The 534593-nt window shown below is 40.6% G+C and overlaps 5 protein-coding genes and 1 long non-coding RNA gene across 23 annotated transcripts; 2 read left to right on the top strand and 4 right to left on the bottom strand.

Annotated features, from left to right (window-relative positions):
• Nucleotides 1-78285: 78285 nt before the first annotated feature.
• On the bottom strand, nucleotides 78286-93676 carry LOC311519783 (uncharacterized protein). Its single transcript, XM_084626697.1, has 7 exons — nucleotides 93569-93676; nucleotides 92652-92808; nucleotides 86360-86432; nucleotides 80670-80941; nucleotides 79192-79261; nucleotides 78825-78895; nucleotides 78286-78428 (listed from the first exon to the last, which is right to left on the bottom strand). The coding sequence occupies exons 4-7, from the start codon at nucleotides 80846-80848 to the stop codon at nucleotides 78425-78427; spliced, it is 324 nt and encodes a 107-aa protein (XP_084482823.1). The 5' UTR covers nucleotides 80849-80941; nucleotides 86360-86432; nucleotides 92652-92808; nucleotides 93569-93676; the 3' UTR covers nucleotides 78286-78424.
• Nucleotides 93677-93775: 99 nt separating this feature from the next.
• Nucleotides 93776-140353, top strand: OTUD4 (OTU deubiquitinase 4). 2 transcript variants are annotated; one of them, XM_084626696.1, is made up of 22 exons: nucleotides 93776-93859; nucleotides 95707-96218; nucleotides 97161-97244; nucleotides 99329-99379; nucleotides 108243-108289; nucleotides 111221-111293; nucleotides 111938-112019; nucleotides 112912-113047; nucleotides 114590-114647; nucleotides 115032-115146; nucleotides 115425-115489; nucleotides 117413-117513; nucleotides 120748-120872; nucleotides 120964-121132; nucleotides 126622-126784; nucleotides 129475-129592; nucleotides 131048-131103; nucleotides 131679-131762; nucleotides 132659-132794; nucleotides 133380-133643; nucleotides 134416-134456; nucleotides 137666-140353. In XM_084626696.1, exons 2-22 carry the CDS (start codon nucleotides 96054-96056, stop codon nucleotides 138917-138919), a joined length of 3387 nt encoding a protein of 1128 aa, XP_084482822.1. In that variant the 5' UTR covers nucleotides 93776-93859; nucleotides 95707-96053; the 3' UTR covers nucleotides 138920-140353. The 2 variants fall into 2 exon arrangements, with proteins under 2 accessions (XP_084482822.1, XP_084482821.1); XM_084626695.1 differs by lacking the exon at nucleotides 93776-93859 and having other exon boundaries at nucleotides 95619-96218.
• A 10215-nt stretch (nucleotides 140354-150568) lies between these two features.
• Nucleotides 150569-181015, bottom strand: ABCE1 (ATP binding cassette subfamily E member 1). 2 transcript variants are annotated; one of them, XM_084625659.1, is made up of 19 exons: nucleotides 180868-181001; nucleotides 180262-180334; nucleotides 169968-170137; nucleotides 169535-169620; nucleotides 168469-168566; nucleotides 167409-167526; nucleotides 166252-166389; nucleotides 166012-166081; nucleotides 164279-164375; nucleotides 161868-161957; nucleotides 161048-161169; nucleotides 158414-158635; nucleotides 156281-156340; nucleotides 156137-156195; nucleotides 155831-155941; nucleotides 155596-155738; nucleotides 155380-155502; nucleotides 151370-151481; nucleotides 150569-151093 (listed from the first exon to the last, which is right to left on the bottom strand). In XM_084625659.1, exons 3-19 carry the CDS (start codon nucleotides 170068-170070, stop codon nucleotides 151046-151048), a joined length of 1800 nt encoding a protein of 599 aa, XP_084481785.1. In that variant the 5' UTR covers nucleotides 170071-170137; nucleotides 180262-180334; nucleotides 180868-181001; the 3' UTR covers nucleotides 150569-151045. The 2 variants fall into 2 exon arrangements, with proteins under 2 accessions (XP_084481785.1, XP_084481784.1); XM_084625658.1 differs by lacking the exon at nucleotides 180262-180334 and having other exon boundaries at nucleotides 180868-181015.
• Nucleotides 181016-181104: 89 nt separating this feature from the next.
• ANAPC10 (anaphase promoting complex subunit 10) lies at nucleotides 181105-392442 on the top strand. 12 transcript variants are annotated; one of them, XM_084625669.1, is made up of 6 exons: nucleotides 181259-181477; nucleotides 187973-188093; nucleotides 200293-200383; nucleotides 201587-201707; nucleotides 292065-292107; nucleotides 323800-323864. In XM_084625669.1, the coding sequence occupies exons 2-6, from the start codon at nucleotides 187979-187981 to the stop codon at nucleotides 323847-323849; spliced, it is 420 nt and encodes a 139-aa protein (XP_084481795.1). In that variant the 5' UTR covers nucleotides 181259-181477; nucleotides 187973-187978; the 3' UTR covers nucleotides 323850-323864. The 12 variants fall into 12 exon arrangements, with proteins under 12 accessions (XP_084481791.1, XP_084481790.1, XP_084481793.1 ...); XM_084625670.1 differs by lacking the exons at nucleotides 292065-292107; nucleotides 323800-323864 and adding exons at nucleotides 229670-229783; nucleotides 258220-258348 and having other exon boundaries at nucleotides 181260-181477; XM_084625671.1 differs by lacking the exon at nucleotides 323800-323864 and adding an exon at nucleotides 328752-328910 and having other exon boundaries at nucleotides 181261-181477.
• Nucleotides 191017-195051, bottom strand: LOC311520235. 4 transcript variants are annotated; one of them, XR_014711528.1, is made up of 4 exons: nucleotides 194587-195050; nucleotides 193013-193187; nucleotides 192818-192884; nucleotides 191017-192045 (listed from the first exon to the last, which is right to left on the bottom strand). It is a non-coding gene; the product is annotated as an uncharacterized lncRNA (long non-coding RNA). The 4 variants fall into 4 exon arrangements; XR_014711527.1 differs by having other exon boundaries at nucleotides 192818-193187; nucleotides 194587-195051; XR_014711529.1 differs by lacking the exon at nucleotides 192818-192884.
• On the bottom strand, nucleotides 358561-445202 carry HHIP (hedgehog interacting protein). Of its 2 annotated transcripts, XM_084625656.1 has the most exons (14): nucleotides 444852-445202; nucleotides 437650-437845; nucleotides 429560-429716; nucleotides 428559-428760; nucleotides 386600-386751; nucleotides 385582-385755; nucleotides 383091-383234; nucleotides 379619-379740; nucleotides 376860-376983; nucleotides 375948-376078; nucleotides 374549-374630; nucleotides 362813-362961; nucleotides 359817-359945; nucleotides 358561-358961 (listed from the first exon to the last, which is right to left on the bottom strand). In XM_084625656.1, the coding sequence occupies exons 1-14, from the start codon at nucleotides 445116-445118 to the stop codon at nucleotides 358951-358953; spliced, it is 2040 nt and encodes a 679-aa protein (XP_084481782.1). In that variant the 5' UTR covers nucleotides 445119-445202; the 3' UTR covers nucleotides 358561-358950. The 2 variants fall into 2 exon arrangements, with proteins under 2 accessions (XP_084481782.1, XP_084481781.1); XM_084625655.1 differs by lacking the exon at nucleotides 358561-358961 and having other exon boundaries at nucleotides 359058-359945.
• Between the last annotated feature and the right edge of the window lie 89391 nt (nucleotides 445203-534593).

The raw sequence follows: 534593 nt of genomic DNA, 5'->3' as shown, positions 1-534593 counted from the left end.
TTGGTTTCTTAGAAGACACCACTAGGATTAAACTTCACTCCATCTTAATTACCATTTTCAAGTTTTTACAGTCCCTGGCCAATTTAAATCTCATTAAAAAACTACAGAGCAGTATATTAAAATGTATGTACACAGGTGTCAAATACAAAATTAGAGCTTATTTTCTTTATCAGAAAAAAAATCAACAGTGATTTGACATTTTCAAACCTAGCTCTTTACTGTTTGGCAACACAGTTAAGTCCACCAGCTGACAGGTATAGAAATGGCTCCCAATATATCCCATATCAATATATCTCTTTCCTTATACAGTTTATTTATATCTTCACTAATATAATTAACCTATTTGTCAACTGATGAAGAGCACTGTGTAAGAGCTAGGTGTTAGTATTTATTACTATTAATATTACTCACCATGCAGTGGTTATTGGTTTTCTAAGCAAAAGATTTTTTCATTTTGGAATGTATGTATGAATTATATTTATACATCAGGCATAAGAGCAGAATTACATGTTTAGTAGTGGAAGGCTAACTGAAAGAGTTCTAAAGTGGAATGTGGAGATTAGTAAAATTATTCTGAGCATTGGATAAAGGAGGCTGCTCCAGGCATAGGGTACTACATAGAAAAAAAGCAACAAATGGGACATTTCTCTCTTGTAGGGCAAGAGACCAGGAAAGACATTGTGCTTCTGTTGTTCATGGCCCAACTGGATGTACATAATTATGAGTGCTTTGCCAGGAATCCTAAGTTTTTCAAAGATAAATTGTGCCTAATGGACATAGAACAGCTTTATGCCAATGCAAATAGCATGTCCACTCATTATTGTGATGAAGTGATCTGTAAATTTGTTAGTCTCTAAGGTGCCACAAGTCCTCCTTTTCTTTTTGCGGATACAGACTAACACGGCTGCTACTCTGAAACTCTATACTGTGTTCACCAATTATAGAAGGCTTCTTGGCTCTGTACTTAAAACATGTAGGCAGCCAAACCTTAAACAGCAGGTAAAATCTGCAGAGCCATGCAAAACAATTTTTGCGGATTGGATGCAGATACAAGTTTTGTATCCACACAGGGGTGTAAAAAGTTGGGCTGCCTACCTTGATGGCCTGGGGCAATGTGTTCTTGTCTAGTACTTGACAAGAGATGGTCTTGAAACAAATGTATATATATCATTTTCCATTTGCACTTCCTGGCACAAATTATGTTGCAGGTCTCAAACATCCTGGCTGTAACACATGATTATACAAGTTGTTGAAAACATGTACATATAACAGGAATCATAGAAATGTAGGACAAAGGAACCTCAGTAGGTCATCTAGTCCAGTCCCCTGCACTGAGGCAGGACTAAGGGTATGTCCACACTTACAGCGCTGCGAGAGAGAGCTCCTAATGGCATATAAAAAAACAACACCCGTGCTCTCCGCCAACATAGTGCTATGCACACTAGTGCTTATGCCGGCATAATTTATGTCTTTCAGGGGGGTGGAATATTCACATCACTGAGAGACATAAGTTTTGCTGATATAAGTGGTAGTGTAGACATAGCCTAAGTATTATCTAAACTGTCCCTCACACATATTTGTCTAACCTGTTGTAGAAGGAAAGCCCTAAAAGAATAAAACTAATTTCAAACTCCATGCCTCTTCCACTCAAGTTTTTTTTCCCCTCTGAGATAAAATAGCCAAACTGTTGCCAGGCAAGTAGAGTAATACTAAATACAAAATCTCATCTATACATTATATACTATTATACACACACACAAAAACGCAACTATGATTAAATAACTTTATTAAGGTTACAAGGTCAACCACTCAACAGTTAAAAAAAATGCTAGAGCAGCCTTAATTGGGGAGCCCTTGCATATATGCACTATAATACAATCTTTAATGACATGATTACATACTATATTTTCCACAGGACCCTTGCCTCAGGCAGTGCACAGGATGGATAGAACTCAAATAATGAGCAGCTATTCAATATTTTGCTTTCTTCTTGTTCAATGTGTGGCCCTCATCCTTATTTATTACATGCTATTCAAACCCTGCTCTGAAAACAGAATTATTAATTTCTTCATAGGTTTTCTATGGCACTCATCACTGTAGTATCTGAGTGGTTTCATAAACATTGATTAATTTATCTTTGCAAAACCCAAGTGAGGGGGCGAGATGCTATTATCCCCATTTTACAGTTGGGGAGCTGGGGCACAGATAGATTATGGTCCAAAGTTTCCACAAATTTTGGGAGCCCAATCTGAGACACTTAAAAGAGATACATAATGCTGTTCTTAAGTGTTCAGAGGTCAGCTCCCATTCATTTCAGTTGCAGCTGAGAATGTAGCACTTCTGCAAATCAGACTCCAGGGTCTCAAGTCAGGTACCCAGAAAATGAGGGAACACACAATTAGTGACCACCTACAGAAAGTATGGGGGAAGCGACTTATCTAGCATCACACAGGAACTCTGTGGCAGAGGCAGGGATAGAATTCAATTCCCCAAGGCAGCATTCACCTGCTTAACTGTGAGACCATCCTTCCTCATCCTATAATCCGCGACCTCATTCCCAGTGCATCTGTGGCTCTGTGGGCAGGACTTGCTATTGCTGTCGCTGCTGCTGGAAGAAGTGGCTGCTGCTGCACTACCCCTGCTTTGCTGCCTGCTGGGGAGGGGGGAATAGCATGGAGCCTTCCCTTGTCACTCCTGCTGCTGACGACCATCTGCTGACTTGCCTGCCTCCACTTACCCACCCTGGGACTTGTGCAGCAGAGACTATGATCACATGCCCCCCTTGAAATTTCCCTTCCCCACAGTTTGCATTGGGCTGGTGGGCCTTCTCTTCCCCATGCCTGCCCATCAGCTCCTCCCCCTCACAGTATCCCACCCTCCCCACTGTCTCCCGTGGTCCTCCTCCCTTGTAGTTCACTGCTCCCCACATCTTGTGTGGTCCTCTTCTGCTTGCAGTTTGCTCCCCGCCCGTGTATGCTCTCTCTCTCTCCTTGTAGTTCATTGCTCCCTCCCCACCTCCTTCCCTTTGTTACCTGCCTTCCCTGCCCTGCCCAGCCCACCTCATCTCTTGTTATTTTGTTATCTGTCCTGCCCAGAGCTCCCTGCTCCTATTGCTGTTTGGTACCTACTCCACCCCAGAGCCCCGCCCCCCCCCCTCACTGGTACTTGACTTCCCAACCCAGTCCCACCTTCACTCTTTGTTCCTCTCTAGGCCCCTTCCCTATCCCCTTACTGTATATTTCCCTGTCCCGCCCAGGGGCCTACAGAGCTTGCTTAGAAACCAGATGTGTCCATCATAAGATACTTTAATGCTCTGCCAGGTCTGGTAAAAGTTCATTTAAAAAAGGTATTTTATACATGGTGCCACCTAGTGGCTGAACAATACAGTTTAGCATTCCACTACATCTCCCCCTTTACCTTCTACATTCCTAAGACCATCACTAAGGTGACCAGATGTCCCATTTTTAAAGGGACAGTTCCATTTTTGGGGACTTTTTCCTTATATAGGTGCCTATTACTCCCCACCCCCTGCCCTGTTTTTTCCCCACAGTTGCTATCTGGTCACCCTAACTATCACGCTATCTTTGAAGTTCAGTATGGATCAGTCCGTTATGCATCTCTGAATTGTACTGGTTTTCTAATTACACAACCCCAATTTGTTACAACTTGGTCATCTGGCTGTCCATTAGTTGCAATGCTTGGCTGTGGTTTGTTTGGAATCCTTGAGTCTTCTTATTCTGCATCTGTCATCTGTCGCGTTTGTTCTGTTGATAGCTTGTTCCTCAGAAAGAACAAGCTATAGATGAAGACCGTTTCTCTTGAACTCTCCACTGTTGGTCTCAATCACATGTGATCTGAGAGCTGAATTATTTTTCCTTATGATTGCTGGAGTTGTCCATCTTTTTTCTCCATCCAATTTGACGTGAACACGGACACCACTTTCTATACCTGGCAGTTCTCTGAGTGATGTCTGTTGTAAAAGGGTTCATAGGCTCTTTTAGCCTTTTTATCTGAGTTGGCTACTCTTCATTTCTGGCCACTTTAGAGATAGATTCTTTTCCAAAGCTGGAACAGTAGTTTGATTTGTCTTCCCATCAGGAGTTGTCCTGGATTACATCCAGTAGTTGCTATTGGTGTTGATCTGTAACTCAGGAAAGCAAGGAATGGATTTTCCTGCTGTAGGATTTTCTTGGCTGTCTGTACAGCTCTTAGCCGCTCAATTTGCTTCTGCGACGGTCATTGAATGTGGGCTGCTAGCAATAGGATCAAAATCATATTTTGTTTGAAAGGTTTTTAATTCTGCTGCAGTGAATTATGGTCCGTTGTCCTTCACTAGTTGTTCTGGAATACTGAAGTGAGCAAAAGTGCACTTCATTTTCTCAACACCACTGACATGTTATGGCTTTCAACTACATTATTTCTAAATACCTGGAAAAATAGTCCACAATGATCAGGTAATGATGTTCTATGAATTCACATAAATCTGCAGCTGGTCTCTTCCAAGGTCTGTCTGGTAGAGGTGTTATTGAAGGTTCTTTGTGTTATGTTGGTCTGTTAGTTCTGCAATGTTCACACGCCGATACTTTATTCTTTATGTTTTTGCTGACGGCTGGCCACCCCACCGGCTTGTTGGCCCATTCATGGCATTTAGTTAATCCTTGATGTCCTTCATGGATGAGGTTTAGGATTTCTCCTTTCATTTAGTTTGGAATGGCAATTCAGTCACCTTTATTCATGAGTCCACTGGACTTGCTTAGTTATCATCCACACATCACAAAGTAGTCTCTTGTCACTTCCTTAGGATCCTTTAGGCATTTGGGCCAGCCAGCCCTAATGTAATTTAGAACTTCCTGAAGTTGAGTCTGTTGAGGTTGCTTTTTCTAGCTTGTGTAGTCTCTTTTCGGACACTGATCTGTATGTGTCCACAGCATCCACATATGCCTTTACACAGTGATGAGCTGCCAAAATTGTAACAACCGGTTCCCTCCTCACCCCACGAGGGTGTCATGGACTGCTCCTGCCACCCGGGACCCCTGCCCCATCCAACCCCCCGTGTGCCTTGACACCCCCCCGGGACCCCTGCCCCATCCACCCCCGTCCCCTGACTGCCCCCAGAACCGGGCAGGAGGGTCTCGTGGGCCACCGTAGTGGGTGCCCACCGTGCCCCGCCCCTAAGAGCCAGAGGGCCCTGCTGGGGGGGCGAGGTGAGGAGTCCTGGCAGTGCTTACTTGGGACAGCTCCCAGGAAGCATCCGGCCAGTCCCTCTGGCTCCTAGAGGTGGGGTAGCATAGCTGGGGGGGGGAGCAGGGGGAGCGCCTGCTCCCCACACCGATCCCATCAAAAGTGACGCCTTAGGCACCAACTCCCTGGGTGCTCCGGGAATGGAGCACCCACAGGGAAAATTTGGTGGGTGCAAAGCCCCCACTGGCAGCTCCCCGCCCCACGCCCGGCCCCAGCTCACCTCTGCTCAGCCTCTGCCTCCTCCCCTGAATGTGCTGCCCCACTCTGCTTCTCCGCCCCCCACCCTGGCTTCCCGCGAATCAGCTGTTCACACGGGAAGCCTGGGAGGGCTGAGAAGCAGGCGGCAGCTTCACGCTCAGGCCCTGGGAGGCGGAGGTGAGCTGGGGTGGGGAGTGGTTCCCCTGCGCGCCCCTCCCCCCACCCGGGTTACCTGCTGTGGCGGGGGCAGCCCTCCTAGCGCACCCACCACCCCAGCTCACCTCTGCTCTGCCTCCAAGGACTTGAGCGTGAAGCCGCCACCTGCTTCAACCCTCCCAGGCTTCCTGTGTGAACAGCTGGATTCGCAGGAAGCCAGGGGGTGGAAAAGCAGAGCAGGGCAGTGTGTTCAGGGGCGGAGGCGGGGTGGAGGTGAGCTGGGGCTGGGGCTGGGTGAGGAGCTGCCTGTAAGTGCTCTGCACCCACCAAATTTTCCCTGTGGGTGCTCCAGCCCTGGAGCACCCACGGAGTCAGCGCCTAAGGTGCTACTTTTGGCCAGTTAAGTTTAGAAGCCCTTTTAGAACCGGTTGTCCCTCATGGGACAACCGGTTCTAAAAAGGTCTTCTAAATTTAACAACCGGTTCCAGTGAACCGGTGCGAACCGGCTCCAGCTCACCACTGCCTTTACATCTTCGTGCTCATGGGTAGTTGAGTGCAATGCTGGGCTCTGTGACAGTGTTTGCTGCTACCAGATTTTTCCCAGAACATATTTAGCAATTGGATTAAATCAAATTAACCTTAGCAATAGATATTGGCATCTCAGCAGTACTTGATCCAGGTCTTTTCTGTTGATGAGAGTTACAAGCGATTTATGGTCTGTTATCCGTGTAAGTGAATCCACTCCATACAGATATTTGTAAAAGTCCTCACATTCCCATATACTTGCCAGATACTCCTTTTCAATTTATCCATATAGGTTCTGTTTCTGTGAGGGTGAGAGAGCAAAATTCAACTGGCTTCCACTCAGAGCCATGTTGTTGCAACAGTATACTACCTATGCCATATCTGCTTGTATCCACACTGACCATTATGGGTTTGTTCACATCCTAGTACTTGAAAACTGGAACTGCTGAGATAATGTCTTTTACCATTTTTTGAAGGCACTTTTTTGATTTGGCCTTCGTAGCCAAGATGTGTTGGACATTGATAGTTCCTTCAGAGGTTCAGTTATTATAGAAAGGTCTTGTGGGTATCAACCAAAGTAATTTACCATCCCCAGTATGTGTCTCAGTTCTGGTACATTAGTTGGTGCATTCAATTCTCAAATTGCTTTTACCTTCTCAGGACTAGGACTAATTCCATCTTTGTTTATTGTCTGTCCCAAAAACTTGATTTGAGGTGGTGAAAAAAAAACAAAAAAACACACATTTTTCCTTGTTTAGCTTTTTTCTGAACTGACTGATTAGGTTTAGCGTTTTGTTGTGTTTGTCCATCAAAGAGCCATGTATCAGAATACTGCCCAGGAAAATGACAACTCCATTTGTGTTGGTTTAACAGTTCTCAGAGTAACAGCCGTGTTAGTCTGTATTTGCAAAAAGAAAAGGAGTACTTGTGGCACCTTAGAGACTAACCTAGTCTGTAAGGTGCCACAAGTACTCCTTTTCTTTTAAGAGTTCTGACATCTTTCTTTGGAAAATTTCAGGTGCACTGGTAATTCCAAAAATTAATCTTCAAAAGCAAAGTCTCCCAAAAGATGTGATAAATGTAGTCAGTTTAGCACTTTCTGTGGGTAAAGGAATTTGCCAGAATCTGCTTGAGGCATCCTGCTTTGTGAATGTTGAAGCTTCTTTCACTTTGGGGAGGAAGTTATCCAGTGATGAGAGGATATATTTTTATCTCACAACTGCTGCATTAAGTCTTTTAAGATCCACACAGATTTGTATTTTTCCATGTTTTCTTTTTAACTGGTACCAAGGGGGCACACCGTGCTGATGGCTCAGAGATTTTTCTGCATTATGCCAATCTATTCCATTCTCTTTAACTCAGTTTCCACTTTATGAAGTAATGGGATAGGAATCCTGCAAGGTACAGGTACACTATATGGGTCAGCATGATCTCTTACGGTTATTTGTACTGCATCTCCCTTCACAATTCCACTATCACCAAATGGTACATCAAATTCTTCCACCTTTCTCACTAGGCCCATCATGGCTGCTATGCTGCATTTGAGAAGGTTGTTGGTCTGTGGCCCTTTGACCACAAACACTCTGGATACATAGCTTTTGTCTCTTTCTCTGTAAGTTGTTTTTGTGGTGAACTGGCCCATGCAGTTCAGAGCACTTCTGGGGCTAATTAGAGCTTTGCCGGGTGACTTCAGCTCTGGGAAGTGTTGAAGGTGATTGTCAGTTCCTTCTGAGATGGACTGTGACATCAGCTCCTGAGTCAATTGTAAAGTCAATAGTCACTCCATGAATATTCAATTTCATTCGCTAGACAGGCTCTATGTCATCACATGTAATAGATCCCAGAAGCAATCTATCTTGATTATCTGTCATATGAGTCAACACCCTGACTGCTTTGGAGCAGAAAACAGTTGCAAAATGTCCATATTTCATGCATTTATTACACTGGGTACTTCTAGCTGGACACAATCTCCTGGAATATCACTTTTCCCACATATTGTGCATGCAGGCTGGAATTTGTCCCTCTCAGCCTGGTAGTTCACTCTCCTTGCCTCAGGGGTTTTATGATAATGAAGTCTTACTCAAGTGTCTGTTCATAGCTTCAAAGCTAATTTCAGGTTTTTCAAGTTGCTCCTGCCTTTTATTCTTTTTGATTAATTCTGACTATTTTGCTATCTATATACCTGTGGCAGGGGTTCAATCTCTCTTCAATTGTAGCTGCTGTGAAAGGTTTTTATCTGTTAATCCAATAACTAGCCTGTCTGATATTTTTATGTTTTACATTCCCAAAATCAGTTTTCAGGCAATGTTTGTAGAGCTCTTATAAAACATTCAACATTTCCCCCTAGTTCTTGAATTGTCTGGTGGAAACATATTCTCATAAATCATATTTCACTGAGGTATAAAGTATGTATCAAACATAGCCAGAACCCTTTCATAGTCAGCTTTGTGAGCGTCTTAAGGAAAGTCAAAGGATTTAAAGATATGCTCTGCCTGCTTCCCCATAGCATAAATTAAAGATGATAGCAGTATCTCCAATTTCTTTGTGCAACTTGGTAGCAATGCACAATCTTGCAAAATATTGTTTTCAGTCTGTCCATGCTGAAGCTCTCTGGGGAATTGAAGAGTGGCATGTTGATGCAACTTTTGTAGCTTTCAGAGTAGCAGCCGTTTTAATCTATTTGCAAAAAGAAAAAGGAGTACTTGTGGCACCTTAGAGACTAACCAATTTATTTGAGCATAAGCTTTCGTGAGCTACAGCTCACTTCATCAGATGTTTTATGCATCCGATGAAGTGAGCTGTAGCTCACAAAAGCTTATGCTCAAATAAATTGGTTAGTCTCTAAGGTGCCACAAGTACTCCTTTTTCTTTTTGTAGCTTTGTTCCTTCTATTTGCCTTTGAGGAGCAGTGGGCACTATCAGGGGTTCTCTGCTTGATTTTCCCTTCTAGTTTCCTGATTTTTAACCTCTTTCTTCACTTGTTGTCCCCAGTATTTATGAGGGGGAGGGCTTATAGCTTTGGGCAGGCTTAGGCTCACCATCTCCCAGCAACCACAATAGATACACACCTTCCAACTTCCACAACAAATGAAGCAGGATCCTATAGACAGTCTCATTCACTACTTATCCCTGATTCTTCCACAAAGCAGATCCATGCCATGCACTGGGTGAGATGGGAAAAATAGCATGTGGTCATATAATTAAGGGCTGTATCATATTGCATAAACATAAGAGGGCCAAATTAAGGTTGCAGAGACAATCTTACTTCTGCTGTCTCCTAACTTTGGGTGCTAGACTTTGCAATCTTAATAATGTTCTTTTAACGTAATTCTTCTCCGCATAGTTTCCTAGGTTTTTTTTTTTTAAAAAAGCAAACTGAAAAAACAGAAATTCTATTATGTGGCATCACAATGATACCCACCTGGGACATCAGCTGGGTTGGAATCTTTAGATCTATCACAACATACCTCTGCACTTGAGCTAATGGAGTAACTGACAGCAGTTGTTTGTCATCCCTCTGTGGGCCAGCAGTAGAGGGCGATGAGATATTGTGCCAGTGGGTTTGTCAGCTATTTTCTGACAGCTAAGGAATGGTGAAACACAGGAACTTGGAATTCCATCCCAGGCTTTGTTCTCTAGTGGTCATAGACCCTTCTTCCTATTCTCCCCAAGCTTGACCCTGTTCACTGCATCCTGTTCTTGCCCCATACCTGTCTTTTCCCACCCCATCTTCTCCACCCAGTCCTGTTCTCCTCACCCAGCCAGTCCAACTCTTCAATTCATGCCAAATTTCAAGTCCCTCCGCCAAAGTATGCAAGGTGCAAGAGCTTATCAAAGAAAAGGTTGCCAGAATTCAACATGAGCAAAACATTTTTTTCTAACCTTGTTCCTTAGAAATGACTGAACTATTCTGGTTGAAATTTAAAGTCAGTCAGTTCAGATTTAGGCAAACAACTTGCCTAGAAAATTTCAGCTCGAATGGTTTATGTCTGGCAAAGTTACAACCAACTGAAAAATGGTCTTATAATGGGAAGTGTTATGCAACCTTAATAATAGGTGGCACTACCAGCCCTGCCTGTAATAGTTTGAAGGGTCAGAGCACGATAAACACATGTGCAGATCATGCTTTTGGTGGAAGTGAAGGAAAGAATGTGCTGCGCAGCTGATCAACACCTACGAAATCTTCTTTCCTTCATACCTCTATCAAGAATCCCTGAATATGGCAAAACGTCAAATACAAAAACATAAAACATTTGCCTCCTTAAGCAGTTTGGACTGAAGTAGTTTACTATGTAATGCATGAAGGACACTTGTGATAGCTAGAATATTGCCTAAATGAACATATATTAATCATTCTGTATGGAAACAAAGGACAACATGTGATAAAGTATAGCAATAGAGTACCTCAGCACTCATGAAATACACTATACCGTTGTCAGAGAGCAACCAGCTGAAGGGGCATAACTCAGATTTATGACCTGCGCTTATACCATCTTACACTGTGATCTCATCAAATCTCAAGTTAAGCAGGTCAGGCCTGGTCAGTGCTTGGCTGGGATATGCTTAAAGAAAAACACAGCTATTGCAGGAAATGGTGATGATTCAGCTGCTGATTCTTCCTGCTGAGTCACTTTTGAAACTTTGCCCTGCCACCGATCAGATCCTTTGGTGTCCAAATTACATGAGCAGAGAATCCGACCCAATGTGTTGGAGGGAGGAGCGATCTTTTAGATGGAAAATGAAATAAAAATCCTGGCTTGTGATTAACTAACGGTCTCAATGGTTTTTATGCTGGAGTACAGGAGTCATAGGAAAATTCCAATGTAGGCAATACATTTAGCCTCTCTGCATTCCTCTCCCCCTGTCCCCCCAGCATAGATGCCACATTTTATTTTTAAATGGATGTTGTACACTTACTTCTTCAAGATATTCACCTGACAGGCTTTGTAAAACAAGTATGGTTTCAGAGGGAATTTCAATGAAGTAAGGAAGGTTGTTTGATCCTTCCCTTCTTTTGTTCAAATTCCTCCACAACACAGTTTTCCGTGTAACCTTTCTACTGTAATGCATCACAAAGAAGAAACTGAAATTGTTTAAAAACTGTAATAATCATAAAATGTATTTAATAGCTATCTATTCTTTGTAGGGGGAAAAACAATGCCCTTAGAGAGAAGTATTCCCTTTCTTTTCATCCCAACCACATCCCATAAGTCATGTTCATCAATATCTTTTGTCACATAAGATACGTTTTACATTTAATTTTGATAAGTTTCTTGGTGCAAATACCATATCTTTATATTTGACTTCAAGGCATTATACACACCCATTGCATCATATGCAATTGTCATGTTTAAAAAAAATGACCATTACATAAAAATATTAAAGAAAGTGACATCTACACTTCTGGGAAAATTTAAGTAGGTAGAATGTAATTACCCTAACTAGAATTTGGTCAAGACGTTAGGTTAACACCACTAAGCTCACATGAAAAGTGCTTGTGGAATCTTTGGCAACTGAAAGTGGTGAAAACATTGGTTTCAGATCTCTTTCAAAAAACATAGCATCTTCAGCTCATTAAAGAATAAAATAATTCACAAACGGATAACACTATGCATATCTCCATAGGATTTGAATATACATTGGTCTATCTAGTCTATACATACGTACATGCATACATTTCTGGATTCTTCAGGATGAAAAGCACTCAAATACATGTTATTTCAGCTGTGTGTCCTTTTATCTTTGGCAAAAGCAAATCAGAGAGGCAGTACCTGTTTGTTCTGTCAGAGGAATAACTTTGATTTGTGGGGTATAATCACATTAAAGATAGCTCATCGGTCTCCTAGGTACTGCAGTGCCATTTATAACAGACAATTATCCCCGCTTGGAGCAACTCTCCTGATCTAGTGATTGTAAGTGTCTGTTATCAAAGGAAAGCTAGCTAAATGCTACATGTTTCTCTTTAAAGCTGATTTGATCCTCTGGTGCTGTCCATCATCCTCAGAGTTTTCCCTAGAGTCTGGATATCAGTTTTCAGTGTAGTCATGCTCAGTGCTAGCTTTTGGATGTGATCTATCTGGGCCAGTTTCAGAGTAAGTACATGGCTTACTGTTCCACTCTTCTGTGGGCAGGGACTAGACAGTATTGTACAGAGAACAAGCAGAGCAACATGCCTGTGTCAACACTAGCATACTTCAGGAAATCTTCCACTATTGCACTACCGCAGATGCAGCTCCACTTGAGGCAGCAATGGCTAGAGGCTAGAGTAGACATAGCAAATGTGTTTTTCACACTGTGGCCTGGTCTACACAGGGCAAGATAGCCAAAACATTCAAATTGGTTTTAAAATGAGTTGGAGCTGCAGAGAATACAAGGCTCCAGGAGCAAAAGCTGCTCTTATAATTGATTTAGTTAAACTTCCTGAATAAAATAAAAACAGTTAGTTGAACAGATACTAGCAATGTTTAGAACCCTAGTATAGACAGCCCACCAGATGTTCAGACCGTTTTCAGCACTACTTCATCTAACTGCTGGGGGTAAGTAATTGACTCAGTGCTGAAGACAATGCTGGCAGCTGGCAGGCTGTCTACGCTCCTGCTCTTAACATCAGAAATGGCCCTATTAAAACAATTTTGTCCCATCTATACAAATACACTGTCAGCGACAGGTCATTTTCCTAGCATAGAGGACTAAGGCCCTGAGATTTGAGCAGGCAGTGTATGGGCCCACTGATGTCAGTGCAGCAGGGATCTCATTACAAGACTGGACCCTTCAATTGACCGTTTCTGGTCCAATCCTCCAATCGTTACCACACATAGCACTGGCTAACATGAATAGACTCAATGCAGGTTTGGACCTTTTGTTAGTGAATTGTACAGCACCAGTAACATCATTGGCGCTTAAATATATTTTTAACAACATTCGTTATAAATTGAGTGTTTTATCACTAATTCTTATGAATGGGCTTTACTATAAATATCCTTCAAGAAGCTTGAAAATAATTTCTAATTTTGCTTATTTTCATCTGACACATTGTTTATTCCCTTATATTACCAATAAAGCTAATGACATTGTTTCCTTGTTCGCATATTGGCATCAGCAAATGGTTTGACATTGTTCTGGTCACCATGTTTGTTCACTTTTGCTGCACAAGCAACAGGAATAATTCATGGGTGAAATACTGGCCTCTTTCAAGTCAATAGCAAAACTCCCATTGAATTCAAAAGGGCCAGGGTTTCACCCCATATGTTCTGGAAGAAACCTACAAAAAATTGTGGCTGTTTTTCATTTATGAAAATACCAAAAACAACCACAATCCAAATGACAATATTTTGATAAAACATTAGATTTTATTTTAAAAAGTTCATATTCACCCTAAACTCCTTTAGAAGGATTTTTTCCTGACAAATCAATCAATTGTAGTTAAAAATTCAGTTTTATTATCTAAATAATTTAAATGCTCAAGAGAAACAGGACACAAAAATGTTTGACAGCTTTCACTTGCCTTTTAGAAGCTTGTGGAGTTCCACAGCTGTTTGTTTCTTGTTATCCTTCCAGCGCTATAAGTCTGGTCTATACTAGGACATTTATCTGTTCATGACTATCAATGTCAGTAATTGGTGTGCTGAACCAAAGCTGAAAATAGTTGAACTTCCAGTCTAGATGATGTTGCCAGCTCTTGTGATTTTTATCATGAGTTTTGTGATATCTAGTGTTTTTCTCAAAGCCCCATCTCCTGGAGTCCTGGGATTACATGAGAACTTCAACTTTCATTACAAAAGTAAGGTTCTAGCCCTCATGGTTGCAAGACAAAGCTTGAAAACATGACCTAGGCATACCCTAAAGACTCAAAAAACAGAAGGTAAAGAAAAAGAACCTCAAATATATTATTATTAAATAATTGGGCTCTAAGTTTTATGCCACTAGAGATCTACTTAAAAATAATTTTGGAACAACTGAAAGACTTCTTGGATGTTCACATATTGGATAACTCATGATGCCTCACTTCTGGTTAATTTCCATCTTATTTATTTCAGACCATTTTTCCAGTTTTCAAGATAATTTTGAATTCTAACTCTGTCCTCCAAAGCGCTTGCAGCCCCTCCCAGCTTGGTATTGTCTGCAAACTTTATAAGTATACTCTCTCTGCTATTATCCCAATCATTTATGAAGATAGCTAGGACAGATCCCTTCAGGACCCCACTCAATATGCCCTTGCAGCTTGACTGTGAACCATGGATAACTACTCTAGGAGTACACTTTTCCAACCAGTTGTGCACTTACCTTATAGTAGGTTCACGTAGGCTAGATTTCCCTAGTTTGCTTATAAAAAGGTTATGTGAGACAGTTTCAAAAGCCTTACTAAAGTCAAGATATATCACATCTACCCTTATCCACAAGGCTTGTCAAAGAAGGATATTATATTGGTTTAACACAATTTGTTCTTGACAGATCCATGATGACTGTTACTTATCACTTTATCTTTTAGGTACTTACAAACTGATTGATTATTTGCTCCGTTATCTTTAGGATACTAAAGCTAACGTGACTGGTTTATAATTCCCTGGGTTGTTCTTATTCCCTTTTTATACATAGGTACTATGTTTGCTCCTTTTCTAGTCCTCTGAGTTCTCTCCACGAGTTCTCAAAGATAATTGCTGTTGGCTCAGTGATCTCATCAGCCAGTTCCTTAAGTAACTTTTTTCAGCCCCTACCAACTTGAAGTCATCTAATTTGTCTAAGGGTATGTCTGCACTGTAATTAGACACCCGTGCCTGGCCCTTGTCAGCTGACTCAGGCTCTCAGGGCTTGGGCTGGGAGGTTGTAAAATTGTAGCTCTAGCTGGAGCCTGGGCTCTGGCATCCTCCCCCCTCATCTCTTCCACTCTGCAAACACACATTATAAGCAATAGCCTCACCAGCAATTATTAATTTATGCAAGTGCTCAAAACAATCATACCTGCCAGGTTCACAGGTGGTGTTTATCCAAAGGTAGGGCACAGCCCCACAATAATATTTAGAAGGGACTTCAAAGCTTTCCGTGGAACCATGCTCTTCTAAATAAAGAAGCAAAAACAGTTTTTACACAATAATTTGGGGGTTTCCCATTATATTTGTGACTAGGTTGGTCATCAATAGGTATGCTGCAGGATCTTTCTGAGTTCACACGACCATTCTGTATTTCTTTCACAATAAGTACTATAATTGTAGTTCTAGGATGGGCTAAAACAAAAGAAATACAGCTTAATTTTTTGGAATGTGGTGTCACAGAGTCCACTCACTGCTAGCCGTGCCTCATGCTGGCCATCCTGGGAATTAGCTCCACCAGGCTTGCACACTCCCTCCAGTGGTGTCTCCCACCATCCTGTCTTGCTCTGTGGCCAGGCTCACTCTCAGATCTGCAGTCTCCTTTTTGTGGCTTGGCCCTCCAGCCAGGTCACTAAGATCCTCCCCTTCTGGGGAATTCAAAGTCCTTCCAGACCCACTGTCTGTCTGGCATCTCCAATGCCTTTGCCACTTCCCAGCAGGGAACCCAGGCCCACCCTCTAAACTGGGTTCCAATCCAGGCACCCTATAACAAGCAGCCAAGGTCTCTTTACAGTCTGGCCCCTTGCCATAGTTTCCCTGAGCTTCTTGCTACTCATCTACCTTCCCAACTCCCTCTACTCAGGGCAGCCTACTTCCCTACCTTCCTGCAGTCCTCTTGCTACTCACTGCTCCTGAGCTTTATACAGGCCCCACCTGTGGTTCCTGCCCAGCTGAGCCTACTTCTAATTAGTGCCATGCTCCCTGGTTCCTCCTCCAGGTGCACCCAGTGGAGTTGATTGGCCTGCCAGGCCAGCTTAGCTCCTTTCAACCCTGTGTGGGGCGGACACCACATCACACATGGTCTCCATAGTCAATAGCTTGACAGTAGGAACTGCTTCCTCTTTGCTGTACCCAGAGAGAGGGGAGCCTTCTCGTCCTCTCAGGTAAAACACAGTTCCTGGTTGGTCTCGTGAGCAACCTGGAACACTTTCAACAAAGTGGAAATAGAAGAATTAAAATCTCTCTTCAATAACTTTATGAATAATTTAGGAATTCCCCCCTCCTCCTGTTTTTTTCTTGTCTCCATTGATTATTAGACAATACTCTTTACATCTAGACCAGGGATCGGCAACCTTTGGCACGTGGCCCATCAGGGAAATCCGCTGGCAGGTCGGGACGGATTGTTTACCTGCAGCGTCCGCAGGTTCGGCCGATTGCAGCTCCCACTGGCTGTGGTTCGCCGTTCCAGGCCAATGGGGGCTGCGGGAAGCAGCTGTTATGTAAAGCCTGCGCTCAAATGCAATTGTAAGATCTGTAATTTGTATCATTAAGTTCTGCAACCTTTCTGGAGACTTTGTAATTTCAGTTATTGTTAGCATAGCCTTTTAAGTTTTGTAACATTTTCAGTTACACTCCTCCCCTCTTTTTTGTCTCCTCTCCCTCTTTGAATACCTGTGAAGTGGCTTTCCCTCTCCCCCTCCCTCCTGGAATGCTTGTGGGATGAATGGGCTGGTTGAACAGCTGGAAGATCAGAAGAGCTCCCAGGTAGACAAGGTATCTAGGACTCTAATTAGGCAGGAGTCAGACACCCAATGCATGGACCCTGCATGGACACTGGCCGAGGTGGAGTGTGACCAACCAGATGCGGCCAAGTCATCTGTAGTCGCAGATCATGACTCTCTGATTAGGCAGTGCTCACGCCCCCCAGTGCATGGGCACTGCATGGACACTGTCTGAGGTGGAGTGTGACCAACCAGATGCAGCCAAGTCATCTCTAGGCCATGAGGAGCAGGTCATCTCTAGGCCATGAGGAGCAGGTCCTTAAAAGGGGAAGGGGCCATGTGCTCAGGAGTGCACTCACAAGCTTGTACCTCCCGTGAAGGCACTTCGCCCAGACTGCCTGGCCTGTGGTTCGCCGCGTTGCATTCCATCGTGCATCGGGAAGACTTCCCTTCATCACACCATCCATCGCTGCGCTGTGGAACACTTACCTTGAAGAATCCTGACATCTCCAGTGCCGTGCCTGTCCTGGGAGCGTGAGTATGCGAGTGTGAGTGTGACCCCCCCTCCAACAGTGGCATTGTAATAAAACAATCTAAGTGTAACCCTGGGTTGGTTTCTAGGGAAATTCAGGTAACAGCAGTGGCTAGCACATCCCTTGGCCCACACTGCTTCCCGCTACCTGTGTGCTAATCTAGCCCTTAATCCCGTAAGGATAACCAAGGTCAAATTTTATTCACTTTAGTCATATGTCCAGGCCCATTGACTTCACTGGGTCCTAATAAGCAAAATCTGACCCAAAAAAGAGGTGGTTGGGTAGATTTGAAAATTGTTTTGTTCAGGGATATTGCCCTTGCCCTGATACTGCCCATTAGATCCAAGGTACAGGACATTTATATACCGCATACAAGATAACCAAAGCATGGTGTTCTAGCACCTAGAAAGCACTACTGCGGGATTGTCTATTCCTGACCCTGTACTAGTATTTTGTTGTACCATTCCTGAAGTTATGACTCTGTATCTAGACAAGGAAACAGTAGACTCCACTTTAGCTTTCTTTTTTTTGAAGCAGGTATATGACTCCACAACTGGAAAAATATGGCAAGTATTTATTAAGTGGACTCACTATTAAACACAGAATAAAACATTTAATGGATCATTCTGAAACTTTACTGGAATTTTCTCACCATTTCTGAGAGATGATCTGCACATTACTTCAGACTGGTATTATATCTATACTGTAGGTAAAAAACAAGAGTGATTTTTAGGGGACCATGAAAATGTACCCAGTGACATCTCTAAAAATGGAATTCCAACCCTAGTGTAAAGAACAGAGCCACATTATAAAAACTCAACAGGAGCTAGGGAATATCTTAAAAGCATTTTTAAAAGCAAACTTCCAAAAATTTGAACAATGAAGTCTCAAATAATGGCACAAGAACATTAAATACAACTCAATTAACTTGGAAGTCTACTGAATCTAAAGGTCACCACTTTGCTTAAATAACCTGAATCTATTATCTGTTCAATACATCAAAAAGTGTTGAGGGGAGGGGGGGATATTTACATTGTTGCTAAATTAGGCTTTTCCTTATGGGCCTGATCCAAAGCTCATGGAAGTCAATGAGTCTTTTTATTGACTACTATGAGCTTTGGATCAGGGCTTGTGGCATTTTTTGGATAACAAACACTGTTCAGTAGTTTAAGTTACATACAGACTTTCATTATAAAGTGGGGAGGATGTGAGGAAGGCAGTGGTTCAGATGAAATCAGGTCAATGTATAGTGGAAAAAAATGGCTTTTTAAACTTCCAGCTGTACCTGGGATCCTCAAGCATCTGCAAAAAGTTGAAAACATTATGCAAGGACATGGAACCCCATAGTGAATGAGCACACACCATACCCAGGGAACTACCAAGCAACACTACTGTGTGTGCATTTTACACTATCTGTTTATGTTACACAGAGCTGGTCTTTGGGCTCTGCAAAACCTGTGGTCATAGGACAAGAAAAATCTGGTCAGAGTTTCAAGCAGAACAGGGACAGATGGTGTGGAGAAGAAGAGGAAAGGTCTTGGGGCTTTTGTGAAAACAGAATCTGGCCAACAACAGGAGCTAAATGGAATATTTTTCAAATGAACAGCAGAGCACTGTGTTATTTCTTCCTAGAAAGGCATTAAGAGGATGGGACAGAAGATAAAAGTTGCCTTCCAGCCATGTGCTTTGTGGATCCCTAAAGTTTGGCTTTATTAATACATTTAGTGATTCGCTGTTGCTTCTGCACCTACATGGAGATCTGCTAGCATGTGCCGCTCCTGCAGGAAAGGCTGCGCTTGAAATCTGAATGCCTTATGTCTTTGTGGTGGAAGAGGCAACAAATGGGGATGAAGTTTGATCAAAGTGCATGGAATCAGCCCAAAATAACACTAAGATGTATTCTATCATCAGAAAATGCAGGTCTGGAAGGAAAGGTCTGAGCATAAATTAATGCTGACCTTAGCCAGGGTAACTTGCTCTCTTCAGTGTCTGCAGCTGTGTAGTTACTAGGGAGTTCTCTGGCTCCATGTGCTTTTTCACATCTGTCAGCTCAATCAGAGATACAATTTACTGCAAAAATCTAGCACTCAGGGACATTGTGTGGATTTGTGACACTCCCTGAAGGACGTAGAATCTTTAAACTAACAGATTACAGCAAAACACAATATAATATTCTATGATAGTTGTAATATTGCTCCAAAACTCTGCATGTCACAGAATGTAATGGAAAATGATATCCATTTTCCTTTGGTCAGCTCCCTGAAAATCCAAAACATGGGTAAACAGAGCTACAGCGTATATGAGACAATAAGTTTGGCACACATTTTTGAAACTTCATACTTATGGGATGAGCAAAATGAGTAAACTTTTGTTTTAATTGCCTTACAACACCATGTGCAAGCAAACACAATGGAAAGGGAACAGATTGCAAAGGGGTTATAAGAGACTTTTCCAGATGTTGCTTATACAGCAGTCTAGTGACTCTTCATCATTTTCAACATCAGATGGATAGGTTGCTTCCACACACTGAATTTTATAGCCTAGCAATACGCTATTCTTGACAAGCATGCATGTTAAGGTTATGCAACAGGAGTGTAAACATTTTGTAGCATGTGGCATGCATGTCAGTGAAGTGAGAGATATGTCACATTTGGTTTTGTCTGCACTTAAAATGTGCATTGCCACAAGTTAGCATGTGTCATGGTATAGTCTAGATCAGTGGTTCTCAACCAGGGGCACATGTACCCCTGGGGGCGGGGAAGAGGTCTTCCAGGGGGTACATCAACTTATCTAGCTATTTGCCTAGTTTTACAACAGGCTACATAAAAAGCACCAGTGAAGTCAGTACAAACTAAAATTTCATACAGACAATGACTTGTTTATTCTGCTCTATATACTATACACTGAAATGTAAGTACAATATTTATATTCTAACGGATTTATTTAATAATTATGTGGTAAAAATGAGAAAGCAAGCAATTTATCAGTAATCGCGTGCTGTCACACTTCTGTATTTTTATGTCTGATTTTGTAAGCAAGTAATTTTTAAGTGAGGTGAAACCTGGGAGTATGCAAGACAAATCAGACCCTGAAAGGGGTTCAGTAGTCTGGAAAGGTTGAGAGCCACTGGTCTAGATGGCAGGGTGACTATAGCCTCAATGTTGTGTGTGACATGCTTCTACTTCAACGGTACGCATGCTCAAAAATGCTGCCATCCTTAATGTATAATATTGCCTTGTGCAATGCTGTTCTTAATTTTATGCAGCCTTTGGTAGAGTGTGATATATTGTTGGTCCATAATTGTGGAAGATACCTTCAAATTTATATACTGAGATTTCTGTAAAAAAACAACTTACTTGCTCCCCTTCTTTCCCCCTCCAAATGTGATCCTGCTATGTGAACTTTTAATTAAAATAAGAAATTGCATAGGAACTTCTTCTCAAACTATATTTTAGGTAAAAAAAATACAGATGGAGTTACAAAGGTAATTGCAAGCAAACAAAATTTTAATTAATCTAGAATGACTAAGAACATCATGTCCACAGGCAATAAAATAGCTTATTGTCATTTGCACACTATTATCTCTGTATGTTCATTGTTGTGACTTGATGTATTACTTAAAGTAACTAAAATTTAAGTAAGAGATGCGAGAGGAGATAGAATAATGGAAGAAGACAAGCAGAGGGCAGAAACAGGGTAAGCAGAGGTATAGATGTCTGGTGTGAGAAGTGATGTTAATACTCCTGGGTACGTTAGGTCAGATAATGTACAATATCCATACCTCCTTGACTGCCATCTCCCAAAGGCGGTGGTACTCACTGTACTACCCCACAAGCCTACAAGCTCCAGGTGGTCTGATTATAGCTCAGGGGTAGGCTGGTGACGCTCCACCTTGCCAAGCGTATGGATAGTGAATGTGCACTACAGAGTGAAGAAGACCATAGCACTTGCCCCTCACAATGCGTGAATCCTCATGCATGACAGGACCGTTCAAGGGAGGCAATGGAACAAATCAAATACTGTATCTGAAGAGGCGCTAATAAGATTTTATATACCTTCGACATGATGGCAACTACTTCAGGGAGTTGTAATATCTGTAAGGAGTGTTGCGGTGTGGATATGGTATAATATGTGAACCCAAAAGAGGATTGCTACTGTGGGCACACTGGTACAAACTGTAATGGTACAGTTGAGTTCTCTGATGTAGACTGGGCTTTACTTTAGTTTAGCAGCCGGGAGGCAATTAGCTGGTTTTTCCATTTTGATTGAAGATGTGCTCTCCAAATGGTTGTAATATCTGGTAATAGGGGAGATGGGAGTCTGAGACTTGATATTTCCTTCATTTGTGAGGAAGCTCCTCGCTCTCCTCTCTTCTTGCTTCACTCTTGCTTATTATTATAGAGTGGTCTCCTTACCTAAAGTTGAGTGGATGTTTTTGTTTCTTATTTTTCAAAGTGCTTTGAAACCCATATACACAGTCAGATTGGACTGAAAATTGCCATGATGGTTGAGAGCCTGGGCTATAATTAGCAATGCAAATTTTGGGTCATTTGGCCAAAGGGTCTGAGGCACAGTACCCCCCAAAATGCTCTGCTTGCTATGATTTTTTGCACAACTCTAGAGGTAAATCTATGACTGTTCTCCATATAAAACATATATCAGTGGGATGTCCTGTGCTCATCTAGTCAGTGGAGCCAGGGATCAGGTTGGAAATCTAATATTTCAAAAGTCTATCTTTAATAAGGCAGGTAACTTAATTTAAGTCAGATCAGAGGTAGGTGAATATGGGAACAAAAATAAAACAAACACGCAACGCCACCTACAACAATTAAAGAAAACCTATTAATATTAATTAAGATTCTTAACAAAGTTTATTCATCCTTGTTCATGCCCCTTTTGTGTTTGTTTTCCAGGAACATATCCATTAAAGTTGTTCTTGCACAGATGTTCAAAAAATAAATTCCAGTCATCTGCATGAATATTCACAGAAATTGAATTTTATTTCCGCACTCAAAAGTATTTGTGACATAGAAGTGATGGCATGTTCATTGAATCAGAACACAAACTATAACACATGACTTATCTGTAGGGCCATGAAAAACACGCCAAGGACTGTGAAATCTGGTCTTTCGTCTGCTTTTACCCTATACTATACAGATTTCACGGGAGAGACCAACATTTCACAAATTAGAATTCCTGACCCAAAAGGAAGTTGCAGGGGGATCACAAGGTTATTTTAGGGGTGGTCATGGTATTGCCACCCTTACTTCTGTGCTGCCTTCAGAATTGGGTGGCTGAAGAGCAGCGGCTGTTAGCCGGGCACCCAGCTCTGAAGGCAGGGCCCCTCCAGCAGTAGCACAGAAGTAAGGGTGGCAATGCCAGACCAAGTCACCCTTACTTCTGCACTGCTGCCTTCAGAGCTGGGTGGCCAGAGAGTGGCAGCTGCTGACTGAGGGCCTAGCTCTGCAGGCAGCAGCACAGAAGTAAGGGTGGCAATAGCATACCGTGCCCTCCTTACTTCTGCGCTGCTGCTGGCGGCGGCTCTGCCTTCAGAGCTGGGCTCTTGGCCAGCAACTGCTGCTCTCCAGCTGCCCAGCAACACCCCCCCCCCTTTTTGAGTCAGGGCCCCTACAATTACAACACTGTGAAATTTCAGATTTAAATAGCTGAAATCATGAAATTCATGATTATAAAAATACTATGACCATGAAATTGACCATAAAGGACCATGAATTTGGTAGGGCCCTGGGTATGTCTACACTACGAAATTAGGTCGAATTTATAGAAGTCGGTTTTTTTGAAATCGGTTTTATATATTCGAGTGTGTGTGTCCCCACAGAAAATGCTTTAAGTGCATTAACTCGGCGGAGCGCTTCCACAGTACCGAGGCAAGCGTCGACTTCCGGAGCGTTGCACTGTGGGTAGCTATCCCACAGTTCCCGCAGTCTCCGCTGCCCATTGGAATTCTGGGTTGATATCCCAATGCCTGATGGGGCTAAAAGATTGTCGCGGGTGGTTCTGGGTACATATCGTCAGGCCCCCGTTCCCACCCTCCCTCCCCCCGTGAAAGCAAGGGCAGACAATCATTTCGCGCCTTTTTTCCTGAGTTACCTGTGCAGACGCCATACCACGGCAAGCATGGAGCCCGCTCAGGTAACCGTCACCCTATGTCTCCTGGATGCTGGCAGACGCGGTACGGCTTTGCTGCACAGTAGCAGCAACCCATTGCCTTCTGGCAGCAGACGGTGCAATACGATTGGTAGTCGTCCTCGTCGTGTCCGAGGTGCTCCTGGCCACGTCGGCTGGGAGCGCCTGGGCAGACATGGGCGCAGGGACTAAATTTGGAGTGATTTGACCAGGTCATTCTCTTTAGTCCTGCAGTCCTATTGAACCGTCTTATGGTGAGCGGGCAGGCGATACGGACTGCTAGCAGTTGTACTGTACCATCTTCTGCCAGGCAGGCAAGAGATGAGGATTGCTAGCAGTCGTATTGTACCATCTTATGCCAGGCAGGCAAGAGATGAAGATGGCTAGCAGTCGTATTGTACCATCTTATGCCAGGCAGGCAAGAGATGAAGATGGCTAGCAGTCGTACTGTACCATCTTCTGCCAAGCAGCCATGAGATGTGGATGGCATGCAGTCCTTCTGCACCGTCTGCTGCCAGCCAAAGATGTAAAGGATAGATGGAGTGGGTCAGAACAAGAAATAGACCAGATTTGTTTTGTACTCATTTTCCTCCTCCCCTGTCTAGATCACACTGCAGTCAGTCACAGAGAAGGCGCAGCGAGGTTAATCTAGCCATGTATCAATCAGAGGCCAGGCTAACCTCCTTGTTCCAATAACAACGATAACTTTGGTGCACCATTTCTTATTGGAACCCTCCGTGCAGTCCTGCCTGAAATACTCCTTGATGTACAGGCACACCCTTTGTTGATTTTAGCTCCCTGAAGCCAACCCTGTAAGCCGTGTCGTCAGTCGCCCCTCCCTCCGTCAGAGCAACGGCAGACAATCGTTCCGCGCCTTTTTTCTGTGCGGACGCCATACCAAGGCAAGCATGGAGGCCGCTGAGCTCATTTTGGCAATTAGGAGCACATCAACCACCACACGCATTATCCAGCAGTATATGCAGCACCAGAACATGGCAACGTGATACCGGGCGAGGAGGCGACGTCAGCGCGGTCCCGTGAGTGATCAGGACATGGACACAGATTTCTCTGAAAGCATGGGCCCTGCCAATGCATGCATCATGGTGCTAATGGGGCAGGTTCATGCTGTGGAACGCCGATTCTGGGCTCGGGAAACAAGCACAGACTGGTGGGACCGCATAGTGTTGCAGGTCTGGGACGATTCCCAGTGGCTGCGAAACTTTCGCATGCGTAGGGGCACTTTCATGGAACTTTGTGACTTGCTTTCCCCTGCCCTGAGGGAAAGCAGCCCTCACAGTTGAGAAGCGAGTGGCGATAGCCCTGTGGAAGCTTGCAACGCCAGACAGCTACCGGTCAGTTGGGAATCAATTTGGAGTGGGCAAATCTACTGTGGGGGCTGCTGTGATGCAAGTAGCTCACGCAATCAAAGATCTGCTGATATCAAGGGTAGTGACCCTGGGAAATGTGCAGGTCATAGTGGATGGCTTTGCTGCAATGGGATTCCCTAACTGTGGTGGGGCTATAGACAGAACCCATATCCCTATCTTGGCACCGGAGCACCAAGCCGCCGAGTACATAAACCGCAAGGGGTACTTTTCGATAATGCTGCAAGCTCTGGTGGATCACAAGGGACGTTTCACCAACATCAACGTGGGATGGCCGGGAAAGGTGCATGGTGCTCGCATCTTCAGGAACTCTGGTCTGTTTCAAAAGCTGCAGGAAGGGACTTTATTCCCAGACCAGAAAATAACTGTTGGGGATGTTGAAATGCCTATATGTATCCTTGGGGACCCAGCCTACCCCTTAATGCCATGGCTCATGAAGCCGTACACAGGCAGCCTGGACAGTGGTCAGGAGCTGTTCAACTACAGGCTGAGCAAGTGCAGAATGGTGGTAGAATGTGCATTTGGACGTTTAAAGGCGCGCTGGCGCAGTTTACTGACTCGCTTAGACCTCAGCGAAACCAATATTCCTACTGTTATTACTGCTTGCTGTGTGCTCCACAATATCTGTGAGAGTAAGGGGGAGACGTTTATGGCGGGGTGGGAGGCTGAGGCAAATCGCCTAGCTGCTGGTTACGCGCAGCCAGACACCAGGGCGGTTAGAAGAGCACAGGAGGGTGCGGTACGCATCAGAGAAACTTTGAAAACCAGTTTCATGACTGGCCAGGCTACGCTGTGAAAGTTCTGTTTGTTTCTCCTTGATGAAACCCCCCGCCCCTTGGTTCACTCTACTTCCCTGTAAGCTAACCACCCTCCCCTCCTCCCTTTAATCACCGCTTGCAGAGGCAATAAAGTCATTGCTGCTTCACAGTCATGCATTCGTTATTCATTCATCACACAAATAGGGAGATGACTACCAAGGTATCCCAGGAGGGGTGGTGGAGGAGGGAAGTCAAAATGCCACACAGCACTTTAAGCACAGCACTTTAAAAGTTTACAACTTTAAAATTTATTGAATGACAGCCTTCTTTTTTTTGGGCAATCCTCTGTGGTGGAGTGGCTGGTTGGCCGGAGGCCCCCCCACCGCGTTCTTGGGCGTCTGGGTGTGGAGGCTATGGAACTTGGGGAGGAGGGCGGTTGGTTACAGAGGGGCAGCAGTGGCAGTCTGTGCTCCAGCTGCCTTTGCTGCAGCTCAACCATACACTGGAGCATTCTGGTTTGGTCCTGCAGCAGCCTCAGCATTGAATCCTGCCTCCTCTCATCACGCTGCTGCCACATTTGAGCTTCAGCCCTGTCTTCAGCCCACCACTTACTCTCTTCAGCCCGCCACCTCTCCTCCCGGTCATTTTGTGCTTTCCTGCACTCTGACATTATTTGCCTCCACGCATTCGTCTGTGCTCTGTCAGTGTAGGAGGACAGCATGAGCTCGGAGAACATTTCATCGCGAGTGCGTTTTTTTTTCTTTCTAAGCTTCACTAGCCTCTGGGAAGGAGAAGATCCTGTGATCATTGAAACACATGCAGCTGGTGGAGAAAAAAAAAAGGGACAGTGGTATTTAAAAAGACACATTTTATAAAACAGTCGCTACACTCTTTCAGGGTAAACCTTGCTGTTAACATTACATACATAGCACATGTGCTTTCATTACAAGGTCACATTTTGCCTCCTCCCACCGCGTGACTACCCCCTCAACCTTCCCCCCTCCCTGTGGCTAACAGCGGCGAACATTTCTGTTCAGCCACAGGCAAACAGCACAGCAGGAACGGGCACCTCTGAGTGTCCCTGAAGAAAAGCACCCTATTTCAACCAGGTGACCATGAATTATATCTCACTCTCCTGAGGATAACAGAGATAAAGAACGGATTTTGGTTGAATGCCAGCAAACATACACTGCAATGCTTTGTTCTACAGTGATTCCCGAGTATGTGTTACTGGCCTGGAGTGATAGTGTCCTACCATGAAGGACGAAATAAGGCTGCCCTCCCCAGAAACCTTTTGCAAAGGCTTTAGGACTACATCTAGGAGAACCGCAAATGCCAGGGCAAAGTAATCCTTTCACATGCTTGCTTTTAAACCATGTATAGCATTTTAAAAGGTACACTCACCAGAGGTCCCTTCTCCGCCTGCTGGGTCCAGGAGGCAGCCTTGGGTGGGTTCGGGGGGTACTGGCTCCAGGTCTAGGGTGAGAAACAGTTCCTGGCTGTCGGGAAAACCGGTTTCTCCGCTTGCTTGCTGTGAGCTATCTTCTTCGTCCCCAAAACCTGCTTCCGTATTGCCTCCATCTCCATTGAAGGAGTCAAACAACACGGCTGGGGTAGTGGTGGCTGAACCCCCTAAAATGGCATGCAGCTCATCATAGAAGCGGCATGTTTGGGGCTCTGACCCAGAGCGGCTGTTCGCCTCTCTGGTTTTCTGGTAGGCTTGCCTCAGCTCCTTCAGTTTCACGCGGCACTGCTTCGGGTCCCTGTTATGGCCTCTGTCCTTCATGCCCTGGGAGATTTTCACAAAGGTTTTGGCATTTCGAAAACTGGAACGGAGTTCTGATAGCACGGATTCCTCTCCCCAAACAGCGATCAGATCCCGTACCTCCCGTTCGGTCCATGCTGGAGCTTTTTTGCGATTCTGGGACTCCATCATGGTCACCTGTGCTGATGAGCTCTGCATGGTCACCTGCAGCTTGCCACGCTGGCCAAACAGGAAATGAGATTCAAAAGTTTGCGGTTCTTTTCCTGTCTACCTGGCCAGTGCATCTGAGTTGAGAGTGCTGTCCAGAGCGGTCAGAATGGAGCACTCTGGGATAGCTCCCGGAGGCCAATACCATCGAATTGTGTCCACAGTACCCCAAATTCGAGCTGGGAACGTCGATTTAAGCGCTAATCCACTTGTCAGGGGTGGAGTAAGGAAATCGATTTTAAGAGCCCTTTAAGTCGAAATAAAGGGCTTCACTGTGTGGACGGGTGCAGGTTTAAATCGATTTAACGTTGCTAAATTCGACCTAAAGTCCTAGTGTAGACCAGGGCTAAGTATAGGGAAGGATCTTCAAACTGTTTCTCACATGATTTGTCTGCTCAGTGCGGATAAGGCCAAACCACTGTTAAACTGAGCTCCAGACTAGGTCCCTGACTTTTTTGTTACATTGTATAGGAAGGGACTTTTTCATCCTTGGAATTCTCTACTGGCAGAAGAACTGAGGTGGATTTATCATAGCTGCATCTTATCTCTGGCAATGTGGCAGTACTTTCGTAATGGCTTTCTGTACAGGGCTTGCATTTTGGAACCACGTTTAAAGTGACATGACAAGAACAGCTCACACACCACACTTGTGCTGCAACCCCTTTTTTCCAGACAGATATCTATATCCCGCAACTCTAGAGTTCCTCCACTCCAGGCATGTCTCTCTTAGCAGCTCCCTGTTGGCTGTTATGCCACTCTTCAGCTCGGCACAGATGATAGGCAGCTGTAGTTTCTTTCCTAAGCTGATACTACTGCAGCTGTTTATGTTGCCTGGTTATCCAGTCCTCAGGGTCCTCCTGCCCACCTGGTTCCCTTTGCTGCCATAGTCTTTGCTCTCCTGGCTGCATCTGCAAAATGGTGTTCCTCTAATTGTGGTGGCATCTGAGTCTCTGAGGTTGGGCAACCAAAGACTGAGGCATCTAAAATTAAGAGACACTTTAAAAAATATAGGCTATGAAATCCAGTCCACAGGTGAAATCCTGGCCCCACTGAAGTCTTTGGGAGTTTGGCCAATGACTTCAGAAGAGACCAGGATTTCACCACAAGCCTTCTTACCAACCACAACGGCTCTTGCAGGGCTCCTAGCTTATCCCAGCCCAGCTATTTTGTGCTGTTGGCAATTTCCCCTTCCTGGCCATTTCTTGTTATTTATTTGATGCATGTCATTATGGATCATTTTGGTTGTGGCTCTGTCAGTCACTCTTGGTGAAGCCATTTTACTGTTAATATGGCAGTCGGATGTGTATTGCTGCCTGCCTTAGGATCCGAGAGATACAGCAACATGGAGTTCCAGCTGAACATCTGCTCTGCTGGTGACTGACTGACATTAACCAGAGCAGCAGCAATGGTACTGCCTGTGTGAAATAAATATTTTAAAACTACTAATGGAGGCTGCACTGAAGGCATCATCTGGGGCCTGACTTAAAGCCCACTGAAGGCAATTGCAGGGAGGAAGTGCAGCAGGTGAATAGGCCTCCTGCATCGAAGACAACAGCTGCATGTATGGCATATCTGTAAAGGGAGTGGGGTGCTGGGGGACAGAGGATCATGTGTGGGGGGGCACCATAATTACTGACAATTGTGATTTATATTAAAAATCGTGTAAAAGTCAGTTGGGTATGCACACAACCCTCTGGCCACTAGGAGCTCGGATCCCAGTTTTTTGTTGGGGGGTAGGGAAGGTTGGGAGAATTGTGCCTTGAAAACGTTGTAAATGCCAGCAACTACACCATACTGTTCAGTGAGCCAAAAACAGCTAGCCAAAGTGATGCATCACTGACAATGTACTCAGCAGATCAGCTAAACTCCACGGGCCCTATTTGCCCACTGAAAGGGTATGAGTAATACTAAAAAACTGGTCTACACTGGGAAAAATTTCCCTGTGGATTCTAAGCATTGATGAACCTGTTTGACTGAAAGGATTTTAAAGCTAACTGGAGCTGCAGTTTTGAGCAGACTCCAGAGGCCTGGACCCACAGTATGGGTCCAACTGCTTTTAAAAACTGATTCAGTTTTTTTGGAGATATTTCCCTAGTTTAGAAAATGCACTATTTCCCCCACTCATTCTCTGCCTGTGTTTACAGTAGGGTTTTCTTTAGGCAACAGTTGCAAAGACACTTAACTCAATCTGAGCCTTGTCTACATTACAGCTTCCACAGGTACTACCATGAGTATAGCTGTACTCATTTGGAATTATGGGTCCAAAAAACCTCTGTGTGGACAAAGTCTTATTGACTTCAATGTGAGTTACTCATATTCCACAGAGGAAAATAGGATTAAGGATTCAGTTTCAATATGAATTTATACAAATCAGGAGTTATATTTTTAACAATATTTTTCCTCACCGGTTCTAGAGAGATCTGTATGGCAATGAAAGGAAAAGTCAGAAGAAATTTTGTGATTTACTGCCACTAATATGTTGATCAGATTGGCAAAACAGTACAATTTACCACCCAAGTTTCTTTCTTCCTTTGATACCTTTGAAATAAACTCAGTGCAGGTTTCCTTTGCACTCCTTGTAAATTGATTAGCCATTGTTCATTGTTTGCAGATTTATAGTTTCCACTTCCTGAAAGGCACCTAATGTAAGGCACCTTTATAGTCCTGGAGATTTGTATTTACGTGCAAAAGCCACAAGGATTACTGTTACACTTACATGTGAAAAGTCACCTTCTATGCAAAATGTTCAGCCTTCTGTCTTTGTTCTGATGCAGGTGTGGGTTAAGTATTTAACAAATAGGTGTAAATAAAATTTCACACTATTCAGTGCTTTTGTGAAGACTGGTCAAATCCAGTTTAAATACAAGCTATCAAATAAAAATAAGTTCCAGTTCAGTCCTTCTTACTATGTTTAATTAAGCTTATATTGGCATGTCATTATATAAAACACTGGAATCCTACGTTCAGTTCTTCTGCTCACCCTATGTCAGAAGAGCCGTAGCAGAAATAGGAGGGGTATGGAGAGACTTCTGTATGAGAGACTGAAAAGACTGGGGCCTGGTCTATATTTAAAATTTAGATTGACCTAGCTATGTTGCTCAGGGGTGTGAAAAATTCAATCCCCTGAGCGTTATACTTAAGATGACCTAACCCCTAGTGTAGATGCAGCTAACTTCCATTGAGCTAGCTACCACCTCTTGGAGAGGTTCCTGAACTACAGTGACAGAAAAAACCCTTCCATCACTGTAGGAAGTGTCTACACTATGGCACTACAGCAGCATAGCTGCAGTGCCATAGACGTGTTGCTGTACCACCCATATTGTAGACAAGGTCTAGGACAGTTTAGTTTAAAGAGGGAATGAATGCATGACAGAGGTATACAACGTACTGAATGACATACAGAAGGTAAACTGAAAAGGCCTACTTACCATATCTCATAATGACAGAAAAAGGGGACACTCAATGAAATGGAAAAGCAACAAATTAAAATATTTTCTGTTCTGGAACAAACCCTTGTTCCAATGTCCTTAATCCTTTGTTGGGCAAAGGATTTTCTTTTATGCCCATACTTTGAGCATGTTTCCTTAGGCTTGGAATCACACCCTCAGCTCAAAGTGTAGACATATTCTGTGTCTGTTTCCCCATCTGTAAAATAGGAATAGTACATCTCCAGGGGCTGTGTGCAAGAGTTAATGTTTGTACAGTTCTTTGAAGTTTTAAACCAGTACTTGAGTGACAATGTGGAATGTACTAGTTTTCAGTGTCTGTCCTAAGGTCTCAGGTGGTGCTTTGTGCTGATTTTTCTAAACTCCTCTAGGGGAGTATGAGTATGTCACAAAGGGAAGACTGTTTCTGTGGGAGAAGGGAGAGAGAGGGCTGGGAGTGAACGGGGAAATTTACTCTAAAAATTCTGACCTAAAAAAGCAGTTCAGCTAAACTAATTTAAAACTGATTGGACTTCTAGTGTAGGCCAGGCTCCAGGTCACCAGAACTGGTTTTACTGAACCAGTTTCTGAACCACTTTAAGAACATTTTACATTTACTTTGCACAGGTATAAATAGTAAGCAAGATAAACAGCAGGGAACCAGGCTCTTCCTCTTTCTGCCACACTCAAATCCCTCTTCTCATACCTAGGTCTGGTCTATACCATGAAAATGCCTCCTGCCAATTCTAACCCGCTCAGCTAAACTGAGTTCAGAACTATTTGGAACAGTACTGCAGACCAGGCTCCAGCTTCCCTGAACATTTTTACTACCATCCACCCTTTTTTAAACAAAGCACTTTTCCTCTCTGTTCTCCCAAAAAGTCCTCCCAGTCAATGTATTTCAGTGGAGGTTAAAGGTAAATCCTTATTTTTCATTTAAAATGTCCTTGTCTATTATTACACATGTGGACAGGCATGAGTATGGAGGAATAGCTGCCACATCTTGTCCTGGGCTTAGGAAAATAGGCATAGAAGGGATATTCAAAAAGAACTCATGCAGCTTGTACAGGGCTTGTAAATGAACTGTATAGCTTACCCCAGAGGTTGTCCATGCCCGCTATGTATGAACTCAGTCCATGCCAGCCAGTGTCTGCTCAGCACAACGTCTGTCTGGCTCCTGACCTGCTAGGTTCCGAGTTCTTGCAATAAATAGTCTCGGGGGAACACTGCACCATTGAGCAATGCAGAATTTTGCAGAAATTAACATGGTGCATGGAGAATTTGCGTTCCCCCCCACAGAAATGGACTGCAGTGCTGTGGCTGCTGGACCTGGCAGAGCCCAGCTCGCACATAGAAGACGCTGCTGAGGGAAGGGGAGGGAGCTAGAGGGTTTCTAGCATGCCCTGAGGGAAGGAGATGGCACCATGCAGGAAACTCCACACAAGCCTGGGACCAAGCATCAGGCTGTTTTTCCCTCTGGATTCCTGGATTTTGGGGGAAGAAGGGGGTGGGTGGCTGTTCTGGGAAGCCACGGCTGGGCTTGGGGGGTGGGGAGGGGGAGCAGGAATCTGGGCTGAGGGGGGCCCCCTGTGGCTGGGCTCTGGGGAAGAGGGGTTTGGGTGTATTAGCTGGGGGGTCTCTACGGCTGGGCTCTGGGGGAAAGTGGTTGTGGGTGTCTGCTCCCTCCCTACCCTCACCTGGGATCTGGGGAGGGGAAGGAGTCAGAGAAACAGGAACTGGGTTGTCATAGGGGTTTCTTTAACTCTCTACTCCTGGGGGAATTTTTGTGTGTGTCTGTATTGTTACAGACATACTTGCTGATAGGTATTTTGAAATTATGAAAATAATTGAAATTGGTGTGATTATATAGTGTTATTTTAACAAATAAAATTTGCAGAATGTTGCAGAATTTAAAATATTGTGTGCAGAATGTTTAATGTTTTGGAACAGAATTTTTAATTTTTTGGTGCAGAATGCCCCCAGGAGTAAATAAAGCCTAATATTGCGGCAGCTGCATCTGAGTCTGTTGGGTGCGTTATCTTGTTCCATGACACAGAGTTGAAGTTCATGTCAGGTAACTGTCACAAGTAAGTTGCTGTGGGTCAGTTGTGAACCTTTAAATAAATGGGACTACTCCTGCAAGTAACTGTTCACCAATGAGAGTAATGAGATTACAGTCTAGCTCTATTTTTTAAAAGGAAGTCAATGAGGGCCAAATTGTGCTATCCTATTTGATGTCAATGAGACCAATGACTTGTATGAATAAGGGAAGCAAGATTTGGCCCTGAGAGGATAATTTTCAGTAGGATGCATGGGCATTCAGTCACATAGTTTCCATAAATGCTAGTGGCAGTCCTCCTGATAAATGTTAAACATAGAAAATATACCCCTGAGGCATATATGAGCATTTTGATTCAGAGGGATTTATGCAGTTAATACCATCCACACTCTTCTATGCATAATTCTTCTGCATTTAGAGTCAAATATTCCCCATTTCCCCTACTGATTTATGCAGGTTTTACATATTTACCATGCTAATCCTATATCCTTTAATTACACACCCTCACCATTGCAACTAGCATACCCTGTGGTTTTTAAAATGTTTTAGTTAATCCTAGTTAAGGCAAACACTCAAGCCATCTCCTAATTATTATGAATAACTATCTTTTAACAGTGTTCTCAGGGAAAGTGGGACTCTTTATTAATGTTCTACAGGAAAATGTAACTGAAATCAGGGAAAAAGTTTGCCAGAGACATCTACACATACAAAGGTAGCTACCTCAGACTGTGAGGGGATGAGGTAAAACGCATGAAATGAGATTAAATACTGGTAAATCTAAAGATAAGGTGGACAAATGTCTGTTGGTGAGGGAGAGAAGCTTTTGAGCTAACACAGAGCTCTTCTGCAGGCCTGGGAAAAGTAGGGTGGGTCTACACTTAAAATGCTGCAGCAGTGCAGCTGCTCTGCTGTAGAGCTTCAGTGAAGATGCTGCTAGGTTAATCCTTCTCTGCGAGAGGCAGTAGCTACATGGACAGAAGGAGCCCCCCCCCCGCCCCATGAACATAGGGCTGTCTACACCGAGGGTTAGGTCAGCAGGATACTGTCGCTCAGGGGTGTGGATTTTTCACAGCCCTGAGCAGTGTAGTTACACCAAATTAAATTTATAGTGTATACCTGACTGTACACAGAGCTACATCCAAGTCAGAACAGCTTGTTTGGCATAAGTAGTTAACACCTATTTCAAGGGACCTTTCAAGGTGAAGTGGTCCATTAACACCCCTCCAGTCAGAGGGAGGGGGGAAGGACAGTGGGGAGGGGGTGGTTAGCAGGTTATAGATTGTTGTAGTAAGCCATAAAACCAGTATCTTTATTCAGTACATGATTTTTAGTGTCTAGCAAAGTAATGAATTTAAGCTCTCAGGCTCATCTTTTCAAAGTGTTGTGCAGGTTTCCTTTGAGGACAAGGACTGATAGGTCAGATAGAGTGATTGCTGTGCTTCGCTAGACACTAAAAATGAAATATACCTTAAGAGAAATGTACAGTATGAAAAGGGACTATGAAAGCTAACTAGATATAGTTTATATAGAAACTAGACTATAGGTGCACTACAACTGCCTGCTGCACAAGCTTCAGCCTACTTAAATCTCCTGCATTTAACACCAGCTAGCGCAAAAGTTGCAGTAGTCTAAGGGCTTGTCTACACTGGCAACTTTCTGCGCAGTAAAGCAGCTTTTTGCGCTCAAACTGCAGACGTGTACACACTGCCAAGACACTCTGTGCGCAGAAACTCCTCAGTTGCAGTGCTGCAAAGAAAACCACCTCAACGAGAGTCGTACGGCTATTCCCGCAGAGGCTCCAGCACTCTATTGCCAGTGTAGACACTTGATTGCTTTCTGCGCTGCCGTTGGCCTCCAGAGCTGGCCCATAATGCCTCAAGTGACCGCTCTGCTCATTGTTCTGAGCTCGGCTGCCCTGGAGACATGCGCCCCTCCCCTTTAAAAGCACCATTTCTGACAGCCGCTGCGTTGATCTGTTCCGGGACACAAAGCAAAACATCAATGTGGAATGCTCGTGCTATTGAACACAGAGGCAGGTGTCTGTGTGTGAGAGAGAGAAAAAGATTGCTATGCAGAGAGCCCAGGAAGGGAGACGGGGGCTGATGTCGGGTTTTCCCCTACCCCAGGACTGGTTGCTTCCTTCTGCTGTCTGAACTTAGAAGACAGCATGCTGACACATTCTCTGTCCTGCAAAACATACTGTGTCTCTCCCACCCTCCATACACACTCTCCTGTCACACGCTCTTCCCCCCGCCCACTGCAGTTGAAAAGCAGCTGGCAATGTTGTAGGATGCTCAGGAAAGAATGGGACTGGGAAACCTGCATCATGTGACACTGTGCCTGCCCCATGAGGCATGGCAAACCCTCCCCAAAGCACCCTGTGGCCAGTTGCACAGTGGGATGGCTACCACAATGCCCTGCTGTCTTTGCAGTTGCAAGAGCTGCTAATGTGGATGGGCTCCAGTGTCACAAGGAGCAGTGTGGACACGAAGCAAGGGTTTAATTCCAGCGTTTTAATAAAAGTGGTATAACTTGTGGCACAGAAACTTGCCAGTGTACACATACTGGCACAGGGCACAGACTCACCACTATGGCACCTCCTGCTGGTTGCTCCAGGAATTCACTCTGTCCTAGCTGTGGAGCACCCTCCGAGGGTGGTGTCCCGCCCATCGCCTGCTCTGCTGTCCAGGACCCACGTTGCTCCTGGCTGGCAGTATCCTCTTCTAGCCACAGCCCTCTGGCTGTACCCCACTCAGTTCTCTCCCCTTCCACAGGGGAGGGGGTGGTGGTAATAGCAGTCCTTCAGCTTGCACCTGCCTCAGTGGCCAACCACAACCCAAAGTCTAGCCCCTCACCTCAGGACGAGTTGCAGTCTGTATCAGCCACACTCCTCCTCAGCCAAGTGCAGTGCAAGGGGGGGCAGACCCAGGCCCATCCACTACTCTGGGTCCCAACCCAGGGACCCTCTAGCAGCAGCCTCTCTCTGCCCTCCTTCTCTCCCCTTGTCCGCATCTCTTTCCTAGGCTACTTCCCCTTTGGCCCCTTGTACCTTCTCAGCCCTTCTAGTCAGGGACTGCAGCCTAGCAGGTCACAGGCAGGAGCCTTCTCTCTGCTCCCCTGAGCCTGCCAAGCACTGCTCTGTCTAGGGTGTTACCTCAGGAGCCAGTCCTTCTCCCTTGCTAGTCAGGGAGAGATTCCTGTCTCCTTTGGTAGGCAACCTTTATATAGGGCTCAGCCTGGCCCTGATTGGCTGCCTCTTTCTTTGCCCTGATTGGCTCTCCACAGGCCTTTGCTGACTGGCTGCCAGACTGCACAACCTCTCTGGCCTGTTCCAGCCTTTTTTCTCATGAAGTGGGGCAGCCACCCCACTACACATACCCTAAGATGGAAGTGGTGAAGGTGTTGAACACAATGGCTAACTCCTCATCTGAATGTTTTCTGGGTAGTTAAGAATGGAAGAAAGCATTCTCTGTATCTCAGATTCTCCAGATGGAAAAAGATGCATAGCCACCTCTAAAGGTGCTTTCGGAGCTATATTTGAAAAATGCTAATTAAGTATTTTTTAATACTATATATTAATTAATATTCCCTATTGCAACCTGTCCAAGAGCAATAAGGAATCTGGCATAATTCACAGTCAAGCTAGAAGGGCAAATTGAGTGAGTTCCTAAAGGGATCTGTCCTGAGTCCAGTTCTATTCAACATCTTCAAATATGATTTGAATTATGGCAGAGAGGGTACACTTATAAAGTTTGCGGACGATACCAAGCTTGTAGGGGTTGCAAGCGCGTTGGAGGACAGAGTTAGAATTCAAAATGACCTTGAAAAACTGGAATAAAACTGGTCTGAAATAAATAGGATAAAATTCAATAAGGACAAATGGAAAGAACTACACTTAAGAAGGAATAACCAACTGCACAAATACAAAATGGGAAATGACTGCCTAGGAAGGAATACTGCAGAAAATAATCTGGAGGTTATAGTGGACCACAAACTAAATATGAGTCACCAATGTAACACTGTTGCAAAAAAAGCGAACATCATTCTGGGATGTATTAGCAGAAGTGTTGTAAGCAAGACAAGAAATAATTCTTCCACTCTACTCAGCACTGATAAAGCCTCAACTGGAGTACTGTGTCCAGTTCTGGGCACCACGCTTCAGGAAAGATGTGGACAAATTGGAGGAAGAGCAACAAAAATTATTAAAGGTCTAGAAAACATGACCTATGAGGGAAGATTGAAAAAAAATGGATTTGTTTAGTCTGGAGAAGAGAAGCCTGGGGGTGGGGAAGAGGCATGGCGATAACAGTCTTCCAGTACATAAAAGGTTGTTATAAAGAGGAAGGTGATAAACTGTTCTCTGTATCCACTGAGGACAGGACAAGAAGCAATGGGCTTAAATTGCATCAAGAGAGGTTTAGGTTAGACATTAGGAAAAACTTCCTACCTGTCAGGGTAGTTAAGCACTCGAACAATTTACCTAGGGAGGTTGTGGAATCTCCATCGTTGGAGGTTTTTAAGAACAGGTTAGACAAACACCTGTCAGGGATGGTTTAGACAATACTTTGTTCTGCCTCAGTTCAGGGGACTGGACTAGATGACCCCTCAAGGTCCCTTCTTGTCCTACATTTCTATGATTCTCTGATTTTAAGACTCTGCACTACCTTGACAATTTAAGTTTTGATGCCTTTCATCAGTGGTTAGGTTAGAGTATTCGCAAGTTCCTCAAAGTATTTCCCTCATCTTGCTAATATAATCCCGTATCTTTCTTTTTTGAGTTTGAGCCAATTGCTCTTCTTGCTGCTGACCTCTTTCAAGTACTGGGATATCTTGGTATCTAACATCTTATTTCTGTAATGGTGACACCCCATGCAGAGGACCAGCACAAGGATGCTTGAGTCCCATTTAACCCCTTCTATTATAGGGTTTTATACTGCTTTCCATCACCATAGTAACTGAGTGCCTATCTGTTCCCCACACATGGTGCCAACTGGCAGCAAACTGCCTTTTGTTATTCCCCAAAGTGGGAAAATGTAAAACAGTTCTAAACTATTGTTCCACTATGTAGAACTACTTTGAGGCAGCTTGGTCTGTGTTAGCTTTGATGTTACTGAACAAAACATGTTCTGTTACCTAACTCTCTTCTACAATAGAAGAAAATCCATCAGCTATCCAGGCCTGTAGCCATGGTGTAACTGTGTTTGGGACAAGGAAGTTTTGCTAGTGTAGAGATGGTCAATATTAATTAACCAAACACATGAGAGAAAGAAAAATACTTTTCCAGCAATGTCTTGTCTGCTGAAGGAAAATATAAAACCAGGCGATCCTGTTCTTGCCCCGCAGCTGTTTCTGCCTCTCTCTCTGAAGGCTCCTTATTTACATTGAATACTGCTGTACTGCACTGGATGTAGGTGCCTAACTTTAGAGACCCAATTTTAAAAGTTCTGGCCTGTGTGACTTGGCACAAGCCAGAGAGGGAGTTTCTGTCAGAGCTCCTTACTTCCTTGGTTACTCCACTAGGCCATACTGCCTTGCATGCAGCTGAGATGTCTCTTCTTGCTGGCCAAAGGTTCCACGGGCTGCTCACTCGGGAGCCTGCGGTAACCTAGTGCTATCAGTGGTAGCCTGTGGCCTTGGCTACACTTGCGAGTTACAGTGCAATAAAGCCGCCCAGAGCGCTGTACCTCACTCCCCGTCCACACTGGCAAGGCACGTACAGCGCTGTGTCTCCGCGGCGACCGTGCTGCTGGTACTCCACCTCCCCCAGAGGAATAAACTTTGTGCGCTGCCGCTGGTGTGCTGCGGCGCCAATGTGGCCACCCAGTGCGCTCCGATTGGCCTCCAGAATATCCCACAATGCCTGTTCTAGCCACTCTGGTCATCAGTTCGAACTCTACTGCCCTGGCCTCCGGTGACCAACCATCAGACCCGCCCTTTAAATTCTCTGGGAATTTTGAAAATCACCTTCCTGTTTGCTCAGCCAGGCGCCGAGTGCTCTCAGCAAATCTTTCCAGGTGACCATGCCTCCACGCATCAGACGATCCCCAGAGCAATGGCGAGGTGCTGGACCTCATCAGTGTTTGGGGGGAGGAAGCTGTACAGTCCCAGCTGCGCTCCACCCATAGGAATTACGATACCTTCGGGCAGATATCAAGGGGCATGAGGGAAAGGGGCCATGACCTGGATGCACGGCAGTGCAGAATTAAAGTGAAGGAGCTGCGGAATGCCTACTGCAAAGCCCGCGAGGCAGACGGCCGCTCGGGTGCTCCCCCCGCGACCTGCCGATTCTACAAAGAGCTGGACGCGATACTTGGGGGCGACCCCACCTCAACTCCAAGCACCACCATGGACACTTCAGAGCGGTAGGAGGAGGAGGAGTAAAGTGGGAGTGAGGGTGCTGGGGCGGGCGGAGACACCCCGGAATCCCTGGAGGCATGCAGCCAGGAGCTGTTCTCGAGCCAGCAGGCAGGTAGCCAGTCGCAGCGGCCGGTACTTGGTGGAGGACATACAGAAGAGCAGGTTCCCAGTAAGCGGCTTTTTTTTTTGGAAAGGAATTTTTTTGGTGAGGGCTCTTTGGGTGAGGAGGGTTAGGGCTGCATGCATGCCTATATGCGAAATAGCACATTGATGTGGTCTATCACATCGCGGTAATCGACCTTGGTAATCTCTTCGAAAGTCTCATCCAGAACGTGGGCAATGCACTTGCACAGGTTTATTGGGAGAACCACTGTGGTCCTTGCTCCAGTTAGGCCAACATGTCCGTGCCACTGTGCCGCGAGGGGCAGGAGGACCATTGCTGCACACAGGCAAGCTGCATATGGGCCAGGGAGGAAGCCGCATTGCAGTAGAAGATCCTCCCTTGCTTCCCAGGTCACCCTCAGCAGCGAGATATCTTCCAGGATGGACTCCTGTGGAAAATGTTGGGACAGTGTTCAGTGTAGATGCCCCCTGCAGCTGTTGGCTCTCCCCACGGCACAGAAACCCAGAGGACAGTACAGCCGTGAAACAATCAGTTTCCCTTGACCCTGTGCTTACTCACCATTTTGGGGCTCCCATGGGTTATGTGTGCTCTCTTTGGGACGGGAAAATTATGCTATTGTGTAGACTGTGTGTGCCCTCCTTAATTTCAGGGGAATCATTACTCTGTCTCATATATACAATGCTGCCTCTGTTAAGTGTTGCATTTTGCCTTTACAGATGCAACCTTGAGATCTCAGCAATCCATGTTACCACCGGCCGAGAGACTGCAAAGACTCAGGAAGAGGCCACGAAAAAGCGAAGGAGACATGCTGCAAGAAGTGATGCAGCAATCTCCTAAAGAGAATCAAAAAGCGCAGGAGTGGAGGGAGAGCGAAGGCAGGATCCACCAGGAAAATGCAGTGCACCGGCAGCAAAGCATGGCGCTCCGGCAGCAAAGCACTAATCGGCTAATAAGCATCATGGAGTGCCAAGCGGACACTATCCAGGCGCTCATAGCCATGCAGGCGGAGCACTACTGCGCCCGCCCCCCCTGCAGCCATTGTCCCAAAACTCTTTCCCTTGTGCCCCCATGTCACCTCCAACCCACTTTCCCCAACATCCGGGTTCTTATCGCCAGCAGCTGCCTCCAACACCTGTAGCTTCACCACCCAGCCCTGAAAACTATGACCCTTGCCCACTGTACTCAACCCCCATCCTGAATTATAGCCATCCTGAAGTGCAGCACTCATTGCACAGCACTCCAAACAGGAAGGTTGAGTATGAGAACAGGACTTATGCAAATCTATGATTGAACCGTTCCCCAACCCACCCCACCCCTTGCCCTTTCTGTTTCCCAAGCAGTTGTGTTTCTTTTCAATAAATGAATTTTCTTTTCAATAAATGGATTTTTTGGCTTTGAAAACATTCTTTATTATTGCACAAAGTAAAAGATACCTTAGCCCACGAAAGAAACAGGCACTGCAAGTCAGCTTAGCAAACACAGATTCCCTACTAACATTGGAACTACTGCACTTCACTCCCATGCAGGGCACCAGACATTACTGGTGGTTTTCAGCCTCAAATTGCTCCCTCAAGGCATCCCTAATCCTTGCAGCCCCGCACTGGGCCCCTCTAATAGCCCTGCTCTCTGCTGCAGCCTCCAGGTGTTGAACCTCGGAGGTCCATGCCTGAGTGAAGATTTCACCCTTCCCTTCACAAATATTATGGAGAGTACAGCATGCAGATATAACCGCAGGGATGCTGTGTTCGGCCAAGTCCAGCTGCCATACAGAGATCGCCAGCGGCCCTTTAAACAGCCAAAAGCACATACCACAGTCATTTGGCACTGGCTCAGCCTGTAGTTGAACCGTTCCTTGCTGCTGTCAAGGCTCCCTGTGTAGGGTTTTCTTGAGCCACAGCATTAACGGGTAAGCGAGGTCTGCAAGGATCACAATGGGCATTTCAGCTTCCCCTACTGTGATCTTCCGCTCTGGGGAAAAAGTCCCAGCCTGCAGCTTCCTGAACAGGGCAGCGTTCCGAAAGATGCATGCATCATGCACCTTTCCGGGCCAGCCTGCTTTAATGTCAATGAAATGCCCATGGTGATCCATAAGCGCCTGGAGAACCGTAGAGAAATACCCCTTCCGATTAAGTACTCAGAGGCTAGGTGGGGTGGTGCCAGAATAGGAATATGCGTCCCATTTATCACCCCTCCACAGTTAGGGAAACCCATTTGTGCAAAGCCATCCACAATGCCCTGTACTTTACCCAGAATCATGGTTCTTCTGAGCAGGATGTGATTAATGGCCCTGCAAACTTGCATCAACACAAGTCCAATGGTCGACTTTCCCACTCCAAACTGGTTTGCGACCGATCGGTAGCTGTCAGCTTCCAGATTGCAATAGCCACCCGCTTCTCCACCGTCAGGGCAACTCTCAATCTTGTGTCCTTGTGCCGCAAGGTGGGGGTGAGCTCCTCACACAGTCCCATGAAAGTGACTTAACTCATCCAAAAGTTCTGCAGCCACTGCTCGTCATCCCAGACTTGCATGACAATGTGATCCCACCACTCAGTGCTTGTTTCCCGAGCCCAAAAGCAGCGTTCCAGGGTGCTGAGCATGTCCGTGAATGCCACAAGCAATCTCGTGTCGTACGCATTACGCGACTCAGTATCATCGTCAGACTTCTCACTGTCGCTTTGGATCTTAAGGAATAGTTCGACTGCCAAACATGACGTGCTGGCAAGACTCATCTGCATACTGCTCAGCAGTTCGGGCTCCATTTCCCGCAGACCGAAACGGAACACAGATCGCACTGCACAGAAACCGTTGAAAGGTGTTGCCAAATGTGGACGGAAACACAGGGATTGCTGGGATGCGAAGCGATGCATCACGGGGCATTGGGACAGGACCCAGAATGCCCTGCACCCAATGCCCCCTTCCCACACCCCACCACAACAGAATGGGAAGAGGTGCTCTGTGGGATACCTGCCCATAATGCACCACTCCCAATGCCACTGCAAGTGCCGCAAATGCGGCCACAACAGTGCGCTGGCAGCTGCAAATGTGGACAGACTGCAGCGCTTTCCCTACTCAGCTGTACGAAGGCAGGTTTAACTCACAGCGCTGTACATCTGCAAGTGTAGCCAAGGCCTGAGTACAAAATATGAACTGGATCTGTAGTCTTTGCAATAATCAAATGATATGTAGCTGGGTTGTTTTTTTTTCAGCCAAGAGACCAATCCTGGATGTCAGAGACAGAACTATAAATAACCCATTAGCTATTGGAAAAATCAGTGACAAGCTTTCAACCTTAGTGATAGGCTTGCATCATGCTGTATTTTCAAGGTCCTTTTTCACAAGGAAAAGGGTTAGAAACATTCTAAAATTCTCTTTTATATTTCTTGGCCCCACATATTAGAGAGCAGCTGTGTAGCCATGGGCTTTCGGAAACTTCAAAGGCTGGCTCTGGGGACATCTCTAGGGGTTCAGCCTCTGTTTCCAGCCAATATTTTCTCTCTCTGCTACAACTACCAACAAAGGCATTAACTGTGATGGTAGTTTTTGTGGCTGGCAGAGTGTTACTGACAGTATGTCACTGTAACACTTGAAGTCTCCAAAAGCAGCACATACAACCAGAGTTATAGATTAGTGCAATCAATATAAAATGAAAAAAATATTTACATGTCTCAGAAGAAGAATAAACAAATTAGTGTGGGAGACTGGGTATAATTTGAGTCTTACTTCAATGGAACTAACTGGATACATATTTGGTGGAGCTATGCCAGATCACTAAGCAGCTGGCCTCTGCTGTCTCTCACTTCAGCAATAATATGTATTTAATTTGCTAAATTGAATTTGTATTTAATTTGCTTGTGATGACAGAGCCCAAGGCATGGACTGAGAATCTGATCTTCTTTTACCTCACTGATGGAACTCCAGTTCTGAGGCTGTGCCACCACCATATTGCCACAGCGGCCATTTTAGAGTGGCTAAGAGTGGGAAATGTGTCGGTATGTAATATTCTCTAACAAATTATGCTTAGATATTTCTGTACCATTATGAGTTAGAGAAAGCTGGGGAGTTAATGAAGTTAATAAACATTGGTAATAGAGTCTCCTTATTTGTGTCTCACATCTGTGTCTATTCATAACAGAGAGAGAAGGTGGGACCAACACAGCTACAGCAACACTGCAAACAACAATGGATTGGACGATATCTATTCGTAATAGACCAAGTTTATAGTTTGCTTATGCACTGACTCAGCATGTGAGGTTTTCATTTTTCATTAACATTTTCATTCATGCATTTGGCTTGAATAGTCTAGTAGTTCTTTTTTTGACCTTTGGCCTGGAATGGTCAGATTTATCTGACTGGGTTCCCCTCTGCCCTGGCACTCCAGTTTTCTGACCTGAATCTCCAAAGTCAATATGTAATGATTCTGTTTGTACTGGCACATCAGATGATGACTTATGACTTGAATGCAGCAACACTGCTGAAATATTCAGAACTCTCTACCATAGTATTGCAAGGAAGGGTCACCCGAGGTTCCAGTCTGTTTTTCATTTATCATAGAGGATTCTTAACTTAAAGAGTATTTTATAGGTCTTCATCAGCGTGGAACTTTAGTAGAGACATCAGGAGTCTGTGCCATATGCTTCCCCTGGAGGTTTTATGTAGTGATGGCCTCCTCAAGTACTTCTCCGTCAATATGTAAAAAGCAGACTTTATATACTGAGGTAAACTGTCATGGAGTGCTAAGAGTTTTAAAAACATGAAATAATTTTTATAGCTTTTTGCCAGGATTTTTTGATTGAAGTAAATCCTGTCTGTCTAGCTTGTGGAATGTCTTCTTTCTTCTGTTCGCTGAATATGCAACCTGAGATGCATAATTGGTAAATATTAGAAAATTATATATGTTGGGTAGGTTCACCACGTTGAATCACAGAGATTAGGAGATATCTAATAGAAAGTATTTCAGAATGATAATCATATTTAGTAAACTAGCTAATGTTAGAGAGCTTATTCCTTCACCCTCTCACTTCTCTGGTCCTTCTTGCATGAACAGAGAGCAACAATACCCGAAGCCCGGAGGTGCAAACAATTCAATGTTTATTGGGGTGAACTTCCAGCAAGCTTAAATTCAAGTACCTTCTTCCTTATTTTTGAATCCCAACTTCCTTCCTGTTTGCCCCTAATTTATATAGTAATATTCTTAGCTATACCTTAACCAATCATTCTACTGAAATTTACCTAACCAATCCTAACATATTGTAACATGATTAGCTAACCAATTATATCCCACCACCTTAATTAGTTTACACCCAGCAAAATTAATTATACAGCAGACAGAAACAAACACAGAACCAGACAGAGACCATGCAAATAAACAATAGCAAAGTGGGACAAAACAATACAGAAGTGAGGATTTCTGGCAGTCTGAGCATACTGAGTCAAACTGGCTAATATGTTTTGTTGAAATGTTGATATAATTGATCAAAATGTCAAAATATTGATATTAAAAAAGGGAAAGAAAATTGCAAAAAATTTCCCTTTATATTTTAGCTAGATATAGACCAGATGACATTTTTGATATAAAATTTATCAAAATTTCACATTAAAAAAAAGGGTGTGTTGGGGAGGAATTTTCACAATAACTTCATGAATTTCCCCTCTGTTTTTCAACCAGCTCTTTTAATAGGCACAGAGACTAAAGTATGTTCTCTACTTTAGGGATGATCTCTTTATGTCAAGTATGAAGTCCGTGGGCAGGACTTCATGGAGAAGTTTGCTTATGTAGTACTATTTGTGTTCAATCTGAATTCTAATGATGATGATGTAAATTTCAATATTGTTAATTAGTTGATCATGAAAACAGTTACCTAATTCACTGCTGGATCATTTGAACACAAATATATTACTTATATGCTTATGTAGTACAATTGGACAGTATAGCATTTAATTTAAAGGACTTAACCCAAACATCAATGTCATATGATTTTTTAAAAAAATAGGCAGCTAGCTCAGCAAAGGGACAGAATAGGGCAAATAATAATAAAACAAATTATCAACATCTCCCACTCAGAGACCACAACTGTATTTCTACCTGAATATATACTAAGAAAAACTAAAGGATTTCACCTCTTTTACAGGTTTCTCTTAATCAAAGAATATCAGGGTTGGAAGGGACCCCAGGAGATCATCTAGTCCAACCCTGTGCTCAAACCAGGACCAATCTGCAATTTTTGCCCCAAATCCCTAAATGGCCTCCTCAAGGATTGAGCTCACTATCCTGGGTTTAGCAGGCTAATGCTCAAACCACTGAGCTATACCTCCTCCCCAAGTCAGGAAAATAAATTAAGCAGATAGAAAAAGTAATTTTGAAATATCTAATGCTTAAGGTGAGAAAGCAGTAGCTAGCTATAAGCCCTCCTACAAGAGGGAACAAGTTCAAAGTAGTAAGTCTCAATTTTCTGCATATAGTACATATATCTCTTCCAATCCCAGCAACACACAGCTAAACCTCAATAGTAAGGGTGGAATTCCGAATGCAAAGTAAAAATCCCAGTATTTTTATGTGCACAAATGCATTCAAAGAAGAGTCTGAACAAGTTTCCAAACCCAAGCCAAAAGAAAACAAAAACAAACTCAAATTGAAATGAGAGGGCTAAAGATAGCTGTTGGCTGCGCAAGATTAAATGTGCCCAGAAAGCATACTAGGGGAAACCAGTTTAGTTCTAATGCAGCTGAGAACTCTGGCCTTCATTCAGCAAAGCACTTAAGTGGATGTTTAAGATCCATTGTAGTCAACAGGACTTAAGTAAGTAAACACATACTGAAGTGCTTTGCTGAATGGGGTCCTTGATAGCAAAGGAGCCTGCTACAGGAAGGGAAAGAAAGACACAATTCATACCATTCATGTGCATGCAGATCCAGTCTGCAGTTTACCTCTGATTAATCCATGTGGAATAAATCATAGCATAACCTGACTTTGATTCATACATTCACATGGAGTGGACTCTGGTAGTAAGATATTTTATAACAGAAATTTATAGACAGAAATATCTATCAGGGCATTTAGTCCAGTCATGCAGAACCCATGACCCACTGAAGTTATACTAATCTAATCTTACTTGGAGCCAGTTTATGGCATCTCAGTCACTATGGAGCAGGGGGGATAAAAACCAATAATTTAAAAACAAAAAAAAATCTGATTTTTGTTTATTTAAATTGGACTTTTTTGATAAAATGATTTTTGTGGAAAAAACCTATCTAAAGATGGTTTTAATTAAAATACATTATAGCTGAAAGATATCTCATCATGGAATAGGGATTATAAAATCCAGTTCTATAGTGTGAGACAATATATTCATGTAATGTTTAAGAAAAGTTTTGTAAATGAGTTCCAATAGTTCATGGATTAGGGACCCAATTTTATGGAGTTCCAGGGGGTTCAGTATAGATTATTTAGGTTAATCTTTCTATCTACCCAATGGGACTCAGTGCTCAGTCTAGAAGAGACCATCAGAGACGCTTAGTTTTGTAGTTCTCAAACTGTGAATTTGTGTCTCCAAAGATAACATGCTTGTTAACAGCAAAAATGTTTAGAAAGAAAGAAAGAAAGAAAGAAAGAAAGAAAGAAAGAAAGAAAGAAAGAAAGAAAGAATAAAGGTGAGACATAACAGACCTCAACCCTACTGTCCCTCTGCAAATTTGTGTACACAGAGTCAACCCCTTACCTCTATCTAAAAGTGCAAAGTTTCAAAAAGTTCAATGAATAGAAGATTGTTGGGGGCAGAATAGATCTGGACAAAGAGAAGAAATCTGGAGATAAATGTGAAAAGGGAGGGACAGGCAATAGAAACAAAAGTGAAACTGTTTGAGCAGCATATTCCAGAAGTTTTGAGGTCTTTCTGTGTGTAGCTGTCACTGATTTGAGATCTATCATACCATTCTCTCACTAGAAGGGAAACCCTATAATTGCAGCAGGCTATAAAAAAGACCCAGTTTGGGAATATTTTAACAAAGTTCCTCTACCTGTTTCAGGCATGCGTGAAAAATGCAAACAGTGCAACAAAGAAATGCAAGGCCTGGTCGCCCGAATGAAACAACATCATGAGAAGTGAACCTTCTCAGGAGGAAGCTACGTTGAAGATGATGAAAGGAACATGTCTGAACATGCAGGACCTTCAGGTTAGTAAATGTTTTTCTTTCATATGTCTTTCTTAAGGACTGCCTGTCTTCCTTCTGGACCATTCTTGAATTCTCAAATTTGACCAAAAAAAATATAGTTGTTACTCTATGATACTATCATTTTAGATACAGTTGTGATAAAAAATAAATAGCTGAAATAGGCAGATCTTCCTTTTACAATTTCACCTTTAAAGTAGTACTGAGTGCCAGGGAATGCAATGAGTAATACTAAATGAGCAGTATGGTAAGAATAATTAAAAGAATTGCATTGACTTATTTTGTTTAGGAGAATCCATCCTCAACATACAGGATTCTGAAGACTATCCACCTTCAAGATCACCATCATTTTCTATAGTTTCAGAGTTATCTGCCAATGATAGTGTATCAATCACATCATGTATGTCACATAGCCCCAGTGTATCTCCTGTAGCAAAAAGAAAAAAAATTCTCCATCATCCAGAAACAATCACAGATAAATTTGTGATAAGAACCAGCAGATTACAAAAAGAGGTAGTTGATGAAAAAATTGCCTGGTTTCTTTATGCAACAAATTTTCCTTTCTGTATGATTGAGAACCCACACTTCATTAACGTGGATCAGTCATTAAGATCAGGATGCAGTCCACCCAACAGAGCAGATGTTGCAGGCAAATTACTGGATAAAGTGTATGAAAGAGAAATTGAGCAGTGTGCAAAATGTCTAGACTCTAGAAGGTGAAATTGTTAACCTGAGTCTTGATGGGTGGAGCAATGTCCACAATGATCCTGTTGTATGTGCTTGTGTGACAACAGAAGAAGGGAATGTCCTCCTTACAGAAACAATTGATACATCAGGAAATGCACACACAGCAGAATACTTACAAGAAGTAGCAGTAAAAGCTATAATAAACTGTGAAAAAAAATTCAAATGTCTAGTATGCAGCTTGGTTGCAGACAATGCTGCAAATGTATCCAAGATGAGAAGAAATTTAGAAGAGAGTCCCAAGCTAATAACATACGGTTGCAGTGCTCATTTGATGCACCTCCTAGCCAAAGATTTCAGTGTTCCAGAAATAAAGGCTAATGTTGTTGAAACTGCAAAATACTTCTGTAACAACCACTTTTCAGCAGCTGCTCCGAAAAAAGTGGGAGGAACCAAGCTAACTATCCCACAAGACATGCAATAGAACTCAGCAGTGGACTGGTTTGAGCACTATGTCAATAACTGGCCTAATCTGATGACAGTTTGTGAACAAAATTGTGAAAAAATAGATGGCACTGTCACAGCCAAAGTTCTCAACATTGGGCTTAAGAGAAATGATGAACACATGCTGAGTACCCTGAAGCCTATTTCTGTAGCCTTGAACAAAATGCAGGGAAATAGCTGTTTTATTGCTGACACTGTTGAAGGTTTGGAAGGAACTGAGTGAGAACTTAAAAAGAGAAATATGCAATGACAGAGACTGTTGAAGTGATAATCTCGCTTTTAACAGCAGTAGCCTCTTCTGCCGGTGTAGAAACAATATTTTCTTCCTTTGGACTAATTCATTCCAACTTGAGAAATTGTTTGGGACCTGAAAAAGCGGGAAAGCTTGTTTTTCTTTTCCAGATTACGAACAAATGGGAAAATGAAGGTGAAGATGACTGAGTTGGCTGCAGAAGCCAATATTTTAAGTTTCTCATGTTGATCTGGCTGACACAGTTGATTTAATTTTTGTTTTTGTTTTTTAAACATTTAATTTAACTATTTTAGTTAAAAACAATTTTAACAAAAACAAACCTGATTTTAAAAAACTCGAATGTTTAACTAAATTCAAAAATTCATATGCTTGTTTTGTTAAAATATTATATGTTTGCTTTGAAGAAAAAATCCAGAATACATAACATTGTTGTTTTAGTTAAATTAAACAATTTAAATGTCTGTCTGGTGATGTTCTCCTCCTAATACAGCATGGCAAGAAAATCCTCCAAATATTAAAGATTAATCTGTTGAATTGGAGATAGTTCACCTCCCAATGACTTCATAAATATCTGCTTCAATTACCTTTGGTAAATGAAATAACTAAACAATCATTCATTTTCTGATATAGCTGTAAAACTAATCTGAAAAGTTTTCAAAATAAATAATTTAAAAATGTATAGTGTGTACCTTCTATAAATGAAACCTACATCTATCTCTGAGTTGTAAAGAATATGTATTAAGGTTATAACAACCAACAAGAATGCACTTTTATGTAGAAATCCATGATTAAATTGAGTCTTCCTGACTAGTGATTTAAATCATGATTTAAATCAATTTGATTTAAATCAAATCCACCCTGCTGTGGAGTTAAAACTTCATTGTTAGAAAAATTTCTAGCCATTATTATTGTTAAGAAAAATATTTGAATATGAATTAATGTCTTTTGTATCTTCTGGACCTCCCAATGTATACGGTCTGCTCTGTGTCTTTCTTATTAGACTATAAACACTTCAGGTCCTGGACTGTCTTTATTTTGTGCCAAACACATTATTGATATTTAAACACTTAAATAAAATTATTGGTTATTATTAACTATGTGGACAGAGCTGGATAGAGTAGCTCTTGGAGAAGTGTGAACTCTCTCCAATTAATCTCAGTTAGAGTGTTCACTATAAAGTGTAATAACAACATCAATGTCAATATTATTATAAGTTTTATTATTCATCACTGACCATTAAAATTGTTGCTTACTCCACTTCTGACCATTTTAACTGAAATATCCAGTTAATCTGTTTATTTAGTACAGTTAGACTTCACTGGAAGTAGAACTAGAAAAGACCTATGTCTCTGTTCTACAACCCACATGCCTCAGGCTACCCCCAAGTTGAATATATCTCTGGAGCTGCAGAATACTGGCGAAAACCAGTCCCATGAAAAGAGTAGAGAACTCATGTGTATGGTAGAGGAACTGAGCAGAAGTGGGGTTTCAACAGTAGCCTGCTGGGAAATGTGGAACTCTGCAAATCTCTTCACTCATAGCAATACTCCACTCTCAGCAAGTCTGAAGTTACTGTTTGACTCTCGACAGCTAGCAAAATATTAATTTTCAGATACTTAAAACTCTTAAACTTGGCAGGGGACCGAATATCTTTGTTTGAATCTTCAGAGGAAGCAGAGATGAGCAGAGGCCTTTGTTTGCCACTGGCAGGGAACCAAAGGCCTTTGTTTGCAGCTGGAAGCTTTTTCCATGGATAGCTTCAGTGGAATGACCTTTCCCATTTTCCAACTGGCCAGCAAATGCTCAATAAATATGACTGTGACCGCCATCCCTACACTGAATGGATCAAGAGCTTCAAGACTTGTTTGATCAACCATTCGTAGACTTTCAAAGGTACAAAAAAGATCCAGGATCTTTACAGATTCCTTTTCACCATAACCCAGAGAAAGGGAGGCCAAAGTTCAGCCAGAATTGATGGACTTTCAGTGCTCCAATCCACGTCTAATGAGGGCAATTTATTCACCTGAGTGAAGAAACCTACACAAGAAACCTATCTGTGCCAATCTTTTCTGAAGTATTTATTCACAGAATTTTTCTATCAGGAATGTGAATACATCAAAATGCTGCAGTTGCGTAACAGACTCAGACCTGTGCTCCATAAAATGTGTAGCCCCCTCAAAGATAAAACTGCACAGCAAGAAGTCAGAGTCATGGAACCAGTGCCTGTCTTTCCATTGATAGCCCTGTTCCCCTGCAGTCCTCAAAGACGTATAACTAGTGCAGATTAGAAAACACACTCATAGCATTGTACTTTTTTAAAATCAGTATGTATATTTTCCATTGTAACCTGTAAACAAAGTGTGCATATTTGCTTCTGCCTAGGTACATTTAAATGCAAATTATGTGCAGTTCTTGGACTCCTGTTAAACTGGCAATTTGGGCCTCTGTGCTGCAAAGATTGCCCATGACTAGTCTATATCTTGCTGGAATCAGATTGTCCTCTACAAATACATTATTTAGTGATTTGTTCATGCAAATACTCATTTTGGGCCTTATTGCGATCCCCTTGCTTATCTCGAATAGAATCTTACACCACTGAAGGCATAAAGTTATGTATGTGCTTGATGAAAGGGGCCAGTATGAAAAGGGGAATCATATTCCAGCCCTATTTTTCTCAGGCATATTTGTTGGTTTGCTAAACCATGGCATGGGCTAAACCAGTTCCAAGTCAAGCCTCAAAGATGATTCAGAGTTAGATAATATTAAACAATCCATTCTACAGAGTCCAATAGAAATTATTTTTTAAAAAGTCCTGGTAAGAAAACATAACCCAGCAGTAACATTCAACTTTGTCTTTTTCAGAGAGCTCTGATTACCTTATTATAGTAACAATTATGCTACCAAAGTAACTTTTACATTCTTAGATAGACTAGACATAGGTCTATGGAAGTTGAAAACATCACTGAGGTTGCCGATGCTATCTTTACAAAATAAAGAAGTTTAGCAGCAAATTAGTATCTGAAGAGATTCAGGTTACCAAAAAAATCAAAGTAGAGTGACAGAACATGTTTCTATTCTGGGCATGCAAAAGAATGGCAGATTTTAAGTTGGCAAATAACGTTTAATAAACATGATTTTCTTAATCACAGTTGTATCCAGGATTTCTGTCAGGGGCACGGTGGATGCGTGGAGCTGATCAAAGGTTTGTAGCATCAAAGTCTGTGATATCCATGACAGATGCTATGGAAGCTGACAGAACCATGGAATATTCAGAGGTTATTGTATAAATGTTATATGTATCTTTATGAGCTTGCTCATGATTTTATTCCTGGCTAAATGGATCAGAAACTGAAAATAATGGGGGTTAATTAATGCAATTCCCCAATACTAAAACAATACAGTTAACAAGTCTTTTGAAGGTTCATTACCCTTGGGGAATACCATAGACTGGTTTGACCTTGGTTCAAGAGGCCTAAGAAGGTAAAGGACTTGGAATTGTATAAAATATCAGCCTTTACTAGAGAAAATCACACACACTCTATTCAATAACTGAGCAGCATGAGGTTGTGACCGAGAGACAGGCCCTGATAAGGACCTGATGTACTTTAAACCTGCCAGGTCTCCACGTGGAAGATAGGCGACCACCTGGTAAGCCAGGCATATGTATAAAATGTTTGATTTTAAGTTATGTTTTCTCTGAAATGCTTTTGTTTTGAATAAATAATAGTTTGCTTGATGAGAGTTGGCTAGTCACCAAAACATTTAGAGAACAGGATTGTAAGTGCTAAATTGAAGTCAGCCCTGCTGAGGCAATCACAGGTTTCAGAGTAGCAGCCGTGTTAGTCTGTAGCCACAAAAAGAAAAGGAGTACTTGTGGCACCTTAGAGACTAACAAATTTATTTGCTCAAATAAATTTGTTAGTCTCTAAGGTGCCACAAGTACTCCTTTTCTTTTTACAGTGAATCACATGACTCTAAAGCCATTGAAGAGAGTGAATCATGGGATTCAGCCATGAGAAATACGATGGCTAGAGACCTGATACTTAAGTGGGAGGCCGCAAAGGGTCAGAGGTACAGTTAACTAGAGATTTGTAACAATATCCGCTATGACAGTTAAGTGTGAAAGTCATAGGACAGAGATGATGTTACCCCTTTTGACCCAGTTAGCCAAAGTTTGAAATCTTGTGGGTTGTACCTGTGAGGAGGAGAAATTGACACGATCAGGTGGGATTTTTGGTTTTGTTACAGATCCTGTTTATTTACAAAAAATGTATATAGGGACCTGTTTTCCTGAACACAGGAGGAATCAAACACCACGAGACAGTTTTTTTAGTCACAGTTCCAAGTCTTTCTGCTAGCACTTTACCCAAACAAACTCTCTCTTTTAGGTTTTTCTCAGGGTCATACTACAGATGCATCCCTGGATGTCTGTGGGGCTTCTTTGCTGCCTTCCCTGGGTGCTTCTCTGGTATTTTTCTCCTGCCTGTCCCTCACATACACAGACACAACTGCAATCAACCCAATCCCCCACTACTCTGTTTGTTATCAGGCACCCAGTAAAACTCTTGTACCATATGGTCCAGCTACTGTCCAGGTTGCATGCAGTCCAGTTCCTGGGTGGTGGTTTTCCATTGTTTTGGCTATCACTAAATGAAGGGGTATTTAATTGTTTGGCCTGAATGGAAGGTGGCTGGCATGCCTAGCAGCGAACCCACAGCCAAACAATGCATATTGGAGTCATTGTGCAGAGCATTCTCATGGCTAACACACCACATGTTTCAAAAATAATTCAGAAGCTTTGGGATAAAACATTCAGAAGACATCAAGAGTTACATTTGGGTTTTCCAACAGCTCCAAAATTCTTTATCCCTGCCTTTTATTCTCTTATGTGCCTCAGGCCATGTTACCATGTCCACTCTACAGGCACTATACCGACTTAGTGATGGCACCATAGTTATGATAATGTGGCTCTGTAGTGTAGACATAGGCTACAGTGACAGTTTTTCCCAGTACTGTAGGATTACCGCCTCCCCTACTGGTGGTAGCTAGTTCAACAGAAGCATTCTTCCAGCCACCTAGCTGTGTCTACATAGCTAAAGCACTCAGGGGTGCGGATTCTTCAAATCCCTGAATGCAGTAGCTGTGTCAACCTAAATTTTACACTTAGACCAGTCCTACATATCTTACTTAACTCCTGCCCACATGGCAGTTTTCGAAATATGTAGCACTTCCTTCCCTCCACCCCCCACCCCGTTAATTCAGAAGACCATACAAAATAAATGGCTCTCTCTTTTTCACTGTCTCTCTCTCATATGCACACACACTCACAGAGAAAGAGTGAACTTCTAAATATATAACCGTAAGATGCTAAGTATGTGTAGCAGTATTTTTGACGACTATGGCTTTTTTGAGTGAGATCAGGGACTTAGTAGGGTGCCTCTATATGGTATAATTTACAGAAATGGAAGCTTTATTTCTCCTTATCCCACAATTTAAAAAGATTATACCTTACATTTGGGCTATGTCTACACCTGGACCTGGGGATGTGATTGCCAGCTTGTGTAGAAGTACCCACGCTAGCTCTGCTCGAGCTAGCATGCTAAAAATACCAGCCAATAGGACTAGCCGCCTGAGTATGTACCCGCAAAGTTTTGTATCGGGATGGCGAGTTTGAGCAGCCACCTGCCTATGCTGCTATTTTTAGTAAGCTAGTTTGAGCAGAGCTAGCATGATTTGTCCATTTGTCCATGGGACTCACAAACCCAGTTCCAAGTGTAGATCTGCCCCTTCGGTTGTTGCTGGTTTCTTGCAGTAAAAATGTGCTCTCAAACAATAGATCCAAGAAAATATTCATTTCAAAGAATGAGAAAGGCGCATACAAGCCAAATAACTTACATGATTTTAAAATGTATAAAAATCACCATAGAGTAAAAAAAAAATCGAATGTTCAGCAACTTCATGTAAACACTGAAGTCACTAGAATCAAAACTATCTTTGATACAGAATCTTTGACACAGTAAACAAAATAATCTGGTGGTTGGTAATTTCCACTCTATAAATAATATCTAACACAATTAAATTATACAAAATAAATGTTAAAGGACTGAACAACAATATAAGAAGACCACTCTTTGGGCCGTGAAAACCAAGGGTCTGGGTCTGTGTCTTCTACATGTGAACATGCCTCAAGAAGGAACTTAGCAAATATATTAAGGGAAATTGGTTCTACACCCCACAGGTCTCACTTGTCATGTCAAACAAAAGAGGAGTAGTAATCATTATTGCCAAGCACGTACCATTCTAATTAAAAGATAAACAGATAGACAAGGATGGTAGAATCATGTCAATTAAGGGTTCAGCTGGAGGCAAAACGTTAATTTTGGAAAGCATCTGTGACCCTAACGAAGGTCAACTGCCTTTTTTCAAAAAAACTTTCCTAAACATTGGAAGAGTTTGGTGTAGGAGATGTTGCGATTAGTATGTTCCACAGACAGAGCATAAAAGAGGATCTTCTATATAACATGTAATTAAAGATGATGGAGTGGGCAAAACAGGGATCTGTCCACTGCCCCTGTACCTATGCCTCACAACAGAAGAGTGATAGATCTGTAAAAGCACACCTGTGCATTGTTCATGTCTAGTTAGCCCATTCAACTCATCAGGAGACAGAGTTAGATTCCTCTTGATAGTCACTTTCACTGTTGAAAAAGAACCTTTTTGTCTTGAATGTGTTCTCTATAACCTATTCACTAAGCAGCATTTGAAGTCACTAATGAATAGCCATAAGATTCTTAAACACTGTGGTCATTTTTAGGGCAAACCATGTAAATTAGTCTAAATTAATGTTACATTAATGGGAGGAATCAAAATTCTGACTAATTTTAAGCTACTTAATCAGCATGTGAGTAAATGCTCTTGGAAATTTTAACTGTCACATGGTGTTACAGATCCTTAATAATAATCTCCTGCTGCATTCATTTGGCTCTGGTAAGGAAGGGTTAAAGCATCGCGTATTTCTGTGCCTGAGGGAAAGCATTGGAACTCAACATTTCGCAGATTTCTGGGAAGTTAATAAGACGTCTGGGTGATGCTGCATGCCAAGAAATGGGGAAATGGCATCAGAAAATCATTTCAAGTCAATTCAGAATCTTTGTTGAACCATATCAGTTTCAGTGTGTGTGTGAGCATGTCTGTGTGGATTCCACATCAAACTCAAACTACTAGGAAGGATTTTTGCCTGTCTTAAATATTTTTATAGCTAATTTACAACAGCTGGCTAAAATACAAAACAAAGTGAAAAGTGGAGACATAAAACTGTGTGTCTGAAAATCTAACATGGCCAATAAATTAATGGAACCAAACCCATTTGCATGAGTGGCACTGCCAACCTGCAATATTTTCCTTATAGATTGTGTGTAAAATGGTGGAACCATCATCAGTACAGACAAGTCAGAATTATTACAGTACACAGTTTCTACTATTTCATTTTTGTTTTGTAACAGAATAACGGAATAATCTGTTATCATCCATGTCTTGTCTGTTTTAGGCCAAGATGGTGGCTTCAGGCATAGCCCTAAGCAAGGAGGGGTATGTAAACTGCATTACACCAAGGGTAGGAGTGGGAGGCACTGTGACTCAGGGATACCACTCTGAGGCACAATTCCATCCTGCCTTTCCGCATGCTCCATGGAAGGAGGTAGTCACTTGCTGCTTGCCTATAGAGCAACAATTACAACACCCCTCTGTCAGCTCAGCTGTGCTGGCTGGCTTTTTAGGGAGACAGACCCAAGACTTCTCCCTTTCCCTGCTTCTCCTTGTTCACTCTCTACCCACCTCTTAGTGGCGGGGGCGGGGGAGAAAGGGGGGAGAAGGAATTAATGGGCACACAGCACCCACTGAATCCTGCATGCCTGAATTAAAGGTCCCAATATCCAGTTCAGGGTAAAGGGGTGGGGGCACATTCTGCACCAACATAAGTTTCTGGGTTGATTTCAAGAAGGAGCCCAATGCAAAGTGCATTTCAATAATCTACTCTTGAGATGATAAAGTTAGATAAACAGGTCTGCATCCAAAAGAAACAGTAGCAATCTCCTGACCAGACTCAGATTGAAACTAAGCCTTCCTAGAAACTAGTGCTATATGATTGCCTAACAGCACTGGGGATCTAATAGTTCCAGACTGAGAGTACTAGCCACAAGTGGCAGACACACCTCCTCAATGAGAAGAGTAGATACAATCCTTCCCTGATCTCCTGTTTGCTTCCCCCCACCTACCAGTATTACCTCAATCTTATCAGATTGAGCTATCACTAACTATTCCTCTTCGACACCCTGACCCTAACCTAGACATTTGGCAAGACTTTCAACAGTATTAACTGAGTCAGGAGAAAAAGAGAGAAATACAGGCCTGAGTGTCATCAGCATGCTGAAGCATTGTAACCCAGGCTCCCTTCCCCACCAACAAAAATCCCCTATGCATATGGGACACAAAGGCAGGCAAGATAGAACCATATACAACTTCACAGGACAGCACCTCCAGGGATGGGGAGCCACTGCCCACCATGACTGACTTTTTGGCCACCATGAGCAGCCCTGTCTCTCCTGCTACAGTTGACAGATGGCCTGTATTAGATCTAAGAGTGTAATTTTATAGGGGTACTAGTTGGACACTTTCAACCTCACTTTTTTGTTTATTATTATTAATTATTTAGTATATTTATTTATGAATTTTCCTTTGCTTTAGCAAGTGCCAACAGTTTAAAGTCAGTTTGGCAAATAAACATATTTAGGGGAGGAGAGATCATCCCTGCAGATTTTAAAACATCCACAGGAGGGGTAAGTGTGGGTGTTATTGGGGTAGTTGACCATGAAGAGAAATGGAGGGAGCAAGGAAGAAGCTTTTACCCACATGGAAATTGTTTAATGTTTTTACATCTAGAAAATATTAAGCTGTGCTTGGATGTAGTGGAGAATCAGGACCTGTAATGGGAAGCTCCTCTCAACCTTACCACTCCCATTTTTTTAATATAGTTGAAGGTGGGCCCTAGTTAGGTAGAGTATTTCTCTGGAGGGGTTCATTCTGCCAGAGATTATTTGTGTATCCTTAGCTTATAAAGACACTTAGAATAATGGTATATAAAAGTTATAGATGGAAAGACTTATTAAGTCATTTAATCATTGCTCTGACAATGCAGGAATTATTCCTGTAGTACATTTTGTCCAGTGTAAAGGCTTCCACCCCTTCCCTTGGGAGATTAGTCCACAACCTATAAAACCTCTCAGTCAGAAAGAATTACCCAATACTCTGCCTAAATTTGACCTTTAGCACATTTTCCAAGTTGCCTCTATTAAAGTGCATCACTTCTAAATATCATATTTCCTGTTTGTCATCAATTTTCATATGCTATATATTTATCTCAGGCTCCAGGAGTAATCATTTGGCCCCATTTACACTGCAATAATTTCTGTGTCGGGGATCCAGTTAAAACACAGTTACTCTCTTAAGGTGTGTCCACACTAGGAAAAAAGGTGTGTTCTTACCTGGTATGACTGCGTAACAAAATGGCAGATGAAATTCAATGTTGATAAATGCAAAGTAATGCACATTGCACAAGATAATCCCAACTCTACATATAAAATGATGGGAACTAAATTAGCTGTTACCACTCAAGAAAGAGATCTTGCAGTCATTATGGAGAGTTCTCTGAAAACATCCACTCATTGTGCAACAGTCAAAAAAGTGAACAGAATGTTGGGAATCATTAGGAAAGGGATAGATAATAAGACAGAAAATATCATATTGTCTCTGTATCAGGAGTGGCCAAACTTATTAACCCTCTGAGACTCATACAATAATTTTCAGACTTTCAAGAGCCTCTAGATATGCACAACCTGCCCAGTAGGGCAGACCTGCTGGGGTGCGGGGCTTCTGCCCCATATCCCTCGCCCCCGCTGGGCTAAAGCCCTTAGACCCCCTTTTCGGCAGTGCAGAAGCCCCTTGTTCCACCACTCTGCCAGGCAAAAGCCCCTAGTCCCACCACCCCATCACAGGGCAGAAGCCCCGAGCTCCCCACGCTCAGTCTTGTAAGCGGAGAATGGGGTGTGTGTGTGCATAGGGGGCTCCAGGAGCTGCACTTTAACTGTAAAAGAGCAGCTCACGAGCTACACTTTGGCCACGCCTGATCTATATAAATCCATGGTACGCCCACATCTTGAATACTTTGTGCAGATGTGGTTGCCCCATCTAAAAAAAGATACATTGGAATTGGAAAAGGTTCAGAAAAGGGCAACAAAAAATGGTTGGGGTATGGAACAGCTTCCATATGAGGAGAGATTAATAAGACTGGGACTTTTCAGCTTGGAAAAGAGATGACAAAAGGGGGATATGATAGAGGTCTACAAAATCATGACTAGTGTGGAGAAAGTAAATAAGGAAGTATTATTTACTACTTCTCATAACACAAGAACTAGGGGTCACCAAATGAAATTAATAGGTTGAAGGTTTAAAACACACAGAAGGAAGTATTTCTTCACACAACACACAGTCAACCTGTGAAACTCTTTGCCAGAGGATGTTGTGAAGGCCAAGACTATAACAGGGTTCAAAAAAGAACTAGATAAATTCATGGAGGATAGGTCCATCAATGCCTATTAGCCAGGCTTGGCAGGGATGCAAAACCATGCTCTGAAGTGTCCTTTGTCTCTGTTTGCCAGAAGCTGGGAATGGGTGATAGGGGATGGATCATTTGATGCTTACCTGTTCTGTTCATTCCTTCTGAAGCAGCTGGCGTTGGCCACTCTTGGAAGACAGGATACTGGGCTAGATGGACCTTTGGTCTGACCGAGTATGGCAGTTCTTATGTTAGCTAAACATATGATAATTAACATATGGTAAAATCCTAGTGAAGACACAGCAATTTGTAGTTTTCACAAGTGTTAGTCTATCAAAGGAAAAACTATGGGGGAGTCTAGCGTTTAACCATGATTTGCTAACCCATCTTCAAACCACACTGGGTCTTCACTAGCATTTTACTTCTTATTAGTTACCATTTGTTAACTAAAAGATGGGCAGAACATACCCTTTTTCCTTGTGAAAACAAGGTCTAACAGTTAAAATATGATGACATTTTGCGATGTGGGCAGAAATGACCTGTGCTTCCAGGTTGTGCTAGGATAGGAGCTGCATCTCATAAAAGTAAAGGGAAAATCAGAGGCTCCTTAAATGTTAGCAGGGGACGAACAAGACTGAACTGTGTTCAACTACCACATTGTTAACAGACCTCCCTGTCATTTCTACTGTGTAGGTAGGACCTTTGTGGGATGCAACACCCATGGAACTTATCTTGAGAAAATTCACAGGAAAGCATTCAACTTTCAGTGTTTTCTTTGTCAGTATCCCATAAACTATAATTAGAAGATGATTTTAAAATATTTTTCTTGTAAACAAATAATTAATCAAAACCTAACCTTTCATGCCATGTTGTGAGGTTTGCTGCCTAACAATTGCAATCCTGGTCTAGTTCTTACAAGGCAAAGATATATTTTTTCCATTAAAAAGAAGAAAAAGCAAACTCTGCATAGATCAGAGGAATTTTATACAAAACCTTATTCTCAGGTGGATAAAGATGTGTAAAGTCTTCAAAATCAAAGGAAGTTGATACCCAGGAGGGCAAGGCAGCCAAAACAGCCCATCAGCTACTCAACCACATGAAAGACCACAAAGAAACTCCAAAGCCACCCACACAGCTGCCTGAGGAGTCTGCAAGGAATGAGAGGCTGTTGTTTAGCTCATGTTGCTGCTGGAAGTATGTTTGAAGAGTTTGGCAATGGCATCTGGATTTTATGAGTGGCACACAAAGATGAGAAAAAATGAAAAGGGGTGGGATAATGTGCCACAGTGCATTAGCAGTGTCACATCTGAGTTAACTAGCATACATTGCAAGAAAATTGAATGGTATGTTGCATTTATTCCTTCTATAAATGTCTCAATTACATGTTACCACTTTAAGAAGAAAGTGAATAAGACAGAAATGCAAACAAGAGTACAATCTGGTCATGATACCCCAGCCTGCTACATACATTTTTATTGAGGCATCATGAGAGAGCCTTTTTAGGAGGAATGAGAAGTGAACATTCAGGGCCTGGTTCTCTCCCTTCCACCATTACAAATATAGAGTACGCCATAGATGTCAGTGGAGTTACAGGGACATAAAACCAGTGTAGGTGAAAGGAGAGCCATGCTCTTCATTTTCATACCTTTCCTGCGGCTTATCTGTGCTTTTGGCCGTGTTGCCATATCCCCTCTCTCTATTCATCAATATTTTCTAGCGGTGGAAGACATAGGGAGGTAAAGAGGCTGGCTGCCTTGCCTCCCCACTCACAAATCTAAAATGCTTTGGCTCCCCAAATTAAAAAGGGTATTGACTGTGCAGAGTGTCACATGACACTTTCAGCTTCAGAATATTTGGCAATAAACACTCAAAATGTACCAGGCCAAATTCTGCTCTGCATTACAACATTGCAGACCCCTTCACCAATGAGATTTTTAGAGTGTTTTGGAAAGCAGGTTTTGACTGATGAGGAGACAATACTTAAAAGTGAGTTTTAAACAAATCTTTTTAGCTGCCTTCAAATATTTTGGGGGGACTGACACATATTTTTATTCATCTTAAATGCTTATTATATGACTACCTTTTGTTTCGTTTAGTTTGTGAGTCTGAAGTAAAATGCAGAGGATCTTGAGCAAATGATGTATGCTCCTTACTCATTCTCTGTTTAATCTTCAGCAACACTTTGTTTAAATTTGTGAGTGACGCATAGCAGTAGCTTGAGCCAAGCCTAGTGCAGACAGATTCTGTGCATGCCCACACAACTCTGCTGCGGCATCTATTCTCGGTCCTGGCTTACAAGATTCCTACTACTGTTGTCTTGGGCTTCTTTTGAGTAGAGATTGTTCATTGTGGAGAACTGGGCTGAAGTATGTAGTGTTTTTCTGATATGAATATATGGAGATAAGGGACTGTATAAACTCATTCACATCTAAAATCAGAGATTATTTTTACATTAGAGAAAGCAAAATAGTTGTGCTGTATGTTATGCTCTTCCATCGCTTACACTGAGTAGTACCTTGCTTCACAAGTAGCTTTATGAATTACTTGTGGTGAACACTATTCTGTGTAAAGAAGGCAAAAACAGCCTTCTGTGATTGAAATAATGACAACTGAGGTTTTCTTCTCCATGTATGTTCAAATACTACATTTGTACCAATGGATTCTTCATAAAATGGTAAAAGAGGAAAAGAGAGAGGAAACTGTTTGGAACTGTGTTCAATATGCACATAGCCTTCCAATGCTCTATTTGTTATGAAAGAGGTGCCGGGGCTCAAGCAATTAGGTGCTAGGGCTCATGCAATTTCTTTACATTCATAACTGATGCAGCAAGCTCAGAGGTGCCAGGGCGAGGAACTGCCAAGTCTAGAGGTGCCAGGGCTCAAACCTGGCAACCCCTGACACAAATTAAGCACTGCAGCTTTCTCACACAAGGACAGAGAAACCCTTTCTGCCATATGATGATGTCTATAGTGGACTCATATTTCAGTTCTAGTCCTTTTTGGCAATTAGAATTTATAAGAACAGGAGCTCTTAAAGGCCCACATCTTTAGTTTGTGTGTCTGTCACATGAAGATTATCAGGCTTTTGTGTGTGTGTGTGTGTTTTTAAAACATTAAACAAAAACAAATTCATGGGGATCAGCTAATTGTTACATTTGTTTCTATCCAAACCAAACTCTTTATGTCTTTAATTTGAAAGGCTGAAGATACTGGAGTGATGTCAATGTATACCAGCTGAGGATCTAGCCAATTATCTCCAGTATATGCCAAATCACTATGAGGGGATGTTAGTCTGATTCTGTTCTCAGTTATACAGATGGAAAACTGAAGTGTGAGGAGAATGTGACCCATAAAGTGTAACGGCATTATAGCTCACACCTGTCTGTGCCAACTCAGAGAAAACAACCAATTCTTGAGACTCTTACTAATGACAGTGCAGTGTGAACGACTGCAAACTCACAGATGCACAAGAAAGTGTGCGTGTGAAGTATTTTTCATTTCTGAGACAGCTTTTAATTTATCTGGCAATTTTAGATCATGATCAGGACCACACAATTATATATTTCTTTTGGGGGAGATCACCATTAAATGCTTACACAGAACTTCACAACTAAATACAGAGGAAGGTGCCCATAATCCTTACATATTTTTTACTCCCTCCCCCCCACGCTTATTGCTCTCCTATTGACAGTTTTAAAGGTGCAGGACCTTTTAGAGAACACAAATGTAGCTAATCAGGATGTTCTCCAAATGAGCATTAGCCACCAGCCCTTAACTTATCAGCCCATTCAACGGGGAAACCATAGTGAGCAGATTGATTTGCTCATCAGCCTCTGCCAGTCCAATGAAGAGCATGAATCTTGTCTCAGACATACATCAATAAGACTAGAGTGCCCTTCATTGTGCAATTTGCCATCTGGCATTAAAAGATTTATTCTACATGTCTTGCATTATAGTGGCACCTGAAGTTCTTGCAATAATTAAGTCAGAATCATTGTTTCTTTTATAATTCTTATTTTTAAGAGTTCATAATGCAAATGTAAGGCAAGGCCTGACTATCCATTAGGCCTACAAGGCCCATGCCAAAGATCCTAGTGGTCTGATGTGTGTGTTAAAGACTGTTCTGCTGTACTCTATTTAAGTCTAACTGCAGTTCCGGCTTGTAGGGTGCTGCTGCTCTTTGTGGAGCTGGATGATTCTTGTCTCAACATCCTTGCTCCTCTGTTCTCCATTTCTGCAAGAGTCTTCCCTATACGTTTTACACTGCAGATGTGATGAGGTGCCACTGTTGAGATCTGTACTGAGACTAGGATTAGGTTGTGGGTAAAATGGAATATTGGGATTTGAGGCCAAATTTGAGGTAAAGTTTGATGATGCTGAAATTTCGTTAAGTGCTTTCTGTGAGGTTTTGACTCAAACCAGTGGATATTCTGATGGATTTCTACCATCCTGAAACGTATTTGAACTGAATCTGATAAACAGGCTCATTCTAGTTCTGAATCTGTGTCAGACTCAAAAACATAGTATGGGTTTGGATTAAGGGGTTGAAATCCAAGCCCTTTCCCCACCCTGTGAAATTCGGTGGAGGCAGGTCAGATTTCAGGTTCCAGATTTCAGATTTCAGCCCTATTCTACTTTGTACTTACATAGGTAAGCCAAGAATGTTACAAAAGGTGTGGGGGATACCCAAAACATTAATAAAATTGGGTTTCATAAAAATTCATGAAGATTACAATAGTCTAGGACAGCGGTTCTCAAACTGTGGGTTGGGACCCCAAAGTGGGTCGCAACCCCATTTTAAGGGGTCGCCAGGCCTGGCTTAGATTTGCTGGGGCCCAAGGCAAGAGCCGAAGTCTGAGCCCCACCACTGGGGCTGAAGATGAAGCCCAAGCCCCACCACCTGGGGCCAAAGCCCGAGGGCTTCCACCCTGAGTGGTGGGTCTCAGGTTACAGGCTCCCTGCTGGGGCTGAAGCCCTTGGGCTTCAGCTTTGGCCTCCCGGCCTGGGGCAATGGGGCTCGGGCTTTGGCTTTTGCCCCCCCCCCCCAACTTGGGGTGGCAGGGATCAGGCTTTGTTTCACGCTTTGGTCCCCGCTTCTGGGGTCATGTAATAATTTTTGTTATCAGAAGGGGGTCGTGGTGCAATGAAGTTTGAGAACTCTGGTCTAGGATGAGGCCTGGGGAACACAGATGAACGTCTAATAAAAGGGAATTTTGAAAAAATTGGAGTTCATTAAATCAAGGTTTCTCTGCACTGTTTCTTTTCTAAAGATGTCAAAAATCTGTACAAATACAAATCCTCAAAATGCCACGGTCAGGGTGATAAATAATACTACGCACTCTACAGATGGAGACACTGAGACATAGAGCGGATACATCTCTGCGCCTCAGTCACACACACCAACATCATACACAAACAAACAGAACCCAGGAATCCTGACCCTCCCCCCACAGTCCATTTCTCTATTAATTATATGACATTCACTCTGCCATATCTATTTCTATAAGTTTGATTTATTAATTGCACTGGAATTTTTGTTTTTTTATATAAGTAGTTTATATAAGAAACCTAAATTTGATATAAAATAACATTGTACAACATAGCATAGAAGGAGTGACAGTAAGGAAAATATCTGAAAGGCATTCATTTGTTTCACCTCTTCACCATATGTTATATGGAGACACTAATATGTAAAATGAACAAAGCAAAAGACTAAAGTCCCTATGAGTCCAACCAATTATGTCAGTCTTCCTTCTGTCCAGTTTTTGGCATTTTGTTGCCATAAAAGGTAGATAAAGAGATGTGGTTTTGCTATTTTCCTTCCTGTGTTTTCATTGAATGGTAACTAGGACAATAAATAATAATTGGCCAGTATCTTTCCTGGATAATTTAATTTTATTCCTAAATACACTATCCCATATATGTTTAACCCTACGAAAAAGAATCCAAGGGAAAAGGGAATCTGATTATTGTGTACTGGAAATTTATACTTTTTAATATGAAAGCTTCTTTTAATAAAGAATTCATGTGAAAGGGCTTCTGCATATATTCAGCCTGGTTTATAGAAAATGTTTCTTTTTACAAGGTTATTACTGCTAGTTTTTCCTGTATTACCACTTCAGTCCATACCCAGCAGTCAGCTTCATCCTTTACAAACTACTGAGGAGACAGAAAAAAGTACATAAAACTCTTTGTTGGTACTGCTATGATATCAAATAAGCTTTGGGTTCCACATCAGTAGTACTGCATCATTACAACTATGGTGTTGCATAGTGAAGGGGGAAAGAAAAGGAAAGCATTTTTAAATTTTAGTTGGTTCACATCATCCAAATGTCTACCATATGGGGTTCTAACCAGCCTGGAGGTCCCAGCTAGGGAGTTACAATTCCCCCAGCCTATTAGAGCAGGATCATTTGGATGAATGGATTCTCTGTGTCACCTCTCCCTAGGCTGCAAAATCCAGCTGATCACATCTGATGACAATCTTGTTGGACTATTGGAGGAGAAATAAATGGATAACTCATAGATACAGGGAAAGTGGCTACAATGTTTCCTAAATTCTCTGGTAGTTCCCTAAACCATATCTCTTAGATTACTTATTCATACTCAGAGATTAGAAGGTGAGATTCTGTGTTGGGAGAGGGAAGGATGCTTTCAATAGCTGCATGGATATTAGTGCTTTCCTACCAGCTAATCCACAGGGAAGGCCAAATATTTCCTTCTCACCCAGAGTTCAGGAGTCATAATGGGAAATGAGTACAAAAAGAGTTGTGTGGGAGGTCAAAGTGGAAAGGTTGGCCAAAATGAAAAGGCAATTATCTAGGGAAATGTTACCAGAATTACAAAGCTTTGGTTTTTCACTCATGTAATCAGAGCTGCAGTTATTTTTCCAGTACATATAAGGAGGGGCTGGTGCTTACAGTCAGCAGGTGTACAATTCCTCCAAGTGATCATTAGAGACTAGCAGGCTCAGATTTTAATTCATTCATAGTATAGAGAATGTATTCAAAAATCTGCAAAAACTGTTCTTTGTACTCTCAGAATTCCCCATAAAGTATCTCAAATGTTTTGTCTCTAAACATTTTGAAAACAATAGAACTAAAAATAAAACTTTCAACTTGCTCACACATATGGTTTTGTGTGTGTGAGACCAACTGTTTTGGTTTGTGTTTCATTTAGGACTGAAAGTCTACCTGTGTACAATTAATTCCTGGGAATTTGTTGTGGTTTTTTAGCCCAGGTAAATGCAGTAAAATGAGAGGTGGAAAATGTAGATAATTTTTTGGTAAATAATAAACCCAAATAATAACATCAAAAATGCAGTAGGAGCTCCTGTGCCTGTCTGACCTGGATCTGGAACCCAATGGCACCTCTTGTGAACTGAGACTGCCTTTAGTATCCTGTCTGTGAGCAGTAACCAGGCAGTCCCTCACTCCAATTAAATATAGCTTGAAGTTATACCGCTCTGTGCTCGGATCCAGCTGACAGCTCACCAGCTAAGCAGGGTCAGGCCGGTTCCACATTTGGAAAGGTGGTTTCCCACAGCATCTTGGTTACAGGGATGGAGATGCTGATGACGCTCATTAAAAAAATAATGCGTTAATTAAATTTGTGACTAAACTCTCCCTTGGAGGAGAATTGTACATCCCCTGCTCTGTTTTACCCACGTTCTGCCATATATTTCATGTTATGGCAGTCTCGGATGATGACTCAGCACATGGTGTTGTTTGTTTTAAGAACACTTTCACTACAGATTTGACAAAACGCAAAGAGGGTACCAATGTGAGATTTGTAAAGATAGCTACAGCACTCAACCCAAGATTTAAGAATCTGAAGTGCCTTCCAAAATCTGAGTGGGATGAGGTAAGAAGCATGCTTTCAGAAGTCTTAAAAGAGCAACACTCCAATGTTGAAACTACAGAACCCGAATCACCGAAAAAGAAAATCAGCCTTCTGCTGGTGACATCTGACTCAGATAATGAAAATGAACATGCATTGGTCTGCACTGCTTTGGATTGTTATTGAGCAGAACTCCTCATCATCATGGACGTATGTCCTCTGGAATGGTGGTTGAAGCATGAAGGAACATATGAATCTTAAGCGCATCTGGCACATATATATCTTGCGATGCCGGCTATAACAGTGTCGTGAGAATGCCTGTTCTCACTTTCAGGTGACATTATAAACAAGAAGCGGGCAGTATTATCTCCTGCAAATTGTAACCAAACTTGTTTGTCTGAGCGATTGGCTACACAAAAAGTAGGACTGAGTGGACTTGCAAGCTCTAAAATTTTACACTGTTTTATTTTTGAATGCAGTTTTTTGTACATAATTCTATATTTGTAAGTTCAGCTTTCATGATACAGAGATTGCACTACAGTACTTGTATTAGGTGAATTGAAAAATACTATTTCTTTTGTCTTTCTACAGTGCATACACTTGTAATCAAAAATAAATATAAAGCGAGCACTGTACACTTTGTATTCTGTGCTGTAATAGAAATCAATAATTTGAAAATGTAGAAAACACCCAAAAATATTTAAATAAATGGTATTCTATTATTGTTTAACAGTGTGATTAATCACGATTAATTTTTTTAATCGTGCCATTAATCGCAATTAATATTTTTAATCGCTTGACAGCCCTACTAGAAACTAACTTTTGTTAAAGGAAAGCTGAGACTCTGATGTAATCATAGGATCTTAAAAGCTGGGGCTGTAGGAATGGGCTTATAATGCTGGTGCTTTAATCCATCCCTGGCTGGTTATCTATGAAGTGGCATTCTTCTCTCTGACCTAATCCTGAATTCAGAAAGTTGTGTGAGTCTGGAAGTGTCGTCTTTTGAAGATGATGAAAAACTGGGTTCCTGATCACTTGTGGTCTTTAAAGATTGATGGTACTTTTTGAATGAGTAGGGGTTTATTTCCTGCTAAACCAAACAAATTCATTTGGATAATTACATTCAGTTGATATACTGTTCTTTATTTCTGGTTATAAACTGTTATGTATTACTGATGTGCACTAATAAACATCTACTATATTTAATCCCAGAAATTTGCTGGATTTGTGTTATTAGATTAAAAAATGATTCACGTATCTCTTTTAAACATTGACTGGGAACTGTGCTGAAATACCAAGATAAAGAGTGAATAATTCCAGTGGTAGTTCCAACCCAAATGAAACCAGAATGTACTTGAAATCACACAAGGGTTTGTTGTCTTGAGGTTTCCTCCAGCCTGATTTCCAAATCAGAGGGTTCAGATGCCTGTCAGAGAAGAATTCAAGCTTCTGGATCCTCATTGAAGCTGAACCTGTAAATCTGTTAGGGTTAGAGAGATTTATCTCCTTATTAAAGCAATACCAGAACTGCTGTGATTTAACTTGATATTTGTACTGTCCTTTGTTATATACTCTAAGTAGACAAGAGCAAGAGCAGGCAACCTCTAAAAGTTTATTTATTCCAGTTACTTGTAACTAATAACAAGGATTGTCCTTCAATCACATTAATATGATCAAAATGTATGATCTAGAGACATCTTCTCTGTTGTGTATTCCTTTACTAAGAGTTCAAATCAAGAAGGAACAATTTCCAGGAACTCCTGCAGACCACAGTTAAGCTCTCAGCAGTGGAGTACAGCATGGCAGTAGCTATTAAAATGGGAAAAAGAAAAGGAGTACTTGTGGCACCTTAGAGACTAACCAATTTATTTGAGCATAAGCTTTCATGAGCTACAGCTCACTTCATCGGAGTAAGCAGTGCAAGACTGAACTGATCGGTACCTCAGAATCACTTTTCTTTCCTTACTACTGCCTTTACTTTTAGAATTTACTTCCTCCTCCCCTTCTAGTTCACTCTTTTGGTGTCTCAATGTTATTTTTTTCTTTTCCAAGTTGAAACACAATTTAAAAACAAAAATGAGAAGTACTGAGGAAAAGCTTCTGAGACCTGGGGCACTTTATGGTAAATATTGTTTCATTTAGACAGAATATTTCTCTGTACTAAGGAGGTTTCTCTTACTATATTTGTTGTTACTCTTATGCTGTGGGAAAATGAACTTCCATTTGTATTATTGTGAAAATTACCGTGGTGCTGTACTCTTTTGTTTTGTTATGTCTGCACCTGTTGCCCAGATTTGCCTATGTTTAGAGACCCCAGGTCCCTCTAAGAAATATCTACTTTGTATTTTGTGGGAATAAAACTTTATTTTATTAAAGTTTTGACTGGTCTGCAATCTGAAAGAGAGAATAGAACCTAGTTGTTCAGAGGTTTGTCAGTTAGGGGCTGGCAATACACTTGGTGCTGTACAAGATGCAATTAAATGGTCCTGCTCAAGGAATTTACAATCCAAAAGGCAGATACAGACACAATAGGATGCACTGAAAAACACTAGTTATCCGTGAATCTACATAGAGGAGGTTAATGTATTTCTAATTTTCAATTTTCCATGTATAGACAAAAATGCACATGTTGATTTATTTGGCTGGTATTCATTTAACAAAGTTCCTGTCACCTGCTTTTTTGATAAACATGAAGCATCTTTAAGCAAACTGAGTGCTAAACTGAGCAATTCAATGACTAACAATGATGAGGGATGTAATGACTTGCTTCTACACCTGGATCACATCAGTAGGCTGAGTGAATCATTATGGGTTAAGTTCTTGGAATGTGCAGGAATTAAAGAGCCCATGAAATGGGGAGCCGTAAAAATGTTGGCACTTCTCAAAGGAAAAGATACAGTGCATGGCTTGAAAAAAAGCACAAAGCTGACAAAAACAGAACAAAAACTTTCATGCCCTTTTATTAGGACAGGTGTTCCGTGCCTCATTTAATACACCTGGAAGAATCGTATGTATCCTAATAATTACTGATGAAAACGTATTCAGATGGGGATGGGAGAAAGTTGCTAGGTTAAAGGTGAGGTTAGAAGGCAAAGTTTCACTGCATCTAATGAGTGCAAGTCAAACTTTTACAAGCAGCAATCAGGGGAAAAATCTCTAACTGAAGGCATTCTTAGAATCTTTATTGCTGGTGATTTTAATTGCCAGAAACCGTCTCTGGGCTAGATTCAGTGCTGTGCCTCTCAGGAAGTGCAAGACAAAAGGCATGTCTAAAAAGGAAGGTAGCAAAGATGGCTTTATGCCACTTTTTATGTCTCCCAGGTTCTGGGCTATCTAAGGTATTTACATGTTGCCCATTGCCATAGTATCTGAGAGCCTCACAATCTGTAATGTATTTATTCTCACAACACCCCGAGAGGTAGAGAAGTCCCGTGTTCCCCATTTTACAGATGGGGAATGCAGATGGAGAGAGACTATGGGTCAGGTTTTCAAAGGTATTTATTTAGGAATCTAAAGATGCAGAGGGATGCCTAATGGGATTTTCAAAAGCGCCTAACTTGCTTAGGCACCTATCTACATCTTTAGGCACCTAAATACATCTGAAAATCCGGTTGTGACTTACTCAAGGTCACACAGGGAGTTTGTGGCACAGCAGGGAACTGAGCTCAGGTTAATGCCCTGACCACTGGACTATCAATTCCTCTCTTCCAGCTACTGGGGCTAGTCCAGCCGTCAGGATAAGTGAGAATAGGCACACAGGCTGCTCTTGCAGCAGCCTTTCTACAGGTAGCAATGCGGTTTTCTGCAGACCAGAATAATTGGATCATAGCACTCCTGTCCCTCACCCTCCCACCCTCAGCACATCCATATGACAAGGACTCCTCCCACTGTGGTCACTTTATGGCCCCAGCTTACCGCCAGAATGGCATACAGGGGACAGACTCTGGCCCACTTATTATAAGAAACCAAATGACAGTGACCTGCCACATAAAATCATCTACTCATTCCTTATTTACATAGGTATGTGTAACTTAAAAATATCTCAAAATGTTACAAGCAAGGAAGAAGGCAGAGTTCTTAGAGGATTGTGACAATGAAACAGCTATTTATATTATTGCTATTCAAAAGAAACAATGAGAGGAACTTCTGGACATAACAAGTGAGTTGTAGCCCATTTTTAAAATAAAAGAAACCTAGGCTCAGGGGGAAGATCTCAGCGTGAACAGCAAGTCGTCTGGAATAGCCAGCTGGCTAACCAAAGAAATGCAAATCATGGCTCAGAAGAAGCTGGAAAGGCATAGGGAGCTAGGATGGATATGGACTTAGATCTCAGCTTATCCCTGCATCTCAGCTTATCTCCCTGCCTCTTGAGGACTAAGGGTGAAGGGGGTCTTTGTGAGAAGCAGAATAGAGGAAGTAGGAAGGCTGGCTAGACAGTGTAAGAGAAGAGGAATAGATAGTGGATATATATATATCCATTGCTTTTTCTTAGCTCGCGTGAAAAAGTTTGATGAATACGAAGGATTCACTTTTTCCTAACGAACATTGGAAAAATATCCTGCATCTGGGATGGGATGATAACAGATGTGTGGACTTTTAGCTTTGTGGTGACTAAGAGGTGAGAGGAAACATAACCTTAGCTATGGAGTCTCTACCGCTACTCCATCTACAGATATATTTCAGTATGGAAAGAATCTTTTTATATGTTAGTTATATGTTATGCAGTAGGGCCCTGATTCAGGAAAGCACATGCTTAAGTCCTTTCCTGAATCAGGGCCCTAATTACTAGCAATGCAAATGATGAGCAGGAAGGACATGCCATATTGGTATCAACAAAGTAATGTTCCCATTCTAACTGAATGCCTCTCCTTTGAAAGAGAAAGACACACACACACTCTCTCTCTCTCTCTCTCTCTTTCTGGTTATTCATGCTTAAATAATATTAATACAAGCTTGTATATTCAAGACATCCATAATACTGTATTAGCAAATTTAGCCAATGACCTACGTTATGTCTTTAATCCCAAATTGACTCCCAGTCTTATTCATTAGCAGGTTTAAATAAGCTTATGATTCAACATTTACAGAAAATGTATTAGAAAAGTTATAAGGCCAGTTTCACAACTGTCTATATGGAATGCCTGCCTGGAAGCTGTGAATAGGAACAGAGATAGAGCATGTGAGCTCTAGCTGAAGTGAGGGTAGAAATATTTATCACATTTCAGATGTTCCAAACTAATAATAGTCTATGACTGGCTTTCAGAGAGAGATATAGCTGTGCTTAGAAAGGGTGAGAGTCCTGTGTATAATTACTGCAAATAAAAGCTATGGTTTCTTTCATTCTATTGCATTCATCACCCAGACAAAATTACTTCACATGTAGTACATAATAATTTGGCAAATCTAACGAAAACTGTTAGCTATAGGCTGACTGTAGAGCACCAAACCATTAGTATAGTCAGCAGTGTACTGTGGCTTACAGATGTGATTCCTATAATAGTAAGTGAGCTCATCCACAGTGTAGAAGATTATTCATTAGGGAGAGAATAATGTAAGTGATATGATCATTACATCACCTTTTCCTGTACATTATTCTCACTACAGTTGACAGGGAAAACATCTCCCAGTTTTAAGTGACATCATTTTCAAATTTTGTAGAATAATGAGTCTAGAAACAGACTGCTTTGAAAGCACATCATTTTTTAAAAAGTCTCATTTGATAACTTTTAGACAATGAAAAGCTAATGCTAAAATGTTGGACTAGTTGCCTTTATCTGTTTTCTTAGATAATTTGTTCACAGTATTATAGCAGACTTGGTTTTCCTTTAGCACCCTTTTCTTAACAACTGTCATTTTTATTCTCAGATGACCATTTTGGAGAAAACATTTGAGTTGTGTATAATGAAGGCTAGTGGCTAAAGAGCTATATATTTTTAAAAGGACTGTGAAGGGATCAAGCCTTTCAGATTAAAGTGAAATAGATCTTCATAATATGTTTTTAAAAGAGAAAATAGTACTATTTTCCATTCTAGGAAAATCTGTTTGGATTAAACCAAGTGCAGGTTTTATTATTTTAAAAGGTGTCTATGGAGCCAATGAAGGAGAATAAGTGGAAGCTCATCTTTCCTTTCTCCTTGCTTTTAGAAATGGAAATTTACATCCCTATACTCAGGGATAGGAAGGAAAGCATCCATTAGGAGCATAAGAGGGGGTTGATCACGATAAAGGGTGTGGCGGACCTGAAACCACCATATAAAGAGGTGAATAATGTCAGGTAATGGATATCCTCCTGGTTTTCAGATTGCCTGGCTCTTCAATTTTTGATTTCGCTACTGTTTCTTCTATTCAGGCCCCTAGTGCCCAGTGTACTAAGCACCTCTTAAAACTCCCATCAGAGCAGGAATCATTAACAACCTATTTTAAACATTGTTGCCTATGGAAGGGATGTGTATACATAGATGTATATTCATGCAAACAGCTTAACTGTCAGAAGCTCTCACTAATTCTAAGTGCTGTGTTTATTTTGGGGTGCCCAACTAGAGATGTCTAGTGCCAGATTTTCAGAAGTTGGACCCTCAGCTCCCACAAACTTTTCATTTATTCAATATTTGGAAAAGAAACAACAAATCCAGAAGATTCATAAGCACAAACATTAAGCATGTTTGATGTAGGCAGCTAACAAAGAAAAGCCTTTACATGAACATGTTTAATATAACTGATAACCCTCTATGGCTCAATCTCATATTTTTATCCTGTTATTTTCTTTTTCAGATAACTCAGGATTTAATTCTGCTGCTTGCACCTGTATGTCTATTTAGTACTTCTTTGCATGACCCTTTATCATCATTAACATTTTTAAAAAAAATTGCTCACCTTTTGGCTTATCATTGGAAAGTGAAATTAATCCAAATATTCAATTAAGGGAAACCATCACTAAATATTTGTCTTCTTTTTGTCTCCCTGGCTGCATATTTATGTACCTGGTGTATTATCTTTTCCATCACCTCCAATACTTTTGTGAACCAAGATGTTCTAGTAGATGGGGCCTTTTGTTTCCAGTACCATGCTGTTACTACCATGTAAACTGCTATCAGCCAGTGCAGTATCAACTCACTTTGCTAGCTAACTGCCACAGCATCATTGGTAATCCACCAAACAGGACTAAGTGGTGATACAAATTGTATGTGGATGTCAAAGTCTATTTATTATCGTATCACTAACCACAATTCCCAGATGCATGGAATAGGCAGGGTTTCGTTTTTTTAAAATGCAGACGAAGTAGGCACTACTGTACAATCACCCTTGATGACTACTGTCAGTTGTCTTTCAAGCTGTATGTTAAATGGATGTAAGATACTCATTAACTGAAGATATTATTACGATGTACGAGGTCTATGGTTATAGAGTTGATATTCTCTAAATGTAGGTTTATATGATAGGTCAGTGGTTCTCAAAGTACCCGTGGAAGGAACAAAAATAGAAAATATGGTGGGAAAGGTTGTGAGCATAGGTGATTCATGAAATTCTCTCCTCCCTTAAAAGGGATTTTCCAACTACTGAGATAGATGGAGTGCACCCCCCCCCCCATTAAAAAAAATCAAACAATTGGGATCAATTTTGTCAAATTAGAGCCTAGACTAAAACAGATCATCCAGATCATGTATATTCCAAAAAAATTCTAGATATTTGTATTTATATAATAGACCAACAGTTAAAAATACAGGGCCAAATTCTATTCTGCAAAGCATCCAAAGGCAGAATTTGGCCCATAGCGTGAAAAAAATTGCTAATGCCTCATGAATTTTTATGAGCAGTAGTTTTATACATACTCTGACATTATCAATGTATATATGGAAATAAAAAAAACCATGCACCAAAATATCAATCCTATATGCTACATATCCCCAGTATCCAGCCTGAAAACAAAATTCAGCACATTAACCCATTTCTTCATCTCCTTGTGTTTTTAAAATTTGTTTTGCAGTCCTGCTTGCTGGCTGTATTTTGACACCCCAGAATTAATCAAATTGTGATTAAATGGCTTCTAGAATTCTCTGAAGGAACATATAGTCAGTCCACAAGAAATTAGATAAATTCATCTTTAATATAGAAATAAAATGCTATTTTCATTTTTTTTTATTTGTAGGACAAACAATAGACAGACTAGTGAGTAAAATCAATAGACACCAAGTGAGAACAAACAAAACATACAAAGTAGATTTATCATTCCATTTTAAGACTCTGACAGTTTAATTTAGTGGAATTTAAATCTGTGATAGCATATAAACAAATAAAATATTACTTTTCAAAATGCACCATTAAAATTACAGGGATGGCAGAAAGGATGTGGTACAAAATATGGCAGAACCTAATTTAAGATAAGATTGCAAGACCTAGAAATACCAGGTGAACTGGCAGGGCCCACCTTTGGGGCTCACCCTGAATTGTGTGTCCCTTTGCAGTGCCAGTGCTGATCAGAATTTCCCTTTTCACAGGGAAGTTTGATTTATACTTTGAAGGCTATCACTAGGATTGAAAGTTTGTCATTGGAATTTTTCCTTAAAAATCACTGGTTATTTACAGATCAGTCCCCCAAGGTTGTTTTTTGGAGTCACAAAGCCACATTGCCATATGTCTTTGGGGGTTTTATTGGTGTGGGGAATTTGTAGGGATGCTTCAGTTAGGCTTGTTCTGGCAGTGTTAGGGCCTTCGGTTATCTGAAAACTCTCAGTTACCAACATGGTCTACAGCCATCGAGATGGGAGGATAGTGGAGGTGATGGCTTATCTTCAGGTTACTGGTAAATGGGGTGATGATGTAGCATGAACCATAGTAAAAAAAGGCTGGAAAGAAAGAGTAGGTTGACAGTCACACACAGATCTTTCCTTTACCCTTTTTTATTTAAAATGCACCAGTTAATTTGATAGGATCCCAAAATGTATCTTGCAAGGCAGGCCCAATAGTATTTGGGGTCCTTTTAGCATCAGTGATAAAACATGAAATAATGTAATTGTGGAACAAAATTTAGTTTGTAGAGCACTTTCAAAATGAAGAGCTAACAATGATAACGACTTTGTTTTTTGCACTGTGAAAAATTCTGAAATGTGCAGGGTTCTGTGGTTTGTGTGGGAAAGTTGGTTACTTTCCTCAGCCCTGAATTGAGCAATTGTTCCAGAATTATGCTGGAGTAAAAGTGTGACATACAGGAGTACTAGTAAGACACTGATTTTCATGAGCTGGCCCCAGTCATATGGGTCAGGATTACAAAAGGTTATGGCAAAGATTACTATCCACTCACTCCAATGGTCACTGTGACAGATATTAGAGAGGAAAGGCATTGTGTATGAGAAAGTTGTACCCATTTTTCTAAATTTGTTTAGAAACTGTTTTAAATAGGTACAACTCTGTTGTTTGGCACACTTATTTCAATTTAAGAGTGTCATATCAATATAGTTTAGGTTTTCAGTTTCAGGAATTTGGGCCTTTTAAAGCACCTAGGTATACTGGACTGATCCACACTTTAACCGCTAAGGTGGGCTACCATTTAAAATTAGGTTGGGAACCTAGTTATATCTACAGGGCAGAGAGAATTTAAAATTGAAAACTTCTGGAAAATATTGTAAATAAAATAGCAGCTTGCAAGGGTGGTTAACCAGTGGGTGATCCAAGTACTAAAGGAAGTGATGGATTCACCATCTCCTGCTGTCTTCAAATCAAGGTTTTTACGTGTTCTATAGTAATACAAATAAATAAGAAGACTAGATACCTCGCTGGAAGAGATCAAACCATTGAACTCAGTATAGGAGTAACTGGGGGAAATTTAATGGTTTGTGATATATAGCAGTGGTTCTCAAAGCCGGCTGTGGGAAGGGCGGCCAGCATGTCCCTTGGCCTGCGCTGCTTCCTGCAGCCCCCATTGCCCTGGAGCAGCGAATTATGGCCAGTGGGAGCCGTGATCGGCCGAACCTGCAGAGGTGGCAGGTAAACAAACCGGTCCGGCCCGCCAGGGGCTTTTCCTGAACAAGCAGCGGACTGGCTTTGAGAACCACTGATATATAGGAAATCAAACTAGATGATTCAATGACTCATTCCGGTCTTAAAATCTCTCATCTATCATAATAGATCTGTGTAAAATTGACACTTCTGATTTTCAGTGGATTAAAGCATCCATTTACTTTGCTTATTTCCATCTGCATGGGTTTGCATCCTAGAGAGCCCCAAATGATACAAACACTTAGCTAGATAGAATCCAAAAAGTAACATATACATCATTGTGGTATAAAAAATATTCAAGGCAAAACTTAGATACACCTGTAATATGCCTCGTTTGGGACTGAAACCATGAAAAACCAAAGGGCTGGGGGGTGGGGGTGGGAAGAGAGGAAATACAGATTGATGAAGGAGATATAAAGAAAGTTAATCACGTCATCTGTTGGGTCTTTCATAGATCTTCATGGTAAGAAGAATCTAAGCAGATGTATGCTTATTTTTATTTCCGTGACAAAAAGTAACTAGATTACTGCTAACCCCATATGTCCAAAAATCATGAATCAGGTCCCAAAATAATCATAACATTCATGTAAAAATAATGATTGAAAAAATATTTGGCATTCTTTTCCCTTGTCTTTTAGCCCTCAGGGTTCACATTTTCAAGCTTTTCTCCACAGCCATGAGAGCCAGAATCTTACTTTTATTTTTAAATGAAAGCTGAGATTCTCTTGTAATCACCTGACACCAGGATCTTGGCTTTAAGAAAAACATCAAAAATTTTGAGGCTCATGATAAAAATCACAAGAGCTGACAACAGGGAAACTACTCACAAAAATATTTTACAAAATAAATTGTTGGTCATCTTGATATCTGGGTTGAAATACATTGAATCCTATGTTTGTAACCAATCATGTAAATCTTCACTCATGTGAGTAATGCCACTGAATTCAACGGTCTTCAGGATTGGGCCTATTATCTAAATAAAAAAGAGTGTATTCAATCAATCCCCTTTTGTCTGTTTAGTGTTTAATAATGTGTACTAAGGCACTTATAGGGCTTCCTTTATTGTAGCAGCTGAGGACCTCCTAATCTTTAATGCATTAATTCTTGTGACACCCTTGTAAGATAGAGAAGTATTATTATCTCCATTTTATAGATAGGAACTGGAGGCACAGAAAGACTAAGTGACTTGTTCAAGATTCTAGCCTGGAACCCATGGTCTCATGGTCACTTTAGCCACTGGACCATCCTTCCTCCCTCATTCATTTAGCCCTGGTCTACACTGGGGGGGAAAGGGGGAAATTGATCTAAGTTACTCAACTTCAGCTATGTGAATAATGTAGCTGAAGTCGACATACTTAGATCGACTTACCGTGGTGTCTTCACCATGGTGAGTCGACTGCTGCTGCTCCCCCGTCCACCCTGCCTGCGCCTCTCGCGGTACTGGAATACAGGAGTAGACTAGACGCAATAAATCAATCCCCGCTGGATCAATCGCTGCCCGCTGATCCAGCGGGTAATGAAGATATACCCTTAGTGAGCTGTACACACACACAACCCCATCATTCTGACTAGTTATATCTATTTTGTTAGTTCAATAATAATATTAACAGTAAAATTACTGGGAAACCAAATATTGATTTAAGCCCCAGCACAAAGATTTTTAGTTGCATCTGTATATTAAAAATAGTTGAATTAGAAATCGATTTGGATGTGCACATTGCTTCCATAGAGCTTACCTGTCTCTTAACTTCCTTTCCAATTTTCCCACCTTCTTTCTGCCAGAGACTTAAAATGTTTCTTCCATTCCTCCGAGACAAAAGGCAGTGATCAGCATTAATTAGCCACCTGCACCCACAGCAGAAAACTAAAACTTGTTTGTCTTACATGGTTTGTTGAACCCCAGGGGCTCCACCACATGTGTTGTTTTAACACTTCAACTCCAGTTCCTCCAAGAGATGTTTAATATCTTATGCAATGTTTTGCACTATTAGAAGAAAAAGTCTCTTCTTACTTCTATATACAAGTAATAAGAAGGAGGATATACTCTATGGATTCCTTGGAAGAATGAATAAATACCCTACCTCTTATCCCGCCCCCCTTTTTTTTTAACGTTTCCCTTCGATTTTCTCTTTTCCTATTGTCTATCTGTGTTTATAATGCTAAGTGACATATGCCATGAAGGTTATTAGCTGCACCACTCTTCCTTTAATTAGAACTGTTGCCATGAAAATATGGGCCTTTTGCAGATAAAACTAATACTTAACATTTATGTAGCTCTTTCCCTCTTCAAAGAGCTTTATTTATGTTAATCGGATGTAAACACCGCACTTTGTTTTCATTGAAAATATTAAAAACAATAAGAAATAATAAAACAAGTGTCCTTTTAAATCTTTAACAGTGACATTTAACCAAGTTCTTTACTGTCAAATAATACAATTATTCATTAAAAAGGTATAACAAAGATTATTTGTTGGAATATTTATAAACATCATTTTTCACCTGGTTTGCCATTTCTCATTACTGCAGCAGGTTAAGAATGATAAAAACACATTATTCTGCTGGGTTTCTCTCTTAAGGACCTGATCCAAAACCCACTGAAGTCAATTGGAGTCTTTTCAATTACTTCAACAGACACTGAATCTGACCTGAATTACAACAATTTACTTGAATCTGGGGCAAAAGCTACAGACATAAAAACAAATTATTTGTGTGTTACTGGATTACTGGAAGTGCAATTTATGATGTCAGCGTGACGCTGGCAGATCAGGTGTCAGCTCTTGCCAAGGCTTTAGACCTCAGCCAAACACTGACAAATTCATTGCTGGAACCCAGTCCAGTCAGTCTTCACCTGTGTGGTAGTATGGTTAAGGTGGGTATTGAACTTATAACTATGTTTAGACTTTATGAAATGCTTGAAAGTTGCTACATGTATTAATCCTACTTATAATATCTATATCCACGCTATAAGGGAATACTTAAGTGTTTGCTATATAGCTGTAAAATTAACGATGTACCTCACCAAACAAGAAAAAAACATTACCTATACAAAATGCTAAATCCCTTTGGGCAGGTCTACACTATGGGACTATGTCAACCTAAGTTACGCAACACCAGCTACGTGAATCATGTAGCTGGCGTCGACGTACTTTAGGTAGACTTATTGCAGCGTCTACACCGCGCTGGGTCGATGGGAGAAACTCTCCCATCAACTTACCTTATGCTTCTCATTCCGGTGACTGGAGTCAACAGGAGAGCAATCGGTGATAGACCCACTAAATAGATCCCCAAGTGGATTGATCGCAGCGCATCGATCCCCCAGTAAGTGGAGACAAACTCCAAGAAAGGTATAACCTCTTTCCCATCAGGAAGGACTACCAAAAACTCAATAGTCATTGTGGAACACCACAATACCAAGATTTTGCTACTTGCCCCTGAACACCTACGAAGAGGCTATGTGCAAAAGTGCTTGTCTGATCAGCTTGAATTCTGGAAGAAGGAAATAAAGATAGTTGATAAGAAAATTTTTCTTCTGTTTGCTGTAAAGGACACCAACAGGACCAGAACCATGAAACAGAAACAGAGATCCCCAGGGTCAACCCGAGTTAGCCCTAAAAGACATTCAGAGCTGACAGATTATTACAACTCTGTTACGTTTTAAAACCATAGACTGTGACTCATTTGTGTATATACATTTGCTAGCTGTAACCTTGTTATAGCTCTCTCATTTATTTTTTCTAATTCAGTGGTTCCCATCCCACGGCCCAATTAGCACACAGCTGCGGCTCAGCTGTGTGCTAAAGGCCGTTGGGCCTATGGGATCATTGTGCGGGCTGCCCCACCACTTGGCACAGCGGGGTCCATGGCTCCAGCTGCCCTGCCTGGCAGGGTCTGGTGTTGGGGCTGCCTTGCTCCATGCCCCAGGGTCCGAGCTCAGGGCTTCAGGGCTGCCTTGCCCCATGGTGCGGTCTGGGGTCAGGGCTGCTGAGCAGCCCTGCACCTGGGGTCTGCTCCTGGCCCCACTCTGTGAAGGGGTCTGTGGGCGGGGGCCGGGGCATTCTTAACCTACAACCCAGTTAACACATTGTGGGTTGCATAGAGAGTAGGGGATCATTTTCCAGGATAGGTTGTAGATTGCTGATGATGCGCTGGAGAGGTTTTAGCTGGGGGGCTGTATGTGATGGCCAGTGGTGTTCTGTTATTTTCCTTGTTGGGCCTGTCCTGTAGTAGGTGACTTCCGGGTACCCATCTCGCTCTGTCAATCTGTTTCCTCACTTCCCCAGGTGAGTATTGTAGTTTTAAGAATGCTTGATAGAGATCTTGTAGGCGTTTGTCTCTGTCTGAGGGATTAGAGCAAATGTGGTTGTATCTTAGCGCTTGACTGTAGACAATGAATCGTGTGATGTGTCCTGGATGGAAGCTGGAGGCATGTAGATAAGGATGGCAGTCAGTAGGTTTCCGTTATAGGGTGGTGTTTATGCGACCATCACTTATTTGCACTGTAGTGTCCAGGAAATGGATCTCTTGTGAGACTGAGGTTGATGGAAATTGGGGTGGAAATTGTTGAAATCCAGGTAGAATTCTTCAAGGGCCTCCTTCCCGTGGGTCCATATGATGAAGATGTTGTCAATGTAGTGCAAGTAGAGGAGGGACGCTAGGGGACGAGAGCTGAGGAAGCATTGTTCTAAGTCATAAAAATGTTGGCATACGGTGGGGCCATGTGGGTACACCCATAGCAGTGCCACTGACTTGAAGGTATAAATTATCCCCAAATCTGAAATGGCTGTGGGTAAGGACAAAGTCACAAAGCTCAGCCACCAGGTGTGCCGTGGCCACATCAGGGATAGTGTTCCTGACAGCTTGTAGTCCATCCTCCTGTGGAATATTGGTGTAAAGAGCTTCTACATCCATGGTGGCCAGGATGGTGTTTTCAGGAAGATCACCAATGCATTGTAGTTTTCTCAGGAAGTCAGTGGTGTCTCGAAGATAGCTAGGAGTGCTGGTAGCGTAGGGTCTGAGGAGAGAGTCCAAATAGCCAGATAATCCTGCTATAAGAGTGCCAATGCCTGAGATGATAGGGCGTCCAAGATTTCCAGGTTTATGGATCTTGGGTAGCAGACAGAAAACCCTTGGTCGGGGCTCTAGGGGTGTGTTCGTGTAGATTTGTTCCTGTGCTGTAGCAGGGAGTTTCTTGAGTCAATGGTGTAGTTTCTTGTGGTACTCTTCAGTGGGATCGGAGGATTAGTGGCCTGTAGAATGTGGTGTTGGAGAGTTGTCTGGCAGCCTCCTTACAAATTATATCACTGTAGATATATTGCTCAGGACAGTGAAGAATTCTGTACCCTGAGCACTATAGTTAGGTTGGCCTAACCTTCAGGGTAGATATGGCTAGGTTGACAGAAGGATTCTTCCATTGACCTAGCTACTGCCTCTCCAAGAGGTGGATTAACTATGGTGACGGAAAAACCCCCTCTGTTAATATAAGAGACGTCTGCACTATGGTGCTGTAGCAGCATAGCTGCAGCGCCGCAGCTGTACCACTGTAGCATAGACATACACTTAATCCAGGAGCTGGTGGAGGGAAGTTGAGTAATTTGACAGACAATTAAGTGATTAATCTAGCAGTGAGAAGATACTGGCTGTCTCACTTAGCCACCACGCTTCTGCCTCAGACTAGCCACTGGGATGAGCTAATTGTCCCTATGATGTCAGCAGAAAGCTGTCACTGCAGTCTAGGAGAGGATGCCCCTCTGGAAATGCTAAGAATTCCAGTGACCTGAGCTGAGTGCGAAGACAAAAACAGATTCTAGGTGCGGTTGCTGCCAGAAGCATAAGGTGTTAAAGTGGTAAAGAGAATTAGATAGGAAAGGGACTTAAAAATCAAGCTAAAATAATATAAAAAATGAGTGTGTTTTTTTTTAAACTGAATATCCAGAGCCCTATTTACCTAAAGGATGTACTGTCTATATGGACATGTTAACCAATAAACAATGAACTAAGGATTTGTTGGAATCCCAGCTAACCCAGGCTTGCTAAAATCTGTACATCTCAAAATCTGAATTTGGCCCTGTCTACAAAGAGGAATCTGAGCAGCATAACTATTCTGGAATAACTCCCTCATGTGGACACTTATTCTAGAATAATAGAAACTTTATTCTGGAATAATTACCTCTGCTTTGTGAGAACAGGTTTCAGAGTAGCAGCCGCGTTAGTTTGTATTTGCAAAAAGAAAAGGAGTACTTGTGGCACCTTAGAGATTAACAAATTTATTTCAGCATAAACTTTCGTGAGCTACAGCTCACTTCACAAAAGCTTATGCTGAAATAAATTTGTTAGTCTTTAAGGTGCCACAAGTACTCCTTTTCTTTTTGTGAGCACAGTAATTATTCCAGAATAAAGTCACTTTTATTCCTGAATTAAGTGTCCACAAGGGATACGGTTTTGATTCAAGCTGCTCTCTACAATACACATATTTCTGTATATTTCAAATATGCTGTTTAACTGTCTACAACATTCAAAAACCAACAAAGTATTAGTATTTATGTTTACACAAGATATTTTGTAAGTACTAAAAAAAAGTTAATTTGAGGGATCGAATGGGAATTTAATACAGATAAAGTAGCATTATATCAGAGAGAAATATTACAGCATATACTATGTAACTAAAAGACAAAAATATTTTGTTTTCATAAGCACAGGAAAGATTTTCAAATAGTAAAAATCATATTTTAAAAATCAGAAAGATGCACATTGAACTTTTCAAAATAATTCTATGGGTCCAAATTTATGCCTTGCATAACTTCAGTTAACTGATTTCTTTCTGATTGATTTTAGTGGAGTTATAGCAAGGATGAATTTAGTCTGGGATTTTTATTTTTTGTAACTAGAGCTGGTAGAAATTTTTAAGTGACTTTTTTGGACATAAAATGGCCTCTCTGAGTCAACATTTTTTGTGAATTTTTTTTTTTTTTTTACTCAACTGGAAAAGAAAAATCTGTGTCTGTTTTTACTTTCCTCCTTTCTCTATTTTTCCACCCGTCCCCTGCTTTTTTTCCAGTGATGAAAAAGGAAGTAGAGGGAAATGGTATAAAAGGAAATAAGGAGGAAAAAAAAGAGGAAAAAAGAAAAAATAAACCCCGCAAATTTTCAAAAATGAAAGTTATTCCCTTTTGAAATCCGTGAACAAAAAAGACTTCAAGAATTTTTTTTTTAAGGGGAGGGAGGATTTTTCCTCAATTTCTCTACCACCTGTAGTTGTAACCCCCTCTTACTCACCTAGCCTCCCATTATCTGTTCTATCAGACATGCTGTTATAGCTTATATAGGGTTCGATTCTGGGAGGTACTGAGCACTCTGGCTCTGATCCAATAAAGCATGTGCTTAAGCACATATATAATACTATTGAATTGAAGCCAACAGACTGTAAACTGTTTGATACTGGGGCTTTTCTTATCATTTTGTATAGAACTATAGAAATATTTTTTGTAGAAATTCCATGCAGGACTTGTGAAGAGACATCTTCCCAAATAGAAGTGATTTATTATATGGAATGAAAGTTCTGTCAAAGACTCAATAAAGGTTTAGTTAAATTTGGGAGCCAATGTGATCTAGATAAAAAGACAAGGAGGCAGAAGAGTAGAGCATTTTCATGCAGGCTGAGCCATTGACTAAGGGACTTTGGGCTAATTACTTAACTGCTATGTTCCTTAGTGAAACCAGATGTAATACTGGGTCAAAACATACATCCACACAAAATGTCATTGAGAAACAGATGCTGAAGTCTTGTTCAATTTTCCAGAGTAAATAAATTACCCCGCAACCCCCCCAAAATAAAAATAAAAGAGAGTTAAACATGGCATTAGAACAAGACATTCCTTTAACAGCCTTACTAAGCCAAACTCAGATGTAACTGCAAAGAAAGCCAACACAACTGCAGTGTTTTATATCAGAGAGCCAAAAGCCAGCCAGAGATACACACTTCTCATTTGTACTTTAGTTCTAAACTGAGTCTTTCATAATAAAGGGCCAAATTCAGACTGGTGTAAGCAGATGCAACCTCACTGACTTCATGAATCCCAACGAAACCCATGGAGTAGCATCTGATTACATGGAGTCTGAATTTTCCCAAAGTGACACAAAGATAAAAGAAGAAATGAACGTTGACAATGTTGCATAGATTCTTTTTGTGTGCGTTTCAATGCTGTTAGGTCATTTCGGACCTTTAAAATATTGTAAAGGCCTTTTTTTCCAATCTGGACCTAGAAATAGGAGAGAGAATTTCTTAACACTGCAGAGGACTCCTCCACTGCACTGAACAACTGCAGCAGTACGTAAAGACCCATGTTAAATGGAGAATTAGCCTGGCAGTTAAAGCACAGGACTAGGAATTGGGAAAATACATAGGCTCTAAATTCAAATCTGACACAGACTTTCTGTGTGACACTGAACCTGCCAATCCATCTCTTGGTGCTTCAGTTTCCACATCTGTGAAGTGGGGATAACACTTCAACAATGTGCTTCAGTTTTACAGATCTTTGAAGAAGGGCACATTCCTAACTATCATAGTCGGAGTCCTATTCCCCAACTTTAAGGCATTGCCAATAGCATATTGTTAAAACAGATTCTGTGTTCAAGGGAGTAGAAAGGTGTACAGCATTAAGATCCCTTAAGTGCTCCATCAACTGAATGTATGATGCAATTTACATAAAATGAACACTTGAGCTCTATGCTTAGAAAACATGCACGAGTCCAAAATTAAATAGAAATCTCTTATACTGGGAAAATAGTTTAAAACTCAATTTTCTAGAAGTGGTTCATAAAAGATCATGTGCAGATGCACAACTGTATTTTCAACAGAAGTGTTTTGGGTGTTACACTTCTTTTTGCCATCTTAATCTTGGATCCTACCTTGTGCACCCACTTTACACACCAACAGCAGATCTGGACCTACCACGGCATAACCAGCCATTGAAGCATCACTCTGGAATACAAGGAAACTCTGATGGTATAGATCCAGCATAACAGCTCAATCTTATGCCTCCCTGCAGAAGACACAGGGAGAATGGCAGGGAAAAAAACAGGGTATAGGTGGGTCCTCCCTGTACTCTGGCAATCCCCAGCTGCTCTATTTGCCCCTTGGGATAGTTAACAATTGGTGCAATGCCTGAGGACTGACCTGGACCAGGATTGTCTCCTCTGAACCCTACGCTCCTGAATTGTGATGCCTCTTCCTTGCCTGCAACCAAGGATCTAGGCCTTTATTTAATACTTATGGTTTCCTGTCAACAAGTATTGGCTGCATTCCTTCCAGCAAAGTTACTGTTGTGCTCATTTACCCTGATCTCACACTTCAATGTGGTGAGTGTTGTTATTTTTCTAACATGTTCAAGGATCTAATGCCATCTAAAGGATAATGTATTGAACTGCAAAAATACAGTGCTATTAAGGACTATCAGAAGCACATGACCCTAAGGAAGAATATACATCTGCAACCTGCCTACCTGGAACTAGAGATTGTTACTGTGGCAGAGAACAGGAGGAGTGCCAAGAGACTTGACTCTGGGTGTCAACGGGATGAAAAGTACAGTTCTTGTTAGCTAATGAGATTGCCTCATTGGAGTGTTATTTTACTCAGACATCAGGCAACCCTAGAGCTTTATCAGCAAACTGAAATTTCTCCACACTCATTTTAAAAGGTATTAGTGAATTTTACTGCATTCCCACTTAATTCAGCCAAGTCTGTGTTAGCACTAACTGCTGCCCATTTAAATACTAAAAGGAAACAACATCTACACAGACCATATACATTATTTAAAAAAAGCGTATGTGCTGTAGCTGTGAGAGGACAGATATAGGAACACAGCAGTCAGAACACAAACACGGGAATCAGAAGATCTGGGTACTATGTGCGTTCTGGCGCAGGCTTCCTGTATGAGCACTGGCAAATTGACCAATATCTCTCCCTCAGTTTCCCCACCTGTAAAATAAGGACAACAATTCTTAGCTGCCTCTTAAAGGTGCTGTGATCCTTAATTAGTTTGCAGAGTGTTTTGAAATCCTCAGAAGAAGAAGTGCCTAAATCATTTTCTGTATGTCTCACTAATAGGATACAAGCGTATAAGTTTTTAAAATTTTCTTTGAATCTTGTTCAATTACATTACAAGGCAAACAATAAATATTCTGTAGTGGCATTAGACACAAATATATTTGAATCCATTTTTGCGCCTTTCCAAGTAGAAAGTCTCCTCTAGTCATCTACAGCCTTAGTCTGTGGATAGTCTTAGTCTGTCCATATCTAGTCTGTGGAGAAAAGCAATTTCTCTCTCTTAGCTCTCTACATACATTACCACAATTGTCAATTCTCAGGTAACTTCCCCGCTCTATAAAATAGGTCCTTGTCCACAAACTTTGGGTACATGGGGGAAGAAACACTCTCCCCTTGACCTCAACACTTAACTACTACAGATTTCTCACCTTCTGTTTCTTATCACAGTACTTGAAAAAAAATAACCATCTTCTATCTTATGATCTTACACATCATAATATCCTAGACTGATTCGAACTGGATTTTTTTCTGAACAGGAACAGAAATAGTTTTTCTCCACATAATTAAGATCATACATTTTGCTGAAGATAACCTCCCTTTTCTCCTCTCATTTTCTTTGGCCTCAATATAGCCTACACACTGTGGAGCATTCAAAACTCTTGGGCTTTCACCATTGCCTTTATAAACATCCACCCGCCCACTACATGTTAATGTTGTCTTTACTCATTGTATTTGTATAGATTATAAACACCCCTGGGCAGAAAACTTGTCTTCTTTTATGTTTAAAGTGCCACTAATACCTCTAGCACTATATAAATATAAGCATTTCTATCTTGAAATGGCTCTAGAATCTGGTCATAAATAAAGTTTACAGACATAAGCATGAACTTCTCATATCCCATAAATGCCTAGCTAGGTTTTTTAAAAATTAATATATTCCATTTTATAATGGCAGTAGGACAACTTTACACAGGATTATTGCTGTTATAAAGTTGTATTAAAAAGATCACTGAGCTTCTAGACAGGTGTATTACAATGAATCTGTAATTTTTTTTAGAAATACATGGTGTGTAGTTTCTTAATGATTAATGTATATTAAAACATAAATAGTACTTACTCCACCTACAAGAAAGTAACACTCATCATATGCCCCAATCAAAACCAAAATAGTTAAGTCTAACCAAATGCTGCTGTGTTTTAATTTATTAGGGATTGTGAAAGGTTAAATAGCCACAAATGTGCATATTTGAAATTATTTCCTATTCTTCTGTGAGAAATAATGGCTTAAGACTAGTAGTAAATAGTTATTGATTTTACTTCAGCCTTATACTACATGCTCTTTTCCTCTTTATTAGCCAATATAACATCAGCAAAGGAAAAACCAGAGGAAGTGAGATAACCACAAACAGCAGAAGTGCCAAACAAAACCTTTGTCACTTTAGATTTAGGACATGCACAAAAGTTCAGATCTATGCTAAGTTTGGACTCCTCTGATGCTCTACAAGGTAAAAGGCAGTGTTTTTCCTGGCCAATGGTGTACACGTATTCCTCAAACTCTAAAGTAAAAAATTTTCCATGAGAAAAAATGAAATTAGAGTGTCTTTAAGGAATTATCTGGTTTCTTTTTAGTTTTCAGAGAGCTGAATGTATCACTTTTCTAAACTTCAAATACTAAAACTCAAGACATGGTTTCTGATCCTTCCCTTTATTAATACTCTGAACATAGACACATTATTGATTACCAGATGCTTCTGATTTTGATAAGATGAGAAAAGTAAGTTTGCCTTTGACAATTCAAATACAAGAAAATTACTTTCCCCAAATTAGGGACTGATCATGAAATGGGATCAGACCCTGCTATTCTATTCAGATTCTTACTCTTCACCCCTCACTGTGGTATCAGAGCGAATAAAATTCTGTGACTAACATGTCACATGTAGTTCTTTTCTTCTCTCTTTTCCTGTCTACTTGGATGATGTTTGTCGTGGTTCTTAGCTCTAACAGGAATTTATTGTACAGTCTTGGCCCTTATAGTACAGTTTCATTGTGCCCGAGGAATAGAGCTGTTGACTGCATTAAGTAATCCAGAGCATTAAGTAATCCTTTAAATATTGCCCAGATCATTAAGCTCCTTAAAAATAAAAACTGAGACCTTGAATTTGATTTTGATATTCTATAGGGAGCCAATGTAGTGAGATGAGAATAGGTCAGCAGTGCCTGCTGTAGCCCATGTTATTGAGGAGGTAAACTCCTGCAGGTTATACAATTAGTAGTTTTCTGAAGGCTGACGGTTTCATATCCAGGTAGAATGCATTGCTGTTGTCCATCTGGGAAGTAACTAAGGCATGCAAAACTGAGAGTACTGTAGGTATTTTTTACCTGGATGGGATACTGACCCCGCAGACAGTAGAATTATTCTTAGATCCTCTGTTATCTATTATTATCAGTAATATGCGGTTTTCCTCAATGTAAGCAAGAAATCCAGGCCCTTTATCAAGGGCCTGCCTTCCTCTCTGACAGAATTACAGAAGATGTCAGTGAACACAAAGGCTCATAAATTCTCTACACTGATTGCTTTGCTCATCTCTCATGTTTTAAGCCTGATCCAACACCCTCTGAAGGCAATAGGAATCTTCCCATTGAATTCAATGGGTGTCAGAATTAACCACTTGTTCTACTTTAGAGGGTTATGGTAGGGATTTAATATTTTCCATCAGTTATGTTTACAGTTAATAGTCAGTTAAGAATGGTTTGAGTGTGTGTACGCCAAGGCTCATTCCCCACTCTGGCACTTCAAGTACAGAAGGTGGGGGTCCGCAAGGATTTTAAAAATTAATACTTTCCCCTCCAGGCTTGTATTAAACTCCCAAGGTTACAGCTTTTCTCCGACCTTGGCTTGATAAACCACTCAAATGCAAAACCCCTTTTGGAACCCAGGAAGATGCACTTGGGAATTCCTTCCCGCGGGGTACCCTCAAGCCCTTTCATGCCCCCTGCGGGGAAGAGCTGAGAAAGAAAACAAAGGAAATTAGCTGGTGGCAACAGCTAATTAAACAACATATGCGCAAACCTCTCAGGACACCAAAAATCTAATCCTGTTCTTAAAAAAAAAAAGTATAAATTTTATTAAAACCAAAAAAAAAAAAAGAAAGAAAATACATTTGGAACTTAGGCTTTTGCTAGATTTTAAAAGAGCAATTCCAAAATTTAAGCACCTAAAATAGCTTTCTTGGGGGTTCAGCTTAAAGGTTACAAGCAAACAAAAGCATCTGGGGTTAGCACAGAGGAGTCCATTAGCCATAACATATAAATAGAAATAACCCTAATTGTATCTTTCTAAACATTTGTGATCTACTTACACATTTGGGAGTTCCAAATAAGTACTGTAGTTCTAGGTATGATCCGATGATTTATGATCATACCTGGCTTAAAGCTTCTCATAGAATAACTGCTCCCTGTTCCCCTCTTTACGGGAGAAAAAACAACAGACAGGGAAAGTTTTTCCCCCCCATTTAAAAAAGTTCTAGCCTTCCCATTGTCTCTTTTGGTCTGGTGCCCACTCTCTTTCCTTTACCTGCAGTAAACAAAGTAACAAAGGGACTTTGTTAACCCTTTACAGGTAAAGCAAGCAGAGAACCACCACCAAGAGAGACTTTATAGCTAGCTGGCTGGGTGTCCATAAAAGGGAGTTACCACCCCCTCCCCCATTTATCACAGTGTGTGTGTACACCAGTTCAAAGTATTGTATAGGGAGAAAAATACTGCTTTTTTTTTTCCAGTAGAGGATCTCTATGTCATCCTGAGTTCACGCAGAGCAACAAATTTTTGGAATCTGTTGCAGACATTAAAACCAATTAACAGATCCCTCATTCACCAGGATGTATTCTTCTGTTGAGGGTCAGTATTCAAAAGGAAGAATTACAACCAAAGTTTAAAATGAACTCTTCAGATTTGGGAGAAAGATTTTGGGAAAACCCTTGCTTGCTATTTGTCACATTCACAACCGCCTAGAAACTTATGACTAGATAGTGATACCCTTACTCACATTGAGAAATACCTTATTCTAAAGCATGAGGATTGATAATCCTATTAACATTTTCCTAGGTAGTTTAAATACTTATATTGGTTTCCACTGCTTTCTTGACTCCTACTAAACTCTTTGGTTCATTAATATTTTGTTGTAGTGAATCCAGAGGTTAAAGACACTTTTAAAAAACAACCAACCTTTTATCAGTTTTAATTTGTTGCTTTTAAAATTAATCGAATAGCCCTTTGTTCTTGTGTTAAGAGACAAGTATGTCCAATTGACCTTCTCAACACCATTCATTATTTTATATATTCTATTACTTATTTGTCTCCTCTCAGCTAAACAGACTGGTCTTTTAGATTCTCTTTATAAAGGAAGCCTTTTCACATCTCTAATCATATTCATTGCCTTTCTCTGGATCTTTCCTATTATTTTTTGTCATACAACAAAGATAAAGATTCACAAAGAATCACCTAAAGAAAAAAACCCACAACTATTAGCACACTAAAGCTATTCCCTTGATCTCCTGTCTAGGACTTCCCCTAGTTCCATTTCTCCCAGTCTTCCTAATACAGATTTAAAGAAACTGTACATATATTCTCACATTCTTACTAAGAAAGGGCAACCAAAATTAGACAGAGTGCTCAGGATAAGAAGGTACCATCTATTTGTGTAATTACACTTAAAATGAGAAAAGAAAGTTAAGGTTGCAAAGTCAGGTACTCAAAAGTAAGAAATGCCAGATTTAAGGCTATCCATACAACCTTAATTTGATTCCTCATTGTTACATTAATTACATAATTGCATACTATCCCCTACCTCCTCATACAATCTCAGTCTCCAACAAGCATCCTTGCCCCAGTGTGTCTCGGTATTCCCATATCTCCCGCTCCTTCTACGATCTCAGTCCTAGGCTCCTTGCCCAGCCAGTCCCAGTCTTTCTCACCTCACTGTGATGTGCATAATAATACCCAGGTCTTTTTCCTGTGTGAAAATTTTTTTAGCATATATCAATATGTATAAATCGTTAAAATAGTTCTTTCCAAGACACGTTACTTGCACATCTACATTGAATTTCAGCTGCAGTTGCCTTGTCATCAAAACAAACAAAAACAAAAATTTGGTACCTAATGACATTTGTGAATCATCAAATTGTTCACTCTGCTTGTAGGTCATATCACTTCCCCACAACCCTTTGTCTTCAGCAGGGACTCTCTCTTTCTGTATGTTTGTACCACGCCTAGACAAAGGGGCCCTGATTTCAGCTGGAATCCTTAGGTACTGCTGTAACACAAATAAGTAACAATAAATAGCTTTGTTCCATCCCTCTAGAAAGATACACACTCTTCTGTAGCCTTGATTAACCTAAATAATGTTTTCTTGCTGCTTTTCACTAATGGCTTGTCTACATAGGAAAGTCATACCATGTAAGCTAAGGTGTGAATTGAAATCAATAGTTAGGCTTGGAAGGATTAGATTTTTGCTAGTAAACATGACTTCCACTGTATCCATATAAACAAAAAATATATTTCTATAAATAAATATTTAAATGTAGGCAAAGCAAGAGAACTGCTGCTGGAGAACTTATTAGTTTCATGTAAGGCTATTTACTTAGTATGTTTTGACATGTGATGTTGACAAATTGTGTTTTAATAGTTACAAAGCTTTTACTTTTTGAATCTCAAGATCTACTGTCATTAAGTAACTATTGTCTGACCACCCATAATGTCCCAGGGAAAGGAAGTCAGACAATTTAAATATTTTTTAAAAATGTTTAAAATAAACATAATTATTAGCAGTCAAAGTTATTAAAAAAAAATCAAATTCTGCCAAGCCTAAATATAGCAACAACAGAATAAAGCCTCAGGCAGACACCCTCCTGGGATCGCTCCGGCTGCTCCCCGCTCCAGCTGAACCCCTCGCCCGACACTCCGCATTAACTGGAGCGCTCAGCGATACCCTGCGGGAGCGAAGTAGTCTCCGGATGGTACCATTAGCGGCTTCCGCGGGGGTGCGTATAAGACACCCGCTTCCCAACGCTTACGGGGAATAACTCGACTTGTCACCACACCCCGGAGAGCCATGGTGCAGGCCACAGCCACCAGCACAGGTGCGGCCGGTGGAACAAACCAACAGCAAGCGACGGGGGTGGCGGCAGCATCATAGGCAGGCGACGCGGGAGATTGAAGTGTCTGCGCCGCCGCCGCTAGCCAGGGGCCTCGCGAGGAGGAGGAGGAGGAGGAGGGGGAGGCGGCGACGACGGCAGCAGCAGCAGGAGCAGCGGCCGGGGAGGAGGAAGGGAGAGTCCGAGCCTGCTGCGCCCGCCCCTCCCTCGGTAAGTACCAGTCACTGCGCAGGGGCAATTCAGGGGGCTGGAGCCAGCGCCTCGCCCGGCGGCTCCTCGCAGGCGGGTCCGCCGCCCCCCCCCCTCACAGGCGGGTCCTGCTCCTGCTGAGTGAGCGAGGCCAGGGCCCCGCAGTGACACACACACGGCACCCGGTGGCTGCGGGGATACCCCCGGCTAGCCCGGCCGTGCCCCAGGCCTAGCACACCTGCCCCTCCCCAAAGCGGTGCGAAGCCCTCGCCCAAGCCTGCAGCTGCGCTGGTGGCACCGCTTCAACCTCCGCGGCCGCTGCAGGCAGAGCTGGGCGCTGCTCTAGGGCGGGCCGGGCCCGCCAGGGAGCCTCTCTGACCAATAAAGCAGAATGTATTCGTGTGTGCCCTCCTTTTTTGGGGGGCGGGGGAGAAGGTGTCACGGTGTTTCAGTTGGTGTTGTCTCTTCCCCCCGGCTGAGTTGTACGTGTGTGAGGACTTGGGTATTTCTACGTTCATAGGTCTCCCGCTGTAGGGAGACTGGGCTGCAGCTTGCATGGTCCCGCAGCAGACAGGGTTTATTGGCCTTGGTGCCTAGTTCGAGAAGTTTACAAGACAAAATGAGCAAACCTTAGTCAAACGGAAACTTGGTCTGGCTCTGCTGGGAAAGTGCGTCTACTTATCCCCACTGAATTTATACTTCGCCACGTTTGTGACTCCAGCCCTCCTTCTGTCTCCTGTGATCGCCCCTCAGTGTTCTCAGATATTTTTATTGGTCTCTACGGTGCTATGCTGACTGGGATTTGCCTTTCCTTTAGGCAAAACTCGAATGTGAGTGAAAACACTTAGGGGAATGAAAAAGGAAGAAAGGTCCTGAAGCATGCCAAATGAAATGCAAGAAGCTTCTAAGGAACTTTATGGGTGGTTATTTGTAATTTGCTAGGCCTCAAACCAGTTGAAATTTAAGAGTACAATACAGCAAAAATGCAACGTACCCTTTTGGTAGAGGACTGACTGACTGTTTTGCATTGCTTTTTGAGAGCACAGTACTTGGAATATCACTAATTATTGACCGAGGTTAACTGGTATAATACTTACTTTCTAACTATATGAGTTATAGAACTGAAAAGAAAATTGACCTTTCCAGTTCTCTTGCTTCTGTTTTTTATTTTTAAATAAAAGATTTGTGAAATGCCACATGAAATTTAAGCCACTTAATTTGTAATGGGAGTTTAGCTGAGGAACTATACCCAGCTTGTAGGACAACCCCAGAAACGCATATAGCATTTCTGATTGATCCAAAGACATGATTATCAGAAGTCCCAGCAGCGTTTTGCTGTAAAAAGCAAGGCAGGATCTAGGCAAGGAAAAAGTCTGTGCTACATGCCTGTCCTCTTCTTGTTTCCAGCTATAGACAATACTAATGTGGGAGGAGTAACAGAAAGAATCGAAACTTCAAGTGCACTGGGCAGGTTGCTAGACCAGATAGTGAAACTAGAGTCCTAAACTGTTAAGTATTTAGAAAGAGGGCGGTAATAGTTTGATATGAAAAATTTAGTTCACTTCGTGGTGTAAGCGTTTTGCATCGGAAAAGGGGATGGTCTCTTCACGTCATGCCAGGGCTGCTGTGGTGACCTGCTTGTACTAAGCACGTTGGTCCTCTCCCCCTTCCTACAGGAGCCTTTTTGGCTCGGGGAGGGATTCCCCTCCTCAACCCCTATGCTTCTACTTCCTGCTTCTGTAGAACTACAACTCCCAGTAACATCTCCGGCAGCGGTTTGAAAGTGAAAACAAACTGTAGGTTACCATTTCTTGGCAGTAGTAGTAGCAGCAGCACATGTCCTTTCTCTTTTGTTTTCCGCCTTGTAGCTTGGGTGTGTACAAGAGGAGCCAGCAGTAATCGTCGCCCTGAAGAAGGGGTCGGATCTGGACCCCTCGAGTTACTTTCCAGGAGCAGCTGTCGGGCCCTCTAGGGAGGCCAGAAAGCGACTCTCTTTAAGGAGCTTTAGGCAGTAAAAATCTGCCTATGAGTCCCACATGCAATTTGGCAACGTAAGGCCAGCTGCTGTTTCTGCTGCTGCCGTCCCGATTGCTGAGGAGGGAAGCACTCTTCACCTCCACCTGCTGTGGCCGTTTCCATTACCTACCTGTGGGGCAGTCTTGCCATGTGGGGCTAGGAGAGCTGCAGCGATTTTCTGCAGTATTAAGCAGTAAATATGGAGGCTGCTTGCAAAACAGATGGCGGGGAGCAGAGTCATCCCAGCAGCGGCGTGGAGGCTCCTGGGGACGCTTCTATGGACAGTTACTTGCGATCTCAGGGTTTATATAGAAAGCGGGTTGCCAAGGATGGATCCTGTCTTTTCAGGGCTGTAGCCGAGCAGGTAAGTAGTTATTTAATTTAAGTAACCAGAAGCACTTTGCACTTCAACGCTGGCGATACCTGGAGGAAATGGATCCCATTAGTGGGTGTTAATGATGAGAGTGAAAAACGAGAGAGTGGGGATTAAAGGAACACTAGCTGTGCCAAGGGAAAGCACCACATCTCAGGGAGGGAAGAGTTTGACATATTGGTATGTGTGCACAATCTTCCTGTTCCACTTAGGGAATTTAGGTTCAGGTTTTGAACACCCCTTCTGCCCAGTCCCAGCAGTGCATTTTTAGTGTAAAATTAGCTCAAACTGGGATTTGCCACTTTTGTATAAAAAACAATCCAGGAAAGATCTTGAAAGCCCTTCCCTGCTTTATATTGTGTGAATGAGTTTGCTGAAGTTTTGGAGTAAGATCATCATTATCTTCATGTCACGCTTTCCCCCTCACTTCTGTGAAACAGCATTTTGAAAAAATAGTGTCTTAAATACAAATAGTAGTGGGAGGACTAGTGCTTCAGATTCTGAGCCAGTTATCCTGCTCATTTTGAGTGTTGATAATTATGTGAGTAATGTTTTCTTCCACTAAACTAAAATTTGGACTCTAATTCTTTAAAGTTATTCTGATGGTGGGAGTTTTCTTTTAAGGTGATGATACAGGAGAAGGGGGAAACAAAGTCTGATGGACAGCTAGTACTCTGTCAATAAATATTCATTTCATATTAAATTTCTAAATTTACTGTAAATTTTGACTTGTCATTTAATTTTCAATAAGTAACTGATTTAATTTTGTACAGTTGTCAGTTTTGAAATAAATATTCATCAAAATTAATTTAAAAAAACTGATTCTTTCCAAGCTTACATTTAACCTATATTCATTACATCATCCAATCATTAACTTTCATCAAGAGTCTTAAGAAACTGCAGCTTCTCTCTTCCTTCCTCCCCTCCCCATAGGTGTTACACTCACAATCTCTGCATATTGATGTTCGGAACGCCTGTATAAATTATCTTCGGAAAAACAGAGAAAAATTTGAAGCAGTAAGTAAATGCCATTTTTCTTCCTAAGTATTTTCTTGCTCTTTTCCTAGCTCTGCTCTACTGTTTTGTAGCAGGGTTTCTAACAACTAGATTCTACCTAGGTAGGTGTTTAAAGCAAGTGCTTTTAAAAGGAATTGCTGCTTGTTCACTACGTTGGGTGAAAAGCACAGTCCACACCAATTACTAAGCTTAACTAGTAAGAAAGTTTTAGGGCAGTATACTACCACCTTAATGAAGCATAAAGCAAAAATAAAACAGAGCAGGATAGAGCAGTGATCAGTTACCCAGTCTTGGGGGGCAGGCAGGCTGTTTCTGTCATCATGAGATCAGATCTGGTGAATGTTCTGCATTTATCTCTCCTCCCCCCCTTGTGCCTGAATGATGTTACAAGATATAAAGGATGTGTACATAAATTATTAGAGCTACTATATCTTTAAATATTGTCATACGTATATCATAACTGACCCCAAATCCTTCTAATACATTATTACTTATTCTGATAAAACTCTAATTGGCCTTTTCTTATCTATCTTTTTTTTTTCCCCCTGTGCTACCCTCCTCCTTACTCAATCCAATCATTTTTTCAATGCTTTAATGTGTTCCATTATTTCTTAAAACAGTTGTCTTATTCTTATGTATCTGTTTCTTGTGGCCTTGGAGTTGTTGTTTGGTTATTTTTCTCCAGTCAGTATCCATCCTCCCTAGTCTGTCTTACTATGGTGATCCACACCTGGCTAGTAAATCACACATTTGTCTGGTTTGCTTTGCCTCATTATCTACACAGACCAAGAATCCACTAAAGATAAGGCACAAACCATCTTTAGGAGATTTGATTTTTTTTTTTTTTTTTTGCAACCTTTGAAGTTTTTTTTTTTTAGCAGATTCTAGAGCTGTGTCATAAAACATATACAGAAAGCAGAAAAAATTTGCTTTTACATTTTCTCATAACACTGTTAACTATATATCTACTTTTCTAACACCGTTCATTATACATTTCTTTACAACTAATAACTAGACCCCATGAGCTTATTGGAAGATGTACATTTCTTGGAATGCGCCCTCCCCCTTACCCCCCTTTTAAAAATGTGTACTAACCATACTAAAATAAAAAGCTATTCAGCTGTAAGTTTCCTGTGGTATTGCTCCAGATTATTAATAGATTGCTGAAGAATGTTCCCACTTACTTTATAGCAGTCATAATATAATTGTGTAAGTAAATTCTCACATTTTGATAAGTATTATATTTTTAGCATGACTAAGACTGAGATTTGACTAATAAGGTGTCATTGATACTAATGGATTTTTAAAGTGACTTTTTTTATTATGTGGTGTGATCATGTTACATGGAGCTTTTCAAACATGTAAGAAACAAAGTTCCCCAGTAAGGGGCCTATAGTCTAATTCTTACAAGCAATTTATAGTTTTATAAGGAATACCATGTCTGTAGATGTAAATTCTGTAATTGCAAACCTCTGAAAAAAATCATGGACATGATTTTTACATCCTATAATAATCCTATAGCATCATTTGATGATTGTAATCAAAGGTGGTATCGGCAGCATTTAGAGTTTGTTTACATTTGATAATTTAAGGTAACTTATGATGATAGGTCAGTGCAGGAAGGAGTACACTGTTCATGCTCTTATTTATGTGTAAAGGTCACCATAGGTAACACACAAAAACAAAGGTTCCATTGCCCACTCCGTAAATTTTCAAATAAGTACCTTTATGCTTTCTCCCATGCTGCTCCATGTGCTTGAGAGGTACTCCTTGCAGACCTTCACAGATTCTTCTTAAAACCTCCTTTGCCAAGATGCTTACAAAAAACTTGACAACAGTTAAGCTTTGGTGTGCTGAAACCTCTACCTATCCTGCTGACCAATATTGTCTCATTGTTTCTTTGTATTCCCACGTCTGTCTCTCAGAATCATGCTTAGACTGTAAGATCTTTGGGGTGGGGACCACCTTTATGTTCTGGTGTTTGTATAGCACCTCGCATAGTGGGGTCCTGGTCCAGGACTAGGGCTCCTGGGTATTATGGTAATTAATAATCTAATAAACCATTTTCGATAATATTTTTACAGTTTATAGAGGGGCCATTTGAAGAGTATTTAAAATGTTTGGAAAACCCACAGGTATGTATTACTTAATTAAACTTGCATTATAGAATATAATATCTATTTATTTTGGCTGACTGAAATTAGCTTAAGATATCTCAGTGCATTATATGTAGAACGTGTACAGACACATTTGATGTATGCATACACTGTTTTGGAGTTTCAATTTATTTGAAAAAAATTCTCTTTCAAAAATGACAATTTTGAAAGATCATAAAATTACATGTGGGCAGATGCTTGCTTCTGTATTTGTTTTGTTTTTGTGTGGTATGACAACAGTGTATGTAAGAAGAGGACTATGGTTTTTTAAGCAGTTTTTGTTCAGTCTCTGGCTGCATTTCCTTTTTTAATTATGTAATAGTCTTTGTCACCATCACCAGCAGTGGTACCATAGTTGGCACAGGTGGTAGGCCTCTGCTTCCCACATGACTATATCTCTCTTGTTGGTATGTGAAATCTATGGAGTGAGAGGGACTGGTGTTCCAGGGAGTATTAACTTACCTACAGTACCATTCTTATGATACTCTGAAAGGGAAACACATTTTTAAAAAATGAACCAAAACAGTTGTGGGTTTTTTTTTTTTGGTTTTTTTAAATTTTAAATATTCTTTTAAAACCCAAATGTCGCTCCCTTGTGCTAGTGGACAAGCATCAGAAAATGAAACTGACCAGTTTTCTTTATACAAGCTTAAGGAAGTACAAATGGTAAATAAAAACCTAAATGGAAATTCTCTCAGTTTGTTATCTAAGGTGCTAACAAAGGTGAGGAGATTTGGCTTTTGAAAATATGATGTTTAACTCTCCAGAGTATAGGAAAAACAAAATAAAAAGAAAGTGATGCAGTAACTAGAATTAACTAACATTACTAGATCTAGCTAATAAAATATTTTTTTAAGAGCGAGACATTTTTAATAACGTGTACATGCACCCATTCTCAGAGGTCCTACCATGACCTTTCTGCCATTCCAAAAAGGTCATGAGACTATATGGCCACCCAAGTGAACTTTTGTTCTCCGCTTCTACAAATGATCTGCAAAGGAAAAATAATGGATTTGTGTCTTTTACTTCTTTATGGCCTTATCTGCGTAGGGGTGTCTAGTCACTGGTGAAACTATAGTGATGTAGCTGCATAGCACAAACTCCTAGTCTAGATACTGTGCACTGATGTAATCCATGACTTTCTCCCATAAACTAATTTAAATTGTGGTTTACAGCAGGGAAGCATGTTTACAGTAGAGGTTGCATTGATGCAGCTACATTAGTGGCAAAACCCCTTGGCATAGACATGCCCTATCATGTGTACAAAAATCAGGAAAGCTCTACCTGTATAATGTAAAATGGGCTGTTTTGCTTTTTATTTTTAAAGAAGCCAAAGAGGACACACGGGGTGTTACTTTTACTCCTCTCTTAACTACATTTCAGAAAATAGGCAACTAGAAATTCACCTTTCAGCTCTGTGCTAAATTAATTTCAGTTGATTTAGTTTAGTATGAAATTAACAAACTTTTAAAAAAAAACCCTGAAGAATAAAAACTAAAGGTCCAGTCACATCTTAAATAAGAGTTGTTGGACAATGCATTAGGGTGGTAATGAATACAGCAACTTTCACTTCTTAGGGCTTGTTTACAGTAGGAGTTTATTATGCCTTGTTAGTTTGTGTACATTAAAAAGACGTGTATCCACACAACACAACTCTGAAAGCATACTAACCAGTTAGTTAATACGTATTCTTTAATGCACTTTGAAAATGTATTAAGTTAATTGCATATTGAGTTAGAGGTTTGAATCTGGCTATGTTAGTATTGACCATAGCTCTTTATCATCTGTCAGCTGTTTGATCTTTGAGAAGCAAGGTGTTAGCCTCATTCTAGATACTAGTGGATAGGTGTGCACATAAAAATAACACCACCAGAACCCTGATGTTGTTTTTTGTTGGCAATCTCTGCAGAACTACATGGTTATCTCTGAAGTGGTCCCTCCAGTTAAGCATTAAGGCACTCCACCAGTCATTGTGAAGAAGCTTGTGTTTGTTTTCTGTGTCTGTCTTGGAATTTGATTAAACAGAAGACTTGAATTCCAGGATACTCATTCCAGTACCTTTTTGTACCTACATTAAGGAACAGAATTTAAAATGTAGAATTTGAGTGCCAGGTTGCTTTGATATTACTTCTCTAAAGGAGAATCTTGACAACCCGTTCAGATTTGTTGAAGGAACAATCGAGAATGGATTAAAGAGAGCCATTAGAATTAATTTGGACTTTCAAAAAGTCTTTGATAAAGTTCTCACTGGAAAATATTAGTGTCAGAATTGCTTCTCTGCTTTACGCTTGCACTGGGTGGGGAATTGCAGAAGTTGGTAACTTACTGAAGTCCATATGTGCCCCCTCTCTGTCCTGTTTGTGGCAGGGAAGTAATGGCTGCACAGAATCTACTGTCCCTCTTGCACATGGACCCAAGGTCCAGGGATGCTGTATAGGGGATTGTAGATGGAGAGTATGATTTAATCCTCTTTATAGCCTGTGTGGCTGTGGTAAGATCACTCACAAGCTGCAGTTACACTAGATAGGAACAAATTTTACAAGGCATGTCAACTATTGTACTTCAGGACAGTGGGCCCCTAAATGCCTGATCCAGCACTCCCTGAAGTCCATGTTAGTCTTTTCATTGATTTTTAATGGGACGTGGATTGTGTCCTAACTGCCTGGAGTTTGGAAGACTCTTCCCTCCCTATATAGGCAGCAATATTGTGTAATTGTCTAGTATGGGTGATTTATACTTACAAACAAGGTACCAGACTGGATGGGCATGTGGTTTATAGGTGGAGAGTACGAGTTAATTCTTTTACATCCCATGTGGCTACGGTAAGATTGCCCACAATCTGCTGTCACACTACAGAGGAACAAATTTAATAAAGGGATGTTATGTGAATTCCTATTACATTATGCTTTATAAAGCATAATCATATGATATTGAGTTTAGAACATCTATTAAAAAAAAAAAAAGGCATAGCGGGGAAAAAAATGAACACTGATAGAAATGTTTTTCTTATCTTCAGGGTAATAACCATTTACTTTTTTCTTGCTGATTAACTTAAGGGGCAGGGAGGGAAGACAGCAGATTCTTATCTCACTATGATACTTATAGGTGAATGTAGGCAGCAACAGCAAGTGGGCAATAACTGGCTGATATAGACAATAAGTTGTCTGTCCTGTCTGGTTATGAAACAAAAGATCTTTCAGGGTAAAAGGCAAGATTTTTGCACTGCCTAGGCCGTAGTATCTTAGTTCCCCAATGTATTTAGAAATAGAAATAATAGTATGACACCTCTCAGAATGGGTGCTTATTTAGGCCTGTTTCTCTTTATTTAATTTAAGACCTGCAAGGACAGTTTTAAAGGTATTGGGTAAAATTTTCAAAAGCACCTAATAGACTTAGGAGTGGTGACTTTTAGTGGGAGGTAGGCTTCAAAGAGTATGTCTACACTACGGAATAAGGTCGAATTTATAGAAGTCGGTTTTTTAAAAATCGGTTTTGTATATTCGAGTGTGTGTGTCCCCACAGAAAATGCTCTAAGTGCATTAATTCGGCGGAGTGCTTCCACAGTACCGAGGCTAGAGTCGACTTCCGGAGCGTTGCACTGTGGATAGCTATCCCACAGTTCCCGCAGTCTCCGCTGCCCATTGGAATTCTGGGTTGAGATCCCAATGCCTGATGGGGCTAAAACATTGTCGCGGGTGGTTCTGGGTACATATTGTCAGGCCCCCCCTTCCCTCCCTCCCTCCGTGAAAGCAAGGGCAGACAACCATTTCGCGCCTTTTTTCCTGAGTTACCTGTGCAGACGCCATACCATGGCAAGCATGGAGCCCGCTCAGGTAACCGTCACCATATGTCTCCTGGGTGCTGGCAGACGCGGTACGGCATTGCTACACAGTAGCAGCAACCCATTGCCTTGTGGCAGCAGATGGTACAGTATGACTGGTAGCCGTCCTCGTCACGTCCGAGGTGCACCTGGCCACGTCGGCTGGGAGCGTCTGGGCAGACATGTGCGCAGGGACTAAATTTGGAGTGACTTGACCAGGTCATTCTCTTTAGTCCTGCAGTCAGTCCTATTGAACCGTCTTATGGTGAGCAGGCAGGCGATAAGGATTGCTAGCAGTCCTATTGCATCATCTTCTGCCGGGCAGGCAAGAGATGAAGATGGCTAGCAGTTGTACTGCACCATCTTCTGCTGAGCAGCCATGAGATGTGGATGGCATGCAGTCCTTCTGCACCGTCTGCTGCCAGCCAAAGATCTAAAAGATAGATGGAGTGGATCAAAACAAGAAATAGACCAGATTTGTTTTGTACTCATTTGCCTCCTCCCCCGTCTAGGGGACTCGTTCTTCTAGGTCACACTGCAGTCACTCACAGAGAAGGTGCAGCGAGGTAAATCTAGCCAAGTATCAATCAGAGGCCAGACTAACCTCCTTGGTGCACCTAAGTTATTGTTCTTATTGGAACATTTCTTATTGGAACCCTCCGTGAAGTCCTGCCTGAAATACTCCTTGATGTAAAGCCACCCCCTTTGTTGATTTTAGCTCCCTGAAGCCAACCCTGTAAGCTGTGTCGCCAGTTGCCCCTCCCTCCGTCAGAGCAATGGCAGACAGTCGTTCCGCGCCTTTTTTCTGTGCGGACGCCATACCAAGGCAAGCATGGAGGCCGCTCAGATCACTTTGGCAATTAGGAGCACATTAAACACCACACGCATTATCCAGCAGTATATGCAGCACCAGAACCTGGCAAAGCGATACCGGGCGAGGAGGCGACGTCAGCACGGTCACGTGAGTGATCAGGACATGGACACAGATTTCTCTGAAAGCATGGGACCTGCCAATGCATGCATCATGGTGCTAATGGGGCAGGTTCATGCTGTGAAACGCCGATTCTGGGCTCGGGGAAACAAGCACAGACTGGTGGGACCGCATAGTGTTGCAGGTCTGGGACGATTCCCAGTGGCTGCGAAACTTTTGCATGCATAAGGGCACTTTCATGGAACTTTGTGACTTGCTTTCCCCTGCCCTGAAGCGCATGAATAACAAGATGAGAGCAGCCCTCACAGTTGAGAAGCGAGTGGCGATAGCCCTGTGGAAGCTTGCAACGCCAGAGAGCTACCAGTCAGTTGGGAATCAATTTGGAGTGGGCAAATCTACTGTTGGGGCTGCTGTGATGCAAGTAGCCCACGCAATCAAAGATCTGCTGATATCAAGAGTAGTGACCCTGGGAAATGTGCAGGTCATAGTGGATGGTTTTGCTGCAATGGGATTCCCTAACTGTGGTGGGGCCATAGACGGAACCCATATCCCTATCTTGGCACCGGAGCACCAAGCCGCCGAGTACGTAAACCGCAAGGGGTACTTTTCAGTAGTGCTGCAAGCTCTGGTGGATCACAAGGGACGTTTCACCAACATCAACGTGGGATGGCCGGGAAAGGTACATGACGCTCGCATCTTCAGGAACTCTGGTCTGTTTCAAAAGCTGCAGGAAGAGACTTTATTCCCAGACCAGAAAATAACTGTTGGGGATGTTGAAATGCCTATAATTATCCTTGGGGACCCAGCCTACCCCTTAATGCCATGGCTCATGAAGCCGTACACAGGCAGCCTGGACAGTAGTCAGGAGCTGTTCAACTACAGGCTGAGCAAGTGTAGAATGGTGGTAGAATGGTGCATTTGGACGTTTAAAAGTGCGCTGGCGCAGTTTACTGACTCGGTTAGACCTCAGCGAAACCAATATTCCCACTGTTATTACTGCTTGCTGTGCGCTCTACAATATCTGTGAGAGTAAGGGGGAGACGTTTATGGCGGGGTGGGAGGTTGAGGCAAATCGCCTGGCTGCTGGTTACGCTCAGCCAGACACCAGGGCGGTTAGAAGAGCACAGGAGGGCGCGGTACGCATCAGAGAAGCTTTGAAAACCAGTTTTATGACTGGCCAGGCTACGGTGTGAAAGTTCTGTTTGTTTCTCCTTGATGAAAACCCCCCCACCCCTTGGTTCACTCTACTTCCCTTTAAGCTAACTAGCCTCCCCTCCTCCCTTTGATCACCGCTTGCAGAGGCAATAAAGTCATTGTTGCTTCACATTCATGCATTCTTTATTCATTCGTCACACAAATAGGGGGATGACTACCAAGGTAGCCCAAGAGGGGTGGTGGAGGAGGGAAGGAAAATGCCACAGAGCACTTTAAAAGTTTACAACTTTAAAATTATTGAATGCCAGCCTTTTTTTTTTTTTTTTGGGCAATCCTCTGTGGCGGAGTGGCTGGTTGGCCGGTGGCGCGCCCCCCCCCCCCACCGCGTTCTTGGGCGTCTGGGTGTGGAGGCTATGGAACTTGGGGAGGAGGGCGGTTGGTTACACAGGGGCTGTAGTGGCAGTCTGTGCTCCAGCTGCCTTTGCTGCAGCTCAACCATACACTGGAGCATACTGGTTTGGTCCTCCAGCAGTCTCCGCATTGAATCCTGCCTCCTCTCATCACACTGCCACCACATTTAAGCTTCAGCCCTGTCTTCAGCCCGCTACCTCTCCTTCCGGTCATTTTGTGCTTTCCTGCACTCTGACATTATTTGCCTCCACGCATTTGTCTGTGCTCTGTCAGTGTGGGAGGACAGCATGAGCTCGGAGAACATTTCATCTCGAGTGCATTTTTTTTTCTTTCTAATCTTCACTAGCCTCTGGGAAGGAGAAGATCCTGTGATCATTGAAACACATGCAGCTGGTGGAGAGGAAAAAAAAAGGGGACAGCGGTATTTAAAAAGACACATTTTATAAAACAGTGGCTACAGTCTTTCAGGGTAAACCTTGCTGTTAACATTACATACATAGCACATGTGCTTTCGTTACAAGGTCACATTTTGCCTCCCCCCTCACCGCGTGGCTACCCCCTCAACCCTCCCCCCTCCCTGTGGCTAACAGCAGGGAACATTTCTGTTTAGCCACAGGCAAACAGCCCAGCAGGAACAGGCTCCTCTGAGTGTCCCCTGAAGAAAAGCACTCTATTTCAACCAGGTGACCATGAATGATATCTCACTCTCCTGAGGATAACACAGAGAGATAAAGAACGGATGTTGTTTGAATGCCAGCAAACATACACTGCGATGCTTTGTTGTACAGTGATTCCCGAGTAAGTGTTACTGGCCTGGAGTGGTAAAGTGTCCTACCATGAAGGACACAATAAGGCTGCCCTCCCCAGAAACCTTTTGCAAAGGCTTTGGGAGTACATCCAGGAGAGCCGCGAATGCCAGGACAAAGTAATCCTTTCACATGCTTGCTTTTAAACCATGTATAGTATTTTAAAAGGTACACTCACCGGAGATCCCTTCTCTGCCTGCTGGGTCCAGGAGGCAGCCTTGGGTGGGTTCGGGGGGTACTGGCTCCAGGTCCAGGGTGAGAAACAGTTCCTGGCTGTCAGGAAAACCGGTTTCTCCGCTTGCTTGCTGTGAGCTATCTACAACCTCATCATCATCTTCTTGTCCCCAAAACCTGCTTCAGTGTTGCCTCCATCTCCATTGAAGGAGTCAGACAACACGGTTGGGGTAGTGGTGGCTGAACCCCCCTAAAATGGCATGCAGCTCATCATAGAAGCGGCATGTTTGGGGCTCTGACCCGGAGCGGCCGTTCGCCTCTCTGGTTTTCTGGTAGGCTTGCCTCAGCTCCTTCAGTTTCACGCGGCACTGCTTCGGGTCCCTGTTATGGCCTCTGTCCTTCATGCCCTGGGAGATTTTGACAAAGGTTTTGGCATTTCAAAAACTGGAATGGAGTTCTGATAGCACGGATTCCTCTCCCCATACAGCAATCAGATCCCGTACCTCCTGTTCGGTCCATGCTGGAGCTCTTTTGCGATTCTGGGACTCCATCATGGTCCCCTCTGCTGATGAGCTCTGCATGGTCACCTGCAGCTTGCCACGCTGGCCAAACAGGAAATGAGATTCAAAAGTTCGCGGTTCTTTTCCTGTCTACCTGGCCAGTGCATCTGAGTTGAGAGTGCTGTCCAGAGCGGTCACAATGGAGCATTCTGGGATAACTCCCGGAGGCCAATACCATCGAATTGTGTCCACAGTACCCCAAATTCGAGCCGGCAAGGCCGATTTAAGCACTAATCCACTAGTCGGGTGGAGTAAGGAAATCGATTTTAAGAGCCCTTTAAGTCAAAATAAAGGGCTTCATCGTGTGGACGGGTGCAGGTTTACGTCAATTTAACGCTGCTAAATTCGACCTAAAGTCCTAGTGTAGACCAGGGCAAAGTCAGTTTTCAAAATTTTACCCATTGGTTGCCTAGGTTGACTTACGTACCTTTACAACTTTATTTTCGTTACGTTTTGATCCCAGATTACATTTTCTTATGCATGATGATCTTTCATTCTCTAAATCTGTGAAGAGAACAACTATGAAAAACCGTTTCTGTACAGGTTTCAGAGTAACAGCCGTGTTAGTCTGTATTCGCAAAAAGAAAAGGAGTACTTGTGGCACCTTAGAGACTAACCAATTTATTTGAGCATAAGCTTTCGTGAGCTACAGCTCACTAGACGATGAAGTGAGCTGTAGCTCACGAAAGCTTATGCTCAAATAAATTGGTTAGTCTCTAAGGTGCCACAAGTACTCCTTTTCTTTTTGCGTTTCTATACATTATTCCAAGTTACAAAATCTATGACTTTGATGTTCCATATTCCAAAATGAGCGTGACCACACAAAGTAAAACCTTTGGCTGAAATCCAGGCTTAGAATGTTGTGTATTATCTCATGGAAGTGATTTTTTTGCCTTTTTTTTTTTGTTTGTTTTGGTTTATCCAAATGTGCAATAAAACTTTAGTTTATTTGAAAGAATTGCTTTGTTTTTCTTTTTCCATATAGGAGTGGGTTGGACAAGTGGAAATAAGTGCCCTTTCTCTTATGTACAAGTAAGCAAAATTTGAATACTATTTAATGTTGTATAATGGGAAAAATGCAACCTATTTCAATTAATCAGGTGTATATATGAAGTATTTGGCTAATTAAACATTGTTTGAAAAATTTGGTCTTTAAATAATGGATCATTCATGTTGAAAAACCAAACAATGTCAATGAAATATTACTTTCAAAGTACTAGGTGAGCTTTAGGTGCATGAAGTTGCATGTTACTTTGTATGAGGTTCTATGCGGTTTGCATTTTAGGCAGCCAGTGAGACTCAGTTTTAGAGCCATGAACTCTGGACAGATGAAAGATGATAGAACTGCTGGTGAGGACATATTTAATCTCTAAGGACAGGCTGCTGGTGGTCTTGTTGCTTCATTACTTTTTGCTGGATAGTTATGGGCCAGATTTATCCCTAGTGTAGACAGGCGCAACTCCATTGAAGACCGTCATTTCACTTGCTTGCACCAGTACTGAATCTGGATTTATGTCTCTAGACAGAACCACTTACCTGACCTCATAACTGGAGGGGGAAGTCTGGTGGTGAAATAAAAATAGATAAATTGCTCTGAAGGCAGGATATATTTGCATCCAGGACCCCAAGTGTTAAACACCAAGACAGACACACACCAGGGAACCTCTTCTTCTCATTAGCAAGTGGTGGGAGGAGTGTGGTGCTGGTATTTCCCTGCAGAGTGAAATGCAAGAATCTTTACAGTTTCCACGGTATGCATCCGATGAAGTGAGCTGTAGCTCACGAAAGCTCATGCTCAAATAAATTGGTTAGTCTCTAAGGTGCCACAAGTACTCCTTTTCTTTTTGCAAGAATCTTTTCAGCTTCACACCGCTACTGGGAAAGCGGGGGCAGCAGCAGAGGCACTGGCATGTTTAGAGGGGAAACCACCACCTCCTCTTTCTGGAGGAGGTGGGAGGAAAAATCGTGTTTCCCTTCCCCCTTTCTGAGAAAAGAAAGGGAAGCAAGAGGAGGTATACATTTACAGGCATAGGGAGGGATGACAGGCTACTCTTGCCAGACACTAGTCAAGAAAAAAAATGGAAGATCAGACCAGTTTCTGCTCCATCCCAATCGTTGTTACTGGCCTTTTGTTGGCTGATGTCTGGTAATTTTTTCTAGATCTCCTGAAAAAAGATGGCTTCTTTGAAAGACGGAAGAACTTAATGATCAAGGAGATTTAGAATACATTTTTCCTTTCCAAACTATTGCTTCTTGATTTGTTTTTAGAATATTTTTCTCTCTCTAAAAATTTACCTATGAACACACTAATTAATCTTGCAGAGTTTTAGTGTTTCTGATTAGATTAGGAGACTAAGAAATTGGAAAAAACAATAGTGATTACTGAACAAAGAATTAAAATAGTGGGAATTTTATCCAAAGGATAAATACAAAAGATAATGATGGAGATTGATAGATATTCTCTTTCACTCACACTCTTGTGGAACAGAAAAGGCAAATAAGATAGCATGTGGGTTTTAACTGTGAATTTTCCAGTTCTTGTTAGTTTGTATCACTTTTGACATTTTATGTGCTACTTTTTATGGTAATAAAAGAAAAAACTTCTCTTTAAATGCAAATTTGGAATAATATAGTTTAGTTAAGTTATAATATGGAATAGGCTCTTTGTGTGTTTGTGTTGAATCCTTCTAAGTGTGATATGGAAGAGTTATTTCCACTTGAAAAGCCATCACTGCATTTGTGCAACATCTACTTGGCAACACATACCTTTGTACAAGGTGAATCTCAGTGTTGGATTGACAGTTTTGGAGATGGAAATCCTCTAACTGCACAACAGTTCAGTGTGGCAGGGATAGTACAAACTTCCTCATGTTGCCTCACCAATGTTCTTCAACTCTGTTATAGGAATAAGAAACCAGTCTCCATGCCTGTTAATATATTATTAATATTTATATGCAAAGCAACAAATGAGTTTCAGTTGGTTACCATATTACATTAGCCATTTGACAAGAAATGAAACAAAATTAGGAGGCCTGTATACACTGTTTTTTACTTCTTGATTATAGTACATTAACCATTCTAAACTAGTGGAGTGAGAAGTTCTATGAGAATTTTGAATAGTTACTTGGGGGAGAAACATCCTGACTTAAACTAAACTACCTTCTGCATTTGTCCAGATTGTTAATGCTTTGGTATTTATAACTCTCAATTTTATGGTCTGATGTTTCCAAGTTTAACTTTTACTGGTTTCATACAGTGAGATTCTACGTTAACTGAGTATAATGGATTTATATATCATGTTATTGTTTAGAGGAATAGTATTGTATTCATCTGCAAGGTTCACTTGTACTTTGGGCTGGTCGAAATTCTCTGAATCTGTTTTTGGGCAGAAAATTGAGGGTTGTGGGTTTTTTTTTTTTTTCTTTAGTGCCTAGTTTCCATGGTGTGTGTGGGTTTGTTTTTAATCAGAAAACTGACATATTTTGACTTAGAAATACTACTGTGGTACTGCATGGAAGTCAGAGTTCAGTTGCCTCATGACCCCATTGTCCTCTATGGACTGGGTTTCCCCAAGACATACTGTGGCCTAGGATTCCCATGATGCACTGCTTTCCCTCTCCAGGCGGGTGAAGGACCATAGTGCACCATAAGAGATGTAGTCCAATCAGAGAGCTTAGCCTATAGAGGAAAATAAGACGAGGCAACCAAACTATAGCTCCCGTGAGGTACTGCACCAGGAGTTCCAAAATATTTTGGTATTTGAATTTCTGCTGAGAAAATCAAAATTTTCTGTGGCAAATAACCAACCCCCCCCCCCCCCCTGCTTATACTAATGTTACTCACTATTCTTGATTGGGGTTTTTTTGGTTTTTTTTTAAGCAGTCTTATCCTTAGATAGTCCTTGAATTTTCGCTTGGATTCTCACTCTGAATATATTTTCACTTGAATTCTTGTTTTTTCTAGGAAGGATTTTATAATATATCAGGAACCAAATGCTTCTCCTTCACGTGTAACTGAAAATGGCTTTCCTGACAAGGTAAAACAAAACCATCCAAAAATATTTTTATGACTAATGTAAGATGCAATTATCAAATAACATGTTCTTAAAGTAAATAGGTAATCACAAGTCTCATTACTCAATACACAAGTAATGTATATTTTTAATAGCCTAGGACTTGTGACATTCTCAAACTGTAACAACAGTCTTCTCTAATGAAATATGAAACAACAGTAAAATTCTCAAAACAGTGTGGCCCCTAGTTTTGGACATTTAATGGAACAATAGAATGAAATCATAACTTATGTCTACAGAAATAACTCAAATTGTAATATGTTTGATAGCTATTTGGTTAGGTATTAATATGTAGTTGGCTTATTTAAAAAGGGGTCTTAAATTCCTTAGTATTGTACATGTTTATAATATCAAATTATCTGCTACAAATCAAACCTCTTACATACATTTTTCTGTATTACTAGAATTTTTCTATTTGACTAGATCCAATGAATATCCACAGAAAATTATAGTATATTTTTTTCTCTCTAGTAATTATGAAGTCCTGAAAATTTTTCAGCACAGTATGTGGGCACATAGCATCTTTTTTTAATGCAGTTCTGTGATCACTTTATAAAATGAACATGAAAAATCACTTGTTTAAATATCCTTTCTTTCCTCTTCTCTAGATACTATTGTGTTTTTCAAATGGAAATCACTATGATATTGTTTATCCTATAGAGTATACAGAAAGAGCTGCTTTGTGCCAATGTAAGTACTATTTTGGTAGGTAAGCTTTGCAGTAAACTATATGGTTTCACCAAAGGCTCCAAAAAGTGATTGCCATTTGTTTAGAGCTATTAATAAATCTTCATGTAGAGCTCTTTTCCTTTGCTTAAAGTATAGTTGTACCTAAACCTACCATTGTAGTGATGTGGTTTTCAACTCGTGTAGAACTACAGTCAACAAAGGCTGCATGATCCTGACCAGAGATTTGGATTATGATCTTGTTATCTTTTGAGACATGATGAAATTGATTGCGTATAGTAAAGGAAAGAGAGAGATCAGTATTTATCATTTGTAAGGCTAAATGCAAAAGAAATAGAAAAGGATAGCCTAGGTTAGTTCCTCTTTATTGGGCCTGGATACTCTATCATTGAGACTTCAACCTCCTAATTCATAGTGAATTGCATTATCACTTGGCCACAATGCCAGTTTTATATCTGTACTCTAAACAATAAGAGAAAATTTGTCAATGTTAATCTTCGAGTCCTTGCATGTCTGAATTTCCACTGAAGTCAGGTGTGTTAATGAGCAGCCCAAAGGCCTCTGTCAGGTATTAGGGCCCACTGTGCCAGGTACTCTACAGACATAGGCCTTCATTCTTCAGTAGGGCACAGTGTGCATGCCCATCCAATTGCACGACCCCAAAGAGCTGAGGGCTTAGTTTTTAGTAGTGCTGAGCATCCACAGTTGAAATCAATGGGAACTTCAGGGGCTCTGCACTTGTAAAAATCTGGTGCTTATAATCTGTAAACTGTTATTCCATTTCTTCTTCACCTAACATTTCAAAAAGTTTTCTTGACACTATTTAAAATAACCTCTCAAATGTTGAGTAAAATCTCATTTACAGTCATTAAATCCTAACTGATTTCTCCCCCAGCTCTTCTTTATGAATTGTTGTATGAAAAAGTGTTTTGTACTGATGTGAATAAAATCCTAGTGGAACTTGGTGTGACAGAAGAAAATAATGGTAGCAGTGAAGTGTCTGATTCAGATTCAGAAGACGACAACTGCAAGTAAGGGATATTTTAAAATTAATTATTCAGTTATGGTTGAACAATTCACAGTGATTAGATATTCAGTAGAGCTCCTGGCAGGAAGCAAAATGCTATGTGTCATTCTTTTACTTTCAAGAGGGAGGAAAAAGGTCAAGTGTGAATTGTAATGCTCATGAAAGTATGAAATTTGTACTGTTCACTAGATCTTATATAGGATTTTGTGGTGCCTTCTGCAATCAGAGGGGTGGTTTTGCCTGCATTCCAGGTTTGGCTCACCTGTAGTAGAGGAAGTTCTATCACTGCTGCATGCCCCCTCTTCCTGTCAAACCACAGAAGCAGCTCTGTGGGGAATTTGGCAGTGTTCCAGCTCCATATGGGAGGGAGGGAATGTAATGAGGTATGAGGGTTGTCTGTGTAGGATTCTCCTCCTGCTGAAAACCATTGGAGGAAACCACTTCAGAAAGAAGGTCAAATTCTGATCTTGTTTAAATGTGTGTAAATAGTGAGTAACTCCATAGACTACAGAGGAATTATTCCAGATTTACACTCGTGTAACTGAGAGCAGAATTTAGACAAGAATCTGCTTCAACTTGTGATGCTTCCTTCTCTGTGGAATGCCCACTGGGAGGGGTCCCAGGGCAACTGGGGGAGCCCTTGGCAGCATGGCTTTTGCAATGTATCAGTATTTGAATCCTTATGAGCATATGATGCTAAATAATGTATTTTTGTAACTGAGGGCATATAGTCATTTGAGACTAGACTGAGACCACCAAACTCTTCTTTCTTTTTTACTTTATCCAGATTTCCAATGAGAGAAAGCTAGTGCTTGTAACCTTACTCCTGTCTCAACACGAATTACATACAATTTGCTGCTTTCATTAAGCAGTATTTTAAAATTATTTTTTCTTGTTTTTAGGGAAAAGTTGAGTTTAGTGTGTGTGTTCTTAATTATTTATCTGGAGGGAGTTTTATTTTATTTTATTTTTTTTTTTGAGGAAGAGTGAATCTAATTTTCATAGAAATTAAAATTTTTGCCATAGCTGCTATTATGTAATGAAGAAAGCAGTAAACTGTTCAAATGCAGTTCTTAGAAACAAATGATGCTTTTTTCCCTCTGTTCATGGGAAGCAAATTTTCTAATAGCAACAGGTGTAGAAGATGGGGGGAAAATGAGAAAGTAAATATGAGTTGCTTAAATCGCCTCATTTGTTTCTTCAGATGAGTTGGGTTGTTTTCTCTCAGGCCTGTTTGCTAAAGTCTTAACTAAAGGACTTACATTTCCTGTTTCAAACTTTTACTGGGTGAGTTGCTAATCTGATTTAGAACTGTACAGTCTATACTGAATTTTATTTGTGAATGTAATGAGAGTAGCTTTTATTTTGGGGAACTTCATAATTATGCCTCTAAGAGCAATATATTCACCATTGCATATAGTGTGAAATTTTTTAACTTCATTATGAAGGTTATGGGTAATTCTTGTGTACAATATGGAAGGTATTTCTGACCAGTTTGTGAATCCTAATTTTAACGGTGTCATTTAAAGCATCTTCTTTTTTACAGAAGTAAAACTGCTGCAGTTAATGATATGAATGGATTAAAGTCTTTTTCTGGCAACAAGGTATTTTTACATTAACACTTCTTTCCCTCTTAGTTGTACTTGGCTGTATTTTACAAAGGTTACTGTTTCTCGAGTAACTTGAGTTTCTTCATTTTTAAATATGGTACATTAGGAGAATTATATAGTTGTTAAAATTATATTCAAATTTGCATTTGAAATCTCAGGGGTTAGGGGCTATCCTTACTGTTGCTTAGTGTCTAGTTTTGTTGCTGTATGTTAAAAGGAAATTCCCTTGAATTAAACTTCCATAGCTGTTAATGCTTTTATGAGCACCTAACTGCTTTACATTCCAGTTTGAAGCTTATGTGAGTGATATGATACTAAATGAGCTGCTATAAATCTCTATGTATTTGATCACTTGCTATTTTGTTCTGTTTTGTACAGCACCTTAGGAACAATGGAAATCCTATCTCATTTTTGCCTAGAAAAGTTCTTAAATCACTCAATCCGTCATTTTACAGAAATGTTGAATATGAAGTTTGGCTACAGTCAAAAGAGGGTAAGTTAGTATTTAAGGCCCCATTGAGAGCCCCTCTCTGTCAAGCTGATCTATAAGGGTGGGCCCTGTGGAGTCCCAAAAATGCTATGAGCAGGTGCAGGGATCTGCCCACATGTGTCAGCTTGCAAATTCAGGGCCTAAATAGTTATTTCAGTCCCAAGATACTAATGGGACAAAAATTTAATTAGATTGTTCTTTGTTGCAGTGCCTAAACTATATTTTTATAACAGGAAGAAAATTACTGTAATCTGACTGCTATATACTGATGTTGTTTACAGATCAGCAAAAACGGGATTTTTCCATTGCTGCTGGCATGCAATATTCAATTGGAGATAAATGTAAAGTAAGTAATTGGTTGAAATAGTAACTTCTATGCCTTGTGGCCTGGAGACCAATTTTTTCCTTGGCTTTTGGTTTAACTGCATTGTTAATATTTTCTATTTAAAATTTTTTGCTTACGTTTAAATGAGTATGCTCATTTATTATGTGAATACCCTGAGTTGGAAACTCTGCCAATAAAGATGCAGTAGGATGTGCTTGGGAAGTATAAAGCGTGATAAAATTTGTTGTGCAAAAGGCCTCAGTCCTGCGGACACTCATGTGCTTAACTTCCCAAGTTACATTCAGTAGGACAGTTGATGTGCTTAAACTGAATCACAAGCATAAGTGTTTGCAGTATCAGGGCCTGAGTCCTCATCCAAAAACTAACATTTGTGCCTGTCTCACAAACTTTTGCACCCAGTCTTAATTTTATGATGTGTTTTAGGCCATTTATTGTAGAATAAAATGGTTTATTAAAAAAAAAATCAGTTTCTAACTAGGAGTAAAGTAGTACTGTTTTGGGCAAGAACGCTGGGGATATCCACAGTGAAACAAGAAGACACTGAAGCGGAGTTAAAAAGATGGAGATTTTGCTATAAGCAGTGTTCCTAAGCATGCCCTGTGGATTCTGTTGCAAGTAATGGAAAGCTTGTTTATCTTCTTATATTCTGTACTAATAATGCCTACCTTAATGGTTGTAATATCCAGGCATCACATTATTGGAAAGGGGAAAAGTGACAGCCATTCTTCCGAATTTCTTGATGAGAAAAAACAGTGATTGGATGCTTAAAAACAATAAATCTTGACATAAAACAAAGTGGGAAAAATTGTAATACTTAACTGTATTTTCATTATGCATCCAGCATTCTATTGTATTATTGTAATGCCTACGGGACCATTTGGGATTCAGGGCCCCATTGTGATAGGCACTGCACATGCACATGCGTGCACAGTCTCCATGCTCCTGGGATTTCACAATCTCTGTATATGACAGCATAATGATAGCTGCATTTAAACAACAAACCCTAACAAACAAGTGGGCTGGGGAGAACAGGATAAGGATAAACAGTGAAACATACGTGATTAGTGTGGTGTGAGAAGCCTCAGCACCTAAAATGCCTATAAATGTTTTATTGTTTCTTAACCTTAGGAATGTAAACATTTTGTTTGCAGAAACCAGAGTTAATCATTATCATGACTTATATTTCATTTTGTGTAAAAAAAAAAAAAAAAAAAAAAAAAAAAAAAAAATGTTTTTATTTAAAAAAGAAAAACACTGACAAAATGATTGTTTCAGGAGGGAAACTTTTGAAAGGACTGGTATTAGTGTCTCTAGTGTTCCCCGTGAGACTACATTAATAAAGTCCCATCTGTGTCAAAAAATGTTTTCTGCTGGAATTTTAACCAAGCTGAGCATTAGGACTCTTTCCAAACAGTATGTTGCTATTCTCTTCTCTAATGTGTCACTTTAAGTTTCAGAGTAGCAGCCGTGTTAGTCTGTATTCGCAAAAAGAAAAGGAGGACTTGTGGCACCTTAGAGACTAACCAATTTATTTGAGCATGAGCTGTAGCTCACGGAAGCTTATGCTCAAATAAATTGGTTAGTCTCTAAGGTGCCACAAGTCCTCCTTTTCTTTTTGCTTTTAAGTGTTCTGTGTTGGTTTGAAAGCTGTGATTTCTCCAACACTTCATAGAGTTGGGGACACTTTTTTTTTTTTTTTTTTTTTTTTTGTATAAGGTCATTCAAATAAGTAGTATGGGTTAAAGTTTACCTTTTATTATTTTGACCACCATCACTGAAGCAACATTTCTTGATGTCTCCCAGGACTTCTGTTATTGCCAAGGGAGCAGTTGCTGACATTGCTGGGTGTTCAAGGGTTAAATCTTCCCTTTGTGTTCTTTATGTAATACTCACAACATCTTTTTCCTTATAATTTTTCCACAGGTGCGCTTAGACCACAATGGGAAATTTTATAATGCCCATATCCAAGAGGTTTGCTCTGAGAATGGGCCAGTTATTGTTTTTGTAGAAGAGCTTGGAGAAAAGTAAGTAAACTTTTCATATATAAATTTGTCATATAGAACTTTATTAATGCAGCTTCCCCCTTCTTAGTGTTTTGACACGATCTGCGTGATCATTTTGACATAGCACTACTTCGGATAAAGGGCTGGGTGCATTTCAACAGCAGCTGAAACTGTCTGAACAACAGTTACGTTACTATTATAAAAGGGTGAACTTACTCCCCAACCCTATCTACACACAGCATAAAAATATCTTGTAGCTGTGTACCTGTATAAATTATGGTGTATATATTAGGGCTGTCAAACAATTAAAAGTATCATGTGATTAAAAAAATTAATTGCGATTAAACAATAATAGAATACCATTTTCTACATTTTCAAATATATTGATTTCAATTAGAACCCAGAATACAAAGTGTACAGTGCTTATTGTATTGGGTTGTAATAAAAAATAAATATAAAAGTACTGTAGTGCAATCTTTTTATAATGAAAGTTGAACTTACAAATGTAGAATTATGTACAAAAAATAACTGCATTCATAAACAAAACAATGTAAAACTTTAGAACCTACAAGTCTACTCAGTCCCACTTCAGCCAATCACTCAAACAAGTTTGGTTACAATTTGCAGGAGAAAGTGCTGTCCACGTCTTGTTTACAATGTCATCTGAAAGTGAGAACAGCCTTTCACATGGCACTGTTGTAGCCGGCATCGCAAGATATTTATGTGCCAGAGGCGCTAAAGATTCATATGTCCCTTCATGCTTCAACCACCATTCCAGAAGACGTGTCCATGCTGATGATGGGTTCTGATTGATGATAATCCAAAGCAGAGCAGGCTAATACATGTTCATTTTCATTATCTGAGTCAGATGCCACCAGCGGAAGGTAGATTTTCTTTTTTGGTGGTTTGGGTTCTGTAGTTTTCGCATCAGAGTGTTGCTCTTTTAAGACTTTTGAAAGCATGCTCCACACCTTGTCCTTTTCAGATTTTGGAAGGCACTTCAGATTCTTAAACCTTGGGTCAAGTGCTGTAGCTGTCCTTAGAAATCTCACATTGGTGCCTTCTTTGCATTTTGTCAAATCTGAAGTGAAAGTGTTCTTAAAAACGAACAACATGTGCTGGGTCATCATCTGAGGCTATATCTTGAAATACATGGCAGAATGTGGGTAAAACAGAACAGGAGACATATAGAAGTACCTTCGAGAAGTTCAGTCACAAATGTAATTAATGCTTTTTTTTTAACGAGCATCATCAGCATGGAAGCATGTCCTCTGAAATGGTGGCCGAAGCATGAAGGGGCGTATGAATCTGGCACGTAAATACCTTACAACGGCGGCTACAAAAGTGCCATGCGAACACCTGTTCTCACTTTTCAGGTGACATTGTAAATAAGAAGTAGTCGCCAGTATCTCCCATAAAAGTAAACAAACTTGTTTGTCTGAGTGATTGGCTGAAATAGGACTAAGTGGACTTGTAGGCTCTAAAGTTTTACATTGTTTTGTTTTTTGAGCGCAGTTATGTAACAAAAAAACCCCTACATTTGTAAGTTACACTTTCACAATAAAGAGATTGCACCACAGTACTTGTATGAGGTGAATTGAAAAATATTTCTTATCATTTTTACAGTGCAAATATTTGTAATAAAAAATAATAATATAAAGTGAGCACTATACACTTTGTATTCTATGTTGTAATAGAAATCAATTATTTGAAAATGTAGAAAAACCTCCAAAAATATTTAATACATTTCAATTGGTATTTTGTTGTTTAACAGTGCAATTAATCACTATTAATTTTTTTGAGTTAATCGCATGACTTAACTGTGATTCATCGACAGCCGTAGTATAATTATTCTTTAATAAACTCAAATTAGAGCATTTTCTGTACAGACTCCCAACCTAGACAGCATGATATTGTCCCACCAGAGAATTACTGGTACTGCTTCTATAATTGGATGCTAGAACTGAGGCTAACTTTTTATGTTAAAAGTGTTGTGAAAGGGAATAGTAGACTCATGTAATAGATAATTAACTCTTTAGTCTGCCTGATTTCGTACAGAAAGAGATGTGTGTTGATTGAATTAATAGTCATGTCTTTATCCCCAGATAGCATGACAACATAATGGCTCAGTTATCTGAGCCATCTCCCTTAAGTTCTATTGCAGGTGCTGTAACTTCTTCCTCAGGCTCTCTCACAAAATAACTCCTGATCACATGATAAGGGCTGAGGATAATTGCTGAGGGAAATCTCCCCAATGCTAAGGTTTGAGGAGAGGAATCCAGACAGGGAACACTTTCTCTTTCATAGCATTGGGAAGGAAGGAGTAAGACACTTGGCAATTGTGATGTCATCTTGCAAGGTTGTATTTTATTTTGCAAATTTCCTCGAGTTTTATATTAGAACTACCTTAAATAGGTGCATGGAGTAACAGTCAGTTACAGTTCAAGTTAAACCATTAACTCATCCACTCCCCACCCACCAAACTGAATATCTTCATTTCAGATAATTCAAATGCCACTTTCGGTTCATGCTACCTGCCTAGATAAAAGCAAGCAATACTCACTAATTTAAAGTTAGTTTATATCCCTGTCTATATCCCTAAATCTGTAATGTTCCTGGGGAATTTATCTGCCCAGTTTGCTGCTCTTTGACATTCTGAAAGATTAAGATGGAAAAGCCCTGTAGTTCCCACATCAGGGATATATGTATGTGTTTGTCCACAAAGCTTTAGAAAGTGCTGATAAATTGTCTGTCTTGACTTGATATTTTCTGTAGTTAGTGAAGGGAGGAAAGGTAGACATTAATAGAATGTTCTTACTACCCTTCTGCCTTGTCTTTTGTGTCAGGATGTTAAAGTATCTATTTAATATGTAAAAACAGATAACTATTCTCCCTCCCTTCTCTATCTAATGAAACTTGTGTTTGGGTTATTTTCATTAGTATCTTTATGAGTTAAAATTGTGTGTGTTCTGTACAAATTGTTGAAAACTGTTTCAGTTTGGAATCCTATTTCTGTTTGAGAACTCAAAACCATAATACTTTTAAACGTGTGTGTGTGTGTGTGTGTGTGTGTGTAATTTTTTACTGTCCTGGTTAAGCCTCATGCAACAGGTAAAACACAAGAGCAAAGGAAACTTGAATGTAATTCTCTCAGAAACGGAAGAGAGGCTTCTGTCATAGTAAACATCTGGTGTTAATTATACAACCCCAGTCCAGTCTACAGACCTTTTTATCTTTTCTCCCTCTGTTATGCAGGCATTCTGTTTCACTGAAAAGCCTTAAACCACTTCCACAGGCATCTCCTATGGAGGGCTGGAATACTGTGTCAGGGAAGAAGATAAAAAAGTTCTCTACAGCCTGTGGGCAAAATGTTCAGCCTGGTAGGATTCTTCCCTCTTCTAATTGTAGAAACTTTGTCTCTAGTAATTGTGAGAAAAATCTTATGAAATGGTTTTTGCATCTATGTCACAGAAGCAGACTGCAGAGGGCCAAAGAATCAAAGCAAGCCAATAAAAACCCAGTCAGTGCTACCTCCTCGACAACAGTATGCTGTGGGAACCAGACAGCATCAGTTCTCACAGTCTCAGCAGACATCTACTGAGCACAAAACTCCAGGCAGGAATCCCTCCCAGTCTGTAAGGTAAAATGAGAAATAAGATCTTCATTATCTTGGACCTTGGCCATTTACAGCTCAAAGGCTTTTGTTTCTTGTGCATCCCAGCTGATGATAAATACCAAATGTGACAGATATGGCAATATCCTTGAAAGACCTTATTGCATTAAGTTTATGTATTATTGTGGGCCGGGATTGTATGCAATCTCTTTAGACGGGAGATGTGAGACCTGGGAGTTCAACAGACTATATTGAAATTGTGCCAGGCAAGTATGGACTTTTGGGACAATAAGTGTTAAGTGGATTTTCTGGGGAATCCCTAAGGAGGGGTTAATGCAAATTCCCCAACTCTGGTTATGCAAAAATGTAGCCTTTTGAGGTTATTTCCTGAGGAGAGGGTCATTATCTGCTGATTACCTGTTAGAGAAGGCCAAGATCAAAGGCCTGAGCTGCATAAGGAAATGGCTGATCTGCCCATTGTGGGGTCTGTTTCTGGATCTAAAATAGATGGACTTGTAATCAAGGGGAAAATCCAGTTGTGGGTTTTGAAGGACTAAAATCAACCAGATCCCTGTGTTGGAGCTGGGTGTGATGTCTGGTAAGCTTTTTAGCATGTGTGCAGGTTCTTTTATTGTTTTCTCTGTAATGCTTTAACTCCAGAATAAATTTGCTTAGGAGAAGCAGTGTGGTAACTTAAAACTGCAGGCAATATACTGATCATAGCCCTCATAGAGAAAGCGGAGCACTGGTACTGTCTTTTTTTTAAAGGCTGTCTGGCTTGCTGGGTATATCACAGTGTAGGGCAGGGAGCTGTGCAGCCTTAAAATCCCTGGTCAAAGGGAAATGAGATGTGTCTCCACCTTATAGAGGGGATGGCTGGGAGCTGGAAGCCTGAAGTGGCTGCCCTTGGTGGACTATGGGCGGGGGAGGGAATATAGTGTGTCAATTTCAGAACCCATTGCATGAAACTTGTGTTTAATTAAGGCAAAGAATTCGAGAGGATGCTAGTGTTTTGTTGTTTGTTTTTTTTGCTGGCACTTTTATTATTATTTTATTAATAGTTTATGGTAGTGTGTAAGGGCCAACCAAGAATGGGGTCCCATTGTGCTAGGTGCTGTACAAACACACAGCAGTGGACTGTTCCTGCCCCAAAGAGCTTACAATATAAATAGACAAGACTGACACCAGGTAGGGGAAGATACAACACACAATGTGATGGCAGCAAAAGTAATTTTAGTGCCATGATTTTATTTATTTATTTTATGGCTGAAGGCTGTCTTGAGAGAGCCATTTAAGTTTCCAACATAGCCATTAGGGAAAAGAAGAAATAGAACTTTTTCAAAAGAAAATCCTTAAGTATAAAGTTAATCTCCATCGTAGAGGTCAGGATTTGTATGTGGATAGGAACAGATACGAATACTGGCAGTTACTTTAGAAACAGTAGTAAAATAATTAATGTCATTACATAAGTTGTTTTCAGTTCCCTTTTATATTGTTTGCTGTCCTGGTCTTTTGATTTTGCTATAGTGTGGAGGAGCACATGTACTATCCCCAGATCTGCTTTTGTTTTTGACAGCACATGTCCAAAATCACACTATAGCTATAGATCTAGGTACTTGGCAGATGATTTCTCTTGGGTTATGACGACTCTCTTTTTTTCAGATGTTATCCAGGGACGAGACACACACAGATTTTATTTTGTAATTAAATAGCAGTTTCACTTGGTGAATTCAAAGTGCAAAGGATTAAATAATCTTTAGAAAATTTTCTACATTTGTCTATATTGTTTCCGACTAGTACCCTATTACCGAGAAGTAAAAATAAGCTTGTAACTGTCAAACTGTACATGTGTATACTTAAGCAAGGATGCATATAAACGTTAACATATTGAAAGAATTAATAGGAAATGTAGCATTGTTTCCTGAAGTTTGTTTGTTTTTTTTTTCTGTTGTGACATTGATTCAGATCTTAATTTGACAGTGTTGTCAAACAGCAAAATACAGAATCTTTTTAGAAGCACTTCTAACTTTTGGTTTTGTACACTATTACTCATCTTTATTAGACTGTGATATTGAAATAAAATTTAAAATACTGAATTAGGTTACGAAATCTTGCTCTAAAACGAATCTTGTGTACAGGTTCATTACAGGACTTTGACATGGTGAAATGTTTGCTTCATTACATTTTTATGTAGTAGGCTGGAAAAGAAGGTTTCTGTATCTTTTATATAGTGAAGAAAAGTACATCACACTAATAAATAGCATTTCCGGTGCTGCCTTTAATCTTAAAGGATAGTGTATGCCTCCACCCTTCTTAAGGGATGTGAAACTAGCATTTCAGCTGCAGTGGACACTCACCAGCAGGCCAGCTCTGAACCATTCTTCTACAGCAGAGTTTCTGCTCACCTTTTTTTTTCTCACTTGGATATAGTGGGTAGCTTTTAGTCTCAGATGTGGCCCAGAATCCTTTGTTTTTTTCTCTCTTGGTACCCCCTTTGGAGCACAACTGCAGCCAGAGCAAAGCACTCGGATGAATATTTGGGAATTTATAGGTACCTCTTGCATATGATTGAGCAGAAACAGACATGTTTTTTCAAGGGGAAATGAGTTTGGGGATGAAAGGAGTTATTCAGGCAGTGGAGGGGCATTCATTTCCATCAGTGCCTACGTACCAGTGCATCTAGGACAAATCTTAGGTATTACATCATTTCAGAATAATTTAGAGAATACTTTGAGGCCCTCTTTCTCCACAATTCTTAAGTATTTTCTCCATTTAAAAGTTGGACTTGCGTAGTGTTGTAGTCCAATGACTGTCTCAATTAATTTTATATTTATCCTCACTATCAGAATTTTCAAAGTGCATCTAGTCTTTCATCTTTACTCAATCTGTTTCAGATTTGCTCTGCTTTTGCCAGTCTTATGTAACTTGCATTGGCTGACAGTGTGGGATTCCCAAAAATGCTGGAGGGCAAAAGACAGCTCTTAGCTGACATAGAGATTTTATAAATCTAATCCTCCTTTTCAATTTCTAATGTCTGAGATTCTATGGGTTTTGATTTTGGTATCTGAGAGAGGTGTCCTCTTTTCAAAGCATACAGCTCACTTTGGGCAGAAATGTAGCAGGTGGTGGGCATTACTGAAAAACAAATATTCTCTTACTGTTCATGACTATCAAACAAGGGCTTAATATGAAGCTTTTCTCAAATATGGATATGCTTAGTTGTCCTCAGTGTTTTCTGACCAATCTAAAAGTAAAAACATTTAATCAACTCAAATATGAAATAAGTATTTCATTTGTCAGAATGGTGAAAGCTACGGCCCACGTATTAACACAGATACTTTTTCCCCCTATTTTGTGTCCTTGGATGGACAGAGGAAACTGGGCCTGTTGAGCTGGAAGCTGATTGTCAGGATATTCAGGGCTATAGTAATCAGTTTGGATTAGGCAGTTATGACCATCTAAAGTAGCTTATTAGGATTAGCAATAAAATTGTTAATGGGGCCAGTCAAAATTTAGACTCAAATAGCCATGAATTCTTTGCTCTTGGTGGACTTCTTAATCTACTTTACCTGTGTCACTGTACCTCGGTGGGTCACAGCTGAGGATGTCAGTTCAGGACAAACTGTGGAGAAAAAGGGCACACTCTCACCCTAGCCTGGTGGTTATTCTATCATTAGATTATACCAAGCCAGTTTAAAAAAAGTAAATTTCTGTCTCACCACAATAGTTAACAAGAAGCTAAAGATGCAGCCTCCTTAGGCCTTCCAGCCCTTGTCTCACCCCCTAGGCATTGGACTTTGGTTAGTTACTGAAAACCAGTGTAATCAAAGATAGGGCTCTTCTAATCCCAAGGGATCAGCCACATAGCCATGTCAATATATAACCCATATTTTATCCAATAATCATGCTGAGGAAAGTTTTAATAATAAAATAGAGTTAAAAACTGTTAATCATATACATACAAATAACTGCGAAGTCCTCATCAAGTTTGTAGCAGTGATTGAATAGACTGCTGACTTGTAAAGTCTCTCTGGTGATTTCCAAAAGATTGGAAGGTCCTCAGTCCATAGTTCAAAATGTTCCTTTTAGTTGTAAATCCACAGTCCAGAGAATCAGGGCAGGAAAAAGGCAAAATGGAGATATATCAGGGGTCTTCTATATCATCTGCCATGTGCCTGGAAATGTACTGTCCCAAACAAAGCCCACAGCCCCTGCATATGGAAAGTTACTAGCCCAAGATGGAGTCCAAAGTCAAATGAGCATATGATATGTCCTTAAATGCTTTGACTCACAGGGGTAGCCATTGCCCATGTTCTTGCTGAGGCACCCACAAGAATAGCTATCTGGGCAAAAAGTTTCTTTTATGGTCCATAGTGAGAGCTAAGTGTCCTTGATGGGCCATCAATACATAGCTGTCTGGCCTTAATATAAATTTTACCTGCTGGGTGTTACCCGGGAATACAGCACATGTGTATGCCTGTATGTAGCCAAAATTCTTAACTTCAGATATGAAAATGAAACAGGCATATAAATGGGATAATCATAATTAGAAAATCATAACTTGCTGGGGCCCAGGGCAGAATGCTGAAGTCCCACTGCATTGGGCTGAAGCCTGGGACTCTGAGCAACTTAGCTTCACCGTACCCCCAGTGGCACGGGGCCATGAGCAATTGCTCTGCTTGCTACCCCTTAAAGTCGGCCCTGGCTTTTATATGAAGAAAACCAGTTATGGTGGCACAGGTGGGCCATGGAGTTTTTATAGCATGTTTGGGGGGCCTCAGAAAGAAAAAGGTTGAGCACCCCCTGCTCTACGGTGTCTCTAAAATTGTAGGGGTTCTCGGACAAACATTCTGCATTCTCCTGTGGATTTGCCATTGTCTTGAGGCACCAACAAATCACATGTTCTTGGCCGTTGTTTGCTATATTGTCGCAGTGACTATGCAAAATTTGGAAGACTTAGTCAAGAAAGTAAAGTTGTGAGGGTTTTGTGGTTTAAGAGTACTTAGTCTTTTACTAGCTGGCATTTCAGGGAGAGAGGGAATATATTTTGTTTATATTGCTTCATCAGAAGTTCAGAATAACGCAAAATAACTTTAATAGCATTAAGAAGAAAAACATGTTTGTTTTGTGTATTCTTTTATTAAAATGCATTTATTAGCACTTGAATGTATATATTTGCCCTCTGCTAGGATGTATAATACCATGTGAAATAACTAAACAAAGGGAGAACACTCTATAAATTATAGGAGAAAATGCTCATGATCCAAACTTCTGTTTTAGTTTCTTCCCAGGTGGAAATAAAATGGAATATGTTGTAGATGGAACACACTTTTTTCTCTTAATCCTGATATTTGCAGTTACTATTTTACTATAGGCATAATGGGACCTGAATAGCTAGTACATTATGCTGTATTCTTTCAGCTTTCCCCAGTTGTAATTCTGGGGTAGTTGAACTCTCACACTTGGTATCCATTTTACTATTTCTTTGGCAGTTTTTTGGTCATCTTCCCCTACAGAAAACCAGACCGGGAGAGAGCTGAAGATCTAGACTACACTAGCAGAGATTTTAACTACTTTGGCCTGTCTCCAGAGGAACGCAGAACGAAGCAGGCCATAGAAGAATCTCGCTCACTTTATGAGATTCAGCAAAGGGATGAACACGCTTTTCCTGCTCTTTCTGTATGTATGCTTCAGTAATTGTAGGTAATAAGGTATTTTTTTACAACCTGCCAGTGAATTATTAATTTGAAATTTAGTTCTCCGCACTTGTGAACTTTTCTTATTACTTTTGAGAAGTTAAATGTCTTGTCTTGCATCTCTTCTGTATAAAGTTAAATAAATACAAAAATAGAACTGTAGATCATAGATCAAGACACTTAGCAGTTTTCCTTAGAGAATTACAGATATAAGCATTGAGATGTAATGACTAGAGTGGTCACTGAGGCCAAAGAGTTCCTTGCTCCATCCATGTAGAAATGGACCATGTTCCAGCAGATCCTTTAGGCTCAGCTAGGTTTCATGCAGGGAATTTGTACATCCTCGGGACAATTACCCAAATGCTGCTTTTCCTTTGTGCAGAACTACTCTAGTTCTGTTGCTGTGGGCCCTTTATACAGACAGAGTTGGGAGCAGGATTTGTTCTGAAGTACAGTTCTACTCTGTCTCAATTTGTCCAGGTGAAATCTGTTTACTTAGAAGTAAAACAATGGCTTTTCTTACTGCCAGTTCTGCAAACTCAATCTGGGATCTGAAAATCAAGCAGTACTCTAACTTGTTCATGTATCGTCCTCAGTAATGAACATTCCTTAGGTTGAATTCTGTTCTTTCTTACGTGGAACTCAATTATCTTCAGAGGAGTTGAATAGGTTTAACTGAGTGTGGATTTTAGTCCTTCATTTGAAAGTTGTTTGTCCCTTCTGTTGATGCATGAGTCAGGATGGAATTCAGCTTCATCTCCAGTAGCTTGTTGCCTCTGCTGAACTAACAGGAGTATAAAAAACATACTTTGCTTTGTAAAGTAAGCAGATATAACTCTTAATACACACAGGGAACAGATCTGCTGGATAAGAAGCTGTTGTCTTCACATAATCACGCTTTGGAATTTTTAGTTTGGATTTTTTTTTTTTAATTTGTATTTCAGTCCGGCAGAAAACAGAAGTAGAGGAGACAGGCTGAAATACTAATAGGTGTTAGATTGTGAGGGGAATGGGATTTGAGAGAGACCTTGAGTGTCTTGCTCTTTGAGGATGACAATTTCCAGGCAGAGGGCCTGATTCTGCTTATCTTAAACTTTTCAATGGTGTTACTCCTGACTTCCATTGTTCTTCCTAAGAAGCGAATCAGGTCCAGAAGAGCTTTCTGGAACCTCCTAGTAAGTAAAGAGCAGAACTAGACTGGAGGAGACCACCATCTCGTTGTTGCAGTGTGGGAAATGCTGTGATGCGCCTGCTCAAATATGGAAGAATATTGGGATTTTAAAATGGAAGAATTTATAGATTTTTTTTTTTTTTTTTTAGAAGTGGAATAGAACCCCCTTAGGACTGTCACCTGATGTGCTGAGGCTACCTCTAAGCCTGTTTTACCTGGCAGCTTGGGACTTCAGTACCCTGCCTGGTTGTGCCAGACACTCTAGCCTGCTACAAACACAGACCCAGGTCTGAACCACGTCCCCCGAAAGCTGCAGGCTTAACTGAAAATAGCTTAAGAAGTGCTCCTGTCTCCGACACCCAGTTCCCAATGGGATCCAAACCCCAAATAAATCTATTTTACTCTGTATAAAGCTTATACAGGGTAAACTCATACATTGTTCGCTCTCTAACACTGATAGAGAGAGATGCACAGCTGTTTGCTCCCCCAGGAATTAATTACTTGCTCTGGGTTAATTAATAACTAAAAAGTGATTTTTAGTAAATAACAGAACAAAATAAATTACTAAGCAAAATAAAACAAAAACCTGCAAGTCTAAGCCTAATACAGTAGGAAACTAAATGCAGGTAAATCTCACCCTTAGAGATGTTCCAAGTAAGCTTCTTTGACAGACTAGACTCTTTCCTAGTCTGGGTCCAGCAATCATACCACTGTAGTTACTGTCTTTTGTTCCAGTTTGTTTCAGGCATTTCTCTGGGGTGGAGAGGCTGTCTCTTGAGCCAGCTGAAGACAAAATGAAGGGGTTTCCAGGGGCTTATATAGTCTTTCTCTTGTGGGAAAATCCCCCTCCACAAGATGGAGTTTTGCTGTCACCTGGGCAAGTCACATGTCTATGAATGATTCAGCTTTTTGCAGGCCGATGCCATTGTTTTACATGTTCGTTTGAACATTCCCAGGAAAGCTTAGATGTGGATTGGCGTCTTCCAAGGTCCGTTGTTAGCTAAGCACTCCCAATTACTTGAATAAGCCCCTTCACTCTATGTTGACCAAATCTGCCTTTTGTGCTTCCTACAGCAAACACTTTAAGTACAAGCATAGAGCCAATGCTCATAACTTCAGATATAAAAATGATACATGCATACGAATAGGATGAATACATTAGTTACAGGCATATTTAGCATAAAACATATTCCAGTTATGTCATATTTGCACTCATAAGCATATTTCTGTAAAGCATTATGGGGTGCAAAGTCACAAGCTTAATAACCTGAGCTCTTGACTCCGAGGTGAGCCACACTCTCTCTGAATACAACAGTGAATTGGGTGGGTAGAAAATTTGAGATTAGAAGGCTGCTTCTTTTCTCTGCCTCCTGCTGAAAATAAACTTGCATTCATGGAGGCCAAGTGAGGTAATTTTAGATGATGGCACATTGTTTTATACGTTCCTGTGGGCAAGCCTTTTTATATGAAATGCTGAATTTTGCTTCTCTCAATTTCTTTAGAACCATTTAGTTTGTCAGGCTGCTATGCAGACCACTGATACTTGCGTAAAGATCCGAGCTGTTACTGAGAAAAGAAACAGCAGGTGGAAGGCAAATGTGGAAGAGCGAAAGGATAAAGGTAGTGTCCAGAAAACATTTTCTTTTACTAAACATTGTTAGCTTTTATATAAAGTAACCAAGTCTGGGATTTTCAAAGCTGGGGATGTGCCTATATGTGGATTTATGCATCTGACTGGGTACATGAGGGTAATTTTTGTGACAATAGTCAAGTGCAATGTAGTTGTATGCTTTGGGGAGAAGGTGCTTGTTTTTCTTGATTTATGGGTATGGTCTTTGGGTCAAACACCTTTCATAGGAATTTTCAAATTATGTGGGATGGCACACAACAGGAGCTAAATGCTGAAAAGCTAGGTCTTCTGACCCACATCAAAGTAATTAAGTGCCGGTTTATATTGAAATTAGCGCCAGATTAGAGTTGCAGAAACTGCTGATGGAGAAATGCCAGAGATACTTGCTCAGGTGGAAAGAGGGTTCATCTAAGAAAAAGCAAGTAAAAGGGGTTAGTGCCTAAAGTCTTATCTTATAAAATTGTAAGGGTAGGGGAAGGAATTGAAAGAAGAATGTGTGAGTGAGAGCTTGAATTGCAAACATATTTTTAAATTTTAAATAGTGCTGGAGAAGGGTGAGAGGTGTGAGATTTCCTTCTCCCATATTCCTCAATTCTTTGTGTATTTGTCTTTGTGTATTTGTCTTGGAGGAAAGATAGGGTAACTAAGCTCTCCTACTTCTGGTGGGGTTCATTTTGTGGTGGCGATGGGGAAGAAGGTTGCAGTTGTATAGTGGGAGAGCAGACAATTGTTGTGTCAACACAAAATGCAGCTGCTAATCTGCTTTCTGGCCTTTGTCTTGTTATATATGAACTCTGTGAATCTGTTCCCTGCTTCCCCTTTCTTTACTGCATCATGTTGAAGCTCCTTGATCTTGATTTCAAGGATCTATCCTTCCCCATGTACCTATTTTTGCCTCTTTTCACCTGTCCCCTTTTCTCCTCTGCTCTGATAAAGACAAAAAGGCATTGAAGTTCCTACATCTGATTCACATTTTTTTGAAAGTCCCTGCATCAGGCAGAGCAGGGACCTGAACTTAGGTCTTCCACATCCAAGGTGAGTGACCTAACCACTGGGCTACTGGCTTTTCTAAGTTGCGTTGGTCTCTCTCTTTTTTTTGTGAAAATTTTCATAAGGTCTTGGTTTTCATCCCAATGCAGAATGAAAACAAATTCTGAAACCTTGAAAATTTTTGTGAAACAGAAATTTTGTTTTCCAGCCAGCCCTACTTATTTCAGCTTATTCTGCTTTCCACGTTTATGCTATTTTGAAGTAACATATAATTGACCTGAGGTAGAAAGGTCATGATGTATCTGAAGATTTAACTTTGGAAAGACAAGTTGTTATACTGGCTGAAGTAGTCTCTAAGGTGCCACAAGTCCTCCTTTTCTTTTTTTGGCTGAAGTTGTGACTATTATAAATGATTTGATGCTTCATTTACGATGTTATATCTTTTGGTATTACAGATTCAAATTCCAGGCAGGTCCACTTCAGTCAGAAGTTTGAGTCAAATTCATCTGAGGTAATTTAAAGAAAAGACCAAAGCAATTCTTTCTCTCTCTCCCTCCCATAATGTGCATTAAGCAGCACAGCATAAGGTGGCTAGCAGAGAGGTAGCTGTCTTCAGCGCCAAGGCTGCTGCTGCTGCTTTAGTACTTTCTGTAGATTATTGTAGGAGGGAGACTTGTCTTATTTTTGAACTTCCTCAGAACCTTTAAGAGTCTGATTGTGGTCTCTCTCTGCAATGTAAATTCTACAACTTGGGCTATTAAGAGCACTTCTGAACCTGGATCTCTCTTTGCTAGTGTACCCCATATGTTCGCAGTGTGAGTCTCTGTTCCCCTCTAGTGGTTGGACCTCACAGATTTGAGTCTGGCATGGTTTAGGATCTAGAGGTTCTCACTGTGATTCCCTGCGGCCAACAGATCATCAAGAGGCATCACATTAGGCTTGCCATAGTAGCAATTTGATAAACACTCATCTGATGGCCAGCCTACCTTTTTAACAAAGTGTTGTGTGCTTAATATCTTTTATTGGCCTTTTTTTGTAGAAGAAAAATAGAGTAGCATTGACTCTCCATTTTAACTTTTGTAATAGAAGAATGGTGGAGATGACAAGTATCCAAAAGCTTCATCTCCTTTGAAACAAGGAAAGACACAATCTCAATCTCCTGCTGAACAAGTAAGAAATGTTTGTTTAACTTCTGTTTTTTTCAGCCATGAGGCCTCCAGGCATTCTTGCCATCACAGCCATATAGCTATTGAAGACAATTACTTGGTATTGTGGTAGTGCCCAAAGCCCCCAGTTAGGATTGGAAACCCATTATGCTAGGTGCTATATGAAGACCTGGTCCCTATCCAAAAGATCTTGCAATTTAATTGTAAGGGTCATTCCAGGAGTTTGTGAGTAAGGGGTTAATCCACATCCACCTTTTAAGTGAATGCTACTTGGGTTAAACACTTTCTCTTTTTTCCCCCTTCAGCTATTTCACCTTCTGTGACTTTACCAGAGACCAATATCATTCCCTCTACAACATTCCCAGCTCCTGCTGGTCTAGGAAATTGTTCAAACAACTTTGGTTATGTTTTGATAGCATCAACAGGCATTGTGGTTGTTACCATCCTCTGATCTGTGGTATTGTAGCACAGTATCATACATGATGAGTATCTGAGCAGGCCCACTGCTTCATTTAATCAGTGGCTTTTCTTTTTGGAGGTGAAAAACAGTAAATAAATTTATTATTGTGAGAGTTGCTGAATTTACTGCCTGGAGATGGGAGCTTGATATTCATTCATGGTATCAACCTTTTCTGGAGGGGTGACCCCTAGGATGAGAGGGTAGTTCAGTCTCCATGCAGTCAATGAACAAGACTAAAGGTGGCTACGCAGTTAGGATTCCTATTTTGTCAGTAGCTTGTTAGCTAATGTTACTAGATGGTGTTTTGCTACTGTGACAGTGGGAGCCTGGTTAAGTCTAGATTGTCAAACCTTTGTGAATGGAATAGAATTTAGGCTCTTATTCTAAGCAAGCATTATCTGTGAGCCCTACTAACTTCTCTTGGTCTCTTTGCTTTATAGAAACTGACAGCATGCTTACCATGTGTAAATCCAACTCCCGCTCCTGCCTTCTCTGAGGTGCATTTGCCTCCTACAGTGCCTTCTATTCCAGCCATTGTGCCAGCTTGGCAAAATGAGCCAACTTATCGACCAACAGGTTAGAAGAAATCTTCTTTGGTCTACTTCAGAGACTTATTGTACCATGTTCAGAATGGTCTGTGTGTAAAAAATGACTTCAAATTGTCTGAGTGGGATTTTGAAAAACAGACATTGAAAGATAATTAGAATACTCAACTCTCCTAGCTGCTTTTGAAAATCCCAGTTAGCTTCAGTTGTCCATATAAATGTCATTGCTAATTAAAATAGTTTACATGACCTCTTAAGGGAAGAGGGGTTGTGGGAAGTATTACTATTCCATTCCAGCCTGGGTCACTTAGAGATTCAGCTGTAAGATTCAATTCCCTTTTGTCTTTAAGGGTATTTTTAAATAATGCAAGTGATAAGATTTTTGTTACCACTTTTGGATAGACTGTTGTACAGTCCCTTTCTGAAAACTGTTTTTTGAATTGAGCCTTCATTTTCCTTCAGCTTCATTTCAGGACTCATGCCCCTCTTTATCATCCTAAATAATTAATCTTCCTGATGTTTTAATCCTTCAGTTACTTGCTATCTTATCTCTCATTAATGTACTTTAGCCAAATTATGTGTACTCATGCCTTTCGCTCTTCCCTCTTTTTCTTAGGTATTCCAACCCAAATACCTGTTTCTTCATTGATGCCGGCCCCAACAACTGGACCTGATTCTGTTGTATCCCAGGCAACATCTGCTCCAGTTGCCGGAGTTCCTGTGTCAATACAAGCAGTTAACCAGCCTTTGATGCCTTTGCCTCAGACACTGAATCCTTATCAGGACCCATTGTTCCCTGGATTCCCTTTTAATGAAAAGGGGGAGAGAGCCATTGCACCACCTTATTCCCTGTGTAATACTGGGGATGATCTACCTAAAGGTAGGAAACCTTTATATTTTACACTCTTTCTAATGGAATGTCTTTGTTTAAAATCTGGATGAAGGAGAATGAAATGTATTCCTTTGTTTTGATAAGTGTTGAAAGATTTAACAGTTGCTGTGCTACCGTTCTTTGTATAAAAATAAGTAAATTGTACTGTTAATGGTAATTTTAAGTGGTGATATTCATAACTCTATTGTGAACTTTTCATGGCTCATAATCTGATCCATGAATTAATTTTCTTATATCAGAAAAAGTCTGATTTTTGTGTAGCTTACATTTAAAAAAAAAAAAAAGATTTCCTTGACCATATTGTAGATATCTGTTGCCTGTTATGGCAGTGAAAAATAGCAGATGGAATCTCATGTTGTTTTAATCAGAAATTTGAACCTTATTCAGCAGTTTTCTTACTAGTGTGGGAAAAGGCATATTTTAGCATTTTAAAAAGAAAAATACAAGGAGTTCATGTAGAACATACCACACCTGACTGGATGGTGTGTTCATTTTGGTAGCATTCTCTCTTACATTTGTAAACTGAGTTTGGTTCCTTGAGCTATTAAAACTGGAATGTAAAACATGCAGTTGAGTTTCAGATCATCTTATCAGTCCAAGGGGAGTCGAACCAGCAGGCTGAAGTAGCAATATAAAGTGTTGAACTTTTCTCTACTAGAACTGTAGCTGAAAATTTGCGCTGGGTGGGAGGAAAAAGTGCGTGCATGCATGCATTTTTCTTAGTGTTAATTAACTTGTTTGTTTGTTTGTTTTTCTCTAGATAAAAGTATTCTTCGATTTTTCTTTAATCTTGGTGTGAAGGTAATTATCCAAACTCTCATCAATGAGATTTTTCTACTAAAAATCTAATGACTAATGTTCAGGTTTCTGCCTCCATGAGTTGTTTTTGAATTCCAGTATCTCAGAAATGGCTAGCTGAAATCACTTCAAATTTGAGCAAGGTGTTCTCTGCTGGCAGCAGGCTACATGTGCAAAATTTGGAAGTGAAAGGCTTGTTCACTGAGGTTTTTAGTGGTGACTCCAAAATTAGGCATATAATTTAAAGCAAGCCTCAAGTAAGAATAGGCTACCCTCTCTACCATATTTTGAAAACTTTTCTCTTATCTCAAATTTTATATCAAATAGTTTGCTTGAAAGATTTTGTTGAGATCTCATGCACAGCATCACTTTTGAGACTGGAGAAGTCGTATTTAGGCAATTAATTCCTGGTCAATTAAATGTGTCAGAATAATCCATTTGGTGCTGAACATGTAAATGGAACCAAAAGACTGAAGACATGAGCTTTCTTTCTCTCTCTTTTCAAAGTCTATCTTTTAGCTAGAGTTAAAGTTGCAAGTATGTGCCAGTAACTTACAAGTAAAAACACCTTATATAAGAACGTTGTTGACTCTTCCTATTGCAGTGGCACGAATCTGAATTGGGGTCCCATTTATCGAAAAGAAATCGTTAGAAACGGAATTTAAACTTTAATTTTAAATTAAAAGAATTTAAAACATTTTGAAAACTTAGGTATGCATAGGTAAGACACCCAAACAAAATTCAGTTCCTGAATTGAGGAACAATCAAAAATTCTGAACTGATCCATCAAAAAACAGATTCATCTTGTTGGTGTCCACAAACACTAGAAAGCTTTGATTTGAACACTGCATTGGTTGAACTTGCTCTAGTTTTTATTGTGGCCATAAACAGTCCACAGAAGACATTCTTTACAAATTCACAGTTACATCAGTATCCTACTGAAGGCAGACATCCCCCATTTTTCATTAAGATTGCATATGCTACCAGTTACATCAGTGTCATTACATGTTAGTGTATCAATATATGCAAACATCATAGGCCCAGATCAGGAAATCAGAATACTTGCAGAAAAGAGCAAAAGTGAGGGTGGTGGTGAAGCATGATATACCAGATATGTATATATACAAAATTAGTGCTCTGTGCTGCGGTACATTCAATAGCTCATCTGCAAGCATTTTAAGTGTAGTGCATCTACAAATTTAAGATGTCTCTAGTTGTCTGCAAAGTACTTTAAGCTATTATGAAAAAGGATGACTAAGGGGAAATGGGAGGATGTTTGACTGTACTGTCACTGTACCAGTACAGTGGCCTTTTCCCAACATCAGACATCTGCAGCACATGGCTGTGGATTTCCAGAATCCTTTAGAAAAATTCATGGTTCAAAAATAACAAAACTTATGTTTGAAAGAAACAAAGAAGGGAAGATAGGAGACTGGTGTTGCTATGGGGATAGAGTTAACAATGCTGTGTGACCATAACGGATTCTTTCCATACTCTACAATATTTTGGCTTTCTTTCCTATATTACCTTAACAGGTAATTTCTTGGGTTTCTGACTGTGGTTGTTTAACTGGAGCATTCTTATAAGGGCTAGTCTAAATGCTGAAATTTATCAGCGTAATTGTATACCAGTATAACTACCCATCTGAACACACTTGTTCTGGAATAATAATGCCTTTTTCTGTTTTAGCCTTTCACTTTGGAAGTGGTATAAATTAAACCAGAAAAAGGCAATGTTATTCCAGAATAAGTACCCACATGGGAAATTATACAGCTATAATATATATATGTGTGTGTGTGTATACAGTAAATCATCCCCATGCCTGCCTATTCTACCCATCTTAAGTTAATGACATAGTCTCTCAATTTTAAATCCATCTTAAATAAAGATTTTTGTTTATCTAGAGAAGCATCACATATACCATTGTAGTAAATGCTCTAGCAACATTTCCATTCTGCACTTACAATTTTAAGGGAGGTAATTTTTTCAAGCTTTATTGTAAAAACTACCTCTGGTCTCAGACTTGGTACACCTGACTTCATCTGTGGAGTAAAATCGTTTGTGGTGTTTTTTTAATGACCAAATCTGGAAAAAAGATCTCTTCGGCTATCATAATTTAAAGAATGAAAAGAGAGAGAAGTTAGTGGTTTTGATAACTTTGTATAACTAGTCAAAGTCTCTGGTTTGGTTCACAGAAAATTAGCTGGCCATTAGTCAATGTTGTTGCTATGTATGTTAAAAAAATTTCATAGACCTAAGCTTGAAACTCACTTTGTGGATCATATGATTTCCATTGCTGGCAGTGTGCATTATTTAGGATGTAGTCTGTTATCTTCTGCGTAAGAACTGTCTACTGGCTGAAGTACACAGACCAAAGAGTAGAATTGCTGACAGCCTTGGAGGGCAGTTATGTCTTTTTCTCTCTTATAGAGAATCTCCTGGTCTGGAAACTGGCTGTTGGGTTACCATGCCCACTAATGCCACAGAAATAGCCACTGGTAAAATTCTCGGTGTCCTACAGGCTCTTTCCATATAGGCCTGGGAAATGTCAGCACCTTTAGTGGACATGATAATCCAGCAGCTCCCAGACCAAAGGAGAAGACGTACTTGCAGTAAGTGCAAACTGTCTATCCTCTGTTAGTGCATATTATTAGGTGGTGACAGAAATCCAGTTAATGGGCTGCAGAATGTGACCTTACTCAAATATGGCTTTTGAATTTTGTGGCAATGAGCCTCACTTCAGATGTCCGCAGATCTGTATGTGCATGTTTCAAGATGAGGTAACACTATTTTTTCCTCAGGATTTTGACAGAATGGATATGTGGGTTAAGTGTCCATTTAACACCTATGATTCAAGAAAGTATCTAGAAAACCTGAACACACTTAAAAAGCATAGCTACAACTTAACTCGCTCTGTTATACTTTCTGTTGGTCTGTGTTTAAGCATTTTGACAGTGTTCTTTCTGTATAGTCAAACTGTTTCCCCTTTCACACAGCAATAGGAACTTAAAAAAAAAAGATTGTAAAACCGTAAAAATAGGTCAAGGGACTTGCAGGCAGGCAGGCAGATAGATATATATAAATAAAAACTACTTTTATCTCTTTTTAAAATAAATTGACTGGGTTTCAAGTTGACAAATGACTTTACAGTGTGATATTTTACATCTGTTTGTTTTAATTCCTTAGTAGACTGAAACATCTTTGTTTTGCAGGCATACAGCTGTCCCATGTGGGCACCACATTCTTATTTGTACCCTCTGCATCAGGCTTATGTAGCTTCTTGTAGAATGTACCCAAAAATTTCAGTTCCTGTGTATCCTCACAACCCTTGGTTCCAAGAGGCGCCACCAACTCAGAATGAAGATGAAATGGCACAAACAAACAGACACTTTCCTATGCAGAATGAGGCCAGATCCGATGATCAGAGTCTGCAAGTTGACACTAGGTCTCCATCATTGCCTCTGATTATATCTACAGCTCAGGTGTCAGAAAGTCAAAGACAGGTCTGTGTAGAATCCGAGAACCCAGTGCAAGCTCTTCAGTCAGATCAAGATGAGTCGGTGAGAGGAAAAAACATGTTCCTGCACCCTCCATTTGGACACAATCAATTTTTAGGAGCTGTTCCAATAGCACCTCCTTTTTTCCCTCACTTTTGGTATGGGTGCCCATTTCAGGGTTTTATGGAAAATTCAGTAGTGAGACCTAATGTTATGTCACCTGAGGACAAAGGGGCAGCTGTTAGCCCCTTAGCAAATATATATCTGGCTGAAGAATGCAATTCTCCAGTTCCAGTAACAAGTTGTGTGGAGCATCTTCGGAAGGTAGTGAGTGAAAGTAGCTCCAGTGCCATACCTCTCCCTGTGGCCAGTTTGAGCAGCGAATCTGATGTCCTGGATGAAACCTCAGCCAGGATGCCGAAGATGGAGCAAATATGTACTGCTGTTTCTCCTGCTAAACAAGTGAAGGCTGCACTACAGAATCGTTCTACACAGATGCAGGGGATTGAGAGGCAGACAGTGGTGTCACATGCTTCACCATCAGTAACAGAGCCACCAAAAAATGAAATGAAAAGTAATACTCCCGGTCATAAGGAAAAGCCAGAGAAAGCCAGAGATGCCAAGGCTACTGATAATTTACAGGCCAACTTGGTAGAAAGCAGGACACACAGAACAAGGGAAGAGAGCTCTGAAGATGAAAATGAGGTGTCTGATATGCTGAGAAGTGGTAGATCCAAGCAATTTTATAATCAGACTTATGGCAGTGGCAGAAGGCCAAGAAATGAATGGGGCTACCCTTCTAGTCGGGGAGGATACCAGTACCCAAGAAATGAAGAAGCCTGGAAAGGCCCACCGAACAGAAGCAGAGATGAAGGTTACCAATATCACCGAAATTTTAGAGGGAGGCCATATAGAAATGATAGAAGAAGGGCAATCATGGGAGATAATCAGAGGGGGCATCTAGCATAGGCATGTCTTATTGGAAAGTTTCAAATGCCAATACAGATTTCAAGGAGAGACTTCTAAAATCTTCCCAGTTTTTTTTGTTTTGTTTTAAGATAGGGTACACTTGTAACCTCAAAGTAAGGCCTAGGGGGAAACGAACTCCTAGTCCTAGCATTAAGTTTCTTGGCAATTAAATATTAAGTTTTTTGGTTGAGGAATTTTTTCCAATTTCTGGAAGTAGAAAATTACAATTATTTTAAAGTATAAAAACAATACAGTTCAATATTGAACTTTTTTCCATAGAGGTTTGAGTTTGTGATACAATAAAATGTTTACTGGAATGATACAAATATAGTATTTGACATGATCTAGGTTCTAAAACTGATGGTAGTGTTGCACCAAATATAAATGTATATTTTATCATACAATGCCTTAGTTCTAAACTGAGCTAAAGGAATTTTCAGCCTACTGCACTGTTGTCTTTGATATGCTTCCAACCCAAAGGCCTTTCATCTCAAAATCTGTCAAACTTGAATGTTTCTCTTTAGTATGTTACATCTATGGCAGTCAGCTAATTGTGTCTTAGATATGTTGTATATAGTTCTTTTAATATTCATAGGGTATATTTTTGAATTTTAAAAAGCATTTGTTGAAATCAAAATTGAGACAAGCAGTCAAGAATAGCTGTGTGTGCATTGATAGAAAATTCAGTGGAATGGCTGTTTCCACCAAGAATTCTTAACACTGGTGTGACTATAATGGTGCCTATGCCAATTAAATATTTACAAAGACAATAAAAAATGTAGATGCTATGCATTTCCAAAATATTCTGCATCTGTTATAATAGCAGAAGTTTTTTAATGCCACTTTAACACTAATGCACTGACAAATCCTAAATATTTTGTGAGCAGAAATGCATAAAATACAAGTTACATTTTTTTTTTAAGTTTGTATGATGAGCTACTGTTGAGCTTTTTTTGTTGTTGCACTGTTGATGCAAATTGGTTACGCTTTTGCATGTACAATTCATTGCTGGAACTCCTTTTTAAAAACAAGATGTGGTTTTCAAAATATATTCTCTAGAATTCAGAAGAAAGCGGCTTCTGCCTTATATTTTTACACTGTGTGTCAGAGTTCTGATTGCTGTTTCTTCTGACTCTTAAAGATGATCTCTGCAGTGTTCCTGATTATTGCCTTTGCAGTTGGGATATTCAGCTATCCAAACTCGAGAGTGCAGTGTGCACACTATTCACTCAGCTCTGTTGCTTTGTAAAATTAACGGTTGTGTATATTTTTATATCTCTGTATATACCAGTGTAAAAGGTGATGGTGCCCTTTTATTCATGTCTATGAGATTGTATACCTTTGATCAGGAAACTTGAGTGATACTGTTATATATATGACTAAGCAATTCTTTTCAGATGCATGCCATGTATAAAACACCTAATTAAAAATAAATGTTTGTCCTTTCACTTTCTTTTTAAACTATATAAAACCACTCATAATATTGTCAATCTTCTGGTTCTGTTGATATCTACAAATGGCATATCAGTAGAACTTGGTGAATTGCTACTATATTTGTGGCTACTGACCTGAACTCTCAATCCGCACTGTATAGCAATTAACATTTAGGCACTTAGCAAAATATATATTAGAGTGCATTTTATAAATGGAAATTGTAAAGGCAGTACTGTTTTTACCTGAGAGAGAAAAATATTTAAATCAATTTGAGTGGAAATATATTTAGAAATAAAGTAGGTTTAGTTTGCAAGGTTGCTATTAAAAACGAACACTGGAGGGATGTACTAACTAAGCTCTTGCTTCCCTATTCATATTCAGTGATTACAGAAAATAATGGGGTGATGGTTAGCTAATAAAGTTAAGAAAGCTTCTCTTCACAAAGTGTACCTTCCCCCCTGCTCTTTACAATGCTGCTCTTTGAACTCAATCTAATGCTCACTGAATTCTATAGGCATTGGAACAGATGCATAGTCATATATGCCTTTGTATGTATTATGAGGTTTGAGTAACATTTTGATTTCCACAGATTGAGAGAAATTTAAAAGTGCACTTTCTAGAGAGAAAAGGAGTGGCACCTTAGAGACTAACAAATTTATTTGAGCATAAGCTTCAGTGAGCTACAGCTCACTTCATCAGATGCATTCAGTGGAAAATACAGTGGGGAGATTTATATACATAGAGAACATGAAACAGGTATACACACTGTAACGAGAGTGATCACTTAAGGTGAGCTATTACCAGCAGGGGAGGGGGGGGAGTCCCCCCACTCAGCTGGGGTCTCAGCTCCCTCCTTGCTCAGTGCTGCCCTTGCTGTCCCAGTGGGGGCAGTCAGCGAGCTTGCTGCTTTCCTCACTGCATCAGAGCCAGCGTGAGCCCCCTCTCCGGTGTGCAAGGGGGCAGGGAGCATCTTTCTGTCCCATTCGGCCCCAGGGGTCTGGTTACAGGCAGGCAGGTAGCCTAAGCCATCCATCCCACCATCAACCTCAGCCTGGACCAGACCACACAAGAGATCCACTTCCTGGACACTACGGTGCTAATAAGCAATGGTCACATAAACACCACCCTATACCGGAAACCTACTGACCGCTATTCCTACCTACATGCCTCCAGCTTTCATCCAGACCACACCACATGATCCATTGTCTACAGCCAAGCTCTACGATACAACTGCATTTGCTCCAACCACTCAGACACAGACAAACACCTACAAGATCTCTATCAAGCATTCTTACAACTACAATACCCACCTGCTGAAGTGAAGAAACAGATTGACAGAGCCAGAAGAGTACCCAGAAGTCACCTACTACAGGACAGGCTTACCAAAGAAAATAACAGAATGCCACTAGCCATCACCTTCAGCCCCCAACTAAAACCTCTCCAACGCATCATCAAGGATCTACAACCTATCCTGAAGGACGACCCATCACTCTCACAGATCTTGGGAGACAGGCCAGTCCTTGCTTACAGACAGCCCCCCAACCTGAAGCAAATACCAGCAACCACACAACAGAACCACTAACCCAGGAACCTATCCTTGCAACAAAGCTCGTTGCCAACTGTGTCCACATATCTATTCAGGGGACACCATCATAGGGCCTAATCACATCAGCCACACTGTCAGAGGCTCATTCACCTGCACATCTATCAATGTGATATATGCCATCGTGTGCCAGCAGTGCCCCTCTGCTATGTACATTGGTCAAACTGGACGGTCCCTATGTAAAAGAATAAATGGACGCAAATCAGACGTCAAGAATTATAACATTTAAAAACCAGTTGGAGAACACTTCAATCTCTCTGGTCACTTGATTACAGACCTAAAAGTGGTAATTCTTCAACAAAAAAACTTCAGAAACAAACTCCAACGAGAGACTGCTGAATTGGAATTAATTTGCAAACTGGATACAATTAACTTAGGCTTGAATAGAGACTGGGAGCGGATGGGTCATTACACAAAATAAAACTATTTCCCCATGTTTATTCCCCCCTTCCACTGTTCCTCAGACTTTCTTGTCAACTGCTGGAAATGGCCCACCTTGATTATCACTACAAAAGGTTCCCCCCTCCGCTGCTCTCCTGCTGGTAATAGCTCACCTTAAGTGATCACTCTCGTTACAGTGTGTATGTTAACACCCACTGTTTCATGTTCTCTTATGTATATAAATCTCCCCACTGTATTTTCCACTGAATGCATCTGATGAAGTGAGCTGTATGTAGCTCACCGAAGCTTATGCTCAAATAAATTTTGTTAATCTCTAAGGTGCCACAAGTACTCCTTTTTCTTTTTGCGAATACAGACTAACAGGGCTGCTACTCTGAAACCTTTCTAGAGAGATTTTCTCAAGGGCTGATGTTAAACAGTGTGATAGCATTGGTAGGAGTGGACTTTTCCTTTGAAAAGTGACTTGCAGGACACAAACATTAAGCTTGTGCCTTGTCTTTCTGCTTTACCATGTATAAAAGAGGCTGAAAAGTTTGGTGTTAAGATTTTTTTGTTTCTGTTTCAGCTTTAGAAATAATGAATGTCAAGCCTGGCCGTGTTTGGTTTTCCTGGTAGACTTGTTGGGGGAAGGGAGGTCTCAGCTTTTTTGGTCGACTCTAAGGCTGTGATTCAGCAAGGTGTTCTTAAGCATGTGAATTCTGTTGAAATCTAGAGGACTGCACGTAAAGTGATGCCCAGGCTTAAGTACCTTGCTGAATGGAGGCCTAGAGTTCTGCACCCCAGCCAGAACCTGAGGGGACCCAAATGCGGTTCCGGTTAGGTTGGAAAATCGTCCAGCCTGCTCAGGTGGGTTGCCTCTTAAGAACAACTCCTATCCCTCGGCTCAGCACGGTGGCAGCTGTGTCTCCTGCCCTTGCCTGCCCACCTTGCTGCACTCTGTGTGCTGAGGAGTCCCAGCACCTCTCACTTTGCAGCTCACGCAGTATGCAGCGGGGCAGACCGCTGTTGGTGCGCCATTCCCAAGGGCAGGAGGCAACAATACCACTGATTCAGTTCTGGGAGAAGGGTCGGATCAGGTTGAGTGGACTTGGGTCTGATTTGGGTCCAGGTCTGGCTTAAAAAGTAGTCCTGAGCAGACCCCAATGGAGGTCTCCTACCTACAAGCGGCAAAGAGCTGAGTCTTTAATATCTCATCTAAATTATTAATCATTGAAATAAATAGGAATTGACAAAAACAAGACCCAAAGAGTTAGTGTGAGTAAAAACTCCTCTCTGTTGCTCTGCTTTCATTTTCAACAGTGATGCTATAATTTGTCAGTAGTTCTCTAGTCTTGAAAGTTTTGGTGACATAGCTGTGCCTAGGGCCCTACCAAATTCACTGCGCATTTTGGTCAATTTCATAAGCATAGGATTTTTAAAATAGACAGTTTCACAATTTCAGATGCTTACAGTGTTGTAACCTTGGAAAACCCGACCCAAAAGATAGTCGGGAAGGTGGCAAAGTTATTGTAGAGGGATTGCGGGATTGCCACCCTTCTGTGCTGCTGCTGGAGGGGGCGGTGCCCTGCTCAAAAGCCAGTGCTGTCACCAGTAGCAGCGCAAAAGTGAGTGTCGCAGGGTTGGGGGTGGGTGGATTATCATGGGGGAGGGGTGGGGCTGGCCTTATGGTTGGGTGACCACTCAGGGTCTCATGGTCAGGGGGTGCCATGGTTCTCTCTCCCAGCGAGCCCAAGGCCCTTTAATCTCCTGAGCATGGAGCAGGGGAGGGGCAGGGCTGGGTTGTCCTGGCTGGGGATGCCCCAGCCATTGGCCCCAACTATGCAACAGGTTCCAGCTGCCGGTTCTGATCGGGCTGGGAAGGGATGGGACTTCCTCTTTCCCTGCAGGAGTTGATTCTGGTGCTGGGTCAGACCCATCTCCAGGAGCCTCCCCTGGCTGCAGGAAGCTGGGCTCTGAAGGCAGTGCAGCCATGGAGCTTCCTGCAGCCAGGGGAGAACTCAAAGTTGGTTTAATTTTAACATACATTTTCAAGTTGAATTTTCACTTTAGAAGTGTATTGTTTCAGAGTAGCAGCCGTGTTAGTCTGTATTTGCAAAAAGAAAAGGAGTACTAGTGGCACCTTAGAGACTAACCAATTTATTCGAGCATAAGCTCACGAAAGCTTATGCTCGAATAAAATGGTTAGTCTCTAAGGTGCCACTAGTACTCCTTTTCTTTTAGAAATGTATTGGTTCTTTTTCAGTCAAGGACCTTGGTTTAAAAAGCCAGTTTATATGGAGGGGCTGTGTGTGTGTGTGTGTGAGAAGATGCCCCCCAGCTCATTTTTAATTGTTTATCAGTAATGGTCCAAATGCTTTTTTATAGTACACTGAAACTCAAATGCTCTTTTTTATTTTTATAGATTTTACTCTTTGGAATGGGGAGACAGTCTGATTTAAGGGGTAGGGCATGGAAGTGGAAGTTAGACCCACAGATATCTGCATCTGCTCTAGGAGTTAGACTAGTGTGATTCTGTGCTCTGCTATTAAGTGTTGGGTGAGTGATTAGTTTAGCCTCAATTTCTTACTCTATAAAATGGAAATGGGATGCTCCTTTGTAAATCACTTTGAGATCTGTGGATGAAAATACAGAAGGCTTCCCCCCCGAAGGAAGTGGTTTCAGTGTCATTGGAATCTTGACATAATATGGATAAGAGAATAGAAACCTTTGTAAATGTAACTGGGAACTTGCAGAGAAACCTTAAGTACAGGGATTAAATAAATGCAATAATGTTCTTATGTTTCATGTTGACCAAGCAATAGGAGTCCACGTCTAGGCAAAGATCTTAATTTTTGTTGGGTGATGTTTGCACTTTGCTTTTTTCTTCCCTTTCCTTCTCTTATAACTACTGACTGTTTCATTATCTATAAGCTCTGCATGCAGATTCCTTTAAAAACTGCAGCATAAACTGTTAGTGTCAGGGCTTGTCTTTGTTTACTAAACTTTCACAGCTATGGTACAATGCTAAATCCCTGAATACTTTCCTGCCAATATGCTGCTGTTTCTGCCATGTCTGATTTGTCTCTTTGTCCCTAATTATTGTTGCTAACAATGCCTACAATTATTGCTGGTGGATTCAGTAGGCTAAAATATCTGAACCACGGGTGGCTAATGTGATTTTTATTTTTTTTTTTTTAAATGGTACCAGTTACTGAAACTGCTGTTAGGCATACGTTAGTTTAACAACTGTTTTGACAGCTTTGTCTACAGAGAATTTTTTTAACAAAGAATTTCTACTGTTGCTAACATTGGTTCACCTGCTGTTAGCAATGTGGGGAGCTCTGGCAGTGCTATACAAGTTAAACATTTATAATCAGTAAGATGCTGGAAACTGTAAGGCATCAGGGTCTAGGTAGGCACAGTCCATCTCAGTACTGAAGTTTATACCACTCATCCTGTTGCAAGAGATCTGTGACGCAGGAAGTGGAATCTCTGCTCAAGTGTGAGGCTGAATATTCCAACTGAAGTGCAGAGGGCCTTTCCTTTTACCTATATCGTATGTCTCTATGAAACTACTGAGCTGATTGACTGCAACCTGCTCTGTCAGTAGGGGTAGCATTCCCTCTCCCCCATTTAGTTTTAGTCCTTTCTCTACAGATTCTCAGTGCTGTACAGCTTTTCATAAGTCGAGGGAGGTTGGTTGGTTGGTTTTAATCAGTGTAATTTTCAGGCCAGAAGGAACCAGTATGATTGGCTGTAGTCTGACTCCTGCAGAGGCTCATTCACTCACTCCTGTAATAGGCCCATAACCTCTGTCAGTTTCTGAAGTCTTTAGTCTTCATTTAAAGACTTCAAGTTACAGAGAATCGACCATTTACTCTAGTTCAAATCGACACGAGACCCAGGGCTCAAGTTGCAGAGGACTATGAACCACCCCCCCCCCCCCAAAAAAAAGCTCTCTGCCAATCCGATGGGGAAAAATTCCTTCCTAACAGCAGTTGCAGCTGAGCCATATGCCATTGTAGACAATATCATCCTACCCTCCCATCCATTAATTTTTCAAGACCAGTCTTGACATGGGTTAGGTTCCCCCCACCACAGCCCTTAGAAGGCTGTTGGGTAGAAACCTGTTTACCTAAAGCTGTTGGTGTCCATTTTATAGCTATTTGTTCTTGTGTCTACTGTGGCTCTTAACTTAAATAACTCCTCTTCCTCACTGGGGTTTATCCCTCTGATGTATTTACAGAGAGCAAGCCTCTCTGTCCTGAGCCTGCATTTTGTTAGGCTAAACAAGCCAAGTCCTTTATGTCTTCTTAAAAGGCAGGTGCTCCATTCCTCTGATAATCCTCAAAGCCCTTCTCTGTACTTGTTCCAGTGTGAATTCATTGTTCTTAAAGACAGTAGACCAAAATGGCAGGTGTATAAGACACTGGTGACAGTAGTAATAACATATCCCTATGTCTATTGGAAATATTCCACCAGATGCATGCTAAAGTGATCATATAATACAATAAACTTTCTCCTGTTTCTGACTAGGTCTCCAGCTTCTAGGAAAACTTCTTGGTGTGGGTCCCTAAGTTCATAACTTTGCACTATTAAATTTCATCCATTTCTACTACTTCAGTTTTCAAGGTTGTCCAAATCTTGTATGATCTTCTGGTCCTCTCCTGTGTTGGCAGTGCTTCCCACCCTTGTGTAAATTTTTACTAGCACTCTTTGTGCCAAGCTCATTAAAGAAAATGTTAAATAATATTGGTCCAAGACTGATCCTTGAGTAACTCCTCTGGTAACCTCCCTCAAGCCTGACAATTCACCTTTCAGCATGATGGGTTGTAGTCTCCCTTTTAATAATTTCCTTACCCATCTTTTGATTCTTCTATGAATCTCCATCTTCTCCAGTTCAAAGATTTCCTATATGGAACTGTATCAAGTGCTCTACTGAAATCTAGGTAGATTAAAACTACTTCATTTCATCTAAATTATTTTCTCAACAGGAAAATGAGATTGGTCTGGCATGATATACCTTTTGTAAAACCATCTTATTACTATTTACCTTCTGTCTTCAATTACTCTTTCAAAAAGTTGTTTAAAGACCTTACATACAACTGAGCTCAAACTAACATCCCCCCTCTCACCTTTTAAATAAAGGTAGCATATTTGCAATTCTCCAGTCAGAGGGTATGACAGATAGCAAGGATTTTTAATGAATCTGTACAATTAGGCATGCAATTTCATGTGCTAGTTCCTTTAATATCCTTGGATGAAGATTATCTAGGAGCCCAGTTTGGTCCCATTAAGCTGTTTAAATTAAGCTATCACCTCAGATGTGGGTAATATCTACTTCCTAATCTGCATTCACATTAGCCACCTGGCTGTCTCCTGCTCATTACTCTTATTACAAACTGAGGCAAAACAGGCTGTGTTAGGGTTATACCTATATTAATCTTTAATGTCCACCTGTCCTCACTGTTTAGCAGTCCACTTCATTCTGTGTTTTCCTATTTATAGGGTTAAATCTATTACTGGTTTTAATTTCTTTTGTAAGATCCAGCTTTGCTTTGGGCAGTTCTCACCTGAAAGAGGTAGCTTTCCTTGGTCATCCATCCCATCTTCCATTCACTGTAGGCTTTCTGCTTTCTCAAACTGTTTGAGATGCCTGTTCATCCAGTTTTGGTCTGCAACCCTTTCCAATAATCCCGCCCCCCCACCTCCTTGTTTGGGATGCAGGCTCCAGCTAGTTTCCACAACTTTGACTTAAAAGTAATTCCAAGATTTCTCCACACACAGATCCTTGAGTTCTTCAGTCCAGTCCACTTCCCTAACAAGTTCCATTAAACAAATTACATTTGCCCTTTTGAAATCAAGGACCCTTGCTGCAGCTCTGTTTGTTTATCCTTTGTGCCAGGGTCAGGCCAGTTGGCTATAGGAGAGTAACAGAAGGCAGATATTAGCCCCAGGTTAAGTAGGTCCCTTTTCCCTGGGTAAGGTAACAGAAGGTTCCTTTCTGTTTCAAAAAAACTTTCTGGAGACAAGACAGACTGATTAGAACACCTGCAGCCAATCAAGCTGCTAGAATCAATTAAGGCAGGCTAATAAGGGCACCTGAGTTTAAAAAGGAGCTCACTTCAGTTTGTGGTGTGCATGTGAGGAGCTGGGAGCAAGAGGTACTAGGAGTTGAGAGTGAGAACGTGGACTGTTGGAGGACTGAGGAGTACAAGCATTATCAGGCACCAGGAGGAAGGTCCTGTGGTGAGGATAAAGAAGGTGTTGGGAGGAGGCCATGGGGAAATAGCCCAGGGAGTTGTAGCTGTTGCACAGCTGTTCCAGGAGGCACTCTAGACAGCTACATTCCACAGGGCCCTGGGTTGGAACCCAGAGTAGAGGGTGGGCCCAGGTTCCCCCGAAACCTCCCAACTCCTGGTCAGACACAAGAGGAATTGACCTGGACACTGGGTTCACAAAAATGGCCAAACTGAGGGCTGCTGTGAAGCTCTAAGGCAAGCAAATCCACCAATAAGTGCAAGACCCACCAAGGTAGAGGAGGAGCTTTGTCACACCTTCCATTTAGTTTAAATGGAATTATGATCACTTAAACCAAGGTTGTCTTACAGTCAATTCTGTGAAATTCTTGCTGCTTACCACTACTAAATCACCTTTTTGTTGGTTTAGTGAAGAAACATCAGCTTTTGTATATCCAGGAATATCTAGGCCCTATCACCATTAGTAGCATTTGCCATCTTATTAATATAGGGGAAATTACAGTCTCCCCTAATCACAGTTCCCAGTACTATTAATTAAAAATATTAGGTCTTTATCCATATCCAGATCAGACATGGTGGTCTATAGCAGAACCCTCTTCTTCCCCAAAAAGATTTTGACCCAAATAGTTCTAATTTCTTTATGTTAATAAGGAAGACTATATAATCTTACTCTACCACCTTTACTTTCCTGAGTCCATTTCAAGGGTTTGGTTCTGATTAACACTGGCCTTAATGGGGAAAGGCCTACTTTCTCTTCCCTAGAACCTCTCAAGGCAGTTAGGCTTGCCTGCTGTATACTATGGGGACCACAGTGGCATAACTATGTCAGCACAAGCCCATAGTGTAGACAAAGCCTACAGTGCTAGGATTTTTTTCCATCGCTGTAGGAGCACTATCTACCTGAGCAAAGGCAGCTAGGTTCAGGAAAGCATTCTGTCAACCTACCAGCATGTATACCATGAAGGGGGCAGGGCTGTTAGGGCAGCATAGCTACAGTGGGCAAGGATGTGTTTTTCACAGCCTGGAATGCTGTATCTGTGTCAACCTAAATTTTAAGTGCAGACCAGGCCTATGACAGACAGGAAACACATTTGTGGCAGCATAACCGTAAGCTCAAACTGTGGAATGCCCTCCACAAGTCAAAATCATCTTGCAGTTGCAGAACGAGACAAGACCCCTCTTCAATACAGCATTCTTTAAAAAATAAATAGAACCATGCAGTAAAGCTTGCAAAAAGTAGAAGCCAACAGTTCAGTCAGCTGTGCCTCCTGGACAGATCCCACCATTTTCTGTAATAAATATACTTGAACCTAACTACAGCTTACTTCAGAAAAGCTACATAAAGAAAAGTTATGCTGCTAAAGAGCCATACACATGGCTAGCAGGTTTGAAAAATTACAAAGTCCTTCAACATAGGAGATTTAAACTTTCTTGGACAATACAATATATGCAGTTTGGCACTTCTATTTTTCTTAAATCTGCTGTAGGAGCAAAAACACCTCATCTTTTACAAGTTTATGCTTCTCTAATCATCTTTAGATAAGATGGCACTGAGGACCAGGTCTCATTCCTTTCATGAAGTAGATGGAGTCTTATTGAGTAACATAACCCTACCTCCTATACTTTAAAACCTGCTTGTACCACAAGCAGCTGGAACCAGAAATCAAAGCAGTGACTCATCAGCTAAATGCAGTATCCTCTATCTGTATTTAAGATGTAGTATGTCAGTTACAGATTGTTTAGAGGGGAGTAAGACTTGTTTGACTCCATTAAGCTTGATCAATAAACATTTCGGATAAGATGATCTCTTGAAATATATACCAGTACTGGAAGTATTTGAAAACTCACTGCATAGTTGTTTTACAAGTAATTTTTTCTATAAAACAGGAAAGGATACGTATATTACTTAGAAAATAATGATCCAAAAGACAATCAAGTATTGTACCCCTGGGTGATCAAAGACAAGAACCATATTTTAGATGGATATTTATTTATGAAACCCTCAGCCAGTGTGTCAAACTTGCTTTTTAAAATCAGAGCAGTGTCTATATCTGGACATTCTTTGAAACCTTCATCTTGTACAGAAAACAGCTTTCAAAGATTTTTAAAATTGAAAAAAACACTGGGCAGCATTTAGTACTTGAATAAGTCACATTTAGATTGAAAACCTACCCTAAATTTTGAAACATCTGGAGGTTTATTCATATAACAATCAGAGGTATCTGGTTTGGAAAGTTGCATGGAAAATATGACTATCACCAAAATACAGAAAGAGTGGCAGTTTCTGTTGCTCAGACTAAAATTTAGACTTCTACTGGCTTCTGTTACACATGGCAATAACATTTTAAGCTCCAGAATGAGGGGTGTTCTAAAACCTGATTAAGTGTTTTTATATAACAAAGTGTTCAGATTTCAATTTGCATTTTTATAAAGTGATTATGGAGATTCCTAGTCATCCAAGAAAAAGTAGTTTCCACTCTTCTTTTGTTCCACATCCTTTAAAAACAAAAAAAAAAGTCAGCACACTTTCCCCATTTATAAAACTCACCAATAAACAAAATTTGATGTGCTGAAATAAAATATAAATTCAAGTACTACAATTAGGGAGTAAAAATAATTAAGACCAGCAACCTTGGCTTTGCCTCTCAATTCTATTTTGCCCGCTATGCAGCAAAGTACAAAGAAGGTATTTTTCACTTCATTACTTATATTTCAGGCTCTTACTTTCATTAGATAGAACTGTGTTTAACCTGCTTTAAGGCAGTTTCTTACCTTGATTGAATTGAGTTTATTTATTCTTGGTCTGAAATTGTTGGGGTCTCTTCTGAAAGTAATTTCAAGCTGAGACAAAAACTTATTCATACCAGCCAAGAGAGTCTGAGGACTATTCACAAAAAAAAAAAAAAAAAGGTGGAATTAAGTGGTGCACAAATATGAGTTAATACACCTCTCATGATTATGTCTACTCAGGGTTCAAGTTAACTCTTCAACCAATTTTTTTTAGAGGTTAGGCAGCTAAATAAACTGCCTGGTTTACAGAGGCTCCAAGCACCTGCAATTCTTATTAGAAATTTAATAAGAACTACAGTGTTCAGCATCTCTGAAAGTCAGGCCACTTGGAATTCTAACTCTGGTTTTACAAACCCACCATTAAGGTTCTTAAATTTGAAAACTGTAGTTTGTCATCTTAGTCTTTAAGGAAATTAATGCAAGGATAAAGACTTCAATTATTGTCAACGGTCCACACCTCCTATTATTCTTGCTAACGCAGTCAAGATTGATACTTTTTTACATTAACTGTGGGGCATAGAGATGGACAAATTATCTTGTTTTGTAAGTAAGACGGTCCAAACACTAGATGGAATTTTCAGTGGGATTCCAGCTCTGTTATAAACCCTTGAACACAGGAATATAACTTGATATAAAAGAGGAGTGAGTGGTAACTAAAAACAATTTCAAGAGACACCCCACCAGGGTAAAGTGTGAGAGTATATTTACTGCCCACAGAGCAAAAGCTATGTTTAAATATAACCAGAAAAAACTGAAAACAAAGTCCAGTCACTTTTAATTATGTGCTGAATGTCCCGGCATACTATCATCCTTGAGTGCTCCATTAGGATCTTCATAGTCTAGTGGCACCACTGATCATTTTGGCTCAATATTATACATTTTAAATACTATATGTAATTGGGCTGGTTTAAAAAGGTAGATTTTCAGTATGGCTGCTCCAAATACCTTCTCTGAATAAATTCACTGTCTTCAAAGTTGAGCTGTCAAGCGATTAAAAAAATTAATCGCAATTAATCATACTGTTAAACAGAATACCATTTAAACTATTTTTGGATGTTTCCTACATTTTCAAATATATTGATTGAGATTAAAAACCACAGAATACAAAGTGTACAGTGCCCACTTTATATTTTTTATTACAAATATTTGCACTGTAAAAAAAAACCAAAAGAAACAGCATTTTTCAATTCACCTCATACAAGTACTGTAGTGGTCTCCAACCTTTTTATGCACAAGATCACTTTTTGAATTCAAGTGCAACCCAGGATCTACTCTGCCCCTGAGGCCGTTCCCCCACTCACTTTCACAAGGCTGGGGCAGGGGGTTGGGATTCGGGAGGGGATGCTGGCTCTAGGCCTGGGTCCGAGGGGTTTGGAGTGTGAGATGGGGCTCCGGGCTGAGCCTAGGACAGAGGGTGAAGGAGGGGGTGAGGGGTGCAAGCTCTGGGAGGGAGTTTGGGTGTGGGAGGGGGCTCCGGGTTGGGGCAGACTGTTGGGGTGCAGAAGGAGGTATGGGATGCTAGCTCCAGAAGGGGGGGCTCAGGGCTGGGGTGCAGGCTCTCACCAGGCAGCACTTACCTCAGGTAGCTCCCTGTCGGCAGCACAGTGGGGCTAAGACAGGCTCCCTGCCTACCCCAGCTCCACGCCGCTCCCTGAGGAAGCGGCCAGCACTCCGTGGCGGCAGCAGCGGCATGTGGCTCCACACACTGCCCCTCTTTGCAGGCACCACCCCTGCAACTCCCATTGGCTGGGAATAGGGAACTGCGGCCAATGGGAACTGTGGGGCTGGTGCCTACAGAGCCCCCTCCCCCGGGGCCGCAAGGGCACACTGGCTGCTTCTTGGAGCGACATGGGGCCAAGGCAGGCAGACAGGCTGCCTGCCTTAGTGGCAGCCCTGCTACATCGTCAGACTTTCAGAGGCTGGAGATTGCGATTGACTGGGAGAGTCTCCAGGATCAACCAGTCGATCATGATCTACGGGTTGGTTGACCACTGCTATAGTGCAATCTTTTTATCATGAAAGTTGATCTTACCATGTAGAATTATGTACAAAAAAACTGCATTCAAAAATAATGTAAAAAATGTAGGCGTACACTCAGTCTTACTTCTTGTTCAACTAATCGCTCAGACAAACAAGTTTGTTTACATTTGCAGGAGATAATGTTGCCCGCTTCTTGTTTAGAGTCACCTGAAAGCGAGAACAGGTGTTCACATGGTACGGTTACAGCCGCCGTCACAAGATATTTTTGTGCCAGATGCACTAAAGATTCACATGTCCCTTCTTGCTTCAGCCACCATTCCAGAAGACATGTGTCCATGCTGATGACAGGTTCTGCTCAATAACTATGCAAAGCAAATCAGACTGACATGTTCATTTTCATCATTTGAGTCCGATGCCACTGGCAGAAGGTTGATTTTCTTTTTTGGTGGTTCGGGTTCTGTAGTTTCCGCATTAGAGTGTTGCTCTTTTAAGACTTCTGAAAGCATGCTCCATAATCCATCCCTCTCAGATTCTGGAAGGCACTTCAGATTCTTAAAGCTTGGGTTGAGTGCTGTAGCTATTTTTAGAAATCTCAAATTGGTACCTTCTTTGCATTTTGTCAAAGCTGCAGTGAAAGTGTTTGTAAAAACTAACATCGTGTGCTGGGTCGTCATCATCCAAGACTGCTATAACATGAAATATATGGCAGAACGCAGGTAAAACAGAGCAGGAGACGTACAATTCTCCCCGAAGGAGTTCAGTCACAAATTTAATCAGCTTTTTAAAAACACAAAAAAAACCCCCACAAGCATCAAGGAAGCATGTCCTCGGAAATAGTGGCCAAAGCATGAAGGGGCATATGAATGTTTAGCATATCTGGCACGTGAATACTTTACGATGCCAACTACAAAAGTGCCATGCGAACGCCTGTTCTCACTTTCAGGTGACATTGTAAATAAGAAGCAGTTATCACTATCTCCTGCAAATGTAAGCAAACCTGTTTGTCGTAGCGATTGGCTGAACAGGAAGAAAGATTGAGTGGACTCAAAGGCGCTGAAGTTTCACTTTGTTTTGGTTTTGAGTGCAGGTATGTAACAAAGCAAACAAATCTATATTTGTAACTTGCACTTTCACAAAGCCCTGGCTAGGATGATTTAATTGGGGATTGGTCCTGCTTTGAGCAGGGGGTTGGACTAGATGACCTCCTGAGGTCCCTTTCAACCCTGATGTTCTATGATTAAAGAGATTGCACTACAGTACTTGTATGAGGTGAACTGAAAAAAAATCCTATTTTTACAGTGCAAATATTTATAATTGCAAATATAAAGTGAGCACTATATACTTTATATTCTGTGTTTTTAATTAATCTATTTTTGAAAATGTAGAAAAACATCCAAAATATTTAATAAATTTCAGTTGGTATTCTATTGTTTAAAAGTGCATTTAAAACTGTGATTAATTTGAGTTAATTGTGCGAGTTAACTGCCATTAATCGACAGTCCTAATTCAAAGCATATTGTTGATATCAAAATGCACCAGAAGTTATTTACAGGAACTAAGTAACAACTTTAGCAGCATGCCACATTTTAAGAGCTTTCCAATTACAGTATTACATTTTAGAAGCTTGCCTAGGTATACAGTATATCATTTGGCTTGTATTTCACACACCTTATTGCTCACCTGCCTAGAAAAAGATCCCTCAGCTCATTCCTTCCTACCTGTAAAAAAAATCTGAAAATAATTCTTCCAGGAGGTATGTTAGCCTCTCTATAGAACCTTCTTACAGTTTTAAAAAAAAAAAAACCAAAACAAACCACACACGGATGCTATTTATGTGTTCAGATTTTTGTATACTGCAGTTTTCTAGATAGCAATTTATTTTGATTGCTGTGCAGTGAACCTAGTTGCTTGGGGGGGTACTATACAAATTGTTAATATTTTTACCATTAATTTAGTTTATACATTGTCCTTTGATCTTCCCTGAGATAACCAAGTTAACATGAGCCTGTTACCTGTTCGCAAGTGTGTTCTTGGATGGAATACCATCAAAGACAATGACACGATCTGCTAGATAGGTCGCCATGATAAAGTCATGCTCTACCACAAAGGCTGTTTTTTTAGCATGGAGAATGAAACTGAAATAGAACAAATTTGTGAGATATTTAGAAATAAACCTTTAAATACAAGTTAATGAAAGCTTTCCCTGTCCTTCTATGTGCACACATTACCGTTTGACAACTCTAGCAGCCATTAGACGCTGTTCAGAGTCCAAATATGCTGAAGGTTCATCAATTAGGTAGACATCAGCAGGCTTACCAAGACAGAGAGCTAGTGCAACACGCTGCAACTCACCACCAGACAATGTCTGCACCTGTTAGGAATAACAAGATTTAACAATATTTAGTTGGGGGCATTAGAGAATCGTAAAAAATAAGATGTTAAAATGTCTCAGTGGGTTAATACCTCTTGATCAATGATGTTTTCTATCTGAAGAGGCTTCATTACATCAGTCACAAACTGTGGATGTGTATAGGCATCTCGGATCTTCTCATGGAGCAGCTGACGGACACTTCCCTATTCAAAGACAAAGTGACTACTTAGTTTGCTTCACTGCACCATGGAAAGGTAAAAAGATAGATTAAAATATTTAAATAGTGTTTATATTCAAAGCAGACAGGATTCTCTCTGCATCTCTAGAACGTGTTTTATGTTGGAAATACGTTGGATGTATACAACATAAAAGTGTAGTGACACAAAACCTAAACTTACTGTGGACTTAGGACTGATCTTCTGTGGCTTGTAACTGACATTTAGAACTGGTACCTCACCTATAAATATAATTATGTAGTCAAAACAATGGCCACCAAAATAAAATTGTCAAAATATGCTTCAAATTGATACATTAAACAATACCTCCTTCATCAGGTGCAAGTCTTCCTGCAAGCATTCTGATAAATGTAGTTTTGCCAGTTCCTAACAAACAAAAGTTTCATGTTATATATAAAAAGAAAAGGAGTACTTGTGGCACCTTAGAGACTAACCAATTTATTTGAGCATGAGCTTTCGAAGTTACTTTAGACTGTCATTGTAGCAATTTAACTAATCTCTGGAGCTTTCTTTAATACCTTCAATAGCATCATGTTTAAATAAGAGCAACTTTGTGTGTGTGCGCGCACGCACATACACACTATATATATATATATACATATACACTCACAAAAATGGGAATTCTCTAAGCAGTCTGTACTCTGTTCAGTGAATACCTGCAGCAGATCTGTAAAGAGCTGGCCAGTCACATAATGCTGGGAGGGGGAAGGGGGGGTGTCATTATTTCTAGTTGTTAAACTGCATCACAAAAACATCTAAAAATACAATTCTTTCTTAATGTTACTTTCCCATATAAGTCGTTGATGTAGTTCCTACGGATATAGGTATAGCACAGGATCATAAACAGGGGAGTTGGTCCACAGGATAATCACTGTATTACATATGGTCCACCACATGGAAATAATCTAGTAAAACATTTTAGAAGGAACTCAGAGCGATAATGCTTAGCCCAAAAACTGCTGGTTTTCCTGTACACAGCTATGTGGTGGTAATAACTCAATAAAAAACTGAATTTTTAAAACTTCAGCTTTCCTTGTATGACTGGCTAACAGGTCTGTATTAGAGACAGTGTATTTGCTTGTGTTGGAGTTAAGAAGCAGTGTATACACTTACTGCCTGTATTACAGGGAGTGACCTAGTACAGTGGTTTTCAAACTTTTTTTCTGGTGACCTAGTTGAAGAAAATTGTGGCTACTCGTGACCCAATGGAACTGGGGATGAGTGGGGTGTGGGAGGGGCCTTTGGGCTGGGGCAGAGGTTTGGGGTGCGGACTGCAGTGTGGGGCCGGGAATGAGGGGTTCAGGATGTGAGAGGGCTGGGGATCAGGGCTGGGCAGAGGTCTGGGGTGTGGGGGTGAGGACTGTGGGGTGGGGCCAGGAATGAGGGGTTCAGGGTGTGGGAGGGGACTCTGGGCTAGAGATGCAGGCTCTGGAGTGCAGGAGAGGGCACCAGATTTGGGGGGGCTCAGGGCTCTGGGGAGGGGGTGCAGGCCTGGGGTGGGGTAAGGGATGCAGGAGGTGGCTCCGGGTTTGAGGCAGGGCTCAGGGCTGGGGTGCAGGTTTACCTCTTGCAGCTCCCAGTCAGTGGCGCAGCTGGGGTGCAGAGGCAGGCTTCCCACCTGTCCTGGCACTGTGGGCCATGATGCGCCCTGGAAGCACTCCAGCCCAGCTCCTAGACAGAGGTGTGCAAGTGGCTCCACAAGGCTTTTGCCTGCAGGCACCCTCCTTTCCCTCCCAGCTCCAATTGGCTGGGAATCAGCCCATGGGAGTGCGGAGCCGGTGCTCGGGGCCGGCACAGCGAGCCAAGCCCTGTGATCCCCCGCTTAGGAGCCGGACCTGCTGCTGGCCACTTCTAGGGTGTTGGAATAGGTAGGAACTAGCCTGCCTTAGCCCGGCAGCACTCCTGACAGGACTTTTAACGGGCCGGTCAGTGGTGCTGATCAGAGCTGCCGTGACCCAGTGCTTTCCATTCTGTGACCCACAGTTTGAAAACCACTGACAGTGGATAGCACTGGACTAGGACTCAGGAGACCTGCGTTGTATTCTCTGCTCGGCAACCTTGGGCTAGTCAATTCACTGCTTGGTGTCTCAGTTTCCTTATCTGTAAAAACAGGTATAATGAGGCTTACCTCCTTTGTAAAGCACTTGGAGACCTACTTATGAAAAGTGCTAGATAAGAGTGAGGTACTATTACAGACTGACAGAAGTACTCCCATTAATGTGTTTAAATAGGATATGTTTATAACTAGAAACATCATATTTAGTAAGGAAGATCTGCTCTTAGGTTGCATGCACGTCAGAGCTGTTCAAAGGTACAGTTTTTAATAAGATACTGTTCTTTTATTTTCTGTGATCCAGACCTCAATACCACACAACTGTTTTTAATAGTGTTTAGCATACCACATTAGAGACACTAATTTCTACATAGGAGAACACTCACCATTTTCCCCTAGCATTACCATGATTTCAGAGTCAGTGAATTCTCCAGCTACTATGGCTAGTTCGAATTCTCCCATCTTTTTTTTCATTCCTGGATATTTATACATACACATCTTCTTAACTTCTTCTTCATTAGCTGTCTCAGCCACTTTAAAAACCAGAGATGCATCTCGAAATCTTAAATTTTCTGTTGGAACGTAACCATCCAAGAAAATGTTTATGCCTATAAGAGAAAAGTAAGCTACATTAGTAAAATCATGTGTAAAAAACCCCTAAAACTGCATGGACACTTAGTGTTTGATTGTAAGTATCAGATGGACCAGGACTGATATTGACTAAAGTCCTGTGTCCTATGTGGCATGTTAGACTTATTCAACAAGGACTCTTATTAGCAAGAGATTGGAAATTATACAGCAAGGTTAAATGAATCTTTCTGCAACCTCTATTAAAATAACTATAAAATATCAAATGTATAAACAATGCATTTTATTTGCACAGCAGTAAGACTCAAGAACTAGACAAAACTCAGAATTTCAAGGAATTTCAGCATTTCGAAAACTGGTTGTGTTCTGCCTCAGAAGAAAACCAGCTGTTTTTTGAAGTTTCACATGAGGTCTGGAAACCCCATCACATGGCATTTCCAAAACAAAATATGCTTTCCATACCCACAGCAGCTGCTGACTGAAACTGACATAATTCTTGTCAGTTTCACTGCCATCCCTTCCCTCTTTCCCCCCAATAGTAGTGGTGAAATGACAAGAATGGTGCTCCACAGAGTTTATGCCTTCCCCTATTATACCGCTCCTCCTAAGCACTGCAGGAATGATGCTGTGCTCCTAAGCAAGTTTGTTCCTTGATCCTCCGGACAGTACTCCCCAAGATGGCCCTTCTTCCCCTATTCTGAGTAATAATTCAGTGGACAAAGTTACTTTCATCTTTAGTGCCTTGAATCTCTAAAGATCTTCCTTTAGTTGTTTCCAATTCTTCATTGCCTTGAATTCAGCCCAGGTCAACAATGACTAAGTCAGTATGGTCAGACAACTGTTCCATAGCTTTCTGACTGTAGTAGTCAATGGAGTTACATCTGTTATAGTCATAAAACATGTCACTTTTCTTTGACTCTAGATGCAAGACTGAATGTTTCCAGAGCATGGAAACTCAACTGAACTCATCTCTCAATCTGTGTCCTGTCTATTGTTCCCCCCCACCTTCTTTGTTTAAATCCCTAGCTTACAAACAATTCATGGTATCAAACTCATTCTATGGAGAGAAAGCCAAACTGCATTTTTAATTATGGCTTGTGGGTTGGAGTACAAGTTTAGGACTATATACAACCCCTGCTACATACTAGAACTCCCCCACTGATGTCAATGAAAGATGTGCACAGAAAGCAAAGTTAGAGTATGACCTTTGTCATAATTCAACTTTCAGTTAATAATTACCTTATTACTACATTCAGCATACCTCAAAGGAAGATATGCTCACCTTAGGACCACCTCCTTGTTTCTCCCGCTCAAAGGGGCCTTTGAGGGTATGTCTACACTGCAATGAAACATCTGTGGCTGGCCCACATCAGCTGACTCAGGATTATGGACTATAAAACTGTGGTGTAGATGCTTGGGCCCCAACATCTACACTGCAATTTTAGAGCCCCATAGCTAGGACCTACCAAATTCACGGCCACGAAATCTGGTCTCCTCCTGTGAAATCTGGTCTTGTGTGATTTTTACACTATACTATATAGATTTCATGGGGGAGACCAGTGTTTCTCAAATTGGGGGTGCTGACCCAAAAGGGAGTTGCGGGGGTGGAGTGTCATAAGGTTATTTGGGGAGTGGGGGTGGGGAAGGTGCCATGGTATTGCGTTGACTTCAGAGAGCAGCGGCTACTGTTTGGGCACCCAGCTCTGAAGGCAGTGCCCCACCGGCAGCAGCACAGAAGCAAGGGTGACAATACCAGACCATGCCATCCTTCTGCACTGCTGCTGGTGGCAGCCCTGCCTTCAGAGCTGGGTTCCCGGCCTGCAGCTGTCGCTCTCCAGCTGCCCAGCTCTGAAGGCAGGGCTGCCGCCAGCAGCAGCCTAGAAGGGCGGGCAGCAGCACCGCAACACCCCCTACAATAACCTTGTTGCCCCCCACAACTTTTTGGGTCAGGACCCCTACAATTATAACACTGTGAAATTTCAGATGTAAATAGCTGAAATAATTAAATTTACAATTTTTAAAATCCTATGACCATGAAATTCACGGTCCATTTTGGTCAGTGCCCTACACATAGTCTGAACCCTGTGAGCCCAAGTCAACTGACACAGGCCAGCCATGGGTGTTTAATTGCAGTGTAAACATACCTCAAGTCTTCTTCCCTGTCGTGCTGCAGCTCCCAATTCCAACCTCTACCCGCCCCATAGGCATCACTCCCACCCCTTTAGCTGCTGATCACTTTTATGGATGGAATAAATAAATAGTTAATGTTGACATCCATAGCACAGTACATTTAGAAAAAAAGAGGCTTTCAAACTCTGCATTTTAAAAGATATATTTGCTTAAAACGACCATGCCTATCACACTGTGCATGCTTTCTCATTTGTGAGGGCAAGAGGAATGGGGGTTGGAGAGAGCCAGGGGTCAAGAGTTACCTTCTCTTACACTGAAAGGCATAGTGACGACACCATAAGCACTTGGCACACCATACAGGCAGCAGATAAAGTCAGAGAGATAATCTAACACACTAAGATCATGCTCTACAACAATGATATATCTGAAAAATAAAACCAAAATTATTTGTTAAACTTCTACATAAAAAAGAATGAGATCTGTGTATGTTTGTTTTTGTTTCTGTCAATGGAAAAAATAGTTTGATATAAAATGAAATAAGTACACTTGAGATTTTGCCACTAGTCTCACATACCAAGAAATTATCAATATTTCGTTTAAATTAACAATACAATGCTGCTTTTGGTATGGATTCTTAGTTTTAAGCTAATATGGATAAAATTCAAACTTCTCAGTACAAATGTTTTGCTAAATGCTCAATAAATGGATATTGGGAGCAACAACTCTGGAAGTTTACTCTCCATTTGAGCTGACATTTTTTTTTTTTTTTAAACATAAAGTAGTGGAAAAAAGACAGTTTGGTCACGGGGAAAATAAAGCCACAAATATTTGAAGGATGTAAATCCGGAGGGGGGGGGGGGATGAGAGAGAGAGGGATGTAGAATTATAAATAGTGTTGGGGAGAAATTAAGAAAAGGAAAATTTAGGATGACTAAAAGGAAAAATAATCCTGACAATGTTATCTGTTGAACTGTCTTCAAAAGTAGACTACACAAAACACATTAGAAAATATACTATAAGAAACAATCTGCAGTAGCAAGGAGATTGAAGAATCACCCAATCAGTCTATGAACTACAATCTAGTGTCACTAAAATCTAACAAAATGTAAAATCTGTACTTACCTGTCTGGATTTATTAGAGATCGAATAGTAATGGCAGCCTTCAGACGCTGCTTAACATCTAGGTAGCTAGAAGGTTCATCAAACATAAAGCTATCCCAAAGAGAGGGGAAAATATCAATGAATGTATATTTTTAATTTTCATTTCTATAACATTTTAAAATCTAACCTGTAAACCATCTAAATTTACCCTCCAAGTGATATTTTAAAATGTCTATAGCAGGGGTCGGCAACCTATGGCACGCGTGCCAAACACGGCACGCGAGCCAATTTTTAATGGCACGCTGGTGTCTGCTGGACCCGGGCAGACTGCAGTGTGCCACTAAAAATCCTGCCCGACCCGTTCTTCTCTGCCTCCGCGCCCACCGCTCTCTCCTTGCAGGGCAGGCAAGCTTCCCCCTTCCTCCCGCCTCTTCCCCCAGTGTGCTTGGTTCCTGCCCCTCCTTCTCTCCCTCCCTGCGGCCAATCAGCTGATGGCCCTTGCTACAAGCAGGAGAGGTAAAAGCGGAGCCTGCTCCGGGGACCTTGGGGGAAGAGTGGAATCCAGGCATATCCCCTCCAGCCCCCTGCCGTGAGCTGCTCAGGGCAGGGGGCTGAGAGTACCCCCACACCCCCAGCCCTCACCCCTGTATCCTCCCCACATACCCCCAGCCCTGACTCCTGCACCTCCCCACACACACCCCCAGCACCCCGACACCCCATGCCCTGACTCCTGCACCCCCCACATCTCCATTCCCATCCCTCGCACCAAACAGGAGCTCCTGCACCCCTCCCTCCCACATTCCCACCTGCACCCCTCGCACCAAATGGGAGTTGCCCTGGTAACTGCTCCACACTCAAACCTCCTGCCCCAACCCTGAGCCCCCTCCCTCATTCTAGCTCCTGGCCAGACCATGCACCCCAACCCCCAGCCTGCTCCTTCACCCCCAGCCCTGTTCTCAGCACACTCCCACTCTCATCTCAGTGCAGAGAGGGTAAGAGAATGGCTAGAACCAGGGAGAAGGTAGGTACCTACTCTATGTGGACACGGCTGGGACCCCAAACCGGCAGCGGGCTGAGTGGGACTGGCAGCCTGGACCCTGGCTGGCAGGAGCTGGCGGACGGAACCCCAGACCGGCAGCAGGCTGAGCAGCTCAGCCCGCTACCAGTCTGGAGTCCTGGCCATCAGCCCTGCTCAGCCCACTGCTGGTCTGGGGTTCTGGCTGCCTGCCCCTTGCCAGCCGGGGTCCTGGCCGCAGGCCCCGCTCAGCCCGCTGCCGGCCTAGGTGAACCGAACCCCAGGTCGCCAACGGGCTGAGCGGGCCAGTGGCGTAAGATCAGCATTTTAATTTAATTTTAAATGAAGTTTCTTAAACATTTTGAAAACCTTGTTTACATATGACAATAGTGTAGTAATATAATATAGACTTATAGAGAGAGACCTAAAAAACGTTAAAATGTATTATTGGCACGCGAAACCTTAAATTAAAGTGAATAAATGAAGACTCGGCACACCACTTCTAAAAAGGTTGCCGACCCCTGGTCTATAGTAATAAAAAAAAAAAAATCATTTTTCTAGTGTGCTTCAACACCTTCCCTGATTCTTCTGCCAACTACCATGTAAAGTTGCTGAACAGTCCAAATTAGCTATTCCTTTGCCAAAAATTCTGACCAAACTATATAGTGTTAACTTTCTAACTAACTACTTTAGCAATCCCATGACTTCTAATTTAGTTTAAATTTAAGCAGCCTTGTGACATGCACTGCAAAGTACAAAAATACCAATTTTAGGAGAGTGTAATAAGATTTCTTCCAAATCAGAAAACCACCAGTCTTCTGATCTTGCTTTCCTGCTCTCAAGACCAGCTGAAGTCAGGAACCACTCGGAAGGGACTAAGTGAAGGGAAGGGGATCTTAGTTGTGATAGATTAGGAGAGGCAGCAGTAGCTTGTTTGGCTGCTATTGGACAGAACAGTAATTTCCTGGTTGCAAGACAGACAACATTCCCAAGGGGGTGGGCACCTTCTTGTCCTTTTCTGATTCAAGGAGGGTAAGGGATGTGCATGGTCACACAGGATATCTTCCCTACCCACTCCTTTCAACTAGGATTATTATCAAGCAGCAATACTAAACCTTGGTTTGGATAGACCCTAAACCCCAGAGGTCTCTGCTACATGTGAGAGTGGATGAAAGAGCAAGGAACAATAAGAATTCCTATGAAAGAATCCCAGACACCAGTTGTGGGGAACTGGTAAACTATATTGTTGAAAATTTCTGCATTTAACATTTCATCCAAAGAAGATCACCTCTATATGCTGCCATCCACTCCCTAGAAATAAAAATTACTGCACTCTAATATTAAGCACCAATTTTAAGAACAAATCCTGAAACAGCCTTTTGGGATTGAAGGTGCAATAGAAGTAAATGGAACATACATATCGGCCCTTTGAATGCAAACGACAGCACAAGCAAATCTCTGAAGTTCTCCTCCCGAAAGGTCTTCAATGTTTCGTTCTCTCAGATGAGTTAAATCTGGTGATAAAGATTATTTGTTATGTCCAGCATATGTAAATTAAATATGATAAATATCCTACTTTGAAACAAATTAGACAAAGTTTATGCTAAAGAAGGTATTGTAAAGCCTGCTCATAGATGTATCCAGTATACAGGGATCACAATAATGCTTGCAAAAACCACAGCAAGACATAAAACTGTCAGCAACATTAAGTGGCAAATTTGTACTGCTGCTTTCCTTCATGGATAGGGATCAAATTTCTGGTTTTGGTTGCTGTTCTTGGACTTGTGCTTGAAGAAGTTTATTGGCCCTAAAAATCAACAGTACTATTTTAAAAAGTTCCTAATACAAGCAAAACCAAGACAGACCTTAAAAGTCATAATATTCCAATTACCAACCAATATGTCAAAAACCGCTAAAATTCTACAAAGCATTAAGTCTCGTTTGAAAGCTGAGGATTCTTCATCTTTGGGGTAGCATTTTCTAGCTTCAATGGTTCTCAAGAGACAAGATGCTAAAATCTTGTCAAAATTGATCAAAATTAATCCAAAATTTTCCAAGCTTTAAAAATAAATGTTTTATACCATGGAAAGCTAAGAACCTCAGTTCCACAATGATGTGATTTATTAGTTTCTAATCCAGATTTGCAAGATACTAGACATCAAGAGTGCCACTAGCAGTTATTTTTTGGCATTGGTCCAGAAACGAATATACCAAGTCCTGGCCAAGTTCGGACCAATGTAAATTTCAATCCTTGAACTAGACATAATTTAAGTTTTCCATTATGTTAGACAGTGATCATTTTAATTTTTAATTAATGTGAATTACTCAAAACTCTTTAAAGTGATTTTATGAACCATGGTCTTACCAAATTTATTTATTTAACAAAGTCACTTACCAACAAGGTTCCCTGTAAACTGTGTGGAAGTGCAGCAATCTTGTATGTATGGCATAGGTCAAAAACCATGCCTCTCATATCTCCTCTGTGCAGTCCCAGCAGGGTGTGCCCCCCAGGGTGCATATGATCTCACCTCCTCCCTGCAGGGGAAGTGGAAGCATCTCTCCATCTTAGGAACATGCTCGGGCCTGGTTGGCTGGGATAAACCTTGCGCACGAGATCCAGTGAGGGACCCGGCTGGGTTCAGGGGCACCAGCCCAGGTCAGCGGAGGCTCCAGAGCTGCAGCCTGACAAGGCCAAAGTACCCCTACCCCCCAGCAGTTGGATTCTATGGTTGCTGCTGCCAAGAGGTGGTGGTGGAGGGAAGTAAGGATCTAGGCCCCTTCTTGGGAGCACCAGGCAGGGTGGGGTCCTGAAACCCCCAGCCTGGGGGAGGTGCAACCTGTCACACAGCCCTGAACAGACTCCTGGCTCCTAAGGCTGCTGCAGCAGAGTTAATTGCTTCCCTTTGGGACCCCGTGAATGGCGGGAAGGGGACTAATGTGTGATACTGGGCAAGAGCCACCCTAGGGCAGCCCCCATATGCACACACAACCCCTCCTGTATACACTCCTCGCTTTAAAAAAAAAAAAAAAAGTGAAATCTTGTCCACATTTCCATGGTATAAAACAAGGACAAAAATGCAGCGCTGTAGCCTGGTCGGTTAAATAAAAACAAACAAACAAACAAAAAGAACTGGAGGGAACATTGCTTACCAAGCTGCTTACATACAATAGTTTGTGTGTCAGTTTCATCCTTTCTGTCCAAAATAGACCCCACTGTCCCCTGCCATTATAAAAAGAAAGAATCAACCCTTTTCTAATATTTAAGCATTCAGATATTGCAAACATGAGAAATTTCTCTCATTAATGCACGAAAAGCATAACATTTTTACATAGTGTATTTTGTCTTTAAAGGCTCATATTGCATTCTCTCCAACTGGTAACGTCTCTTACCTTTGCAGCTTTAGGGATCTGGTCCACATACTGAGGTTTGATAATAGCCTTGAGGTCATCTTCCAGGATCTTGGTGAAGTAGTTTTGCAACTCAGATCCCCGAAAGTAAGTCAAGATTTCTTGCCAATCAGGTGGATCCTACAGAGAAATTAGGTACTAGGACTTATATAAGCATTTTAAATATTCAAAATTCATTTAAACTATTAGTAGATCTAAAAGTAAACTGAAATGTTTTAATTTTAAAGATTCCAAACACAAATGAGTAGACATCAAAGATACATGCAATAAAAACAGAGTAGCCCCCAAAAAGTCAGTCTCTACTTACTTACTTTCTAGGCTTCCACTTAAATAGTTAATGACATGAAACACCTTAAGCTGTATAAGGAGTTCAGGTCCTTGTACTCTTTCAGGTGTGTGATGTCACTTACTCTTGAAAGAAAAAGCACCCTAAATAGGTCTCGGCAGCAGAAACACATGGTATCTTCAAGAAACAAAAGTTAAAAAGGAGTGTACTGTGAATTTGTTTTAATAAGCCAGTGTCAGAAGTCAAACCATTTCATATGGAACGTAGAATATGGGCCACTCTACTCCTCAATTCTTTCACAAAACTGAAATATATGTAGTCTTATGGTTACCTGGGCTAAATGGAAAAGGTTAGCCTGATAAAGTTTCACGTTCAGAAAAAGGTTCAAGAAAAATGTGTTTCCTACTTCCCAGCAGACATTCCCAAGAGATGACAGTAAGAGAGGACGAAACACAGCAAATTTAACTTGGGCAAAAACTTGTTAAAAGGAAACTGCAACTCCTGGTTATCTTGGGAAGTCTGACCAGGCCCTTGTGGTACACTAGAGTGGAGATGGAGGTCAAGAGATTGGTTTCATTTTGGGAATAATGCTAAACATTCTCCAGGAGAACCAGAGTTAGAAAAGGCAAACAAATCATAGTTGAAGTAGACTAGAAGAACAGCGCAGAGACCTTTAACACCACTTCACTGCACCTACACCAGTGTCTAGCTCAGCAACACTTCCCCAAAGTTCAAGCAATGTGAAGCACTGATATCAATGTGACAGTTGCAGGAAAAAAATTACAAGGACAGACTGAGCATTTATCATCAACAAACCATAATCACCTATTTCCCAAGCTCTTTTTATACATACATCATATTTTCCAAGGTTTGGCTTCTGCTTTCCAGCTAGGATTTTCAAGGCAGTTGATTTTCCAATACCATTGGTTCCAACCAATCCCAGTACTTCCCCTGGACGTGGAATAGGCAACCTGTATATAAAGTCATTATTTAGTGTAATCCAAAATTCCCACCACAATTAAAAGCAAAATACTAGGGCACTTTTTAAAAAAAAAACTTGCCGAGTGATTCAACCCATTTCACAGTGTCTCTACCTCAATATTGCTTGAACTTATATATATAAAAAAGCCACAAATTAAGGGAAAAACCATGTAAAACTATTGTCAGACCACAACCAGACACTACTAATGCCAAGTTTCTCTCTCTCCATTTTCTTTCAAAGAGAATCACTTTGATGTGACACACTTATATGCCAGTTTCTTTATAATGCTTGTTAACACAGAGAGAGTAAGAAAACATTTTGGGAGAGAAAGTTCTTGAGGTAAAGGCACAGGACTTGGAACACAGATCTACAGCCTGCCACAGACTTCTTGTGCGACTTTGAGCTAGTAATCCAACATTTTACCTAAGTTTCATGATCTATAAAATTCAGGTGCTGTGAAGATAAATTGTCTGCAAGAAGCTGACACACTCAAGTGAGGAATACCATAGAACTGCATAAACAAATAAAATGCTCCAATTCTAGAGACTGCTTTATCAGTGCCAGACCGGTTTTATTTATGTTTTTATCCCTTCGAGATGACAGACCAATAGTCATTTGTCACCAGGAAAGCTAGATTCAGATTTAAAATAGTGTTAAAATGACAATATCTCAAGAATTTTAAATTACAGGTTTTTGATTCAGTTTATTATAACAGAAGTTCAAGGAGATTGTTAAACTAAGCCAAAAAATTATCTGAGACTAATATTTGATAACCCAAAAGACTATGTACATTAAAAACCCCATATAGATTCATCCTGTGTCACATCTCCAATAACACTGGAAATTAGGAGTCCAGAATATTATATACATTTTACATTAATTTAAAATTGGATGGTAAAATAAAGTTGGCTTAAGGAAAAATAAAAGATACCTGTGAAGTTTGAAGGCATTGGCACAATATCTGTGTGTTGTTTCTTTCTCCAGGTTGCTAGGTAAGTTAACAATTGACAAGGCTCCAAAAGGACATTTCTATAATTTAAACAAACAAATTTACTACTTACTAATGCACAGTGAAACAAGTTAATGCAGAACAAATTACTCTGTAGTGAAATTCTTCTACGTTTAGTACTTCACCCCGAACGTGTTGTTTACAATTGTGAGTGCCACACTTCTTACCTTTAAACAGGTCAGTACTAAATATTTATACTGATTCTTGAATTTATTGATTTGTTAATACGTTTAAAAAATTCCTCCAAATGCTAACTGATTTGCTTAGATTTTTGACCACAGAAACTACACAGAGAGAAGCAATCAATGTTCTAGTTGTTGTTAGACTAAGCTGTCCTATAGATAACACTGATGAGTAAAATTACATCACTTTGTGCGCTTAACAGAGAAAGACAACATTTTCAAAGTGAATCCTATGCTCACTTTTTCAAAGCTAAATATGGCAATTTAAATACTGACTAGAATAGAAATATAATTGGAAGGATTAGACTTTGACTGGTAAATGTCTCTAAACATCAATTTCGCTGCACACCCCTTCCCCCCCATGAAAAAATATTTTCATTGATGAGCAAAATATACAGACAGACAAAGTAAGAAAAAATGCTGCTTGAGAACTTAATTTGATATAAGATTTCTATGTACATTTTGACATGATGGTAGCAATTTCTGTTTTAAAGGTTATAAAACAACTTTTTGAATCTCAATGTCTATTGTCATTAAATAATTGTCTGACCTTTCTATAATTTCCCACAATTGTGAAAATTCAAATAAAAATAAAATATGGATTTTTAAGTATCTGTCAAAACTAAATTCAAAAAATAAAATTCTGTCAAGCCGAAATATAAAAAGGTGCATAGGAGATAAACTGTTTGAAATTATATTACATATTTTTTCTCGAATTCTGAAGATACACTGTTTCTTATGAGAAGTACATACTTTTAAAGAAATTGAAATTGTATTTTTAAAAAGTTTATATAAGTATCTTTTACCTTAATACAAATACCGCAACCAATACAGAGCGTTTCAGAAATCCATGCTATTTTGCTCTGTGGTATGACTTCTATGCATAGTTTTCCTGGTGAAAAAGAATGTATGTTAAACACAAGACACAATGCTCAGATTTGTTATCAGCATGATCAGTAAATGCCGCACAGAAATCCTGTAGTTGCCTTAAAATTCCCCAGCAAAAAAGGACTCAAAAGAAGCCCTGAAACTGAGTAGTTAATATTTCTTAGCATTATTGCTGTGCACAATTTTCAGACCGTTTTAATCATATATATGACACAAATGTATTCATAGTATGATCCAGAAAGCTCTCTCAGAGTTTCTACTAGTAAATTCTATTAAGGTGGACAGCAAACAACTAGGCACATTGTTTAAAGTCTCTTGCATTGTTTAATTATGTTTCACTGCATTTCTCACCCATTCGAACCACAGGACAGCTCTTTTTGCACTCCTGACGGCATTTCTTTGGCTTACATTTGTCATTGCTGACAATAGCAATTCTTGTTAACTTGTCGGCCATATTGTGCAATTTAGGTTTATATATACACCAATTAGAGATTCCAAGATGGAAGTGAACACTTCAGGGTCTAAAAAACAAAAACATACAAAAAAGAACTGGATCATAATCACCACCAATAACGCGGCAAAGCTGTATCTAGTTGAAATTACTAATAGAAGTTCATGTAACGAAATAAAATGTGTGTTGTTCTTACAGCCGATTGAACAAATTCAGAAAGACAATTAAAATGTTGGCAGTTTTAATATGGTAATAACTGCAGAATGACTTTAGCACAAACTTTCAATTTCATTACTATTTTCCCCACTATAAAATGAAGCCAACATGATAACTGCAAATCATAGAAGATTAGGGTTGGAAGAGACCTCTGGAGGTATCTAGTCCAACCCCCTGCTCAAAGCAGGGCCAACCCTAACTAAATCATCCCAGCCAGGGCTTTGTCAAGCTGGGCCTTAAAAACCTCTAAGGATGGAGATTCCACCACTTCCCTAGGTAACCCATTCCAGTGCTTCACCACTTTCCTAGCGAAATAGTTTTTCCTAATATCCAACCTAGATCTCCCACACTGCAACTTGAGACCATTGCTCCTTGTTCTATCATCTGCCACCATCGAGAACACCCTAGCTACATTCTCTTCGGAACCCACCTTCAGATAGTTGAAGGATGCTATCAAATCCCCTCACTCTTCCCTTCCGCAGACTAAATAAGCCCAGTTCCCCCAGTCTCTCCTCATAAGTCAATGCATACTCTTTTAATGCAACTCTATTTACAAGAAAATTACATTGTATTAGAAAGTATTAAGGCAGTGAGTGGGCATATGTATTGCTGACAGAGTAAATCTCAGTTCCACATGGTGATTCATTCACACATTTATGCCACCTGCTAGGAGGTGAATTTGTGAGAGCTGCATGCTTGCTATTTAAAGTAAAAACCATAAATAGTTGTGACCATTGCTATGAGAATATGAAATTGTGTGTGTGTGTGTCTATATGCATAAATACATATATGTGTAATAAACAGTGTGTGTGTGGGTGTGTGTGTTAGTGTTATAGACAGATACACACAGAGGCCAAACTGATTTGATTTTGCTAGTTTAAGTTATACACGAGTTATAGCAACTACACTGACATATTGTATTTCCCAGGCAATTAGTGCCCCTATGATAAGGGCTTAAAGATTTCAAGAAACCAAATAAAGGAAAACAATTGGAGGTTAACCAAATAATTTTTAAAAATATTTTTAAAATTCTAAGATCTTGGATTAAATATCCTTGAAGTTACAAATAAATATATGTTAAGAGGTGAAATAAAAGACACAGCCTAAGTGTAGAATTCTGTTTCTCCCTACCGTAGTTGTTAGCCTCACAAATAGCTAAAGCAGGGCAAGAGGTGCAAACATTATATTGTATTAGGTGTTTACCAGGTCATCAACCATAGCAGAGGAAACAGAATGCTAAGTTTAGGTCTTGACAGGTAATGGATTTTAAACATTTCATTTTAAAGAATGTTTATAATTTTTTGTCCACAACATTCTGATAATGGGATATTTAAAATAGACATTGATGTTCTCTTTTTAAAAAGCACTTCAGTTCATCTTTATGGACATCCCTTATTCACTCCAATCTAAAATAGAGTAAGGTTGAGTTATGAAGTCATCAGCATTTCACAAGATGTTACTGTTTGGAGACAGACTGAAGAGTATAATGACAAGGCTTAGGAATCCTCACTGCTGTATACCACCTCTTGAAGACTCTGGTCATGACTGCTTGCTGGGGTTCAATGGCATGAATATAACTCTTCTAGGTGGTGATCAGTTCTTGAGAAAGGGTTTAAACCTTGGTTACTGCTGAAAGACTCATCACATTAAATAATTTAAAAGGTTAGTAAAATATTGGGCCTACATTGTGGCTAGCTTCTCTTCCGGCAACTGAAGGAACAAAGCATTTTCAGTTACAGTTTAACATTGCTGGGTACTAACGGTTGGGACCATGCAGAGAAGTTACCAATTTAAAGCAAGTGTATTGTAGTATCCAGCATGCCAATATTTATATTCCAGGATAAAACTTGGACATAAAATTTGACGTTATGAACAGAGAAGTTGTCATGTACTAATGTAGTTCAAACCATAAATATCAGGTCTTGCAATACTCAAAGTTCCAACAATCTAAACAGTCTGCTCACTGATGGAAGAATTCCACTAGTTCACATTATACAAATAAAGTCTTTCCTACTGTATATATGAAATGTTATTTGAAGATATGCTAAACTTTCTCGTCTAACCTATGCTAAGTATAGGGAGTTCTCAAACAACATCTTTCAGCAGTTTACAGATTGCTCTTTATACGCAGAAAAGAAAAGGAAAATCTCTGATTTACTGAAACATGGAAGAATAATAGGTGGGTGGTGCATATCTAATTCATAAGCAGGTAGGGAAGGGCAGGGTCTTGTGTGGATCAATCATGAAGGATATTATATGCAATATTTTAGTTTGTGCCCCATACACTGAGGGTGGGGAAGGGACTAGCCTTCAACCTTTAACTTGTGGTAAGGGCAAAAATAAGCTTACTGCTGGAAGCATGAACTGAGTATTTCTAGACTTTCTGATATTTCAGGTGTTTTTTTTTTTTAAACATACTATTTTTCAATTTCCAAATGTATTTAACCATAAACATTAATTTAAAAAAAATTCTAACAGGTATTTACAGCTGCTCCCTCTTTTAGGGAAGTCTGTGAGGGAATTTTATACTTAAAAAAAAAAAACACACACAACCCAGACAATTCTGAAGTTTTATTTCTCTTGCTTCCCAATATAATTTTAAAATATTAGTTTTCTTGAATAAGTTGTCAAATTTTTGAAGGAAAATCTTGTGTATTTACATATAATACAGCTGTTACAATCATTTAAAAAATAAATCAGTAGATTTACAGACTATGGCCCTGAGTCTGCAATTGGATCCATCCAGGCAAACCCCCTGTGCCAGCACAGAGCCCACCGATATTAGTGGTTTTCTGCCTGAAGGCAGGGGTCCACCCCCCATGGGTCCAGTTACAGGACCAGGGTAGAAGGTGTCCTGCCTGGGGATCCCAATACACAATAATGAATGTCAGGCCTAGAGAACATAAGAGACACTCCTCAGAAGCTTAGTATCTGTAGAGCTTAAACACTCAGCTGAGTAGAAGCTTATTATCTCAAAACTTGTAGATTTGAATCATAGAATATCAGGGTTGGAGGGGACCTCAGTAGGTCATCTAGTCCAACCCTCTACTCAAAGCAGCACCAATCCCCAACTAAATCATCCCAGCCAGGGCTTTGTCAAGCCTGACCTTAAAAACTTCTAAGGAAGGAGATTCCGCCACCTCCCTAGCTAACCCATTCCAGAGGTTCACAACCCCTGCAAGTTTTTCCTAATATCCAACCTAAACCTCCCCCACTGCAACTTGAGACCATTACTCCTTGTTCTGTTATTTGCTACCACTGAGAACAGTCTAGATCCATCCTCTTTGGAACCCCCTTTCAAGTAGTTGAAAGCAGCTATCAAATCCCCCCCCCTCGTTCTTCTCTTCCGCAGACTAAACAACCTCAGTTCCCTCAGCCTCTCCTCATAAATCACATGCTCCAGTCTCCTAATCATTTTTGTTGCCCTCCGCTTTCCAATTTTTTCACATCCTTCTTGTAGTATGGAGCCCAAAACTGGACACAGTACTCTATATGTGGCCTCACCAATGCTGAATAGAGGAGAATGATCACGTTCCTCAATCTGCTGGCAATTCTCCTACTTATACAGCCCAAAATGCTGTTAGCCTTCTTGGCAACAAGGGAACATCACACAACAGAACCACTAACCCAGGAACCTATCCTTGCAACAAAGCCCGTTGCTAACTGTGTCCACATATCTATTCAGGGGACACCATCATAGGGCCTAATCACATCAGCCAAACCATCAGAGGCTCGTTCACTTTCTCCTACAAGAATTTATGGAAGACAACAATGACTCCATCATTATACTGTAATACTTAAAAAGCAAAAACTTCGGTTACTAGAATTTGGATCATCCATAATTTTTACATCTGCTGGATCGAGATATGAGTACATTACCATAAAAGACTTAATACAATCAACTGCAAAGAGGAAAAAACGTGCAACAGCATGCTGAATTACTATGTAAAGTGCAATTTACTATAAATATAGAGAAGAATATGCAACTGTTAAGACAGAAAATTGAATGACAGGACAATGCAATTATATTAAAAAGTAAAATAATCTGTATTCAGAACTGACCACATTGTATTAAAAACATTTACTTTGCAAAAAGCAGATGGAAGTGTTCAACAAATCATATTTTAAAAGCACTAACTAGTAAAAAGACTGAGAATAAGAAAACAAATAATCTTCAGGAAACATCTCAACTATAGAACTAATGAACCAAACTTGATAACCCCACATATATTGATAAGACCATCAAGACAATTTTAAAAAGTTAGAATACCTGACAAAAATAACTTATAAAATAGTAAAATACATATAGAACCAGTTGTCAATTTACAAAAAAAGCCAGAAGTATCGGTATGTGCTAAAAGTCCAAGTGTGTAAAAAAGGACACATACTAAGGGCTGGTCTATGTACAGTTTTTGTACTGCTTTAACTATATTGGTTTCTAAACCATTATTACAGTGAAAGCAATACAAAAACCGTGTTTAGACAAACCCAAAGTTCTGTTTCTTAGGCCATGTCTACACTGGCAAGTTTCTGTGCAGTAAAGCAGCTTTCTGCCCTGTAACTCCTGAGTTACAAGCCACTTAGTGTGCAGAAACTGCGCAGTTGTAGAACTTCGAAAAAACCACCCCAACAAGAGGCGTACAGCTTTCTGCGCCAGGGCTACAGTTCTGGGGTGCCAGTGTAGACACCTTGGTCGATTACAGCGCTGCAATTGGCCTTCGGGAGGTGTCCCACAATGCCTGTTCTCACCTCTCTGGTCATCGGTTTAAACTCTACTGCCCTGCCCTCATGTGACCAACCGTCATCCCCACGCCGTAAATTCCTTGGGAATTTTGAAAGTCCCCTTCCTGTTTGCTTGGTGATGTGCGCAGTGGTCTCAGCGCACCTTTCCAGGTGGTCATGCCTATTCCAGACAATCTCCCGATTGGGGCAATGCCAAGCTGCTGGATCTCACCAGCATTTGGGGAGACGAGGCTGTCCAGTCCCAGCTGCACTCCAGATGTAGGAGTTTATATCTACGAACAGCTTTCACGCTGTATGACAGAAAGGGGCCATGACCGGGACACACTGCGGTGCAGGGTCTAAGCAAAGGAGCTGCCGAATGCCTATCACAAGGCACAGAAGGCAAACTGCTACTCCAGTGCTGCACCCATGAGCTGCCGGTTCAACAAAGAGCTTGATGTGATACTCGGCGGCGACCCCACCTCCACTACAAAGACCACTGTGGATACTTTGGTGGCTCGTGTGCCAGCGGACCGAGCCAGGAGGAGGAAATCTTTGACGAGGATGTGGATGAGGCAGAAGATGGACTTGGAGGTCAGAGATGCATGTAGCCAGGAGCTCTTTTCTACCCTGGAGGAGGCTAGCCAGTCACAGCTGTCGGAGATTGGTGAAGTGCAAACAGGAGGGGAGGTCCCTGGTAAGTGGATCTGATTTTGGGAATTGCTGAAGCAAGTTGTGGGCAGGAGGGTTGCAGAAAGAAGGCTGGTCTCCCACCACATGCCTAGTCTGAGCTGCAGAACAGGCTGTTGACTGACTCCTTCACTTTATGGGAATCTCCCTGAGAGATCTCCAGGAAACTCTTGTGGAGATACTGGGCAACTGGAGGTTCTTCGGCAGAGCTGCTTTGTTTCTTGCCCCATTAAGGGTAACTTTCCTGTGCCATCGCAGGATGGGGGAGGGAAGGGGAGTGGGAGGAGAAGAACCATTGCTGCACACAGGCAAGCCACATAGGGGTCAGGGCAAAAGCCGAAGTCTTGGAGAAGACCCTCCTTTGATTCCCTGCTCACCCTCAGCAGAGAGATATCTTCCATAATGATCACATCCTGTGGAAAGTGTAGGGACAGGAATGATCATCAGGCCACCCTACAGTGCTGGCTCTCCCCAAGAGCCATGTGCCCAGTGTACAGCAGGGTCCGGGAAGGGCAATTTATCCTGCCCCTGCAGCTATTCACCATTTTGCAGGTCTTGTGGCTCACGTGTGCTTGCCTGGGGTCAGCCAGTTAGTAACAGGTGTGAGAGTACTGGCTGTGTTTTAAAGCACTGAATCAATGTTGTCTGTGTTGCAAACAATACTGCTTCTGTAAAATGTTGCATTTAAACTTCACAGAGACGACCGTGGAAGCCCAGCCTCCCTCTTTGTTATCGCTGGCTGAATGGCTGTGCAGAATTAGAAAGTGGCTAAGAAGAACTAAGGAGGACTTTCTGCGTGATGTTATGATGCACTCTGCTGCCGAGAAACAGGAATTGAAGGAGTGGCGGGACAGTGAGAAGAGCCAGATGAAGCCACGGAGCGGCTCTTAAAGGTTATGGAGTGCCAAGCACACACGCTCCAAGAGATACAAGCTCTTCAAAGCAAACAGCAAGGCGCCCACCCTCCTATGCAGCCACTGTTGCAAAACTCTTTCCCATGCACCCCCAGACACCGCCAAGACACTCTTATCAACCTCCTGGCTCCAGTCTGTACCCACACCATTCCACTCCTCCCCGCCACAGTTCAGCATTGCGGACTCCCACACCCATCCCTCTGCAGTTTGGCCCTGCTGAAGTACAGTTCCCGTTGCATTGTACTACATCCCTGGACCCCTTCTCCCAGGACCTTCCCTTCCCCCATCCACCTTCCCTTATCCACCCTACTACTACTTTTTGTTTGGCTCTCTCCTCCAGTTGTAGTCGTCTTTTAATAAAGTAATTGTGTTGGTTTAAAAGCAACCTTTATTCTATTAATGGAAAGCAAAAAGAGCACCGCAAAGCAACAAACAATTAGGTTAAACCCACATATTGTATCATGTGCACCAATCATTTCCTGGCATTTCAAGCACTGCACTCCCGAGCATAGCAACAAATATTAGTGGCTTTCAGCTTCAAATTGCTGCCTCAAGGCATCCCTGATCCTTATGACCCTGTGCTGTGCCCCTCTAATAGCCCTGGTCTCTGGCTGTTCAAACTCAGCCTCCAGGCGCTGAGCCTCTGCGGTCCAGCCCTGAGTGAAGCTTTCGCCCTTCCCTTCACAAACATTATGGAGCATACAGCATAGGAATATTGGCTTTGCACAAATGAGCAAAAAGCATAGGAATATTGTCATTGGCCAGGTCCAGCTTCCCATAGAGGCAGCACCAGCGGGCTTTTAAATGGCCAAAAGCACACACAACAGTCATTCTGCACTTGCTCAGCCTGTTGTTGAATTGCTCCTTGCTGCTGTCAAGTTGCCCTGTGTATGGCTTCAAAAGCCACATCATTAAGAGGTAGGTGGGTGTCTCCCAGGATGACAATGGACATTTCGATTTCCCCTACAGTGATCTTCTTTCTTCGGGAAGAAAGTCCCTGCTTCCTGAACAGGCCAGTGTTCCAAAAAATGTGTGCATCATGCACCTTCCTGGACCAGCCTACATTAATATCTGTGAAACGCCCACGGTGATCCACAAGTGCCTGGAGAACCATTGAGAAATACCCCTTGTGATTAATGTACTCGGTGGCTAGGTGGTCTGGTGCCAGAATTGGAATATGACTGACATCGATCGCCCCACCACAGTTAGGGAAGCTCATTTGTGCGAAGCCTTCAACAACGTCATGCACATTGCCCAGAGTCATGGTCTTTCAGAGCAGGATGTGATTAACAGCCCTGCACACTTCTGTCAACACGAGTCCAACGGTAAACTTTCCCACTCCAAACTGATTAGCAACTGATCGGTAGCAGTCTGGAGTAGCCAACTTCCACGTGCTTCTCCAATGGCAGGGCAGCTCTCATTCTTGTGTCCTTGTGCCGCCGGGCTGGGGTGAGCTCATCATACAGTCTCATGAATGTGGCTTTCCTCATCCGAAAGTTCATCAGCCACTGCTCGTCATTCCAGACGAGCATCACGATGTGATCCCACCACTCAGTACTTGTTTCCTGAGCCCAAAACAGCGTTCCACCATGGTCAGCACCTCCACGAATGCCACAAGCAATCTCATGTCGTAGCTACTACACATGATGAGATCAATGTCACACTCCTCTTGCTTTTGTAGTTTAAAGAATAACTCCACTGCCACTCATGACATGTTGGTCAGAGTAAGCAGCATACTGGTCAACAGTTTGGGATCCATTCCTGCAACCCAAAGAGGCAGGACGTGCAGTACACAAACGGTTGATAGTGCCAAATGCAGACGGAAGCACAGGGATTGCTGGGATGCAAAGCAATGCATCACGGGTCATTGGAACAGGACCCAGGATGCCTCACAATCCCGTCCACCTTCCCACAAGTCTTAGCGGCAGAAGAGAAAGAGGTGCTCTGTGGGATTGCTGCCTAGAGTGCACTGCTCCGAATACTGCTGCAAGTGCCAGAAGCGTGAACACGCTATTGTGCATGCAGCTGACAGCGTGAACACGCAACAGAGGTTTCCCTTCAGCACTCTCTGAGCAGCGCTGTAAGTCCTGGAGCTGTAATTCTGCCAGTGTAGACATGCTCTCAGTTTAATCTTAGACTGCTCACAAGGCACATTCTACATATGGAAGCAAAGAACTCAAGGCTAAGGGTTAACTTTCTGATTACTGGAAAGTAGCAACACATTGTCAAATAACACATTGAAATAGAAATATGTATGGATATGTTTAATAGTGTTGAACAATAGGAATAGTGACTCATTCATACAGCAACAAAATATACAATGCAATAAGCCTCATCCTCAAATATTTCCTTAGAATGGGAGAGGAGAAGGTGAATACTGTATATTGTGGTATCTGCTAGCACATGAAAGCTATAAAGAGATACATGTCGGGAGAAAAATCCTTTGCACTAAGAGTTTGAAGGAAAAGAGTGATAAATGTAATGTCAGAATCAAAAGACTTCTCAGACAACTACGCATCAGGGGACCAAATATGCTAAAGATGCATAAGACAGCACTTTTAAAAGGTCCTGGAGCAAAGCCTTTCCCTATTGTTGGTAAGCATCTTGCTGCTCTCTTCCTTACTCAGGGTGCTGGACCATGCTTGGCAGATCTCCATCTTTCATAACAATCCCTGGCTATTAGGCATTTTATAAATTTGAAGCACCCCCCCTTACTGCAAGGACTTGTCTTCATTAGGGAAAAGGGTGTATTCTTACCTTGTGTTAAGACACCACAGCATAAAATTATAGTGGAAAAAAGGGAGTTGTAGTATTAACACCTTAGCATGTAGAGGTAAACACTTATCTCCCCACTAGTATTAACACTGAAAACTACAACTGCCTTTTCTTCGCTAAGATTTTATGCTATGTTCTTACCGTCTGTTAGTTAATACATCTTTCTTCCTTGAGTGGATGCACCCATAAAGAGAATTTCTCTCTCTTTTCCTTATTTTAGAGATTCCTGACTTTTACAGGAAACATAACATATGGTAGTCTCTTCTTTAAGATAAAAAGAAAAGGAGTACTTGTGGCACCTTAGAGACTAACCAATTTATTTGAGCATGAGCTTTCGTGAGCTACAGCTCACGTAGCTCACGAAAGCTCATGCTCAAATAAATTGGTTAGTCTCTAAGGTGCCACAAGTACTCCTTTTCTTTTTGAGAATACAGACTAACACGGCTGCTACTCTGAAACCTGTCATTCTTTAAGATAGTGTTCCTGCAGAATCTACCTGTATTGCTGATTTCAAGAGCAGCAACAGCTTTTGTTGCTGCATGGCAAAACTATGATGAGCCAGGTCTGTGGGCAGACAGCACAATATCTTTCACAGCCACAAGTTCTAGAATTAAAAATAAAATAAAAATGCACGTTCTGCAGAAACTGATAGCTCTGCAGGTAAACACCATCCCAGCAAGGAAAGCTTCCTACTAGACATTTACAAGTAAATTTTTAGAGCCCTCACTAAATTATAGGGACAACCTCCCCTAGAGACGTTTGGCACAAATGATACAGCATGTGAAAAAGACAAACCAGTTCCCTGTGTGAATATTGCCCTTATGATAGCCCTGCAACAGGACAAATAATCCTTTGCACTTCACTGGGGTCCACTTACCATCCAAGGAAAGAAGTTGATGTTTGTAAGGTTCTCACCACAACGCCCTAATGTGACTATTACTGTGTCCATTCTACAGATGGGGAAATTAGAGCACATAGAGATTTACTCGCCTTGCCAAAGACACCACCGGATGCAAACCGGGGAATCGGGGCCTCCCCCCGTTAGCAGAGTAGGTGGCGGGGGAGAGGGGGTCTGTCACCCATCCCCACTGTCGCGGCCGTGGTCTGGGACAACCCAGTGGAGCTGCGTGTTTGGTGCCCCCGTACACGTTCCGGGGGGGGGGGGGGGTCTGGACCCAACACCGCAGCGCCTGGGGGCGGGGAGCTCTAGGCAGGAGGGGGAGGGGGCCGGGGCCTCGCACCCTTACCGGGCTGAGGGAGGGGCTCTGCTAACAGCACCCGGCGTAGACAGGAGCCCCACCAGGGACAGCCGGGCGGCTGCCGGGCCCCGCTCGGGGGTCGTTCCTCCCCCTTAGTAGACACGGCGCCTCTCGCCGGTACCAGCTGGTGGAACGACTCGCTGGTGCCGCCCGGCCCTGACCAAGGCACGGGTCTCCCAGGGGCTCGTGTCGCTCTCCCCAGCCCCGCTATTGACTCCACTTACCGGAGGACGGGAAGGAAACCACCCAGTTGGGGCGAGTAGGTGGGTAGGGGACTAGCCTGGTCCCGTTACCCACAGGCAGACGCACAACGTGCTCCTGCTGCCACCCGGCCAAAATGGCCGCCACCCCCCGAGAGGAGCTGGAGCCACTAACCATAGAGACGTAAGGAGAGAGGGGAAAAGACGCTCACCATAGAGAGCAGGGGGACGCTAAAAGAACGCGACGCCTCAGGGCAAAGGCGTGGCTAAGAGAGTTTCGGAGACGCTTCTGGACGCGTCTGTTGCGTGACGTCATGGCTGAGTGACGCTCTGGGGGCTGGAGCGGAGAGCGAGCTGCGGAGTGGGTGGGGCGGCTGTAACGTAAGTGCTCCCCCTCCTCCCGTGAGGAGGTTCTGGGTGGACTGTTTCCCCTATTCCCCCTCCCTCCCCGTAGCAAGGGGCGGGCCCCGCGCCGGGGCCTATGTGCCGTGGCCGGCGCGGCCCAGCAGGAAGCGGGGGCAGCTGGTGCCCGGAGGCCCGAGAGTCTCTGCGCTCTGGCGCGTTTGGCAGGTGAATTCATCGCTCGTGGTTTCTCAGGGGCCCCAGCCTGCGCCTCTTCCTGGCTACTGCACAGGTACGGGCAGTGCCAGCTTCCCCGCACGGGGCCGCCGGCCTGAGACCCCGCTGCCCGGAGTGAGAGCGAAGCCCCTTCTCCATGGCTCGTTCAGGCCTTCCTCGGGACTGCCAGGGTAGTTTTTTTTGCTAGGTGCACCCCTCGGCGTGTCAGACTCTGCTCTGAGGAGACCCTTGTATTTCATAAACCACTGACATGGGGTCGGGGTCAGAAGTCTATATCTACGTATCAGTCCTCTCTCTTAAGCCAAAAGTATGTGACTCTGGTTACACCCCCTGAACAAACTGCCCCTCCCCGCCCCCTTTGCAGGGTTGAGTTTGGATAGAGTTAGTTGGCTGCGTTGACTAGACTTACAGAGTTTATTTTGTCTATTGGTAGTATTTTTACACTTCCCAAAATGTGACTTAGTTTTTCTCTTAGTAACTTTGCCAGATTGCGTTTAGGGGAGAAACATGGTCGGGCTTTCAGGATTCCACAAACCTGATACGACTTGAAGGTTGGCTAAACTATTTAATTTCAAATCCCATTATCATGAATGTGATGGAGGGCTTGGGGATCTGCCCATAATTATATTTCTGGTAAAATAAATAATAACTTGGTGGAGTTGTAAAAGAAGCCTGACCAAAACTAGGTATGACTAGCAAGAGCTGTGAGAGACCACTCTGATCTGTGCTAGCCTTTAGAAAGACTGTTGTTAATTACAGTATTGTTAATGGGATTTTTGCTAGGTCTCTGCTGCCCCACAGTTGAAACTACAGTGAACAGCAGTATGCAACAAAGTGTAACTTCCCTATGTGGAATACTGCCAGCATGAACTAAAAGGCTCCTAGTTCATATTAACGTAGCCCTCTTTGAAGAGGACTGTACTAGGAACCTTTCAGTTTGCTTCCACACAGGGGAGTTACAGTGCGGCACTTTGGTATGCACTGCTATACGCATCAAGGTAGTCCAAACTGCAGGGCGATGTAGGTGACCTCTTTGTTTTCAGTGGTCTGTCTCTTAGGCCTAATATAAGTTTGCAGTTCTTGTACTGATTTTAACAGTTTTGGTCAGGAGTGTATGTATTTAATTTTAACCAAAATAATTTTTGGTACAACCCCTAAAGTGCAAGCAATTATACCAATATAGCTTATTCCTTTACATTTAGGGTAGGATTGGCCAATCTGAGCCTGAGAAGGAGCCAGAATTTACCAATGTACATTGCCAAAGAGCCACAGTAATACGTCAGCAGCCCCCTGTCAGCTCCCCCACCCTGCTCCCAGGGCCTCCCACCCGGCAGCAGCCCCACTGATCAGCACCTCCCCATCCCTCTCCACACCTCCCAATCAGCTGTTTTGTGGCATGCAGGAAGCTCCAGAGGAACAAGGGTACGGCAGGCTCGGGGAGGATGTGGGAAGGGTGGAGTGGGGGCAGGGCCTGTGTCAGAGCCAGGGGTTGAGCAGTGAGCACGCCATGGCACATTGTAAAGTTGGTGCCTGTAGCTCCAGCCCCAGAGTCAGTGCCTATACAAGGAGCTGCATATTAGCTTCCAGAGAGCCGCATGTGGCTCCGTAGCTGCAGGTTGGCCGCCCCTGGTTTAGGGGAATAAACCATAGTGGTATAAGCACTGCATAATGATATAACTGTGTTAACAGTAGATGGTTGAACCACTTTAACTATATAGGTTTCAAACTGATATAGTTAAAGTAGTATAAAAGCAGTGTGTAGACAAACTCTTGGAGAAACCAGTGAGTTCAAAACTGTGGGTTGGGATGGGGTTGTAACAAGAAACAAATATTTGGGAAAACAGTTAGTATTCCTTATCTGATTAGGGCTTGACAATGAGTATCAAGGGAGATGCATCTGTCTCTAGACAGCAGTATGGTCTGATGGGCAGACTAGAGTGGTCAAACTATTCTCTTTCCTTTTTTCCCCTTTGTCTTCTGTAGCTAAGCTGAGAATGCTTTATCTAGTTTTCTTATGAAAAATGTAAGTCTAGATATGTTAAGCAAGCCATTAATTTTATTTTAATTCCATGTTCTTTGTTAATAAATCTCATATTTGTTAAGATTACAGCTGTTTGGGTGACTTCACAGAAACATCCCAAAGAGAAGAGAACTCCTTTACCCTTCAGCCTTCTCCTTAGAGGTTACGAGTTTCTGGAAAATACATATCCTTCTTAGTCTTGGCCAAGGGTATACCGAGGTCTCTTTCCTCTGGTGAATTGTGTTGCCATCAGGCTGCTGTGGAATAGCACAAAGGGAGGAACTGAAAGGTGGAGGGGGTGTTCATAAGAAACAAATCTTTTTATGTAGAGTTTAATGTCATTTAGAAGCGAAATTGTTAAATTTCAAGGTTATAATGCTATCACGAGAAACTTACAGATGGTCTGGTGGTATTAGGGGTTCACTTAGATGGAGAAGATGCATCCTTAGAAACTTCAGCTGTAAGCATTCCCCTCCTCCCTGTTGCTAAGGTCTGAGCCATGCAGGGAGAGGAGAGGAAGAGACTTCCAGCCAGATTAATTGTAATTTTTTTCCATAACCCAGGGAGGAAAAAAGTGGAAATTACTCTTACCTTACTATTTCCTCTCACCCCAAAAGAATTATGATGGTTTCATAAAACATTTGATCTGAAAACATCACTTGGTAAGCATATTTATTATTCAGAAATAGATGCACATTGGCCACAATGAATAACTTGCAGTTCTTTAAATAAAATACAAGAACCCATTAATCAAGTTTTCACTTTGCAGGCCTACAACTCTTTTGTTATCTGCCTTTACACACTAATGTGCTCTTATCACTTGATTACTTTCCAGGCACTTATCCTATTAGGAAGCGCCAAACAAACCAATCAGAATGTGATTAAAAATGTGCTATATAGATGCTGAACTGGTTGGACACACTGCAGCTCATAAAAAGTGACAACATTCTGAATTCAGCCATTCTGTTGTCAATGATTTTCCTGTATATTTTTCTCACCATTTTAGTGCAGTGAACTGTGGCAATCTCTTTTGCAGTCATAGATTTGGAGTGGACATCTTTGGGTCTTCAACAATTCTTTGTGCTAGAAGGGAAGTAATTCAGGTTTATATTGCAATGGCCACATTTTAGCCTCGTCTTCATTTTCTGACCCCAACCTTTGTCTTTAGGGTCAATTTGGGGCTTAGTTTTGGGAAAAGTTCCATAGCTTCTCTGAATGACTATTATTTTTTATTTTATACTCTTGTGGATCAGTTCTTTATTAATTAGATCAAACCAGATCTTTACTGAGAGTACAATGGCAATATTATTGCATTATCATTTGATACCCCGCTTCGAAATCTTTTTAATTTCTTTTGTAAATTTGATGTCTCTTCAGAACCCCTTGTGTAAAATATGTTTGATCAAAATCTTCCTCATAGTCACTGCAAATTTCATACTTATTGGTTGAAAATGTAGAGAGAGTCTTTTTTGAGAATTCTACCAAGTGTCATTGGGAGGCTTGGGCATCAATTGTTTTTCAGACAACCGATCTTCAGTATCCTTGTGGTTGCAGAAAGATCGAAAGTTCTTCACAATATGCTTTAGATCTGTATTGGGTGTTAATTTTTTCTCACTTAGGGTGCTGAACACCCATGCCTCAGAAGTTTAGGATAATTGCACCTGAGTAGTTCACCCATACCTCTTGTCTGAGTAAATGGTAAAGCTTTCTTGGTCCTATCTTTCTGCATATTCTTGCATGGTATTTTAAGCAACTTGGAATTTATATTCTGCAGTCTTCTCTTCATAAAGATTTCAAGATATATAGGGTTAGGAGCTGGAAAGGGCTGTAGCAGATCTGGAGGGCTAAGGAGATGGGGAGGCAGGAGGGAAAGCAGAAATTGTGTATGACTTTTCATGCTCCAGTCCTGCCAAGACTTATGCATCAAAGTCAATGGGACTACTCACAATGTGTGAAGTATGCCTTTGCTAGATCAGAGCCACAGTATTTGATCAGGCTCCATGTTGAAACATAAAATTCTTATGAAAATATAGCCAAATAATTGCTTTTTTTAGTTTTAAATGTTACCTTGTTTTGACATTTTCTGTAGTCTGAGTCTTGTGAGAAATTTCAGAGTTGTGGCTTTGAGATTGTTGATGTTTGAAAATACACTACAAACTCTGAGAATATTTCAGGAAGAAGTGATTTTAAAATACTTTACAATTCTGCCAGGAAGTCTCTAGAATGAGTGAGTGTCTAGAATATGTTTATCCATCTCCTTGAAATAGTCCCCATTTGCAAAGTGACTTGTTCTACTTGTTTAAAGGGTTTATAGCCCACTTTTAAACAGGAAACATGACCACTGGAAGGAAAAACAAAGGTATCTGTACAAGAGGAGATTTGCCTGTGGAAACTATGGGGTTTCCTTTTACTTCAAGAAGGGAAATTATTAAAAAAATTAAGAGTGTGAGGTTTTGTTAGAGACTATGTTTAAAGCTAACATGATAATAGCTCTTGTAAATTGGAGTAAACTGATATAATTTTCTTTGGTGGAGTGAAGATGTATTATGTCCCAAACTGTTACATTAGTTGTGACTAGGTGGGAGAGAGTGGCAAGGTTGGTCTCTGTATAAATGTGAGAATCTCCAAAGTGTATTTAAAATCTCATCTACTGTGGGAAAAAAACACACCCCGGAGCTACATAATTTTCATCGACAGAGCTGTGGTCAGCGCTATGTTCTCCCGCTGACATAGCTACCGCTGCTCGGGAAGATGGTTTTATTATGTTGACGGGAGAACTCTTTCCCATCAGTATAGAGCGGATACATGAATGATCTTACAGTGGTGCAGCTGGATCAGGGCAAAATCTCTTTAGTAGATTTTTGGTGTCATTCCTGATGCATCATATAATTTCTGTAGAGAATAAGGTATGGATTCTGTTGACATTGGTCCAGTTCAGTATACACCCTACCTCATTCTCTGTAGTGTACTGCAAGATACAGGATCCTGTTGGGGTGAAAAAACAGTGTGCTTATCACGCATGCAAAACAAGGCAGGAGAATTGAGGTTGTACAGGCAACCTTGATGATGTAATGTCCTGACTTTTGATTATTTTACTTTACAAAGTTAGTTAATGTAGTATTTTTAAATATGGAATTTCTTGTTTGTTTTTTAAAAAAACAAACCAGATAAATGAAGAAACAAAAATTCAACCTTTTCATCTGTTTGCTAGAGAGAACAACTCCTCTCAATGCAGGGTGAGTGGGTGGGTTGCACAGTGTTCAGGGCACTAGCTTAAGACTTGAGAGACCTGGCTTCTTCTGTTCCATCCTCTGCAACAGACTTGCTGTGTAATCTTGGGCAAGTCACTTCCTGTCTCTGTGACTCAGTTCTTCTCTATCTGTAAATTGGGGTTAATAGCAACTGGGAAGTTGAGGATAAATAGATTAAAGATTGTGAGTTGTTCAGATACTACAGTGATGGGGGCCAATAAGTACCTGTTCAGTATGCGTCGATAACAAGGCAGCTGCAAATGTGCCATTCCATGCACAGCCTTGCATATATCAGTGGATAAGTGTACTTAGATTTTCAGGAAGCCTTTGACAGGATCCCTCACCAAATGCTCTTACATGAAGTAAGCTGCCACGGGATAAGAGGGAAGGTGCTCTCATGGATTGATAACTGGTTGAAAGATAGGAAACAAAGGGTAGGTATTAATAGTCAGTTTTCAGAATGGAGAGAGGTAAATAGTGGTGTCCCCCAGGGGTCTGTTTTGGGACCTGTCCTATTCAACATGTTCATAAATGATCTGGAAAAAGGGGTAAATAGTGAGGTGGCAAAATTTGCAGATTATACAAAATTACTAAATATAGTTAAAACCCAGGCAGACTGCGAAGAGCTACAAAAGTATTTCTCAGAACTGGGTGGCTGGGCAACAAAATGGCAGATGAAGTTTAGTGTTGATAAATGCAAAGTAATGCACATTGGAAAGCACAATCCCAACTATACATATAAAATCATTTAAATTAGCTGTTACCCCTCAAGAAAGAGATCTTCGAATCATTGTGGATAGTTCTCTGGAAAACATGCACTCAATGTACAGCAGCAGTCGAAAAAGTGAACAGAATGCTGGGAATAATTCAGAAAGGGATATTTTCTGTCCTATTATATATCATGTTGCCTCTATATAAATCCATGGTACACCCACATCTTGAATATTGTGTGTAGATGTGGTCGCCCCATCTCAAAAAAAACGTATTGGAATTGGAAAAGGTTCAGAAAAGGGCAACAAAAATTATTAGGGATATGGAATGGCTTCCGTATGAGGAGAGCTTAATAAGACTGGGACTTTTCAGCTTGGAAGAGAGACAGCCAAGAGGAGAGATGCTCCATGAAGGTTGTTAAAGAAGTAAAACCTTATTCTTATGTGTATTTCTAGGAATTGACAGTGTAAAACTGGTAGCTGAGCTGCTCAAAATCTATTTTTCTCATTAAGATGAGCACGAGAGAGAACCTTACAATCTTACGCTCCATCTTTACTTCTTTTATTAGTGGGAAATGACTACACCTAACAAGACACCACCGGGTGCTGATCCCAAGCAGTTGGAGAGGACTGGTACTGTTCGGGAAATAGGCTCTCAAGCTGTTTGGTCCCTTTCATCCTGTAAGCCAGGTAAATTGTAAAACACAACAAAACAAACTAATAATTGTGAAATTCAGGGAGGGTATTTTTGCTCTGAGAAAAATAAAACCTTTTTGACCTTGCTAAGTAAAATTGTATGGTGATGAAATTACACATATATAAGCTAGTGTTAGTTTATAAACTAGAGAAATCAGCAAATGATCACTGTTATTTCCTCTGTTTCTTATCTTCAAGTGAAGAAGAATGTATTATAGTCCATTAGAAATAACTTGGGTCTAGTCTAACATAGACATAGTTTGCTAGTATAGCTATACCCAAAAAAGTGGGTTTTAGCCCACAAAAGCTTATGCCAAAATAAATTTGTTAGTTTCTAAGGTGCCACAAGTACTCCTCGTTGTTTTTAGTATAGAGACAGTTATTCTGGAAGAAAAGTGCTTTCCCAAGTATAGCTTATACCTCTTCAGAGAATGAAATAAACTCTACTGTCAAAAATAATATTTTGCCAATGTTGTTGTGTTGACATTGGGGTTTTTGCCAACATAGCTATGTAATCTAAAAAAACCCAAAACTATCCCCCAACCGATATAGCGGCAACACTTAAGGGTAGGCCTGCCATTATGGTGTGGTACTCTAAATGCTATGAGCAAGATAAAACAATCTTAAATGGAGATACAGTGGTTTTGAACATGTCTCTCAAGCAAGAGTAGCTCTTTGACCATATTGTGTGTGTTGGACATATTCAAGTGCCTCCTAGATAAATATCTGTCAGAAAATAATTAAATCAGTTTGCAACAGGTGTGGGAACAGGGATCATTATAGGCTGATACTGTGCGCAGGTTGAGTACATTCCTGATCTGATGTCCACATATATACTTCTGTTTTGGGTTGCACAACATACTTTGGATCTGGATTATTAATATTCGCTATTTATTGCAGATGGAGCTACGAACACTAACTGTGAACAGCAGCTAATGTGGGGAAGTAGCAAAGGGGATGAAGTTAATAGGTTGAATGGCAGTAAAAGAGGGAAAGAGTAGCAAAGGATTGGCAATGGTAAGGGACAAATCATGATTGGTATAAAACAAAAATCATAAGATTTAGACTTCCTTCATTCGATATAATGTTAGTGAATAAAAGTATTACCAGTGAAACGTGTACTTGAGGGGTCTCCCAGTTGTGTACTTTGGTGATTCAGTAGACAGCTTTTCCAAAAGAGTGAAGTTACGTAATTATATAAAATATTTTTTTTAAATAAAGAATTAAAGTTGTTTGTCTGGCATTTTATTATATTGATAAAGTATTTTATCATGACTTAAAGTAATGATAAAGTAAAGATCAGCCTTTTGATTACAAAATAGAGGAATGACCTGAAAAATCAGGTATAGTAACATGGCAAACTATTCTGTTTTATGTTACAATTACATAAAGGAACCATTGTAAAACTATCTGTATTATACATGTATAGAACTCAATCCTATAAGCATTCATGCATGTAGTCTTCACTCATTTACGTGGGTACTCCCTTTGACTTTATTGGTACTATTCCACTGAGTAAGGGTTTGTAGGATCAGACCCATGATAAACAACAACATGTAAGTAATTTTGGCCCACTATCTCAAATACCTACTATTTATAAAACAACAAAATACAGGGGCCAGGAGGAGAGTGTCGTATCTGTTCTTATCAGTTTAATCTCTTTTGATGAACACTTGCAACACCTGCTCTGAAGATGGATTCTCCTGCTGCCATTTTTGAAAAAATTGATGCTACTTTGAAGATGTATTCCACTGCTGCTACTTTGGAAGAAAATCCTCTCTCTGCTCCTGAGACATCCCCAGCTACACTGTGTACCACTACTGCTGCTGCTCCACCAAAGGTCTCTCGGACAATGACTATGAAGAAGATCCTAGGTGCCTCCAGGACATTGCAGACCAGCAGCACGAAGGTGAAGAACAGTGGTTCTTTGAAGGACCCCCTTCAAGATGCTGTTCCGGTAAGATCCTGCATCCTGAGGCCAGCCTGTTGGGACATCGCAACCAGAAGGAACATCCCCCCACTCCTCAGAAGCACCAGCTGCCGTGGGACAGCCCCCCCCACTTCCCGGCAGCTGCCGACAGAGAGCCCCCCGCTCTCCAGCAGCACCAGTTGCCAATGGAGAGCCCCCTGGCTCTACAGCTGAGATGACCACCTCCCACCCCCACAGCTGCCAGGTCCCTGACGCTGGTGGTGCTCTCGCTGCTCTACACACCATCAAGAGAGGAATCTCCATAGACGGAACCAGCACATCTCCAGAGGGTCATGAGCGCCTCGCTGGATGCATGCCCAGCCTCAGAAACCACCCAGAGGGACTCCAGGACCTTACCGGATGCCCGCCCAGCTGGACCTCTCAACCCCACCCACCCACACCAGGAAGAACCAGCCAGTGATACTGCTGATGCTCCTGGAACCCCCCTGCTGCAAGGTAATGAGGTCACCATCTATCTGCAGTGCCCCCTCGCTGCGGACGTGCTCATCTGCCCCATCTACTCTCCCCTGAAGCTTCCACCTCCTCAGTGGCATCACCAGGTGTTGCGGTTCAGTGATGAGACAGAACACAGCTTTATGCAAGCAAACAGGCTGGTCAGCGGAGATGGGCTGTTCTGCCCCCCCTGCCTTCCACCTTCTCCTTTTATTATATTTCTCCCCCTAAGCATTACACACTGCTACACAAAGGAATGTATGACGTTGATTCATATGCTTAGTTACCATCCTCTATCTACTACAATCCTGGTTCTCAGGCCTTGAGCCCAGGCTAAAGAAACCTCCCACAGTTGCTGTCCAAACAATCAAGTTCTCAGGGTTCATATCTAGCCCTTGTCCTTGGATAGAGCAATGTGTGCATTGCTCCTAGGAGACAGTCAGGGTGTGCCCCGCCTGCTTCCAGGTGGAAATAGCTAGACATTAACCCTTCATCTCCCCTTTTTTGTTTATTGATAATTGGCCATCTCATGGTAGCCGCCAATTTGTTTTATCATGCTATTTAACTCCCAGACAGACAAGGACATAACCTGGGGAGCTTTCCAGGGCAAAAATTTTACAAAATCTTAACAAGGAAGGAATACATTGTACACAGCAACAACAAGAAATAAGCCCAATAATTACAAACACAAAACAACCAAAAGCTTAACATCTGCAATATAATCATCTAAAAGGGATACACTTCTTTTACTACAATTGTAACCAGCAAAAGGCAATATAAGTATCATTCTACTAAGACAGCAAAGGGTGCCATCACTTAAATTTGCAGGAATATAATTAAAGGTGCATGAACCACAAGTAAAAACCCATCCTGATGGTAGGATGATATGGCCATAATTATATGAAACATTAACAGCATGGGAACAATTTAAAAGGGATTAAGAAATTTTTTGACAGCCCAATGGCACCTTTGTACTAGTGCAGTTAACTACACGCGCACAGGTGACATTGTGAGCCCCGGCCGGGTACGGTGTGTGAAGGAATATAGCCGTGCGAGGCAAAGTATAGTTGGCCGGGCCCCAATTAGCCATGCTAAAATACTGGGAGAAAAGATTAGCATAAGCAAAGAGCAGTATCTTATTCTCCTTCGGGCTTGTAACGGGGGAGGCGCTTCCGAGCCAACCCCTACAGAAAATAGCAGGCACAAAAGGCACACAATCATCACAGAATTAGCAGTGATTTGGGCGAGAATCGCCACAAACAAAGTCTTAGGAGTTTCTGGCTGCTGATCTGCTGCCAGTTTTCGTTGAGCCGTGGCGACCAATGCTTTTACTGCTCCCCCTGTCACGGGCTGGCTTGGGACGTTACGCCTCCTCCGTTTCCGTCCCGCCGTTGTCGACTTGGGGGGCAACGCGGTCTCCTCCAAGGTCAGCTGAAACTCTGGTATGGGATTCGACAGCCCCTGGTGCCATGCCATGTTGTTTAAGTGCTGGTCGCACGCACCGGGCTGGAACCCACAACGGTCCTGCAGGGAGAGACACAGCAGCATATCCCCGACCCCAAGTGATTAGAGGTGCTGGGCCCAGCCACTGTGGATCGGGCAGCTGACGGTAAAAGACACGCGGTCTTTCCAGTACCTCAGATTTGTGAAAATGCCGATCCGCAGGGGTCTGCTGATCTGCATTCAGTGTTAAATTATTCAAAGTAAACAAGAGAATATACATCTGTTGTTGAATGTCTCCTAAGGTTCGGAGATGCAGCTCCCCTTGTTTTAATTGTTTATCTAGCAAGGTTTTGAGTGTGCGATTGGCACGTTCAACAATGGCTTGGCCCGTGGAATTATAAGGGATTCCGTGTTTAAGACGGATGTCCCAGCGGGCACAAAAGGTGGAGAGGGCTGCAGAGCAGTAGGCTGGGGCATTATCTGTTTTAATTTGGCAAGGGCGACCCATAACAGAAAAGCAGGCCAGCAAATGGTGAATAACTTTGTTAGTGGCTTCCCCACGTTGTGGGGTTGCCCAAAGGAAACCTGAATAAGTATCAACGGAAACATGTAAAAATGAATAGGGGTGGAATTGTGGTACATGAGTAACATCCATTTGCCACAGCTGATTTGCTGCGGTACCTCGGGGGTTAACAGCATAAGAAAAAGTAGGAGCAGCAGCAGCACAGTGGGGGCAGGAACGAACAATAGAACGTGCATGATCAGCAGGAATGTGGAACTGCCGGGCCAAAACAGAGGCAGACTGATGAAAAAAGGCATGGCTTTCAATGGGGTCAGAAAAAAGGGAATTCACCTGACCACGCAACGCGCGATCGGCGCGTGCATTGCCCTCAGTGAGTGGCCCAGGCAGAGGGGTATGACTGCAAATATGAGCAACAAAGTAAGGGAAATGACGAGTGGCAAGAAGATGCTGTAAAGACAAAAACAGGTGAAGGAGGTCTGCATCAACCTGAGGGGTAATGAGGGCAAGGGGTAAATAAGCAATTACCTAATAAACATAATGGGTATCCACAATTAAATTAAAGGGACAATCAGCAAAAAGTTGAAAGGCCAAAATAACAGCAGCCAATTCTGAACGCTGTGAGACGGCGAGTGAGACAACGTAGATCCAAAGCCTCCTCCGCCCCGAGTTCGATCCTCGGCAGCTGGCACCTGATAGGGGACTAAAATCAATTGTGCAATTGACCGTCCACGCAGGAGTGACTGTGGAAGATGAGTCCACACCTGAACCTTAATAATGCCAGTGTAATCAGCATCAATGACCCCTGGAATGACAAAAAAGCCCTGTTTCCCAGCATGTGAGCGAGGGAGAACAAGACCTACAAAGCCGGCAGGGAGAGGTCCCATCACCTGTGTAGGTATGGCACAGACCTCCCCTGGCAGCTGAAAGTCAGTGTCCTCCTGCAATCTGTTGGTAAAATCCAAAAAGGACTCTAAGGCACCCTGACGGATACTGACAAAGCTTTTGGTAGGCTTGTCTGAATCCGGGACCTTCTTGAAGGCATGCTGGGCACAGGTGGAAATAATGGGGAAGACGGCCTGAGGGAGTTGAGACTGCATCCCAATAGTAGCAAACTGGCCCTCCCCTGCCAAATGCTCATAAATGATACCTTGCTCTCTATATACCTGGGCTTGGCGTTCTGCCATCTGCCGATACTCACTAAGCCAAATAACATACTGACTGGGTGACAACATCATGCGCAGCAGCGTTTTCCAATCCTCAGGGATTAGGGAGTACCCAGCACCCATCCCTTCAATGAGACCACGCACAAAGGTGCTAGTCAGGCCAAATTCACGAATTGCTTTCTTTACCTCTCTAACCACCGAGTATGGCAGAGTGGTCCAGGTGCCCACGGGGTTGCCCTGGTCATCATTCTGCCAGGTCACCGGGCAAACGGAGACCAGATCAGCCAGCTCCTCTGCTGTAAGATCTGATCGAGCTTTCGCTGCGTGAACCATTTGTTGCACCAGCGAAAGCTTCTGAGCAGATGCAGATGACTCTCCGGGGGGCCCCATGGGGGGAGGGTGATCACACACCGGCTCCGGTGGGGAAGGCCAGGGAGGCGGTGGTAATAGAGGCACTGGGGGCGAAGCAGGGGGAGGGATGGCTGCAGGAGCGGACGGGGGTGGCAGGATCGGCAGCTCCTCTGTTGGTGCTGAAGAGGGCCTTTCCAAGGCGACACGCTGTGTCGCATCGCCAGGAGGGGGGATGACTGCAGGGGCGGACGGGGGCGGCGAGAGCACCAGCCTCGCGAGGGAGGGTCTGTCCGAGGCGACACGCTGTACCACGTCGCGGCAGAGGTGCCAGGCATGTAAAGCCTGCACGGGTGCCGAGGCTCTTTGTGCAATGTCTGGCCCAATCGCTCCCAGTCCGCTAACTTAAGGCTTCCAGCTTCAGGATACCACGGGCACTTGGCACGCACCTCCTGTAGCAGGAGAGTGAGTTCTCGAGCCGGGCAGTCATGCTGAGCCTTACGCAGCAAATACTGCAGCTCATTACGGTGTTGCACTTGCAAAGCAGAGAGGGAGCTTCCCATACTTACCACAATGAAAAATACTCACCGGGATCCACGAAGTGGATGAGTGACGCGTCTGAAACCCTTGCCGGGCGAGGTGAGTGCTGAGGGCCCCACGTTTGGGCGCCAGTTGTTGCGGTTCAGTGATGAGACAGAACACAGCTTTATGCAAGCAAACAGGCTGGTCAGCGGAGATGGGCTGTTCTGCCCCCCCTGCCTTCCACCTTCTCCTTTTATTATATTTCTCCCCCTAAGCATTACACACTGCTACACAAAGGAATGTATGACGTTGATTCATATGCTTAGTTACCATCCTCTATCTACTACAATCCTGGTTCTCAGGCCTTGAGCCCAGGCTAAAGAAACCTCCCACAGTTGCTGTCCAAACAATCAAGTTCTCAGGGTTCATATCTAGCCCTTGTCCTTGGATAGAGCAATGTGTGCATTGCTCCTAGGAGACAGTCAGGGTGTGCCCCGCCTGCTTCCAGGTGGAAATAGCTAGACATTAACCCTTCAACCAGGTACCTGAAGAGATGCCACAGCAAGCGGGTCGCTTTCAGCTGTGCCCTCTGCAGCCTGCCCTTCGAGACACAGAAGCAATGTAAGATGCACCAAGTCGCCTGCAGGAAACGCCTCAAGGGAACAACACAGTCTCCTGCCCCGGCTCCCAGCCTTCCTGCTGCGCGCTGGCTCGCTGCTCCTGAGCCTCAGCAAAGAAAACTGACCTTGCAAGCTGCCATCAAGAAGCCTGCCCCCGTTGCCAGGCCAGCGGAATGGGATGCTGTGATCGAGCAGATACCTGCTGCCTTGGGGAACATCACCCAGGTCCTTGCCAGCAGGAGGCCCGTCTCACCCTTCCATGTCACCAAGCAGATCTCTATGCTGAGACGACTCAGTGCTACCTTGCCACCTGTCCAGCACCTCCCCGTCCCCAGAAGGATCAGCACCCTACCGTGCATAGCTGCTCGAGATCCTGTCACCAGAAGAGCCAGCACCTCCATGCCCCAGACCACTCTGTGAGCTCCAACCACCAGAAGAGCCAGCGCCACAACGCCCCAGACTGCCCTGCGAGCTCCAACCGTCAGAGGAGCCAGCGCCACACCCCGGACCGCCCTGCGAGCTCCAGATGTCACTGGAGGAACCAGCCCCGCAGCCACACCAAAGCACCAGCCCTTCATCACCAGACGGCCCAGCACGGCCCCCAAGTCCATTCTGCGGGACACTGTCTACGGGAGATCTCACGCTCTAGCAGCAACCGCCCAGACAGCAGCCACTCATAGACGGACCAGCAGTGACCTAGCAACCCCTGAGCCGGATCGCGTCTCTCCGACCACTAGCAACGCCAGCATCCCGCCAGAGATCCCACCCCAGCACCCAACCGAAGGGAATCCTGACCCACGAGATAGACGGCAGGCTGACCACGCAGCAGGCTCAAAGCCTGCACCAGATGAGGTCGAGAACTCTGAGGGCCAGCAGCCGATGGTGAGGGCTGCCACTCCGTGGCATACTGCCTGGACCGAGGAGCTACAAGCAGCAGCATCCTTTGACGACTTCGACCTCCTCGTAAACAGGCTCACCCAAGAACTGTCTGCGGAAATCACTCCCAGGAGAAGTTTGAACCAGGAGAATGCCCCACCTGCCCACAGAACGCCAGCTCCGAACCACACCACCACCACCAGGGGAGCCAGAAGTAGAGACGCCAGCCACCGCTACGATCCAGCAGCAGTTTCAAGGATCCAAAAGCTGTACCAGGCGAACTGCTCCAAGGCCATGAGGGGAGATCCTAGACGGGCCCTTGCCCTACTGCACGATTCCATCTGAGCGTCTCTACAGCTACTTCAAGGATGTATTCGACTGTATAGCCGCGCAGCGCCCAGAGTGCCTCCACCCCCTGCCCCGTGTCGACGAAGCAGGTGTCCTGGAAACCGACTATACGCCCAAGGAAGTGATGTCCAGACTCTCAAAAACAAAAAACACAGCTCCTGGGAAAGACGGCATCCCCTACAGCCTCCTGAAAAAGAGAGATTCCCAGCTGCCTGGTCCTCACCACGCTCTTCAACCAGTGCAAGCGATTCTGCCGGACTCCCAGCTCCTGGAAGAAGGCCATGACTTTACTGGTGTACAAGAAGGGCGAGCGGGATGACCCCAGCAACTGGAGGCCCATCTCCCTCTGCTCCACAATGTACAAGCTCTATGCCAGCTCACCAGGTCGGTGAGCGGGGGAGCTATCGGCTCCATCCAGAAAGGCTTCATGTCCATAGGGCTGCTGTGAACACAACTTCATCCTCCAAACCACCTTCAACTTGGCCAGAAGGGTGCGGAGGCAGTGCACAGTAGCGTGGCTCGACCTGGCTAACTCCTTTGGGTCCATGCCCCACCACCACATCTTTGCCACACTCCAGGAGTTTGGGATGCCAGAGAACTTCCTTCGTGTGATTCGAGAGGTGTACGAGGGATGCAGCACCACCATTCGGTTGGTCAAAGGGGAGACCGCCGAGATCCCGATCCGGAGCGGAGTTAAGCAGGGCTGTCTCCTCAGCCCCATCTTCTTTAACCTCGCCATGGAGCTGTTGCTGTGAGCGATCTCCAATGGCACAGATGGCTTCAACCTGCATGGTGAGAGGGTGAGTGTTCTGGCTTATGCAGATGACCTGGTCCTGACTGTGGATGACCCAGAGAGCCTCCAACGTATGCTAGATGCCAATAGTCAAGCTGCCGACTGGATGGGGCTCCGCTTCAATGCAAAGAAGTGCGGAACACTCCACATCGATGGCAGCAAAAGGGACTTGGTGCAGTCGACGGAGTTCCAGGTCCAGGACGAGCTGACGGGTTTCTATGTCCGGCAGACACCCAAGGACACCATCCAGGAGATCTTGCAGGACGCCGCCAAGATCGACGCCTCCCTGCTAGCACTGTGGCAGAAGATAAAACACACTGAACACCTTCCTGATGCCCCACATCTCGTTCATCCTAAGGGGATCCGCCGTGGTGAAGGTACCCCTCAACAAGGCAGACAAGATCGTCCGGCCACTGGTGAAGAAGTGGCTGTTCCTTCCCCAGAGAGCCAGCAACAAGCTGGTCTACATTGCCCACAGGCATGGTGGTGCCAACGTCCCCCGCATGGGCGACCTGTGTGACATTGCAGTGATCACCCATGCCTTCCGCCTGCTGACGTGTCCTGATGCCATGGTAAGGAACATCGCGGGAAACACCCTCCATGACGCGACAAAGAAGCGGATAGGCAGAGTCCCTTCCAACCAAGACATCGCCACCTTCCTGAGCAGTTCCCTGGATGGCGAATTCGGACGGCACAGGCGCGACATTGCTTCACTATGGTCCCGCGCTTGCAATGCCACGTGTTGCCTGGGGAAGTGCATTGGCTGCCACTGCGAGTGGTGCGAGGAGTGCCAGGAGCTGGGAGTCGCAGATCAGGTCCGACGACAATACCATCGTTACCCCGAGCGCCAGGGTCATGCTGGAGAGGACCCTGAAGGCAGCCATCCACTCACTGTATATGGAAACCCTGAAGCGTAAACCAGACCAGGATAAAGCCTTTGAACTGACCAACAAGTGGGACACCAGCAACCACTTCCTCGCCGGAGGTGGCTTCACCCATTTCACCAACTGGTGGTTCATCTGCAGTGCCCGGCTCAACTGCATCCCACTCAATGGAGCCGTCTACCACGGGAACAGAGACAAGCATCGCAGGAAGTGCGGCTACTCCAACGAGACCCTGTCCCACGTCCTGTGCAGCAGCAAGCCCCACTCCAGAGCCTGGCAGCTGCGACACAATGCCATCTAGAACCGCCTGGTGAAAGCCATCACACCACACCTGGGGAAGGTCGCCGTGAACTGCGCCATCCGTGGTACTGATAGCCAGTTGTGACCTGACGTGGTATCACCATCGAGGTCTAGAAAAAGATCATCCTCATCGATGTCACGGTCTCCTTTGAGAACAGGACTCTGGCCTTCCGTGAAGCCCGAGCTCGTAAGCTGGAAAAATACACCCCCCTAGGCGACACCCTGAGAGCAAAGGGCTATGAGGTGCAGATGGATGCCCTGATGGTTGGAGCCCTGAGCACCTGGGACCCCTGCAATGAGCGTGTGCTGCGGACCTGTGGGATCGGTCGACGCTACGCACGGCTCATGCGGTGCCTCATAATCTCGGACACCATCCAATGGTCTGGGGACATTTACATTGAACACATCACCGGCCACCGACAGTACCAGGAGGTGTGAGCTGGAATGACATTGTGCATCAACTATGAGAAAAAGGACTGAGAGACTTTTACCATTGGACCATATGAACTGGAACCATAAAATCACTGAACGTTAAATCTCGCCAAATTAGAGTAAATCCATCCTCATCATCGTATCCACTCATTATACTCCACACCTGAACATAGCCATTATATGAACAACATACCCCCCATGTCTCGATGTCTGTACTTTGACCCGTTAACCTTTTACCCCCAATCAGGGATATTGCAGATTATGTATTTCTTACGCCATCCAATCCTAAACCGAACTTCGCACCCCTTGATAATCTGTACCGTATTCCCTGATAACCAGAAACTTCTACGCTTAAACTCTGTATCATTTTTTAATTTAAACATCTTAATAAAATTAAATCTGAAGGAGGGAGGTTTAAAGTGGCCAAGGATAACTGTAATAATCATACTTGTTCTTCTATAGCACCTTCCTGTCTTACTCTAAACCCAAATACAGCCACAGGAACTGTAGTGGATATCCCCAGTGAGGTTATTCCTTAGTCAGACCCTTTTACTTTTCAAGGTGGAGCCTTGGAATAGAGAACACGAATAACAAGTTTTAAGTGTCCTGGTTAAAACATATCATGTGTTGTGTGTTTCATACTAGCATACTTTGAGTGCAGTCTGGCCACACACCTTCTACCATCCAAGCAGCACAGGTATCCAGTATAACTGCACTATTAAAATGTTATTGCTTTTACAGAGTGTTTCAGGCTTTTTCATATAAGTTCTTTAAAGAAGGCCCTAAATAGAAGGATCCTTTAAAATATTTTAGCTGATTATAATGTTAAAATTAGCTCCCCCTCCCCTCAAAATTTAAAGTACTACCGAATATAAGAGCCTGTCTGCAAAATACTTGTAGAGCACAGCTGGGAACATAACAGAAATTTACAAGGAGAGTTCTAACAACAAAAGTGGGCCAAGTGCTTTACATTAATCTCTGTTGCAGATCTTACTCGGTTTATCAGAATGCTGGCATCTTTCTTTGGAAATGTGAGTGGAAGTGACAACACCATTTTTTTTTTTTTAAACTCTCACTGAGTTTTTAGTGAAGCTTGTGGCTAAGAGTTCCAAGTTCTGTTTTGCAAACAGAACTTTACAATATTGGTTATATTCTTTGCCAGACCTCCTCTTTTATTATGTTCTGTAAAAGGTTTAGCACAGTTCTGGATGCTGGACAAAGTAGAACAGTAATCTGCAGATTTGGGACTTAATTCAGGAATATGCTGAATTCTTTCAATTCCCATTGGTTTCAATAGGAGTTGAGGATGCTCAGCACAATTTGGGATTGGATTTATAAGAATAAACTCTCTGCATGCATTTTGCTTAATAAAGATATCTGAAAACTTGAATGGCTAGAAGTACTTCTCACAGGTGTGAACTTGCATTTCTAGGGTCATGGTCCTGCTGAAATGATTTTTGTAATACCAGCAGCAACGGAACACGATACAGGAGACTGTAAACCTTTTTCTTTCCATTAGGCTTTGGCGTGGACCAGTTACGAGATGATAATCTAGAAACTTACTGGCAATCTGATGGGTCACAACCTCATTTGGTGAACATCCAGTTTAGGTACTAAATATTTGTGTGATTTGTTGCATATGATAAAGCTAATAAATTGTGATTATAACTTTCATGAAAATGCATTCAAAATTCTGATTGACAAGGAATGCAGAATTGAGCTCTTTCATAGGGTGTGTCTACACTACCCGTCGAATCGGCAGGCAGCGATTGATCCAGTGGGGATCGATTTATCATGTCTAGTTTAGATGCGATAAATCAACCCCGAGCGCTCTCCCGTGGACTCCGGTACTCCAGCTCCACGAGAGGCACAGGTGGAGTCGACGGGGGAGCGACAGCAGTTGGCTCACCATGGTAAAGACACTTAGATTAATTTACCATGGTATGTCGACTTCAGCTACGTTATTCACGTAGCTGAAGTTGTGTAACTTAGATTGACACCCCCTCACCCTCCCACCCGCCCAGTGTAGACCAGAGCTTAGTAACATGGTTAGGAGCCAGTTAGATTACTTCATTTGCAAAATCTGTTTTATAAATGCTCTTAGTTTTATTGTAGCAAATGACCAATTAAGCAATTGCAAAGCGAGTGCTGTGCTGGGTAATCTCTACAGTATCACAGCCTCTAAGATATGGTGATATGTCTGCACTAGTTTTCTGCTTGCTTTTGGCTGCAGTTCAAGATATGGGTGATATTTAGAACCCCGATTTAACTGCAGGTTAAAGCTGGGACACGTATCTGCTACAATGGAATACAGCATGAAAGAACTTGCTACAAGACTCTCTTGCACTCCATTAATGTCGTTGAATTCTCCCAAGACAGGTCAGGGCTTCAGCAATTGAGTCCTGTTCTCTGTTGATTCCCTCACAGAACTGCTTTCCTTAGCAGGGCACCATAGCCCAGGCCTGGCGAACTTTAGTGCATGATGAAAGATATATTGGCATTGGCTTGTGTTTAATTTTTGTGTTGTGTTGGCTTTTTTTATTTGACGTGTTGACAATGTGGTTGCTAACGTTTCTGTAGGCACGTGTAGTTTTCTATCCATTGTAAGTTGTTTTCTATTTATGTACTTTATAAAAATTATATGTAAATTCCTAGCTGCTACTGCACTAGGGATCCTAAAAATCAGCATAGTCACATTTTGTATCAAGTTTTACAACATTTAAATCTCATTCTAGAAAAAATCTCAAGAAACTCTTCCTTAAATAATTTTTCCTTAGCATGCTTGCTTAGCCTTTGCTGCTGCTTGTTTACAGAAGAAAAACAACGGTGAAGACATTGTGTATTTATGCAGACTACAAATCTGATGAAAGCTACACCCCAAGCAAGATCTCTGTCAGAGTAGGAAATAACTTCCACAACCTTCAGGAAATCCGGGTAAATCAATTATTCTTCATCTGATAATTATGATTCATATTTTTTTTAAGAAGACATTGTCACCATTTCTAGAGCAGTAATAGAATTTGAGAGAAAATGAGAAATGTGAGATGTCAAATGCAAACTTGTATATAATTTTTTCGTGCCCTTATTTATTTTCAGAATTGTGTGTTTCACCAATAACATGCCCATATATCACTGGCTTTGGGGAAAGGAGTTGCAGGTTTGCTCTTAAACCCAGGTCTCCCACATAGTGGGACAATGCATTACCACCAAGTGGGCCATTATTATATGTTGTGTCAGAAACTTTGCTTTGCCTTTGCAGGGAACCTGGGTTTTTATTTTGGTATTTGCTTGTAGTCTTGGAATATGTAAATATTTCCTTAAATTAGATCCCACCAATATCCAATGCCATTATTTACATTCTCCTCATAACAAAGCTCTATAACAGGGGTCTCAAACTCAATTTACCTTGGGATGTGTGCCAGTCCCCAAATCCTCCCAGCGGGCCAATAATGTCACTGAAGATGGTGTTCAGAAAAGAAAATGTTTATATTGTATTTTTTATTTCGAATTTCTTAAAACAATAAAACTGTCATAAACTTTATTCAATTCTTCGCCTGTCAGAGAGTTTTTAGTGTTTGCCAGACATCTGGCAACGCTTCAGTTCTGTCAGTTTGTTGATGTTTGGCCTCCGTGGCTGAGCAGTTGAAACCTTCAGGATTGCAGCGAGGTGTGCATCGGATAGTTGTGTTCGGTATTTTGACTTGTTTGTATTCATTGTGGGGAAAAAAATGATGCTGCCTCCATGGCTGACTTTGCCTGGCAATTAATGATGCTGCCTTCATGGCTGACTCTGCCCGGTGATTAGTGATGATATTTCTGTCCCTCTCCCCCAGCCAATGGGAGCTAAAGGGGGGCGGCGCCTGCAGCAGACATTGCTGGCAGCGTGGCTGTATGCATCTCTCCTCCGCTGGCCACAGTGGGGAGGTTCTCGGGCCGCAGATGGCCTGCGGGCTAGGACTTTGAGACCCCTGCCCTATAACTCTAAGGGTATGTCTACACTGGCAGAGTTACATTGCCGGCAGCTATATTGCCGCTTAGAGTGTACTGAAGGGAAACCACTGTTGTGTGTTCACACTGTCAGTTGCCTGTGCAATACCCTGTTCACGCTTAGATCGGTATTCAGGGCGGTGCATTCTGGGAAGCTATCCCACAGAACATCTCCTCCTCTTCTGCCGCTAAGAGTTGTGGGAAGGCGGATGGGGTTGTGGGGCATTCTGGGTCCTGTCCCAGTGACCTGTGATGCATTTCTTCGCATTCCAGCAATCCCTGTGCTTCCGTCCGCATTTGGTGCCATCTTTCAATGGTTTGTGTACTGTGTACTCTACCTCTTCGGTCTGCAGGAATGGATGCAGCACTGTTGACCAATATGCTACTCGCTCTCACTAACACGTCATGATTGGCAGTGGAGTTATTCATTAAACTACAAAGACACGAGGAGTTTGACATTGATTTCGCCATGCGTAGTAGCTACGACACAAGATTTCTTATGGCATTCATTGAGGTGCTGACCACAGTGGAATGCCGCTTTTGAGCTTGGGAAACAAGCACTGAGGAGTGGTGGGATCACTTTGTGATGCATGTCTGTGGCTGCAGAACTTTCGGATGAGGAAAGCCACATTCATGAGACTGTGTGATGAGCTCGCCCCAGCCCTGCAGCGCAAGGACACGAGAATGAGAGCTGCCCCGTCGTTAGAGAAGCGTGTGGTGATTGCACTGTGGAAGCTGGCTACTCCAGACTGCTACCAATCGGTCGCTAATCAGTTTGGAGTGGAAAAGTTTACCGTTGGACTCGTGTTGACGGAAGCGTGCAGGGCCATCAATCACATCCTGCTCTGAAAGACCATGACTCTGGGCAACGTGCATGACATTGTTGATGGCTTCGCACAAATGAGCTTCCCTAACTGTGGTGGGACGATCGATGTCAGTTATATTCCAATTCTGGCACCAAACCACCTAGCCACCGAGTACATTAATCACAAGGAGTATTTCTCTATGGTTCTCCAGGCACTTGTGGATCACTGTGGGCGTTTCACAGACATTTAATGTAGGGTGGTCCAGGAAGGTGCATGATGCACACATCTTTTGGAACACTGGCCTGTTCAGGAAGCAGGGACTTTCTTCCTGGCTCAGAAGATCACTGTAGGGGAAGTTGAAATGCCCATTGTGATCCTGGGAGACCCTGCCTACCCCTTAATGACATGGCTTATGAAGCCATACATGGGGAACCTTGACAGCAACAAGGAGCAGTTCAACAACAGGCTGAGCAAGTGCAGAATGACTTTTGAGTGTGCTTTTGGCATTTAAAGGCCCGCTGGTGCTGCCTATATGGGAGGCTGGATCTGGCCAAAGACAATATTGCTATGCTTACAGCCGCATGCTGTACGCTCCATAATATTTGTGACAAGAAGGGTGAAAGCTTCACTCAGGGCTGGAGCGCTGAGGCTCAGCGCCTGGAGGCTGAATTTGAACAGGCAGAGACCAGGGCTATTAGAGGGGTGCAGCATGGGGCCATAAGGATCAGGGATGCCTTGAGGCAGCAATTTGAAACTAAAAGCCACTAATGTTTGTTGCTATGCTCAGGAGTGCAGTGCTTGTAATGCTAGGGGGTGATTGTGGTTGGTGCAGACGATGCACTGTGAAGGTTTAAGAAAATTGCCTGTTGCTTTGCAGGGCTCTGTTTGCTTTAAATTAATGAAATATTGTTTTCAAACCCAGGCCCTTATGCGGCTCACCTGTGTGCAGCAATGGTGTTTGTCTTCCCCCACTCGTGACGGCAGAGTGGAGTGGGCAAGTTACCCTTAATGGGGCAAGAAACAAAGCAGCTCTGCCAAAGAACCTGTGGCGGCGGATTACCCAGTATCTACATGAGTTTTGTGGAGATCTCTCTGGCAGATTCCTGTGAAGTGAGGGAGTCCATCAACACCCTGTTCTGCTGCCTACACTAAGCATGTGGTGGTATGTGCATCATCTAGACACAAGCCTGCTTTCTGCAACCCTTCTGCCCCCAACAACTTATTTCAGTGATTCCCAAAATCAAAGCCACTTACCGGGGCCTCCTCTCCTGTTTGCGCTTTGCCAAGTTCTGGCAGCTGTGACTGGTTAGCCTCCTCTGGGGTAGAGAAGAGCTCCTGGCTGCATGCATCTCTGACCTCCAAGTCATCCTCTGTCTCATCCACATCCTCATCCAAGATTTCCTCTTCCTGGCTCGGTCCACTCTTGACTGGCACGTGGGCCACTGAAATATCTACAGAGGCCTTCGCAGTGGAGGTGGGGTCGCCGCCTTGTATCGCATCAAGCTCTTTGTAGAACTGGCAGCTCATGGATGCAGCACCAGAGTGGCAGTTTGTCTCCCGCGGCTTGTGGTAGGCTTTCTGCAGCTCTTTCACTTTGACCCCACCCTGCAGTGTGTCCTGGTCTGTCGTGCATCGTGAAATCTGTCCGTCGGTATCATAATTCCTATGGCTGGAGCGCAGCTGGGACTGGACAACCTCCTCTCCCAAAATGCTGATGAAGTCCAGCAGGTCGGCATTGCTCCAAGCGAAGAATTGCCTGGTGCATGGAGCAGGTATGGTCACCTGACAGATGCGCTGAGACCACTGCACGCATCACCGAGCAAACAGGAAGGGGACTTTCATAATTCCCAAGGAATTTTCAGGGTGGGGCTCACGGTTGGTCATACGGGGGCAGGGCAGTAGAGTTCAAAACGATGACCAGAGAGGTGAGAACGGGCATTGTGGGACACCTCTTGGAGGCCAGTTGCAGCGCTGTAATCGATCAGGGGGTCTACACTGGCACTGCAGCGCTGTAGCCCCAGCACAGAAAGCTGTACGCCTCTTGGCCGGGTGGTGGTTGTTTTTTCTGTTTTTAAACAGTGCTGCAGCTGCACAGTGTCTGCGCACTAAGTGGCTTAGCAGTGTGTACACCTCGGGAGTTACACTGCAGAAAGCTGCTTTACTGCGCAGAAAGTTGCCAGTGTAGACAAGGCCTGAATAATGTAGATCTTATAAGGGATGGGATTTTCAAAAGTGTTCAGTATTGGTTTAGTTCCCATTGAAGTCAATGGTAGTTTTACCACCAAAAGTGTACTTACACTGTGATGTGGAGGTTCTGGTTTTAAATGCTTTTGCAGCTTTAGACTGAAAACTAGCAGAGGTGGTAATATCAACCATGAATCATCTTTCTTAATTTCTTTATGAAACAAATGGGTAATTAAGACATTCTGGTACCGAACTAGAAATAAGTGTTTAAGAATTTAGGAGGAAGAATTTTGATGGGTGGCACAGGTGTACAGTGCTACATAAATATTCTTTGCAATCAGATGTTTCTTACTTCTAGGACGTTAGGCTATATAGCTAAGGTCAAATTCTAAAAATAAGGCCTAAATCTTATTTACATTAAGGCCTCTTTGCACTGTTCTGGCAGCGTAAAGGGGCATTTCATAGTGACCAACAGCTGATTACCCTGTAATCAGTAGTCATTGCAGAGGGGAAAATCACAGTACTAACTCTTCCAAAACTTGAAGTACTTCAGAACTATGTGAGATCAAAAATGCCTAGATTAGGTTACAATTGAAGACTATCAGTAGAAGTATGTTGAAAAACAGACAGGTGTGCTGGTAAATACTACTTTGCTTTTGGATCTTCATACTTAGTTTTTTATTTTTTAAATGGAGCTCCTGACCACTTCCTTTATACTTCTGTTGCACTGGCCAGCAGCAGCTGGGAGTACACATGGGTGTAATGCAAATATATGTTGAAAAATCTTATATTCATTTGTCAAAAAGACTTCTCAAAACTAAAAGAAAAGGAGTACTTGTGGCACCTTAGAGACTAACCAATTTATTTGAGCATGAGCTTTCGTGAGTTACAGCTCACTTCAAGTACTCCTTTTCTTTTTTGCGAAGACAGACTAACACGGCTGTTACTCTGAAACTTCTCAAAACTAGAAACTCATTTTCCATTTAATTCCATGAAAATAAAGGCTTATGCCTAAGGCCCTGAGAAAGCCAGAGTCAAAATTGAGCATGGAATGTTTTTTAAACTTGCTGGCTTTGTTAACCCTCCAAATCTTGCTTTTTTTAATTCCATATTGGCATTTAGTGATAAAAATGTTTGTCATGAAGTCTGTGACAAATCTGAATGGTTTCTAAGTGATGGCTTGCATTTTGAATATAAACTAGTCTTTCTGGCAAATACTAAAAGCAAATCTGAGACAAATTCTTGGTCTAAAATAAGCTTACCTTATACACCAAAAAGAAAATAAAGCAGTTGGACTACTCAGGAGTAGGTGTCCTAAATTGTTCGATTTCATAGAATCATAGAATATCAGGGTTGGAAGGGACCCCAGAAGGTCATCTAGTCCAACCCCCTGCTCAAAGCAGGACCAATTCCCAGTTAAATCATCCCAGCCAGGGCTTTGTCAAGCCTGACCTTAAAAACCTCTAAGGAAGGAGATTCTACCACCTCCCTAGGTAACGCATTCCAGTGTTTCACCACCCTCTTAGTGAAAAAGTTTTTCCTAATATCCAATCTAAACCTCCCCCACTGCAACTTGAGACCATTACTCCTCGTTCTGTCATCTGCTACCATTGAGAACAGTCTAGAGCCATCCTCTTTGGAACCCCCTTTCAGGTAGTTGAAAGCAGCTATCAAATCCCCCCTCATTCTTCTCTTCTGCAGGCTAAACAATCCCAGCTCCCTCAGCCTCTCCTCATAACTCATGTGTTCCAGTCCCCTAATCATTTTTGTTGCCCTTCGCTGGACTCTCTCCAATTTATCCACATCCTTCTTGAAGTGTGGGGCCCAAAACTGGACACAGTACTCCAGATGAGGCCTCACCAATGTCGAATAGAGGGGAACGATCACGTCCCTCGATCTGCTCGCTATGCCCCTACTTATCCATCCCAAAATGCCATTGGCCTTCTTGGCAACAAGGGCACACTGCTGACTCATATCCAGCTTCTCGTCCACTGTCACCCCTAGGTCCTTTTCCGCAGAACTGCTGCCTAGCCATTCGGTCCCTAGTCTGTAGCTGTGCATTGGGTTCTTCCGTCCTAAGTGCAGGATCCTGCACTTATCCTTATTGAACCTCATCAGATTCCTTTTGGCCCAATCTTCCAATTGGTCTAGGTCCTTCTGTATCCTATCCCTCCCCTCCAGCGTATCTACCACTCCTCCCAGTTTAGTATCATCCGCAAATTTGCTGAGAGTGCAATCCACACCATCCTCCAGATCATTTATGAAGATATTGAATAAAACCGGGCCCAGGACCGACCCCTGGGGCACTCCACTTGACACCGGCTGCCAACTAGACATGGAGCCATTGATCACTACCCATTGAGCCCGACAATCTAGCCAGCTTTCTACCCACCTTATAGTGCATTCATCCAGCCCATACTTCCTTAACTTGCTGACAAGAATACTGTGGGAGACCGTGTCAAAAGCTTTGCTAAAGTCAAGAAACAATACATCCACTGCTTTCCCTTCATCCACAGAACCAGTAATCTCATCATAAAAGGCGATTAGATTAGTCAGGCATGACCTTCCCTTGGTGAATCCATGCTGGCTGTTCCTGATCACTTTAACTAGCTAATTAAAATGCCTCATCCACAGCCGCTAGTTGATATAGTGGGAGATCTCAGCTGTCCTGCATTGCGGTAGCTGCTGCAGTGGGGTGGGAAATCCTAAATGGTTTAAAAAGAAATAACACTTAAAAATTTAGGGTGCAGAAACAGAGAGGGGAGATAAGTGATATTCTTGTTGCTCCAGAATAGCTTTCAACTGTAGTGCATCTGTCATGCTGGCACCACATTTACATCCATCCCATGTAACCATGTGGTTATCTCTGTTTATTAACAAATCCTAAGGTACCATATTTCCATCCTGTATGTTGAATCCTGAAGTGAGGTTAGATAAACTTTACTCCTGTTTTTTTTTTTTTTAAAGAAATAAATCCCACATAATTTTAAAGTTCACTTCCTCTGCCGCTCTTTTTGGATCTTTTTCATACATTTGTGTCCCAGCAGCTTGAGTGCTATATACTATATCAAAGTGAAAAGGAGTACTTGTGGCACCTTAGAGACTAACAAATGTATTTGAGCATAAGCTTTCGACCCATCACTCTCTCAGATCTTGGGAGACAGGCGAGTCCTTGCTTCAGTCTCTCTGGTCACTCGATTACAGACCTAAAAGTGGCAATTCTTCAACAAAAAAACTTCAAAAACAGACTCCAACGAGAGACTGCTGGATTGGAAGTAATTTTCAAACTGGACACCATTACATTAGGCTTGAATAAAGGCGGGGAGTGGATGTCATTACACAAAGTAAAACTATTCAAACCCCCCCACCCCCACCCGTTCCTCACATGTTCTTGTCAACTGCTGGAAATGGCCCACCTTGATTATCACTGCAGAAGGTTTTTGTTTTGTTTTTTCTCTGCACTATTACCAGCAGGACCTTACCTGATCACTCTTGTTACAGTGTGTATGGTAACACCCATTGTTTCATGTTCTCTGTGTATATAAAATCTCCCCACTGTATTTTCCACTACATGCATCCTATGAAGTGAGCTGTAGCTCACGAAACCTTATGCTCATATAAATTTGTTAGTCTCTAAGGTGCCACAAGTACTCCTCCTTTTCTTTTTGCAGATACAGACTAAGACAGCTGCTACTCTGAAATCTGGAAATATATCAAAGTGGGAGCTGAATTTTTGTTTGTAATTTTAGTTTAATTTCCAAAGTATCCACTAGATGTCACTGTTGTCCGTAATTACTATCATGGATTCATACCCCAAAATCCATTCTTCCAGTAATTATCTTTTTATAGGTTTCAGAGTAACAGCCGTGTTAGTCTGTATTCGCAAAAAGAAAAGGAGTACTTATGGCACCTTAGAGACTAACCAATTTATTAGAGCATAAGCTTTCGTGAGCTTCCTCACAGAGGAAGTGAGCTGTAGCTCACGAAAGCTTATGCGCTAATAAATTGGTTAGTCTCTAAGGTGCCACAAGTACTCCTTATCTTTTTATAATGGTATGTTTTAATATAATCTACATACAACCTAAGTAATATGAATTTTTTCCTGCAAAGCAGTGAACTCCACTTTTGAGGTTATTGTGTATGTATATTAGTACTTCATAGACAATTTGAGACATATATTTTTACTGTCTTAAACACAAGTGCTGTTAATTTGTACTGGATTGTTGTCATCAGCTGTTTCTCAGGCTAGCCTGGAGTATTTTTTCCACCTTTCCCTTTGTATATTTTTCATATAAAAACTTTCCTTTTTTTTAATGTTGTAGAGAAAAAAGTAATTACACACGAAACAGCTTTTGTCTTTCCTTTTTATATTAAGAGGTGTTTTAGTAGCTATTCACTAATATTAAAGATATTATCTCACATGAGACCAATAATTCTTATGCATGCCAGGTGTTCATACATTTCTTTACTGCAAATCTGGGAAGAACATGTAGCCTTCCAGTTGCTAATTAATGAAGTGCAATACTTTATGCTGTATAAGATGAATAGCTAATTTCTTGGGCTGTGCATGTGAAGTATTGTCATCAAGCACTACAGTTTATAATTTTATTTTTGATATTTAAAGTTTTTAGGAATTGTTAGGTATCTGTAATTTTTTCTCAAAATGGTTTTACTTTTTTTTTTAAACTCTTCATCAGCAATGAAACTGAGTTTTGTTTTTTGTTATCTTCAGCTTCTCTGACTCGGAGGCAAGTGGTTAAAGCAGTGTGAACTATTACAAGATCTTTAAAGCAAAGCCACTTCATTATACAACGATTCCGTTGGTTTCAGGATTGATTTAACTGTGTGGAAAATCCAACTAAATTTTTTTATATTTTTCCATGGATGCTTGCCCAGTTCATGGAGTTTAATGAAAATCCTATGATGCTTTCATGTGTTTTCTTTCTACTGACAACAGTCAGAGTTTTCAAAAGAATAAAACATTGTTAGCCTCATTTTTTTTAATTAACTAAGCACTTCCCTACCCTAGGTGGATATTCTGAGTCCCAGGTGCACCTTTTTAGAGTCATAAAGATTAAATGTCCTCTTCCCCGCCCCGTCCCCCCACATTCCTTTCTTCTGAGGACTATGTCACCACTACTTTGCATTTCTCTCCAAAAGGGTAAAACACTTATAGAAAAAATGTTGTAAACTGTTTATCACATTCCAAGTCCACCTTTAGTCTTTTAAATCATAAAATATTTGCAAGTGATTTTCAAAGGTATGATTCTACTTTGAAAGGTGAGTATGTAAAAATTACAACTTCGTCAGAAGATCTTCCCCCAATTTGTCAGTCCTATCTGCTTCCTTTAGTGACTAATTTTAATCTTTTACATCTGATAACACTGCAGAGCCATTCCAGCTAAGAGTTAGTAAGATGGAATCTTTTGTTTCTTGTACATCAACAGTATTGTTAAGCTCCAATTGGTTACACCTGTGCAAATGAGCTGAAAACAGGTGGGGAACTGAGGGCATAATTAGGCCTTTAGACTTTATTTTCAGTGGTAACACATGACAAAGCACTCCCTCCCTCCAGTGTCACAGATTTCTCCTTTATGTAGCTTGTCTCTCAGATTCCAGGTTAAGCCTGTGGCACTGGCAATTTGAAAAGCATCTTCTAACAGTAGTTGCAGCACAGTTTGATCTGGAAACCACAGATAGAAATATGCAATACCATTTTAACAGAATCACTTCTTGGAGTAGAGCTGCTCCAAGACATAGCAATCCTCTCTGTAATGGAGGAAAGCTATACTTGACTGCTTCTGAAACCTGTCCATGTTACTTGTGCTCCATTGGTCAGAGGAGATGGCTGGAGAGAAATGTGAGGAATTTCCTTACTAGGAGGTTGAGTATGCTGCCATCACAAATATCTCAAGAACTGCTTTCTTGTCTCGGCAGCACAAGACCAGCAAATTTATCTGCTTAAAGCGATGAATCTATGTCCTATTAAAATGTGGAAAGGGTTATTCCTTGCCTTACATATGCCTTGGTGATTGCAGCAGTGCAGGAAAAGTCAATCAACAAAAGGCATACTAAAGACAAAGATCCCAAGAAACTGGACTTCACCCCAGATTTAGGGTGGTAATACTTGCCTCCATCATTCCATCTCTTCAGGCCAAAGATTGGTTCATGACTCTCAATTTGCGGGGCGTGCATTTCCAAATAGCTGTCCACCTGTCCCACAGGAAATACCTGAGATTCACCATGAGACCAAACCATTACCACTACAAGGTACTGCCATTCAGATCCTCCGCAGCACTGAGAATTTATTACAAAATGTCTAGTTGTGATAGTGGCAAACCTGAGAAGGCAAGGCATTCGTGTCCACCCCTACAACTGGCTGATCAGAGGCAGAATCCAGTGGAGGACAGCAACAAACCTGGAATGTGCCCCATTTCTGTTTACGGGGCTGAGTCTCCCAGTGACCTATGAAAAATCATCCGTCACCCCATCACGGAGAATAGAGTTCATAAAAGCTGTGTTCCACTCCAGATCAGAAAAAGCATGTCCGCCCAAGGACAGGTTCCAGTTGTTAGAAGCACTCCTACTCCATTTAGTTTCAAAATGGGCTACAAAGATATGGACATGTCTTGCAGTGTTAGGTCACGTGTCAGCATGTTGGTATTTGGCCTTACTTGCCAGAGTTCAGCTGTGCTCCTTTCAACTCTGGCTCAGGTCAGTCTAGTCTTCCCTGCCGCAGAACCTTTCCCAACCCCAGGGAAAGGCTCTGCCACCTTCCTGCTGCTGGAGCTTTCCCCCTCCATAAGAAAAGGCTCCGGCGGGGGGGAAGCAGCAGGAAAAGGCTCCAGTAGGGGGGAGGCAGCGGGGAAAGTCAGCCTTTCTCCAGTCAGTGGGGAAATGCCAGAGCCTTTCGCTAACATGTATAGCTACGCACCACACGATAGATGCAGCCTGATTTTTGCTGTGGTGTGCCGCTACACCTACATTACACACCGCTGCTGGTGGAGTGCTGTACAGATGCCAAATGTCAGAATTATTGTTTCAGAGGAAGCCTGAGTTCAAGATTGTTGTTAGACACCTTCCTCCTGCAATGGAACAGAGGCCTGCTTTATGCCTTTCTGCTGATTCCCAGGGTAATTTCCAAGATCAAGAGGGACAAAGCCACCATAGTTCTTGGAGCTCTGTACTGGCCAAGGCAGTTTTGGCTCACAGATCTCCTTATGTCCAGTCAGCCTCTGATCTAGCTTCCAGACCACCCAGTTCTGATCTGACAGCATTATGGACAGATAATTCATCCAGACCAAAGTTGCTGAAGCTAATGGCATGGCTGTTGGTTAGCTGAGTACCACGGACAGAGACTGCTCCCTACGGGTCCAGGAAATCCTGATACAGAACAAACAAAAAAAATATACCAGAAGGAGTTAATCTTTTAAATGGAAGAGGTTCTTGATACGGGCAGCCCAAAACGTTCTGTACCCAGTCTAGACCTTGATACCGCCGATCCTTGACAACTTATTGCACTTTAATAGGGTTGAACAAAGACTGCCCTTTTTTATCTTGTGGTGAATTCAGCCTGCTGACTGCCTGCACAGTCATACTTTGTCTTTTCTCATCCTATGTTTATTGATGTTTCTGAAAGGACTATACACACTTCCCACAGGTCAGAGAATCTACTCCTGTCTGAGATTTCTGTATAGTCCTTATGAAACTCATGGAGATTCCATTTGAACCTCTCTCAGAATGCTCTTTACATCACTTCACTCTGAATATTGTCTGTCTAGTTGTTGTTGCATTGGCCAGAAATGTGAGTGAACTTCCAGCATTTATGGCTGAGCCCTCAACAGAGACACAGTGATGCTATGGCCTCACCTAAAGCTAATTCCCAAGGTGGTTTCAGAACTTCATCAGTCATTCTGCCTGTCTTCCTGAAACCAAACAGAAGCCTTAAATAAGATCCAGACACTTTATTTTTCATCTTGTGAACAAATCAGCATATGTAACTTGCTATATGGTTATTTACTTTTTGGATGAGACAGATGCACTTTGTTCACTTATTGGATACTATAGACTTAGCTAAACATCTTGTCCTCTGCTAAATACGAATGGAGTTAATAAGCCATTACACAATTTGTATAAAAGTTATATTTTAATTTAAATTTCTCATATCCTATATTAATTTACTATGTCAATATGAAGCACAGCCTTCCTCTTCTAAAAAAAAAAATTAAAAGAATCAGTAGAAATATTGCATAGTTCTAAAAGTGCTAGCAGGTCATTTAAAGCTGTTCAAACTTGAATTGTAAGGCTGCAGGAATAGTCAGTGTAACTCTCTGTATTGGTTCAGTGGAGATGGGTAGTATACCAAGTAATAGGGATACATTTTCAAGGTGCAGTTGTGCAAGTGACTTTGGACGTGGCTCTTTTTTGCATATAGCTATTTGTGGGGCTGCTTTTATAGCTTTAATATGTTAGAAATAAGAAGCCTTCTGGAAAGCTGGTGAACAATTTCAAGTAATGGTCATTATGGTCTAGGTTTTGAATTGTGCCCCTTGTTTGTGTGGATGCAACTTTTGACCACTTGAGTATACAAGTTTTGAATTTGCATATGTAAACTCCACCGCTTTGTACACTAGCAGTAATGCTCAAAAACTGCATCTACTGGTGACTCGAGCACGTGCATGTACAGAGGCCAAGTTGAAACATCTTTCAAAATTTGTCCTTATTACTTGGGGTCAAATCCCACAGATATATTGAAATTTTTATGTCATGGGGAATTCTGAATTTGCCTTGGGAACAGTTAGCAAAGATCTACAAATGTGAACATCAATAAAGCATTTAAACACTGATATATCAATATTGACTTAGTGATATGCTGCCAATGTTTAACAAGCAGCTCCCATGAAAATGTTTCCTTTTAATCTGCAATAAAATCCTTGTTACCAGGTCTCTGTGTACGTGCCAGGAGGGGTGAGGAACTGGGGAATGAATATGTTCCCATTTTCAACAGAAATGCTTTCTCCTAACCAAGAACGAGGGCAATACCACTTGGCAACAAGATTCTGTACATTCAAGCATGCATGCTGTAAATGTTGGTACTCTATTCCTGTAAAATAGATCAGATATACTGATAGAGTAGCTGTGCTCAAGTTCTATGGTTTCAATTGGAGTATGTGCATTAAGATTTTGTATGAGAGCCTGAGATGATCTTCCCCTCCCCCACAATGAAACTGAATCAAGGTACATCATACTTAGTTCGGTTTTGTACATTTCCAAATAGAAGAAAGGCTTGATTTTTAGAAACATCTTTTTTTTTTTTTTTTCCCCCTTCCTCTGGGTCTCATGAAGATATCGATGGCATGGATGATTAGCAATATCTAGATGAAGAACATGCTTTATTAGAGCCAGGGAAAACCCCCCAACACTTCAATTTGATGGAGGAATTTTAACAAAGGTTGCTGTGAGCCTGCTCTAGCTCATCATAGCCATAATTCCAATCCCTACTATGGTAGTCTTCACAAAAATGTTGGATACATCCATCTAGGAGTGGAGTCTCGAATACTTATTAGTTTTTCATCCATGTATCTCAAAGCATTTTGTGGACACATTCTCACTTTTTACTGATGAAGAAATTGAGGCATGGGAGGTGGGGGAGTGAATGGTTGAAGGTTACCCAGTGAGCTAGTGGAAGTCAGAATTAGAATCTAGGTCTCATGACTCTGTCCTGAGCTCTGACCAGCCATCCGTAATGATTACAGAAGTACATGGGTACTCCAATACCAGTCTGTATCTGCACTATGAACAAATTTCTTTGTTCCTCTGAAAAGTCAGCTGCTGGCCACTGCTGGAGACAGGATATTGGACCCCTGTTCCTAAATTTAGAGTTTGGTTTGTTTTCTCAAAGTTTTTCTTAAGTCAATATGGAAACATGATAATATATTGGGTTTTTTAGGCTGAGGAGTAGCAGCATCCAGGGGATCAAATCCTCCAGCCCTTATGTAGCTATAACACCCACTGACTTTAATTAAAGTTTTATCTGTATAACTACTACAGGACTGGACCCATAAAGAGCAAGAACACAGTACATTTTTTCCCTAACTTTTTCATAATGGTAATGTAGAGCTGTACACATTGATTCATAGAGTATTAGAAGTAAACCCCTTTGTTTTCAGTTTAAACCAATTTTTACTGAAAGTTTCCCAGGTTTTACAAAAAGTAGTATTTATTTTTTTTCTGACTTTTTTTTTACCCTACTTTTGTATCATTCAAATATATATGAAATTTGTTTTATTAGGAAAATACAATACATTGCACGAGGTACATGTTTTACAATAATACATTAGTCTGTGTGTATGTGCAAAGCTGCCTGTTGAAGTAAGGCTATGTATTAGTCTAGAAGCTGCACAAAATGAACAAACAGGCACGCACGCAAGCTCTGAAGAGCGTGCGTATCTGAATGTACTGATGAATCTCACACCCACCGTGTACACATTTCAAGCTTTTAGCAGATAAGTTTAAAGATTTGACACACTAAAATGGGAAGAAAATGAAAATCTGTTTGCTTTTTGTTCTTGTGGTAATAAACACTAGTAAATTCCCTGGAAAAGTTAAATAAAATAAAAACTGAAAACAAAGAGCCCTAAGTATAAGGCCAGAAGGGAGCATTGTGATAACCTAGTCTGACCTCCTGCATAAGAGACCACCTGCTGTGGCGCTTTTATTCACACAGTGGCTCTCCGGCGGCAGGCCCTCGCTCGCTCCTGGTGTCTTCGGCAGCACTGAAGGTCCTGCCGCCAAGGTGCCACCGAAGACCCGGAGCACCGCTGGGTGAGTAAAAGCACTGCAATAGGTGGTGCCTTTTTTTTTTTTTTTTTTTTTGGATCGCTCCCCCTGTTCCCTCAACAGGGGAAAATTTTAAAAGGTGCCAAGACATTGACAAGATGCCACTTGTGCTCAGTGGGGGAGTGGCCGCTACCCTGCTCCCCCCTAGCTACACTACTGATACCAAGGGAGGAAAATTAACTTTTGAAGTGGGAAGAGAGTGGCCCATTACAGACAGTTGACAAGAAGGCATGAGTAACAGTAGGGAGAAATTAGTATTGGGGAAATTAAGTTTAGGTTTTGTAATGACCCAACCACTCCCAGTCTCTATTTCAGGCCTAATCTGATGGTATCCAGTTTTCAAATTAATTCCAGTTCTGCAGCTTCATGTTGGATTCTGTTTTGTTGAACTGGAACACTTTTGTCCACATGTTTGTTGACCCCCTCAAAGAATTCTAATTGGTGAGGCATGATTTTCCTTTACAAAAGCTGTGTTGACTCAGCATATCAGGTTCATGTATGTGTGTGAGAATTCTGTTCTTTATATAGTTTCAGCCAATTTGCCTGGTACTGAAGCTGGCTCACTGGCCTGTGATTCCCAGAATCACCTCTAGAGCCTTCTTTAAAAATCAGCATCATATTAGCTATCTGCCAGGCATCTGGTACAGAGGCTGATTTAAGCGATATGTTAGTAGTTCTGCAATTTCACATTTGAGTTCTGTCATAAATATAAAGGGAAGGAAATATATATATATATATATATATATATATATATATATATATATAAAGGAAATATAACCATCTTTCTGTATACAGTGCTATAAAATCCCTCCTGACCAGAGGCAAAACTCTTTCACCTGTAAAGGGTTAAGAAGCTAAGGTAACCTCACTGGCACCTGACCCAAAATGACCAACGAGGGGACAAGATACTTTCAAATCTGGAGGTGGGGACACAAAGGGTTTTGTCTGTCTGTGATGGTTTTGCTGGGAACAGATCAGGAATGCAAGCCTTACAACTCCTGTAAAGTTAGTAAGTAATCTAGCTAGAAAGTGTGTTAGATTTTCTTTTGTTTAATGGCTTGTAAAATAAGCTGTGCTGGAGGGAAAGTGTATTCCTGTTTTTGTGTCTTTTTGTAACTTATGGTTTTGCCTAGAGGGATTCTCTATGTTTTGAATCTGATTACCCTGTAAGGTACTTACCATCCTGATTTTACAGAGGTGATTCTTTTACCTCTTCTTTAACTAAAATTCTTCTTTTAAGATCCTGATTGATTTTTCATTGTTCTTAAGATCCAAGGGTTTGGGTCTGTGTTCATCTGTACCAATTGGTAAGGATTATTATCAAGTCTTCCCCAGGAAAGGGGGTGTAGGGCTTGTGGGGGATATTTTGGGGAAAGACGTCTCCAAGTGGTCTCTTTCCCTGTTCTTTGTTTAAAATGCTTGGTGGTGGCAGCATACTGTTCAAGGACAAGGCAAAGTTTGTACTTTGGGGAAGTTTTTAACCTAAGCTGGTAAGAATAAGCTTAGGGGGTCTTTCATGCAGGTCCCCACATCTGTACCCTAGAGTTCAGAGTGGGGAAGGAACCTTGACAAGTTCCTTCAGGACACTTGGGTGTATCCCATCTGGTCCTAGTGACTTATAGTTTAATCTATCAGTTCGTTCCAAAACCTCCTCTATCAATACCTCTGTCTGAGACAGTTCCTCAGATTTGTCACTTAAAAATTAAGTTAGCTTCTCTGCAATGGCCTTGTCTTCCTTGAGTGCTTCTTTAGAACCTCGATTGTTCAGTGGCTCCACTTAATTGTTTGGCAGGCTTCCTGTTTCTGACGTATTTCTGACAGAAAGCAATTTGCTGGTAGTTTTAGTGTCTTTTGCAAGTCATTCTTCAAATTCTTTTTTGACTTGCCTAATTATACCTTTACATTAGACTTGCCAGAATTTATGCTCCTTTCTATTTTACTCAGTAGGATTTGTCTTCCAATTTTTAAAAAGTGTCAGCTTGTCTCTAACCATATTTTATTCTGTTTAGCCATGTGTCCATGTTTTTTGTTCTCTTATTGCTTTTTTTAATTTGGGTTATACATTTAATTTAAGCTTATATTGTGCTGGTTGCAGGCATTTAATTCTTGTGACTGTTCGTTTTAACTTCTGTTTAACTAGTCTCCTCATATTTGTGTAGCTCCCCATTTTGAAGTTAAATGCTACTGTGGTGAGTTTCTTTGGTATTTTCTCCATTACAAAGATGTTAAATTTATTTATGTTATGGTTGCTATTACAAGCGAGTCAGCTATATTCACCTCTTGGATCAGATGCTGTGAGCCACTTAGGACTAAATCAAGAATTGCATCTCCCCTTGTGGGTTCCAGGACTAGCTGCTCCTAGAAGCAGTCATTAATGGTGTCTAGAAATTTTATCTCCGCATCTCGCCTGTGGTGCCATGTTCCCAGTAAATGTGGGGATAGTTGAAATCCCCCATTACTATTGGGTTTTCTCTTTTTGTAGCTTCTCTAATCTCCGTGAGATCTAGTTCCCCATTCGCAATTACATTTTGAGACTGCTCAGTTAACCAGTGTTTAATCTGTGCCATATTATTTTTGTATTGTTCTGCTTTCTTAATCAATATATCATGTGGTGTGATGCCAAATGCCTTACAGAAGTATATTACATCAACACTATTAGCTTTATGAAACACACTTGTAATCTCCTAAAACAAACAAAAAACAGTTGCTTGTTAGCTCAATGGGCAGTCAAATGCAAATTTTGATTGTATAGTGTAGTAGCTCTCAATACTCCTTTGAATTATGCAGAGTGAGTGTATTGTAGCCATTTTAAAGATGGGCTAAATTGTTTGCAAATAGGTTGAGTCACTTGTTCAAGGTCACATACTGAGTCAAGACATGAGGCCCCGTGCTCCAATCCCTAGACAACACTGCATTCATATTCTCTTCCTTCTTTCTCCCCTTCTATTGTTTCTCCTTTCAGGCTGGCACCTGGAAATGAAAGGTAGCACTGTTCTGCTGGTAGTTTTTGTGTCTTTTGCAAGTTGTAAATGTAAATGTTTTCCCTTGTGTACCTGCTGCAAGTGAAATTGTCTAGAATTAAGTGTGCTTATAGCAGGGCTGGTAGGGAAAATACTTTCATACTGTAGTGGGACACTACCCTCCTATCTTCAGCTCTTGGAGATGGGTATCTGGATATTGGTTACTACCCAAAATTGTCCATTGCCTGACAAAGTGTTCCTAAAGTAAGCAGGCTATTAATTTGAGGATTGTTAAAAACTAAGCAAGGTGAACCTTGCTATCAATCATGTTTAAAATTTAATAATTTATTTGCAAGTATAACGGAGGCATTACATTATTTCATTCCACAAACCACCAAACAGTTATTTTGTACTATAAATTAGCTGCTACCTTGTTGTTTGAGTGCTAGACTAAATAAGTCCAGTTAATTTCATTGTTGCTGGTATTTACCTATGCTCACTTGGATTCATCTGTATACCTTAACCCCACTGGGGGGATTTTCCTATGCAACATCCCACTAATTGTAGAGTAATCACTGTTAAATTGGTCTTTATTAGTAATGTTTTTATAAATTGACTGTTTATTTGTAAGGTCTTGACATTTTTTATTAGACACTTTGGTTTTAATAGATTTTTTTTTTTCTATAGGGGTTTGGCTATGTGAGAAAGTTGTACCTTATTGAGTTAGCTTTTAAACCAATATAATACTGATGTAAAAGGCTGTGTGGACACACTTATTCCAATGTAAAAGTGGCTTATTTTGATTAAACATGTTCTTCATCAACTTAAACTAAATCAAAATAGTATCTACACATCCTTTTGTGTAAGTTTCATTGTATCCGTGTAAATACTAGTTCAACTTTCTCATGTAGACAATACATAACTTATTTGTCTGAAAAGACATAGTATTTCTTATTTTCTAATCAGCTGGGTTTCAATAGTACTTCAGCTGGCCATGAATTCTATTCACATTCAATGTCTTGTTACACTTCTGCATTATTCACTATACTTAAGGCTTTATCTAGCCCAAGCTCCCTCTGTGACTGCTGACCCCACTTGTTCCCTGAGCTATACAGCTGCAGAATCCAAGTGGGGATGGTTGGGTAATTCAATATTTATAGGTTTCAGAGTAGCAGCCGTGTTAGTCTGTATCCGCAAAAAGAAAAGGAGTACTTGTGGCATCTTAGAGACTAACCAATTTATTTGAGTATAAGCTTTCGTGAGCTACGGCTCCGATGAAGTGGGCTGTAGTTCACGAAAGCTTATGCTCAAATAAATTTGTTAGTCTCTAAGGTGCCACAAGTACTCAATATTTACAGCAACTATATAATGCCCAAACCAGCAACATACGGCTACAGAAGACTGCCACGTTCCCAGGACCCAGTCAGCATTTACTTTGCTTACCTGCTTTAAATGCCCCTTAGACTTGCAATCATGGCTCTGAAAATGAGGGGCAAGGGGCTTATAGACTAAGTTTTCCCAGAAATAGTGATGGGTAGGAAGAGTAAGTTCCTCTTTCCCTCCCCATTTCCAAGAAGAGAGCCCTCAAATGGTGGAAAGGAGGTTGGTGAGGTGGTGATTAATCCAGGAATTATCTCCAGCTATCACTTTCTAGAGATAAGCTGGGTAGCTGAGACCTGTATGTGGGGTAAGATACTTTTAATAAAAAATTGTCTGGAACTGAGAGCTTGGTCTTTTTCCTTTCATCTCCCACACCTCTCAAGACATCATGGGAGCTGTAGTAACTTTTATAGACTACATGGCTTCACAAGGAGAGAGGGTTCAAATCCAGAATAGGCAACTGTTCTAGGAGCTTATGTCCATGAGATCTCCTCCCCTTCATGTTGCTCCACAGTCTTCTGCAGCTGAGGCTTTTGTGGGGAGGGAAGGAGGGAATTTCCCCAAAAGGGCTTAAGCCTTCACGTTAAGAAGTTTGGACCTTCCACTATACCGATGGCCTCTCTGGAAATTTGCAGAATGGAGCACTTAATTTTCAGACATGTATAATGGGAAACTTGAAGGAAACAAAGCAAGAAGAAAAAAGGATCTAATTCTTTTTCTCACATTGGTGTAAATCAAAGGCAGTGACTTTATCATGGCATGAAGCCAGCTAAGAAAGGGTGGAATCAACCCCTAAAGTATGCTTTGGGAAGCCTATGTCCTCTGGCTGGTGGCTGCATTGTAAAACTATAGAGCAGACTATCATCTATTTTCTATCAATTCAGGAGATGGTGAAAATGGACACAGCGAATGCATATTGGCAGATAATACTAATTTATCTGGGACTCTGTCAACCTGTATTGTACACTTCAGCACCAGCGGCTGTGGCTTATTCCCCTTTGCTGTCAGTGAGCTGGGTCCAAGAAAATCAAGTAATCAAATGTATAAATTGTGGAACCAAATGAGGCTAATTTCTTTGTTTAATATTTGAGACTGCAGGGACTTGGGAGACCATCTTTGTTACAGTTTATGTAGCAGACTGCCACATAGCCAGTGAGATACAGTAGGAATGAAACTCCAGAGTTCTTCAAGTGCTGATCTCTGTCTATATTCCTCTGCGGTATGCATGTTTTCCAGGCACTTGAGACAAGAAAATTCTTGCTAGTAATGTCCACTGGTCCATGCCTGTGCTTTTTCCCTTCTTGTGCATTGACCTGAGGGACTGACAGACTGACACTCTCTCAATTTCCTTCTTACCTCCACATGGTCTGAGACAGAACCCTCCAGTGTCCACAGTCACCCCTCCAGTCATCCCCCTAGAGCCAACCTCTAAATATTATAAAATGTAAATCTTGTATATAAAAATTCTTAGATTTCAGGAGAAATCTGCTCCCTACGCATACCCTTCCTGTTGTAGGATTCCAATTATGCCCAGAATTCCAGGCATCAAGAACTTTCTCCTGCCCTCATTCCTTCCTGATCAGCGATGACCACAAGAGGTGTGTCTACTGCCTTGGAGAAGCTCGTATCTGCACTAAGTGCAGTACTTGTCACCTCTTCCCACCCTGAACCCATAAAGCATGGGAGTTATGGCTTAGGAAACATTTCATTGAGTGCTCTATCAGGCCCAAGTTGGATCTGGGTTTGGCAGACTCCCTCTCCCACACCCCCCATCCAGCGGGCAGAGGCATTCAGGAACGTGTTCCCTAGCACTACAACTTCAGATACAGGAGCAGGCAAAGGCAGAGCCATGGACTCCTTGTGTCAGTCTCACCGTGAGGGTTGGAAAAATCTCCCTCTAAATCCACTTCTAAGAGGAGGTTCTGGTTCCCCTACAACCTCAAGGTCTGGTGACTCTTCATGTCTGGTGCAGGGAAGCTCAAAAACCCATCGAGATCATGGTACTGAACTGCAGGCTTCCAAAACTAGGAGTACCTCCATTTTGGCAACGTTGGCAGCAGTGGGACCGTTTACTAAAGGGGAATGAGCCTAGACCAGTATGACTATCTGTACCAGTGAAGGACAGATTACCATTCTGTACACCATTGGCACCGACATAGATTTCTGAGCTGACACTGAAAGTTCACAGGGAGAAGATGCCTCATGGCAGCAAATACACCACTTTGGAGGACATGACTGTCCCGCTGGACCCAGAATCTCCCATCCTATGAGAACTGTTTCTTACAAGGGAGATTGTGACAGCATTTGTCCATGAACATTATGAAAGAAATAGGTCTCCTGTTCCCTGTACTGGTTGGGGTATCTTCACTGATGGTTCCAACAGTGCTACCTTTGGAAATGGAGCCCGCATTTTCTTAGTTGCGTGATTCTGTTGTGGGGGAAGGACCACTATTGCTTCCTTCAAAAGTCATCAGCTCTGATAGAGGTTCCAGAATTTCCTGGGGGCCAATATGATGATATAAGATGATGTGCTCCCCTAGGTTGGGTGGTATCCTGTGCCTTGAGGTCTACCTCAGCCCATGCTGGATTCTTCTACCGAAACTCTCATCATCCCTCTAAATCAGGGGACCAGCCTAAACTCTTTCCAGAGCCCATGGGGGAAGAAAAAACAGCTGGATCTCACAGTACCGCTGGTTCAATCGGACATATTGTCTTCCTCTCCTGATGAGGTGGTTGCATCAGTATTACTGTCCTCACTGGACAATCACAAACAGTTTCAGGAGCAGTTAAGAAAAGGTGCTGAAGCCCTTCAGAGTCCTTGAAGGAAGTCAATGAGTCATCCCACAAATTCCTGGACGTTCTGCGCAGTAAAGGACCTACTACAATAGCATTCCTGATCAATAATGCTATACTATAATCTGCCAAAGTGATGTGGGAACATCCCAGCAACAAGAGACCCACTCGTAAGAGAGCAGAAAAGAGGTACTTTGTTCCTACCAACGGAGCAGAGTTTTTTCTCACACATTGTGTCCCCAATTCCCTGGTTGTTCAGGTTACTACAGAAAAGAGTAGATGATAACACACAAGATTTATTCTCTCAGATAAGAAGGCCAAATGCTTGTAAATAACTTTTCTCCCTAGAAAGTCCATCTACAGCCTACAATTCTGAATAGCCAAGTATCAGGTACTGTTGCAAAGTATGATTTCAGCAACTACTTCAAGGCTTTGGAATTTAGTGACAAACTCCCTCAGGAGGACAGAGTGCAATTCCAAGTCCTTATTAACAAGGGTAGTCTGATAGCCAGATCATCTCTTCAAACTGTAGTATACTCTGCGGATATAGCCTCTAGATTGATAGCAACTGCCAATGTTATATGCAGGGAGCCCTGACTTTATTCATCAGGTTTCCCCAGGGAAGTACATTCCAGTGCAGAGCCTTCCTTTTCAAGGGGACTGCTTGGTAAATCAACAGACCGATGAGTCATTGTAGTCATTAAGAAAAGGAGTACTTGTGGCACCTTAGAGACTAACCAATTTATTTGAGCATGAGCTTTCGTGAGCTACAGCTCACTTCATCGGATGCATACCGTGGAAACTGCAGAAGACATTATATACACACAGAGACCATGAAACAATACCCCCTCCCACCCCACTGTCCTGCTGGTAATAGCTTATCTAAAGTGATCATCAAGTTGGGCCATTTCCAGCACAAATCCAGGTTTTCTCACCACCACCCCCCCCAAACTCACTCTCCTGCTGGTAATAGCCCATCCAAAGTAGCCACTCTCTTCACAATGTGTATGATAATCAAGGTGGGCCATTTTCTGCACAAATCCAGGTTCTCACCCCCCTCCAAAAACCACACACACACACACTCAATCTTCTGCTGGTAATAGCTTATCCAAAGGGACCAATCTCCCTACAATGTACATGGTAATCAAGGTGGGTCATTTCCAGCACAGATCCAGGCTTTCTCACCCCCCCCCCCCCCGGGGGAGGGGAACACACACACACACACACAAACTCACTCTCCTGCTGGCAATAGCTCATCCAAACTGACCACTCTCCAAGTTTAAATCCAAGTTTAACCAGAACGTCGGGGGGAGGGGGGGAAGAAGAGAGGGGGTAGGACAAAGCAAGGGGAAATAGGCTACCTTGCATAATGACTTAGCCACTCCCAGTCTCTATTTAAGCCTAAATTAATAGTATCCAATTTGCAAATGAATTCCAATTCAGCAGTTTCTCGCTGGAGTCTGGATTTGAAGTTTTTTTGTTGTAAGATAGTGACCTTCATGTCGGTGATTGCGTGACCAGAGAGATTGAAGTGTTCTCCGACTGGTTTATGAATGTTATAATTCTTGATATCTGATTTGTGTCCATTTATTCTTTTACGTAGAGACTATCCAGTTTGACCAATGTAAATGGCAGAGGGGCATTGCTGGCACACGATGGCATATATCACATTGGTGGATGTGCAGGTGAACGAGCCTCTGATAGTGTGGCTGATGTTATTAGGCCCTGTGATGGTGTCCCCTGAATAGATATGTGGGCACAGTTGGCAACGGGCTTTGTTGCAAGGATAGGTTCCTGGGCTAGTGGTTCTGTTGTGTGGTATGTGGTTGTTGGTGAGTATTTGCTTCAGGTTGGGGGGCTGTCTGTAGGCAAGGACTAGCCTGTCTCCCAAGATTTGTGAGAGTGTTGGATCATCCTTCAGGATAGGTTGTAGATCCTTAATAATGCGTTGGGGGCTGAAGGTGACGGCTAGTGGCGTTCTGTTATTTTCTTTGTTAGGCCTGTCCTGTAGTAGGTGACTTCTGGGAACTTTTCTGGCTCTATCAATCTGTTTCTTCACTTCTGCAGGTGGGTATTGTAGTTGTAAGAAAGCTTGATAGAGATCTTGTAGGTGTTTGTCTCTGTCTGAGGGGTTGGAGCAAATGCGGTTGTATCGCAGAGCTTGGCTGTAGACGATGGATCGTGTGGTGTGGTCAGGGTGAAAGCTGGAGGCATGTAGGTAGGAATAGCGGTCAGTAGGTTTCCGGTATAGGGTGGTGTTTATGTGACCATTGTTTATTAGCACTGTAGTGTCCAGGAAGTGGATCTCTTGTGTGGACTGGACCAGGCTGAGGTTGATGGTGGGATGGAAATTGTTGAAATCATGGTGGAATTCCTCAAGGGCTTCTTTTCCATGGATCCAGATGATGAAGATGTCCTCAATATAGCGCAAGTAGAGTAGGGGCTTTAGGGGACGAGAGTTGAGGAAGCGTTGTTCTAAATCAGCCATAAAAATGTTGGCATACTGTGGGGCCATGCGAGTACCCATAGCAGTGCCGCTGATCTGAAGGTATACATTGTCCCCCAAATGTAAAATAGTTATGGGTAAGGACAAAGTCACAAAGTTCAGCCACCAGGTTAGCCGTGACATTATCGGGGATAGTGTTCTTGACGGCTTGTAGTCCATCTTTGTGTGGAATGCTGGTGTAGAGGGCTTCTACATCCATAGTGGCCAGGATGGTGTTATCAGGAAGATCACCGATGGATTGAAGTTTCCTCAGGAAGTCAGTGGTGTCTCGAAGGTAGCTGGGAGTGCTGGTAGCGTAGGGCCTGAGGAGGGAGTCTACATAGCCAGACAATCCTGCTGTCAGGGTGCCAATGCCTGAGATGATGGGGTGCCCAGGATTTCCAGGTTTATGGATCTTGAGTAGTAGATAGAATATCCCAGGTCGGGGTTCCAGGGGTGTGTCAGTGCAGATTTGATCTTGTGCTTTTTCAGGAAGTTTCTTGAGCAAATGCTGTAGTTGCTTTTGGTAACTCTCAGTGGGATCATAGGGTAATGGCTTGTAGAAAGTGGTGTTGGAGAGCTGCCGAGCAGCCTCTTGTTCATATTCCAACCTATTCATAATGACAACAGCACCTCCTTTGTCAGCCTTTTTGATTATGATGTCAGAGTTGTTTCTGAGGCTGTGGATGGCATTGTGTTCCGCACGACTGAGGTTATGGGGCAAGTGATGCTGCTTTTCCACAATTTCAGCCCGTGCACGTTGGCGGAAGCACTCTATGTAGAAGTCCAGTCTGCTGTTTCGACCTTCAGGAGGAGTCCACCTAGAATCCTTCTTTTTGTAGTGTTGGTAGGGAGGCCTCTGTGGATTAGTACGTTGTTCAGAGGTATTTTGGAAATATTCCTTGAGTCGAAGACGTCGAAAATAGGATTCTAGGTCACCACAGAACTGTATCATGTTCGTGGGGGTGGAGGGGCAGAAGGAGAGGCCCCGAGATAGGACAGCTGCTTCTGCTGGGCTGAGAGTATAGTTGGATAGGTTAACAATATTGCTGGGTGGGTTGAGGGAACCATGAATAGGTCGGAATATGAACAAGAGGCTTGTCACATGAGGCAACTCTTACAGGAAGTAGACTTCCTCTTTCTAATCACCATTGAGTCAGTACTACTTCAACATCGAAGAAAAGAATTTTATTCATATTTCCTCATCTCCAAGAAGAGAGGCTAATGCAGACCGGTGTTAGACCTTTGGCTCCTCAATGTCTTCATCCTGAATCTTAGTCTTCAGATTGTCACCGTGGCATCGATCATCTCATCCTCAAACAGAAATGAGTGGTTCATGGCACTCAACGTGAAAGATACATATTTTTCATATAGACATCCTTTCCTCCCATAGGAGGTTTGTGAGGTTCAAGATAGGTGCAAACCACTGTCCATGCAGGGTGCTTCCCTTTGGACTCGCAAAAGTGCCCAGTTATTTTCAAAGGCACTTCCATCATGACAATTCAATAGTCTTTCCGTACCTCGATGATAGGCTTCTGACAGGAAGGTCTTATTGGAGCATAACAATCACCACCTAATCTCTCATCAGTCTTCTAACATCATTAGGAATCTGAATGTAGAAAAGTCCATTTTAGGTCCAACACACAGACCATAGACTTCATTGGAATAACTAGATTCATCCAGAACTCGCCTCCCAAGTTTCAGTATATGAGCATCCTGATCAATCAGCTCTGGAGCCCACAAACATTAATTTGATCATGCCTTATTCTCCTGGGTTTTGGTGTTCGCTGTCTGCAAGCCGAGCTTTGAACAATACATGTGCCCAGTAGGCACAGTATTGATAAGTTAGTTACATTACCTCCCAGAGTATGGGTGTCTTTTGCTTGGTAGCAGGACTGAGAACAGGTGTGCAAGGAATTTCTTTCACTCTGCCACCTTCGTAGAGGATGCTAATTACGGTTATATCCCTTGTAGGCTAGGCACATATCTGGACAAACACACAGCCCAGAGAACATGGTGCCTCATATTGTCAGGCTGTCATGCCTAGTGGTTGGAGCAATAGAGGTCAGGAACCAGGAGCCAAGAATCAGGAGTTAGAATCAGGAACCAAGCAGGGGAGCATGACTGAAGTGGAGTTGAGCAGGACAGGAGCAAGGTAGGAACAGGAATAGCTCTGGGCATAAACATTGAGCAACTGCTAGCCACATGCTGCTTCTAGGTTTAAGAGCAGGTCTGGTGACATGCTTCAGTCAGTTCTGTGATTTGGTCAATCGATGTTCAACTGTCGCAGGGTAGATACACCCCATCATCGGGTGCTGGGTCACATGCGGCAAATAAGGGGTTACAGCTTACGTGACTAGAGTACTGCTGTCCTAGCCTATAAAGCAGGGCAGCATGGCCTAGCAGCTAGAGTCCTAGGGGCTGTGCCTGCACCCTGTGGTAGGTGTGGGGCAGAGTAGGGGACCAGGCCCACCCTGTTCCACCAGGTCCCAACCCAGGGCCCTGTGAAAGTGGTAGTCCGCAGCTCCGGCTCTGTTTCCTATTTTAACAGGCACTTCCTACCCTTGGTTCCTGCTCTGTCAGTTCTTCTGGGGGTGACTGCCGTCCAGCTCACTTTCATTCTCCAGGGTCAGCGGGGGTTCCGCCGTTGATCCCACTGGCTTGGCCTCTGCAGCCTCTAACTCTAGCAACTCCCTGGCAGGAGCCTGCAGCATCCATCTGCTCTCCTCCTGAGCCAGCTCAGATTGAGCTGGGCCACACTCCTTTATATCCTGTCTCCAGGGGCAAAGGATCATGGCCTCTTCGTTCCACAGTGGGTGGTTAATCCCAGCTCGGTCAGTGCGTGGTAGATATACCCTGTCACAGGCAGCTAGCTAGTCCCAGACGCAGCTGCAGGTCCTGGTTCCTGATACACAGCGAGGCATATAGTCTGATTAATGTAGAAGTCCAACTTTACTTTTGGGGCATACTTTGGTGCAGTCTCGGGGGAGGGGAAAGAGTGGGAGTGGGGCCTGGGGTGGAGGGGGGGTGGAGCATGGGCCTCTTGTGGGAGGAGGCCAAGTGGGGGCAAGCCTCGGGATGGGGCCACAGACTGGGTGCCAGTGGGGGTCCCCCCCATTTCTAGGGCGCTTCAGGCACTCAGACCCAGCTTCCCCAAATGCAGGAGTCGCACTGCCCATGATTCCAGCTCTGACTGTTAGGCCAGACTACCTATGTCCCGGGTTGTGACTGTTTATTCCTAAGCCTCATACCACCAGTGAGGCTCAGTCTCCATTCCCTGGACATATATTGGGAATTGGCATTCTATTTCAAAGATCAATGCCTTTTTAGGCTGGGCTCTGTGTAGCCCTGTTGGAACATATGAAAGGGTAATCATAATCTTTATTTACAAAGACTATTAAAGTGGATTTTGGGCTCTGTCTTGCTCTGTTACCAGTTATCTGATGTGCTTTCATCTTGCAGAGTGAAGGTCCACTCCACCAGAGCAAAGGCTGCTTTGGTAGCTTTGCTTTGGTAGGTACCACTCCTTGTTATCTGTAAAGCAGAGATGTGAAGTTCTGTTCAGACCATCACAAGGTACTATGCCCTAGCTTAAGCGTACTCAACTGATGTATCCTTTGTGTCAGTTGTTCTACAGCCATAAATATGGCAGAAATCCTCACACCCTCCTCTATGAATACTGCTTGTCAGTAACACAGTATAATACACATGTGGACCATCACTTGAAGAAAAAGAAAGGTTACCTGCCTCTGTTAGCTTTTTGTAACTAGAGTTCTTCAAGATGTGTAGTCCCAATCTATATTCCATTACCTGTCCTCCTTCCCCTCTGTTTTGGATCAAGACACTTGCTTCATGATAGTGAAGGAACTGGAGAATCCTGCACCCCCGCCCCCTTCTACTCTCGGAGCAGAGAAGGGAAAGTGTGTCCATTGGTCCATGCCTATGCTATTAGCAAGAGTGTTCTGGTCTCAAGTGGATGGAGTACATGCATACCCACAGTGGAATACAGTAGGGACCGCACATCATGAAGAACTCCAGTTACAGAAGGTAAGTTATCTTTCTTTACACCAGGGATGAATTTGCCCCATGTAGTTCAAATGTCTTTATTTTGGTTATGTATTTCTGTGTTCATCCTGTTGTGTTCTCTGTACTACTTCCTCCCTCCTCCCCTTATTCTCTATATTTTCTTCTTGTGCATCTGCCACTCAGTTAAGGCATACATCTTCAGGGGCTTTATCAGTAGCTTTTAATCCTTTCTACTACATCCAACATGTTTTTGAGTCCTTGAAAGTGCCTCTTTTTTAATTTAATCACTAAGATGTACCAGGGACACTGTTTTTAGCTTTCCTTGACAATGTGGGCCATCTCCTGGCACTCCAAGAAAGACCAATAAATGCTTTTGTACCCAAGCATCCACATACTTTTTCTGTTAAATCTTAAGGAGCCAATCAATATTGTTTTAAAAAGCATTTAAAATTATCTCCAATTAAATTAGTATTGTGTCAAAATGTGGGGAAAAAAAATCACATTACCTTTGTATGTGACCAAAATAAATATGGTTAAATCCCCATGGACAGTCAGTGCTGTTATGTTTACCAGGGTAACTGGCTGCATTCAGTTGTGGGTTATGAAAGTGCCCGCTTGAATACTCCACTGAGCTATCAGACAGAATGACCAATAGTTCATTGTACTAATTGACCCTATCTGTATAATAGAAACACTTGCAAATAAAATTCCCCCTGCCAACAAAATTGCAAATGAAAAACCCAGAAGTAACTGTATATTATCTAACTATCTTGGAATGCTGTTATTCAATCAGCAAACATGGGGCAAAATCATTAACTGAGCAGGCTTTGTACACAGCAAAAATTTAAGTGATCTTTCTTGTAGCGAGGAAGTCATGTACATTCATAAAATCATTAAATAGCTCACTTTCCCCAGTCAGAACTATATTTCCTAACAATTGTAGTTAACATTGCTATGGCTTGAGTCCTCTTGTGTTGTTTGTCTTGTTGGATTGCTTTTTATTGTAATGCACCCTGTTCTGACAGGACAAGAATTCTTGGCTGGGAATCACGGTGTGTTGTAATGAGGGTGGAGTATGTTTGTCATTCAGCAGTGCTGACAATTCACGAGTGTACCAATATCCAGAACCATACGTCCTATGACAATGTAACCCCAAGAATCATTTGTATTGGATAGAAATAGAAAATAATCACAGTAAATACAGTACATCTACATTTCCTATCAAGAACATAATCTTGAGTTTTTATTACTGTTGTGTATTTTTCATTAAAATATCAGAAAGCGCAAAAGCATTTCATCCCAGAAATAAGTCTTCAAAAATTAAATCTGTTTTATATAGATGCCACCTATGTTAGACTTTTGTCATTTTACGGAAGGTTGGTTAATGTCACATGGAAAGAAACAGCACCAGATATCTAAATAAGCTGTGGGAAACTGTGGAAGACGTCAGACTTCATTGTATACTGTAAGACAGTGATAATTTGTTTGCCTGTGTAAAAACAAAACAGGCAAGATAGCATTTGTGAAAGAGTTTGTAAAAGACTGTTCTAACTATTGAATAAACTTAACAGATGACAGTTTTAAAAAACCCCCACAGATCTGCAAATGGGGGGAAAAGATGGTATATTTTACCTAAAGTAAGAGACAGTATGTAATAAGGGATTTTGTGGTTTTACAGCTCAGTGCATGTGTTTGAAAGCTGTTCTCTCAGCAATGTGGGTGGCAGGTTATGCTACCATATAATGTATTGTAGTTGGCTCTCCACACTTGTCAGAGTTAGCGTTCAACCATTCGGAAAATTTTCCCATTGTTCTATCATGTGAACCAAGAGTAGTGCTGAATTCCCAATAACCTACTGACGGAAAAAAAGGTTTAATTAGAAAGTTTGAGATTTGATTACTTCTGTTATTGTTTTAGTGTAGCTATATAATTTAAGAATTCTGTCTGTAAATGCAATCAATTTTCAATCAAAAAGCTGAAAAAACAAACTTAGTGTAGTGCAGTCTCCAACAGTTTTTTAGAAAAATCTTGTGTACTCAATTCTGCCTTTCTTCAGCATTAACACTCTATTTCCATCTTAAACATGTTTGCTTTAGATGGATCATAGCTTTTGGCAGCTACTTCATTTTTAGCAAATAATACTGTTTCTAGTAAGAGTTGCAAAAAAAAAAAAAAAAACTTTGTGTGAGGTCCTTGTAAACTGAACCTTGGGAACATTATGTTATTTCTGTATTTTCCCTTCTTTTGTGCTGCTTTTCTGTTTGTGTCATGGTTATAAATTACATCATTTAAACTGGAGAATTAAAAACATTTTGTGATTCCCATAAATTTCAAAAGAGAGGGGTTTTTGTTTTGTGTGTGTGTGTGTTTTTTGTTTTGTTTTTTTGTGGTTTTTGGTTTTGTTTGGTTTTTACCTGTTATTTCAGAGGCTGGCACGTAGACAAATAAGCAGTTATGGTATTGAAATTCCATTGTGCCAGCACCTTCAGAGTATAATCCAAAAAAAACAGAAAACTCGCCTGCTGGGCTGTATGCAGTATGCTTGTGTGAACATCAGTGTCTGCTGTTCACACATCATTTTTTACTGAAAGTTCTTCTTGGAATAAAGGCTCTGTGTATTTGGAAAGTGCAGTGGTATAGGATATTTGTTAGTCCCTGTGTCTTAAAAGTTGAAGAGATTTCTGGTTTACAGTTGACTAGGGTAGGCTCGCAAGATTCTTTCCACAGATTATCATTAACACTTCAAAAGTAAAGAAGCAAGTAGAGAGTTTTTTGTGTGATATAAATAAAAGTTGTATCAATTGTGATATAAATAAATATATTAAAAAGGGCCAGATGTCCCTCACTTTTCTGCTTGAAAAGAGAACATGGAAGGTGTGTGTGTGTGTGTGTGTGTGTGTGTGTGTGTGTGTGTGTGTGTGGAGGGAGTGGGCTGTGGGCATGGCAGGAAAAGACACATTTAAGTATTAACTCTTACCAACTGAATATGTCAAATCTCATTTAAATTTTTTTAGGTAAAGTGTATCTTGGTAGACGATATTTTAAAATAACATGAATGCATCTGGTATTGCAACTGATACTTGGTTCTAGCATTCAGGCTCAAATAGAATGGTTTCTATAATATTGTTCGGATGAGATAAACCCCAGATTTGGTCAGATCTGACTCAATTGTAGTTTCTAAGGCACTTACAATAAAAGTTTTTATTTTAAAATTGAAGCATTTTAGTTTTTGTGTGTGCCTGTTTTCATTTTTAATTTTACACTCTTTAGCATATTGTTAGACACATTGGCAGCCAAACTATTCAGTCCAGTGTGTTAGCAGATTTTGGATTTCTACTCAGGTTTATAAAATATCAAATAGAAAAACTGTCTCCCCGATAATGGAGAACACTAAGCTAGGTAAAGCAGATTTAACTTGCTGCTCAAGGTATTATAGTCATCCGTTTTTCTGATTGACTAAATGTTGCTGCTGTCATTTTAGTAGCTTAGCTGCCAAAGACAGATGATTCTGTGCAGTGTTCTTTTAGCTGTGTTGGTCCCAGGATATTAGGGCAAGTCTACACTACAAAATAAAGTCAACTTAAGTTACATGTACACGTTACAGCCACCTTAGTATTTAAATTGCTTTTGCATGTCATCACCAGGAGCGCTTGCACCGAGTTAACTGGCAGTATGGGGCATTGTGGGATGGCTTTTGAAAGGCAGCAAGAGTAGATGTTATGCAACTCAGTGACTACACTGACGCTATTATATGTTCACAACCTCTTTAGTTATGGTGTTGACACATGTACATGCATCTTATTCTTCTGTGCTAAGGTCCACAGATATATTAAAATGGGTACTTCAGACACCATGCAGGTTGGGGGCAGAACCAGACCTGTCAGTTCCTGGCAACAGAGGAAGGCAATTGGAAAAACTGTGTCCAGCGGCAAGCAGCTCCTTCCCCATCTGCACTGGAGCAGTGATGCCAAGTGGAAGCATGCCAAATGGGAAATCTCACTTTGATCCCTGTAGCATCAGCAACTGCCATCTCTGACTGTGGAGCTCAGCACCTCAACACTGACCATACCAGATAGTGTAATAATGGGCAGTCATGCTCTGCTGCCTCCCCTTGCTGTCCTCTCTATAACAGACCCTCCCCAGGGAGTTCTCTACCCAGATTGAAATGTAGACCCATTTGGTCTATGTGGATCCCATGCAGTCCACTCTTGAAACCTGGCATGTTCTCTGAAAGACCCATAAGGGGAGCCCCTGTTGGAAAGAAAAGGTAATAAGATCATTCTCTTTGAGGGCAAGGAGATTGCTAGTTCCTTGAACTATTTTTGGAGCAGTGTCTGTGCCCCATTTCACTCCTTCCACTGACGCAAGCTCATAGGGACAAACTCCCAAAGGGGATATAAATATAATCAGCACGGGTTCCCCTGCTCAGCTTCAGTGAATTCAGCATGGCAGCTAATCCCCAGTATCCAATTCCCCTGCTCGCTTTCTCAGAGTGCAGCGTGGCACATTAACACAGAAAAAGCCAAACTAAAGACTGTTGCTGATTCCTCTGGGCGTGGTTACTCACCCAACCTAGGAATTCTTCCTCCTTTTAAGGAGGAAAGCCAGCTGTCCAAATCAGAGTTAAGGGGTGGGGGTGTCAGATACAGAGAGGATAGACTTTCAGGAAGAGTAGTGTGTAACTATGTTGAGGATGTCTGTGGCTGTCCTAGACAAGCTGTAGTGGTTTATCCCTTCTCTGGGAAGATAAGAAGAGTGGAGATTTCCTGCCTTACCTAAGGAAAGGAAAGACTAGGAAAGTATCTATCCCCTTATGTCCAGTTTATTGTTCCCAGCTGCTGCTTAAGGTAGCCAAGCCTCACCATCAACTTCACTTCCTCCCTGCAGTATCTGGCCATGAAGTGGCAACACAGCCCAAATGTGTCAGAACAAGCAAACAGTAAGGGGTCTCTTGACCCCCCCCCGCCCCCCCATTTACCTCTTTCTAGCTCCCCTGGCCTCCATTTTATAAGGACATAAAGTTCGTCAATGTCTATTAGTTCAGATTCAGCCTAGTGTCGCTACCAAACGTAAACGTGTCTATCTTCCTTGGTGGTCAGGGACTCAGGGTTTCTGTTGAGAGAGGGTTCTTTTTTAACCTGAAAGAGTGACTTCTTCACTATACAGGCCCTTCACAAGCAGCCAGGGCATGAAAGCCCTGTAAACATCAGCCTTATCACAAAAATAAATGTATGAAATATACTTGACACAGTCCACATGCTTTCACAAGCAGTGTTGGCATGAGTGGTCAGTATTGTAGGTATGGTCCTCTCAATGTAAAAGAAGACTAAGGGTTTCTCCTTGAAAGTGTGTAATATAAATCTGTTTAATGTGAGTATATGGGGCCTTAGTATTGATATCAAAGGTGTAGGCAAATCAGTTCCCAGCTCTCTGTGCTACAGGCAGAAACTTTATAAAAAGCTGAGGCTATTCATAGTCCTCAGAAAAGTGGTTTTGCAATCCTTGTTCCTGCCAGACACTATAGAAGGGACTACAGGTCACATGGCATATTGAAACAGTCCCTGAAGTACAAGATAGAAAACCACTTTGCAAGAGATAGCTGGAACCAAGCCAGAGTGCTGAGACAAGGTCAGTAGCTCAACCCTATCTGAAGTTAGACTCTCTTTGCCCTCCCCCACCCCCAGTTGGTGTCGTGCTCTTTCAGTTTGGGAGCAAATGGCTACCAACAGATTTGGTCAAAATGAGGTCACTGGACATTATCCAGAGAGGATACTGTGACGTTGCACTCCAGATGATTTTATGAAAATATGCTAATGAGTAAAAACGACTAGTCCTTGAGTGTGAATATAATGGAACTGGAATATGCTTCATGCAAAAGGCCTCTTGTAAGTTATTACAAAGTTTATAATCTACTGAGTGAGGTAATCCTATTTTTATAGGATTCTTGTATCTGATTCTTGAAATATTACTCTGAGGTCCTATTGTAATAGTGTAGGCAATTAATGGTGGCTTGGAATCTTGATGGCTCCCATCAGCTAGAACAATTGGTTGTAATGACTCTGTTTACTTGCAAGCCTTCCTGTGAATCAGGCCAAGAAGAATGAAGGCTTGGGGTCTCCCAGGACATGTGACCATATCACCTGGTACTGGAATCCATCTTAAACTTGGTGCTTTCCTATTTAGAAGGAGGAGTGGGAACCCAGAGAGACACAAAGATTCCTGCCTTGTGCCAAAGCTGTCTAAGGCGGTGGAACAGAACAAAAGAGGTTCCAGTCATGAGAAATCCCGTAGTTACCACCTGAGCTGAACTGTACCAGGGGAAATGATTGGGCTCAGACTAGGAAGGAGTCCAGTCTGTGAAAGAAGCTTATTGGAACATCTCTAATGATCAGATTTTATCTGTAATCAGTTTCTTAACGTATTAGGCTTAGACTTGAGTGTTTTGTTTTATTTTTCTTGATAACTTACTTTGTTCTGTCTGTTATTACTTGAAACCACTTAAATCCTACTTTTTATACTTAATAAAATCACTTTTTGCTTATTAATTAACCTAGACTAAGTAATTAATGCCTGGGGGAGCAAACAGCTGTGCATATCTCTCTATCAGTATTAATAGAGGACGGACAATTTGAGTTGACCCTGTATAAGCTTTATACAGAGTAAAATGGATTTATTTGGGGTTTGGATCCCATTGGGAACTGGGTATCTGGGTGCTGCCAACAGGAGCACTTCTTAAGCTGTTTTCAGTTAAGTCTTCAGCTTTGGGGATGTGATTTAGACCTGGATCTGTGTTTGCAGCAGGCTAGTGTGACTTGCTCAACAAGACAGGGTATTGAAGTCCCAAGCTGGCAGGGAAAACGGGCTCAGAGGTAGTCTCAGCACATCATGTGACAGTCCCCAAGGGGTTTCTGTGATCAAAGCCATCACATATACTATATGGAGTTGTGCAAGGATCACAGGCACAGTTTTGTCCCATTCCCAATCAGCTCATGGAAATAAGAGGATATGAATTATCTACTTCAAATCAGAGAAATTTACCCTCTTTCCCATCAAAGATTGCTCTCTGACCTATTTCTAGCATCAGAGAAGCAGTAACAAGCAGAGCACAGTTCCATCTGAAACATCTGAATAGATTTCTAAAATAGGCTTTTTTTAGATTCCCATTTATATTTCCACAGACAATTTTCTTGCTTTGCATATGGATGGTAATGATCGGAGTTGGGGAAGTGAGGGGAATGCTACCATTTGATTTGAGAAGTGTTCCCAGGATCTATTTCAGGATCAGAATAAGAAAATTCACTTTTGTCTCTTCCTGGAAAATTCTGCTGTACACACAGCAAAAGAACTAAAACAAATACAGAATGATATTGTTTCTGGAGTATCATGGATTTATGATAAATATGGTGCCAGGACAGTCAATCATGGGCCACAGCTGCTGATGATGAATCATATTGGATACAAGGTCTCAATCTCAGAAGAATGTTAACAAAGGAGAAAGATGATTGTTACTGAAAACAAGTGATGCCACAGAAACAAAGTTTCAGTGCTTAGAGAAGCCTGTGGGTATGCAGCACAAGAGTTCAGTGAACAAGAGTTCACATCAGCCTACTTCCCTATAATTCCTACCACCACCTTCACATCTCACTCTATCATCTGTTGGCAGAGATCAAGATCCCACTGTCTGTTGGCCATGCCCTCAACTGCTGAATAGAGAGAATCTTTTTTTTTTTTTTTTTTTTTAAAGAGCTCCATCAGTTAATGAACCAGTCTCCTTTTGGATGCCCATATTTAAAGGGTAGTCCAGCTTCCCACCTGGAAAGCATACTGCTATGAATATTGAATTGTAGTGAATCTGTGGACCTTAATGTAATGAAAAATAGGACATTTTCAACTAAGCACAGATTTTTTTTTTCTTTAAGTAATAAGGTCCACTTGGCCCAGACCCAAGACAATTCGATCATCCAGAATAGAAATGGAAATTTACATCCAGAGAATCAGGTTTATTTTGTTAGGGGAAATTACATATGCTCTACAGTAGGGGAAATTATGCTTGTTCTAAAGTAAAGGTAACAGACTCTGTGATTTGGCAGAGGTGTATAGAGTTTGAGCAAATGGAATTTAATTGCGTTGGTGAGGCTGCAGCATAATACCTCTGTGACCAGAGCACAGCCTTTCTATGCAGGAGATCATGGACGCTGGATTCAGGTAAATGCAGATTTAGTGCCAACTGCCCTGACCCACCTATAATTGCCCTTCTCCGAATCTGCTTATTCAGAGTTGGCATAGACCTTCTCTCCCTACAAGTAATTTGGGTAGTTGCAGAGTTCATCAATCTTTCCAACCAACCCAGCTGAATCTTCATATCTCTGTCACCAGCAGCTGACTCCATCTCTTTCGTCTATAGATACTTTACTACTGATGTAATCAGAACAATTCTAACTTCTGTGGAAATACACCTGTTTATGCCAATAATGAATGTGGCTCAAGCTCTTTATGTAGTCATTTTGGGGGCTTTCATCTGACAGGAGAAATTGTGAAAAGCGATAAAACTCCCAAGCAAACCCCCTTTAGAACAAGTGCAGCTTCTTTAGGAAATGTCAGTTCTGTGTTTTGCCCAGGGAATAGGAATCCTTTGCTTCAGAATCAAGTTTTTGCAAAACAGAATGGCATGTTGCCTCTACGCTAGTAGGCTGGTTGACTTGGCAACATTCAAATGTCACTTACTCTAATTTAAAGACATTTCGCAAAATGCTTATAATTAAACTGGTCAAAAGTCTGACTGAATCCCAGCAAGCCAAAGCTTCATCCTTCCAGAAGAGAAAACTGAGTACCAAGTAGTTTGTGTGTGCACGTCATTTGGAAGAGAAAAATATCAAGCTGCTTTCTACTCTGTATGGATCTCAAGCACAGTTAGTAAGAACAGAGGTTCGCTCTGCTGTTCTAGTTCAGATCTTCCCCTTCTCTTACCTACTAAGGCTGCTGAATTTGTTGCTGCCTTCCACCCCAGAAGTGGCTGCATTTCAGTGATGCTCTGTGTTTTATTATTTATGAAGCACTTTGGGATCCTTTCAGATAATGCTATGTAAATTAAGGTTCTGTGTTCTCTCCACTTGTATTTTGTAATTCAGTGTGGCTAGATTTTGTAATTCAATGTGGCTAAAAATGGTTGAATTTTTAATATTGCATATTCAATTTTTCAAATGTTCACTTTGTATAATTTAACCTTAGCTATGTCTAGACAGATTTCCTGGGTATGGCTAAACAATTTTGAATGAAAATTATGAGCTGATCTTTTTTGCACTTTCATAAACAGAATGTTTCCGTTATGTATGTTAAAAACGGAACAAATGGAAATTGGAGACATAGGAAATTGCAGTTTTTTCAACAATTTTGCAAACCTTTACTGCAGAAAATATTGCTGGGAAATAACTTATTACCTTGCAATCTTTGGAAATGTGATGTGACTGTTGCTACTGCTAGTTAGATTCCTAACTAGAATAGAACCTGAAGCTTGAGATTTTGCTGTCAGTCCTAGTTCCTGAGGCAAGGAACTACCTATCCCAAACATTCAAGAATGGTAAGTCAGACTCCTTTCCCCTCCCAAAAAATCATGATTGTCTGTCTGTCTTAAAATGAGATTTTTTTAAAAAAAATCATTTTTTGTTGAAAATCACTAAATACATAAAAATAAAGGCTTCCCCATTTACTGCCCACAGGTACTCCACTTATCTTCCCCTGTCTTCTAGGATGCATGCCATATAGTCGTCCTTCATAATTAACCAGGGAGGATTGATAGCTACTCCAGTCCCATTCTTTCTCCATATCTCTTCAGTCTCCGTGAAGCCCACCCTCTTTCCTAGGCTTCAGAGCCCGAACCACAATTTTGAAGCACTGTCTGCAAAGTTATTTTTAGAGCACTAGCACAGGTTCCACTAGCACGAGTCTGACCCAGACTGGGAATTTCACTTCCACAGGCTCTGTAGACATACCGTAGTAGGCCACAGTCTACCTGTGTACCATGCTTGTGTACACACAGTTTGTGTCAATATGTTATGGATACCTGATGGCAGAAATTAAGTACACATTTTCTCCTTTTCTCCAAAGTGGACCTGAGTCGTGCAGTATGAACTTGCAGCTAAGGTTTGTGATGAAAACAGTTTTCTTTTCCAATACAGACAGGTGTCTTTTTTTCTAATCTGAGCTACTACCCAACACGAGAAATAACGTAAAGAGGATTTGAATTTCCTGTGCAAAATGCAGGACGCTGCAGCTGAGATTTTCAGTGACACGTAGGAGATTTTAATGTCCTAATCTCATTAATTTATTAGGAATTTGGAGTTCAAATCCCTCACGAAGCTTTGAAAAATCTTGATCCACCTATTGAACACACCTATTGGTGTGTTGGCTTCTAATGCTGTATACTAAGGAAATGTTAAGTAATAATTAAAACATTCAAGTGTGGGAAGAGAAGAGGGTGGCTTATTGGAATGAACTATGAAAATTAGAATATTGAAGTTATTAGATTTTTATATCTGTCTCCACATCTCTGTCCCTTAATTAGGCAAAAGTGACTTGAGAATACTCAAGGAAATACTTCTTTAAAACATATTTGTCATATTTACACACCTACTTTTTAGATAAATAAACTCTTAAAGTTGGGATGAAGTCCTGCACATCCACTGACTATATGTGAGCATCTCTTGGCAGGTCATGAATGTTGTTTCCTGAACTCTCCAGGTGAGAGAACCACAAAGCTAGAAAGTTTTACTGAATGAAATTTAAAGTTTTCAGAATGGCCACCCAAGAAAATTCCACTCTGAGTTGATGTCAGAATTTTGCTGCTTATTCACTCTCTTCAGAGAGCTTGTTGTAATCTTGATTTATGGCACACAGTCGCTTTATGGCACTAATACGACAGATTTTTGTTGCTCAGGTCTGGTAACTAACTGTTCCCTGGATGCTTGTGAGGTCTCTCAGATGGCTGTCAATAATGATTTCACAATTTTAAAAGACAGTCCAAAGTGAGGTGACTTGCGATGCTATTTTAAGTTATACAAAATGTGTTTTGGCTGCCAACTTTTGGGTTCTCCCCACCCCCTTTACAAAAGGCTGTCTCCAAAAAATGCATGCAATGCTGTTTTTATAGTAATTGTTTAATTTTTTGCAAAAATCTGTCACTTTTTTTCTTTGTTAACATGTATAATGGTGTAATAATAGTAAATTTAGTTTGCTAGTCATCTTTCTAAAAATTGTCAAAATATATTTTGTTAGATTGCATATTTCATTTTATTATTATTATAGGTTATACCTTGATGAACAGGCATAAAATCTTGTTGCACTTTTGTTCTTACGCCTACCTTTCTCTTTTCCCCGCCCCCAAAGAAGCTAGTAGCACATGAAATAAACTATAGCTTGATAGTGTACTCTTACATATTACCTTTTGACATGGCCTCTTTGTACACATGGAAATCACTTGCTTCTGCTTTGAGTATGTCTCTGTTTAGATTCTACTGTAGGTGTGCATGTGCCTCATGCATGTGAGATCATAGTCTTTTGAATAGTAATGTCTATTCAGACCAGTACCCCTACAGCTTGCCATTTTGGCCTTATTGGAGACCACCATCACAGGTGGTCCCAGAGAAGCTGTCCCTCTTGCGCATTCAGGAAGATGATGAAATCCCACTATCCAGTGGCATTGTTAGGCAGGTATCAACACGAGAGCTTGACATTAGTTCCCACATGCTGGAGATAGTGGAGGAACAACTGCTGTTTCCACTGAAGGACTACTCTTCATTGTCTGATGAGGCAAGTGACACCGTCTCCATCTGCAGTGGCTGATGACTTCAAGGTGTTCTATGAACTCCTATCGCACCTTGTGGAGACCTTGGACGTTGAAACCACAGCCATACAGGAGATGTCCCACAAGCTTTTTTATATACTAAGTTCTGCGAGTCCAGCCAGAATTGCTCCCCCCATCAGTGAGGGCATATTGGAGCTGGCAAAGGAATTTTGGCAAACTTTGACCACTGTTTCTTCCACATCTCAATGAATAGGGGAAAAGATATCAAGTGCCCCCCCCCAGGGCTTTGAGCATTTCTGTACGCGCGCGCACACACACACACACACACAAAAATCCAGGGTCCCAGGTGGTGGTATCAGCAGTGCAGGAGAAATCCAGGTCCTGGGCCTTTCTCTCCTCAAAAAAGGTCACAAGGGCCAGAGAGTCACTAGAATAACATTTTAGCCAGCCATAGTTGCAGCCAACACGGAGACAAGGTCGGTGGTCGTGACTCTCATGAGATGGGCCCCTTAGCTTTTAGTGCCCAGAATACCAAAAGAAATACAAGCCACCATCAAGGACCTTCCCTTCAAAGGGATAGCACCATTTAGCAAAAGAAGGGGTGAAAAGCTCCATTCCCTGAAAAATTCGTAGGCTACGGTTGCTGGGCATGTATGCACCAGCACCCTACAGAAAGCAATGCAAGTACCAATCCTCGCAGAGGACACTGTCCTACCATCAGGGTCAACAACATGAGTACCTGCCAAGGAAAAGGTCCCAGTATCCCAAGAGAGTCCCATTGTTGGCCTTCATTGCTCACCCAGCATCATCAGAGAGGCAAAGATCTTGTTCCATTATCACACTGGACAAATGGATGTGGGACATCATCACCCGTGTTTACCCTATGAACTTGCACACCTTTATCCCCTAACCAACCCACTTCCGTATCCCTCTTGAGGAACCTTTTCCATGAGACCTTGTTATTTAAAAAGTGGCCTCGTGGCTTTTTGCAGGAGCCATAGAGAAGGCTCCTTCAGAGTACATGGGAAGAAGAGGTTCTACTCCCGATACTTCCTTATCCAAAGGAGAAAGGGAGCCTGTGTCAGATTCCACAGGAATCTGAACAAAGGAAAACTGAACAAATACATTCAGCACCTCAGATTCAGGACAGTAATTCTTGCTGCCATCAGTCCATCTCTGCAGGCCTAAAACTGGTTCACTGCTCTCAGCTTACAGGATACATCCTTCCATATAGTCATCCACATGGCCCATAAGAAGTGTCTGAGATTCACCGTGGGGCCAACTCACTATCTGTACAAGATACTGCTATTCAGACTCTCTATGGTAATGAGTCTTCACAAAATGCAGTGTGCTAGTGGCTTACCTGAGAACACAGGACCTTAAAGTTAACCCTTATCTGGATTACTGACTGATCAGATACAGCTCCCATCAGAAGATGGTGGAATATGTTTGCTCTGTTCACCCAGCTGGGCCTCTAGTGAACTACATAAATAGTCTTGCATCCCATCACAGACAATAGTGCTCATAGGAACTACAATAAATTCCAGGTTGGAGAGAGCATACCTACAGCTTCTACTCAATTTAAAATGAAACCTGGCTACGACTGTATGGATTTGCTTCGGAGTATTAGGCCATATATCTGCATACACGTACATGAGGTTACTTGCAACACTTCCCCTGGCTCAGGTCAGTCTACCCTCTGGTGAGCTGCCAGAGGACAGGAAGATCTCTGTTCCACTTCATGTCCTCACAGAACTGACATTGTGATTAGAACCCAAAAACATCCAAGGAGATACCATTCTCAGCCCCTCCCCTGCAAGAACTTAAATCAGAGATGGGTTGGGACCACCTACAAATGCAAGGGACCTGGTCTCTGGAAGACACAGGATTTAACATAAATGTCCTAGAACTCAGAGCCATCAGACTGTCCTGTATGAAATTCTACAGTGCAGACCCTGATGAACAAAACATCTGTGATGCACTACATAAACAAGCAAGGAGGTACCTGCTTATTGCCCTCCTCTCTGGAGGCCATCAAAATTTGGACATGGTGTAACCAGCACAGGATAAGCCTCTTCATTTTCTGAGAGTCAGCAACAACCCCAAAGACTTCCTGAGCAGACAATCTGTGGCCAGTCATGAGTGGTCCCTTTGGAGGTTCATCATCGAGTTGATATTTCATTGTTGGGGGATTTGGGTGATAGACCTGTTTATTACCAAGGACAATGCCTGATGTCAGAACTTTTGTTCCAGAAGGGCCAGGAGTGTGGGATTGCTACCAGACGCTTTCCTTTTGCAGTGAAATCAAGTCCCCCTTTCTTATTTCAACCAATTCTTCTGATCCTCAGGGTGATATCCAAAATCAAATGAAACAGAGCCATGATCATTCTCATAGCTCTTTACTGGCCAAGGCAATTTTGACTGACACACTTATCGTAGATATCCATTCATACTCCTACTCACCTCCCAGACTGCCTGAACCTGATTTTACAGCACCACAATCAGATTATTCCTTCCTTATCCAAAGTTTCTGCATCTGACAACCTGGATGTTGGTTGGTTAAGTACCACGGACAGGGACTGTTCCAGACAAGTCCAGGAGATCCTGATACAGAGCTGGAAGGTATCCACTAGAAAGACTTATTTGTCTAAATGGAAGAGGTTCTTATCGTGGCAGTCCAGCATAACCTGAACCGTATGCAGATTTAAGATCCTTGACTACTTCCTGCATTTGAAATACATTGGCCTTTCATTCAACTCAATGAAGATCCACCTCACAGCAATCTCTGTATGCCATCCACCAGTTCAGTTGTGCTCCATCTTCTCTCACTTGATAGTGTTGAAGTTCCTTAAGGGTCTGTGACATACTTACCCAGCAGTCAGAGAACCTGCTTCTGCCTGGGACCTCAGCATTGTCCTCCTGAGACTCCTGTGGCCTCCCTTTGAGCCTTTTTCATAATAGTCCTTACTTCACCTCACTTTGAACACTGTTTTCCTAGTTGCTATCTCTTTGGCTGAGAGTGTGAGTGAGTTCCAAGCACGTATAGTTGACCCTCCCTACGTGATGTTTCATAGGGACAAGGGGGTTTTGAAACCTCATCCTAAATTAATCCCCAAGCTGATCTCTCAGTTCCATCTGAATCAATCAGTTAACCTGCCTGTTGTCTTCCCAAGGCCCCACACTATGTTAGGAGAGAAGTTACGTACACTGGATGTTTGCAGAGCCTTACTTTACCTTATTGACAGAACCAAACTGTTCAGGTTCTCTCCAGTATTTCTGACTATAACTGGGAGTTCTGAAGGTCAGACCATCTCATCACAATGTATGTCTTGTTACAAGTTGGCTGGTGTACCTCTCCCACTGAACAAGGCTTGCTGCACCAGAGCTCAAGCAACATCCTCTGACTGCTTCAGAAATGTGCCACTAACATTTGCATTATACAATGGACTTGGCATCTGCCCTAGCTGGGAGAGCAGTACTATAATCTCTCTTTGACTGATGCAGCTGATACTCCTCATCCCACGTTCAGAAGGGTACTGTGAATTGCCACTGCAGTGACTGGTACATATGACACATACTCAAAGAAGGAAGAGTGGTTCTCCCAGATGTTGGGAGTTAGTATGTATCCCGCAACCTGCCTTCATCCTTATTTTTCAGACTCTCCAGCTAGCAAGGGAGCCGCTTCACCTTTTATGCCCTTAAACAAGAGCATGAGGAACCCCACAGGGCTTGTGTGCAAATCTGACAGACACTGCAATTCAAAAATATCCAATTTCACGTGCATGAAGTGCATGCATGTCTATACTGGAATCCACCCTAACGGTATCTCCACGAACCACAGTTACTTTCATGTAAGTAACTGTTCTTTATGCAGTTTTCTCTCTATTACAGCTTATGCACACAAATTATATGACTTACATGTGCAAAATTCACTTTGAAGCTTACTTAGTGATGCCTCTGTAGGGAGCTTATATAATTATCTTTGTTCCAGAGCCTACGCTATCCTGATTCAATTTCTTTGTACCATTCATGGAATATTGATCCATAAAGCCCTGTATGGTTCAAGTCCTGTTTACTTTAGAGACTGTTGCTGTCCTACTATAACCAGTCAGAGGGTGGTTTAAAGAACCAGATCCTCAGCTGAAGTAAATCATTACTGACTTAATGGAAACTGTCATTTTACACCAGTTGAGGATCTGGCTCAGAATCTTTAGATGTGCCTGCCTCTTGGCTGAGGGTTCAGTGTGAAAGGCCTCAAGTCTGGAATGCGCTTTGTCCTCTGCTCTGACTGAACTAGAGATGTTGATCTTTTGGGCACATAACAAGGAATGTCTATTTCATGGGATTTTTTTCTGCATGGAGCGGAGATGAGTGAGAAGTTGTAGAAGTCTTTGTTTTGGTGAGCTAAGAAACTTCTTATACATTGACACTGAGTCAGTGTGCATGCATTTTTTTTTAAATGCACTGTACAGGTACACTGTACTTTTAAATAAGGAGGTTTGGTTTTTTGCAGGAGTGAGTGGTTTTTCGCAGGAGTGGGTGGGTGAAATTCTGTGGCCTGCGTTGTGCAGGAGGTCAGACTAGATGATCATAATGGTCCCTTCTGACCTTAATATCTATGAATAAATGTAGTGCAGTGCAAGAGATTCTGAGCTATTATTATTTGTGTGGGGAAGTGATAGGGGCAAAAACTCTGCATGTGATTTGTATGCCCAAAGTTACAGAAACTGTATGCACAAGCTGTTTGGCATTTTGAATATCTTCTCCATAATATAAGCACATTTTTGAGTCCACTTAAACTGTAAGATAGTCTCCTTGGTCTAGTTAACCGTCATACTTCTTTGGCCTTGTGTTCATTATTTTTGTGCCAAATATGTAACAGTATGTTATATCAGTCAGTTTCATTGACCACTTGTCATTCTGTTTATATATTTTGTCATTATTTTATCCCAATTAGACACAACGTTTTGGTACATAGGCACTGGTGCTTTTTGGCTATGCTTTAACCTGCATTTGAATAGTCTGTGGTTTGAAGGAAGAGACAGTCATCAGAAATTTTTATCAAGAATGTTCTGCCATGCTTTTTCTTCATTCTTTCAGCCCTCTCTCTTCTCCAGCATGTTCTGTTTTATTCTCTTCTTTCCTTCTACTCTTCTGACGTTGTTCAAATTTGATTTTTTTTTAAATCTAGCACTTTTGTTTTCAGTTTTTAGTGCAGCTAATGTAGGTTCTTTTTTAATTACTGCTAAAACCACTACTGAAACTTCTTTGGAACAGGACTGCCTTCCCCATAACTCTTCAGGAACTCCGACCTGAGTGAATAGAAAGCTCCTCTGACCTAATGGACTGAAGTGAGATGTCTTGATCATTTTAAGGGAGGTGACTGATGATGACCACAAAGTCACCTCCTTAGGTGGTCGTTGCTTCACTAGAGCAAAAGGAGCTTGCTTTTCACAGTGGGCTCTTTGAGTATGATTCTGTGTTGCTTGTTAAGTTGCTCTTGTGGTGTTCCTCCTTTGACTCACTTGGAACTTCTGAAGTTTCTCTTGGATCTGCTTCACTGTTTGCTGGAACTGGTGCATCATTGCTGTTAACTGGTTCTCTTCCTTCCTAAGTGAAGAGATGGCTGAAGCCCAGAATCTGCTACTTCGTGTGTTGACAGTTCCAGTACTGGAATTATGCAGAAGCCTGGTGAAGCTAAATCCTGGTAGCTACATTGTGGTGCATGGCAGTTATGGGGGGAAGGGGGAAAATCACCTTTTTTTTGGGACTGGGCCTTCTTTATTCCTGCCACTATTATGGAGAGCTATATGCACTGTAACAGGAAATCACAGCTAAATAGAAAAGGAATTTTTTCCATATTTGATTACTGTCATATTTGAGAGATTCTGTATGTTGATAAATACCTTTATATTTCCGAAAATAGGATTCATTCCCTCTGGGATTGATTTTTAATCTTCCTCTTTCTGGAAGAATGCTTTATTGATTGAGAACGCCTGCTACTTTGAAAAGCTTGAATTTTTTTAATGTTCCCTGGTAATAATTAGCATATAGATAGGCAAGATCAATTAATATAGATCACTCTAACAGCTACATCTAATTTTAAGATTAGTAATCAGTAATATAGTGCAAGTTTCAAACCAGAATAAAGAATCAAATAGGAAGCTGCCGTTTTGACAGCTTTATGAAGCAGATTGTTGAAAGCAAAATCAAGTCTCTCAGAAAGTTTCAAAGTTGTTTTTAAGGTACCCACAGTGTCATGTCTTTGTCACTTTATGATATAGCATAAAATCACTCTCGAGTGTGCTTATAGCATCCAGTTTGTGTCTCAGTACTGTGGCAAATTGCCGGTACTATTATGATGGATCTCGCGCTTCCTCTTCGGGGGCGGAGAGGGGTTCAGGGTGCAGTTCCTGATTGCTGCTGGTTACTGTCCCACCACTAACCCAGAGAAGGGTAGTGGAGAGGGAGGGACCCGGGCCCATCTTCTACTCCAGGTCCCAGCCCAGGGGCCCTAGGGATAGTGGTAAACCACTTGAGCTAGTGCTTCCTTCCTTTGGGCTACTTCCCTCTCCTGCTCTTCAGCTTGTGGGGCTTCCTGCCCTCTCTCTCTGTACAAGCCAGGTGTCTCTTTACCTAGGGGTCTTAGTCTTCTAGCCAGCCACAGCACTTCTCCAAACTGCACTCTGCGCCAACTCCTTCCCTGGCTGATTGAAGCAGAGGTTTTTTATCAGGTGACTAGCTTCAGGTGCGTTTAATTAATCTATAGAAATCTTTCTTCCCTCTACAGGGAATAAGGCTTCTCCTCATCCTGAGACTTACCTATCTCTCCTATATCACTCTCCTGCTGCCTTCTGGACATGCTGTATCACAGTACCTAAAAAGTGTGGTTTCCACAGCTGTTATATGTGCTGTTGATACTCTTTATAAAAATGGAAGAGGGAACAGGAATAGGTCAGTGGTTCAAGGATATTAATTACCCAAAATAAGGTAAACAAATAGATGGTACACCAGAAAAGAGGAAGCATATGTAGCAATTTCATTGATGCAACATTCTGAAGTGATCATAGATAGTATATATGAAGCATGGCAATGAGATAATTTTCTTTCCTTTTCCTAGTGTTTAAGTTAAATGGGGGATCAAGAACAAAAGAAGGGGTTCACTTACATAGGATCTCCTGTAGTTCATAGGCATTTTGCCTGAAAGGACTGTGTGATGGGATCTATAGGATAAAAATAACCCATGGTACAGACTACTGTTATAAGGTATGCTCTGTACTGCTTGAGCCCGGAACTGTGATTGTGACGAGGGTGCAGTTGTTACAGAAAATGGAGTTGGGACTTGTTCAGTGTTTTTAACAAGCCAACACAAAGGGAGCACGGTGGGAAGGAAGTATGGGATCAATGACTATGCAAATCTAGTGGCACTCGTGCTTGCCAGGGTGACTGCTGTTCCAGTATGGGTGCTGGAGTAGTGACCACGGAGGGGCTGTGTTGTAGCCTACATGTCTCTCACTGGAATGGGAGTTGGATTCCATTCAGCCCCTGCCCTGATTTAGTGTGTTACACGCATCAGAGTAATTGGGAATTGGATAATTGTCACCCACAGAAACTAGCTAATACATCAAATAAGTCACTACAGAAAGCAGTAAAACAGCTTAACCCCATGTGTTGGAACCAGCTGAGATGGAAATATCTGTAGCAGTCCTTTGAAATTTTTTTGGCCAACAATCTTTCCAGAGAGTAACTCCTCTCTCTTTGTTCCAACAGTTGGCAAGCTGTTTCTTGTTAACAACTTCCATTTGCCCTTCCCTAATTCCTCTTCCACTGTCCTCTCCTCTCCACTTCACACTCCACCTGCTCAGCTCTTCCTCAATTTCCAGTTGCTTAAGGACCCACCTTTCTCTCTGACTCCATTCCCCAATTATACAAAGTAAATTTGGAATTAAGAGGTTAATTTTAATAGGTTTAATTAAGTGGCGTTGTCTTTGGAGGGAAAACTATTGTAGTAATACTCTTCTTAAATCAAAGAGATTAATATAGGCTGGATTTCTTAGCGCAGAATGAGGTCAGCAAAGCCAATATAGAACACATTGCTCTTCGAATATTGGGCTTACATCTCATCATCTTTGTAGATTTTAAACTAAAACTTTTAAAAGTATATTTGGCCTAATTCTGCAATGCCTTTCACATCTTTCATCATCACTTACACCAGTTCCAGCTGGGTGAAGAACAGCAATAAATTACAGTGGTAGCATTTCAGAAACACTTGATACAATTGTAAATAACTATGAAATGTGGAAGTCAGTGAAGAATCAGGTTAAATATGTTTTGGAAAATACAATTTCATTGTCCTTTATATTGTTTGTTTTGATTTGCAAATATAAAATTATAACATGTATTAGTGTAGTGTGAGAGTATATAAGAACGGCCATACTGGGTCAGACCAAAGGTCCGTCTAGCTCAGGATTCTGTGGTTCAACAGTGGCCAATGCCCGGAGGGAATGAACAGAACAGGTAGTCATCAAGTGATCCATCCCCTGTCACAGATTCCCAGCTTCTGGCAAACAGAGGCGAGGGACATCATTCCTGCCCACCCTGGCTAATAGCAATTGATGGACCTATCTTCCATGAATTTATCTAGTTCTTTTTTGAACCCTGTTATAGTCTTGGCCTGCACAACATCGTCTGGCAAGAAGTTCCACAGGTTGACAATGCACTGTGTGAAAAAATACTTCCTTTTGTTTGTTTTAAACATGCTGCTTATTAATTTCATTTGGTGACCCCAGTTCTTGTGTCATGAGGAGTAAATAACACCTCCTTATTTACTTTCTCAACACCAGTCATAATTGTGTAGCCCTCTATCATATCCCCCTTACTTATCTTTTTCCAAACTGAATAGTTCCGGTCTTATTAATCTCTCCTCAGATGGCAGACACTCCATATCTCTAATAATTTTTGTTGACCTTTTCTGAACCAATTCCAATACATCTTTTTTGAGATAGGGCAACCACATCTGCACGCAGTATTCAAGATGTGGGCGTACCATGGATTTATTTAGAGGCAGTATGATATTTTCTGTTTTATCTAACCCTTTCTTAATGATTACCAACGTTCTGTTTGCTTTTTTGACTGCCCCTGCACATTGAGTGGATGTTTTCAGAGAACTATCCACAATGACTTCAAGATCTCTTTCTTGAGTGGTAACAGCTAATTTAGACCCCATCATTTTATATGTATAGATGGGATTATGTTTTCCAGTGTGCCTTACTTTGCATTTATCAACATTGAATTTGTTGCCCAGTCACCCAATTTTGAGAGATCCTTCTATAGCTTTTCGCAGTCTGACTGTGTCTTAACTATCTTGAGTAGTTTTGTATCATCTGCAAATTTGCCACCTCACTGTTTACCCCTTTTCCCAGATCTTTTATGGATATATTGAATAGGACTGGGCCCAATACAGACCCCAGGGGGACACCACTATTTACTTCTCTCCATTCTGAAAACTGACCGTTTATTCCTACCCTTTGTTTCCTATGTTTTAACCAGTTACCAATCCATGAGAGGACCTTCCCTCTTATCCCATGACTACTTACTTTGCTTAATAGCCTTTGGTGAGGAACCTTGTTGAAGGCTTTCTGAAAATCTAAATACACTATATCCACTGTGTCCTCCTTGTCCACATGGTTGTTGACCCCCTCAAAGAATTCTAGTAGATTGGTGAGGCATCATTTCCCTTTACAAAAACCGTGTTGACTATTCCCCAACAAATGATGTTCATCTATGTGTCTGACTATTTTGTTCTTTACTAGCATTTCAACCAGTTTGCCCAGTCGTGAAATTAGGCTTACCAGCCTGTAATTGCCGGAATCAACTCTGGAGCTCTTTTTAAAAATTGACGTCACATTACCTATCCTTCAGTCATTTGGTACAGAAGCTGATTTAAATAATAGTTTACAGACTACAGTTAGTAGTCCTGCAGTTTCACATTTGAGTTCCTCCAGAACTCTTGGGTGAATACCATCTGGTTCTGGTGACTTATTACAGTTTAGTTTATCAATTTGTTCCAAAACCCTCTAATGACATTTCAATCTGGAACAGTTCCTCAGATTTGTCACCTAAAAAGAATGGCTCTGGTTTGGGAATCTCCCTTACATCCTCAACCATGAAGACCGATGCAAATAATTCATTTAGTTTCTCTGCAGTGGCCTTATTGTCCTTGAGTGCTCCTTTAGCATCTCGATTGTCCAGTGGCCCACTGGTTGTTTAGCAGGCTTCCTGCTTCTGATGTATTTAGAGACACATATGTAATAGCAAAAAATTAAAGTGTAGGCAGAAGTGAACAGGTGGATGGGAAAAATCAGAGGTGGCCTGGAAGCAAACATGACAGAAGAGACAGACTGATCAGGGTATAGAGCAGGACACAAAAGGGCAAAAGCAGTGAGGTTGACCTGCCATTTAATTTTTATATCCTTGTACTGTGTGTTTATTTTAGTTCTTGTTTCTTATACTTTCTCAACTGCCAACCATCTCAAAAATTTTAATATTTCAAATATCTTTTCAATCAGTACACTGTAGAGTAGATTAGAAAGAGATGGAGGAGATGCACTGAATTAAAAATATTTAAAATCAACATTTGTAACTGCTGCTTTTTTTCAGTTTTTATTTTATTTTATCTTTCAGTGAGACACACCTAAATAGATTTAAAATCAGATTTAACTTTTGTTCTTTTTAATCTGTTATGTAATTAGTCATTCTAGCAGAAATTTTAAAATTGCCCAAAGGCATTTAATTTTGTGATGAAAAGCTGTTTAAATCTGATTTAGTGAATGGCCTGCATCTGGGGAAAAAATTATAGGAAATCACTTAATATACAACAATGCCATTTACAATGGACTTTTGCTGGTGACTCAGTGGTTCCCAGGGAATTATAATCTTGGCACAATTGATTTGAAATAGAATATATGAATAGGTGTTTATTGCTCACATATAATACAGTTGACAATGAAGTCATTTGAGACAGGTTAACAGCTATAAATTCTTATTATAGGCGGAGCTTTAGCGACACCTATAGTTAAGGTTTCCTGACACTTTTTATATTATTATTATTCTTTTTATTACATTATATTACTTATTATATAGCATTATAAGAGCCAGTTTTCAGTTTCTCATAACTTTTTTGCCAAACTTTAACCACTTGGCCTGAAGTTGTCTGCGGTAGGTGTTTGCCTCAGGCTGAATTTTTTTTCTGTCCACAGAGTTTCAGCTAAAATAGTTACTGTTTTGAAGAACAAGATTAGGGGGAAATGCTTTTTTTTTTTTTTTTTTTTTTTTTTTGCCCGTGTTAACAAAATTTTTACAGCCACTTCACTGAGAAGTTCTAGCACCTCCAAGCTTTGGTGCAGGGCTTTGAAGTTTGTTAGGGAGGTGCACTGGTGGCAGGGTTGAGCCTTCTCATGTCCTCATAAACTTTTGTCCAAAATTGGAAAAGTTATGAGCCTGTCCAAAATTGCAGTTAGCACATATTCAGTAGAGGTTTCTTAGATTTTAGCAGCTAAATTCCCTGAAGATTCTGTCTGCATTGGGCATGCTCCAGCCTGGGACTGAGAAGGATTTCCCTGCAATCACAGCTCTGGGCTGCTGTGCATCATGCTGAGTTTGGGTTGAGGCACCTGAACTGAGAGCCTGTTGGGCCCCAGGCAGCATGGAAGAAAAAGCTGCCCGAGTGGACTACAGGGGGGGACAAGATCTGAACCTAAGGGGAGGAGGAGAGGAGACTGGGACAAGGACCCTGGAGGAGGAGGGAAGGGACTGCAACTGGAGACTGATGGGTGGGGAAGAGGGAAATTGGGACTGGAAGTTGGGGTGTTTGGGAAGCCTGGAACTGGCTCAACCAAGAGACTGGGAAAAGGGGGTGGGGTAATGAGATTATCAATGGGGAGCCTGGGGAGGGAGATAGGGACATAGTGGGAACAGACAAAGAGGTCGGGGACAGGGAAGGTGATTGGAGGCTAAAGTGGTAGGGGGAAATGGATCTGATTAGGAACTGGTGGGGGATTAGACTGGGACAAGTTGGATAAGGAGCTGATGAGGTGGGAACTGAGAATAGTTAGGCAAGGAGACTGGGACTTGGAGCGGTGAGGAAATTGGGATGGGAAGTCCAGAGGGGGAGTCTAAGACTTGCTGGTCAAGGAGACTGAGAGGCCTGAGGAGTGGAGATTGGGACTGGCTGGGTAGTGTTGGTAAGAAATTTTCAGACTAATGAGATGTCAGTTTGCTGAAGCAAAATGTTTAGTCTAATCTATTAGAGATTTGACAAAACTTTAGTTGAAACCCAGGCAGGTTTCCATGGTGAACCTCTCTGTTTCAGGTACCATGATTCTGGCAGGTTCCCTGCTCTGTGGCAGCTGCCCTAGGAACCTCCACTGCAGCTGAAACTCCCAGTGTTGCTAGGCTGTGTGGCAGGAGTCATGGGGCTGTCAGATCTGCTCACTCCACAGAAGCAGCCTGGGTCATATTGGTTTGAGCTGTGACTCTAGGCTGTTGGTTTCTCTGGTCTGTAGCAGGGAGGCTCCTGGGGCTCTGAGTGATAGCTCAAGCCATGGCTCTCAGGGCTTGCAGGGTCCTTGCTGCAGTGCTGGGAGCTTGGAAGTCCTAGGACTGGCTTCCAGGGCCCATAGGTCTGGGTCCTACCCCACAAGTGGGCAGCCTGTAGGCACAGGAGTCTGGAATCCATGGAAGTCCCTGACCGTGGGGTTCAAGCAAGGAGTCTAGCAGCCTGGAGAGCCACAGCTCCAGCCAGGGCTACCCAGAGCTGGCAGGCTCCCTGGCTCTGAGTGTTGAATTGAAATTGACATTTCTGAGTGTCAGTTTTGGTTTTTAAAAAACAACATTATACACAAAGTTACATTCAGAGAATGTTAAGGTTGTAAGTCAAGCACTGAAAAGTTAGGAAATGCCAGAATGAAGGTTTTTTGTGCAACCTTAATTTGGCCCCCTTGTGCACTGTTTTTTCCACAGGACTCCTGTCTCGTTCAGTGCACAGAATGGATTGTGCTCAATTAATGACAGCTGTTCAATGTTTTATTTTCTTCTGATTTCCTCATGGGTTTTGATGGGGCTCAGCACTGTAGCTTGAGAGTGTTTCATAAACAATTTATCCTAACAACAACCCTGAGATGGGGGAAGGGGCGGGCATTATTGTATCCATTTTACAGATTGGAAATTGAGGCACAGAGGGATTTATGTCAGAAGTAACCACTAATTTGGGGCCCAATTTGAGATACTTAGGCCCTTATTTTTCAAAGCACTTAATATTATATAGCACTTCATATGTTCAAAGCCCAGCTTCCATTGATTTAAGATGCAGTTGTGAGTGCCCCAGATTTCTGCAAATCAGACCACGGGATCTCAAGTCTGGCACCCAGAAACTGAGGAACACATCATTAGTGACCACCTCTGAAAAGTTTGGATTAAATGACTTGCCAGGCATCACACAGGATCTCTGTGGCAGAGGCAGGAGCAGAATCCACTTCCCCAAATCAGCATTCAACTGCCTTATCGATGCGACCCTCCATTTTGTTCCTGTAATCCCCTGCCTCATTCACTACACACCTTCCAACTTCTGGAACAAATGAGGTAAGTATCCTACAGACAACAGTCATCTTCATTATACACCCCTGATTCATCTCTAGAGCAGGTCTTTCCTGTGCACTGCATGAGACACAGGTCTTATGGGAAAAAATAGTATGTGATAATGTAATTACAAAGACTTGTCATAATACATTCACGCAAGGGGGCTGAATTAAGATTGCACAGGCAACCTTAATTCTGGCATTTCCTAACGTGAGTGCTTGACTTTGCAGCCATAATATTCCTCTAACATAGTGTTTTGCATATAGTATATGTGCACACTTACACAGTTTTATATGTACACCCCCACACACCCTTCCTCTGCACTGTAGAAACTCTCCAGTTCTGCTGACTGTGGCCTTTTGTAGATCTGAAGATGGAATTAGGATTTGACCCTGAGCGTATGGAATGGTAGCTTCCACAACAGTGAAGATTATATCTGAACTAAATGGATGTATCTCAAATTGGGGATTCAGCAGACAGACCAGACGGTGATATATTTTTCCTCTGTGTTGGGCCAGTATGAAATGAAATTTAAAATCTTTGCTTTCATGGCTTCAGCACCTTCATTTATACTTTAGTCTTTGGCTGTGGGTGCACAAACAGAGAATCTCCACAAAAACAAGCTTTTTCAGAGGTGATCTCTCAGATAAGCTCCCCCAAACAGTTCCAGGAGTGGAATGACAGTTTCTGAAAGACTCCACAGAGATGGAATCTCGGTGAGTTTACAACAAAATCTTTGTAATAAAAGACAGAGAGAATTTATTTATTTTCCAGCTGGCACTCAAGCATGCCGGAGTGGCATTCCTCCTGGACATGACACTTACTCATTTTTTTCTAACAACTAACCATTTATATGTTGTGCAGCCTGGTGACAGCAGGAATTCTTTGTGTGACCCAGCTGACTTCTAGGTTGCCATGAACAGCTTCCCCATGCTGGATTGTCCTAATAATATATTGTTGAGTTGGTGTGTGCAAAGAATTCAAAGTTACATGTGCAAAATATGTTTGCTTTATAGAGTTTTTAGAAAGGGCAGAAAACATGCTTGCCACTAAGATGCAGTAGTGAAAAGGAGGTGTCTGGCTGGCTATTAGGATTTCATTGTGTTTATCATATTGTGAAGGTTTTGTTAGGGCACCTAGAGCCATTAGCAGGAGTGGGTTTTATCTGAAATCCAGATAAATAAAATAATGACTAAAAGCTTTTATGTTGGTTCAGTTGTTTCTGAACATTACAAGGACAGTCTAGGGTTCTTCCCCCTGCCCAAGACTGTTCAGCAGTGCCTCTGAAGTGGCAGCTCTTATGAGCTGTAGCTCATGAAAGCTTATGCTCAAATAAATTTGTTAGTCTCTAAGGTGCCACAAGTCCTCCTTTTCTTTTTGCGAATATAGACTAACACGGCTGCTACTCTGAAACAGTTCTTATGTGTTTGTCTGTGGAAAACCTATCAGAACAAAATATAAGTTTTAATGCATATTGGGGTTAACATTCACATAACATTTTCAGGAGAACGCCAGTACTCATGAGCTACTGAAAACACAAATCGTCCACAGTGGAAACATGCTAGTGATGTAGACCTCCATTTGCTTAGCAGTGTGAATTCTGCTTGCTTCTGGAGTATTTATTACTTCAGAACTTCTTTGCACTGAACATTCTTCCATAGTTCTTTGAGTTGTGCTTTGTCGAGGATGGGTAGCTACAAGATAAGTTGTTCCCCAATTTTTACATAGCATCTTGCCCCATTTCCACATGTTGACCATAGATGACATGGTTTAGACTTTGACTGATAACTCTTTGCACATTTTGACATCAGCTTTTGTAGGATTAGAGGAAAAACGACTATACTGCACATTACTCCATTTATTGTCAATGCCAAGTTAAAATGGAGGTTGTCATACCAAGATCTGATTAACTGGATACACTGGAATGCCGAGACACCAGTCATGGAACTTGGCAGATAGCACATTACATGTTGTCATGAAATCCTCCACCTATCCTTGGTCTCTGCTATACTTCCCTCCCCACAAAAATCTGTGGAATTTTGGAATCCTCACTTCTTGTGGATTTATGTAAAAATCCAAATAAGGTATTCATTCCATCCTTTGAGAGTTCAGATTGGCTGGAACAAAATTTTAAAACAAATTGAAAGAAGCTTTATAGGTTGACATTTTGTCCCAATTTCTTTCCGATACGTGTATTACATGTGAGAATTAGAACCATGTTGCTTTAATTTAACATTTTTTACTAAGTTAACTAATATTAACTTTTTATATCCATCTTTTTACTGATATTTTCAATTTATTTTTTGTTTTTAAGTTAGCAAAGCATCAACTAAAGGGCAAATTGCAGCATACACAAATCCAGTGAAATCAATAGAGTTGCACCTGTTTACACCAGCAGGGAATTTAGCTTGAACTATTAAACTGCATTTCTTCAAATTGGTCTTTAACAATGTAGATAAATCTGACATGTTCTGTAGAGCAGATTTTTAAAATATTTGTGGTAATTCATGTTAAGTGGATTAAAACGGTTTGATTTTTTTTTTTTTTGTAGCAACTTGAATTAGTGGAACCAAGTGGTTGGATTCATGTTCCTTTAACTGATTCTCATAAGAAGCCTATTCGAACATTTATGATTCAGATTGCTGTTTTAGCCAATCATCAGAATGGAAGAGACACTCACATGAGACAAATTAAAGTGTACACCCCAGTGGAAGAAAGCTCTATTGGTAAATTTCCTAGATGTACAACAATTGATTTCATGATGTATCGCTCTATAAGATGAATCATCTTATGAAGAAACAATTAAAGTGATTTTGTCATCAGTTTTGTTTCCAATATCTTTTCCGGTTAAATTGACAGGTCTTATTCTTGTGGAATTCTCTGTATATACTTTAACTTTTTTGTGTGTAACTTTAATCTGTTTTGAGTTGCACTGTTTTTTGATTTTTAATATGCTTTCGATAGTCATATTTTCTGTTAATTGTATTTACAAAGGCTGTAGGAGGTTTTTAGATTTTCAGAAGATATATTAAAGAACTTTCTCCTTTCATTTGCTATGAAATGGATAACCGTGGTGCACATAACATGTATATTCTTTTTTTCCAGGTGGTTTCTCCATTTGTTGATAATGCATTAGAATACTTCATTGTATGACTTCATATTTTGGTTGGGTCAGTCCAAAAAAGCTGTATTTTAATTAGGTGTATTTTTAATGGATTATTACTACTGTATTTTTCTCTGGGTACAGGATGTACATTCTTTTAAGAGGGTTCTTTGTGTCTTTGAAAGGACTTCACTGTGGTATTGTGCATGTCTTGTTTCTGGTGAGAAATGTATTTAACTGGGTTTTTATTCTAATAGGTCTCGATGTAGGTTTCATTTTTCTGTATAACTGAAAAAAGATTGATAATCTAGAAGGAAAGTGAATATTTCTAACTGTATTTTATATTGTCCTGTCATTACAGATATAACTTAACCATTACATCATTCTAATGTAACAATAGACATGCCAGGAATGCAAAAGCAACATTCCTTAGCATTGCTTCCTCACACCCTTTGAAGTCCCATGGATCACATAAAATAGTAGGAATTCAAATAAAAATCTGTTTAAGTCTGAGCAATGTTATACTTAAGTTATGGAGTTTCTTAGAAGAAAAAAGATAAGCCATTTTGAAATAAAAAATGCCACAAGGCAATCGAGAAACTTGTGCATGGCCTACTTATAACTAATGGAAGCATGTAACCTGGTTTTTTAAAACTTTTTTTTGCATTGTTATTGTTTGGTGGTTACATTGATTTAAAAAAAAAGAGACCAGAAAACTAACAATCTTCCTTTTAAAATCCGATATATATGGGTTGAATTTTTAAAAGCGGTCGTCATTTATCCACCTCCATCCATCCCTCCAAAAAAAAAAAAAAATAGAACACACAGGTAAATTCCTATTGATTGCAATGGGAGCAAAATTAGGACAAAACATTTGAAAATCACACTGCAAATTAAAATTAAATTGGGAAGCATGGGCAAGGCCATGTGATAAGAGACTAAGAAAATATGGGTGATGACTAGAGGAAAGAAGGCACAGGAGTGAAGGGAGCAGGGAGGTAAAACAAAGGAGGATCAGAAATGTAACACTGAGATCAGTTTTATGTAACTGTATATTACATTAAATGTGCTACCATAAAAGTGCAAATTAATCTCTGGTTGAACTCTGCTGCCTTTAGTGCAGTAACATTAGGAATGAATTTTCCCCATTACGGACCTGATATCTAAAATCAGTGGAAAGATACCCATTGATTTCAGTGGGTTTTGGATTAGACCTAAGGTCTATAATTCCACTTGTGGGTTCTGATGTTCCTAAAATATCTTGACAAAATTATAGCCTTTTTTATGGAGGGCAGCTCGGTATTCTTGTTAACTGTTTTTCCCTTTTGCCGTTGTCTTATACAAAATACATTTTCTTTTCTGAGAACAATAACTCCCAAAGGTTAGTGTGGGACTCAAAACAGGGGTTTTATGTGCTTTATCTTACTGCAAACACGTACTATGGATTTTGGTGCAAACTGTTATGGGTAGTCCTTTTGATTTCATGCTTCATAGTAGGTGTGTGTTTGCAGGAGACGGCCACTTTAAAATATGCAGTCCCTTACATAGGGATACTTTCTTCTTCTGTGACATGTATAGCTCTTTACTTAACAAATAATGATAGGTAAGAGGCATGCTTGTTGAAAACCAAAAGAATCTAATATCCCAAAGGATGAAATGGACAGTAATTTAGAAACACCAGATTGGCATGTTCCTACCCCAGTCCTGAATTCAGGCTACTATTCCTACTAAAGAACCCACCTATTGTTCACAACCATAAGTCCCGTCAGTTATTTAGTAGTAGATTGGATGCAAACCATGGACAAAGAAAAGAAAATTATTATTATTGACTTCAGGAGAAAACTGGATTTGGCCAAAGATAAAACTCCCATTCATTTCAGTGGTAGGTAGATGAGGTACTATTGTCATTCACCAAGTTTCAGCCAGTGACATAGATTACATTTAGTGTCAAATACTTGCTCTGCACCTCTGTTCAGTTCAATATATCAAAGATGCCAAACAACATACTGTGGGATGCAACATACTTTTTTCTGTCCATTTTCTTATTCTACAGATTACTTTTTCTCTCACAGATTAGGCAAATTTATCCAGTTATTTTATGAACAGTTAATTAATAGTTGTCAAGAGAGAGGTATATATTTATTAAAAATGCACTGCCCTTAAAATATTTCATAAACTCTTGAAAAAAAATTTATGGAAAATAAATTAGAGTGCAGCATGCATCCTTACTATGTGCTATAAAGCTACCCTTCTTGGGCTCACAACTCCTTTAAAGGTAATCATGAACACGTATTCTGCAGCACTTACAGTTCCTTAGGTTCAGGAAACTTCCTTTGCAGCATTTTGCAGTGTATTATAGTCATACCAAGTTATGTTTCATTACATACATCATTAACATATATCTTTCCCCACTCTTAATTCCCATTCAAAAAGGGACAAATCCTGAAAATCAGCACTGGCTGTATAAATCATCCCCATAGATTGTAGAGCAACTTTGTGGCTGCAAGTGAACACTGTGATGAGCCTGGATGAGATATGGGTGAGATTTTTCAAAGGTGTCTAAGTGAACTACGAACTAAGTTCCAGTGAAACTCAATGGGACTTGTGCTCCTAACTAGCACACTTTTGAAATTCAGACCCTTCTGGCTTTAGGCTGCAGAAGCTTATGTTCCTGCTCAACAGAGGGCAGTGACCAGTAGACTCTGTGGTATCAAATCTAACAGCCCAGTCCTGTTCCATATGCTCTTGCATTGCCACAGCCAGACATGTCCTTGGAGCTGCAGAGGGTTAGCCATGGTTCCATGCCACATAGGTGGCAGGATTTGCCCCCACAGCAGAAAACTTTTATTCATGCAACAGTGGAATGGGGCATCAGTCTTGGTGTCTTAGCCAGATTCCAACTTTGTTGAGTATGCTGCTACCAGGGTGGATTTGATTTAAATCACTAGTCAGGAAGACTTGATTTAATCGTGGATTTCTACATAAAAGTGCATTCTTGGTGGTTGTTATAACCTTAATACATATTCTTCACAACTCAGAGATAGATGTAGGTTTCATTTTTAGAAGGTACACACTATACATTTTTTCAGTGATTTATTTTGAAAACTTTTCAGATTAGTTTTACAGCTATATCAGAAAATAAATGATTGTTAGTTATTTCATTTACCAAAGTAATTGAAGCAGATATTTATGAAGTCATTGGGAGGTGAACTATCTCCAATTCAACAGATTAATCTTTAATATTTGGAGGATTTTCTTGCCATGCTGTATTAGGAGGGGAACATCACCAGACAGACATTTAAATAGTTTTATTTAACTAAAACAATGTTATGTATTCTAGATTTTTTCTTCAACACCAAACATATAATATTTTAACAAAACAAGCATATGAATTTTTGAATTTAGTTAAACATTTGAGTTTTTTAAAATCAGGTTTGTTTTTGTTAAAATTGTTTTTAACTAAAATAGTTAAATGAAATATTTTAAAAACAAAAATTAAATAGACTGTCAGCCAGGTCAATATGAGAAACTTAAAATATTGGCTTCTGCTGCTAACTCAGTCATCTTCACCTTCATTTTCCTGTTTGTTCATAATCTGGAAAAGAAAAACAAGCTTTCCTGCTTTTTAGGTCCCAAACGGTTTCTCAAGTTGGAATGAATTAGTCCAAAGGAAGAAAATACTCTTTCTACACCGACAGAAAAAGCTACTGCTGTTAAAAGTGAGATTATCACTTCAACAGTCTCTGAATCCAAATGCTTAAGTGACTTCCACCAGTTCACGGGTGTGGCTTTCTTTCTTTAAAACATCATCAGTAAACATATATTTCTTGAATGGTTCACCCTTACCTCTGAAGTTTATTATAATTGGCATTATGGAGGGATGATTGCTGGATATCCATGTCATAGCCAACTCCTCTTCTTCAGCAGTTAAGGTTTGACCCTGGTACCGAGTATTGAGAATATTTGCAAGAAAATGAACGGGAGATAGTGCTTGTCCCCTTCATTTTTTTAATGCTTGTAATTTAGTTCTGTCATTGCATATTTCTCTTTTTAAGTTCTCACTCAGTTCCTTCCAAATTTCAACAGTGTCAGCAGTAAAACAGCTATTTCCCTGCATTTTGTTCAAGGCTACAGAAATAGGCTTCAGGGTACTCAGCATGTGTTCAACATTTCTCTTAAGCCCAATGTTGAGAACTTTGGCTGTGACAGTACCATCTATTCTTTCACAATTTTGTTCACAAACTGTGTCAAGTTTCCTCCCCCACTCTGAACTCTAGGGTACAGATGTGGGGACCTACATGAAAACCTCCTAAGCTTACTTTTACCAGCTTAGGTTAAAACTTCCCCAAGGTATAAATTAATTTTATCTTTTGTCCCTGGAATAACCACTGCCACCACCAACCTCTAACTGGGTTTACTGGGAAACGTAGTTTGGACACGTCTTTCTCCCCAAAATCCTCTCAACCCTTGCACTCCACTTCCTGGGAAAGGTTTGGTAAAAATCCTCACCAATTTGCATAGGTGACCACAGACCCAAACCCTTGGATCTGAGAACAATGAAAAAGCATTCAGTTTTCTTACAAGAAGACTTTTAATAGAAATAGAAGTAAATAGGAGTAAAGGAATCACCCCTGTAAAATCAGGATGGTAGGTACCTTACAGGGTAATTAGATTCAAAACATAGAGAATCCCTCTAGGCAAAACCTTAAGTTACAAAAAAAGAGAGACACAGACAGAAATAGTCATTCTATTCAGCACAATTCTTTTCTCAGCCATTTAAAGAAATCATAATCTAAAGCATACCTAGCTAGATTACTTACTAAAAGTTCTAAGACTCCATTCCTGTTCTATCCCCGGCAAAGCAGCATACCAACAGAGAGACACAGACCCTTTGTTTCTCTCCCTCCTCCCAACTTTTGAAAGTATCTTGTCTCCTCGTTGGTCATTTTGGTCAGGTGCCAGCGAGGTTACCTTTAGCTTCTTAACCCTTTACAGGTGAGAGGATTTTTCCTCCAGCCAGGAGGGATTTTAAAGGGGTTTACCCTTCCCTTTACATTTATGACAAACTGTCATCAGATTAGGCCAGTTCTTGATATAGTGCCCAAACCAGTCCACTGCTGAGTTCTATTGCATGTCTTGTGGGAGAGTTAGCTTCGTTCCTCCCACTTGTTTCAGAGCAGCTGCTGAAAAGTGGTTGTTACAGAAGTATTTTGCAATTTCAACAACATTAGCCTTTATTTCTGGAACACCGAAGTCGTTGGCTAGGAGGTGCATCAAATGAGCATTGCAACCGTATGTTATTGGCTAGGGACTCGCTTCTAAATTTCTTATCTTGGATACATTTGCAGCATTGTCTGTGACCTAGCTACGTACTAGACATTTGAATTTTTTTCAGTTTGTTATAGCTTTTACTGCTACTTCTTGTAAGTATTCTGCTGTGTGTGCATTTCCTGCTGCATCAATTGTTTCTGTAAGGAGGACATTCCCTTCTTCTGTTGTCACACAAGCACATACAACAGGATCATTGTGGACATTACTCCACCCATCAAGACTCAGGTTAACAATTTCACCTTCTAGACCTTTTGCACACTGCTCAATTTCTTTCATACACTTTATCCAGTAATTTGACTGAGACACCTGGTCTGTTGGGTGGACTGTATCCTGGTCTTAATGACCGAACTATGTTAATAAAGTGTGGGTTCTCAGTCATACAGAAAGAAGAGTTTGTTGCATAAACAAACTGGGCAATTTTTTCATCAGCTACCTCTTTTTGTAATCTGCTGGTTCTTATCACAAACTTGAGGTGCCACAAGTACTCCCACATTTTTTTTGCTGATACAGACAAACCCGGCTACGACTCTGAAACCTGTTATCCACGGTTGTTTCTGGATGATGGAGATTTTTTTTTTCTTTTTGCTACAGGAGATACACTGGGGCTGTGAGACATACAGGATGTGACTGAAACACTATCATTGGCAGATAACTCTGAAACTATAGAAAATGATGGTGATCTTGAAGGTGGATAGTCTTCAGAATCCTGTATGTTGAGGATGGATTCTCCTAAACAAAATAAGACAATGCAATTATTTTAATTATTCTTACCATACTGCTCATTTAGTGTTACTCATTGCATTCCCTGGCACTCAGTACTACTTTAAAGGTAAAATTGTAAAAGGAAAATCAGCCTATTTCAGCTATTTATTTTTTTATCACAACTGCATCTAAAATGATAGTACCATAGAGTAACAACTATATTTTTTGCTCAAATGTAAGAATTCAAGAATAGTCCAGAAGGAAGACAGGCAGTCCTTAAGAAAGACGTATGAAAGAAAAAAGTTTACCAACCTGAAGATCCTGCATGTTCAGACGTGTTCCTTTCATCATCTTTTCAACGTAGCCTCCTCCTGAGAAGGATCACTTCTCATGATGTTGTTTCATATGGGCGATCAGGCCTTGCATTTCTTTGTTGCACTGTTTGCATTTTTCACACATGCCTGTCTTACCCGCAGGTAGAGGAACTTCATTAAAATATTCCCAAACTGGGTCTCTTTTATGGCCTGCTGCGATTATTGGTTTTCTCTTCTAGTGAGAGAATGGTAAAGTAGATCTCAAATCAATGAACGCTACAATCAGAAAGGTTTCAGAGTAACAGCCGTGTTAGTCTGTATTTGCAAAAAGAAAAGGAGTACTTGTGGCACCTTAGAGACTAACCAATTTATTTGAGCATGAGCTTTCGTGAGCTACAGCTCACTTCATCGGATGTATACCGTGGAAACTGCAGCAGACTTTATATATACACAGAGAATATGTGGGAAAAAACAAGAGGAAACAGGCTACCTTGCATAATGACTTAGCCACTCCCAGTCTCTATTTAAGCCTAAATTAATAGTATCTTTATATATACAGTCTCTATTTAAGCCTAAATTAATAGTATCCAATTTGCAAATGAGTTCCAATTCAGCAGTTTCTCGCTGGAGTCTGGATTTGAAGTTTTTTTGTTTTAAGATAGCGACCTTCATGTCTGTGATTTGTGCTGGAAATGGCCCACCTGATGATCACTTTAGATAAGCTGTTACCAGCAGGACAGTGGGGTGGGAGGAGGTATTGTTTCATATTCTCTGCAAGTCTGCTGCAGTTTCCATAGTATGCATCCGATGAAGTGAGCTGTAGCTCACGAAAGCTCATGCTCAAATAAATTGGTTTGTCTCTAAGGTGCCACAAGTACTCCTTTTCTTTTTACAATCAGAAAGACCTCAAGACTTCTGCATTATGCTGCTCAAACAGTTTCACTTTTGTTTCTACTGCCTGTCCCTCCCTTTTCACATTTATCATGATTTAGTTGGGGATTGGCCCTGGTTTGAGCAGGGGGTTGGACTAGATGACCTCCTGAGGTCCCTTCTAACCCTGATATTCTGTGGGTCTATGATCTCCAGATTCCTTCTTTATCCTGATCTATTCCACTCCCAACAATCTTCTATTCATTGAACTTTTTGAAACTTTGCACTTTTAGAGAGAGGTAAGGGGTTGACTCTGTGTACACAAATTTGCAGAGGGACAGTAGGGTTGAGGTCTGTTATGTCTCACCTTTATTTTTTCTTTTTCTTTCTAAACATTTTTGCTGTTAAAAACCATGTTATCTCTGGAGCCACAAATCCATAGTTTGAGAACTACAAAACTAAGCGTCTCTGATGGTATCTTCTAGACTGAGCACTGAGTCCCATTGGATGGATAGAAAGATTAACCTAAATAATCTATACAGAACCCCCTGGAACCCTATAAGATTGGGTCCCTAATCCATGAACCATTGGAACTCATTTACAAAACTTTTCTTAAACATTACATGAATATATTGTTTCATACTGTAGAATTAGAATTTATAATCCCTATTCCACGATGAGATAGTTTTAATTAAGATACATTATAGCTCAAAGCTATCTTTAGATAAAATGCTTTTTGAGGGAAAAAAACCTATAAAAAAAACCCAATTTAAATAAAAAAAATATTTTTTTTATTAATCTACCCTACCTGCCACCCTCTGTACCTTTTGCAGGTCCAAATGGATGTAATAACCCTTTATACCTGTGCTAAACAGTAATGTTAAATTTCACTCCTTGCCGTGGCTGCACTTACATGGTGGTGGTTTACATAATTCTTTGTGTAAAGTTTATACAATACTTCAGTAAAAGTTTGAGGTGATCTGGGATCTATAGGTTGAAAGCCCTTGTATAGATGCAAGAATATTGTGATTATACATTACAAAATTTTTTTCTTGCTCTTTGATATGCAGCATCAAAGCAAACAAATGCAAATGACCATTCTAAACCCTTCTTACAAGGTCAGTACATGTTCAAAGTCTTTAACGTATTACAGTTAATGTAAGCGTACTGACTTGCTGCAGATTGGCTTCTGAGGAAACTGGCTTCTAAACAGAGGGGTCTGTTATTGTGTGTTGATTGGAACTGGATTGGTTTTATTTATCTAGGTACCCAAGTGCCTTCCTGTCGGGTGCCCCTTTATTTATTTTGAAATAAAGACAAACCACCATTCTGTTCTGTAGATATGAAAATGGCAAGGTTTGATAGGGCCCACATGTGTAATTTTTCTTTTTCATAACCAACCACCCAAAAAGGCATCAACATTCTCATGTTTTAGGACAAACCTAATTAGGATGTTAGGAGCACACAATAGGTATTGAGCAATATTAGAAATTGTTTCTACAATTTTTTATGTTGACTACTAATTTGAATTTGTATAACTGGGTGAAAACTAATAACAGGGATAACATTTTTTTACTCCAGACACTAATCTGTGCCCTAGGCATAAGCATCAGGCCTCTTAGTTGTCTTCTGTGACCTTTCATTGAAAAATACAGAATTCCACCAACAAATGGAGACAGTCAATAACTGGCTGTTTACATCTTACAAGGCGATATTGAAAATTTGAAAGAGTTGATAATGGGAGATAATTTGCTAGCTCAAAATATTATTTCTTCTTTAATTTTGTGGACAAACATACTTCACCAACAGGCTGGTCAATAAGCTGCTTCTCCTCCTGTGTGGTGGTGTTTGTTACTTTAAAATGACCAAACACCACAAACATTTGTAGAATTTAGTGTGATGTGTTCTGGGAGTAAGGACACTACACTGTAAACCACAATATTGTTAGATCAGTATTTGGCTTACTGTATCTGAAAAACCTCCAAAACAAACAGCATGCCCAAAAGTTCAGATGATGAAATATAGTGATTGTTGGTCTTAAATAACTTTGGTACAGGGGAGATAGAGAGAGGGTTATAAAAAGACCAAAAAAACCAAAACACTCACAAATGCGTATCCTAGAAAGAACAGTGCAGAACACTCACATTTGTTAGAATATAATCTCTGCATTGTTGGATAGCAGTGGTCCCTAAACTTTTCAAGTCGTGCCCCCCACATCCTGTCTGTGCCTTCTCCCCCATCACCTACCTCAGGAGCCACCGCTGGGAATGGGGCCCTGGGGCTGGAGCTGAGGCAGTGCGCAGCTGGGAGTAGCTCTGGAGCTCGGAGTGGAGCCACAGGGCCGAAGCTGGAGGCAGAGTGGGGATGCAGCTGGGGGTGGAATGGGTCTCGGTGGTGCTCTATTCCTGCCTCTTGTGGTGGCTGGCCCAGGCCCGTGTCCCCCCAAACGTTCCTCCGTGCCCTGGTAAGGTGGCTCATCCCTCAGTTTCGGGACCACTGTTTTATAGGTTTATGGAGAGCCAATTTTACGAAATGAGACTACTCAAATATTGATAGCATCTTTATAAAAGTGATGTCTAACAATGAATTGTGCTAAATATTACAGCTAACGTTCAATAATGGGCTAATATTCTACACTGTCATTCTTGACTAATTTATGCTTTTCTCTAAAAGATGTTTCAAGCAATATTTTATAGGTGTATCCCCATATCTCAAGCTTTGGTTGCTTTCCTATATTCAGTAATTTTGATTAGGGAGCAGACATCTTGGTCTAAATAAACATTTCTTTCTACACAGATGATCATTTAGTAGTCTGACTGCCTGTCTCACAACTGTCATTGTGAGGGGTTTGCACAAATGCATTGTACCTCCATATTTAGGTTACTTATATTTAGCTTCAATCACAAAGCCTTCCCTGTAGGCCCATAAATAACCTCAAACTGTTTTTACAGGCCTTTGCTATAAAGCCAGATATCCTCTGTACACTGGCACTCCTCTCCAACTGGAAACCAACATTTTAACAGATGATTTCCTGTTATTACTGTAGCAGTATCAAAATCTGATCACTTACCAAGCAGCATGTTGTCCAAGAAACTGAAGCAAGGACTGCAGCCAGCTGTTTGTTTTTCAAGTGTTATAATATTTTAAAGAATCGTATGTTAAGTAGATGCCCAGAGTAGTACTGTCAGGGACAGGAGGTGGAGCCAGGAGGCCACCTGTGTTGCATGATGATCTATTGCAGCCCAGTCAGAGCAGCTGATATTCTATTGTCCCTAGCAATTAATATATATGAGTAGAAAGTGGAGGGAAGGATCTGTACTGGTTCATTTGTAAAAGATGAACAAGCTGCTCTTTATTTTGTTGATTTGTTAATGAAACAATATAGAAAAAATGGTGATGTCAAACAAAATGAAACCCCATCTGTAAACCTGTTTTGCTTTTTAAAAAATACTGTCTAGTAATTTGCTGCATGTGGACCTGATTAGAGCCCACTGAAATCAATGGAAAAACTCATTAGGTTCATCGGGCTTTGGATCAGGCCTCTCAGCTTCATCGAGTGAAGCATTTTTATTTGTGTTTCATTCATTTTTTTGCCATAACCTTTAAGTCTGTGTTTTCAAATATGGTTGCATTCCTGGCTGGGAAATGTAGTTTTAGATACATTAAGTAGGCCTCATAGTTCTACTGTAAATTTCATGTTGACCATACAAAATTAGATTGATGCTCCACATCTAAGGAAATAATGATTTTTAAAAAGGTGTTATTTTGTGCTAGTGCACTGTCTTCATGTACAGTGAGAGAGTGATCAGAGATTCCATTATGGCTGGAAATTTTTGATCTGAGGCAAAACTAGAGCTGGCCAAAACTAGTGATTTCCAGTTGGTGGGAATTTTAATAATTCAAGCTTTTTCATTCCAATTTGGAATTAAACCAAATTTTTTAAAATAAAAATTGTTTTGGAAACACAGACACATGGAAATCAGTTCCCCAGGACGTGGCAACAGCTGACTGACATTCCTGTCAGTTTCACCGCTGTTATGCAGATGAAGGTGTGAAACTGACAAAGAATGTTTATTTCACTTAGCAGCTACCCAGACCCCCAGGGTATGCTTCTCTAGGGCAGCACTATGACACAAGGACTTCCAGACCAGCAGGCTTCCAGGGCTACCCACTCAGTAGTTGGGTAGCCCAGAGAGCCAGCCGGACTGCAAATCTGGAAACCTTGGACGTGGAGTGATGGAGCAGCCCCACCATGCACCATAGACTCTGAAAGCCTGGGCTCCCAGAAGCCTGCCAGAGAGTTAGCAGGTAACTCACAAGAACGTTTTGTTTCTGACAAAAACATGTCTGTCAGACAAGATTCCAGGAACCTTGCAGGTGAATCGATGAAAAATTGGTAAACGCAATCTGTTTTCACAGAACAGTTCGGGTTTGACAAATCAGCATTTTCTGACCAGCTCTTGTTAAAACATTTCCTGCCAGCAGGACAGAGTAAAAAAAGCCTTTAATTTAACTAAAAAGTGACCTCATTTTTGTGCACATGCCACTGAGGTGTGGGACTTGAGACTAAATAAGCTAAAGACTCACCATCAGTCAATTCTCACAGGAGGATGCCTGATTTAGCACTTCACAGAATCATAGAATATCAGGGTTGGAAGGGACCTCAGGAGGTCATCTCGTCCAACCCCGTGCTCAAAGCAGGACCAATCCCCACCTAAATCATCCCAGTCAGGGCTTTGTCAAGCCTGACCTTAAAAACTTCTAAGGAAGGAGATTCCACCACCTCCCTAGGTAACACATTCCAGTGTACTCATCAAAGAGAGTAGGAGTTGAGAGCTTAACTGGCAAACAACTTGTGTTTAGGCTGTATCTCCACAGCAATAAATTCATGTGTAGATAACTCAAGTTAACTTCCCTTGAATTAGTCTAGTTCGAGAGGGAGCAGCCAACTTCAAAATAGTACTTAAACTGCACAGAGTGATTGTGTTACCAGCTTATGAGTTGTGCTAATTCAGGCTATAGTCTGTAGCCCCTCATGGACCAGTCAACATGAGTTAAAAGCACCAACACACTTGAGTTAAAGGATTATGTGTGTAGATGAAAAGTTATGGGCCACCCTCAGTTTATAAAAAGAAAAGGAGTACTCGTGGCACCTTGGAGACTAACAAATTTATTTGAGCATAAGCTTTCGTGAGCTACAGCTCACTTCATCGGATGCATGCAGTGGAAAATACAGTAGGGAGATTTTATATGCACAGAGAACATGAAACAATGGATGTTACCATACACACTGTAACGAGAGTGATCAGGTAGGTGAGCTATTACCAGCAAGAGGAAAAAAAACAAACAACCTTTTATAGTGATAATCAAGGTGGGCCATTTCCAGCAGTTGACAAGAACGTGTGAGGGACAGTAGGGGGGAAAAATAAACATGGGGAAATAGTTTTACTTTGTATAATGGCACATTCACTTCCAGTCTTTATTCAAGCCTAATTTAATGGTGTCCAGTTTGCAAATTAATTCCAATTCAGCAGTCTCTCGTTGGAGTCTGTTTCTGAAGTTGTTTTGTTGTAATATTGCGACTTTTAAGTCTGTAATTGAGTGACCAGAGAGATTGAAGTGTTCTCGGACTAGTTTTTGAATGTTATAGTTCTTGACTTCTGATTTGTGTCCATTTATTCTTTTACGTAAAGACTGTCCGGTTTAGCCAGTGTACGTGGCAGAGGGGCATTGCTGGCACATGATGGCATGAGAGTCCAAAGAGAATCACTTAGCAATTTATTTTTATCAGTATTATTTGTATCATATGGTAGCACCTAGATGCACCACTGCGATTGGTGCACCGTTGTGCTAGGCTCTGTACAAATGCATAGTAAGAGACAGTCCCTGCCCTAAAGATCTTACAGTTGTGCTGCCGCTCCCCAGCTGTACAACAGGAATAATACTACTTCCTTTCTCTCCACCTTTTCTACTTAGGCCCAATCCTGAAAAGATTTACGCACATATTTCATTTTAAGCACATGAATAGTCCAGTTGAAATGAATGGGACTATTCACATGCTGAAAATGAAGCATGTATTAAGTCTGTGCCGGATCATGGCCAAAATGAAAAAGGTAGGCTACAAGTAGGAGGAAGGAAGTGTTATTATCCCTGTTTTATAGATGGTGAGCTGCAGCGCAGGGAGATTAAGTGACCTATTTAAACGTACACAGGAAGTCTGTGGCATAGCTGGAAATTGAACCCAGATCTCCTAAATCCCAGTCCTTTCTTTCCTGTGAAATAAATTTTCTACTAACATTATAACTCTAAAGGCTAGTTTTGCAGTAATGGAGTTTTGGTATATGTTTCAGACATAAAATGCATTTTATTTTCGTGTTTCTTGTATTGCATTTTGGTCCTTTTAAAATAAATACTGTTGCATAAATTGCAATCTTAGTTACGTTAGAATAAATCTTGAACAGTATAATTTATTGACTTCACCTGGTTTACTGCATATTTACACCTGTGTAACTCAGAACAGAGTTTGGGTCTACATCTATAACACTTAGAGCATGCTCTATCAGGGAGTCCATTCTTGACATACATCTTACAAATGTATACCCGTCATGTGGACATTACTCCTTGTCATTTGGGACAAACAGGGGAGCATTTGAATCTTTTTAGGAAGATGAAAATGTAGGTGAATTAGTCTTAATACATTATGCTGAGACACGGCTTATGACTCACGCTGCCCTGTTAAGGATTATAGGTCTGATGCTGAGTTCCCACAACTTTGGTGGGAATTGTTGGAAGTTCACAGCTTTCAGACACAGTTTCTGCCCACACAGATGTACTTGCCCTAAGGCTGAAGGTGCATGTGGTAATGCCTTCCAATATAAGAGTGAAGCTCTTCTCAGATGTCTGTTGCTGCAGAAGCAAGGTGTGGATGTGCAAGGTTGCTGCAGAAGCAAGATAGGATAGGGAGCTAGAGTTCAAAACAGTGCTAATGGAGAGGCGAAACGGGAAGGTGGGAATGTGATGGGTTGACTGGGATTGCAGGGGAAGTGGGAGCTTGCAGGAGCAAGAAAGGCAACTGCAGTGCCTCATCTGAGGAAGTGAGCTGTAGCTCACGAAAGCTTATGCTCTAATAAATTGGTTAGTCTCTAAGGTGCCACAAGTCCTCCTTTTCTTTTTGCGAATACAGACTAACACGGCTGCTACTCTGAAACCTGCAGTGCCTCAGAGACTTGAGTGACCATTCCTGTTTGAAAAGCCTGATTTTTTAGATTTTCAATTCCCATGGATGTCAGCTTGAGTTGAGATGCTCAGCACATCTGACAAATCATGTTCTAAGTTCCTTGACTTCCAGCCGATTACGTTTTAGCTTTGACCTATAGATCCATTCTCTTCCTAGTGCATCATGTATGTTTGCATATTTTTCTTTCATATGGACACTCCTACCTACATGTAGCGGCATTTAGTTCTCATAGTTCTTGTTAAACTTTATTTTTCTAGATGTATAAACCCTTCCTGTCCCACCTCACTTCAGTACTGTGCAAGCCTTGGTCAGTGAGGTACAACAGGAAGCAAGCTTTCACAGCTCCAAACCAGTGAAAAATTGAAACTACTGTATTGTATTATTTTCATTTTGTTGTCATCTTCTGTGACTTTCAGCATTTATCTGATCTTGGAAAGGAAGACACTAACAAGGGTAATTCAGTAATAATTGTTGCAGAGGTATTTCATGCACATGAGAGCAACAGGAGTATGACTAGAACATATGTAAAAACAGTTCTGTCTGTAAGTGGTAAGCTTGATATTAGTGCATCTGAAACTTTCCAGAAGATCTGTCATCACACCTTTGGTTATCTACAGACAGCTGTGGGATTTTTAAAGGCAGATAGAGCACTTCTTCCTGCCCTTCTTCCCACACACGAAGCTGTCTTTTGACATGCAAACTCACACCACTCTTGAGATCAAGAGTGCTTTTAGGATTGCAGCTGTTTGAAGTGTGAATTGTCCGTCATTGTTTTTACAGGCACTTCTGAAGCAAGGTTGTCAGTTTAAACACTTATTCTTACCCTGGTTATCCCTTCTTCCTCCTAATCAGTAATTTCACCACAGCATTACAATCAAACAAACAAACCACAATGAGGGGCCAAACTGAAGCTCTATATCACATTTATTTTGTGAGAGACACAAGGTAGGTGAGGTAAAATCTTTTTTGGACCAACTTCTGTTGGTAGAAGCTACAAGCTTTCAAGCTACACAGAGCTCTTTCTGTGTGTAGCTCAAAATCTTGTACCTTCCACCAATAGAAGTTAGTCCAATAAAAGATATTACTTCACCTACTGTGTCTCTCGCATACTGGGAATAACTGGGTAAACACTGCATTTGTTTTACACTTCTTTAGGATATTATGCAAACTTTATTTTTGTGGGAGTAGCACTGTGACCTTAAATACCACAGTGGTGGGAATAACAAACTTAGAGAGCTCCATGCTCAGCTCTGTTAAAAATCAGGCCACTTATTTAGGTGCCTAAATGTGAACTTAGGAACCAAACTTTAAGCACTCCCTTATCAATATGTTGGCCCTAATACTTATGAAGTATCTGAGACAGTCAGATTTTCAGGGCTGTGTAAGTGTCCAGTGTTGTTATTATTGGCCAGATTGTCCTCTCCAGCATGAAAAGCTTATTTTGTAAAAAATTCCACAAGGAATCCCTCTTGGGGTTTGCTCCCAAGTGTTCTCTTCTGGGAGTCGTTGGACACTTTCTGTGGAAAAACCACTCAAAATTGGAGCCATGAAGAGGCACTCTACACACACACACACACACACTACTCCTGGCTCTCTCTCTCTCTCTCTCTCACACACACACACACACACACACACACACACACACTACTCCTGGCTCTCTCTTAAGTATGGCTTCAGTGGAGTGGTGCTGGCAGGAACCCCTTCTGGCTGTTGCTTCCCAGGTGTTGTATCTGGGGAAAAGTTCCTATAGCTTGGGCTCTGTTAAGCTTTCCATGTAAGTTTTGTGGGGCTCCACAAAGTCGGGGTGGGGAGGAAGAAGAATGGTACCCTCCTCCTCCATGGAGAGAGATCTGTTTCTGTAGATCCCTTCACACCTGGATTCCTCATTGTTATTAATACAAATTAGAGAACAGGGAGATTGGTGAAATTCTTTGAAAATATTAAGTTCTATATAAGTGCTATTATTTATTTCATTATTCCATTCAGAAACGTTCCTACAGATGGGAAAATATTCTGGGTATTATTCTTCTGGAAAGAATTCTGTTAAATTAATTAGCTAGGACCACATCATCCCTTATAGAGAATAGTGTTATTTAAAGAACGGGAAACAACAACACAGAACTCTCCTCTTTGATGTTTCATTGGGATGGTTAGGGTTAAGTTATGAATCTTTTAGGCCTCGATTCAGCAGGTCATCTTAATACAGCAATACACTTAAGCACATGCTTGTGTTTAAGTGCACTGCTGAATAGGGATGGACTTAAGCATGTGCTTAAATGCTTTCCTGAACTGGGCCATGGCCATCAAAATACATATCAAGTGGTCTGAGTGACAAGATATCATCACACATGATTTTACTGTTTAAAAGAATAGGCATATTAATAATCATCATTCTTTACTCTTAGAAGTGAATCATAATCTTTCTCTCTTCTGTAAATGACAACCTCAAAGAAATAGGAATTAATTTGTTCCAACATTTAAATGCCCAACATACTAAATGGGCTCACTCCAAAATGCGCATATTATTCTTGATCACTATGTATCTTTTAGAAATTGTTTGAATTATTTAAAGATTTTTCAACTATTATTTGAAAAACTGTGCAAAAATGATCATTTGGATTAGCTCAGTTCTTTAAATGGGAATTAGCACAATAATGATAATTTAGGAAACAACATTTATTGGTCTATTTTTTGGAGTTAATATTATGCATGTTGCTGTATCAGTGACCCTGGTAATTTTCACAAGTTGTCAGCACACCTGTGGCAGTACAGCTAATGAATGTTGCATACTTTTTAATGTGTGAAAAAATTGGGACAAGGTTATGGCTAATACAATTAAGCTGAACTGACTTCTTTGGTTTGGACTGTGTTACATTGCCTTCGATATATTTTACTGACCACATAGATAGTATCCTTCATGCTTGATATTTCACCATGTTTTATAAAATGGTACAGGGAGAGGTTATCTTCTTCTATGGAGTGGCTGTATGGAAGAAAATGCAACAGCTATTATGCTGTCTTTGGTAGCCACACATGATTTCACAGGAATATGCTTGATCTTTTGTCCTCCAAAAAGTAGATGAAGTGACTCAGTAAATGTAACATTAAGATACTCCTTTGTGCTACTCTGTTAATACGTACTTTGAATGCACCATGAAACCAAGTGCCCTCAGCCACTTGAATAGCATATACATGAACAAGTAAAACAACCTTGGAATGTCTTAATGCCATTATAATTTTTGGCTCTTGTTAAATGTCATCCTGTTAAAACTTAAATTGTTAAATGTTATCTTTGGTAATGAATTTTTTTCTCATTTTGAATGTGGCCAGGAGAGGAGGAAATAGCAGTTAACAGGGTTGTTGTTTTTTTCAATTTAAATGATTTTATTTGAATTTTTGTGTTTCTCTGACTTCATTAATCCCTCTCTTTTCCTGTAGATTGCTCTATTTCTTCACCAACAACTTGAAGTTTTGCTTTTCTATTAGAAACTCTAAACTGAAAGCTGTTTTATGATAACTTTTAATGATCACGAATAGACTTGAACAATGGAGCCAAACCCTCTGAAACTTTGGAGGGGGATGTTCAGGTTTAGCTCCAAAGTTCATGGTTCAGGTCATCTTCTACTAATGAGCAGGATTCCAATTATAAATTCATAGAGTATAAAGCCAGAAGGTAACATTTTGATCATCCAGTCAGACCTTCTGCATAACAGAGACCATAGGACTTTCCTGAATTAATTTCTGTTCGAACTACAGCATATCTTTTAGAAAAACAGCCAGTCTTGATTTTAAAAATGCCAGTGATGGAGAATCCACTACAGGCCTTGGAAAATTGTACCAGTGGTTAATCACTCTTAAAAAAGGTGCCTAATTTCTAGTCTGAATTGGCTTCCACTTTCAGCCATTAGATCTTGTTATATCTTTATCTTTTAGATTGAGGGGCTCTCTATTACCATGGTTCTGTTACTCAGGTAGGTACTTATAGACTGTGATGAAGTCATTCCTCAACCTTCACTTTGATAAACTAAACAGATTGAGCTCATTGAGTCTATCACTATAAAGCATGTATTCCAATTCTTTGATCATTCTCTCTCTTCTTCTCTGAACCCTTTCCAATTTTTCAACATTCTTCTTGAAGTGTGGACAGCACAACTGGACCCAGTTTTCCAGCAGTGGTCACATGAGAGCCAAATACAGAGGTAATATAACCTCCCCACTCAGTATTCCCCAGTTTATACATCCAAGGATCACATTGCCCTTTTGATCACAGCATTGCACTAGGAGCTCATGTTCAGATGTGGTAGAGCTTGGTAGCCTATGACCAGACTTCTAAGTTATACTCAAGACCTGTTCACTCCATGGCAAGCTGGACCTCTTTGGTGGAAATTCTATAGCAGCTTCCGTTAATGGGTAAGAAAGAGGTATTTAATTGACTATGAAAATGAATAATAAATTTAGGAGAGTACTACCTTTGATATTTATTTGTGCTGCCCCAACATGTTCTGCTTTCAGTAAACCACACACTTGTGTACTGATAATAAATAATTGCATAATAGTCGTTGTGTTATAATTGGAAGCTAGAAGATCAGATGTTCAGTCCTGTTGATATAACGTACAGGTGTAACAATGGCTGGGTTTGAACTGACTTTTCATTTTTTCCTGGATTGCCATGTGTGGTCTTAATCTACACTGCAGCAACACCTATTACATAAGCTATATCAGTTTTGCTCTGGGTCAATGATACAGAGCCGTTCTGCAAGAACAATAACTCCCCTTTAGTATTTTGGAATATCACTGTCCTATAGGCTGTAGCCATGTCCTGTTTTTCCAGATTACTTCCCATTTTTCTGTGCACAGTGAATGAAAGGGGAACCAACGCAAGGTCTATGCACTTCTTAAATGCCACCTAATCCCTCCAGATAGGCCCTTCTGTGATGCATAGGCCCTGAGATAGCTCCCTGCTCTTGGGTGACTTTCAGCCATTATGACTTGTGCTCAGCTGTTGTGCATTACTGCCTACTCATGGGACAGCATATTAGGACTTAATTGCTTTTGGATAATTTGCCCACTTATATTAAGCACTCAGAGCATATTCCACTTTTTTTCCATACTATGTGTCGTCCAACAGATGGGGCAATTGGGCCCATCAAATGTAATACTGCTAAACTACTAAATATAAATACAAATAAAATAAAATGCAGTATAAAAAGTGTTGCTGAGTACTTCAAAGCTATCAGCAAAAATCAGTTCTTAGTAGAGGCTTGTGTGATGCGGTGTTCACCCCAAGCCACCCCGGAAGCGGAAGAGTATAGTGATCTGGCTGGAGGGCTAAGCCATGAAGATGGAGTAGCTTGAGTCTCAGGTAATGAGAGAGAGATAAAAGGGCGAGGAGCAGAAGGGTGGGTCACCCCAGACGTGGCCACCAGGCAGTGCCCCAGCAGTGAGTAGAGTGCCCCATGACACTAATCTTTAAAGTCAAATGAAATTGTAGAGGAAACATTGGGGATAGCTGAAAATGATTGTCTAAAGACAAGCATTGCCTGTTGGAAGGATTCCAGATGCAGATTTCATTGTATTAACCAAGTGTGAAGAAGAGTAACAGAAGTCCAACCACTCCTGTCCTCTTTTCAGACTCTGTTAGCAAATTTTAATGAACATTTAAGAATAAAAAAGGGGCAGGAGGTGGCAGCAAGCACAGAAAAAGGAACTAACAAGAGGCATACTTATCTAACAAAGAGCTTATCTCATGGTCTTTCACTGTTGGAACCCACACCTTCCAACACCCCATCCCTCCCTCTGCTTATTGGCTTTCCATGTGTTCTGTGTCCAATTTAGGGCTCTCATTGGATTCAACTCTAAACTCTCATTGATGCCAGTGAGAGTAAAACTGGGCTTTCAGATTGTAATTCCTTGGACAGAGAGCTATCATTTTTTTTAAAAAGAAAGTTATCTCTAAAGTGCCCTGCACATATGTGATGCCATGTAAATAATCATGGAAAGGTAGGGCTGCAAAGGACCTTATCTTGCCCATATGCTCAGGGTTTAGCTGATCGCCATATTTGGGGTCGGGAAGGAATTTTCCTCCAGGGCAGATTGGAAGGCCCTGGAGGTTTTTCGCCTTCCTCTGTAGCATGGGGCACGGGTCACTTGCTGGAGGATTCTCTGCTCCTTGAGGTCTTCAAACTACAATTTGGGGACTTCAATAGCACAGATATAGGTGTGAGGTCTTTTTTAGGTGTGGTGGGTGAAATTCTGTGGCCTGCGTTGTGCAGGAGGTCGGACTAGATGATCATAATGGTCCCTTCTGACCTAAATATCTATGAATCTATGAATCTATGACCTTGAGTGGTCATCTAGTCCATCCTATCATGCTGAGGCCGGACAAAGTATACCTAGACCATCCCTGACATATGTTTGTCTATCCAGTTCTTAAAAACATCCGATGATGGGGATTCCACAGCCTCCCTTGTTAACTTATTCCAGTACTTAACTATCATTACAGTTAGATATTAGAAGAAACTTTCTAGTCTAAATCTTCTTTGCTGCAGATTACTTCTTGTCCTAGCCTTGTTGGACGTGGAGAACAACTGATCACTGTCCTCTTTGTAACCACCCTTAACATATTTGTTAATGTAACTGTTATCAGGTCCTCCCTCAGTCGTCTTTTCTCTAGAGTTTTTTTTAACCTTTCCTAATAGATCATGTTTTCTAAATCTTTTATATTTTTGCTGCTCTTTTATGGACTCTCCAGTTTGTCCATATCTTTCCTAACGTGTGGTGCCCACACATACTCTTAAATAAGTTCATACAGTTTAATGGCTCTGATACTTTTCATCCAAGCATAACAGAGGAAGGGGTCCTTATGGTGGATACCAATATGCAGAATACTGAGATGGGGAGTGTTAGGAACCTGGCTATCAATATTCAAAGTTCCAGGAGAAGAGATTAATGTAGTTGAAAAGTCATTTTCACTACCACCTTCAGCTTTAAAGTCCTCACTCTCAGTTGACAATTGCTTTCTTGCTGTCAATTTCTAAGACATGCTTAGAATGTATCAGTGAGTAGCACTTCAATTTCTCCTTCCACAAATTGGTGTTATGCTTAAGTAATGAGGTTAACAATCCTTTATTTGCAGCAATAGGATAACATGAATAGGTTTGGATTTTTTTTCACAATAGATGTTTGCTCAGTATCAGCATTTCCACAGAGAGGCACAAATCTAATGTTCGATCTGGAAACAATCTCTCTGCATTTCTTCCTGCCTCCGCTGGATTTGCAGCCACAGTACTTTAAGTATTAACTTACAAAGTGCAGAGATAGTATTCAATAGATTTTGATACAACATTAGGTAATTCAGATATCAGACAACATTTCCCGTCCAGCTTTAACTGGGCGCACAGACAACTTTTCAGGAATAATTAACTCCACTTGAACGTTGCAGTACCTGAATGCAACTAAAAGTAGTTACATGCCTAAGGGACTTTAATTAAACCCACAGGTAATTAGAAGTATAAAACTGCACTTGCAGGTTCCTAACCAGAGGCCAGTTTTTGAAAATCTGGTGCTAGTATGACGGAAGAAACTCTGTCTACGTGAATGCCTGAAATGTTTTGCTTGCTTTTCTGTTTAATTTTTTGTCTGTGTAATGTTCAGCCATTTATTCAATCTGATTGACTAAAACCAATGTGTTATTTTTAATAAAACCATGAAATATAGTTTGATGCAACAGCATGCATTACTTTGGTTTCAGTGTGAATACTTTATATTTACTAAAATACAGCTTTGCTGATAACATAGTGAAAAATGAAGGGACAAACTGTGTTTTTTCTTTGGCCTGGTTGAACAGATGTTTCCAGCCAAATTTAGTACCCAATATCGCTTTCATAACAGGCCTGATCCTGCAATTGCAATCCTTACATGGACAAAGCTCCCATTGACTGCAGAATCCAACATCTGTAAAACAGCAAAATCACTGTACTGAAGAAAACCACACTTCAGTGTTTGCTCTTAAAATTCAGGCTGAACATTTTACTAGTATTTATTTTATCTATCAGAAAATGTAATATATTTTTATCAACTTTGTTACTGATAGCATTTTGTCTAATTCCTTCCTCTAAGTACAGGCTTTTGTTCCTTCTCAGAAGTACCTAGTACATTATCCCAATACTAAAATATCTAATATTAAACTTTTCTCTTTCCAGTATTCTCCTAGGGTTCTAAATTATAGAATTTAGTTCTGAAGATTAAAGCACAACCAGTCTTCAAACAACTCTAGAAGAACAGACCAAACATTCATGCTAGCCGTCTTAGTTCTGGATACTGAATAGTGGTAGCATGCCCAAATGAGAGGCACTATGCCTAGTATTAAGATAGATATTTGATTTAACAAAATAGTTACTATCCAGGCAACTTTCTGCTTAATCTGAGAATTAGTCTGCGCTGTTACCCAGAAAAAAATGGGTTAATAATGAGGGATTTAAAAGTTAAGTAAGATCTCTTCTTATAAAGTTCTACTTCTCTCTCTACTTTCTTCCCTCAGTATATCACCTCCTTTTTGAGGATGTGGGTCAGGCGGGAAAGACCTGTTAAATGGCCCATCATATGATACTAGTTCCTGGCTGGCCTACTAATATACTAGGATTTTTTAAGAAGGGGTATTTTGCTTTTTTTCAGGCCAGGTGTGATTGTCAGGATACTTTTCTGAGTTACAGCATAAACACATCTGTGAAGTGAGACTTTAGAGGGAGCACCTGAAGCAGCAGAATTTGGGCTTGAGGTCAATTTGTACGCTAGAGACTGTGAGCAGCCAAGTATCTGGAATGCCAAAATCTACTTGTAAAATGCATGAGCTTTTCAATATGTAGTAAATCAGTGACTGAAGAAACTGGAACACCATGGAGAGCTACCTATTAATCACCACATGCATGGCAGCAAATAATCTCAACCTGATCTAATTTAAGGGAGAATCAAGTTCTCACTATAAGGGTGAGTCAACACTCAAAAAATTAGGATCAGTTTTAAAGCCACAACCAGCTGTGGTGCAGCTGTGTCAGTCCTAAATGGACAGTGTAGAAAAGGCTCAGGCATTTTTACTAACATGTCATGAAGTAAATTGGACTAGTTACAGGGTACTGCATCATTTGCTGAGAGTCTGGATGGTAGAACTGGGTTCTAAGTAAGGCATTGATAATGCCTATTTAATGCCAGCACAAACACACCATATCCTGTAAGCAACAAAGATGAATAAGAGTCAGAACCCAATGCTGTGGCTCTTAAGGAACCTTAGAGACTTTTTGGATATCCTCATTAAAGAGCAAGTCAAGTTCAACCATAAAAGAGCATCTTGGAAGGAGCAATGGAGAGTTGGATTCTTTTGTTTAATTGGCCATGGGAATGGGATGGGGAAGTCTGAAGGAAAATATTCTGTCACTTTGAGCCAGTATCCAAGCGGCCACCTTTTGAGACTGATGTGGAAGCAAGTACAACTTAATATAAAAGTAAGTTTAACTAAGTTCTCCCAAAAGTGTCTGAACTTGGAGAACACCTAACCCACAAAAATAGACAGCCAGGTGGAGGTGCCTTCTCGCTTTATATGCAAAAGCCTAGTGGTTAGGGCCCTCATACATGATGTGGGAAAAATGGATTCAAATCCCCACTCTGATGGATTTAGAACAGGGGCTTGAACTAAGATCTCCTACTTTCCAGGTGAGTGCATTAACTACTGGTTACCGAGCCATTCTCATGCTCTTTCTGGCCCAATGACTAAGTATGCCATATACAATGGAACAGCTTCAACAGCAGAAACTGAGAGAAACCGACCATAGAATACCCTCACGTAGCTAATTAGAGAGGTAATCACCTTGGAGATCGGAGTTCTGGAAGCAAGTCCCTGTTCTGAGCACACCTACTGGATCAGGCCCGGCAGGTAGAGGAATGTCTAGTTTGTGAATCCCACTGGGAGTTGGTCACCAAACTGCTTGGAAGTGTCAGGATTTAGGCAGATTTGCACATACCCACCAGCAGAAGTTTAGGGACGTGTGGGACTTTACTGGTGGAGATTTAGGGGCCTAGGGACTATAAGTGCCTGTATTAAGCAGCAGCTGAGTGGTGGTTTTGTGAATGCCAGTGGCACTCAAATGTCAGCCTTAGGCACCTACGCTGGCAGTTAGATGCCAAAGTTCTCCTTGTGAATCTAGTCCCAACCCTAACTCTGGATAAGAGGGTCACTATTTGCTGCTCCTGTCTTGCTTTGGTGTCCTAATTAACTTTGGAGATAATCTATTTTACTTTTAAATATGAATCCTGAATTCCTACAGTCTAATCCTTACTCAGACATTACTCAAATAAAACTCCCCAAACTCCTTTGAAATAATTGGAGACACTCTGGAGTTACACCCCGGTAACTGAGTCACTAAGCATGGAAGGAATAAGGCTTCCATAGTCAGTTTTGCCTGAGTGAGGGCTTCAGCACTCCAGAATGAATGGAAGTAAGATGAAGTAGAGCATGATGCTGTGTTTCAGGAGCCTAACTTGCTTAGTCAGTTCACGGCTGGTAGAGGTACAACCTTTGGACTCTCATTCTCATGTTTTCTCAATATATATAAATGAATATTAAATATTGATTCAGTGAACAGTTATGAACCACTATAACATAACAGAGTACATGTTAAAGGCAAATGAACTCTAAACACTCACTTACAATGCAGCATAGTTATTTTACGATTTTGCTAAATACTTTAATTACATTGGTGTTCTACTCTCATTTTTATTAAATACTGAGGTGTTTTCTGGAGCATGAGGTAATAACCTAAAATACAGTTAAACTCTCTATAAAATTAAGGGTATATAATTAGCCCTGGAAGGATGGGTCTGCTGAGGCTTCCAGTCACTGTTATTGGGTGGTCCATTGTAGTGGTGGAATACTTTAAAAAAATGCCTATTTAAATCTGTAAGGTGTTTTTTATAAAGTCTCATTAAACATTCTCTTTCATAATGTAAATTTAAGTAATCCTTTTCCTGACATGCTTGCTGTAGCATTTGACATTTCAAGAAGCTGCTTTAAGAATCAGCCTAACAATTACCTGTAACAGGTTTTTTCTTTTCTTCACACCTAAGAAGAATGAACAATCTGAGCAGCCAGTCAGGAAGTGCATAACTGTAACATGTTTTTATATAAGCAAAAACATCCAAGTAGTGCAAATGGTGCTAATATTGAATGCTGTTAACCCTATCAAAGACAGGACACAAATCCAGACAGAATTACATATGAAAAAGAGAGAGTAAGTATGGCGTTTTCAAAAGCACTAAACATCACCTAACTCTACTCCCATTGAAGTCAATAGTAGAATTCCGATTGATGAAAATGGGAGCAGAGTTAGATCAGCTCTGAGCACTTTTTGAAAATCTCACTCTAAAGCACATTTTACTATACAAAATTCCATAAGGAGCAAATTCCATACATATGCCATGGGGCATGAAGGGTCAATACATTTCACCTCTGGAAATCTGGGTTCTAATACTCATTAAACTCACAGGCTGAAATTCATCCCTGTTGAAAGTGAGAGCTGAAGGTCTATGCACCATGTAAGTCATATTCTGAAGTCTCAAATGAGACTTAAATGGTGCTTAGGCCTTTCACTGGGGCCACCCATCTTCCCAGGATCCCCTTGGACCCAGAACTATGCAGGAGGAGAGACTCCCCAGTCTAGGGACACTGGAACCTAGACTGTCTCCTCCCCATCCCTGGGCTATGACCTTGCAGGGAAACTGCAGGAAAGCAACCAGACAGAGACTCCAGCCGATAGGACCAGAAGCAGCCAAAGCTGGTACCTTTGGACTCTGGACATTCCAGTACAAACTTTCTCTGCCCTGTGCTGGTTGGCTGTTTGTGCCAACTTTCCCCCTCCCTCATAGTCTTTTCACCCCAGCTTTACTCGACACCTGCCACTCTCTTCCTCTACCCTTGTCTCTCTCCTCCCTTCCTTTTTCTTTCCATTTAGCTCAGTGGTTCTCAAACCTTTGTATTGGTGATCCCTTTCACACAGCAAGCACACAGTGTGACCCCCCCACCCCTTATAAATTAAAAACTTTTTTTATATTGAAGACTATTATAAATGCCAGAGGCAAAGCGGAGTTTGGAGGTGGAGGCTGAGAGCTTGTGACCTGCCCATAATAACCTTGTGACCCCCTGAGGGGGTCACAACTCCCAGTTTGTGAAGCCCTGATTTAGCTGATCCCTTCCTAAGTATTCCCTCCCTCCAACAAAGAACAAAGAAAAAGAAAGACAATAAATCATGGAACTAACATGATATTTGCTGCTGTCACATTTGCTTGTGTTTTATACCCATTTCCTCAACCTGTGTCTGTCTTTTCTGTTTAGACAATATTGTCTCATTGTTTCTTTGTACTCCCCAATATGTCTGTAGCCATCTGTCGTCTCTTGTCTCATATTCGATTGTAGGCTTTTTAGGCCAGGACCATCTTTTGGTTCTGGGTTTGTACAGCTCCTAGCACAGTGAGGTCCTTACCCATGACTGGGGTTCATAGGCGCTACAGTCATCACCATCGTCATTAATAATATTCTTGGTTTAACATAATTTTAACTGAGAATAGAATCTAGGTCTCTGGCTTTATTACGTTCTATTAGAATCTGAGCAAGAATAACATGTCAATTCTCTAGACATTCTGAGACTGTTCTGTACTTGTTAATGTTAAAAACTCAGTTTTACTTTATTTTTACATAGAATTTAAATAGAAAAACATATCAGATCACATTTATGGCAAACAGAAATTTTAGTATTTTTAAATATTAATGCTTATCTAGTGAAATCAAAAAGTATTTGAAACCAGAGAAAATGGTTTAACTGTAACATTTCAAGAAAATGTAAATTCAATTATCTGAACCCCCTCAAAATCTCTGAACCCCAGTTTGAACTCAAAAGGGGTTTTACAATGAAAAACGAACATTTCTTTAATTGCAGGGTAACCAAGTCTACAGAAAATGTTTAAAGAAAGGAGTTAGCTGGTTTTCCTGAGTACAAATTGTTTGAGGCTATATTATTGGCTATATTAGAGCTGTAGTACAAAAACTAGAATGTAGAATCTGTCCAAACAAAATATGTAGTTGACAGTTATTTCATTTCAATATTCTCTGAAACACATATACTGTACTTGAATTTGATCTCATTTTCAATCTACAAGCAGTGGATGAGTAAGCAGCCTACAAAATAATTTGATATCCATTCCAGCACTTCCTACCCACCTCTTGAAACAACATTTAATAACATATTCCAGGACAACCAGTGATCTTGTGAAAAAGTAATAATCTACGGTCTTGATTAGCAACCATTTAACTGAAAGAATTCTCCCTTCTGTCCTGTTCTTGTGTGCATTCCACTAAAACAGAACAGTTGTATTTAGCCCACTTTGCTCTCTTTCAATTTAAGCCCTAAGGAGCCCTCACAAGTAAAAAGTAAACTAAATTAATAGAATTTTTCATAAGGGTCTGAAGTACTGTTAAGGATATTGGCTTTAAAAATCCCAGCTATTTTTTATATGTGAGAGCACATAGAGGCTACAGAATGCAGTGCTATAGAAAATATATTCATTGAAAGCTAAGACGTGGATCTGAAATACAAACACTAAAAACATACACACATTATGCTAGAAAACATAAACACTCGGCGCTGTACATAAATTCATACTGTGAATATCTTGCAGTTATCTGCACTGCATGTTGAAAATTCACTTCTGCTGCTATGCAAATTCAATGACATGACAACTGTGAATTCACTAGAGCTACACCGATGTACACCAATTGAGGATCTGGCCTCATGTTTTTACAATTGCATTAAAAATTCAACAGATTAAAATTAAAGTACATCTAAAAACTACTGGACGCTGAAAGGTTAAATCTTCAAGTATTTGATTTTTAACAAGTGATATGTAGCATAGGATTTTATTATTTTTTAAAAATATTTGCAAATCTAAGAAACATTCCACCCAGAGCATGATGTGTATTCCTTTTTCTAAATAGCATCTTTGGGGTACAATCCTGCTCTCGCTCAAGTCAGTAGCAAAGCGGCCATTCACTCCAGCGGAGCAGGATAGGACCCTGATCCTCTAAGGGGGAACTTCTACTATTGGAAATTCCTCCACAAAATCAAATATTTCAAATGTCTACAACCCTACCCTTGTATTCTTTTGGGCATGTTTCCAGAGGTACAATATCACACATAGGATAATGTTTATGGATAGGACACAGCTCCTGTGACAAAGAATCATGGAAATTAGTGATACAGAGGATTATTGAGTCATCCAGTGCATATACCTACCAGTACAGAATTATTCACTAGAGTATATTCTCCTGTATATTGCTCAGACCAGACACAAATATTTCAGGCAGTGGGTTTCAACTATTGTTTCCCTTTCAAAACTTCCACAGGTCATAGGTCTCACCGTTAAGAAATTGTTCCTAACATTCAGCCTAAATGTACCTTTTCTTAATTTTATCTTGTCGATCCTAGTGGCCAAAAACTTAAACATTTCCTCTTCCTCCTTAAGGTAAAATTGTGCCCTGCACCCTTTGGAGTCTTGCAGAAAGGCCCGTACGATTGCAGTCTGTGCACTTAGGGCAGGAAAGGAATGTACCCACAGTGGCGCTACCTTCTCTAAGGGCTTGTTTACATGAACAGTTAGTGCACAGCAAGCTGAGGTATAAAACTACCCCACTAGCCTGCTGCACACTAACAGTTCCCCAGTGCGCTCTTGATTTACTTCAGTTTCAAAGTAGGGTAGATCAAAGCATGATAGGGAACTGTTACAGTGTGGCATCAGGGTCCGCACTGACACTTCGTGAGCAGCAGGATAGCCTGATATAGATTTACATCCCATCTTGGCACAGATTAGGTGTTCATATGGACAAGACCTAAGGGCTTGATTCTGCAAGGTGCTGAGCAACTCCTGGAGAGACTGAGTGCCCTCAATTCCTATTGAAGCCAATGTAAGTTGAAGACACTCAGCACCTCCAGGAGTTATTCAGCACCTTGAATAATCCAGCTGTAAAGGGAGGAAGGCCATGGTTCTACTTCTTTACACACTGGCCCTCTGAGGTGGCCCTCTTTGAAGGACCATGTACTGCAAAAGGCACACTGGTGTAGTGGCTGCACTCTCTGCAAGCACTTGCTGGGTTTTGTCCCTCTATACCACCTCCAGTATGGGACTGCGGCTTAAACTGCAAATGAGACCTTGGTGTTTACAAATACTCACAGGCAGTTATTAGTCATCTTTTAGCCAAGCCCAGCTAATCTTCCAGTACATGTGTTTGTATATAGCTGCGCATATTTAATCTTCCCTCCTACAGTAACTTTTTAAAAATTTGCTACTTTTTCACAAATTCTCCCCAGTTTCCCTATATCTTCCTAATGTTGAGATGCCCAGAATTAAACAAAAGTATGCATGGTCTTGTCAGACGTACATAAAGAAACACTATAACCGGGTGACCAAACTTACTGACCCTCCGAGCCACATGCGATAATCTCCAGAAGTTCGAGAGCCGGATGCCTATGCCAGGGTGTCTACATTTGGATTTTTTTCCCCAGATGCAGCAGCTTGCATTTGCCCTGCCTTAGGGTCTAATTCTTTTCTCATGCTGGTGTAAATCAGGAGTAACTCCAATGAAATCAATGGAGCTGCACCACTGTAAAACTAGTGAGAGAAGAATCAGGCTGAATATATTATTTATATATTTAATAGGATTCAGTTCTTAAAGTATTCAGCATCTTGGTAAAATGTACAGCTGTGCCCCTAAATAGCAACCTTCTGAGGGATGGGTGATAGTATTTTTTAACAAATAAAACTTAAAAAAATAAAACTGTTTTCTCAACACAGTACACTGAGAAAATGTTTAGAGTTAGACTTAATCTACAACCATAGTAAGGATATATTCTATAAAATTTGGTGAGAGCTTAGTTCTTAATCTGAATGCTATGCTTGTTTTGAAATTTAAATAATAAACAATTTTTTGAATAAATATTTTAGCTTAAAATCATATTTGGTCAGATTTGGCTGTCAATCAAAGCTTCTGGTGGACTCAGCACTCTCGCTATCCAATGGAAATATGAACAGGACCACACAAAATGGTTCCACTGTGTCATTTCTTTCACTGCTATTTCATTAAAATAAACTCCTTACCGCAAAAACTTACTTGTCATTTCCCACTTCTCAAAGATATCGCAAATAGCTTAGTTTTTTAATTTTTACCACTTTTAACTTTATTGTGTACTTGAAAATATTTTTGGAGAAGATCCACTTATTTTCCTCCTCTCCATTCATTTTCAACCACATTACCGGATTTTAAATACACGTTATTAAATAACTTGAGTCTCTTGGCTGATTATCCTGTACAGTGAGACCTATGCACGTCAAAATTGTGTGTCATATTCATTTTGGTTCCTGTGGTCAGTGATGCAAGAGAAAATGTGTTTGATCTTACTGTACATGTTCCTCTGTCCATGTCTTCTTTGATACTTCCTGGAAGAACCCCAGCCTCTGGACACAGAATCTATTTTCTTGTTCTCCTGTGAGATAGATAGACTTCAGGGCTGATACAACTCCCACGGAAGTCCATGAAAAGTTTCTGTGACTCTATGGAAGCTGGACAGGACCTTTATTCCCCAACCTGTTAAATAGCTTGCCTACATATCTGAGCCCTCTCCTGTCAAATGTATATAGTTCTGAACACCACTATTCTTTCTGGAAACCATGGACACAATGTGTCACCCAAACTCCTTGATTCAAATTGAATTCACATTTAATTTGGAAGATGGGCTTTCCCCCTCCTCGCCAAAGAACAAAAAGCAAACCTGCTTTAAGAATTCCCTGTGTTTGCCTGGGATGCTCTGCTGAAAGCAGTAGCATATCTAAGATCTATTTAGGAAAGGGAGGAGGTGTTTTTTTAAGAAAACCCAGTCTAGAGTGTCTGTCTGATAGTCACAGATGAAAAGTCAAAGTCCTCCTCTAAATCCCTCTAAAAATCACCCCTGTGAGACAATTGGTCAACTGAGACATCCATTGTTCTGCTAAACTCTTTTCATTTTGTTACATTACCCTCCCACCCTCTTTCAACCCATTTGTCTGTTTTGTCCACCTCTTGCACCCCGCCTGGGATTACAATGCTACTATGTAGGCTGGCTAGTGCCCAGCTTGATGTTTCCAGACAATTTAAAAGTCTTCTTGTTTAAATAGGTAAATAAGTGAATACATTATTATTAGTAATCACACTAGCCCTTCACCTAGTATTATCATTGTTTTGCATTTCACAGTCTCAGTGCAAGTCTTGGTTCTTTTCCAGGTGTCTCCTTCATCTATGGAGGCTGTGGTTCAATTCCACGCTCCTCCACAGACTTCCTGCATGACACTGGGCAAATTACTTAGCCTTTCTGGGTTAGATTCACAAAAGGATTTAAGCATCTAACTGCCATTCTAGGTGCCTAAATCCCAGTATCATTGCCACTGGGATTCACAAAACCCCCATTCAGCTGCTACTAAACCCTGTAGATGGCTAAAAATCACTTGGCACCTACATTTTTTGCTGAAAAGTGTCAATGTTACTGCTTCTGGGCACATCCATTGCTATCTGTGTCAGGCATCCAGATGCCTAAGTCCTGGGATGATTCATGAACTGGGTGAAGATAGGTGTTCCTCTGCCTAACTTGCCTGTCGGGCCAGAGCTAGTAAGTGTGCTCAGATCTCACCTACTGGACTGGGCACTTGTAGGCGAACTTGCACAGAATAGCCCCAGAGCAGACTAGGCTAACTTTTAGCCTAGTGGTTAGGACACTCCCCTGGGATTTGGGAGACCCCTGGTTCAAGTCACTCCTCCACCTGAGGTGGAGAAAGGATTTGAATATGGATTGCCATCTCACTAAAGATTGTAAAGTGCCTTGAGATCCACAGATGAAAAGAGCTATATTAGAGCAAGTATTATTATTACTATTATCTTGGTGTATCCTCAGATTCATTCTTGGTTGAAGCCACTTCAAATCTATAGAAGCAGAACACCCACAGTTTTCACAAAGCGCTGTGTCCACAACACTGTTAGTAGTTTCTGGATGATTTAGGCTGCTCTGGATCACATCTGATCTTTCCCTTGAGTTTGCATCTATTTATTGAGAATAGATAGGTCAAACTGGCGGTGACTTCAGAGGGGTTTCGCCTTCCTCTTCAGCATTTGGATGTGGGTCACTTGTAGCGTGACCAGATGTCTTGATTTTATAGGGACAGTCCCAATATTTGGGGCTTTGTCTTACATAGGCGCCTATTACCCCCCCCCCCCCCCCGTCCCAATTTTTCACACTTGCTATCTGGTCACCCTAGCCACTTGTCAGGATTTTCTGGGTATATCACATTTGATCATTTCCCTGACATTTCAGGGACCTTGGACACTGGTGCATTTCGGTCCCTCCTACTCTCTGCTTGTTGCATATAATAGTCTAATCTGCTGCGGGCTGTAATACTTTGATCTGATTTCAGTTGGGTTTAATGCGGGTGCTGGATGGGGTTGGTGGCCTGTGATATAGGAGAGGTCAGACTAGATGGTCTGCTGCTCCCTTCTGGTCTTACATTCTATGATTGTAACGCATAAGCATATCACTAGTTCAAAATATCTTCCCTTGCTGTAATTAATGATATGGTTTCCCACTCTATATTAGGTGATACCTCAGAATTAACTGAGAATTTGGGGGGGGGGGCATATTTTATTCATGCAGGGTTGAATACCACTGAACAGAGGGCCAACACAGGGTCTTATGTACCGTTTAAGCCCCAGTTTTGTCTTGCAGGTCTTACGTGGGTCTTCAGCAGTGCCTAGGGTCTCCGGAGGGGGTGAGTTGCATGCTGAGGGTATTTATATTAATTACTTTAGGCCAAGACATTTTTAGAAAAGGTCTATTGATTATGGTACCACAATAATAAAATATAAAGTCTGAAAATTTCAAAGTGTGGTGACTGCCATGCTCTCATTTCTTTATCTACTTCATTTCTTCATGTTTCTCTGCAATGGTAATAAGTTATGGTTTAGTATCATGAGAGGTTATAGTTACACAGTGAGTCATACTTACTGCAGGAAAGGGCATCTATACATCCTGTTGCTTGCCTTAAAATCTGAATAAGGAAAGGTGGCCAGTGCCTTTATTCCATACATACAATATATTCGCAAAAAGAAAAGGAGGACTTGTGGCACCTTAGAGACTAACAAATTTAGTCTCTAAGGTGCCACAAGTCCTCCTTTTCTTTTTGCAAATACAGACTAACATGGCTGCTACTCTGAAACCATACAATATATTGTGAGTGCTAGCAGGGGAGAAGAATGAGGATAAGGAAGAGTAGAGGTGGGATAAAATTGTGCCACCCAGTACCAACAGGGTTGGTATTTCCTGTTGCATCATATTACACTTGCAAAAAGCAGAGATTATTAAAATGGTGATTAACAGACTTTTTTCTGGAGCCGCTCAGGTGACAGTTACACATGAAGTTACAGATGTCTGAGACGCACACTTTTTTACATAGATATAAACACTCAATAAAATATCACCTGTATCATGATAATCTAGCTGCCTTATTTTGCCCACAGTGACTCCATAATCTTCCCTCCTAATAACAGCTTTGTTTTAAGAAAATTCTTAAATTGGATCAGGAGTTATTTTAATTTGTAAAACTCATTTCACCTGTTAAAAGTGGGATCAAAGAGCAGCGGCTCACTTGCTCTAGCAATTGAAGAATACCTGTAACACTTTGCCTCATCTTTCTTCTCCAATTAATTGTTAACACCTTACTTTGATTTACAAGGGTGTGAATATCTGCCTTTACATCCAGTGTCAGTGGTACCGGTTGGCTGGCTGGCAGACAGGCAATATTAATGCCCAGGGCTGTGCTTGAATGCATCACTTCTGCTGTGCACTTATCCTCCACTGTGCCAACGGTTGAGAGAGCTGTGAGTTTTCCCTAAACTCACATCTTCTGGCTCATTGTCAGTCAAGCTGTGCCAGCTGAACCAGCCAATAAAAGCATATAGCAAGAATAAATTTGTCATAGGAAAAGTACAGAAAAGTGATTACTTTCATGCAAGACTACAGTAAGGACACTGTTAGGACATTTTGCTAATATTAAAAAAATAAAAGCTTGCAAAATTAGTTTTTTGTCAATTAAAGAATAAGTGTCTGGACCGTTCCACAAGAAGGTTTAAGATCAAAATTTAGTTTTTTAAAAATATTGTATATTGGTATTTTAAATAAATGTTTGTGCAGGGGTTAGGCAATATGACACCATTCTGCTACATCACCCCCTCAAAGATTCCTGCATAAGTTGGGAATCGAGAGGTAGTGGGTAGACATTTGGGAAAACATAAGTGATACAAAATGAAATATACTGCTGAGGAAACAATCCATCTAGAGACAGCTGGAATTTCTGCAGCACTTTGTTCATTAGAGGCCAAAAACATAGCACTTTGCAGAAAATTCACAGCAAAAAAAAACAAGTGGCAGCAAAGACAATAACTGCTAGAGTGTATCTGTGATCATTAATGATTTTTGCATTCTATCCCCTTCACTGCTTTCCCTTTGTAAGAGCAAGGTGGAACAAAAATCAAATAGGAATTTTGGTAAAATCTGTAGAATTTCCCTTCTGTGGGAATTAATCTAGAACTGCAATTAATAGCTGCAGGATTCCTCCAGTGATATCCCATCTAGTCTCCGATCCTCCAATGAGTTCAATGTGGACATTCTCCTGTGTCCATGGAGCTCATTGCAGGGCTCAGACCTTAGGTTTTAGTTCTGCTTAACCCTGCTCCTCTATTTTAGCACTAGATACCACTGCAGGACACAAAGGAAGTTATTAAAATATAAGCAAGGTTATCACTATTGCCAGGTGGAGAATATTACTGCTGCTATGAGTGCTGTACTTGGTAAATGACAACATTGTGCACAGCCCTTTCATCTTCATGGTGCCAAATCCACAGGTGATTAACTTTCTGTATGTAGGTAGTGAACTGAAACTATTCACATAAAAGTACTCATATATAATGTTTGCAAGATCTGAGCCCGAAAGGACAGTTGCAAGAGTCTCAATTATATGAATTGTCATAAAACTGTCTAATGGCCAACCTTATTGAGCTGCATTTAGTATATTGTATTGTCATACAAGAGACCCAGTTTCTATCCACCAGTCAAGTCTCTCATGCACCACATGCCAGAGACAGGCACTAAGGAGGGAGCACGTCATGTTGTTCTGAAGCAATCCCTGCAGGAGACTAAGGAGTTAGGCTAACAAAGTCAAAAAACGGTCCCATGCAGCCCTCCAAGGTCAAAAGAATTAGAGAATGTGAAAGCTCATGGGGAGCTTTGCAGATGATCAGATGCCCCAGTTATGGGCAATCTTATCAAAACCTAGATAGATTGATCAATACCCAGGGCTGGATCCTCCTATCTGCTATGGATAAATGGTGCAAAGTGGCTTTAAAATGACCAGAGATAGCCATTGACTATTTCCTTGGATGGGGAGAATTCCCATGCGTGGTGGAAAGCTAATGAAGATCCTGCCACCTCGGCAGCCAACAATCAGAGAGTCACACACATGGTTCACTGGTGTTGCCACTGTCAGAGATGCAGTGCAGATTCAGGGCCCAAAACTCTGTGAGTTACCCTAGACTATGGAATGTATTTGTGCCAGGATAAGAAACCATCTCTGGTTGGTTTTATGGACAAATAGGAAATATATTCCTAATTATAATTGCTTTATAATTAGGAGTAGATTGAAATAAAGATTTTATTTAAGATACTTTGGTATCTTAGACCATTTCAGGTATAATTTACTACAGTCCAAGTCAAGCAGAGGTAAATGATCCCTAGGCCTCAAAAGAGAAACAGGGTCTATACTTAAGCCAATTCAATTTTCAGTCAACACAAGGCTCAAAGGACCTCATCTTATACGGTGCTGATGGTGAAACACAGGAAAAGTCTAAAGACCGTGGATGACAGATGAATTTGAGAAAGACAGTATGACATTCTGTGCCATTGAATTTCTGATGTCCCTCAGATACTTGAGATAAAGACATTTCTTTATGATGAATTAAAACTAAGTTAGAAATTAAGTTTAAAATAAGGATAGCAGTAAGATTGTCCTGTGCGTTGGGATGGCGCTCAGAGGAGGAAGACTCTATGATAAGCAGACTTTTCCACATTGTTCCTTTGGGTTGGAGTACTTTGAGCAGTCCACAAGCCCCACAGATCCTAGCGGTGTAGCAAGAGGCCAGGGCCATCTAGGTATCCACATGGAGGCTCTGTGCTTCCGTAAAAGTTCTGTGACTCTCCTCTTGAAAATCTCTACCCTGGAGGTTGCTCAGGGTGCATGCCTTTTCTTTGCAAACTCTGTCACAGATGAGGCTGCTTTATGGTGCCTCATGTTGGCCAAGAATGGTAATGCAGGCACTCACTGCCTTGGTCTGCAAGCATTGCTTGCCTGCTTGGGGCAGAGTGTCCCATGCAGTAAGCTCACCATCAGGCTTGATACTGCTAAATAAAAATAAAAAGCTCAGAAATTGGCTGCCTTTACCTTTAAATAAACAAACAGAACTTCAAAGGCAAGTGCTCAGTTGCAGGCCTGGCCCAACAGTTCTGGACTAGCACAGAGGAGCAATTCTCTCTTCATGTCACCCCACATTGCCCCTGAGAAAGGGCAGGCAAGTCTTCTTAACTAGCCTTCTGGCTTCCGATTGGTCAGTGTCTCGTAGCCCTAAGCCCTTCTAGGTATCTGGAGAACTAAGTCTTATTGGTAGCCCAGCCTGAGCAGGGAGGGTTTCTGGGAACCTCCTGGCAGGGGTTGTGGGGGGAAAAGAAGGCCTGATAGACCCTGTTGCACTCTGCTAGGTCAGAAGGAGGATAATGTGAATCTCTCTGGCCTCCACTTCTCTTGCACAGACACCAGACACACAGATCACTCTCCTCTGCAGAGTCCAGAGGAAAGTGGAATGGTGTTGCAGTGGCATCTGAGTCCCTACCTATGACTGAACCCAGAGATCTGTGTAGGGAAGGACCCTTCTATAGGGATCTAGGGGGCTGCACCTGACACCTCTTAATACTGTCTCTGAGAGAAACAATTATCTGCTCTGAAGGAAACACTAAAGACAACAAAAGAAAAACCCTATCAGACAGTGATCTGAATCTGTCTGGAAGATGGTACTGTGCACTTCAGGGTTAATGCATGCCACATGCTATTAAACGGTGTTTCCAGAAGACTCATGTGATGCAGAGATTGCTATGGTAATCACTGCTTACCCTGAGAAGACAACAGAGCACACTGCAATGAAAAATCCCACACAAATGGATTAAGCACAGACTGAGACTTTCACTTATACTCCCTCTTTTTGGGAAATTATTTTATTTTTTTCCCCTCTTGAATTGGCATAAGCTGCACTTTTGAGCAACTAACAATTTCTTCTCAGCTGACTCCACCCTCCTTTCTTGGATTGCACATGTTTCCTAACTGCCGTGGCGGGTTAGTCATGTACTGACTGATTAAGAGGGCCTTGGGAATAGCAAACCCACATTTTCTGCTGGTTTATGATGTAAGTGCTCTTTCTTGCAACTGGGGTCCCAAATGATTTTGAAACAAAATTAGCTATCTGTGAACATCAGTGTACCAGCTTGTCCACTTACAAGTAGGGCAGCTCTTTGTACCACAGCTAAAATACTTTCAGACCATTTCTGTGCTGCAGAAGACCCAGTCAACTGGGACTACATTCTTGTGTCTTACTCAGTCACTGGGAATTTTGCCTGAGTCAGACCTGCAAGATTTGGCTTGTCATTACTAATTACTGTAATTATTGCTAGTAAAGAGTCTGAACATAAAAAATACTCTGTACATGTTATTATTTTATTATTTAATATTATGTAGAAAAAACTCAGCTGAGCTACTGGCTGGCTATTATTGAACTGGTAGACTGCAGTGGTGTACTGCCCCCTCCTCCTGCTCCTCTTCACATGCAACCTTTCAAGAAGAAAAATAAGGGCGCTTGTCCTGTAGAGGGAAGACTGTCAGTAGCAGTAGGAAAATTATTAAAGGTCCATTTAAATGTACATTCCAAAGTTATAGAGCCTGGTTCTCTGGTGCTTCTAAGCTGCTTTGCACCACTCTGGCACTGCAGGCACTAAAGGCAGCCAACCAACGGAGGGTTCCCGCAGTGCTAGGGGAATCCGTGGGTTCTGTAGACACCTTAGTGGCTCCCACGTCACCCGCCTCAATCCTCGCTTCAGGCGATATGGTGGGAGGGGGGAAGGGTGTGGTTGGGAGGTGTTCAGGGGGACTTTGGTATCTGAAGCAAGATTGAACAGCCTTCTCTTTAGCTACATTTGCTCCCCCTCCTCTTGAGTTGTTCCAAGTTCTCTGTCACAACTCAGAGACTGGGCCCTGCTTTTTTAACTGGACTATCAATAGTTCTTGGAACTACATTATTGGGTTGGAAATATAAGAAGAAGAGGTTTTCTCATGAGATGCCGTATCCTCAACTAGCATAAATTAATGTAAGAACATAAGAATGGCCCTACTGGGTCAGACCAAAGGTCCATCTAGCCCAGTATCCTGTCTTCTGACAGTGGCCAGTGCAAGGTGCCCAAGAGGGAATGAACAGAACAGGTAATCATCAAGTGATCCATTCCAATGGAGCTCCATTGACTCCAGAATTTCTAATATTTCCTGCTTGCAAGTGAAGGGAAGACAGAACCAGCAGACAGAACAGTCTGGGGTTTGGTTTGAGATTTAGGTGAAGGGTTTGTTCTTAATGTATCAAAATCAATTCAACCCTCCCTTATTACTAACAGCTTCACTGGGGGACAGCTCTCACTTTCTCTGAAATAATTGTGGAGGATCCCCCTACAAAAATAAAGAATCTTTTCTGGTTAGTTAGCAGATACTGTACAAGCTGAACTGTTTGTTTTGCCAAATGTACACAGCTTTACCTGAGCTAATGTTGATCTATCTGCACTGCTTACCACATGCCAATTTTTATACTTACGATAGTGAGCGGGATTCTAGAAAGAATATCTACACAGGACAATTAAAAAGTGAGCCAGACAGCAAAGATTCCAACATAGGGGGCCAGATCTTCAGCTGGTGAAAATCATTACAGATCACGAGACTTCAATGGAGTTATGCCAGTTTACACCAACTGAAGATCTGGTCCAGTATGTCCATCAAAGCATGATTTATGTGGAAAAGTCTTAAAAATTAATTGAAAATTAATAATCTTTCTATAGCTTTTTTAAAATAGAAGAATTTAATAGACAAGTATATATTTTCTATGGGGAGCGGGGGGTGAAGCCTTTGAGGCTGTGTGTTTGAGGTCTGCCCAAGCCAGGGAGCTGAGCTAAAGATTGCAAACTGCTCTGTCCCGCCCAAAGGGCTAGAACCTGGCTGTGATGCCATCTGCCCAAGCGAGGGAGGTTGAATGACAGACTGCTGGTTACCCAACCCCAGTCCAAGGGGCCAGGGCCCTAGACCATTAACTGACACTATACTTTGCTAATCCCCTGCCAATTAACTATCAATAGCTAGGTGGTGTAGTGAGGCAGAGTGGCCTCCCTCCAAGGCTGACTGGGAGAAAACACTTGAAGCCACTACAATGTCCCTTCTGGCCTTGAAATCTATGAATCATAGAACTGTAGGACTGGAACCTCAAGAGGTCATCTAGTCCAGTCCCCTGCACTCATGGCAGAACTAAATATTATCTAGACCATCCCTGATGGGTGTTCATCTAACCTGCTCTTAAAAAGCTCCAATGATGGAGATTCCACAACCTCCCAAAGCAATTTATTCCAGTGCTTAATCACCCTGACAGTTAGGAAGTTTTTCCTAATGTCCAACTTAAACTGCCGTTGCTGCAATTTTAGCCCATTGCTTCTTGTCCTATCCTCAAAGGTTAAAGAGAGCAATTTTTCTCTTTAACAATATTCTAGGATGTCTTCTATCCTAGCTTCCACTACCCTAACTACCACTATGTAACTACATTTATACATCTATACATCTATCTATATATGTATATCTGTATGCAGTGTTTGCAGGCTGGACTCGTCAGATCTGATTCTTCTCTCACTTACACCAAGTTTAGGCTGGTGTAACTCTGCTGACTTTAGTGGCATTAGCCATGATTTACAACAGAGTAAAAGAGCTCAGAATTGGGCCCACAACATAATCACTTAGCACACATTGCCATGCTGCCGTTGCCCATCATTAGATTCAGACTGGTTACTAAATGTTGGTACTTATCTTCTCCAATAGTATTAGAAGTTGTCTTTTAAAAAAAGGCATTGTGGGATTTCTACAATTAGTGACATATGGATGACTGGAAGCGTCTGAATCAGATGACTTGAGGGTCGCTATTATAACACCGAATTTTAGAAAGGGCTCCGGAGGCGATTCTGGCAACTGCAGACTGGCGAGCCTAACTTCAGTACCAAGCAACTTGGTAGAAACTGTAGCTGTAACTGTAATTCTCAGACAAATAGATGAACATGATGGGCTGGGGAAGAGTCTACACAGCTTTTGTAAAGGGAACTCATGCCTTACCAATCTATTAGAATTATTTGAGGGTGTCAACAAACATATGGATAAGGGTGATCCAGTTCATATAATGTATCTGGATTTTCAGAAAACCTTTTACAAGAACCAAAGGTTCTTAAGGAAACTGAGTAGTCATGGGATAACAGGTACGGTCATCTCATGGATCAGTAACTGAATAAAAGACAGGAAACAAAGGATAGGAATAAAAGGTGAGTTTTCAGAATGGAGAGGGGTAAACAGCAGAGTACCCCAAGGATCTGTACTGGAACCCTGTACTGTTCAACATATTCATTAATGGTCTGGAAGAGGGAGTGAACAGTGAGGTGGCAAAGTTTGTAGATGATAGAAAATTATTCAAGATAGTTAAGTCCAAAGCTAACTGCAAAGGGTGACTGGGTGACTGGGGAACAAAATGGCAGACGAAATTCAATGTTAGTAAGTGCAAAGTAATGCACATTTGAAAAAATAATCCCAGCTACAAATATATATTGATGGGGTCTAAATTAGTTGTTACCACTCAAGAAAGAGATCTAACAGTCACCGTGGACTGTTCTCTGAAAACTTCAGCTCAGTGTGCAACAGTGGTCAAAAAGGCTAATTGAATTTTATGAACAATCAGAAAAGGGGTAAAAAATAAGATTAAATGTCATAATGCCACTATATAAATCCCTGGTGCTCCCACACCTTGAATACTGTATCCCGTTTTGGTTTCCCTATCTCAAAAAGGAGATATTGAAACTGAAAAAGGTTTGGAGATCATCTACAAAGATGATCATGGATATGGACCAGCTTCTATATGAGGTGAGACAAAAAGGTTAGGGCTGTTCAGCTGAGAAAAGAGATGACTAAGGGGAGATATGATAGAGGCCTATAAAATCATGAATGGTGTGGAAAAAAAGTGAATAGACCACAATACAAAAACCAGGGGTCACCCAATAAATAAAGAGGCAGCAGGTTTAATACAAGCAAGAGGAAGAGGAAGTGCCTTTTCACACAACACACAATTAAGCTGTGGAACTCTTTGCCATTGGATGTTGTAATGACTAAAAGTATAACTGGGTTCAAAAAAGAACTAGAAAAGTTCATGACGGACAGGTCTGTAAATGGCTATTAGCCAGGATGGTTAGGGATGCAGCCCTGTGTTTGGCACAACCCTAAACATCTGACTGCCAGAAGCCAGGATGGGAAGACTGGGTGGATTACACTCCCCTTGAAGCTCTGGTATTGGCCACTACTGGAGACTGGCTACTGGGCTAGATGGACATTGGTCTCACCCAATATGACAGTTCTTATGTTTCTATGGCTTTATAAGTAGAGTTTTCTTCTGGGGCTTGGTACAGCCTTATTGAGAGTGGGACATTGACATTGGCGTCTCTTCTATGTTTACTCTAGTATTGCACAATGAAATAAACATTTGTGCTGACCATTTTTCCATATCTGTTTCATATAACTTAATCTACAAGAAATCCAGATATCATCAACACTCTGGAATAAATTTTTTTACAGAATTAATAAACAGAGAATTGTACCCTGGTATGTAAGCCATAGTTCTCTTTAAATACCTGTTTATTTATTTTTATTTTTTATGTCAGATTACTTTGCAAAATTTCTTCTGATGGGATTCAGATTATTCCATGACTGGTTTTACTTTAACATGGTGTATTTCAAGATAAACAAGTCAGCAGATGCTATTTATACATTTTGAACATTGTAACATTGTGTATTGTGCTAATACAAAAATTGGAATAAGCATCACCTTTAAGATGTTGTGGCTCACTGACACTGCTCTCTCACAAATAGAAAATAGTCCAGCTTTGTTGATAAATATTTGTTAAAATCATATTTTGGGAGCATATCTGAACATTAAATCATTTGCACTTTTGTACTGCGGAAAAAAATATAGTATAAAGTTAGAGCAGAAAATAGGTTTCTTTATGATGGCATACGGCAAATCTCTCTAATGAGAGGCCATTTACTGCATAAGCGTCTTGCATGTGGTACTTGACAGCAGGTGTCTGGAGAAAATCCTGCAAACATTTTGAAGTGTACTATTACTGGCAACTTGCTAGAAAAATGTAAAATTCTGAGCTTTCAGGCCTGAGCCAGGAAGTAGAATAAAATATAAAACGATGATGAAAGCGAAAAATTAATCTAAGCTTCTTGTTTCTACATTAAAGAGATGTATAAATAGTTCCAGCAGAGAGTCTAAACTAAACATGACATATTACCTACATGGGATAGAAAGACCTTATTGTGCTTGCACCATAAAGTTTTAAAAGGTTCCCTTTCCAACCGAAAGTGGAAGTGAGTGACTATACTTGCTTTAGCCTATCCATATTTTAATTAAGTCAGGAATATGGGTTTATCTACAGAGGCTAGAAAAGACTTTAATTACCATCCACTGAGAATGTTAGCAGTACTTTAAGGTGACTTAAATGTGCTTTCCTATGGATTTAATTAAAATGCAATAATTGTATGTATCAGATATCAGTTATTAAAACACTCAGGGCAGGGGTGGCCAACCTGTGGCTCCAGAGCTACATATGGCTCTTCAGAAGTTAATATGTGGCTCCTTGTATAGGCACCGACTCCGGGAATGGAGCTACAGGCGCCAACTTTCCAATGTGCTGGGGGGTGCTCACTGCTCAACCCCTGGCTCTGCCACAGGCCCTGCCCCCACTCCTCCTGTTCCTGCCCCCTCCCCTGAGCCATTGTGCCCTCACTCCTCCCCCTTCCCCCAGAGCCTCCTGCACTCCACTGATCGGGAGGTGCGGGGAGGGAGGGGGAGTGCTGATCGGTGGGGCTGCTGATGGGTGGGAGGCACTGGGAGCTGGGGGTGTGTGCTGATGGAAGGTTGCTGACGTATTACTGTGGCTTTTTGGCAATGTACATTGGTAAATTCTGGCTCCTTCTCAGGCTCAGGTTGGCCACCCCTGACTTAGGGCCTGATTCAGAACTCATTTAAATTAATGGTAGTCTTTTCAATTGACTTCAATAGGCCTTAAACTAGGGTCCTATTGTGAATCAAAAGCTATCAAATTGATTTGAATCTAAGTACATTTTTAATAATTATTTTGCATTTATTTAACCTAAAAATCATGGCACCTGGGTTTTAAAAAGGAGCTCACTTCAGTTTGTGGTGTGCGTGTGAGGAGCTGGGAGCAAGAGGCACTGGGAGCTGAGAGTGAGAACGCAGACTGTTGGAGGACTGAGGTGTACAAGCATTATCAGACACCAGGAGGAAGGTCCTATGGTGAGGATAAAGAAGGTGTTGGGAGGAGGCCATGGGGAAGTAGCCCAGGGAGTTGTAGCTGTCACACAGCTGTTCCAGGAGGCACTCTAGACAGCTGCATTCCACAGGGCCCTGGGCTGGAACCCGGAGTAGAGGGCGGGCCCAGGTTCCCCCAAATTCTCCCAACTCCTTGTCAGACACAGGAGGAGTCGACCTGGACTGTGGGTTCAGAAAAACGGCCAAGCTGAGGGCTGCCGTGAAGCTCCAAGGTGAGCAAATCCGCCAATAAGTGCAAGACCCACCAAGGTAGAGCAGGAACTTTGTCACATTACATTTAAAAAAAAAAAAAAAGAAAGCTGAGATTCTCATGTAATAACATAATTTCAGGAACTGGGGATTTAAGAAAACACCAAATATTGTGGGACAAGAATCACAAGCTAAAATCACAAGAGGAAAGACTGGAAATCAGGAGCCAAAATTTTTAAATCCTGGTATCTAAAGTTAGGCTAATAAATTAGGTGCCTAAAGAGAAGAGGCCAGATTTTCAGAGGTGCTGAGCACCCAAAGCTATGGGATATGGGGTTGTTCAACACTTTTGAAAATCAGTCCACTTCTATTTAGGTACCAAAAGATGGATTTAGAAAGCTAACTTTAGGCACCCAGATTTGAAAATTCTGACCAGGACCAACAATAACAGGCAAAGAGATGATGTATTCTTATCCTGGCATTTCCCCCCTAATATTCTACGACATGAGTTATTGCTACACATGTTCATGATATTGGACAACAAAAAACATTTAAACAGAAACTTCCTTCTTAATATAGCATCCCCCCAATATAGCATATATAATTCTTGTAAATGGCAGTAACATGGTATAATAGGAGTATATTAAAACATCATTGTACAATACCTTCATTGGGGGAAATTATGACAAAAATGTGGTAGTCACAGATGATTTAACTTTATTTGTGTGATTTCTAAAGAAAGAATATCTCTGGTCCTCTTCTGCCTTTGGTCTCTTTCCTCTTCTGCCTTGGAAGAATAGTTCTGTTTGAAGTAGTTAGAACATGTGTGAGTGGACAGCGTGGTGACTGAAATTTATAAAAGAGCTTTTGAGTGCTGTCACAATTAATTATCAGCTTTTTCACTGTCCTGAGAAATGCTGCTGATAGCATCTATCTAACATGCACCACCCATAGTCCAAAAAATCTACTTCATCAAGGAAATGATAATGCTTCTGGGATCTGATTCCTACTGCAAAGTGTAAAACTATATTTTGTACTTGAGCCATTAGGCTCAGCCAAGAGCAAGATGCCTTAATCTTAACCCAGGAGTAGCCCAGGGAGGAAATGTATATAGTTCTTTCCCTCTTTCCCTCTTGTTCTCCAGTTGGTCTAGGAATGAGCAAACTGTTGGGGATAAAAGAGGAACTGACTTGACCCATCATCCAAAACTTTATTTGAACATAAACTGGTGAACCTGGGGGATTGTGAAGGTTGTACTGAGGTGGGGTAGTCTGAGACTTCATAAAATTCAGGTTCAGAAAAGTATTCCTAGCCACTTCTAAATGTTAATAATCAATGCATTTATTGAAAACCAACTGTACTGTACTGAATATAGAAGTAAAATTCAATATTTAGGACTTGCCTGATTTTTTTCTAATAAAGTTATAAATTAGTTTTATAAAGCTTTGAAGATAAAAATGTTACCTAAATGTTAAACATGTCATTGTATAAACATAAAAAGAAAAGGAGTACTAGTGGCACCTTAGAGACTAACCAACTAGTACTCCTTTTCTTTTTGCGAATACAGACTAACACAGCTGCTACTCTGAAACCTGTCATTGTATAAACACAGAAATTCCCTAAGTATCACCAGAAGGATCCATTAAATTTTCAGAGTAAATTCAATAAGAAATGGAATTATATTTTTCAGTCAAATTTTAATAAACAAATACAAATACAAACACCTTCTGGAGATGCTTAAAAACCAAATTTCAGATACAAACACCCCCAAACATGGAGATGATCTAAGTACATTTACAGATGTAAATTTTGAGCCTGTTCCTAACATCTACATCTTTCTCCTTTCATGAATCTTGTCTTGTTGACCCATCGTCTATCCAGACACCAGAAACACTTTCTATATGCCAAACTACTTACTGTAGATTGTCTTCAGTAGCATTCTAATGCATTTCATATTATTAATCTATTCATAGAATTGAAAAATTCTACAAAGTTGGAAACAACTCACTGTCCCAGCCTAGTTCTTAGTGGACATGTCCACATTGAAGAAATCACCATCATACTTAGCACTAATCTGGCATGCATCCCCTGCACTTGGAGCCAATATCTAAAAGACATATTGCAGGACACAAGCATGTAATACCACTACCCCTTGTATTCTGTCGATAAAGAGAACTTACGCTTCTGATGCTGTCAATCTAACACCTCTTCTGAATATAAATGCAATTTTTAAATTAAAAAGTAAAATGTAAAGAGAAAGGAATAAATAACACTGACATACTGAACTGCACATGAAAATCTATAGTAGTCTAAAGTAATTTCTATTTGTATAAACTTCCAGCATACAAATAATTGTATACAAGTTCTCTGTCTCCATAGGCTATTGCCCAATTTATAGTTGGCAAAAATAAACTTGTATTTTCAATTGTAGAAAACAATGGTTATGATGTTTTGCCTTGTGGTGTTGTGTCATGTCATAGAGTAGGTCAACAAGAAGTAATGAATGAAGGAAACTAAAACTTAGAAAGAGACTTTGTTTTCCCATCTTAGTAACTTATTATTTCATTGAGGACTTTGGGAGCTGATCTGAATATATTGCAGAGAAGAAAACAGCAAGGGGAGAACACTAATCTATCCTCAGTATTCGTTACTGACTGTGTTCAAATAATTTCTTGGCTACAAACTTTTAAGCATTCCTAATTCAGCTCTCATTGTCCTTTGTGGTTTGGACAGCTCATTGCTGATTGTTGATTGTTGGAGGATTTCTGTAGTAATCCTTTGTGCCAAACTGTAAAGCCCATCTCACACATTATCACCTAATGTTTGCATATAATTGAGACACATGCTTTCTGGCAGTCTGAGGAGGGAATGTAATGGAGGGGTTGCTACATTTTCCAAGAAAAAACAATGGAAATTATTGTAGGAATTATTTTGAGAAGTTCTATGGTGTGTGTTATACAGGAAGTCAGACTAGATGATCCTTCTGAATCTATGACTCTATTAAATGAAATCCTAGGGTTCAGGTCAGGAATTTTCCCACTGACTATTCTTTATTAAATCATTAAATATGGGTTAAAGCTGGAATCAACTGTCCTAACCTTCCCCTCCACTGAACTTTGGGGATTCAGATAATATGGGACTTGGATCCCAATCAGTGCTAGTCTTGAGTTTGTAACACCAAATCCACCACTGTTGTGTCCATCTCTGTGTTACAGCCCTTTTCTTAAATCAAGACATTGCTTTGGTAAGTAATGTGTATGTGCATGTGAGAGAGAGTGAGAGCGAGTTAGAAACCACAGAGGCCCTTAGTAATGAACATTGCTCCTGCAGCAGCAAGTGGGGTAGAGGTTGTTGTAGCAATGACTGGTATTACATAATACCTCCCATCTGTCTGCAGATGTGTGAGTTTGTTTTAATGTTTTATGAGGTTTTTATTGCACTATAATGCAGTCCCCAACCCCTCTGCAGTTGCTAGTTTGATCACAAAATATAATTAATTTTAAAATACCTAATGCTTCAGCTATTCAACACTTTCCTGACAGTCTCTCACCGTCCCCCCACCCCACCACCAACAACAAGATTATGGTACCACTATGATGCCCCTGAACAGCTTATGCCTGGGGAGTTTTGAACAGGAGTTTTAATTGTCTTATTATACAAAATTCCCAAGTTTGAAATGGATTCCAATGTTCTCTATATACCTTAAATCCAGGCAATTTAATTATTGTTCTCTGACCCTTCCCATTATATGCTATGCCATGCTCCTGGCAGGCTAGATGAATGGGACAATAAACAAATCTTATTATACCCCTTTGAGGTCTCCAAGTTTAGGTAAGGTGATATAGGGATTGATACCAGCCATACTATTTTTTCAAGTTTTTGGTACTCTGCATTCAAAATGAACATCTCTGCTATGCCCTAGGTGCCTGGACTGCTTTCTGCCTTCAGAAAGTGCACTCTGGAGCAGCCAAAGGCCACTGCAAAATAGACCCCAGACTTATAAGAGTCTGGAAAAAGGAAAGCCCAATCTTCACTTTTCATTAAAACAGACATAGGTGAGGTAGGAAACAGTGGAAGTCACTGACTGATAGGCTAAGTGTTGGCCTGGTAAGCTAGTAGAAGAGCCCCTAAATGTTGGAAACCACTGATGTACCCTTAGGGTGACTTGTCTTCTGGTCATTGCTCTCTCTTAAATAATAATAAGCTTCAGTTAGTTTAGTCTCTTTTAAAAATAAAATAATAAAAAATAATAAAAATAACACCTTGTGCTTATACATAGAGCCCTGCATGGATACAAAATTTGTATCTGCACCCGATGCATCTAAATAGTCCATAGATATCTGCAGATTTGCAGGGCTCTACTTCTACAGTGCTTTCTGATCAAAGAACGCAGCACACTTCATAAACACTGGTTAATAAAGTCACACAGCATTCTCATGAGGTAGGCGGGTAGCATTATACTGAAATGGAATTCTATCAATCAACAAGGGTGCAGAGCTACTGTACAATCATTGAAGTACAACTACAGAGTTTTACACCAATTGCGCCATTTCCTGCTCTCTCTGACTGGTTCTGAGTGTTTGATTTGCATGATCACACTATAATAGAGCTGACTGAAAAACAGACAAATCTTCACAGACAACCTCAGGGAACTCATGGGTAAGGATCCTCTGGGAGAATAATATGAGGGGGAAAGGAGTCCAGGAGAGCTGGCTGTATTTTAAAGAATCTTTATTGAGGTTACAGGGACAAACCATCCCGATGTGTAGAACGAATAGTAAATATGGCAGGTGACCAGCTTGGCTTAACAGTGAAATCCTTGCTGATCTTAAACACAAAAAAAGAAGCTTACAAGAAGTGGAAGATAGGACAAATGACCAGGGAAGAGTATAAAGATATTGCTCAGGCATGCAGGAGTGAAATCAGGAAGGCCAAATCACACCTGGAGGTGCAGCTAGCAAGAGATGTTAAGAGTAACAAGAAGGGTTTCTTCAGGTATGTTAGCAACAAGAAGAAAGACAAGGAAAGTGTGGGCCCCTTATTGAATGAGGGAGGCAACCTAGTGACAGAAGATGTGGAAAAAGCTAATGTACTCAATGCTTTTTTTGCCTCTGTCTTCACAAACAAGGTCAGCTCCCAGACTGCTGCACTGGGCAGCAGAGCATGGGGAGGAGGTGACCAGCCCTCTGTGAAGAAAGAAGTGGTTCGGGACTATTTAGAAAAGTTGGACGAGCACAAGTCCATGGGGCCGGATGCGCTGCATCCGCGACCGCTAAAGGAGTTGGCGGATGTGATTGAAGAGCCATTGGCCATTATCTTTGAAAACTCATGGTGATCGGGGAGGTCCCGGATGACTGGAAAAAGGCTAATGTAGTGCCCATCTTTAAAAAAGGGAAGAAGGAGGATCCTGGGAACTACAGGCCAGTCAGCCTCACCTCAGTCCCTGGAAAAATCATGGAGCAGTTCCTCAAGGAATCAATTCTGAAGCACTTAGAGGAGAGGAAAGTGATCAGGAACAGTCAGCATGGATTCATCAAGGGCAAGTCATGCCTGACTAATCTAATTGCCTTCTCTGACGAGATAACTGGCTCTGTGGATGAGGGGAAAGCAGTGGACATGTTGTTCCTTGACTTTAGCAAAGCTTTAGACACAGTCTCCCACAGTATTCTTGCCAGTAAGTTAAAGAAGTATGGACTGGATGAATGGACGATAAGGTGGATAGAAAGCTGGCTAGATTGTCGGGCTCAATGGGTAGTGATCAATGGCTCCATGTCTAGTTGGCAGTCGGTATCAAGCGGAGTGTCCCAAGGGTTGGCCCTGGGGCTGGTTTTGTTCAATATCTTCATGTTCAATGATCTGGAGGATGGTGTGGATTGCACCCTCAGCAAGTTTGCAGATGACACTAAACTGGGAGGAGAGGTAGATCCGCTGGAGGGTAGGGATAGGTTACAGAGGGACCTAGACAAATTAGAGGATTGGGCCAAAAGAAATCTGATGCGGTTCAACAAAGACAAGTGCAGAGTCCTGCACTTAGGATGGAAGAATCCCATGCACTACTACAGACTAGGGACCGAATGGCTAGGCAGCAGTTCTGCAGAAAAAGACCTAGGGTTACAGTGGACAAGAAGCTAGATATGAGTCAACAGTGTGCCCTTGTTGCCAAGAAGGCTAATGGTATTTTGGGATGTATAAGTAGGGGCATTGCCAGCAGATTGAGGGACGTGATCATTCCCCTCTATTCGACATTGTTGAGGCCTCCTCTGGAATACTGTGTCCAGTTTTGGGCCCCACAGTACAAGAAGGATGTGGAAAAATTGGAAAGCGTCCAGCAAATGGCATCAAAAATTAGGGGACCGGAACGCATGACTTCTGAGGAGAGGCTGAGGGAACTGGGATTATTTAGTCTGCGGAAGAGAAGAACAAGGGGGGATTTGATAGCTGCTTTCAACTACCTGAAAGGGGTTTCCAAAGAGGATGGATCTAGACTGTTCTCAGTGGTAGCGGATGACAGAATGAGGAGTAATGGTCTCAAGTTGCAGTGGGGAAGGTTTAGGTTGGATATTAGGAAAAACTTTTTCACTAGGAGGGTGGTGAAACACTGGAATGCGTTACCTAGGGAGGTGGTGGAATCTGCTTCCTTAGAAGTTTTTACGGTCAGGCTTGACAAAGCCCTGGCTGGGATGATTTAGTTGGAGATTGGTCCTGCTTTGAACAGGGGGTTGGACTAGATGAGGTCCCTTCCAACCCTCCTGAGGTCCCTTCCAACCCTGATATTCTATGATTCACAAACACAAAAATTCAATTTCATTAAAAAAGTTAATAAAATGTCAAAATTCAAAACATATCAACTAGCTCTGCTGGTTAGCTCTTTATTCTTTCGTCAGCATGGGAATCCTTGTGCTATGACAACCACTCCTCAAAGAAGGGGAACTGGTACAGTCCAGTGGGTAGGGCAACAGTCCTGGACTTAGGAAACCTGTGTTCAATTCACTGCTCTCCCATAGACCTCTTTGAGATCTTGGCCAAGTTACTTAGTCTTGCCAGCCCAGGCCCCATTGATTTCAAAGGAAGTTAGGAGTCTAAATGCCTTTGAGGAACTGGGCCTCTGTGCTTCAGTTCTCCAGCTGTAAGACAATAGCACTCCCCTGCCTCACACTGATGCTGTGAGGATGAATACATTAAAGATTTTGAGGTGTTCAGATACTATAGTAATGGGCCCTTCTAAGTACCTTAGGGTAGGTCTACACTTCTGGTGGTGTGTAGAGTACAGACACTCCACGCGCTGCTAGCATTGGTATGAATAGCAGAGTAGACAGTGAGGCACAGCTTAGGTGAGTAGAACAGTGTGTCCTGCATGCCTGAATTCTGGGGTATACACTCTACATGCCCAAGCTGTGCTTCCCATGTCTATTCTGCTATTTTTAGCCGTGTCGTGTCCAGCTCTCTCCCTACTGCCCGAGGCTTTCCCTGTTGCAGTGAAAGTCTCGAGCAGCAGGGAATAGCTCTGGTATTGGGGAGGCAGCAGGGAAAGGCTCCAGCAGCACCCCATTGCCCGAACCTTTCCCTTTTGCCTCTCCCCTGCCGGAACCTTTCACTGTTGTGTGTGTAGCTACACACCGTAGTGAGTGTGAATGCCTTTTCCTGCAGCATGTAGCTACATGTACTCTACGTGCTGCCGCAAGTGTAGACAAGGTCCCAGATAGACTGTATGGTTATTTACAAGTAATTATACTGTGGCTATCCGAATCCCTGTACACTGTTTGGCTGCTATAATCCCTCGGCTCTGATTGATTTCTATACTCAGAATTGTCATGGTTTCATTTTGGCAACAAGAATTCTTCGTCACCATCTAGTCTCCTTTCAAACTCCCAAATTTACATGAATTGGAAGGGGGTAAATCCTGAAAGAAACGAAAATGGGTCTATTAAAGAGAAATTCAATTCCCCCCTGCCCACATACACATAAAACAAAAACGAATGGAAAAACCCACCATATACTCTGAAGAAGAGCAGGGAGTAGAGAACAGTCAATGAAGCTTCTTGCATCTACTTTTTAATGGTACAACACATAGTGATGTAGGGATTTTAAGTGAGCGATTAGCAGAATGGGTTGGGAAATGAAAAGATACTTTGTGAAAAATTTCAAAATAGTTTCTATTTCACAGGGTTTGATGTGGACTCATTTTCCATTTTTCAAAACATTATGAGCAAATTACTTTACTGAAACCTTAATAAGTATTATACTAACATGTTTTCTACATATTTTACAAAATCATTATCAAGGTCCTTTACTCAAAGTGTCAATAATTTAATAATGATTTTGACAAAAGTGTCAATAAAATGTCCATTAAAAGTGTGGAAGAAAATTTCACAAAATCAAAGAAAATTTTGGATATGTTGGGACATTTTCATAGAAAGTTTCATTTTAGAAAAAAGTCCATTTTTCAACTAAGAAATATTTTTGTGTGGAAAATTTCAGCCCATTATAGTGAAATGCAATAAACGTGAATGAAATACTGTATACAATAATGAAAAGTTATATGCATAGAGCAGTTTTTATCTCAGTATTTTAAAATAAATAAACCCCAGCAACAACACCCTTAAGAGAAAACCTATATGCAAAAGAAAAGTGACTTCAGCTTTCCAAGAAGGAGTGTCTTTCCTCTTCAGTCATCCAAGCTGCCTGTTAAGCACAGACCTCAGTCCTTACAGCCTGTGGTCAGCTCCTAATTGGCAAAACCATGCCAGGGGAGGGGCTTACCCTATAAAAACTTATCCACCATTTTGAAACTCTTTTCAAACAAACACAGCTCTTAATGCAAAGAAGCATGCAAACAGGTAATTTACTGTTTCAGTTAAATGTTATATTCCTAACTGAATCTGCACCAAAGAGAAATTTCCCTTTGAAAACAGATGATTTAGATTATAAGTTATTTCTCTTAAGGTTGGCGAAGGAGAAGAGAGAGTGTAGAAAAAACAGCAATAGGGAGAGATGACCGCTCTGGAACAGATACATTCCTTCACCCAGCCTGTCTTCTCTAAAATTACAAAAGGAAAGGCAGGAAACAGGGAGAAGGAAATAAAAACCCATTAATCCTATGCATTTCAATCCTAGTGGCATATTCAAAAAAATGAAGAAAGAGATCAATGGAGCTGCTTGCCCCACATTTGGAGTCTCAGATTGGCTTTTCACTATGTAAATGGATGTTTTCCATACTTATGTACTAAGTTTGTGATTTAGTTGGCCTGTTAAGGCAACTATGTTTAAAAACTAGGCTCACAGAGTGTCATTAAGGAAACCTTACCACAGGTACATTACATCCACATTGTAGCCAGTTGGTAAAGCCAGCTGTGCATTGAGGACAAGTTGCATTAGCTATTGGAATATATTGCTTATAATGGCAGGGTTCACAGCATCAAGCTGAGTCTCAGGAATAGCTCACTATGCAGAAATTTTGTTATTGCTCCCTCAAAGTTGCTTCTATCAGTTTCAAGCTTACAGTTTTTCCCCCATCTTCTTTGGTCATATCAGCAATAATAATATATACTTATATAGTGCGCTTTGTTCACAGATCTCAAAAAAGAAAATTACAAATGAAGGATAAGTATCTTATGGATGGAGAAATGGATGGAGCCCCAGAGAGTAATTGTCTAATTTCACACCATGAGCTAATGACAGAGCAGGGATCAGAATCCAAGTCCACTGTCTTCTATCAGCTGAACTGTGTTGCATCCTCTGATCTGTGTGTTTTTAGCATGTTTTTTAGCATGTTCTTTCTTTATGTATATATATATAAAACAATTGAATAGTCTTTTATAACAGCTACACGATGTTGTGCTCATGTCAGATGCCACTAGCTCACCAGTGTAATGCCAGGTCAGAAATTTCATTGGAGATTCCCAAGGATTTCATAAGTGCTGCAGGAGTTAGTATGGCGTAATTCAACAGGTGCTGCTCTTCCTCCTGGTCCAGTAACGATGTGCCAATGACTTAGTGTGGGTTTAAAAACACTGGGCTGTCAGAGAGGCTGTCTTCTGAATGCAGTGCAAAACCACAGCCCGGATCACATCAGTACTCCACTGAATGTTCTGAAAGTGTAAGGGTGTTAATGTGACTTGTGTCCTGGTCAAATTCAATTACATTTTAATACTGACATTCCCTTTTTGCTTTTATTTGCTTAGGATACTCTTCAATACCTATACTAATCTGTTATGAGGTTTTTGTTCCCACGCTTAGTTTCAACTCATAGCTTTCTGCAATGGGTGGATAGCTGTATAGTTTAAGTTTGTACAGCATTCTGGATCCAGGCTAAAATATGGTATATTAGAGTGGCACAGCAGCAAGACTGTAGTTAAGGTTGCATCATCATTTCTATTTAATGGCTGACCTTCTAAGTCCTCTGAAATCGATGTGTTTAGTTAGATTACATTGAAATTTGTTGTGCCCCAGAAAGGTGCAGAGTAGGGTTGGTGGTTATTTGGGGTTATTTGCACTAGGGGTTGCAGGGATAGGGTCATTTGACCAAAGGGTTCATGAGGTACAACTACCCCCAAAAGTAGTTTCCTCCTCCTGCCTTGTACTGTTAAACTGAGAGATGCTAATGACAGGATGAATCAGACCTTGTAGAGATTGATGGGTGTGAAATCACCCTTCAATTAACATAATTAAGGATAAGTTAATCACAAGCCCCCACCTAAGACAAAAGGAAGACTGGACTGGACTGAGTGGCTGGAGGTTGCTACAATTCGAGTCATGGATGGCAGTTTTTTTGGGGAGAGGGCAATGTCTTTGGGGAAAAAATAGACATGCAAATGTTTCCTGGAAGGGGTATTAGGAGCAGAGAAGTGGGAGAATAGGGCAAGAGGAGTTTAGGATTGTAGTGCATGGAGGAGGGTTATCAGGAGAGTGATAGACGGGGGAAAAGGGAAAGAGGTTGGGGGCTCAGGTGAGGGAGGTATGATGCACCCCAACCTTCCTGCCCCCAGCTTTGCCAGTGCACCCAACCCCCACTGTAGCCCACAGCTCTGCCAAGGCACCCGAGCCCATGCACAACTCCTGCTCTGTGGGGCAGGAACTATCTGTTATCATAGTGGCATGGCAGCATCACTATAGTTAAGGTTCTGTCGTGACTTTTGTTTAAAAGTTGACTTTTCTAAGTCCTCTAAAATTGATGTGCTTAGTTGGATTCTGTTGAAATGTGGTGTGCAGATTAGGGTTAACGACCCCCCTTTGGGATCATTTGAGCAAAGATATAAGCCCTGGAAACAAAAGCCATTTTCTAAAAGTTTCTAGGTGCTTTTTGCACAGAGATCTGATTATTGATGTGACGAGGATCAAAATGGTCTCAGTCTGTCGAGTTTTACCGAAGGTGGTGGATGGCACTCAAACATTTTGGGGAGACCCAAATTGAGACTGGGACTTAAGGACATGTTCGCTTTACTTGAGTAGATGTGCGGACTGGAAGGATTACACTGTGGATGCACCAGTAAAGAAAAAACCATCAGAGTGTTTCTATGAAGCTACGTGCTTGCCTGAGTAGTTTGAGGAAATGTCATGACGTCATTGGCCTGGTGAACACCCCACCACTGACGTTTCTAATTCAAAACTTTGTGCATCTGTGCAATAAAGATTTAATAACTGATGTTGCTGCAAGTTGTCTGTTATAATACTCATGCAAACTTAACTCTGGCCTCTCTCAGCAATTCCCCAATAAGCCCTTTCCTTTTAATAAAGCCACATACCTTTACTCTGCCAACCAGTTACTGAAATGTACAAGCTCTTCACTTCCTTTTACAACCCATTCACTTACCCACAAAATTCCATCTACCATCATTACATCATCTAACACTAGCTTCTCAGCATGTTAGGTGAAGCTCTGTTTCTTGCAACGCTTGTACATCACTTGTTACTGAAACAGTCAGAGTTCACTTCTGGAGTGTCCTATGGTCATTTGAGTACTGAAGCATTTAGCAGCTCATACAAGAGATGCTGTACTAACACCAACACAGATGTGGTAGGGCTTAGAGTTCAATTTTTAAGGTTAGATTGTTGTTAGGTGAAAGTATGCCCTACTGCACTGTAGTGTGTGTCAGTCTTGTGTGGGCTCTCTTCCTACAGCGGAATTTAACCCTGCTTGTATTATGGTGGTGCCTAAAGCTTCTGGCTGGGATTGGGGCCTCATTGAGCTAGGTTCTGTCCAAACACATCAGGCAACATGGTCTCTGCCCCAAAGAGCTTAAAATGAAGGCCACAATCCTACAAGCTGACCCCTGTGGGTGGTCCCTTGCATGTTTTGAAAGTCTATTGATTTCAGTGGGACCTCCACATAGGTTTGTGGGTTTGGAAATGTGGAGTAGCTTGCAGGATTGGGGTCTAACTAAAGACAAGAAATGCAAGGGAATTTAATAAACAGTAACAGGAAGCAAGGCTGGAAGGACAAAGTGTATCAGTAAAAACAAATACAAATAATGATTACTCAAAATTATGTGCACATCTTGATGGTAAAAAGGGTTTTGTGATCATGTGGGATGGATTTTTTGTTCTAAAATTCGGTCAATATGGCCTTTCAGTTCTTATTTCATTAGGCAAATTAAATGTTTACACTGTTAATTATCATAGAATCATAGACTATCAGGGTTGGAAGGGGCCTCAGAAGGTCATCTAGTCTAACCCCCTGTTCAAAGCAGGACCTAATCCCCAACTAAATCATCCCAGCCAGGGCTTTGTCAAGCCTGACCTTAAAAACCTCTAAGGAAGGAGATTCCACCACCTCCCTAGGTAACACATTCCAGTGTTTCACCACCCTCCTAGTGAAAAAGTTTTTCCTAATATCCAGCCTAAACCTCCCCCTCTGCAACTTGAGACCATTACTCCTCATTCTGTCATCCGCTACCACTGAGAACAGTCTAGATCCATCCTCTTTGGAAACCCCTTTCAGGTAGTTGAAAGCAGCTACCAAATCCCCCTCATTCTTCTCTTCTGCAGACTAGACAATCCTGGTTCCCTCAGCCTCTCCTCATAAATCATGTGTTCCAGTCCCCTAATTTTTGTTGCCCTCCACTGGACGCTTTCCAATTTTTCCACATCCTTCTTGTAGTGTGGGGCCCAAAACTGGGCACAGTATTCCAGAGGAGGCCTCACCAATGTCGAATAGAGGGGAATGATCACATCCCTCAATCTGCTGGCAATGCCCCTACTTATACATCCCAAAATACCATTTGCCTTCTTAGCAACAAGGGCACACTGTTGACTCATATCTAGCTTCTTGTCCACTGTAACCCTAGGTCTTTTTCTGCAGAACTGCTGCCTAGCCATTCGGTCCCTAGTCTGTAGCAGTGCATGGGATTCTTCCATCCTAAGTGCAGGACTCTGCACTTGTCTTTGTTGAACCGCATCAGATTTCTTTTGGCCCAATCCTCTAATTTGTCTAGGTCCCTCTGTATCCTATCCCTACCCTCCAGCGGATCTACCTCTCCTCCCAGTTTAGTGTCATCTGCAAACTTGCTGAGGGTGCAATCCACAATCCTCCAGATCATTGAACATGAAGATATTGAACAAAACCAGCCCCAGGGCCAACCCTTGGGACACTCCGCTTGATACCGACTGCCAACTAGACATGGAGCCATTGATCATTACCCATTGAGCCCGACGATCTAGCCAGCTTTCTATCCACCTTACAGTCCATTCATCCAGTCCATACTTCTTTAACTTACTGGCAAGAATACTGTGGGAGACTGTGTCAAAAGCTTTGCTAAAGTCAAAGAATAACATGTCCACTGCTTTCCCCTCATCCACAGAGCCAGTTATCTCATCATATATACATTATTATACACTTGAACTATGGTTTCACTTCACAGCTATCCGAGTAATAGCAATATACTTCTGTAAAGTAATTAAAAAAATAACTCTTATTCATTCTTGTTCTATTCTAAATTTAGGATTGAGTTTAAGCTAAATGGAGTATAATGATCTTTTCTTTTTTCCTAGATGTATAATTGTTTTATGATGATTTGTTCATGTTTTATGTAACAGTAGAAAAAATATTAACTCAGCACTGTTAGCTTTTTTGAAATATTTTCATATAAAATACTGTAAAAAAAAGAGAACCTAAAAGGTCTCACTTCACAACACCTCTCATTTTAGATAAAATATTAATGCTAGCATCTTTCATAGAGAATAGTGCAATGGATACTGGTTCTTTGAAGCACTGAGGGGGGCTAAGTTTGACATTCCCTATTTTGTTTTCAGTGGATGGCAAGTGACCTTCAGAGCCTGGAGCAGCAGGTCTCTTGAGCCCTGATATCCACTTGGAGCAAAACTGACCACTCTGGCCCATCCCAGATCTGATTCTCAGTTGCGGGGGTGTGGATTAGTATTGGCTTTCAGCATAGACAAGATGTTGCGTAAGTCACCCTGCCCCCAACTCTCCCTCCAGTGCTATGAATAATAAACACAGTGAGAAGCTGCCAGCAAATTGATGTGCTGCCAGTGCATGGCTCTTTCTCCCCACCCACCCTTTTCCCCCTGCACTTTGCTGGACCTGCGAAGCCTAGTGTGGGTGGAGGTGAAGCACATCTGGAACCAGCTGGTGCAAATGACACTAGTAAGTGAACAGACATTCTAAACCTAACCCACCCAGTGGGAAAGAGACTTAGGTCACAGGAGAATAGAATGCAGAGTATTATGATGATGAAAAAAAATCAGTGTTTGTTTAAGGATCAGGAAGATTGACCCAGCCCCTTCAGATTGCCAAATATTACACGAAGCATCATAAAACCAAATTCTAACCTCTTGTTGTCTTCCCATTAGGTCACATTAAGCTTTGGCAGTGAGGATGCTCTTTCTTGGTGGTTTTCTCATTTGTGGTTTGCATTTGGCCAAGCTTACTTTTTAAAATTTATTTTATTTTGTAAATGGTCAATGATAGAGTAGAACTCTAAAGTGTTCTGGCCAAAATTCACTGCAAAACCATTTTGTATTAGAAATAGTTTTTTGAAGAATAGCTAAGAAAGTAGAACAAAGCATTTCAAGCTGTGACGTTCCCCCACTGGTGTTATCTGGACTGGTGATCTGCTAGGTCACTCCAATCCTTGACTCTGGGAGCCAGCCTTACCCTGCTCTGCTGTGAGAACCCCCACTCCTGGACTGTTCACGCACAGCCTCTAGCATGTAAGCTGCTCTTTGGATTGTGCAACTGAATGACACAAGCCAATATCTCCGGTCCCAGACAACCTTAGGAACCTCCGTCTTGCAGTGTCCAGTTATGCCTGCTGGTTGCTGCAAGCTTATATGAGTTCGTCAATTTAACAAAGAAATTAATATGTACCAGGCTTGTTCTCCCAAGGGGAGTCTCTGACACTCTTCAATCCAAATGCACTACTTCATGTAAAATAAACAGATTTATTAACTATAAAGATAGATTTTAAGTGATTATAAGTCAAAGCATAAGAAGTCAGATTTGGTCAAATGAAATAAAAGCAAAACGCATTCTAAGCTGATCTTAACACTTTCAGTGTCCTTACAAACTTAGATGCTTCTCACCACAGGCTGGCTGGTTGCTCTTCAGCCAGGCTCTCCCCTTTGATCAGCGCTTCAGTCGCTTGGTGTGGTGTCTGTAGATGTAGGTGGAAGAGAGAGAAGAGCATGGCAATCGTCTCTCCCTTTTAGCATGTTCTTTCTTCCCTCTTGGCTTTGTCCCCCTCCCTTTCAAAGTCAGCTGAGCATTACCTCTTTGCAGTCCCCAACTGCCCAAAGAAAGCAGGGTGACTCATTCAAGAGTCCAAAAGATCCTTTTGTTGCTACCTAGGCCAGCGTCCTTTGTTCCTGTGAGGCTGGGCTGGGTTTGTCCCATACATGCCCTGATGAGGTGTGAACTGTCCCTCTGCTCTTGGAGAGTTTTTACCTGGGTTTATTTTAAGTCATGAAGACACATTTTCAGCCTCATAACTATATACATGAAATTATAACCTATAATATTACTGTAACAACAATTACTATAACATCAATGCTCAGTGCATCACAAGCCTTTCAACGACACCTGACATGACAAACTTTGTATTAAATACCACACAATCATTTTATAAAGATGAACATGGCGGGTTAGGGTGTTCCTACAAGGTTCAGAATGTCACACAAGCCCATATTGAAATAAAGAAAGGAGATTTACTGATGGCGTTGAGCCCCTCACCTTCAATTGTTACCAATTTCTTACCCTCTGAGCGTCTACAAATCTGGTGTCTTGTGGATTTCATCACATAAGTAGCTATTTCTCCAAACTGAGGAGCAACCAGGAAAATGAATGAATATACTCTCTCTTCCTCTAAGATTTATTAACCTTATAACATGCTTGTTTATCCTTCCTTTGTAGACGCCTTGGTTTAGACTGTTTGTACTTACAGTAATTCAGTTTGGCCATTACTATCAAAGCACCAAGATGTGATTCCAAATAGATATTTTCCTAACATTAAGGAATATTCAGTGTAGGTGTGGTGGTATAATGGATTGTTTCCTATATATGAACTTTCTAAAGTATGAGAAAAAGTATGTAGGTACAAAGCTGGTTGGGAATTTTCCTTAATTTTTTTTCCACAGAAAACATGGTTTCCCCAAAATCAATATTTTCCACAGATTTTACCAATATTTTTCAATTTTCCGATCTAAACAAAACATTTTGGCTAAGGTTGACCTGAATTAAAAGTTTGGCATGTCAAACCAAATTAAAATACTTTGTTTCAGGTTGGCTTGATGTTAATCTATGTCTACTCGAGGTTCCAAAGTGCCTAATGCTTCCATTCTCTGCAGTGAGCTGGGCTCCCTTGCCTGACTACATATGCTGCACCACAGTCTCCCCTCTGGCAGAGCCACTGTGGTGCATCCTGGGACTGCAGTCTGTCCAGGGAGCCCAGCCCAGATGGGAGAATGGTGGCCCAAGAAATCCCAGCTGAATTTCCTATTAGGCAGCTGACAGGCTCAGTTTTATGTTGAACCTACACAAAACAAAACTTTTTGATTTGGGAATGTTGAAACATTTCATTCTGATCAAAAATATCAAAACAAAACCTTTCAACATTTCTGAATCAACTTTTGGAAGTTTTCATTCAGAGAAGTTTACATTTTTGGGACAAAAAACAATTGGTATTTCCCTTGGGATGGAAATTTTTGATCAGCTCTACAAATAAGTAAGAACAGTGGACAGGCAGTGACCATATGACGATATTGTTCTCAAACAATATCACTTCTCAGATTTTGAGATGACAAGATTTTCGGGGAAAATATATTGAGTTTGTGTATGTTAAAATGAAAAAAATAAATAAATCTGAAACTCTAGGTTCCAGCATGGGTTACCTTTCCTTTAATTCTGTCTGTGAGTTAAGTGTTTGTATGGGCACCAGACTAAATACTCTATAATCCAAAGACCTTTTTTTAAACACATGCCAGAAGCAGCACGGGCAGCATACTGACTAATCAACGGGCTCTGACTTTGAACTGGAGAGACTACAGTTTGGGGATTCTGCACCTAGACAGTCCTTGGCCCCTCTGCTGACATTTCCAAGAAAGGTGGCAGCTGTGCCAGTGGCTTAGCTAAGATGGGCAACTGGGTTAGGAACTGGACTGAGACTATCATTCTACTGAGGTCACCAACCAGCTTTCAGGTTGTAGCGATCTTTGGTCATTATTGACCTGGGATAGATCTGTGCTAGTAACCAAAAGATGAAAAGTTCTCTAGACCATTACCAATCCCCTGAGAAAGTCAGTCCCCCAATTTAGTATCCTTGTCTCTAAGTTCAAGATGGTTTAAGTGCCCCCAGGGCTGCTTGTTGTAGCGACTATAGCATAGTACTGTTGTTGGGATGGGGACACAGCTGTGATGAGACATAAATCAGGATCCCTTTTACTGCTGTCTGGGGGGAAGTTAAAGATTAAAAATAAAAAGTTCAAGATTCCCGTCACCTTTTCAAAAAGGAAGGGAATCTTCTGGTATACTGACTAATATTCCTTCTAGAAAACTGATTCAAATCTCTAAGGCTATGAGTGAGCTGTGGAAATTGGCTGACATATTTACATACACAATAACTGCACTACTCTTATTTTATTTTAAAGTACTTTGGGCTATAACTTGACTATAATGTAAGCTGTACCAAAGTTGTCTTTTATTAGTAAGTCCTGACTCATGCAGATAATAAACCTCCTCCCTGTAATAAATATGACAGACATAATAGTGTTAAGACACTGAACTTTATTTCCTGGCCCCAATCACCTGACTTGCATTAGGGTTATGAAGGTTAATATCCCTGTCATGTGCCAGTGGTTGACATCCACTGACTCTGGTGGCTACTGTTACACTTAGAGAACATGAACTGTGGTATGTTCTTATGCTGTGCACCAAGACCTCTCCCCACAATTGTTTCTCTTTACTACTCTGAGTTTACAGCCTCTTCTAGAGTCCACCAGTACTGCTCCAAGGACTAGAAAGTGGAAATCGCTCAGGAGCAGGGGAGGTGTTTCTTTTCCCCAGAGACATGCCTCTGTAGTGTCTCCACCCCCTGACACCTTCAGAAGAAGGCCTAAAGCTAAGGTGCTCAATTTGGATGCACTAATATGTTGTTGTGATGACATACTGCCCTGACTTAAATGCTGAGGTGATATCACATTGCCTTGTCGATAGTGGGGAAGCGGTAGACGTGGTATATCTTGACTTTAGTAAAGCTTTTGATACTGTCTCACATGATGTTCTCATAAACAAACTTGGGAAATGCAACCTAGATGGAGCTACTATAAGGTGGGCGCAAAACTAGTTGGAAAACTGTTCCCAGAAAGTAATCATTAGTGGTTCACAGTCATGCTGGAAGGACGTAACGAGTGGGGTCCCACAGGGATCAGTTGTGGGTCTGGTTCTGTTCAGTATCTTCATCAGTGATTTAGATCAGTGGTTCTCAAACTTTTGTACTGGTGACCCCTTTCACATAGCAAGCCTCTGAGTGCAACCCCCCCTTATAAATTAAAAACACTTTAAAAATATTTAACACTATTATAAAAGCAGGCTATGGGATGGAGAGTGACAGCTCGCGACCCCCCATGTAATAACCTCACATAATAACCCTGCAGGCTCTTGACCCGCAATTTGAGAACCCCTGATTTAGATAATGCATAGAGAGTATACTTACAAAGTTTGTGGATGATACCAAGCTGGGAGGGGTTGCAAGTGCTTTGCAGGATAGGATTAAAATTCAAAATGATCTGGACAAACTGGAGAAATGGTCTGAAGTAAATAGGATGAAATTCAATAAGGACAAATGCAAAGTACTCCACTTTGGAAGGAACAATCAGGAGTTCTGCGGAAAGGGATCTGGGGGTCATAGTGGATCACAAGCTAAATATGAGTCAACAGTGTAATGCTGTTGCAAAAAAAGCAAACATCATTCTGGGATGTATTAGCAGGAGTGTTGTAAGCAAGACACAAGAAGAAATTATTCTGCTCTACTCTGCGCTGATTAGGCCTCAACTGGAGTATTGTGTCCAGTTCTGGGTGCCACATTTCAGGAAGCTTGTGGACAAATTGGAGAAACTCCAGAGAAGAGCGACAAAAATGATTAAAAGTCTAGAAAACATGACCTATGAGGGAAGATTGAAAAAATTGGGTTTGTTTAGTCTGGAAAAAAGAAGACTGTGAGGGGACATAGTTGTTTTCAAGTACATAAAAGGTTGTTATAAGGAGGACGGAGAAAAATTGTTGTTCTTAACCTCTGAGGCTAGGAGAAGAAGCAATGGTCTTAAATTGCAGCAAGGGTGGTTTAGGTTGGACATTAGGAAAAACTTCCTAGCTGTCAGCATGGTTAAGCACTGGAATAAGTTGCCTAGGCAAGTTGTGGAATCTCCATCATTGGAGATTTTTAAGAGCAGATTGGACAAACACCTGTCAGGGATGGTTTGGATAATACTGAGTCCTGCCATGAGGCAGGGGACTGGACTAGATGACCTCTCAAGGTCCCTTCCAGTCCTATGATTCTATGAAACAGTAATGTCACTAGGTGAACTGTGATTATTTTGTAGCTCTGTGTGGTGCTTATTTGGGCATCACCCCTTGCTTCTCTTTTTCCTTCTCTCCCAATTCTTTCTCCGTGGCAGAACAGAATGCTATCTGTTAACGCATCTGGGCATATGTGGTTCACACGAGGGGTGCTCAGAGCACTGGATGTGTCCCTTGATATTATAGTCGCTCCCATATTAACATTCATCACCTCAATTGCACATAAAGTCCATGCTAGTAACATGATACCTCTCCTTACATGACTTCAGTTAATTATTTGCCATTTTCATACAAAACTTTTGGCTTCTATATGAGCTATGGACAGTATTCTTTGAATGCCTGAGCTACCATGTTTCCCTGCTAAGGTGACAGTAAGCACTGCCAGTCACATGGCTAGGATTCAGGGTGGGATAAGTGCCACAGTAAACTGAATTTGAACTCTGTTTTTTCCATCCCTCCCCAGGGATCCATAACTGTCTAAACATCACGCTTGGCCAGCAAAATTACTGTTGATGTGCAGCTGGTTATAGAAAACATTGGTATGTTATCATGAGCATTTCTGATTTTTTTTATTCAAATGCTAAAGGTGATTTAAATCACTTACTCTAATCAACAATAAAAACAAGTTTGATTTAAATCAATTCTAATCTTTTAGTTTGTTCCCCTTTTGGTGGTAATTGAGCCAAAGCATTTCTGAACACTGAATTCAAACCAAAATTCTCTGATGTAGCAAAAGTGTAGATTGGGGTAGTCAAATTTTTTTTTTGTCATGGTCCAGATTTGTTGATCAAGGTATAGTCAAGGTCCAGACTCCAGAGAAAATAGGGTTTAAAAAAAAGATAATAAGTAAATAAAAAGATTTTGGGGTCCATTTAAAAGCATCTGGGTGTGTGTGTGTTGGATTTGTCCTGTGGTCTGCCTGTTGACTTCCCCGGTATATGTCTTGTTGGGGCTGCGACCTGGCTTAATAAGTTACAGTTCTTCAGAATTTTCATTCAGTGTTATAAAAATGGAGAACTCTTCTGATTTGCTGGACATTAACTTATTCATCAAATAATTTATTATTTTAAGCACTCAAAAGTGTGCTAGGCACTTCACAGAAAAGAGTACAGCTCTTCAGCTAGCTTTAGTCTAGCTTCATTGACTTCAGCGGAGCTACACCAAATTACACTGGCTAAGGATCCTGGCCCAAGAACTTTGTCCCAAATTGCTTCCAGTGTAAATTCAACATGACACAATAAGTAAAGGAATAAAGGTGGGAGGGAGGTCATCTCAGCAAATCAGTTCAGTGAGGTAAATGGTCATTCTGATAATTGCATTAGTTTGTTTTTAAAAAAATATTCCCTCCCTGAGGAAATATTTGCGAGCTCTGTTAGAATTAAATAAAAAACATGGAAACTGGCATGTTTGTTTGTTTTCACTTGTTTGGGGGAAAGGGGCTATATTCAACAACAAACTAGACAGTACATTGTTATTTGTAAACTATGAAAAGACTGCCAGAAGCATCTTACCTCAGGAAAAGATGAAAACTACGTAACAGAGGTGTATACTTATGCTTGTCAACTCCCTAAAAACTGAACACATTGTAAAGGCCTCCAAAATGTGGCACAAAGGGACAGAATGCACAGTTGTCAAATTTTGCTCTTTATGCATACATCTATTTAGGTACACTGCTGGGAAAGTACAAATTTTGCTACTCCCTTCCTTGAATAAATGTGCAATATCTGTAAATTTAGCATTATAAATTTTCATATCAACAAAAATAATAACTATGAAATCATATATGTACTTGCCACAAGTCTTTCACTGTTTAAGAACATAAGAACGGCCGTACTGGGTCAGACCAAAGGTCCATCTAGCCCAGTATCCTGTCTTCCGACAGTGGCCAAAGCCAGGTGCTCTGGAGGGAATGAACAGAACAGGTAATGATCAAGTGATCCATCCTGGCAAACAGAGGCTAGGGACACCATCCGTGCCTAACCTGGCTAGTAGCTTCTCCCTGCATTGCTGTTTTCCCTGGTTTCTCCATGGGTTTTTACTTCCACCTCTCCTCCAGGGAATGAGGAGCCCCCACATGCACTTCTGCCAATGAACGGTAAAAAGTTATACTCATCACTCTGAAACTGCCTGGCTGGTAAACATGGAGCATGAATATGGGAGTCAAGGGAAGGACTGGTGGAATACTTTCCGTTTTCTTGTCAAATACGAGGAACTCTGGTGATGTCTTTATGTGAAAACTGCACTTGGATGCTGGAGATAAGGCTGATCAAATTTTACTGATGAAAATGAATGTGGGACCAGAGTCAATGTCACTACAGTTTCCTAACTGGCAGAACATGAGGGGCACAAAATGTGATCTGCCTCTATTTGCTATAGATGATAAAAAGTTTGGACAAAGGTAAAGAACTACAGGAAAAGCTACTTTCTTTTAATACTGTGTGTTGCCTTCTGCTTCACCGTAGACCTTCTATCGAGAACTTCTCCCAGGTGTTTTCTGCCTGGTTACTTGCGACAAATGTCAAGAAAGAGTATATCTCCTCCTTCTTGACTTTCTCAGAGTACAGAGCTGTTTGGATCTAGAGATTTAGTTTGGTCCATTACAGAGCTAAGGGCTTAACCACAAAATTGAAATCAAATTAATTTGTGTGTGTGTGTGTGTGTGTTCAGGATCTGGCCTGTAACTGTGAAGTTCTCTTAACCATTCTCATGCAGCACTTCCTTTCTCATAAACAATCAGCTGACTGGAAAGATGGTGGCTTCATGTTACTTTGATCATTTTAAATTATTTTTCAAATTAAGAAATTATTGGTGTTCTACACATGTTTGCAACTATATGAAGTGATTCTAACATTTTAAGAATAAATTGCAGTTTCCCTTTAAGTTCCCAGTGGATCACCCGATCCCACTGGAATGCTGCATAAGCACTTATAAATCTGGCCCTGCACGGATCTCCACAAGGTGTTAAGGTGAGTCCTGAGTTATTCTTGGAAATGGATACAATTTGGAGGACTCTAAAATGTGCTCACAGAAGGTGAAAAAACCCAGAAAGTATGTGTTCTAAAGAAATACACACAGCTGGAAAAAAGAACTGCCAATTAATGTTAATTTACAACAGGTTTCAAGAGCTTGACTTAGATCATAAGATGAATGCGGGGGGTGGGGAGAGGGGTACACAGAAGGGAATCGTGTAGAAGTTCAGGAAAGGATACAATGTGCTGGGGAAAAAATGTATAACCAACAACATCTGGAAACTGACTGAAAAGAGGAAACAAATGAAAGTGCAACTCATAACAGAAAACAGAATCCACATTGCAAGCAATTAGGAAAGATCAAAAATATCCCAAGAATGATCTTGTGGTCAAGTGACATGCTACAAGAGACAAATGTGGTATCTTCTAACTTGGAAAGCAGCATCTATATTTCTGCATCCAAACCTGTGCAATATTTAGCCTACCCAGATGTACTAGCTGGAAAGAAAAGGTGCTAGGATTAATGGAGGTGGGTTTTCAAAGATAGGTATAAATGAACAAACTCCTTTGCCCCCTTCATGACTCTACTGTCCATGATTGTCTTAAGACCATTGTAGTTCTTTTACAACCTGAGTATGTAGCTGTCATTTCAGAATAACCTACCTCACTTATGTGCTACCAGAGGAGCATCTTTGGTTGTCTGTACATAATATATCATTGGATAAATACTGCATCAGCATGACTGCTCATAAATCATGCTATCATCACTCTTTCTGATCATATGGAGCCAATAAGAGCTTTCCCTATCCATTTCAAAAGAATGCAGAATAAACCATTCAAAGCAACCCTAGCACACATGGGTTTAAATGTTACAACTGGGTTTTGCTCAGTTCCAGTAATATTACTTAATAATGAACTATTCTGCGTCTCAGGCGATACGCATATGTGCATCACTCAAAACACACGCTGGCAATACGTACACATGCTACTGGATGCCTGGTTACCTGAGGACAGAAGTGTATGGGGAAACCATTAAAAATGTTATGAGTAATTTGGCAATTTTCCTCATAATGGACAATTCTTCATGTTACACCTGAGTTTACCTCCATACTCTCAAAAACCTGTGCGTTATATCATTTCTCATGAGATAAGAAACTCACAAATGCTTGGAACCAAAAATAAACATGATGGAAAAACCTCCTGGTAAAGAAATCAGTCCCATATATTATCTCTATTTAAATACTGAAAAATAACTTAAAATGATAGATGAAAGAGGAAGCCACTGTCTTACTAGTCACCTGATTGTTTATAAAAAAGGAACTGATGCTACATGAGAACAGTCATTGAGTTCCACAGTTGCTGAAGCTGTACTGGGCCCTGTGACCCTTACTGTGATATCTTTGACTACAATTACATCTTATCAAGGAGAGAGCTGTTCGCCCCACCAATCCGCTGTGGAGAATGTGGCGCCCAGTCCAACTATATGCTTTTGAAGACAACGTTATCCCCACCTCCACCCCGAGTTTACTTTTTAAAGATAAATGGTAAAAAGAGGCAGCTAATTTTTTATCCCTTCAATGTGTTCTATCCTTTTGCAGAAACACATTTTGTGTCGGGTTTTTTTTTGTTAAATGTAAAATATTAAAATGATCCCGTACCTTCATCTGCTTGTCTTTTAGATTATAAACCCTTCAGAACAGGGATTGTCTCTTCTCTATGTTTGTACAGCCCCCAGCACACCATGCCCGAGTACCCAAACACAGCAATTGGGACTACCATAATACGTGTTTAAAAAAATGACCATACGGCACTACTATTCCTCAGCAAATACTCAATATTAGTTACCACAGCCTAAGTCTCATGGGAGTGGAAGCAATGTGTACAGCAGAACTTTGCAGCAGCCAATCCAGACATGGGTTGAAAAGCTGGTTCTGTGCAGATGGCACCTCTGTGCTAACCCCCCCTCCTAACTCCAAATGTCTGAGTGTACATGTACATACTGTACATGCCTCATGGCAGGGCACAATTTCAGCTGTAGTGTGTTAGCCAAACACTGGTCCATGGAACACTTAAGGATAGTCTGTGGGAGAGCTCACTGGTTCTTCCTCCTTGTTCTTAGTGGCTACATTTAATTACACAAAAGCTAAAAAAAACCCACTGTTTTCCTCATAGTTGCCACAGGGATGTTATATGGTAGACAGTGAGCTAATCTACAGTATTAGTTTGAGAATCCCTGTGTACAGATGCACTTTATAACTTTTTAGCCTTTTATATTTGACTTTCCCAGGCACATAATGTCACTCCCTATTTGCTTATTAAAAAAAAAAATGTAACAAAGAGCAGCAAATAAATATTCAAAATCCAGTAGTCCCAGTTACTTGGTTTATAATGTAACAATGTGATGTGAACAGACTTTGCAGGACATCAAGAAACCATCTTTTTGCAGGACATCAAGAAACCAGATCGTGATGATTGGGAGTATGGGTTGACAGCAATGGAGTGTGCCTTGCACCTGGAAAAGAATGTGAACCAGTCACTCCTTGATCTGCACAAGCTGGCAACTGACAAGAATGACCCTCATTTGTGTGACTTAATTGAAACTCACTGAAACTCATTGAAATTGTCTTGTGGGGTTGCTGTCTTAAAAAGATGTCACATGCCTGCCTCAGACTTTTCTTATACTGTAGACAAAATGGCTGAAAATACCTCAGCTCAGCAGTTTGTATAGGAAAAACAGGCGTTAATATAGTCAGACAAATTGTCAATTTGGGCCCAAGCCATCATGTTCTGAGCACCTTCGATTTCTACTCATCAGTGGGAGTAGAGGGCACTCAAGACTTTGGAGGATTGGTCCCTTAATGGGTAAATGTACACTTCAGGCCTGGTTCTAGGAGAAATGTATCAATGAATCCTGCACCAATTTTGCTAGACACTGTACATGGCTCCTGTTTAGTTTTATGTCTTGCGTATTATTATGAAATTCACTCCTCATGACTGATCTTCAGTGCAATGTGTTCTTTGTTTAATTCTTCCTGTCATATAATAAAACTAATAAAAATGACATTTCTAGTCCGGAAATCATAACGTTTGAAAGAATCACAACATTTTGTTGCTAATTTTAAAAAAGAATTTAAAAAATACTTGCTGGCTAAATGTCATGCTGTGTGTCTTTGCAATCTACATTTTTAGGAGCAATTAGTTACAATTGCTTAACAGAAATGTGGGGTCTTTCTCTCATTCTGTCTTAATACACTTTTAAAAAATACTCTGAAATGTAATTTTCTGACTAAAATACTTTTTTTTTTTTTGGTATTTTCCCAAATCATATTTGGAAATTCCTTTACCTCTGTTATAAGTGATTGAGCTGGGAGTTATTCCTCATCTTATTGCTTCTCTTCATCCTTCAAACCCATTCAAACAGCTGTTCCTAAAGCTTTCGTGTTGTTTGGGGGGCTTCCCTGTTGTTCAGGAGTTGATGGGTCGTCTGTTGTCTGATTGAATATCTCTTTCCTAGGCTAAGGAAGAATTTTCAAGAATATCCATATCTGAACAAGAGCTCATGCAGATTCCACCCACAGTTTAGTTGGCAGAGAAACTAAATGGCTGCAGCTCATTTTCCCCATTCATGTGTTTCCTGTGCTACACAGGTTTTGAGTCAGTCTAGAGTACACAGGTTATTTTTCATAAATAACAAGATTTTGCCAGGACAGTCTCAATTATTTTCTATTTTTAAGCAGACCTCTTAGCTCCTGGGGCAAGTAAGACAGATAACTTGAACCATCCAGAAACAAGGGGGAGTACACTGCAAGGCTGTCTGTCAGATAGAAGCCCACATTTTGGTCGACTTGGTTGCAAGCCTACTAAGTGGCACAATCTGTAATGCTACATGAAACACTGGCAGATTATATGCTGAGCATTTATTCATGAGGTCCACTAGGTGGCATATTTTTAAAGAAATGTTGAAAATATATCCAAGATGATAAACATTGTGGAAAAGTTTTCAAAACAAGTCAACATACTACACATCAAATATTTTAACAAGCATGTATTTTGCTGTCTGGGTTAGTCTTGCTGTTTCTTCCTTGCAATGGAGGTTACTTCTTCAAGCAAACACTGTTTTAGGAATGCGTTGGTGTGTTTTAGGTTGTAGCATAATATCTAAACAGCACCAACTATTTTAATCAATCCTTTGAACTGAAACGCCTGTCATTCCCAATCTTCTGCAGCATCACAGAACTTTAAACACTGCAGTTTTCCTTTTCTAACAATTGAAATTGCTTAAGTGGTGTTTGAAGCAAAATGTGTGTAATTCAGGATGAAATGACACATCACCATACCTGGTTTTTATAATATATTATGCTTGCTTTAATTTCCACAGAATCAAAAATTATTCCTTTTTATATATCTACAGCATTGATAATTATTTGAAACAATTGTCCATTGGTGTGGGGGGAAAAAACATTTCACTCCTTTGACTAGTAGCAAATACAGCCGTTGTAAAGAAAGGTATATTGATTTTAATTACTTCCTTGAATTAGAAGCTTGAGGAGTACTGATTGCAATGTTAAATTGTGTAGAGCTTTTCAGCAGTAAGTATTGCCCTTCTGCCTCATATCTCACCGGTTTCTTAAATGTTTGATTTGACTGTTTATATTAAAAAGACAAAGATCCATGATATAAGAATGTAATCAAATGATTACAATGAAAAAACGCCAAGCATCTTTTTGTGTAGTCGTGCCTATCTTTAAACATTGATCAGATAACTCAGGATTAAGTTACATTAAATAAATTAGTTGATGGGTGGTCTTAACAAAAATTAATATGTAAGATAAAATCAAAGTGTAAAGGCAAATCGAATGAAATTAATTAATCTCCCACGCTATTTAGAGAAGGATCCAATTTCAGCAGAAGCTAATGTTTTGAAAACATGACAGTTTTTGGCTTTCTTAGCAGGCAAATAGTTTGTGGGCATAAGGTATGACAAACCTGCACACATGTTTAGAAAAACCTTCTGGTTCACCTGAGGTTTCATGTAAAGCTTGACATGAAGGGTAGCGAGGTGTACAAGAATGAATGAGTAAATAACTCAATTTTTTTTATCTAAAACCATGCAGCTGTGATCTGAGAAACCTGCAAAAGGTGGTGGGGCAGGTTTCTGCTGGTTGGTTAACTGATTCTTTCTAAAATCACACAGGCCCCCTAAAAGTCTGTCTGAGTGGTGGAATGAGAGCGTGTGGGTGCATGAGAAGATGTAATTGAGTCTGGACTAGAGGTTTGAGCATGACAATGTGAGGTAGGATTCTTGAGTTCTGTTCTCAGCTCCATTGTTGACTTGCTGTGTGACACCCAGCAAGTTATTTAGGTCAGTATTTTCAAACATAGGTGCCTTAGTTACATATTTACGCATACTTAGTTGCATTTACATATTCAGTCACATAATACATATTTAGTGATTTATTTAAGTGAGCTATTTTGGGACCCACTGGTACTCAGCACCTCTGAAAATCTGGTCAAAATTTGGCCTCCCCCCACCCCCCACTTTGTTTCCCCTCTGAATAATAGTGATAATATTTACTTCATCATTTGTATTAAGAGGATTAATTAATATTTCTAAAATGCTTTGAATTCTTCAGCTAGAAGGAGCTCAATAAGTACAAATTATTATTATGAATTGGCATAATATTGATTTTTATGGGATGAAAACTAGCCCTTAACCATAGTCCTCTTCTGTAGACAGAGTGGTGGGTAAGAAAAGGAGTGAGAGATACAAATGATTTAAATTCAGTCTCAGGATGGACAGTATGTCTGTTTGGAATATTATCTACCTTTGACATCGTATTAGACGCTTAGAGGTTTTATGTAGACAGGCTGTACTGTATTTTAAGTGACATCTCATCTGAAGGAAGCCGCTATTGATTTACCCGCATAATGAACCTGCACTTACAATTTGACTGTTATAGATACTGTATGAACAGTCCCCAGGGGGTCACTTCAAGTTACATACCACTCTATTTTAATAAATGTGCATATTTTCTTCAAGAAGTGGAGTGCACACATTGTAACTTACTCTTTGGGATGAGTTTCATCCCTAAATGCATTTCTCCTGATGGACTAACCACCATCTGCCCAGCATTAAAGAAAACTAAATAGACATGAATGCAGTTCTGTGGATGTCAGAATACCTGTTTTGTGTAACAGATATGATTACTCAGGGATCACGAGTTTAATAAACAGCATGCAAAGAAGAGTCAAGCCTTTTCAGCTCATCACAAATATTTGGAAACGAGCTGTTGGTGAGGTACATACTCACCAGGAGCAGGAGGTTTTTACTAGCACACAAAGTTACAGTGCAAGCTCATACTGCAGAAGGACGTGCCTAACACTTTAACTGGGGGAGATCCACTTCATTACAACCTGGCTGAAACAAAGCAAATAGCAGAAACTTTGCAGAATGAATCGGAACAAAAATATGCAATTGAATCACAATTTTTTCTGTCTAATGCATTTTCATTGTGCTTGTTGCCATGACCTCTAGGTCCCATTTCTAAAACTTGTGAGCAATGTTCATCTGAAAGAGTCAGATTTGCCATTTTGTCACAGATTTCACCATTTTCTAAATGGCTTTATTCTTGCTTGCTCATTTCTTATAGCAAAACAAGGCTTGGCCAATCCTATCACTGCAGAAAGGATTGTGTAAACAGAAGAGTCTTATGTTGTGCCTTATGATGGGGTTTATAAATCCCATGTTGAAACAGGGGAAAGACTGGTGCACTGCTGGGGCCACCCCTCGGCACTGCCAAGCATGTTCCTGGGGAAAGGGCCAGTATAAAGAAAGCTCCAGCAGCCCAGATTGGGGGAGAGGGTGAGGGGGCAGGAGAGAACCCATTTCCTGGAGGAACACTCCACTGCAATAGTAGAAAAAGAAGCTTTTACTGAGGAGGTCTGACCGTGAGACTTCCCTCCTCCACTTTAGACATTACCCAAGATGTAGGGAAAACTGTGTGCAGGGGCACCAGAGAGTTGCTTGCATCAACCCCAAGACTCTGGGATTTGAAGCCAAGGACTATAACCCAATGATACCCATCCCCCATTTATTTTTTTTTGTACTCTGAGCTATAGTTGTCCACTCTAACATTACTTAAACTTCAGTTTAATCATACAGACACTTTGAACATCACTTGGTGTCACAGTGAGTCTATAGAATGTAGAAATCAATAATTAATCATTAGTTGCAGAAACTATTAAATACTCAACAAAAATATAGAGATAAATTACAGTACAAAAATATACATTAAATTAGTGAACCTTTGACCCCAAAGTTTTGGTGTTGATTTGAAACAACTTTTGCAATATTCTAACTTTAGTTTCTGTGTCTAAATAAATAGAAATCAATATTTTTGTAAATATTGAGAAGAATCTTGTAACAAATTATTCCATATCTCTAAATAAAATAATTACAACACAATTTGACAATAGAAATTCAAAGTAAATGAAAATGCCATACTGTTCTTTCCAGTGAATTGGAACATGTATGGATGAAGGAAATGAACTTCAAGGGTCTGGAGTCATCCTGCTAGAAATCAGATTTAATATTAAAAGCCTATCAACAGCAATATTAGTTAAAAATATAATCCAGAATGGGTAGGTCAGCTGTGGTCAGTTGACAGTTTAGGATATGGAAACAACAGGGGCCTGGCCATAGTTAAAGATGCAAAACAGTTTCTCAATAACTCCCTGTATTCAAAACCTCCCTGCTTTCTGAAATTTTCCATAGTTGGTGTCTCCCTGAAAAGGAATGTAGGTTTGTGTTTTTGGCTCTAAGGATTTGGTCTGTCCAGTTATGGTGATAGGGGTTATTCAAGTCTGGAGTTGGATCCAAACTTCTCCAGAGTTTGGTGTACAGGAATAGTGGTTTTGGGTCCACCCGTATTTGAAAGTTGAGTTTAATGGCAAAATATTTACCCCTGCTTTGGTCCATTAAAATAACTGAACAGTAATACATAGAATACATAGTAATACATAGATAAAGGTGGATCCATTTCAGTGATCTCATGAAGACAGATGCTGGTTAGCCAGCTAGCTGGCTTACAGTTGTATCCAGCAACAATGTTAACTTTGGCTAATGATTTGGCTACAGACATGATATGCCAAACTATGGTCAATAGCATTTAAATCAGAGGAACACATTTGTTATACAATCACTGTCTTCTCAAATATGTAACTAGCTAGAAATATTACTGTGTTTGCCAAATTCCTGTTCTACAACAGCAAGTAGTGTAGGAAAAGGTTGTAATGGCCCCGCATAGTGCAAGCATTGTGAGACTACTGTACACCACTATTACAGTTCTAGCAAAAACAAGAGCTACTTACTTCATGCCAAGTCATCTTGAATGTAGTCCCAAGGCAGGAATATGTCCAATCTGTACATGGAAAAAATGTAGTGTTAGTTTAGGAAGTTGCAACAGAACCTAGACTAGTGCTGGGTGAATACTTTGTAGTGAATAATTTATTTGATGATTTTCACCTCTCTTTGCAAATAGTCTGTGAACCTCTTAAGATAGTCTAATGTTGGAAATTATTCATTAAATACATACATACATTAATGACTTTGTCTGAAGATAGTTAGCAAACAGTTAATTGCAATGTTCATTAGACAGTCAGCATTCAAACTTATTTTTTGACTGGATACAAAGATCACATGGCATCTTTCTATTCTCCAATTGGACAGACTTAATTCAAAGACTCTGGTTTCCAGTGTAAATACTCACGTTATCAAATTCAAAATTCACTTTCCATGAATATTCTTCAATATTTTCTTAAAAATTTCCTCTGTGAATCATTCCAGTCAGTAAACTCACCTTTGCTAGAATATTTGCAGAAAGTGAATGAGGGTCAGAAACACAGGTGTAGTGGATTCAATTAGAAATTTAAAGTTTTGTGTAAATTATTTTATAGCCCAGTGCTAATGTATTATTTATACAATTATTTTACAGCACTCAAATGTGAACAAAATGCATACCAGTATGAATGAGGAGACATGGTCTATGTACCAAAGAGTTTACAGTCTAATTTCCAACAGGACACAATGAAAAGGATGACGAAATGATAGGGAGAAGTAGTGGGCAGTAGAATACAGATTTCAGCAACTGCATGGATACAGCAAAGTCTAGGGCACAGCAGGGTAGAGCAAAATATAATTTTTTGCTTGTAAATACAATGATGAAGGTCCTTGACCCATTACTTGTAGTCATTGTGATTGAGACTTGCAAAGCCATCTAAGGGGTATCAATGCTCAATTTCCATTAACTTTAATGGGGAATTAATTTTGCTTTAATTTAATTGGGAATTGAACATTCATATCGCCTTTTGTCCTCTGGCAGAAATATAAGGGATGAAGCCTTGTGGAGAAGCTCAGGAAGGATGTTCCATGGATGGGGGTGTGTCTAGAATGTACAGACAGTCATGAGAGAAGCAAATACATGAGTTTGAAAAATAATTCTAAAAATTCTAAATATTTTTCAAATTTGAGGATCCCAGTTTGCTTCACAAAGATGTTCTCTAGTCCAGCAGTTACTAAATTGTTGATGCTTTAACTAAAAATGGGGACTACATTTTATTTTGGAGTACAAAATAATGCCAGGTGGGCTTTGAAATATTTCCTTGTTTGATTTCCATTAATTTTGCATTTTTCACCATGCTCATACAATTTTTATTTTAAAAAAACCCCGTCGTGATCAAATCGTAGCCTAATATTGATCAGCATATATGGAACATGTGAATTTCAGCTCTTGTGTTTTGTGCTCAGTGCCTGTGATCATCTTCTCTGCTTGTTTAAAATTCGCTTTTTAGCTTTTTTTATGCACAAAAAAATCTCACCCCAGCTCTTCAAGCTGTTTCCTTGGAAAGTCAGGGCTCAGTATTCTAACCTGGAAGTGAAAAGAGAGCATATGTTGAAAGATTTGAGAAAAATTGGCATAGAAAAGGATTACCCTGTTTCTTTCCCCCCCAGACCAAATGTTTCTGAAATGACGCCCCTGCTTGCAGTCCCCACCCAGGCAGCAGCTCTCCCAGATGAGGTAAGGGAAGTCACCCTCTAGCTGAGCCAGTAAGAACTGTGTTAAGCTTTTCTTTGTTGGAAGTCTCTTAACTACATCACACCTGGCTATATTTCAAAGATTAATGAACAGCATCTTGTCAGATTTAATATATCGTACTGCTTTAGTTTACTTTGACGATGTAATCATAAATTCCCCAAGCCGTGAACTACACCTTAAGGACCTGCATGGAGTTCTAAGGAGAAGTAAAGAAACAAGAATGACCATAAAATGTGAAAAGTGCCAGTTTTAATAAAAAACCTGTAAATTTTCTAGGACATTAGGTTTCAAAAGAAGGATTACCCATAGACTAAACAGAGTGAAGTCATAAAAATTTAAAGACACCACAAAACATAACAAAAATAAGATCCCTTTTAGGTATGACAGAATACTAAAGTAAAGGAAATTTAGACTAAATTGTGCCACCCAAGCAGAGCCATTAATTAATCTAATGAGAAAATATGTTCCATTTCCATGGGCCTAAGCATGTCAGGAAGCATCTGACATTTTTAAAAGAAAAAAAAATAGCATTCACTACAGCAATCCAAAAATGTCCAGATTTTAGTTTGGCCATTCACACAGATACATCTTGAATGCAGGCTAAACAAGGGAGACAAAGAAAACAACACATTAAGTGTGCCAAATGTGTAATATAACATGAACAGATTTCTTGTTAGCCATCTTTATGCAATGGCATCTGATGCACAGCTTGCACACTCACCAATAGGTGAAAAAACCCTGTTATATCACACTAGCCGTATTACAGGTGCAAAGGTATTTTTCACTCAAGATCAGCCTCTTCAGTTATTTACTCATTTGCGTAACTTGAAGTACGTAAGCAGTCCCCATTGAGGTCAATGAAATTACTCAGGTGTTTAAAGTTAAGCATGTGTGTAAAAAATTTGCAGGATTAAAAAACTAGCCCCTGTTTTCAGTGCCGGATAATGTTGTTCTTTCCTTTTCAAAAACAAAACACCTCCACCCCAAACTAAACCCCAAAGCCTACATATTGGGCTGAACTTCTCATTCTTTTCTTTGCCCAGAAATAAACTGTTTTAGGGTAATCTGAATTAAAAAAAAATTATTTCAGGCACAGTAGGAACTTGGGCCATTTTCTTTCATTTCTCATCAGTGGTATGTTGGCCAGTTGGTCCATGAAACCAGATCCAAAGAACCCCCAAGTGAAAGATCTTTCATCAGGAATCATTTGTAATTCCTTTCTTTGGAAGGGTGCATGTCCATGGCTGACATCAGGACTGTTATGAAGCATGTCTTACAGACTTGACCACCTTCTACAGACATGGTATTGCACTTAACACTATATTGGTGAATTTCCAAACTGAATTCAACTGTGGTCCAGAAAAAAATTCACAAAATGACCCCAAAAGGCAATCAAGCCTTGGTACAGAGTGACTAATCCATGTCACCCTATATTTAACATTGCTCTGAGTCTTAATTATTTTATTAATTGTTCTATTAAAAATATCACTTAGAAGAGGCCCTGGTCAGTAGTGGGACACCATACAAGTAGACATGATCCCTGCTCTGAATAGTTTATAAGGTTGCCAATTTTGGTTGGCTGTATTCCTGGAGGTTTCATTGCATGATGTTATCTTTAATTAAAGATTAATCTTTAATTCCTGGAGACTCCAGTACAATCCTGGAGGGTTGGCAGCCCAAAGTGTTTACAATCTAATTTATGACAATGCACAGAAAATGAGTGTAAGAAACAGTAGGTAGATGGTAAGGGAGGATGAGAGTAATGATAAAATAATTTCACTTCTGTGTAGGTAAACTGTATGGGCAATGTTGGTTTAGAGTAATTTGAAATAAAAATAAATAAATAAAAACGATACAGCTGCAGCTCATTTTAGATTTAATTATTTGGCTGATTTCTTGTGAGTTTTGAAATTAAAAAGGGTATAGTGGCCTTTTGGATTAGTGCGGGGAAGGTATTCAGTGTGTAGGGGAAGTCTGGAAGAAAATGTGGAGTCATTTGTGGGAGAAGCAGACAAACAGGCATTCTAAGCTTGTGTCACTGAAGGAATGGGAAGATTATTATGGGCATACTTTTGGGCATACTCTGCTAACTGTGTGGTAAGATTAATGGTGAATAGACTGGTGGGGGCAAATGGGAGTAAATAGTGCAAGATGGACGTTGTGGAGAGGAAGAGAGGGTAGAATTTTCACAAGCACTCAGCATTGACCTAACTCTGCTCTCACTGAAATAAATGTTAAAACCCCAATGTCTTCAATGGGAGTGGAGCCAAGCTAGTCCATGGATGAACACTTTGAAATCTCACCAAAAGTGGGATGGAGGTGTGAGGTGGGGAGAGATTGGTGGGGTAGAGGGAGGATCTGGGAGAGGGATTCAAAGAGAGAGGTGATAATTTGAGAATACTCTAATACTGTACATGCATTTTTTTGAGTTAGTGACTTTGGTGACTTTCAAGGGTTTTGTGTTACACAAATAAATAAGATCTTTGTGTGTAGAAATCTAGATAGTCTGCAAAAGTGATTTATATTACTGAATAACTGATACACCTAGTCTGTTTTTGTCAAGAGCTTGATCCTTCAGGTTCAGCCTGGCTAATTGTCCTTCTTTTATTCTTTAGTTAGAGGTGGAATGGGCCTGCAGGCCTGGCAGCCTTTGTACAATGTCTTAGCACTACAAATTTAAAACATTGCATGTTTTGGGGCTATGTGCCCAAGGGTGCACTGTGGCCAAAAGAAAAGGAGTACTTGTGGCACCTTAGAGACTAACAAATTTATTTGAGCATAAGCTTTCGTGAGCTACAGCTCACTTCATCGTGCATTCAGTGGAAAATACAGTGGGTATTTGAGAAAGTGAAAGATTTAAATAGACACTGAGGCATATCAGAAAGTGTCAGGACCTGTTGTGCCCGGTCCAATGCCATCTTAAAGGCAAGGGGCTTGATAATATTGACTAACATTTATGTTTAGTAGAAATTTTCATCACAATATTACAAAGTGCTCTGCAAATTACAGTTTTGTGTGTGTGTATGTCTCCCTCTCTCTCTGTGTATATATTTATTTACGAATGAGTGACCTTTTGGATTAGTACATGGAAGTACATGCAATTAACACATTGCCAGTGTTTGCCCAGAAGTAGCTCATGTAATTGGTTCATGTGCTGTAATGCTTTTTAACAATGCAGTAATTGTTTTCCCAACACAAGTGCATTTAAATAATCTTTCAGTGTTTCAAAGCAAATGCAGCTATATGGCACATGTGTATATTAAATTTTGGTGCATCTGACTGGTTACTACTGACTACCTGTTATACTTGCTGTGCAGTGAATGACGCAGGGATGACTCATTGGTTGCTACTTTCACATTGCCAGGATGGTTTAATACATGCAGTTCAGTGGGCATTGAATGAAGGAGGAAAGGTCTGTGTAGAACTTTGCAGAGATGGCAGAGAGAGACTTAAATCCCAGGTCAGAAGAATTAAGAAGTAAAATACCACCACTGTATGTAGTTCAGAGTTTAGTTTTATTGTTAGTAAAATGAGGTTAAAGTAACACAAAAGTCAGGAGGTTACAACTCCACCCTGGTCCAATATCAGCTGCGACAGTCATGCAGGTACTGGAGAAGAACCATCTTGGGATGACTGTGGTTTGGAAACTGGAAGCTGTGATTTGCAGAGAATTTATTTTGCCCATTTTGGAGGCCATACTAGGAAAAGAACCGTACAGTGAGAGGGACAGACGCATGTAAACTCTATCTTTGTCTGGTTCGTAAGAAGAGGCAACATTGAGCCTAACACTAGCAATTTCCAGACACCCAAGATAGCAGCAGCTTCCAGATTTGTAAAATGTATGTCACTCATGAAAGTAAAATGAAGATATATATTTTAGAATTAAGAGTTCCTTGAGGATTTCCGCAAAAAGAAAAGGAGGACTTGTGGCACCTTAGAGACGAACAAATTTATTTGAGCCTGAGCTTTCGTGAGCTACAGCTCGCTTCATCGGCTGCACGCCGGGGAAAATACAGCGGGGAGATTTCTATACACAGATTTATATTTCTGTAGTACTCCAAACCCACTTTCCTCCTAATAAATGATTAGTGTCCTGCTTCACTCATAGTGTTGGCTTCACCCATCACAAGACTGACAGGGCAGGCAGAGCACATGGCATTGTGACTGGGGGTTGAACGGTGACATTTCAATGAACTAAACATGTTCGTTATTGTCTTAATTTTTCAAAATGTGCCTTTGTCAAGCACATTCACAGGGTGCATCTAATCCTCTTGTTAGCTAGTTCCTGATGAAAAGTCTTAAAATAAATTCAGCGTGTTGTTGATAATGACCGCATGTAACTAAGAAGAGGAGAACCAAGAATTCCAGGAGCAGGTCAGCAACTGCACCATCTCCACTGCTGCTTCCCAAATATTCTGATTTAAGAAAGCCAAGAGTAGGGTTCTGGCACTAGCAAAACTATTGTACTGGAATGAACTTTCCACTAAGACATGACTTGTTAGGTTCACATTCAGAAATGCTAAAATTTCAAGTGAGGGGCTAAGGAAGCAATCTGATAAAGTGGGGGTGGAGAGACGGAAACCTTGCCAACATTCATGCTGAAAATTCTTTGTCTGCACCAGAGCTGGAGTACATTCTAGACAATATATCCATATTCAGATGTCAAAAAGTCTATTCAGCCAGAAGCTGACAGGATCACCACTTTGGATTTGAAAGACAAACTGTAAGTAACTGGTCAGCAGAGGTCTCAGCTTAGCTAGTCAACAGGACACTGGGATACTACTCTTTATCCTCAAAAAGAAAAGGAGGACTTGTGGCACCTTAGAGACTAACCAATTTATTTGAGCATAAGCTTTCGTGAGCTACAGCTCACTTCATCGGGTGGAAACTGCAGCAGACTTTATATATACACAGAGAATATGAAACAATACCTCCTCCCACCCCACTGTCCTGCTGGTAATAGCTTATCTAAAGTGATCATCAGGTGGGCCATTTCCAGCACAAATCCAGGTTTTCTCACCCTCCACCCCCCCCCCCACACACACAAATTCACTCTCCTGCTGGTGATAGCCCATCCAAAGTGACAACTCTTTACACAATGTGCATGACAATCAAGTTGGGCTATTTCCTGCACAAATCCAGGTTTTCTCACATCCCCCCCCACCCCCATACACACACAAACTCACTCTCCTGCTGGTAATAGCTCATCCAAACTGACCACTCTCCAAGTTTAAATCCAAGTTAAACCAGAACATCTGGGGAGGGGGGGTAGGAAAAAACAAGAGGACACAGACTACCTTGCATAATGACTTAGCCACTCCCAGTCTCTATTTAAGCCTAAATTAATAGTATCCAATTTGCAAATGAATTCCAATTCAGCAGTTTCTCGCTGGAGTCTGGATTTGAAGTTTTTTTGTTTTAAGATAGCAACCTCCAGCGCATTATTAAGGATCTACAACCTATCCTAAAGGATGACCCAGCACTCTCACAAATCTTGGGAGACAGGCCAGTCCTTGCCTACAGACAGCCCCGCAACCTGAAGCAAATACTCACCAACAACCACATACCACACAACAGAACCACTAACCCAGGAACTTATCCTTGCAACAAAGCCCGTTGCCAACTGTGTCCACATATCTATTCAGGGGACACCATCACAGGGCCTAATAACATCAGCCACACTATCAGAGGCTCGTTCACCTGCACATCCACCAATGTGATATATGCCATCATGTGCCAGCAATGCCCCTCTGCCATGTACATTGGTCAAACTGGACAGTCTCTACGTAAAAGAATAAATGGACACAAATCAGATGTCAAGAATTATAACATTCATAAACCAGTCGGAGAACACTTCAATCTCTCTGGTCACACAATCACAGACATGAAGGTCGCTATCTTAAAACAAAAAAACTTCAAATCCAGACTCCAGCGAGAAACTGCTGAATTGGAATTCATTTGCAAATTGGATACTATTAATTTAGGCTTAAATAGAGACTGGGAGTGGCTAAGTCATTATGCAAGGTAGCCTGTGTCCTCTTGTTTTTTCCTACCCCCCCCCCAGATGTTCTGGTTTAACTTGGATTTAAACTTGGAGAGTGGTCAGTTTGGATGAGCTATTACCAGCAGGAGAGTGAGTTTGTGTGTGTATGGGGGTGAGGAAGATGTGAGAAAACCTGGATTTGTGCAGGAAATAGCCCAACTTGATTGTCATGCACATTGTGTAAAGAGTTGTCACTTTGGATGGGCTATCACCAGCAGGAGAGTGAATTTGTGTGGGGGGGGGGGGTGGAGGGTGAGAAAACCTGGATTTGTGCTGGAAATGGCCCACCTGATGATCACTTTAGATAAGCTATTACCAGCAGGACAGTGGGGTGGGAGGAGGTATTGTTTCATATTCTCTGTGTATATATAAAGTCTGCTGCAGTTTCCACGGTATGCATCCGATGAAGTGAGCTGTAGCTCACGAAAGCTTATGCTCAAATAAATTGGTTAGTCTCTAAGGTGCCACAAGTACTCCTTTTCTTTTTGCGAATACAGACTAACACGGCTGTTACTCTGAAACTCTTTATCCTGAAACTCCTCCCCAATATCACATCAAGGTCTCTTTACAGCAGCTAGAGCCCTCTCTGCATACCACCAATAGGTCAGCAGATATTCACTTTTGCTTATATCAGAGTTCAGCAATTTCTATTTTTTTAATTCAAATTTTTGGAAGGAAGTGTGTAATTCACCGCTGCAGGTGGAATAAACTTAAAAACACTAGCATCAGAAGGCTGTTGTTTTAAACTGAAGTCAATTTACTTTGGCAGTGATATGGACAAAGCTTGCAAATACATTATTTACAGTAGCATTTTATGTGATCTAGTACAGAGAAATTACTCTGAAAAAGACCACTTGTCCAGTCTTAGATTTCTACTGTTGTCAAATTGTCCAGCAATAACTATTCCAAACAACAATCAAGCCACCTCAATATTTGTTTCCCAGTAGCCATTGCAACAAACAGTAGTTAGGGTTCTGTTTCACCAATCTTCTCAACTGTTAATATGAATTGTATTTTTCTGTTCTGAAGAATTTAGTAACATAAAGGTTGACACTAAAGATCTCTCATTCGCTCATTTCTTCTGCTAGATGAAGTGTGTGCAAAGTAGTCACTGAATAGATCTTGATAGATACACCCAAGCATCATAGCTGGGGTGTTGTGAACAACAAAACTAGCAGTGCTTTCTCTGTCTGTTATCTGTTGAGAAGATGCATGAAAGTACTCGTGTAACAAGGGCTTTCAATGCACTGGTGCCTTTGTCCGAGGCAAATATTTAAACTGTATCTATTTAAGGGGTGTTAATTCTTTCAGTAGACAATGTACATGAAGTGCAGAATGTTAGCCCTATTGCACAGGCTTTCTGTTAAAGTCACAGAGAGGGGGAGAAGCCCTCTGTCCTGAAATGTCATTCATAATGCTCCTTCCTACTATCAAGGAATGAGAGATTAACATTCCTGCCTCAAGTACGGGGGTGAGTGGGGGTGGGGGGGAAGAAGGGTCAGCTAAGTCGTATGGATCATATTTATGCATATTTGAAATGAATCGTGTCTCTTGGACACTGCTGGGCCCTTTGGAAAATCTGACCCTCATTTAGGTGCCCAAAAGGGAACTGAATGCATTTGAAAATCTGGCCCCACATCCCCCTTATCAGCATTAGCAAGATGTCTTCAGTTTAGCTGCCTAATTACAACTTATTTCATGGGTCTAGGTTTATTTTTTTTATAGAGGCCTTCTCAGCATGTCCCCACTGAAGTCAGTGGTAAAGCCCCCATTGACTTCAGTGGAGTCAGGATTTTACCTGGGGTGTCCAGGATCTGAAATATTATAAAATGGGACTGTTCCTCTGCCAGACAGTAAGTGTTTTGTCTTGCTTCCCATCCCCAGCACCGGGCTTGTTCCACCATCCCTTTCAGAATGAAGTGACTTTTAAGCAGCTCTTCGGCTTCTCTTACAGGTCCAGTAGGCAAAACAATAAACTCCTTATAAATTATCTGCTTCTGCTGCTGGGATCAAATAAAAACAGGCATCCTACATATGTCTTAGTACACTCAAAATAAAGGGGGAGTTTGTGGGCTTGTCATAAGGGGGAAAAAAATCAAGACTAACCCAATTTGTTAATTTTCACCCCAGTAGGAACCTACAGGAACACCTAGGTCTAGGGAAATATGCAAAACTCACCCAGTGTGAAGGAACTGCCAGTTCTCTAGCAAAAGGGATGAAGGAAAATAACTTGGTGCTTTATATGCCACTGTCTTCCGTCTCATCCTTTGTCTGTTTGGACTGTAGGGTCTTTAGGGGTAGGGACTGTCTCTTATTATGTGTGTGTACAGTGCCTAGCATAATGTGAACATGATTTCAGTTGGGGCTATACTGATGATAATACAAATTAATAAAACAAAGACCAATTATTCCACATAAACCAGCCATTTTCAGTCCTGAGCCTGTAGTTCTTTTTGGCAACATTCCCTTCAGAATTGAAGAGGAGTTCTGCCTCCATAAGTAGTCTAAGATTTGGCTTTTCAACAGCCACAAATATTTTTAAAGATAGAAATTACAACACACATGATTACAAACAATGCTTTTAATACTTTGTGCAGAGCCATTCCAAACATTTTACTCTGTTCTTACAACAATAATCTCTGCAAACATTTAAACGATTCCACATTAAGTGCTACCCATAGAGTATATCCATATAAGGATATACACAGTTTGAAATGTACACAGTTTGAAACCCGCTGTCTATATATGAATGAGGTGATCCCATGCAAAATGGGGGGAAAAAAAAGTCAAACGCCAAAATACCACAAATCTGCATATGACACGTAGTAATAGATAAGACATGAAAACTAACCTTATCAGGAATAATTTCAGCAGAGATCAGTAACAACAAATAAATTTCTAGTCCTAGCATTCATTTTATTAGGCATTTCAACCTGTATAATCTGAGATAAATTATAATTCTGGACTAATAACGGAAGTGAAGGGCCAACAATACTGGGTTCTATTAGATTACAGTGATTTGATTTTTTTTATCTCATAGTAAACACCATGTAATTCGAAGTGTACTCATGCCTAACTTCATAAACAAAAAGCCATACTGTAACAAAATATGTAGAATAAATACAAAGAATGCATTTCTTTTAGCATGTTTTGTAGGCATTAATGTATCATTCTGTTATGGTACATAAACAGTTACAGCAGCTTAGTATGACTCCTGTACATTATAAAAGTATTTTAATTTCTGATAGGGTAGTGGGTTTATTTTTCAAGTCAATTCAATTGTATTAAATCCCCTATGACATATGTCTTTTGCAAATACAAAAGAATCCATACACAACCTAAACCAACATCAGCATCCATATAATACATTAAAATGCCAATCAGAACTGAATAAGGGCAAAAATTGCTACAGATTTGACTACTACTAAAAAAAAGTCCAAAAAATGCTATCTTTTGAGTTGGTAATAAAATAATTTTTTTATATAAAAGAGGTAAAATCCAGTGTGTTCTGGAAAATTCTACAGTCCAAAAGATAATGAGGTAGATCTTCCAATGCTTCAAATTTACATGGGAAAAAATGAAGCCGTGAAGGAACTTTTCCATAACTATTTTAAAGATAGCAGTTCCCTTGGGTTGGAATCTTAACTGAATATTTGCCTTCCATAACAGAATTTGATAACTCGTACAAATACGTTTCAAAACCATGTCCTGTCTTCAAAGAAGAAAACCAAAAGCCAAATTTAGAATCATGAATCATAGCCAGATCTTCTTGTTAGGTAATATCTGTCAGTTCTCTGTTTGAGTAGTTGATTATGTCGATTAAAAGATATTGACAATAAATGAGAAATAGAAATACCCAACCTAGTTATAATAAATTGGAGGGTCTTTTACCATGAAAATAAGGAGTACGCTGGTGGTTCCTCCATCTCCTGAAGGCAAAAATGGGGCAATCTATAATCTGGAAAAGTACAAATCTTAGACCAATATTTAAGAAAAGCATTATAAGCTCTACTAAAATGCCTCACCTTGGCATATAAAAAGAAGGTGAGGTAGAATTTAGGAGAATTAAGTGTCCTCAAAAATGTACTGAAAGATCTCTAAGGCTAAAATTTGTCCCCTAAGTCAAACTTCAGCTCCATAGAGTATCTGAGAAATTATTTTTGCATTAAAAATGCTTAGCACTCGGGCAACTCTGTTCCCGTCATTTGAGCGGGTAAAACAGAGAACCCCTTGAGCAGAGCTATGGTCCCTTTATTTTAAGTCTTTATGGTAAGGGGACCAGTGGCCAGAATGATAAAACTTTATCCCTGAATAAGTAAAAACAGAGACTTGTTCTACAGGATGGCCTTCTATCATCCGCTCAATTTGCGGAGGGTAGTTTCCAAAAATCATGACCTTGGTCTCCTTATAATTGAGAACCAGGTCTTTAGAGTTACAATAGGAGGAAAAATGAGATGATAACCAGTAGAGGCCTCTTGGAGTTTGATATAAAACAATCTATATATTGTAGAATTATTTTAATTTCCTACAGGGTAATGGGTTTATTAGATGTACCTTGATACTTTTCACCAAGATTGCTGGCCCATTTTAGTCACTTTAGTATCATTTGTCTTTATTAATGTATTCCATTTAAAAACTATTTAATCTACTGTTTGTGCATCTGTATGTACATTACTATTTCTCAGTCCAAGCATTCATAGGGGATATAGATAAAGAGTAATGTACATGCTCTATCTTATAGGGGTGTGTGTATATATATATATATATATATATAAATTTACCTATATACACACACATAAGAAGCAATAGGTATCTCTGAACTGTGAAATAAAAGGTTGGAAATCACTAGACTGCCTGGGATATGTTTCTGTCACTTTTTTGAGTTTCAAATTTATATTAAATTCATAGATGTGAAATAGCCTTTTATAGTTTGATTTGTCCATTTCCTTTTCTCTCTGCCTTCTTGTACTGGAGTGATCAAGGTCTTCAGTCACAATTAAAAGCTGCAGCTGCACTAACAATCTTATATTTTAGCACAGACATTTTGCTCCAATTCAGATGTGTTTACACCTTTCGTTAGCTCTTTACTGCTCCACGGGCATTCTGTTTCTAACTTTCATTTAAAATCACTAAACACACACACACACACACACACACAGAAAGAAAAGGAGTACTTGTGACACCTTAGAGACTAACCAATTTATTTGAGCATGAGCTTTCGTGAGCTACAGCTCACTTCAAAGCTTATGCTCAAATAAATTGGTTAGTCTCTAAGGTGCCACAAGTACTCCTTTTCTTTTTGCGAATACAGACTAACACGGCTGCTACTCTGAAACACACACACACAGGTTATTACTTCTCTGTCATTGAAAGTTAAAGCATCTTGAAGGCTATATCTGCACCTGTCATAGTGATGACCCTAAAAACACTCTCCTGAGTAAGGTTTTGCAAGGTTTGGCCCTTTCTTTTGAAACTATAGGAAGCAAATTCTACTCTCAGGCGCAAGTATGTCTTTTGGTGCAGTGAAAGTGGCCTATATATCTGTCTGAAGGCTGCATTTAGCGATAATCAGCAGTTGTGATACCTCTCCTCTGTTACAAATCTTTTTGACATCACAACATTTCAGTTTTCTTATACTGTATGTCTATAGGTTTGCCCCTGCTCCCATTGACATCAATAGCACAACTTGCATGATGTCAGAGAGTGCAAGATAAGGCCCTTAGAATTCTGTGCCTAACTGTAGTGAACTCTAGGGTCCTGATTCCACTCTGGGGTAAACTGTGAGAAACTCAGTTGAACTGAATGGACACAGACTGAAGTAAAACCAGTGTGAGAGAAGAGCCAGGGTACTTAAGGAGGCCTGATTCCTCTTCCGCTTATACTGGTGTAAATGAGGAGTAGCTCCACTGAAGTGAATATTGAAGTCTCATACTGGTCTTTCATTGATGTAAGATCAATAGGAGAGTGGAATAAGGTCTCGTTAACAAAGTGTAATAAGTGTCAACATCATTGCTAAATGATAAACTTAAAATACCAGAAACTAGTGGCAGATCAAAATCAGAATCATGTGTCTAACTGCCTCATCCCAAAGCTTTGGGAGTTCAGACATAATGGGACTCAGACTAAATGGAGGAGTGGTACAGATTCTGGAAGACAAATACCACCCAGGAGGTTTTGCAAAACCAAAACTGTGTCCTACTTTTGTCCAGTTCTATCAGAAATGTACATAGGATGTAGGCATGCCATTAAACATGAAATCAAACCAGCCCTTCCCCCAAAACAAACCAGCCCAACTCTGCTGGCCATTTTAAAGGTTCTATCACATTTACATATGTTATATTTTTACAGAAGAGTGAAACCAGGAGCTGATCTCCAAGTTAGAATTTTTTTTGTTAAAAAAAAACAACTCCTCCAAACCCTTTGCCATAATTAATTTGGTTAGAAACCTGCAAATAAATGGCAGACTTAGTGCAGCACAATTTGAAGGAAGTGGCTGTAAAGGAAAGAAAGAGAGAGAGAGAGTGCTAAATGTGTCGGTCAAAAGAGAAAAAAGTAGAGTCAGGAGAGGCTTATTAGGAGGACAGGGATTGAAAAGATGAGTTACAATGATGACAACGTATTCTTGGTAAGTTTGCAATTCCTTTCACGGGTTCTGCTGTTATTGGCAAACCACACAAGCCTCATTCATCTGGGCACATTTATTCCTAGCTTAATCCCCATGAAATCAGAGATGAATTTGGCCTGTGGTGTTTAGGATGTCATCAGAAGCCCTTTATGGACTTATGGCCTAGCAATATACAGTTGCATATACATAATTCTCTATGTAAAATTCATGTGTTATATATTATAAAAGAAATGAAAGGTAGCTGTTAATTCCAAGGCTTATAAATATGTCAGTGGGTTTTCATAACTTCTTAATAAATTACAAGAACAAACTCAAGTGGTTTATGATGTCACCAGACCCACATGCTGCACTGTACTTACAATTAAGTTGTGTACCTTGCAGGTTTCTTCTGGTTTTCTTTTTAACAGAATAGATACAGCCCATTTGTTCTTTGCACTGATATCTTCATTGCTTCCTCTCTTCCATATTCTCTTTTAACCACTTTTTTGTCCCAAGTTCTTCCTCTACTTAAGAACAAAAATGTATATATCTCTAAACTAAAAAGAACAATTGCTGCAGCAGCTATTTTTAATCAGAGATGGGGCTGAAGTAAAATCAAATATCCAAAGTTGAGCAAAGCTCAGATTTTATCCGAATCCTAACCGTGTGGCTGCCCACCCTCCCACATCACTAATGGTAGAGCTGGTTAAAAAAAATGGGGAAATGATGATATAATTAAAACATTTATATTTGTTTCCCCTTTGATCTGTGCTTTACAGTTAGCATCCATGTCTGTTTTTAATAGTGCTTCAGTGTTTGATCACAAAAACTAGACACAGAGTAGGCTAAACCTTGTAAATAAGATTTAAAAGTAACAAACCACTTTTACAGCGCTATTTAACACCATTGATAGAAGGAAGGGAAAAATGTAAGCTCTTACTTCGTAAGCTGCAATTTAGAAATGCCATGTCACCTACACAGAGCCAAATTCCGATCTCAGATGGTTTATTAATTAGCTATATTAGTTTGTGGTCAGTTTTGGTATATATTGGTCTAGTGACAAGTGATTTTTGGTTGCCTCAATTTTTGAGTGCCAAAATTAGATACCTTAAAGTGTGGGTGCTCAGAACCTCCTGAAAATCATGCTTCGGTAAGGATGCTCAAAGTGGGCACTCAAAATCATTGATCTCTTTTGAAATCAGAGGCCATTATATTTGGTTTGCATTTAATTTTCCAAAGAAGAGAGAAGATGTAATAATAGCCAGTGATGTCTGGAAACTGACTCCTACCATGTGACTAGGAGGTCTCTAATTTTATAATCCTGAACCAAGCTATGTACCTGGGGCCAAGAAATACAGACCATTCTCTTACCAGCACCCTGGTGTGTCACACCCTTATTAAGTTATGTATAATACATCATTTAGTGGTATATTTAGTAAAATTTAGCTAAAAGTGTAGTGTGACACGTCAATATTGAACTCTGCTATTAACGAGAGCTGATCCAAAAAAAGGTTAAGTATATTTCATGAAAAACTTGATTTTATGTGATTAAAGAGTTTCATAACTTCATTTTTTGACAAAAATAATTTTGAACTAAATCTTTTGAAAAAAATTAATTTTGGGGGAGGGTAGTTATATCAACATTTTTTGTTTTAAATTTTCATCAAAAATGGCAAATTTCAAATAAACATACTTTTACAAAACATTTTGATTTACTTGAAACATATTTTGATTTTTTTTTCTCCCAGTTGAAAGCTTTCAACCAGTTCTTCTACTAACCTTTACTGAGAAGAGGGGTAAAACCACTTGTTGTATTGCGACTGTATTTTGTAAAAATGATCAGGGATATGCATTAACAAAATAAGAATTAGCACTCTACTCTGCTCTACTCTACATTTCTAATACTCTGCTGTATTGAAATGCATGTATTCTGGGCCTGTTCCTGCTGCCAGGATTGATTTGTTCTGACATTGATTTCAGTGGAAACAGAATCCAACACTTTACATGAGGAGAGAGAGAGAATTCTAAATTACATTCAATTTTATGACCTCTTAATTTAAAATATGGGGAGTGATGCATCCAGTATTAAATAACATATGTTGTTGCATTCATTTGTTCTTCTGAAATCTTAAATAAATGAAACAAATTAAAAATAAAACCATTTCCATTAGCCAATGAACTGATCCTCAAACAAATGCATTTGAAGTGTCTCCTGTGCCTTTATTCACACACATACGTATACAGACTTTGTGCAATGAAACAGGTGTCTTGTTCAATAAAATGGTCTGATTTTTTACTTTCATATTTATCTGGAAACAAAAAAAGTTTAGATACATACAGAGAACATTAGCAGCGCTCCAAGTCACATTTATAAAAGCAAATTAGATTTTATACAAATGAAACTGGTGTACATTTCAATGAATATTTTTACTCAGGCATTAATTGACTGTTTTTAACAACAAAGATTAAAAAGCCAGTCCAAAATTTTAACACTTTAATGCATTTTTAAATTATGTATTTAGTCATAAACAATTTTAAAAAAATACTGGAACAAAAATAATTTTAAAGTAGCACATGTACTTTAGATCAGAAGATGGTTTCATATATTTTATTAGCTTAAAGGACACAGAATAACACTACCTAACCAGAACTCCAGGCATGCATGTACATAAATATATTAAATTAAAAGTAATTATACACTTAAACATCCTTTTGTCTAAAAAAAAAATTAAATCCACAGATTAACAATAAATCCAACTCTATGCATTTACCACTTCATCAAGACACAACTGTTCCATTTTAAAGATATTACACATATATTTGTTAGAATTTATATGCATTATACATATATTATATATTACATAAGTGTGTATACATACATGGTCTTCAATTATAATATAATACTTTGCACTTACATAGCACTTTCCATCTAAAGAGCTCAAAGCACTTTACAAAAGTTGGCATTATCACCAATTTGCAGATCAGAAACTGAGGCACAGAGAGATTAAATTACTTGTTTAAGATTACACAGAGAGGCAGTGGCAGAATTAGGAAGGAAACCCATGCTTCTGACTCTAATTCCTTTGCTCTAAACATTAGACCATCCTGCCTGCCTAAAGAAATGACACATAGCACATCGTGGTTTGTAACCACATACTTAGACATATAAACCTATGGATTATTGTCCAGATCCAACAAAACACTTAAGTACCTGCATCACCTTAAGCACATGATTTCAGTGACACTACTCCTGTACTTAATATTACTCGAGCGCTCAGTGCATTGCTGGATAGGTGCGGTCTGTAGGTGTTAAGTAATGTACAGTAATACGATATAAAGATACTTAAACATAGTTTGAGTGGAGATATTTTCCTAAGATATTTTCCCACATTTAAAATGCATGTACAGTATTTGATAGTTATTGTCAAAAAATATGTGGGCATAGCAGGCTGACTGGGAGAAATATTGTCTCTGATGTTAATGGTGATCATTGCAAATGCAGCAATTGAGTTTCCAGCTGTTATGACTGTTTATCTTGGTGTGAATAGGCTCTAGCTTGTACTATGCCGAGCCTGTATTACGTTTTGTGACTCCTTCTAGAAATGTCTGGACTAACTGCATTTGTATGTCATACTGACGCATCACCTTCTGATGCAAACTACTTCCTACTCTTTGTAGCAACACACATTCTCCATATAAAAAATAAAAAGAGGGTAAGGCAAACACAGCTCCTACACTCATGTGCATGCATGCACTTTCTCTAACATTTCAAGATGTCCTGGGGATCTTTGAAATTTTAAAATATTGTTATATCTGGTATTATGTCAGTTTTATTTTTATTGAAAAACTAAACAAGTGGGAAAATATCCTAGACAATGTCAAAGAAACTTAAATATTTAATGCACGGGACCACATTTGTCACTCGGAATGGGATGGATGTTTGCTTGTAGAATTTAAAATAAAAATCTCATGCAATGTGATACCATCTTGTTGACTTGAACACATTTCTAGTGTTATTTTCCAATATATTTGTTTATAAAAGTCAGTATATGTACTGTAGGTATTGTAGTACACATATGTTCAGTGCAGAGTTTTCTATTAGTATACATGGTTTGATGATCGCTAGAAATATATACAGGCCATTCAGTACAATAAAATCTATCCATTGGTCCTTTCAAACCCAACCCTGCAGTCCTCCTGTAAAGAAAACTCCTGCTGAAGTCTGTGGGAATTTTGTTTGAGTAAGGACAGCAAGTATGGTGCCTTTATGTATACAGCCCATACCAGTAATTAGTAATACCTTAGAAGTGGGCTGGGGATGGATGAGTGATCAGTCTCTTTACTATTTAGTGAAATCTCACATCATATCTAAGTCATTGCATGTTTGGTATATGTCACTACTTAGGTATGTATATTGTGCTGAAAAGTGGTGACACTGTTCTTTCCCAAGACAATGCATCAGTAATACTGCCTTGTAAGTCAGAACATTTTTTGTAAATCCACATGGAATTATTTGCAGTAATCTGATTTCTTGGAAGATCTTACTATGAATATATGTCATGTCAAATTCTACCACTGGATATGTGCATACAACACCCTTTGATGTCACCCATTGATGTGTGCATATCTACAGGCATAATTTTGCCCAGTATATTGTGTGCATGTATGCAAACACCTATGCACATGCTTAACATTATGACTGACAGTAGTCACATTGAGTCCAATGGGACTGCTCATGGTAGTAAAGTTAACTACTTGTGTGTTTGCAGGATTGGGGCCATAGATTGGATTGGAATGGTATAGCATTCTTACACCACATTTGAAAATGTGTCCAAGGTTCTAGTGAATTGTTAAGTTCAATAGATGAAATCCTGGTCCCTTTGAAGTCAATAAAACTTCTGCCATTGATTTCAGTAGATCCAGGATTTTACCTTATATGTCCAGTTGGGGTTCACTTCAGTATGTTGTTATGGTTAGCTCATAAAATGGGACCATTGGCATTTTTTTTAGTTACCTTCTTGCCTAGTTGCTGTATTCAAAAACCTAAGATAAGAACAAGTGTGTGAAAGGGGAATAAATTACTATGGGTCAATTGCTACACATTTTTTAAACAAATAAAAAATTAATATAAAAATCTGACAACAGAATAATATCCTCACATAACTGATGGCAATACCTGTAACAAAACACAAACAGGACTAGATATGCTCTGTACCTAAAAACAGGCCTGGATCTGCCGTCCTTGCTCTGGTAAAACTTTCATCAAGACTAATGACTGCCGGAACAGGCTTGAAAGGATAATGTATGCAGTGAAGTCCTGCCGCTGAATAAGTGGATATCTTCTGAGGACTAAAACTAACGTCATTGGGAGTCTTTCAGTTGACTAGAGTGGACTTTAGATCAGGCTCTCAGAGAAAGGCTAAAGTAATGGAAAGCTAAGCATTCAAGTGGTCTCCACTCTTGTTTTCATACTTATACACTCTGAAAAGTAGAGTTAGTCAAAGTTGTTTGAATAAAACATGTATTCATTGAAATATTCTCCAGTTCTCCCCTGGAAAATGATGAAAATTTTATCAAAACCCTGTTGACTTTTTCAACATTTTTTTCCCAAAACTTTTTTTTGAAATGTTTATCAAAATAGGGTTTTTTTAATCAAAAAGTAGGTTTTTGGTAAAATGGTTAAGAAAACCTGGGTTTTGGTAAATAAAGAAAATTGGTAACCATTGGTAACCATTTTGCCAATGTTTAGAATTTAAAAAATTCATTAAAAATCCCTCAAGTAGATCCATTTTGAAACCTACCAAATGGAAACAACTTTGAAATTTCAAAAATTTGTCATATTTTTCTCATTTTTGACCAGTTCTTCTAACGAGATTATATTTTTACTAATTCAATAGACTATTAGTTAACATTAATGATGATTTTAAAAATATCTAATACCTTCTTAAATACTCACACAATCAGTGAAAATTTAGCTGAGCAATATTTCTTTTTAGGCAGCATCAGTTTTCTCCCTTAGGCCCCAATCCTGCAACAGCGTATGCATGTGACTAATTTAGTACATGTGAATAGTCCTCTTCAACTCAGTGGGACTGCTCACATGTGTAAATTTACTCCGATGCTTAAGTGTTTGCAGGATTGGGGCCTCAGGCACACAGGTGTGCAAGTTAGCGTCATCCTTGTTAATCCAATGCTAGGGAAAGAGAATTGTGAGGATCCACATTCCTTCATTCTGGGGAATCCCCTTCTATTTCTCATTTGACGGTTCTGATGGCTAGACTGGAAACAATCCCCTTCGAAGCTGATGCCAGTGTTGTTTTTTGAACTACCTGACAGTTTGACTGGATAATAAACAACGGCCCAGCTCAAGCAGGTCACCTCCTTGACACAACTGAGCTTCATGATCTAAAGAGTGAGGGACATGAGACTGCTACTCCTGAACCACAGCACATAGTGAATGACTGATGGCAACCAAGCCACAGTATTAGAAGTGGAAAAAAACCCAACCAATCAACCAAAAAAACAAACAAACCCACCACAGGCAGAATAATCAAAAGTATCACTTTTAAAAATACCAGTATTTTGTTTAAATTCTGCATGTAACATGCCATGGGAAGGCCACTTTAGTGAGGCATCTGTCTATAATATGGATTAAAAAATAGTGAACAGAAACAGCATGGAAATACTGATCTTTGCTTTGAGGAAAGAGCTATCACACCAACATTAACAGAAGTGAATGGGAGAAGCAAAAGATGCTGAAGTTATCATGGCTGCCAGTAGAGAATAGTTCTCCCTGATATTGATATTTGGATAATTTGGATGCATGGAATACAGTAACCTCTGAGGACTTGTAGACACTGTGGACCAACATCTGCTCTTTGATGGGCACATATAGTTCCCTTAAAACCAATGGAAGACGTTTTGTGCCAATCTGAGGGACAATTTTGGGCTAATAGTTGCAGTTGGACAAGTCAAAAAAATCAGTTTAGTGATTTTTGTGACTAGAAAGTACAACAATTTGGGGCTGGTTTTATGACAAATTCTTAACAGAACAAGTCTGCATCTCAAATATTGATACTGTCACATGTGGAGTAGAGAAGATGGCTCAATGGATGTGCAAAAATTAGACCTTCCACCAGATCAGTGGTGTATGCGACTTTTTTCAGGAAAAGGGAGAGGAAAGAGAGAAAATGAGAAATATAAGTGGGTTCAATCCAGCTGGGAGCTAGAATAGAGTTATGTTGATATAAATACATTTTTCCTCTTTGAGGGGAAAGACACCTGAAGGAATGTTTGAAATATACAGTGTGCTGGAAACAAAGGCATGGATGTGTTTCATAATGACCTTATTAAACTAAAAGACAGGAGAGAGAAGAAAGAAACTCAAGCACATGCTAAAAACCCTACTTGGTCTCTTTAGCTATTTGCCCCATTTAGCCAGTTTCATTTGGAAGCTCTGTTTTTTATGCTGGAAAACTCTTACTGAATACATAAGATAGCTACAGGGTGACCTAACTAGCAATAAGAATGCTACAGAAATAACTTAATTTTTGCATGTCAGTTCTCTGCAGTCAAACTTCTTTAACATTTTAGACTATCAGGTCAGGAAAAGGTGAGAGGAGGGTGATCTTAGTTTACTCACCCCTTTCAATATTTAGTGTAATTTCTTTTGAAAAATATGCAGTTCAAACATCTAATGAGAACATCTCCTCCTTTCTAATGGACAGTCCTCATGTTATGTTACACACCCTTAGGGGCTTAATGGAGAGAGGCCTGCTTCCACAGGATGGAAAAATTGTTTAATAATGCAATGAAACACAAACTCCTCTCTATCTCCCCCTTTCCCCTCACCCCCCATATTTGAGACCTGTTCTTAGTAATAAGTATTACAATCTTTCTGGAATGTGTCAAATGGATTTTATTTTATAAATTGATATGGATGTTTAAATTTTTAGGATGGAATCCTGCCTCACTGATGTCAACGGGTGTTTTGCCATTGATTTTGATGGGGCCAGGATTTTACCCTCTGTCTTTAATAGAGTGCTGATGTCTCTTTTCACCAGTAACAGAAACTAGGGGCCATCTGGATACTAGACATTTTGTTGGTATAAGCTAACATCTGTGACTCTGCATAACTACTTACTAGAAGAATTTAGTCTTTTACCAAAATAGATAAGGTCACTTAGGGCTTGGTTCTTTTCAAAGAACTTGAAAGTGACTCGTAAAAATGGTGTATCATTCCTCTTCAGTTAGGTACTGAAAATATTCAAGAGTCACTGCTGATATGAACAGATTTCAGAAGGGTAGCCTTGTTAGTCTATAAGTTACAGCTTGGAATTACTTTTGTTAAAGGAAGTGAAAAAAGTGCTAGTTGGGTTGGATGTTTAAATGTTACAAATAATACTGCGGTAACTTTATTCTTGTTTTGCTGACTCTATGAAGAGTATAATGCATAATAAAACTGCACAATTTGACAGATTTAGACAGCTGGCTCATTCACCAGAAGTTCACATTTTGTTAATGTCCACCCACGTTGAATAAGGGAAGATTAGTTGGTAAGGTCAATTTACAAAAATGGTTGTCAGGACATTTTTTTTAATTGTAAAACTTTTTGTGATGGAATTCAGTAAAAAGACTATAGGCAGAAAGCAGTGGAGACAAAGAGCTGCTATTAACCTACAGATGCAGGCTATTGCAGGGTTCATTGCAAGATTTGTCACACTGCTTAGCCAATGAAGTGTTAGTGTGACTAGAAAGGACCACCCTTTTCTGGGGTAAGAGGGCAATTTGGTCTCCATGCTCATTTAATCCTGAGACTTCTTTGAATAGACTGTCACTTGAATCTACATTGTGCAAAATTATGCATGCACTTTTTAATGCAGACTATTGTTCACTAAGCACTCAACCAAGATTTCTCAACCAATTTCCATTTGGCATGAGGTCAGCTAAAACCCAAGTAATCATATATGGAAGGAAAGTGTAGCTTTCTGTTCACTTTAGCCAGTATCTTAACACAGATCGGGACAAATATCAAGCATGCTTTCCTTGCAAATTTCAGATGTATTAAAATAAGAGACTGAAAACATCCATTAATGGAAAATTAGTTACAAGTCACTGTCCTATAAAGGTCATTTTCTTATGGGTGGGAAATCTTGCTGGAATATGTTAGACTGCATTGCTTAAACCACTATCCACTGTTGATACAGGAACAGCAATTTATAGGGCGATGATGGGAACACTGTGGTTGTTCTGTTTTCTCTTTGTAGGTAAGTTTTTCTGTAAGGCAGTAGTACAAAGGAAACCTTATATGTGATAGATATGAATGCTGAGATCTGGCCGCACATGATGGGGGATCAAGGGGCAGGGGCGGATTGGGGGTGGTCCCCCAGTCTGAAGGTGTCTATAGTTAAAATATTAACTAATGCTTTAAAAAACCTGAATACAGCATGTACACCAAATTTATTGATACATTTACAAAAATTAATTTTTTGTTAACTCTTCAAGGAACATTTACATTTAAAACCATATTTGGCAATAATCGTCATATAACGTTTTTACAAATGACATTTTATGTACCCAAGATTTGCTAAAGTGAGCTCTTGTCCAGTGAAGTTCCATTCAGTGTGAAATCTGTAACAGTCTAATCATGTATAATCTGGGCAATCCTGTTATAGTGAAAAGCACTTTTATAAACATTTTTATGGTATGCTGGAATTCTACAAAGATTGATTGGTGGTTGCTTTTTCATCCGTTGTAAAGGAATACATGTTGACACAAGGATACATTTCTAAATTAGATCCACAACACATTTAAGAGTGTTTGCTCTCTCATTCCCCGTCATTCCAATTAAGTTGGTGAAAAATGTAACTTTAGTATTTTACAGGACATGGCAAAGCTGTTTCATCTAGGTGATGTCTATATTATAAAAATAAAATAAAATAATATAAATATGTAACATGAACCCAGTGCCCAATGTTAAATAAAATATATGATAAAAAGCAGACCTTCTAGGATGACTGGTTTTGAAATACGCTGATATAATTTAATTATTAAACACTTGAAACAGTTTTGATATTAAGTTGTGATAACCAGATTTCTGCATCTATGCCAGATAAAGAAGTAAGTGCATAACATTCTGTAATAGAGATACATTGATGAAGGTGAAGGTTACAAGCTTACAATTAATTGCCTATTTAGGACTGCATTAAGGAGTTTAGAAATATTCTCTCATAGTGTAGTTCATTTCACCTTAAAAACTGTTATAACTAAATTTAATGAAATCCAGCAGTTTGTACGGTAATGTTTCAAAACTCCTCCCTTTATTGTTATAATCAGATAGTTAAAGACATAAAATTGCTGGGATGTCAAAGAATCCATTATGACACCATAAGAGTCCTTTGATGAAAATGTGGTTGAAGTGGAATCACTGTGTAAGCTATTTCACGTGAAGAAATATATTTCAGAAATTCCACTAGTTATGCAACCACACTTATGATGGGGTTTTGTGTGTGTTGTACATCTATACAGATGTATGGATATATGCACACATGAAAAAAAAATTATCTGCACATGTCTGGAAATTATAGTTAAATTAATAAAAGTAAATTGAATCACCGGTGTTTATAGCAGGATAACCGTCCTTTTAAAATGACAGAATTCAAAATAAATGCCCGTTGAAAATGTAGTATCCAAATAGTCCCAGAAACTATACAATGTAGCTGGTTAGATCCAGCAAATAGGATGTCATGTCTATAATCTGATCAAGAATACCTGCCCTTGTCACTCTTCGGATGTTTCTATCCACTTGTTCACACTGGGGGCCAAGATATCCTTTTTTACACAAGCACTTATTGGGTCTTACACAGACACCTCCGTGTCGACATGCTGGATCACATTTTGCTGTGGGGGAAAAAATATTCTAATTCATGTTGAGAATCTTACTAAGAAATAAAAAAATCAAAAGCATGCACATGACATGAGAGCTACTTAGCGCCAGTGACTGTGATGATAGGATAAAAAAAAATTACAAGTACGGAGTATGAAGACCAAACTGGTGCTAAAAAAAAAGTTGCAGAATGGATACCCAGAACTGTGAAGGAAATAAATACTGTTTTCGTGCTCCTAAGAGGACCTCACAAGTAATGGACTGTGAAAATAAATAGCTATTTGACTTATGGCAAAATTTTCAAAAGCGTTTAATTGACTTAGGCGCCTCGGTCTCATTTTCAAAAATGACTTAGGCACTTGGAAATCTAGGGTTCAGGTATATAAAGGTATTTAGGCATTGCTCTCCCTGGCTTAGGTGCCAAAATCTCATTTTCAAAAGTGACTTAGGTGCTTTAGCACCTAAGTCCCATTGACTTCCAGTGAGACTTAGGCATCTATGTCAGTTAGACATTACAATGCTGAGCAAAGCAACACCTACATACATTTAAAAATCTGGCCCAAAGTCACTTTTAAAAATGGGATGTGGGTTCCTAAGTCACTTAGGCCAACATTTTAAAAGGTATTTAGGTCTTGCAGTGCTCCTCATAGCAACACCTAACTGATTTAGGAGCTTACATCTCATTCTTAAAAGTGATTTAGTCACTTAGCAGCTTAAATCCCATTGACAGTCAATCACTAAATACCTTGAAAAATGTGGGCCTGAGGTACTTTGTGTCTCTTTAAAACAGTGGTCCCCAGCCTTTCTGTGGGAATAGCACATTCCTATTCCCAACAGACTGTGGCGGGCGCCAAACACCCTGTCGCCGAAATGCCGATGAGAAACAGCAACGCTTCTTGGCAGCATTTCGGCAGGCGGTTCTCAGATGGCCGCGGGCGGAGGCGTCATTTCAGTGGCGTGGTGTCCTGGCGGCGCACACAACTGCCCCAGCGCCATTGCGCCCGCGGGCACCACGTTGGGGACCCCTGCTTTAAAAGATACCTGAATATTTACCACTGCAATTCTTTATTACTCAGTTTTTTCAGTTTTTTAACTGTAAACATTATATTGAGTTCCAACTAATATTAGCCAAACCAACTATAAATAACTGCAATTGTATAACGTCTTTTAGCCCTTTGTTTGGGATGGACAGTATTATGATGAAAATATTCAGATGTTTTTGTCATGATGATGCCACCCTGATGATATTTAATGATGTCTAAGACAAAATAGATGAGTAAAAAGTCAGGTCTCTTGGTTTGCATTACTAATTTCTATTTTTCACTGTAAGGCCCTCTTAGAACCAGATTATTGCCTCCCAGTTATTTACTTTTATTATTTAGAATACGTTAGTGGTGCAAGGTCCCATGCAGGGATCTAAGCAGCATTGCTAAGTGTAGTCTGACATGTAGTAAAGAGAGAATCCTTGCTCTTTCCTAAGTTGCAGGTACTGGACTATATCAATCATCCTACACCCAACCTGCGAGAAGGGGAGAGATGATTAAGCACCCCATTAGATTCACAGCGGAGTGCTTCTTCCTGGAGCTCCTTTGGGCAGGGAAAGTGAAAAGAGTACTGTCCAGAGTACAGACTTGCAGAATTTAGGGCTTCTGTGCAGAGGGTCTGCCTTTTTGTGCTGCTCTATGGGATTCTCTTCCCATCTAGTGCTGTGCTGCCATCATCTGTTTTACTTGCTTTTTATTGTATACCCACATCCTTGTCTGAGCCATCATTGACATCAGCTCAGCTCTGGGATTAGGGTTTGTTCATTAACTTTTGCTTCCTTTGATGACACACCCAGAGTAAAGTTACTGAGTTCCAGAAAAAAGTTGGAACATAGATTTAAAAAAAAAGGCTTGGCAACAATTTGACAGCTTTATAACCCAGAGAATTTCCCCAGTGGATTATAAACATTTTACAATTATCAGGTATATCTTGTGCTGAAATATTTATCAAATTCTCTTTAATCAACATATTAACTAGAAAGAAAAGGAGGACTTGTGGCACCTTAGAGACTAACCAATTTATCTGAGCATAAGCTTTCGTGAGCTACAGCTTACTTCATCAGATGCATGCAGTGGAAGTGAGCTGTAGCTCACGAAAGCTTATGCTCAAATAAATTGGTTAGTCTCTAAGGTGCCACAAGTCCTCCTTTTCTTTTTGCGAATACAGACTAACACGGCTGCTACTCTGAAACATACTAACTAGAGTCACTGTATCTTATAGGGAAAAATAAAATAAAAATGCAAAGGCATTTTAATAAAAGACCACATCAAACTGGCTGACTTTAAAGTATGCAAAAGAATAATTGAAGGGACAGATCCTGCAGCCCCTTCTGAGCAGGTAACTCTTATTTAAGTCAGTGGTAATTCTATGTGGGGGGAGACTGCAGGGTCAGGGATTTAGGACCAGATTTTTCAAGGTACTGTATTTAGTTGCCTCATTCCCTTTGATTTCAGTGAGAATAAGTCACCTACATGTCTCTTGAAATCTGATTCCTAATTTATATTACTAGAATTTCCTTTGTATTTTACAACATGGTTGAAAGGTAAAATAGGAGTATATTGTAGTCTACACTATTATTGCCATTAATTAATGGAACTCTACATGCTGTACTTAAGGATCTCACATTGTAGCCTTAAATATTACTTATTGTAGATTTTTCATCTAGAGTCTTCTACTTCACACATCACCACAGTATCAAAGCGCCTGTTTGTTCTGTGCTTCTAGAATCTACAGTAAATTTGCTTTATCAGAGATTTTATCTCAGCAAGTCATTAAAGGCAATTTTTGGGGGAGGTAATTGCTATTTTCACTCATTGCCATGAATCTAAATACTAACCAGTTCTGCAGAATTCTCCTTCCCAGCCTTGATTACAGCAGCATTTTCCAGTTGGAGTGCAGTGCCCATTCCGACAATGCCTTGAGCATTCAGACGTCAATATCTGTGCAGACTGAGCTGTTCTTTTGCATTCTTCAGGGACTAAAGGTCTGTAGAAAAATATGCAAGCCAATTACTTATTTAAAATCAGGGTCAAGGGGAGAGAATGCTTTCACACGTGAAATAAAAAAACTTGCTTTTTTCTCTTTTTCCTCTAAAGAATGCAGTTTAAAATGCCCATATAGAAAAGCTTAGTTTTGTATAGAAAACATGTGAATACTGTAAGTGAAAACAAATCTCTTTTCACATAAAAGGATTATAAGAATACTGTCAGCTGAAATCTTTTCAAGACCTTATCTTGAATCATATAATTCCTTTTCCTGCATTCAGACTGTCACTGTTGACAGTGAACATGGAATGCAAACTGTACTTTTTTCTTAATAAAGGCCTACTCCTTTTCTCATTGGTAACTGTCACAGTTTCAGGGTAACTTCACCTGTATTCCCCCTCCATGGTCCTTAAAGGATACCCACTTAGGGTTTGTGGTTCCCAGTTATGAGCTCTCTTGGGTGGTGACTTGTGTGTGTGTCTCTCTCTCTCCTGACCAGTGGTTTTAAGGCTGCACTGCTCCCTGCCTTTCACTGTGATATCCCGGCCTAAAGGCCAGCCCCTGTGCTTTTCTTTCTTCCTAAGGGCTATGATCACCGTAATGCCAGCAGTTACCACATAGCTCTTTCTAAGCAAGCACATTTATTCTTAAGGTAAAAACTTTAAATGGAAAGCATATAAAAATAATACAAGTTCCTATGCACATGCTAAAAGCTTGCTAGAGGTCATCCATCAGTCTTACTGGGCCATAGTAGGCCAAGTCTTTCCAACCCTTCCATAAGGGTTGGGGGTTCCTGGGACAGAAGGTCCTGTCCATCTGCTGGATCAGAAAGAAGACCCTGAGTCCATTGAAACCCAGACTTTTGATACCACAAGCCATTTCTTTGTCTATTAGTTTCTGGGAAAAGCAGTTTGAACTAGAATATGCAAGACTCCTACAGGGTTGGTACCTCACTGGAGGTGTTTACAATCTGAGTGATTCACCGTAATCACCTCTCCCCTGTTCTTAGTTCCTAGAGGAGCTGTGGCAATCCTCTCTCCAGGCATTGCATACAATCCCTGGCACATAGTAAGTAATACATAATCTACTAATACACTTAACGCAATATGGTCTCCAAAGATATTGCATGTGGTTGCAATATCTGTCACATATATCAATACAAGTTTTGCCATTGACTTCAGTGGGAGCAAGATTGGGTTCTAAGGGAATAGTTATTTTCTCATAACCATCATTCAAAGAAGGATGAGACATTTTATGTTCTTAGCAAAATACAGTACAATGCATCTTTGTGTGCAGTGTTGATGGAGCCGTGTCAGTCCCAAGATATTAGAGAGACAAGGTGGGTGAGGTAAATCTTCTATTGGACCAATCTCTTTTCTGTTCTCTCACCAACAGAAGTTGGTCCAATAAATGATATTACCTCACCCACCTTCTCTCTAATGCATCATTTCATACAAACTGTCTTCTAAGGTATTATTCAGAATTAAACAATATGTATTGAGACCACATATGAAGGCAGCACAGAACACCAATGCTCTGAGAGTTGAACTGCCTCCTGAGAAGCTTCCCTGGTGGAGCTCAAGAATTTGATTTTATCTTAAAAGGCCCTAAATAGTTTTGGAACTGTTTAGCTAAGAGGCTGCCTCCCTCCCTGGGCCCGTACTGCCACTACTGAGATCAGCAGCAGTGCTTAAGTGAGCTAAACATCCTCAGTACTGGAATTCACTTTCCACACTTAGTCTGTTGCAGCCTGGAATTCTTTCACGTGCACTGCAGAGTTCATCTTGTCTCAGAGCCATTTGGAGAAGTTGGGGTCCATAAGGGGAGGAGCTGGAGGCTGAATGATGATTTAACTAGGGTACCATCATATGGCAGGGTTAGTAACTTTCATTTTTGCGGGACTGTCTTTGATTTGGAACAATTGTATTTATTTAATATATATCCGACAAAGTATTTTATTGAACACTTTAGGTTTTTAATTATGTGGTTTAAATTTTAAGAGCTGCCTAGATTTCCGTGTAGATACTTGACAAATCAATACAATTTACACTTAAATAATAATGGGCGAGGAGCCGAGAAAAAAGTATAGGAAAGGAACAAAAGGGATTTTTGGACAGAACTTGAAAGAGATTAAGGGATTTTAGCAGATTCTCACCAACAGTGAGAATAAAATAATAGTTGTGTGGCGAGAAAGAGAAAGCTGCCACGAGGTGAGTGTATGGAATTGGAAGGGCAGTAGAGAGAAATAAGGTAAGTTGGAGGGCTAAGAAAATTTAGAACAATTCTGAACTGGATGTTGAAATGAATCAAAAAGCAGTGAAGTTCAAGGAGATTAAAGTAGGGGGAGACACCTAGAGAAAATTCCATAATATGGTGGAAAGAGGGAGGCATACTGAGTGGGGGAGAGGGCCAGGATTTATAGATGGAGAGTGGAACACCTGGATCTTTAGGAGGTGAGGGAATACAGAGTTAGTGGTGGTTTTGGTAAGGGATGAGGAAGATGGTGGAGTCTGGTGAGGAATATCACATGTATTTCCAATAAGGCAAAACATTTAAGAGAAGGTTAGACAAACACCTGTCAGGAATGGTCTAGATAATACTTATTCCTGCCATGAGTGCAGGGGACTGGACTAGATGACCTTTAGAGTTCCTTTCCAGTCCTATGATTCTATGATTTTTAAGGGAGCCCCGTATTAAAATTTTGGCATTGCATAACTGTCATAGAAGCACAGTAGTTAAAGGCCCAGTAGTTCACCATGTACATTGCCCTGCCAGTCCAAGTTTGTACAATTTTAGCTCACTATTACATGTCTAAAGCAATGGGGTTTCTGTCACTTGTCCTTTTTTAGATGTTTTAGCCGAAATCCTATAGTGCCATCCTTTACAGGGTGCAAAGGTATATTTTACACAAATATACTAAATATTTAAAATTATAGTGATAACTAAAGGTTATTTTATTACTCGGTAGGAAAGATAGATTATATAGACAATAATGGGATGTTAATGAATTTCCTTAGAGCAGAGGTACCAAAGATAAAGGACTTCAATCGCTGATGGTCTCAGCCTTTTTGTCTTTACTCTTTTCCTCCTCTTCCTGATTAACAGTATAACTTGTTGAAACCTTAAACTTCCACTGGTCCTGCTTTTGTGTGTCTTGTCTGTTCAGAAACTTGGTGTTAGTCCTGCTGGGTGACTTTTTCCTGTAGGTGCTCAGATACTCCAGGCTAGAATCTATCTCTGCCTCCTGTTTCTGTTGGCTTTTCCTCTAGTGAAGTGCCCGGTTTCTGATTTTTACCTACAGAGAGCACTCTGAATGGAGGTGTTTTATGTCGTGTATTATGACTCGTGCAGCCATTTTGCAATATCTAACAATATCACTGCTGCATTCTACAACTTCCGTTTGACACGCCAGGGTTTTTTTTTTTTTTGCCTTGTATGTTCATAATTGAATCAAACTTTGCTGTAGTTTTGATACCAGTGTAAATGGAGAATTCAAGCTGCATGCAATTCAGGGAATCCATTATTTATTTATCTTTTTATTTATTTTTATCTATTGTTTTAGATTTAAATAGTATTTAAAAAGCCCTTACAAAAAGTGCTAGGCACTCTGGCAACTGATAAGTCTTATAAGAACATAATATTCATCACACAATACATTAAAAAGTCCTACAGAATATAGATTCAGAGGAATCTTTTCCAGTGATAACGCAAACCAAGCTGCAGAATTTCCTAGTATTTCCTACACAGTTCAAGTGTTGTTATTTATTATTTATTTAAGTGTTGTTATTTATTATTTATTAAATATGGTTTTAATTTTAATTTGGAAATAACTGTAACTATAGATGATCTGTTCACATGTCATATGGCTTCAAACATCCATTCCATTGATATGTTTTTTTTATAAAATTCCATGCACCACCACAGGCATCTTGTGAAACATGTACATGTAAGTCTTTTGCTTTTCTTGTCAAAGAACAGATGGAGCCCACCACCTATATAACGAATAACATAATTTCATAGGAAATGCAGGCTTGATGGTATGCAAAGAGACACATATTGTTGTCATATCCTTAATTTTTCAGTTGCCTCTGTATTTTTAATTTAAATAACCATCTTTAACGTTGTATTAGCATCAGTTTTAGCACTTTATTTCCTAGTATTTTTCTTGAGGGAATCACTCTGAAACTTTTATTTGAATGTTTGATCTCTTATTGTACATTCATGGTGTACTTTTGAATTTATTTGAGCTATATTGTGACCCACGCTAAGAAACTTTCAGGTGCCTTGAAGGGAGTATGCACTCACTTGATGGATTGGGACTAAATGAGTGCCGCGGTGTTTGGCAGCTGGGTGAGGTGGATTTGTTAATGAAAAGGGGAGGGGATGAGATCCAGAAGTGATGCCAGTGGTGGGGAAAAAGAAAAGGAGGACTTGTGGCACCTTAGAGACTAAAGAATTTATTTGAGCATAAGCTTTCGTGAGCTACAGCTCACTTCATCAGATGCATTTTCATACATATCGCTCGCTGGAAAATTGGTGAGTGGGTTTGATTATCGGGGAAGAATTTAGCAGCTGGGGGTTGGTGGGATTCTCACTGAGAGAGTTTAATTTCTGGGACAGCCATAGGCTTGGTATTAAAATGGGTAAGTTGATTTTTGGAATGGGAGCATGCTTGAAGAGGGAGTCTGGGTGGGATTGGTTGTACAGCAAAATTACTTAGATTAGTGAAGACTGTAAGGAACTCCCAAAGGATCTAAAAAGCTAGGTAAATGGGTAGCATGATGGCAAATGAAATTCAATGTTGGCAAATAGAAGACAATGCATGTTGGAAGAAATAACTTGAGCCCCTCATACACATTCTTGGGTTTTAAATTAGGAAAAAGAACATGGTAGGTTTTGGACAGCTCAATGAAAACTCAGCCGAATCAAAAACAAATATGCTAGGATTCATAGGGAATGGGATGGAAAACAGTACTGAAAATGTTATAGTGTTCTACAAATCAATGCTATGTCCTTATCCTGAATACTGTCTTCTACTCTAGTTGCCCTATCTAAAAAAAAAATAAGAATTAATAGTGTGGAGCCTGATGCTCAAAATTATTTCAAGGTCTGGAACAATATTCATGTGCGGAGAAAATGAAAAGATTAGGATTGTTTAGAGAGGAATGAGAGCGAACACGATGGAACTATACAAAATGGGCCTGTATGGACAGGGTAAGTTGAGCACTCCCGTTGACTGTTTCTCATAGTGTCAAAAGAAGGGGGCATTCAAGGAAAAAAATTAAACTGGTAAAAGTAATTACTTTTTGTACAATGTACAATTAGCCTAGTGGCAATCATTTCAACAGGCTATCGCTGAAGTCTGATCTTAGTAGGATTTTAAACAAGGATTAGGTATTTATATGGATAATGGCAGTCATAGTAGTAAAATATAGTACGATGCATAGAGTATCAGGTTGCAGTTTAATAAAGTCCCTTTTCTGAGTAAAGTGCATTTTAAGGGCTTAATATTAAACAAAAGCATAATTTGTGGTGGCAGGAGGAGGGGTGATAAAGGAAAATCTGCTAGTGCACAGGCAGGGTCTTGGTAAAGAGACTTCCCATAGCCTCTTTTTAGTGTGCTTAATTTCAGATAGACACAGTGGGCTAAATTTTCCAAAGGCGTCTCAAAATTGTGTGCTTTAATGGCTGGCTTGCATGTATGAATGAATCATGTAAAAATGAAGATGTGCTGACTTATCTGAGAAATATTTTGAAGTAAAGAATGACCATACAAATGACAGAAACTGAACTCAGAGCTTTTATTTGTGAAAATATTCATGAATTGATTTTTTTATTTAATCAAACAGCTTTATCTATGTTAGCACTGGTAGGTAAATTCTGTTGTCTTAGTATTCTACTAATGTGGTAAAAATAACAAGGATTCCTTGTGGCACCTTAGAGACAAACAAATGTATTTGGGCATAAGCTTTCATGGGTTAGAACCACTTCATCAGGTGCATGGAGTGAAAATACAGGAGCAGATATAAATACATGAAAGGATGGGGGTTGCTTTACCAAGTGTGAGGTCAGTTTAACGAGATAAATCAATTAACAGCAGGATACCAAGGTAGGAAAAATAACTTTTGAATTTGTAAGAGAGTGGCCCATTACAGACAGTTGACAAGAAGATGTGAGTAACAGTAGGGAGAAATTAGTATTGGACAAATTAAGTTTAGGTTTTATAATGACCCAACCACTCCCAGTCTCTATTCAGGCCTAATCTGATGGTATCCAGTTTGCAAATAAATTCCAGTTCTGCAGCTTCATGTTGGAGTCTGTTTTTGACGTGTTTTTGAATGTGGTGGAAATCATGTATTTTATATGAACTTAAGCCTGTTTGATCACTTACGCAATTTCAAATATTTCTCTCTATTGTTGACACTTGTGAATAAAACTCTGATTTTTATTCTAATATTAATGATCAATAAACTTGTACTTGTCATGCTTCATCAATATTGATCACATCACTAGTTACTTGGGCTGGAGTGGAAGGAAAGATGGCAAAATTCATGTTGGCAAAGTGCCTAGTGACCAGATTAATAAAAAGGCAGGTGAAACAAAACCCTGTTATGATTGTTGAGTTGTATGTGAAAAAACTTACCAATACTCCTTATGTATATCATGGGAAAGCCCAAAAGCATTCCTCAAGATCAGAGCACTGCTGAACATGTACACACATGAACATATAAGCGAGAGTTCCTGCCCCATAGAACTTACAATTTATGATATTCAAATCTTTAAGGGCAGAACGTTTTCAGGCACAGAACAATTGTTTTAAACTGGATCCCACAAAGGTAAAATTAGTTCTGGAACTGACTGAGGGCCTGATCATGCCAACACTTAAGCATGTTTGTAATTTTGCTCACACACGTAGTTCTTCTGTGTCTCCTGACATAGAACATGGAGAATGGGGCAGATGTAGAGAATAGATGGGGATCCATAAAGTTATTGACCTACTGTCCCTTCTTGGACTCAGGACCAGATTAAGGTCAGTGACTTCATGCATGTATCATCTACTTCTTCACAATCTCCAAGTTGCAAGACATGGCGGCTGTAACCATGGAGTTGCTCACTATCCACATGATGTTCTGTGGGAAAGATTCTTTCACTCCTCCCATTAGTCCCTATAAAACTCTCAAGTGCAGAGCCCAGTAAACTGATTGTGTGTAGGATTTGGCTCCTAGGAAGTCAACCAAAAAAGCTGCTGCTAATGACTATGTAACTAGAATTTTTCAGACTCTATATCTTAAAGAGCTATTTATATAAACAGTACAGTATTAGATATCTTGCTTGTTAAAGTATACATTCATGAATCTGTGTAATCGTAGATATATGGAGCATGGAATAAAAGCTGCATTTGGTCTCGGGGTACTCATTGTCTGATGAAGGTCTGACATACTCAGCAAATTGAGACTCGGGATAGTAAAATAATTTACATATGCATTACTGTACTAGGAATAGAAGAGCAGCCTCTGTTATTATTTAATGCAAGTTAAGGAATACAAATATAAGCCATGTTTTAATAAAGGAAAATTCACATAAAAATAATCTGTCATTTCATGGCATCCTTAATAAATCTCTTGATAGTTCCACCACATGCAGAAAGTCAGTGATTTAATTGCAATGTGTGTTGCTATTCCACTCACGCACATGTGGAGCAATACAATTTAGGAGGCAAAATTCAGCTTTCATGTAATTCCACTGAAGCGAATGCCATGCCATCAAGGGTGAAGTTGGCACAATATTTTTAAAATGCTTGGCGAGTAAAACAAACAAAAGATGCATCTCTGTTCTGGGAATAGGGCATATCCATGCAAATCCTGACTCTGATGTCAAAAGGGTTTCTGATAGTTTCACTGCTTTGTGGATAGGAGAAGATTTCACTTCAATTACATTTCACCCAAAATATTACTTAGTTATTAAAATGATGGACAAACACATATTAATGCAAAATGTATCCTAACTTTGATTTTTTCTAGGGCAAATTGCAAGTGAAAATAAGTTTGTTTCATTATAATTTACTACTTGTCACAGAATAAATATTGCATCTCTTCAGGTACAGTTTCTAAAATAAAAATATACCTTAAGTACTGGGAGATATGCCAGAAGCTCGTTACTTGTCTCCAGATTTACTACATGGGAATAATGTGGAAAAAAACCTCACTGTTCTTAGATTTAAACTCAGCAACCTATAAAATTTATTCTTATATGGTATACTCGTTCATGACCTCTAGTCTTAAGAAATTCTGTCATGTTTGAAAACTAGTCCCTAGTGGAGCCTGTATCAATGTTAATAGCTAAGAGGTCAATGCAACTGCTAAACAGTTTGTATTACTGTCAGGGTGGTCATGAAAACAACACCTGCTGCATGAGCACTTGGCAGCTGGGTCAACAGGCACTGTGGGAATTTATCAATTTAGGGGGCCACTTGCATAACACTTTGACTGATGAATTGGCAAAGACTGGCTTACTGGACTAAAGCTGCTCTATTATGTATGACTTTCTTTGGGATGGCAGAGGAATTGGCTTCCTGCAGGCTCCAGAAAATAGTCAAAAGATAAACTGAACTGTTTTTTCCTTATAAAATGATAAAAAGTGAAAGCTCCTTAATACCCAATGTTAGAAACAGTAAGAAAATGAAAACAAAACCGTTACAGTCAGTGGATTGTGCTGTGATTAAAAAAAAAAAAACCCTCAGTTTTTCCATAGTGGTTACAAAGGACTTTTTGTGGTGTACTTCTGTAAAGTGAAACTCTCTAGGCTGGTATTTACTAAGAGCTTTAATTTCTCTTTAGTGTCTCTTATGGGAATAGTAACTGCATGTGGCTAGGTAAATGAGATAAGAATTTTGCATTCTAAGACTAAACTAAATATAATTAGACATTAATTCTGACTTTCCATTCTCTTAAATGACTTAGAGGGATAGTAACTTTTTGGATAGAGGGAGATTGTATGGCCCACCTGGGTGGGTTCACCAATAAAATGGCTCATTTTGTTGACAGCTTTAATAAGTGCTTTCAGAGTATATCTCTGAACCATCAAACATAGACTTTTTTTGGAGAATGGGTCTAATACTGTATATTTCTATTCTCATCTCTCATTAACCAAAATCTTCATAAATGCAACATTTAAACATTATTTTTATATTTTTCTGAAAATGGCAAATTCCTGACATATGAGACAGTTGTATTAAAAGCTATAACAGCTGAAGTTCTTGGGAACAGCATTCACCTTAGCTTCAAATCGCCTGAATGAGATCAAGTGCCCCAGACACAATCCTTTGTTTGGAATAAATTAATTTGTAAATATTCTTCTGGTATCATAAACCGCAGAAGAGTGTCAAAAAGGAATGCTAAACTGAATGGTAGAAGTTTGTAGGGTTAAGCAAGTTTAGGGCCTAGTCCAACTCAAAACAACTCCAGCCTGGCCCAAAGACGCTTTGCAGACATGCTGTAGTCCAGAACTGTGAAGACTAATCATAATGCATGGGGAAGTATTCTCCCTTGAAAGTCCATGGAGCACCTGATTAGGTATTAGATACTGCCCTCTTTTTCAAAAATAAACAGGACCTAAGGAATTGCCATACTGGATCAGAACAATTGTCTGTCTAGTTGAATCATGTATCAGACTATGGCAAATACTAGATGATTCAGAGGAAGGAATGGATTTCCTTAAATGGATTTCTATACCTATGTCTGGTGAGTTTCTTTCTAACCCGAGGCAATGTTTGATTTAGATCCTGAAGCATAAGAGCTTAAGGGTTTGTCTACACTAGCACTTTTGCGGCAAAACTTTTGTCAGTCAGGGATGTGAAAAAACCAGTCCCCTGACCAATATAAGTTTCACCAACAAAAGTGTCGGTGTGGACAGCACTATGTTGGTGGGAGATGATCTCCCACTGACACAACTACCATTGCTCGTTGGGTGTGGTTAAATTATGCCGGTGGGAAAGCTCTCTCCTGCCAGCAGAGAGTGGCTACACGAGACCTTATAGCAGCTCAGCTGCAGGGGTACAGCTGTGCTATAGTGGAGACATAGCCTAAGAGTTGTTTTCTTAGATTTCTTTAGATTTTCTTAGATTATAAACTCTTTGGAGCAGGGATGTTTCACTTCTCTAACTAAGGTGAGCTCCCTTTAACTGCTTTTCTCCCATTACCTCCATTGTATTAAATGTATTAAAATGTAATGATGCTCATGTGCCAAGATGTTGGACATTGGTGTATGGAAGGGAGGGGTTTTGTGCACAGTTTTCAGATCCCCTATCATTCCCTTGGAAGTAGTTGCATTGTAAAGAACTTGAAATTGGGGTAAAGGGATTTGCTTCTTCATATGTTGACTGGTGTATAGGGTAGTATAGAAAGAACTTGGGCCTATTTTTGTCCATTTGAATCTGATAATTCCTCATTCCATACAACTTTTGGTGCTAATTACACCTCGGAAAACCTTTTTGGGTGATTTTAATTTCATCACTGTTTTTATCACAAGTCAGAATAATTTTACTGAGTCTATGGATTTTGTTTTATAAATCATTTGGGTAGGATTTGGGGGCCTGTTAGAAATAGTTGCTGGTTTTTAGGACTTGATACACAATTTGGAGTATTCATTTGGTGGTGGGAAAACAGAAGATCCTTGGTATGGCCTTTGCTTTTCTGGTCACAGATAAATTCTGGGGTGCACTGTTCATTGTACAAACTTACCTGGAGAAGAGGTGGATGACAGCAAGTTAACCCATGCATATAACTGCCTGGAGGCAGGGACGTCTCTAGAAACCATCGGGCAGATCCTCAGGCATAAATTGTCATAGCTCCATTGAAATCAATGAGAATCTGCCCTCATGTGTTCTTCCTGTGTGTGGGACCTCCCAGGCAGGAGAAAAAAAGGAATGCTTTGGGGAAAAATGTGTATGTTCCTCATATAGTCATTGTCACTGCACAGACCCTTTGAACCAGTTCCGTATGTGAACTACTACATCATTTTGCACAGCACACCCGCTGGCCTTGGGCACCAGTCACTAAGACAGGAAGAATTTGTTGTCCTGACACCGGTGAGTACTATATATACTCAGCTGTAGGCACTTGTGATTCAGAATCCCAGCTGAATCTTCTGTGTGGATCGGTTCAAAAGGTTCTACTGTAAATATGGGAGTCTAGGCTGCCACAAATGTACCCAAATACGCCCAAAATATGAGCATCTAGGCTGAAGTAGGGTAAGATCCAGAGATTGAGGAAGATGATATATAGGCTTCCCCTGACAGTTTAAAAAATCATGTCGTAGCATTTAAATTATACTTGATAGTGGTTACTTTTGGTGAGAGTGTGTGTACCAGCTGATGGCTCCTACATCTGCTGCTAGGAAGACTCCTGAGTTGAGAATTTCCCTCAGTTTTTGTTCAAGCATTGCATGACCAGAGCTACGTGGAAAAGTGAAGCATAAATAATTTATTCTGTTTCACAGAGTATTCATTTTATATTTTGCCTAGGTAGTTTTTATTAACCTGCTTATGAACAGATTGATCTAATCTGTGATGTGAATAAAGCAATGCTTACCTTTTGGGGTCAACAATCTTGTAGAGTTTCCCATTGTGAGACTGTGTCATGCTTTTGCTGCTTGATAAAATGTACACCTCACCTGTTAAAGAAATAGATCTAGTAAATTAGTGTTCTTTAATAATATGCTGTACCTCTGACTTACCATCTAGCTCTATTTGCAAGATGGTGAAAACCTCATGAAATAAATATCTTGCATCATTGGAAAATACAATGTAATTTTCCTGTTTGAAAACATGTATGAAACAATTCTTACCAGTTAAAACTAGAAACATGAAACAAACTTTGTCATGCAAATTTAAAACCAAATTCTTCACTTTTAACATTTTATAGAGCTAGTTGAAGATTTCTGAATTTCAAAATTTAGACAAAACTTCAAAATTTGGGTGGGGGGGAAGAAGGGGGTAATTTCATCTGCCCATTCAATAGTTTTACTATTGAAATATGGAGTTATATAAATTTAAATTATTTTTTGAGATGTGAATGTGTGCAATGTATGACAGGCCCTTCGTTATAAAGATGACTAATTGCCTGTGGGCTGTTCTGACAAATATCCATTCCAATTTAAAAACTATATATACTAGAAACACCAAGTTTTTTTCTTTCTAAAGGTGGTGGTGTGTGCATTTGTTCATAAAAGCGAAGGAATAGCATCAGCTAGAGCTAGATGCTGTGCAAACATCCTATGTGAAATTGTAGTAAGCACCTCAGTACTGAATTGCAGTCCCATTGCCACCCAAATCCTTGGCATCTATTAAGACATTCCTGCCAGTTGTGTCAATGCGGTTAATGATCTTTTGATGTCAAGAGTGTGAAATCATCAAACTCATTTTTCCTTTACACCAAATTCAGGATTTGAACTCAAGTTTCTAAGGTGAAAGTGTCCTATCCTACTATGGCACTGAACTTCCATAGTTAATTGTTTAAATGAGTGTTGAGAGGCAAATATAAGTCAGTTATTAATTTAAGAAAATCTCTCATTGGTCTTTACGCAAAATCCAGTTAGCATGAATGAGAATTTTAAGTTCTGAAACAGGAGGAGTAAATGGCATTTAGATATTTTCAATCAATTCTTGGCCTCACTTTGATGTGTGTCTTATGCTCATGGAACTTAAACTACATTTGTGCCTTTCACTTAAGTTCATACCCCCTGCGTTTGTGCACAGATTGAAAATAGGGACCTTCACCCGTTCTGCTACCTCTCCCTGTTGCTTCTTACATAGATGCTAAAGAGTAGGAGGGACGATACTATGGCAATCTTGGTCAAAGAGTTAAAAAGAAAAGAAAAGCTATGCTGTAGAGTCTGATACAATTAAAGATCTACTATAATACTGTATGGTGCAGCATGTAATTTTGGTAAGATTTATTTTGTAACTTAATAAGAGTTTTTCTACTATACCTAATTCATCTTCACCAAATCCCAAAATGTGACCTGAAAAGAAGCCTCTACATGAACCACTGTTGCCAAGACATAGAGGTTTCTCTTGCCACTGTTTGGTTACAGGACTCTGTTGCAGCGTTAAAAAATTTCTGTAATCAAACACATACAATGCAAACTGTTATATAGCATTTGAAAAGAGAACTTAAAATGTCCAGATAATAAAAGGGAGTTGCAGTAAGTAGTTCCATGGACACTTCTATAAAATTAATCACAATATAGTTTCCCAGCGGGCATTGTACAAACACAATTAATCCTTCTGCCATCCTTACTCACGTTGCTTAGTATCTATGTGTGGCAGAATTGAGCCCAAAGTATTGTAAATATATATATCCTGAAAATACTTTGTAAAATATTTCTCTTGCACGTAGGTACTAAGCATTTCTCTTGCTTGGTGTGACAGGACTGCACCCATTCATCCAGAAAGCATTACTTTTTCTCCATCATTGATGTTTCCATGAGACCAAGATTCAAAGCTGCTCTGTTAATCAGTTAGACCCCGATCTTGTAAATACTTACACACATGCTTAAATACTTGATCCATTGAAGTCAATGAGACTACTCGTGTACTTAATGTTAAGCGTGGGCATAAATGTTTGGAGGATCAGAGTGGATTAGGGGGTCTCTGAGGAACCTTTGGGATCAATATCTCCATTTTAACCTCCTCCAGAGATCAAGTATGTCACCTCTGCTGCTATTCATTAGAATGCCATGACTCAGAAAGTAGTGGTCCCTATCTTGTTTCCAAACCTGGAGATTTCCCTATGGCATTGCCACACTGCAAGGCTGGCAGAACTACTTTAATATGCAAACATGCAAAATATTATTGTTGCTTTATATGTATCATAACTGAATATATTTTAAGACACCTACCCGTTGCGGTCTCCAAACACATAACTTCCATAAAGTCTCTGAGATTGGCAACCTCGGTATACAAATCCACCGACCAATGGTCCACTACTGAATGGTTTGAATTCTAGAAGTGAAGGCTCGCTTTCTAAAAAGTAACTACCATAGCATTAGATCAAATGCAATTTCATATATTAAAAACAATTATGCAAATACAGTATGAAGAAAAGTTATTGCCATTTAAATTGCACCAATGTTGGGATGTACAGGATGTATAAGACAGGAAATTGAGCATAAGGGAAACCAGAAAACACCATCATAAACATAGAGGGACATAGCCTAACCTAAGACTGAGAGAAGAATAGAGCCAAAGGGGTCATATCCTAACTATCCTATTGAAGTTGATGGGAGTCTTGCTATTGACTTTTATATGACTTGAGTTTCACCCACAGAATGGATCTGTTATGCTTCAGCATTATAAATAATAAAGGGGTGATTTAGGGATTTAGGAGTTCAAGTCCCATTGACTTTCAGCAGGACTTGTGCTTTTGAAAATCTTGTCCAAAGCTTCTTTCTTTTAAGGTCAGTTCCTTAATGCAATAAGCCTGTACTGTTCAGTATCATGCATCAGTTTGCTGACTGTAGTTTCTTATTTAGGCTGAGGCCATTATACTGCTGCTAGGATTGACAACAGTTAACATGCATTTTTTTCTTGCAGAACTGCACTGTTAAATCATATCAGATAATCTCCTCAACAATGTTAATGTGTAAATGATCCTATATATGCAATTAAACTATATTTAAAGACTACATAGGTTAAAACCAGGCTCAAATTTTGTTACAATTATGTAATTTTAAATCACAGCCAATAGATATTTTTATTTTACATAAATATTGTTGCAGTTGGACTGCCACTTGTAAATCTTTGACTGAATTTCCCAGATTAGATTATGATTTTAAGGGATGAAATTATACAAGGGAGAAAGGGAAATTATGATTTTATTTTTTTTGTTTAAGCAACTGACCACTGCACAAGCTCTGGCAAGTTCTTCTGGACGGACACAATTCCATGCCACAATACTGCTTAGTTTGATCTACGGTAGAGATGCAGTCAAAATTCTGTTGGAACAGTGGTTTACCAAATCCGTTTCAAACCACACTTTTCTTTGGCTTGGCATTCATAAAATGACAACACCAAATATGTGAAATAACTAAAATTGAAGTGACTGTATTACATATGTGGACTACTGCATGAGCCAGCTCAGTTATTCTACTTTCAAAGTACGGTACAGATTGGGGGAGAAATGGGTATACATAGGTCAGTCTAAAGACCTAGATAGCTTATGTCCCATGAAATTAGGTCAGTCCTTGATACCATACAAGTGACACTGCTTTGAACTTTACCACACTTTACCGGAATGAATTTAGAAGTTGTTAAATGTTCAACATAGACAGAAGATAGCTCTGAGCTGTGGTCATCTGGCTTTTGTCTGAATTTGCAAGTGTTCTCAGCAAGCATCAGACTTTAACATTAAATATAACTCAGATAATTATTTAGCAATAATAGCCCCAAGTCAATAGATTATATCAATTCTTTAAAATCCAAGTTTCCTGATGTACTGTGCGCCATGTTATGACTTGTGAAGTAATATTATATTGTACATTTCCAAACTGAACATTTTAACTGAAATTTAAACAGTGTTCAGTAGTTTCCCTATTTGGTTGTTGGAACAGAGTCCCTCTCACTGCTAGGGCACCTCCTCCTGGATGCTTTGGGGATTAGCTCTTTCCAGGTTTTATGCCACCTTCTGCCACTCGCTTGCTTGCTCTGCCACCTCTCTCTCTCTCTCTCTCTCTCTCTCGCTCTCTCTCTCTGTGGCTCAGGGTGCTCTATCTTCATGGCTTCCTGCCGGGTCACTAGAGTCTCGCCTTCCCAGGTATCAAAGTCCCTCCATACACACTATCTCCAGCAGTCTTCTCATCCACTGACCAGATTATGCCAGTTCCCAGTGGCTTCAGGGAACTCAGGCTTGCCCTCTCCTCTGGGTTCCAGCTCAGGGATCCTCTACTCAGCCAAGGGCTGTACCATCTTAAACCTTGCTGCCCTTTCCCTGAATCTTTTCCTACACCCTCTCAATCTAGTTTTCTTTCCTTCCCTCTCTAATGTTCAAAGAGTGGCTACAGGCTCCCTCATTGCAGCCCCTTTTTGATGCCAGCTTCCTTGTTTTATACTAGCCCCACCTGTTCCTTCTCAGCTGGGCTCCATCTTCATTCCGGGGATTTCTGAGGCCACCTAATTCCCCTGACCTGTGGCCTATCTGATTAATTGGCCCCTTCTCAGTCCCATTATCGTCTCCTAGGTTAGTATGGGGGCAAATACCCCCATCATATTTGTGCTCTGTTGTTTTGCCTCTCATTTAGTCTCCATTACAAGAGGCACATTGCCTAAGACTTAAATTCTGTATCTTAAGAGGTTACATGTGAATGAGTAAGCATACATTTTCATCACTTCCTGATCTTTCAGAAAATTTTCTTTATGAGCAGTCACATATGGTCACAAACATGTATAACAACAGACCTCATCATTTACATTTTCTTTTCTTTCCTTTATTTTCTTGTACTTTGTCTTTCATTGGTTTCCTATTAAGTTTACAATATTCCTTTTTATCTGGTTTTTCCTAGTTTCCTATGGCAATACACCATAATATGGCAATACTACCATATTTATTATTCCATAGACTTTTTGAAGGCTGTTTTTCATAATAGTTTTGGATAAAACTTACCATAGTCTTTCCCCTTTACTATTTGCAAGATTCTTGCTGAAGATCTATTCTTTCCATTTGAGTCTGAGCAAAGTATTGTTAAATTAATATTTACATCTGTTGGGTGGCGATCCACGGCACACCTGTGCATCAAAAAGCATGTTAGAAAAGTCATAAAAGACTAGGGGAAAGCTTCTTATGGACTCTTATTTCTCTACTAATAGAATATCGGGTCAAATTTTGGAAGACTATTCTCTTTGTGTTCCGTATATTTTAGTGGACTATATTATTCACTGTGCCCAGATCACAGAGAAAACAAGTGTGCATAAGAAAGAGTTCATACTTTTGTGACAAAAACAAAAACAAAACTACAGCTACAGCTACAAAAACCCCTTGTGCCTCATGACACATTCTGTAGAATGGATAGACTTTTTTCCTATTTGTCACCAAGAATTGGGCTCTGCTGAATAATGTTTGAAATTATTGGTACTTTAACTAGCTTTAATTCTGTAAGGCTCATCAAATCTATGCAACTTGATTCTTATTGCATAGCGGTGTTGGACCATAGAAAGGAAGCAAAGAACAATTCCTTTTTTAACCAAATTGGATTTCTTCTGTTTCTCAAAGCATGGCCTTAAATGTTACTGGGCAAGTTTATACTCCATCATTACGTTGGCACAGCTGCCCTGATGTAACTGCACCACTGCAGAGCATCTGGTGAAGACGTACTATGCCAACAGGACAGCGCTCTCCTGTTGGCATAATTACTCCACCTTGGTGAGAAGCGGAAGTTATGTCGGCGGGAGAGCATCTCCTGCCAACATAGTGCTGGTATGGACAGCGCAAAACTTGCACTGTGCAGGGATAGGGCGTTTTCACACCGCTAAGCACCGTAAGTTATATCAACTGTAGTGTAGACCTGACCTTTAACATTACTGCCCCTAATTGCTGAACTACAAATTATGTGAATCCCTCTGCTCTTTGTTATCGTTCAGATTGCACCAGATGTTTGTTTGTTTTCTACTTGCCTTTTTTTCTCAGTTAAGAAAAGGTTTCACTTTTTTCCCCCTCAGCCATTCGGAATTGTATTACTCTACACTTCATTTTAAGTTGTAGTGGCTAATTGAGTTCTCTTTTCTTTCTTAAAGCTAACAGATGTCTCTCCCATTACTTTAAAAATACTTCTGTTTCTGCCACTTCAAAAGATGATTTATTACTTGAAAATTTTGTGCCTTTTTTCTACCAAATATATTTTTTGAACTATGAGAAATCTGTACAAACCTCTGAGGGTTTTAAGCAGCTTGCTGCTGGCTTTATTAGCTGACTTCTGCTGACTCTAGAATTATTGCTATCAAACCATGTAAAGTATTTCCTAATATACCACAGCTTAACTCACTCCTTTGTACAAAGGTGTATCAAAAGATTCTTAATATACTACTAAGCATGTATCTAGTACTTTACATCTTCAGACCATTGTACAAATGATAATGTTTACACTCCCTGTTCCCCTCCAAAATTACTATCTCCCTTTTCAGATAGGGAATCTGAGGAATAGCTAATTGGTTTGCCCAAGGCCACAGAATAAGTACCTGGCAGAGCTGGGAATATAATATAAAAGTTCCTGCATTTCATCTGCATATTTAGCCAACTAGACTTTGCTGCCTCTGATTGATCTGAACATTAAACAAATGTTCAGATCAAGATAAAATACAGCAAATTTTCAGTATCCTGAAAACAGGCATATGGACAAGAATGCATTCCTCCTTTTTCCTTTCTGAAAATGAATTTAGTGCTCTGGGAAGGGCTTCATTGACAACAATACACTTTCTTTGCTCAGGACGGATACAGCCTGGGCAGCAGCAGTGCAAACTTCTTTAAACTGCCTTATGCATGTGCCTCCATCTCAGTCAGGAAGCAACTACCTGTAAGGGCAAGAAGATATTGTAGTTTAGCTTCTATAGCCCTTCTATAGACCTTGGGGTCTCTGAGGGTGTGAAATAATCTCAAATGTTGCTGGTATTTTTTCTTCTTTAGCCATGCATCTACTAGGCATTGGAGAGACACCACCATTTAAGATGTGCTATTAAAGATACACTAGCTGGCAGCAACTTGTAGTCAAAACAGCCTTGATTTGCAATAGTTCTCTAAAGTTGAAGATCTCCTGTATCCCATTACCATATTTCCAATTTCATACTAGAGAAATGTTTGGCCTGCTTACAAAGAACCTGTGCATTTTACTGCTCAGTAGGAACAGGGCTGGATTAACTCTCCTAAGGCCTGTGGCTATTAGATTTTGTGGGGCCCCTGTATACAAGTCTTTTTCTTAATTTAAAACAAAATGATCACAATTATGGCATCGTGGCTATTAACGCTATACTAAACGTGGCTTTTAATTAACATAAAACCATTCTGTGGTTACATTTCAGCCTTAAAACATGTAGAATATAGTTAAGTTAATTCAAAATAGCCTACTTCTTCCCTTAGAACAGCTGTTATATTAGTGTCTTTCTGAGAGGGCGTTTGGGTGCAGGAGGGGGCTCCAGGCTGTGTTGGGGTGCAGGAAAGGGTGAAGGGTGCCGGCTCTGGGAGGGAGTTTGGGTGCAGGAGGGGATTCTGACCTGGGGCAGAGGGTTGGAGTGCAGGCGGTTGGGGTGCGAGGTGCAGGCTCTGGCCGGGAGGTGCTTACCACAGGCAGCTCCCAGCCGGCGGCGCAGCAGGGCTCAGGCAGACTGCCTGCCTGCCATGTTCCCATGCTGCTCCCAGAAGTGGCCGGCTGCTGGCCCGTCTCTGTGGCCCCTGGTGGGGGGGGGGGGGGAAGAGCGTGTCTCCGTGCGCTGTCCCTGCCCTCAGCACTGCCTCCGCAGCTCCCATTGCAGTGCACGGAGACACGCTCCCCCCCTCCCCCCGGGGCTGCAGAGACGTGCCAGCAGCCGGCCGCTTCTGGGAGCGGCATGGGAACATGGCACGCAGGCAGCCTGCCTGAGCCCTGCTGCACCACTGGACTTTTAGTGGCACGGAGATTGCAATTGACTGGCAGAGGCTCCAGGATCGACCTGTCGATCGTGATTGACGGGTTGGTGACCACTGAATTGTATAGAATTTTGGATTTATTTTTGTGGGGCCCCCTCCTTAGCCCGAGGCCCTGGGCTGCAGCCCCTAAAGACCCTGTGTTAATCCAGCCCTGAGTAGGAAATCTAGTTACAAAACTATGGTCCCAGCCTGGCCTGATGGATGTGGTGCAAAGGCCCAATCTCAAAGTGCTATTCAAGATTCTGTGACATATTCCTTCCAATTCTTTTTTTTTTTTTGGGTGCTAAAACCCTAACTTTATGAGCGGATTTCTGTCCTCTGATGTCTGTTGCTCTTGTTGATTTCAATAGAAACATGTATAAAACATCTGAGAGCAGAATATGTCCTAGAATTAGCAAGCCTAAGAAGCACCTGGATCACAACAGTGTTTGCTCCTCAACAATGACAAATATAACTTACTTACCTGCCTGGATTGTGGAGTCCATGTGCAAAAATTTCAGGAGGTTGATTGGTGCTGTTAAAGTGTGGGTTGCTCCGTGGTATGGAATAAGGAACATTGCACAAATCAGTATCTACATCCAGACGTAATACAGAACCTGTAAAGTCGCTGAGAAAGTTGGAGGATAACATAATTGACTTTAAAAAGTACTTCAGCTGATATATTTAATCTATACAGTACTACAATGAAGCAAAAAAGGGAACCACTTATTTCACTGAGCCATATGTAGATTACTTTTAAGGAACATAGGAATCATAGGGAGTGCCATCCCTGAACTGATCATTGGGTCATCTAGTTCATTATCCTGTCTCTGGCAGGATTATGTTTATAAGGAGGTACTTGGTGCTCCTTTATGAAACAACTTGCCAATAGGGGAACTTTCTTCAAACCCTGACAATTGGTTTATTCCCTGGAACATGAGGGTTTACATCCCTCTTATGTTTAATCCTCTCTAAGGTAACTATGGATGTACTCATTATATAGCAATATAATGTGTGTGTTTGTGTATTTAATATGGTTTTAAATCGTGTTCTTGGATTCAAGAATGATATCTAGTGGGAGTGAGCTCCAAAGATTAACTGTGGCTTATGTAAAAATAAAAGTTCTTTCATACTTTGAATGGAGCTTTGATAGGAAATGTTGAAGCTAGTAATGAACAGAATTCTTTTGTCACAAGGAATAGAACAAGGCAAAAACATTTTCTCATAATGTTCATGATGGGATGGGAAAAGGATAACTCAACTTTATATTATACTATCAAAATGTCTTTTCAAAAACATGCATCAACTAAATATTTAAATTAATTGCTTTCTGTCCTTCCCCATATCCAAACCTCAATCTGTTTCAGTCTCCCATTATTGTATGTACATTTAAAATAAAATGTTGGAATTATTCTTCAGTTTTGCCACTGATAATGTGCTTATTGCAAAAGCTACAGAACATCTGCTTGTCTATCAGTGGTGATGAGGCCTCTGAGTGTAGCATCTCCTGTCAGTTAATGAGGGAAGATCTCTCCATCTGGACTCATACATTAATTATTCTAAATGACAAAGCAAGTGTTATTCCAACTGGAATTTAGCACAATGAACCAGGGACAAGTAGATGGACAAAGCTGTAGGGGCAGCACCCGAAATAGGATTGTTTCATTTGCTATCTGGATGTTTTTCTGGTTGTTGCAGGGCCATGATTTACCTCGGTATGTGTCTGTAACCTTTTTTACAGCACATTTGCTTCTTTAAATTGGCCTGTTTGGAAAAAAATTATTTAGGAGAGGGAGCCTTTGTTATGTTTAAATTAGGGCTGTCAATTAATTGCAGTTAACACATGCGATTAACTCAAAACAGATTAATGGTTGGTTTTTTTTTTTTTAATGAGTGTTAATAGCACACCTCTGGAGATGGGACTTGGCGGCAGCCAGGCGGGGAGTGAGGCACAGTCTGTGGCAGCGAGCAGGAGTCGACCAGGGACAAGAGACTTCGGAATGAGGGCTGGCCTTAGGGGTGGGTGAGGGGGGCCATTCTGTGTTCTGGGAGAGCTGTCCTGCTCCACTGCTCCTCCTGCCCCCACCACTCCATGGAGCCGCCCCTGGCCAAGCTGCTCTGGACCAGGAGCCTGCCTCCTGTCAGCTGCGCAGTCAGGGGTGCTGGTGGGGGAGGCAGGGGGCTGATGTCGGGGTGTCCCCCTTCCTCCACCCATGTACCAAGTTGCTGCTGAGCTGGGGTCAGGGAACAGGGGGAGCCTGCCTTGTGCTGCTGCTAGCTCAGGAGTGAGAGCTGCTGACAGCAGCTGCTGCTGGCTGAAAAAGTGTTCAGGCTCTTGAATGCTCTGCTTAAAGAGAGAGCACTCCCCCAACACATATACACACACTCCCCCCACACACATACACCCACACTTCCCCCCAACACACACACAGAGTCTGTTTTGTTTACCTTTTTACAGTGCAAATGTTTGTAATAAAAATAATATAAAGTGAGCACTGTACACTTTGTATTCTGTGCTGTAATTGAAATCAACATACTTGAAAATGTAGAAAACATCCAAAATATTTAAATAAATGGTATTCTATTAGTGTTTAACAATGTGGTTAAAACTGCAATTAATTGGGACTATTTTTTTAATCTTGTGATTAATTGTGATTAATTTTTTTAATCATTTGACAGCCCTAGTTTAAATCTAATCACAACTGCTGGTGACAGATAATTAAATGCTTTGATAACACACATGTATGAAAAGATTTATTTCAGCTGCAAGAATGTACTGAGACTATTTGCTTAACTCATGCTCCGAAGTAAATGATGCTTAGTATCATGAGTAAGGTGAGCAGGGTTTGTCCCTTTGTGTTTGTGGTGACTGGTCACAACACTGGGGGAACTCAAATGTCTGACCCTAATTATTGTTGAAAGGCAGAAGACAAATAATTAAGAAAAAGGAATCTATCCATTGGCAGGTTTTGTACCTTAAACCATCCATCTCCTCCATATCATCTAGAGTGATCATTCCATCACCAAGGAAAATGTATAAGAAGCCATCTGGGCCAAACAGAAGCTGTCCTCCTAGATGTTTTCGGTGTAGCTCTGCTACTTCTAGAAACACTGTTGCTGTTCTCATATCAACCTGGTGTGGATTTTTCCTGTGGTATGAAGATATAAAAATAGACTCATAGACTCAAAGGTCAGAAGGGACCATCATGATCATCTAGTCTGAGCTCCTGTACATTGCAGGTGACAGAACCTCACCCACTCACTCCTGTAATAGACCCCTAACCTCTGGCTGAGTTACTGAAGTCCTCAAATCATGGTTTAAAGACTTCAAGTTACAGAGAATTCACCATTTACATTAGTTTAAACCTGCAAGTGACAAATGCCCCATACTGCGAACCTCCCTGTCCCCACCTCCCAGAGTCTCTGTCTATCTGACCCAGGGAAATATTCCTTTCTGACCCTTTCTGACAATATGGAGATCAGTTAGATCCCGAGCACATGGGCAAGACCCACAGCCAGACACCTGGGAAAGAAATCTCTGTGGTAACCCAGATCCCTCCCCATCTCGTGTCCCATCACGAGCCAATTGGAGATACTTGCTGCTAGCAGCCACTGATCGGCTACATGCCGTTCTTGATTTCCTGTTTTTACTAATAAACTTAAATTCAGTCAAATGACAGAACAGCTATTGTAACTCTACAGTAAAACATCAAACAATTTCACAGAAATTGCTGTCACAAAAGATATTACACAGGATAATTTGGGAACAACTGTAATAAAAATGATAATTGAAAGTGTATTAAAAAACAGAATGAGGCAATATACTCACTGCTGTTTCAAAACTATTGCTTGAAATTAACCCAGTGGTACTTCCTGAAGGTACCAAAATAAACCCATTGTAAATATTATGGTTCATTTCAAAAATAAGGAATACCAAAGAGAGAAGAGTGCTGAACAGCATAATGTTTTTGATTTTTTGACTTTTAATGGTACCTGGATACTGTGTATTCTACGACCCTAAGGATGTGGTCATGAGGTCCAATGGCCCACCGTTCTTGGTTGGTGGTATAAGACACATACAGCTTTCCGTTTTTCTTATAATTGGGATGGAATGCAAGGCTTAACAGTCCTCTTTCATCTCCTCCCTGCAGTCAAATGAAAAACAAAAAGAATTGTGAAGTTAATTATGTTCTTTATTGTGTTTCAGCTGTAACCCCAAAAAAGTCTTTCTATGGATAATCTTTGCCCAAACTCTTTTCTTTCTTCCTTGACTACTGCACAAAAAGGATTATAAAACATTTCACTTTCAGCTACTCTTTAAGAGTTAGAACAAGACAATTGTCTTGTGTCATTATCTATGCACAAGACTCTTATACCACTTTTGTGGAGTGATTTGTGTATGTAATCTCTGGGAAGCCATGAAGACCAGTTTAAGTGCTGTGAAGAATTCTTTGCTGGGTTACTAGGTTGCTTGTAGTTCGTAGAAGACAAATAAAAAGGTCTGTAATCAGAAGTCACTTCTAATCCAAGTATCCAAAACCTAAAACACAGTGTTGGCTGCCAACTCCCACTGTCTTGGCAATATGTTTAGAAAACAGTTAAATTGCTTGTGTAATATGTAAACCTTTGTTTTACCCTGGAGGCAGCTACATTAGTTGTCACAACTATGGTGGTCTGTTCATCATAGCTAGCGTACTGTAGGTAATAAGCAGCCTCGGTCTCTCTGCATAGAAACCATAGTTTTATATGTGGCCTTTCAATGGAAAGGTTTTTGTTATTCTTAAAAATAAAAATAGAAAATCTCCAAACAACATTTCTTGTTGTTATGATTACCTCCAAGATTAGTACAGTTATATGTTATGCATCAAATCTATATAATATACTGTGACAATGCAAATACCAGTGTACTTAAATAGAAGGCAATTTAATCTTCTGGCTTCTAAAAATATATGTAATTTACCATGGCTTAAATTTCATTTCGCTGTATTTAAATAAAAAGAGCATATAGATTTGTTTTACCCTTTTAGGTAATATACGGTCATCTGCAGAAGAGCACATAAATAAACAGAATAATTTTAATCAGTGGTTCAAATTCAATTCATATGTGACTGTTTACATCATGGCTATTTGGTAGCTTAGGTCAGGATTCCTCAGACTTTCAGAGCTGGTAATAAGAAATGTTTTGTGATCTTCCCCCCAAGACTTTAAACCCCATTCAGATGCAGGCAAATTTTTTTGTAACCATACCCACACCTGTGATAACTGAATATGAAGTTCTAAATTAAAAGGAGTGTGAAATCTTTTAAATACACTTGCAATTCAGTGTTATGGATGAGTCTCTCTTGGCTGTTGCGATATGTTCAACAGGAGGCCTCATTCGGAAAATGCACAGTTTACATTTGTTTTCACTTGAGAGATTCCTATACTTTGTTTTTATCACAACCACTGAAGAGAAACCTGACTTAAAGAAACAAGGATGAAAGTAGGATGAGAGCTTTAATAGTTTGTACAACTAAAGCTGGATCCTTCTATTTCAGAGGCAGCCAAAATCAGCTGAGTTTTTGGCTAGAGAAAGTCAGCTAAGTGATGTTGTCAGAAGAGAAGTCTGCCCCTTTGTCTTGCAGTGGCCTAGTCAGTGCTACTGAGTTATCTGCATCATAGACAAAGGGGTTGGTAATCCACCCTTTTCTCTTTCGTGGTTCATCAAAAACATAGTCCTGAAGCTGGATCTGAATTTATTTTAGATTCTGATTTGAGTTCCTGAGAGTTTTGACCAGGTTACCTTGATAAAGTCTGAAACAGAAGGCTAATCTGAGTTTCTTTTTTTACAGACTAGAGGGCATAGATTTCCAAATTTTCTGATACATGATTCTACCCTGTTGTGCGTAGACACTCCCGTTCTTCCTTTGGAGAGAAGAATCAGCTCATTTAGATGCTCAAAGATGGCAACTCAAATTGAAGCCTACCACCCAAGGTGAATTATTGAAGACATCAGCAAGGGGTGATTGATGATCATTTTTCTCCTAATTTGAAGATTCTACTTAGCTCTCATAAAATAAAATGCTATCTCCCCTCAGTGTGAAATAGGAGTTGCTGGTGAAAGATCATCACAGAATAGGACAAACAGAAAATTGAGTGGAGAGGTTTTAATGAAGTTCACTGCTTCAACAGCTTCATGAAGGATCTAGCACAGATTTCCAGACATTTTCTTAGCAGCAAGAAATTGGTGGTGTATGAAACACTGAAGCTATGAGGCACTATGTGTGGTGTTTTGCATCCATGTGACCAGACTGCTATTCTTTCTTGTCATTGCTTTGGCACTGTTCTCACAGATGGCAATACATGGCTTTCAGTGAATGTGGAAAACTTTTATTGTCTCAGATAAGCAGTCTCTTGTTTATCCTGTCCCAACTTTACAAATTGGTAAGTTGCCTTCAACAGAACCTCAAGAAACATCTCTTTCAAATGCCAGAACCTCTGCAGCACCAGAGACATCAGTTGACTTATCAGGTTGAATTGTTAAGTATTTGCTTTTCCTGGCTTTGGAAAGCAATTGCTCTCAGATGTTCAGTTATGCCGCTAATACAGTATGAAATAGCATTATTTGACAGAACTACTGTTTCAAATTTGGTAGCTGCTCTAGGTCCTATATCTTTTGAAACCATACCTACTGTGCATATAAGGATACAGTTTTCTGCAATGGTATGCACTTTATGTTGTTGAACAGGTCGGTAGAGATACCAGATCAAGTCTTGCTGATTTTTTTTTCAAGGCTTCAAGTTTTCTCTCTCTCTCAAAAAAAAAAATCTGTTTTCTTTTTCAGTAATGGATTTTTGGTTTCCAAACTCTACAGCAACCCCTCAGGCTTCATACTCTTGGCAACTGGCAATTTGAGAGCATGATGCGCATTTGTCAAGCCAACTGACACAATAAGAAATGTGATGGATAGTTTATTTCCACATTTTACTTTCTTTTAGTTTTCGTTGAACTAACCTGCCACCTTCCTTTTCATGAAACAGTCTAGATTTCTGAATCACCCCTAGGCTGCAACTGATCTCCAACAAAGTCGGGATGACACATGCAAGTTTATCTGAAGCTCAGCAGTATTTTCAGGCATTAGCCATTGACACCTTTTGTTGGCAGTCTCAGCAGGGAGTCCATGAAATATGAAACTACTCTCTGATCCCTTTGAAGGCGTATCCAAAACAAGGTGAAATGTATTGGCAGAACATAACAAAAAAGCTGGCACTGCACTTTCTGTGCAGTTCTGGAGACTGATTGAGAACTCCTTTTGCTGGTAATTCACCACTTTTCACCAGCAATATATTTGTTTTAAAAATAGTTTTTTCTATCAATTTGAAATGTTGGACCAGCTCCTTAGCTTCAGCCAAGGAGTGCTTGGTGACCCTTGTGGGGAGTAGGTTGGAGGTAGTGATGCTATAAAGAGGAAAAATGAAAAAAATCACGTTGTTAAAAATCAGTTCTGTTTAAACTTGGACGAGACATTAAAATACCTTCATGACAAAGGCATGGTTATTGCATGATGTCACTACATGGCAAGGTATCTGGGTTCCTTATCTTAATATGTGTGGATTTCTTTTAAGTGTAACCTTAACTCAAAATTTCATGGGTTTGCAATGCTCGATTTTAGATAAATTACAACATCCCTTTAATGTGTTTTATCCCTAAATTACTGATCAGTATTCTCAACTAACTCCACCTTAATGTAAATTTGTCTGGAAATTGACAGTTGTTCTCCAATATTTTGAATCACTGGGATTAAGGATTCTTAATTCAGTTGCGCCCACGTTAAACTGGAGTAACTCCACTGACTTCAGCTGTGTTGCTTCAGTAATGAGAGGATTTAAAGAGCAGTAAGAAAGTATTTTTGTCTCAAGTCAGTGGCTACAACCTTGAGAACACACAAGGAGCAGAGTTTTTGAGAAAGAATGTGTATCTATTTAATTTAGGTAAAATCAGTGAGGTTTTAAGGGCGACCACTGTAACTGTTAACCCAACATGTTACCTAAGCAACTTCCTGAAGTGTGCAAAATTGGACTCTATTATATATTTTCAAGTGATTTGTCTAGTGTAATTGTAAACAATTCCAGTAATAAAGTTACAAATGCTTCCTTTGAAAAAATATGCCATAATCCAGTTAATTTTATGGGGGTGAAATAGTATTCTGTGTTCGTGTTTAACAAACTTGTGGCCGGGACTATCCCAATTTAACAATTAACAGCATTTAACAGCAATTAACAGCATCTGTTCACTTAAAGAAAATGGCATGTGTATGTGTCAAAAATATTTTTTAAATATTTAGACTCATAGTATTAAATCACTTCTTCAGTAATTTTTTAGAATGTTTGTTTGAATATATTACTGTATGGACTATTCTGTATAATCTCTTCAGTTAGTAGCCTTTCATTTAATCTATTTCCCATGTAATAAGATCCATTGCAAATCTGCATGACCATATTTTTGATTTTGTGGGTTTTTTGTAAAGTAACTTAAGTATGTTTTTGATCATCTGAAAGCTCTTATTAGGAAATGGCCTTTGATTTCTGCAAACCAATTCCCATTATCTGTCAGAGTTGTACCACTAAGTAAGGATGAGTGAGGGGTTACAGTTAATACAAGAAAAACGCAGAGCTTCACTCATACCTTCTGCAGCTTGGGAAAATTTACCTAGGAACCCCAGTTTCCCTTGGAAATACCAACAGAGCCTCTTCCTGCTTGAATCTCCTTACCTTATTGGATCATACTATAGACTTCAACATCAGCATTAGACTCTCTGCCTGGTCACAACTAAATCAACATTTCATGCAAATTTTGTAGACATGTGGCCCCAGCACGTGAAGGGAATTTGAATATTGCAGCAGTGGGACCCAGTAACAAGATTGTTGCATGGGTGCACACTGCCTTCCACGACTTTCTTCCTTCACCATAATGAGGAGCCTTCCTGTCAGAGGTCAGGAAAGAGAGGGCAAAAGAAGGGACAGAAAAAGCCAGGAATTGGTATGGAAAGGGGATTGGAAGATACTACATAGAGGATCAACAATCCAAAATAAAAAAACTCTATTTAACCACCCTTTTCTCTAATCATCTGCATTCAAGTGGCCTCTGGCAGGGAGAGGACTTGTAAGTTAAGATATTTACCAAAAGGAAAAACAATTACGCCCATGGCATGGTTGTGTGTAGTATGTATGTTAGACCTACCAAACTGCTATTTCTATTCTCCTATTGCACTGCAAACACCTCCATATACTTGGGTCTGTTTCTGCCTCTGTCATCCCTGTAAATTCCATTTGCCAAGCCACTGTTGTATTTGGGGGTTTTATTAAAAAACTGTGTCCCCGCCAATACCTGTGTTCATTTTTAGAGCAGTGTAAATCCAAATCAGCCAACTCTTGGATTTTGAATTTTTAGTCTCTGAATGAGACTTTGCTTGGTGTCACCAGATGAGAGCTGTATGGCTGCAACACTGAGTTGTTTTCATTCACTTACAAAAGTGTCAGACACTTCAGAGAAAGATGCTCAGGTCTTAAATTATTCATATGGCAAGGAGTGTTTCTTAACCAGCTGCCTGTTTCTTCTCACCTTCTCTCTGATCCAGATTATGACCAGTCCAAATATGGTGGGGGGAGAGGATGCAGGGGAGCCCTCCACTCTTCTCAGAAGACCTGTACAGCTGCAAACCAGGAAAGAGTGTCCATGTTGGTAGAGCAGCCTCAGATGGCTGGTATCTGGAAGTAGCAAATGTTGTTGCCCTTCTGCATAGGGACAGCTGCTAGCTACACCTGATTAGCAGCAAGGGTCACCTCTCTCAATGCTCTTTCCAGCACCACTCAGGCTGCATGGGTCAGCTAGAAAGAGGCGTAGCTGGGAGCCTTCAACATTTAGCTGTCACCAAGACGTCAGTATACTTTTTCCTTGTTTATAATACAATATATTTTGTAGGTGTCTGAAGATTTGGTTTGTTATGTTTTGCTTTATAGTTTACTGTTTTTCCAAATAAACCCTTTTACGCTTTAGTTAAGAATATTTCCATCTTTAGGGCACACTGGTATCTCTTCAGTTTCATTTAGCAGCATCTTCCAACTTCAGTTTAATTAAAAATATGTGTAGGGTTATTTTTTGACCTCAGATACACATGCAAAAATCCCACTGAAGCCAGTGCGAGTTATTTGTGCGTCTATATAAGGGCAGCATTTTGCCCAGAGACATTAATGACCAAAATGAACCCGCCAGAAAGTGGAATTATTAGCTCTGGTGTTGGCTAACATCCATTGGAATGCTGTAGCTTTTACTTCCTGCTATAAACTGGGTGTATTGCTATGTGTTATTAAGCAGCTACTGGGGTCCACAGCACATGTGGTGGTTGATGTGATTTCTATCTGTAATTCTATAATTTGTAGAAAGCATAAAATCATAGGACTGGAAGGGACATCGAGAGGTCTAGTCCAGTGCCCTGCACTCATGGCAGGACTAAGTATTATCTAGACCATTCCCATTTGTCTAACCTGCTCTTAAAAATCTCCAATGATGCAGATTCCACAACCTGCCTAGGCAATTTATTCCAGTGCTTAACCACCCTGACAGTTAGGAAGTTTTCCTAATGTCCAGTCTCAAAACCTCCCTTGCTGCAATTTAAGCCCATTGCCTCTTGTCCTAGCCTCAGAGGCTAAAAAGAACAATTCGTCTCCCTCCTCCTTGTAACAACCTTTTATGTACTTGAAAACTATTATGTCCTCTCTGTCTTCTCTTTTCCAGACTAAACAAACCCAATTTTTTCAATCTTCCCTCATAGGTCATGTTTTCTAGACCTTTAATAATTTTTGTTGTTCTTCTCTGGACTTTCTCCAATTTGTCAACATCTTTCTTGAAATGTGGCATCCAGAACTGGACACAATACTCCAGTTGAGGCCTAATCAGCACAGAGTAGAGCGGAAGAATTACTTCTCATGTCTTGCTTACAATACTCCTGCTAATACATCCAAGAATGATGTTTGCTTTTATTGCAACAGTGTTACACGGTTGACTCATATTTAGCTTGTGATCCACTATGACCCCCATATCCCTTTCTGCAGTACTCCTTCTTACGCAGTCACTTCCCATTTTGTATGTGTGCAACTGATTGTTCCTTCCTCAATGGAGTACTTCGCATTTGTCCTTATTGAATTTCATCCTATTTACTTCAGACAATTTCTCCAGTTTGTCCAGATCATTTTGAATTTTAATGCTATACTCCAAAGCACTTGCAACCCCTCCCAGCTTGGTACTGTCCACAAACTTTGTAAGTGTACTCTCCATGCCATTATCTAAATCACTGATGAAGATATTGAACAGAACTGGACCTAGAACTGATCCCTGTGGGACCCCACTCATTATGTCCTTCCAGCATGACTGTGAACTACTGATAAGTACTCTCTGGGAGCGGGTTTCCAACCAGTTTTGCACCTACCTTACAGTAGCTCTGTCTAGGTTGCATTTCCCTAGGTTGTTTATGAGAAGATCATGCGAGACAGTATCAAAAGCTTTACTAAAGTCAAGAAATACCACGTCTACCGTGGATCCTCTATGATATTTCTCTGCCTTTAGTCTTGTAATACGTTATTTTCTGTTCTCTGACCACATGCATAACTCTCCCTGTCCCTCCAATGCTGGCCACACCTTTTCTTCTGCTGTCATACCCACACATAAGTATGGAATTGTGGTTCAGGCACCATTTTACAGGTTTCTTCTCGAAAATTCATGCAAACAAAAATGAGTGCCTCACTCAGAATCTCAGTGGTGACATTTTATTTCTCAATTTTATGAGTCAATACTCTCATTACAGTAATTATTTTAGGGGCCAGTTCTGCATGTCATTTGCAAGCTGCAAATGAGCCCTTAAAGCCAGAAATTTGGCATATCGAAATGCAATCGAAAAGATTTTATGTGAGAACAACTGTAGGGGAAGTTTGAGGGAGGCTTTTTTTGGACTTGTAGAGGAGTATGAGTATTTATAGGAGTATATTTTATTTAGCAGGAGCATACTATATATTTTATATATCATAATTTTGCCAATAAAGAAGGAATTTTTTGTGAGCTTAGAGTGAGCCAGAATGTAGACAAGGGTTTTAAAGATTCTCAGATAATGCTAGTAGGTTAAAAATGACCCCACTAGTTCCCATTTTTCTTCTGATTTTAATTAAAGCAAGAACAAAAACTTTTATATGCCCTTGATTGCTTTATAACTTATACTTTCTTTTCCTTACCTTCACAGTCTTTCGAGGAAACCAGTCACTAAATGCAGGATCTCTCACTTCTAGTCCTAGTCCTCGGTATTTTAAAAAATTTCCTCTAGTCCAGATTTTGCTGTTCTGCTGGGCAAGTCTTTAACTTAATCCAAATGGCAATCCTGGTCCCCTGTCAATACAATTCTTTCTTCCAGTCTTCCTAAAGAAAGTATATGAAATTTACAAATCCAGAAACCAAAATAACACAAACCCACAGATTGCCTCCTTCACACTCCCCTAGTAAGACATGGGTCTTGCTTTAGCAAAGCTCCCACTTATTGGTTGGAAGCAGTTAAAATTTTTAAACTTGCCAAAAGCCAGCCAATAATTGAGAGGTTCTGGGCAGAGAGATATCTGACTGGGAGTGTGATTGATAGGAGGTGGCGGTGAGCCCATGTTAGGTCTGTGTCTGGACTGGGAAACTTCATGTACTGTTCTACTTTAGGAGAATTGGAACAACAGAAAACAGAGGGTATCAGAACTGGAAGAGGGAGGTTCAAAATAAAGGCCAGATAATTACTGTATTTACTAAAGTTGGTTCAAGAAGATGTGAATTACACATTTTCCTGCACCAGAGAGGCCCCTTGGACCTTAGGCAGCACTCACACTATGGGAAAAGCAGATGGTGATTCCACCTCTGTCCTCCCTGGGGTTTTCTTGCGGAGAATGACAGCTTTAAATTTAATCAGCGACTCTGAGTGCTTCAAAAGTAGAAACCATTGAGGGAAGGCAATGAATAAGTATGCTCCCTCATGTCCTGTCCTATTCCACTTCCTCACCAAGCTTTTTGGCAATTCTGCTGTCCTATATCTTAACTCCCCAGTACTTTACCACCACAGACTGTCTGCTCCTGGTGATCTTTCTGTAGCCAGAGATTGAGATCCATTCTGCTGTGGAACTGGTCTCCCGAGGAAGGTGGTGGAAGCCCAATAAATTGGGACTTGTAAAACTTGACTGCAGTAAGCACTAAAAAATTTAGGGACAACCCTACATTGGCAGGGAGTATGGGTTAAATGATCTAATAGGTCTTTTCCATCTCTATGTGGTGAATGCATGTCTTGCCACTCTGTTTACAGCAATGAATATCCCTATAAAATTATTGTGAAGGGTCCAAGAGAGAAAGCTGGCATGGTCTGAGAAGCTGGCTCATTATATTAATATTCACTAATGCATGGACACTTTAATGAAAGGCCAGTAATGACTTTTCAGTCATAACAAACTTTGATTTTACATTTTTAAAAAGTTACTCCTTTCAAACAAAAAAAGGAAACATTTTTGCTAGGCCATATTTTAATACTATTTCTAGATTTTTCCCCCCATATAGGGACACAAACAGTACAGTTTAAACCCATTTAGCAATTTAAATTATTCTACCAATGACCCAAGTTGACTGCAGTCCTCAGAGAATACAGCATTTGTCTTCTTAGGCTTTAGCCATTATCCATATATCCAAGACACATCTCTACCTGTCATTAATGCTATTTTTGAAAAGCATTTCATTTTTTCAAAAAACATTGTTTCCAACAGGAGAAAGATGTCAACGAGTTCAGTAAACGTTGTCATCAATCAGTATAAAATTTTGATTTTAAACAGTATGATATTTCAACGGATCATCGCAGCTTCTATCACAGCTACAAAAATAAACGTACACGATGAAAAAAAAATCTTACTACAGTGCAAAGATCTCCCTGAGTTGTTAAAAACAACAAATTGTCATATATATAAACACAAAGCCCATAAGACTTTGAAATCAGTTGTATTTTAAAGTCTTTCTCTACTGAGAGAGGAGAGAAGAGCAGTGTGTGTGCAGCAACACATGGCAAGTTTGACAGTGCTTATGTAAAATGGACCAACCTACAACAAACTTTGGACTCCAGTAATTGAAAACAAATTCATGCTGTTTTACCGTGACCACTTTATATGGAAATTTAGGACTATAATTCACCACAGAATAACAACAGTTATCATCTGTGAGTAAACTAAAAACAGAATGTTGATTTGTGCAAATGCTAGGTACTGAATAATAACCACTTTTAAGTGAAATGTAGATGGGAAAGGTGACCATGTAGTTTTCTGGATATTGCACTGCCCTGCCTTACAAGCTCTTCTGCATCTTCTCTTTGGTTACTAGTTGTGAACTGTTGTCTTTGAAAAGCAGCAACTTGGCCTTTTGAGCTGCAAGGGAGTGTGGGTTCACGTGAAATTCATTTCAATGTTCTTTGTGGGGAGCCTATTATGGACAAAACACACGTCCAAAAACTAAGGAGAAGGCACAAAGATTTCCATTTGGACAGGTTCTCCTGTCTGGTCTTTAGGCTAGATACTATGAATGAGGCAAGGAGTGCAATGAATGAGGAAGGAACACTGCCAGAGCCACCTCCCTTTAAATGCATTCCATACAAAATGCACATTTTAATAATACACATTTTACAAGAAGTGCAGTGAATAGGGTAGAGACTCCTCATTCAATATGCACCTTTTGTGAATTTTTTCAGTGCACAGATGAACTAGGCCATCATGCATGTGCAGCATGGCCTGGTTTAAGCTGATGACGTTATAGGCTTAGCATTGTCATTGTTAAAAACGTGCTGTTTATAGAAAAGCGTAATTTCAATGGGTCTTCATTCAGTCAAACCAATACTAATCTCTGCTGGGACAGAGGCACTCCTCTTCAACTGGGGCTATCTCCACACCAGATTTCTGCTTTTCACACCCACGCATTTTGGCATTAAAGGTGTTCAAAAAAAGGTTAGGCGTACTCGTGGCACCTTAGAGACTAACCAATTTATTTGAGCATAAGCTTTCGTGAGCTACAGCTCACTTCATCGGATGCATACTGTGGAAAGTGTAGAAGATCTTTTTATACACAAAGCATGAAAAAATACCTCCTCCCACCCCACTCTCCTGCTGGTAATAGCTTATCTAAAGTAATCACTCTCCTTACAATGTGTATGATAATCAAGTTGGGCCATTTCCAGCACAAATCCAGGTTCACCCTCCCCCCCGCCACACACAAACCCACTCTCCTGCTGGTAATAGCTTATCTAAAGTGACCACTCTCCTTACAATGTGTATGATAATCAAGGTGGGCCATTTCCAGCACAAATCCAGGGTTTAACAAGAATGTCTGGGGGGGGGGGGTAGGAAAAAACAAGGGGAAATAGGTTAGCTTGCATAATGACTTAGCCACTCCCAGTCTCTATTCAAGCCTAAGTTAATTGTATCCAATTTGCAAATGAATTCCAATTCAACAGTTTCTCGCTGGAGTCTGGATTTGAAGTTTTTTTGTTGTAATATAGCAACTTTCATGTCTGTAATCGCGTGACCAGAGAGATTGAAGTGTTCTCTGACTGGTTTATGAATGTTATAATTCTTGACATCTGATTTGTGTCCATGTAAACCTTTAACTATAATTAATAGAATTTGGTGGTTTTTGTTATTTTTTACTTTCTCAGAAGCAGCTTAAACTTTTTTTAAAAAAGTTTGAAAGGTAAAAGCTACAGATGACTTGAAAATTGGGGCTGGAATGGAAAAGCATATGAAACCTTAACTGTAGTTGTTCTGAATATTCAAGTTATGATCCTGCCTATCAGTGAAGATGAGGGACCCACACTTCAAGTCTGAGCCCTGCTGCTCACAGACACAGAAATATGAAAAAACTTTACCTTTTCACCAGCTGAGGAATGTGCGCACATATTCTAGAAATAAACTGAATGCTAGTTTATTCCTTAAAAAGAACAGGAGTACTTGTGGCACCTTAGAGACTAACAAATTTATCTGAGCATAAGCTTTCATGAGCTGCAGCTCACTTCATCGAATGCATCCGATGAAGTGAGCTGTAGCTCACGAAAGCTTATGCTCAGATAAATTTGTTAGTCTCTAAGGTGCCACAAGTTCTCCTTTTCTTTTTGCGAATACAGACTAACACGGCTGCTACTCTGAAACCAGTTTATTCCTTAACATCCAAAGAACTTTTGGACTGCAGAAAATTGGAGACATGGAGAAGCATATTTCTGCCTATATTTAGCATCAGACATTCAGCATAGTTTTGATAAGGATGTGACATATATCTCCAAAGCATATTTCAATTGCATATGTTAGTGGTTTTTCAATGGATGATCTGCCAAATGCTTGGCATAATCAGAATTTTCACCCCAAAGAGTCATACAGTACATGGATTCCTGTATTATGACCATTTTGTCATACCAAATAATGGGGAGGATTTTACTGAGAACTGGACAAATGAGGTTAAAAAACCACTGTGTATTCATACAAATTATTTTATTTTTGTGGTTGTGCCTCTTTTGTGATTGCTTTACAAAAACATTAAGTAATCTTATTTTATTTTCACAAATGCTTGCAGAAAGCAAACAAAGTTCTGTGCTTGGTGATGAATTTTGAACTTATACATGGGACAGTTTGCACTGGAAGTTGTATATTTTTATGAGAGATGCTGTGGCACATCAGGAGCCATGCTACCCCAAACCTGAGTCCGGCCACAAACTCAATTAAACCAACCAGAAAAGGCTGACTGTACCTTTTGCTGCTAGAACTGTGCATGTACATCAGTTATTTTCTGTGAATATGATGAGACAAAATTAAATTTAAAATCTTCCAACCAATAAATCTTAGGGTATCCAGTATTTCTAAGTATGATGCCTTGCGCAAGATGTGTGGTCCAGAAAGGAAAATGTTAACATGCAAAATCTCCTTAAAGTTATTTCCCTTTGAGATTTTAAAGCCCAGTGGGTTCTTCACTCTCATCTTGTGATTGTTAGTCATCCAGCCAGAGAACAGAAAGAATATCACATGATTTATGCAACTAATGAGCAGCTCAGATTTCAAATACTGGAAATTATTTGTATCCAGCCAGTAGATTAAAAATGCACACAATTTGTCAAGTAAAATCAAATGAAGAATAAATCCAAAGAAATTTTGGTTTGATCATGAATATTCTGTGAGCAGAAGAGGAGGCAAAATTCATCAGGTAAATTACTTACTATGAACTAGTCACACAACTCTATTTTACTTATGCTCTCAGTTAAAATAGTGTGAAGAGTGTTGTTAATTTGAAGACAGACATGAGTATTTTTATGAAATATGCCAAATGGAAAAAGCAGGATGGGGAAGAATTTAGTTTGCTCTTCATCACTCAAAATATGTTGTTAGCAGAATAATGGAAATCCAGAACAGTGCTGAGAATTGCAGACATGCAGGAAATATCCATCCAGAAAACTAATTCCATTTGGATTTGGCTTAAAATATGTGAATGAAAAGTATGTTTCTTTCTGAGAATGCAAAGATAGTTTTGCATGTTGTGGTGAAGGAATGTTTATAGCATGTATAGTTATAAAACAAAAAATGGTGAGGCATGGCATGAGTATGGAATAATTAGACGGGTATGTTTGAGTGTCTCAGTGAGCTGTTGCAGACATACAACACTGGAATGTGCGTTTGTCTTGAGACAATCATCAGTGAATGACCAGGGCAATGTCTCAACTAGAGCTAGTCAGGAATTTTTCAAAGACATGTTTTTCATTGAAATGGCAATTCATCAAAACTGAAACTCTCTGTGGGAAAGTGTTGATTTCAACTAATTTCCTACTTCAAAAATGTGTTGAGAAAAACTTTTGACATTGTCCCGTTTTGACATTTTTGGAATGCAAACTTCTGTTTTTCAATTTGAGACAACTTTTTGTTTTGGAATATAATATAGTAGTAAAAGGAAAAATAAAAAGGTCAAATCTAAAGGAAGTGTTTCAATTGACCCAATTCAAAATTTTCAGATTTTTTTATCATAATTTTCAAGATTTCAACTTTTTGTCTCATTTGGGAAAAGGAAAATTTTTGAAATCTCTCATTCTCACATGATGGAAAAACTGCTTCCTGCACAGCTCTGGTTTCAAACTTATTTGTAAGAACGGTTGATCAGAACTGTCAGAGTCCTGAACATCTTGGTGATACATTGGTCAGATCAGAGTTTTCTGTGTCTATTCTTGACCTGGGATGACTTTCATCAGTTTTTAACAAAGCTACAGCTACTTATCTTTGGTCCCATTGCTTTTCCACCTACACCATCATTGACTTGGAAAAGCCACAGGAGAGATGGTTCTCCAGCTACTAATGAAAACAATGAATGCCCTTGCATGGAGAGGGAAATGTTCTAAGCTCTCTGATTAGTGAGTATTCAGCCTTTTCTCAAGAGAACTCCCTTTGAAACTACTGACCTTGCTGGTTATAGACCAGTTACTAAACTTTCTTTTTGGAGAAAGGTGATAGGTTGGGCACTCAAACTATGTTTCAAAACTGCCCAGATTTGAGACCAGTCCCAATCTAGCTTCAAGCCTGCTCATGATACAGATGGCCAAGGTGATGAATGTTCACCTGATTGATACATTTTGTCTGTTGTTCTAGGCTGGCTATTACAGATCTGTGAGCAGTTTTTGTCACTCCTGACAATGGTGTACACTTATCACGGCTAAACACTATTGCAGATGTTTCCTTAATTGTTCTCCAGTGCCTCAAGTCGTACCTGGAAGACAGGATCCAAGAAATCAAAATGGCCAAATCAAGTCCATACCTAGGTTCTTGTCTTGCATTATGTTACACAGGATTCCACCCTTTCTTTCCCCATGTTGTTCAACATGTACAAATGTGAGATCCATGAATAGGATCACTGAAAACCATGGGGTAAAACATCTGCTAATGATATGAAGTTGTACATCTTTTGACTGATGGATTCTATTCAGGCTGTCATCCGCTTGGAAGCCTGCCTGAAGGGGAATGCAGCTTGGATGTGTGAAAACTAGCTTGAGCTGAACCCAGTCCAGTTAGAAATTTTGGCAAATGGGCATGGGTGAATTCTGTGCCTGGCAGCATCTACTCTGTGAAAACAGCCAAAGTTGTCCTTGACTGCACTTACGATGGAGAAACAAGTGTTGGAGATGGTTAGAATGTTGTTTCTACCAAGTTCATTTCTGATCAAATTCACTCCCTGCTCTTTGGCAGTAAATGTCACCCAACCCCTCATCATCACATAGCTTGACTATATTTATTCCCTCTGCTTTAAGCTATCAACAAAGGAGTTCCTTCATTTGCAGCTAATGCAAATTGTGAAAGGACATTTGCTTGTCAGGAGAGAATTTTTAAACATAGAGCACTGAATTTTCAGTAGTAGGCACATAGCAACTTGGGTTGTAAGTTCATGCACATATAACTTATCCACCTCACCACCCCCAAGCAATTAGGTGAGCACAAATGTATGCACACAACTGTACACCCCTACCTTCCAAAATTTAGTCCACTTTAATTCTGTGTACTGGCTGCCAATAGAGGAGCAAGTAAAGATCTGCTTCACTGACTTATAAAGCCTTAAGTGGATGGTGTCCCAGCTACCTAAGGAACCAGATCAGTTTATTGTCCTTCCCTCTGCACCAGCTCCTCAAACTACCTCTTGATGGTAGTACCAGCTAGCCCCTCTCTTTGAGAAACCATGTATTTGCAGTGGCAGGCCCTAAGAATATGTAGTAAGATTATCACTGTTATGTCTTGGGCATTCATTTCCGGTGTTGGGGAAAACAAAGTAATGAAAACAATGGATTTTGTAGGTGCTCCAGTTCTTAAGGAATTGTCTGAATTATGGTTGTCCTATTTATTTTACTATTACATATTTCTGAATGGTATTTAATTTTTATTCCATTACATGTTGCAAATTTCTATTTTGCATCCTAAGTATTTTTGTGGAGATGGGAGACCATAAATAAACAATTATTTTATTAGAGTAATTACATCCTACCTGCACCTTTTAATTTAAAGCAATATTTTTCTGTCAATGCAGATGTTTTTCTTTTTACAAAATAAAGTCCTTTTGGGGTCAAATTTCCTAAATGACCAATTCCTGAGTACAGGGATCTTGTTTGCCGTGTTGTGTGTTGATCCTAAGATATTAGACAAGAATATCTGTCAGCTTGAAAGTTTGTCTCTTTTGCCAACAGAAGTTGCTCCAACAAAAGATATTACCTCATCCACTTTGTCTCTCTGATACACAGATCTTATTCTTTAAAGAACCCAGTTCAGCAAAGCACTTAAGCATATACTCAAGCTCCATTGATTTCAGTGGTTCTAAAACAAGACACCATACTGCAGCTGATTCGGTTCCCTTTTTGGTTGAGATATACCTCTCTTGTGAGGTCAGTAAAAATGATGTGATACAGAGCTGATGACGGGTTTTACCAATCAAAAAGGCATAGTACTGAAGAAAATTCATGACTAGAGTAAAGAGTACATAATTGTTTTTAATTAACCTGACCCCTTTCTTTTAAACCAGACTTTCTATAAAGATTTCTTCACAGACTGTAGCTAATATGGTGGTCATGCAGTTAAAGGCATTATCTTCACTTCATTAGAATGAAACATAACACTGAAACCCCTGACATTACTATCAAGGTTTCACTGCTATTTGACATTATATATTTCCTATTATAAATCTAAATAAGAACTTACATTGACCTTCATTAGAGCAAACATTAAACAATTTAGTAAGATTACTACTTTGAAAGGGAATTTAAAAAAAAAAAATCTTTCAGACCACCAAGAAACAACCATAAATTTAAGGAAATATGAGGTTTCCACCATGTGACTTCCCCTGCAGAGTTATGCAACAGATTGCTGTGACTTAAAGGTCATACATAAAAAGCACATTTTTGAAGAGATTTATAGAGTTTCTATTTATACAACTTATATGTCAACAATTTAAAGGTATAGTTTAGTAAAATAACAAATTCAAATCTAATCCCTGTGAACCCTTGATAAAATAGAGTGCTATGTTAACAATTATTTACATAAAATAAATCACTAATCAGCTTATCTACGTTAACTGATGTGACATATGATACAATGATTAGTTGTTTACTATCTATAATGGATGTGTGTTCACTTTTACACTGAAAATCATCTTTCTTCATTTCCAAAAGGGATTTAATAAGGTTGCATGATCTAAGTTACACTGTTCCAATGCACACAATATTGCAACCCTGTTTAGAAAACTGATAAAAATCTACCTCAGGAATAACTTATTTGTGGTTGTTTTGACTTAGTCTAGTATTATGCAAATAAAGCACCATCAATAAATAAGATTTCTTGGTCACTGTAAATTTCAGATTGTAAATTAATAAGTCATTTGTCAGCATGAGAGAAAATGTCATTTTCAATGGTAAGATATGTTTCTTACCACTTAAAATATGACATTTTTGTTACATGATCAAATTTACATGATCTGGCATATGCTTGTAAGAAACCGACTGTGTGGGGGGTGGGTGAAGGTGGAAGGACTAAGATCTTAAATATTGTAAAAGATGGAAACCTTAATGAGAATATTTCCTAGTTTTATTACAAGTTTTCAATTTGATTTGGTTGCTTTGTCTTGTTTATTAGTCCTGCTATTGGAAAGAAGTGTAAATTTTTTCAAAAAATCAGCAGATTCCAGGTAGGATGAATTAAAATAATCTAGGGTCATAGGCACAACCCATGTGGAGCCCAATGGCCCTACCTCAATGCTGTGCCTTTGTCCCTCCATGAGGTGGCAGAAGGTTTCAGCGTTAAGATGAATGGGGCAGTTCACACATCCTGGAGTGCTTGATTCAGGCTGGTCACGTGTTCAAGTTTGTCTTTGCCTCTATGAGGGCTAGGGACATAATTTTTTAAAATAAAATGACAGTAGAAATTCTGATCTCAACCTCTGACCCAGGAGCTGGGCCCCGAGCACATCCCTTACTTGAGGAATTTTTACATATTAAAATAATGCATTATGGTGAGAGAACACTATTACAGTATTATTTAACAGCCCCAACTTGTATAACTGTCCAGAGGTATTAGATGTTCAGTTCTTATCAAACTGAATCTTCTTGGGAAAACAGAGGCTCCACTTCAGCAAAGAATGTAAGCATGTTCTTCAATATAAGCACTTCAGTGGTTCCATTAACTTCAGTGCTTTGCTGAAGTGGGCATGAACATTTAGAGAAACAGACGTGAACACTAATGGGATAAAGGCAGCAACAGAAATACCACAGAGATTTGAACAGGAATGCTATTATGGCCAAATCCTGGCCCCAGTATATAGCCTGAATAAGCAAAGTGGGACAGGTTAATGGAGTTGGGGCCTCTACCAAGACTGTGCCCCTCACTACTGGGTCTGCATTGACATGAATAGCCAGCCCAGAGCCCCAATCCACACCCATGGCAGCCAGCCCAGAGCCCCAATCCACACCCATGGTCAGCGCCCCTCTGTGGGCTCCCTATATCTTGCCCTGTTGCAAAACAGAGTGGTACTGATTCTGCAGTATTCAGGTATTTTCATGGCTATGGAGAGGGAGGGGAGGAATTTGCCCTCTTCTCCCCTAGTTGAAGAAACACAATCGCCAGTGCAAAGCCTAGTAATTCAAGCCGCCACTTAGCAAGCATAATTTATTTCTATAGTAAGAAATCACTATAAAGAAATTTGGCTTCAACTGGTCCAAGAGAGTTTATGGGTTCATAAACCAATCCAAGCAGCAATTAGCTGAGAGAAGATGTGATCATTTCCTATCTTTTATGTGCATTAAATAATATAATTTTATTTTGTTTGCCAAAAAATAGTAAAACGTAAGTTTATGTTAAATTACTGGAATAAAAGTTGATAGTATCCATGGTGTTTTTTAATATTAATGACTTTACCAATAAGAAATAAAATCACTAAGAGTATTGGAAAAGGATAACAGGTACAGAATTTAAAAGCTGTTTTTCTTTATAACTGTTAGTCTAGAGTTTCAGAGAGAAAACACTAATAAAAGTCAGTCATCATTATGATGTCATTCTCATAATTTCCCTTGAAATAAAGAGCAAGTACAAATAATATTTGTAATGTGTGACATCATCTATGTAGCTTTCCATTGCTCATACTTTGGGTTAGTGATGTTTCCTGTTTGTTATAAAGAACACCTTCTGGGTGGAATGGATTCCATTAATAAAATCTCTCTGATGTTAAACCATCTTTGTAAATTGTGTTAAAAAAAAAAATCAGGCCAGGAATGATACAAGGATGACAGTAGCTATTTAGCAATAACTTTGTCAACTGGTACAAACCAAGGGCTTGGTCCTGTTTTGATGAAGTCCATGGGTGCACAAGGAAATCAGGGTCACACCACAGGCTATTTGAATGATTCTCATTTACCAGGAAATACATCCTCATCTCTTTTCTTTATTCAGAAAACATAACTCTCCATGCATTATCTCTCAACTTATAACAGCATGGACTGCAATAGCTTAACATAACCAACCAAATATTAACAGAAATGGCCATAGGCTTGTGCTTATTTCTCCTGCTTCAAAATTTTAAAGGAATTTTAACCAAAATTTTCAAAAATGACCAGTGATATATCAATTTTTGGGTACTTAACATGAGACAGCTTAAAGGGGCCCGAGTGATCAGCTCTTTTTGAAAGTCAGGTCCTTTTTTGGTATCTCAAGTTGACAGCCCCAAATCCGTAGTCACTTTTAAAAATCTTGGCCTTAGATTTACATGAATTAGGTGAGAGATTTTTAGGGGATACTTTGTCTCTACAGAATGTCCAGCCATTGCCTTTGGTCTTTTCACATATTTATTTTAAAGTTTTCTACATTTTGAAAAATTGTGTTTCATCACTACTCCCTACCCCTATGTGGCATTCCTGTCTTCACAGTGTAGCGATGGCAATATGTCACTGGAGGGCCTGACCCTGCACCGCTGAGGTCCCTGCACCTACTGGAGCTTTGACATTAACTTCAAGGGTTGCAGCATTAAGTCCATAGTCTCTGCCAATGGCACAGAGCTGGTTCTTTATGCTCTTGCACTTTAAATACGCTGATATGCATTAATTATACATTCAGCCACTTGCAAATTTGGCCTAATTCTGATCAACACAGTGAAAATCAACTGAAATAATTGTCATTGATCCTATTTTATATCAGTTAACTTAGTTTAGAATGAGGCGAATTATCTCTTCCTCTCACATATGCAATGTACAGATGAACTGGACTAGTCTTATCAAAAGGCTACATCTGGTAATGGATTTAATGAATGAATGGCACCATTACTTGCTTTTCAAAGTAGTTCAAGCAGTAGTTCATGTCATTATTACTGCATTTTTATATTTTTGCTAGACTTGGGCATTTAATAAATGATGAATAATGTGATTATCTACACATGGTATTTTTAGGATTTATATAGAAATTTGTCAAATGCTGTATTTGCTAAAATTCAAAATAGAAAAAGTGACTCTCTTGAGTCAATATATTACAATATTTTGGCAATTATTCTTTGGTTAAATCCAATCCATAGACATGCTTCCTCCTAAAAAGAGGCTGAACGCTGTAATTTACCACCACAGGCAAAGCATGAACCCATATGTATTTGAGTTTTCAAATCCCTTTATAGAGAGACAAAATATTGGGTCTATACTAAATTACAGTCAAATAGAACAATTCCTGAAAGCAAAATGACTAACGTACACAGAATTCATTCTCTAGAAATGCCTGGTACATAAAAATTAAAACTGCATCACCAAGCAACAAAAATTATACTCTCAAAGCAGAAAGAGCAACAGAATAATAACTACTTAAAAAATAAAAAGTAGCAGGCCATATACATACACAATTTGTTGTAGCCTGGGGAGTACAAATGAAACTGTCTAAAAATATTTAAAAAGTAGTAAAATCACTTCCTCTACAAATTCATAAACTCACAAATGTTGCCTTGTAATTGTTCTTGGACATGCTAGGGGAAAAATCATAAGCGCACACAAAATGTTTTAAGTATAATGGAAAAACTCCCCATTGCCATATGAAGATTAAAGCAAAACAAATACCCTCCAGAAAACCAGTAGGTTCTCTCTTTCCTCTCATGTGATCTGATCCTGCTGTCTTTCTGCATGCATAAGATGATGTGTGTGGAAAAAATGTAGGATTGGATGTAAGAAGACATACCAAAGCATGTCAGGGATTCAGCCATTCGCTAAACATAATTAATTTTCTATTATTTCTGGGAGCTACAGTTTTCACGTGTGTGTGTATGTGTGTGTGTGTGTGTGTGTGTGTGATATCTATATATAACCTGTATATATGCAGTGTTTCCAACTCTCTTTATTTTATTATAAGTCTCTCAATATTTAGAATTTTTCCTATAGTCCCAGAATCAAAAGATTTTAGTATAATGTCAGCTTTCAATTTGTAAAAAAGTAATTTTCTTGCCCTCAGGGTTGCAGAGAGAAGCTTGAAAATGTGAAATAAGTGTATCTCAAAGGCTCAGCAGACAAAGAAAAAAAGAACTCAATATGTATTATTTTTATTTAATCTCACAATATTTAAGCCAATCTCATGATATCTGAATGCATAGGGTTGGCAATACTATATATGGCTTATTTAAAACTAACACCCCCATCCAAAAATATATCAAATATGAAAGCACTGAATTCCTTCGATATATAATTAATACCTGAATCTAAGTATCCTTCTTCTGTTACAGCAGAGTTCTAAGAACCAACCCATTAAAAGTAATTGTAAGGGTTTTATTCCTTGGTGGAGGAGGATGTCCTACAGGTTCTCTTGTTAAGGTTCACTGCTGCTCTCCGATCTTTCTGCATGAAGTCAATTTACAGCTATTAGACCAACACATTGGCAGCATCTCCTATTTTGAAGTGATTTGCAGGTATACAAACTGAAAATATGATTTGAATATCAATTTTCAAAAGAAGGTAGCAAATCCCTAGGTGTACTGGAGCCAGCCTTATCTGAAGCAGTGACCCAACTTCCCCAATTAAAAAATCCTCTTCCCTTTTGAAATTTACTGCAATATTAATTTCTCATAGTATTATCTCTATGGGAGGATGTTGAGTTTAATTATATTATGGTCACTTTCATTTAGTGGCTCAAGCACACTTATTTCTTGAATCAACTCATATATTTAACTCAGGACTCATGTCAAGAACAGTGTCCCCCTTTCTGTGCTCTAGAACAAGCTGCTATATAGTAAGAAGTAATTGTCTGTGGTATCAAAAAGTTGTTTTTCTAAACACTGGCCCAATGTGATGTTCAGTTAATTTAAAAATATGCAAAATCCATATGAAACACCTGTTTACACTTCCTTGAGTTGGTAGAGGATATACAGCTTGATTTTTAAAGTAATGCATATGCAGTTTTGCAAGTCCAAATATTGTATGTGCAAAAATCAAGTTGTGTATGCAAAGTGTCACTTAAACATCTTGCTGGGTACTTATGTTCAAATTCGATTTGTGCACACAACCTGGGAATATGAATGTCCCATAACAATTGAAAATTAGTCTCATAAATTTCTCAATTGTCCTGAGACTCATAAAATATCAAAACTCTTTGGAATGAGATAAAGAAATAACAGTAGCCTTAATTTAGAATCTCCTTGAATGTGCTGGTCCCTTTAGTGGCATTTTTAACTTACATTTGTGTTTAGTAAACATAGCCGGAAGATTGTAAATTGATGTTTGCATGACCAGCAGGAACTAGAAGTAGACTCTCCCTAGAATTGAGATCAGTCTAAAATGTACAGTAATAGGAATGTCAAATAATAAGTACTGGCAGACCAGGAACCTGAGGAAAACACACTTTCACTAGTAAAATAATAAACTTCACTAGTATAATAATAAACTGTATAGCAATTTTAAAAATCAGGATGACATACACTGTATCTCTGAGATATCTTGCTTTTGCTCAACTCATAAACATGTCACTTGAAAGAATGTACACAATTTCGCTGACCAGGGGTCCCTTCTGTTTTTGTCTTGTTTTTGTTTTTACTCATTTTGAAAATCTAGCTCACCATAAAAGAATTCTCAGTGAAACAAGAAGATTGCAGGGAAATACTACATCTCTATATTTCTTATATCAAGACAGTATAAGGCAGCTACAATTATTGCATCCCATAACTTCAACAGTAATTGTCTATATTAGATTGAACTTCTTTGGAACTTTAAATCCAGTAATTATTCTTTAGTACAATTTTCAGTTAAATTTACTAAAGTCAAGTATTAATACTTGAGCACAGTTGTACTTTTGTTCAAGTTACCAAAGTAGGCTAAAAATAATTTCTAAAAACAGTCTGTGCTAATGACACACAAATCAATCTATTTGTTTCAGAGTAACAGCCGTGTTAGTCTGTATTTGCAAAAAGAAAAGGAGTACTTGTGGCACCTTAGAGACTAACCAATTTATTTGAGCATGAGCTTTCGTGAGCTACAGCTCACTTCATTGGATGCATACTGTGGAAACTGCAAAAGACATTATATACACAGAGACCATGAAACAATACCTCCTCCCACCCCACTCTCCTGCTGGTAATAGCTTATCTAAAGTGATCATCAAGTTGGGCCATTTCCAGCACAAATCCAGGTTTTCTCACCCTCCCCCCTCCCACACACACACAAACTCACTCTCCTGCTGGTAATAGCCCATCCAAAGTGACCACTCTCTTTAAAATGTGTATGATAATCAAGGTGGGCCATTTCCAGCACAAATCCAGGTTTTCTCACCCCCCCCCCCCCCCACACACACACAAACTCATTCTCCTGCTGGCAATAGCTCATCCAAACTGACCACTCTCCTTACAATGTGCATGATAATCAGGGTGGGCCATTTCCAGCATAAATCGAAGTTTAACCAGAACGTCGGGGGGCGGGGGGGGAGGTAGAAAAAACCAAGGGGAAATAGGCTACCTTGCATAATGACTTAGCCACTCCCAGTCTCTATTGAAGCCTAAATTAATAGTATCCAATTTGCAAATAAATTCCAATTCAGCAGTTTCTCGCTGGAGTCTGGATTTGAAGGCTTTTTGTTGTAAGATAGCGACCTTCATGTCTGTGATTGTGTGACCAGAGAGATTAAAGTGTTCTCCGACTGGTTTATGAATGTTATAATTCTTGACATCTGATTTGTGTCCATTTATTCTTTTACATAGAGATTGTCCAGTTTGACCAATGTACATGGCAGAGGGGCATTGCTGGCACATGATGGCATATATCACATTGGTGGATGTGCAGGTGAACGAGCCTCTGATAGTGTGGCTGATGTTATTAGGCCCTGTGATGGTGTCCCCTGAATAGATATGTGGGCACAGTTGGCAACGGGCTTTGTTGCAAGGATAGGTTCCTGGGTTAGTGGTTCTGTTGTGTGGTATGTGGTTGTTGGTGAGTATTTGCTTCAGGTTGGGGGGCTGTCTGTAGTCAAGGACTGGCCTGTCTCCCAAGATTTGTGAGAGTGTTGGGTCATCCTTCAGGATAGGTTGTAGATCCTTAATAATGCGTTGGAGGGGTTTTAGTTGGGGGCTGAAGGTGACGGCTAGATATCTAATAGAAGGACCATCTAAATTACCTTGAACACTGAAATTTCCATCTTAGTCTTTTATATGCTATACATGCATAATAATTAGAATGTATTGTTTCTAAAGGAAAATTGTTCTATACCATTGGTTTATTATTATTCATTAAGTAAGCCAAATATTACTAGAATAAAAGAAAAACTTCTTGAAGTTGTACTTTACACAGTATTACCCTGCAATATTGTACTATAGCAAAGTTGGCAGTGCTGGAAGTTTCAGGGACTGAATTTAATTTTGTTATATTATTTAATTTTAATTATTTTTAAAAAAACAAGTATTCAAGATAGCCACACAGAATAAAGTACCAAAAGGCCTGGGGGCTTTATCCAGCTGAAAATATCGGTGGCCTTCTCCGCCCCAGAAACCTTGGAAAGCCCTAATTTTTTTAAAGGAAAAGGGAAAACGGGTGGGTGGGTGGAGAGCCACAAAGACTGCTTTCTACTAGACAGGGCCTTAATACTGCAATTACATATTGATTTTTCTGCTTGTTTAAAACTGTTGACATGGCCCTTGGGAATATTTGTCTACAAAACAGGATTTTACATTGTTTCAATTATCAGCTTCTTAATTATCCATGAGTAACTTTGTTGACAATCCTTTATGATTTTGTATAATCTCCTGGGTGGCTTCTCAAACTCTATTTGAGGTTTATGACTTGTTTACACACACACACACTTTAGTAGAGATCTTCAGTTTACAGAAAAGAGTCTGCTGATCTCTCCCTCTCCCAACTGAGAAATCACTGAAACAACACTAACTATCTCAATAATCGCATATCGCAGATCCAATTATGGGGGAGAAATGGCTTCAGTGGAAGCTACCAACTTTTTTTTTTTTTTTTGCATTGCCTTTACCCTATAATCCTAGATATAATTTCTTTTGCCAGACCTTTAAAGTGTTCAAGGTTTAGTCTATGCATTAGCATGCCTACACATTGCCTGACACTGGACAAAGAGTGTCAGTTTTGTACAGTCACATCTTCAACAATGCCCCTAGGATGCATACAATTTTATATAATTCATATTCCATGCTGCATATCCAAACTTTAAAAGGTATGCATATTCTCTAAAGTTCAAAATGATTATCATACAGACATTAACTTGCCTCTGTAGTTCACACCCTTAAAAATGGTGGGGGGAGGGAAAAGGGTAGAAGATGGACGTTTTAGTAAATCAAGTACAGCCCATCAACCCAAAAGGATATTAATATTGCTACTACAAATTAGTTTGTCTTGGCTAAGCCAAGTTTCTTTTACACAGCTGTCTACACTGTGAATGCCACAAAATTCCTTAAAATTTACACTCTGGGTGGAAGAATAAGGTTGTCTAATATGGAAACCATATTGATGTTCAGTGCTGTAGTTTCTAATGCTCTTTACCCTTCCAGGTGATGCTTCACAGCACAAGGGGCCTGATCCAAGGCCTGTTAAAGTCAACGGAAAGACTACCACTGATTTCACTGGATTTTGGATGAGGCAGTAGTAGAACAGTTACTGTTGCTATTTTTTATCTAGAAAGGACTTTCAGTTCTATAGTAGGTCTGTTGGGACCTTAAAATGCACAAAACATGCCCTACAGGAGTTACATTTCCCTGAGTGTAGTGTATTGCATATACTACAGGCCCTGAAAAGCAAAAGGAAACAAATGTCTCTCTGTACTTAGTTACTATGATGACTGGTGTGTTACAAGTACCTAGATAAGTAGATTCAGTGACCTAATCTTTAGAGATTAGATGAGGTCTCTGCACTATGACAACAGACCACCCTGATACTAAAACTAAAAAGTGTCTATGGTAGTTATTGGGTACTGTACGTTTGTGTTCAGTATGGTAAATTTATATGATCTGAAAAAAAAGTCTCCTTGGGATTTTTTCCCCCCTGACATTATGTTTTAAAAGTTCTTTTTAAAGTCCTGTAAATCCTACTGGCCACCCCAGAACATAAATATGAGACCTCAGAGTCATCAAAAAATCTAAAGATGGTAGGGGGCAGGCAAGTGGCAGTTTCCTTATATCAAATTATATAAAATAAATTTTTTAAAAAGCAAAATGACCTGGTGCTTTACTGCCACTCACCTGGGCCCATGTGGTTGGATCTATTGCTTTGTTGGAATTTCTGATACCTATGATAACCCGAATGATAGATCTGGATTGTCACAATGATCAAGAAATTGGCTGATGTGATTTCAAGGCCAGCATTTTTAGAATGGCAAGAACAGAACAATCCTCTCCCCGACTATTAGTTAGGGCATTCAGTTCGGAACTGATAATTGTTTAGCTAGTATTTAAAAAAATCTTTGAAATTCAACTTCAGAAACTGTAATTCAGTGCCAGTGAGTATAGATCAAGGTTTTAAAAAAATATCTACTGTAAATTAAAAGGAAATGTGTAAAAGTATTTTTCAGTGCTCCATCCCACAGATCATATATTCCATTCCTCAAATTAAATCTGAGTGAATATTGGTTTATTGATTTATGGAATAATTTCTTTAAAAACTATGGAAATATGAGAATCCAGGCAGACACTGACAGTTGGTGAACAAAAATAAATGTCAGCTACTCAGTAGTTTCATCATTTTCTTGGAGTTATTTTTATTTTAATTTTCTTTGGTAACATCATGTATCAACTCTGATTATTTTTTAAAAAATTAAGATTATACATACACCATGAAACTAGAGCCAGATCACCCTCTCCAATTTTAAGTGCAAAGCGGATAAAATCAGTGGAAAACATGATGAGATGGCCAATAATCTGTCAGAAGAAGAGAGTTTTGTGAAGAGGGGCTCCACTGGTGGTTGTGGAAGAGGGGAGTTGGAGCGAGGAAAGCTGCTCTTTTGGGATCATGGGGGAACAGCAGTAGGAATTCATTTTGATGTGGTCAGGATTAATTCTCAAGATTTTCCTGCTCTGCACCTTTAAATACTTTTAGAGGACTGAGATATGACCCATTTTGCTGGTGGGATTGCAAACAGCATATGGCACCTAAGAGTCATGCTGCCATGGTGGATATGAGGAGGTGCTTCGGGGGGAAGTATTTTGGAAATTGGGGTACTCTGCGTGAGCATGCTGGTCATTCATGGATACCCTGAGATCTTCAAGATCTTCACATGGATTTTGGGATCTCTGGGGTCAGGGGGAGGAGCATGCATCTTCCACCCCCAGTGGGCTGTCAAATCCCCACCCCCTAGAGGAAATCACATGTTCAAAATTCTGTTGCCTCAAGGCCACAGAGTTTTCTGCCTCACTTTGTCTCCTTGCTGCCTTTTTATGCAGGATAACATGATCTGTCTGTTAGGCTTTAGAAAAAAGCAATAGTTTCCTTTTAATTAGAAAATTGCCATGTTATTCACTGGTTTTGATCACTTCTAAATAACACATTTGGTTTTAACAAATGACGTGGGAGAGGAAGATGGCCTTTTACATTTTTAAAATTGCTAAATGTTCAAAAAGGATTTATACACATAACAAAATTAAAACAGGGATTATCTAGCACTGTGTGTGGGATACAGCTATAATCTATACAGTGCATGGAAAAGAAGCTGGCACATTCAGTTGTACTACACACATCTCAGTAATAACAGGGTATGAGGCATACAATTTCAAGGAACACCCACAATGAAAATTATTCTTTCCAAACAGAGAATTGTTTTGGAATAAGTTAGGTTAATTGGCACCATGGGATTCATCTCAAGGAAACACAGAACATTAAAATCTATACATGTGCATGTAAAATGATAAAGTATTATCTTCTTTCCCCTCTCGGTTCCTCAAGTCTAGGAAACATTGCCCAAAATCAACAGAAACTACAGTATAATGTTTTGTTGATTCAAATTTCTTTAACATAAATAGACAATTCCTCATCTGCTTGGCTTACAACCTGAAAGTCATTGCAGTGCCCCACAATTGCTAGCTTGAGTTATAGTTATCTACTTCAATCCCATAAAAAAATGCTCTAGAACATTTGAGCATATGCTACTCATAATTGTAAGGATAATGATTTTACATGCAAACAACATTGCTTTATGATGGTAGGATGCAAGCTTCCTTAAAAGAACTGTTGTGTATCCTTATTTAGGATCAGAATTGTGCTCTGTAAAAGGTCAATGGGAGAACCAGGTATATGTAATTTTCCATACAAGGCGTTCTATTAAAAGACTGATTAATATTACAGTCCTCTGAATCCAGTTACATTATCTTAAACCCTCAGAAAAGTGTTATTACTCTCTCTAAGCTCACCACCTTATAAAAATCCCATCTACCTTTTAATGCACAATGCTTAGGCTCCAGAGTGGTTACTGAGCAGCATGTGTAGACTTTACTCTATTGCTAGAAATAAGGCTGCTAGAAGCTGGAACTGAACAACAGGGGATGAATCACACGATAAATTGCCCTGTTCTGTTTACTCCCCCTGAAGCATCTGGCACCAGCCACTTCTGAAGACAGGATACTGGGCTAGATGGACCATTGGTCTGACCCAGTATGGCCATTCTTATGTTCTTATGTCCAGTATCTGATTAAGGGGGAAAATATTTTATTTGTGTTCAAGGTTTTCGTTAAACAGTGACATTCTTTTTGTTTTATATTTAAAATTGTCCTTATTTTTGGAATGGACTACTTGTGCCTCCTAGGCACTACTTCCTTCCCAAATTTCTGTCCAAATTCTGGCAAGGCATTCAAAACTGCAGGCTGCCTTTACTTTGTGATTCCCAGTGTGCAGGTCAAAGATGGGGTGTGGCCACAGAAATGTTGGGTATCGTGCTCAAAGCCTGCCTGCCTGCTCCCATCCTGACCTCCTGAATTACTGAGAATCCACAAGTACTCCTTTTCTTTTTGCAAAGACAGACTAACACGGCTGTTACTCTGAAACCTGAGAATCCCATGTGATTCGAAGAAGTAACTTTGTTTCAGCTCTGTGCTGGAGTTTGTCAGCCTGCAGCTGCCAAGGAGTGTTTCTATTACTTCCCTCCCAGCAGTCTGTTAGTGGATTGATGAGGCACAACAATAGTGCTTGAGGTGGTTTTTGTGTAGGCACAAAGTAGGACCTGGAAAGCAGCTGTAATAGTAGCAACTCAACCTGTCCCCTACCACAGCCAAAACACTCCTATTTCCAATCAAGAGGCATTCCAGAGAACCAAAACAGTACTCCACCGTGTATCTCTGTCATGTGCTAGTCGTCGATTTTATTCCCCTCGAGGCTATGCACACATCTTACAGAGGTTTTAACACGGTTCCTGTGGTGAGAATGTAGAAGCAAGGTGGCAGCTAAAACATAGACTCCAGGTGGTATGAATTGTGGAATCAAACAAAACCAAACACCTACATTGCTGGCTCCGAAGAAGAAATCCTGCACAACTGGCATAGATGGATAGCGCTGCATGTTTGTATTTCACAGTATAGCATTGTTATTTTAGGGGACTACATGAATTTCCCCACATGCGGACAGCAGCCTGGTCTCTCAGGAGCAGAGAGTTCCACTTCCCCCAAGAAAAGCCCAGAGAATGATGGTGCAGAGTTTTAGCCCCATGAAGTTGGAAGAGGGAGGAGACTCAGGTGGCTCTTCCAGTCCTCACTCCCTTTCCAATGCCTGCAGAGGAATACAGCCCTCTTGCTGTGGAAAACTTACACTCCTGGGGAAGGGAGATTCTAGGGATAGTGATTGTAGCCACCAGAATTGTGGCTTTTGCAAGAATCAGTAAAGTCAGATGGCAAAATGGCAGCAAGCTCATTTGTGCCAATTCCCTTGCCTCCTACAGCTCTTGGCTGTAAACCATGGGTTAATACACAAAACCCACATTTTTCCTGGGGGAAAATGAAGTGGGGCAATTAACCTCCTTCCCCCAATGTAAGAATTCACAGGAAATTCCTTGCTTTGACACTTGGAATTTCCTCTCTCCTACATGAGTTATTCCTATAAAAGCGAGGGTGAGGGGCTTAGTGATACTTGCATGTTAAAATTAGTGTGAATTCTGCCCAGGTGTCTACTGCCTCTATCAGTAGCAGAAGGCCCATTGATATCACTAGAAAGCATGTGCATTGGCTGAGGTCAGAAAATGGCCCATATGCCTGATTCAAAAACAAGCACACGTATTTATACCACTGTCCAGTGGTGTATATGAAGAGCTTTGGGCAAACATATATCTGAGCACAGAAGCCAGAGAATAACAAATAATCCAATTCTACTCATAAACAGACTGATTATAAAATACTTTATTGTGTTATCTTATTTTTTTCTATAGTACCCATTCTCATAGTAGCTATGAGGCTCCTTAGATTCTTTAGAAGTAGTTATAATATTCTACCTTTTGATTCAAGAGCTATAAATAATATAACATCTTACGCAAAAATACTTTTTGGATACTTAGTGTCTGTCCCAGAGTAACCAAGGAGATGATGCAGTAAACTTGTGGATGAAACTGATTTTATTAAAAAATCATATTTGTTCTCAAGTTTTAACTAATCTTGGTCAAATGCTTTGTCAGCCATTTGATTATAGTATAGGCCTATAATATAATGGAAGTGGCAGCAACTTCTCTAATTAAGGTTGAGTAACAGGTTCCATTTCACACCTCATTTTAAACTGTTTGGAACATTTTAAAATTTTCCTGAGTTGGGTTTCTGTCCAAGAGTGACTTTTTCTACAGAGTTTGAGCAAAACTCTTCAGGTACTTTTGAGCACAAAGATAATGAAAAAAAACAAAAAAAACCCATCCAAACCCCAGTATTCTCATAATAAATTATTGTAATCTTTTTTGAACAGCCCTATTGCCAATTCAGCTGAGAGATGAAAGCTAAAGTTTGGAATGGAAATAGCCCTCATCTTGTCAGATGCAAAAGGGGTTAAAAAAGGAGTTGTCATGTGATCTTTGTGGAGTCCATTCAGGACTCAAAATATGCCTCAGGCAATGATTTAGCAAAGCATTCAAGAACATGCTTAAGCCCTAGCACTTTTTTAATGTTCAGAATTTACTTAAGTGCTTTGCTGAATCAGGACCATAACCTTCAATTCTCAAGATGACTTACTCATCAGGCATAGTCAAAATAATTAAAGGTACATTTGCACCTTCAATTCAGTGTAACAACTGCAAATACATAACTTGTATCTAAAGTTGTAGAGATATCTTGCACAGTATTATATTTTATTATTTGAGTAGTCATGTAGTTAAAGACGCCAAGGAGATAGAGTATAAAAGTTTCACATGCTAACCCTGTGGTCCTGTTTAAAGATGTTTGTGGAGGCAAGGAGCTCACTTCATGAGTGTCCAGCCACCCTGAGCAGCTCTGGAATATTTGGAGCATTTGACTCCCAACCTTATAGATAGCCTATTTAATACCTGCCAGTCCCCTTTAATGTACTTGTACTGAACAGTTAAACTGTTAGGGTAGATCTAGACTTTGTGTTCATAAGAAGTGATCCAATAATTTAAATGGAGCATGTGTTCTTAAAACAATTAAACTGACATTTACATCTGCATTCACTGTAACAACTTCAGAAAAGTATTGGCCATTAAAATAATTACAAGGAACTTTATAAGAATATCAAAAACTTCAAAAACTCTGAAATTATAAAAGTGTGTAAAGACAGTCTTACTGGGTAATTTGATGGTTTAAAGAAATGAAGACACATATGTGGTTTAAATTTATGGAAACTTTCTATTAAAATTTAAGCCATTATGACAAGGAAAAAAGATTCATAGCCGGGGGATGGAGCAGAAGGTGTCTGAGATCATGGCGTCTAGCTCATATATACTTAACAGCCTATCATCAGCATCATTTCACTGACATGTGTTTTCTCTTTTGGGGTTTTCTTTTTTTTTTGTAGAGGCCTCAAAGGCTTTGCCCTTTTATTCTGGTGTTTTCATTAGTCTTACTATTAAAAGATTATTATGTGTTTTGTTTTGTTTTAAAGTTGATCTCCATACAATATAACTTGGTGTGATAACTCCGCAAAGGCAGTTTTAAGGATACCCATTTCACTCAGATTTCTACTTCAGACACTTTGGCTGAAATGGAATTGCTTGGCTTATAATACAGTCCTGTCGCTGATTCTATAACTTCATAATCAATAGATATATGTTAAAGCCTCGAATGCTACAATAAAATAAAAATGATTTAGGGGCAATTAGTGGATGAGAAATGCCACTTGAGCTTAAGGTTGCCAACTTTCTAATTGCACAAAACCGAACACCCTTGCCCTGCCCCTTCGCTGAGGCCACACCCCTACTCACTCCAGTCCCCCACCCCTCTGTCATTTGCTCCCCCCCACCCTCACTCACTTTCACTGGGCCGGTGCAGGGCATGTGGGCTCTGGGGTGGGGCCAGGGATAAGAAGGAGGGAGCTCCGGTTTGGGGCCGAGGGGTTTGGGCGCAGGAGGGGGCTCAGACTGGGGTATGAGGTTGGGGTGTGGGCGGGTGTATGGGGTGCAGGCTCTGGTAGGGAGTTTGACTGTGGCGGGGGTTCCGACCTGGGGCAGGGGATTGGGTCCAGGAGGGAGTTAGGGTGTGGGGGTAGGTTCTGACCTGGGGCGGGGGTTTGAGGTGCAGGCTCTGGCCGGGTCACGCTTACCTCAGGTGGCTCCCAGACCGCAGCGTGGCAGGGCTAAGGCAGGTTCCCTGCCTGCCCTGGCTCCACACTGCTCCTGGAAGCAGCTGGTATGTCTGGCCCCTAGATGGAGGTGTGGTCAGGTGGCTCTGAGCACAGCCCGCACCCGCAGGCACTGCCCCTGCAGCTCCCATTGGCCGCCATTTCCAGCCAATGGGAGCTGTGGGGCTGGTGCTGGGGATGGGGACAGCACGTGGAGCTTCCCTGATCACCCCTGCATCTAAGGGACAGACATGGTGGCTACTTCCAGGGAGTTGCACGGAGGCGGGGAGCCTGCCTTAGCCCGGCTGCACTGCCAACTGGACTTTTAATGGCCCAGTCAGCGGTGCTGACCGGAGACGCCAGGATCCCTTTTCAACCGCGTGTTCCAATTGAAAACCAGACACCTGACAACTCTACTTGAGCCTCCTGTTGATGAAGTGGCAAAAAGTGGCTAATGAGATCGTTGGATGTAGTGCGTGGGGGAGTAGTGAGTAGGAGTAGGGAGGTAATTTTACCTCTGTATATGGCACTGGTGAGACTGATATTGGATACAGTTCTGGTGTCCGTTTTAGGAAGTATGTTGAAAAATTGGAGAGGGCTCAAAGAAGAGCCATGAAAATAATTTGAGTGCTGGAGAAAATGCCTTACAGTGAGAGACTTAAAGAGTTCAATCTGTCTAGCTTATGAAAAAAATATAAAAAATAAAAAAATTGAGATGTGACTTGATTACACAGTAAAAATATCTTCATGAGGAGATGAAGATGTATAAGTATCTTCATGGTGAGTGTGATACAGCATGGCCAGAGGGCAGCAGGAGAGTGTTAGAAGGGAGACTGCTTCCCTGTAGAGGGAAGAAAGTTTGCTATAAATTAATTAAAACACTTGAAGTCAATTAAAGCACCTTAAGCCAGTCACATGATAAAACCTCCCTGCTTCAATCAGACAAGAGGAAGAGTTGAAGCAGAGTGGATTGGCACTGGAGCAAAGAGCAGGTTGGAGGTGTTGAAGCAGAGTGGATTGGTGTTGGAGCAGAGAGCAGTTTGGAGGGAAGCAGAGGAGAGTTTGGAGAAGTGCTACGGTGGGCTAAGAAGACCAAGACCCTAGGTAAAGGGACACCTGGTTTGTGCAGGGGGGGGGCAGGAAGCCCCACAAGCTGAAGGGCAGGAGAGGGAAGTAGCCCAGGGGAAGGAACCACTAGTTTTAGTGGTTTACTGCTATCCCTAGGGACCCTGGGCTGGGACCCGGAGTAGCGGCCGGGCCTGGGTCCCTTCCTCTCCACTCCCCTCCTCTAGAACACTAGTGGGGCAATTAGTACCCCAGTTCAGGGGCAAAAAACGCGAGACCCATCATAGAAGTGCCGGCAATTTGCCACAGTGAGGTACTAATAGGCTCTTTAATCTTATGGAGAAAGAACCAGTGGCTGGAATCTGAAGCCAGATAAATTCAAATTAGAAATTAGGCACCAATATTTAACAGTGAGGGTGATTAACCACTGGAAAAAACTGAAATGATGGATTAATTTGTCACCTCTTGATATCTTAATATCTAGACAGGATGCCTTTCTGAAAGATATCCATTAGTCAAATACAAGTTATTAGGCTCAAAACAGGGCTAACTGGGTGAAAATCAGTGGCCTGTGATATGAAAGATGTCAGACTAGATGATCAGTAGTTAAAAAATCTTAAGATAAAACTATGCTGTGAAAATCAATGCAAGACAAAAATCAGAAAACGTGTTTTCTTGGTAAATTTTGTCCTTGTTATAGAACTTGGAAGGAACACATGTAGAATACTGCTTTGTAACTCCAAACTGGTTTTATCAGGCCAAAAAATGGAGCTGAAAATCAGGGGAACAAGATAAGAGTCTATATGATAGGCCACTCTTGCCACCAAGTCCCTTGGTTGCCCCTTGACACAAGCACTACCCACTGGAGGCTCCCCATAATAGATATCATGGTTGGGTAGAGGTGGGAGAGCCAAGGAGTTCCCACTCTGTGGCCAGAATGAAATATGCCTGAAAAATACTGGAGGTAGCCAGCTTCTGCATTAAGCCCCATCCAAGGCTTCCAAAGACAAGAAGAGGGGATGGCCAAATTAGGAAATATTATGGTAGCAGGGCATGTCTGCCAGCCACGCTGCCAGTGAGGATTAGTGGTTGAGAGATTTGCAGAGACAAGTTGGGAATGTGCTTCTGGCCAGTGTCCCCAGGGTATGGACTTTCTTTCCCCATGAATTCTGGGTCTCTGTGTATTTAGAAGTCTTCCTTAAGGTTCAGGCCATCACCATCCTCACTTGAGAAGACAGGTTTAGGCAGTATGTCTTTGGGCTATGATGAAATATTTACTCAGCCTTAATGTACTTATGCTAACATAATGTGTACATCTGAGTGCATATAATATCCCCCCTTTTCTTTTGATTAAAACCCTCAGAATTAACTCCCCTCACTCAACACACTTGACCATAATGTGCCATCAATTTTAAGCAGAAATGCCTATTGATGGCAATGTAGATTAAAAATTGATGGTGCAATAGAACCCTTGCCATATATAATGGGTTGTACCATTCTTTTCTGTTTAACTTGCATTTATATTTATAAATCTTCAGGGGGACAACTGGGAAAAATCCACCGGATCATCCCATTCGTGTGTTGAAGCTAGCTGCTTCACAGAAGGGGAAATGGGCACGGTCAGGAAACTCCACTGTGTGGATCACCAAGCAGATCAGAGGAGCAAAAACACCTCTGCACTCTGTACCACTGGCAGTATGGCTCATTCCCTGACAATATAGTCATTGGCTTCACCATACCTATACACTGTTTCTCTATTCATGGATCTGACCACCACTGCCATAGTCAGGGTCTTAATACTAGTCAGACCACCACTAATGTTCATGGCTATTTGCTTTTTGTACAAGGGGAGCATGCCACATATGGGGGCTTCCTCCTCTTCATCCCAGTGACAGATATGGCAATTTCCTGCAATATCTTTGAGAGATATTACTGAATTAAGTTCAACTAGCTTTGCAGTCCATTGTATTATACATGCAAAATTTATGTATTATTGTGGAATTGTACATACCTTCTCGTGGATAGTGTAAACCCTAGGAAGTGTTAGGAGCTTCGAAGGACTATTTTAAACAGTATGCCAGACAAGCAGGACATTTTTGGACAAAGTTAAGTGTGTTTCCTAGGAAATACCTGGGGAGAGAGAGAATGCAAATTCCCACCTCTGGACCAACCTTTTGAAGGTATACCCTGAGGAGAGACCTGTTGTCTGACTGATTACCTATTCACGGTCTCTGAAGATCAAAGACCCAAGCTGTATAAAGGAAAGCTAACCTATGCATATGTGTTCTTCTTCTGAACTAAAGTGGTTACGAACTTGTAACCACAGAAAAACCTCCATGTGCAATTTCAAGGACTGACTCCTACCAGAGCCCTTGTTGGAGCTCGGAATGTGGGTGATCTCTGAAAAGCTTATTAGCATGCTAATAGGTTCTCTATTGTTTTTAATACATTTTCTCTGTAATGCTTTCACCTTGAGAATAAATGTGCTTGCTGAGAAAAGGCTGTGTGGTAACATAACTATGGATACAACTGTTCATAGCCTCTGAGGAGAAACAAACTACAGATGCTGGCCTGTTTAGTCAGTCTGGCTTACTGGGGATATCACAGTGTAAAGCAGGGAACTGTACAGCCTGGAAAAACTCCAGTCAGGAGTGAAGAGAGGTGATGACTGGGGAGCTGGAAGCCTAACAGTAGGTGCCTTGCTGGACTATGAAGGGGGAAATACAGGTACAGGTGCAGTTGCCCTGAACTGTGAAAATTCCAACCTCAGAGTAATCCTCTGAATGGCCTATGGCAGCCTATAGAATAAGATGCTATAGATTTGCTGTTCTGTAGCTGTCATATGTGCTGACTACCCCCACATTTCCACTTCACCTGTAAAAACAGAAGGGAGGGATCAGGCCCATCATTAACTTTGCCTGTATCCTTCTAAACCGGAGCTGTTTTAATCAAGCCCATGTTTTAGACCCTTTCCAAAGGTATTGTTCTTACCTGTCATTCACCCAATCACTATATAAATATCACATTTCACCAGGTAAAATATGACCATATAAATGTGTTTAAAAAAAACCCACAAAAAACCGGGGGGGAGGAAATGTTGTTACAGTGGCTAGAGTTTAGTGTTTGTCAGGGCTTGTCTATTGTGCTATAGCATTGTCCAAACCATTAATTAGTGCATGGCAAGCTGATGCTCTGTATATTCACACTCTGGCTTGCTGTGCTGTTACTCGGTATCTAGACAAGCCCTCAATCTTTCAGATATAAATACAAACTAAACAGAAATCTTTTAAACTGCTGTTTTCAGGGAGGTTAAACCTTGGTTGTAAAAATAAAATGTAACACACACAGCCTAACACAGTAGCATTTTTATCAAAAAGTGAAAATATTGTTTTTTAGTTACACCAAACCCAAAATTGGGCGGTGGGTGGGAGGCAAATTGTCAACAGTTCTTATTCATTTCACAGGGAAATCTTCATGTGACATGCACAGGTAACTGGATGAAAATCCTACGTCCTGTGTTCTACAAGAGGTCAGGTTAGATTATCTAATGGTTGTTTCTTCTTTAAAATCTATGAAAATGATGGAAAAACTGAGAAAATTCCATTTTTTTGGTATTTTGAAAAAAAAAAGGCCAAAATGTCACCATTAGAAAAAAACTGCACCTACACATTTTGGGCATGATTCTGATTTCTCATTACTAAAACTCCATTGATTTCACTGTAGTTACTCTGTAAGGAGAGAATCAGGCTCATTGTAACAAAAATGTACACAGACCGCTTCCATTAGTGTTACATTAGTGCGAATTAAACATGTTTAACCCCCTTTTGTCTTGTAAAGAGAAGAGAGCTCTTATTCAGACAGCCCACACACAGCTACAATGCCCCAACAGACCTGAACCATTCATGGTCAATGATGTCAGTAATCTGCATACTAATGTCCTGAAGCACTAATTAGCAAAATATGCAGACTGTAAAGATTCTGGAGAAATAACTCTGCATTTAAAAAAATTGAAACAGGGATTACGTTAACATGAACTAGATATCTTTTTGATTGTGCCAGCAGGGTCTAAACAGGGAAGTTAAAGTGCAACGTTAGAGCCTTTTACATATTGCTCCCTTCCAGAGCATTTTGCCAGAATCAGGTATTATTATCCCTGATATTATTTTTATATGTGAACAATGTCTGTAGTTGCCACAGGGATGTTATGTAACTGTGAATGGGAAGGAAGGTGATTAGTGTGACTCGGAATGAGAAGGGAGGTGGCCCACAGGATGTTCTGTTATAATGATATACACTGTAAAAAATGGTTGAGAACTGTTTTAAAATAATCATTAGGGAATATTTGGTTTTATTTATTCTCTTCTACTTTTTCAAGTTATTGGGTGTTTTATATAACTATTAGCGCAGTTAAGCTGCGTGTACTAATTTTCAGCATTCTCCTGCCTTCCTCTCCCCACCTATCGGCTAGTGTCCTGCTTCCAGCTACTTCTCCTTCCTTCTTCCTCTGCAGAATGCAAAAAGGCCTCCACCCATTCAAGACCCCACCACCAGAAAGCACTAGAACACCCATCATTCCCTCTAACTGGACCGCCTTCGGTTTCTTGCTTGTCTTTCCTTTGGTTCCAGTCTTCCAGCTAAATTAGCACTACTGGCTCTATGGTGATGACTTTCGTAATGCTGACTGATCTCCCCGTTTTTGTAGATTGGTCAAATGGAATGAGTCAGTCAGGACTATGGAAAGGTTGGACAGGCCGGGGGGAGAGGATTCTTGACAAAAGGGTGATTCATTCCTAATGTACCACACTAACATTTTTTTTTTTAACACCGTGCTCTCCGGAAAGCCATAAGTGTAAATCATCTAGGAATTAACTGAAATTATTTAATGGTCTGATTTGCACTGGCTAAATAGTGGACTAAAGTACTTATTTGGACAAATTCTGCTTTTCATTGACATTAATTGAGTTGTACTAGTATTAACCAAGAGGAGAATTTGTTCCATTGTGTGCAATATGTAGGCACAAAGAGCTAAGTCTGGGTTTGTGCTTTAGAATTGGCTATTCATTGCTTACCTTTTAAAAAACCTTTAATTTAGCTTATTAAAGATGTCTCGACATTAGACAACAACTAACTGCTGCAGTATTTCTAGGACATATGCAAACACATGCAGGCCCATAATGATTTGCTATAATTCCCAGTAACAACTTTGCTTGAGAGGGTGTGAACTGTGTGAACCAAGTGAAGTATATGTGTGTATACAGTATGTATGTGAAAAGAGATGTATAGGAGTGCTTGTGTGAGTATTCACAACACATGGTTTGGTGATATCCATGTGATAAACTGCAGAACCATGTCATAAATTGCAGTTATCATGTACATTTGACTGCCTCACATGTGTTTACTTCACCACTCATCAATAATGCAGCCATCCCAAACTCATACTTATAAACACTTTGCCAAGATTTGAAATAAAAGGAGCCTAAAGTTAGTGTCTCTAAATCTGTATTTATATGCCTAAATAAGTGGGCTAATTTTCAAAGTGCTGAACACTTAGCAACTTCCATTAATTTTAGCGGGAGCTGTTGGGTGCTCGGCACACCTTGAAAATCAAGCCACTTATTCGGGTGCTTCAATATAGACCCAGAGGAGACTGCCCCAATTTTGAAAATTGTGGTGCTTTTGTCTAGTAAAGGGGTGGCCAACCTATGGCTCTGGAGCCACAGCAGCTTTTCCAAAGTTAATATGCGGCTCCTTGTATAGGCACCAACTCTGGGGCTGGATCTACAGGTTCCAACTTTCCAGTGTGCCGGGGCGTGCTCACTGCTCAACCCCTGGCTTTGCCACAGGCCCTGCCTCCTCTCTTCTCCCGCTCCCCCCCAGAGCTTCATGCACCCCACAAAACAGCTGATCAGGAGGTGCGGGGAGGGAGGGGGAGGTGCTGATTGGCGGGGCTGCTGGTGGGTGGGAGACACTGGGAGCGGGTGGTGGGAGCTGCTGGGCGGCTGCTGACGTATCACTGTGGCTCTTTGGCAATGTACATTGGTAAATTCTGGCTCCTTCTCAGGCTCAGGTTGGCCACCCCGGTCTAGTATATTTCTGATAATAGTAACTAGGCCTTAATATTATGCCCATCACCATGATGTAAAGACACTGAGAACACCACATTATACTAGAACATGCTCCTTTTATATTTGTTGAGTATTTTTTCTTTTTTTTTCTTCTTTTTTGTCTTGGAGCTCAGTAGCTGAAGGCAATCCACATAGGCACAAAGGCAATGGTCAATAAATCATAAAATCATAGAAATTAGTTCTTTTTTTAAAAGAAACTACTGTATTTTGCATTTATTCCTCTGTTTCAAAACAAACCCAAAATTATCCAAACACCGTCTCAGAAAGGTCTATCTGAAACTGTCCTGTTGGCATTGTATCTGATGCACAAAAAGCCTATTTATCGTGTAATAAATACTTTAGATCAACATAGCTCATTTTCATTTTCATTTCACCAAAGCAAGTCCATGAGTTATTTCAGGTAAGGATGCTTTTTATGAAGTTAGATTGCAGTTCTTTGATGCACAGCCTGATTCTAAAGCTTAATTCCAATTTTACGTATCACAATAGTAGGATTTCAGCTGAGTTATCAGTATAAACATTTACATAAGTAAATACTGGAATAAAATATAGATGGGTTCTGATTAAAATATCACTTGGTAGCCTTTGGATTCCCTTAAGTTTACTAATCCCACGATTTTATTGTCATATCTAGAAGTACTGCCTTGAAAACCAACATCTCCAGGAATAATAATATCACATCGTTGCCCAATCATCAGGGCTCTGTTCCAGCTCCCATTAAAGTCAATAGTAGTCTTTGTGCTTGATCAGCACTAGAAAAAATTCACTAATATATAGGCATACGTTTAGAGGTGCAATAACATTTTTAGGGTACAGGTTGTGTGCTGCACATTTTAGATTATACCACAGACAATGGGCAGTTTTTGTAGTTCTCAGAGATTGAAGAAATGGGGAGGGGAAGCACAGCTCCCCCGTGCTAAAAAAACACAGAGTAGCTCCCCCTCCTTCTTGGATGGTGTGGTGAGAGCTCCCCCTTCTGTATGCTTCTACAATAACCACTGGTAATACCAAAAGATTCAAGTGGGATAATTCCTTAAATGGCTCAAGCCTGCTCCCACTGAAGTCAATGCCAAAGTTTGGCAAACTTCAGTAGTAGCATAATCAGGCCTAAATGATGTAAATGTGGAGATAACTTTGTGATCCAGGTGCTGTACATCCTCCGGTACATTCAAGGGGAGGAAACAATTAAAAGCACAGAGAAAAATATGAATACAGTTCTTATAATCAGTCTTTTCCCTTTACTTAACCAAGGAAAGCAGACTCCTTCATTATGCTCCCTTTCCTTATCAGTTGGAACTCTACTATATTTCATATTTGCTCCTTATCTTCTATTTAGAATACTTTTTCTTTAAATTAAAATATTTTCCTGAAAAAAATTGCTGATGCTCGCTATGATTTTGATTTTAAATGAAAAGCACATACAGGGAGGGTAACAAATAATTAGATTAAAATATAAGCAGATGAGAGAGAAATAAAAAAGAATTCCAACCTTTATGCCACTTTGAACAAGCTTGTGTATGTCCAAAAACGGTTCCTTAATTATGTCCCCTTCAGGAGTGAAAATCTTCACATATCCTTCCTTCTCAAGGATAAAGAGACGATGTGATGCATCCCCACAGTGCACTGCACCAACAGGCTGCCTCAAACCACTCACAACCTCCTGAATACAGAAGCAGTTGTGCTTGTGCTTTCTAAAGAAATCGGAGAAAAACAGTGAGACTTTTTTTATTATTATTATTTTGCAAAAGATACAGTTCACAGAACCTTCACATAACATTGCCCCTGAGAACTACAATACAAGGTTCCAAAAGTGGTATTACAAGGATAATTATAAAGGCCAAATTCTGTCCTCAGATGCACTGTGGCCCCTCCTACTGAAGTCAATGAGAGTAACCTGTGTACAGCCAAGAGCAAAATTTGGCTTTATATAGCTGGGAGTTAAAGAAAAGTAGTCTGAGATCTGAGAGCCGGGGAGGGAGAGCAAAATTCACAGAGAGGAAAGTGAATATTTTATAGGCAAATTCTCTCCTAAAGTAAGCACTGCAAATCCCAAAGACTTCAGAATTTGATAAAATTTTCCTTATTTTGGAGAAGTGTACTGAAATAACATAATCCAATTTATTCACAATAGTGGAAAATGTACAGGAGAAAAAAATGCCATATGCATAAAAACAGATTTGCTAATAAATTATTGTAGAGAGAACTTCCATACTGCTGTAAACTATTAGTAATAAATTTCAGATCAAAATGACACACATGAAGTACATATGAATCACAGAGAAGCTTGGCTCATAATACTCTGTTAGTAACCTACATATTAAAAGTATCTAAGCTAATGTGATTAAAAAAAAGGCACTTAAACAGCAGCAGAAGAAAATAACATCTGGAGGACACAGCTGCTGAGCATAAGCACAGACTGAGCTGATTCACTGTGAAAACCACAAAGATTTGTCAGTTTTTTTAGATTAAACAGCATTTATCTTTATGAACCTGCTGAGCTCTTCCACTTTGTCATATTCTTCCATCTGGTCCAAATAGTTAGAAGCTGGGCCTCGCACTTGTTTTCTTGGAAAATCTGGAAAGCACAAGCCACCATCTTTTCTTGCATAGTAAAAGCAAAACTCATCAGCTGTAGTTTGGAGAAACCCTTAAAAATGTAAAAGAGCATAAAAGTGTTTAGTGTATTGCCAAGCCTGCAGGTTTTGTGCTTTCAACCTAATGTTCAAATGGGTCATATTCTGAGTGGAAAAATAAGCACTTTAAACAAAGTTCTGTCTTTAAACACAGATAGATGGAGTAATACCTTTTGTGGCTTACTCTTCTCTATTTCTATCACCCATTATTTGCAATGTGATTAAACAGGAAAAAAACAACGATGTTAAAATAATACTAAGGGTCAGTCATAAAAACATGAGAGAAAATTCAGAGTTAAGGTGGCCATGCACCTGTTGACATCAGCAGACCCGACTAATAAAGGACAATGTGTTGTAAAGCTCAAGCTATTGCAGCCTTAACTTAACTTGTTCTTGCTGTTTTGGTTTATAGCTGACGCTTAGCATTATTATTTTAACAACATTATATTACAGAGTATTGGTTTTCATTTTGTTTTTATGCTGCTAACTACCATTGAAATAATTGATGGTACTTTCCATTGATTTATAAAAGGGTGTAAAAACTTCATATCAATATCTTAAGAGCTTCATGAAGCATTGGCACCAAAAGACAGACAGTATAACTGGTGCATGAGCAGTAGTCTCAAAAAGAGAGGACTAAGGATAAAACAGAACTTAATTTATATTCAGGTGTCCTTACAACTCTGTGGTTAGTACTCTGCACTACCATGGGAGAACCTGAAGTTCAATGTCACAGACTAGTTCTTCACTCTCCAGGGCCTAAGAAGAGGGAGTGCTGCATCCTGCTCTGTAGCTATACCTGAAGCCTATCTAAAGCAAGTGTGCATGGGTTCTGTAAACTGTCTTTAGCTGAAAGGAGTTCTTTAGGTTTGGGGTTATTTAAAGAAGGAGTCTGAAAACCAAAAAGAAAAAAAAGAAAAGAAATGAGATCTATGAGGAAGAACAGTGCTGCTGTTGACTTTTTAATACATTCCAGTAACAGCAAGACTATTACTTTCTGCCTATTCATAGACCTATTTCTAGTAAGTTTCACCCATTTTTAATCCTCTTTATCAAAGCTCATGTGTACATCAGAAGGCAGAATTTAGCCCATTATATATAGCGTGTGGGGTTTTGAATAAAATCAGCAAGGTAGTCTGGTTTAGAACATCTTTAAGTTCCCTTTGCACTGCCAGAGCAATGCAAAAGGAGACTTTGCATGAGTCAGGATATGGGCCATGGTATATACAGAATTAATAATGATTCATTATATAGGATAAAAGTTTTATTGGCACTCAGTTGGGATCATCAGCATGACTCTCATATAAGTAAGTAATGCAGTTATCCCAAATTTATGTCAATAAAACTTTTGGACTTCAACTCACAATCATGTATTCTTTTCATATGCATCCTCCTTTAATAAATAAATATCCAGGTAATTCCAAATAATGGGGCCAAATTCTGCCTTTGGGTTATAGAAAATAAAATTTGGAACACGTGATTGTGTGTTGTGGCATGAAGGTTTCATTGGCATGAATTTGGAGATTCAGCAAATATCAGCAGCTAGTGGCTGTTTCTAATTTATAGGAACTAGCACAAGAAATGCATGAGAAAAAAGATACATAATTTTCATATGGAATAAGTGAAGATTAATTGTGACATAACCATGGAACAGTATTCCAAGGCTCTGTATTTGTCAAGCTAGACCCCAAAACAATCCAGAATCTTGATGTTGAATTATTTGACATCAGAGGGCATGACCGAGCCCTTAGTAATTTCTTTCTCTACATACAATCGACAGTCAAGCTAAGTGCAATGGACATTTGGAGCTGTAGAATTACTACATGCTCAATATGCCATTTTTATTAAGGACACATTTCTTTGTTCTGAAATTTTGTCTTCAATAAGAATAAATGGGAGTATGTGTAGATCACACTGTTTAGCCAGTGTATGTTCATTTCTAATAACAGTCAGATGCAAACTCATTTAACCTATGCCATATGGAATGTTCTTTACTTATACATAAAGTGATTGACTTTATGCCTGTGGCTATTTGTATCATGAAGTATTTTAGCATGTAAGCAAGTATGAAATGTACTGAACTTGTTTTTGCCATTCAATAAGCCCATTCCTTTTTCATATTCTATAACTCTGTTTTTAAAAACTGGGGTTTGAACTGAACTCTGAAATGCTACAGTGTCAATGGATGAACTTGCTAAGTTGTCAAAAAGAGATGGTGTCTCTATAAGGACAACTCCAATTGTGCATAATGGGTAGTATTTCGAAAAATGCTCAGAGTTGGTCTAACTGCCTCCATGGAAATTAATGGAGTTAGGCCAACTCTGAGCACTTTTCAAAATCCCACCCTCTATATGTTCCATCCAATTAAGGTCAATTTATCTTTGGATGTCTGTGCAATTCCCATTGACTTCAATGGGAGTCTGGCACATGCATAAAAAGGCAGAACTTGGCCCTTAGGTTTTATTCTGCCATGTAATAAGAAAGCATTACTTACAAATTTTTGCTGCCATATATTACATAGACTAGATCAGATATGAAAACTGTCCCAATAAAGAAATATTTACATTATATAAGGGGTCAAAATCCTGCAGTTTTTACTCTATCCTTAGTAAAGCACAGCTGCTACTGACTTCTCTGGGGTTTATGCCTAAGGGCTGTAAAGTGTGGCCCTCTGAATTTCTGTATCTATTGCTATGTTTTTAAAGACCCTTACAGGTGGTGATGAATTTTCTCTGCTCATTCTAAGTTTCTCCTGTTTTGCTAGGATCCTGCAGACATTATATTTCTTTATATTTGAAAAATGAATGGTAAAAAGAGAGAGGAATCTGATCTCAAGGTCCCAGTCTGTATATCCCTGAAGTTGAGGATTGTTCAGGTCAGGAAATCTAGATCTAAACCCATCATGTGGATTTGGGATCCAGTCTGGATCCAAAACTTGCTAGGAAAGGTTGGAGCTTCCAGGTTCAGAAACTATTTCCCTCCTCCCCCCAATCCCACCCTTCATCCCTATCTGACTATGTTTTCCATCATCCTTGACTCCTTCTACCCTCTTTCCTATTGCAAGGTCACCCAGCCAACCCTCAGCCTTGGCTTCACTCACCAACAACTTCCTCTGCTCCTGAACTCATCCAGCTGAACATCCTGGATGGCAGTCCCACAACCATGCTGACTTCTACCACTGCAAATTTATTCTTTCCTCCTACAGCTCTTCCACCTCACTATTCAAGAAGCACCACTTCTGCATTATCATTCAATTCTGCCATTGCAAAGTTGCAACCAGAGCTGCCTCTCTTGCAACTTTGCTTCCCTCCTTAAACCTTTCCATTGCTCCAACCTCGCTAAGGTCAGGGTGTCACTGATTTTTTTTAATCTACAAGAGCTGATGGGACCTCTCTTCTTCTCCCTCTAACTCCTCCTCCAAATCACCCTCTCTACTCCCCCCATCACCAAAACTGAGATTTCTTGTTTCCTCTCCTCCTCTAACCACTCCAACTGCCCCAGCAACCTCTTCCCTGCTTCCCATCCTGATCTCCCTACTCCCCACTCTCCTTTTCTTAATGTTTTCCCTCAATCCCACATTCTCCAGTGGTTCATTCCCTTCACACTAAACGTATGCTCTAATTTCCTCTTCATAAAAAAAAAATCATCCTTGACCCCACTTACTTCTCCAACTACATTCTCTCTTCTCCCATTCATTTCCAAGCTCACTGAACATACTGTCTACAAGTGCTGTCTGGAAATCCTCTTCTTCATCTCCCTTCTAGACTCTTTTAATCTGGTTTCTCCCTCCACTGAAACAGCTTTCACCATCATATCATCTTCCTGACCAAATCTTCTACTATATCTCCAACTATTATCAGCCTAACTTCTTTGCTGCTTTTCAACTGATTGACCATGCTCTTCTTCTTGAAATCTTATTCTTCCTCAGCTTTTGTAACCTCCATCACTTTCTGGTTACTCCTATATCTCAAACTTTTCCTTTGGCATCTTGTTCAGTGTATGCCTCCTCTCCCTTTCTGTAACTTTAAAGAGGAGTCTTCAGTGGACTGATTGAGTCAGGTTCTGATCCGGGCCCCAGCCTTTACCCACCACAATCATGGGGAGCCTGCTGTAAATTAAAGCAGCCCCTGGACTGCTCTAACTTATCCTGGGCCTGTACCATGCCTGGAACAGGTCAAGTCCAGAAGACACGCCACTCACCTCTTTCTTGAGCTGTGCACAGGATGAACGGCTAGCCCACTGAATTAAATGGAGCTACATTGATTTATGCCACCTGGGTATCTAACCTAATGACTTTATTCCTGCTAACTTCGTTGAGATAGAGAATATATATATTTTTAATCACAAGGAAACAGAACAATACTTCCCTTAGTCATTTCTTTGTTCCATGATGATGGATTTTGAAAAGTTTTGGGGGGGTATAAATGAACAGCTTTCTAGATTCACATCTGAAATTGTTGACAAAAAATATGCTCACCTCACTCTCCTCAACTCTTAGCTATGTTCCTGAGGTGACTCCAGCCAGATGCTCCCCCTGCTGAAACCTTTGGAGACTACCAGGTCAGGTGGTCACACAACTTAATCCCAGTGGATTTTTCAGGTGTATGGTAATGGGTCTGCATACACCCAGCAGCAGTGTGGAACTGTTGCAGCCTCCACACTGGACATTTTTCGGCTAATACCAAATAACTGTGGAAGTACTTCTGGAATTGCAGTGCAGGGAGTGATTATTCTCCATTTCTGCCATTTTGGTTTGAATGCCACTTGGTTAAAACTCCACATCTAGATTCTCACTTTGGTAACATCTGGAACTGGATGTGCACACAATCACCTCAACCAGTTTCTGTTAAAAACAAGAATAATGGGCACAAGGGGACAGGTAAGCTGTTTAACCCCAGCTAATGTCAGTTTGCTTCCATGATAGCATTTGGTGCTTCAAAAGTGAAGAAAAATGTGATTTCTAATTCAAAGAAGGGATGTAGGCCCCTTATTTGTAGCAAATCTTCAGCTTGGCTACTGGATTTGGGCACTGAGGATACATTAAAAAGAAAAGGAGTACCTGTGGCACCTTAGAGACTAACCAATTTATTAAAGCATAAGCTTTCGTGAGCTACAGCTCACTATGAAATGAGCTGTAGCTCATGAAAGCTTATGCTTTAATAAACTGGTTAGTCTCTAAGGTGCCACAGGTACTCCTTTTCTTTTTACAGATACAGACTAACACAGCTGCTACTCTGAAACCTGAGGATACATTGTGGACGAATGGAAAAGAATCCTCTCCCCAAGCCATGGAGCAGTTGTGGAGCCACTCTCTAATGAATCAGTCCCATAAGGCTAAGTACCTACTAATATTTTTGACTTGCAGATGGAGAGAGAACTGAATGGATTTCTGATGCTAGTCAGTAATAGAGCTGGTCTGAAAATGAAACTACAATTTAACAAAAAGAAATAGTTTTTTTCCAAAGTTGAAATTTCAACCAAAAATTGCTCACCAGCTCTTGTCAATAAAATACGTAACCTTCCTATATCACTGTATGGAGTAAAAGCACTTTTGCCATCAATAACTACTCCTTGTAATTCCCCTGTGATGTAGTTGGGTATTATTCCCACTGCACAGATGGAGAAACTGAGGGAGAGAAATTAAATGATGTGCTATGTGCCAAACACTGAGTCACTGGCAGAGCCATGATTAGAACTCAGACCGGTTTACCTCCCAGCCCTGTGCACAGTCCTCCAAGCCACATTGCCTCACAAGAACCTGTTCTTTGCCGTTCATGTCAAGCAATCTAAATAATGAAACATAGGTTGTGGGTTCTTTTTGTTTGTCTTTTCAATACTTGTCAAGTTTGTAAAACTTTCAAGTGGCAGAAACAGATTTCATACGTGGATTATAAAACTCAAATGAACTATGAATTTGCTTTTAAATGTACATGTATATTTTGAGGGACACTCTAGAATTCTATAGGTCACTTTCCCCCAAAATGTGACTGAATCTCAATACCTTCATGAAATATTAATACATGTGCCAATGACCACTCTGCCAAACAAATCAATTAACCCTGTCCGACATAAGTATGCAACGACTTTCTGTTAGTGCAGCCCACTCTCAGAACAAGTATTTAGAATGATTATTAGCATCTGATTGATGTAGGAAAACTCCTATTCTAGCTAGCTTGTAAGCTCTTTCCTGCAAAGCACAGTGCTCTGTCCAGTGCTAAAGTTATGCTTTCATCTGGTTATCTTTCAAGGCAACCTGGGTGGTCACAAAAAGCACTTGACATCTTGATGCACTTCAGCAGTTTTACATATACACAAACTTTGTAGAAAAATAAATTTGTCATTCATCACCACATATGTTGATCTGGGGAGTGAGGATCCTGAGGCTGTGTAGCTCCTGTGCTGCTCAGCCCATTCCCTCTCTGCCCCCTCCTCCCTCCTTAACTTTTGTTCCCTATAGAGCATTTTTCTCGGAAACTTAGACTCTAATGAAAAGATGATGTAAATGTTCAGCAGAATATACTCATCATTTGGGTTAGTTACAAACTTGTATTTAAAAAAAACACTCTTTGTGGTGGCTTCCAGGATGGGCCAAACGTTTACAATATCTACTCTGTTATCTCTGCTCGGCAGGCAGTCTTGGCAACTATGATCTATTCTGCTTTGCTCTGGGGAATGTGATAAAGAGCAAGAAACAGCTGGTTTAAGAAAGCCTTAGAAACATCTCTGTAGTTTATAAAGACAATAATAATATTTTCATATTTGAATGGGTTTAGATACATGTTAAACCACACCAAAGGGAAAAAGCAACTCTATTCAAAATGTTTTTGCAAGTCAATAAGAGAACACTACAGAAAAGTCCTGCATCCCTGTGAGTTCAAAGAAAACAAAGTACATACTGTACCTAAGCAATAAAAGCATTGCCCACTTAAAGCCATACCTATTACACAGCTCAGTTTTACAGAACTGTTCATGTTATAAATGATTATTCGCAAGTTTGTCATGATCGTACCTAACTCAGAACTACATTATTTTCTTTTAAATTTCACTACTCAAAAAAATCCTACTAGTTCAACTTTTTTCTGTGGTGCCAACAGTGTTTGGATAAGGAGAGAGGAACAGTTGAAGAAAGGGCAATCATAATTATATAAATGTTTTAGTCCTGTAATTACTGATGATGTTGTTTAACATAATCTTTTAAGACAATATTTTAACTTTTTAAAAATGCAACTACCTTTGCAGGGCATTTTGGCAATCTTGTGTAAAGGTGATAAGAGTCATTTGTGTGATGGCTACAGGCACCATGGGCCAAATTCCGCTTTTGGTTATGCCAAGGTAAACCACGTGACTATGGCAGGACCCTTCAGTGTCAGTTAAGGGCGGAATTTGGTCCCATGTTGTTTACAGCATCAATGGAACTGATTCAAAGGGCACTGAAGTCAGTAGAAAGACTCCCACTGATTTCAGTGGGCATTGAATTCTGGTGCATATGTTTAAAAACAAAAATGTATGTGATTACCAAACCAGGAAAGGACACCTTAAATATTCAACATCTTTATACTACCTACACTATACTACAGCTTCTTTTTTTTCACTTTTTAAAAGCGTATCAGTTAGAAGAGCTTTTTTATGGTTCGCTAATTGTTTTTATGCTTTGGGTGAACAAAGTGAAATTTCAATACAGAGAATAACTTATTCTGGTGATTTGAAAAGTTATAACATATATCACTGAGTTTTCTAGAAATTCAAGAGGAGGCTGGGAAGAAAAAAACCCAAATATTCACTTGAATAGGAAAGATCTACCTTCATGGTCCTGACTCTACACTCCTTAATGTCTCTGGGGGTTTCCCAATGGAGGACTGCAGGATCTGATCCAATATCTCTTAAGCAATAGAGAGCATTTAAATTTAGACATCTTTTTTTAGTCCATTATTTTGCTGTAGTTTTTACCTGGTATTTGACCTCTGCAAGTATAATAGAATTCTTTACAATAGTCTTTGCACAGGAAAGGAAGAGCTAGTTCTCTTTCAGATGCTTCCCCTTTCTCAGGTGAATGGAATAGATTCTGAGCATGTGGTGAGCAGTGTGCACATTTGATTTCTTCCAGTAGCTTCACACATTCTGTGTTGTTGGTAACAGAAAATATCTGCAAGCCACAAACCAGAGACAAATAAATACATGACCTACTTCCCTGTCTTATACAAAAAGATTCTTTGAAATAATGTAAGTAAATCATGCTAATGTAACCAGTACAGTTATGAATCAGTAAAAGTGCCATATTTTAAGTCACCATGCTAAGTGCAAAATTATTACTATGAAAGAGAATCACATGCAATAAATCCTCAGATTTTAGAGTACTAACAAGTGTTTCTCTTTCCAAATGCAAATTAATTTACTCTCACTAATCAAGCCTGCAAATTCTTAATTGTGTGAGTAATTCTTGATCCGTGGGAATACTCACATAAATAAGGATTACTGGCATAAGCAAGGGCTGCAGGAACAGGCCCTAGGTCCACTTCTCTTATAGGTGATGCTGAAAAATACAACTTCCAAGTCTAAATTACATGCATAAGAGGCTCAGATTAAGAGTTACCTAAAGATTTAAAACTAAATTTCTAAAGTCAGAACACATTAGAAAAACAATCTCCAGGTATTTATAAAATATGCAGGCTTTGGATTGTACTGTGAGCTTACTATTAAACCTCCTTTGGTTGAATTCTCAAAGGGGTTCCTCTGAATTTTCTGCTTTTCAATGCAATTATATTCATGCATATGCCAATGTAAACTGTTGGTAGAAAAAGCCTTAGATTGTCAGTAATTTCTGTTTATATGAAATAGAAAATATGAAATTTTCCTTAACATACAGTCTGTCCTATTATTCAATTTTAACTTTGTTCTGAAAGAAGTCAATATATTATGCATAATACTTACTTAAGCACTACACCATGCTGTATAATTTGTATAAGTAAACACAAGAGCTTGGGGAGTGCAATGTCGGCATATCATGAAAAATAAATGTTAACGGAAAACAGCACATTCTTCACTATTTGTCTGTAATATTATGCACTTCATAACTTATTCTAAACCACATGGTACTAAGGGTTTGGTTTCTGATCTCTCAACCCAAAATTACGTTATGGCTCAATCCAGCATTCACTGCAGCCATTGTGAGCTGGATCAGGCCTTATCAGAACATAAAGCACAGCATCTCATTATTACTGATTTAGCATAATTATAAACAATTCTAATATAATTGTTTTTTAAAAAGTGATGCTACAAACATTTTATACAATCTTGCTTCTACCGTGCAAGTTCTCAGATCTCAGAGTGGATTTGATATTACTGTTTTTCACACTGTGAAGGACTCTGTGGTGATTCATTCTACTGTAAGAACACTGATTAATTCCTTTCAGAAAACATGCAGTAATTTTGCTAAATTACTCTAGGTAAATCAAATAATTAACTTGCATGGAGATTTTTGGCCCACAATTTGACGCATAATTGCTGTTTGACAGCTCATCAGTCATCAGAATGCCTAAGGCCAGTAATATAATTTTGAACTCATCACTTTATTTTTGGATGAGAATCACATAACTTTGTTCCCACGTATCTGAGAGTGCTTTTTTTATTATTTTAAATCTGGCAGACAAAATAGTAGCAATAATATGGCATTTTAAAAATCGCATACAAAATATTAATAGCAGCAATCCTAATTCTGAATATGACTACCTACTTTTTAAAAAAAATTTTAATTAAGGAAGCATTTCTCAAACTTTTCAAAGCCAGGCCCTCTTCAGGAAAATGAAATTAATCATGTCCTATACAACCCATCCATGTGCTGCCAAAGGATCCCCAAAACAAGCAGTCACTCAAAGTAGTCCCATTGGCTGCAATTGGACCCACTAATGTCAGTAAGTAGAACAGTACTTGGCCTGCCTTCTCTGGTAGAATCCTCATTAATTTCAGAGTTTTCTGGTTTGAGTCTGCAGGATCAGGCCCTAAATAGTCTATTCTGTACAGTTCTTATATTGCCATCATTATCATAGTATCTGAGTGCCTTCCAGCAGCGCATTAAGTGACATGACTAACATCAGTCACATGAAGTTGGCTCTCTCTCTTGTCCTTTCTGTACTAAGATAATTGTGTGCGCAGTGTAGTGTTTTGTTTTGGTATGGGGTTGTTTTGTTTTTTAAGTGTACACACTGATACGCGTTTGTATGAGAAGGCAAAGCTGAAGAAGCGCGCCTTGCACTTGGAGTAGAAGGTGGTGAGATTAGTGTTGGCCCTTAGTTCCTCCTGTTCATTCCAGTCTCAGACTAATCCCCAAGAAAGCTCAGTTTCCTGCACAGATGAGCTTTGCCCTTATGGTAGAAAGTTTCATGATGCCCGACCAGCAGAGTTGTCAGCCACGGTCTCCATCCTAGAATTTTAGTTGATCCTTTTAGATATGCTGGGCCCAGGTCATTGAGGGCCTTGAAGATAACAACCAAGATCTTGAACTTGATTTTCTTCTATGGCAAACCAGTGGAGGAGAGGTCTTATGTGCATACGGTAGCCCATGCTGCTGAGTACACATTTTGTACCAGTTGGAATTTCCTTCAGGCTGATGGCTTCATGCCTAGGTATATTGCATTGCTGTAGTCCATATGGGAAGGGACAAAGACCAGGCCATTGTTCACCGTGATGGAACAGAGTCTCCTAGCCAACCACAGAGGTCAGACAACCTGTGGATGCTGACATGTGAGAGTTTAGCATCAGTGAGGAATCCAGGAGCACTCTTAATCTATGGACTAAATTGCCCAATTTTGAGTATGTATTTACCACCAAGGAAACTACACCATGTTTGCAGACTCTTCAGAGTGCTTTCCTCTGTCCACTAGAATCATCTGTCTTCATCTCTAAACTAATCTCATTCAAGCTCTGGCATACAGTTGGTGGTAGTGGTATGTGGTGAAGCATAGGTCAATAATCAGAGAGGTAAATATTGAGTTTGTTTTCCTCATTAACCCCACAACTGATGCAGGCATATTGCCATAGTTCTATTGGAAGGTACAAAAAGTCAAAAGTTAATTTATTTTTCCTTGTGGAAAATACATTAATTGCTCAGTTAATATACAAGTAAAAAATGTTTTCCTCCATTTTAATGGCTAAAGCTAAAACAAAAGGATCCTAATCCTCCTGACCAGCTGCCATCCACGAGAGGTTTGATTTTTAGTCCTTGAGGAATTGAGTCCATCTCTCAATTTTTGGAATGTGTCTTTGTCATATAATAACTAATCAAAAGATTAGGGAATGGGACTCAATAAATTATCTGAAAATCAAGCACAATATTTTTATGTTAAGTTTCATGCTATTTGAGCATAGTAGGATGTTGAAACTTCACTCTGTGTGAGGTCTGCAGTAGAAATACCTATTTGAAGGTAGATAGAGCCATCATTCTAGCTTTGGTTTCAATAAATCAATAGCCTTACTGAAGTCAATTAAACAGATTTAGCCCAAGGCTGAAACACTGTTTAGAACACAGTATTTTCAGTGAACATATAATAATGACCTTTACCTTTAAAACTGACCATATCTTTGGTCTCTTAAAGAAATGCAAAGTAATTTCCTGTATCAATTTTTAAAAGTTATATGTGAAACCATCAAATTTGCAGTGGTTTGCTGTGGAAATCATGTAAAACTTCCAAACATTATTGCAGCATGCCTAATAATGATTATGCCTGCTGCTGACTAATTTACAACAACTGTAAGATCATCCTTTAATCTCTATCCACAGGCAAGTAAGACTGGTAGAAGAAAGGTAAGATAAATACTGGAATACAGGAAAGTACAGCTTACAAGACTGGTTTATCAACAACAAAAATAGTGAAAAGAGGGAGAAACAGAGACACCCACAAGACACAGAAATTCTATACATGTAATATAGCACTCTGTTTTGCACACCCTGTGTTTATTTTATTTGACAAAAAATAGTGTGGGTTTGATGTTAACAGCAAAAATGTATGGCAGTGAATTAAGATGTTTCATTAAACTGTATTTGGTATACAAGCAATTATTTCTAAAAATCATATGCCTACAAGGTTGTTCAGCTGTTGGGTTGAACATATGTTTCTTCTGTACTATAGTGCTGGATTATGTCATTAAAGAGTTCAGTTTCAATTTTAGGCTAATATGTAAATAGATCATTGTACCAAGGCAGCTGTTAAAGGGACCCCAAGATGAGTTATTTGTTTAGTTGGATGTGTTCAACAATAGCCTTTGTTTGTGAAAGAGCCAGAGCAAACAAATGATTGTAAAAGGGCACACTTGAAAACAATTTCTTTTCACCCATTCCTTGACAGCCTTGGCTGTGAAACCATCCAAGGTAGAGAGGGCTTCTGTGCCTATCAGGCTATACGCAAACCTTCAAAAACTCTGGTGTCACAATATTTGATTCTGGCTTTAGTGAACCTAGTGGTAAAATGGGGATATTCTAGAAAGCTAGAAGACAAAGAGTTAAATGCCACATTATGCAAAAATATTACTAAAGACATTCTAATTTTGTCTGTTTGTTAAAGCAGTGTCCTTTATTGCTGCTTTGCTGTGCTTAAGGGACTGGGAGTGTTGTCATCATAAAGACAGATTAATAATTTGATCATAAAATTGTCTCAAGGCTGACACACAGCATCTTAACCAAGAAGCTAATCTGAAATTGAAAATGCCTGCTGAGCAAGCTCAAATTGCTATAGAAAAAGCTAATGTTCAGATTCCTATTAATGGCATAGACACTCAATCCTGTGGATTAATATGACTCTATATCACATTATAGACCTGTTCAGCTTTTGGAGCCCTTGTGTAATATAGTGCTGAAAACCCACTTTTTACAAAGTTCCCTCCAAGTTTTTTGTATGATATTGTAATGTCTCTTGTGGAATGGTCACTACTTCTATCAAGTATAAATGACATGTATTTTGGAAAATTGTCTAAATATGTATTTACGTGATAAAACAGATTTAAGAAAGCTGTAACCACTGACATTTAATGGATAAATAATGTGGTTTTAAAACCTTTTGGAATAATATCCACTAAAAAGTGTAAATCTATATTTATAAGGTAAGTTTAAATGCTTAGAAATAGATGTTATGGTATATTGTTTTGAAACTTCATACACTTCAAGGATTTGTTTATTACTATCTACAAAACAAAGAAATTAAACAAAAGATATATTCAAAAAATGCAAAGGGACAAAGCCCCACAATAACTAGGAAATTCAAAATTGTCTTAACTCCATTTTTAATTCACCACATTAAACCAACTATTGCAGGGGTCTCCAAACAGTGGGTGATCTCACATAACATATGTGCTGCAATACCTATATATTACAAACAGGGTGAGTTAAGGACATATTTTCCAGTCCTGAGTCTGACTTTTGTGCACTTCAATTAGGCTCTTAAGGTTATCTGAATGTAGTTATTTTGTATTTTAATTGAATTACCACACAGGAGCTTAATGACACTGTCTCTGGACAGCATGAAGAAATATATCTGCCCTGAATCTCAAACTACTGCTGCATATGGTAAGAATAAAGAGAGAGCTGCAGCTGAAAACCTGCAGTAAGACTGTTCTCACTCATCTGGGAATAGAGGGGGTAGGACAAATGCTCCCTCAAAAGGCATGAACATTTGGACAGAGCTGGGGACTGAAGGAGAATGATGTTCTCCAGTTTCACCCATTAGTGAACCAACTAACAAACACAATGGTGTTGTTGTTATTCTTTTGCCATAAGCAACAGGACTCTGTGTGTGGGCAGCAGTTTAGTGGGGAGGAGGATAAGTCGACCCCTTTTTGTCCTATTGATTTTTTCCTATTTGCATGACTTGAGCAAATTAAATGATGCAATATGGCTTTTTGTTACAAAACAAAGTGAGAGATACCACCCAGACACATATGTTGATTCGTAGAAGCTGTTTACATGAGAATGGAGTGAAATCTACCGTGAACTGAGCATAAAAATTCGATTCAGGCTGGGTATTTTTTTTTTATTATGCTTGGGCCAGCAAGACTGAAACACAAGTTTTCCAAGAGTCTCTCAGACCTTGACAACTACAGTGTTGTAACTGAGGAATTCTTAATTAAACCTAAACTGGGGAGGGGAAAGTGAAGGGGGTGGAGGGGAAGAGAAGACACCTGATTGTTTATTTCACGTGCAGTGATTCTTAATGACATTATTCAGGAATTTCCATCTCTGTGTACACACTTAATATCATTGCCCTGCTTATCCAATAAGATCCTGCAGAATTATATCTGGACAACTTAGAGAAGTCACAAACACATTAATACATAGAAATTAAGCTACTAAAGGAAGCATAAATTAAATATTTTAAAATTCCAATGAGATACTTTTCAAGCAACTCAATTTTAAATTAGGCATATGCATTGTCACATAGTGTGAAAAGGCAAATATCTCATGCCATCCTGTGTGAGATCAATAACAGTGGAGTCCCTTTCATCGGATACAGGTAATCGTGTGTAACACAAGAGCCTTGACTAGAGATCACTAAGCTCTGATGCACCAGCACCATCTACTATCCAAATCCTTTACTGACCAAACACGTGGAGAAAATTGTACAGGCTTTTTTACCCCCAGAAAAATAAACCAGAAACCACCGTCAAGTTAATTCACAGTTTCACTGTTGCCAATGCACAAACTTAATCCAAAAAAGCCATTCAAGTCTTTCTTCTTCTCAAACCATCCCCTTGTACCTGAAGCCCATGTTTCGTGAGAAAGGGGCACTGCCAATAAGCATGCAGCAGTGCACGGAGCTGCTGATTTGAGTAAGACGGGACGATCTGAATGAGTAAGATTTGTAAGATCTCATGGAAACTCGCACATTTGTAAAAACCCTTCGTTGTGAGAGGGAGAGAACTTTCTTTTAAAAATACCTTCCCAACTGACTAAGCCTCCCTTCAGATGAACAGCTCTGGAGAGAGGTCTATGTAACTCTCAAGGAAATAAACCAGGATCGCTTTAACGCTTCTATTTTATTAGATCAGACCCCTCCACCCTCCCAAACAGTAATGGGTCAAACCCATGTTGCTAGATCAAACCAGACACCACCCAGCAGGTTAGCAGTGAGTTTGCATCCATGCAAAAAGCCTCATGTGGTGCCTACCTTAGTCTCAACGTGCAGCAGCCCCTGACTGTCAGTCCTGGAGCAACAGGACAGGCGAGGGTACAAGCCACGACACATCATCTCCCCTCCGCTCGCAGACTCCAGGAACATCATCCTCCTGTCTCGCTTTTTCAGGCGCCTCGGTGGGTTACCATTCAGGCACTTTCTCCTCCTTGCACCACTCTCCCCAAACTTGGCATCCCCCTCAAAGAAGCACAGAACCACGGCCACCAGCAGCAGTTTAAACGGGAGCATCTTCAGCATCATGCCTTGGACCGTGTGAGTGAAAAAAACAAACCAAACCTCTCCCCCCCCCTCCCCGATGGATTTTCTTTTTGCGCTTCAAAGCAGGAAATCAGCAGCCCCAAAACGGGGGGAGGGCTGGAGAGTGATGATGGTAAAAAAAAAAATCTAAAGGGCAAAGAACTCCCCCCACCCACCCACCCCCTACAAAAACCGGCTTAGTGGGAGGATGCTCAGGAGCTGTGGGGCTAAAGTTGTGCAAGTGACAGAGATTTAGTAATTGGTGCTGTTGCGCCCTGGTGGTGAGAGCTGGGCCAAGGGCCCCCACCCTTGCTGCAGTGGGAGGCGGCGGCGGCGGCAGCAGCTCACTTGTCCCATAGAAAGGATGTTCTCTAGGTAGGACAGTAGCAGCCGCCTGGCTGGGGTGATGCCTCCTCCTCCGCGGCCGGCGGTGGCTGCAGCTCACTACGGCTCTCATGTTTCGCTCCCTCTTTTCTTCTTTTTAAGCAGCGCGCGGGGAGGTGCTGCCACCGCGCGCCCCTTCACGTCACCGAGAGGCACGGGGGAAGGCGCGCGCTGGCGCGCGCGCAGGGCAAGCGGACGGGCGGGGGGGAACGGGCCAGGGAACAGGGGGGGACGGGCCAGGGAACGGGCGGGGGGGACGTGCGCGAGAGCCCGCCGCCCTGCAGGGGAGGGCTCAGGCTGGCTGCGGGGTGCCGCGGCAGCAGCTGCAGTGGGGCAGAGCGGTCCGGGCTAGAGCCGGAGCCTGCTGATTTTTGAGCGCAGCGCCCCACATTACCACGGGGGAGACAGACCAAGTCTGGCCGCTCCTGCTGCACCAGCCGCCCAGACAAACGCCCAGCCGGACCCCAGCGCATCTTAGTGCAGCAGCACGGAGCCAACCTGCATCCCACACCTAACCGCCGCTGGGTCCTGCCCCGGGGGCTCCACCCTCTCCAACTCCTTATGCGTGCACAGAGCCACTAGGAGCCAGGTAGCTCGAGCTTTTTCTTTTCCCCAGGAGAACGCGGTCTAGCGGTCAGCGCAGGGGAGACACAAGAGTAGGATTCTGTTCCCAGATGTGCCACTGACTCACTGTGTGACCTTGGACACATCACTGTGCTGCTCTGGGCCTCAGTTTCTCAGCTGTCCTAGAATCATAGAATCTCAGGGTTGGAGGGGACCTCAGGAGGTCATCTTGTCCAACCCCCTGCTCAAAGCAGGACCAATCCCCAATTTCTGCTCCAGAGCCCTAAATGGCCCCTCAAGGATTGAACTCACAACCCCCTGGGTTTAGCAGGCCAATGCTCAAACCACTGAGCTATCCCTTTCCCCCAAACAACTGTCACACAGAACGGCCCCCTCAAGGATTGAACTCAAAACCCTGGGTTTAGCAGGCCAATGCTCAACCCAGTGGTCAACCCACTGAGCTATCCCTCCCCTGGGTTTGAAATTGAAGAAGTGACATAACACCAGGGGTTTCTTGAGGCAGAGTGTGCTCCTAATGAACTTGAGAGGAAGTGGACACTTGGAGCTGGGGGGGGGGGTTGGGGAGTGTGATTCCCAGCTGGAGGAGACATACTTGAGCTAACTCTCATGGAGTCAGAGAGCTAAAAATGGTAGCTGCAGCACTGCAAACTGAGGGACTAGCTACTCTGAGTATGTGCCTAGGAGGGTGGCAGTGGGTCAATGCTCTGGGTGGCTAGCCTGGTCCCACTGCTACATTCTATTTTTAGCATGCTAGCTCCATGAAAGCTAGCCCCAGCTTGGAATTGCACCCCCTCACCCCAAGTGGAAATATACCCTCTGTTCATTAGGAGAAAATAGTTGCAGGTGGGCACGATTCTCATTCTTGGGCTGTGCACAGGAAAGCTGTGCTGGGATCAATAGAATTAAAAGGTATCCTTTCTACACATTTCAGCCTCAGAGCACAGCACGGGATGCACTCCCAATCCCTTCTGCAAAGGGCATGCACGTGTGTATTTGTTCCGTTACACACCACAGTTTGTGCTGAAACAGAGAGTTCCTGTGGTGAACCAAATCTGAGTTACTGAGTTAAACAGTATCAACTGAACTCAGTAGGCCTAAGTAACGAGGGCAAGATCGGATCCATAGATTACTTGGATGGACAAATGTAAAACATAGTGCCTCTTCCCTTAGTCTTCTTTCTTTAAGGCAAGGGCTTCCTAACTACTTTTGGCTAGTATACACTACCACTGACTCCCCATCCAATTGTGAACACTCTCACCTGCCACAGAGTTTGAGCTTCAAGTATAACAGTTACAGGTCCTGTTTCATTAATGCAGCATGAAGTTAAATAAAGGTTAAGTTGAACAAGAGAAACTTTATTAAACCCTGTGCACTGCTCTGCTCATGTGGTTGAGTTGCTTCCAGGTTACTGCACCTGTTCTCCAGTTCCCCAAGTGTCCTGTTCATAACAGTCCCAGCATGGAATATGGACTTCAGTTCCATTGATCATGATTAGGGCCCTGTGGAAATCACTATTTTTTAAAAGAAAATTCATGACAGTGTAAATGGAAAAGTATTGAATTTTACAAAATGTGCACAGAATGAATGTAACTCAGCAAACGTAGTCAATTTTAATAATGGAATGAATTTCATTGACAAACTTTAGTCAGTGTATCTGCAGAATACTGATTAAATTTGCAGGTGACGTTCATTTCCTCTTTGTAACTGACTAAGCTTTCTGGTAATTCATTCCATCCTTGACATTGTCTAAGTTTGCACACAGAAGTCTGTTTTCCACATAGACATGTGCACAGCACTGTAAGGTAATATTTTAAAAATTGCAGTTTGGGGGCATTTTTGTGATTTCCATGCCCTCCATGAAATCGGGATTTACATAGGACCCTAATTGTGAAACACCATTCTATTTTACAAACATATTAATATAAACATTAAAAACAAATAATTGACACCCAGGCTCACTCCGCATGTGCCTTTGGCAGAGGTTGATAGCACATACCTATGTTGGAGTCTTCCCTTTATCACAGACTCAGCTGGCTCCATTGTCTATGAGGTAGTTGATCTCCTCAACAGGCAACCACGCCTCCTTTTTCTGTCTTCCTGTCACCTGTCTCCGAGTCTAGCAAACTATCTGTCTGAGGAGTTGGCCTCCAGATTGTTCTCTATCTCTCCGTTCTGTGATGATCTCTATATCTCTGTAGGCTTTCTCTCGGTGTGGTGTCTGCTGGCTTGTAAGTGTCTCCTGTTCCTTCAGCTTACTTGTCCCTCTTGCATAATCATCTTGTATGATCTTGGTACCACTGCACTACTCACAACCCCTTTAGTTCATTCCTTCTGGTGTGTCTCAAATGGATGGAGACTCACAGGAGTGCCTGTCTCCAGGCCCAGTCAGTCTTTGGCTGACCTGTTGTACTCTATTACCACTTCCTCTGATTGTTGGCCATCTCCTCTCAGAGGAGTTCCCATCCCTCTGGCTGCAAAATGTCTTGCCTCATTGGTAGCAGGGTTTTGGTCCTCTTTCCATCAGTGCCTGTGCTGGATTGTTTTGGCATCCATGTGCTGTGGTATTCCTATGTGCTAAAAATGCTAAGAAGGGATATGAACCAGAAGAAACAGCTTTGCGTAACAGTCTCTTAGCTGTTTTCACAGCTGATTCTTCCTGGTCGGTTTCCGACAGCAGTACATTTCTTTTCCACTGTTGTACTAAAATGCACTTCTTACTCATTCAGTTAGAATTAAACATTTGGTAAGAGCAGGAAATCACCACACTGGGTATTGTATAAATAGCTCAGACTTTACGCCATCGTTCCCTGGATCTCCACTTTTTAACAATGGAAGACAAACTTTCATTTCCCCCAAATGGAGTATACCATTAGATTGTCCTCCTATCACCTTTGTACTGCCACAGTGTCTTTCAAATCTACTTTATTATTTCATATTCATACTTCAGTAGAACCCAGAGACTCAAATCAGGTTTAGGCCCCCATTGTGCTGATCATTATACAGATAAGTACAAGAACATGGGCTGTGCCCCACAGATCTTAAAGTCCAGGATTATAAATACATTAAACTAATTATTAAAATTATTAAAATACTGTAATCACGTTTCCACTTCAAACAATATCTCAGTTCCAAAGCATAAGTATATTTAAGAGATGCAGCACAGGTTCTCACCTGTAATCTCTAAAGGCCTAAAAGGTCTGAGAGTCTGTTACTTCAGATGCTGCCTCACCCCCTTGTTACAATGTGGCAGTATAAATTCATTGATGAATAATTTTTGTTGCTGCCGGAAACTCAACTGAGTAGAGGTATCAGTCCTGCAAATACCCCGCTGCAGCCAGCACTGAATTTCTCTGTGGGTACTAAAGCTGCACTTTCCCAGCATGAAACATCCATGGAGGTGGCAGTCAAATTCTCATTGGAGTGCAGTGAGCTTCCCTAAGTCTGCTAGGATGAATCTAGCCAAGTGCCTTGACAACCTGACCTACCTCTGAAACCTGGCTTGTCTACATGGTGGGTAATGCACACTAACATTGAACCTTAATCGGTTCAGTAGATTCTGGTGACTTTAATGTAGTGCTGTTTGAAAGAATACTATATTAAAGCACACTAGGGCTTTAGTGCAAACCATCAGGGTCTACACAATCTAATTAATGCACAACACATTAGTGTGTTTTAGAACTAACACATCTCTAAAGCACATTACCCCATCATATAGAGAAAGCTACAGTGGCCATCACCATTTTGATATATTGCCATCTTAGCCGTGCCAGTACTTCCTCAAATGAAATCCTTGTGTTAACCAACACCGTCAAAGTCTCGCAAGTACTGCCTCTAAAAAGGTCCTACTTCCATTAGCAACATAAAATCCTAGCAGGTCCAAGATATGTAACATACCGGTATGTGAGACATTTGAAGCATGTGGGAGTGAATAGCCAGGGCACTTTTTAGCAGTCAGCTAGGTAGAGTATTTCAATATTCACCTACCTCGAATGTGACTGCTCTATTAGCCCTTCAGCTCTTTTCTATTGTGTGAATAATACACATTCTAAAATATTTATAGATATGCATAGAGTTGAAGAGTTACATTTGTCTGACAAATCATTATTATCAATAATGGTAATATCTAGCTCTTATCTAGTGTTTGTTATCTAGATCTCAAAGCACTTTACAAAGGAAGTCAATATCATTATCCCCATTTTATAGATGGGGAAACTGAGGCATAAGGGGGGACATGATTTGTCCAAATAAATCAGTGGCAGAGCCAGAAATTAAACCAAGGTCTCCTGAGTCCCCTCCCGCCCCTCCTCTCACCCCTCCACCCCCTCCCCGCCGCTCCCAATTTCACTTGGCCACACTGCCTCTTGATTTTTTTATTTTCATGTTAGAATATGGTTATTTTGTGAACTTTCATACTGGTGAAAAATTAATGTTATCCCATATAATAAGACAAATTGCAATGCTATGGTACCTTCTCAACTTGTGAGCTTCAACATGCTTTACAAACAATAAGCCTCATTCTAAACCCTTCTTACAAGGTCAGTACATGTTTAAAGTCTTTAATGTATTACAGTTAATGTAAGCGTACTGACTTGCTGCAGATTGGCTTCTGAGGAAACTGGTTTCCAAACAGAGGGGTCTGTTATGGTGTGTTGATTGGAACTGGATTGGTTTTATTTATCTTAGGTACCCAAGTGCCTTCCTAATGGGTGCCCCTTTATTTATTTTTAAATAAACACAAACCACAGTTCTGTTCTGTAGATATGAAAATGGCTGGGGAAAACTGAGGCACAGAGAGGTTAAGCAATTTGCCCAGATTCACACAGGAAGTATGGAGGAGCTGAGAACAAAATATAGGTTTAATAATAATAATTAGTAATATAATTAATAATATTTAGCACTTATTTGGTTCCTTACCCTGTTCACAAAATCTCAGTGAGTTAGGCAAATAGGCATTATACTCATTTAAACAATGAGGACATTGGGGCAAAACCTCATCCTTCTGCTCTCAGAAGATTTAAATATAAATGTTTTCTCAATTAAGGATTAATTTACATTATACAGATTTCTATTTATGAGTTAACTGGAAAGTACTGTTTCCTCTAAAACACTTAATTTTCCAAAGTTTTATGGTGAATGAACCAAATGGAGCTCCTTTCTACTGTAAAAAAACCCCAGTAAGCACTCATCAGCTGAGTTTCTGCTCACTTTGAGAACTACATTTAGTGATAATGAACATATTTACATGCTAAATCTGAGGTTTTCAGCATTCTATTTAATTCTGATAAAAGGGAGCTTGACCTCCAAATATATAAACCAGCTTGAGAGAATTACAATTTAAAGTGTAAGAAATGGTAGAAACATAGGACCACTTGCTAGTCAAATCGTATCTTTGGCAGCGTCCAATAGAGGATGCCATTGAGTTAAACCTCTGCTCCCTCTTCCCCTGTTACATACCAGACAGACAGCTAAGTCAGCTATCTAAACACAATTCCCAATCTCTTTAAAAAAGTTTATTAAAACTTTAACAGAAGATGTCCCTATCTTAAAACACTGGTAACTTTAGAATTTCTACCTATCCACTCAGCTGTGTCAAAATAATTTAACTCTGAAGGCTTCCATACTACTTCACTGATTTCTTGGTGCTTAGTGCACTCTTGGGGAACATGCTGCTGTCACTTAGAACAATGTTTCTCCAACAAGTGTCTGTACAGATTGCCAGCTTCTGAGGCAAACAAATGCCCTTGATTTTGAAGTGAAAACCCTCTGAAAAGCTATACTTGCTGGAGCGGCACACATGCTCCCCCTGGAACAGACCAAGCAGTGTGATTATATAATAATTATATAGATTATATAATATTATATATTAATTATATAATTAATAATCTTCAGTTCCATTGCCTTCAGTTCCTTCCAACTGCCACAGACAAGATAGTTGGAATACCCTTTGCTCCTCCCTTCATCAAGCATATTCATATTAACTTGTTGTCAACAATCACATAATTGCATTTTCCAATTAGCTTTTTATTTTGTTAGCAGCAGGGTAGTTAGTTGAGCCTGCATTATTGTTAAATTCTGAAGGTTATTCTGTCGCAGTCGTTGGTTGTGTCAATCAGATTTACTGTTTGGTTCCAATATGAAGGACTTAAGAAAACTGAAGTGAGTCTGCAAATTCAAGCTCATGATAGAGATGTCAGCTTCTATAATCCCCTCCTAGAATTACAGAATTGGTTTGGGGCTCTCAAACTCAAAGATGCATATTTCCACTCATCCTTCAGCGGAATATGGAGGAAGTAGCTAAGATTTTGTATCGGAAAGGACCACTATTAGAACGAAGTGCACCGTTTTGGACTACTATGAATCTTCATCAAGTGTCTGGTGGAAGTGGAAGCCCACTTGCACCAGAGGATTCATAGCCATATTTGACTGACTGACTGACTGACTGATAAAAACCACCAATCAGCCCAAGGAGTACGTGTTGCTCTGCAAACAATATACTCTCTTATTAAAATATGTTTCAGTCAGTGGGTCTGATAAACCAACATGCATACCAACCCCAAAGACATCTTTTATGAGAGCCACCATTGATTACATGACAGGTACAGCATATTCATGACAGGACCGATTTATGGAGATAGTCTATCCCATTTAATTAATACACAGAATGAAGTTCCATACGGCGAATACAGTCTATTTCTTGTGTTTGTATAGCATCTAGCACAGTGAGGTTCCAATTTTTGTTGGGGCCTCTAACACTGCTGCAATACAAATAACAAAGAATGGTATTTTTCTTTTGGATTCTAGGATTCATGGTCTCTTGCACATTTAAATCACTTTGTTTGCCAGACTCAGGACAAAGCCCCTGCAGTAGGGGTTAAGGATATTCTACTTACCTCAGTTAGACAACATCTAGTCTGCAGTGACCATTCCTTGGGAAATTAGGGATTCCCTCACATATGGAAAGAACTATAAAGGGTAGAACAGCTCATCCTTAAGAACATTTGATAGTAATTGTAATATATGCCTCAAGGGATAGGATGGGGTGCTTAAATCAATCACCTGATTATAAAAAGAATTTGAGAGCTTGCAAAAGCCATGGCTGTGTATAAAATTCTGTAGTTAAGGGCAATTGACCTGGTTTTCAAAGCCTTTCTTCTGCACACTGGCTAGAAAATAATCCAAGTTCTGACAGATGACACTACTGAAATGTATTACATCAAACAACAGGTGAAAGCTCATAGCAGTCTGTTACGTCAAGAAGCAGTTCAATTCTGGAAGTGCTTCATCCATTATCAGATATTTCCTGTTGCTGTACATTTTCCAGGAAAGGTCCTTGCAGATGATGTGCAATGGAATCAGTGTCCAACGTGAATAGTAAGTGATAGATACAGAAGTTGGAACATTTTTTCATGGATATACTACTTACTTATTTACGACAAAAGTGAACATCAACTGTCATCACTTCTGCTCCAGATGAGGAAGAGGTGTTGGTTCCCTAAGTGATATTTTTCTGCTGGACTAAAGCAATGTGTTATTCAATGCATTTATCTCTGATTTTTGAAAATAATTAAGAAGATAAAATAGGACAACAGGTTTGTGGATACTGCCTGACTGGGCATGTCATTTCTCATACCTTGTCCTTCTAGTCCAGTTTGAGTCCTGGCTCTTTTAGAATTCCTGTCATAGCTGACAGCATGAATCAGGAAACCTTAAGCGATTTGGACCATGAGCGCACTAAGAAGGAGCAGCATATTCTTTTGCAAAGTCACAGGCTATCTACAAGGGAAACTTATGCAATAAACTGGAAGATGTTTTTTATTGGGACTGTCCAGAAACAGATGGTTCAGCATCTGCTACGGTTTCTCCTATCCTGGGCTATGTATTATTATTATTTATTATTTTATTATTTTATTTTATCTTTAAAGTGTGGCTTGGTCTTAAGTTCACTCGAAGTTCATCCAATGTCCATATCAGCTTATGTCTCCATCTAAGTATCTTCTTTGTTCATACATCTTATAGTTAAGTGATTTCTGAAAGGAATGATTTACACCTTTCCTCCTGTGTGTAAACCTACCAACAACTATATAGATCTAGTTGTTACCAAATTAATGGAGTCTTTGTCTAAACCTTTAGGAGAATATTCACTGTCCCATCTGTCCTTGAAGACTGCATTCTTGGCAGCAATAACACCAGCTGGGAGAATCAGTGAGCTCCAGACCTAATGTTTGATCTGCCTTATACTGTGTTCAATAAGGGAAAACGTTGCTTCCACAAACTAAATTCCTAACCAAACTGTCGCCTACATTTCATTTTAATTATAGCAGGTGCTTCCAGTCCTCCCTTACTCTCTACACACACTCTCTCTCTCTCACGCATGCGCGCACGCACAAAAAGGTTTAGATTGGGCTACAGGAGTTAGGGACGGTGTCTGAACCATAGTTAGCGGAGGCTTAGGTCTCATGTCACAAAGATATTGGCTGTGTCTTCCCTGCAGAGTTAACTCAAGTTATCTACACTCAAGTTAACGCAAAGGTCAGGAAAGTTCCTTTGGGTACTGGGTATATTAGTGAGGGGTAATATGGACATAGTTCCTTTGCAGGATTATGTGGCAGCCATTAAAAGAGCCTTTGTGTCTGTTCATTCATGGAGGGTGCAAGGTCTGTTTCAAGTTAGTTAAGAAGTGGAACTACTGCACTACTATTCAGAATGATGGATGTAGCTTAGCATGATTGATTCAGCATCACTGTAGCATGTAGAGCTATGGTTTGAGTCAAGGGGTTTCATAGTTTTCACCACCTGAACTTCTTTTATAAGACAGACATCAGAATCTGTACTTAGAGAAACAAATTGGAACATGGAGATTGGCGCTGACTTCTTGGATGTCAGAGAATTCATCATGAGTGACACAATATGTGTCTCGGGGAGCTGGGGAAGTCTTTTCTGTTGCACTGTTGATGACTGACAAGATCTCAGTTCTGAGATGCATTGTCTCTCTTGGGGAGTTTGTCATGGGGCCATGGTAGGCTGATTCTTCTTCCATGACTGTTTGGGACAGATCTACAAAGTGAAGGTGGCCTTTGAAAGTTGTAAAGAAATAAGGTTACTCTCAAAGATCCAATAGCAGCAGTGGGAGGAACAAGTGTGCTTTTATAGATGCCAATAGTGGGCACTGAGCATGTGTGACCAAGAACCCCTTAATGTCAGCTGGCAAGGGGATTACAGGAAAGTCCTGATTCTGGTCTGCACATTCTGTTCACCAAGGAATGCCATGTGAGGTCTTAAATAAAAGCCAGTGTCACACTGGTCATCAATACCATTGTGAAATAGATGTAACTTTATATATAAAGTTATTGGAGAGATGCTGAGTGAACAGAGAAGCAGCACTCAGGAACAACAAGCCATGAGGGAGAGGGGTATAGTGTCTCTGAGTACAGACAATGAACTTTGGGGATATGTGTAGAAGGCAAAGAAAACACCCCCTTATCCTGCACCTAGGAAGGAAACAGGCAGTTTTTTTCTATACATGAAAACAAGATTTCAGCCAATCTTGTTCAAAAGCTGCAAAGGACTTTTGAGGGTGAGATAAACTTCTTTAGACAGTTAAGTTTGGTTTCTAGAAAGCGTGTTATGATTTTGTTTTATGTGTAACCAGTTGTTTCCAATACTCTTCCTCATTATCACTTGAATTGTGAATCTTTGATAATAAATTTATTCTGTTTTTCATTGTAAATACATCTAAATCTTGTGATATTAAGCAAGGTACTGATCCTGAGTTGAATCATACAGTCTGGTGTGTACTGTTCAGAGGTGAAAGTAAGTCGAGTGACTTACTGATACTCTGGGGCTAGCTCTGGGCCCCGGAAGGGGCGGGGCCTAGGGCGGAAGGGGCGGGGTTGAGGGGGTCAGAGCCAGCTCCAGCCCACCCTGTATGGTAAGTGCCCCCCCCCGCCACCGGGGTAGCAGCAGCAGCTCGGAGCTCCGGGGGCTATTTAAAGGACCCGGGGCTCCCCTCTTCTACCGCCCTGGCCCTTTAAATAGCCGCCGGAGCCCTGGGGAAGCGGCGGGGCTCCAGGGGCTATTTAAAGGACCGGGGCGGCAGAGGCAGCTGGAGCCCCGGCCCTTTAAATAGCCCCCGGAGCCCCCGCTACCCTAGGGCTCCAGGGGCTATTTAAAGGGCCCGCGGCTCCCCTGCTTCTACCGCCCCGGTCCTTTAAATAGCTGCCAGAGCCCTGGAGTAGCGGCGGTGGGGCTCCAGCGGCTATTTAAAGGGCTCAGGCGGTAGAAGCAGGGGAGCCACAGGTCCTTTAAATAGCTGCCGGAGCCCTGTAGCCGCTACCGCAGGGCTCCAGCAGCGGGGCTCTGGAGGCAATTTAAAGGGCCTGGGGCTCCAACCACTGCTGGGAGCCCCAGGCCCTCTAAATTGCCCCCTGGGGAAGCCAGGCTGCCCCAGTACAGTGCACCGGCTCTTACAGGGCGTACCAGCTTACTTTCACCTCTGGTACTGTTCCATTGGGGACAGCAGACCTGGTGTTTCTGTGAGTGATCAGTGGATAAGGGGCTGGGCACTACAGGGGAATACTTCAAAGGAACTCGTGGACTGGGGTGCACCTATTGTTAACCTGCAAGGCAAAGTAAGGACTGGCATAGCCCAGAGGAGAGTGCTAACAGGCTGGTGGGGTCAGGGAGCTGACACCCAGTTAAGCACAAGCAAGACTCCCTAATACTGGAGGCAGGGTGATAACAAGGTGACTCACAGTCCTATGTGCCCCAAGAACCTTTGCAGCATGTCACAGATTGGATATTTGTCCTAGTTAGATTGCCAGGAGCAAGGTCTACAGCCAAGTTCGCTTTACACTGAAGTGGGAGGAGCAAAGGTGAGTGAAATTCAGAAACAGCAATGCATACCTTAGCATCTCAATCAGGGTGGATTTGGTTTAAATCACTAGTCAGGAAGACTTGATTTAATCATGGATTTCTACATAAAAGTGCATTCTTGTTGGTTGTTAGAACCTGAATGCATATTCTTCACAACTCAGAGATAGATGTAGGTTTCATTTTTAGAAGGTACATACTGTACATTTTTTAAGTGATTTATTTTGAAAACTTTTCAGATTAGTTTTAGAGCTATATCAGAAAATGAATGATTGTTTGGTTATTTCATTTACCAAAGGTAATTGAAGCAGATATTTATGAAGTCATTGGGAGGTGAACTATCTCCAGTTCAATAGGTTAATCATTAATATTTGGAGGATTTTCTTGCCATGCTGTATTAGAAGGAGAACATCACCAGATAGACATTTAAATTGTTTTATTAACTAAAACAACAACGTTATGTATTCTGGATTTTTCCTTCAACACCAAACATATAATATTTTAACAAAACAAGCATATGAATTTTTGAATTTAGTTAAACATTCAAGTTTTTTAAAATCAGGTTTATTTTTGTTAAAATTATTTTTTAACTAAAATAGTTAAATGAAATATTTAAAAAACAAAACAAAAATTTAATCAACTATGTCAGCCAGGTCAACATGAGAAACTTAAAATATTGGCTTCTGCAGCTAACTCAGTCGTCTTCACCTTCATTTTCCTATTTGTTCATAATCTGGAAAAGAAAAACAAGTTTTCCTGCTTTTTCAGGTCCCAAACTATTTCTCAGTTTGGAATGAATTAGTCCAAAGGAAGAAAATATTCTTTCTACACCAGTTGAAGAAGCTACTGCTGTTAAAAGTGAGATTATCACTTCAACTGTCTCTGAATCCAAATGCTTAAGTGACTTCCACCAGTTCACTGGTGTGACTTTCTTTAAAACATCAGCAGCAAACATATATTTCTTGAATGGTTCTTATTCCCAAACTGGGTCTCTTTTAGAACCTGCTGCCATTATAGGTTTTTCCTTCTAGTGAGAGAATGGTATGGTAGATCTCAAATCAATGAAAGCTACATTCAGAAAGACCTCAAGACTTCTGGAATATGCTGCTCAAACAGCTTCACTTTTGTTTCTGCTATCTGTCCCCTCCTTTTCACATTTATCTCCAGACTTCTTCTCTTTGTCCAAATCTATTCCGCCCCCAACAGTCTTCTATTAATTAAACTTTTTGAAACTTTGTGCTTTTAGAGAGAAGTAAGGGATTGACTCTGTGTACACAATTTTTCAGAGAGACAATAGGGTTGAGGTCTGTTATTTCTCACCTTGATTTATTATTTATTTATTTAAAAGCATTTTTTGCTGTTAACAAGCATGTTATCTCTGGAGACAGAAATCCACAGTTTGAGAACTGCAAAACTAAGCATCTCTGATGGTATCTTCTAGACTGAGCACTGAGTCTCATTGGGTGGATAGAAAGATTAACCTAAATAATCTATACAGAAGCCCCTGGAACCCTATACAATGGGGTCCCTAATCCATGAACTATTGGAACTCATTTCAAAACTGTTCTTAAATATTACATGAATATATTGTCTCATACTATAGAATTAGAATTAGAATCCCTATTCCATGATGAGATATCTTTGATCTATAATGTATCTTAATTAAAACTATCTTTAGATAGGTTTTTTTCCCTAAAAAAGCATTTTATCAAAAAAATCCAATTTAAATAAAAAAATCTGATTTTTTAATTTTTTTTTAAAAAAATCATTGATTTTTATCCACCCTGATCTCAACAGAGGAGAGCAAAAGCAGAATCTGTGCTATGGTTACGATCATGACGGAGATCAAAGCATTGGATAGATAGAAAGTAGTAGTTCCTAATAGTTCCTAAGAAGAGAATATTTACCTGTAACCGATTTTTTGGCAATACAGCTGTGTAAGCACAGATCCAACAAAGGTCTCCGAGTGCAGACCTTATTGCCTATCTCTGCTTCATGCACTTCTACACTTGCTCTGTCTAAAGCCACGCTGTGCTGTTCTGGTGCCTCCTTATTCCAGTTCATACAGTATACATACCACCTCTGTACATTCAGAGGCACGTGTCTTCATTGATCCTAAGGGATGACAAGTGGGAAAGGAGAGGGCTTGTGTCCAGATTACAGTAACATTTAACAGGGAAGTAAGGAAAAAGTGCCTCCTCATACCTTTGCTATGGGATATGTGCAAGGTAATTAGTAAGGAACAGCCATGGCTACCTTATTGGTGATGCTGAGCACTGGGAAGTATATTGTGTTATGGCTCCTGTGAGTAGTCTCGGAGGCAGGGTACTGTAATAGTGAACCCCAGGGGCCAAGAGTATTCCAGAAGTAGCTCCTTTCAGAAGAAATGTGGTGGGTCTGAAAAGAGCCTTTGCATCTGGCTGTGGAAATCCACAGGAGAGAAATTGGATTCCTGGTCTGTTGAATAGCCATCACAAAAGTATTCTGCAGTGGGACTGCCCGTACTCAAAGCTTCTACTGCTGTAGGACAGGCTACATGCTCTCCAGTACCAATGAGAGTAATGGGAGCTTTCAGTGGCAACTGGAGGATATTCCTTCAGCATTGGACAATTTGTATTGTATACTCTGTATTGTAGTCTGTTTCCACAGGGAGCGGGGGCCTTCTCTCTAGACCAAGATCATGGCAAAGAAGAAAGTCTCCCGCTGCAGCCATGGCTAGATGTGGATGCTTTCTACATCTTGTAGGGTCAGTTTGGCAGTAGTGGAAGCTGGATTCTTTGCCTGAGATTCTGAGGAATGTTCAGAGAAATCAGCATGAGGCTGAGAGCCTTGTAGAGAAAAGGGACCTGCAGGCATCTACCTGGCTTTATAATGATGACATTAGAGAATGACTGTGTCCTATATAGGTAGCCAGGCACACAGACTTCCACCAATATAGTATGTGAATCAAAGCCCTGGGCACTGGGGTTGGGGGAGATTCTTAGCAGAGAGTATTTTTCTTAGGTAGGAATTTCACAGCCACCATGTCCACATGAAGCTTGTTGTGTGGATAATTGAGTCCTAATCCACCCAAAAAACAACTAGTGTGGTTTCAAGCTATGTTGTCTCATGTAAGCTAACATCCCCTTCACAGAAGATCATGAAACATTTCTGTAAAATTATGCACAACGATGGTCCTTTTGCATCTCCTGGCCATTGCTTAGCAATCAGATGCATAGTTCAGAGGGTATGTCTTTATTGCAGAACTAAAGTAGATGATCAGCACATGGGTTAGCCTAGCCCAGCTCTGAATGTTCACATAGCATGCCATACTTGAGTCATTCTCAAGTTGCTGTGTCCACGCTGGTGCTTTTACTCATTTGTGTGAGGTGCTAAGGCTTCTGGGGGCATATTCCATGGTTCTTAATGCTGCGGTAAGGTGTGCTGCTCTATGAATTCTTTTGCGGTGTGTTGTGCGAGAACTTGTCTGTCCTTCCTGAGCCCCAGTGCAGAAGTTCTCTCAGTTCACCCACTTCTGGCTTGGCACACTCTAAATTTCTGTCCATGTCCTTCATTCCAACTGATGCCAAGATATGGATCCAGCTCTGGGCAAAGACATGCTCCAACTGTTGGCATTAATGCAATTCTCATTTCAGAACCAGGAGGCAGACAAGGCATGAGAAATGGAGAAGGGTATTTTGGCAGTGAACTGTCACCCAGAGAAGGTGGTGGCCTTGCTAAATAGATTATGCCAGCTGCATGTAGACATGGACAGTGGAAACAGCTAACACACTGTCATCTTATTCTTTTGTATGGCAACTTAAAAAGCAATATTAAAGGTTAACTTCAAATTTTGTCACCCACTGTATGGCTTCTGGTGACATGGAATGAATCAAAGCTGTCCCTCCGGAGAAGCATCTTAAGAGGGCAGCAATTCACTAAATGTTCCATGGCTGACACTTCTGTGACAGGTTTCAGAGTAACAGCCGTGTTAGTCTGTATTCGCAAAAAGAAAAGGAGTACTTGTGGCACCTTAGAGACTAACCAATTTATTTGAGCATGAGCTTTCGTGAGCTACAGCTCACTTCATCAGATGCATACCGTGGAAACTGCAGCAGACTTTATATACACACAGAGAATATGAAACAATACCTCCTCCCACCCCACTGTCCTGCTGGTAATAGCTTATCTAAAGTGATCATCAAGTTGGGCCATTTCCAGCACAAATCCAGGTTTTCTCACCCTCCACCCCCCCACACAAATTCACTCTCCTGCTGGTGATAGCCCATCCAAAGTGACAACTCTCTACACAATGTACATGATAATCAAGTTGGGCCATTTCCTGCACAAATCCAGGTTCTCTCACCCCCCCCCCCCACCCCCATACACACACAAACTCACTCTCCTGCTGGTAATAGCTCATCCAAACTGACCACTCTCCAAGTTTAAATCCAAGTTAAACCAGAACGTCTGGGGGTGGGGGTAGGAAAAAACAAGGGGAAATAGGCTACCTTGCATAATGACTTAGCCACTCCCAGTCTCTATTTAAGCCTAAATTAATAGTATCCAATTTGCAAATGAATTCCAATTCAGCAGTTTCTCGCTGGAGTCTGGATTTGAAGTTTTTTTGTTTTAAGATAGTGACCTTCATGTCTGTGATTGCGTGACCAGAGAGATTGAAGTGTTCTCCGACTGGTTTATGAATGTTATAATTCTTGACATCTGATTTGTGTCCATTTATTCTTTTACGTAGAGACTGTCCAGTTTGACCAATGTAAATGGCAGAGGGGCATTGCTGGCACATGATGGCATTTCTCACAGCAGTGTTCAATTGCACGTCAACAAGTTTGCATGTACGATACCTGCCCATACTGGTATACAATATTCAGCTGCTGAGAAGATGAGGGCTTAGGTGGCTTTCCACAAGATGTGAACATCTGCTTTCCAACTGGTCCCAGCTAGTTTGTAGGTGATATTGTTCCTGGTCTTTGTCTTGGCCATGGTCTCCATCAGATGTTGACGGTATGCCAGGCTGCGATCTAGAACCATTCTGAGATATTTTGGAAAATCTTTGTGCCTGATTTTGGTGTAGCAGAAGGTGACATTCAGGCACATATTTGCATGGTGGTTGTGCACATGGAATGTGGAGACAGCTGCTTTTTTAGGGTTCAGTTGGAGTCACTATAATCAATAGTACTCCTCCAGTTTTTTTCAGATCTTCTGTGAGGCTGTGTTCTGTTTGGGTGATGGTGCTCACTTGGATGGTGAGTGTGAATCATGTGTATATCCAAATTTCCATGACTAGATTGATGGCATATTGTTACATTTTTACTTTATATATCAGTGTTGGTGCACAGGGTGGAAACTATTCTCTTCCATCCCTCCTTGTCATTTACTACTTGTCTTTTCTCTTGGATGACCTTGTTTCCTCACACCAGTTGGATTCCACTTGACAGCTTCATATGGGAGTCTGTTTATTGGCATCAGGAGTACATGACCCAAATGTGTCCAGTGCTTCCTTCTGATTGCGGGGGGAAAAAGTTTCTGATTTCTTGGATCTCTTGGCTGGTAATAAAGTCTTTCTTTTCCAACCAGTACCCAGAATCTTTCATAGGCACTGATATAGGTCTAATATCATAATCAAGAAATGGCAGTAGGGAATTCAATTTTAAAGTAAATATTTTGTTGAAGAGGAAAAGATTAAATTGATGGTTTCCTTCCCTTATTTATTGCATTTCAAAACTCCTGGTCTATTTCCTAAATTTAGGAAAGTAAACCTATGTTTGAGGTATGTATGAGGTAAGCTACTGGAAAGTGTTAATGCCCCAATAGTTGAGCGGATCTCTGGGGCTGAAATCATGTCTCCACTAAAGTCCGTAGGAGTTTTTGCCATTGTCTTTAATAGGGCATTAGGAAATTCTGTTTCGGGACTGTATATGAAAATATTTGTGCTGACCGGTAACTGAGACCCACACTTAGAAGAGAAGGCGGCAGATTGTCATAGATCTGGTGTAGATTGTCATTGAGTTAAACTGAGCTTTGACAATTGACACCGGCTGAGGATCTACCCCAAGGTCTCTAAATACAGAATTTTAATTCAGCAGAATCGGTCACATGATCAAGAGATTTTACTAATGAGTTATCTTTTACCCTCCAGGGCAGAATCTTATGGAAGAGAGAGAGAGCAGTCCAGGAAACTTCATAAGGGTCACTTCATGTTGTTTCCTTTGCAAGCCTCCTCTGAGCACAGAAGTTTAGGAAGCTGCAGAGGAGAGGCAGATAGCTTAGGTCCTAAAGCCAGTTGAACAAAGGGTTCCTCAGATAGCTCTGCCTCCACTGTGGAAACTTTGGGGAATCCACTCTGCTTCTTAGCTGCCCTTCTATGTCCTTTCCTCATTCAGCATCATAGAACTGCTTATGACTTTATGTTCCAAATGCAGAAACTTTATTATTGAAGAATGAGCCAGAAAGAACACCTTTTGATTTTCAGGCTAAATTTGTACAGCTGGTGTTTAGAAAACAAAATATTATTTTACTTGTAAACGTAGGAAATTTGTCATAAAATCACTGAGAGACAATAATCATGTAATCCTACAGTGCCATTTTTATGGAGTCACTTTTCAGAGTACAACCATTAAAAAGGTAAAAAGAAAAGGAGTACTTGTGGCACCTTAGAGACTAACCAATTTATTTGAGCATAAGCTTTCGTGAGCTACAGATCACTTCATCGGATGAATAAATTGGTTAGTCTCTAAGGTGCCACAAGTACTCCTTTTCTTTTTGCGAATACAGACTAACACGGCTGCTACTCTGAAACCTGTCATTAAAAAGGTACTTATAGAAAAATTAGCTTGTAGGTGCTATAGAAATATCTAAGACCGATTCTGATAATGCTCCCAGTCTTAACTGTAGGGTGTTAACTAATTGAATCCAGAGAACCCTGAAAATGATGGCTTCTCCAACTGTCCTGGAGGTTTCTAATTCCAGTTATCCTGCAAGAAAAGTATGTCTTTTTTACAGGAACTCAGTGTTATTCAGTGGATTTCACTTTGTAGGAATGGAAGAATTTTGAAGGCTCCCAACTGTTGCTTCAGCATGTGCTGAATATATAGTTTTGCTTAGCAGTTGAAATATTTTAGCAAGTCCTACTTACCAATCTGTCTGATAAGATTTTATTGTGCTTCTCTATGTTTAACTTTTATAGGGAACTGTTTAGATAACAGTGGCCATGTTTTGTACATAATTCCAAAATTAGAAAACAGGCGTTCTTTAATATCCCAGGGTCTCAGATGGAGGGAAACACAGAGGACAGCAAGCACACGTCTATATTTTACAAGCTCTGCATTAGAAACAAGGTTAATGATGTGCTGCTGAAATAAGTTTATTTTCTACATTACTTTAATTGGTTGGGAGGTAAATGTAATGATCAAAGAACTATTTCATATGTATTACTATAATCATAGAATCTAGAGAGAGAAAAAACTAGTACTTTAGATCATCTAGTCTGTCTCCCTGCCGGTGCAGGATTGTTTCCTGTAGTATATTTTCTAGTGCTTTGTGCTGTCTAGTCAAGTTTTATACACCTCTAACAGTCATGGATAGTGTAATCCTTATTTGCCATTACACTTGAATAAAATAACGTGAATTGAAGAATAGGTCCACAGCCAGCCGGCATCCTGTGCTTCTTCGAAAAAAATCCAGATGAATCTTTAGTACAGTTATCAAACATCATCCACCTATAGCTAATAAACAATTTTATTTATTAAACAATAACTTTACCCTGCCTAATCTCCTCTTTCCACACAACAGGAGCTGATGGGCCCAAGACACCACAATCCATCTCCCATCAGCATGGGCCTCAGTATCCCAAAGCTATTACTTAGAAGCATAGAAATCTCAGTCTACAAATTGTATCTGCTGCTACAAATAAGGATCTCCAAGACAGTCTGCAAGAGCCTTACTAAAAATAACACATCTTTCAGGCTCTCAAAAACCCACATTTAACTCCCCGAAAATCAGATGTCATTCAAACCCTATATATATAAAACTCTTCGTTCCTTCCATCACTTCCCCTTACCTCCACAGTTCTGACACAAATCCCAGCTTTGATAACCTTGGCAGTCAGTTTCATATAGTTATTACACTTCATGTGAAATGATTCTGCCTACATTTCCTGATTATTTTTAGTTACTATTTTTTAGATTGTTCTGTGCCTCCTCCTTTCCTTCCCCACTCACCGTTCTCTTTGCTCTAAATAGTTTCTCACTCCTAGTCCTTTGGATAGAGCCAGTGGATTGGGAGTCTGGAGGCCTGGGGTGAAATCCTGGCTCTGTTGAAGTCAATGGGTGTTTTGCTATTGATTTCAGTGGAACAGAATTTCCCCCATGGGTTCTATTCCTTTCTCTGCCACTGACTTGGTGTGTGACTTGTGGTAAGACACTTTACCTCTCTGCCTTACTTTCCCCATCTGTAAAATGTGCATAAAAGCACTTTTAATTAATAGATTTCAAAGTAGTATAAATAGATAAGCATAATTTTTTCTCTCATATTTTTATAATTTTGAGTGATTCTATTTGATTACCTTGAAGTTTTCTCTTCACCTCTATCCAAATAAATTCCATGGGCCAAATTCTACCCTCAGGTACACGCAAGTGATACACTTTGAAGTCCCTGGGAGCTGCCAACATGCCTTTCCTCATAAGAAATAATCTCAAAAGCTGAATTTATCCTGGTTACCCCGTTACGATGTTCAATAATAGTCTTTCTGTGGAAAAATGAGCACAACTGAGCATGAGGTCTAACCAGTGCCCCATAAAGCAATAATATCACATCTTTTGGTGTGTATTCCGTTTCCATTAAAAATATATATAGCGTTTAGCAGGAACAGAACAGAATACGTCTTAGCAAACATCAAGAAAAGCAATGAGAACAATATATCCATGTACACATTTACAGTACCTCATTGAGTGATGACAGTAATGACCTGCCAGTTTTAATAGATTTATGCAAGACACTGCAAGGCACAGGTTATCAAAAAGTAAGTAGTAGAAAAAAATATGACAGCATATAAGTTACCTTGTTCATGCCTTTTTAGTATGCTGGTTGCCTTTAAAATGGCAGATAGATACTGGACTAATGGCAATAACTCATGTACCCTTTTCCTGTACAGAGTGCACAGCAGCACAACTGCTCTATTCACTGTGTACTCATTTATTTTAAAATGTGCCTTCTGTTTATTTTCTTAAGCCCTCTACACAGGGCCATGGTGTTCCTCATTATGATCTCTGCATCTCCAATTTTGGTAAAAATAATTGATCTGATTTTTGTTGTTTTCATACAGAGAATCTCCCATATTTTTCCTTACTTTATTCACCTACTTTGTTTTCTGCCTCCTCTCTGTCTGTTCTGTTTTTGTCCTGTGCCTCTTCCATTCACAGTCACTCTTTCTGCTATCTATATTTTATCTGTTTCCCATTGTCTTTCATCTTCCTTCCTTCTCCCTCCTTATTGCTAACCCCTTCATTCCATCCTCAATTGCCCATTCACCTTTTGCTATCTGATGTACCTCTCACACTTCTGCACCCCAATATGCTTCACTCTGTTTTCTTTCCTCTTTGTCTCTGTTCACTTACTTCTTACTGCTCACATCAATTTGTTTCCTTTCCCCCTCCCCTCACCTTTGTATCTCACACTGGATGTCCTAGTGATGACTGATGAAGACAGAAAGGAGGTAAAGATGACGACAGGTGAAGGACAATGTCTGGAGTTAAGATAAACGCTGACTTTGTAGTTAATATTTTTGCAAGAAAAAATAATGGAAGAATCAAACAGAAAAAAATCATACAATTATTTAAGATTATTGAATCCTATGACTGAAAAGTTATAGCCCTGGAATTAATGAAGGATGTGTTATAAAAGGACTGTTTTACAGTTTGCTTAAAAATAGGTACTACGTAAGTAATGCAGAAACAAAAATAAAACCAAAATAAAGCTGCAGTGGTTCAGGATGCTGGCAATGTACACCAAGAAAGAAATGCCTCTGGAGGATGTGGAGAGGCTAGTGAAGGAGATGAATAGAAAAATAAGACCAGGAATGTATGCAATCACAACTAAAATATGAAAAGATGGTGAATCAGAGGTAGTAAAAAACCTGCATCAAGTAATTAGTGCAGGTTGAAAAACAGAGAAAGTACCACAAGACTGAGAACAAGCAGAAATTATTCTGTTACACATGGTGGAAAAAACAAGAGGAATGGAAAATGCCAGGAGCACCAGTTTACTGAGTGTACTAGACACACAGTATTCATTAGAGCCATTTTAAGCAGGACATAAGGCTATTTGGATAAGGCAATGGAATGTGGAGAAGCCAGAATGATTCTGAAGAGGATATGGAGTATGCTGATTAAATTTACCCCAGTATGAATGGCAGAAAGTGCTCAAAGACAGGAATTCACTTGTGTCATGCTTCCTAAAATTTAGTCAAGCATGTGGCATATCTACTGTACAGTGGAGTTTCTTCCATTTTGTAAGTTTGGCCACTTCTGATGGTATCCCCCCGTAGTGGCTAGATTTTTGCCCCCCATACTCATGCTTTTGGTGGAGTAACTTATTCTCAAGAGTTGTTCCACTGCCTGCTCAGAAAGCATGAGTACAGGGGGCAAAATCTAGCCACTAACAGGGGATACCCTAACTTAGTACAAATGTACAAAATGTAACAGACTTTTAAAATCACTAACTCTGGGAGTGAAGGACTACTCAGCATGAGTAAGGATGGTACAAAAAACTTTCAGAATGGAATACATTGTCTAGGTGTGTATTTATTTAATGGTTGCCATCATGAATGCATACACTTCACTGTCTGTCAAAGATTTCAACCATCTTCATATCCATTTTCAGAGTAAGAGCCGTGTTAGTCTGTATTCGCAAAAAGAAAAGGAGGACTTGTGGCACCTTAGAGACTAACCCATTTATTTGAGCATAAGCTTTCGTGAGCTACAGCTCACTTCATCGGATGCTGCACGAAAGCTTATGCTCAAATAAATTGGTTAGTCTCTAAGGTGCCACAAGTACTCCTTTTCTTTTTTCATGTCCAGTATTATTTCACTGTCTGGGACTTATTTTTCCCACTGATAATCCCATAGTAATATCAATGCATTTGTATTTCTCTGTGATTTCCCCCCAGTATTTTAAACAGTTTAACTATGTAACCTTTGTGGCAGGGAACACTGCTTATCAATGTTTAAAAGGCACATTCTAAGCTCAATATTTTACAATGGTGTACATTAATAATTACGATAGGAGATGGTAGCCTCATGGGATCAGCTAGAAATATGGCTCACATGCCTAAAATCTAACAATTTTCAATGGATGAAAGTGAAAGAAATATTCTCTTAATTAAAACATAAAGTAAATATGCAAATTTGCACAGAAAATAAGACTTAACAACAAAAGTAGTAGAAAGGAGGAGACTACAAAGTGCTATAGACTAGATCTATTATGGAACTCCCACCAATGTCAGTGCGAGTTGCGCATATGAATCTAGGGTAGATATGACCCTAAGAAGCAGTTTCTTCATGGCTTTGTGCAATTGTCTTGAGCAGGAGGACAACACAATAGTTTACCTTAAATATTGGGGGGGAAATACCTTAAATGTTGGGAGGGGGGAACCCTAAATATTTTACTAGAGGGACACTTTATCTTGAAAAAAGTTGTTATATTAAAGTAGCATAATTTTTAAAAAGTGTATAGTTTGCTTTCATAAAAGTTTAAAAACCAATAATACAGAGTAAGAACAGACAGGTACAACTGCACCTCGAGTAGCTGAAGGTGTTTCAACCGCCACCCTTATTACTCAAAATATATACATTGTATTGGTTTCTGCTATAAATATATATATATGACATATATCTGATATAAAAATATAAAATGATATATATCAGAAACCAATACAATGTATATATATATACACACATTGTATTGATTTCTATTATAACTGCACACTTTGTCATGTACTTAAGCCCCTTCGTTTTCAGTTTGAACTGATTTTTACTGAAAAATTCCCAGGTTTTACAAAAAGTATTATTCATTTTTTTTCTGATTTCCACCCTACTTTTATATCATTCAACTATATAAAAAATAACTTAGTATTTTTAAATGCAAAACACAGCTCCTGTTGGCTTCATTTGCTCAGCACTTCTGTAAATCAGAATCTGGGTGTTTGAAATAGGATGTCCAGAAGAAGAGGAACACACAGTTAGTGACCACCTATGAAAAGTGTGGTTTAAATGATTTATCCAGCATCACACAGGAAATTTCTGGCAGAGGCAGTGATAGAATGCAATTCTCCAGACCAGCATTCAACTGCCTTAACCATGAGACCATAATTTCTCTCCCTGCAGTCCCCTGCCTCAGTTGCTCCACACCTTTCAGCTTCTACAACAAATGAGGCAGGGGTCTGAAAGCCAGCATCTTCATTCACTACATAAGCCTCATTAATTCCCTGAACACTGTCCTTCCTGTGCTCTGAATAAGGCAGAGGTCCTGTGGAAAAAGAATTTGTGATAATGTAAATGAGTGCAAGGGGAATATATTAATATTGTATGAGTAACCTTAATTCTGGCATTTCCTAAATTTGAGTGCTTGACTTTGCAACCTAAATCACATTTTTATATAGTTTTTAAAATGTAACTTCTTAGATTTGATAAAAGATAAACTTAAAAAAATGGATCATAGATCTAGTCCCTATGCTAGAACCATATTGACCCCTGCACGGTTACAATAGTGCTGATTTCAGAGTAACAGCCGTGTTAGTCTGTATCCGCAAAAAGAAAAGGAGGACTTGTGGCACCTTAGAGACTAACCCATTTATTTGAGCATGAGCTTTCGTGAGGGTATGCATCCGATGAAGTGGGCTGTAGCTCACGAAAGCTCATGCTCAAATAAATGGGTTAGTCTCTAAGGTGCCACAAGTCCTCCTTTTCTTTTTGCGGATAGTGCTGATATTACTTGAGTTAATGGAGTAGCTGGTAGTGGTAGTACGCTGTTATTTTTTATGTGAGCTGGCTCACTATATGGGCAAGAGACATGCAAGAGCTTTAAAATTGGGTTTCCTCGGGAATCTTAGATTCATAGATTCATCGATTTCAAGGCCAGAAAGGACCATTGTGATCATGTTGTCTGACCTGCTGTATAACACAGGCCATAGAACTCCCCCAAAATAATTCCCAGAACAGATCTTTTAGGGGAAAAAAATCTAATCTTGATTTAAAAATTGCCAGTGATGGAAAATCCATCATGAATCTTGGTAAATTGTTCCAGTGGTTAATTACCCCCACTTTAAAGTGTTTATGTCTTATTTCTAGTCTGAATTTGTTTAGCTTCAATTTCCAGCCATTGAATCCTGATACACCTTTCTCTGCTAGATTGAAGAGCCCATTGTTAAATATTTGTTTCCCATGTTTTCTGTAGACTGTAATCAAGTCACCTCTTAACCTTCTCTTTGTTAAGATAAATAGATTGATCACAGTGACCTGCTCTCTTCATTATTTACCATTTCCCCAATTGTTGTATAATCTTCAAACGTTATCACTGAGAATTTTATGTTTTTCTTGAGCTCATTAATAAAAACGTGAAATAGTGTAGGGCTGAGAACTGATGCCTGCAAGACCCTACAGGAAACAAACCCTTTGATGATGATTCCACATTTACAATTATATTTTGAGACCTATCAGTTAGTCAGTTTTTAACCCATTTAATGTGTGCCTTGTTAGTTTTATATCGTTCTAGGTTTTTAAATCAAAAATGTCATGTGGTACCAAGTCAAATGCCTCACAGAAGTCTAAGTATATTAAGTCAATGCTATTAGCTTTATCAACCAGATTTGTAATCTGGGTTTTATCCCAGGTTCTGGAAGGATGTTGGCTGTACTGTTTATAGACTCATCTAACTCTTTCCACCTCCTCCCCCACTCTGCAGTTGTCCTCTAGTATATTTTACCTACTGCCCCTTCTGTTCCTATTTTACCTGCTTCTATTCCCCATAACCTGTTCTTAACCCCCTCTTCTCCTATCACCCCCTCCATCTGCCCCTATCTCTTCATCCCTCTGTATTCAAGACAAAATGCTTCCTCCTTTTCCACCAAGGTGCCAGCATGAAGAACATTGACAACACAGGAAAACCAGTTGCCTGCTCTGTTCCATTGCCCAGTGCCCGAACAGCAATTGCAGGCAGACAGCAATCTCTGAAGCACATCTCTGAAGTCCGTTCTCCAAAGCATGAAAGTACAAGGAAATGAAATGAAATGAAATGAAAGTTTTTCAATCAAACAGCTGTAAGAATTTTTTAACATTGGCAAAATAACATATTTCTCCCCAAGCTCATTCTCAGAAACAACTGAACTAGTTTTTTGAAGGTTAAAAGAAAAGAAAAAGACAAAAAATTCAGCCCGTGGCATATAGCTGACATGAAAAATTTCAATAAGAATTTAAAATTTTGCAAAGTTATATGAAACTAAAACAAGGTCTTACAGTGGAAAGTGTTAGACAATATTAACTATAGGCATTGCTACCAGCTTTGTATATAATAGACCATAATATGTATCGATGTATGCATAACATGTACAGAGTTATTCATATACATGTTTTGATATATATATATTAATTACCTTTTTGATATACATATTAATTACCTTTTCTTCCTTTCTTCTTTCCTTTTGCACCCCAGATGTCAGTTTTCTCCAGATGCACCAGATATCAATAAGTATGTCCATTTCAGTGCGGCCCGTTGGTTGGAATTTTTACAGAAATATGGATAAAATCATAAAATGAAAGAGTTTAATCACATACACCTCTAGAATGATTCTACAAACAGTTTAAGTAAGATTCAAGTAAGTAAGATTCAAGTAAGTAATTTAAGTAACTAAGATTCACTCACCTAACACTAGATTTAGAATTGCAGAATGTTGCAATTTTACCCATTTGATTGGAATTTGGAGAGAGATTTCTGGAAAAATTTTGTTGCGCAGTTATTGATTTATCAGAAACTATACATGAAACAAAGATTTTCGGCCAAATCCTCAGCTGGTGTGAACAAGCATACCTTCAGTGGAGCAGTGCTAATTTACACCATCTGGGGAACTGTGCTGTTGCCTCCATTTTAAGGTAACAGAATGAACTAAGGTGGAATTATTTACCCAGTGTTCAATAAACAACTACAAATGAGCTCCATGGGCTCAAGTAGTGTCCTCTAGAACTCTTCAGCAGATTCACAACATGACTGGCTTCCAGTTGCAAATAGTTCATTAGTTCTTGAGGGTGAAGGCCTTTCTTTGCCCAAGGCAGCCATGTGGCATTTAAATGGCTAATCCCTCCCATGGCTGGAGCCAAAATCCCTGTCCATCCTGAAAGCCATATGTGGTAACTGGAGTTATTGAGGGATGACCTTAAGAGAGACAATATTTGGAGAGAGCAGAGGAGCAGATTCTTGTCCATCTGGTTGACGGCCGGGAAGACTGAATAGATCACGAGGCCCTTTATCATCTCCTGGCTGAGGTCTCTGAAACTGAGCTGTCATTCAGGTAGAGAAGATGGTGCCAATAAACTTCAGTGCATCCAGCTTCCCTGCCTGAACTTCCCTCTTCATGGTGAAATGACAGAACTGTTAGTCTGTTCCTCTCTTTCTCCACACGGGACCCATGGAATGATTACTGTAGCCCTTAAAGTTATAAAGGATGGGCCAGGGATATTATTTACATTAGTTCCTTGTCCACCCTTCAGCATCTCAGTAGCTCCTGGCCACGGTATGAGCCTGCATCTCTTTCTTACCTCCATGCAAGCAGGGCTCAATTGTTTATTATCTCCCGTTGCTTGGACTGTTTCTTTCCTTTCTCTCTAGTTTCCCCCAATCCTAGCTCTATAGACTCCAGGATTATTCAGCTCAATGTGTAACTGGTGTAGGCAGTCATATGAGAGTTAAGTGCCCATTGCTACCATGTAAACTGATTCACAGTTTGTTGCCCTTTTAGTTTGGATAATGAGGTACCTCCCTTTGTTCAGGTCTTAAAAGAAGTGAATCATTTTAATTTGTCTATTACTAGTAAGTTTAATTTTTCCTTTATTTGATCTTTGGTGTTTTTAGGAAATTAAATACAATTAAATTTAAGAAAAAATAATAGCTGGATGGAATTAAAAGCAGATTCTTATGATTAGTAGTAGTAGCAATCTGTGAACTACTGATGTATATGTTTAATATCTCCCTTGAGACTGGGGAAGTTCCTCAAATGTTGAAACTGGCTTAAATAATTTAAATTCATAAAGGTGGTGAAAACTCCTTGGCTAATAATGTTAGACTGACTTCTTTGCTTCCAATTTAATCAAAAATTCTTGAAATACTTCTTAACTTATGTTGACTTATGTGAATGTCTTATTCTACTGAATGGTTGGCATCCTTTACAATGTGGCCTTAGAACAAATCAAGCTAATATTCTCATGTTGCTTAAAATAAAAGTGACTTTTATCAAGCAAGTGATCATGTTGTTTGACCTGTACTATGTTTGCAGTTGTGTACAGAGCATGCAAAATATCTGACCACTTTAAGTAATTTCTAAAATTAAAGGGTGTGAGTTTTGTTTTAACTTCACATAGCTGCAGTGTCTTGAATCCTATTTATTAAAATGTCTCCTGTTCACTTCAACAAATCATTTTAAATCTAACAGTTATGAGTAGGATTCATTTTATCTCCTTTGTTGTCTGGTTTTGGAAGCCATGTAGACAAATACTTGTAGACTATTACCTAATAAATATTCCAATGTATTGATAATTATAGATAGCCTAAACAGATGGTGATACTAGTTTAATGCTGTCTTTAGAAATAAGAAATTGAATTTTAAGAGCATTAAAACTGTAAAGTAGTGTGTGTAGTATATTTCTTCAGTGAAGCTTTCATCTCCTTTTGCCTGTATTTCCTTTCTTTATAGTCTTCAAATTTCTAGCTTTCTAGACTTTACTATGTGTAGAATGTTGCTACCTTCCTTTTTACACAAAGAAATAAATGCAACCACACCATACCACTCTTAAACAACTCCAATGGCCTTCATTGGTTTCAGGATGTCAGTATTGCCATGCTTGTTAAGATTCTCCTTGGATCTTGCCTCATCCAATACTTTAAGATTGTTGACTCTCCTTATAACCTCCTTTGATGTGTTGTTATTTATCATGTGTGTTATCTTAGCGCCTAAGAGCCCCAACCATGGACCAGGACCCCATTGTGCTAGGCAGTAGTCAGGTCTTTTTGTCCCTTCATACAATCTTGCCTCTGCTATCACACATACCTTTTACTACTAAACTATTATTGGAAACAGATTTCTAGTATCTTTTTAGCGGAGGTTTGGAAACAGCAGAAAATGTTTTTCTTCCTTCTTTACAGAGCACCTCTTGCTGTTCCACTGCTGATATTAATACAGCCTTGCAAAGCATTTTGGGATACATTTTGTTTGGAGCTGCTATAAAAATGAAGCAATATGGTATTGTGTTTTTACAGTTCATGGAGAAATGAATAGGTAAACCGCAATGTGGATTTTAACAGGAACGAGGCATTACATAATAAATATTAAGATCGTAGAGCAAAGTGGTACGCAGTAAATATAACACTGATGAGACTAATCCCAGTACATAGTCCAAGTAACTGGACTGTACACTGTGGATTTACAAAGGGAAAAGGTAATCCATTTCAAAGGCTTCCGGATCTGAATAGCAGAAGATTCACTCTGTAGCCACTATTGAGGCCTAGGGGGTATAGAAGTCCCTACTTCGGCACGTTTCCTTCACTGGTAAGATACTACCAGCTCTATCTACTCCAACTTCCAAGCTCCTCTGTGAGCTATAATGAAAGCTGCATGAATTATTCATATCTTTTTTTAAACTAATATAATCCTGCTTGTATTTCAAATTATCCAGGAGCACACTTGATATTACCTGCTCAGGTTGTTATTCACAATTATTTTGGGGTTATAAAAATATATTTCAGCCTATGGATTTTGCATTATTAACTCCTGTGACTATTACTTTTTTCTGTTCATTGTTCACTATTTGCCCTGTTTGATATTATTTCTGCTTCATGATTCGCGAACTCCAAAATCCACAAAGAGATTTCTCTTGTCACTTTGTCACAGCACTTTCTCTTTCCATGCACGTTCATAGGAATAAAAATTCTCTGTTATGAGCATTGGACGAAAGAGGTCAGGAATCCTGTGAAAGGGAATTTATTTTTATTTCTACGAATACTGTTTTCTCATGGTCTCTGATGTGGCTGGGACTCAGGGTGTCCCCAAGAATCAGAGCTCCATGGTGTTTCAGGTTCTGTGGATCTGCCTGTGTGGTATCCTTGCACATCTGTCACAGGAGTAGTTTGGGCCTGTCTTCTCTCTTCTTGCTCAAGTGCTGCTGAAGCAGAGGGGAAAAGATTGCAGGGACTCTATGGAGTGTGTATATTCCATGCACTACGTTGCATACTTAGAGATAGATATAGCATGGAGTTGTCTTTGCAGTAGAAGCTGAGGTCATGGAATGGGCATGCTCAGCAAGGGCTGAACATTTTAACTAGCAAAGCTGACCTGAATATTAAGGTGGGTTGCAAAACAATTTTTTTCTGCTTCCCCTGAAATTTAACCCTTTTTTGTCTATGATATACCAGCACTTTGCACAGGGCTAACCTAAAGATTTTGGTCTTGAGGTGATTTTTTGGGGATATATTTAGAAATTAATAGAATCATTTGATTTACACTCTCATTTTTGATGTCAGTTTATGTTGGGTGACCTATAGGTTACATCCAGCTTTGAGCTGGATATTCTTGCTGATTGCAATAATTGATTTGCATCAGTTTACTTTTTCAAGGCTACCTTTGAAGGATCAGGGCTAGAAGACAATGCTCTTAAATGAGAGACAAGATTCGCCTTTATAGGGCTTAAAGGCTCATTCTTTTAACAAAGGGCTCATATGAGCCTGAGAGCCCCTCTAGACATTAACTCCTCTGTGACTTTCAGCAGTTCATGTTACATCTGCCTCAATTTTTCCATCTATAAAATGGTGATATTATTATTTACTTATAAACTGCTTTGGACATGAAAGATATTCAAATAGTGGCTACCCTTTTATGGATGCTTTCACATATTTAGACATTCACTGACCTCTTTTGTGCGTGTAAACATGCAGGTGCAAGAACAGAGGGCCAGTGAAGATGCGGCTGGAGATTAGTGTTTAAAAAAAGAAAAAAGGCAAGCCACAGCATGCAAGTATTAAGTGTCATCTTATTTTACTATTTCAAACAGATATATGTATCGTTCTCTTAAATGATAATTTTGTGCTCAAATTTTATCACATATTCTTCTTAGCAACAAGTCTAGGGTTACCATACGTCCGTATTTTCCTGGACATGTCCGGCTTTTTGGTTCTTAAATCGCCGTCCGGGAGGAATTTTTAAATATCTAAAAACGTCCAGGATTTTGCCATTATTATTTCTCCCCAAAGAGAGTGAATGTTGATCATTCGAGAAAGAAAGTGAATGTTGATCACTCGAGAGAGTGCCCGCTTTTCCCCCCAGCTCCCAGCGCTTGCACCGCAAAACCGCTGTTTCACGCAGTTGGGAGAGAGGGGGGAGAACGCGGTGTCCTCAGGGGAGGAGGCGGGGCTGGGGTGGGGATTTGGAGAATGGGTCCAATGGGGTAGGGAGGGGGCGGAGTTGGGACGGGGACTTTGGGGAAGGGGTGGAGTTGGGGCGGGGCTGGGGGATAAAGGAGGGTGCGAGCAAATACGCCCCTTCCCCCCACCCCCGCTGTGGAGTGCCCTCTTTTTTTAGTGTTCAAATATGGTAACCCTAAACAAGTCTGTCAGGAGCACATTTTGTTCAAATTTGTAATGTAATTGCTGGACTAAACATTGCTCATGAGTTTCTTCAGATACGTAGCCAATAAGAAACTCTTTGCCTATGTGATCTTTTCAACTGTCTTAGAGACCCAAATGAAAAATTTTTTATATATCCCTATTCTGCTATTTTTTAATTTCTGACAAATACAGGACAATATGGGCAATTTCCCCCATCTAATACCTATTTTAAGAACAATTTAATAATTATTCATTATTTGAAATAGTCTTTACTTTATTGAACTGTTTGTAAATAACCAGTATGAAAGAACACAGCTGAATGAAAACTGCTTCTACAAAATTTGAGAGACTGTATCATCGTGTGGAGCAGCATGTGTGCTCATTGAAATAAAAACTGTGTCACACAGTGGTTTTGACTGAGCTATTACTACAGGGGAAAAGCCAGCTTTTATATCTTATCTGTTGACCCCCTCTCTCACACACACACACACATGCCCACTAGTAGGACGCTGAAAAAAGAATTGTCAATCAATGTGATCTTCTAAGGATGGCAGGCAAATTCATCTCCACAAAAAGTAATAGGTATCAATGTAATCAAAGCTGACAGTAGACAAACTATACTATGCATAAGAACTAAAATTCAGCTAATTTTTGGTTTGGGTTGGAGTGCTTAATTTTTTTTAAGCCTGCAAACAGTTCAGCTCAATCTCTCTCAGCCATTCTCTGCCAAGAGAATGCATGACCCTTTGCTTCAAAACATAGAACTTTAGCATATGCTGTTTACAGTTGTTACTTTCACCATAACAACACTCAAGGGAGCGAAGATTCCCCCTGTATACGTTTCAGAAGTATTGAGGTCTTCTGCAACTTCACCCTTTTAAGTAGTTTCTGATAATCCTAGTGTGAAATTACAGAAACAGCAGACCCTGAATCAAGCTCCATTTTAAATCTTATCCCTTCTACTTGCAAAGGAATCCAAACAATACCTCAGTTGTCTTCTAAATTAAACAGCTGTAGAGATGCTACAGCATTCTCCATGGATTCCATGTTGCCTTCTGTAAACTAATGAATCTGAAATTCTCTGGTTTTGCCCTTGTAAGGTGGTAGTTGTGCTTCTTGCACTGACCTGCACATCTTCTACATGTGCTCCAATTTCTTGCAGTTTCTACAGGACTTGACTTTGAGCCAACAGTCATTGGCATTATGAAACTGTTTGCCACCATAAAAGCAAACAACCTTTGAGGTTTTTTCATGTTGTCCTTTTTGCTTGACCCCCCAGTTTATTTGTTGCATATATCTGATGCTGTTGCAACTCTCTGGCATCTTTAATAGCAATTTCAAGGGTCAAATCAGCATCAGTCAATATCTGTTTTGGGATTATTTCATTTTACATACCACACACTAACTGGTCCCTTACTACATCATTTAAACTCTCTCCATACTGGCTATGCTTTGTTAAATTCCTTAATGCAGCCACACTTTCAAGAACTGCTGCATTTTCTTTTTGATTCTGTTTGTAAAAGTGGAAAGCTCTGCAATCTCACCAGGGGCTTTGGGGTTAGTTGTTTCTGTAGAACTTCCATTGTCTCAGCAAGTATTTTGTCTGCTGGTTTAACAGAAGCTGGTAAACTGAAGTGCAAATTATAGATTTTGAGCCCCAATATACTCAGTAAAACTGATATTATTAGGTTTTATATCATCACTTTTTCTGTTCACTGATATCATTAGCTTTTATATATTGTCTCTTGATATAGGTGGTCCAGTCCTTGATTGAGCTATCAAACAAGTCTGTTTTCCCAAGGAGCAAGATATTTTTAACCTCCTTTTGATTTCTATTAGTAGTTTATGCACAATGCCAGTCCTGCAGGTTGCAGTTTTAGTTTCGCTTTCTTTAGACCTCTGCAGTCTATCCCACTGTATTCCTGGCTTAGGATCCCATCATCCTTGCCAACTGTTGAATCCTTGCTCTCCACATAACATTAAGAATATGGCAAAACTGCACTGGCATAGTTGGATTCCAGACAACTCTGTTTATTAGGTATATAAAAATATACATAGCTACTTATGTATAAGCTGCTCTGGCAGGGTTCTGATGGCTCTGCCAACAGAAGACAGGGAGGTTCACTAGGTCTCCCAAACGATTTAAAGGAGTATTACCTAATTCCTAGACACTGCAGGAAAGAGAGAGAATGGTCTCATGGATAGGCAATTGAATGCTGCCCTGGATAATTGGATTCTATTACTGCCTCTGCCACACAGTTCCTGTGTGTGATGCTAGGCAAGTCCCTTAAATCAGACTTTTCACAGGTGGTTGCTAATTGTGTGTTCCTCAGTATCTGGTGTCTGACTTTAAACCAGAAGTGCTGAGCACTCACAACTGCAATTGAAATCAGTGGGAACTGTGCTTTGCAATGGTGCCTGAACTGCTCCCCTGCCACGAAGTGCAGCTCCTGCTGGTGTTGCTCTGTGCCTACCCGAGGCTTTCAGTTTGGGGGTGAGGTAATGCTGCTGTGAAGCACAGCCCCTGCCAATGACACTCCGCCTCTGCCTGAGGCTTGAAGTTTGGGGAAAGCGACACTGTTGCCTGCCCACTAAACTACAGCCATGTTAAAAAGTGGGGAGGCATCGCTTCCTGGCACCCCCAGTTCTGGCAGTTGTGGCCCCCCATCACTTCTACAAAGGTTCTGGTGCCCTTAGCACTTTGTACTTTTATATATGAAAGTATATCTCTATTTTAGGCAGCGTGTGTTTGGTCCAAGAAGTCTTTGGGAGGGGAAAAAAGGAAGACAAACACTCATTGCACGAACAGTGTTCTTTAGGGGTTTTGGAAAATGGTGTCGAAGAGAAGGGAACTAACAACTTCTTAATCTATTTAGCATATTGTGACACACTTAGCCCCGATGACTCAAAGAGGTTCACAGTAGTCTTTAACTTTGTTTGAGAAAACTCACTTTATTTTTCCAACAGAGATCTGCAATAACAATTGAGGTGCAGGGCATTTACTTGAGATTAATGACTGGTTAAGAGGAGTGGATGTCCCAAGGCTCAGCCAGGGGCCATTAACCACAGCCGGCCATTAATCCCCAGGAAATGCTCTACGCTGAGGTCATTTTGCTATTATAAGATGAAAATGAAAAAAGACATAGGCATGTGGATTTTTTTTCTTTTATCAGCAAAGTAGTTTCTATTGGTATGAATAGGGCATTCCTAGAGAATTACTGCCCTGTACTTTAGCCAATCACATTGCTTGAATCATCTTTCACATTCCATTCATTTTGTAATCTCTTATATTTACAGAATTCTTCATTTTCTCAGTGAGGCCAAAGTACTTCATCTGTCTTAAGCAAAAAAATAAATAAAGACAAGAAGTGTGGATAGTGAGAAAGTAATATAAACCTTGTAAAACTATTGATAAACAACAGGTAAGAGTATCTGAAACATCTGAAAATTACAAAAAGAGTGATAGAAAAATAATATGCATCATTATGTGTTAGGAGATTTTGTTAACAAATATATATTACAATAATGACAATTAGTTTTGAAATGTTAACTGAATAGGAGCAATAAAGTTGGAGAAAAGCAAATTTGGTTATGGTTTTCAAAGATCATGTAAATGCAGTTATGAAGTTATGAAGTTATGAAGACTAGTAAAATAGTGGTACAAATATTAGGTTTACAGAATGTGTACAGTAAGTACCAGGGATTTATAAAGGTCAAAGTTTTCTAGACAAACTATTGCATTTTTTGGTAGAATTATAACATAAGTGGATGAAGGGAACACTGAAAATGAAGTATAGTATAGATTTTAATAAAACCTTTGAGAATAGTGCCTCATGAATACTTACTCTTAAAATTAGTTCATACTGATATTAATTTAATTCACATATGGTTCTAAATTATGATGTACTGCATACACTAGAGAGGACAGGGAAAAATTAAAAGGGAACTATTAGGATTATAAATATGAGCAGAAAATAAACAGTGGAGTCCCACCGGGGAGAGGGGAGAGGGTGTCCAGAAGTTATAGAAGAGACATCATGTCATAGAATAGGGGGTAATAGTCCCTGTGAATGGGCCTAATCCAATTATCTTTGAAGTAAATGGAAAAACTCCCAGTCGATTCAGTGGGAGGTAAAATGGCCTTATTTGACTCTAATGTGATTCGAGTTGAGTGAACAGTTCATATGAAACTAATATTTGACAGATTTTGACCTTTTTTCTTGAAATATCCATAAACAAGTTGCATTTATTCATTTACATTTGAAATTATTAAATTAAAATCTTTCATAAATTTAATTTACTGCATGGCTTTCCATTTAAAAATTGAAATAGAAAATTAAACCTTTTATATGGCTGTTATTGGTGACATAAATCACACAGTTTTGTTTATGTTTTGTGGTTGGATGAGTGTTGTAATTCTTTTAAATACAAATTTCTGATGCAAATACTCGTGAAAAGAAAATTTTCAATTTGCTTTCCATTTCTATTCAAGTTTAAAAATAATTTTCCTTGGTCGTTTATGCTGGCAAAACTCAGTGAAACAAATGTTTGAAGAAAGCAAATGCAACACAACTACTGTAACAATTCATTCATTTATTATGGTTGCCAACTTTCTAATTGCACAAAACCGAACATCCTGGCCCCACCCCTTCCCTGAGGCCCCACCCTGCCCTGTCACTTCTCTGAGCCCCCCCCCCACTCACTCTGTCCCCCCTCCCTCTGTTGCTCCACCCACACTCACTCACTTATTTTCACCAGGCTGGGGCAGGGAGCTGGAGTGTGAGATGGGGTGAGGCTCCTGCTGCGGATGCCGGCTTCAGGGTAGGGCCAGAAATGAGGGGTTCAGGTTGTGGGAGGGGGCTCCTGGCTGGGGCAGGGAATGGGGGCATGGGAGTTTGAGGGCTCTGGCTGGGTTTGTGGGCTCTGGGGTGGGGCTGGGTATGAGGAGTTTGGAGTGCAGGAATCCAGGCTGGGGCCAAGGGATTCAGAGTGCGGGCAGGGGTTGTGGTGTGGGAGGGAGTGCAGGGTGCAGGCTGTGGGAGGGAGTTTGGGTGTGGGAGGGGATTCCGAGCTGGGGCAGGGGATTGGGATGCAGTAGAAGGTGCGGGATGCAGGCTCCGAGAGAGAGTTTGGGTGCAGGAGGGGGCTTAGGGCAGGGGATTGGGGCACGGGAGGGGGTTTGGAGTGTGGGCTCAGGGCGGTGCTTACTTTGGGCTTACCTCAGAAGTGGCAACATGTCCCTTGGGTCCCAGGCAGAGGTGCGGCCAGGTGGCTCTGCGTGCTGATTCCGTCTGCAGGCATTGTCCCCGCAGCACCCATTGGCTGCAGTTCGGGGTGGGACAACCCTATCATTTATGAATATGAATGCATCTTCATGGGGGGGAGGAATTGCAGATTTCACTTACTTAGTGTGATATCACTTGGATTATTGTATTTATTTGTGGGCACCAAATTACCAGAAGGATTAGAGAGTTCAGAGAAGAGCCACAGAAATGATTTAAAAGATAAGACTGAAATTTGTCCAGTAGGGCTGGGTGAATAGGTGGATCTCTTGGCAAACCTTCTTGACAAAACTCATCTGATAGAATGTTCATGTCAAGCAAACTCAAAGTGAATACATTTTAAACTTCGAACAAATATTCACAGAAACTTTTTTGTAGTACTTTATAATTTGGGTAAGTAACAATTAGATGGGGAGAAGCAACATGAAAACAGGCACTCAGTGCTACAGGGATGGGTACATTATAAAGATCCGAATACTATACTAATACTACAAAATAACTAAATATAATAAAATATATGAAGGGTGAATACACCAATGAGAAAATGAATTATGTAGTGTGGTACAAGAGATTATAATCAGGAGTAACAAGATGAAATTTTAAAAGGAAACATTTAGGCTGAATATCAGGAAAAACTTCCCAAGTTTTAGATCTAGTAGACTACAGACTAATCTCACAGGGTTCTATTTGTCCTCCTACCACATCAAGACTTGATTCAACAGCTATGCTAATGAGTCATTTTAACTCTGTAAAGTTACATGTGAGGGCCTGTCTACATGATGAGATATTGTGTACTACGGAGGGTGAGGGGGGCGGGGATGATTTCTAAAATGCACTAATGTGTTGAGTATTAATTGGCCTGTGTAGGCCCTGCTGGTGTGCACTAAATGTTCCTGATTGTACTTTAGCATATTACATTAATGTGCACTAGTGAACAGTTAGTGTGCACTAGTAGGGTCTACACAGACCAGTTAATGTGCAACACGTTAGTGCTGTTTGGAAATCACTCTCCTGTACTGTGCATTACCCCACTGTGTAGACAAGTCCTAAATATTAACAGGATCAGGCCATTTTACTCAGGATCCTGAGTATTCTGCAGTCCTGTGCCTGCAGATTTTGCTGCAAAATTCACTTCTTCCTGCGGACTTGTTCTCCAGAATTTCTGGTTTAATTTTTAAAGATTGTTCCTAGCCCTTATGGTTGCAGCAGAAACCTTGAAAATGGGACCTCAGTGGAACCAATGCAATTATAGTTACCCGAGTCTGCAGAGAGCATGAAACACAGTAACTCTGAGAGGTGTGAAGTGCCCAACCATCTCAGACATGGTTCCATGGCCTCCATGATTCCACAGTTATAATATTTGGCATTTTCCCAAGATGCCATGGGATTCAGCATTTTTGCCATGGAATTTGCCACTTTGCTGAAACCATGCACCTGTCCTCCTATTTTCTATCTCCCCTCACTGCTGGGAACTGCCTGCAGCTGCATCTTGCTGTCTAGTTTCCTCACATGGTAGAGTTTAAAGGTATTTATAGTGCATGGTCTCTGTCCTGTACCACAGAGCCAGGCAGCAGGGATCAGGGAACCAGAGCTGGGGTCCAGCTTTCAGCCAAAGAACAGAGGAGCCGGAAGTGTAAACTGTCTGACTGGGGAACAGAGCAGCTGCTGAGGCCTGGGGAGCAGAGAAGATAAGTCACAGAAGCCCACTATGAGCTCCTCCTTTCCTGGCACATATGGAGAAATATCGTTCCAAACTGAACCTCATTGGCAGTATTGTGGGAGCTGAGGCAGAGTGAGTAGAGCATAGCAGAGCATAGCAAAAAGAAAACCTATCCTCAGAAATCATCAATTTTAGAAATAAGCACTGATGAATTTTACATCAGTGAGTATCTTCAGCTCTGAATCATAATGGTATGTGGGAGCGAGTGTGGGTGTTGGGGGGAATGGGAATGAATGGTGATAGAATAAATTAGTGTTGCCACAGAGCTGGGGGGCTGTAGTCCCAGTATTTGGATCAACTGTGCTGAGGAATACTATTTATGCTGTATAGTCACTTAGGGCTGTGGGGTTCTGGAGTTGCTGGTGACTAACTACTGCTGCAGTTACTTGGATATAAAATTTAGGACCAGTAGATACCATTTTACAAATATAATTATTCAATTCACTATTGAGAACAACTATTCCACATTCCACATTAGTACCAGTGGATTGACTCTCCTGTGCCAAAACTCAACTTGGATCAAGAGTCAGGGGACCTCAAATAGTCAGCTCTGGCTTCTTGATTCGTAGGTTGGCCCTGATGAGATTTAGCAGCTCTAATTTCTGTCACTGATGCCAGAGTTCCTAATGGACCTTACATCATGGAGCATAAGCTAACTCTGCCTTGCACACTGTCTGTCTCTTGTCCACCCTGATGCATCCCCTGTGTTAATAGTTTGAGGGGGCAGCAGGCACAGGGCCCAGAGTCAACACAGGAGCAGATAGCTCCTCTCCTGGGGTTCTTTCCTGGCCAGTTGTGCTCAGTTTCCAGTTTCTGAGTGTCACAAAGGGACCAGATCTGGCCCTTTATCTGGAAATAGGCTTGGACTATATTTCAAAGCATATATAGGTCACAGTATTATTCCTGCTGAAATCAATGGGATTTTTTCCATTGACTTCAGTTGTATCAGGTTGCCTTAGATGGGAACTAAGAATTGCAAGTGTATTGTGTTCAGAATTAGTTTTGAGAGAGCACATGTTTTCTGTTCTGTATGGAATATGCCAGGGGCTGTTCTGTTTATATCATAGCACATACTGGCGCTGTTTTAATTTTTATCTGGAAAAGTAATCTTTGTTTCTTTTGGCTGAGATTGAATTGATGGAAATTACTGCTTGTAATGCCATGCAGTTACTAATTACTGATGTGAACGATGAGTGACCATACCATAGTGTCTAGGAATTTGATGCAAAGTTATGTCAAACAGGAAGTAATACTTCTTGAAGCTCATATCAATAGTCATGACTAGCAGATTCTATTATTTTGGATAAGTTACTTGCTAAAACAATAATGTTACAACATTAAGCATTTTTTCATCCATTTCTCTAAATCTTCACATTGTAATTTTTTAAGTAAATTGGAATAACAGAAAGTAGCTTAGAATTTCTGGTTCTTCAATTTCACTGAAAATGCTGTTTAAGATGGTATATTAAATGATCTAGCATTTGTCACAAGAAAGTAAGCCATGATCTTTAAAAACTAGAAAATTGGGAGAAATAACATTTCAACTGACAAAGAAATTCTGATAAATATTTATTTTGGTGGTACATTGTAAACACATGGGCTTATTCCTCAATAAATTGTGACAATATATAAACAGATAATTATATTTAGCTTGTGATCCACTGTGACCCCCAGATCCCTTTGGATCTTCTTATGGTTTATAATTTTAGACCTCAATCCTGTATAGCACTGAGAGCCATTTGAGAGGTGCTGAACAGGCCACGTGATAATGTAGTGGGCGCACTATGAGTATGCTCAAATATGAAGAAGTTTCCTCTTAAAATGCCGCCTCCAGGCATTCAAAGAAAGGACCTAGATATGCAGCGTTCCTCAGTAAAGTTGCAAGGTGATTTCAGCAGCAAGATAATACTGTTTGTAGTTCCTGTAGGTTCCCCCTTGGTGTAAAACACAATCCATACATAAGCCTTTCATAGATTTTATACAATACGGTCCCCAAAGATATCACATATGATTGCAATACCTGTCACAACCAGATCCTCAGCTGATATAAATCAATGTAAGTCAATATAACTACACTGATTTCCTCCTGTTGGCCACTACTATCTTTTAAAACAAATATATATATATCTATAATACACAACAACCTGTTTAAGCAAAAATTATAGAATCATAGGACTGGGAGGGACCTTGAGAGTGCTTAATCACTCTGACAGGAAGTTTTCCTAATGTTCAACCTATACCTCCCTTGCTACAATTTAAGCGCATTGCTTCTTGTCCTATCCTCACAGGTTAAGAAAAACAGTTTTTCACCCTCTTCTTGTAATAACCTTTTACATACTTGAAAACTGTTATCATGTCCCCTCTCAGTCTTCTCTTTTCCAGACTAAACAAGCCCAATTTTTTCAATCTTCCCTCATAGGTCATGTTTTCTAGACCTTTAATCATTTTTGTTGCTCTTCTCTGGACTTTCTCCAATTTATCCAAATTTTTCCTGAAATGTTTGGGTTTTTTGCAACAGTGTTACACCGTTGAATTATATTTAGCTTGTGATCCACTGTGACCCCCAGATCCCTTTGGAACTTCTTATGGTTTATAATTTTAGAGCTCAATCCAGTATAGCACTGAGAGCCATTTGAGAGGTGCTGAACAGGCCATGTGATAATGTAGTGGGCGCACTATGAGTATGCTCAAATATGAAGAAGTTTCCTCTTAAAATGCTGCCTCCAGGCATTCAAAGAAAGGACCTAGATATGCAGTGAAGTTCCTCAGTGAAGTTGCAAGGTGATTTCAGCAGCAAGGAGTATTTCTCCATGTAAAGTGAAAAACTTGACCAACAAGTAAGTGTTCTTAATGTGGGGAAGAAGATTTAGTTCTTTCCTATATGAGAGCTCTTGTTTATGTGAGTTAGGAACACTACCATCACCTGCGAGATGATTGAAAGGTGCAAGTGAGTCACATAAAAATAACGGGTCATAATACTAAATACTTACTAATATGCAGCACAATAATATGTATTAAAATGACTTACCCGTCATTTCGCTATCCCTGCAACTATTAATGATGCTAATGCCTCATTCAATCATGGTTACTATTTTACTGATATTTGTTAGTAGGAAGTGCAATTTAAGGACTGCAGGTGATTTGGGTGACTTGTGAGAAAAAGGCAAGGATAGCCTTAGATTTTCAACTACTATGTAAATGTTCTATCAGCTGTCAACACAGTATAAAGTAAAAGAATTTATCATAAAACAACCCTTGTATTCAAATATTAATACATTTCCTTTGTCCTGAACTGCATAATGTCATAAGGTTTGTCTAGAAACCAGCTTCCCATTTGGTTGTTGTTCTTTTTGAAATGATATTTGATTGAAAAATAAGTTTTAGTGTGTATTCATTATAATTACATTAATGGTTTGAATATCTTTTATTTTATTTTTCAGTTTTCTTTTAACGAATGACTATTTCGTACAATACTTGAGTCAGGCACCATGGTAAAATTTGTTAAAATGGTTTCCTTCACTGGAACTGCAAATATGATCTAACATGACCAGAGACTGCAGAATGTGCGAAAATGACATTTAATTATAATTTCCACAAAAGAAAAAAATCAATGAAAAACAGTCCACATCATAAAATAAGGTTATAAACAGCACTATTCGCAGTCCTTGCTCCAGAAAAGATTTCTAAATTAAAGAGCATATCGATTGAATTATCCCCCCTTGGCCACATCTCTCAAGCCTTTATAAATGACATGTGGAAATATAGTACTTAAAATATGTAAACAATTAATAAAATGTGGAACAATCATGAATTGGTGGTAATAAAAGCCCAGAAAGCTACACAATTAATTACTTTGTGCACTTTAGGTGTTCTGGAAACTGAGCATCAATTTGCTAGTTTTGACTCATATCAAGACCACCCCGAAGAAAAGCTTAATTGAAACAAATCCCTAAGGAGTCTCTATTTATCATTTAGTTATAGTTTGGCAGCTAAATATAAAATATGCAAATTAAAGTAGGACTGATGATTACATGAAAACATACACCATTTTCACCATACATTCTTGAGTGTTTTGAATTCAGGAGTAACAACTGATTGTTTTGGAAAAAAAGAAAACTGCTTTAATATACTTTCTGAAAAACTGTCAGTCCTAACCAGGATACGATCCTAATGAAAGGCAATCCTTACCTACCCAGAATTTTGGAAATGTCTATCTAAAGAAGCGTTCTGAAAGGACAGAAATATAAACTGAGGGCTAAAGACAGTAATGTTTGCTGATGTGCATAATCTTTATTTCATCTGTGTCCTTTTGTTGATGGAGTAGAAACTTTGAGTAATTATACTGCATAAAAAGCCATGATCTCAGTGTATTTAGTGTCAGCTATTAACAAGAATTTTAGAACATTCAGCCATTACTTGTCATGTGGTCTTTAAATTAGCAACTGATACAAGGTAGGATGTAAAACTGTGTCAGAAGGCTGTAATAATGAATAATTTGACTCTAGAGCTAAAGGAAAATCTGATTAAAACTATGACATCATTCTATCAATATAGTGTATGGAGTAAAATGTTCAGCTGATTTAATGTATACCTTATGTAGAAAAAGTGTTCTCACTTTTTCAAATGTATTTGAAAGTCTTTTAGAAGCAAACTCTGAAAGCAGAAAATTATATGAAGACAATATATTTTAAAAGAAAGGGAATGTTACCTGCTGTTTCTGTGTATTAGATAGCATGACTTTGTATATAGTCTTCTAATGTCTGTATGTGTTTCAAATTTACCTTTGTCAGAACAAAGAGAGAGACATAAAAGTTTCCCCTCTATTTACTGCAAAGAAGCAGCATACTGTAACAAGAAACTTTAAAGAATATGTGCAAAAGGGGAGAAAGCTGATACCTCAGGTTCCCTGTTTTTGCTGTCCTGACTCCTTTTAAGGTCCAGAGAGTGAGGAAATTCATGCTCTTTACTGCTCAACAGCAGTAGAAAATGCTGTTTAGAACACACCATGTGGATGTGTCGTAGCCTCATATTCCCTTGTGTGTTACCTTTCAAAAGAGTAGCAATATTTTTGACAGTATTCTTTTCTATTATCTGACAGCTAATTATTACAGGTTTCAGAGTAACAGCCGTGTTAGTCTGTATTAGCAAAAAGAAAAGGAGTACTTGTGGCACCTTAGAGACTAACCAATTTATTTGAGCATAAGCTTTCGTGAGCTACAGCTCACTTCATCGGATGCATACCGTGGAAACTGCAGCAGACTTTATATATACACAGAGATATTCTCTGTGTATATATAAAGTCTGCTGCAGTTTCCACGGTATGCATCCGATGAAGTGAGCTGTAGCTCACGAAAGCTTATGCTCAAATAAATTGGTTAGTCTCTAAGGTGCCACAAGTACTCCTTTTCTTTTTGCTAATTATTACAGTACTTTGACTCTCCAGCAAACCCTCCTGAAAAGAAGTGAAAAAGTGTTTCAGTAGGACAGTCCTTTCAGAGACACCTCAGGGTATTTTTGGACATTTCTGGGTTACAGGTGGAATTTATTATATTCCTTGTATGTGCTCTGTTGTGTACAAAATTTGCTAATAGCAATACCTGCTTCTTTGCAGGCAAAAATATTGTTGTTGGACAACAGTTTTCCTATCCAACAAGTGCACAGTTGTTGAGCCAGGCAATGATGCTAAACAGTGACTATCTGACAAGCCAAAAGCAGCAAAGCCAGTAACATTATGAAAGGGATTAGAAGACTCAGGAAATAGACCTATGATCTCCAGCTGGGAGAAGCAAAGAGAGCATTGGTCATGAATATACAGCCACAGTATACACAGCTGACCTCAGCATATTGTAAAGGTTGCTTGATGCGCTGCAAAGGTCATTACAGATGTAGCCACAAGGACATGCTAATACAACAAATGCCTTTATGGCAAATATGGTAATGTAAGTTCTCACCTCACCACATCAGAATCGTCTGAGGGGCATAAATGACAAGCCTCCATTCCCCTTATGGGAATGGGGTACGATGACAGATAGAGTCGTCCATCTGACCGATGGAAGGCTGATATTTAACTTGTGAGAGAGAGAGATGGTCAGCTTTTGATTGACTGTATGAGACATAACTGACACAAACACAGGGAGTCTGATAATGTAAAATTCCTTTATTACCTGAACTGTCCGTTCTTGTAACGAAAGGTTTTGGCCTGAATAGGTGAGCTTGTGTATAGGTATGTTTTGTATTGTTTATTTTTGATTTAGTTTGGCTTTCTCATGATTTTTCTAACATTTTATTTATTTGGATACGTTGTGTTATTCGGATATGTAGGATATGTCTACACAAAAAGTAAGGAGGAACAACAACCTTCTTTACTCCCCTACATAGGTGACCATGGATCTGGGTGCACAGAATTAAGCAGGTGTTGCATACCTACTCAGGTGGAGACTGTGTGTGGGAAGGGACAGGGAATGGATTCCTGGGACAATTTACCATGGTTCATCTTGTCTGTGATTTGTGTGGCCCAGTGGATGGCTTTTTGATCACATGAACTCTGTGTCTAATGCATTCTTTTGTATAACTGAAATTTTATCTTCAGCATCTGTTGGCAGGGTCAATGAGGGCATTTTCTTTCCTACACTTAGATGGAGAGGGTAAGAATGAAGGGAAACAATATTTTTAGTCTTGGTCCAGAAAAATAGAAATTTTGAGTCACAACATACAATATAATGTTTGCAAAATGAACAAGGAAGAAATGGATAGGAAAAAAAATATCTTTTCAAGTATCCAAGAGGTCATTATGGAGAGCAAAATAAAAATATGGACTATCCAATGGAGTTGTGAATGTCCTTTTAATGCTAGTTTGTTAGCTGATTTAAGGTCACCTTGGTTAGAATTAGAGGGTACTTCACTTGCATGTCAGACATTGGATTGTAGTCCAGGGTCCTATCCCAATGTTTGAAGTGTCAAGGAGTCATCCTGTAATTCCAATGGAGGTAAACCTCAGAGCAGTTTAAAAGTTATTATAATGCAATCCTAAAATAAAGGGTTTTTTTAAAGTAGCATTTTAAATTTAAAAATAAGTAATCAACAGTCTTCCCCACATCCTTGTACTGCAGCAATAGACCAGAAAACTATTATGGTTGTTGTTCCATTGCATGAAGCTCTAATTAGAGGGCTAAATATGTTCAGGTGAGTTATTTGGTTGTTTGAATACTCATTAGCATTTTGTCCTTAAAATAAACAGAAAAATAAAAAAAATAAAATAAAAGGGCCTAATCCTGCAGTTTTATGCAGGCAAAACTCTCATTGATTTCAGCAGAAGTTGTGATTATGTGCAGATTGCAAAGCAAGCCCTAAAAGTGTTTTTTTTTAGCACGAGGTGCTGAAATTACCTGCTCTTCTCCCTTGTTTTTCCCTGGATTTCTCATTGATACACTAGATTGTGTCCCCAGGACTCAGCCCATAATGAGAGGCAGTGCCTTGCTGAGCTGTCCCAGGTGCATCCCAGAGAAGCAAAAAGAAAAGGAGTACTTGTGGCACCTTAGAGACTAACCAATTTATTTGAGCATGAGCTTTCGTGAGCTACAGCTCACTTCATCGGATGCATACCGTGGAAACTGCAGCAGACTTTATATACACACAGAGAATATGAAACAATACCTCCTCATATTCATGTTTCATATTCTCCGTGTGTATATAAAGTCTGCTGCAGTTTCCACGGTATGCATCCGATGAAGTGAGCTGTAGCTCACGAAAGCTCATGCTCAAATAAATTGGTTAGTCTCTAAGGTGCCACAAGTACTCCTTTTCTTTTTGCGAATACAGACTAACACGGCTGTTACTCTGAAACCCAGAGAAGCAGTTATGACTCAGGGATTCATAGTTCTCTTCCTTGTGGGGATAGTAATGTATTGCTGGCTTATAACTGTAGTAAATTACCTCTCTGACACACTGGCCAGTGTGTTGGAACATCGTCGGGGAGAGCAAATGTTTTACTTATTCTTTCTCCCTTTCCTCCATATGCTCACAGGAGGGACCCAAACCAAGACCCAACATCCAGATAGGCCAAATAAAGGCTTGGTGGGTGACTCCCCTTAGCTGAGTAGAACACGGGCATGATCTCTACCGATGGACTCTGTTATCTTCCATTTCTGTACCTCTACTAACTCCTTTATTTGTAAATGTTCACACTTATCTTTGGCTTAGTGGTTCAATTTTAAACAATGCTTTTTTGGTCCACGTTTTATCAGCCCTCTTAAGGATGCATTTAGGTTCATTATGAATAGCAGGCCTATTGGATTAGTCAGACTAAGCTATAGCACATAACCAAACAGCCTGCCATGGGTCACCTGTGTAACACTGGCTTGTAAGATATGTGACCCAGACTCCAGAGGAGGGGCACAAGAGAAGTAACAGAGGACTAATGGATTTACATGATTTGGGATTAAGTTCTTCATTCTAGGAAATATACAAAGCATTCTCTAGCCTCAGTTTCTTGAATTAACATTATATTTATAGAGCATGATCCTACAAATGTGAGTTTGCATTTGGAGGATCAGGCCAATGAAGAGGAAGTTTGTGTTAGTTGGAGGTAGAACTGAACAATGTCCCCTGTAATGAGATTTAGTTCAGAAGTGCTGTATACGTGCTTAGTCACCTGAACTTGTCACTACATGTAAGTGGGCAGTTCCCTGTTGTTCTGTTCATTTGGATTGATTCAGATCATCTCCTTGTTGAGGAACCATTTTTCATGTTCCATTGTCAGTCAACAAAGAGGATGAAATCCTAAATTAAGGGACATAGGTTTAGGAAGCAGGAAAGGGTAACGTCACTCATCAGTGTTGACACACTGTTTCTCGTTATTTGTTGGGGCAGTAAATCCATGGAAAAACCCATAATTAGTTATTTCTGTTTTTCAAATGCTGAGTAGTCTGCAAGCTCTGTTCTTGTAAAACACTATTTATAAAGTCAGTCTGTTTATAACACGTTTTTAATTTTCACCAGTACATTCTGCTGTCAGAAAATCCTTCCAACATCTGGTTTCATGGAAATATTTAAATACTAGCAGCCAGCTAGTGCTCTGTAATTCTGTGGCTGACAGAGACAAAGATGGGACGGATGGTCAGATCCCTGTTGTGTGGGATTTTCAGCGCTGACCTGATTCTGCTCTAGTTACAATCTGTGGTAAAACTCTTCCTTAAATGTAACCACACACCACTACCATGCTTAATGATGTTCACTTTATTAGCCTTCAAGAACTGTAAATGTGATTATTGTGTTAAACAACTATTAAAGATAGGCAACAAAACCCTGTTTTAAACTTATGCCACTCTTTTCTTCCATGGTTATTTTTAACAGTACAAAATACTAAATTGCTATAATGTAAGGTACTGCTATTACATAGCAAAAAATTGTGGTGGATTACTATTATACAACATTGAGTGACTCTAGCCAAAATCCTGAAAACCCAGGCTTTTTGGAACTGACAATAATAATTTTCAATTAGATGATTCAGTCATTTCCTCATTAGTCTATCCAAAATCTCATCCTCTCAAATGTTTATTTTTAATGGGTGATGTGGAACCAGCTCTTAAGCAGAACTCATAGGGAACATCTGTGGGTTTTTTTCTTCCTCTGGAGACTGCCATCATTATAGGTATTGTGGTAATGGGTACAATATAAATACATAGACAGACAGGCAGACATCTCCCTATGCCTAGAATCCTCCCTCATCCCATGCACACTCAATCTCCCTTTTCAAGCCTTTCCTCAACTCTCACTCCTTTCAGTGTTGAACTCCATCCCTCCACTACTCCCCTATTGCAGTCTTTATTTCCTCAAACTATTCATATAAATATAACTTAAAACCTACCAAACAAACCCCTCAAACTCTATATGCAGTTCAAAAAAGAATGATTAGGTTGTATGTGTGCAATAGCTCATCTATGGATTGTATTCTTAGAGCTCTAATCCTTTCCATACTCCTGCCCCGATCCTTTGTCATCCTTTACAGTTCTACATCTAATTTAGGCCCCCAGTCCTGCTTTGGATCCATGACAACGGATCCTTGTGCCCACACAGAGCCCCAGTGACTCCACTAAGGCTCTGTGTAGCCACAAGGCCTGCTCAAAACCAGTTGCAGGATTAGGGCTTTAAATTATAAATTCTTAGGGCAGGGAGGGACCTGTCCTTTTTTATTCACCAAGTATTATAGACACCTATTTGTTCAGTTCTATAAATAATTATATATAGATCGAGAGAGAGAGCGAGAGAGATGAATTGATGGATATCTGAAAAATGCCAGCTTTTACAAGGTTAACGTTATGCTCAAAGGTTTAGAGTAACTGTTCTTTCGATAAAGTCATTCTTCAATTTCTGAGTCTGTCTCAGGTAATAAAGGGAAATTAATAGGAGTTGCACCTAATGTGTTTCAGAAAATAAATGTAAGTCAATAGGGTACACCCTTTGAAGTTAGAGTAGAATTCAGCTCTTCATTTTTGATAAAACAGAACTTACCTGGTCCATGGCAGCAGATCTTTTTTCCTTATCCTTTATGAGATGCACCATTGGGGAAAGTGCCTGCCCTACAGAGCTGCTATGCTCCACAGTAACCAGGAAACTACTTCCGTAGAACTTTGAGCTTGCCGGCTCTTTACTGTCTCAAAAGAGTTGACAGCTTCAATTTTTGATGCCAGAGTGATAAAATTTAAAATGTTAAATATTGGCTTCTGATGTAATATTGTTGTTGTTGTGATGAAAGTGGTCACAGTAATGAATGCTAACAGCTGTTATTTAAAAAAAAATTCTTATGCACAAGGTTTGTTAAGAATTACATCTAGCTGAATCTTGAAGTGTTGAAAACAAGTTGGAGTAGTGCTTTTCAACCTGTTGTTTGAGCAGGGGGTCCTGCTTTGAGCAGCGGGTTGGACTAGATGACCTCCTGAGGTCCCTTCCAACCCTGATATTCTATGATTCTATGACTCCTAGGGGTCCACAGACTATGTCTAAGATTTTCAAAGGGGTCTTCACCTCCATTCAAAATTTTTGTAGGGGTTAGTAGATGAAAAAAGGTTGAAAACCATTGAGTAAGAGGGATTCAAGGCAATATTAGGCACCAGCCCTGAAATTTCAGAAGCATCAGTTTGACTCTCTTTGAACCCTTAAATTAAGCTAGTAGATGGATTTATTGCTAGCTTTCTAGATAATGTAATATATATCTAAGAGTAAGTGTTGTCAGTTCAGTTAAGGTAAAACATTTGTTTTCACACCTAACAAAAGGGATTAAACACTGCTTTAACTTCAAAAATGCAACACAATCTGAATTATGGAGATTTCAACATAATTAAACAGTGAAAAAGCAGCATCTGTGGAACAGTAAGTGTCCAGTAACAAATTGTTTCAGAGCAATACAGTGAATGAGCTTCCTCAACATAGTTTCCATAATAGAGTGGTTATAATTTTGCAACTATATTTCTGTTGCCTTAGGTAGCTGCCTTTACAGCCTTTTATTTTACTGCCACTGCACGTTTCCAGGGTAAGGGAGAAATAAACAATTTTTGTAGGGTTAGGACTTGAACTGGTGACATCACAGACCTGGGAACCTAGGAAGGGGTAATGATAATTTATAGGATAATGATAATTGACTAGCTTCTGAGTCAATACTGAACTATATCCTTAGTATAGTGCTGGTAGAGTTCCTAGGCCAATTCAGCCCTGTGTGTAAACAGATGGAGTTTTACCCAATTATATCAGAATTGAATTTGTCCCACTGTCTCATAGGATATGTAAAACAGAAGTCCTAACCGTTTGCTGTCATTAAATAGTACCTTTTGCAAAACACAGGGGATTAACTCTGGACAAATTCTAACTGTGAGCTGTCTGTCTAAATTCTCCTTGCAATTTCAAATGGACTTGGTTCTTTTGTATACTTCCTGACTTAAAGTGTTTCTCTAAGGATGATCACTGTTCAATAATTGCCTCATTTCACCCCAGAGGTGGCTGTGCTTTAGTGGTGAGTGAATTGATCAGTTTGTCTGCAAAATGCTTTAGGATGTCATTGAATGATGTGTTATATAATAATTATTAATATCATGGTAAAATTAAGAAAATCTGTTTCCATTCCCAGTGCTGAGAATTAATGGCATAGAAATTCTCTAAATGTTACGAGTTTCTTTATAGCAGGGGAATACTAAAGGAGAGGGATACAGAAAAAGAAATATTGTTCTGGAATGAGATGCTGAATTGCATCACTACTCTGGTATACCATAAGAGGGAAACACAGGAACTCAAACACAAATAGAGACTGGGATTGTTTTTAACTTTTGGCGACAATAATTTTGTTTTTGCAACTAAAAAGAGAGGTGGAAAAAGAAGACCCATATGCACACATGCTGATGTTGAAGGAAAGTCTGTTTGTGTCTAACATATTGGAGAAATTGTTCAAGAACAGTTCATTCTAGTGAAAATATTACTTTTGCAATGCTGCCAAGATCAGTGTTTTCTCATTTATGAATCAGGGTTATTTGCTCATTTGTGGTTGTTTTATTCTCATCCTTTTTATTTTCTTACTTGTCTATCCACAGCAAACCACCATTACCAGCTGCCCAAGCTATACAGTTTCCAAGCAACTATCAGTTCTAAGTGGGTGCTTGGAAGCAGCCCTATAATGTCTAAATGGCATTATACAGCTATCCATGCTTGCCTTTCCCTGGGGTAGCGTTGTAGATTCTATTCATGTGTGTTCTCTGGTCTAATGGCAATAACATTGCTATGGATGCACTGAACAGAGGAATAACAGCCAGGACATATATCTCATTACAAGATAACTTGTGATACGGAGAAGGAGTCACCTAGTATAAATGAATGGGATTTCTCAGCAGTAAAATAGGCAACGAAGGACAGAAAGTTCCCCACCTTCTTCTCAACTTCTAGGTATATGAACACAGCTGGTGCTTTATGCACAGAGGCCTGTGCAGGAAAATTACCAGAGAGCTTCTTCTGCAGGAGATCACACAAGATATTGGCTTCAGTGGAGTTTTAGTGTGTGGGTGGTAAGGAGCTCAGTTCCATGTGCTCTCCACCCCACAAGCAGCTCCACAACTTCCTGCTGTGGAGGTTTTCTCTTCCTTCATATGTGGCTTTGTGCAGTAGGCTAGCCTTTCCCTTGGTGATGTATTTGCAGTCTGCCTACAGTAAGCAGCCTTGTGTTTGCAGACCCTTGGAGGTTGCATATAAATTTGGCTCCAAGACCCTGTAGGGTGGTGTTGTGAAACCTATATCAATTAAGAATAATTTTGCATTAGTTAAACAGGAGATGACATAGTGCATGATTTTTTCCATGTACTTCACCAGACTTTGAATAGATCTAATTCAGAAATGGGGACCAAAGACAATGTTATTCTAGTTTCTTTTAGAATATTTACTCCCTCCCTCTATATGTTCTGTCCATTTTTAACTGATGTATATGTATTTACCCAGAAAGGAGTACCTTTGTAGCTAGAGTTGTGTATTTTATGCATTAAAGGGAGATGGTTTTTGGCAGCCTGAAGAAGCATGAAAGAACATTCTCAGATGAAAATCTGAGCTCATAAGCAAAGGGAATAGGTCCAAGTTTCAGTGATTTATAATCAGAATTATATACCTACTCCCTTTGCTTGTGAGTTTGTGAACTGAGGGTCAACATGGGGTCAAGCTATTTCTTACTGAAATGTAGACAAGTGTGACTGAACCATTAAATATCTCCCAACTCCTTTTTTGAATACTCTTGATTTATGAAGCCAGAACATAACAGAATGAATAAAAACATAGATCAGAGCTCAGATTTTCATCTTTATTGGGGATCAGATCTGGATAGCAAGGTAAATGCTCTGTGGTTGAATGACTGTCAGGGAGTAGCTATTTAGGGAGATTAAGTAGCTCAATGTAATGCTTCTGTAAGTAATTTTTTCTAATGACTGGAAGTGTAAGTATTTTGACCACTAAAATGGAAAGGTACAGAAGTCCATTTGATATCACAGGACATGGAGGAGGAGGAGATGGGGGAGGTTATACAAATGTATGTGGGAAATATTTATCTTTCTCTGCCAGTCATAAGCAGCAGGCATTCTGAATCTGTTGACACAGCAATATTAAAGTTGTTTCAGCTACCATAAAGTAAGTTTGTTTTACATTTCAAGGCATTTAGTTAAAAATTAGTAAAGAAAACACAATACATAGTGTCCAATTAACATTTTGGTTTTACTTGCATAGATCAGGGTCAAATAAATGTATATTTTCCCATCTACAATTTGTATATTGCACTGTGGTACATTTGATGATTAAGACACATCTAATTTTTATGAAGCTAGAAGAAAATCACATTAGCATTTGATCACACAGCTTTCCCTTGATAAAGTTTGAATGTACCGAAATTTCTACTTGCTTCAGAGACTACAGACTTCATCCAGGATATCCAAGATAAATTGCCGTTTAAGTAACTTTAAGGGAAATATTGCAGAGGCGCGAAGAGTAAGTCATAAACCTCTCTGTGGAAGAAGTAAATATTTGCGATGAGCACAAAAACAATCCAGAAGATATACTTCCAGTTGCAATTTATGTGCAAGGTTTTCATATGCTGTTTAGCTGTGATGATATACAATTAAAATTCAGAATGTAAAAAAACAAAACAAAAAACCATTGGTGCAATAGTGATACAGCTTGTGCAGTATTAAGTCCACCTTTTTACCGTTTTAAGCATTTATAGTTCAATTGACCACACATTTAGTCATTTGGAAAGGAAGAGACAGTTTACAGGTTTTGAACCTCAGTGCTAAGTCTCTTAGAATATTCTTTTAGTCATAACATAAAGTGCATTTGGTGGGCTGAAGTTCCAGGCACATGAGTCTCAACAGGCTAATTTGTGTGTATATGTGGGTCTTTCATCTTCACACCTTCATTCCAGAGCACTATTTATTCCCTTATCCACCCCTCAATGAACAGCTGCATACACATTAATTACCCTGGTGCTTGGAGAGTAGACAAGTAGCCTTTTCTGTTCCTACCATAAATGCCACTCAATGATCCAGCCACTAGGTCATGCTCAAGTGCAATGGAATCTGTTTTTTTCCATCCCAGACATCTAGCATCACCTCCACAATGCCTTCAGCTTCTGCCAATCCAGGAAGGTTATTGTTTCACAAACACAGTTATTGTGGTTGGTACAAACAAAATCTCATTAATTAAGTTATACATTTTAATAGGCATGAGTAAATCAAGCTGATAAACTTTGCCAGGAGCAGTAGTTAGATTTAATTGTAGAATTTGTTCATTAAGAGTTTCAAAAGCTTTTCTCTTTCTCTCTTCAGTGCAAATACATGCTTTTTAATTACAGCTGTAGAGTAAAACAGTGTTGCTAAAAGCTTCCTATGATCAACACATTTTTTCTGAAACCTTCTGAAGGACTATGGAACCACCTAATCTTGATTTCTTTCCATACGAAGAAACAGTAGAAATTTATGATTCACTGCCTTTCTTTAGGCATCTCTGCCACAAATTTTGCTTGGGTATGTGAAATTTTTGGTGACATAGGTCCATTTCTCTGAAAGTATTTCTAAGTAAAAGTTGGGTCATTTTTAATGAAGATGGCTTTATCTAAAACAGTTTTCATATTTTTGGTGTAAAATAGTTATTTTTACTGAATATATTACAGAGAGTGAAATATGAGTATTAAAATGGTATGAAATTAAATGGCAAAAATTTCTGGGCATAATTTCATTAAACCAAAACTGTGAACTTTCTGAACAGTTCATGTGTCACTATAAATTGAAAAGGGACTTTTATATGGAGAAAACTGACAGATATAAATTATGTACCTTGTGTATGTTTTTATAGCTTTTCCTGAAGTGTCTTAGACAAGTAGTGAAGATAATTGCTTTGAAATAAGACATTCACTGATGGTAGGCTTTTATGTTAGGAAGGTGATGCCTTCGTATTTTCAATTTATTAGAAGTGTGCTGCATACCTAAAATGACTGCGAACCATTGGCTTATACATTACCTAATCCTGAATAGACTATGTTTGTGGACTTTGATGAATATATGGAATAATTCATTTATTGCAGCACTCTTTCCACTGGGTTAATCAAACCTTTAGAATGACCTCACCTTGATGACCTTGCTTTCTCCAGTGTGTGTGTGGGGGGAGGGGAAGACGGGAGTGGTCAGCAGCTTCCCTTTGAGAGTAAGTCAGCACTAGCCTCCCAGCCTAGGTGGGCAGACTTGTGCTGGTGGGACTTGAGTCAGCACGCTAAAAGCTGTGATGTGGCTGTTACAGCTCAGGCTGCAGCCCAGGCACTCAAGCCTACCGGGCACTCAAGCCCTAGCCACACCATCCACTATTTTTATCGAGCCCCACTAGTATGAGTCTGTCTACCTGGGCTGGGAGGCTCACTCCCAACTGCAATGTACACATATCCTAAAAAACCTGATGCTCCAAGACGGTAGATCTGTCATGACTCCACCTGCCTCCCTCAAGGATCACTGCCTCTGCAATGGTGGTGGCTTGTACCACTTCACCTGTTGCCTGTTTATATTGTGTCACTCTGAAATGAAAACTTGGAACGAGAGTGAAGGCTAAATAAATACTAACACTTAATTCTTACTCGTATTACAATAGTGCCTAGATCCTACAAATGAAATTGGGGTCCCATTGTGCTAGGCTCCATACAAACACATAGTAAGAGCCAGTCCCTGCCCTGAAGAACTTACAGTCTAAATATAGAAGACAAACGAAGGGTGGGTGGGAGGGGAACTGGAGGGACAGAAGGGTGAAGTGATGATTTAAACTCACATAACACAAGTCAGTTATAGAACCTAAGGGTATGTCTACACTACGAAATTAGGTTGAATTTATAGAAGTTGTTTTTTTAGAAATCATTTTTATATATTCAATTGTGTGTCCCCCCACAGAAAATGCTCTAAGTGCATTAAGTGCATTAACTCGGCGGAGTGCTTCCACCGTACTGAGGCAAGCGTCGACTTCCGGAGTGTTGCACTGTGGGTAGCTATCCCACAGTTCCCGCAGTCTCCACTGCCCATTGGAATTCTGGGTTGAGATCCCAGTGCCTGATGGGGTAAAAAACATTGTCGCGGGTGGTTCTGGGTACATTTAATCAGGCCCTCCCTCCGTCCCTCCCACTGTGAGAGCAACAGCAGACAATCGTTTTGTGCCTTTTTTCCTGAGTTACCTGTGCAGTCGCCATACCACGGCAAGTATGGAGCCCGCTCAGGTAACCGTCACTGTATGTCTCCTGGGTGCTGGCAGATGCAGTACTGCATTGCTACACAGTAGCAGCAACCCATTGCCTTGTGGCAGCAGACGCTGCAATAGGACTGGTAGCCATCATCGTCCTGTCCGAGGTGCTCCTGGTCACCTCTGTGAGGTCGATCAGGAGTGCCTGGGCAGACATGGGCGCAGGGACTAAATTTGAAGTGACTCGACCAGGTCATTCTCTTTAGTTCTGTAGTCAGTCCTATTGAACCATCTTATGGTGAGCAGGCAAGAGATGAGGAATGCTAGCGTCCTATTGCACCATCTTCTGCCGAGCAGCCATGAGATGTGGATGGCTTGCAGTCCTGCACCGTCTGCTGCCAGCCAAAGATGTAAAAGATAGATGGAGTGGATCAAAACAAGAAATAGACAAGAAATAGACTAGATTTGTTTTGTACTCACTTGCTCCCTCCCCCCCCAGGGGACTCATTCCTCTAGGTCACACTGCAGTCACTCACAGAGAAGGTGCAGCGAGGTAAATCTAACCATGTATCAATCAGAGGCCAGACAAACCTGCTTGTTCCAATAAGAACAATTACTTAGGTGCACCATTTCTTATTGGAACCCTCGTGAAGTCCTGCCTGAAATACTCCTTGATGTAAAGCTACCCCCTTTGTTGATTTTAATTCCCTGTAAGCCAACCTTGTAAGCCATGTCATCAGTCGCCCCTCCCTCCATCAGAGCAATGGCAGACAATCATTCCGTGCCTTTTTTCTGTGCGGACACCATACCACGGCAAGCATGGAGCCCGCTCAGATCACTTTGGCAATTAGGAGCACATTAAACACCACACACATTATCCAGCAGTATATGCAGCACCAGAACCTGGCAAAGTGATACCGGACGAGTAGGCGACGTCAGTGCGGTGACGTGAGTGATGAGGACATGGACACAGACTTCTCTGAAAGCATGGGCCCTGGCAATGCAGACATCATGGTGCTAATGGGGCAGGTTCATGCGGTGAAACACTGATTTTGGGCTCGGGAAACAAGCACAGACTGGTGGGACCACATAGTGTTGCAGGTCTGGGACGATTCCCAGTGACTGCGAAACTTTCGCATGCGTAAGGGCACTTTCATGGAACTCTGTGACTTGCTTTCCCCTGCCCTGAAGTGCATGAATACCAAGATGAGAGCAGCCCTCACAGCTGAGAAGCAAGTGGCAATAGCCCTGTGGAAGCTTGCAACGCCAGACAGCTACCGGTCAGTCGGGAATCAATTTGGAGTGAGCAAATCTACTGTGGGGGCTGCTGTGATGCAAGTAGCCCACACAATCAAAGATCTGCTGATATCAAGGGTAGTGACCCTGGGAAATGTGCAGGTCATAGTGGATGGCTTTGCTGCAATGGGATTCCCTAACTGTGGTGGGGCCATAGACGGAACTCATATCCCCATCTTGGCACTGGAACACCAAGCCGGCAAGTACATAAACCGCAAGGGGTACTTTTCAATAGTGCTGCAAGCTCTGGTGGATCACAAGAGACGTTTCACCAACATCAACGTGGGATGGCCGGGAAAGGTACATGACGCTCGCATCTTCAGGAACTCTGGTCTGTTTCAAAAGCTGCAGGAAGGGACTTTATTCCCACACCAGAAAATAACCGTTGGGGATGTTGAAATGCCTATAGTTATCCTTGGGGACCCAGCCTACCCCTTAATGCCATGGCTCATGAAGCCATACACAGGCAGCCTGGACAGTAGTCAGGAGCTGTTCAACTACAGGCTGAACAAGTGCAGAATGGTGGTAGAATGTGCATTTGGACGTTTAAAAGCGCTCTGGCGCAGTTTACTGACTCACTTAGACCTCAGCGAAACCAATATTCCCACTGTTATTACTGCTTGCTGTGCGCTTCACAATATCTGTGAGAGTAAGGGGGAGACGTTTATGGCGGGGTGGGAGGCTGAGGCAAATCGCCTAGCTGCTGGTTACGCGCAGCCAGACACCAGGGCAGTTAGAAGAGCACAGGAGGGCGCGGTGCGCATCAGAGAAGCTTTGAAAACCAGTTTCATGACTGGACAGGCTACGGTGTGAAAGTTCTGTTTGTTTCTCCTTGATGAAACCCCCCGCCCCTTGGTTCACTCTACTTCCCTTTAAGCTAACCAACCTCCCCTCCTCCCTTCGATCACCGCTTACAGAGGCAATAAAGTCATTGTTGTTTCACATTCATGCATTCTTTATTCATTCATCACATAAATAGGGGGATGACTACCAAGGTAGCCCAAGAGGGGTGGTGGAGGAGGGAAGGACAATGCCACACAGCACTTTAAAAGTTTAAAACTTTAAAACGTATTGAATGCCAGCCTTCTGTTGCTTGGTCAATCCTCTGGGGTGGAGTGGCTGGGTGGCCAGAGGCCCCCCCCCCCGCACCGCGTTCTTGGCGTCTGGGTGAGGAGGCTATGAAACTTGGGGAGGAGGGTGGCTGGTTACACAGGGGCTGTAGCGGCAGTTTGTGCTCCAGCTGCCTTTGCTGCAGCTCAACCATACACTGGAGCATATTGGTTTGATCCTCCAGCAGCCTCAGCATTGAATCCTGCCTCCTCTCATCATGCTGCCGCCACATTTGAGCTTCAGCCCTGTCTTCAGCTCGCCACTTACTCTCTTCAGCCCGCAACTTACTCTCTTCAGCCCGCCACCTCTCCTTCCGGTCATTTTGTGCTTTCCTGCATTCTGACTTTGTCTGCCTCCACGCATTCATCTGTGCTCTGTCAGTGTGGGCGGACAGCATGAGCTCAGAGAACATTCCATCACGAGTGCATTTTTTTCTCTTTCTAATCTTCCCTAGCCTCTGGGAATGAGAAGATCCTGTGATCCTTGAAACACATGCAACTGGTGGAGAAAAAAAAAAGGGACAGTGGTCTCCTGCTCAAAGAGTAGTATAGTTTTAGAACACCAAAAGTATATTGTAAGGTTCATATAATGCCTAGGGCAATGGGCATGGAGCCTCTAGGAACTACTGAAGTACAAATCATATTTAAAGTGGCAACTTTTATGAGACTTAGAATGTTACATGCTTAAAGTATAAGAAAATAATATTTTTACCAATTTTTTAAGTACTGTGCTTTTAAAAACTTCATTTTCAAGTAGAGTTGCCCTCAGCTATATCTTGGCTTCACTGATGAAGTTAATGTTAATTGAGGCAGAATTTGGACCATTAGTTTGCTCTTCAGTTTTCTAACAACTCTAAAAACTTTTAATGAACACTACAAAAAAGCACAAAAGGATTTCTTTAACATTTTCAGTTTTGCAAAAGTGCTATCAAGACATTCCCACTCTCCAAACGTTGCTTGACTTCCAGTGCTGAATGGAGACAAGGCTTTCAAAAGGAAGAAATACTTTTATAATCAAGAGAGGAAGAGGAAAGTATAGAAATTTTTTTAAGTGTTGTACAGAAAGAGAAGTAAATATGAGAGACAAAAAAATAATATACTAAGGGATTGGTAAGATAAGAGCTGAAAGAATAAAAAGCTAGTGGGAAGAGACAGGTAAAGAGCAATAGATGGACAAGGGAAACAAAAAGGAACAAAGTAAGTTGAACACAGAGGAGTATGGACACTCAGTTTCTAGTTATTTCAAAGACAAGATGGTTCTCACATCTTGGACAGTCTCTAGCACAATGGAGCCCACTCCCTAACTGGGTCCTCTTGGAGCTGTTGGAATATAAGTAATAAAATTTGGATCAGGAGCTGGATCTAAACTTCTCCAAACTTTTGGTGGGTCCAGATCTGAGGCTTAGGTTTGGGCCTTACTGTAGTTTGAAGCAGGTGTGTTTGCCTGTTTGATGCCAGGAAGCTGTCAATTGTCCAATGAGAATTCATTGGTGGGTTTCAAGATAAATAAAAAAAATTGCTTTTAGAGACCTCACCTCACTCAGACTCTGTACTTCCCTATTTCAATATTCAAAACAGATAACTGCTGAAGACAATTTCATCCGAAGCCATTGTAAATATAGTCTTTTCTATACTGTATTGCTTTAAGTGGTTCTAACTGGACCTTGCACAAATCATGGGAAGAGACATGACATCTAAATAAAGAAAAGAAGGTTTTGTTAAAGGGAAAGATAAGCAATGCGGGGCGGGGGGGAGTAATGATGGATAATAATCTGTAGAATCACAAACTTTATAAAAAAAATTAGATTTCTCTCCTTTCTTGTGTTATAAACAGACCTGGAAGCTTAATATTCCTCTGGGCTTGCAGGGAAAGAGAGTCTTTTGAGAAACTCAGTATTATTCACTGGTATTCACTTTGCAGGAGAGAAAGATTAAGATTGTGGATCTTAGTCCAGAACTCCTCATTCTGCTGTCTTATAGAAGCCCCATCCTTTCCCCTCCACCTGCATTGGAGAGGGTCCACGGAACTTTGCTACTGTGTCAGGGGAAAACTATTCAACAGCACTGCCCATTGGCTCTATATAAATATGGTTCTTATCCGATTTGAATAAGTATTCAAGGGCTATGAATATTGGGAACTTGTATGTAGTTAGTTACATTTAAAAATATTATGGACACTTGCTGATTTGGTTTTAAGTATCTTAGATACCACTATATACCAATAGTCGACAAATTCTGATTTTTTTTTAATGGTGACCACTGATTTAGAATAACATAGCCATGACTACATTATTATTATTATCCATTGTCAGACTAGACTGGATCGGATGATTATCATAGAATCATAGAATATCAGGGTTGGAAGGGACCTCAGGAGATCATCTAGTCCAACCCCCTGCTCAAAGCAGGACCAATCCCCAACTAAATCATCCCAGCCAGGACTTTGTCAAGCCTGACCTTAAAAACCTCAAAGGAAGGAGATTCCACCACCTCCCTAGGTTATCCAGTCCAATGCTTCACCACCCTCCTAGTGAAAAAGTTTTTCCTAATATCCAAACTAAATTTCCCACACTGCAACTTGAGACCATAACTCCTTGTTCTGTTATCTGCTACCACTGAGAACAGTCTAGATCCATCCTCTTTGGAACCCCCTTTCAGGTAGTTGAAAGCAGCTATCAAATCCCCCCCTCATTCTTCTCTTCTGCTGACTAAATAATCCCAGTTCCCTCAGCCTCTCCTCATAAATCATGTGCTCCAGCCCGCTGATCATTTTTGTTCCCCTCCGCTGGACTCTTTCCAATTTTTCCACAGCCGCCTTGTAGCGTGGGGCCCAAATCTGGACACAATACTCCAGATGAGGCCTCACCAATGCTGAATAGAGGGGAATGATCACATCCCTCGATCTGCTGGCACTGCTCCTACTTATACAGTCCAAAATGCTGTTAGCCTTCTTGGTGACAAGGGCACACTGTTAACTCATATCGAGCTTCTCGTCCACTGTAACCCCAGGTCCTTTTCTGCAGAACTGCTGCCAACCACTCGGTCCCTAGTCTGTAGCGGTGCATGGGATTCTTCCATCCTAAGTGCAGGACTCTGCACTTGTCCTTGTTGAACCACATCAGATTTCTTTTGGTTCAATCCTCTAATTTCTTTAGGTCCCTCTGTATTCTATCCCTACCCTCCAGCGTATCTATCTTTGGGGGAGGGATAGTTCAGTGGTTTGATCATTGGCTTGCTAAACCCAGGCTTGTGAGTTCAATCCTTGAGGGGGCCATTTAGGGATCTGGAGCAAAAACTGGGGATTGGTCCTGCTTTGAGCAGGGGGTTGGACTAGATGACCTCCTGAGGTCCCTTCCAACCCTAGTATTCTATGATTCTATCACTCCTCCCAGTTTAGTGGCATCTGCAAACTTGCTGAGGGTGCAATCCACGCCATCCTCCAGATCATTAATGAAGTTCTCATAGAGGAAAAAAAAATCCTGTGTGGCCTGGTTTTAACTTAAAATTAAAAAAAAACAATGAAAAAGTCATAATTTTTTAAATTTTAAAATTGTGGTGAATTTTAAAAAGTACATATTGCCAACAAGAAGTGAGTCCATAATATAAGCTGTTTTAAAAATCCTAGTTATTCACTCCTCTGGGCTTTCCAATCCTGTCTGTTTTATTCAGGTCCCCTTCCTGCAAAGATTTACATGCCTGCTTCATTTTAAATGCATGAGTAGCACATTGACTTAATGGATTTACTTATGTTTATATTTAAGCACATGCTTAGAAATGCTTTGCTGAACGAGGCCTTAGAGACAAAAAAAGTTTTTATTTTGTGGTATGTTCACTGCTGAGCACAGAGTTGGTATCTAAGAACTAAAGTCAGATTTTGATATTTTTACTCAGATTATGTAATGCATTAGGCCATGTTCCTGCATAGACCTGCACGCAAGCTCAACTTTATGCCCTGTGAGTAGTCCCAATGGAGTCTAACTGATTGCCATATGTGGGCAGGAAGGAATTTTCTCCCAAGTCAGACTGGCAGTGACCTTGGGTTTTTCTGCCTTCCCCTGCAGTATGTGGGTGTGAGTCACTTGCCAGGATTATACCTCATTTAATCATTTACCTGCCATGGTGGGGGCCTGAGGCACTGATGCACCTCAATCCCTCCAATTTTCTGCCTGTGGCACCTAATAGTTGAATATCCTGTGCACTGTAATACTTTGGTTTAATATCAATTATTGGGTTTAGTGTGTGGGTGCTGGGTAGTGTTGGTGGCCTGTGATCTACAGGAAGTCAGGTGATCTGGTAGTTCCTTCTGGCTTTCAGTTCTATGACTCTATAACTCGTGCACTTAAAGTTAATCTCTTTGAAGGATCAGGGCCCTATTATGCAAGTAGTGTCAGGTAAGTAAATGGGACCTATGAAGCAAAGTGCTATTTGGTTATTAAGAATATCAGGATCAGGCCCAAAATAGAGTATCTTAGTTAAATTCTTACTTTGTATTGTCTTTCCATCCTATTTCTCTGGGCACTTACTTTAAGAATATTTATACCTAGTATTTTCTTTCTTTATTTCTGCATTTTAAATAGAAAAAGTATGTTGCTTAATGTGCTTTTTTTGTTTTGGTATCATAACAGCATCAAGGTTAGCTAAATTAATTCTACATTCTGTGTTCTTGAGTGACATGTAATAGGCTTTCTAGAAACAACAAATATGTGTAGAGGTAATTTTTTTTTAAAACCACCCACATTATGTTATGAGTAAAACAGGGTACTCTAAGTGCCTTGGCACTGAATGTGGAAATAAAGCTGATCCTGAAAATACCATTAACATTATTTATTTTGAAACTGACACTATACTCTGTTTTCAGGCTAACACCCAGTTTTATCTACATATCTCAGCTAATCCTACACACACACACAATCAGCCTAAAATGTCTTTTCCCTTTGCCCCTGCTCTTTCCATTTAATTTTTGAAAAAGGTGAAGAAAACATAGATCCAGAAAAAGAAATCAACTGAGGAATTTTGTTTATTATGATTGGACAGCTGCTGTTGGTCCCGTAAGGATCACTTTGTTTAATTTTGATTGAGGAGATATCAATCTGCCAACCATAATTCTTACAATGCTGCTATTGCAGTTGAAAAAGGATGACCTTTTGCAGTGGTACTACCAGACGCTGGTACTAACGAAAGTGTCATTGCCTTGCAGAATTTTCCTTATGTGATACAGTCAATTTTGATATACTGTTATATTATCAGATTAATAATTTGCTCTTTGTCAAGATGACAATGCATTATTCCACTGATAAGCCCATGATGATTTATTTCTAAGCCGTCTTTTTATATTTACTTAAATGTTTGCTTTAATAAATGTCACTGAATAAGGATGGACTTAAACGTGTGTTCAAAGTTAAGCGTGGGTTTAAGTGCTTTATTGAATCAAAGCATATAAGACTGATGTACATGGACAAAGATTTAGTTGGAAAGTGAATGTTTGTCTAAATCAAATTTTTAAAAACCTTGAACACAGAGTGCACTCAGGAAAATAAATGATGATTTTTCCAATTTCTATTTTTATACTATACGTATGTTACACATCATATTCCTAATTCTGCATTCAGGGCACACCCGGCCCTCTTCGCCTTTTACAATCGTTTATCTTCTCTCTGTTTTTATATGGGAAGAAACATTCATCCCAACACCATTCCAATTTACTTCAACACTATGCCAATGACCTTTGGCTTTAGTGTTGGGAAAGCAATTTTCTTATGAGACACAGAATGTAGGGTTCACATCTCTTTTTATAGCCCTGTCTTTCTCCATCTCAAATGGCAAATTCGGAACAAATTCTCCTATCATATCTACATAGTGGATACTGAGCCCACGGTTTAGGCCTTTCTTAGCTCTCCCACTGACATCATGTAGCTCTCCCACTGACATCAGCAGAAAACCTGAACCCAGCCACCTTCAGTGGGATCTCTTGTGCTACTCACGATCATAAGTGTTACTCACTGTGAGTGAGGGTTTCAAAATTCTGCCCATAGGGAAAACCTACATGTTAGATATTCACTCTCATTCTTTTCTACATTACCAATGGGTGTAGGGTAGATTTTATATTACAGAATTGTTAGCTTAAAATATTCTAAAGTATCTAGAGTGCTAGCTATGTCCAGAGCATTGTTATTTTTATTTTATAGACAGACCGAGTGATGAAGTGAAGAGCTGGGATTAGAACTCAGGAGCCTCTGGCTCACTGCACCACACACACCACATTGCTTCTCTAAATATATATATATATATACTTAAAAATGCCCATTGACTGCATAGTAATGGATCTATATCCTGCAGTCTTTACTCAGCCATTTAGTTTGATGGAAGTTTTCCTGACTGGCAGGATTTGATCTTTGATTCTCATCAAGAAAATTATTCATTTAAAGCCAAATCCTGAAGTTCTTTCTTTTGTTTTGACTCATTCCTTGCTGAAACAAAACTCTCATTGATTTTAATGATTCACTAAAGACTCGGTAAAACATAGTAAAGAATTTGGGATTATTATTATTAATTTGTACAGCATCCCAAAGGATGCTGGATTCTTCATAAATAAATAAGTAAAAACATGTTCCTTGTTCTGAAGTATTTACAACTAAACATAAGTTGAGGCAGAACAAGTGAGAGCAATAAATGTTGTGTGGAGGTAAAATAGGGGAAAGAAACACAAGGGTTACCACTATATTTATTTAGTCGTGTATATCATGTACAAATACATCTTACTTATACTATGTCACCCTCTAAAACCTTGAAATATATACATTTCAGTATTGAGAAATATTAAAAGTGTTTTGAAATTGCAGAACTACTACCTGTGGTATAGAATCATAGGACTGGAAGGGACCTCGAGAGGTCATCTAGTCCAGTCCCCTGCACTCATGGTAGCGCTAAGTATTATCTAGACCATCCCTGACAGGTGTTTGACTAACCTGCTCTTAAAAATCTCGAATGAAAGAGATTCCACAACCTTCCTACGTAATTTATGCCAGTGCTTAACTACCTTGACAGGAAGTTTTTCCTAATGTCCAGCCTAAACCACCCTTGCTGCAATTTAAGATGATTGCTTCTTGTCCTATCCTCAGAGGTTAACAAGAACAATTTTCCTCCCTATTCCTGTAACAACCTTTTATGTACCTTCTGTGTAACCTGTCACTTAAATCAACCTCTGTACCAGATGACTGGAGGGTAGCTAATGTAATGCTTACTTTTATGAAAGGCTCCAGAGGTGATTTACAGGCCAGAAAGCCCAACTTTAGCCAGGCAAATTGGTTTAAATGACAATAAAAAATAAAATTATTGGATGTATAAATAAACATGGTATTCTGGGGAAGAGTCAAAACAGCTTTTGTAAAGGGAAATCGTACCTCACCAATCTACTAGAATTCTTTCAGGGAATCAGCAAGCATATGGACAAGAGTGATCTAGTTTATATAGTGTACCTGGACTTTCAGAAAGCCTTTGACAAGGTCCGTCACCAAAGGTTGTTAAGTAAACTAAGCAATCATAGGAATAGATGAAAAGTCCTCTCATGGATCAATAACTGGTTAAAAGATAGGAAAGAACAGGTAGGAATAAATAGTCAATTTTCATAATGGAGAGAGGTAAATAGTGGGGTCCCCCTAAGGTTTGTACTGGGATCTGTGCTGTTCAACATTCATATATGATCTGGAGAAGGGAGTGAAGAGTGAGGTGGCAAAATGTGCAGACAATACAAAATTACTCGTGATAATTAAGTCCAGAGCTCACTGTGAAGAGCTACAAAGGGATCTCACTAAACAGGGTGACTGGGCAACAAAATGGAAGATGAAATTCAATTTTGATAAGTGTGAAATAATGAATATTGGAAAAAATCATCTCAACTATACATACAAAATGTATGTATAGTTGGGTCTAAATGAGCTGTTACCACTCAAGACAGAGATCTTGGAGTCATCGTGTATAGTTCTCTGAAAACATCTACTCAGTGTGTAGCAGCAGTCAGAAAGCGAACAGAACAATTAGGAAAAGGCAGATAACTGTTGGCATATAGATTTAAGCAAAAGTCTAACAAAAATAAGATTACTGCTATTCACAATAGTAGCAATTCATTGTATTCAACACAGATATTAATAAACAGTTTCAACAGTTTTATTCCAAACTATTTTTAGCCACAGAAGTAATCTATAAAAATGTCCTAGATAACTTTTCCAATGGAGTCTCTGACTCTCAGATGAGGTTTTTAGATGGCCCTCTAGAAATTGCAGAACTGACTCAGGCTATAAAAGAAATGAAAGCCAGAAAGACTCTTGGTTCAGATGGATTCTCAAAAGAATTTTACAAAAAGTGCTCTGAAACTTTAACACCTAGATTATTGAATATGTTCAATGAGGCCAAGAATGAGCAAACTCTTCCACCTACCCTAAGAGAAGCTGTAATTCCAGTTATTCCTAAACCTTGGACTATGTAGTAATTACAGACCAATATCTTTAATCAATTGTGATACTAAGATTTTAATTAAAGCTCTTGCTATGCAATCAGACAGGGCTCTCTACATGTTATACACATAAATCAGATAGGCTTATTTTTCAATAGACATGGTTCAGATAATTTGCATCAACTGACTGATATCATTGTATTTTGAGAGATTCTAAAGAACCGCGAGCCATCATTTTTTTAGAGGCTGTAAAGGCCTGTGACCACCTAGCATGGGACTATCTTTTTCATGTGTTAGCAAAATTTGGATTTGGTAAACAATTTATTATTGAGCTTTTATACTCTATACAGAGTGTGGGGGCGGGGCCTGGGGCAAAAAGGTAAGAAAGGCTCAGGGGAAAAGCAACAAGGAATAGGACTGTGCAGACCTTGGCTGCTGATTACAGAACCCCTGAGCTGGAACCCAGAGTAGAGGGCAGACCCAGATTCCTGCTGCTGACGAAGTGACACTGGCTGGGCAGTGAACAGGAAGACTGCCTGAGCCCATTTCTCAGGAAAGACTTTGGAACCCTGGAAATGGAAAACAGATAGTGAGCTGGCTGGAGGAACAAGTCACAAAGAAGAGGAAGGACCACCCCCATTGAGCGAATACCGCTGTGACACTTGGGTTCAGATTGAATGAGAATTGGTATACCTTCTCTCCCTTTGAGGCACTGTAGGATCAAATTTGTATAGATTTGATGGCTACAGAAATCCCACATTAATGACTGAGGCAAGCTTGGTCAAACTTGACTAGAAAGTTCTTCTTCAATCCATTCTTCCATGTAGAGGTGGTCCGATGGAGCAAGCCTACCCTTAAAATCAGTGGCAAAACCTTGATGTGGAAGGATTGTATGGACAGGGGAATGACAATTGTGTCACAGCTGATTGACAATGATAATTTTAAACCATTTGTAGATCTTCAGCAACAATGTGGCTTGTCCTGCTCCAGAGCAAGGAAATATTTTCAGTTAAAACATTTTCTTACGGATGTATTTGGACTGGATGCATTGGGAGCTCCAGAACCTCCAGAACTTTTATTATTTTGGAGGAAACTTCTTGGATTTACTGTATCAGCAGTATCCTTTTCTGATTTTCTGGCCCAAAAAACTCTACAAAAATTGATAATTTGAGAGTTGCTTGGAATAGAGATTTGGATACACAACAATCTTCAACCCAATGGAATACAGTTGTATCTATTGTTAAAGAAAACAACTATAGAACTGAGACTACAGTTTATTCACCAACAGATAATTTTTCAAATATAGTGGTCCCCACACATCCTAATGGTAATGGGTCTTATAAATGATGACTGCTGATGGAAATGTAACCCCCCTGGTGCAATGTTAGCTCAGATTTTTGGGTGTGCCCCTATAAGAAGAATTTCTGGTATCAGGTGAATCAAAGGCCACTTTGATACTAGATGTTAAGCTGGAACCCACCCCCTTAAATTTAATTTTTGGATATATTCCTGATACCTGGAGATTACCTGGTAGCAAGGCAGCTTTGGTCACTAAAAATTAATCCTGCAAAAATTTGATCCCCACCAAATATTGATGCCTGGCTCAGTGATATGGCTGACCTCACAGCAAATGAACAACTGGCATTCCACGGAAGGGGAATGCCTGAAAAATTCAAAGCAATTTGGGCTGACTTTTTAGAGGTCTATGATTAATGTAGACCTTGAAGATAGATATGTCACTTCCCCTCCCCTCATCCCAACCCTCTTTATTTGCTTTGTATATTATGATGAATCTGGTATTTTGGTATATTTGTTGTATTTGGAAAAAATAGTAAAAAATTATAACAATAAAAAAGGAATGGGATAGATAATAAAAAGAAAATATCATAATGCCTCTATATAAATCCATGGATCACCCACACATTGAATACTGCATGCAGTTCTGGTAACTCCATTTCAAAAAATATATATTAGAATTGGAAAAGGTGTGGGGAAGGGCATTGAAAATGATTAGCGATCTGGGACAGCTTCCATACAAGGAGTGATTAAAAAGGCTGGGAAAGTTCGTCTTAGAAAAGAGACAACTAAGGGGGGATATGATAACAGTCTATAAAATCAAGAATGGCATGGAGAAAGTGAATAGGGAAGTGTTATTTACCCCTTCACATAACACAAGAACTAGGGGTCACCCAATGAAACTGTTTTAAAACAAAAAGAAAAGGAGTACTTGTGGCACCTTAGAGACTAACCAATTTATTAGAGCATAAGCTGTAGCTCACGAAAGCTTATGCTCTAATAAATTGGTTAGTCTCTAAGGTGCCACAAGTACTCCTTTTCTTTTTGCGAATACAGACTAACACGGCTGTTACTCTGAAACCTGTTTTAAAACAGCAGTTTTAAAAGAAACAAAAGGAAGCACTTCTTCACACAACACACAATTAACCTGTAGAACTCATTGCCAGGGGATGTTGTGAAGGCCAAAAGTAAAATTATATAAATTCCTGGAGGATAGGTCCGTTACTGACTCTTAGCCAACATGGTCAGGGATGCAACCCCAAGCCTCAATGTCCCTAAGCCACCAACTGCCAGAAGCCTCTGGTATTGGCCACTGTCCGAGACATTGGTCTGACAAAATATGACTGTTCTTATCTGCTAATAAAAAGTGCTATATAAGAGCTAGATGGTATTATTATTTATTATTTATTTTATTTATGATTAAGGAAGTACTGGAGTATTTGTTCTTTATTACAGTTACATGCTCCGTATGCAAAATACCAGAAAGCTACTATGTTGTGGCATTAAATCAAATGTATTGAAGTTCATATCAGAAGTATCAAAGCGAGTAATTTTGGAAGAAATATCCTAGCTTTAATCATCAGCATTGATCAAGGCCTTGATTCAGCAAAGCACATAAATAAGTATGTGAGTAATCCCATTAAAGTCAAGCATGTACTTGACTTTTCTGCTTTGCAGAATCAGGGCTTAATGCTACATTGTTTTCTTTAGGATTGCAGCTTGGAAATTTTAGATTCCCTGGAATGACAGTTCTGTTTTATTCAGGTACTTATACTGTGATAATCAGTGTTCTCTGAGGCTATACACAGCTGTCCAAGGGTAGCCTGAGGTCTGATCTACACTACAAACGTAGGTCGATGGAGGCCACCTTACATCAACCTAATAATGTATGCGTCTACACTACCGGGTCCCTTCTGCTGACCTAACTCGCCTGTAATGTTGACTTAATTACTCCACCACCACAAGAGGCATAGTGCTTAATTCGATGTTGATGAGTTGACCAAGAGGCAGTGTAGATGCAGCCTCGAGTAAGTCAACTGAATTGGCCTCCAGAGGTGTCCCACAATGCTCTGCTGTGACTGCTCTGGAGATAATTTTCAACTCCACTACACAGCATCCAGATACACAGGAAACAGCCCCTCCCCTGTAAAGCCCCAGGAACTTTTGAATTCCCATTTCCTGTTTGATCAGCATGCCGGCCTAACTGATCATGGCAACTCAATGTGCCAAACACACTCCAACCTGAAGTACACAGGAGATGGTGGATCTTATTGGTCTATGGGGAGAAGAGTCTGTGCAGGCACGAAAAGCTCCAATCCAGCTGAAGAAATTACATCTACAAAAAGATCGTGCAGAGCATGGGGGAGAAGGGCTACAGCAGGGGCATGCAGAGGTGCCACGTGAAAATCACAGAACTTTGGTGTACCAGAAGACAAGGGATGTGAACAGCCGTCCTAGTTTCACACCGCAGACATGCCAATTCTACAGTGAACTGCATGTGATTGTCGGCGGCGACCTCACCACTATCCCCAAATGCAATGTGGATACCTCCCAGGAGTCTGAGTTCCAAGCCACCTCAGGCAACAACGAGGAGGACACGTCAGCACCAGAATAAGAGGGCCATGGCCCTCCCACTTTTTGAAAGTGTCTCCTGGCCAGCTCCGGCTTCTGGATTGGCATGGGGCAGGGCCTCGGGTGGAAGGGGTGGGGGTGGGGCCACAGAGGGGGGCCCTTGGCTCCTGGCCCCCCCACTTTTGGGATGTCTCTTCTGGGGTTGGGGGGACATTCTGGACAAGGAAGAGGAGGAGAATGGGAGACAGGCGAGTTGGGGATCCATTCTCCCTGAGAGCCAAGAGCTATTTTTAACCCTGGAACAGTCCAGCCAATTGCAGGACAGGATGGTGGCTGAGTGTGATGCCCAGGAAGGTACCTCTGGTGAGTATGCAGTTCCAATCAGTCGTTCTTGTTCTGCACCACAGACATGCTGCTTCTATAATGAGCTGCATGCAGTTCTTGGCAGTGACCCCAACTCTGCCTCCAAACACAGCCTGGATACTTCCAGGCATCTGAGTCCTGGACCACCTCAGGCAACAATGAGAAGGACATTCTGGACGAGGAGGAGGATGGGTCACAGGCAAGCAGGGATCCATTCTTCCTGAGAGCCAGTAGCTATTTTTAACCCCGGAGCAGTCCCGCCAGTCACAGGCCAGCACGGTGGCTGAGCATGATGACAGGGAAGGCCCCTCTCATGAGTATGCAGTTCCAATCAAACATGCCAGTGTTTGATTGGCAGGGATCGGCGTTGAACTCAGAATCTGCTAGCCCAGGGCAACTACTACCAGCAGCATTAAGGGAAGGTGGGGGCTTCCTATGTTCTCTCATGGCCATGAACACCCCTCTGCTCCCACCGGAGCTGCCTTGGACAAGGACCACAATTTGAGAGGCTAAGTGCTGGTCCATGGTCTCAAAGTGCTATCCATGTTGCTAAGGGGAGGAGGTATTGTCCACCTGCCCACCTGTGCTCCCAACGCAGGTTTCCCACAAGTTGCAGCACAAAGCCCATCACCCATGTTGCTGGGCCATACTCACCATGGCTGGAACAGCAAACCAGTTAACTGAATGGCTAGGAATTCTGATTATGTTCTGGCTTGCATTGAAGTGTAATAAGGGGAGTTTTTTTTTTAAATAGCAACTTTGTACTAGACCCAGGGTATGCACTGACAATGGTTGCTTTGTTCTTTGAATGCCTTATAGTGAAAAGCTTGGCCTTCAGCACATCCTCCACAGTGGTGAAGAGGCTTTCGCAGATTAAGAGATGGAAAAAGAGAATGTGTGATGACATGTTCAGCGAGATAATGACCACCTCGTGGACAGCTGACATGGAGCTAGGAGCCTGGAGGATTTCATTGTCTGAAAAACTGGACATGGAGAGCAGGAGAGCATCCCAGAGCATGAGCGTGTCATGCAGGATGAGATGCTGCAGATTATGAAGGACCAATTGATATGTTAAGGTGTCTGGCTGAACATCAAGAAAAACAACTTGAGGCTAGACTCCCTCTGCAGGCTCTGCAAAACAGCCAGCAAACTTTGCCCTGTTCCCAGTCCTCATCCCCAACGTTCCAGGAAGTGTGTGTGGAGGGAAGGTGCAGTATCCCTTCCACCCAACACTGGGGAGGGTACCAAGAACAAAAGGCAGCCATTTGAAGACCATTGATGGGCAAGACTTATGTGCTTTCACAGACAAGCTGATTTGGTTTCTTCCCTCCCAATCTTATCACACCGTTTGCCCAAGGTTAAATTATTTTCCTGTTCTTTCAGTTTCTTTGTTTGTGCAATGAAAGTCAATGTTTCAAAAATGAAATACTCTATTCCAAGCATGGAGTTTTGTGGGGGGAAGGAGAGGTACAGGGAAACTGATGCAATGAAGGGGATGGTATGGGCAGGCACAACGCAGATAAGCAGCACACATTACTGTGGCTTATTACTGAAACTGGTTTTCAGAGCTTCCCGGAGATGCTGAGCTCCTCACTCAGCTATTCTTTTTGCCCTGGTATCTGGCTGCTCAAAATTAGCTGCCAGCCTATCTGCCTCCATGCCCCATTCCTGAGGAAACTCCTCTCCCTTTGCCTCGCAGATATTATGGAGCACACAGCATGCAGTGATAACAATGGGGATATTGCTTTCACTGAGGTCTAATCTAGTAAGCAAACTGTGCCAGTGATCCTTTAAACATTCAGAGGCACATTCCACTACCATTCTGCACATGCTCAGCCTATTATTGAACTGGTCCTTACTGCTGTCCAGGCAGCCAGTGTATAGCTTCATGAGCCATAGGAACAAGGGGTAGGCTGGGTCTCAGGATCACTATTGGCACTTCAACATCATCAATAGTTACGGCTAAGATTTTGTCATGGTTATTTTTAGTAAAAGTCATGGACAGATCATGGGCAATAAACAAAAATTCACAGAAGCTGAGACCTGTCTGTGACTTTTGCTGCTGCGGCTCCATGGTTTCTCCCACCACCATGGTGGCTGGGAGCCATGAGGTTCCCCCTCTGCCCATGGCAGCTGGGAGATGCAGGGTGACCATATTTCCCAAAGAAAAAATGGGACACCCCAGCCGCTCACCCAAGGGGTCCCCTTCCCTCACGCGAAGCTGTTGCCTGTTACCTGTCACTGGAACCCTGATGAGGTCCCCCTAGGAGTCTGTCACCTGCTGCTAGAACTTTGCAGAGGGCCCCCTGTTGCTTGTTGCTGCTGTTTCCTCTCGCTGAAACCCCGCCAGGGCCCCAATGGCTGTCAGCTCCAGAGTCCTGCAGCCCCTGGGGCTACAGAGAATGTCACAGAGGTCTCTGGAAGTCACGGATTTTGTGACTTCCATGATCTCTGTGACATAAATGTAGCCTTATCAATGCATATTTTGTGATCTGGAAAGAAAGTTCTTCATTGCAGCTTTTTGAACAGACCTAAAGATGCTTGTGTCATGCACCTCCCCTGACCATCCCATGTTGATGTCAGTGAAATGCCCCCTGTGATCCACCAGCACTTGCGACACCATTGAAAAGCATCCCTTTTGAGTTTATATACTCTTTGGCAAGGTGGTCTGGTGCCAAGATAGGGCTATATGTGCCTTCTATTCCCCACCGCAGTTAAGGAACCTCATTGCGGCCAAACCATACACTTTGTCCTACACATTGCCCAGAGTCACTACCCTTCTTAGCAGAAGTTGATTAATGGCCCTGCTCACTTGGAGTACAACTGCTCCCACAGTGGATTTACCAACTCTGAATTGATTCCCCACTGACTGGTAGCAGTCTGGCGTTGCAAGTTTTCATAGAGAGATTGCCACTCGCTTCTTCACTATCAGAGCAGGTCTCATTTTAGTGTTGCTGCACTTCAGGGCTGGGGAAAGCTCTTCACAAAGTTCCTGGGAAGTGGCCTTCTGCATTCAAAAGTTCTGCAGCCACTGCTCGTCATCCCATAGCTGCATGATGATGCGATCCCACTACTCAGTGCTTGTTTCCCGGGACCAGAAACAGTGCTCAATGTTCCGCTGCTGTGCGACTGCCAGCAGCAACCAGGAATTGTTTTGTTCTATGGCTTGCAGCTGGGCTGCTTGAATAACATCAGTGTTCTGCATGGCAGCTCCTTTCTTGGCTCTGAAAATACTGCAGGATAATGTGTGAGATATTTGTAATGCTCACAGGAAGAATGCACAGCTGGATGGGGTCCATGCTTCTTGGGGTATGGTGTATGCACAGCTAAGCCAGGCTTTCGAAAAAAGGCACAAAAAAGTATGGGTTGTTTGCCATTGATATCAGGGAAGGGAGGGAGGGAGGGAGGAAACTGAATCAGGGGAGGTCAAAACTATGTTCCCATTCCCCCTCAACAGTGTTTTGGTCCCATGAGGCATTGCAAGCCCTTCCCAAAATCCCTGGCAGCTAGTTGCACTGGGATAGCTACCCATGGTGCACCGCTCTGTTCATCAATGCGAACACTTCTAGTGAGGATGCACTCCACCAACACAATGAGCTTGGTGTGGATATGCCTGACTGACTTAATTACAATGGCAGCTGGATGTCCACTTAAATTAAGTTACCTTAACTTTGAGGTGTAAACATGCACCACTGGCCACCTGCTGTCTCCCGATACTTTCCCAGTTTTGTAGATACCTGAAGTGGAACCTGTGTTTCATACTGACATCTGGGTAGAATTACAATGCATCCAAAGTCATCTGCAGAATAGAAATATAGACCTGAGGAATTCCATTTTTATTGGCCATATGCTTATAATTCTTGGAGTGCTGCAGGACATATGTTGCATCTTTCTCATGCCTATGAAATTCTTTGCTATGGGATAATAAATAGAATTGGCACAACAAATGAAATTGTCAATGACATGCCAACATTTTTACAACACAAATATTTGAGTCTAGGGTTGCCACAAAAGCACGAAAAAGGAAAATGCCGTGCAGTGGTGGGATTTCCAAAGAGGGAAGGACAGCTGCAGCTGGAAGCTTTCCTTCCCAGAATACTTTCTTCAAAGAGTTGCATGTGTTATTGCCTAGGCAGAGTTCTCCTTAGCTGCAGAATGTTGTGCAGACTGGGTGGTTCAATAACATATAAATATAGCATAGTGTTTGTAAAAACCCATCAGTTTTTATAAGTGGCTTTGATATCCATGGGAGCTATGGACATGCAGCACCTCTGAAAATAAAGCCATTTATTTAGATGAATAAATATGTATTTAGGTGCCTATGTTTAGGTGGCCCTCATGGTTTAGAATGGTTATTTTCTGCATCCAGATCTGAACTTCTCCCAAAGTTTGGAGGAAGGGATTCTGTGTCTGGTTTGGGATCCTCTGTATTGATATTAGGCCAGTGTTAGTTTCAGGGTAACTGCACCTAGAATCTCCCTCCGTGATTCTTCAAGGGCATCCCTGTAATGTTTCTGGCTCCTGGCCGTCACCTCCACTGGGCAGAGACCAATGTCTGTCTCCCTTCTGACCTGGTGTTTTAAAGACACATAGCTCCCTGCCTTACATGGCAGTATTCTCAGAAAGCCTGTCTGCTTAAAGGCCAGACCTGGTGTGTTGCTTTCTCTCTCCAAGGGCTATGACCAGTGTATTGCCAGCAGTTATAAGTTAACACACAGCTATTCCTAAGCAAACACATTTATACTTACGGTGCAGGGAGCATTATAGAGAAAACATAAAAAACAATAAACAGATTTATTCAACATTCAACATTATTCAACATACAACATACCAGAAGTCACCCATCAGTTTTATGGGGCCCTAGTAGGCCAAAGTCTTTCCAATCCTTCCATAAAGTTTGGGCCTCCTTTGGACAGAAGGTCCTGTCTGTTTGCTGAATCAGAAAGAAAGCCTCTTTGTGAAATCAAGCTAATCCTTGTATACCAAAAGCCCTTTCTTTGTCTCCTAGTCTCTGGAAAACCAAGCTTGAACCATTATGTGAAAACCACTCCAGGAGGTGGTACCTTGCTAGAGATGTTTAGTCTCAGTGACTCACCTTAATCCCACCCCCACTGTTTGTAGTTCCTGTAGGTTCCCCCTTGGTGTAAAACACAATCCATACATAAGCCATTCATAGATTTTTATACAATACAGTCCCCAAAGATATCACGTATGGTTGCAATACCTGTCACAACCAGATCCTCAGCTGATATAAATCAATGTAAATCAATACAACTGCACTGATTTCCCCCTTTTGGCCACTACTACCTTTTAAAAACAAATATATATATATATATTATACACAGCAACCTGTTTAAGCAAAAATCATAGAATCATAGGACTGGAAGGGACCTTGAGAGGTCATCTAGTCCAGTTCCCTGCACTCATCGCAGGACTAAGTATTATCTAGACCAGGGATTGGCAACCTTTGGCATGTGGCCTGTTTCTTGCTGCATCCTCAGGTTCAGTCGATCGCGGCTGTCACTGGCTATGGTTCACCATCCCAGGCCAATGGGGTCTGTGGGAAGGGTGGCCAGCACATCCCTGGACCCGCGCCGCTTCCCGCAGCCCCCATTGGCCTGGAATGGCAGACCGCGGCCAGTGGGAGCCGAGATCGGCTGAACCTGGGGATGCAGCAAGTAAACAAACTGGCCCATACTGCCAGGGGCTTACCCTGATGGGCCACGTGCCAAAGGTTGCCAATCCCTAATCTAGACCATCCCTAACAGATGTTTGTCTAACCTGCTCTTAAAAATCTCCAATGATGGAGATTCCATAACCTCCCTAGGCAATTTATTCCAGTGCTTAACCACCCTGACCAGGCAGCTGGTATAAATCAATGTAAGTCAATACAAGTGCACTGATTTCCCTCTTCCCCCATTCCACGCCAGTGGGGGCTGTGGGAAGCGGCGCAGGTCCAGGGATGTGCTGGCCACCCTTCCCACAGACCCCATTGGCCTGGGATGGTGAACCATGGCCAGTGAGAGCCGCGATTGACTGAACCTGAGGATCCAGCAAGAAAGGGCTGCATGCCAAAGGTTACCACTCCCTGGTCTAGGTATTACTTAGTCCTGCCATGAGTGCAGGGAACTGGACTAGATGACCTCTCAAGGTCCCTTCCAGTCCTATGAGTCTATGATTTTTGCTTAAACAGGTTGTTGTGTTTTTCCTAATGTCCAACCTAAATTAAGACCATTGCTTCTTGTCCTATCCTCAGAGGTTAAGAAAAATAATTTTTCTCCCTCCTTCGTGTAACAACCCTGTACATACTTGAAAACTGTTATCACGTCCCCTCTCAGTCTTCTCTTTTCCAGACTAAACAAACCCAATTTTTATAATCTTCCCTCACAGGTCATGTTTTCTAGACCTTTAATCATTTTTTGTCGCTCTTCTCTGGACTCCCTCCAATTTGTCCACATCCTTCCTGAAATGTGTCACCCAGAACTGGACACAGTACTCCAGTTGAGGCCTAATCAGCATAGAGTAGCGCAGAAGAATTACTTTTCATGTCTTGCTTACAACACTCCTGCCAATACATCCCAGGATGTTCACTTTTTTTGCAACAGTGTTACACTGTTGAGTCATATTTAGGTTGTGGTCCACTATGACCCCCCTATCCCTTTCCGCAGTACTCCTCATTAGGCAGTCATTTCCCATTTTGTATGTGTGCAACTGATTGTTCCTTCCTAACTGGAGTACTTTGCATTTGTCCTTATTGAATTTCATCCTATTTACTTCAGACCATTTCTCCAGTTTGTCCAGATCATTTTGAATTTTAATCCTATCCTCCAAAGCACTTGCAACTTCTCCCAGCTTGGTATCATCAGCAAAATGCAGAACAGCCTCTTATATGATCATTAGCAGTTTCTGCTGTGACTTTTGCAGAAAAGATACATAGTTAGCACACATTTCCCACAGGATTCAAGGCTGAAATAATTTGCTTTTTGCTTTTGTAGTAAGTTGACCTCCATACTTCCTCTTTACCTGCCATGAACTTCCTATTGACAAATGAATAAACTAATATTTCAAGGAATAGTTATAGACTGGGGAGGAGAAAAATTATAAAGTCAAAGCTCATGAAGCATCTGAAGGCTCAATTCTGTTTCCACTGAAGTCCATAGGGGTCCTGTCATTGATTTAAATGGAAGCAAGATCAGGCCCAGAGCCTGCTGGGACCATGGTGTTCAATATTTATACTTTCTTGCTGCAACAGAATTGTGATGTCTATTAAGCTGTGCTAACCATTTAGAGATGTTGACTACATAATGAGTCCTACCTGGTGATTCTGAGCTGTACGTTGAATTTCTACAACTAATTAAACCTACCTCCATAACAAAATGCAGTTCTATTGATTTACTGTATCTAGCTGAATTTCGGATGAAATACTACGTATTGTCTGACTTCTTTATCAGACCATTTGAGAGAAAAATATAATGACGAGATGTCTGGCTCTGCACTGGGGGCATGAACATGGTTAAACGCTCTCATGCTGCCCTCAGTGTTAACCACCCAAAGCGGTTATGGCCCTTTGCTTGCCCTGCATCATTTAGAAGGGCTGGGCTGGTGTGAGGGGAGTGATAAGTGGAGTACTCAGGCAAGTAGGCCTTTGAAAACCCCACGTGCCGTGGAAGGTGGAGGGCTATAGGCCTGTGAAAAAGGTGGTGACATTGCATTGGTGGTAAGACAGGGTGGGAATTATCAATTTTACTCTGTACACTACCTGTGCAAATACAACTGACTGGCCACTGTCTCAGCCCATAAGCTAGGTTGAGGGGAAGAGGGACTATATTGCACCTTTACAACAGATTGATGGGGTAAATTTTCTCCTCCACCAAAAATTCAACCATGTAAAGTCTGATTATTTAGGTTTTATTCAGGTGAAGCTGATTTCCCCTACCCAGTTTTTGATTCTACCTTGGAGGGTGCTCCTGATCATGGAGGTGAAAGGCTGTCATATATGAGGGTTACTCAGACATTTCTTGGTCATGAATGTCAGATTTTGGCAACATTTTTTTTCCTGGTAATGGAACAGTTCTGATTTGCTATTGAGGTGGCAAATTAGAGCTATTACAGAAGTTAACAATGCATAAAATGAAGCAGATCAGTCCTGGATTTATCTTCCCAAATGTTTGTTTATATAAAAATATATGTATTTTCATTCATTAACAAAACACTTCAAAGAGTTAAGGTTGAAATTGCGTTTCAACAGAATCCCTCAAACCAAAAACAATTCTACACTTCAGAAAATTTTTCCTCCTTTTAAAAAAGCAAACATGTCAAAAACTTGGGGACAAACAGAAAAAGGATCAAGCCAGTATACCACTGCCATATAATCCTTAATCCTCCCTCTCCCATCCCGTCCAGGTTAGACTGCTCACACAGCCTTAACTTTGTTTCCTAATAAAATTAATCAAACTACATGAAAATGTAATCTGTTGTTTTGACTAGGGACTTGTGAGAAATATCTCTTGAATAAGGAATGGGATTTTATAATCTCCTAGTAATTTGTTATCTTGACTTTGCATACAATTCTGCCAATTTTATGAAAAGGCAATGCTAACTTTGGTTGGGCGGTTTAAATATAGTGGGGCGATAGTGAGTGATGAAGGATTATATGGCCCTGAGGCGCTGGCTTGACCCTTCATGTGTTCACTTCCAGATTTTTTAAGAGGTTTTTTAAGGAGTAGTATGTTCGCAAAGAGCATGTAATAGTGGTTTATGAGTATCAGCTGGACTTCATTGAAACACACCTCCAATCTTCCCTCTTTTTTTAATAAAGGTTTTTGTTTATGAATTCCCCTGTTTTTGAACGAGCACTAAAAGTTTAAACTGAATGGTGTACAAGCTCTCTGGTGGTAGTCTTCCTCCGACAGATTGTATGAAACCCATCAAAACAGGGCTTCCTTATGTCAAATGTTAGCAACTCCATAGGAGACGTGTGGAGCAGTAGTACTTACACTTGCATAGGCTACAGGGATAATGGGGATAGTGGATATAATAAAAATTATATCTGTTTATATACATATACACCTCATCATGTCACATTTTTAACAGAGAAGCAAAAACACTGTAATCTGTTGTTTATATCATATTTTGATATATTCTGAATAATTAATTACAACTGACATATTCCTAAATTGATTCCTATTAAAAAGATTGCTTTGCTCACCAGAACCATCTGAAAATTCACCTAATACTAAACAATTCTACAGGACTTTACCTTCAATACACTTAACAAACATTAGCTAGCTAATTTTCATCATTTCAGAAAGAAGTTATTATAGTGGTAGAGATTTTAAGTGACTTCCTCAATGCCACAGTTTCAGAGTTACAGTAGGACATTGTCTGCCTCCACGCATTCATCTGTGCTCTGTCAGTGTGGGAGGACAGCATGAGCTCAGAGAACATTTCATCGCGAGTGCATTTTTTTCGCCTTCTGATCTTCGCTATCCTCCGGGAATGAGAAAATCCTGTGATCCTTGAAAATCATGCAGCTGGTGGAGAAAAAAAAGGGGACAGTGGTATTTAAAAAGACACATTTTATAGAAGAATGGGTACAGTCTTTAATGGTAAACCTTGCTTTTAACATGACATACATAGCACATGTGCTTTTGTTCCAAGGTCGCATTTTGCCTCCCCCACCAGCGCGTGGCTAGTCCCTCCCCCTCCCCCCTCCCCATGGCTAACAGCGGGGAACATTTCTGTTCAGCCACAGGCAAACAGCCCAGCAAGAACGGGCACCTCTGAATGTCCCCTGAAGAAAAGCACCCTATTTCAACCAGGTGACCATGAATGATATCACTCTCCTGAGGATAACACAGAGAGATAAAGAACGGATGTTGTTTGAACGCCAGCAAACATACACTGCAATGCTTTGTTGTACGTGCTACTGGCCTGGAATGGAAAAGTGTCCTACCATGGTGGATGGAATAAGGCTGCCCCCCCCCAGAAACCTTTTGCAAAGGCTTTGGGAGTACATCTAGGAGATCCGCAAATGCCAGGGCAAATTAATCATTAAACATGCTTGCTTTTAAACCATGTATAGTATTTTAAAAGGTACACTCACCAGAGGTCCCTTCTCCGCCTGGCAGGTCCAGGAGGCAGCCTTAGGTGGGTTCCGGGGGCTACTGGCTCCAGATCCAGGGTGAGAAACAGTTCCTGGCTGTCGGGAAAACCGGTTTCTCCACTTGCTTGCCATGAGCTATCTACAACCTCATCATCATCGTCGTCCTCGTCCCCAAAACCTGCTTCCATGTTGCCTACAGTTCAATTGAAGGAGTCAAACAACATGGCTGGGGTAGTGGTGGCTGAACCCCCTAAAATGGCATGCAGCTCATCAAAGAAGCAGCATGTTTTGGGCTCTGCCCCGGAGTGGCTGTTTGCCTCTCTGGTTTTCTGGCAGGCTTGCCTCAGCTCCTTAAGTTTCATGCAGCACTGCTTCGGGTCCCTGTTATGGCCTCTGTCCTTCATGCCCTGGGAGATTTTGACAAATGTTTTGGCATTTTGAAAACTGGAACGGAGTTCTGATAGCACGGATTCCTCTCCCCATACAGCGATCAGATCCTGTACCTCCCGTTGGTCCATGCTGGAGCTCTTTTGCGATTCTGGGACTCCATCATGATCACCTCTGCTGATGAGCTCTGCATGCTCACCTCTGCTGATAAGCTCTGCATGGTCACCTGCAGCTTGCCACGCTGGCCAAACAGGAAATTGAAATTCAAAAGTTCGCGGGCCTTTTCCTATCTACCTGGCCAGTGCATCTGAGTTGAGAGTGCTGTCCAGAGTGGTCACAATGGAGCACTCTGGGATAGCTCCCGGAGGCCAATAGCATCTAATTGTGTTGACAGGACCCCAAATTCGACCCAGCAAGGCCAATTTTAGCGCTAATCCCCTTGTCAGGGGTGGAGTAAGGAAATTGATTGTAAGAGCCTTTTAAGTCGAAAAAAAGGGCTTCGTCGTGTGGACGGGTGCAGGGTTAAATCGATTTAACGCTGTTAAATTTGACCTCAACTCCTAGTGTAGACCAGGGCTCAGTCAGGGTGGAGCGCCTTGTGAGGTGTTTTCACACTAGCTCAAGGTCACAGGCTCACAACTATCCTATATTCGTTATTTTAAATAATATTTCTGATAATCTGATCATTTAAACAGTTATTTCTTTAAAAACACCCTTATAAGTTATGTCTTATCGAAAACAACTTTCTGGGTCACAAAAAAGAAAATGGAAAGATGAAATAGGATTAGCTGTACAAGCACAGAAGGGTTCTACACTGAAGTTTGTACATCATGAAAACAATGAAGTTGATCAAGTTCATCAAGTAACTGCCGAAGAAAATTTTTATGCAGACAAAACTCAAGGAATGCAACAACACACAGAACAATCATTTGAAACAGATGCAGACACAAAACAAGAAATTACAACAGTTGAAACCTATATTGCATGGGATATAGATGACATTGGCACATGACTGCAATCTTTATGCAACGAATTCCATGGCATTATACTTGAGAAAGGCCCTAGGAGAATAAAAGGTCTTGAATATCCTAAAGACATTAGAGGTAGGAAATTCACAGAAAACAATTATTACAAAAGACTTTCTAATGGTGAAATTGTCAACAGACGGTGGCTTATGTACTCTAAATGCAAGGATGCTATATTTTGTTTCCCATGCAAGCTTTTCAATAGCTGCAATTTTAAGATAGCAACCATGGGTATTAATGATTGGAAAAATCTTAGTCATATATTACCGCAACATGAAAAGGCACAACACCACACTGAAAGTATGCACAAATGGTGTGAGCTGAGTGTAAGGTTAAAAAATCAGACAACTCTTGATGCCCAAAATCAAAGATTGCTGGAGTCAGAGAAGCAGCATTGGTGTCGTGTTCTTGAACGTCTATTATCTATTGTTGAATGTCTATCAATAAACAATCTTGCTTTTAGAGGAAGCGTTGAGAAATTATTCCAGCCCCAAAATGGCAATTATCTGGATGATTTGACTGTCATTTGATTTAATGAAGTAAAACCTTCCTAAGTGCCACCCAAAGGGGTAATAAAAGTAGTTTGCTTAACAGAGGTGGTCTTCTAATAAAGCCTGAGCAGAATAAATCCCATTACATCTGCAGATATTTTGGGGAAGTCTCTTAAGACACAATGTTGCCTATAAGAGTGGTCTCTTGTACTGGTTTCATTGTAGTTGTCTAGAATCAACTATAAATCAAATAAAAAATGGTTTCTAATTTATGTACTTCTTAGTTATTTGTATGTTCACTTCTTAGGTGTTCTCTTATGTCTCAACAGAAAATTTTAGTGAAGGTATTTTAAAAATGATAACTAGTTCTGTTAAGTTCTGTTAAGTTCTTTAAGTTAATTTAGCAGCGATACACTAAACTGTGGCTCAATTTTTATTCCCAGTGTTAGGCCCCTAAGTTTGAAAAAAATGGTTAGTATTATGAAAAAGGAGAAGGTGATTACTTACTTATAATGCTCTAGATCCACGGACTCTGAAGGCAGGAAGCTGAGTTATGACTATCTGATGTCCTCTGTTTTATTTCAGAAAATGTAGACACATGTGCCAGGATGTCTCACTGGAGAGCTAGTGCTCTGACCTGATAAAGAAGTGACCTCAACACAAAGTGAGCAGTTCAGCATCAGTAGTTATTCTGGATGTTAGAAAAGCCTGTTCGCCCATGAAAAAGTTCTGATCATCTGATAGTACTGGAATCACAATGCCTGCTGGGATTCACAATCTGCCCGAATTCATGTTACCTAGGTTTGTTTGTTAGTTTGTTTTTAACTGTAGTTCCATAGAGAAAGAATGCAGACAAAGGTGACATTTTCCACTGTTCAGTGACACTGATGCATGCTGAGGAAAGCATAGGAATAAAGGCATGAGTCATGCAGTTGACTTATGCATCACTGAATTCCTCATATACACCCATTTCTGCACCCACATGGATATGGGGTTTGTTCCACATATTCTTTTTCAGAATCAGAGCCTGCTTTTAGCTTAGGCAGTGCACTCATGTATTGGGGTTCTGGCTTGTTCTGGAGATTTAGCAGTTACACAGGAGAACAATGATGTGCACATTTTAGTCGTGGTTTTGTTCCAATTTGATGATGACTAAACGAGCCTCCTGCTGTTGTATACCCTGAGGAAGAATAGGTGATGCCTTCTCCAACTTCCAGAAGGGAAGGAGATAAGAGGCACCGAGTTTGCTGTTTTGCCTGAGAAGGTCTCAGTTAGTCAACAAAGGCAACTGGTTAAAACAATGGAGCCCCAGGACATAACACTCCCAGAACTTATGGACTCACTGCCTCCTGAGAACAGCAGTACTGATTTTTCAGGGGAGACCTACAAGCCCAAGGGACAGTGCAAGGAACAATTGAACATTGTTAGTAAGTTTAGTTAGTAGGCTGATTATGAGTTTTTGGATTTGTGTGATAGAATAATAAAATCATAGAAGATTAGGGTTGGAAGAGACCTCAGGAGGTCATCTAGTCCAACCCCCTGCTCAAAGCAGGACCAACACCAACTAAATCATCCCAGCCAGGGCTTTGTCAAGCCTGGCCTTAAAAACCTCAAAGGAAGGAGATTCCACTACCTCCTTAGGTAACCCATTCCAGTGCTTGCCCACCCTCCTAGTGAAATAGTGTTTCCTAATATCCAAGCTAGACCTCTCCCACTGCAACTTGAGACCATTGCTCCTTGTTCTGTCATCTGCCACAACTGAGAACAGCTGAGCTCCATCCTCTTTGGAACCCCCCTTCAGGTAGTTGAAGGCTTCTATCAAATCCCCCTCTTCTCTTCTGCAGACTAAACAAGGCCAGTTCCCTCAGCCTCTCCTCAGAAGTCATGTGCCCCAGCCCCCTGATCATTTTCATTGCCCTCCGCTGGACTCTCTCCAGTTTGTCCACATCCTTTCTGTAGTGGGGGGGACCAAAACTGGATGCAGTATTCCAGATGTGGCCTCTCCAGTGCTGAATAGAGGGGAATAATAATTTCACTCGATCTGCTGGCAATGCTCCTACTAATGCAGCCCAATATGCCGTTAGCCTTCTTGGCAACAAGGACACACTGCTGACTCATATCCAGCTTCTCATCCACTGTAATCCCCAGGTCCTTTTCTGCAGAACTGCTGCTTAGCCAGTCGGTCCCCAGCTTGTGGGATTCTTCTGTCCTAAATGAAGGACTCTGCACTTGTCCTTGTTGAACCTCATCAGATTTCTTTTGGCCCAATCCTCCAATTTGTCTAGGTCACTCTGGACCCTATCCCCACCCTCCAGCATATCTACCTCTCCCCCAGCTTAGTGTCATCCGCAAACTTGCTGAGGGTTCAATCTATCCTATCATCCAGATAATTAATAAAAATAAAATTATTCAAGATTGGAACTAGATTTGCCTTTTTCCAATCAGCTGGGACCTCCCCTAATTGCCACGAGTTTTCAAAGATAATGGCCAATGGCTCTGCAATCACATCAGCTAATTCCCTCAGCATCCTCGGATGCATTAGATCTGGACCCATGGACTTGTGCATGTCCAGCTTTTCTAAATAGTCCTTAACCTGTTCTTTCACCACGGAGGGCTGCTCACCTCCTCCCCATACTATGTTGCCCAGGACAGCAGTGTGGGAGCTGGCCTTGTCTGTGAAGACCGAGGCAAAAAAAGCATTGAATACTTCCGCTTTTTCCACATCATCTCTTGCTGGGTTGCCTCCCCCATTTATTAAGGGTCCCACACTTTCCCTGACCTTTTTCTTGTTGCTAACATATCTGTAGAAACCCCTCTTGTTACTCTCCACATCCCTTGCTAGCTGCAACTCCAGTTGTGTTTTGGCCTTCCTGATTACACCCCTGCATGCTTGAACAATATTTTTATACTCCTCCCTGGTCTTCTGACTAAGTTTCCACTTCTTGTAAGCTTCCTTTTTGTGTTTAAGCTCACCGAAGATTTCACTGTTAAGCCAAGCTGGTCACCTGCCATATTTGCTATTCTTTCTGCACATCAGGATGGTTTGTTCCTATGCCCTCAATAAGCCTTCTTTAAAATACAGCCAGCTTTCCTGGAGTCCTTTTCCCCTCATGTTAGCCTCCCGGGGATCCTGCCCATCAGTTCCCTAAGGGAGTCAAAGTCTGCTTTTCTGAGGTCCAGAGTCCATATTTTGCTACTCTCCTTTCTTCCTTTTATGAGGATCCTGAACTCAACCATCTCACGGTAACTGCTGCCCAGGTTGCCACACACTTCTACTTCCCTACCAATTCTTCCCTCTTTGTGAGCAGCAGGTCAAGAGGAGAATGGCCCCTAGTTGGTTCCTCCAGTAGTTGCACTCCAACACTCTCCAAAAACTTCCTGGATTGTCTGTGCACGGCTGTGATAGATAAATGTGAAGTGAGTGGTGTAAGTATTAAGTTGTGGCGAAACTGTACCTTTAAGTGGGTTAGCTTTCCAGACAGGAAATTTGAGTGAGAAGTGCTGCAGAAGTCGCATTTTGTTATGCAGAAGCCATTGGAACTAGACACTGAATAATAAGGGTCTCTTTCAAGCACCTAAGTGCAATTTATGCCATTGGATATCTTCTCCCTTTGTCTCTACTATGTCCTTTATTGTGGGACTACGGGTCTGATCCAAATTTCATTGTTTTCAATTGGCTCTGGATCAGGCCCTTTCTACTGCCCTTGTTGATGGTTGGACCAATGATCCAATCATGGTTTTTCCCCTCCTCTGTCATATCTCTGATTTAGGGCTCTTGCCCAGGGCGGTCTGCCATGTCCCTCATCATGCTGAGCCACCATTCCTACTAGGACACTGCACCCCATGTTATGCAGTGCTTCCAGAAATGGTGATTCAGAGAAGCCAGCTAGTTTCAGGAGAGAAAGAAAGAACACGTGTGTACTGGTAAATGTGTAAGTTTAATTGTGTACCTCTCTAGGGTTGCTGCCTGCTTTCTGTAAAATAGTGGTGGTGGTGGCAGGGAAGAAGACGGCAGATCAGTCTGTTAGGGCAACATGGATTTATAACTTGAAATAGCTACCTATGCAGGGCAGTAGCATTCTACATTTCAGTTAAATTACTATAGACTTTTCATCATGGTGCCAGAAATTCTAGAGTGCCTTTCTGAGTGGAGATGAGGAAATTTACAGACTCCTGTTCCTGGGATTTTTTTCTTTAAGATTATAGGACAAGCTCTCATCATTTGTGGCCTCTTGATTAAGCGTAATTGGGCTTTGGCAATTTTTCTTTTCCTCTTTCTTGGACTGCTGGGTGTTTTGCATGCTCACATGGGTTATCTGCTGGAGGTTAGCACAGTAGGTTATTTTGTTGCTTGATGCCTGTACACCCGGGGTGGCCAAACTTTTCTGACATGCTGGCTGCACAGTGATTTACCGATTAAAGCTCTGGTCTGCAACTGTTCCAGCAAGGCTGCTGTTCTCTCTCACTGACACATTGCACTGCTTTAAGCTGTAGAGACTTTGCTTAGCCTTTCAGTCCCATTATAGTTCTTATCCCACATTTCCTTTTGGTGCAAAATGCTCCATTATTTCTATTTTATGCTAGGTTCACCCTCCTGCCTCTTGTCCCAAGTAACTTGTGAAAATGACAGGAACAAATAGAAGCAGGTGACTGTGGCCTAGCTGTCGTGCAGAGAGGCTGCATGTGAGCATTTCTAATGCAATATGGCATACAAAGCCAGGCCAGATGTGGTCCCTAAGTGAGAGCTTGGCCACCCATGAAGTATTCTAACACAGGTGTTGTTAAAGGAACATGTCAGTGCTTTTCTGTCAAAAGTTGCATTGATGGATAAATGCTTTGTTTTGGCTTACCATTGAAAATGAACCAATATTAAAGAAATATGTGTGAGCGCTACCGTGTTCCTATAGATCCGGATAACTCTGAGCTTTATGGAGGAAGCCATGTTCCTGTGTAAAAGGTGAAGTGAGTGGAAAATTTCTCTACCATTAATTTCAAAGGCTGTGCTTTTTTATAATTTCAGTCCATCTTTAACATTCATGAGTAAATGTAGATTGTTTTTAATGAAATTTATTTTGATTACTTATTAGATGAGGTATGGGATTTGTATATATGATTGGGCACCCAATTCATTCAGTAGCTAAAGTTAACTTATCTTTAACCTTCTTGTCTGAGTTTTCCTACCATGAGGATAATAATACACACCAAGCTACTGGGAGGACTAATTAATTATTTTCTGTAAAGTTCTGTACTGTACAAGTGATGAGTGTTGTTGTTAAATCAGGTTTCAGAGTAGCAGCCGTGTTAGTCTGTATCCGCAAAAAGAACAGGAGTACTTGTGGCACCTTAGAGACGAACAAATTTATTTGAGCATAAGCTTTCATGGGCAACAGCCCACTTCAGTGGATGCATAGACTGGAACATATAGTAAGAAGATATTATGGAACATATAGTAAGAAGATATAGTTCTCAACCTATATCTTCTTACTATATGTTCCATTCTATGCATCCGATGAAGTGGGCTGTAGCTCACGAAAGCTTATGCTCTAATAAATTTGTTAGCCTCTAAGGTGCCACAAGTACTCCTGTTCTTTTTGCTGTTAAATTAGTTCACCCAGATTTTCATTGCATGACAAAAAGAAAAAGTTTCTGATAGTGCCATCTTCTGTTCTTCTAATTTAAAAAATGATTAATTTTTTAAAATGAAATGTTGTAAGCTAGTATGTGTGTTAGTCACTTTTTCGTAACTTTGGTAACTTGATAAGGGCCAATGATTTTGAAAAGTAACAGAGAATTATGAGTAGCAGTTTACTAAAGACAGCAAACATCTACTGCACTATGATATGTTATGTGTTATATAAAACATTAGTTCAAAGGTAGCTCCTCAAAGAAATTTTTATCTTAAGTGAATTAAGGAAGGGTGAACTGATTTAGAAAAACAAACAAACCCAATCTGCTGTTCTAAAGTGTTTGTGGACCAATTCCAAGCCTTTTTCAAATGTTTGAATTGATGCAGAGTTGTTTCTTTATTTTATTTTGCTCTGTCCCCTCTGTTTGGTTGTCTTGTACTGCTCTGGTGGTCTTATGTTGGTGGCCACATAACATCCACCACCAAGTCTGTCAGTCTGCCTCTGTGTCTTCAGTGCTCCTGCTGAGCTCCCCTGCTTTTTTTAGTTTCATTAGTAACCCTGCAGAGGCTGCAATAAAGTTGGTTACACTATCTAAACATTAGCAGTAGGCTCTCCACGTTTTTGGAAACACCTTCCCACCCAAACACACAAGAAACAACCAAAATCTTTCCTTTGACCTAAAGGATACCAGGTAGGGAATAGACCTTTCTCATTAGTTCAAAAGAAAAATTGCTCTTAACCACAAGAGAGGTGGCTTCTGATTAGAGGGTGACTGGAAACACAGGCAGGGAGGCAGCAGGACAGCCTATGGCCCTAGTCCTGTGAGCACTTACTCACATGCTTAT

Source organism: Lepidochelys olivacea (assembly GCF_965140295.1).
Source record: "Lepidochelys olivacea isolate rLepOli2 genome assembly, chromosome: 4".
NCBI classification, from domain to species: domain Eukaryota; kingdom Metazoa; phylum Chordata; order Testudines; family Cheloniidae; genus Lepidochelys; species Lepidochelys olivacea.
Note: the sequence above shows the minus strand (reverse complement) of the source record. Positions and strands in the feature narration are given on the sequence as shown.

Excerpts from the sequence above, each read along its gene's own strand:
- HHIP (XM_084625655.1), bottom strand. The coding sequence starts at position 445,118 with ATGATGCTGAAGATGCTCCCGTTTAAACTGCTGCTGGTGGCCGTGGTT. Across the intron at positions 429,717-437,649 it reads TTGCAGAGGTCAAATACCAG|GGTTTCTCCAAACTACAGCT; the intron begins GTAAAAACTACA and ends TACATTTTTAAG. Across the intron at positions 386,752-428,558 it reads TTGTTCAAAGTGGCATAAAG|GGAGGAGATGAAAGAGGACT; the intron begins GTTGGAATTCTT and ends ATTTGACTGCAG.
- ABCE1 (XM_084625658.1), bottom strand. The coding sequence starts at position 170,070 with ATGGCCGACAAGTTAACAAGAATTGCTATTGTCAGCAATGACAAATGT. Across the intron at positions 161,170-161,867 it reads TCTCTAATAAATCCAGACAG|ATATATCATTGTTGTAGAGC; the intron begins GTAAGTACAGAT and ends TTTATTTTTCAG. Across the intron at positions 156,196-156,280 it reads ACTTGCACCTGATGAAGGAG|GTGAGGTACCAGTTCTAAAT; the intron begins GTATTGTTTAAT and ends TTATATTTATAG.
- LOC311519783 (XM_084626697.1), bottom strand. The coding sequence starts at position 80,848 with ATGACTATTGAGTTTTTGGTAGTCCTTCCTGATGGGAAAGAGGTTATA. Across the intron at positions 79,262-80,669 it reads ACCGGAATGAGAAGCATAAG|GAATGGAAGAAACATTTTAA; the intron begins GTAAGTTGATGG and ends TTTGTCTCGGAG. Across the intron at positions 78,896-79,191 it reads GAAAGGAAGTTAAGAGACAG|TACCGCGAGAGGCGCAGGCA; the intron begins GTAAGCTCTATG and ends CCTGTATTCCAG.
- OTUD4 (XM_084626696.1), top strand. The coding sequence starts at position 96,054 with ATGGAGGCTGCTTGCAAAACAGATGGCGGGGAGCAGAGTCATCCCAGC. Across the intron at positions 97,245-99,328 it reads ACAGAGAAAAATTTGAAGCA|TTTATAGAGGGGCCATTTGA; the intron begins GTAAGTAAATGC and ends ATATTTTTACAG. Across the intron at positions 108,290-111,220 it reads GCCCTTTCTCTTATGTACAA|GAAGGATTTTATAATATATC; the intron begins GTAAGCAAAATT and ends TGTTTTTTCTAG.
- ANAPC10 (XM_084625665.1), top strand. The coding sequence starts at position 187,979 with ATGACTACACCTAACAAGACACCACCGGGTGCTGATCCCAAGCAGTTG. Across the intron at positions 188,094-200,292 it reads CCTTTCATCCTGTAAGCCAG|GCTTTGGCGTGGACCAGTTA; the intron begins GTAAATTGTAAA and ends TCTTTCCATTAG. Across the intron at positions 200,384-201,586 it reads TTGGTGAACATCCAGTTTAG|AAGAAAAACAACGGTGAAGA; the intron begins GTACTAAATATT and ends GCTTGTTTACAG.